Consider the following 492956-nt stretch of genomic DNA (forward strand, 5'->3'; position numbering starts at 1 on the left):
ATCGCAAACTTGTTATTATGAACACTTGAATCAGCTTTCATTGTTCCATTGAGAATCCTGGTAAGATTCACATACCAAGAGTATGCTTTACCAGTAAAGGAAGATATTTGCTGTTCGGTTCGGTTGTACTATGTTTAGAACACCAAGTTTGTAAACGGTGCAATTACAATATCACAATCCTGTAACACATTCCTGCTTATATTCTGTTCAACATACTAACGCACATTCTTCGTCTCCTTTCCCAACAGTGGCCGCCTTAAACATGTGCAAAGCCCCCGAATCGTACGAGACGTACGCCTTCAATCTTCCGGACAAATTCAAACTGGCCGCTCAGGACGAACTCCGCGAGGACGACGACATCCGGGAGAACGCGCTCAAGCAGTTCCGCGAGTGGATCGCCAAGCATCCGCTGATCAAGAAATGCCGCACCGACGCTCCGTTCCTACTGCGGTTCCTGCGAACCAAGAAATTCTCCATCCCTGCCGCCACGGAAATGCTCGAGAAGTACCTCTCCATCCGTCAGATCTACCCCAACTGGTTCCACAAGCTGGATATCAACGACGCAGAATTGGAGGCCATCATCGACACCGGGTATCTGTTTGCCCTGCCCGAACGTGACGAACGTGGCCGCAAGATTGTGTTCTCCTGCGCCGGCAAGTACGATACCAATCGCTTCACAGCCGCCCAGTTGATCCGGGTCCACTCGATGGTCGTCGAGGCTCTCTTGGACGAAGAAGAATCGCAGATCGCCGGCTACGTTCACGTGATCGATGATTCCGATCTGACGATGGGATTCCTCGGAATCTGGTCTTTCACCGATATCAAGAATCTGGCTAACTGCGTCCAGAACTCGCTACCGATGCGACAGAAGGAGAACCACTTCGTCAACCTGCCATCGTTCGCCAACAAACTGTCCGATTTCATCCTTTCCGTTCTGAGCGAGAAACTGAAGAACCGTGTGTTCGTCCACAAAAGCATGGACGAGCTGAAGACCAAGGTGAACCCCAAACTGCTACCCAAAGAATACGGCGGTACCGTCCCGATGGCTGAGTGCGTTGCGCAGTTCAAGGCGTCCCTGAAGGCGAAACGAGACCAGCTGGTTGCGCTCGACGAGATGCAGATCGAGATCAACAAAAACTCTGCCTACTGGGCCGAAACTACCGACGCAGATATCGCTGCCGGAGTGATCGGTAGCTTCCGGAAGCTGGAGGTCGACTAGGTCCCCCTGTTTTTTTTTTTAATTCCCCTCTAGAAATCCCCTTTACTTTTTATTCTAACGTTAACGTTCAATGGGTGCCGAATAACTTCGGTAGCTTTTTATCAGAAATAAATGTAGTTCTATTCAAACTTAGGTAAACAAATGATAATTAGTTAAAAATGTGAGAAAGAGACGATTTCAGCTAGAAACGATCCTCTATCCCTCCAAACAGGTGGAACAAAGTTACCAAAACTCAACTGTATCGCTATTGAATGCTATCGAATTTTATGCGTAGGGCCGGGGATTATTCGCTCCCAAAAACTACTTCCATAGCAAAATGTAGAATTGTACTGCTTATTTGTTTACTTTTATATCCCGACAGCAAAACTCTTCTCTGTGATTATGGTTTCAGAAACTAGCACAGACTAGGACGAGGTAAAATTAATCTAAATCCTTAACTTATTACTTATACTCTGTCCGCTATATTATACCTTACGAAAAATTTATGCACGGTATGGAAAGGAACATGTAATCTTCATGTATTTAGTGAGTAGAATAGGTCGACCTCCTCAATATCTTCCTCCTCCGTTCCCTTGAGATGTGTATTATCGAACATTTTATGCAAACATAAACGTTACGTATTTGCTTATCAGCAATGTTTTATCAAATAATAAAGTTTAGGAAAGTTTACTTTTGACTGTATTTACTTCATTCCGAAAATCCAAAAAAAAATTCTCATTGTTTCTCTTGCTGATCCAACACTCCTAAAGACAGGACTGCAACTGCGAAAATACTTAGAATTGTCACCATGTCAAAGGGTGCATCAATACTTCATCAATACCGGAACCAAAAAAACAAATGTTCTCCTTTCAAAAAAAAATCAACAATGGTTTGTTTGATTGAAATGATGTCTTCTTAGACGTTCCAGGATATTTAAAAGGCTTTTGACAAAAAATACACTGCGAGTAATATTCATTTCGGATATGTGTTAGATACCATATAAATTCCATTTTCCAAAAAACTTACCCTTCATTTTTTTATTAATTTTCTGTAGAAAGCTAACTTTTTGCCTCAGAATTTTCCAAGTAGCTCCAGGATAGTCAAATATTTCTAACTATTTTTCTCAAATTTTTATTTTTCATTGATTTCCAAAAAAATAGAAGGAAACAATAGATTCTACGTAGTATTTCCAACGAAAACGATATGCATATTTTTTTTCTACATCCAACCGTTCATAAGCTACAGTGAGTTCAAGAAAAAAAAAATAATATTAAAAAGTCTATAAGAACTTTTGAAATAATGCATGAGAATTTTTACTATTTAATTGTTTTAGTATAAAAATATATGTATTGACTAGCTGTCCCCGGCAAACTGCTTACTGTGTTTTTTTGACGTTTCAAGTCCCTAGCCAAGTCAAAGTCCTCGTTCAAAATGTATGAAATTTATCCATGTTTTTTGCCTCATAAACCGGGATTCGGGATTTTTATTATACAAATCCCGGGAAAATCCAAAGTTTTCAAAATACAATAAAAAATGCGTGGAAAAAATCCCAAAACCTTTATTTTTTTGGTCTAATAAAAACATTGCTTTTTCGTATATTTTCATTATTGTGAATATTAACTTTCTAGCTAATTCTACACTTAGGTATAATAATGTAAAACGTTCTAGGTGGAATTCCAGGAGAAACTTTCGTCGGATTTTTATGGCTTTTATTGGAGAAGTTTTGAGAATTTTTCTCGAATATTGGTTGGAAAAGGTTGGATGAGTGATTTGAAAATTTTCCAATGGTAGATTCTTATGATTGCTTGAAAAATTCAAATAATCCATGAAAGATTCTTATAGAAGCTGTTTTCAAAATTGTTTCATAAAATGTATAAGAGATGCCTTTAAACCACCTAAAGTTTCTGGTTTTACCTTCAACAATTCTATCCAGCAATTTCTCTAATTGAGGGGGTTAGAAGCAATGGGGTGTAAGTGACAAAAACACACTTTCGAGTAAATGAGGTGTAAAGTTTTTCACCAAGTTTTCATCCCATACAAAATGTATGGAGTTTGAAAATCATCCCAATTTTCCCTGATTTATTGTAATTTTTCCAAACATCGTAGAAACAATCTTAAAAAAGTTCCTGAAAGCATGAAATCTGAAGAATTTTATGATATGCTCAGCTCAAAATCGATAAAATGGTCACTTACACCCCTTTGATTCTGGGCCCCTCAATTATTGTTTATTTGGAGGAATGTTGAACCCTCAGCAATATCTTTAGATGTTACTTTTGTTGTTTTGAATTTCGATGAATTTTGTTTTTTGTATTTTTATGATTTTCTGGTATTACATTACTATCGGAATGGGTTGAGCATTCCAGCGTTTAAGTAGACTTTAGTTGATAATAATCAAAGGGTTCCCGAAGATAATCACGACATTGCCAAAAAAATTTCAAATATTACATAATAAAGCCCTGGTGCAGTTCCGTTAGGAACTCTTTAACAAGCTTCCAAAAATACTGTGATTTATATGAGCGGCTTTTAGCTATAATTTGGTTGGAAATGCGTTATTTCGTATATTATGAAAATATCATAAAGAAACCTTGCAGTAAATTCTGCTAACAAAATGTTGCAACAAAAATGGTCATTATTTCCAGCAATACTACCGGAATAACTTTTTTTATCTGTATTAACGAGATTTTTAGCCCTTGGCTAGTTCATCTCGGGACCCACGCTTTACTTCCCTTCCGAAGGAAGAACTCACATTTTGCGAGTTTGTCGGGAGTGGGATTCGATCCCAGGTCCTCGGCGTGATAGTCAAGTGTTCTAACCATCACACCAGGTCCGCTCCACTCTACCGGAATAACCTTATACTAGCTTAAAATAAATCCTTAGAATCCACATTCCGATAATTTACCAAAAACAGTAAAAGTAATGGCCATTGGACCTGCCAAATAATCGAATCGAATGCAAAAATGGAAACATTGATAAACAATAATATCAATGACTTGGTCTGTTTCAGTAGAGCTCACTATGGTCATTATATATTTTTTTCGGGAAATCCCGGGAATTTAACAAAAATATCCCGAGATTCGTGATGTCCCAGGAAATCCCGGGCAAGACCCTCTATATAGAAGATACTAACATGTATTCTCGAATAACATTTTAAATGTTATCCTGATTAAACGTCGCGATCGCCAAGGCAATCTTTGATCTTTGGTATCAAAAGTAATTATCAACAATTGTTTCCTATTTCTTGTTTTAAAATTGACAATTAACAATTCGACAAAAAAAAATAGTTAGAAGACAAGATTGACGCAATCCTCCAACGGCTGAGAGATGTCCTGGCAACGTCCTTGTGACAGCTGAGGGATGGGAAAATATTATTTATTGGACACCTAAGAAAGGTGTTCAGAGACCTCTACGTTCACTCTGGCCTAAGTGTCACGTGAATTTGGGTATAGTTAGTGGAAGGGTTAAGTACAAAGAACAACGTGGACAACGTTTAGACACCACAACGCTGTACAATAACAGATTTACCAATTTATACGAATTCCAGTACTCTTGAGACAAATTTGTTGACTTCTATTTGCGTGTCCCGAACATCCAGCAGCAATATCACCAAAAACTACAAGCGAATCACACAAAAATGAAGACGAATTTATATTTATTTGAAGATTTTCCCATAGTAAATCTTACGTTTGCGCCAAATTGTATGTACACCAATGTGGCTGAAATTTTGCACAGTTCATGCACGGCTTATTTTGGAAAAATTGTTGAAACTTGGAATTCGTAAGAAGAAACGCAAAAGCCTCCAAGTTGAATTTTTGAGTGATAAAAAGGTGCTTTCACTTTAAGTGTCACAACTTTTTCAATTTTCAACCGCTTTGCAATATGTATTTGTTTTTGAATCTCCCAAATTATTTTCAAATGAACTCGTAGAACATTCCAATGTCATGCAAAATATGAGTTTTTCAAGATTTCTTCAATTTTCTTCTTCTTTTTTTAATAACTTTGAGGCCCGATAACTTCTTGTTAAAATATTCATTTTTATTGGGCTTTTCGCCAAAAACTGCCAAAACATGATTTAAAACTTGATTTTTTCATTAAAATTGAAGTTTATGATAGTTTTTTTGGCAGTTTTTACTCAAAACCAGATACTAAGCAAGTGTAGAATTAGCTTAATGTTCAAATACACGTTAATAAAAACAAAAAAGGAGATACTAAGCATCATATTTAGGGATATAGAACACAGTGGAGGATCGTTCTAAAAAAATGTTTTCCTTGCATTTAAAACATGAAAATATTTTTAACTCAAAACACTCCAAAAGTTAAAGTTTAAGGCTTCCATATGATTATTTAGAATAATTTCACACGTTAATCCCGAAACTATGTATGAAAACAATCAAAATTTTGCCAAATATCTCATTTTTCTTGTAAAAACGCGTGAATTTTGATATTTATCGTTGAAACCATTTTTAAAGGTGTAGTTTATTCACTGCAACAGAACAACAACAGGCAACAGAAATATTTACAAAAGCACGCTAAAAGATTTGAAATTGGTCAAGCCATTCAAAAGTTATCAGGCCCTACAGTTATTTTTTTGTAAAAAGAAGAAAAAATAAAATCTTGAAAAACTCACATTTTGCGTGACATTGGAAAAAATAAGTAATACAATTAATACGAAAATTAATTTGAGAGATATTCATAAAAGAAGAATAAAAATCCATACAAATTGGAAAAGGTATGGCACTTAAAGTGGAAACACCTTTTTATTACTCAAAAATTCAACTTTGAAGTGTTTGCGCAAGCTCTAAATCTCAATATGTTTGGCTCAAACTTAGAGGTTTCTATTTTAATATATCATTTGAAGAACTAACTAATTCCAGGTTTCAACAACTTTTCAAATATTAGCCGCAGCCTAGTTTACAGGCTACAGAAAAAGTTACTCTCAAATCTCACAAGATGCACACAAATCTAAGCTGGGACAGCACAATAAATAAGTAAATTCAGTAACAAATTTTGAAAACGACGTATAATCAATGGTGTAGCATTGATTATACGTCGTTTTCAAAATTCGTTACTGAATTGTATTACTGGCGAGCTAGTGCGAAAATCGCATCAGTACCAGTTGCATAATATTCTTGGTAAGGCTGATACAAATTTATTTTTGACTGTAAGTCTCCGCCCCTCTTCAAAATATTTGACCGGATTTTGAATTTTGAGGGGGCAGATAAAAAATATTTGTCAAAATATCGGGCCTTGCTGAAAATTCTTTAACAAATCCGATGAGTTTTAAATAATTCTCATAGGGAATCGCGCTACTTGGGCGGTGGCTTCTATATTCGTCTGTTTTCCACTATAACTCAGTCAATCTTGAACCAATTGACACAATTCTTGGAATGCGGTGAGATAGGTATAGTATCTACCCGTGTACAAAATTTCAAGTCAATCGGTTCAAAATTGACCGAGTTACAGTGGAAAACAGACGAAAATAACAGACGAAGAAAACCACCGCCCAAGTAGCGCGATACCCTATTAAATGCTTTATTATTTTCATCCCTCGCCTCGACCAGCCAAAGAATGGTGAGACAAAAACTGAAATAAATATTTGTAACGACCCAACGTCAAGAATATTATATGGCTTTAACCACTTTAACTGATGAGATTTTCGCACTTCGGCCAGCGCTAGCGCTGGAAATACAATTTGAACATTTTTGTGCTCTTCAACTTTAGCTCGAAAATGAATGCATTTTATTATCGTGTCGGACTAGGACTATACCACCTACGAATTAGTGCGACTCGCTTTATGTGAATGCGTAGATCAAAAATGTTGGTCAAGTTATGGTTTTTACAAGGATTTTTATGAACATTATTAACTGAAAAGGCATCCAATGTGCTTGATTTTGAGAAGCTGGAACGTTTTACCGTTTTCTCCCATCCCCTTACGCCTATGACTATGCAACCGTGTGACCATTCACCTTAATACATGTTGAACACGGCGTCTCCAACAACTGAGTAAATTCAAACGAATTATTATCAGTAACTGAAGAACTGTTCTTGGTTGAATTTCTTTAGAAGAAACGGGTTTCTTCCAATAAGCTCTGATTGGTTGATTTCTTTTGGAATGCTTTGTTCTCAACACTTTTTAGACACTTTTGCAACAATGTAGGGTATAGGTTCCCTTATTAAGCATGTGGTTCACATTTTCATCCTACGAAAAACAAAGGTTTGAAGCGCTATTTGTTTTGTTTCATATTTTTGTATTTTTTTGTTAGAAGTGGGCACGCATGAAAACAAAAAAAAACGGAATCAATCGGCGCCGTAATCGTTTGTTTTCGAATAGGATGAATATGGGAGCGTGAGATAAGTGATGGCACACATACTTAACATGCATGTAAATTGAGGATGTATAGAACTTTATTATCTTTGAAAAAAAATGTTGCATATTGAATGCTTCAAAAGTGTTCGGAATAAAGTTTTTGCGTGAAATCAATAAATAAAAATTTATTGAAAAAAAACCTTTTATTTTCAGGCATCACAAGATAACTTTTTTCTTTATAAATAATTTCTCTGAAATCCTACAAAAAAAATATGGCTTCTTCGGCTTGTTCGGAATTTGGTGCTTTTCAACTTTGTACAGAACATTTCATTGCTCTATATGGAAAAACTGAAAAGACGATATTGTGATCTTGTAAATCCTTTGGTCCACCCTAATTTTAAAACATCAAAAAAAAATCTTAAAATATGAAAAAAAAAATCCCCGAAGACAGCATAACTAAAACTCTGTGCATATTGTTTCTTATTTTTTCTATTTTTTGCAGAAGTATTATTTCTGTATGCTTAAAAAATGAACGAAATCAAACTGTGCCGTAATCACTGTGAATAGGGTGGATTTGGCGGAGTACTTATGGCCCTGTAAACCTTATGTATGAAAATGAAAAATAATTCACTGTACATTAATTAACAACACCCTTTCACAGGTACAGGATGGCATAACCAAAATTTGAATATAATTTCTAATATCAATTTTACGATGGTTGAAAATTTAGTTGGATTCTGCTTGAAATATTCGAACTTTTCGAAAATAGATGAATTACGACGAGCCATTCATCGATGAGTAGAAAGCTATTTTTAGGATTTTCAGTTGATCAACCCAAATAAGCGTTAGGCCTAGCCTTAGTGTGAATGTAGCACGAGCGGTCAAATGTTATCACATTGAAAATGCCATTTTTATGTGATTTTGCAAATCTGACACGATCTTAGCCAAGTTCGATTTAAACTCGCCCACAACCACAACAGACAGGCTTGCAGAACACCGGGTGGCTTATCACAACCCATCCTTTCGACGTAATCATCTCGCAATCATATATTAATAAAATATGTTTTCCATGCGATTTATGCAAAACAGAAGACGCAGTCGGTTCAAATTCAAACGATCGGCCCATCTCCATCGCGAAAGCGGCAGACACCACGTCGACCGACCCAGGGACAACGTGACACATGCTAATGGTGGCGCTTACAGACGAGACTTATGGTGTCATATGGTGTCTACGATTCATCGTGTAACAACTCAGGTTAACACGATCAACCTTTACACGGTGCCACTACTAGTGCCGCCTCCGCCTAGAAGAGGCAATAAATGCCAGAATCACTTTATAATAAAGCCCAATTCGATGTGTTGATTCGATAATTATGTAATCATCGTTGCGATTATACACAGCACAATCTGACAGACATTCTCTATCGATTGGTTATGCACATGCACGGATGGCTATTAACAGCCTTTTTGACGCCCACGCCCAAAATTCTGTCCTTCGAGGCGATCGCGTCATTACGTGCTGACTGGGATGAACCGTGTGCATTCTGGCTACTTGCCTCACTAACTCAGACTGACTCCTACTAGTCCTACTTGACCTAATCAGGATAACACGATGGGCCTTCAGTGGTTGTTCAAAGCTGGGTAACGTGTACCCAAAGGAAGAAAAAATTCTAGATGAAGCTTTCGGAGAAATCTTGAATAAACATCTGGAAGAATCTTAGAAGGAGATATTTGTGGATTGTCAGAAAGAACTCCTGGTTTAATTTCTGAAGAAATAATTGAAAGAATCCCGTAAGGAATTTCTGAAGGAATCCCGAAAACAACTTTTGGGGAATCACAGAAGATTATCTGGATATAACTCCTGGTGAAATCTAAGAAAGAAAATTCTGGAGGAATTCTAGAAGCAACTATGGGAGGAACCCGTAAAGGGATTCCTCGTATAATTCTAAGATATCCTGGAGGAATCCTGGATGGAGTGAATGGAAGGATGCCGGAAAAAGTTACCGAAGTAGTCCCGGGAAAAAAAGAATGTCGGAGGGGTTACCTGAGATCTTGTAATGAATATCTGAGTGAATTCCTGAAGGAAACCAAGAAGGAACTCCTGGAGGAACTCCTGGAGGAATCTCGAAAGGAACTTCTTTAGGAAACACAGAAAGAAGTTCTGATGGAATCTCAAAAGAAATTCCGGTAGAAGATTAAATCCCTGTAGAGATGTCTAAAGAAACTGCTGGTGGGAAAGAGGAGAAGAAAACCTTGAAAGAACTCCATGGATAAACTTTTAGAAAAACCTTCGAAAAAAAAACTAGAAAGGAAGACATACTCAAAAATGGGAATCCCAAAAGAAACTTCTCGAGGAATTCCAAAATGAACTGCTGTAAGAAGAAACTCCTGCAGGGTCCTTCGAATGTCGTGGTGAATTTTATTCAAATGAAACCAATTTGATATTTGTTGAGGGGGGGGGGGGGGGGGTTGTTTAACAAGCTAGGTCATGGGGATATCTGAACTTGTGACGAAATGCTACGAGGGGGGAGAGGGTATTAAAAATCTCTTAAAAAGCTACGTCATTTATGGACGTCCCCTAACTGTCAATGGCGCCAGTGCCCGCCATGTGCAATTCCATAAAATAATTGTGACAGCCAGGTGGTAGGAGCACTCCAAAGAGTTGTTAAACCGTAACAATAAAGGATTACTAGGAGTAGATGACTATCGAGGAGTGGAATCATCATCACTCAATGATGTCAAGAATGCCCCTAAGGAGCTACAAAACAGCAAGGCTGCCCGGGAGGATGGATTCCGGTAAAACTTCTTAAGCACGAAAGCGAACAGCTACATCTACCAATCCACCAGATTCTAATAAAGATATGGGAGGATCAAGAATTACTCACCAGCTAGTTTAATGGTCCCATATGTCCAGTCTTAAAAAAAGGGCACAGACTAGACTAGTGTTGCGATACTATTTCGAGGAGTATTCCTATGTCAAAGTAGGAGCGAAGGCTTTGACAGATTGCGACATTGTAGGGATTGATATGGAAATGGAATGAAACGAAAATTGTACAAGCATAGGTGACTTAGTTTAGATCTTTAAAGAAGTTAATTAGGTAGTAAGTGAAATAGCCCATGAATTACATATTTCACCAAACAACCAACAGATAACGGAAGATCCGGCGAAGCCGATGCCAATTGATGCTTGCCTAGAGAGTGTCGGAAGAGATACAGGTCGTACTGAAAAATTGTGAGATTGTGTATAACTAAATAAGTGATGAATCGAAAATAATAAACCCTATTTTTAGCTTTAGCTTATCCATCAAACGACGATTTTGAATCTGCTCAAAGAAGTTCAGCTTCTCCGACCCTCAACCCCAACCTACGCAACACTAAAGAATTTTTACTGCATAGAAATTGCTGTACAATATCTAGTGAGATGGAAGTCCAGTGCGAAAAATGCAAGTCACCAGTTCTCCTATCAATCTGCCTAACGTGTGCTAAATGTGAGAATCATTACCACGCTGAGTGTGTGCCGGCTGACAATTCGACACCTCGCCAGAGTTGGGAGTGCAATGATTGTTTGTCATCAGCATCAGGTTCGCCAATCATTCATAAACTACAAAGACTACAAGAAGAAATTAATCAGGAGAGGAATGCCATCGAAAAACGTTTCGATATTATGCAGCGGCATCTCAACACACTGAAGGCACAAATCGAGAATACACCACGACATGTCCGTCCGAGCCAATCTGCACCATCTGCACAAGTATGCGAGGAAGAGAAATCAGCTGATAGCGAGAGCAATAACAGTAGCAGTAATATCATGGAATCGGGAATGCAGAAAATGTTCGCTCGCCAAGTTATTCCCTCGGATTTGCCAATATGTATTCACCGGGAAACCTGAAGATTGGCCCATCTTCATCAGCTGTTATAGAAACTCTACAAAGGCATGCGGATTCACGGATGTTGAAAATCTTATACGATTACAGAGATGTCTCCGTGGGCCCGCCCGTCAGGCTGTTTGTAGTAAACTGTTGCTTCCAGACTGTGTACCTCAAGTAATCAATACTCTGGAGTTGCTCTAAGGAAGGCCAGAGCTTTTGATTTCCTCTCTCATCTCCCAAATTCATAAAACACCAGCACCGGGAAATGACGATCTCAACTCTTTGGTTGTGTACGGATTAGCCGTCCAAAATTTATCCGACCACATGATCGCTGCTGGTTTACATTCACATTTGAATAATCCATGCCTACTTCAAGAGTTGGTGAACAAACTACCAACACATTTGAAGCTGCAATGGGCTGGTCATAAACGAGACCACAACGATGTGACTATTGCAACGTTCAGCGATTTTATGTCTGAGTTGGTTTCAGCCGCAAGCCAAGTCACTACCACGATCACTTTAGATCAAAACAATCACCGAGATGAGCAGAGTGACGACAGCAGTGATGAGGTCGAATCCAATCGATCGTCGCCTAACATTAGTCGTAGGGAAAAACGTAAACGGTGCTATATATGCGGAGAATGCAACCATCGCGTGCCGAACTGTGCGAGAATCTCATCAATGCAGGTGCAGGAACGTTGGGAACTCATCAATGAACTTAAGATGTGTCCTTGTTGTTTGAACCGTCATTTGCCGTGGCCATGTAAAACAGTTAAAAACTGTGGCATAAACGGATGCCAAATGAAGCATCATCCGATGCTCCATTTCGTTAATGATACTCCAACAACAAGTGGATGCACAGTTGATGTGGGTGCTAATGCACGTACCTTGCTGAAATAGGGTGCGGGCACCGGTTTTGGCCAGTCTAAGGGAAATAATTTTTATAAAATTAACCAATAATCCTATGAAAACAACCAATGCGTCAAAAGAAAGGTTTCAATCTATATTTTGAAGGAAAAATGCGGAAATCATGCCAATACTTGATTTTTGTATTAAAAGTGTCACTGGCCAAAATAGAAGCTCTGCCGCAGTTTTGGCCATATTCTTAAGTTTGGTTTCTATTTTGGCCAATCACGTGTATTTCTTATGGGAGTGGCCAAATTAGAAGCACCCTGGCCAAAATAGATATATGGGAGCAGGTTTTTTAAGGAAATATATTTTTTTCTTCCAGTTTTTAATCAAAATGTGTGGTTTTCACAGCTGTAATCATCATATTGTATTAGGATCTACTAGTAAAAAATAAATTTACGCCGATTTAGATCGCAACAGGCTCAATACCGCACTATGGCCAAAACTCCGGACTGGCCAAAACTGAAGCTTCTACCCTATATCCCAGTCACACTGCACGGTAAGGCAAAGAGTATCAAAACGATCGCCTTCATCGACGAAGGATCTTCAAGTACCCTGATGGAAACTAAACTCGCGGAAGAGCTTGGGATCGATGGAAACGTCGATAAACTAAGTCTCAAATGGATTGATGGTACGGTGAAGACTATTATGAGCAGAACCACAAAAGTAGGAATTTCCGAACAAGGTAGTGCGAGTCAGTTCACTTTGAGAGATGTACACACAATTAGTCATATTGATCTGCCTATGCAAATGGTCGATGCTTCGTTTAGGAGTGTTCGTCATCTGAGAGATATACCTCACCAAACCTATGAAAGGTCAAGGCCCAGGTTGTTGATAGGATTGTCCAACGCACACTTAGTAGCTCCATCGGATGTTCGCGTAGGAATGTACAATGAACCCATCGCCTTTAAGTGCCCTCTAGGGTGGTGCATTTATGGAAAGACAGGAATGAAATGATCGCTTAGATTTGTAAAACATTCATGAAATGATTGTGTTACGGGGGGGGGGGGGGGGGGGTAGAATGTTGCGATACTATTTCGAGGAGTATTCCTATGTCAAAGTAGGAGCGAAGGCTTTGACAGATTGCGACATTGTAGGGATTGATATGGAAATGGAATGAAACGAAAATTGTACAAGCATAGGTGACTTAGTTTAGATCTTTGAAGAAGTTAATTAGGTAGTAAGTGAAATAGCCCATGAATTACATATTTCACCAAACAACCAACAGATAACGGAAGATCCGGCGAAGCCGATGCCAATTGATGCTTGCCTAGAGAGTGTCGGAAGAGATACAGGTCGTACTGAAAAATTGTGAGATTGTGTATAACTAAATAAGTGATGAATCGAAAATAATAAACCCTATTTTTAGCTTTAGCTTATCCATCAAACGACGATTTTGAATCTGCTCAAAGAAGTTCAGCTTCTCTGACCCTCAACCCCAACCTTCGCAACAACTAGTGTAGCATGCGTTTGTGAACCACTGTTAAACCGAAATCATAATAGATAACCAAAGTCTAAAGGTCATCCGCCTTGGTTCGATCAATGTTCTCAAAATGCATAGCAAAGCAATTACAACCATATGTGACAACAAAAACAAACCCATCGCTATTCTCCTTTCTTCCGTACCTCTCCAACTGCGGTCCGTACCCAAGCGCATTCGAAACGAAAGGTTTCAAATTTAACAATCGGGTAGGTCCAACGAAAAAAGATACAAACCTCACATGGCGACCGTGACAGGACTCGAACCTGCAATCTTCGAACACAGTGTGCTAATTACAGAAGAATTACTCTTTTAAATTCTACTTACAAAATACTGTCACGTGTCCTATTCAAGAGACTGCGATCTCTTGAGGAGTTCTTCGTCAGCGAATACCAGGCTATTTTTCGTGTTGGCTGATCAACCACGGATCGAGTGTTCAATCTTCGGATGATCAAACAGGTAATCCGAACTATTTTTAGCATTACACAAACTTCATTACGTTTAATCTGTAATAGAGCATAAAGCTGGAATGCTTCATCACAGAGTGGCTTCATTTTATAATTATAAGTTAAACAGTATCCGACAATAAAAATGTAACAAAGCTGTTTTTCCATACAAACTAGTCAACTTTAGATTGCCATATCTCAGTTATTTCAAAACTGATTGTTTTCATTTTTCTGTGACGAACTACAAAACATTTCAATTTTTAAAAAGTATAGCAAAAAAATGCTATATGAGTAAAGTGACAAAAGAAGAAAATGAGATTTGTTCCGGCCTAACGATATGATGAAATCATTTTTTGCTGTAATTTGTTTTTGTCTGTGCATGTTTATTGCCAAAACTCATCCTATCTGTAACTTTTGTATCAATAGTTATCCCCGATCTTTCTCAATAGCTTTTAAAAATTGAAATGTTTTGTAGTTCTTCACAGAAAAATAAAAATAATCGGTTGAGAAATAACTGAGATATGGCAATCTACAGTTGACTACACCAAAACCTCCATTTAGGTAACGAGTCGGGACTGCCTAAATAGAATTTAATGGATTCAGTTCAGTTTCAGAGGGATTTCAGGAGGGGGGGAGGTGTCAGAAGCGTTACACCGTGGGGGTGGGGGGCTTCAGGGGTATTTTCGGAGAGTTTCGAAGTGTTTCAGTTGCGTTACATGAAATCCGAAAGGGTTTTAGGGGGATTTCGAAGGCATTTCAGTAAGCTTCAGAGGATTTTTGGAGAGTTTCAAATGCGTTATTCTGGCGTTACGTGGAGTTTTTTTGGGGTTTCTGAGGGTCTCAGGTACGTTACATGGGGTCCAAGGGGGTTTTAGGGGGATTTTGACGGTATTTCAGGCAGCTTCAGATGATTTTTGACGAGTTTAAGACGTGTTACTCAGGCGTTACGTAGACGTTTTTGCGGTTTTTAGGTGGTTTCTCAGGTGCGTTACATGGGATCCGAGGGGGTTTCAGGAGGATTCCGATGGCATTTCTGACTGCTTCATATGATTTTTGGCGAGATTCAGAGGCGTTACGTTGGGGTTTTGGGGGGTTTCAGAGTGTATCAGGTGCGTTACGTGGTGTCCGAGGTGGTTTTAGGGGGATTCCATGGGCGTTTTAGGAGGCTTCAGAGGTTTTTTGACGGGGTTCAGAGGCGTTACACGGGCGTTTCGGGGTTTCGGAAGGTCTCGGGGATGTTACAGGGGATTTAAGGGGGTTAAGGGGACCCAGTTTCTGAAAATACTTTTTGGATGACAACTCTTAAGTATGTTTCAGGAATATTTCAGCGGTGCTTTGAAGCGATTTTTAAACGTTTCAAGTGGTTTCAGAAAAGATTCTCGCCGTTCCAGACCGTTTACGATTGTAGAACCAATGACCTATACTCAAGGGAACTCTTAGTGATTCTTAAACAAATATTGAACTTAGCACTTGTCAGAACAAAGTAGCATGAGGCTGTGTAAGCATGATTTTCATTCAACCATTTAAGTTATGCATATAGATTCGATGACTTATGCTTAAGAAAGTTCATAGGAAACCTTAAACAGTCCTTAACAAACCCCGTCCCCCCTCATTTGCCCCTGAGCACGCCCTGAACTCCCCTTGACTCCACTTGCAACTCAATGTCCTTAAACCAACCTTAACCCTAATCTGAACCACTTCAACTGTTCTCAACACAATCACATTCAATTTAGGTAACGTTACCTAAATGGAGGGACCTATAGATTTAACCTAAATGGATAAGACCTAAATGGAGGTTTGAGTGTAGTTGTACAAAGAAGTGAGTGACATAACATGGTTTTCCGACGAAACTAATATGGTTGAATGGATCAAAATCAAGTATTCGAATCGAAAACGAAGTGCGTGTACTTCGTTCTGGTGATTTGAAGCAGGGAGATGCTCTTTCAAATCTCCAGTTCAACATTGCACTTGAACGAGCATTTAAGACGAAACTGGAAGCATTTTTTCATTTTTTTTGGTTTTTGATTTTTTATAAAATAACGAAGCAATATTTTCAAAATCGGTTTTCGTGCACATGTAGAGCATGGATCAAGGTATATCCTGATTTTTTTCCAGATGGAAAATGATTTTCGTTTTTGCAGAAACCATTTTTTGTGAAATTTTGTTTAAAAATGGTTTCTGCAAAAACTAACAACATTTTCCATCTGGATAAAAATCAGGAGATACCTTGATCCATATTCTACATGTGCACGAAAACCGATTTTGAAAATATTGCTTCGTTATTTTATAAAAAAAAAAAAAATCAAGAACCAAAAAGAGAGGAAATGGATCCAGTTTCGCCTTAAGAGGTCTGGGTGGAGAGGAATGACACTACAGCCTGCGCACTTTAGAATCCGTACACTATCAACCGGCTGTAGATCAAAAACGGTTTGATCTAGTAAAAAATGTTGTAAGAAGCAAGCTTATTTATTGTATTTTGTAGGAAAAATATGAAATATGTTATTTTAATTTCTTTAAGATGAAATTTCTATCTGAGTTTGTAATTCAAGCCATTTTCTTCTGCACAACCAATGATCGTCAATACTTACGAATTTCACAGCTCTCGAGCTAGTACTTCCACAAGAAACAAAATTATGTCCATTATTGATAAGCTAGAAATTAGTTACGACTTTAAACTTTTGATAAATATGGTTTGCAAGGCCCTTTTAAATGCATAGCCTAATAGGGCTAATAACCATTCAGGCTATATTCGAAGCATAATTTTATTCAAAGTATTTTTTTTTTTTTTTTTGAATGAAATAACATTTCCTGAGAACCATTTTTGAGCCTTTAATTCCGTAATTGAGTGGCATAATTCATACACAAACCTGGATTATTTTTGGAATTATTAGCTGTTTTCCCGCGCAGCAGTCGTAAATTACTAGTCATAAGATGAACTCCTCTTTATAAACCTAAACTTTGACAGTTTTCATCGATGAAACACTGAAAACCATATAGATTATGAAACCATAGCAGCAATACTATGATCACAAATAAAAAACTTCTGAGTAGATTCAGTTTTAATAAATGATTTCTTCAGATATTTCACGCCATTCAAACACATCCTACGAATTTCGTCAGCAAACGTCCTAACAGCTTTCAAGTCACGATTATTCGTATTGTTCTGGGTCAAAACATTGATTTGTTGTAAATCAATACTATACGTGTGATGTCCTTCCTGTATGCGTATTTGCCGAACTAAAGTCTATACGAAAATAACTTTCTTGGCCTTAAATATTAGTGCAAGCCTTTTATTTTTCATAAAACTTTCATAACTTCAGAGCAATATTTCATCTGAAAAAAAAAATTAAACAGCATATTTCTTATTTTTCATACAAAATAAGCTTCAATTGCTTCTAACATCACTTTTTGCTTAGTGAAGCCGATTTTGGTGTGCAGCGGGTTGTAAGTGTACCGATTCTAAAGTGCGCAGGCTTTATCCTCAAACTGTTGTACATGCTCCTCTGCTTTGCGATCGGTACCTATCATAGGCATTGATCAGCAGTGGCAGTGGAGGAAGCTTATGCTTCTCTGAAGAGGAAGATAGCGAGGATAGGCTTGACGATAAACTCGACCAAGATAGAGTACATGGTTGCGGGTAAAGACAAAGGCAGGCCTGGAAGTGTTGGTGAAGTACTGGTTGGTGAGGCTGTGTTTGAAGTTGTTGAAGAGTTTGTTTATCTTGGAACATTTATGACATATGGCAATGATGTTTTCCGTGAGGTGAAAAGGCATATTGCAGTTGTGAATATGGCATTTTCTGGATTGCGTAACCACCAGGTCTAGTAATTTGTAAACTCAAATGGAATTCGTTCTGTATAAGACACTGATTCTTCCGGTAGCACTTTACCTCATGACTGTAAGGTGTTATCGTGGACGTGAAAAGAGATGGACCGAAAAGCCTTTTGAACCCAACATGCTGCGGACAACTATCTGTGGTAAATAAGAAAAGTGTGTGTGGTGCTGACGCATAAATCACGAGCTGTATCAAGTGTACAAGATTAGAATATTGAGAAATGTTTTATTCTTCGGCATACTTCAATCGACTGAACAAATAGTGCGAATGCCGCAAGAAAGAATAGCAAAACTGTACAGGAAATCAAGTAGAGGTTGATGACTTCCTGGATGGCCGCAAACGCGTTGGCTGCACGCGGCCGAAGACGACCTCGGAACCCTACACATTAGAGGACTCTAGAAGAACATCACCCAATATCTACCGACGAATATGGAGCTCTGCTATATATTATGTTTAGCGGTTGAGTAAAGTTACTTTGTAGCCAACAAGTAGTGAGTGCTTTGATTGGATGAAACTAATCACAAACGAATTACCACAAAAAACGTGCGCTTCTACTACAACGCTTGAACCTTGGTTTAGGAGACAGAAGGTCTGCAAAACCAAAAAAGAAAATATCGACCTACTGATGATGAACAGACTAATTAACTAACAGAAAAGGAGAAGAGTAGCAGGTTAATCGGGCTTTCGAAGTGTTCACACATTCAAATAAAACACAATCCAAACGTAATAATACACTTTAAAAATATTTATTCAACATCTTCATCTGCTTCTCTGCCTTTGGGCTGTGCAGAAGCCGCTCACTTCTCTTGGCTCTCGTGACTTCTTAAATAATCGCTCGTAAAATACTAGATATGCACAAATGTTGATGAACTTTTTTTTGTCTGTGCAGATTTTCTGCAGAAGGATGAGAAGGAGGACTGATGAGGGAGGTGACACACGTGTTCATAAATGCGCGGGTCGTGTGAATTTGGTCGCTGCTACTTGGTGATGAAGCTTCTCGATGAATAGCGAATGATGGAACAGGTTATCTTGGAAATTGGGCCAATTTTCGGCGTCTGTCATTTTGGCACACTATTCACAAACCCGTTGTTTTAGGCAGAAACCACAATTACAGTGGATTAGGATGTCGCTGCTAATAATTACCTGCTCGGCGAGGGGTCACCCAAATCGTTAAAGTCTCAGAAGTCATGGTCCCGTGCGCGATCGTGTGAAGATGTCACACAGATGAAAGGAAGCGCACTAATGCTTGAAGCGCCGCCGTTGCAGCCACCCGCCAATGAAACCTGCGCAGTCATAAACATTAGAGGGAACGCGATCGAGACTCGACAACGATCGATAATTATTTATTAACAACTGTAAACAAACGGTTTCGTTCGAATCGTTTAGATGAGCAGAGTTGAATCCGACGATGAGTGTTGACGGCTTGATCAAGCAGGTAAGTGCTGTGTGTGTGTGGCTCAACTTGCTGGGACGCACGCTTCTCCGCTGAAGATGATCGTTGTCGGTGATGATGATGAAGATCGACGGGAATTGCAACAGTTAGTGAGTACTAGGGTGGGCTAAGCTTATGTGAAAAGGCTAAAATATCCTGTATAACCGTCTAAAATAGAAATTTTATTTTATTTTATTTTTTGAAGATCATATTGACCTATATTGACTACTGAAACTTCCACTTCAAGGATCGAGATTAGGAGTTTCGCCACCCTTGGGCCACCCTAGGATACCCCGGTGTGAGAACGACATGTGTTGCTTAGCACCTAACAAACGATGAATGATGACTTGGATTTGGATAGTAGGTACATATCTACAGCAGGGTAGGAAAACACTGGACTGGATGAGATGAGAGTCGCACTTGGAGTCGCATCGTCTGCGACATGCGCGGGACATCGATCGACGGGATCGCTCGCAGGCTGGCTGGTTTGTTGGCATCAAGTGCGATGGTGTGCCAGATGCAAATGCATGCTGGTTTCGATTATGTAAACAGTGTTGTCGAAACGACGTTTTTCGGGTTGTAATTCGCTTGTTAAATTGGCGATGAATTTTGTTTTATTTGTTGGTTTAAGGACAAGGTATTTAGAGTACATTGCTCAAAATTTCTAGAGCACCGTTTTTTAGAACCGTTGAACAGATTTGGATTAAAATGCATCACGCTGTTGACAACCACTGGACAATTAGCGTGATGCATTTTCATTCAAATCCGTTCAACGGTTCTAAAAAACGGTGCTCTAGAAATTTTGAGCTATGTACTCCAAATACCTTGTCCTTAATGCAAATGAATGGGCCGCTGGGGTTTTTGGCAATGATTTCGGATTTTTGTCAGATTATTGTATATTGGATTGTGGATATCATTTCCATTGTATACCAACAAAGAATTTACAAAAAAATCAGCCGTTCCGCTTCACATGTTTTGTGAGAATGATCTTCCAATCGAAGGATTGGTCTCAAAACCAATCTCTTGGTAAGGATTACGGAAATCTCTTGGCGGCAAAAATTTCTAGGAATTTCTGGAAAAAAAACTGGGAATTCTCCGAAAAAGATTGTGAGAATCTCTTGAAGGTAATTTTGAGAAACTTTTTGGGGAAAGCTTGATAATCTGTCATCAGAGATTCTCAGAATCTTTTCTGAGAGATTCCCAGAATCTCTGCTGAGAGATTCCCAGAATCTCTGCTGAAAGATTCCCAGTATCTCTGCTAAAAGATTCGCAGAACCCCTACTCAGAGATTCCCAGAATCACTACAGACAGAGAAATTCCTAGAATCTCTGCTGAGAGATTACTAGAAACTCTGCTGAGAGATTCCCAGAATTTTGCTGAGAGATTCCCAGAATCACTGCTGAGAGATTCCCAAAAACTGCAGAGAGATTCTTAGAATCTCGGATGAGAGATTCCCAGAATCTCGGATGAGAGATTCCTAGAATCTCTGCTGAGAGATTCCCAGAATCTCTGCTGAGAGATTCCTAGAATCTCTGCTGAGAGATTCCTAGAATCTGTAGAGAGATTCCCAGAATCTCTGCTGAGAGATTCCCAGAAGCTCTGCAGAGAGAATTCCCAGAAGCTCTGCAGAGAGATTCCCAGAGGCTCTGTAGAGAGATTCCCGGAATTTCGGCTGAGATACTTCCAGAATTTCTGCTGAGCGATTTCCAGAATCTCTGCTGAGAGATTCTTAGAATCTCTGCTGAGAGATTCCTGGAATTTCTGCTGAGAGATTCCTGGAATTTCTGCTGAGAGATTCCCAGAATCTCTGCTGAGAGATTCCTAGAATCTCTGCTGAGAGATTCCCAGAATCTCTGCTGAGAGATTCCCAGAATCTATGCTGAAAGATTCCCAGAATCTCTACTGAGAGATTCTCAGAGTCTCTGCTGAAAGATTCTCAGAATCTCTGCTGAGAGATTCCCAGAAACTCTGCTGAGAGATTTCCAGAATCTCTGCTCAGAGATGTCCAGAATCTCTGCTCAGAGATTTCCAGAATCTCTGCTCAGAGATTTCCAGAATCTCTGCAGATATAGGGGAAATTGTGTATTTTCGGCAGTTTTGTTCTCTTCGTCATGGGGATTTTTTTGAAAGCTAGTAAACTCAAAGTTGGCCTCAAATCCTTCCCAACCATGCTAAGTTATACGACCAAGTTTCAGGAAATTTGGCCGACAAAAACCTCCCATGACGAAGAGAACAAAGATGCCGATAATACCCATCGTCACCCTATTTCCAGATTCTCTGCAGATATATTTCCAGATTCTCTGCTGGGAGATTCCAAGAATCTATGTTGGGAGATTTTCAGAATCTCTGCTGGAAGATTCCCAGAATCTCTGCTGGGAGATTCCCAGAATCTCTGCTGGAAGATTCCCAGAATCTATGCTGAAAGATTCCCAGAATCTCTACTGAGAGATTCTCAGAGTCTCTGCTGAAAGATTCTCAGAATCTCTGCTGAGAGATTCCCAGAAACTCTGCTGGGAGATTTCCAGAATCTCTGCTGAGAGGTTCCCAGAATCTCTGCTGAGAGATTCCCAGAAGCTCTGCAGAGAGATTCCCAGAGGCTCTGTAGAGAGATTCCCGGAATTTCGGCTGAGATACTTCCAGAATTTCTGCTGAGCGATTTCCAGAATCTCTGCTGAGAGATTCTTAGAATCTCTGCTGAGAGATTCCTGGAATTTCTGCTGAGATATTCCCAGAATCTCTGCTGAGAGATTCCTAGAATCTCTGCTGAGAGATTCCCAGAATCTCTGCTGAGAGATTCCTAGAATCTCTGCTGAGAGATTCCCAGAATCTCTGCTGAGAGATTCTCAGAGTCTCTGCTGAAAGATTCCCAGAATCTCTGCTGAAAGATTCTCAGAATCTCTGCTGAGAGATTCCCAGAAACTCTGCTGAGAGATTCCCAGAAACTCTGCTGAGAGATTTCCAGAATCTCTGCTCAGAGATGTCCAGAATCTCTGTTCAGAGATTTCCAGAATCTCTGCTGAGAGATTCCCAGAATCTCTGCTGAGAGATTCCCAGAATCTCTGCTGAGAGATTCCCAGAATCTCTGCTGAGAGATTCCCAGAATCTCTGCTAAGAGATTCCCAGAATCTCTGCTGAGAGATTCCCAGAATCTCTGCTGAGAGATTCCCAGATTCTCTGCTGAGAGATTCCCAGATTCTCTACTGAGAGATTCCCAGATTCTCTGCTGAGAGATTCCCAGATTCTCTGCTGAGAGATTCCCAGATTCTCTGCTGAAAGATTCCCAGATTCTCTGCTGAGAGATTCCCAGATTCTCTGCTGAGAGATTCCCAGATTCTCTGCTGAGAGATTCCCAGATTCTCTGCTGAGAGATTCCCAGATTCTCTGCTGAGAGATTCCCAGATTCTCTGCTGAGAGATTCCCAGATTCTCTGCTGAGAGCTTCCCAGATTCTCTGCTGAGAGATTCCCAGATTCTCTGCTGAGAGATTCCCAGATTCTCTGCTGAGAGATTACCAGATTCTCTGCTGAGAGATTCCCAGAATCTCTGCTGAGAGATTCCCAGAATCTCTGCTGAGAGATTCCCAGAATCTCTGCTGAGAGATTCCCAGAATCTCTGCTGAAAGATTCTCAGAATCTCTGCTGAGAGATTCCCAGAAACTCTGCTGAGAGATTCCCAGAAACTCTGCTGAGAGATTTCCAGAATCTCTGCTCAGAGATGTCCAGAATCTCTGTTCAGAGATTTCCAGAATCTCTGCTGAGAGATTCCCAGAATCTCTGCTGAGAGATTCCCAGAATCTCTGCTGAGAGATTCCCAGAATCTCTGCTGAGAGATTCCCAGAATCTCTGCTGAGAGATTCCCAGAATCTCTGCTGAGAGATTCCCAGAATCTCTGCTAAGAGATTCCCAGAATCTCTGCTGAGAGATTCCCAGAATCTCTGCTGAGAGATTCCCAGATTCTCTGCTGAGAGATTCCCAGATTCTCTACTGAGAGATTCCCAGATTCTCTGCTGAGAGATTCCCAGATTCTCTGCTGAGAGATTCCCAGATTCTCTGCTGAAAGATTCCCAGATTCTCTGCTGAGAGATTCCCAGATTCTCTGCTGAGAGATTCCCAGATTCTCTGCTGAGAGATTCCCAGATTCTCTGCTGAGAGATTCCCAGATTCTCTGCTGAGAGATTCCCAGATTCTCTGCTGAGAGCTTCCCAGATTCTCTGCTGAGAGATTCCCAGATTCTCTGCTGAGAGATTCCCAGATTCTCTGCTGAGAGATTACCAGATTCTCTGCTGAGAGATTCCCAGAATCTCTGCTGAGAGATTCCCAGAATCTCTGCTGAGAGATTCCCAGAATCTCTGCTGAGAGATTCCCAGGATCTCTGCTGAGAGATTCCTACAATCTCTGCTGAGGGATTCCTACGCCACAATAGATCAAATCAATGGTCGCAGTGGCATTATGTCCCCAACAAGGAAAAAAAAGAGGGATTCCTAGAATCTCTACTGAGAGATTCCTAGAATCTCTGCTGAGAGATTCCTAGAATCTCTGCTGAGAGATTCCCAGAATCTCAGCTGAGAGATTCCCAGAATCTCTGCTTAGAGATTCCCAGAATCTCTGCTGAGAGATTCCCAGAATCTCTGCTGAGAGATTCCCAGAATCTCTGCTGAGAGATTCCCAGAAGCTCTGCTGAGAGATTCCCAGAATCTCTGCTGAGAGATTCCCAGATTCTCTGCTGAGAGATTCCCAGATTCTCTGCTGAGAGATTCCCAGATTCTCTGCTGAGAGATTCCCAGAATCTCTGCTGAGAGATTCCCAGAATCTCTGCTGAGAGATTCCCAGAATCTCTGCTGAGAGATTCCCAGAATCTCTGCTGAGAGATTCCCAGAAGCTCTGCTGAGAGATTCCCAGAATCTCAGCTGAAAGATTCCCAGAATGTCAGCTGAGAGATTCGCAGAATCTCAGCTGAGAGATTTCCAGAATCTCAGCTAAGAGATTTCCAGGATCTTAGTCAAGAGAGAATCTCTACAAAGATATTTGCAGAATCTTTACTGAGAGATTCCCAGGATCTCAATCAAGAGATAATCTCAGCTGAGAGATCCGCAGAATCTCTACTCAGAGATTCCAAGTCTCTTCCAAGAGATTATCATAGTCTTTATTAGAACTACCATTGACTGCAAAGAATTTTTTTGGGTCTCTCCGATGTATTACACAGAGTAAATAAAGTTGGACCTGTCCTAAGCTAATTTTAAGCATCGTAATAGATGTGTGCATTTGTCTGGTCTTCTGAAGTACAATGATCTGGTAGCAGTGTGTATTGTGTACTGATTTCAACGTTGAACTCTGAATATCAAGACACCAAAAAAGCGAAACTATCACTTCTGTCCTAACGTGCAACCTACATTTGCATCACACCATACCCAGTGCATTTTCTTTCCAAACCAAGCACCCAAACCCATAAAAAAAGATCCGTCACCATCGCTGCCGGGGAAGACGACACCAAACTTCTCAGTATGACCCCAGCGAACCCGTTCGATTCGCGACCCTACCAATTACGTAACACCATCGCATCGCCACCATCCCACAGCAGCAGGTAGGCTCATTATAATCCACCGTCACATCGGTCGTGTGTGTGTTTAGTGTGCCAATCGCTGCCATTCCCAAAAAAAAAGTCGCAACCCCAAGAGCAAAACAACACTACCGTAACGGCTCCGATGAGTAGGGTACCTAATGATGGCAGATGGGACCCGTCGTTGTAGAACTGATGAGGTGACCGATGAAAAACAAAATAAATAAGTCCACGTGGCGGGTCGTCATGTCAAAGTCGTGACATCGGTCCAACTAGGTAGAATTTGGATGGAGAACCAATAATGGTGATGTTTGATGATGAGGATGTCGGGAACTACACAGCTAATTCAATAAACCTAGGTAAGGAAAGGAACTTTGGGAATTCGATAGTGGTAGCCCTCGTCATCGAGGGTGTGCGAAGGTATCACCGGAGTGGGTAACCGTTGGTCCGGCACTTGGTAGTTGTAGCCTCCGTTGGCAGACTCCACGGGCGCTACCCTAGGCTGCAGTTCGGATCCGTCGGCTTCTGACTCCGGCACGGGACTCCTGCTCGATTGGCCCGATGGTATCGTGTCATCAACGACGATCCGTAGATCCATCGTATTCTGTTGGTTTGGCGGTAGGTAGCCATTGTTGGGTCTGCTATCGGGAACCATGCCGTTGATTTCGGATATTATGTCCATGATGTTGACGGGAGTTTCGGGCTGTTGAGGTGGTGGTGTAGATGGGTAGTCTGGGCTTGCAGGAACGGTTTGATTGAAAAGGTTGTCTGAAGGTATTGTTGGACGAACGGGTTGCTCCGGGCGGTACTCAGGAGCACTTGTGGAAGGTGATGAAGGAAATTCTGCTGTAGCGTTAGCCGCGGGTGGATAATACTGATCTGTAGAGTTAGCATCTTCTGGTGGAAGATACTCAGGAGCTGCAGTCGACGTGGGGCCTGAAGGCTGATCAGGAGAATACTCCTGAGCTGTTGTAGGAGCAGGTGTAGTGGCACCAGATACCGTAGTGTATTCTGGAGCTACGGTAGTTGTAGATCCCTGGGCATTTGTATATCCTCCGGAAGTGGTTGTTTCTTGTTCAGCTGGGCCGGATTCCTCACTTGGATATTGAGACGTGGTCGTGGTTTCCTGGCTCACGCTTGGTAATCCTGAAGCGGCTGTGGTTTCTCGAGCAGGTTCCGGGTATCCAGGAGTTGTGCTATCACTGTCTGAGCTGGGGTATCCAGAAGAAGGAGAAGTTTCAACGCCTGCACTGGGAGAGCTTGTTGAAGTCGTAGAGTCACGATCGGAACTAGGATATCTCGATCCAGGAAGAGATTCTTGTTCCGGTTCCAGATATTTGACAGTAGTGGTGGTTTCACGATCAGAACTTGGGTAACCGAATCCAGGGGTAGATTCTTGATCTGCAGCAGGATAACCTCCGAAAGTTGTGGTTTCTTGACTCGGATCTTGGTCGACAACTGGATAACGGGAAGTTGTTGTTGTTTCACGATCGGAACTAGGATAACCTGCGAAGGTTGTGGTTTCTGAACTATAGCTCGGGTAACCGGCCGCAGTGGAGGATTCGCCAACATCACCAGTTGGAGCACCGCTTGATGGTTTCTGGGCGATATCGCCTTCCGGAGGTAGGTATTCTGGAGCGGACGTAGATGGTACATTTCCGGGTGAGGCTGCCGGCGTTGAAGTGACCATCGATGGAGTTGACGGTTGTTCCGTTTGTTCGGGAGTTTGCGAAGTACTCGGCTCATTTGGAACCACCAATTCCGGACGTGGTTTTGGTGGAATGAAAGCACCATCTGCCGTTTTCCGGGTGGTGGTCGTTGTCGGCTGCGTAGTGGTTGCGAGATCGTTGATGTCAAATGGTTCGCCGAGCACCTCATTTAGGTTCGGTGGAAGGATAGGTTTATCTGATTCAGTGGCCTCCGTCGTAAGAAGAACGGGGGTGGAACCGGTGGCAGGGCTGTCGGTTGTGGTACTTGGCGAAGATGGACCCTGTGGGTACCCAGTGAATTGCTCTTCTGTAGTCGTTGGGACATCACTAGGTGAAACTGTGGAACTAGGGCCTTGGGGATATCCAGTAAATACAGTTTCTGGCAGTTGGTTTGGTGCTTGTGGCAAAACAGTTGACGATGGGCTAGCTGAAGTGGTGAAGCCTTGATCAGGCGACGCAGTTGAACTAGGACCTTGAGGATACCCAGTGAATTCCTGCTCAGTTGATGGCCGTTGATCGGGCAAACTAGAACCGGTAGACGTTTGAGGGTAGTCAGTTGAAGAGATAGAAGATCCAGGTGTAGACTCGGGACTAGGTTGATACGATGGAGAGCTTGGACCTTGAGGATAATCAGTGAATGTACTCTCGGTGGTTACTTGCGATTCAGGTTGTTGAGACACATCGGCTGAGGAGCTTGAAGAAGCTACAGGTCTAGGACTTGACGCTGGGGGATACCCTGTAAATGTATCATCGTCTGTAGATCCTTGTGGATATCCTGGATCTAGGTCTTCTGGTTTTGACGTTGGTCCTTGCGGCATGTAACCATCTTGCGGAGATTGTGACATTGATGGACTTGGAGTAGACTCTGGTGTAGATGGCCTTCCTGAGCTTACAGAATTACTAAAACCTAATTCCGGTGCATCTGTTGAACCACTCGGTCCTTGAGGTCCTTCAGTTGCTATCACATCGGGAACTGATCCAGGATATGGTGATGAAGACGGCAATCCAGAATCAGCAGACTGCTCGTCTACTGGACCTTGGGGACTTTGACTCACAGGAGGAAGATATTCCGGAGCCTGAGTTGATACAGGCTTGATCAAGTTAGCATCCGGATGTATCGGGAAATCGAATGGATCCGCAGGTTTCTCGTAGGTGTACCCAAACTCAGCTGCATTCTTCTTGAAAGGCGACGGTTTCACGACATTTCTAAACGCTCTTCCGCCAGCTCGCCTTCCGCTGCCAGATGATGGTGATGATCTGCCTTCAAGACCGTTAATTTCCGTTTCATTAAATGCTGTTAAATAATTGAACACATTGTACTCACTAGCGGTGGCGGCACGGGCCTCAAACTCGCCACCATTCCCCAAGTGCTGACTGAGATATTCCAGCGGATGAAAGGCTCTATCGTTCTGGCGTTGATTTTCGCGCTTCAGAAGGTGAGAAACATCGGGCCGGCCAAGGCCGTGCGTCACCAGGCACGCCGCTATCAGCAGTTTCAACATCTGAAATTATATTTGAGAGGGAAAACCAAAAGCAAAAACTCAAATTATCAAACGAGAACTCTGACCTCTTGGGTGCAAATAGGCTATGAACTGGTCTAAGCATCGGGTTATAAACCTCGAACACTTTGATGATAGCTATAGTGTTGTGCTCGCTTTTTAGAGACTCCTTTCACTGCTCAAGTTAATGCAATATAAGACGATGGAAACCTAGATTAATTGTTCTGGAGTCGGGGTGTTTCTATCTCATGAATCATTTTAATAATGTTCGCAGATTCAGGAATTTCAACGGTCATTCCATGATTTGTAATTCATAGGGATCATCACAAACAGATATTTAATAATAGTCATCACTAATCTGCCCAACAGAAGCTGATGTCTTTGATCGCTTACAGCTTTTATCCCAATCCAGTTGATGGGGCGCCACCGATTATCACTGACTGAATCCATTGCCATAATGATCGCCATCTCAAAGTGATCGTTAAGAAATTTCCAATCAAGCATTCGAAAACAGCAACGAAAGAAGTTACACAGCGAATAGTACGATTGAAGGAGGATCACGCGTACCTGCATAATGATATTCATTTTCAATAATCGATCGGACATTTTACCGATCATGATCGGTATTCAATTAGGCGCGCTCAGCTCATGACAAACCGTTTTCGGTAGGCTCACGCATTCGATGTTGACAGGTTTGAATCAACGCCTAAATGGGTATCAAGGATGATCGCGGCGGTGAATTTTTAGTGAATGGGATTGAGAATTTTTATCTTAACATGCAAATCTAGTGCCGTGGTCCAGCTTGTAGAAGTATGATTTTTCGGTTTTGGCTTGTGCGTGATGACCATACAGGTCGTTACCTCGATAGAGCTCCCGTTTGGTAGAGTTGACATCGTTTGGTGAAGCTTGGTTCAGGTGGTTTCGCAGTTCAATACTCGAATATTTCTAATAAATGTGCTAGTAGCTACGTAGCTATACTTGTACACTTGCTATCTAATACTTATTCTAAGTATTCTAAATTATAAATTCGTAGTATTAACAATTCGTCAGCCAACTGTGGGTCACTCCCAGGTGCAACACATATAACCAACTGAACAATAAAGACCTGTAAGCAAAATTACTAGCCACCAACAAATCCCTCGTAAAGTTCAAAAGCATGACCCGAAAGCCACTCTTCGTATGGTGCGTCGACGCTATCTATAATCGTCTGCGGATTGTCGAATTGAATGGTCACTTCAATTGCAGCAAAAACCATCATCAACGATGATTTTAGCATCTATGCGAAGCCATGCTGCGGCTATGCTAAAGTTTGGTCCAATAACCTACCTACCAACGATCTGACGAGGTATGTGTTGAAAGACGGGGTGGTCGGTGAAAAAAACGCCCATAAAAGTCAAGAGCTCCCCTAAAATCAATGCTCGGTCATCTGCTGAACCACGTCTTTTCACTATCGAGGGTTTAATGATTGTTTTGTTGAGGTGATGGGGTTTGGCATAATTTTCGGTTCACTGTTGCACCGAGAATCCAACGCGGGTGGAAAAAATAATAGAAGGTAATCTGGTCTGGTCAGGTTTCGTAAACGCGTTCAATCAAAAGTTTCAATCTTGTTTAATGAAGGGTCAATTTATTAATGTTGATCATTTGGATTGTGCGATATTTGCCAGAAAACCATTCGCCAGAATGCCATTGGCCAGAAAGACATTTACCAGAAAATACCATTTCCCAGAAAACCGTTTGCCAGAAAGAACCATTTCCCAGAAAACCAATGGCCTGAATGTACCATTCCCCAGAAAGTACCATTTCCCAGAAATTTTCCATAGTTCTCAATCCAGAAGTGTTCCCAATCTAATGATAATTTAAAAAAATCTTATTGAAAAATAAATCGTGTTTTTTATTTATTTGGGATCGATTACCCCACAATAAAGATTGTAAAAATGTAAAATTTAATTTTTGTTCAGATTTATATGCCAAAGTTAAATAAATTATCGGAGCTGATATAAGAGCAAACAAGAAATGATTTTAGAGTAACTTTTAAAGAAAAGCCTATAGTTTGAAGAAGGGCAAATCATTCTGGAACAAAAAATTGATGTGAACTCATACCTTTCAAACTTCACAATACATTAAATCTTTTATGTTATTTAATTATTTTATTGCGCACAACAGCTTATTTTTTCAATTAGAACATTTCCACAAATTTATCTTGTGGACAAGTTGATCATGATGTGGATCCAATTGATCAAATATTATTTTGACGGAATTTGATCAATACACATCAAAGATTTTCCTGTCTTCAACATGTTCTTTCCAGCTTTTACTGATATGGAATTATTGGCTTTACTTATATTTTTCAAAGATTTTCTTCGTTCATTTTTAAGTATTTTTAAACCTTATTTTTGACCATAACAACAACATGATCACTTTAAATAATAATTTTTGTGCCAAACAGCAAAATTACCCGGAATTGTTGACCACACACTTAAGTCAGTCGAATATCATAAACAAAAACCTATTGGAAGCAAACGAGTAAAATACACAGAAATACGCCATATTTTTTTTTAGTTTTCTCCTTTTATGCTGTTATAATTATTGTAGAAGTTGGAGCTACTGTATTTTCCCCATGAATCTATCCTTCTTTTAAATATGGGCAAAATAAACGGGTTTAAGATCTGTTATTTTTTTCAATAATTAAACTATTAGTTCCGCAATACCAATATTGTTTTATAATTCTAACATAATCAACCATTTATGCCAAAAACTAGTCTTACAATGAAAGTAGAAAGAACAGCCTGTGTTTAGAAGAAGGACAAATTCACTATATAAACTTTTTTTTACCGCAATGCGGCATTCGCCTCTATTTGAAGTAGAGAGAATAGTTTCGTTGAAGAAAAATAGTTTTTTTTTTTTTTGCACCGAAACCGTTGATGTTGAATTAGTGAATTGTGCCTTCTTTTAAACATAGGCTGTTCTTCTTAGTTAGTACTTAAGACTATATTTTGATATTAATTGTTGATTGCGGTAAAACAATACGGCAAAATTAATATTGTAGAAGTATCAGCTAATTACTGGAAAACCGAACAAATATAAGAAACCGTTCTGATTCCTGTTCCATAATCACTGAATTGCGATTCTACTCATGAACCATTCGGCCTAATGGACTTAGATCAGCAGTATTTTCACCATACCAGATGTTTGTGGACCTATACACTTATAGCCTAGTTACATCGAAGTCTCGCGCTTAGTATCATAGGCGTATCTGCAATGATCGATTTCTCTTCATCGGTTTTCTCTTTGCTCAATAACTACCGGTAAATCATTTCCAGTTGTTTTAGTTGTTCTAGCCCTAGTCGTCCTTCATCGAAACAAACGAAGAGATCATCCAAGCAATGAACATATTGAATTATTGTAAAATATTGAAACTGACGACATGGTTTATGTTAATGGACTGAAATATATCCACCAAATTCTCACAATCATATCTTTAGTTCCAATTAATTTCTAGAAAATGGAGAAAATTTCTATTTGCCCTAAAGTACCATTTGCCAGAATGTACCAATCCCCAGAATTTAATATTTAATATTAAATTCTGGGGATTGGTACATTCTTGCAAATGGTACTTTCGGGCAAATAGTATTCTAGCAAATAGTACATTCTGGCAAATGGTTTTCTAGCGTTTGTCATTCTGGCGAATGGTTTTCTGGCGAACGGTTTTCTGGCAAATATCGCACAATCGATCATTTGTTGTTGTTGTAAGAGTGTAAGAGTGAGTGATTTCAACATGAAAATGATCTTCGGATAACTGAAAAGACCCAAATATAGGTATTTTTTACCCAACTTCAGAGTTACGCGCAGGAAGCTAAATTTGAGCAAATGGCATAGTACCTTAATTTGAGTACCTGTACCGATATTCGCAGATTGTGAAAAAACGTCGGTTTACTCAATTTTGATTTGAAAAATACCAATTTTTAGGATTTTCGTTTTCTCCGTGCACAGTTTCTGTACGGAATGCCAAACCTGCCATGTTTTTTTTTTTTCAAGCTTGTAATCCTACTCACCAGTGCATCATAAGGACCACGTACCATAGGTGCCACAAAGAATTGTAGATTTATGCACAGACTTTGAGTTGATACACTTTGAAAGCATGAGCTTAGGGTGTTCCTTCATTCCCGTCAGTTCATTTGGGGGCTGTCCATAAACCACGTGGTCATGATGGGGGGGGGGTTCGGCCAATGACCATTTTGTATGGACAAATAAAAAATTTTGTATGGACTAATGACCACGCGGGGGGGGGGGCGGTTTAAGAAGTCCCAAAAAAATGACCACGTGATTTATGGACAGCCCCTTGTCGACAGATTTGAACCAGGAGGACCGATTACACCTAAAATAATACAGCCATTCCATAGAAAATCTATACGGAATAACACCGAACGTTGCGATGCTTAGTGGGTTTGTAGTTCATCGAAAAAAATTAGACCCGTATTTTTGCCTTTCTCGTACACCAAGGTGTACCGAAAGGCTATATGTTCACTCCAAAAATGAAATTTTGATAGAGCCCCCGGAGGGGCATGTTTCATATACCAATCGACTCAGCTCGACGAGTTGAGATGATGTCTGTGTGTGTGTATGTGTGTGTGTGTGTGTATGTATGTGTGTGTGTATGTGTACAAAAAAAGGTCACCTCACTTTTTGATAGTAAATATCAACCGATTTTAACGATCGACGGCTCATTCGACGCGGAATCTGGTCCCATTGTTTCCTATTGAAAATGGTTCGGATCGGTCCAGCCGTTCCGGAGTTATGGCCATTTAGGTGTTCCGGAACCGGTACCCCTGGAAGGGGCCAGACATGAAAATGCACCAAACCCATGCATGCGACCCATCAAACCACGGCATTTACGATCATCTGATGAACGGTAAGCAGAAAAATAGTCTCAGACCATATCTGAACCGGTAGTGTTCCGGAACCGGTTCTGGGTGTCCCGCCGGAAGTGGCCAAATATCAAATTGAACATAACTCATGCATGCGACACATTAAACAGCGGCATTTTCGATAATCCGATGAACGGTTAGCAGGAAAACAGTATCAGACCACATCTGAACCGGTAGTGTTCCGGAACCGGTTCCGGATGTCCCACCGGAAGTGACCAAATATAAAAGAGTACCAAACTCATGCATGCGACACATCAAACAGCGGCATTTTAGATAACCTGATGAACGGTTAACAGGAAAACAATATCAGACCATATCTGAACCAGTAGTGTTCCGGAACTGGTTCCGGGGGTCCCGACGGATGTGGCCAAATATAAAAGAATACCAAACCCATGCATGCGATACAAAAAATAACGGCTTTTCTGATAACCTGATGATTGGTTATCAAATAAATAGGTTAGGACCACATTAGAAGCAGTCGGTTGTATTCCGGAACCAGCTCCGGGCGTCTCGCCGGAAGTGGCCAAATATAAATGTGAACCAAACCCATGCATGCGACACATCAAACAGCGGAATTTTCGATAACCTGATGAACGGCAAGCAGGAAAATAGCATCAGACCATATATGAACCGGTAGTTGTCCGGAACCGGTACCTGATGTCCCACCGGAAGTGACCAAATATAAAAAATTACCAAACCCATGCATGCGACGCATCAAACAGCGGCATTATTGATAACCTGATGAACGGTTAGCAGGAAAACAGTATCAGACTATATCTGAACCGGTAGTTGTCCGGAACCAGTCCGGGGGTCCTGAAGGATGTGGCCAAATATAAAAGAGTACCAAACCCATGCATGCCATACAACAAATAACGGCTTTTCTGATAACCTGATGACTGGTTATTAAAGAAATAGGTTAGGACCACCTTGGGGACAGCCGGTACACGCTAACGCCGCTCAGCACTAAGGTGCATAATTTCCAGACTACACCAAAAATGTGTAACCCTAGCACATTCACAAAATCAGCTCCTGTGTCCGCAAAATCGTTAAATTTGCAAAAATTTTTGTACAGCAATTTAGCTAGGTTTACTAGTGACCTTGGAAAACAAAAAATATCGACATTTCGCATCTAGACGAGTGTACGAGCAGTTTTTGAGAATGTGTAACTGTAACACATTTTTGTGTGGTCTGGAAATTATGCACTCATGAGTAGGGCTTACACATTTTAGTGCTGAGCAGTTTTACTGTGTAGTGTCATAACCAGTTCCGGGTGTCCTTCCGAAAGCGGCTAAATATAAAATTGAACTGAACCTATGTATGCGACACTGACACAGCAAAGCTAGGATTTTTTGATAACCTTATGAACGTTAGCAATCAAACAGGTTCAGACCGGTGTTGTACGCATATGGTCAAATCTCAACCGTTACGTAGTAATTGAACTTTACATGTTTTTGACTTTGCTTGTCCTGCCGTTCTACGCCCGATTGTCCCATGTTATATGGGAATCCCATATAACATGGGACAACTATGCGTAGGACGGCAGTGTCTCAAGCTGGCTATAACTTGAAAATGGTCAAACTTATCGCATTTAAAAGATTATTAAATTTGCTACCAAAAAGATCTTGGAATCTTTTGGTTTAGTTGGATAACTAAATCAAAAAATCTCGAAAGTAGTGGTTTGCCTTTCTCGCACACTTAGTGTACCAAAAAACTATATGTTCACTCAAAAAACGATTTTTCGAAAAAAGGCTCGGTGGATCAAGTCGCATATACCAATCAAATCAGTTCAACGAATTGAGATTATGTCTGTATGGTATGACATACAGTGGTGAACTTATTTTGCGCACATACATACATATGTATACGCGCAAAATAAGTTCAACACTTTTCAAGGCACTTCCCATTGACCGATTTTTCGGATTATAGCTTGAATCGAACCGGAATTGTTTGCTATAAAAAATGGTCCAGATTGGCCAAGGCGTTCCGGAGTTATGGCAATTTCAGTGATCCGGACCAGCACCGGTAGAACTGGCCGTATATAAAACTGAACTAGTCCCAACATGCGATACATCAAACTGCGGCGATTTTTGTAACCGTTAGCATGGTTGACGAATTTTGTGCGGAAATCAACACTGGAGACCAGAAGCTCCGCGATGTCGGTCCAAAATTCAAGATGGTGGCTGTTTAATGAAGTATATTTTTCGTAGGGAAAATGCCTGGACGCCAAAAATGGCGACCAGAACATCCAAGATGGCAATCTTAAATCCTAAATGATGGCTTCAAATTCAAGATAGCGGCTTTTTCTTAAGAGTTTTAGGCTCGAACATTAAAAGCTAGATAAACGAAATGATTTCTGGTATCATGAAATGGATTTCCGTTTATTGTATGTAAGTGCGATATACATCAACATTTCGCTTGAATTTTATTGAAATGGATTTCGGAAGGCACGAGAAAGGCGCCATCACCGCTAGGTGGATTAATTAGGGTTTTTTTTATTTCATCATAAGGACGAGCGATATTAGGATCCAAATAATCAAAGTTTTTCAAAATTCAAACCTCGATATTTGACGATAAAGAGATTTTTCCTTCTACTCGGGAAGGAACTCAAAAATGGAGATTCAGAGACGCACCAATACCTTTCTGAAAATGTCTCTAGTATTCCGAAGGGATTTCCGTTGGATTAAAGGGATGCCTCTAAAATTCCCTAAAACGCCCCTGCAATCTTTCACCCTTCTGAAACTGCCTGAGATCCTCTGGAGCACTCCTGCAACATACTGAAACTCCCGGAACACTTCTGGAATGTTCTGAAATTCCCAGATACACCCCTAAAATACCCTGAAACGCCTCAGAAACTCGTTTAAATGGAATGCGTGCAAATGAACCACCTGGTGCACATTTGAAACCCCTGGAACACCCATTAAATCCCTAAAATGCGTCTGATAACTCCTGGAACGCTGCATGGGTGTTTCCGGAATCTACAGAAACACCCCTGAAATCCTCTGGAACGCATTAAATTCAACTGAAACACCCTTGGAACCCCTGGATCACCCCCGAAACCCCAGAACGCTTTTGAAATCACTTAGAATGCTCCTGAAACTAAGTAAAAAGAAAATCGGGTTAAGTGCTGCAACTGTTCCTTTTAATTCCACTAAGAATTTGAATCCTTTGACAGATACGCATTTCGACCTCAACTATAAGGTCGCCTTCAGTGTCTTGTACTTGACTCGACGCGACTCGAGAATACGTATCTGTCAAAGGATGTACTAAGAATGTAGTTAAAACTAACAGTAGTTAACCCGATTTTCTTTATACTTACAAATATTCCACTAACACGCCCATGTTCATCATCAACTCCTGAAACTCCTAAAAATCCCTGAAAAGCTCCTGAAATCCACAAGAACACCCCAAAAACCCCTTGGAAGCCCCTGAAATCCTTTGGAAAACTCTTGGAACGTACCTGGAGCCCCGTGGAACACAATGAAAACCCCTTTGAAGCCCATGAAACGGTTCCGGGTCATTTGGCCGAACACCGATTGGCCGAATGCCATTTGGCCGAATGCCGTTTGGCCGAAAATAAATGATGAACTTAAGTGACCATGTCACTATTCCTCGCATGTTCGATTTTTTATGGGAAATACAGGGGATACTCAAAATAACTGGGACAGGTAAAATTTTCACTTTTCAAAAAATGTTCAACTCGCTGTAACTTTTCAAAAAGGGCCTCAAATATTCTCAAATTTTTACTGTAAGTTCATCAACTAGTTGTGTATCAGTGGTTCAAATTTTGAGAAGATCGGTCCATTCTACACGAAGTTACAAAGATTCTAGAAAAAGGTATAATTATTCGATAGGCAACTTTGAGCTGTTATATCTCCGGATTCAATGAACCGAATGCAATGAAAATTTGATCATTTATGACTTATATAATGAACTTTAAAAAACAGTTGACTTAATTTGAAATTATTAATATGAAAAAAAGTTATGGCGATTTCATTTATTCCCTGTTTTATCAGTAAATTTATCTATTTTTCATATGTATCCCATTATTTTTTCAATTTAAGGCCGGCTATTTGGTTGCTTTCCTTTGAAACATAAATATATTCAATTCAATTAGAGGGAATTTAAATGAACTATAATTACTATCTGGAATTTTGAAACGATGATGAAGTTTTGGATAAATTGATGATGATGATGATGATTAAAGTGTACCCACCATCAGCGCAAGGATAACCTATGACTGCAGAGTAATTCCGGAAGGGAATTATCTACCTGATGGTTTGTTGTAGCAGGGTGAGTTGAAATCGCTGAATCCCTTCGGTAGTCAACATAAAGTTGCTATCTCAGTCTGGCTATTCCACGAACTTAAGTCCGGTCATCAGTTCTTTCAACTCCCTTAGGCTACCCCGCCGTGTGTGTGTGTAATCCCCGTAATATAAAATGGACATTGTACAATGAGAATAAAATAAAAGACACTTAGCTGAATAAACTTCAAACAGCGTAAACTTCACCACAGGAACCCAAAATCCTTGATTCCAGGAATACTCCGCGAGTCTTGAGCACTGCCTTCGAATCTCCTGCACTTGAATGGTATCAGTCAACATCAACGCTACATCCAATCTTGAAATGGTGAAGTTTTGGATAAATTGCTGATATATTAGAAAAATAAACTAATCGAAATAATTTTCTTTCGTGTGAAGAACTTTAAGTTTTGTCAAATGTTTTAAATAGATCGTTATATAAGTCATAAGTGATTTCATTGCATTCGGTTCATTGAATCCGGAGCTCAAAGTTGGCTATCGGATAATTATACATTTTTCTAGAACCTTTATAACTTTGTGTAAAATGGCCCGATCTTTTCCAAATTTTGACCACTGATACACAACTAGTTGAACTTACAGTAAAAAATTTGAGAATACTTGATGCCCTTTTCGAAAAGTTGCAGCGAGTTGAACATTTTTAGAAAAGTGAAAATTTTACCTGTCCCAGTTATTTTGAGTATTCCCTGTAGAGTGACTATGGGTATTATCGGCAGGTTTGTTCTCTTTGTCATGGGGGATTTTTATCAGCAAAATTGTCTAAAACTTGGCCATATAATTCAGCTTGATTGGGAAGGATTTGAGTCCAACTCCATGTTCAATAGGTTTCAAAAAACCCCTTATGACGAAGAGAACAAAATTGCCAAAAGTTCCCCTATTTAGTTTTTTTTTCAGATGTTGATTACCTTACGGAAATTCTGATATATTTTATTGCTCAAAAATCAATTATTTATGGAAAATTTTGATTTATTTAAGATCTTTATGATTTGTTTATGGAACTTTTATAGTTCATTTTTGCTCTACCTCTATGTTTTTTATTCATTTTGATTTAGTTTATTTTTTATCTTAAATTTATTATGGGGCGTTTAATTGGTTGCCCAATTGCTGTACTGGACTGCAGAGATCTGACGATCGTATTTGCAGCGATGCAGTCAAAATGAAAACTCATTATCTTGATTTAGTCTAGGGGTCGTTCATAAAATACGTAGACATGTTGGGGGAAGGGGGCGGGGATCTAGTCTACGCTCCACACGAATTTTAAAATTTTTATATGGACAAAAGTCTACGAGGGGGAGGGGGTCTGAGTTGGTCTACGTGGTTTATGTACAACCCCCACCAATCAACGGCTAAAACATTACCGACCCATAAAAAGTCATTATTCTTTATAAATAATTCCAAAAGTCCCAGTGAAGAAACAGGAGTGTAATCATTAATAGATAACAAAAGTTCCAAGAAAGAATAAAAAAATGCATAAATAAATCGAAATGATTCATAAATAATAGATTTTTGATCAACAAAAAACTTCAAAAATGCAATAAATAAATCAACAATTGAAACAAAAAAGTGTATTTTTTTTCAACTAAATGTTTTACACAATGTTTTGGCCAAAAATGCATCAAGTTATATATTGTTCGTTTTTTTTATATTTATTGATATTTTTTTGTTTGAATTTTTTTATTGCTTTTTCGATATTTTTTTATTGTGAAAATTATAATTAATAATGAAAAACTGGATTTGTTTATGGAAAATTCAAAGTTTTTTTATGAGAAGAATCCTTTTTTTTTATTTCAATTGTTTATTTATTTATTTAATTATTTTATTTAATGCATTTTCGAGATTTTTAATGGATAAATTTGATTTATGTATGCATTTTTTTTATTTGTGTATAAAACTTTTGTTATCTATTACTATAAAGCCCCTGTTTTTTCACTCAGCCTTTTGGATTTTTTTTTATAGGAAATTATTTATTATTGAACTTTAATTGTCTGCCACCAGTCAACGTGCCTTGTGTGATTTATTCTAGCTGTATAGGTAATTCACGAAACGTGCCGTCCTACAAGCAAATAGGTCGATTTACCCGAGCAGAGGGGAATACCTTCCAAATACCATGCAAAGAGCAACCTGTGCTCTAATACCTAAAATTGTAATTGCTATATTATTCTACGAAATTTTATGAGAACATCATAATAACAAATGGAGGTATTTGAGCAGAGTTTGATATTGTGTGGTATTTGTTTATTTAGCAGTGAAAATGACCGAAGAACAAGTTTTGCTATAACATCTTAGAGCTATCTAAAAAGGTTCAATTTAATAGCAAGAAATGTTATTACTTTGTTAACAAAAACTGGACTTGAAATTTTAGGTATGCATTCATTATCGAAATAACAAGACTTGTTATTTTCTAAGTGTTCCTTATACTAAATTATGGTATTCGTTTTTTGTTATTTTGCCTCTTATTACAGCCTAATGAAGGGCATATCGAGGTATAATGGTATTTAAGAGTAATACCATGATATGTTATTCAGTTGTTATTCTTGTCTGCTCGGGTATGCTTGAATATGTTATTCGACATATGTAAAAGTAAAAGAGTATATTCTGGAAGCAAGTGGGAAAGTGATTTAAACTGCATCATTTGAAATGTAATAAATGTTCAATGATAAACGTTCGTGCGCCCTAAACATTCCAAGTGCAAACAGTGACTAAACAATACGGATACTTTTTCAATATACGTATAATACATGCAAATTCTAAGTTAGTACGTGTTTATGAAAAAGTATCCGAGAATAATACTTGCTATAGAAGACGATACACTCTGTTCCACAACTATAGATCCATCCAATATTTATTTGCTATTTATTCAAAGTGCAATTGATTATTTCATGCACTACGCCATCACGATTACCCATGTGCCTTACACATACTACCATGTAATTTTATACATGCACATGTGTGTATACAGATAAATTAAAAAAACTGAAATCCCTTTGTTTCATAACTATAGATCTAATTCATGTAAGTCATTCGTTGTGCCTAATCCACGCATTGTTTTTGGTTCTGTGCTCAGGTTTATTTTGGCATCTGACCATTCGTTACGTGTTACGTGTAAATTTCAATTTATAATATGCCGTGTGCAAAATATATATCTGAAGTTGAAATAAGAAAGATTTTGACACATCAAGACAGAAGTTTAACAGTTTATGAAATTTCTCGTTTTGTAAACAGATTTCATCGTGCCGATGTAATTTTCTTTTAAGATCCAATTCAATACGGCAGAAAGAAAACACGAGGAAGCTGTCTAATCGCACAAAACGGAATACGGATCGCTATCAACTCGCTAAAAAGTTTGAACCAGTTAAAGAAAGAACTAGGCTCAGTGTACCAGTTATGGCTATAGTACCTCAAATTCGCCATAGTTGATTTTCAACCTTTAAAGATACAAATCAACAAGAAAAAAATCGTGAAAAACAGATCACGATCACAAAAGATGATTGCAATCATTCAAACTTCACAACTCGCTCAAATTATGGTAGAAATAAATCATTTTCCTTAACTTTTCGGCCTCCTTGCACCCTATTTCGCCATAGTGTACCAGTTATGGCAAATCCCATAAGGAATGCATGTAAATAGTGCGAAGTGGAACCCAAACTAACAAATGTGTCCATAACTGGTACAGGGTTCCTATCATTGGCACACGCCGTAATAAATATTAAAAGTGGTTTTGGTTCCGTTTTTATATTTTTCCTGTGAAGTATGAAAACTAATCAATCATTTGACTTATTGTTTACATTCGTCGGTCTTCTTCTTATTTTTGTAGAAATAGTTTTTCTTAGGTAGTGCGATAACTGGTACAGGCACCCTAGCTAGCACTAGACGTCTCGCGTTTGACAATTTATAGAGTCCTGAAAGAATGTCCACACGATCAACGTGAAAAAAAATGGAACGAGCTCCACAACTTTTGACCCATCATACGGATTCGCGCTCAAAATATGAATGCGTTGAGATTGGAGTAAACTACCGTTGACACCACATCTTGATGTTCTACAGGTAAATATAATCTTGTACCGACTTTTCGAACCCTCTATGCAGAATACCCTCTCCGAATGAGTGTATTTAGATTTGTACCTTTTTATTCTGCCCTCTATAGGACGACATAGAGGGCGGAATTAAAAGGTACAAAACTGATTACAGTTCTTTGAAGGTAAAAATCAGGTCTTTATTCGATCCCGATGGTTTTTGTTCTAGATTCTCTCTAGATTTGTCAATATACTATTTTTACAGGTTACTGTACCTTTTTTCCAAGGTGTAAACTATTTTGAGAAGGTGAAATTATATCTGTTGGGTGAAGGTTTTTCCTAGTTACGAAAGTTTAAAAATTGGTTCTTCATTTCGATCTCTAAATTCTTCAACAAATTACAGTTCATTCTGCTCATCTCGATATATCGAGATAGGATGGTTCTTCAACATGCGGCGAATCAACTGTTATTTGTTTAAATATTTATTTGATTGACTTCTCCAGACATATTTGACACTTTGGGAGACCTTTTAGGTCGAAAAGAAGTTCAGCTTGTATCGACCGAATGGCCTTTTTTTCGTACTGGAGAGATTTACGAAAATAACCACGTTACTTCTCGGGGGTGGCGGCATGATGGTATGGAGAGGGTTCTGTCGACTCGAATGGACGGGCATTCAGGGATGTGCCGAGCTTTTGAACCTGAAAAACATATACTATCGTTTCTTGCAGCAACGCCGTTAAACAAATTAGACAACGTTTTGTCACAATCATGAATACACTTGTTCACACGGTTCATGCAACTATAGCATAGTTTCGTGAAAAGCTTATTCAGATTAAAGAATGGTCAGTTTCTTATCCTGACCAGAACCCAATTGAGAATTTGTAGGGTTGATTATAAAAGCAGTGTGTAAATAAAATAGGCCGTACGGATGTTTTCCAAATCGAAATCGTGTAGTTGTTTGCACGTGGAATAAAATCCCTTTAAAGGTAATTAAAAGTCTCCTGGATAGCTTATTAAGAACAAAAGAGAGACTACTCATTATTGATATGTTGAATGTTTTGTGTAACTTAAATTAACTAGAATGAATTCTCGCTTGGATCTATTGTTATGGAACAAGGGAATTTATATAAGATTATTTATCAGATTCAGAGAACACATGTAATATCGAATTATTATTTTTCTCATGTCTACTCTAAATAATGAATTAAACAGGAGAACAATATGATTCGAATTCATTCTACATATCCGAGTATCCAAAAATATTTTTTGGATCTATAGTTATGAAACATAGTGTAGTCAAATTTTCTGAACTAGGGCTTTTCATCCGTTTTGCATGCTGCTATGTAATAACGAGATCCAACGCACTCTGTTTTTCTGAATATGAACTAACATGCTGTATAAGTAAATTGACGGCTTAAACCTGCTAGGCTTCATCGGCTCTTGCAATGTGACATTTCGTCAGAGTTTTCCACAGCATTCGGTTGACTGAATCAACCAAACCGCCCGGTAACTTCGTCATCGCCGCTGATGTTCAGTCGCATGATGGCAACGATTTTGATTTATGACCCATTCATCGACCTGTCTGCACGCCGCCGCCTCATTCAATCCCATTTTCGCACATAGAACACTCCACTTTGAGCGGTTGTCATTGCCGTGGTGGGCCAATTTAGAAAAAGTACGGCTAGTTGTAACCAAGAAACCACACCACTGCGTGAGGGAAAAATCCCGTCACAAGAGATTCCATTCCAATCCAACCATAAGCCCAACAACGGTTGGGTCCTCTTCATTTCCAATATAGATAACTATCACCGCACATAATCGTTACTACTGAGCTGACGGTTTACAACAGCAGCGCGCTGAGCATTGCTTATGGTCGCTTGAATAAACGACGCGACGGTGCGGTGGTGCAAAAAGGTCAATCCCGAAACGATATGATACTGGCACGACGACAGCGGCGGCGGCGGCAGCTGTGTGACATAATTTTAGTTGTGATCCGTATCTTCTTGAACACACGACCGTCGGTGGTGACAGTTCCGCAAATGGTAGAAAGGCAAAATTTGAAGTACTCCCTTCACACTGAACAATTATTGCACATGTTTCACTTATTCGCATACTGGAATTTAAGGCAGATATCAAGTTGAATGATTGTTAAATGCATAAGCAAAATGATAGGTAACCGTTATCAATGTGCTCAGTTCTATAGTTCAACTTCCATAAAGTTAGTAACATTCGTAACACTGTTGCTACTACAAACCGAGGAGTCATCTGAATCTCCACAGTTGTTTCGCGATGGAGTATCTGTTCGTACTTCAAAGTACCAACATCAAAATCGACTAAGAACCACTTTTAGAGCTTTTAAACACGCAAACTTTAAAATATGAATTCTGAAGGATTTGTTTAGATTTCAACCCTTCAGTAGTCACATTGTTGTACTTTGTACAATACATTGAATAAGTCGCTGGCAATGGTGACGAACCGCGCGAATACAGGACATGCTATGTCTGAACTAGCACATTATAATTTTGTTGACACAAGAAGCGCATATCCTTCTTATTTACGGATTTGCCAGGCATTGTCGGAATGGCCAAGTGGTTCCGGAGTTATTCCGGAATCAAAATGAATCATTGGAATTGGCCATATTGGAAAAAAATGAATTTTCGATATGAGAACAGTTTAGTTTTCAGACCTAGATGAACTACAATGATAGAAGCATATGTCTGAAAGCCCATCCCAGTGCCATGGAACCAGTTGTATAGATGTTCCGAGGAATCGGTTCCAGGATCAATTTTTGAACATGATTCAATACCATCATACGACACCTCAAACTTTGTGTTATCCGAAATACTTTTGGTCATTTTGGAACCGATATGCGGATTTCCCGGGAATCGTTTCCGGTGGTTCCGGGGTCCATTTTTCTAAGCTAAATAAACTCCATCATGCTTCAAACTTCAATCAAACTTCTTGATTTTGAAAGTTATAGCATATTATCACGATGACTGGTCACTTAGAATACATTTGGCCATTTTGGAATCGGCTTGCCGATTTTCCGAAATCCAGTTCCAGGGTCAAGTTTCATGTCATGTGGCATGTCAAACATCCCGGTTTTTGAAATACCTACAGGAGGTGGCCAAAATGTTTGGGATAGACAACTTTTTTTACTCTCTCAAAAAAGTTCAACAAGCTGTAACTTTTCATAGAGTGCATCAAAAATTCTCAAATTTTGGTCGTTTGTCACGCTATTATATGTGTATCATTGATATAAGTTTGAGCTCAATTGGTTAATCTTATAACGTCGTATCAAGTACCAATATATTTTTGATAAATGTTAAAAATTTCATTCAAATCGGTTCACTGGTTTCCGAGATATAACAATTCAAAAATTACTTGTCTTAAAAATAGTGTTTTACCAGAATGGTTCTAGCTTCGCGAAAGATTAGCCAATCGAGCTCAAATTTGTACCAATGATGCACATATAATAGGTTGACAAACAGTCAAAATTTGAGATTTTTTTTAAATCTCTTTGAAAAGTTACAGCTTGTTGAAGTTTTTTTTATGAGAGAAAAAAAAGTTGCCTATCCCAAACATTTTGGCCACCCCCTGTACACCATTCCGTGCTAGTTTTACATTATCTGAAATACTTCTGGCCATTTTGGACCCGATATACGGATTGCCGGTCGTTTAGTGTGACCCTATTTTCGACACTCGCAAAGAACAACACAATACTAGACGAACATTTGAAAAGGGCCCATCTGCTTTTTGTAAACAAACATGTTTCTGTCTCTGTAGGGCCCATCTGCATCCACCCACGCACATCAACACCCTTAACAGATAGCTTGAAGAACACTCTTTCTGATAAGGGTGTTGATGTGCGTGGGTGGATGCAGATGGGCCCTACAGAGACAGAAACATGTTTGTTTACAAAAAGCAGATGGGCCCTTTTCAAATGTTCGTCTAGTATTGTGTTGTTCTTTGCGAGTGTCGAAAATAGGGTCACTGTTTGTTTACGCAAAGCAGATAGCCCATTTTTAAATGTTCGTCTAGTATTTTGTTGTTCCTTGCGAGTGTCGAAAAATAGTGTCACACGATCGTATCGTTTTTAGCGATAGGTCGGCCGACGGGTGCTCGAGTAAATGATTGATGATAGGTGAGCTTGTTCCTTGTTTTTCTTTGAAAAACGGAGTAAATCTATCTATTAGTTTCTCTGTTCGGAACATAAACCACTGCGACCAAAATTTGATCTATTGTGGTATATCTATTAGTTTAAAATCATCCTTCAAATATTTACTCAACAAGAACAAAGTTCCTCACTTCAAGTGTCGGCCAAATTTTTCATTAATTTTGTTTTATTTTAAATAAATTCTCCTGTATTTTGTACAGTCCGCCACCTTACAGTGCTGGCCACACTGATTTGATCCGTAATTATGCGTCAGTATGTTGCCAAACTTTATGCGGTCCATCACTGTTAGTGTCGGCACAAAGTTTTGTTTTAATATATCGATTTCATGGCAAGTAGCATATTGGTTCACCAGTCCACCCAATTGCGAGGTGACGCAAAATTTTTTTTATTCCATAAATTTTCATTTAAAGTTTTCATGGTCTCACCATTCTTCCAAATTGTGAGGTGACACATTTATATGTATACTGTACGGGTACATGGATCACATCGCTTACCAAAGTGAATCCTTGATCTATGCAACTATCAATCCCTCCCTACTAACAAAACTCCTTCCCGTGACTACTGTGGAGGGTCCAGTAGTACATACAACCTCTAGTTGCAACAGTTGTCGAATTGTCATTCCTTCTCTTCCCCGGTAGACCGTAAGGACGTGGCCAGCGCCGTTATTGACCCAATAAAATTTGAGCTCTCGAAACGTGTACATTGAGGATGGTAGAAAGTCCAATTGGTTCTCTGAGCAATTTCGCTAGCTCAGGTAAATCACGGAACAGCAACTATACGAAGTGTACGATCACCAATGCTCATTCCTCCAGTAACACCTCTATCAACTCCTCCAGTGATTTCTCTAGGTATTTATAGATTCCTTCCGATATTTCTTCAAAGCACTTCTTCTAGGATATCTTCAGACACTCCTGATGGTATTTCATTAAATATTCCTGCAGAAATTCCTCCAGCAATCCCTCCTAAAATTTCTTTTAAAATTTCTACTACGATACCTCCCGGGATTCTTCTAGGCTCTAGGGATTCCTCTAAAGAATTATATTGGGATTCCTTCAGCTGGAATCCCTGGCGGCAGGCCAAAAGGAGTTTCTGAAGAAATTACATGATAAATTTCTAGAGTAATACATGGATAAAATCTCTAGAGGAATTCCTAGATGAGTCTTAAGAAAAGTTCCTGGAAGAATCACCAGAGGAATTTCTGGAACTATCGCTTGTGGAATCCCAGCATGAGCTCCCGGATGACGGTCAGGAGGAGTTCCTGGAGGATGAGCAATTTTCGGAAAAATTTCAGGATAAAATTTCTGGAGGAATTCCTGAAGGAAACACCGAAGGAACTTCTGGAAGAATCCTAGAAAGATTGCCTTGAATCATCCCAGCATGAGTTTTTGAAAGAATCCCAGGAGAAAATCTTAGGACAATCCCTAGAAGAATTCCTGGAAAAGAAATTCAGGAATTTCTAGAGAAACCCGATCAGGAATGCCTGGAGGAATCCAAAGAAAAACCCTTTGAGGAAATACCTAAAAGAATACCTCAAAAAGCCCATGGAAGAACCGGTAGAGGTATTCTGAAGAAATCCACAGAAGAGGCCCTGAAGAATCGAAGGAGGAATTTGGGAAAGAATCTCAGAAAGATTTCTCGGAAAAATTCCAAAGTCCATCTTTAGATAACATCTCTACTGGATTTCCTGGATGAGTTCTTGGAGAAATCTCTGGAAGAACAACCGAAGGCATATCTGCAGAATTCCAGCAAGATTACTTGAAAGGATCCCAGCAAAAAAAAACCAGGAGAAAGCTCTAGAAGAATCTCTAGCAGATTTTTTGAAGTATCACAGTTAGAATTTCTGGAGGAGTTCTAGCAAGAATAGCTGGAAAATTGCAGGAAGAATTGCTTGAGGAATCTCTGCTGGAATTTCTGGAGGAAGGTCACGAGGAGTTTTTGAAGGATTTACCGGAGGATCTTCTGGAATAATGTTCAAAATATTACCGTGAATAATCCCGGCAAAAATTTCAGAAGAAATCTCTAGAAAAATCCCCAAAGAACTCCTGAAGGTATCACATATAAAAAATCTTGAGAAGTCCTACGAAGAAATGCTGGTAGAACCACAATTGCAATTGCTTGATGGATCCCAGCTGGAATTCCTGGATAAAATTTCTGAGGATGTGCCTGGAAGGAACTTCTGGAATAATCTATGGAAGATTTCCATGGATGATTCTTGAAAGAATTTCTGGAGGAAATCCTAGGACTCCGGAAGGTTTCATAGAAACAAAAGGCGGCCCGGCACCCTATTTCGCCAGTGTAGCAATTGTGACTGTGCATTCAATGCAAGGATTTTTTTTTTGAAAAAAAAGACCTTTACTGTATTCCATTTCCCTAAATATGATGCTTAGAATGAATCTGGTTTTGAATAAAAGCTGCCAAAAAAAGTCATAAATTCAATTTTACATGGAAAAAACCAGTTTTAACGCATGTTTTGCCAGTTTTTGGTGAGAAGTATCATTAAAATCAATACTTTAACGAATAGTTTGTTGTTCAAGAACTATTTTGGCAACAAAAATATTTAAAGCATGCTAAAAGATTTGAAATTCATCAGGTGGTTTAAAGTTTATTGGGCTTTCAAGGAAAAAAAAATGAAAGAAATCCTTAAAAACTCATATTTTGCGCGACTTTGGAAAAAAAAAATTGAATTTGAATGAGATTCATAAAAAAAGATTCAGTTGAAAATTGAAAAAGTAATGGCACTTAAAGTGGAACAACCTTTTTATTAATCAAAAATTCAACATTGAAGTATTTGTGCCACCTCTAAATCTTAATATTTTTGGGTCAAATTCAGAGGTTCTCTTTTAATGTCACTTGAATCCTTACAAGAGCTTACAAATTCCAGGTTAGAAATTGGTCTTTGGAAGAGGAAGCTCAACTGTGGAAGTGTTCATAGAACATTAAGCTGAAAAGCAGGCTTTGTCCTATTAAGAAGAAGAAGATGTTGAGGAATAAGATCAAGAAATTTTGCCAGGAAAACTTCCAGAGATTGAATGATTTTTTTGTCGTAAGGAAAAGCATCATGGTTCTCAGGCCATTTTTTTTCATGAAAACCTTTCTGATAAAATGCAAAATCCGCTCATAAAGCGAAAGTGCGATAAACTGCGCCACGGGTCACGGCACTCTAAAGAAATTCTTGAAAGAAACTCTGGAGGACTTAGCGAACGAATTCCTGGAACAATTCCCGTGACAACTTCTGCAAAATTACCCGAAGGAATGCATAGTGGTATTCATAAAAGAATCCTTAAGGTATATCTCGAAAGCATTACTAAAGAACTATCTGGAATAACCCCTGGATGAATTCCTTAAGGCAGTATTTAATTTCCGACGAAATAAATTCTTTGGGAAATTCCAGAATTCATGTGAAAAATTCTGACGGAATCCCACAGCAATCCCTGAAGGAATGACTGGAGCACGAATCCCCACATGACTTTCTGGTAAAAGTCTTGAATCCCTGGAATAATTTGAAAAGAAATCCTACAAGAAAATCCTAACACAATCATTAAAAGTTTTCCAGAAAAAAAAACCTTGAGAAAATCTTGAAGGAATCCCTGAAGACATTTCCAAGAACTCAATGTAGTGGTTTCCGAAGGAATCCTTAGGAGAGTAAGCGAAAAATTGCGGAGGATTCTCTGAAGCAATCCCCGTAAACAAAGGATGTTTCCTATGTAAGAGGGATTCCCTAAGAAATCGTAGTGGAGTTTCCGGAGCAACCCTTTAGATGAATTCACAGAGAAGTTCATTGGTGAAACCAGAGAATAATCCCTTCGAGAATATCCGATGGAATCGGTGGAATTTACCACAGACAAACAGACGTAACACTAATAAAAATTCCATTGACCATGTTTTTACGTTCTGTACCTTACAACCAGAGGCGCATTCATCACTTTACCTATTTGACGTTACACGTTTTCGCCTTCTGTAGGACTTGCTGCACAGCATTGTGAACCATGTTCACCAGATGAAAATAGAGTTAACTGACCGATGGACTGTAAAGCGAAATGTTCTAAATTTTACGTCTGTTTGCCTGTTATTGTACCTTCCTCTCTTTCTTGAATTTCGTGCTATATTTCACCAAAGTCGTACCGGAAATAGCTATCTTCTTCTTCTTAATGGCTTAACATCCCAACTGGAACAAAGCCTACTCCTCAGATTAGTGTTCTATGAGCACTTCCACAATTATTAACTGAGAGCTTCCTCTGCCAATGACCATTTTGCAGGCACGAAGATACTCTATGCCCAAGGTTGATAAGCAAATTTCCTTCACAAAAAGTTCCTTAGCCGACCGATAACCGAATTTGTCACCCACAGCATGGTCATGCTGAAAACCCGTCAGCTTACCGCATCGGCTATATGGGGCCTTAAGTATGCACTAGTACCAAAGTGTTTAAAATTTGTTCTTGAGTTTTATAAGATTGATTCATTGATTTGTCGTTATTATAGAGACTTTCAGCCCTTGACTGGCATTTTATAAGAACAATCTTCAGTCACTTCATGATAATTTTGTCATTCCATCAAAAAATCTCGCGATACTAAACATTTCTGTTGCGATTAAAATTATAAATGTTATCTTTAAAATTTGCTTAAAGTACACTTTTAAAAACTATAGGGGAATTCACTTAACAGCGTAAACCGCTTATTGAAGTTTATTCTGACTAAACTTCGCGATCACCAAGGCAATCTTTGATTATTTCATTCGCAAAATCATGAAACATTTCAAATAAGCAGAACATCATGGGTTACGCAGCAATTTAATCTGTTTAGTGAGTTCCCCTTATATCAGTTATACTTAAAAATCCAGTGTATCTTTAGTTTATCCAAAGATTTTTTCTGTAATTCTTCTCAATACACTGCTAGAAATTGATTAATAAACATGAATCAATAAAAATGAGAGATTCAAACCCACGACTATTATTTGTCATATATTTTATTAAAAAAAAACTTCCTGTCTTTTACAGACGTACGATTTAATATATCGAGCATTGTTCGTAATAATGAAAATAACGGAAGGCACTAAGATTTTCCACAAAAATAAATCACGTTTCACATAACCAAACCGCGAAAAATCATGGCATAGCAATTTGGATCAATTGGAAATCACTGTCCTAATATCGTAGTTAGTCACTGCGATCACGCATTAGATCGCGCCGAGCTTTCCCAGAGATCCAATTCTACTGCACTGCACCACTCGACCCATTAGACCACTTTTGATCCGCTCGCAGATAAATCAGCGTAGAAAAGTGAACTAACGATCACCATCATCGTCCAAACCACGATCCACCACGGATCACCACCATTCGTATCCATCATCCATCTGACCCCTTCTTGAGTTTTGCAGAAAAAAAAACACGGGACGGGGTCAAACTGTCTCTTATGTAAGCGGCTCAGATAAATCGGGGTAGCATCGAAGCGCATTGAATTAACTGCAGTCCATTTGTGTGTCGTTCATGGAGATCTACTCCTAGCATTTCGGCGGCGCATCGCCAAAGTGGATCCTCACTCACTGAAAGTCCGCCCCCATCTCTACACGCTATGGTCCCAAAACAATCGAACACTCACCATCGCCTTTGATGTGCAGCCAAACTGGCTACAGATGCCAGGGGTCACCCACCCAAAGTGTCACGGGAAGCCACCGCTCAAAACAACCGATGATCGTTGACTTTTCAGCGTTTGAATGATTCTTCTTGACACAGTCTTTTTTTTTTTTTTTTTTTTGTCCTGCTTGAATTGACACTTGATGGTTTCCACTCTGTTTCAACCGTCACTTTCAATTATTCACATCTGTTCGTCAAAGCACAGTTCAATAGTCCTTAATGTCCAGAATCCTTTGAAACCCAACAAATCGCACTCGTTATCCTGGAACGCACCCAATCCAGGAACAGAACAATCCCACCGAACCGAGAGACCGCCGATCTCAACCCGATCAAACAATTATTGTGAATGAAGTTTAAGATCCATCAATCGACGTTACTTATATACTATACTACTACTATGTCTGCTAGCTAGAAGAAGGGGATAAACCGTCTCTGCCGCAGCATCCCCAAAACATAGCCGTGGCGGCGCGACCGACCAGAGCCCAGCCAGCATCAACAAGGGAGCCGCGACACGATCGAGAAGAGATCTTCTCTTGTCTCTCCACATGCTACATGCTTATACTTTAGTCGTCGGTCTATAGTAGGCGGACGATCTTCACCACGTGCTTTCAGGGAGCCTGATGCGCGCGCCCGATTATGGTGAGCTGCTACTCAGAGTATTGAGGCAAGATGCGCGCGCGCCAAATTTTCCCGCATCTTAGCCATTCGACAAGGAATTGTTTTGAAAAATCTTCTAACCAACTAGCTAAAGGGACCAAGACGGGACACGATCTGAGTGTGGCAGCTCGGTAATAGGCAATTAAAATGATGTTTAATCGGACCTTACATAATAGTGAAAATGAAACCCAACAAATGTTTAAACAAAATGACACAAAAAAATAGAATAAAAGGGATCAACTAACTTAGTTACTTACTTACTTACTTACTTACTTACTTACTTACTTACTTACTTACTTACTTACTTACTTACTTACTTACTTACTTACTTACTTACTTACTTACTTACTTACTTACTTACTTACTTACTTACTTACTTACTTACTTACTTACTTACTTACTTACTTACTTACTTACTTACTTACTTACTTACTTACTTACTTACTTACTTACTTACTTACTTACTTACTTACTTACTTACTTACTTACTTACTTACTTACTTACTTACTTACTTACTTACTTACTTACTTACTTACTTACTTACTTACTTACTTACTTACTTACTTACTTACTTACTTACTTACTTACTTACTTACTTACTTACTTACTTACTTACTTACTTACTTACTTACTTACTTACTTACTTACTTACTTACTTACTTACTTACTTACTTACTTACTTACTTACTTACTTACTTACTTACTTACTTACTTACTTACTTACTTACTTACTTACTTACTTACTTACTTACTTACTTACTTACTTACTTACTTACTTACTTACTTACTTACTTACTTACTTACTTACTTACTTACTTACTTACTTACTTACTTACTTACTTACTTACTTACTTACTTACTTACTTACTTACTTACTTACTTACTTACTTACTTACTTACTTACTTACTTACTTACTTACTTACTTACTTACTTACTTACTTACTTACTTACTTACTTACTTACTTACTTACTTACTTACTTACTTACTTACTTACTTACTTACTTACTTACTTACTTACTTACTTACTTACTTACTTACTTACTTACTTACTTACTTACTTACTTACTTACTTACTTACTTACTTACTTACTTACTTACTTACTTACTTACTTACTTACTTACTTACTTACTTACTTACTTACTTACTTACTTACTTACTTACTTACTTACTTACTTACTTACTTACTTACTTACTTACTTACTTACTTACTTACTTACTTACTTACTTACTTACTTACTTACTTACTTACTTACTTACTTACTTACTTACTTACTTACTTACTTACTTACTTACTTACTTACTTACTTACTTACTTACTTACTTACTTACTTACTTACTTACTGACTCTCAAGTAGAGAGCCAAAAGTCCTCAACCGTACCCAAATTTTGCAGTTGTTTTTCAAGCTAGAAGGGATCGAAAAATCTTTGTTCCAAAAACTACCTTCTTATTCTTCTTCTTTATGGCACTACGTCCACACTGGGACTTGGCCTGTCTCGCTTCAACTTAGTGTTCTTTTAACCCACGAGTGATCGCGCTGTTGTATTTTGTACAACACCTTGAAAAAATCTCGCATTTTGTACTCAGCATTAGCGTGGTGCTGACGCAGGTAGTCAACCGCGCAAGTTACGGAAGGTTAATTCTGTTTCGATTCTAGTTTAATTCTGACTTGATTCTGGTTTGATTCTGTTTTGAATCTTGTTTGATTCCGGTTTGATTCTGGCTTGATTTTAGTTTTATTTTAGTATGATTCTGGTTTGATACTAGTTCAATTCAGGATTGGTTCTGAATTTATTCTTGATTTGATTCTGTAGATTCTGTAGAATCGCCAGATTCTGTAGAATCGCCAGATTCTGTAGAATCGCCAGATTCTGTAGAATCGCCAGATTCTGTAGAATCGCCAGATTCTGTAGATTTGCCAGATTCTGTAGAATCGCCAGATTCTGTAGAATCGCCAGATTCTGTAGAATCGCCAGATTCTGTAGAATCGCCAGATTCTGTAGAATCGCCAGATTCTGTAGAATCGCCAGATTCTGTAGAATCGCCAGATTCTGTAGAATCGCCAGATTCTGTAGAATCGCCAGATTCTGTAGAATCGCCAGATTCTGTAGAATCGCCAGATTCTGTAGAATCGCCAGATTCTGTAGAATCGCCAGATTCTGTAGAATCGCCAGATTCTGTAGAATCGCCAGATTCTGTAGAATCGCCAGATTCTGTAGAATCGCCAGATTCTGTAGAATCGCCAGATTCTGTAGAATCGCCAGATTCTGTAGAATCGCCAGATTCTGTAGAATCGCCAGATTCTGTAGAATCGCCAGATTCTGTAGAATCGCCAGATTCTGTAGAATCGCCAGATTCTGTAGAATCGCCAGATTCTGTAGAATCGCCAGATTCTGTAGAATCGCCAGATTCTGTAGAATCGCCAGATTCTGTAGAATCGCCAGATTCTGTAGAATCGCCAGATTCTGTAGAATCGCCAGATTCTGTAGAATCGCCAGATTCTGTAGAATCGCCAGATTCTGTAGAATCGCCAGATTCTGTAGAATCGCCAGATTCTGTAGAATCGCCAGATTCTGTAGAATCGCCAGATTCTGTAGAATCGCCAGATTCTGTAGAATCGCCAGATTCTGTAGAATCGCCAGATTCTGTAGAATCGCCAGATTCTGTAGAATCGCCAGATTCTGTAGAATCGCCAGATTCTGTAGAATCGCCAGATTCTGTAGAATCGCCAGATTCTGTAGAATCGCCAGATTCTGTAGAATCGCCAGATTCTGTAGAATCGCCAGATTCTGTAGAATCGCCAGATTCTGTAGAATCGCCAGATTCTGTAGATTATGTAGATTTTGTAGATTCTGTAGATTCTGTAGATTCTGTAGATTCTGTAGATTCTGTAGATTCTGTAGATTCTGTAGATTCTGTAGATTCTGTAGATTCTGTAGATTCTGTAGATTCTGTAGATTCTGTAGATTCTGTAGATTCTGTAGATTCTGTAGATTCTGTAGATTCTGTAGATTCTGTAGATTCTGTAGATTCTGTAGATTCTGTAAATTCTGTAGATTCTGTAGATTCTGTAGATTCTGTAGATTCTGTAGATTCTGTAGATTCTGTAGATTCTGTAGATTCTGTAGATTCTGTAGATTCTGTAGATCCTGTAGATTCTGTAGATTCTTTAGATTCTGTAGATTCTGCAGATTCTGTAGATTCTGTAGATTCTGTAGTTTATGTAGATTCTGTAAATTCTACAGATTCTGTAGATTCTGTAGATTCTGTAGATTCTGTAGATTCTGTAGATTCTGTAGATTATGTAGATTATGTAGATTCTGTAGATTCTGTAGATTCTGTAGATTCTGTAGATTCTGTAGATTCTGTAGATTCTGTAGAATCTGTAGATTTTGTAGATTCTGTAGATTCTGTAAATTTTGTTGATTCGTTTGATTCTGATGATTCTTTTGCTTGTGTTGATTCTGTGTTGATTCTGTTGGATCTGTTGTTTCTGTAGATTCTGTTGGTTCTGTTGATTCCGTGGATTCTGTGGATTCTTTAGATTCGGTTGATTCTGTAGATTTTTTAGATTCTGTAGATTCTGTAGATTCTGTAGATTCTGTAGATTCTGCAGATTCTGTAGATTCTGTAGATTCTGTAGATTCTGTAGATTCTGTAGATTCTGTAGATTCTGTAGATTCTGTAGATTCTGTAGATTCTGTAGATTCTGTAGATTCTGTAGATTCTGTAGATTCTGTAGATTCTGTAGATTCTGTAGATTCTGTAGATTCTGTAGATTCTGTAGATTCTGTAGATTCTGTAGATTCTGTAGATTCTGTAGATTCTGTAGATTCTGTAGATTCTGTAGATTCTGTAGATTCTGTAGATTCTGTAGATTCTGTAGATTCTGTAGATTCTGTAGATTCTGTAGATTCTGTAGATTCTGTAGATTCTGTAGATTCTGTAGATTCTGTAGATTCTGTAGATTCTGTAGATTCTGTAGATTCTGTAGATTCTGTAGATTCTGTAGATTCTGTAGATTCTGTAGATTCTGTAGATTCTGTAGATTCTGTAGATTCTGTAGATTCTGTAGATTCTGTAGATTCTGTAGATTCTGTAGATTCTGTAGATTCAGTAGATTCGGTAGATTTTGTCAACTTTGTTGATTGTGTTGATTGTGTTGATTCTGAGTTGATTCTGTTGATTCTGTTGATTCTGTTGATTTTGTTGATTTTGGGAATTCTGTTGATTCTGTGTTGATTCTGTTGATTCTGTGTTGATTATGTGTTGATTCTGTTGTTTCTGTTTATTCTGTGGTTTCTTTTGTTTTGTTGATTCTCTTAATTTTGTTGATTCCAAGACGGGACACGATCTGAGTGTGGCAGCTCGGTAATAGGCAATTAAAATGATGTTTAATCGGAGCTTACAAAATAGTTTCAATGAAACACAACAAATGTTTAATCCTGTTGATTCTTTTGATTCTGATGATTCCGTGGATTTTGTTGATTCTGTAGATTCGGTAGATTTTGTTAACTTTGTTGATTCTGTTGATTGTGTTGATTCTGTGTTGATTCTGTTGATTCTGTTGATTTTGTTGATTCTGTTGATTCTGTTGATTCTGTTGATTCTGTGTTGATTCTGTTGACTCTGTGTTGATTCTGTTGTTTCAGTTTATTCTGTGGTTTCTTTTGTTTTGTTGATTCTCTTAATTTTGTTGATTCTGCAGATCCTGTTGTCGAACTATCTCTATTTTCATGGCATGGACATAATCTTTCCCCGATTAAATCGTGCACGCGCCCCCGAACAGTCATATCCATCCCAGCAGCTCCCGTCCCGGCACTGTCGTCGTCATCCGTCAAAGGGCCTCACGAGCGCGTGCAAGCAGGAGACTATTATTGTCAAACACACTTAGCATAAAAGCCATCAGTAAACCTTGTGTACTTTAGAGTCATTCCCAACAGCCCAACATCCTACGTGTATTTTGTTTTCGTTTTAGGCTTTTCGGGTTTACAAACAACAGCATATAGGCGGGCACGGGAGGTGAGATAGTAAAATTCTTCCAATTGCAACCGGCCTCGAATGAAATGTCATGCGGTAACATTTTGCATCTGAGCTAATGCACGCGCCAGCTCGTCAACTAGTCTTATGTGTGGTGAAGATGCCTGGCGATGTAGACGACCATTTTTGTCAACAAGCTAAATCCTTCTTGCTGGCGAAGATGGCTCACAAGAGCGAGCACGCAAAAGTATGCAAGAATCTGTCACCATTAGTCGGTTGACACATTGTTAATTTGACGTGACAATGTTCTATTTGCGAGTGAGGGGCGCTTGGTTACAAAACAACATCTTAATTGTCGAGGTATTTCGCTGGCACATCTCCTTTGCATAGTGTTTCATCCTAACTGGCATGATTATTAATAATTATATTCATTACTAACTATATAACTGTAACGTCACGTGTTCTATGAACAGATTGTTTAACTTTTGAAACGAGAAAATCGTAACTTGTTCTGCGGCTTAGTTGGTTGAAGCGCTAGACTTGCGATACGATGTAATGGGTTCAAATCCCACCAGTGCACTGGTATTTACTGCAGTGGTATTTGTAGTATATACAGGGTTGACAGGCGTAACATAAACATAAAATATATGTTTATAGATTATTAAACACATTGATCCGTAGTATTGTATATCTGACTTGAAGTTATCAAAAACAATTGTTATTGTAATAGGAAATTTTGGCTCTCGGAGTTCAAAGCTGTTGGTCCCAAATCGAACTAATATCCATTACGCGAAGGTCAATGATTACATCTTTGAGGTCATCTAAGCTGCGAAACATCATTCCCTGTTGTGCATTTGGACGAGTCGGACGTGTGCTCCGTATCTCACCACGCGATAGCCTTTAAACAAGTAGAGTTTTTTCCCCCGCAATTGCGGAAGGTTTTTTATATCGTGCGTTCTCCTGCTTGTGCGAAGTGTAGTGTCGCAAGGTGGTATCCAGCGCAACGCGGAAGCGAGGTGCTTGCATCATCGTACATCAAGGTCAAGGAATAATCGCATCCAAAAGTCATCATTATCGCCATCATCAGCTCCTCCGTCAACAAAGAGGGCGGCGGCGACGGGTGCGAAGGCAGACGCGACGGACAGCTTTACCATCTGCCTGCCTGATAAATATCTACCTGCTCCGGTCAGATAAGTATCACTCTTTCGATACACTCTTTTGTCTGCCCAATTTGTTTTGATCGCTTTTGTCTATTGTATCCCCAGTCCACATTCGACCACGTGCTTTTTTGACATCCATTACAGTGGTTCCCAAACTACTGTATACGGGTAAGGGTGTACAAACTGTAAATAACAGAACATTTTTTTTTTTTTGTTTTTTTTTTATTAGCTATTTTTTCTTTTTTTTTCAATACCGTTTTTTTTGCATCCTACAGGGTGCGCTAAAATAATCATAAGAATTGAATTCGTATATTATTAGTACAAGTTTTTTTTTTTGCTTTATTTTTTTTTTATATATTATTAACATTGTTTGGTTTACAAACCAAACAGTTGTCGTCCTAAGGAAGAAAGTGCACTGTAAATATTTTAAGGTTTTTTCTCTTCCTCTTTGCACTTTTGAGTTATTTTTCATAAATTTGTTTCCACATGGAAGATTCGATTGGAGGCGAAACGCCTCCTAATGATATCATTGCTCGTACGCGGTTTTATCAGCCATCTTCGCCTGGACCTTGGGTTGTCTATTTCCGGCGCAAATGCAAACCATTGAATATGCTTTCGATTTCTCGAGAGCTGACGCGTAAGTATCCTGGGACCGTTGTTCACCAAGTGAAAGCATCCAAGCTGCGTGTTACCGCACCTAGCTACAAAGCAGCAAATGAAATTGCTCAACACGAAGCGTTTACTGTTGAATACGCGGTCTATGTGCCAGCACGAGAAGTGGAGGTGGAGGGGAAGATCCTCGACGAAATGCTGACATGTGAGGACATCAAGACCGGCTTTGGTCGATTCAAAAATAGGTCAATTCCTGATGTGGCTATCCTAGACTGTAAACGCTTATCTAAGGTTTCCATGGAAGGAAATAAAAAGGTGTACTCGCCTTCAGCGTTTTTTCGAGTGACTTTTCCAGGTTCCGTCCTCCCGGAATTTGTTGTAATTGATGGTGGTTTTTACCCAGTGCATCTTTTTAGGCCGAAGGTTTTTAATTGTACCAAATGCAAGCAGTTTGGTCACAGTGATAGCTTTTGCGACAACAAGCCCCGTTGTGGCAAATGCAACCAAGCTCATTTGGAGGACTCTTGCACACAGGAAGCGGAAAAATGTAGCTACTGTGACGGAGATCCACACGACTTGCAAGTTTGCCCGGCTTACAAAAGACGCATTCGAAATGAGAGTCGCTCTATCATAAAGCGCTCCAAACAGACATATGCGGAGATGGTGAAATCTTTTAAAACACCAGATTCCGTGTCTGAATCAGCTGTCCCAGTTGAAAATCCCTATCAGGAGCTGTCTTCCGATGATCAGGACGATGGCGAAACTGATGAGGGTGGATCTCTTTCGGAGGTACACGCACCTGGAAAAAGGAAGTCATCATCTTCCCCGGGATTGCGCCGAAAGGTCTTTTTAAAGTCTTCCCTCAAAAGTTTGCCTAATGTTAAAGGAGACGGGGTAAACTTAAAAACTCCGAAGAATCAGGTTCCTCTAGCTTCAGATCCATGTTGTAGCAAGAACCTGTCACCCCCGTCTCCGCCTGTTAAATACACTTCAAAGAGAAATAATCGACAAGGTAGCAAGAAAAAAGCTACCAAAGTTCCTCGCAGTTCAAGCAAGCCTCCTAGACCCAAGCGAGGACTGTTTACTTTTAGGGTTCTCGTGGATCGCTTATATAATGCCCTCAGCCTTCCAGAAACATTTAGAGGCATTATTGATATGTTTATACCTACAGTAGAAGAATATCTTCGGAATCTGACACAATCATGGCCCCTCCTTGCTGCGATCATATCTTTCGATGGATAATTCATCAAGTGAGGTACAAGATATGATCACTGTGCTACAGTGGAACTGTCATAGTCTAAAACCTAAATTAGACCTGTTTAAGTTTTTGATTCACAACTCAGATTGTGATATATTTGCCCTTTGTGAAACATGGCTTTCTTCTGAAGATGAACTCAACTTCCACGATTTTAACATTATACGCCAGGATAGAGATGACCATTATGGGGGAGTTCTTTTGGGGATCAAAAAGACTTACTCATTTTATAGAATTCCAATCGCGACTCATCCTGGCGTAGAAATCGTCGCTTGCCAAATAAACGTAAAGGGTAAAGAACTTTGCGTAGCTTCCGTTTACATTCCTCCAAGAATTTCAATTAACCGCCGTCATCTTTGGAATGCGGTTTCTGCACTATCACATCCAGTTTTAATTCTGGGTGATATGAACGCACATGGTACAGGGTGGGGCGAACCATATGACGATAATAGAGCGGCCATTTTCTATGATTTGTGCGACGATTTCAATTTGAACATTTTAAATACAGGTGAAGTGACACGTATTGCATCTGACGGCAAAGAAAGTCGTCTCGACCTATCACTGGGGTCAAGTTCACTATCATTCGATTGCTTGTGGAAGGTAATCGAGGATCCTCATGGTAGTGATCACTTACCCATTATAACCACCATAAAGAATAATAGTGAAAGGTCAGACCATCCAATTCAGGTTCCTTTTGACCTCACAAGGAATATCGATTGGCAAAAGTATGCAGAAGCGGTATCTTTTGGCATCGAATCATTCAATCCCCTCCCACCTTTGGATGAGTATCGATTCCTGTCTGAACTGATATATAAGAGTGCATTAGAATCACAAAAACGACGTGTTCCAAGTGCAACCTTCAAAAGAAGACCAGCCACACTTGGCTGGGATGATGATTGCACCCAGTTGTATCTTAAAAAATCTGATGCTTTCAAAACTTTTCGTAGGCACGGTACCTCAGATCTTTATCAAGAGTACGCAAAGCTCGAAAGACGGCTGAGAAACCTGCTGAAAGCGAAGAAGCGTAGTTATTGGCGACACTTCATTGAGGGTCTCTCAAGAGAAACTTCAATGACAACGCTTTGGAGAGTGGCTCGCAACATGCGAAACCGCTCTTCTTCTAATGAGAGTGACGAATACTCCAACCGTTGGATATTCAGCTTCGCGAAAAAGGTCTGCCCAGACTCAGTCCCAGCACAACCGATTTCTTGGGAAACATCCCCAAGAGACGGTTCTCTGGACAGACCCTTCACTATGCTGGAACTTTCTATGGCTCTTCTTTCATCAAACAATTCCGCTCCGGGAAGCGATATGATCAAGTTCAATCTTCTAAAGAATCTCCCAGATATCGCGAAAAGACGATTACTGGACCTGTTCAACTCATTCATGGAGAACAACATCGTTCCGCATGAATGGAGACAGGTCAAAGTAATAGCTATTCAAAAGCCTGGTAAACCAGCGTCTGATCATAATTCATACCGCCCAATTGCTATGTTATCATGTTTAAGGAAATTGTTGGAAAAAATGATCCTATCACGACTCGATCATTGGGTCGAATCGAATAACTTGCTTTCAAATACACAGTTCGGGTTTCGCAAGGGCAAAGGAACAAACGATTGTCTAGCGTTGCTTTCAACAGATATTCAACTGGCCTTTGCGGAAAAGGAGCAACTGGCTTCAGTTTTCTTGGATATTAAGGGCGCCTTTGATTCAGTTTCCATAGGAATATTGTCAGAAAAACTGCGCAATAGTGGACTTCCAGGAATTTTGAATAATTTCTTGTATAATTTGTTGTCAGAAAAACATATGAGTTTCAATCTCGGACAACTGACAACTTCCAGAATTAGTTACATGGGCCTACCCCAAGGCTCATGTTTAAGTCCCTTGCTTTATAATTTTTACGTGAAAGACATTGATAGTTGCTTGGAAGGACAATGCACGCTAAGACAACTTGCAGATGATGCTGTGGTTTCTCTAAAAGGCCCACATGCAGAAATGTTGCAAAGACCATTGCAAAATTCTCTAAATAATCTGTCAATCTGGGCAAGAGATTTAGGGATCGAGTTTGCTCCGCAAAAAACTCAATTGGTTGTGTTTTCTAGAAAGCGGAACCCAGCCCAACTGAAACTCAATCTTTTGGGAATAGAAATCGACCAGTCTTTGACTTCGAAATACCTTGGGGTCTGGTTTGATTCAAAAGGCACTTGGGGTACCCAAATCAAGTATTTGGTGCAAAAATGTCAACAAAGGATCAATTTTCTACGCACAATTACCGGAACATGGTGGGGTGCTCACCCGGAAGACCTCATAAAACTTTACAAAACGACTATTCTCTCTGTTATTGAGTATGGCTCTTTCTGCTTCCACTCAGCAGCAAACTGCCACCTAATAAAGTTGGAACGAATTCAATACCGTTGTTTGCGTATTGCTCTCGGCTGTATGCACTCAACGCATAATGCGAGCCTTGAGGTCCTGGCAGGGGTGAAACCTCTCCAGAACCGATTCTGGGAGCTCTCGCTAAGGTTACTTATCAAGTGTGGAGTGAGCAACACACTTGTCATTGAAAACTTCGAAGAAATGCTCAGTCTGAACACTCAATCAAAATTCATGAGAATCTATCTGTTCTACATGTCATCTGACATAAGCCTACCAAGTTATAATCCTCCCCGTGTACACTTCACTAATGACAGTACCTCTGTTAAATACGATCTGTCCATGAAACAAGCTATTCATGGAATACCAGATCAACTTCGATGTATATCTATTCCTCGCATTTTTAACGAAAAGTACCAAAATGTCAATTCCTGTAAGAGATTCTTCACTGATGGGTCTCGCATAAATGGATCCACTGGTTTCGGTGTCTTCAATGAAAATTTCACCGCCTTCCGCAAACTTCAGGAACCTTGTTCGGTTTATGTTGCTGAGCTGGCAGCAATCAATTTCGCTTTGGGGATGATTTCAAACATGCCCGTAGACCATTTCTACATCTTCTCGGATAGCCTTAGTTCGATTGAGGCACTCCGGTCGATGAAACCTGTAAAACATCCATCTTACTTTCTTTCAAAAATAAGGGAGCAGATGGGTGCACTGGTCGAAAGATCATACAAGATTACCTTTGTATGGGTCCCCTCACATTGCTCAATTTATGGCAATGAGAAGGCGGACTCTCTCGCAAAGGTGGGCGCACAGGAAGGTGAGATCTATGATAGAAGAATTTCACATGATGAATTTTTCCATTTTGTTCGCCAGAGTTCTCTTCAAAGTTGGCAAAATGATTGGCGAGATGGCCAGCTGGGACGGTGGTTACATTCCATTATTCCTAATGTTTCTTTGCGAGTGTGGTGGTATGGTCTGGATGTAAGTCGCAATTTCATTCGCGTGATGTCAAGACTTATGTCCAACCATTACTCGCTAGACGCGCATTTACACAGGATTAACCTCGCGTTGAGCAATGTTTGTACTAAGTGCGGTTCCGGTTATGATGACATCGACCACGTAGTTTGGCAATGCCCGGATAATGACGCCTCCAGAGCGCTACTTTTGGATACCCTTGAGGCCCGAGGTAGACAACCCTTTGTTCTTGTGAGAGATGTGTTGGGGACCCGCGATGTCACATACATGGGATGTATTTTCGACTTTCTTCGCTCTGCTGGTATAAAAGTTTAATTTGCTTGTGTTTTCTTCTCCAGTTTTTTTTTTCTCTGTTTTGTCCTCTTTGTGTTACCAAGCTGCTCCTGGCCATCCGGAAGACCAAGTCCCACAACAAGTTGGTACCAACACCACAAGGCACCGAATACGCTAGCAAGATGCGATTCACCCCCGGATGAGCAGCAGTGAAACCTTTGGCCCAATCCTTACCCTGTCCATCCCTCAAAATGTGACCTTCTAACCTCGAGCTGCCACGAGTACCCTGGCTTCCACCCATTACTAACAGATATCATTAAAAAGTTATTACTCTGTATAATGTATACTATTAAGTACAAAGAAAGATCCTCGGCTCCGTAAAGCGTTATACGCGATTGAGCCCCAAATAAACGAACTAGATAAAAAAAAAAAGCTGCGAAACCATTACTTCACATGATGACTATGATGTATATGGATGTCTATCTATATACCGCCTGACACTACCGAGTTCCCCATGAGCTTATCATTTTGAAAACTGTGTCTTTCATTAGCATAAAAGCACTATTCGATTATTATTATTTACCGCCATCACCGCTCTATCTGTCCCATACAAGCTCAATCGACGGGCATCATCCATTCGTTCAGCATTTGCTGACATAATACTGTTGAAGAGAGTTGTTTACCTTTTCTTTTTAGCGATTCGTCCTATTAATCAGAAACGCATAGGAGATTGGCGATTTCATGCTGCATTTCACCGGTTCGATCGCGCATGGTTTGCGTATTTTTGGCCTTGATTTCCTTTCCCATTGATTCCACCACTTAATAGGAAGCAATATTTTGGTGATGTTTATGACACCGCTCCATTATGCAAAGGAAGCGCCAGATTAATCAAAGCCGCATGATATCGATACCTATCGTACCGATTGACCGGAGGGGAGGTGAGAACTGAGAAAATTTGCGATGCGATCGATGGGGTTGTGCTAGTCAGTGACACGCGACGATGTAGGTCATGGACGCGAACGGGTGAAAATTATTCACGGTGGTTAAGCATAAATTGTTGTAGGTAGGTATATGATCACAACGTGTGTTTCGAATTGCCTGATGATGACAAACGAATACCGAAACGGGACATTGCTGATGCTGCGATCGCGATAAGAGTACCCACTGTACAGAAAGATGCAATTCACTAGCGTGCACAGGGGGGGGCAAGGGGGGGCACTTGCCCCCCCTTCTATAAAAAAAATTCTATGCACCATTTTTTGCAATTCAAGCACCTTGGATCTTACCACGCAGCTATGGTGCACCATTGACACATACAATTTCTTAGTATCTTATGCACAACCATGATGTTCTCAGAATCATCTAGGCTAAACTCACGCACCATCTTCTAACTAATCAGTGATGTCAGCACCACATTTGAAAAACATGCACCATTTTGGCATTTTGTATTCCAAAACTGTATCCCATGTACGTGATCCATGATGACTTCGGCACCACATTGAATTCTAAGCACCATTTTTGCAATTCGTGCACCTAGCCATACAAAACAACGAGTATCACTGAATAACAGTGACGACTAATACAGCACACTAACATCATGCACCTTCTTCAAAGCTTTCAATGCACCATCATGATGTCCACAGAATGATCTAGGTATTCACGTATAATGATGATCACATGAAATGTCTTTTTATCAATCAAGTATCTAATACCTCATACTGATATGCACCATCATGAAACTTCATGCACCATCACAGCTCTTCAAGCACCATTTCAGCGTTTATCATATCATCTAGGCGTCTAAAGCACCGTAATGCCGTGAGCATCACATAAAATACATTTCTTTTTGTATGCTATGCACCATTTTTGCAATTCGTGCACCTAACCATATTGATAAGCTTCGAAAAACGGTGACAACTAATGCATCATCTAGTATCATGCACCTTCTTCAAAGCTTTCCAACCATCATTTTGGCATTCACTATATCATCTAGGCATCTTATGCACCATTATGATGTGGTGCACAAGTGAATTTGATGCACCATTTCGGCATTTCGCATACAAAATAGCATTCATTGTACCTGGACTATGTTGATTTCTGTGCCGTATTGAGTTTCCTGCACCATTTTTGCAATTCGTGCACCTACATATGGAATTTGTTGAGTATAACTGAATCATGGTAAAACTAATGCACCATACAGACATCATGTAGCTCCTTTGCATTCCATGCACCACCATGATGATCACATAAATATCTAAGCACCATCTCACGCGTCATCTAAGCATTTAATTCACATTTGAATTTGAATTTGAAGCTCCATTTTGCCATATCGTACACCCAATTGTATTCCATGTACCTGATCCATGTAAACTTCCGCACCACATTACATTCTGTGCATCATTTTTGCAATTCTTGCATTTTGGATCTAACCACCCAATGTTGAAAATCACTGAATCATGGTGGCAACAAATGCACCCCTGATACATACAATTTCTTAGTATCTCATGCACACCCATGATGTTCTCAGAATCATTTTTAGGCTAATCTCACGCACCATCTTTTAACTAATCAGTGATATCAGCACCATATTCGAATAACATGCACCATTTTGGCATTTCGTATGCCAAAACTGTAATACATGTACGTGAACCATGGTGACTTCGGCACCACATTTTTGCAATTCGTACAACTAGCCATACACAATGGCGAGTGTCGCTGAATAACGGTGACAACGAATACAGCACACTAACATCACGTACCTTCTTCAAAGCGTCCACAGAATGAACTAGGTATCCACGCATTATACTGGTCTCATGCACTATCTTTTAATCAACTAGAAATCTAATGCATCATACTGATATGCAGCATCATTAAAGTTCATGCACCATCAATGCTTTCCAAGCACCATTTCAGCGTTTACTATATCATCTAGGAATCTGATGCACCATTATGTTGTGAGCATCACATAAAATACTTATATTTTGTAATCTATGCACCATTTTTGCAATTCGTGCACCTAATCATGCAACATGTTAATAATCTTTGAATAACGGCGACAACTAATGCAGCACACTAGCATCATACGCCTTCTTCAAAGCTTTCCATGCACCATTTTGGCATTCATTATACAGTAGACGTTCGATAACTGCAACATGTTCACGTTTCACTTAGCGAACGAAATTCGATAACTGCAACGACTGACAAATGTCAACAAGTTGTCAATCGACAATAAATAATCGTGAACGTGATCCGATTCTTCATTTGGGCTAACATGGCGCACCATTTTGACGTTTGGCGGTGCGATAACTGCAAATTTGTTGCACTTACCGGACTTGCAGTTAAAAAGCATTGCAGTTAAACCGTTTGCACCGACCGAACGTCTACTGTACCATCTAGGTATCTTATGCACCATTATGATGTGGTTTACATTTGAATTTGATGCACCATTTTGGCATTTCGCATACAAAATAGTATTCCACGTACCTGGAACATGTTGATTTCTGTGCCACATTGAGTTTCCTGCACCTTTGCACGAATTGCATGTGCACCTTAATATGAAACATGACGAGTATAACAGAATCATGGTGAAGCTAATGCACCATACATACATCATTCATTCCAGGCACCACCATGATGTTCACAGAATCATCTAGGCACCATCTCACGCACCATCTTTAAATCAAATATGTGTCTAATTGCGAAATAATGCACCATCGTTAAATTTCATGTATTACTAAAGCTTTTAATGCGTAATCGTGGCGTTCACTATATCATCTAGGCATCTATTGCACCATTATTATTGTATGAAGTTTGGTACATCGAAATTACATTTCTTTTACGATGTCAACTCTAATGCATCATACTGATATCAAGCGCCATCTTTGAATGACATGCTCCATATCACCATTTAATGCATCATACCAATGAACTCAGTGTTATCAGAAGATCCTATACACCACGGTGACATCATGCACCTTTATTGCCGCAAGCAATTTGATTTATACGCAGCACCAAAATTTTTATGTTTACACCATCTCCAAATCTTATGTTTCATCTTCTTCTATATTCTATAAATCAAATTGCAATTACTTGCCACGCATGCATTATCTCGACGTTTCCTTGATCATTAAGGTATATAATGTACAATACTCACATCACACACGTTTTTAAAATTCTATGCACCTTCTTGGTGTTCATTGTATCATCCACAATTGCATTTTATATAGGTACCATTTTGTGATTCGCGCATAAAAACAGCATTCCGGGAATCATTTTGAGATCACTTTACCAGCTCGAGAAATATCTGGAGTAATCCGTGAAGGCATTCCAGGAGAAATCTCTGGAGAAATTTCAGGAGGAATCCTTGAAGGACTTTCTGGAGGAATCCCTGAAGGCATTACTTTACTAAAGAAGTGCTTGAAAGAATTCTTGAACGAAGCTCTCAAATACTGGAAGAGGAGTCTAGAGAAATTCCTGTAGAACTTGCAACAGGTACTACTAAAGGAATTGCTGGAAAAAATATTGAAGGAATTCCCTGGAGGCATTCCTAAAGGAATCCTTGAAGAATCTCCTGGGGGAATCTTTAGAGGAATTCGTGAAAGAATTCATGGACGAATTTGTGGAGAAGTATTTTGAAAAACTCCTGGACAAATTTCTGGAAGAGTTCCAGCAGAGGCTCATTAGCGAACCCCTGGAGTAAACTCTGGAGGCATTCCTGGAAGAAACCCTGGAGAAATTCCTGGAAGAATTTCTGGAGGAATCTCTGAAGGCATTCCTGAAGGAATCCTTGGGAGAATGCCTGGAGGTTTTCTTGTCAGAATTCTTGGAAGAACTTCTGGAAGAATGTCCGGAGGAATTTCTGCAGGAATCCCTGAGGAAATTCCTAGAGGGACATTTGGAGGAGTTTCTAGAAGAATTCCTGGAGAAAGCTATGAGAAATTCCTGGAGAAATCCCTGGTGTAATCCCTGGAGAATTCCTGAAGGAATCCGTGAATTACAGGATGAAACATTGGAGGGGTAAAAGAAGGAATCCATGAATTAATTCATGGATGAATTGCTGGAGGAATTCCTGAAGGATTTTTTGGAAAAATTCCTGCATGAATTTGTGGAAGAATTACTCGAGGAATTCAATAACGAACCCTTTCAGAAATTATTGGAGAAATCTCTGGAGGAATTTGTGGAGCAATTTCTGGAGGAATCAGTGGAGTCATTCCTGAAGGAATTTTTGGAAGAATCCGCGAAAAAATTCTTGGGGGAATTTCTGGAGGCATTCTTTCAAGATTCATTGGAAGAATTTCTGGAAGATTTCCAGAAGGAATACTAGAAGGAATCCCTGGAGACATTCATAGAGAAAATCCTAGAGAAAGCGTTGGAAAATTCCTGGAGAAATCCCTGGTGTAATCCTAGGAGGAATTCCTGAAGGGATCCGTAAAGCAATTCAAGGATCAATCCGTGGAGAATTATTAGAGAAACTTCTGGAAGAATCCCTAGAGGTTTTTCTAGAGAAATCCCTAAAAATATGTAGGAATTCCTGGAAGAATTTCTGGAGGGTTTTCTGAAGAAATTCTTTGAAAAATTTCAGGAAAAATATTTGCGGCTTCCTGGAGGAATGATTAAAGGAACTCCTCGAGCAATAGAATTCCTAGAGGGATTTTTGAGCAATATCTAAAGAAATTCATTGATGAATCCCTGGAGGAATTCCTGGCGAAATCTATGGAGGAAAACCTGAAGAAATTTTTCGAGGAATTGCTGGAACAGTTCCAGAAGAAGTTTTTTTTCTGAAGAAATCCGTGTATAAATTCTTGTAGGAATACCTAGAGGAATTCTTGGAGGAATCCATGAAGAATTTTAAGATGATTTTCCGGAGAAATTAATAGCGAAATTTTTATAGTTGTCCCAGGAGAAATTTCTGGACAGATTCGTTGAAAAATTCCAGAAAAAAAAATCCTGAAAAAATGTCTGTAGAAATCCCTGGAGAAATTTCTCGAGGAATTCCTGGAAGAGTTTTTTCAGGATTTTCTGGAGAAATCCGAGTTGGAATTCCTTTAGGTGTCCTTGTAGAAATTCCTGGAGTAATCTCTGTAGAAATTCCCGAAGGTATTCAAGATGGAATTAACGAAGGAATTTTTGAAGGGATAATGGAGGAATTCCTGGAGAAATTTCCGAAAGAATTCTTTGAGGTATTTTTTTGCGAAACATTCCTGGAGAAATTCCTGGATGATTTTCTTGAGGAATCTCTGGAGAAATTCCTGGAGGAATCCATGTTTGAATTCCGGGAGGTATTTCTGGATAAATTCCTGAAGATTTTTTTGGTGCAATAACTAGAGAAATTCCTGGATGAATTCTTTAAGGAATTTCTGGACAAATACTTAAGGCTTCCCGGAGGAATGTCTAGAGGAACTCCTCGAGGAATTTGTGAAGGATTTTTTTTTTGAGTAATTTCTGAAGAAACTCATGGATGGATTCCTGGATGAATTCCCGAAGAAACTCCTGGAGAAATTCCCAGAAAAGATCCAGGAAAAATCCCTGCTGTAATCCTAGGAGGGATTCCTGAAGGAATCTGTGGAGGAATTCAAAGATGAATCCCTGGAGAATTCCTAGAAAAATTTCTGGAAGAATCCTTAAAGGTTTTTCTGGAGAAATTCCTGAAAAAATATAGTAATTCCTGGAAAAAATTCTTGAGGATTTCCTGAAGGAATTCTTTGAAAAAATTTCTGGATAAATATTTGCGGCTTCCTGGAGGAATGACTTAAGGAACTCCTCGAGCAATTTCTGAAAGATTTCCTAGAAGGATTTTTGAGGAATATCTGAAGAAACTCATTGATGGAATTACTGGCGAAATCCATGGAGGAATCCCTGGAAAAATTTCTCGAGAAATTTTAGGAAGAGTTCCGGGAGAAATTTCTTCAGGATTTTTGGAGGAATTCATTTATGAATTCTTAGAGGAATAACTAGAGAAATTCCTGGATGAATTCTTTAAGGAATTTCTGGATAAATATATTAAGCTTCCTGGAGGAATGTCCTCGAGGAATTAATAAAGGATTTTTTTGAGCAATTTCTGAAGAAACTCATGGATGAATTCCCGAAGAAATCTCTGGAGGAATTCCTAGAGAAATTCCCGGAAAAGACCCGAAAAAAAATCTTTTAGGATTTTCTGGAGGATAGTCTAGGAATTTCTGGAAGAATCCCTGGAGACAATATTGGAGGAATTCTGGTGGAAATTCTTAAAGAATTTTCTGTAGGAATTCCGGCAGCAATACCTGGAGGTATTTCATGAGGATTCCATGGAAGTATCCCTGGAGGAATTCCTAGAAGAGTTCTAGGAGAAATTGATTTAGGATTATGTGGAGGATTCCGTGAAGGATTTTCTGGAAAAATCCCTGGATGAATGCCTTGAGAAATTTCTGGTGGAATCCATGGAGGGAGGAATTTCTGAAGGAATTCCTGAAAAAAATCCTGGAGAAATTCCTGGAGGAATCGATGGAGGTATCCCCGAAGAAATTCTTGGAAGGGTTCCGGGAAACATTCCTTTAAGGTTCTCTGGAGGAATTTGTAGAGCAATTCCTTGAAGAATCTCTGGAGGAAATATTGAAGAAATTCTGGCAGACATTCCTAGAGGATTTTTTCTAGAAGAAATTTCATGAGGAATCTCTGGAGGAATTCCTGGGGGTAATTCTGGAGGAATTCCTGGAGGTAATTCTGAAGAAATTTCTGGAGTATTTACTGGAGGAATTATTTGGGGAAATTCTGGAGAAATATATGAGGCTTCATGGAGAAATTTCTGAAGGAACTCCTCGAGGAATTTCTGCAGGATTTTTTTTAAGAATTTCTGAAGAATTTTTCTAACAAATCCCTGCAGGATCTCCTTGGGAAACTCCTAGAAAAAGATCTTGAGGAATTCTTTGAGGAATGCAAGGAGAAATCCCTGTAGTTTTGGTGAAAATTCCCAGAGGATTTTTTAGAGGAATCCCTGGAGGATTTCCTGGTAGAATTTCTGGCGCTCTTCCTTAAGCAGAAATTTCTTAAGATTTCCCGGAGGATTTTTTGCGGAATTTCTGAAAAAATTCATGGATGAATCCTCGGAGGAATTCCTGAAGAAATGCCTTGAGAATTTCCTGGAGGGAATTTTTCGAGGAATTCTAGGAGGAATTCCTGGAAGAGTTCCGTTAAAAATTCATTTAGGATTATCTGGAGGAATACGAGGATCAATTCTTGGAGGAATCCCTAGAAGAAATGTTGTAGGAATTCTGACAGTCATTCCTAAAAGAAAATTTCAAGAGGAATCTCTTGAGGAATTATTGGAGTATTTACCAGAGGAATTATTTGAGGAATTTCTGGTGAAATATATGAGGCTTTCTGGAAAATTAATGGAGGAATGCCTGAAGGAAAATATGGGGGAATTCTTGAAGACATTAATTATTGCATCACTGGAGGAATTCCTGAAGAAATTTCAGGAAAAAATGCTGGAAAAATTCCTGGGGGATTCCGTGGAGGATTCCCTAGTGAAATTTCTCGCTGAATCATTCGAGGAACTCCTGGAGGAATTCCAGGAAGAGTTTCGGGTGAAATTACTTTAGGATTTTCTGGTAGAGTCCATGGATGAATTTCGGGGAGAAATCCCTGGAGGCATCTCGGAGGAATTTCTTGAGGAATGTCTGAAGGAACTACTCCAGCAAATTCTGAACGAATACCTGGAGGATTTTTTTGAGCAATTTCTGAAGAAATTTATGAATGAATTCCTGCAGGAATTCTTGGATAAATTGCTGGAAAAAATCCTGAAGGAATCCGTGGAGGATTTCCTGGACAAATTCCTTGCGTAATTCCTCGAGGAATTCTTGGAAGGGTTCCGGGAGACATTCTAGGGGAACTCAAGCAGACATTCTTAGATAATTTTCTGAAGGAATTGCTGGAGGAATATCAGGAGTTCTTTCTCGACAAATTTCTGAAAAAAAAAATCCTGGTGGAATTTGTGAAGGATTTTTTTGTGGAATTTCTGAAGACATCCATGGAGGAATTTCTGATGAAATTGTTTGAGAATTTCCTGGAGGTATCCATGGAAAAATCGTTGGAGAAATTTCTGGAGGAATACCTGGAAGAATTCCGTGAGAAATTCCTTTAGCATGTTATGGAGGCATCCGTGGAGGAAATATTGGAGAAATTCTGACAGACAGACAATCAGGATTTTTCCTAGAAAAATGTCAGGAGGGATCTCTGGAGGAATTTTAGGAGTAGTTACTGGAGGAATTCCTGGAGGATTTATTTGAGGAACTTCTGGAGAAATATATGAGGCTTCCTGTCTGAAAGAACTACTCGAGAAACTTCTGAAGGAATTCCTGGAGGAATTTCTGGAAGAAATTTCTGAGGAATTTCTGAAGAAATTCAGTAATGAATCCCTGGAGAAATTCCTTAAGAAATTTCTGGAAAAAATCCTAAAGAAATTCCTGGAGGATTGCCTGGAGATATTCCTGGAAGAGTTTTGGAAGAAATTCCTTTAGGATTTTCTGCAGGAATCCGTGGAGGGATTCCTGAAAGAAATTACTGGTTGCATATTGGAGGAATTTCTAAAGAAATGTCTGAAGGAACCCCTCGAGGAATTCCTAAAGGAATATCTGGAGGAATTTCTGAAGAAATTCATTATTGAATCTCTGAAGGAATCCCTGAAAAAAATCCTGAAGAAATTACTGGAGAAATCTGTGGAGGATTTCCTGTAGAGATTCCTGGCGAAATTTTTGGAAGAGTTCCGGGAGACATTCTTTTAGGATTCTCTGGAGAAATTCTGGCAGAAATTCCAAGAGGATTTTCTGGAGAAATCCCTGGAGGAATTCTTGGAGGATTTTTTTTTTTTGATGAATTCCTGTAGAAATTTCTGGCGTTATTTGATTTTTTGAAATAATTCATGGATGAATCCCTGAAGGAATTCCTGAAGAAATTCGTTGAGAATTTCCTGGATAATTTTCTGAAGGAACTCCTGGAGGAATTTCTCGAGGAATTCCAGGAAGATATTCTTCAGAAATTCCTTTAGGATTTTCTGGGGGATTCCGTGGAGCAACTCCTAGAGGAGTCCCTGGAGGAAATATGGGGGGAATTCTGGCGGACATTTCCAGAGGATTTTTCCTAGAAGAAATTTCAGGAGGAACTCCTGGAGGTAATTTTGGAAGAATTCCTGGAGTATTTATTGGAGGAATTCCTGGAAGAATTATTTGAGGAATTTCTGGAGATACATATGAGACTTCCTGGAGGAATTTCTGTAGGAATTATTGGAAGATTTTTTGGGGGAATTTTTGGAGGAACTCATGCACGAATCTTTGGAGAAATCCTGAAGGAATCTCTGTAGATTGCAACAAGGATTCCGATCAAAATGTTCTATCTAGGAGTTCTGACATTCTCCAATTCTAGCATCACTAATTGTCTAGGATCAAAATTCTTTCACAACGACAATATTTTTTTTTCTATAATTGATAATTTTCTAGATATTCTCCATAATATTTGAAACGTTTATAAAATTTTATAAGAGTAGAGATAATGACCTCATATTAAAGTTTCGTATTGCCTTGAAATCATCACCATCCGAAGCCTTCTCCAGAATCCCAATATGAAGTACTTGGCGATGTTAGCACCACAACATGTTGAAACCCCTACTTGGGAATTCATATTGCGTGTAACACCATCATTCTATTTTGCACCATGATCATACATATATTGCACCATTATTATAGTGCCCCCCCCTAAGCAAGAACCCTGCGCACGCTAGTGATGCAATTGGTGAAATTTTATCCCTGAGGCAAGCGAGGTATGAGTGCCGTGCATCGTGTAGAATTAATCTGTCATCGATGATGGGACTAATTTCCATATAATTGCAAAGAGGTGATTTGTGAGATCATGATCCAATGTGGACAGATGTGTTTTTAATTAATTTGTCTACTGTATTACTTATTGAGCTTGAAGATCCGTCTTTCACTCACGATTGTTGACAATAAACAGTTGTTATTCAATCTCTGCCTATGACAGAAAACTATTAAAAAAACGTTACTGTTTATACCGTTTCATAAATTATTTCCACTTTAATGCAGTGTTTTGATATTAGCCTTGTAAAATATAATGAAACGAGCTCACCAAGTGTATGGTAAGTGGGGGCAGGATGGGTCACCTAAGAAATGGATCCCTATAACATTCTGAATATAAATAGCATTTCTCTGTTTTCTATCACGACTTCCAGATACACTAGTCAGCTATGATATAAGGGTATAGAAAGGTCATACAGTTTGAAACCTGCTTCTTGATAAACAATTGTCAAAACATGACCCATCTTGCCCCACCTCATTTCTACGGGGGCAAGATGGGTCAGCTATCAGAAATTCAATTTTTCTCCAACAAAAAATACTTCATCTTCTATTTTTTCTCTATACATCTAAGCTTCACATACGTACAGATTACATGAAAGAAGTGTTGAAACATATCGGTAGACTATTCTCAGAAATAGAATATTTTTATTCAGGTAGCCATAAAAAACTTTGAAAACTTATATTTTTTGTAGAAAAATATTAAAAATATGTTCACAAATTTTCAGCGCTCTAGTCGCTTCGATAATGTAGGTCACATAATAGCCTTTCTATGAAAAATCACACCTTTTTAAAAACTATGCAAACATACCGAAAAATTAGGGTGGCCCATCTTGCCCCGTCTACACATTACACGTAGTTATATGGAATGTATAGCATAAGGAGTATAACGAAAAAATAGTTTATTTTTTTTCTGCGTAAGGAGCGTGAAGAATTTTAAAAACAATATATCACTTTTTTGTGTATCCACGTAATTCATCTGGGAAAATTATAGAAAGATTCAAAAAATAAATAGTAGGGTTGAAAACGGTACTGACCCATCTTGCCCCCTGACCCATCTTGCCCCCACATACCATACTTACCTTTTGCAGGAAGCTAAATTTTTGGATAAAGTTCTCTGTACGAAGCCTGTGGGGTACCGGGCACCTCCCAGCAGGGCCCTGGTGTGGCGGATCTTTTTGGCCATGCTACTCATGGAAATCAAATAACCAATACAAATCAAAATTAAAAATCTAGTGTGCGGTGGTAGTAGAAAGGCTGGGTAATTCGCTCAATACAGATCCCACTGAGATCACTAGCCTCTGCCCAACAACTACTATCCCTGCTCCGCGTGGTACCGGCTGGGAGCTTCGGTCGTAGACTGACATGGAAGGGGGGGAGGGTGTTAGTATGCTTCTGCGAACCTGAGCGTCTGTTCTCCAGGAGGAACGGCTTACAACAGCGTCTGATGGTCTGATCCCCATGTTATTGGCGGCTGATCAACGTCCGTGTGCCAGGCAAGGACTCTAAGCTCAACTGTGCAAAATGGTCCTCCGGAAAGTAGGCGGTCGGTGTCAGGCCCTACTAGCCAGCCGTAAAAGACCATTGTAACGGAAAATCAGCAATAGAAAAATACGAACCGATACCAACGGCAATGACCCCAGCGAACAAAAAGGACTTGCGATTGGAAACTCGGTACGCGCTACTGCCGATCTCTCAACTTTATTGGGAGCACCCGTATACTTGCCGATCTACTTGGTCGATCTACTACTCCTTCAGGACCGTGGTTTCGGCATCGTAGCGCTACAGGAGGTGTGTTGGACAAGATCCATGGTGCGAACGTTCAGAGCTAATCATACCATCTATCAGAGTTGCAGCAACACACGTGAGCTGGGAACAGCTTTTGTCGTGATGGACGACATGCAGAGGCGTGTGATTGGTTGGTGGCCGATCGACGAAAGGATGTCCAGGTTGAGGATCGAGGGCCGATTCTTCAACTTAAGCATAATAAACGTGCATAGCCCTCACTCACAACGTGGTCGAGTGTGGAGTAACTGAGGGAGCGGCGTTGAACCCGTTCGCGCGTGAAGGCTTGGCTAGATCGCCACTCTGAGAGGCTGGTGCACCCACCAGCGAGCCAGCGGCAGGAGATTCAAGTGGATCAAGTGGTGCACGAAGCGGTACAGCGCCGACGGAGGAAGCACAGATGACCAGTGCGAACCTCACGCGGGCGCTGAACCGCAACAGGAGCGGGCTATCAAAGATGTAGGTAGATGCCATACAGCTGGACGAGCTGATCGGCTACACGAGCGGGCGGACTACCATCAGCAAGGACCTGAAACAGGGCCTGCTGAAGCTCCGCAAATCGCTGGCTCTGGCCAAGAAGGAGTACGACCTCCTGGTGGAAGAGCGAAGTGCTGCTGATGCGAGCAGGGAAGAGCGGTCCACCCAAACGGACAGCTTCCTCTTTGCTGAGCCTGCTGAACCTGCGGAGGAGACGCGGCCCAAGAAGCGACCGGTAGAGTCGGGTGCCAAGCTGAAGAAAAGAAAAAGTGAAGGCCAGCGTAGGTAACCAGGCTGCCAAGCCGGTTGCGAAGCGCGCAAGGGGCAGGGAAACCAAGCCCCAGCAAGCCAACCCTAGGAAGAACGGAGGCCAACCGGACCAAGGGAAGGAAAACCCTTGAATTACGATAGGAAAAAGAAAAAAGATGAGAACTACGAAACCAGCCCGCAAACGAGCGAGAAGTAACGCGCTGGTCTTCAAAACCGAGGCAGACACATATGCCGAGGTGCTGGAGGCCATGCGAGGCGAGAATCGTCTCTCACCGTTGGACGCGGATGTAAGAAGCATCCGGCGCACCAGGACGGGAGAGATGATACTAGTGCTGAAGAAGGAAGCAGCCAATAAAGCACTAGCCCAAGAGGTACTTGGCGAAAAGGTGCAGGTAAGAGCCCTAACGGCGGAGGCAACTCTCCAGTGTAAAAACCTGGACAAGATTGCCGACGTAGAGGAGCTCGCAGCCGCACTAAAACAGCAGTGTGAGATGGATGTACCAATTGCATCGATCCGCCTGGGTTATAACTAGGCGATTGCAGTCGGCAAGATCAAGGTAGCTTGGTCAGTGTGCCCGCTCAGTATATACGAGCCGCTAGTGGCATGCTTCAAGTGTTTTGAGCAAAGGCATAAGTCCTGGGCATGTAAAGGCCCCTACCGGAGTAAGCTCTGCAGGAAGTGCGGAGCAGAAGGCCATATCGCCAGGGAGTGCAACTCTGCACCAACATGCCTGATTTGCACGGCGAACAAGGGCTACACGACGGGTGGGCCTAAATGTCTAAGCACGCGAGGAGGTCGAAGATCCAAACGATAAGGCAGGTTACACAACTAAACCAGAACCACTGTGAAGCCGCACAACAGTTGCTGTGGCAGTCAGTCTCGGAGTCAAGTACAGACATCGCCCTACTATCGGACCCATACCGCATCCCTCCCGATAACGGAAACTGGGTAGCGGATAAGGCCAAGCTAGCGGCGATCTGTACAACCGGTCGTTTTCCGGTCCAGGGAATAATATCCACGTCGCACGAGGGCTTCGCAATAGCGAAGATAAACGGGGTGCACTACTGGGGTGTACTATGCTGGAATCGTTAACGAGCGCAATAGTGGGTTTGAGTCCCGTGGTTATCGGTGGAGACTTCAACGCCTGGGCGATTTAGTGGGGTAGCCGCTTGACTAACACGAGAGGCTGGGCCTTACTCGAAGCTATGGCTAGACTGAACATGGATGTCGCGAACGTAGGCGACAAAAAAACTACAGTAGGAATGGTGCAGAGTCCATCATTGATGTGACCTTCTTGAGCCCGGGTCTAAACTCTAGCTCGGACTGGAGAGTCGACGATGGATACACGCATAGTGACCATCTGGCGATCCGACACAGAGTGGAACATGGACCTAGCGATTCGATAAGCCGGCATTTGTGGAGCGATTGTTTATGGAGGGTAACACCGACGATCTATCCAGCGATGATCTAGTCGGAACCCAAAGCCGTGCATGTGACGCCGCTATGCCAAGGCGATCCCTATCCAGAAATGGACGCTAACCGGTGTACTGGTGGTGTCCAGAAATCGCAGAGCTCCGCTCATCCTGTTTAAGAGCTAGAAGAAGGATGCAAAGGGCTCGTACCGATGAGGATAGAATTAAACGAAGTGAGGCCTACAGGGTGGCTAAACTGGCACTGAATAAAGAGATTAAGGCACGTAAGCGAGCGTGCCGGGCAGCCAACACGACCCCATGGGGTGATGCCTACAGAGTAGTCATGGCCAAAACGAAGGGCGCGTCAGTACCCCCAGAACGCTCCCCAGAGATGCTGCAGAAGATCGTGGAAACGTTGTTCCCGCGCCACCACGATACAAGACCATGGGCCCCCGTTCCCTATGGCAAAACCGGCCATAGCGAGGTAGCCCCGGTGACAAACGACGAACTCATTGCAATAGCGAAGTCGCTTAAGTTGAACAAGGCTCCGGGTGCGGACGGTATCCCGACATTAGCCATCAAGACGGCCATCGAGGCTAGCCCTGACATGTTCAGAATGGCTATGCAGATGTGACTAGACAGAAGTTGAATTTCCGGAGAGGTGGAAAAGGCAAGGATTGATTCCACTGTCCACCTGGAGACCCGTTGGCATATAGACCTATCTGCCTGTCTGTACTACAGAGAAACCCGATGACTCTGGTCTCTCGGATAACCAGTTCGGCTTCCGGAAGGGTCGATCGACGGTGGACGCTATTAGGGTTGAAACCAAAATGGCCGAGACAGCGCTCCAAAAGAAGCGAACAGGAATCTGCTATTGCGCGGTCGTCACGCTGAACGTTAAGAATGCGTTTAACAGCGTCAGCTGGGCCACCATCGAATGTGCAATACACCAGTTAGGAGTCCCGGTTAGCCTATGCCGGATACTGGAGAGCTACATCCAGAGTAGGGTGTTAATCTATGACACCGAGGAAGGCGAGAGGAGCTACAACATCACCGCGGGGGTAGCTCTGGGGTGCATCCTGGGCCCGGTACGAAAAGCTGATCGGCTTCGCCGATGATATTACCCTCGTGGTATACGGCGAGTCGATAGAGGAAGTGGAACTGACAGCAACTCATGCAATTGGCATAGTGGAGGATTGGATGAGGTCGAGACGTTTGACACTCGCGCACCACAAAACGGAGGTGGTGGTGGTAAACAACCGCAAGTCTGAACAGCAGGCAGTGGTCACCACAGGTGGATGCACGATCAACTCTAAGCGCTCACTGAAGCAATTGGGGGGCATGATCGACGATAAGCTGAAATTCGGAAGCCACGTGGAATATGTCTGCAAAAGGGCAAGCATGGCGATAATGGCATTGTCAAAGATAATGTCAAATAGCTCGGCATATGCTCGAGTAAGCGTAAGCTGCTCGCGGCAGTAGCGGTCTCCATACTACGGTATGGCGCCGCTGCATGGTCGAAGGCGCTAGTGGTTAATCGAAACGTGAAGCGACTTGTGTGTACCCACAGGCTGATGTGCCTTAGGGTGGTGAGCGCATACCGCATGGTCTCAAAGGACGCGGTATGTGTGCTAGCGAGAATGGGATTCCTCCAGCAAATGTAGATGGACATACAGGCTCATATTGAGCGTGTCCAAGTGGACGAGCAGGCCCCATGGCGAGGTGAATTTTCACTTGACTCAATTTCTGTCAGGCCATGGGTGCTTTAGGTGGTATCTGCACAGAAACCTTACGAGCCATACAAAAATTTTTGGGCTCTCATACAAAAAATCTTACAAGGGGGGGGGGTGGGGGTGTCAAAAAATCGTAAAAAATCCCTTACGTAATTAATGGACAGCCCCTAAGTGCGGTTTTTTCCGGTTACTTAGCAAAGGAAGTGTCATTCCCCCTGGACATGCCACAAATATTCAGCTTATTGGACGCGGTGGCAAAATTTCCCCAACAGGGAAAGGAAGAACCTATCTTAGTTTTTATCTGCTACAAAAATCAGTGACCCTCCTCAACATTATCACCGCATAAATACTTGAGTATCAAATTGAAATGTTGGCACACCCAAGTAAAAAAGCTGGCATCCTCTTCTACATCGAGGGGATGTAATAAATGTTAAGAGATGTGGTATTCGAAAAGTAGAAGCTTCAACTAACTCTTGAACACTTTATGTCTGTACCACTAGTATCTAATCAAAATAATCAAGAATTTTTAATAAATTAGAAATTTTTAAAACTTCAATTTTTTCACACATAATGAACCAACAAGAGTGTAAATAATACCAAAACATGAAAATATACAAATGTAGGCAACATAAAATAGCATAGCATGACGTTTAAAAATAAAACGCCATTGGCAACAAAGTCCGTAGGGTCAATGCCAACTCCGGTCGACTGCAAAACAGCAGCCAAGTTATGAATAATAAGGATTTCTTAATTCCTGGGTAGTCTCATAAGGCGGTTTTCGGAAGATATATGTACGTACGACTTACCTTCGTTAATAAACATAAGCCATCAGTCGGGTGCGTTCATCGTGTACATACATATTTCGTGTCTGCTCATCCAACCTACAACTAACGTGGGGTTCGGTCCAGGGTGGTGTCGGCTCGGCAGGGCAGCAGTAAAAGCCTTTAATAGCGTAGCTTAGTGCCTAATCGGCGTGGGTAGAGGCAGCCTTTTAGTCACGTACAAAACAGATCAAAAGTTCATCTCATTGGACTCGGAACATACTCAAGAGCAATAAGCGTCGAAATAACGGATTTCGCGGCTAATAACTCAATTGGGGATTCCGCTTCGAAAACAACAAGTAGGAACTAATTTTTATTCCTGGGAACTGTTGAGAATGCAAACGGGAATATTGTTCAATTATTGGGCTATCGACCCCTTTAATCAGTACTTAATCGTACATCAGCTTTAGTATGTTGATTTAAGCTTGCGGTAGCTAGAAACTCCTACGTAATGGGCAATTAATTTGAAAATTGAACGATTGTCAATAAAATCGCACACGAATGGGCAAAGGGTACGGATGTAACATACAGAAAAAATCATTATTTATAATAGCTACTCGATGTGCGCGCTTGAACTGGCTTTGGCTGCCAAATAATGAAGATCGAAGGTAAAAGAAGATATGCATGTATGCATGAATGGAAAATCTTAGGGATAAAAAATCTGAATAAATATACTAATGGTTAGCCGAGCTTTCTCAAAACTCGCAAAACGGTTTCATTGATAATAGGATCACTGTGTGGCCCTTGTAGCCACAGCTATAAAGGCGTGGGTATTCAGCATTACTATGCTAAGGGTGAGGGGTTTGATTTCCGGTCGGTTCAGCAACTTTTCGTAAAGGAAACCTCCTTAACTTCCTTGGGCATAGAGTATCTTCGTGCCTGCCACACACATGCAGAATGGTCATTGGCAGTAGAAGCTCTCGGTTAATAACTGTGGCAGTGCTAATATTGCAGTAAGCTAAGAAGGAGGGTTTTGTCCCAGTAAGAACGGAACGCCTACTAGCAAAAAGAATACTGTTATTATGTTGTAGACGATAAAACGGCCTAAGTTTTTTTGGTAACAGTAAAACGACCATGTTGACCCACCCTAAATACTGAGTTAACTAGTCTAGAGATCTTCCGTTCATAATGAGTCTCATCCTTCATCGATGATCATCGGAAATTCCAACCTATGGAAACCTAGTCATCGCTCAGAAAAATCAAGCAGTTTTACAGCATCGTTTCGACAGTAACCATTTTCTTGTCTATTCACCTACATATGTTCATTGTCCTATACGCCTTCGCAAATTTTGTGATAAATTATGCTTGGCTGACTAAACGTGCCAAATATTAAGTCATTTAACCCAAATATTCAAACGACCTCCAGGCCAAGTGGAGCTACCGAATTCACTGCCAATCGTGATGACGCTGCTGAGCTGCTGGCTAAACTTAGGCTCGGTAGGCATGAAATAGCTCATGCGACTACTAGAAGAGGGAGTTTGCAAATGTGATGATCAACTTTAATTGGCGTCATCAATCATCACTTGTGGTTGCTCCTCAGTCCTACCCTCAATAGAGAAGCTACATGGTGTCGTGTTTTGTGCGCGTGGACTCCACTTCTCGATGAGAACGCTGGCTGGCTCGCTGGTGGCTGACATGCACAGCACATGAAGCCGGCAATTTTTGGGGTTCCTTTCTTGAGTAGTCGCGTAGTCGTTCAAGTCACTTGGACGCATTTTCGGCTGTCGGCTCGGCGCGATACGATCCTCTCTTGGTCTATGGTGGATGCTGCGTCGTCCGTCGCGGAGTAGGTCTGCCCGATTGCTTCTTTGCCCAACGTTTGCGGGTACTTGAATGGGTGTATTGCGTTTTGATTGAGACATCGTGAAATGGATAGATAGACAACTAGGCGTAGGGCAATAAACGCAGCCAGTAGTGGACCAAACGTAATGTAAGTACCTGGTTTGGTTTTGGTAAATCGGCTGCAATTGGCATCGGGGTCAATGAACGTGAACACGACCAGGCATAAGAATGGAAAAATGCTATTTCCTAAGCTATTTCTATGCTGGATTCTGATTTTTGGAATCCTACTTCCCCAAATTTGACTTGATGATTCTCGCTATAATTTTAAATAAATGAACTTTTCTATTTATTTGATTTTCCAAAACAAAGATTTTTATCGATTTTTTTTTTTTAATTTATGTACAACAATGAAATTTAAAATTAAAAGCGGTATACATGAGATAAAGATTCTTTGATTCGTATATGTTGGTGGCAGCACTGTCCCTCATGGTTAATGGATCCTTGCCATAGAAGTCAAGTGCGAGATAAATAAATAGAAGAGATGTAGTGATTCGGATTCCAGACAGTGTAGTACAAAGACATGTGGAGCCTCGTAGCCGTGCGGTTAAGGTCACCAAGCTTCTAATCGCACCATGCTATGGGGTAAGGGTTTGATTCCCGCTCCGGGCGATGAAACTTTTCGCGAGTATAGCTCACTAGCGTGCGCAGGGATCTTGCTTAGGGGGGGCACTATAATAATGGTGCAATATATGTATGATCATGGTGCAAAATAGAATGATGGTGTTACACGCAATTTGAATTCCCAAGTAGGGGTTTCAACATGTTCTGGTGCCAACATCACCAAGTACTTCATATTGGGATTCTAGAGAAGGCTTCGGATGGTGAAATCATTACCAGCAATACGAAATTCAAATATGAAGTCATTATCTCGATTCTTATAAAATTTTATAAACGTATCAAATACAATGGAGAATATCTAGAAAATCATCAATTATAGAAAAAAAAAAAATTGTCGTTGTGAAAGAATTTTGATCCTAGACAATTAATGATGCTAGGAGAATGTCAGAACTCCTAGATAGAACATTTTGATCGGAACCCTTATTGCAATCTACAGAGATTCCTCCAGGATTTCTCCAAAGATTCGTGCATGAGTTCCTCCAGGAATTCCCTCAAAAAATCTTCCAATAATTCCTTCAGAAATTCCTCCAGGAAGTCTCATATATTTCTCCAGAAATTCCTCAAATAATTCCTCCAGGAATTCCTCCAGTAAATACTCCAGGAATTCCGCCTGAAATTTCTTCTAGGAAAAATCCACTAGAAATGTCTGCCCCCAATATTTCCTCCAGGGATTCCTCTAGGAGTTGCCCCACGGAATCCTCCAGAAAATCCTAAAGGAATTTCTGAAGAATATCTTCCTGGAATTCCTTGAGAAATTCCTCCAGGAGTTCCTTCAGAAAATTATCCAGGAAATTCTCAACGAATTTCTTCAGGAATTCCTTCAGGGATTCATCCATGAATCATTTCAAAAAATCCTTCTTAAATTCCTCAACAAATTCCTTCAGAAATTTCTCGAAAAATAACGCCAGAAATTCCTAAAAAAAAAATCCTCCAAGAATTCCTCATGAAATTCCTCCAGGGATTTCTCCAGAAAATCCTCTAGGAATTTCAGCCAGCATTTCTCCAGAGAATCCTAAAAGAATGTCCCCCGGAACACTTCCAAAAATATCGTTTTGGAAATCCTCCACAGATTCCTCCAGTAGTTTCTCCAGGATTTTTTCCAGGATTTTTTTCAGGAATTCTTTCAGGGATTCAATACTAAATTTCTTCTGAAATTCCTCCAGATATTCCTTTAGAAATTCCTCGAGGGGTTCCTTCAGGCATTTTTTTAGAAATTCCTCCAATATGCAACCAGTGATTTCTTTCAGGAATCCCTCCACGGATTCCTGCAGAAAATCAGAATGCAGAATACAGAATGCAGAAAGGAATTTCTTCCAAAGCTCTTCCGGGAATACCTCCAAGCAATCCTCTAAGAATTTCTTTAGGATTTTTTCCAAAAATTTCTTAAGGAATTTCTCCAAGGATTCATTGCTGAATTTCTTCAGAAATTCCTCAGAAACTTCTTCCAGAAATTCCTCCAGGAATTCCTTCAGAAATTCCTCGAGGAGTTCTTTCAGACATTTCTCCATGAAGCCTCATATATTTCTCCAGAAATTCTTCAAATAAATCCCCCAGGAATTTCTCCAGTAAATACTCCTAAAATGCCTCCAGAGATCCCTCCTGACATTTTTCTAGGAAAACTCCTGAATGTCTGTCAGAATTCCCCCAATATTTCCTCCACGGATGCCCCCCATAACATGCTAAAGGAATTTCTCACGGAATTCTTCCAGGTATTCCTCAAGAAATTTCTCCAAGGATTTTCCATGTATTCCTTCAGGGAATTCTCAAACAATTTCATCAGAAATTCCTTCATGGATTCCTTCAGAAATTCCACAAAAAATCCTCCCGAAATTCCACCAGGAATTCGTTCAGAAATTTGTCGAGGAAGAACTCCTGAAATTCCTCCAGCAGTTCCTCCAGGCATTCCTCCAGAAAATCGTTCCAAGAATTCCTCGAGGAATTCCGCAGGAGGATTCCTTCAGGAATTTCGTCAGGGTTTTTTCCAACAATTTATCCAAGAATTCCTGCAGGAACTCATTCATAAATTTCTTCAGAAATTCCTGAAAAAAATCCAACAGGTATTCGTTCAGAATTTGCCCGAGTAGTTCCTTCAGACATTCCTCCAGAAATTCCTCCGAGATGCCTCCACAGATTTCTCCCCGAAATTCATCCATGGACTCCACCAGAAAATCCTAAAGTAATTTCACCCGAAACTCCTCCAGGAATTCCGGGAGTTCCTCGAATGATTCCGCGAGAAATTCCACCAGGGAATCCTCCACGGAATCCCCTAGGAATTTCTTCAGGATTTTTTCCCTGAAATTTTTTCAGGAATTCCTCCAGAGATGCAATAATTAATATCTTCAGAAATTCCTCCAGATATTCCTTCAGAAATTCCTCGAGACGTTCCTTCAGGCATTCCCCCATTAATTTTCCAGAAAGCCTCATATATTTCACCAGAAATTCCTCAAATAATTCCTCTGGTAAATACTCCAATAATTCCTCCAGAGATTCCTCCTGAAATTTTCTTTTAGGAATGACTGTCAGAATTCCTACAATATTTCGTCTAGGGATTCCTCCAAGAATTGATCCTCGCATTCCTCCAGATAATCCTAAATGAAACGGAACTCTTCCAGGAATTCCTCCTAGAATTCCTCGAAAAATTACCCCATGGATTCCTCCAGGAAATTTTCAAGGCATTTCTTCAGGAATTCCTCCGAGGATTCATTCATGAATTTCTTCAGAAAATCCGCAAAAATTCCTCCGCAAACATTCTTTCAGAAATTTCTTAAGGAAGAATGCCAGAAATTCTACCAGGAACTCCTCCAGGGATTCCTATAAAAAATCCTCTGGGAATTTTCACCAGAACTACAGGGATTTCTCCTTGCAAAGAATTCCTCAAGAACTTTTTCTAGGAGTTTCCCAAGGAGTTCCTGCAGGGATTCGTTAAAAATTTCTTCAGAAATTCTTAAAAAATCCTGCAGAAATTCCTCCAGAAATTCCTTCAGAAATTTCTCGAGGAGTTCCTTCAGGAATTTCTCCATGGAGCCTCATATATTTCTCCAGAAATTCCCCAAATAATTCCTCCAGTAAATACTCCAGAAATTTCTTCAGAATTACCCCCAGGAATTCCTCCAGAGATTCCTCATGAAAGTTTTTCTAGAAAAAATCCTTTAGGAATGTCTGCCAGAATTTCTTCAATATTTCCTCCCGGGATTCTTCAAGAAATTGCTCTACAAATTCCTCCAGAAAATCCTAAAGGAATTTCTCCCGGAACTCTTCCAGGAATTCCTCCTGGAATTTCTCGAGCAATTCTTCCATGGATTCCTCCAGGACATTCTTCAGGAAATTCTCAAGGACTTCTTCAGGGATTCATTTCTTCAACGATTTATTCATGAATTTCTTCAAAAATTCATCCAGAAATACCTCCAGGAATTACTCCAGAAAATCCTCTAGGAATTTCTGTGAGAATTCCTCCAGAGAATCTTAAAGGAATGTTTCCCGGAACCCTTCCAAGAATTCCTTTAGGGATACCTCCATGGATTCCTCCAGGAATTTCTCCAGGAATTTCTCCAGGATTTTTTTCAGGAATTCCTTCAGAAATTCCTCCCTCCATGGATTCCACCAGAAATTTCTCAAGGCATCCTCCACATAATCCTAAATCAATTTCTCTTAGAACTCTTCTAGGAATTCCTCCAGGGATACTTCCATGGAATCCTCATGAAATACCTCCAGGGATTGCTGCCGGAATTCCTACAGAAAGCTCTCTAAGAATTTCTGCCAGAATTTCTCCAATATTGTCTCCAGGGATTCTTCCAAAAATTCCTCGACTAATTTCTCTAGAAAATCCTAAAATATTGTTTTCCGGATCTTTTCCGGGAATTTCTCTAGGAATTCCTCCAGAGATTTCTTCATGGATCCCTCCGAAATTTCTTCGGAAATTCATCCATGAGTTTCTTCAGAAATTTATCGAAAAAAATCCTTTATTAATTCCTCGAGGACATTCCTCCAGGAAGCTTTAAATATTTGTCCAGAAATTCCTTAAGGAAGTCATCCAGGAATTTCTCTAGTTATTCCTCTAAGAATACATAAATGAATTCCTTCAAAAAAAATCTGGAGGAATTTATCCAGAAATACCTCCCGGAATGCAAACATGGATTCTCCCAGAAATTTCTTCAGAGATTCCTGAAGAAAATCATCCAGGAATTTCTCCAGGAATTCCTCCAGGAATGTTTCGCAAAAAATACCTCAAAGAATTTTTTCGGGAATTCTTCCAGAAATTCCTCCATTCATTCCTTCAAAAATTTCTTCAGTAATTCCATCTTGAATTTCTACAAGGATTCCTCCAGGAATTTCTGCAATGATACCTTAAGGAATTCCTGCTCGGATTTCTCCAGAAAATCCTGAAGAAATTTGTCCCGGAACTCTTCCTGGAATTCCTCGTGAAATTTTTCCAGGGATTTCTACAGAATTTTTTTCAGGATTTTTTTCTGGAATTTTTCCAGGAATCTCCTGGAACAACTATAATTGATTGATTTGTCTTTATTGAAGAGACTTTCAGGAAACACTATAAAAATTTCTCTAGTTTTTGCTTCAGAAAATTCTCTAAAAAAATCTTCATGGATACCCCCAAGAATTCCTGTAGGTATTCCTCCAAGAGTCCATCCACGGATTTCTCCAGAAAAAAACTTCTCCCGAAACTGTTCCAGAAATTTTTCAAAGAATTCCTTCAGGAAATCCTCCTGATTTTTTTCCAGAAATTACTTCATTTTTTCAGGAATTTCTCCAGAAAAATCTTTAAGGATTCTTCCAGATTTTTTTCTAGATATTCTCCATTTCTCTAAGAATTCCTTTAGGGATTTCTCCATGGATTCCTCCAGGAATTTCGTCGGGAATTCATCCAGGAGTCCATCCATGAGTTTCTTCAGAAATTACTCAAAAAAAGCCTTCACAAATTCCGCGAGGAGTTCCTCTAGACATTCCTCCGGGAAGCCTTAAATATTTGTCCAGACATTTCTTAAAGAATTTATCCAGGAATTTCTCTAGTTATTCCACCAAAAAATTCTTCAGGAATTTATCCAGAAATACCTCTCGGAATTCAAACATGGATTCCTCCAGGAATTTCCCCAGAGATTCCTCAAGAATTCCCAGGAATTTCTCCATGAATGTTTCGCAAAAAATTCTTCAAAAAAGTCTTTCGGAAATTCCTCTAGGAACTCCTCCATTATTCCTGCAAAAATTCCTTCGTTAATTCCATCTTGAATACCTTCGGGAATTTCTACAGAGATTCCTCCAGGAATTTCTGCAAGGACTCCTAAATGAATTCCTGCTAGGATTTCTTCAGAAAATTCTGAAGAAATTTCTCCCGGAACTCTTCCAGGAATTCGTCGAGAAATTTCTCCAGGGATTTCTACAGACATTTTTTCAGGATTTTTTTCTGGAATTTTTCAAGGAGTCTCTCCAGAAATTTCTCCTGGGACAACTTTAAAAATTTCTCTATTAATTGCTCCAGAAAATTATCTTAAAAATTCTTCATGGATTCCTCCAAGAATTCCTCTAGGAATTCCTACAAGAATTTATCCAACTTCTCCTGGAACTGTTCCAGGAATTCTTCGAAAAATTTTATCAGGTATTCCCCCATAGATTTCGCCAGGAATTTCTCCAGGAATTCCTCCAGGAATTCCTCCAGGGATTCATCAATGACTTTTTAGATATTCCTCAAAAATCCCTCTGTGAATTCTTTTTCTCGAGGAGTTCTTTTAATCATTCCTTCAGGAAGCCGCAAATATTTTTCCAGAAATTTTTCAAAGAATTCCTTCAGGAAATCCTCCAGAAATTCTTCCAAGAATTCCTACATTTTTTTTAGGAATTTCTCCAGAAAAACCTCTAGGGATTCTTCCAAAAGTTTCTCTAATAATTCTCCGGGGATTCATCCTTGAATTGCTTTACGGATTCCTTCAGGAATTCCTCCTAGGATTTCTCTAGGAATTTTTCCAAAGCTTTCTCTAGGATTTTCTCTATGAATGTCTCCAGGGATTCCCCCAAGTATTCTTCCTGAAAATCCTCCAGAAATTCTTCCAATGATTCTTGAAAGCATGCCTTAAAGATTTTTTTCGCGGATTCTTCCAAAAATTCCTTCAGAAATGACTCCACAAATTCCTCCAGAGATTGTTCCAGTTATTTCTGCAATGATTCGTCATTGAATTCCTCGAGTAATTCTTCCACAAATTCATGCAGGAATTTTTCCAAAAAATCCTTCAGGAATTCCTCCAGCAATTCATCCTGGTATTCCTCCATGAATTATTTCATGGATTCCTTCTGTTACCCCTCCAGTGTTTCAACCTGTTATTCCTTCACGGATTCCTTCAGGAATTCCTCCAGGGATTTCTCCAGGAATTTCTCATAGCTTCCTCCAGGAATTTTTCTAGAAACTCCTCCAAATGTCCCTCCAGAAATTTCCTCAGGGATTCCTGCAGAAATTCCTCCGGACATTCTTCCAGAAGTTCCTCCAGGAATTCTTACAAGGAAACCTCCAGGCATTCTCCCAAGGATTCCTTCAGGAATGCCTTCAGAGAATCCTCCAGAAATTCTTCAGGAATTTCTCCAGGGATTCTTCCAGGAATGCCTCCAGAGTTTACTCCATTGGTTCGTTAATGAGCCCCTGCTGGAACTTTTCCAGAAATTTGTCCAGGAGTTTTTCGAAATATTTCTCCACAAATTCCTCCATGAATTCTTACAATAATTCCTCTACAGATTCCCCCAGAAAATTCTTCAAGGATTCCTTTAGAAATGCCTCCAGGGAATTCCTTCAATAGTTTTTCCAGCAATTCCTTTAGTAGTTCCTCCTGCAAATTCTACACGAATTTCTCTAGACTCCTCTTACAGTTTTTGAGAGCTACGTTCAAGAATTCATTCAAGCACTTCTTTAGTAATGCCTTCAGGGATTCCTTTAGAAAGTCCTTCAAGGATTCCTCCTGAAATTTCTCCAAGGATTTCTCCTGGAATGCCTTCACGGATTACTACAGATATACGCCAAGATTACGCATTGAAAGCTTTAGTAATGCATAAAGTTTAACGATGGTGCAATTAGACACATATTTGATTCAAAGATGGTGCGTGAGATGGTGCCTGGATGATTCTGTGAACATCATGGTGGTGCATGGAATGAATGATGTATGTATGGTGCATTAGCTAGGATTCTGTTATACTCGTCATGTTTCATATTAAGGTCCACATGCAATTCGTGCAAAGGTGCAGGAAACTCAATGTGGCACAGAAATCAACATGTTACAGGTACGTGGAATACTATTTTGTATGCGAAATGTCAAAATGGTGCATCAAATTCAAATGTAAACCACATCATAATGGTGCATAAGATACCTAGATGGTATAATGAATGCCAATTTGGTGCATGAAAAGCTTTGAAGAAAGCGTATGAAGCTAGTGTGCTGCATTAGTTGTCGCCGTTATTCAAAGATTATCAACTTGTTGCATGGTTAGGTGCACGAATTGCAAAAATGGTGCATAGAATACAAAATAAAAGTATTTTATGTGATGCTCACAACATAATGGTGCACAGATGCCTAGATGATATAATAAATGCTAAAATGGTGCTTGGAAAGCTTTGATGGTGCATGAAATTTAACGATGGTACATATCAGGATGATGCATTTGATTTCTAGTTGATTAAAAGATAGTGCATGAGATCATAATGCGTGGAAACCTATTTCATTCTGTGGACGCTTTGAAGAAGGTACATGATGTTAGTGTGCTGTATTAGTTGTCGCCGTTATTCAGCGACACACGACATTGTGTACGGCTAGGTGTACGAATTGCAAAAATGGTGCTTGGAGTTCAATGTGGTGCCGAAGTCACCATGGTTCACGTACATGGATTACAGATTTGGAATACGAAATGGCAAAATGGTGCATGTTATTCGAATATGGTGCTGACATCACTGATTAGTTAAAAGATGGTGCGTGAGATTAGCCTAAAAATGATTCAGAGAACATCATGGGTGTGCATGAGATACTAAAAAATTGTATGTATCAGGGGTGCATTTGTTGCCACCATGATTCAGTGATTCTCAACATTGGGTGATTAGATCCAAAATGCAAGAATTGCAAAAATGATGCATAGAATTTAATGTGGTGCGGAAGTCAACATGGATCAGGTACATGGAATACAATTTGGTGTACGATATGGCAAAATGGAGCTTATGAAATTCAAATGTGAATTAAATGCTTAGATGACGCGTGAGATGGTGCTTAGATATTTATGTGATCATCATGGTGGTGCATGCAGTTTTACCATGATTCAGTTATACTCAACAAATTCCATATGTAGGTGCACGAATTGCAAAAATGGTGCAGGAAACTCAATACGGCACAGAAATCAACATAGACCAAAATGGTGCATCAAATTCACTTGTGAACCACATCATAATGGTGCATTAGATGCCTAGATGATATAGTGAATGCCAAAATGGTGGTTGGAAAGCTTTGAAGAAGGTGCATGATGCTAGATGATGCATTAGTTGTCACCGTTTTTCAAAGCTTATCAATATGGTTAGGTGAACGAATTGCAAAAATGGTGCATAGCATACAAAAAAATGTATTTTATGTGATGCTCACGGCATTACGGTGCTTCAGATGCCTAGATGATATGATAAACGCTGAAATGGTGCTTGAAGAGCTGTGATGGTGCATGAAGTTTCATGATGGTGCATATCAGTATGAGGTATTAGATACTTAATTGATAAAAAGACATTTCATACGATCATCATAATACGTGGATACCTAGATCATTCTGTGGACATCATGATGGTGTATTGAAAGCTTTGAAAAAGGTGCATAATGTTAGTGTGCTGTATTAGTCGTCACTGTTGTTCAGTGATACTCGTTATTTTGTATGGCTAGGTGCACGAATTGCAAAAATAATGCTTAGAATTCAATGTGGTGCCGAAGTCACCATGGTTCACGTACATTGAATACAGTTTTGGAATACGAAATGCCAAAATGGTGCATGTTATTCGAATATGGTGCTGACATGACTGATTAGTTAGAAGATGGTGCGTGAGTTCAGCCTAGATGATTCTGAGAACATCATGGTTGTGCATGAGTTACTAAGAAATTGTATGTGTCAATGGTGCACCATGGCTCAGTGATTCTCAACATTGCGTGGTAAGATCCAAGGTGCAAGAATTGCAAAAATGGTGCATATATTTTTTTATAGAAGGAGGGGCAAGTGCCCCCCCTTGCCCCCCCTGTGCACGCAAGTGGTATAGCTTCTTCTCCGTATCCACTGGTGCATGCTCCGTGTGTCCCTTGTCTAGTGTTAAGTTTCATTCAGTCTGTACAGCCTCTGGCTGAAGACGGTGTTCGCGCCTTTTTTTTTTCTTTTTAAAAGTAATTTGATATTTTCGATGGATTAATTTCATACTTCTTCTTCTTCTTCTTTATGGCTCTACGTCCCCACTGGGACTTGGCCTGCCTCACTTCAACTTAGTGTTCTTTTGAGCATTTCCACAGTTATTAATTGAAGGGCTTTTTTTGCCTGCCATTGCATGAATTTGTATATTGTGAGGCAACCACAATGATACACTATGCCCAGGGAGTCGAGAAAATTTTCCCGACTGGAACGGGAATCGAACCCGCCGTCTCCGGATTGGCGATCCATAGCCTTAACCACTAGGCTAACTGGAGACCCTAATTTCATACTATCTGAATCTACTTACAACTAATTTTCAGATTGCTCATTTGCCTAGTAAGAACTAGTCTAATATCACTGAATTGTATCACAGTAAGTCTTAAGCTGTACATGCAATTTACTATTCTAACCTTAAACCAAACAGTATCACAGGAGATAAAATGTTACAAGTTTAGAAAATGTCATGAGTTTGTAACCAGTCAGTGGTGTGTCTGTCTGTCCGAGATTCGGGAGATTTTCGCGGTGTAGTGTTTCGTTTTCAATGTTAAAAATACCAAGAAGATGTTTGTGTATCCGCTGAGCATCACCAACTACCACCCACCGCCCACCGGACAACTAGCAACCACACCACCCAGTTCCGCTACTCACCACCAGACATCGCAGGCTAAGGATAAGGCAGCCATGGTGGGGCGAATTGCAACAAAGCGGGAAACTATTGGTCGGGGATTCTGGATAGGACAAGCTCCATTGCTCCACATGATTATCAAACGCAAAACAATATCGAACAGACGTGTTGAGAAAATATTTGGAGTTTGAAAAACCGTAAGAAAAAACATTTGGAGTTTGAAAGGCCGTAGATAAGCTAAAGTGAAAGTTAGTGGAAGAAGCAGCATATTGAAAAGTATCCAGGTAAGGGTTCATTCAAATATTACGTAACGCAAAATTTGGCCTTTTTAGACCTCCTCCCTCCCCCACGTAACAACTTTTGTATGGGAAATTTTGAAAGTTTGTATGAAGCGTAACACAGCGTTAGACCCCCTCTCTCCCCCTTTAGCGTTACGTAATATTTGAACGAACCCTAACAATTCCCCGACCAGAATCACCCAATCGCCCCCATCACTAATGCGCCACCCATTCGTTTCCAAACCGCCCGCAGGACCTTGGTGAAGTCCGTAGAGTGCGCGTAGTAGACCGAGACCTTTGCGAGGTCCTACCGCCTCTCAGTGAACCGCAGATCTCGTCCATTACACCCGAGACTGCAAAAGTAGGCCAGAAATCCGCCCGTCGCAGTTCCGTTACTCGTCGATGTGTGAGCGCCGCCATTTTGCCTGGAGCTTCGCGGCATCGTCAAGTCAAGACCGCGAACGCTCGGCAGTTGAAGTCAACGGAAGGAAAACAAGCGAGAAAGAGAAAGTAAGGCCAACGCACAGTGGGATCATTCTGAAAACAGACGATCAAAACCTCTAAGAACCGTTAGACGACATTTTAGCATATATGTAGGTGTCTTTGGAAGATATGTTCAGAAAAATCTTCTCTATTTTTGTGCATATTCACTGTATGGTATAACTGTAGAGTGAACCCGAGCAAAAAAATATTTGTTCGAAATATTTTTTTAGAGGGTAGATGTCTTCAGCAAAGTTGTAGAACATGTAATTTCAAGTAACTTTGCTAAAGACTCCATATAGCTTGGACTTCATTTTTCGGTAGAAAATATGAAAGTTTTGAAAAACATCCTCAAAATCAGTTTTTTGAACTTTTCCATGATTATATCGTAAAATTTAAACGTGATATATTCTACAAGTTTGTAGATACTACTGAAATACACTATCTTGCCGAAGACACCAACTCTGTAAAATTGAAAATTGCTCCAGTAAACCATTTTTTTTTTTATTTTTCACAATTTTCATGATTGAATATTTCTTGAATGGGTACTTTTTGGCAGCCGTGCTGTCAAAATTTCAATGGTTCATTATGTCCAAAATAGACCTAAATTCTCTTAACAACCGGGTCTGATAAGGCACTTTGATATCTGATGCTATTTTAATAGTCATTTTCAAAGAAAATATTCACAAATCTCATACAACCATTCGATATTATTTTTAGTTTATCCGAGTAGTAATTCTGAATAAAAAACAAACAAGTTAAATAAATATAGGCTATTTCAACTGTTAGTGTCATTTAGTTTGAACTACAAATTTTGAAAGAGGGAAAAGCTCTTTGAGTGATTTTCTCATCTACGAAATCTTTCTCAAAAACTTTAAACTGAAGGCTTCTCCGGAAAAGTATCCATAATCGAGCCGTGATCTTGATGCGGATTTGTCAAGGGATGAACCAAGGAAATATGTCTATGACGAAGGAATTTTGAACATTAAGGACAGGAATCGACCTAACGGACGCAGTTCTTGAAAACTGGAAAAAATAAATTTTAAAGAGTATCAAACAGCATAACCAATATCAATAAAATACCTGTGAAGAATTTTCATCATGACGAAAGATTTACAACCTAGAATATCTCTAACAGATACTGGCTACTTCAATGTGATGTAACAATGTTTCACTCGTTTATTTTTTTTTTATTTTCAACACAAGACTTGCAGAGGCGTTCATTATATTTTCGCCTTTTTAGTTTTTTAACCGAAGTTATAATGTTAACCCTAAAAAGGATACCTGGGGTCCATTGGACCCCAGGCACCTTTCAGAGCTCGTCTTTGATAGAACACTCTCAGCGAGGTGACGAAACTGAGGCCATGAAGGTATCCCTTTTAGGGTTAATATAGCAAATGAAAAAAAAAGTTATCATTGTTTTAGTTGATTGATTAATGTATGAATTTTAGCATAAACAAATACATTGAGAATTGCAATAAAAAAAAATAGATAAAAAACACAGTTTTAAATTAATGTTAAAAGCTCATCTCAAAATTTAAAAAGCGATATTTTTAAGTCAACCACAGTGTTAGAAATGTAGACTATTTCAACAAGAATACTATTTGGATTAACAAATATTAATGTCGAAATTTTTCGTGAGTTTTCAGTTTGTATTAAATGTTTTGTATGAAATTTGTGATCATTTTCTTTGAAAAATGACTATTAAAATAGAATCAGAAATCAAAGTGCCTTGTCAGACCCGATTGTTAAGTCACTTTTGGTCTATTCTGGACATAATAAAGCATTTAAATTTTGATAGCACGGCCGCCAAAAAGTGCCTATTCTAAAAATATTCAATAGTGAAAATAGTGAAAAATATTCAAAAAAATTGGTTTATAAACCATCAGTGGAGCAATTTTTAATTTTACAGAGTTGGTGTCTTCGGCAAGATAGTGTATTTCAGTAGTACCTACAAACTTGTAGAACATTTCACGTTAAAATTTTACGATATAATCATGGAAAAGTTCAAAAAACTGATTTTGAGGTTGTTTTTTAAAACTTTCATATCTGGAGCTCGATTTGAATAGGTCGTATGTGCTTTTGTCGATATAAAATTCGATCAGTTTATTTTAGTCATTGTAGCAATATGGCAGATATTTTGCAAACTTTTAATGATGGAACAGAAAGCCTGTTTTATGAGGATTCTGCTGTATGTATGAACTTTGCTAAATTTCAACGGTTTTCGCTATGATAAGCGAATCCAACTGATCGAATATTTAATCGACAAAAGCACATACGACCTATTCAAATCGAGCTCCAGATATTTTCTCCCAAAAAATGAAGCCCAAGCTATATGGTGTCTTCGGCAAAGTTACTTGAAATTACTTGTTCCATAACTTTGCTGAAGACATCTACCCTCTAAAAAATATTTTGAAAAAATATTTTTTTGCTCGGGTTTACTCTACAGTTTTACCATACAGTGAATATGCACAAAAATAGAGAAGATTTTTCTGAACATATCTTCCAAAGACACCTATATGCTAAAATGTCGTCTAACGGTTCTTAGAGGTTTTGATCGTCTGTTTTCAGAATGATCCCACTGTGCGTTGGCCTTACTTTCTCTTTCTCGCTTGTTTTCCTTCCGTTGACTTCAACTGCCAAGCGTTCGCGGTCTTGACTTGACGAAGCCGCGAAGCTCCAGGCAAAATGGCGGCGCTCACACACCGACGAGTAACGGAACTGCGACGGGCGGATTTCTGGCCTACTTTTGCAGTCTCGGGTGTAATGGACGAGATCTGCGGTTCACTGAGAGGCTGCTGCAGACAATAAAACCACAGATAACAGACGTTTATGCTTATATTGGCAATGTGTGTAAAAATGCTCAACAGCCATTTTGTATGTAAAGAGCAGCTGAAACTCATGTGGCAATCATTTAGAGATGGCGCAGTGATCGATAGTCAGTGATCGCTTTCAAGATTGCATGCACTAAGCAATTTTACATTCAAGATTGTATTCCCAACTAGCAATCACTCATTTTACAAGCACCTTTACGATGGATTAATTCAGAATGACGCTGAATAACATTTGAATAATTTTCAGGCACAACCTTTGTACGGGTTTTGTTCACACAAATTTGGAGAAAGTATACAGCATAATGTTGTGTACCAACTGAACTGATTGTTGTTAAATCGTTTAACAACAACATAGTAAAGCTGTTATTCAACTTTATCAAAAAAGAACAAAAATAAATAAAAGCAAAATTTTTCAATTTCCACGAGCGTTTATAATTGGCACTTATGCTGTGAACAACTTTTGTGAAATAATAACTACACATAAATTTACCTAAATCAAGATTCGAACTCGAGACCCATCGATTGCCAGCCGCATGCCTTCCTATCTGCGCCATCCTAGTGATGATGGATTGCAGCGCTCAAATCAAAACATAAACTTCTCGTGGTTTAATAATGATCAAACTTCGACTCCTGTTCAGCAGTGGTGAGTTAGCACAACATTATGGATAACAACTGAACAACACATTAATTCAGCTGCAGTTCAAGAAAAAAACACGTGTTTTTTATCCTGTACTCTGAGTCGAAGTAAGATGAAACGAAAGCGCTTATTTGACTTGCGCAAAACAAATTATACAGTTACATGTGCTAATTTTTACATGAACTGAACAAGAAGCAGAAAAAGGTCTTGTTAAATTATTTTGTAAAGGAATTATTGCGAGTCGAATAAAAATCTTATTAAACGCTTGAAATAGTAGTTTACGCAACAAGGTGCAGAATGACGATTTTTACAGCACGAGTCGTACATTTATCCAACGAGGCTTGCCGAGTTGGATAATTACGACGAGTGCTGGAAAAATCGAGTTCTGCACCGAGTTGCGTACAACGTTTTTTGCAATTTCATAAATTACCCTTGAGGATAGTTTTAACAAAACTTTTTCATCAAACTGCACACTGATGTTCTTAGCCATGTTTAAGAAAATCTGAACATAACAGGCTATACTGTGCAGTTGTCACAATTTTTCAAAACTGTGTCCAGAAAGCATCAAGAAGTTGACCAAAACTGAAAACAGTGCTGTAATGGTTCATTACGCAACGCAAATCAGTGCTGTAATGAACCATTACAGCACTGTTAATTTGGTGTGGAAAAGTAGGCCTTTTCCTGTCAGATTTGCGTGAGGTAAAACAGCCTATTACGATGAGAAATTGCAAAAAGTGTTTTACATTACCGTTGTTATACCAATACGAAAGGTTGAACATGGGCTAGTTTTTCAATTGATAAATCATTTGTACAGTAATGTGTACAGCATAATTTTAGTTCAGCCATCATTACTATTATAAAGCAATAGTTCAGCATGCATGCTTGTTTGCGGCTTGCGATTGTTAGTTGGGTTCGATCTTGAATAAAAGTGGAACTTTGAACTATTCTTGCATTCAAGTTAGATGTAATGTCGCAATCAGTTGAGTAGATGGCGGTAGTGAGCCAACGTATATCGTTTTGAACATTTACACAGGATTCTGCGAAAAATTTGTACTACAGTAGACGTTCGATTAGTGCAACATGTTTACGTTTCAGTTACCGAATGAAATTCTCTAACTGCAACGACTGACAGCCGTCAAACAGATGTCAAATGCTGTTGGACGCAGCCAGAATGCACTCAAAAACATCGCAATGCAGCTGTAGTGCATCCGAAAAACATCGCAACTCTGTTGACGTTTCGTTTTTGACAGATAGCGGTGCGATAACTGCAAAATTGTTGCACTTAGCGGACTTGCAGTTAAAAAGCATTGCAGTTAAACCGTTTGCACCGAGCGAACGTCTACTGTAGCATGAACATCTGTTATCTGTGATAAAACTTTAAAAAAACACCGGATGCAAATAATTCTAATTTTTCATTAATCACAAAAAGGTACAAAATTGACGGCGCGAGAAAATTTCACGTCCACTTCCTGGCACAGCACACTTCGATGATTTTGGCCACCCTCTGTATATGATGATGATGATGATGATTGTGTACCCACCATCAGCGCAAGGATTACCTATGGCTACAGAGTCATACCGGAACGGAATGATCTACCTGATGGTTTGTTGTAGCAGGGTAAGCTAAATTAATAAATAAATTAAATAAATGGACGCGAAGAAAATTGTCAAGCAATACATCAGATACAGCTGGGAAGGCGAATGGCGAAATTCTAACGAGAGCTTCCTGCGTAGAGTAAAGGCACAACAATTCGCTGGCTGGACAGGAAATGCAGCAAAGAACGACGAGCAATCACCCGATTGCGTATTGGGCATACCAATATCTCTCATCGCACCATCTTTTCCCGAGACAGCAATATATGTGACGCTTGCGGAGAAGAGGTAACCGTTATAGGGTCTGGGACCATTTGGGCAGGAGCACCTGTTTTGGGCACTTGCTGCTATAACTCAGTCAATTTTCAACCGATTGACTTGATTTTTGAGACACGATGAGCTAGGCACAGTATCTAGCCATGTACAAAAATTCAAGTCAATCGGTTTGAAATTGACTGAGTTGTAGTAGCAAGTGCCCAAAATAGGTGCTCCTGCCCAAATGGTCCCAGACCCTACATATCCTCGCTAACTGTCGTAAGTACGAAACAGAAAGGATAGAAGAGAAGCTCAGCTGGACGCGGACATCAGCAACATTCTCAGCAACGATGAAGCAAACGAGGAAAAGTTGATTACCTTTTTGAAAAAATGTCAGTTGTTAGATAGAATTTAAGCTTAACTTTAAGTTTGTTTTTGCAGAGGCGAATGACTCAAGTTAAAACCTCTTTAATAAATAATCACAGACAAACAGACGTATCACTTGGAACAAATTGCAATAAAAACCATCGTTACGAAAACATAATTGCCCAATGCTAACCAGGCTGTGTTATGCGAACTACTCAGAAGGTGGCAGTAGTGAGCAAACGTCAAACAGGAGCAAAAACGATGCGAGCGCCGTGACCGAGCGATTTGTGAACTACAAAATTTTTGAACTAACCGTTAAAAAGGGTAACGATGAGAAGTGAGTAGAGTAAGACGTCTGTTTGTCTGTGAAATAATAATAATAATAATAACTTTAGCACCCCTATTTTACACACCACATCGGCCCCGGCAGTCGACATACGCCAAGCCGACAAACTGGACCCAACACCACTCGGTTATTCGCTCTTTCCCACAGGGCTTCGTAAAACGTGTCAAAGTTTGCTCGATGTGTTCGTTTTGCTTTCTTTTCGCCGTCCGTCCGTCAGTTTGTTCGTGGTGCCTCTCCGGATTCGGAACCGTCGTCCGTGGTTAGTGTCGTCGTCGCGCAAAAAAAGGAGCAGCTGCTTGGCACAGGAAAGTGATTAGCGGAAAAAGGAAGTTTAGTGTGATTCCCTGGTGCAGGTGGATCCGAAATAGTAGGGTGTTTTCCGTCCGAACCGAGGACCGCACCAATGTAGACACGGGGGGAGAAAGAAGCAAACGTGTTGTAGTGTGAATCGCTTGAAGAAATCGTCGTGTCATAAATCCAGCCGGATTCCCGGGGCTGAACCAGCCCAACATTGACGGATTGCGGGAGGAGAGACAGCAACAGATAGAAAACATCGTCGGGGAAGAAGATGGGTGGCCAGAAGTTCCAGTACGATGAGAGCGGAGGGACTTTCTTTTACTTTATCCTGTCGTTCCTGGCGCTGATACTGATACCGGCCACTTTCTACTTTTGGCCTCGGAAGAAAAAGGAAGGTGAGTGTGTGCGGCTGTGGCGAAGGTGGGGTTCGGGATCGGAATTGCACAGGGAGTTCGCATCCTATGCGGGACCTGTAATCTGTTGATTCCGGAGATGAATTCGGTCCATTTCATTTGACCTAGTGCGTCTGTGTGTGATGATGAGCTGTCAGAAAACATTGCCCAGAATGCTCTGAGGAGGATAGGGTAAAGCGCTCATCCTTAAGATAGTACGACTCATTCTAACATATTTTGTCAAATTCAAAAGTTTGGATCTTAGAATTATAACAATGTAGAATTTTTCCGGTTCCGCCTTTTAACAACTTTGCGCCTTTTGCACCGTTGTCTTCTTGCTCTCGCGAGCAGACGAACACGATCGGAAAGGCACTAGCAGGAGAAATCTTTACAGTTATACCTGTGCCTGCCTTACCTTTTCACTTTTCATTCGCTTTCTTCGCTCCGTAACTTTTGCGTCGTCCAACGCAGAATTATTTTGTATTGCACGGCCAGAGTCTGCTAGCTAACCCAGGTGTCTGATGCCCTTAGCCATGCTCGCCAAATAAAGATAAATATGATTATTATTATGAATGCACAATTCCACATTAGTTTTGTTTCACTTGGGAGCGCTGGAAAATTGTGTGCATCCACCATTTGGATCGTGTTGAATTCCTACCAAAGTGGGTGGCTTTACCTGCGAGAGAGACATTACATTTAGCAGCGCATTGTGCTTATGCTGAACGAATTTCGACGATAACAGCACAGGACAGAAGTCTTGTGCCTCAAGTCATGACGTGTGACTTTACCATGTGAGCTGAAGACGTGTTCTCTGCTTGCAATGAGTAACGATATTATGAAATTGTTACAAGATTTTTGTTTTTTTTTTTTTGGGATTACTTCCATTGTGGTATTTGGGTATTTGTCTGCGCTTACCACAATTTTTAGTCGAACTTTGTTCAAAATTAGGTAACTTCTTTATGGTGTGGCATGCCAATTGGGACAGAGGTTGCTTATCAGATTGAGTGTACAACTATCTGTGCTTCGTTACATCGCTTTGTATCTACCGATTTTACTGCATTGTTTATATGGATGAAACGTTGTCGAATATATATTTTTTATGCTCTTTTTTATTAGAGAATTTAACCTAATAGCTAATTATTCACATAGTTGTCGAATATGCACTGCTTATTTATTTTAAACATGAGCTTTTTATGTATGTAAGAACAGTCAAAAGAAAAAGTTAACTCGTAATGCTGAAGGTTCTTGCTAGAGAAATAAGGGGAGGGCTCCTAGATCTTGCAGATTTTTACGGCATTTCGATAAGATGCTAAAAATTTTACGTGGAAGAATTTAAAATTAATTTTAAAATTTCTCTACAAGAATTCCAGAAATTCCGTCAGATCTTTTGGGACTTTTTTAGAAATACCTCTTGGAATATCTTACAGGATTTCTCACATAATTCAATTCGTATTTTTCTACGCCATTATGATCTTTTTGAATTCCCGCCGGAGGTTCTTTCGATTTTGTGTCGACTCAAGATTAGAACAATTCTTTCCAGAATTATTCCTTGAGGATTCCGGAATTCGTACCGATTTTCTCTGGAATGTTCACGGGGATCCTATAGAATAGTATTTCCAGAGCTCTTCCCGAATATGCTTCCGGAAATCCTGAGAGAAAATCCAGGAGAAAAATAGGAAAACTCTCCGGAATAAATCCCTGTAAGAACTTCTGCAAGAATCTCGCAAAAATTCTGGGAGAAATTGTTGAAAAGCTATCCCGGAAAACCATGAAAATACCTTTGATAAACTCGCGGGAAGAACTCTGTTCGAAACTGCGAAAGGATTTGCGGTAGAAATTCAGTAGTTTCGAGAGAAATTTTCAAAGTAATTTCGAAACGATTCGCTGATAGATTTCCAAATAAATTTCGAAACAAATCTTTGGAAAAAAAATTATACTTAAAGTAGTTCTTGAGAAGTCATCGGATTAGCCAAATCGGTATCACATTCGTACCGACTTTTCGAACCCTCTAAGCAGAATATCCTCTTCGAATGAGTGTAATCAGTTTCGTACCTTTTAATTTCGCCCTATTTTGCTTATCCTTTGACAGATACGCGTATTTCTACTACCACTTTAATCTTCCTCAGTGTCAGTTATCCTCTAGTACTGTTCCTTTGAATTCCACTAAGAATTTGCATCCTTGGACAGATACGTATTTCGACCTCAACTGTCGTTTTCAGTGTCTTGTACTTGACTCGACTGGCATGACAAAGGTAGATATTATCAATCCGGTCGAAACCCGGGAATTGGTGCGAGCGAACTTCGATTTTTCTCCAAATCAATGCATCGGACCTAACTTCAGAAGTGGTGCGCACCACTTCCGAAGTTAGATCCGATGCATGGATTTTGTGAAAAATCAAAGTTCGTTGCCACCAAATTCTTGACAAGCAATAACGCTACCTAAGTTTGGCCTAAGCTTGGTAACTGTAGTATCTACCCTGATCTGAGTAAACACTGTAAGAGTGTTATCAAATAAGAGTCTTGTGAGAGACTTGAGAGTAAGGAATAAAAGCAGGTTCAGATTGTTACTAATCGTTGCATGAGACGGAGACGAAACTAGCATTGGGCAAATCTGGCTGAGACATCGATTTTTGTGAATCGATTCGAATCAGATCAGCAGAATCGATTCACCGATTTAATCGAATGTTTTGAATCGATGTTTACATGGATCGATATTTTAAAATACTATAAAACTATGAAATGATTCGTTTACTGCATGTAACTCAAGCTAAATTTAATATCAAAATTTGAGATTGTACATCGAACATTTCGCGACTCCGATTCGAAAATGAAAATAACGTTGAGACGGTGCATTCTAAACAAAAAAAATATTTTTGAATCGAAAGAAAAATCCTGAGATCCTGGGATTCCCCAGAACTCTGAGAAGTTTTCCAATATAGTACTAAGATAAATTCCCGCAGACTGCTGATAGAAACTCCCCCAGGATCTTTGAAGAGACTCCTCCAGAATTCTGAAAGGAGTTCCTCTAGAATTATGAGAGATTTCTTCAGAATGCTGAAAATGATTACAATAGAATCGTGAGTGACATTGTCTAGAAAAGAAAGCAAGACTCTTCCGGTATCTGGTTAGGAATTCTCTTGTACTATGTACTGAAATCTATTAAGGATTTTCCTAGAATCCTAAGAGAGATTTCTCCATATCTATGAGAAGGATTGTCTCAGAGCCCCGTTACTTACCTTACCGATCAGGCTAAGGCCGGGGTGGCCTCTGCTGTACATAGTAGCCTCCTCCATTCCACTCGGTCCATGGCTGTTTGTCTCCAGTTCCGCACTCTGCGTAGGGTCCGCAGATCGTCCTCCACTTGGTCGACCCACCTAGCTCGCTGCGCTCCACGTCTTCTTGTACCGGTCGGATGACTATCTCAGAGCCTCGAGACTTTTTTTTATCTGTATTAACGAGATTTTTAGTCCTAGGCTAGTTCATCTCGGGTCCCATGCTTAACTTCCCTTCCGAAAAAAGAACTCACATTTTGCGAGTTTGTCGGGAATGGGATTTGATCCCAGGTCCTAGGCGTGATGGCCAAGTGTTCTAACCATCACTTTAGATCCGCTCCACAGCCCCGAGATGAATGCTCCCAGAATCCTGTGAAGGATTGTCTCAAAATCCTATGAGAAGCTTTCCCTTTAGATTCTCCTAAAATGTTCCAGAATCCTAATAGGGATTATCCCAGAATCCTGAGAGCGGTTCTTCCACATTCTTGAAATAAATTCATCTAGAATACTGAGAGAGATTCTCACAAAAAAAATATTTTCGAAATTCTAAAATGAATTCCCCAAGAAAGGATTACTCCAGAACCCTAAGAAAGGTTCCCTCAAAATACTGGGCGATTTTGAAAAAGAAAACCTGAGATATATTCTCACAGAATTCTGAGAATTCCGGATTCTTTTTAACCCTAAAAGAGTTACCTGGGGTCCATTGGACCCCAGGCGCCTTTTAGAGCTCGACTTTGATGGAACACACTCAGCGAGGTGACGAAACTGAGGCCATGAAGGTATCCCTTTTAGGGTTAAGTATTCTCCCAGAATTTCTTTAAAATCATGAATGGATTCCTTGAGATGCTGAAAATAATTCTGCCAGAATCCCAGAAGGTATTTCCCAGAATTTAACGAGTGATTCCCCCAGAATTCTGAGAGGCATCATGTTCCAGATTCTTGAGAGAAATGTAGCTATAAACCTAAGAGGAATTTTCTCGAAAATCTGATAAGGATTCTCCATGGATGGTATCACGATTACGAACACTTCTAGAATGGACTTCCCCAATATCCTGAGAAGGATTCTCTGGAATTCTGAGAGGTTTTCCCAAATAAAACACAAAAAAATACATACCTCACATTCCTCAAAGTCATTTTGAGAATACTGCGTATGATTCTCCAAGAAATCTGAGAGGAGTTCCTGAGAATGCTGAGAAAGATTTCTTCCGAATTCTGAGTGAGATCCTAAGTGAGGGTCTCCCAGAATTCTTAGAGGAATCAATTCAGATCAACCCAGAAATTTCTAGGAATCCTGAAAGGGATTTCACCCTTGTTAGGGAACCCTGGTAGGGAAAACCCCAAAATCCTGAAATGAATTCCCTTAGAATCTAGATATTCCCTAGAATTCTAATGGGTATTCTCATATAATACATTTCAGAAAAAATCCTCTAGAATGTTTAAAGGAACTCTTCCATAATACTGAGGATTCCTCTATAATTCTGTGAGAGATTTCTTCAAAATGCAGAAAATTATCAAACCAGCATTCTGACAAACCTTATCCCAGAAAAGAGAGAAAGACCCCTCCAATAGGAATTCTAACTGAATTCTATTAAGGATTTCCCTAGAAGCCTGGGAGAGATTACTCCAGATATCTGAGATGGATTCTCTCAGAATCTTTAGAGGAATTGTTCCAGAATCCTGAGGAATTTCATCAGATTCCCGAGATGGATTCTCCTGTTATGAATTGTCTCAGAATCAGAAGTTTTTTTCTCGGGATTCTCCCAGAATGCTTAGACGGATATCCCCAGAACTCCCTGGTGTATTCTCCTAGAATCCTGAGAGAAATTCTCCTGTAGTATAGAAAGACACCCGTTAGAATCCTGAAAGAGATTGCCGCAGAACCCTGAGAGGGATCCTAAGGAGGGATCTTCCACATTATTAAGAAAAATTTATCTAGAATCCTGAGAGGGGATTCTCAAAAACAAAAAAAATGGAACTCAGAGATGAACTGACCCAGAATCCTGAGAAAAATTCACTTATGTCGTTTTCGTTTTTGTGGTGGTGCTACACCGGTGCAGCACTTTTGCACCGAAAGTGTTCGTTTTTTAATTTCGTGCTGCACCGGTGTAGCACTTTTTCTGCACCGCTCAAGATAGTGCAGCACTCAAAAATTCGAGAGTGTAGCGAGTGTACACCGTGTCCACCAATCAGCGTTTGCAAAGTTAGCATAGCATAGCATAGCATAGCATGAATACTTGCACAAATCTTGGATGGAGTTGCAAAGCTGAATATTTCCATTGACATTGCTGATGTCGCTACTATCTACAATGTCATAGATTCACTCAGCTCCACACACCTGGCCAAGTCCTTGCAAGCATTTATAAATCCCTTCATCAATTTAGAAAGAGCCCAGAACTGAAGCATCTTCCAATAGATGAAAGGATGTTGAAAATAGCGAATTTTCAACTTATATGCAGTTATATAGTAAATATACTGAAGTAGAATTATTTATAAATAAATAATATTGGAAATATCTCACCAATTGTTGTGGGGTTTTTGTGGTTCAATGCCGATCATCTAGTTGTCTTGATTAATGTTCTTCTCTGTAAAGAACAACACAATACTTAGCAAAGAACAACACAATACTCACCAATCAGCGTTTGCAAAGTTGTAAATATTTTGGTTTTTATTCACGCACACCAATGCAACTGCACCGAAAATGTTCGTTTTTGCAGTGAAAAGTGTAGCACGAAGCGGTGTAGCACCGCCGCAAAAACAAAAACGACATTAGACTCCTGGGAGGAATTTCCCAGGGAACCTGATATATACAGGTATACCTCGATTTAGTGGACCCTAGATTATATATGTAGAGTAGTAGACCCTCCATTTTATGTACATTTTTTTATTGTAAAATTCTATAGTGCATTCTGATAAAAAAAGAAATTTAATATTTTTGAATCCAAAGAAAAATCGAATGTGAAAAATCGATTCGGTCGATTTCGTGGGGCTTCAACATCGATTCAAAAAATCGATTAATCGGAACAAAAACATCGATGTTGCAAACATCGATTCAAAATTGCCCAACGCTAGACGAAACCCAATTTTTGGTGTTTTTTTTATTATAGATACTAGAAAGATCTCTGAATACTAACTTAAACTAAGAATTAAACTAAAGTATTTACTGAAAAGTTAGTTATAGGATATAACACTAACGAGAACCTAGTTAGTTAGATCACCTTACTACAGATAAATAAAACCTTACTACAAAAACAAATTTTCATACTTTCTACCGTAACCTTCCGGGTCAGTTTGCAACAGTGTCTTCTTGGATCACTTACCTCTGTTTTTATTGAATTATTTTCCAAAATTAAACAACTTCTTTATGATGTGACATGCCAATTGGGACACAGGCTGCTTATCACTATGTACTTTGACACATCGCCTTGTATCTACAGAGTTTACTGTTAAATAAAGACTTCTTCAAATAATTATTTGAAACCCAAGAAGGAATCTAGATAACCATGCCAGAGGAATAAGAGGAGGTATCAGAAGGCCGGCTCCAGAGGCACGTTATCCTCCATTTGGGACATTTGTGTCATCACCACATATTTAAGCCTATTTTTCATCATCTACCTGAGGGAGAATGGGAATTAGGAAAGGGAAAGTTGATGAAATAGGAAGGGGTGCCCTAGAATGAACGCATAAGCGCAACGAGAGCTTATAGTCCATACCACGACGGGCTTAATCAGTGCCCTGAAAAGGACACTGTAAAACGCATAATCGTAAAGAGAGCCTATAGCTCATTGGAGGTAGCTTGTGACATCAAGCGACTTTCAATATTCCATTGAAAGATACGTCATCGAAAGCATCCTTAATATTCATGAAATCACCCAGCAAATACTACGTTTGAACGAGTGCTTTTTTGAAAACGTATACAACTTTGTGTAAAAGAGTCACTGTGTGCATCCCAAATTGAGGGGCATGTAAATTCACATGAATAGGCATGTTAGCCAGACGAACATCACAGATGTGATAATCGACAATGCGTTTCAAGCATTTCAGAACGAGGTAACCTGGATAAAACTAGAACTCATTCATTCTTTATACAACGCACGCACCCTTTCGGGATAAAACTATAGAATAATTTTACGCTATAAAAATACTCAATAGAAAACTACAAGAGTTCAAAACATGTTTGGAATACTGAAATTCCACTGAAGACTCCACTCATTTGTTCCTGGAGATTTTAACCTTCCAGGACGCGCGCCATCAGGCAACCGAAACTGCACTGCGCTCGCGCTATATACGATGAGCGAGGTTTTTTGGGAGTGTTGTACTTTTTACAACAGCGCGCGTCCTGAAGGGTTAAGTAAGCAGAGCTTTTTAGTTCCCACTAAATCGATTGTATAGCTACAATTCTCCAGTTGGCCTAGTGGTTAAGGCTATGGTTCGCCAATCAAGAGCCGGCGGGTTCGATTCCCGTTCCGGGCGGGAAAATTTTCTCGACTCCCTGGATATAGTGTATCATTGTACCTACTTGCCACACAATGTACAAATTCATGCAATGACAGACAAAGAAAGCCCTTTAATTAATAACTGTGGAAGTGCTCTAAGAACACTGAAGGCAGGCCAAGTTCCAATGCGAACGTCAAGTCATAAAGAAGAAGAAGAAGCCTACAATTCTTGGGCGGATGCTAGAGATTCGTAACTATACAAAAGGTTGGTTTATCCTGAGATATTTTGAACTTAAACGGATCAGAGTTCCATTCAGAAATACCTCTTGCGGTCCGCAAAGATCGCAAAGGAAAAGCATCTTTTAAAGCAATAGCTATGATACAGACAAACAGTTTTAGGAATCACCAATTGAGCACATGATTAAGTGAGGATTCATTTTTTGAGCAATGGGGATTTTCGTTCAGTGATTGAATGATTTTCGGTATGAGGCATAGAGGAAAATACTTTCCGATGGTTTTGTGATGATAATCATTCACAACAAACCCCGGGCGAACAATCATCCATTAATTGCGTCATTTTTAGTTTTATAACAGAATGATTTTGATTCAATCGAAGGCAGTAAAATCATTCTGCTGTGAAATCATTCAAAATTGAGATTTTGCGGTTTTGTATCGGAATGAATGAAAAATCATTCTTTGTAGGTACGGCGGACGTTTTCGTTCAGTGTATCTCGCGTTGGGATTGAAGTTTGTATGGGATTTAGTATAGGAAAACTTACTTTTTCGCATTTTTCCCATAAGGGGTTTGAATTTTCCCTCAACTATGTAACCGATGATGTCAAAATGTAGCCTTGGATGTGTCGGAAAAATTTCTCGAAGACCGTAAAGCGATCCGACCCTTGTGACAAAAGTTATAGCTTTCAGATCGTCTGAAGGCGCTTAACATTTTGCATGTAAAGGAATAGCATCAATAATAAATTCTTAAGTTTTGGCCTATATTTGATGATTTTTTGTTGTCCAAAATTTAACGTAGACATTCTTTTAAAAATCGTATCTGATATTCAAATCCCATTCTCAAACCATTCTTATTTTCAAATATTCCTCTTTTTCGTCTATTCCAGATCCTGAGCGATTCAAAGCAGAATGCCAGTGCGAACCGTGTAACAAAAAACGCATACTGATATCACATTCCGACCCGTACAAAGGCGTCAAGGCATTCTTCGTCAAGGTGCTTATCATCGGAGGATGGGCCCTGCTCGCATTTCTAACGTATAAAGTATCCCAGTTCGACTACGAGATGTCCAACTTTGATCCTTATGAGATTCTTGGTGTCCCACTGGGATCCTCCCAGAAGGATATTAAGAAAGCTTATCGTACCCTGTCGGTGATTCTGCATCCGGATAAGGAAACTGGTGACGAGAAGGCTTTCATGAAGTTGACCAAGGCTTACCAAGCTCTGACTGACGATGAAGCGCGAAAGAACTGGGAAAAGTACGGCAATCCGGATGGCCCAGGAGCGACGTCGTTCGGTATTGCACTGCCCTCGTGGATCGTCGAAAAGGAGAATTCCGTCTGGGTGCTGGGACTGTACGCACTGGTATTTATGGTGGCCCTTCCAACCGTGGTGGGCACCTGGTGGTATCGATCGATTCGCTACAGTGGTGACAAGGTGTTGCTAGACACCACGCAGATGTATTTCTACTTTTTCCACAAAACACCGCACATGGCCCTGAAGCGAGTGGTGATGATTTTGGCTGCCAGTTTGGAGTATGATAAACGGCACAACACCCAGGTGGTGGAACGACAGTCCGATAACGAGGAGGTGCCGATGGTGAGTGACTATTCTGAAGTTCATTCCGCCATTTCTTCAAAGATTGCTCACAAATAAATATATTTTCAGCTCATCAAACAACTGCCGAACTTGAACGAAAAGTGTAAGGAATTGCCACTGTGTCGGATGTACTCGATCAAGGCTCGCGCCATTCTGCACGCCCATCTCAGCCGGATGGCACTGAACCCACATACGCTGGATAAGGACCGGCAGTTCATCGTGAAAAAGTGTCCCTACCTCATCCAGGAGATGGTTAGCTGCGTCAATCAGCTGATCATGTTGGCCTACGCCAGACGGAGTGAGTTCTGAGTTTTGTAAATCTTTGTTCTATCTAAATCTTCTAATTCACTGATCTTTTACAACCCAGTCTCTAAGCTCCCGACCATCGAAACGATCGAGAACTGCATGAAGCTGTCGCCGATGATCATCCAAGGTCTGTGGGAGTTCAAAAACCCACTGCTCCAGCTGCCGCACGTCACCGAAGAGCACCTTCGGTATTTCATCTCCAAGAAACCTCCAATTCGCAATCTACAGCAGTTTGCACAACTACCGGCAGAGGAAAGCCGCTTGGTTCTGCGCAGTTTGAGCGACTTCGAATACGAGAACGTGATGAAGGTGCTAGGTAGGATGCCGCTGATCGATTTCTCCGTCAAATGCGAAGTGGTGGACGACGAGAACTCGAACGTGGTCACTGCCGGGGCCATCGTAACCGTGACGGTCGAGCTGGTGCGAAGGAGTATGAGCGAACTCTTCGGGGATGTAACCGCCAAAGAGAAGCAGGGCATCACGTAAGTACCCAACTAACATTTATTATGAATGTAAACGTCAACAAAGCGTCCTCAATACGGCTTGATGCTGAGTTACTGTGTTGTACATATGGACGGAAGCTTCTATGCAAGGCCTATACCAATGAATCTGGCGAACTTAATCCACATGTACATATATGCTGTGCGAGCAGCTTCTATGCCACGAAGTCATAGCTCCTTTCTCGGCTCCTATGTAACCACTAACCGAATAACATCTTGAGAAGGCGCTTTTTCAGCCTTTTCGCAGTTGTTAAATAATAGTTATACGGCATCCCCAAATTAAACGATTGAATATAATTAGATTATGGATACCGTAACGCAATACATGTGGAACTGGAATTATCACTTTTGAAATTGAATAATTAGGGTATCGGGATGCTTCGTTGGCATAGTCCCCTCGTTCGACATATCTCACCGTAAACCAAAAACTCAATCAAACACGCATAACTGGATATTGGGAAAGCTATGCGCCAAACAACTGTAACAATTCGTTTCAATTTTAGCACTTTGAAACATCAAAATTGAATGAAAATGTCACTTTGTTTAACTTTTGTAGACGCCATGATTCTTCGGCTTAGTGGGTAGTCTATACACATGATCATAAATGGCATGTTTCTGGAACATTTCGAACTGACCTTTCAATAACTGAACATTTGAAGCGACGGTCAAAGATGCTATTTTGAACTTGTGTATTTGTTTTCAACGATTAATAACTATTTTACAAATTGAATGTGGGCCGAATATTGAGGACATTTTTTTCACTATGTACCCAAATCTTGGCCCATCCGTAAAATGACGTCAAAAACATTGCGTGCATAAGAACCAGAAAGAACGAACAGGAAGAAAGATTTTGTGTGCGGTGATTGTAAAAATATAACACAATAATAGGGTTTCATTGTTTTCGATACTAAATTAAAAAAGAACTTTAGTTTATGTACTTTATTTATAGTTTTTTGAAAATTTGGCTCCGAAAATGTAATTTAAAAGTAAGATTGGTGAACAAACAGAGATAATACTTCAGCAGAAATATTGAAAAAATTAGATATTTAGTGGACCTAATGCATGGAAAGCAATAGGCCAACGTTGTATCCACTAATAGGCCAATTTTAGTACCATAGACCAACGTTGCATACCATCGCATCGAATCTTTTCAACATAATTAAGTAAATTCTTGAATATTTACGTTAGTTTACTTCCAATTGGTGGAACATGCATTGCCCAGAGTGTGTAATAGGGTCAACATATTATTTCTACACACTTAAAAAATATTCGCGGGCTCGGCTTTCCGCGCACAGCCGACTCCTCAGCAAACACAAAAACTGATATCTCAGTTAAAACTGCATCTGTTAGCTGATTCTCAGCAAAACAGTTGCCGAACCTCAGTAATGAAATGTCAAAGTTGCTGAGATCTCGGTTATGTTGTTGTTTGCCGAGCGCTCGGCTGTGCGGATCTCGGCGAAAGTTTGAGAAAATGCTGAGATCCCGGCATTTCAAATTAAGTGTGTAGTGCTATTAATTCATGAGTTATGGTCAAAATTGTCAAGGCGGCTTGCAAATTAGGCCAAGGAATGGTACATATACCCTAACTCCTAAACTACCAAGGGTCCAAAAAAAGTCGGAAGTCCAACTTTGACAAGGCATTTCTCGGCCCTTATTCAACCGATTTCAAAACTTTTTTTTGTGATGGAACCGGACAGATTTCAAGAACAGCGTCCATCTTAAAGATTTTGAAATAGATGCGTCTACCCAAAGTTATTAAGCAAAAGGCACTCCCTACTTTTTTGAAAACGCAATTTTTTGCACACTTTGATCAATAAAATAAAATTTAAAGCGATGACATATGTTTTTTTCGACCCTAAATCATGCGTACAGGCAGAGTGAACATGTTTATGCAAAAAAAAGTGATTTTTCAGTACACTGATATTTTATTTCACTGAAAAAACTGCTAAAATGCCCTATTTTTCACATAAAATGAGCAATAAATCAAAATTGAAAGCGATGACATATAGTTTTTTTGATCTTAAATAGTTCGTAGGATTGTACTGGACAATTTTGACTAACAATAAAAATGTTTTAATTACACTCTTATTCTGTTTTACCCGAAGAACTATGATAATTCCATATTTTTCACACAAAGTAGTCAACAAAACTAAAATTAAAACGATAACTTGTAGTTTTTTAGCCTTGAATTCAGTAACAAATTTTGAAAACGACGTATAATCAATGGTGTAGCATTGATTATACGTCGTTTTCAAAATTTGTTACTGAATTGTTCTTAGTAGTTTGGGGGACATACTTGAAGAATAATAGTGATGTTTTCATTACACTCATATTTGGATTTACTCAAAAACCATCGAAAGTACCACATTTCTCACACAAAGTAGTTAACAAATAAAAATGGCTTACAATGCATTGCAGTTTTTTGTCTTGGAATTATCCGTGAAAGAGTTCAGGATATATTTGATGAATAATATTCACGTTTTTATGATACTCTTAATTTATTTTACTCAAAAAGTTACAAAAATACCATAATTTTCATATAAAATAGTCAATAAAGCAAAATTTAAAGCCATAACATTTAGTTTTTAGGCTTTAAATTTCCAATAGAATGTACTGGACATGATTTTGAGAACATTTTAAAGTTTACATCACACTAATATTTTGTTTTATCAAAAAATGTACGAAAATATCACATTTTTACACAAAAAAGCCAATAAGCCAAACTTTAAATCAATGACATGTAGTTTTTATACTTTGAATTTATCGTAGTAGTTCAGTGGATTTATTTGAACAATTCTGGTGATGTTTTTATAAGTCATATCTTATTTCACTCGAAATACTAGGAAAATACCGCATTTTTCACACAAAGTTTTCAACAAATAAAAATTGGAGAAATTCGTAATAAAATAATAGATTTGTTTAATAAACAACAGTGATCTTTCAATGCTACTCGTATTATATGTCACTAAAAAAATACAGAAATACCATATATCTATAAAAATATAAATCAAAATTAAATGCGATAGTATATACTTTTTTGGTATTAAAATGTTCGTAAGAGTGCACTTAATATATTAAATAAATAATAGTGATATTGTCGTCATACTCACACTTAACGAAACAGTTAAAAACGGAAAAACATATTTTGCATTCTAGAAACATCCTTGTACATAGGTACATGGAATTTGCAGCATCGTATCAAAATCGACAGCATACCGAAAATAGCTGCTAGAGTGCTAGATATAGGAGCCCTCTTCTTATTCCTCTAGCACGGTTGAACAGATTCTTTCTTCATTTAATTTGCTTTTCGAATAATCTTCCAGAAGATTCTTCAACTTCTTCACGGAACGACACGCTTCCAATAAGAACCTTCAGCATTTCGGGAAAATATTTGTTTGACACTTCCTACTACAAAGATGTAGTAGTAGATGCTTTTATTCGAAAGAAATAAACACTAGACAAACTTTTGAAAAGTAACAGATGGGACGGCCTCGAGCTGAGAATATCTCAACTAAAGACACATAACCTAACCTTAACTTTGGCAAACTTGTTTTATTCATACCAGTAAAGTTCGTAACTTTTTTTTTCATTTGTACGGGATTTCCATGCATTTTTTGGTGATTGCTATTTCATGTTCAGGAGACGCAAATGGATGCGACAATTTCGCCTCAAGAGTACTGGAACTCGTATAATTTGGTGAGCTTGTTTCTGTATACTCTTAATTGTGCCTAAACTTTGACCAATCATATTCTTTGGACCTTCCATTAACACCCGTGACCCCTAGGCCTGATAGAAACTACGTCAATCTTGAAAATAGTCAGTGATTAGCCCCAAATATCTGTGCTTTGGTAACGGACGGGAAGAAAGCAAATCTCATAACAGCGAAGAGTTAGCATTGTTAAAATTCACAAATTAAAACAAATTGAAAAGATTTCCCTGTTAAATAAAATTTCCCGAGGATTTCCGGTTTCCTTTGAATTGTTTCCAGGTAATCAACCTGGAACTGGTACAAAAAAAATCAAGATTTCAATTCTGCATGTTTTCGCTTTGAATTTTGGATTATTGGCTATTTTGTGTGAACATTTTTGGGCACATTCGTGTTTTTTTAGTTGAACAAAATGTAAGTGTAATGTTAACATCAAAATTTTATCAAATGCATGCCTGGTACATTCTAACGGAAAATTAAAAGCCAATCAACTATATGTTATTGCTTTGATTTTTTGTAAAATATGTTAAGAGTTTCATGAAAACTTCACTATTGTTTATCAAATACGTCCAGTATTCTTTCACGAATAATTTAAAAGCAAAAAAACACATGTATTGAATTCAATTTTTATTTGTTGACTACTTTGTGTGAAAAATGTGGTATTTTTCTAGTATTTCGAGCAAAATAAATTATGAGTGTAATATAACATCACTAGTATTGTTCAAATAAATCCACTCAACTACTACGATAAATTATTCAAAGTATTAGAACTACATGTCATTGATTTAAAGCTTGGCTTTTATTGGCTTTTTTTTGTGTAAAAATGTGATATTCTTGTACATTTTTTGATTAAACAAAATATTAGTGTAATGTTAACTTCAAATCTTATCAAAATCATGCCCAGTACATTCTATTGGAAATTTTGGTTTATTGACTATTTTGTATGAAAATTATGGTATTTTTGTAACTTTAAGTAAAATAAATTAAGAGTGTCATAAAAACGTGACTATTGTTCATCAAATATGTCCTGAACTCTTTCACGGATAATTTCAAGACAAAAAACTGCAATGCATTGTAAGCCATTTTTGTTTGTTAACCACTTTGTGTGAGAAATGTGGTAATTTCGATGGTTTTTGAGTAAATCAAAATATGAGTGCAATGAAAACATCACTATTATTCTTCAAGTATGTCCCCCAAACTACTAAGAACAATTCAAGGCTAAAAAACTACAAGTTATCGTTTTAATTTTAGTTTTGTTGACTACTTTGTGTAAAAAATATGGAATTTTCGTAGTTCTTCGGGTAAAACAAAATAAGAGTGTTGTTGGGAATTTGCCAACATATAATAGCACGAGGGGGTGTTTCCAAATAAATAACACTACAAACGACCGGAGGTATGGGATTTACGTTTAAAGTGGATATTATTATATTCCTGCAATTGATTGTATACATGTTTTACATTAGTTTCATGTTTTGATCTTAGAATAAATGTGTTTCATTAGTGTTGAGATAAATGTTCAATTAGTATTTTGTCCCTTGTGACTTACGTTTAGTCCCGCTGTGCGAATGTTCGTGGGTTCACAAAGGTCGATTGTGTTCGTGTCTAGTCTTAGTCGTTCTAGTCACAAATTCACCGTATTATATCTGTACCGTACTAAAACAATCTAGTCATAAGTATTTCATTAGATTTTACCAAATAGTATTTTACCTTTGCATGTAGGTTTACTTTTAAGATATAATTTACGGTTAGAGCACTCCACAACAGGTTCAACAGGTTCTATAAATACTGTAGAGAATTCACTTTTACTTAATATAACTTGATTCATAATTCAATTGCACTCATATTACCTGCTTAAATTTGCACTACGGTAAGGAAGTGTTTAGTTAAATAATAGCTAGAGATATTACAAAATTTTAGCTTTCACTCAAGGATAGAGTTCGCAACTTACACGTGATATTAGGGGTACTCACTAAACAGATTAAATTGCTGCGTAAGCTATGATTTTCTGCTTATTTGAAATGTTTCATGATTTTGCGAATGAAATAATCAAAGATTGCCTTGGTGATTGCGATGTTTAATCAGTTTAATCAGTTTACGCTGTTAAGTGAATCCCCCTATTGTTTTTTCTGCTATGACTTTTCATTGTTCTATCTATAATACCTCACCTCATGACGTTCGATCATCGTCCTCAGGAACGAAGGTAGCGTACCATACCTGCGTGGGCTAGTGTGTGTCGATATATTAGATGGGCGGCGTGCATCTACGCTAGAGGCGTAGTAAACAAGTGTAACTAAAACATTTTTATTGTTAGTCAAAATTGTCCAGTACAATCCTACGAACTATTTAAGAACAAAAAAACTACATGTCATCGCTTTAAATTTTGATTTATTACATATTTTATGTGAAAAATAGGGTATTTTGACAGTTTTTTCAGTGAAATAAAATATCAGTGTATTGAAAAATCACTTTTTTTTTGCATAAACATGTTCACTCTGGCTGTACGCATGATTTAGGGTCGAAAAAACCATATGCCATCGCTTTAAATTTTATTTTATTGATCAAAGTGCGCAAAAAATGCATTTTCAAAAAAAGTAGGAAGTGCCTTTTGCTTAATAACTTTGGGTAGACGCATCTATTTTGAATTATTTAAGATGGACGCTGTTCTTGAAACCTGTCCGGTTCCATCGCAAAAAAAAGTTTTGAAATCGGTTGAAAAACGGCCGAGAAATGCCTTGTCAAAGTTGGACTTCCGACTTTTTTTGGACCCTTGGTAGTTCGCGGGAGTTTTCACCCCCTCAGTAGTTTAAGTGTTAGGCACCCTACACACTACTCAAACCGTTTGACCAACATTGCCACCGCCCCCAGGTTGGTCGAACCAGCGAATGTTTCTGCAACCGTATGACGAACTGTCAAATCGTGTTGCACCACCATGTCACTTTGGTTGCACCAACATCATCTCCCATTTGAAATCGCACTATGTTTGTGCAACAACACTACACACGGTACGATCAGTTCGTCAAACATTGGCTCCGCCCACCGTTGCCCTGATAAAAAAGATCATAGAGATACAACAGAATGTATTGTTACAACACGCTGAAATGAATGGTAGTTACCATGATTTCAATTGTTTAAAACGATAGAGTAACAACAGACCCTATGGTTTTCCACCATAGCATGTATTGTAAATGTCACTTTTACGATAGAAAATGGGGGTTGTTATGTATCTTTACCATAAAAAAATCCAAATTTTCTGGAGGAAATTCATGTCAACTACCATTCAATTTATGGTGTTTTTATTATTGAAATCTCTAGTGCCATTCATTTTATTGTGCACATATTGTAGTTCCAATACATAATTTTCAGCAGGAAAATACGTACACAATATGATTTGTTGTTGAACAATCAACTTCATCATTATTCAATGGAAGTTTATGGCGATTTTATTGTATATTTTTATCAGGGTGGTTTGAGTAAAATCAAACTGGTTTGATTTTTGCCGACCAAACCGTCAACCGTCAAATCGGTTTGACGAACTGCCAAATCGGTTCGTCAAACAGCATCACACACGGTCAAACACAGCACCAACTCAACCACCAACCTGGGGGCGGAGTCAATGTTGGTCAAACCGTTTCAGTAGTGTGTAGGGTGCCTTAAAGTACTTGCCGCTACTTGGAATCGAACTCCCGATCTCCGTATCCACTGGTCCCGATGATGTCCTCGCTGCCACACTGCTATAATATATAAATAGCATAGAAAATAGCCCGTTTTGTTCTATTCCAGACAAGGCTTCATAATTGTGCACAAGAAACCTTACCCAACTTCATCTTGCTGCAAAAGCTTGTGAAACGTCAAACGCAATAATGTTTACATTGAACAAGCTGTGTGGTTGCGCCAACAGATTCTTCTTCACAGCTTCTAGCTGAAAGAGTGTTCTTTAAACGGCTACGAAGCGCTGCTGGTTTGTGTTTTGCCAACATTGCAAAACGTACTGTATAAAAGCAGCTGTTATAGTGGCTGGGACTCTTACTCGATTTGCACATCTTCCGACAAATCTTCCGGCATTGAATTAAAGTGCAATAAAAGTAACCCAAATAATTTCACAGCACAGAGATGGATAGCTGTAAAGAATTTGAGTAGTAGCTATATATCCCACTTAAAGTTTGTTTTAACAATAATGTTTACATCCGACAAGCCGTGTTGGTAAACAAACAGTTTCTTTATTACAGCTTCTAGCTGTAATAAAATCGCATAATGGCCTTTAAAGCGCTGCTGGTTTGGGGATTTGTCAGTATAACGAATTGTATTGTATTGTAGCAGCTGTTTTGTTAGTGGGGACTCCTATTCGATTTGTTCAAGTTTTCACATCTTTCTGGAAATCTCCCGGGGTTGGAATCGAGTGGAGTAAAGGCAGCCCCAGTGACAAGCATTGGATTTCTGAAAACCGAGTTTGGTAGCTGTATGGTGCTTGTTTTGCAGTCGTGTATTAGCTTATGATTTATATTTAACTAGCTTCCCTTTTATTCAGCGTTGACTGCTTTTACTCGATGGTTACACAACAGAAAGCAAATAACTGAAGCTTATAGCGCTGAAAATGTTAGTTGGGAAGCTTTTACCCTTCCGTTACTCGCGCTGTTGGCCACCACCGCCGCCAGCATCACGTTAATGTTGAGTACAAAAAGCGAGTTTTTTTTAACGTATTGTACAAAATACAACAGTGCGATCAATCGAGTGTGAAAAGAATGTCGGGAAGAACTTCTGAAAGGATTATCAGATAAACTGCTGGGGGGATTCTTCTAAGAATGTTCTGGAGAAATTACCAGAATAACTTTTCAGAAGAGCTTCTTCAGAAATCCCCGGGCGAAATTCTAAAGCAGTTTCTAAAGAACCTTCCTGAGAAATTCCAAGAGATATTTCTGGAACGATTCCCAGAAATACTCTGGAGTACTTATGGAGTAACTCTGGATGAATATTCGGAAAAACTCCTGAAGGACTCCCAGTAGGGCGCCTGTACCAGTTATCGCACTACCTAAGAAAAACTATTTTTACAAAAATAAGAAGACCGTCGAATGTCATGGATATGTCAAATGATTGATTAGTTTTCATACTTTACAGGAAAAATATAGAAACGGGTCCAAAACTACTTTCAGTATTTATTACGGCGTGTGCCAATGATTGGAACCCTGTACCAGTTATGGATACATTTGTTAATTTGTGTTCCACTTCGCATTATTTACATACATTCCTTATGGGATTAGCCATAACTGGTGCACTATGGCGAAAAAGGGTGCAAGGAAGCCGAAAATTTTAGGAAAGTGATTTATTTCTATCATTATTTGAGCAAATTGTAAAGTTTGAATGATTGCAATCTTCTTTTGTGAACGTGATCTATCGTTCAAAAATGTTTTCTTGTTGATTTGTATCATAAAAGGTTGAAAATCGACTATGGCGAATTTGAGGTACTATAGCCATAACTGGTACACTGAGCCTAGTTTTCCTAGAAACTCCCAGAAGAACTATGGAAGTGGGAGTAAATTCGAAAAGAATTAACAGAAAACCTCTTGCGCTATTCTTGGGGCAATTGTCGAAGCCATTTTCTAGTGGAATTTTCAGAGGTGCTCCTGCAGATATGTTCGCAGGAACTTCTGAGGTAATCGAGAAGAATTCCAGTTAAAATTCCCGGAAGAACTCCTGCCTGCAATTCTCAAGAGAGCTTCTAGTGCAATTCCTGGATACATTTCCGAAAAACTCCTCCTCGTGGAGATATTCCCGGATGGAACTATTGGAGGAATTCCAGGCGATTCGTCAGTGAAAATCAAAAGTGGAACTCCTTGTCAGGTAAAACTCCTAGTAGAATCGCACGCGGAATTCCTAGACCTACAGGAACCCCAAGTAGAACTTTTGCAAAAATCCCAGGTGTAGCTCCGCAAAAATCCCAAGTGAGACTCCTGATGAAATCCCATGTGGAAGTCCTGGAGGAAATACAGGTGGGATTCCAGGAAAAAGTCTAGGGGTAGCTTAACGGCATTTCTGTAGGATTTGTCGTACGGCGAAGATCTGGTCCGTTGTCGACCGGCCTTCGATGAAGCCGGCTTGATAACTTCCCACGAACTCATTTTAGGTGACAGACTACGGAAGATGATCTGGGACAGTACTTTGTAGGCAGCATTCAATACTGATACTGATAAATACTGATCGCTCTGAAGTTCTCACATTTCAAATGGTCGCCTCTCTTGTGAATGGGGCAGATTACCCATTCCTTCCACTCCTCCGGTAGCTGTTCGGTTTCTCAGACACTGACTATCATCCGATTCAGACAGGTGGCCAAGTTTTCTGGGCCCATCTCGTGTAGAAATTCAAGGTGAAACTCTTGGACAAATCTCAGGCGGAACTGATGGAAACAAATTCCTGATAGAAATCTTGTGTGAATGAATGCTGGAATTTCAGGAAAAATCCCAGACCCAAGTGGAAATGCTGGAGTTATTCTGGTAGAATTCCTGTAAATACCACAGGCGAAATTCCTGAAAATGCCAGATTAAATTTCTGAAACTGCTGGTGGGATTCCAAGTGAAACAATGTGGCCAATCCGAGGTGGAACGTGGAACCTCCGAACGAATTCTGGGTTGAAATCTTCAGATAATTAGTTTGGAATTTGAATCAAACACCGGTGGCTTCGGTTAGCGCAACTGTTTAGAGAACACCATGGTACACAGCACCAGCTCCGTTATCAATCATACCCAGGTAACCAGTAAGCAGTTGAAATGCGCCTTTACAGCAGGTCAAAAAATGGAAATAAGTCGTATATGCGCCATAAGTGCTGCTTAAATGCAGGTTTTGGCCCAATATACGGCTGATTTAATGCTTATCTCTCAGACTATCGAAAATGAAAACGAAAATATGTGTATAATTCCACATTTCTCATCTCGCCGTCTTTTCTATCTCTTTCCCATTTCTCTTTTCTTCACTTTGCGCTTCCAAAAGAGGTAATTCATGCAATTTCGAATGTGCTGGGCAGTATTTTCATGCTAGAAGACCCCAAAAGATCGTGCATTTGAAATGCTACGCAACAGCTGTCACATTTTCAGTAGCAGTTCAGTTGCTAATTTAGTACAGTTTAGCAGTTGAACTGCTATGATAGAGCAGAAAGCAGGTGGAATGAAGATATAATGCTGAAATACGGCTTGTTTAAATGCTTAGTGGTTACCTGGGTAGTTTTATAAGAACCCCTTACCATTCATTCCTTACGAACGTTTCGCTAAATGTTCATTTTATATTTCAGTGAAGGCAAAGACGACGGAGACGAAGGCGATGACAATGGAGGCGACAGTGCCGTAGCGGCGGCGCCCAAGGACGAAAAGGAAGAGGCCAAGGCCAAGAAACCCGCCTGGCAACCGAAGGCAGGCGGAAAGGGCCACAAAGGAAAGAGCAAAGGAGCGGCCAATAAAAACCGCCACCGACAAGCAGCGGCAGCGGCCGCTGCGCTCGCTCAAACACAGGCCAGTAAGGTCGAAAAGGTAAGGTGTTTTCAAATGAAATCCCTCCTGAGCGTGGGGGCTAATGGGATTCCTGTTTTCGCTTCAGAACAAAATCAACGAAAAAGTTCGCAAGGAGGAATCCGATGCCGACAGCGGTGCCGAAAGTGACAACGACCTCAGCTCCGACGAGGGCAAGAAGTCCTCCGTGGAAGATGATGATGTCGAGTGGGAAAAGTAAGTTGCGTTTTTTGGGGTAGGGATCTTTTCGTCGGATGTCTTCATCGAAATACTTTTTTCCAGATTCCAGCAAAAGATCAACAAGCGTGAGAAGCTGGAAGGTAAATCCAAGGTATCCCACCCGGTGCACTGCCCGTTGTTCCCTGAGGTAAGTTTAATGCGTAACATGAGCTCTCAAGATACTGTAAGCTAAATACCCGCACTCTTCCAGGAAAAATATGAATACTGGTGGACGTACATCTGCGACCGGAAGTCGCGCACCCTCCTGACGGCGCCCTATCACGTCACCAATCTGGTGCACCGCGAGGAGGTCGCACTCAAGTTCACCGCGCCCAAGTGGCCCGGCGTGTACGTGTTCACCGTTTGCCTCCGGTCGGATTCCTACTTCGGAATGGACCAGCAGGTGGACCTGAAGCTGGACGTCAAGGAAGCGGCCGCCATCCCGACCGAGCACCCGCAGTGGGACATCAGCGATTCCGAGTCGGAAGCCGGCGAACAGCAGGCCAACGAGAGCGAGTTCACCACGGATTCGTCCGATGCGGAGAATGACGACAATTAGAGGGAAGGCTTGGCATCTTGATTCTCTGGACTGGAAGACGATAGTTAGAAAGGTAAAAGTGTGCGTGAGGAGTGCATGCACGTGTTGCAATTGAGAGTAATTATTATAAATTTCCCCGAAATCATATTGATGGTTTGTTCATTTGAGCAGTTTTCGTTGAAATGGGTCACTAATTATTGATGCAAATCAATGTTTCCATAAAAGATGTTGCCATATGTTGAAGCCCATCTCCTCCTAGTATTCATTGATGCTTTTAACCTTCCTAAGGTATTACGTTGGCAACAGCTCGCTGATGTAGTGCACGGTTTGAGCCAAAAATGACCCTAATGCACAAGGGTTTGAAGTCACTAATTCAAATCTGATCCCCATTTGATTGAGATTCACAGGTGCAAGAATCACAAAAACCTTCTCTGGACCAAATTGCATGAGAATTTTATTGAAAATCCAGAGAGAATTCCAGTAGCATTTCAAGGGAGAATTATTATGATTTTCTATGTGAAACAAGCAGTTTTCTCAAAAAAAAATAATTGGTTTTCCGTTGAAAAATACCCAAAATGTGCGAGCTCCAGAACCATTCTTTGAAGACTATCTTTTTAGATAGATCCAGCGCCGGTATTCAGCACCGGTACAGTAAAAGTGTTACTATTACAATCGCGTGGATCTAATATTATTTACGATTAATGCGAAAAATAATTAGTATAAAATGAGCTCTCCTATTGTCTAGACAGAGCATGTCTTGTTCATCCAATCATCTTTTTTTCTTTTTTGTCGTCCACTGGAACTAATCACCGGACTGGATTTCAAAAACTAGAACGTATCGTATGTCTCAATTGAATGCATAGAAAAATAGTATAAAACGAGCTCACCAATTTATCTGATAGCCGTTTTCAAAACTTATCGGATTTTCGAGAAAAGAGTATTTAAATACACTTTCTAATCTCTTCGGAAAAAGTTCAACATCTGAACTAGCGGATTCAAACATGGATTTGGACTTCACAATATGGTAGCTTTTCTAAGTAAACAGTCAAACTAGTAATATTTGTCCAAACTCACAAAGGTTTTTTTACACATCTCCGTTACAATATTGTAGGAATTCAGTAAATCTAAGGAACCCCATAATCAGTGACCCACTTTTAAGACTGTATTGTTGTTGGTTCATCTACCTAACCCTGGAACTCCCCATCCCTCATCCTCATTTGCAAACCACTACTGTTTGAGAATGCGAGTACATAAAGTGGTCCTAATCGCTAACACGGAATTCAATCCCACTGATGATCATGTTGATGTTGGTATCGAACGTGAACTTGAAAGAGTGACAACTAAAAAACAAGAGAGACGGGCACGGGGAAAAAGCACTTTTTTATATTAAACAAAAAAAATCACTACAACGCGCTCGGTTAGAAGCGAAAGACTACAATATTTCTAGAGAAAATTTTGGGTAAAAGTAAGTTAGATTAAAAAATGAAAAAAAAAAACAGAAATGAAAACATAGTTATGTAGTGTTCAAAAGAAAACTGAGAAGCTCTGCAACAACATTACATACACACAATCACAATTATAGAGAACATTAAAAGTCTGTGAAACAATAATGGAACGGGGAGGAAGGCGGCGATTTCATCCGAACACTCCCTTAAAATTGTAAATCTTCTATGTTGAGGGTGATGGGTTCGATTCCCGATCGGTTCAGGATCTTTTCGTAAATATTCTTCCATCGTGCCTGTATAACACGAAATACGAATACGAATCAGTTGGGACGTAACGCCATAAAGAAAAAAAACGTCAATTTTTGGTGTGCAACACCATGACACTATTCTAATACATAGTTTGAAAATATGTGGTGGGGTCGGAAATTGGTGCCTTTACCCTAATTTCCATTCTTTTTTTTTATGTTCAAAAATTCATGAATCAATAAGGTATCATGCATTGCTTTTTAAAAATTGGCAAAAGGTGTTGGGGGAGAAAGTAGGCCGCTAAGCTCCCATTATAGTCAAATATCAAGTGGCTAGTCTAGAGTAGATAGGTAAATAATGCCGACACGAAGGATCGAATTCACAATCCGATCAAGAACCCCCAAACGGTCGCCCAGTAGGTGGAATCGAACCACTTCGACGCTAATCGACTACAGGTTTGAAGCCTGCACCCCGGACCACCGAGGCTCGACTGGGCAGTGGTGCAGTGCGGTGGCACTCGTATATATACTACCGTGCACATCGATTTGGTTCTAGCGATGGATGGCACTTGATGAAAATAAGGGGGAGACGATAAGCTTCGACAAGTGAACGCTTGTGTGTGGGACTCTTGAATTCAAGTGTACACGATTTATTTTTAAAGGCTATTGATTTTTTTATCGATAATTAAATTATTGCGTCTTTTGTTTGCTTGGCGTTTTTATCAGCATTTTATTCATTCGCACTCAGGTACAGGTACAATTTCGAGCATCCACAGAATAGTGCTTATGTGTATGGGATTGCATATCAACAGGCGATTTTCGTGTACACTGAAGGCGGCTTGCAGTAATGACAAGCATAACAATGTTTTTAAATTTACCATGGCAAAACATGATCATCGACCCACCAACGCTTCTTGTGTGCGTTTTGTTTCTTCTCACATCAACCGGTTCGATAGCTGAGTGGTAGCGTGCGAGCCTGGTGATGTCAAGATTCTTGGTTCGAATCCGATTGCCAACAGAAACTTTTTTAAATTGAAAATCGAGTCCATGGTAAAATTGAAAACATAATTTTCTGATGAATTGAAACGAAAATCAGTCTGCACAAATTTAGTGGCGATGTGTATTTAAATTGACCCTCAGAATAGTAATTTTCACCGCAAGCCACCGTTCAGTGTACGGTCAGCGTTGCCAACCTTCCAGATTTATCTGGATTTATCCAGATTTTTGAGGTCTCATTTTGCAAAAATCTGGAAGATCCAGACATTTGTTTTTGGAATTTGTAAGGTTTTTCTCGGAATTTGTAAGGTTTTGCCCGGAATTTGTAGGGTTTTTCCCACAATCCAGACTTTTCCAGACAAAACTTCATAATCATCCAGATTTTTCAAAAATTAACCTGGCGACCCTGTGTACGGTGCGTTACTTTATCGATCACAGAGAAAAAATTCTACTCAGTCGATGAGTAACAACAACTCAGTTTCGTCGACCGCGAAGAGTTCGCGCAAACTGAGTAAGCTCGCTTGATGACAATGAGGTGCTTTTACTCAGTTCATCGTATTCACTATCGCTTACTCATTTTTGAGTAAAGATAGAGCGAATCGATGTTCCAGAACTGTCAGATCCGGAGGTAGAGGAACGGCAAAACAACAGTCTGCTCGTGGCGGACAGCAGCGGCTGCATCCAAAACGCAATTTTGGAAGAATTTTCCTTTTTCGAAGCAAATTAAGTGGCTTACGACCTCCGCAATTAGTGAACTCAGTAACAAATTTTGAAAACGACGTATAATCAATGGTGTAGCATTGATTATACGTCGTTTTCAAAATTTGTTACTGAACTGATGTTGACAATGAAGTTTTCAAGTGAAATCACTGGTTGCGGAGTTCGTAAATTTTCAAATTTTGTAAGAAATATCAATTGACAACATTAAACATGCTTCAAACTTACTCAGAAATATGAGTAGAAGCAACTCACGGTCGATGTTGAATATCGTGAGTTGACTTTACTCAGCCTTCATCGAATAGAACAGCAACTCAAAATTGAGTAACCTACACTTACTCAGTTTTAGGGTTGTCCCACTTTTAACGAAACTGAGTCGGATCCAACTCAATTTTGAGTAGAATTTTTTCTCGGTGTATGAGTAGAAGCAACTCACGGTCGATGTTGAATATCGTGAGTTGACTTTACTCAGCCTTCATCGAATAGAACAGCAACTCAAAATTGAGTAACCTACACCTTACTCAGTTTTAGGGTTGTCCCACTTTTAACGAAACTGAGTCGGATCCAACTCAATTTTGAGTAGAATTTTTTCTCGGTGTAAAATCAAGTCATACACGGAAAAATATTAAAACCCAAAGAATAAGTTTTAAAAACTCAAATTTGGCTAAACTGCTTTTAGTTTTAACTCAAAGTTGGGTTGTTTTCTCCCTCGCCCTACCGCAATGTTGTCGAAAACAAAGAGAGAAGCACCGACGCATCCGCTGCTCTTCCGTGGAAGAAGCCAAATTTGGGTTTTCTTGAGTTAACCCAAATTTGCGTCATTTGAGGCCTCCGTTGGGTGAAAATAACTTACCAGTGGGTTAATTTTTTTGCCGCTCTCAAACGAGAACTACTCACTCACCACTTTCGCTGTTTGACGCAAATTTGAGTTATTCCACGGAAGACCGGGATTGCGTCAAAACAACTTAAATTTGGGTTGATTTGTAGTTCCGTGTAGGCCTTTTCATGCACCGAGAAAAAATTCTACTCAAAATTGAGTTGGATCCGACTCAGTTTCGTTAAAAGTGGGACAACCCTAAAACTGAGTAAGGTGTAGGTTACTCAATTTTGAGTTGCTGTTCTATTCGATGAAGGCTGAGTAAAGTCAACTCACGATATTCAACATCGACCGTGAGTTGCTTCTACTCATATTTCTGAGTAAGTTTGAAGCATGTTTAATGTTGTCAATTGATATTTCTTACAAAATTTGATAATTTACGAACTCCGCAACCAGTGATTTCACTTGAAAACTTCATTGTCAACATCAGTTCACTAATTGCGGAGGTCGTAAGCCACTTAATTTGCTTCGAAAAAGGAAAATTCTTCCAAAATTGCGTTTTGGATGCAGCCGCTGCTGTCCGCCACGAGCAGACTGTTGTTTTGCCGTTCCTCTACCTCCGGATCTGACAGTTCTGGAACATCGATTCGCTCTATCTTTACTCAAAAATGAGTAAGCGATAGTGAATACGATGAACTGAGTAAAAGCACCTCATTGTCATCAAGCGAGCTTACTCAGTTTGCGCGAACTCTTCGCGGTCGACGAAACTGAGTTGTTGTTACTCATCGACTGAGTAGAATTTTTTCTCTGTGTGTGACAGATCCGTGCATGCATTTGTTTACAAAGCTTGAACAACAGCTGCTAACAAGAACGTGTCATCTTCATAGAAGAACTGTCAAACGCCCGAACAATCAGCTGATTTAAGACGTCAAATGAAAAGGCCCATTCCTATAGGAAGAATGTGTCACAACAAGAAAAACATCGGTAAAACTCTGCTTTGCTTCACACCGAGAAAAAATTCTACACGGTAAAAAATCTGCACTGTGATATAAACTGATTGGCACTTGAATTCGCACTACTGTTCAATCAGTTTGTTATCAGTTACATATCATTTGATAAAGAACATCCAATGCCTCTTCAATTTTAATGTAACTTCACATCAATTCGTTGTTGACAATGTTTTGATTTCAAAACTAAAATTAAAAAAAAATGTGTACAGCCGCACCCAGATTCGATACCAGGACCTTTAGAGTCACGATCATCTATTTTACCACTACACTGCTTCACATCTGTTAGAGAGGTGCGAATCGAAGCGAAGCACTTTCTACCGCCTGTCATCTGTATTTACTTTCATGCCCAAAACAGTCATTACCAAATCAACAACTTTTCACTTTGGATCGTATTGCTTTTTACAGTAGTGCAAATCGAAGGGATTTTCTGTTGATTTCTCTGGTGGGTTTGTTTTGGTCCTCAAATCAACACTGACAGCATAGACCACTTCACGGCGAAATTCTATCTCTTTTGCTCCTTCAGAGAGTTTGAAAACAACAGGACCAGTACCTGTCAAATTTGACAGGTGTTGGTCCTGTTGTTTTCTAATTTTCCGTAGGAGAGAAAGAGAGCGATTTCTTGATGACGTCATCGTGCAATGGGCAATTGCGATCTCAAAGGAAAAGCACTTCTGATCATGTTGATTACGACAAGGAATAGTTAAGGGATTTTTCCCTTACATCTAGCGTGCAGAATTTTTACCGTGTACTCAAAATTGAGTTGGATCCGACTCAGTTTCGTTAAAAGTGGGACAACCCTAAACCCTAGAACTGAGTATACTCAGTTTTAGGGTTGTCCCACTTTTAACGAAACTGAGTCGGATCCAACTCAATTTTGAGTATACTCGGTGCACCGAGAAAAAATTCTACTCAAAATTGAGTTGGATCCGACTCAGTTTCGTTAAAAGTGGGACAACCCTAAAACTGAGTAAGGTGTAGGTTACTCAATTTTGAGTTGCTGTTCTATTCGATGAAGGCTGAGTAAAGTCAACTCACGATATTCAACATCGACCGTGAGTTGCTTCTACTCATACACTGAGAAAAAATTCTACTCAGTCGAGGAGTAACGACAACTCAGTTTCGTCGACCGCGAAGAGTTGGCACAAACTGAGTAAGCTCGCTTGATGACAATGAGGTGCTTTTACGCAGTTGATCGCGTTTACTATCGGTTACTCATTTTTGAGTAAAGATTGAGCGAATCGATGTTCTGAACTGTCAGATCCGGAGATAGACGAAAAGGCAAAACAAAAGTTAGCTCATGGCGGACGGCAGCGGCTGCAAGGAAGCAACATATTTTCGCAATGTTGGTGGAATTTATCTCTTTTTTGGACAAAAATAAGTGATTTACGACTTCGGCAATGGGCCTTTTCATTTGACGTCTTAAATCAGCTGATTGTTCGGGCGTTTGACAGTTCTTCTATGAAGATGACACGTTCTTGTTAGCAGCTGTTGTTCAAGCTTTGTAAACAAATGCATGCACGGATCTGTCACATGAAAAGGCCTATTAGTGGTGCTAGAAGTTGTTCAGAAAAATCACCACCTGCCGATGTCGTAAATTATCTTTTTCTCAAAGGATGTTCCGTCAACAGTAAAGAAATTGCTTCAAATCTACTCAAAAAACTGAGTAGAAGCAACTCACGGTCGATCTTGAATGCCGTGAGTTGACTTTACTCAGTCTTCATCGAGTAGAACAACAACTCAAAATTGAGTAACCTACACCTTACTCAGTTTTAGGGTTGTCCCACTTTTAACGAAACTGAGTCGGATCCAACTCAATTTTGAGTAGAATTTTTTCTCGGTGTATTTCTGAGTAAGTTTGAAGCATGTTTAATGTTGTCAATTGATATTTCTTACAAAATTTGTTAATTGACGACCTCGGCAGCCAGTGATTTCTCTTTAAAACTTCATTGTCAACAACAGTTCACTAATTGCGAAGGTCGTAAACCACTTAATTTGCTTCGAAAATGGAAAATTCTTCCAAAATTGCGTTTTGGATGCAGCCGCTGCTGTCCGCCACGAGCAGACCGTTGTTTTACCTTTTCTCTATCTCCTGATCTGACAGTTCTGGAACATCGATTCGCTCTATCTTTACTCAAAAATGAGTAAGCGATAGTGAACACGATGAACTGAGTAAAAGCACCTCATTGTCATCAAGCGAGCTTACTCAGTTTGCGCGAACTCTTCGCGGTCGACGAAACTGAGTTGTCGTTACCCATCCACTGAGTAGAATTTTTTCTCTGTGTAGTCATGAAACGCACAAAAATGTCCATAAAGTGCCCCACACAATGCATACGTTTGCGTGTGCGTGACAGTAGTTTGACACATTTCCCATGGGAAAACTGTCAAAAAAACGCAAACCTCGACGGAACGGACGCTATGTGTTCCAGGCTTAAGCCTGGAACACATAGCGTCCGTTCCGTCGAGGTTTGCGTTTTTTTGACAGTTTTCCCATGGGAAATGTGTCAAACTACTGTCACGCACACGCAAACGTATGCATTGTGTGGGGCACTTTAAGCCATTTCACGAGACGTTTCAGAACAGCTGATCGCAGCAGCGGCGTCAACTGACAGAATTACACGCACGTTTGTTTTGCTGGAATCTCGTGTAATTTTTGAAAAGGTACTTGTGCGACAAATTGGAGATATGAGAAATTGGCGCCAAAAAAGGCTCAAAAGCAGTCGCAGAAGCAATACAAATCTCATAAATTAATCAGGTATTTTTTTCGTTGCGATTGACTCGTTAACTTGCCGAAAAGAATTCAAATAAAAATTTCTAATTATTGTTTTAGCCTTGTTTTAGCCAGTTTCAAAAACTACGCTTGACTTGCGCGCAGTCATTAACCATCATCAACCGGATGATGATTGAAAACGTAAACATCAGAGCGCGGAGTTCTGTCGTTTGACTAGCCTCATAAAAGAGACTATTCTAGTTGCTGGCATCCATAAGTTCAATATTTATGTTTTCTTCTATTTAATGAGCCGTTTTACGAAGTGACAACATTGTTGATGATGATATTGATTTTCACGGCTTAGGACGCACTCTTCTGCCAAATATTCATTCTTAAAATCGGCTCGTGAAATATGTACACTAAAGACACTGTATGCTAAAGACACGAAATCTGATGATTGTTGCTATTGATGATGATTGTCGCGTCATGACGATGATGCTGTCGAGCAATGCTTTTAAAGCGCGTTTGACAGGTCTCCTGCTCGATTAGAATGACATTGACAGCAAATTTGGAATTCCAATTGAAACATTTCGTGTCTTTATAGTGTCTTTAATGTAGACCTGAATAAGATGCAAATATGTATCCACTTATCCACTTATAGGCGAGCGGTAATGGCGGCGGCGGGCATATCCAACCGGTTCGGATTTTGACGTTTCTTGGGGGAAAGCCAAACAGTTTCATTCTCCTCCTCACCCCTTCACCCACCGTTTGGTGGCGCCAACCGATTGCGATCCCCAAGAAACGTCAAAAATCGAATCGGTTATTTGTGCCCGCCGCCGCCATTACCGCTCGCGGATAAGTGGATACCGTCAGTCGGGTGACATTGATCCTGCCTGGGGAATAACTTTCTAATCTAATCTAATCTCACACTAACGCAGCCATTACTTGAATGCATCCTGGAAAATGAAGACTTTTCGAGTCTATCATTTTTCTTGTCTAACGGCCAGGCCAACTGCGCAGTATGTACCGCAGAGAAGATTTCAAGGGATAGAACGATTTCAACATAGTCAATATTTGAAAACATTCTACACCTTGAAATCGAGGGGAAAGATGGAAGCGTGGACCTCCCGTACCAAACGCTTCCAAATAACGATATAGATATTTGAACATGTTCGCATGCATTAATATGGTGATGTATACGGTGATTTGCTAAAAAATATTGATTAGTGCGCGAGGAATGGTGGTAAGATTCTTCACTGAAAAGATAATAAGTAATATGGTAAAGTAATAGAATAAAGGAATAAGTAATATATACTGAATAAGGCATGAGTGATACGCTCGTTACAGTTACTATTTTTAAAACATGGTATTATTATACAATAAATTTACCTGAATCCTCCTGAAACAAAAAGGTTTATTAGCAGTTAAAAACAAAACATAAATTAAAACATAACCATTACAAAAATACATCAAATTTTAATCTGGTGTGCTACCACTTTAGGCAGTAAAATGGCAAGATTAAAATTTGATGCAATGTGGTAGATCTTACACCGTAACGAACCGTTCTAAGGTGATCTACCCACGTTACGGGACAGTACCTGCCTGGGGAATAACTTTGGGTCAAAAATCAAGAAAGATGTTTCGCTCAAAATATGCACTAACATTTATTAAAGTGATTATCAAAACGTGGATACTATGGTAAATATAACATGCGTTGACCATCCGGTGTAGAAAAAAGTCACATTTCGTTGATTTTCCATTTTTTTTTTTTCAATTTTATGATTAGGCGTACTGTACAATATCATTGTTTTAAAATGCCCAGTAGAAAACAGTTGAACACCGAACATGAAACGAATGGCTGCTTTATATGAGTGTATTGAACAGTTGTTTTGAAAAGTTATGAGTTTCCTTGGTTTTGTATGCTATTTTGCATGAGTAACTTATTTATTCGATTTGTAGGGGTAGGCGGGCACCTTCAATATTTTCAAATATACGAACTCTTCATTTTTAGTAAATGGAGAATATAGTCTATGTAAAACGTAGTTTCAGGAAAGAAACATTCGAAATTAAAATTATGCTTGACTTTGCACGAAAAAGTTACGTCCTCAGTTTTTTTTGTGCATGGAAATTATAATTTACACATCATAATATGAGATTTAGTGAGCAATTAATTGCAGGTCGTTTGAAAACTGATATTTCTAAAGCACATACAATTAGTTTTGCTGTATTTACATGCTTAACTTGGATTTTCTTCTTTTTACCCTTCTTACACCCATAAGAAGGGTATAAATATCACTCGAAAAACCGACTTTCGATCCTAGGCCCGGAGAGCCGAGTCTCATATACCAATGAACTCAGCTCGACGAACTGAGCAAATGTCTGTATGTGTGTGTGTGTGTATGTGCGTTACAAAAAAAAGTCACGCACGTTTCTCAGCCGTCTGTCAACCGATTTTAGTTCTCTTGGAAGCAAATGAAAGCTACTACATCCTAGTAGAACGCTATTGATTTTTTTTTTCGATTGGACGTTTGGTTACCGAGATATCTCTCGAAGAGTACTTTTATAAGTCATACATCTAAACTTTTTAAGAATTTTGACCAAGTGTATCATAATAAATATTTCGGCCGTTTGTCAATCGATTTGGGTTCTCTTGGCACCAAATGAAAGCTACAGCATCCTCGTAGATCGCCCAGAAATTTTATTTCGATTGGACATTTGGTTACAGAGATATCTTTCGAAGAGTACTTAGGATTTATGCAACTAAACCTATTGAGATTTTTGACCAAGTGTATCATAATAAATATCTTAGCCGTCTGTCAACCGATTTCGGTTCTCCTGGCACCGAATGAAAGCTACAACATTCTAGTAGAACCCTATACAATTTCATTAGGATTGGAGATTTGATTACCGAGATATCTTTCAAAGAGTAGGGTAACGGTTGAATTTTGGACCCCCAGAGGACATTGGTTTGAATTTAATTCAAAATCAAACAAATTCAGAGAGTATTTACACATAATGATGATGTTAGTATGTTCGTGAAAGTCTCTACTGTCCGTTAAAAATACCCACAAGGCCATTTCTGGCTTAAAATTTGATGAAAATAACTGATTTTTGAATCATCAGTTTTCACTGTTTTGGACACCCCAATATATTTTGGACCCTCTTCAGTATATATTTTGGACACCCGGTGTTTAAACTCGTTTGAAACTATTTTGGAAGAATTTGCCGCTTGAATATGCTGGATCACATCCTAATTACTTGATTGACAAAGGCTGATTAGACGAACTTTGCGAATTTAATACGCTAGAATGATAAACGTTTTTGTTTACATCTGCAAATTTCTTCAGCACCGCAATCTCTTTTTGTAAACATGATGCGACACTCGCTCGGATGACGAGATTGGCAAAAAATAATTTCAAGGCAAATAAGGGTATTTCCAGTGAGGAAATGATTGCTGCCCGTGCAGAGCGATCTTATTTAGCGAATGATTATAAAAATTTCCGTCATCTCATCATTAAACCTGTGTAAGTTGTGATCAAAGGACACAGGGGGTCCAAAATATATGGGGGTCCAAATTATATTGGTTACCCTATTTGGGAGTAATACAGGTTTACTTTTTGAGAGATTTTTGACCAAGGGTATAATAATAAATATCTCAGCCGTCTGTCAACCGATTTGGGTTCTCTAAGCACCAAATGAAAGCTACAATATCCTTGTAGAAGGCCCTGAAATTTTATTTCGATTCGACATTTTGATTACTGAAATATCCTACGAAGAGTATTTCAATAAATTCTTTTTTTTATTATTATATTCACTTGTTATCTTGCATGAGTTTTTGACCAGTCTATGGGAAATTATTTTGCAATAAATAATGCTGACCTCATACAAAGTGTATACTAGCAGGTTATTGTTTTCAACAAAATTATAAATAACAAATTACAAATACACAGGAATTCTATGAAAACTAACAATATGTTAAATGAAAACTTTGAATTTATTTTTTTTATTCTTATTCACTTAACCTAATTTACAGCTCTTTTGTCCACTAGGGCACTACGTGAGCGATTCCAATTGGACGCTGCACTTTGTACAGCGCCTACATGTATTCTATTCTAATTCAACTGTATCGAACTGGTGCCTTGTGCTGCTTCAACTTTTCTACCCTGTCCACGGTAGAATGATGAGCACGATGATGCTGATGTTTTGGCTGCTGTTCATTTTCCAGTCCGATTGGGGGTCCATTATGAGTTGCGGTTTGCCGATATCCAAATTCCGGGTCCGTTAGAGCTATATGCTCCGAAGAGGGTCAGGTGCCAGCTGCTCTCGGGGGGAAGAGCAACTGACGAAAAACTGCAAGTGCCGGGGCTGGGTTCGAACCCATGACCATCCGCTTATGAAGCGAACGTGTGGACCACTGCGCCACGGGCCCCGACAACTTTGAATTTATATATTGTGGGAAAAATGCAAGAACCTGACAGCCAAAATTACTAGTAAATGCCAAAACTGATTAATTTAGTAGATATATCATTTTTGCCCTTTTTACACCATAACCATGAATACCAAATACAGTATGCGGCAGGAAAAAATGCGAAAGTGTTTTTCAACTTCATGCCTCAATTTTGTCCATTTGACGTTAACCAATCTATGTTTCAACGTTCCATGATCTCTAAAAGGCTAATTTTCTGAAAAGTTTGAAAAAATCCCTTTTTGGTCACTAACCTTTACAAGACGGTGCCTGTAGCTGAAGACTATCAGAATTTTCAAACCACTAAAATGTACGCGACCTGTGTAAATTTCATATGTGATGAAACAAAAATTTTAATTTTCTCTACAATATCATAAAATATGTGTGCTTATTTTATCTGGTATGTGAAACTACATGGCTCTGGATTAGTATGCTCTGTTTGTTCATCGAATTAAAGTTATTTTTTACTATTTTAGCCATTTTCTCTTGTGACCATTGGGCGCGCAGTTTATCGATACCCACTTTTAAGGCTTGCATTATCACATGTTAAAAATCAAACATGTTCATTTTTATTTTGTAGTGCTAGAATACATATAGACATTGACTGATACACTGTCTTGAAAAATAGTGACATACATATCCCATATTTAACGTGTGATAGTGCCGTGGACTATTCGCATTTTTTCCTGCCGCACCCTGTACTTCGGAGCTAATAGGACAGATTGATGAAGTACTAGATTTGTAGTAATGAGCTGAGTTTTAGTATGGTGAGAAGGTCAATTCTCCGTTTCTGCACTGAAATGATGCAAAAAGCGTGGGTATTATGATTCCTTGCCTAATTTGATGCTGTTTGAGAAAAACTTTGGGCAACAGTGTTGTTGTTTTCTCCATTCCTTGCAACATAAACAACAGAGTTATCCTAAGTTTTGCTCAAACAGCATTAAATTGAGCAAGGAATCATAATACCCACGCTTTACACCATTTCATTGCAGAAACGGAGAATTGACCTTCTCACCATACTAAAATTCAGCTCATTACTACAAATCTAGTACTGCATCGAACGTGCCCCATTGAATCGACTGATTAAGAGATATTAGACAAAGTGTATCTCGCTGATTTTCTCACCCATTTGTTAATAGATTCAAGATCTTTTGGCAGTTAACAAAATATACAATATTTCAGAATATGTAAGCTATTTTTAAAACATTCCATACAAGATTCTAGGAGGTTTCTGGCATTTATGGTAGTTTAGTCCATGATCCATGCTATTTTGGAAACCAATCCACTAGATGCCAAATCCACAATATTTTGTAGAACTTTTGGTCAATTGCACAAAATAAATATGTTAAATACAAATAATACAACAATAATTTTAATAAGTGTAAGAAGGGTTCTGTTCACCATAGTAGACCTGTGCGCCGCCGCGCCACGCCGCCGCCGCCGACACTTTTTGCCCCACGCCGACGCCGACCGCGGTATCGGCGGCGCGCCATACGCCGATGTTTGTCACGCCGCCGATTTTCATTTTTCACGCCGGTGATCAGTGCACGAACAAAATTTTGTTTACATAAAGTTGAGATAAAATACTAATTTTCTTTCAAAGATTCATCTAAAATTCCAATCAAAGAATTCTTCAGAAGTTCCTTTAGAGATCTCTTCAGGAGTTTCTTCAAAGATGTCTCCAGTAGTTCCTTTAGAGAGTCAGGGATGCCTCTAGGAGTTTCAACATGCATTTTTTTCAGAAGATCTCGACAGAAGTACCTTCAGATTTTTTTTCAGGAGGATTCAAGGATGTCTCCTAGAAATACATTCGAGATTCATCCAGAAGGTTCATCAGGGGTTCCCATAGGAGGTCGTTCAGAGATTAGTTAGAGAGTTTCTCCAGGGATTTTTTTCTGAAATTCATTCTGCAATTCAGGAGTTCCTTCAAGAAATAGTCCAGGAGTTTCATCAGAGATTCCTCTAGGAGATCTCTGAGGAATTCCTCTAGAATTCCAACAACGGGTTCCTCCTGGCATTCTGTGTTCTTTAGAAACCACTCCAAAAGTTTCATCAAGCGTACCTTCAGGAAATCCCTCCTGGATTTTTCTCAACAATCCCTCCTGAAAATCCTTCAGGGATTCCTCTCGCTATGCCTCATGGAAAATTTTCAAAAATTCTTTCAGCAGTTCTTTAGGGATTTTTCTAGGAGTTCCTTCTGATATTCCTACAGAAGTTCCTCCATAGATTAATTCATGAGCATTTTCGAGGATTCATGCAGTATAGTAGTTCTTACAAGGATGATCCAGAAGTTCCTTCGGTAACCTGTTCAGGAGTTCCTTTAGGAGTTGCTTCAGGAGTTCATTAGGAATTCCTTCAGAGGTTCTCTGAGCTATTTCAACAGGAGTTCGTTCGGGTATTTTTTCAGAAGTCCCTTCAGAGATTCTTTCAGGAGGATTCATAGATGCCTCCAGGAAATCCATCAAGAGTTCCGTTAGAAGTTCTTTCGGGAATTCTAACAAACGGTCCTAGAAATTAGTATAGGAGTTCCTGCAGGGATTCCTTCTGAAGTTCATTTGACTTTGTAATGGCTTTTCCAGTCTTGACAAATTTCAAATACAGCTATTAAATCTTGTCCGACGTTTCGGTTACATTTGGTATCTTCTTCAGGAACTCAACTATTGCCGATTTTTCGTCCATTGTTGTTCTGTCGCACAATGGTTGTCGAACGGATTGAGTTTTCTCTCACAGCAGTTAACGATTTTTGGATTCGACTGCGATAGAATTTAACTTTGAAATGGCTTTTCTAGTCTTGACAAGATTCGAATACAGCTATTTTATAACGTTCTTTTAGAAATTCATACAGGAGTTCTTACAGAAATAAGTCCAAGAGTTCCTTCATAGATTCCTCTAGGAGTTACCGGGATTCATGCAGATGTTTCTTCAGAGGTTCCTCCTGATTTTTTTCAGGGATTCCTTCAGAAGTTCAGAAATCTCTCCAGGAGTTCCTTCCGAGAGATCCAGGAGTTCCTTCTGAGGAGGATCCAAGGATTCCCCTAGAAGTTTGTTCAGGGATTTCTACAGAAATCCATTCAAAAATTAGTATAAGAGTTCCTTTTAAGAATCCTTCAGGATATCCAAAAGGGTTTTCTTGGAGAAGTTCATTTAGGAATTCATCCATGAGTTCTTCGAGGTATCGCTCTTGGAGTTCTTTCTGAGATTTTTCCAGGAGGACTCACGGATGCTCCAGGAGTGAAATCAGAGATTTTCTACAGGAGTTCTTTCAGGGAATCTTGCTAAAGTTCCTTCGAGAATTTCCTTAGGAATATAATCAGGCATATCTCCAGGATATTTTTGTGGGATCTCTTATGGAGTTTCTACAAGAATTTCTCAAGCATTTCTTTCTGGAATTCCTCCAGGAATTCTTTTGGGAACTCCTCCTGACAATCTTTCAGGGACTCCTCTTGGAAATCCTGTAGGGATCCCTCTACCCAGAAAGATTCCCTCGGGAGATTACGCTGAAAATCCTTCAAGAATTCCACCTGGAAATCGTTCGGAGATTGCCACAGGAATTCTTTCGGGGATTCCCCCTGGCATTCCTGCAGCGATTTCTCCTGTAATTTCTTCTGGGATTCCTCTTGGACTTCCTTCAGAGGTTCCTCATGGGATTCCTTCGAGCATTCCTCCTGAAATTCCTACGGGAATTCCTCCTGGAATTTAATAGGAGATTCTTCAAAGAAATCATTCGGAAATTTCTCCAGGAATTGTTTCGAGGATTCCTCTTGGAATTCCTACGGGGATTCTTCCTAGATTTCCTTCAGGGTTTCCACCTAGACTTCCTTCAAGAATACCTCCTGATATTCTTTCAATGATTCCTCCTGGGCTTCCTATGGGGATTCCTCCTGGAATTTCTTCGGGATTCTTTCGGGAATTCTTTCGAAGATACAACTTAAACTAGCTTCTTGGAATTCTTCCGGGGATTCCTCGTACAATTTCTTCGGGGGTCTCTGCTAGAGTTCCTTCAGGAAATCTTCCCGAAATTCCTTTGGAGTAGACCTGTGCGCCGACTTTATTTTGCTCGGCGGCGGCGTGAGGGCCATTTCTGGCCGGCGGCGGCGGCGTCATCGGCGTCACGCCGGTGGCAGCTTTCGGCGGCGGCGGCGGCGTGAATCGGCGTGACCAAAATTTGACCGTAATGTCAACATTGGCGAAACGAAGAAGTTGTCTTTACGCTGTAGAATTAGTAATCTTTGCTTGTTCTTAACCATTGATGACATGCCAGTACACAGGATGAAGTATTTAACCAAAAAGAAACCAATGCTCAAACATCTTGTTTGACTCGATCTAATTTTCATTAGTGTCAAACAGATGTTTTTTCTTCAGTTCATTTTTTTTTTTTTTAAATTAAGTTTTATTGGTCATAATATGAAATAGTTATTACAGTTCTTATTTTATAGCTTTTGTTTAGCAAATAATATTTAATTTAAAATTTAACTCTCCTACATCAATTCTATTGTTACATTCATTAACATGACAGATGTATTCGGCTAGTAATTTTAGAATTTTAACACGTGATCGTCTATTAATGCCCCTTAAGACAGGCCTAATCATCTCCTGGAATGAAAGTCTGCTCCATCCATTCAGGATACTACCTATCTTCTGTTGCAGAAGCGCCCAAGCTGGTACGACACGGGGACAGGAGCGAAATTTGTGCTCGATGGTCTCTGCTGTTTGGCAATGGCAGTGCAAACAGTTTTCACTTTCCACTCTTTGCATTACGAACCACAGTTTTCTGTGTTCAATCTTCCCATTCACTGCTAGGTATAGCAGACTTCGTTGCGCTGATGGAATCTGCTGATCAGCAATGTTTCGCCAGATACGCAACCAGTCGACTCCCGGATGACTTTGTTCCACCTTTGGTTGCTCCGTTTGCTGGATGAAGAACCGGTGAACTTGACCGGCGGTGGGGTTTTCACGAACGAGGAGAGGAATTTGGGATATGCTTGCGACAATTTGTTTAACGTCGGGCAGGTCGATCGGGATTGGTCGGCGAGGGTTTGCTTGTCGGAAAAACGTTTCATAGAAGGGAAGTGATCCAATATCCGTCAAGTGTCTATTGACAGCCAGGGCTTTGCTTTTGAGGGCAGGAAGTTGAAGTTTTAACCCCCCTTCCTCTCTGCTACGTGCTAACTGCATGATCGGTATTCGAGCGATCAAACCACTCCATAGAAAGATGCCCATCGATGAAGTGATTTTCGCAGTGTGCACTGCAAGGGGCGGTAGTATGGAAGAAAGGTACCATATCCTCGAGGTTCCAAAAGTGTTTAACATGATGACTTTTTGGTGTAGCGTCAAGGAGCGCGCTGAATGAAGCCACATTTGTTGCGAAAATTTTCCAACTAGCGCGTTCCAGTTTCTCGTGGTCATCAATCGAATCGAATTTGTGAAAATTATACCCAGTATCTTCACAGAATTTGCCGTCTGAACCCATGGAATATTTATTTCGCCGCCTTCGCAAAGACCAACGTCAATCGATATAGTTTTACGCATATTGAGTTTAGCGCCAGAAACAAACTCGAACTGCGCAAATAGTTCCCTCATCTCTTCGATTATCCTGGCCGACGTGCAAATCACGCTGATGTCATCTGCGTACGCTACGAGTATGTCGTCATCACCGCATGCCCGCTCCAGTCTGCACACCAGTGGATGAAGATAGAGTACAAAAAGGTGCATGGACAACGGGTCCCCTTGCCGCACCGAACGTTGGATAGCAAACGATCGCGAGAGATGTCCGTTGATCAGCAATCGAGAGGTAGAGCGGTTTGCAATTTGGGAGAGCAGAGTTACCAGTTGCTGATTGAATCCGAGTGACCGCATGGTGGAGAAAAGGAAGGAATGCCGGACCCGGTCGAAAGCATGATCGAGATCGAAGCTTATTAGCTTCCCAGCGCGACGATGGTGACGTAGGCTTGCTATCCGGTCCTTGAGAGCAAGCGTTGCTTGGTATATATTCTTCTCCGAATTGGAACACTTCTGGCCGTCACTCAAGATGTGGTGCGCTTTCATCACTCTCTCCAGTCGGTTCTTCAAAACACGAGAGAAGAGTTTGTAGTCCGTGTTTAGTAAGGAGATTGGGCGATATGATTTTGCTGTATCATCGCCACCTCGTTTTTTGATCAGCACGATAACTCCTTCCACGAATGCGGAGGGGAAATTGCCGGTGAGCGCCTCATTCAACAGTAGATTGAGTTCCCGGTGGATAACATTAAACATGCGGTGATAGAACTCCTGTGGAATCCCATCACAACCGGGGGATTTTTTCGGTGCACTCGTTTTGATCGCAGAGAGTATTTCAGCCGTCGTGATTTCACTCGTGCAAGCCTCGTTTGCCTCGTCATTCGGTTGGATGGAAATTTCGCAGCCGAAGTTGTTCAGCTCTCCAGCAGCGGGTGCTGCCGCGGGTTCCGAATAGAGGCTAGAGAAATAGTTTACCAGATGGTCTTCGATCTCCTCCGGTGCAACAGTAATGCTTTCTTCCTCCGTTTTCAGCTGTGTGATGATGGTTCGATTTCGTCGTCTTTCCCCAAGATGAAACAACGAAATTGGTTCCCCTGATACGTACGTCTCGTTAATCCTCATAAACATGTGGGAGAAGTTACGCTGAAGGCTCAGCATTTCAGCTTTCAGTTGATTTATCGTTGTTAACATCATGGGGTTTTGAAAATAGCCGTCGTAGGCTAAACGCAGCTCTGCATATAGGCGTTGTTGTTCGTTGTGAAAGTCGTCGAACGCTAGTTTCGTCTTCCACTTGAAAAAAGATTTTATCCTGGGCTTGGCGTAGGATAGCCACCAACCCATCCAGGATGTGTAGGACCTGCGTTGCCGTGTCCAGTACTGCCAACGATTCTGAAACTCCTCAATATTTTCGTCGGACAAAAGATGGGACCGCAAGGTCCAGAACCCACGGCCATGTTCACGCCCCAGGTGAGGAAGGCAGAGCCTGAGTGTTAATGCCTTGTGGTCGGTGAAGCAGCATACATGGGTACTTGCCGTACGTAGCTTATCACGCAGCCCGGTGCTCACATAAATGCGATCAAGCCGAGATTGCGCGTTTCGGTTGACGAAAGTGTAACCTGGATCTCGTGGGCACAGTTGTTCCCACACGTCGAGCAGGCCGATTTGTTGAACGGCCTTCCTGAGCGAGGGACTTGGGTTCGGGCTGGACGAATCGCATGGCCGAAGCACACAGTTAAAGTCGCCTGCTATGACGGTGTGTTGAGTTCTATGACGGAGGTAGTACGCCAAAGTACTGTTGAAAAACACCTCCCGAGCAGCGCGTTGAGACGCGCCAGAGGGAGCGTATACGCTGCAGATAGTTGTATCCTGTACACGTAGGGCGATCAGACGGCTGTCTAAGCTTTTCTCCACGTGAGAGAAAGAGATGTGCTGTTTCAGGGCGATCGCTGTTCCCCTTTTGGTGTGGTCGACATTAGAGATGACAGTGTAACCGGGTAGAGTAAGGTTCTCGTTCTCTACCTCCTGTACACGCAGAAAAATGGCGCTTGTTTAAAACAATAAAACGCATGGTTGATTTTCAAACTGAGAATTTACTTATTCCAAAGTTATATTTAATTGTTTTTATTCAGAGTTTATTGATAAAAACAACCGATTACCATCATTTCATATAATGTCAAAAAATTCATTTGTATCAACAAAATAACAACCATAAACATGGTCCGAAAGCACTCACACATCTATAAAATGCTTACCCCAACATCGCCACAGCGAAGAAGGTGCAGCAAATCCATCACGCCAACTTCCAAGTGCAGCTTTGGCCGTGATGGATAACGCGCAGGTACTCACGACAGCATCCACAAAAAGTTGATCGGTTTCGCCTTTTTTGTCTTTTTCTAGTCGTTCTCCTCGCCATCCGCTTACCGACGATCTAAAAATAGATTTCCGAGCTGCCGCAGTTGCTGCCGTCACCAAAACAATCACATCCCGGGTTTGTTAGTGGCAAAAGTGCAGTCGTTTGAATCAATCAATTATTTCATGTTGAAAAAACCGTATCTCTGTTTGTTTTAACAAACTGTCAAAAATTTCGACAAATGAAAATATTTGTATTATCAAACAAATGGAACAGTTCAATTTAAACTAGAAATCAGTTTGTCGCTATAGTAAACTGAAAAATCGGTTGATTTTAACTAGAATTTAATTGTGTTTACGATTTATTTTTCTGCGTGTAGGCATATGATGTCGAGCCATTGGTTGTTGATGAAATTTCGGAGCGCGTTTATTTTCGTTTGACTTGCGATGGTGTTGATATTTATAGAGGCTATATTGTAGGATGTGAAAGGCATTTTAGAGCTGGTAGTCTGCATCTCTCTCGTTCTCGTTGTCGGCATCCATTCGGATCTTCTTGATACGGCGACTGCGTCTGCTGCCCGTGGAGAACAGACGCTCAGGTTTGCCGAAGCAAACCCCCCCTTCCCTGTCAGCCTACGACCAAAGGTCCCACCGGGGTTGGTTACCCGATCTTCCCTAAGGTTGCTCATAGTTTCCGGCCGGTACCGCGTGGAGGTAGGGATAGGAGTTGCTGGGCAGAGGCTAGTGGATCACAATGGGATCTGAATTGCGCAGCATACCCAGCCTTTACCGTGCCAATTCCTACGAACATTCCTCCTGGAACTCCTTCCGGGATTACTCCTAAAATTTCATTGGGGATTCCTTCTGAAATTCCTCCGGGGATTCCTATTGGAATTCTCTTGGGGAATCCTCTAGGAATTCCTTAGGGAATTCTTCATAAGTTTTTCTAGGGATCTCTCTAAGAGAAACTCTTGAACTTCATATAAGTGATTCCAGCAGAAGTTCCTTAAGGGTTTCATGAAGTTCCTTATGGGTTTCATGAAGAAGTTTCTTGATGGATTCCTCCAGGCTGCTTCTGGAATTCTTTTGGAGATTATTCCCGGAAATCTAAGGTTCTAAGAAAACAAAACGAAAACTGCAGCAAAACTATATTTTTGTCCTTAATTTGCAATGGAGTGATGCAACATGCACTAAAACGGATACGGGTATAGGTCTAATTACTGGCCACAGTGACGGACCCGAACAGAAATAAAAAGGTGTTCAGTTCATTCAAACGTAAGGTTATAAGTACACAGGGTCAATTATTTGACAAATGAACTGAAGAAAAAACATCTGTTTGACACTAATGAAAATTAGATCGAGTCAAACAAGATGTTTGAGCATTGGTTTCTTTTTGGTTAAATACTTCATCCTGTGTACTGGCATGTCATCAATGGTTAAGAACAAGCAAAGATTACTAATTCTACAGCGTAAAGACAACTTCTTCGTTTCGCCAATGTTGACATTACGGTCAAATTTTGGTCACGCCGATTCACGCCGCCGCCGCCGCCGCCGAAAGCTGCCACCGGCGTGACGCCGATGACGTCGCCGCCGCCGGCCAGAAATGGCCCTCACGCCGCCGCCGAGCAAAATAAAGTCGGCGCACAGGTCTACACCATAGGTGGATTAAATCGGGTTTTTATATCATATATCTAGTTAGAAAATATTTTGGTGGGGGCTGGCTCAACGACACTTCCGGTCCGCTTTAGTGCTTTATGCATCATTGTGGCCAGGTGTTGCTCTAGTTTTTCCAACTGTATTGTAAAGCATGAGCGGTGATCCTTGGCATTCTTGTGTAAATTGGGGTAGGTACTCGAAATGTTGATCGATCACCGATTATTGCTGGCAGATGCAGTGGAAAGTTTGTCTTAATACGTATCAATCGTCTCTGACAAACGAGAAAAACTGACCTCACTGATTACCTGTCTCTGAGCCAAATTTGGTATAGAGTCTTCAGTCTCCGATTAATCGCTTCATGTTTGATGGAGGCTTTTAATTCAATGGGTTACATAGCCGCTATCCGAATGAAGAGAGTAATGTTCCGCGTAATATATCACAAATTAAAAGAGGTGCGGTACATTACGTGGAGCGGATATACTGAATTGGGTACCAGACCAAGTCCCTGCTGGGTGGCACGAAATAGGTGAGCCATAGACAATAGAATCGTCAATGTCGTAGGGCATAGTATGTGACTATTGTCGAAACAACACTAGTTTTGATCATTGTCCAACCAAAATCATAAGCGGCGTCCACTTACACAAGTGCATAACTATGTTAGGGTCAAGATTAGGATGAAATCATTGGTAAAATATAATAACACTTTTTAGTTTGTGTAGTTAGTTGAACTAGTGTTAACTTTTTATTGGGACATTTTCTGTAGGTTTATTATGGATTACAATGCATTAGCTGCCCCTTAACTGACTTATTTTATAACAGTAAACAACATTATTCCTTTTTGATAAAAGATGTATGGACATAGAATTGCCAAACTATACATCTGATCAGACATTTGGGGTAGAGAGTTAAACACTTACGGAAAATAGTTTTTCAATGTCAGACAAACATCACATGAATACAGCTACCAATGTACCAAACCTTCTCTACTGTCTTCTCATTTTGCTGCTTCCTATCCTCAATTGAACTTATCTGACACTAGTTAGGACTGTCTGTGGGAGATCCGGGTTTCTAATTCTGTGTAGGACTTGTTAAAACAGGATGCCTGATATGTACTGCGGACAAATGGGCTGGAAGTACTGAGCAATAACTTTTACTGTCGTACTAATCATATTAAATGCATGCTTTTCTACTTACATCCCGAACGTCGCCAACCGGCAAAGAGGACATGACGAAAAAACGCGAGATGGCCCTAACAAAAACTAGAAAGGCGATGAAATTGGTCACCGATGCAACGATATGGAAACAAAATAGATGAGAAATTATCGACCAAATCATAATCTATGAACATATCAGTGATATGATATCACTAAAATGTTCTTTATCATTCTTTCTTTTTCTCGTTTCAGCAACAAAATCGAAACCTCTACTATCTCTTCATTTTCTGCCTTTTCCCATCCTATTCCCACATCTTCCTATATCCTCTACCCCATCTATTTAATGTATCTGACACTTGTTGGGACTGGTAACGCCAGCGCCTGCCTGTGGAAGATCCCGGTGTGCTAATTCGGTGTAGGACATGTTAACGGGGGAGGCTTAGTAGGTCCACATCTGCCTACAAGCAGATGGGCTGACAGTTGTCGGCCTGGGTGTGGACTGAGCAATTACAATTACAATTACAATATATCTAGACCAACATGTGAAAAGGGCGGATATCCAAAATGTTAGAATCGAGAAAAACGCTTGCAAAGTTTCACAATCTAAAACTAATTCCTATTTAACAATTTGTGCGTGTGCACTCAATCTTTTTCGTTATTTTAGAAGAAAACACTATCCTCCTGGTGATTGTATGCCAAAAAGTACAAACAAGCGTTTTTCCTTGAAGAAAATGAATGAAATGAAAATTACGCCCAAATAAAAACTCATTGGTCATTACGCCCGACATGCTACGCCGCTTGGTCGCCAGTACTGGAATTACGCCTGGTCAATATTACCTAGAATCGATCGCTTTTGTTGTTACGCCCGAAGAAATTTTGTATCGAAATTAGTGGAATGGAAAAGATTGTGAACCTAATCCACTGCAATAAATTGATTTTGAAGCTTTCTTAACTAAAAGTAACTAATTGAAGTTTATCTGACATTGGACAATGGAGGAGGAAGAAAATTTTCTCTTGACGTTGCCTACGATGAGTGGTAAAAAAACAATGAGTAAAATGCAATGGAAATCAGATTTCGATTGAAATCTATATTCTAGCTCTTATCTATGAGCAACAACTCTTTACAGCAAAGGAGGGAGTTGTCCCTGCCATTGTCCATAATGCGCGTTGAAAAAAAAATATTGCTACAGTACCGATTAGGAAGCGCAGGCAGCATATTATGTTCCCAACAAGCCCGTGCACAAGGGAGGGGTTTTGGGGGTTAAACTCCTCCCATTGCCGATACTCTATACACAAGGCCTCCTCCACCCTTGTGGGTAAAACCCCTCCCTTGTCGCCTTTTCTGTGCACGGGCGTGGTTCCCAATATCACCTTTTGCTGAATCTACCTGCTGTAACCTATGCCGGTCAATAAATTTGAGACCATTCGCTAACATTTTTATCACTGAAGCTTTACCAGCTGCATATCATCCAAATATATTCTGAAAATATATCCTGAATAGACATTGAAGCCATTTTGTCGCCACTTATTGCAGTCAGTCAGCGACTTCATTGAATTTTACGATGAAAAACGCACGATTTGATCTTGGGCGTAACAACCATCCGTGCGCAACAAGAGCAATAAGTGCACGGCGGATTTCCACTCAGACATTTTGATGGGCGCCGAAGCACGACGTAATGACGAAGGCTTTTCAATAACGGTGTAAGTAGTTTGGGGCGACTTTAATCAAAAGTGGGAGTAAAAGATTTGTGTAAATTTGATAAATATGAATTGCGAGATGCTGTTCTCGACTGTTTATTCAACAGTGTTAACCATTTTGTGCATTTTTGTGCTTTTTTTCAAAGGCGCAAGATCATTGGCGGAACAACCAAATGAAGCGATCAAAATCAGATGTGGAAATCCGCCTTTATTTAAATTATTGTTTTTCAGAAGTGGAAACTTATTTTTGAGCTAACGTCAGGAAAAATCATATTATTATTATTATTATTATTATTAATATTTATTAAAGACACTTTACCACTTATGTGGCATTCGTGTCTGTTGGAAAAATCATATGTTTATGAGTTGTTTCATCAAATTGTGCTGAAAAGTGATTTGTTTACATTTTGGCTCTTCCGCCCTTTTCAAATGTTGGTCTAGATATTATCTAGTTAGAAAATATTTTCTCCTACCGGGGCAGAATGGACACTCATCGATGTGAGAGAAACGGCAAGGGAAAAATATAAGCTGAAGCCCAAACCAACCACATTCTTTGAATTCAGATTATTTTCGGTTAAATGTTCACTATAGTAGACATATGGCGAAACAAATTGGCCAAAAAACGACAACGCGGGAAATAGTTGTTCTAGGCACAGCTGTACATTAAGGTGGTTCATAAAATTGTTTTTGCTCTACACCGCTTATTCGTTTCATAACCAGATTCTAGCCTTCTCCCAAATTTTGAGCTAAATTGGTAGAAAATTGAGAGTGCACAAGCCCTTCAAAGTTTGTATAGGAATTACTATGGGGAAACGAGGTTTTCAATTGACCGTAGCATTTCCCCAAGTACCCTAGAGTGTTAGTTGACCCTTGGTACTTCTAGGCTACTCTATCAGAAACAACTTTGCCGAAGACCACATCCAAATCGGACGTCTCATAAATTAGTTATCGATTTTTATCCAACTGGAGAAACTTTAACAGTGATCGTTCAGCTTCCCAGCAGGCAACATTGCTGCACATGGCGCCAAAGATAGCACACAGAAATAAATCATAGCTACTATGTTTCAAGGCAAATTGCAGTGATGCCCATTGAATGGTGTAACCATCATGATCAAAGATTTTCATTCTGGATAAAAAATTTTAATAACTAATTAAAGATGCGTCCGATTTGAATGTGGTCTTCGGCAAATTTGTAGCTGATAAAGTAGACTAAGAATACCAAGGGTCAACTAACACTCTAGGGCACTTGGGGAAATGCTACGGTCAATTGAATGAAAAACGTCGTTTTCCCATAGTAATTCCCATTTTAATTTTGAAGGTCTTGTGCACTCTCAATTTTCAACCAAATCAGCTCAATATTTGGGAGAAGGCTTAGAATCTGGTTACGAATCGAATAAGCGGTGTGGAGCAAAAACGATTTCTTGAACCACGCTATACTGTACATGTTTTATCCAAAACAGCCTAAAGCCTAAAAATTAACTGAACAAAAATGAACCAATACCGCCATTCGCGCATATTCTCAACTATGATTTCTATTTTAGCCAATCCAGTGTATTTCTTATGTGAGTGGCCAAATTAGAAGCACCCTGGTCAAAATAAACATATCAAGCCTAACTTTACCAAACACCGTATGTAACAAAAAACACACCTTTGGGGATGATTTGTGAAAAAATACTCGGATTTTTCACGTTTTTGGAATGCTCAATGTATGAGTTGCTACGGAAACAGCGAACTTGCCCTTCGATTTTCTCCGTTCGTGGATTTTGTTAGATACCGTTGGTAAAGCTAGGCTTGATATGGGAGCTGATTTTTAAGGTTTTTTTTTTCTTCCAGTTTTTAATCAAAATGTTTGGTTTTCACAGTTGTAATCATCATATTAGGATCTACTAGTAAAAAAATAATTTTATGCCAATTAAGATCGCAACGCAACAGGCTGAATACCGCATTATGGCCAAAACTCCGTACTGGCCAAAACTGAAGCTTCTACCCTATAGGAATACCAAGAAGCAACTCTGGAAAAATCCCAAGAGGAACCTCCGGGAATTACATAGAGGATGCCCAAATTGGCTTATTTAGCACTGTTGAGATATTTAATCCCTATTCTGAATCTGCAAGCCAAACTGAGCCGAAATCCAAATTTTCATGAATGTTGGTGCTCGGGAACCTATTTAAAAATCAATTTGAAGTTTGTACGGGAGCGATTTGTCGAATCACCCCTCGTCGCATTTAATACTGGGCGAAGCTGTCAAGCAGCTATCAAAAGGTGATTTCAAAAAATCTCTTTGAAATTGATTTTAGGTACCAAAATAAAACTCTAAAAATCTAAAACAAATCATAGTGACTCAGAAAAAGGTGCTCTATCCCATAAAAACAAAATATCAATACATTTTTTGAAATTTAAAAACCTAATCAAGGAATTCTACAGAAATCTGTAGAGAAATGCCTATATGAGTAATAATTGAATGCATTTATTGAGGAACATTTTAAGAATTTCTTGTCATCTTATCTTCCAGTGTATCAAACAATTGTCCGTACAGTAGTTTTTTTGTCAAAATAATTTTTCATTCAAATGTTAATAACTTTTTTATGCGTCAATCAGAAACGCTGAAATTTTGACCAATCATGAATCATATATTAAAGCTCCATTAGTAAAATTTTGAGCGAGATCGAATAAGTTTTCTGAAAGTTATAGAACTTTTAGTAAAACTTATAAGATTTTTGAACACATTTTTAAAACATTAAATCTCAATATGTAATCGATGAAATTTTTTCAATTTTTTTTGTGTTACATCTCATATCTAAGGCTTTTATATGCAGCCATGTTTGGGGTTTTATATTCACTACAAAAAATATGAAAAATGTGCGTATGTAGTTGACGATGTTTTAAAATTTACCATATTTTGAACATATAATCTGCCAAACGTTTTCATCCAACAAAAGTGCATTACCTGAATGAAAAATCCATAGGACCTACTCTTCATATGTAGTTTAGTAGGTCCTGTATAAAAATATATCATTAAGAGAGTTTAAAATAGTTGAAAACACTTGGCACTTTTATTGATCAAAATATGATAAATTTCCAAATGACACTCTCAACACATATAGATTTTTCATATTTTTTTGTAGTGAATATAAACCTTAAACGAAGCTACATATGAAAGTCTTAGGTATAAGCTGTAACACGAAAAATATTGAAAAAGTTTCATTAAGTACATATTGAGACATAATGTTTTGAAAATGTATTCAAAAATTTTATAAATTTTACTAAAAGTTCTATAACTTTTAGAAAACTTATTCGATCTCGTTCAAAATTTTACCAATGGAGCTTTAATATATGGGCTATAATTGGTCAAAATTTCAGCGTTTTTGATTGACGTATAAAAAAGTTATAATCATTTAAATGAAAAATTATTTTGACTAAAAAATCACTGTACGGACAATTGTTTGATACACTGTATATCTTCTATAGAGGGATCCCTAAAGGAATCCTAAGAGGAATTGTTGGACCCTAGGAAAATCGCAAAATTTGTTCATCAGTAGGTCGGCGTCAGGAGCACGCTCTCCTCCATTAAAGTGCTGCAGGAATATCAGCAAAAATTTCTGGAGGAATCCCAGCAAGAGTTCCTGATGGAATCCTTGGGGGTATCATAAGAATAATGCATGAAAATATTTGTAAGGGTTCTTATAGAAATTTCAAGAAAAAATCTTGGAGGAACTCCAAAATAAGTTTCTGGATTAATCAAAGCAGATATATATTGAGAAATCTTAGCATGGTTTCTTGAAAAAATCCCTGGATAAATCCACGTAGCAATTATAGGAAGAGTTATTGAAGGTCCTAAGAAAAACCCATAGATTAGGCTGTCCCAAAAAAATCGATGTTCGAAAAAAGTCAAGGTGCTCAACCTTGCAATAAAAGATATACATATATGAAGCATTTTTGTAGAATATTTCGATTTTCTGAAAAATCGTTTAGAGGTTCCGCCAGGGCTGGTTAAATGTCTATTTTTTGAGCATTTTTCATCAAAATTCACTAAAAAATACATGTACTATTTTTTTATTTTCAATCATGAAAGTTTTATCTGATAGTACTTTTCATTTGCGCCATTTCATTTCTCTAAAAAGGATTTAACATATTTGAAAAAAAAAATTTTTTTTTTCTACAATTTCTCCAAAATTGCTTTGGTGGAACCTCTAAAACGTTTTTTTAGAAAATCGAAATGTTCTATAAAAATGCTTCAAATATGCATATACTTCACTTAAGAGTTTTGAGCACCTTGACTTTTCGAACATCGATTTTTTTTTTTGGGACAGCCTACCCTGGATACATCGCTGTAAGAGTTCATGTAGATTTTTTGAAAAAAATCCTGCAGCAATACCAGCAAGAATTTACTGAGGAGGAGCAGGCTGTGTCCCAGTTGGAACGTTACGCCAAGAAGAGAGAGAGAGAGAAGAATATATTGACGAAATATTAGAGTATTTTCCAAAAAAAATAATGGCTTTGAAGAACTTTTGAAAGTCCATGGATTAATTGGGTTAGAAAACAGTTAGCCCAGTAGTGGAAAAGGATTTGACGCGCTTATCCAGTTCCAGTAGGAACGTTGAGTCAGAAATAAGAGAAAGTAGGGTCTTGTACCATTTGGGCAGGTGTACCTATTTTGGGCACTTGCTGCTATAACTAAGTCAATTTCAAACCGATTGATTTGAAATTTTGTATAGAGTTTGGCACGTACAGTTAACTCTGTACAAAAAATCAAATCAATCGGTTTGACTTTGACTTAGTTATAGCGGCAAGTGCCCAAAATAGGTACACCTGCCCAAATGGAACAATACCCTAGATGGGGAAATGTTTGAGGTAATGGTTGGTAGGAATTAGAATAGCGAAATACTATGATTTTCCAATGATGTTCATTAAGTTCAAACCCGTTTGAGAAGTTAACAGTAGCGCCCAATAACAAATAGCAGATTTTGACATGAAAATCAAAAATCGATTTTGGTTTGATTGAAATAAGAGATAAAAGATCTGAAAATAATATCTAAAATGTATTCCTGAAATATCTTCATACTTATCATATTTACACAGACAAACAGACGTAACACTTCGAACATTTTTCAAATCAAATTATAGTCACGGAAACAGGTTCGCCCAATGCTAAAAGGACTGAGTTTGGCCGACCATCAACTAGGTGGCGGTAGTGGGCAAACGTCAAACTCGAGCAAAAACGATGCGAGCGCCACGGGTGATAAGTTGGCCAACTATCAAATTTTTAAATAGACCGTTAAGTCGGTGTACGATGCGAAATATCAGAGTGTTACGTCTGTTTGTCTGTGATATTTAGCTCTTGTAAGAACTAACAGCATTTGATCTTCAGTTATAAAGTTTGGTATTGCAATGATGTTTCAAGAACATTTTCCGGAAGTCGTTTTCATTTTTTTTGCCGCTTATATTGTGCTTTTGGTTAAAATCCGAAATGACTCGGGATGCGAAAATTGACTTTTTACCCACTTTTATGTGTCGCAACTCAAGTCGGATGCGTGCATATTATAGCTCTGCGCAATGTCAACAAAATGTTACAATGAGTTAAATTTTACTTCGCAGCTGTAATTTCGCATGTCGCGCTAGTCGTGACTTCGATTTGGTGCTGCGACGATAATAATAATCAAATCAATATCACGTTTTGATCACAGAGAAACAGACGTAACACTTAGAACAAATTTTATTGAAAAACATCGTCACAAAAACGTAATCGCCCAATGCTAAACGTCCTGTATTTGGCCGGGCCGCCACTAGATGGCGGTAGTGAGCAAACGTCAAACAGGAGCAAAAACGATACCTGCGCCGCGAATGGTAGATCGACCTACTACTGAATATTTGAATCAACCGTTAATAAGGTGATCGATGGAAAGCAATGAGAGTGTGACGTCTGTTTCTCTGTGTTTTGATTGTCAGTCAGTCAGTACTTTTCCTGTATCAGTTCCAATTCCTAGTCAGTACTTTTCCTCTAGCTTCCGTTCACCTTGCAGGTAATGTTGTGTAAAATATCCATTTGCTTTTCAATGGTTTGGGAAAAAAGTCCCGCAAGCAGTTGGGAAGTCAACACAAGCGCATTGTTTTCTAAATTCTATGATTCTTCTATATGATAAAATTAAAAAATGGTAAAATTGGTAGAGATCAGAGCCTTCTCGAAGGATATCTGAAAGCGCACATGAAAAATCCTGGACATTTTTTTTAATGCAGACATGTTGTACTCTATACTGGCATACAAAAGATTACTCTGATTATCCTGAAGTAATATTATAGGAACGGCTGGATGGATTTTCTAGTTTTCTATTTCATGTTCATATTTCAAGCTTATTGCCTGGTAAACCAACAGTAGTAGACACCCTAAGTTTCTCAGTAGTAGACACCTAGCATTGCAGTACAGTGGCGTTTCGGTTTTATCACTAGTCGTTTTAATCACTACTCGCCCAAATTCACGGTTTTCTGTTCGATAATATCACGATTTTCATTTCGTTTTTATCACACTTGTTTTAAAACATTCCGAAATCAATATAAAATTAAGACAGTATTGTCCAGTCCACCAAAACAGTTTAAAAATATAAGCTACGACTTATATATTTTGCAGCTGAACGATTTTGGATAAAAAAATTACATTTATTTCTCGTTTCGCTAAATTCACGGTTTCGTTTATATCACGGTAAAATTGTTTTTGACCGTCATAAAACCGAACAACCACTGTAATTAATCTAAGTTTCCCGGTAAAACATATTTGGTTGGTGGATCTCGAGTAACACAAGCATTCTTATTTATTTCTACACCTTATGCTGGAAGAGTTATGTGTCGTAATAACTGAACTGGTTTTACCAGAGGTTAGAGCTATTAGATTAAAGACATTAGATGACATTAGGCCGTATATATAAAGTTGAGTACCGTAATCCGGGGTAACATTGACCAAAATGTTCGATCTTTTTTGAATAATTCTCTTGTTAAAGCAAACGTTACATCTATTATATTTTTAAAACAAGTACTGGTCCTCTGAGTATGTGTTAAGCTACTCGAAAAAGTATTGTAAAACTTTAAAACATGTTTTAATAGGCTTTTTAATCTAATTTTTGATTTTGTTGATTTGGGCTAACATTGATCATGTCAGTGCTCAATGTTCGTTTGCGTTTAAAATAATTCGGGGTCGCTTATTTCGAATATGTTGTCCAAATTCTTACAAGTTATGTACTTTTTGAGTTATTTTAGGATTAAAATCCTCCAGATCGCGAATAACGCCTAAAGGTAGGCAATGGTTTAAGGAATTGATAGGCTACTTCTAATAAATCGTATATTTTATGGAAAAAGAGTGTTTTCATGAAAGTTTCGTTTATTCAATCCAACTCTAGGATATCATATTAAAGTAATACAGTGATTTCTAATCTCATATTGTATCCAGTATTCACACCAAGCATGATTGTTTGACAATGTATCTCATTGCGTTAAGAAACATAGTTATGGAAAATTCGATATATTTCAATGTTTATGAAATTCAATTTTCATGAATTGCATGTCATTTAATAGTTAAATGATAGCAGATTACGATATACTATTCGATGGCAGAAACTGATTCAATGTAATGCTTGTTTGAACATTTCATGGGGTCGTTCAAACCGACCAATGCTACCCCGCTGATCAATGATACCCCGTTTTACGGTATATGCTCTTTACTAAATCTATGTGAAGCCGTGGAGCAAATCTCTGTAAAACTTCACAGAGATCTGAGTAAAGAGAATTTACTCAGCTTTATTCATAATATGGCCTATTATGCATATTTCAATCACAGACAAACAGACGTAACACTTCGAACATTTTTCGATTCAAATCATAGTCACGGAAACATATTCGCCCAATGCTAAAAAGCCTATGTTTGGCCGACCACCAACTAGGTGGCGGTAGTGAGCAAACGTCAAACTCGAACAAAAACGATGCGAGCGCCACGGTTGGGCAGTTGGCCAACTATCAAATTTTGAAAAAGACCGTTAAATCGGTGTACGATGTGAATTATCAGAGTGTTACGTCTGTTTGTCTGTGTTTCAATGTTCGTGTACTCAGTACACGACGCGACCGCTCCCGGGTTCAATGTAACGTTTTTTATACAGTTATTTGCCGGATTTCTCCACATGGGGCCAGTTCTTACATTGCTCCTACTTGCTTTTTTTCTTGCAGAGTACTCCGCTCTACTCTGCCCATATTCGCATAGTCGACGTAACCACCACCTACAATGTCAGCATACACCAGCTAATACCTAATGCAAGTGCATATTTGTGACTAGTTTTTTTCCAATAGATCACAAGTTAGTTAGATGTCAAAAATTCAAAAATGTGTCGAAAAGTACAGTGGCGCTTACGTCGACAATGCGAATATGGGCAATGTTGGCAATGCTCTGGAGCTTGCTCTTGTCTTGGCCTGGAATGTGATTTATCACCAACAATATCACCCGGATCTCCCTTTTGTTTTGTAACGATGTGTTTTATTACTGAAATCTAATATTGCGTGTGGGCTTGGCAAAAATCACCGTTTTATAGGTTCCGTGTTCTTCGTTAGCTGACAACGGTCGAAAGGGTTCTTCATATCACGATTCATCATCCTCACTATACAGATTTTTCGTGAGAACTTTCTCCTGGTCTGCTGCCCCAATTCTCAACAACATTCTAGGTATTTATTATTGAAAAACAATCGGGAATCGTTCTTGGGTTAGTTTTTCCTACACGATGGATACAAACTTGTTCGATTGGGCAGTTCTTGATTCAGAGTCCTAATGCTCTTAAGGGGCCGTTCATAAACCACGTAGACTTTTTGGGAGGAGGGCGGGGGGGTCTGGCCAAAGTCTACGCTCCATACAAATTTCAAAAATTTTGTATGGACGAAAGTCTACGAGGCGGGAGGGGGGTTCTGAGATGGTCAAATTTTGGTCTACGTGGTTTATGAACAGCCCCTAACAGGAATACCGCTCAGAGCAGGATAGATCAATCGTCGGAATCGTTTGTAGTTCGGGTTTTCGCTTTTAATAAAAACTTATACTTCATCGATGCGTCTCAAGCCAGCCAGAGTGATTTGAATAAAACTTATCTTATTTGAAACGCTTCCGTAGAGTATCGAACGTCAGTTTGTTTGAGTGTATTGTGTGTGTCTGTTTTAAAAATAAAACTGGTCTTATCAATGCTTCATGTTTCACCTTAATGTAGTTCTTACAAAGTACAGAATTATTCATATGATGGGAGTCCTAAAGTCGAAATTAGTAACATTGATGCTATACTAGTTTCAGTTGAAAATTTCGATAAGTTGACGGAGAGAACAAACTAAACGCGTGGGATTTCTTGAACAGCTACTACACAGTTGTTTTTTTCCTTTTCCTAAAGATTGGTTTGATTGAAGTGATACGAGGTTTCGGGAGGCGATAGGACTTACTCCTCCTGCTCTTGCTCGGCCAACATGGGATCGTCGGTGTCCACTAGTTTGCCGGATACGTCATCCTGGAAGTAGATTCATAGGCCGATCGATTAGTGCAACCAATATGGCGGACTACGCGTTTAAAACAAACATGGCGGCAGCTTAAACCAGTTTCGTTATCTAAAGAATATGATGTTTAAAAGTACTATAAGCGTACAAATGTTAGAAGCATCCTTTTTAAAATACTATTATCCTGACAAGCAGCGACTATTAATAGTTAATAGCATTGATTTCATGAGTTTATTCAGCTTATTGTTCTATTCACACCTCTTCGGCAATCTCCACGTCCTCTTCGGCTTCCTCGTCGGCGTCCTCTCGTTCTCCCATGGCAGCGGCCGCCTTCAGAAGTTCCCTCTGCTCCGCCAAATCTTCGTCGTAACCGTGCACGTCGCTAGAAGTTTCCTTTGAAATGGTTCGAATCGAATAATTACGTAATTTCACGACTGATTCCAATCTGAAGGATAACGTCAGACCTCTCGCATATGGTTACTGCTACTATTTTTAAAATCACACATCAAATCGGAAGCACATCACAGCGAAAATATAATACATCAAGTGAATATGGTCAATAAATGCATTTCAATAAAGCATGTTATTGTTTGAACATTTGATTAGAATTTTTTGCGAAATGAGTAAGTGTAAGTGATTGAATAGAATTCGATAGTTTTTGTTATGTTTGTTTGTTGCAATGCTTACAACAATTTACGATGAATATATGTTGTTATTATTATTATTAGCTTTATTAAAGAGATTTTCAGCCCGCGGCTGGTTCATCTCCAACGTGAATATATGTTTAACAATCAAATCGTTGCAACTTTTTTTTCTTGTAGGTAAAAATGCTAGACTTCGCCCCGCTCTAATTTTCACCACTTCATACATAAAGCATCAGCTGCTGAGAGAACCAACCATCATCCATACCGTGAAAATCGGAAGGCTACGGTGGGTGGGTCACATCATCAGGATGTCGGATAGCAACCCGACTAAAATGGTTCTCGAGAGACATCCGACCGGTACAAGAAGACGTGGAGTGCAGCGAGCTAGGTGGGTCGACCAAGTGGAGGACGATCTGCGGACCCTACGCAGAGTGCGGAACTGGAGACAAACAGCCAAGGACCGAGTGGAATGGAGGCGGCTACTATGTACATCAGAGGCCATCCCGGCCTTAGCCTGATCGGTAAGGTAAGTAAGGGCTTAGACTAGAGCAGTGGCGAGGTCTAGTGCTTTTACTCTTAGTAATTCGAAGTTGAGCCAGACGTTTTTCAAAAATCACGCATTTCTGTGGTTGAGCACCAATAGCATAAAAAGGGTAGAAAATAATGCAGAATATTTTTTCTGGATATCCTAAGCCATCCAAACTGTTATTGAGTTTAGATGCTACGCAGTCTACACATGTAACGGTATCTTCTTTCGTTTTACAAAGCTACGATTGTTAATCTATCATGTCCAGTAAGTCTTCTGAAAGTTCAAAAGACAGTGTCAGAACAGTTGGGATATCCTAGGACCTAGGTCATCCAAACTGTTCTTGAGTTTAGATCTTAAAGCCTACGGGTGTAAGGGTAATTTATTTCATTATTCCAAACTACGATTGATCTATCATGCCCAGTAAATCTTCTGAACGTTCAAAAGACAGTAACAGATCAGTCGGGATATCCTAGGTCATCCAAATTGTTCTTGAGTTTAGATCCTAAAGTCTACGAGTGTAACGGACATTTCTTTCATTATACAAAGCTACGATTTGTAATCTATCATGCCCAGTAAATCTTCTGAATGTTCAAGGGACACCATTAGATCGGCTGGGGTCATCCAAACTATTATGATGCTTAAAATCTAGCATCTACAGCAATTGAAGTTTCTGTTTTGGCTATATAGATATATGTTTTATAATCTATTATACCTACTGGAGCTCTAAGAGCACTATCAGATACTACGATCTAGCTTCGCGATATTCTGATATTCAGAATCGTTAATACTGTCCAGCAATATTGGACAACATGCAACATGGAGTCTAAACAAAATTACCAACCGTAATGATTGTATCCATTTCATTTATTTAGCGTTAATAACAATTATATCAAAACTGAATCAGTAAACCCTTATCCTAAGCCGCGTCCCACATAAACCTGAAATATCTCAAAGGTATTTTGGAATGGCTCTGAGTTTTACAGAAGGATCTGGGTGGGTTGGACTAGGTAACATAACTTTTTATAGCACAAATGTTTCAAAGGTACAAAACAATACCAACTAGTCTTTGAAGAATATTAGTAAATATTATTCATTATGTATCATTATTTAGTGTAGCAGGCCAGCATTGCAAGTGTAGATATAAAGTTGTGTGCTCCATGAAATATTGAATGATCTTAACTATCACAAATATTTCATGTAGTGACCATTGAGAGTTAAGAGGTTTATAGATCCTATTTGGTTGTGTAACGTTACTATCTAAAACGGAATCACCTGATGTCACAATAGTTGTTTTTTATAAAACTTAGCTCCATAACAGTAAGGATGTCCCAAAATCTCCCTAAAAATATAACAACGCTTATTGTTCCTATCGCAAGTGTAGAACTGAAGATATGGTCTCCAAAGTAGTTTGGTTGATCTGGAATATTTCCCAACTATTTTGGAATGACTCATGAAATGCCAGAGGGATTACAGATTACAGTTGGATGTGTAATAGTACAGTTCGCTGTGAGAATAACTACTGTTACTGTCAAGAGTTAAACTTCAGGACAGTTTGGACGACCCGTAATGCCCCAAAGGTTCATAATAATATCACAGAGAAACAGACGTCACACTCTCATCGCTTCCCATCGATCACCTTTTTAACGGGTAATTCAAATATTCAGTAGTAGGTCGATTGGCCACTCGCGGCGCTGGTATAGTTTTTGCTCCTGTTTGACGTTTGCTCACTACCGCCATCTAGTGGCGGCCCGGCCAAGCACAGTGCATTTAGCATTGGGCGATTATGTTTTCGTGACGATGTTTTTTAATGAAGTTTGTTCTAAGCAGTGCTGAAACTTTCATTTCGTCATATCCAAATTCAACCACCTACAGCTCATTCTAGAAGCTGAACCTGAGAATATGGTTTATGGGAAACTTGTGCGGCTAGACCAGTTCTGCAAGAAAGTCACGGAAAAACCGCTATTTTTCGAATATTTGATGTAAATGTCACGTACTACCTTTGAAAAATGCCAAATGATATTCACCGTGAATATCATTGGGATTTTTCGAAGGTAGTCCGTGACATTTACCTTAAATATTCGAAAAGTAGTGGTTTTTCCGTGACTTTCTTGCAGAATTGGTCTAGCCGCACAAGTTTACCATATATCATATTCTCAGGTTCAGCTTCTAAAATGAGCTGTAGGTGGTTCAATTTAGATATGACGAAATGATTTTTTCAGCACTGGTTCTAAGTGTTACGTCTGTTTCTCTGTGATAATATCCTAGTATACTCCAGGTTGGTGCAGTAGCCGCGATTGATTATACACCGTTACTCAGTGCATATATCAGATATGGCTATTGTTACGAGTGTAGACCTGAACTTCTGAACTTCAAGATAGTTTGGCTGACCTGGAATATACCTATAGTGTCTCTAAATGACATTTGAGATTTCAAGAGCTTCATGGAACCCAGCAGATTATGCAATGCTATTATTTATAGAAAAAAACACATAATAGTTATTTATGTAACGAGTTGCAAAAAGTTGATTTTTTCAGCACGAGTCGTACATTTACCCAACGAGGCTTGTCGAGTTGGATAAATACGGAGAGTGCTGAAAAAATCGAGTTTTGCAACGAGTTCCATACAAAATTTTATGCAATGATTTTTTTCATAATGCAATCCATTTGAGTTGCATAATGTTCATAATGCAACTCAAATGAGTTGCATTATGAATGCAACTCATTTCAGTTGCATAATGGGCCACTTCGGAAAAATTGATCATTTTGATTTTGATGAGTTATATAAAATGTAAATTATGATACTGAATTGTATAAAGTTATTTTTGTAGATTTAAAGGACTTCATTTTAGGACAGTTTGGACAACCCTGAATGTCCCAAAATTTTATAATAATACAAAGTAGAGTTCAGACTAGTCCAGTAACCGTGGTTGATTAGACAACGTTACTCAGAATAACAGTATGGCTACTGTTACGAGTGTAGACCTGAAGTTCTGAACTCCAAGGTAGTTTGGCTGACCTAGAATATCCCTATTGTGTATATAAAATACATTGTAGATTTCAAGAGCTTCATGGATCCCAGTAGATTATGTAATGCTATTAACACATAAACTTTTTATTGTAGATTTGAAGAACTTTACTACAGGACAGTTTGGAACACCTAAAACATCCCAGAATAAAAAACACCATTTGATATTCTTGACGAAGGTTAAATGAATACATATGAACAACTGGTATATCAATTAGTTTTTTTCTCCAAACTTTATGATGTTCAAGATGTTGTAGGTTGTCAGTGAAGTCACAAATACAGTTATTCCCATTTTTCCTCTATAGTGGACTCAATTTGTAACAACTTTACCGAAGACAGTATGCTGTTTTATTGAATTTATACAGCCATTTCTATGTTGGGATCACATATGACCCCTCCGGCTCCAAATGTACAAAATTTTACTGCATTCGGCTCTCAATGTTTTTTTGAATAAATCCTGGAATAATTTTGAAAACAATCGTTGAAGGAATGCCGAAAAGCGTCCCACAACGAATCCTGGTGGAAATCTGTGGTGTAATCTCTCGAGGAATCCCTGGATACATCTTGATAGAAATTGGGAGAAAATTCCAAGAAAACTGAAGGGAACTTTCAGGAGGAATCTTGGGGGCATTCTCTGGAGGATCCTGATAGAAAGTCCAATCTCTGAAACAATTTCAGAATGATTTTTCGAGAAATATTGCGAAGATTCTAGAGTGGAATTCTAACAGGTATCCTCGGAAGAATCCCTGGAGAAATACAGCAAAAAATCAGAAGGGATACCGGAAGAAAATTCGAGTCGGAATTCCAAGAAGAAAATGTATAAATATCTCTAGAAAAGTTCAGGAAATAATCCCTGAAAGAGGATTTCTGGAACTATTTTTGGATATTTTGGAACTATAATTCTGGATAATTCTTTATAGGAATCATTTGAAAAATTTACCGGAATCCTGCAAGAAATTTTCAAGAATACAGGAGCAATCCCAGAATGATTTTTTTTGGGAAAAATCTAGAAGTAGAATTCTAAGAGATAACCATGGAAGAATCCTTGGAGAATTTGGGAAATATTCAGACAATATCCCAGATGACAACTCAAGGATAAATTCCGAAAGCAATCTCTGGAGGAATCTCTTAAAGAGTTCCTGAAGGAATTCCGGGTGGAGCAAATTCCCGTAATCCCACAAAAAAAAATCAGGAAGAATCTGGAGAAGTTATGGCAAGAATTCCTAGAGGAATCTCAGAAGCAGTCCCAAAGTAATTCATTTGAGAAAACCCGTGATGATTCTAGAGTGGAATTCTAGAGATATCCCTGGAGGTATCACGCGAGTAACACTGGTAGAAAATTCATGAAAACGTCTGGAATTGCCGAAAGAATCTCGGGAGAAATTCAAGGAGGAATCTCGGGAGCAATTTCTGGAGAATGTCCTAGAAGGGTTCCGTTTTGAATATCAGGATCAATCACTGTTAGAATCCAAGAGGAATCTCTGGTAGAATTGCTGATTGAATCCTAAAAGGAATCCTTGGACAAAATTTCCGTAATCCTGGAAGAGAATTTTAGAAGGATTAATAGGTGCATGTCCTGGAGGGAGAAATGCAGCTAGGAATTCCTAGAGGAATCCCTTAAGCTATTCCGGAATGAATCATTTGAAAAAAATCACGAAGAATCGCAGGTGGGATTCTTGAACGGATTCCGGAGAAATTTCCTGAAGGAATTACGGATAGAATTCCGGGAAACATAGTTGAGCAAATTTTTGGAATTATTCCACGAAGAATATTAGTAAAATAGTTTGGATTTAATTCTGGATGATTTTTTGTTGAGTTAAGGTACCCAAGAAGAAACCCGATGCCCGAACCCCTACCCAGCATAAACTTTACTTCGATTGACCTCAGAGAACAAACATGCGAGACAATAGTTCGTGCAGCACAGAGAGTTGAGGCGTTGCGAAACGAGAGTAGAGAGAGCACGTACAACATTGACCATTCGACCATAGATAATCAAACCTTCGGATCGCCGCCGGTCTCCTGAACAGTTTCCTCTTCCACCGGATTATCTAGGAGCAGGCCTTCAGTTACTTCGCCGTCATCAACTGCTTTTGTCACCTCCATCACCGATACGGGTTCGTCACTGTCACTTTCATCGTCATCCTCTTCATCGCCGCCACCACCAGCAGCTTCGACCATTGTTGGTTCGTTTTCAATTTCATCATTTTCCGGCGGAGGATCTTTGGCGCTTTCCACCGTGGGTTGAAGATCTGCTGTTGGTTCGTCGGATGGGGTACTTTCTTCATCTGTCGTGATGGGAGACATTGGTGTCTCGTTCTCAACGACTGGTTTCTGATCGGTTTCATCGCTGATCTCTTCTATGTTTTCAACTGATTCTTCTTCGATGTTCTGATTTTCTGTATCTACAACTGGTACTGCGGATTTACTGTCTTCGTCGTCAAGGCTCATGGGTTGTTCAGAGTCTTTCTTGACACTTTGAGAACTGTCCGTTTCACCTTCTTGAGTCACTTCATCTACTTCTGCGTCAGTATGTTCTTCAGTTTCTTCTGAGTGTTTCTCTGTAATCGGGTCAACACTTTCTACTTTAGTTTCTGATTCTGATGCTTCCGATGAAGGAAGCTCTGTCAGGATGCTCCTACTATTTTCTTCGTTGTCTTCAGCATCTTGAGGTGTTCTCGCGTTTACTGTTGTGGCTTCGACAGGTTCTTTGCTTTCTTCATCAACAATCATAGGTTCCTCGGCTTCGTTTTCCGACAGTTCTTTGGTTTTGTGTTCAGCAACTTCAGGTTCTTTATCTTCGTCACTATTTTCTACCGTTCCTACCACTTTCTCATCTTCTTGCATCTGATGCGAGGAATCATCAGCATCCATAGATGCTTCGACCAGTTCTAGTTTCTTCTCCTCTAGTTTCTCATCTTCAACGGCAGTTGCAGTCTCTTCCCGCTCTATTGCATCGTCATCTCGATCTTCTTTCGTTTCGGATTCGTCGTTGGTTGTCTGCTCGTTTGTTTCGACCTCGTTTTGCTTGAGTGCGTGGAGTATTGTGATGAGTGACCACCAGAGCCAACGCATGATGAACAGGACAATTTTGTTCGAGTGTGTGTTGGGATGTCGATATGCCAATATGTGTTTGGGGTGTAATCAACGGCGTCGGAATGAAATGAAAATTAAATCAAAATTAGTCATAACTATTCTACAGTAACACAGAGGAACACATCTTACGACATCCAGTCAGCGAGATTTATTCGAAATGTTAGGCGAAGTCTCTGGAAAAAGGGCGATTTGTCGGGTTAATAAACACACACACACACATACAGAGAGGTAAGGGTGGCACAATTGCAAAGCTGAGAGTTTTTTTTTTTGTCGACTGATAGCGAACGTTCGCTGTCACGCTTTATTGACGACCTTTATCCAGCAAAGAAGTTACTATCCTCTAGGTAAATACGTCTTAACTACTAGGCAACTACCTTACTTTTCAGTTTACATGAAAGATTGTGGTTGTTGAAATGCACATGTTTTTGAAGTTTTCGTTCCGTATGTTTAAGCTTGCTCGATTTTCATTTGATTTGTAGTTGTTTCCTTCTTTTTTCTACGTTTTGTTGATTTTGCTTGAACAATCTATCGTTACTTTTTGTTGATTAGTAGATATTCGTTGGATACTACTTATACTTTTTCGGGAAAAGGGTTTGTTTATTAGTAAGGCTCTGAAAATATGAGGATCTGATATTACTTACTAGTTAGATAGAGATATTGAAAATGGAAGCCATTAAAATAAACTAATAACTGAGTTTATTATATTATCGTGAAAATAGGACTCCTTACACGTTCACGCTGGAAGCAAGCATCCAATGTGAATAAATAAATCAATTGTTTCGTTAACTAAGTGGTTGTGATGGTTGATTAATTAATTCGTTCACGTCGATTTCGAATATGAGTCATTTCTGCCGAACAACCTCCGAAACTCATAAAAGTTCGCATTTCACGGCATTGCGCACTGCGACGATAACGACGACGACGTGACATTTCATATCACCCTGCTAAGAGTGTCGGTAAACACGCGGAAATCTCTCTGCAAACGAATGCAACCTGTTCAAATGTTTATCTTATCGTTTCGTTTTTTTTTTTTTCTTTTTCCGATGAACAACGCTTTAATATTGATCTTTTTGCGAAGAACATTGCATCATTAAAAGCGGTGCGTTTTGCGTTAGTATGTGGTATTGTTTCTATCGTGTAAATTAGTCATATTTTAAACATAGTAATTCCGATAAGTGGTTAGCGTCATTTATTTTATAGCGTAAATTCACGACAACAAAATTACATGCTCTGGAAACGATTGTTAACGCTTCATTTAAATAGCAAACAACACCATCTTGACTGTTAATAGTGGCTAAAAGAAGCCTATTCATTGCGTTCATAGCATATACAAGAAGCATCATAAAGAGTTGAAAAGTGTTTTATCGAAAATGGAGTTATCTTTCAATTCAATAAACTGAAATAATTAAACTGATAAATATGATAAATACAGACAAGAACAATCCTACAAGATAGTAAAAATTGAACTCCTGATAAAAAAGCTCTTATGTTAAACTCCATAAGGGAATTCTTAGACCAAGTTTCTCTTCAAAATGTTAGAAAAGAAGCCGTGAAACCCTGAAAGAACATGACTTTCTTCTCAAGTTTACATGATTTGCGGTGGTTCTTCTCACGCTAAGGAGGATTGTCCGATGAAATAAGATACCAGAAACGTCAATGGTCAACTTGTAGAGGCAATCTTTAGAGCTGCCCTAGTTGTTGAACAGCGTGCCCGGCAGATGAACGGTAATGCCAATCATATCCGTAACTCTGGCAGATAATAGTAGTTTACGCAACAAGGTGCAGAATGACGATTTTTACAGCACGAGTCGTACATTTATCCAACGAGGCTTGCCGAGTTGGATAATTACGACGAGTGCTGGAAAAATCGAGTTCTGCACCGAGTTGCGTACAACGTTTTTTGCAATTTCATAAATTACCCTTGAGGATAGTTTTTAACAAAACTTTTTCATCAAACTGCACACTGATGTTCATAGCCATGTTTAAGAAAATCTGATCATAACAGGTTATACTGTGCAGTTGTCACAATTTTCCATAACTGCGTCCAGAAAGCATCAAGAAGTTGACCAAAACTGAAAACAGTGCTGTAATGGTTCATTACGCAACGCAAATCAGTGCTGTAATGAACCATTACAGCACTGTTAATTTGGTGTGGGAAAGTAGGCCTTTTACTGTCAGATTTGCGTGAGGTAAAACAGCCTATTACGATGAGAAATTGCAAAAAATAACTAACAACATCAATTTTGTCATTATCGTGATGGGAGAGCGGTGCAACAGGTAAAAGTTTGTGAACTTTACATAAGAAGGCTTTGGATTACGTTTTGAAAATCGATACATATTGTGGAACTTTTTTCCATCGTGTGGTGTAGGTCCATCAAGCTCCAAATTAATTCGTTATTTGAAATCAAAGATTTTGAAACTTATGATGTCCTTTTCCGTTCGCCTGCAAACAAATAGATTGGGAATTAATTTGAATACAGTTTTTAAGAAGTTTAGGAACTGACGGCATTTAATATATTCTCAATCTTTCAGATCATTCCATGAAACACTTTTCAAAATCCCTATGATGCATACTAGTTTTCTGATGGTTGCAAAAACCTTCTGTCGTTGCTTAAGTCAAGTGGAGAACATCAGCTTCGAAGAAAATTGCAATTCGTTTAATATAATAAGCTATATTAATAACATAATGTCTTTTAGCGGCGACGGGGCGCGATCGGTTCATTTCCCCCTTCAATCCCAAAGAGAGGTAGCCAGGAGCAATCTTAAGCCACGCGAGTGAGAGAGGACCATCATCATTAATCGTTGTTGTGGTTAAATGTAATAGTAGCAAAACGAGCAAAAATTTCCCACATCATTTTCTGTGCGCCAAAAATTTTTCAAACTCAAACGAAACAACTCAAAACGGCACACGTTTTCTTGTGTGAGTAGAGTATAGCAAACAACTCAAACCTCGTTCGCTCCCTCTTCAGTCTTATTTTCTTTGTCCTCGTCGTCTTCCGTCGACGCCTCCGTCGCCGCCGCCGCCGCCGCTGTCACCTGGCTCTGCTGGTCCTGGACGGCGTCGCCGGTGCCATTCCTCTGCTGGTCTTCGCTCACCGGTTTCGGGGCTTCCATCTTGAGGAACACCTCCAGGTTGTCCACCTCGTTGGCCAAGTCGAAGTCGTCGTAGTCCCCGCAGTACTCGGCATCGTTGAACATCTGCGGGGGTAGCGGGTGACGCGGGTTCTGATCGCTGATCGTCGCCCCGTTGTGCTCGGAATTCTTCTGCATGAAGTCCTTCTCCGCTTCCTGGCCGGGCTCTGTGATATCGACGATCGTGTAGGGGATGTGCTTGCTGTCGAGGATCATCGTCACTCGCTGCTGGCGTTTTTTCACCTGTTTGCAAGGGAACGGAAGAGAAATAGACACCGTAAATCACTTTGGTACGAGACAATTTTGTGTTAAAATTTACGACGGTAATAAAACGTATCGTCCTCCCCCTATTTGTCAACGATAAATCCGAAGAAGGCTTTCAGTGATTTTATGAGGGAATTGTCAGCACATCAAAGTAAGATTTATCAAGGATGCACATGTGCAATGACAAAGGCAGTTGTACAAATCCAACAACTATACTTAACCGATTCCCGCCCACGACTTCTTTCAAAGTTTTTATTGCTTTGCATTAAAAGTGCTCAAACAAACTTCAATTTGTCAAAATCGCAAAAAAATGTTTTAAATTGTTTATCAATCGTTACTGGTTGATTATTTATCAATAGTTTCACTATTGAACCAATCATTAAAGTGTACAAGTACTCTAATAAGCTTATAACCTCTTCCCAAAAGCTCTTATACAATATTGAAGTGATATGGTTTAGGTGCGGGAACTATCGCGCGATCACACTACTGAGCGCTGCCTACAAGGTACTCTCCCAAATTTTATGCCGCCGTCTATCACCGATTGCAAGAGAGTTCGTAGGGCAATATCAGGCTGGATTCATGGGTGAACGCGCTACAACGGATCAGATGTTCGCCATCCGCCAGGTGTTGCAGAAATGCCGCGAATACAACGTGTCCACACATCACTTGTTCATCGATTTCAAATCGGCGTATGATACAATCGATCCCGGATAAACTGATACGATTGATCAAGGCGACGATGGATCGAGTGATGTGCGTAGTTCGAGTATCAGGGACACTCTCGAGTCCCTTCGAATCTCGCAGAGGGTTACGGCAAGGTGATGCTCTTTCGTGCTTGCTGTTCAACATTGCGTTAGAAGGTGTAATAAGGAGAGCGGGGATTAACACGAGTGGTACGATTTTCACGAAGTTCGTTCCGCTTGTTGCTTTCGCTGATGATATTGATATTATTGCTCGTAAATTAGAGATGATGGCGGAAACGTACATCCGACTAAAGAGTGAAGCCAGGCGAATCGGATTAGTCATTAATGTGTCGAAGACAAAGTACATGATGGCAAAGGGCTCCAGGGAGGAATCACCGCGCCCGCCACCCCGAATTTATATCGACGGTGATGAAATCGAGGCGGTTGAAGAATTCGTGTACTTGGGCTCACTGGTGACCGCCGACAACGACACCAGCAGAGAAATTCAGAGGCGCATTGTGGCAGGAAATCGTGCTTACTTTGGACTCCGCAAAACTCTACGATCGAATAAAGTTTGTCGTAACACGAAGTTAACTATCTACAAAACGCTGATAAGACCGGTCGTCCTCTATGGGCACGAAACATGAACCCTACGTGCAGAGGACCAACGCGCCCTTGGAGTTTTCGAACGGAAGGTGTTGCGTACCATCTACGGCTGAGTGCAGATGGAAGACGGGACTTGGAGAAGGCGAATGAACCACGAGCTGCATCAGCTGCTAAGAGAACCAACCATCGTCCATACCGCGAAAATCGGGAGGCTACGGTGGGCGAGTCACGTCATCAGGATGTCGGATAGCAACCCGACTAAAATGGTTCTCGAGAGTCATCCGACCGGTACAAGAAGACGTGGAGCGCAGCGAGGTGGGTCTACCAAGTGGAGGACGATCTGCGGACCCTACGCAGAGTGCGGAACTGGAGACAAACTGCCATGGACCGAGTGGAATGGAGACGGCTACTATGTACAGCAGAGGCCACCCCGGCCTTAGCCTGATTGGTAAGGTAGGTATGGTTTAGGTCGGATTCGCCAAAAAGTGATGGTGCTATACAGACACTGTTGCGATAACATTTCGCGACTGTATTTTAGCGTATACAAACCGCTAAGTGGGAACCAAGTTTCTATCGAGGTTCAGAATAAGAAACGGAATAAGAAAGCAAAGTAGTGCACTTGTGAATTATATGCCGCTTGTAGTCACAGCATTAGGTGGCGCGAGTTAATTAGAATAATAAATTTTCTTTGATTGATAGTGTAGAATAAGTAAGTAAAACCAGGAAATATTTGGATAGTGTACTAATGAAGTGTCCTTCAACCAGACTACAGCTAACACCACATAGATCCGGCAAAGCCGATGCCAGCTGACGTTTGCCAAACTGGATGATAGGGCAAAGAAGAAGGTTGCACTGAAAAATTGTAATATTACCATACAAACATTATTATAAGTGAATTAATAAAGTGTTAATTTTAGCTTTAGCTTATCCACCTATCTGGACGGTTTTGATTTGCTGAAAGAATTTCAGCCCACGACCATTTGCTCTACCCTTCGGCAACAGACACCATGAGCGTTAAAGGGTTAAAGCAAACCCTATTGTGTCGTATGTTTGTGTTATAATATAACGAGAAACCTATAAAGTAGTGATATCAAAGGTCATTGAACTATACTACGAAACGTCCTATATTGATTTGAACACGTGCGAAAATATGTACATTACCGCTAATTACTTCGAATTTTAGCAATGTCTGTCCATAAATTACGTAGGAACAAAGGGGAGTTCTGGTCAAACTATACCGTCCATCTCTTTTTCTTGGCGTGTCGTCCCCATTGGGACAAAGCCTGCTTATCATCTTGGAGTTCTATGAGCACTTCCACAGTTATTATCTGAGAGCTTCCTATGCCAATGAACAATGAGTAAAAATTCAACAAATAGCCTTCAAGGTGACCAATGCCTCTCTCAATCGTGTGAGAGCAAAGTGGAGAATACTCTGAGTTAGCTTAGCCTTACCGAAGACCAGCTACTCAGTAGTTCGGATAAGAAGATGGAAATATCCTGCCCATCAACACCTACCTCCTGGACCAGCACATGTTTCTACAAAGCTACTGGCCCTGATCTACAACATCCCTGATCGACCGACACCAATCGGATGGACTTGGAAGATAACGAGGATGATGGTATAAGAAGGATCGTCATCAACTCCCATGAATCTTTAGCAAGTAGCAAAGGATCTGCAAACAATAAGGGGTCTACGAAAACCATAGGCGCCAACTTAGGGGGGGCAAGCATGGTTTTGCCCCCCCAATAATTGACGATTTTTCGATTTTCCCATACAAAAAATTAGAAAAATCAGGCTTTGCCCCCCCCAAATAATTTGGCCAAGTTGGCGCGTCTGACGAAAACCAAGGATGCTCCGAGCAAGAAAATCCGCACACTCACAGGTTCACAGTGGATCATGCAGTTTAGAACTCTTCAGGAGACGTGAAAATACCGGAATGAGGCCTCATCCATATTTCTGAATAAAGAGAGCGCCGATCCCACTTCCTCTTAACACTCGAGGAACGACTTAGACAAATCCGCTACAGACGACTCCAAACAAACAAGGATGCAGCACCATCTGGATCCGAGAGATCGCGCCCAACTGTCCTCAAGCCGGGTGCCTCAGAAAAACGTTTTTCGAAAACAAAACCTACCCAGGAAAGAGACAGCTAATGGGACTGTTATGCGAATAGGGGTAGTACAGTGATATAGCCAAAAGCGTGAAGGTAGTACCCAATGACTTTCCCACCGTTTATTCACTAGGGTAAATCGGGGTAATTTGGCCACCTTAAGCAAAAGTCGATTGAAGATGCAGAAAACAATGTTGAATCTCTCGCACATCGTATGGTCAGAATGTTTCTGATAATACTATACTAGTTGCATAAAAATATCATAGTCTAATCGTGTTTAACCGTTATGTGGCCGGCAAACTTTTTGCTTTTTTCTACACCGTGTATTTTAAATGGGTGCTGGGTACCCGGGTACCCTGCCGGCCACATAAGGGTTAAATACCAAAAAAATATTTTTGAAAAAAGTGTTGTTTTGGCGTCGATTTTGAATCGTCGGGGTAATATGAGCACCCTATTTTCAATGAAGAATTTATATCGCCTAATGCAATACAAACTTTATATGCTTCGCTTGATATTGAATCATATAGTATTAACTTGAAGTATACAGAAAACAAACTAATTTGAAAGTTATCTAAGGTATTTGAACAAGATAAGTCTTATGAGGTGTTTTTGTTCAGCCCTCGTCGGGGTAATTTGGCCAACAATTTTAAATTTTACTGTTCTAATTTACTATGAGACTAAATTATTTCGTTCTAATGTTTCAATCGCTCCAATATCAGGCCAGTATTGGAGCTCTTAGGTGGATTTTCAAAAATTACTAGATTTTAGGTGATTTTCCAGTGGTATATCAGGTATCAGTAGGTCGGCTCTAGAGGCACGTTCTCCTCCATTTGGGAAATTTGTGCCATCGCCATGAACACGAGCCTATTCATCATTTACCTGACGGAGAAGGGAAGGAAAAAGGATAGGAGATGGGAAAGGACAGGTAAGGGAATAGGATCGTCATACTCGCAAAAGCGTACCACAATGGGTTCACATAGCGTCCTGAAAAGGACACTGTAATAACGCATAAGCGTGCCACAATGGGTTCGAACAGCGCCCTGAGAAGGGCACTGTGATAATGCATAAAGCGTAAAGAGAGCCTATAGCTCTTTACCACAGCGGGTCAAGAACAACAGAACGTCCTGAAGATTCAGGTTTCTGAAGTCAGTTTCACTTAATAAGTGTTTCCCGAGTACTCGGAAACGCAATTGCGCAAAAGCTGGACAGTTACATATTAATGATACGAAGTTCCATAATCGGATTCACAGCTATCACATGCAAATGAATCAGCTTGCTGAATATTCGCCATGTGATAACTGAGTCGGCAGTGGCCAGTCAATGCTTTGACCAGCATGCTGCAATTCTGCTTTGACAGATTTGTTAGATACTTTGCCACCCCTAGAGATGGCTCAGTACAATACAATTTTGTTTGACGACATGACTCCAAACTATTCCAGTATTGTTTGTGCTGAGTGGCAGCCCAGGTGTCAATCTGAAGCTTCACCCAACACTTGGATACCGGAATAGCTGGCTCAGGGCCAATGAAGTCATGTGATGCTCCAGTGCGAGCTAACTCATCAGCCAATTCATTTCCAGCGATGGAAGAATGGCCAGGTACCCATACAAGGTGAACAGCGTTTGCTGAATTCAGCTCCTCAATTTGAGTTCGACAAGCGATAACTATCTTCGACCTGGAGTTGGCCGAAGCAAGTGCTTTAATAGCAGCCTGGCTATCTGAACAGAAGTATATTACTTTGCCCATTACGTGCTGCTGAAGTGCTGATTGCACTCCGCACATAAGAGCAAAGATTTCGGCCTGAAAAACGGTGCAGTGTCTGCCAAGTGAATAAGACTGATACAGCCTTAGCTCACGAGAATAAACACCAGCACCTGCTCGACCTTCTAGAAGGGAGCCATCAGTGTAACATACAATGCCGTCTGAAATACTTCTCTCCAGATAACCAGATGTCCACTCTTCCCGGGAAGGGAATTTCGTGGAAAATGTCCTATATGGAAAATTACAAGCAATTGTAAGATCACTTGGAGCAAGGACAACTTTGTCCCAATTCACCAAAAGTGGAAACAACGAGGTGTGTGTTGAACTGCGGTTCACAGGAGTTTCCTCTAGTAAACCGAGTACCCATAGACGGTAAGTGCAAGAAAGTGCTTCTTGTTTGAGATGAATGTGTAGTGGGACAACGTCAAAGAGAACTTCGAGCGCTGCCGTGGGAGTTGAAGAGAACGCTCCAGACATCGCCATTAAGCACATCCTTTGGAGATGGCCTAACTTTGATTGGACCGTTCTCACTTCGCCCTTTTGCCACCACACAAGACATCCATAGGCCAATATTGGCCGAACAACAGTTGTGTAGATCCATTTGATATACTTGGGTTTTAGACCCCAAGTTGTACCAAAGGTTCGCCGGCATTGCCCGAAGGCCATACAAGCTTTCTTGATTCTGAACTCAACATGAGGTGTCCAGGAAAGCTTGGAATCAAGAATGACTCCAACGTACTTTACCTGTTCAGTCACATTGATTTCAGAATCAAAGAGACGTAAAGTTCGAACACCATTACGGTTTCGCTTTTCCGTGAAAAGAACAATAGATGTTTTACTCGGATTTACCGATAGGCCATATTGGCGACACCAACCCTCAACTACCTGAAGAGCGTTTTGCATCAGGTCGAAAAGGGTGCTGATGCACATACCGACTAACAATGTTAGGTAGTCGTCGGCAAAACCATAAGTAGGAAAACCGCTATTATTGAGTTGCCTCAATAGCGTATCTGCTACGAGATTCCATAAAAGTGGTGATAAGACTCCCCCTTGGGGGCATCCACAAACACTCAATTTCCTAATCGCCGCTTGACGCAATGTCGAGAAGAGATGTCGGTTTTTGAGCATTTGGTGAATCCAATTGGAAATCATTGGAGATATACCATGACCCCGTGCGGCTTCCAATATGGCATCGAAAGGCACGTTGTCAAAGGCACCCTCGATATCTAAGAAAACACCCAAGCAGGATTGCTTTTGAGCGAATGCCTTCTCGATATCGTAAACAACTTTGTGTAAAAGAGTCACAGTGGACTTTCCAGATTGGTAAGCATGTTGGTTCACATGAAGAGGCACATTGGCCAGATAAACATCACGGATGTGATGATCCACAATGCGTTCTAAGCATTTCAGAAGAAAAGAGGTCAAACTGATAGGTCTGAAGCTCTTTGCTTCTTCATACGACGCGCGACCCACTTTCGGAATAAACTTCACAGTAATATCCCGCCAGGATTTGGGAATATACCCTGTAGCAAAACTGCAAACAAGTAGTTGTTTCAAAACATGTTTGAAATGATCAAATCCCTTCTGAAGCAAAATAGGATAAATCCCATCTGCCCCAGGAGATTTGAAAGGAGCAAAGCTATTAAGTGCCCATTCAATCGATTCTAAAGTTATGATACTCCGAGCCGAAGCTAAAGAATCATAACTACAAGAAAAGACATCAGGTTCATCCGAAGATGTAATATCCACACATCCGGGGAAGTGTGTACTGAATAAACATTCTAAAACTTCCTCATCAGAGGAAGTGAAATCACCATTTGGCAAACGAAGTTCGTTCACTTGAAAATCCTTAGATTTTGCAAGGATTTTGTTCAATCGACTGGCTTCACTCAGACTGGAAACATTTGTACAAAGGTTTTTCCAGCCGGATCGTTCAGCAGACCGAAGAGCTTTCTGGTAGGCCTTGCGAGCCGACCTGAAAGCCTCCGATCCAGCCGAACGTCGTCTGTTCCAACTCTTTCTACATTGTTTCCTGAGCTTCGCCAGATCGGAGTTCCACCAAGGGGTTCCTCTTGTGGTCTTCACAGACCGCAGAGGGCATGCTTCTTCAAAAGCTTCCATGATGAAGGCCGTTGTAGTATCAACGGCATCATCTAAATCACTTGGAGTGTCAATTGATGGTGAGTATCCATGAAATTTGGCTGCAACCAAATCGGTAAAGAGATCCCAGTTGGTTGACCGGGGATTCCTGAAACGCAAAGTTTGCGAAGTAAAATTCACATGTTCAAACAAGATGTAACGATGATCAGATAAAGATTCTTCATCTGACACATGCCAATTGGTCAGCTCATGACTAATTCTGCTAGAGCAAAGCGTTATGTCTAACACTTCCTCTCTAGCAGATACCATGAAGGTTGGGCGGTTGCCTATGTTAAGTAATCCAAGATCTGTACTACTCAAGTATTCCATCAAACTGGAGCCTCTCAAATTGATGTCTGAGCTGCCCCAGATTATATGGTGAGCATTAGCATCACTACCAACAATTAGCGGAAGGCCTTTTGAAGTGCAGTATGCAATGACTTGCTTGAAAGCATCCGTAGGGGATGGTTCATCATGCGGTAAATAAACCGAACAATAAACGTATTTCCTGTTGAGGTTTCCAACAGATACATCTATTATGATAGCACATACATCTCTGGTAGTTAGTTCAGAGATGAGTGTGGCAACGATTGCGTTGTTGACAAGCACACATGCTCGAGGCATGACACGTGAGTTTGCCATTTCATTTTTACTGAAAGTAGCAAACACCGGATTCACAAGGTTTCCTAAATAGAAATTCCCCTTACGAAAGTAAGGTTCTTGGACTAACGCCACTTGGGCTGTACCATTTTGCATAAGTCTACAAAGATTGATCGTTGCTGTTCTTTTGTGCTGAAGATTGATCTGAGCTATCCTAACCGTAGCCACTACCCAAACTAGGCAAGATTAAACTCTTAACAATCACAGCACAAAAAAGAACAGCAACAATAAAGCCAGATCGGTATCGAGTTGAGTGCGCCAAAGGCGAGGATGCACAGAATACACTGTGTAAAACGCATAATGCGAAACCATATAGGTGAAAATCTAAACTAATTAATAACATCTTCATAATCCCGCCCTTATTCAGCCTCAAGTATGAGATTGAAGAAGGGCAGCTGATTGTCTCGGAGAAACACAAGGTCCACCGCGCTATTGCTCCGGTTAGCACAGTAAGGGCAAATACTGTGGAGGGTGCCCTGGTACTCCACAGGCTCCGTTTGCGGTTAGGTTTTTATTAGACCCCCCTAGCCATTCATTCCTAGGCACGGTAAGCATAAAGCCGCATAACACCATGAATTAGAAAATTAAATGCAATACAAACTTTATATGCTTCGCTTGATATTGAATCATATAGTATTAACTTGAAGTATACAGAAAACAAACTAATTTGAAAGTTATCTAAGGTATTTGAACAAGATAAGTCTTATGAGGTGTTTTTGTTCAGCCCTCGTCGGGGTAATTTGGCCAACAATTTTAAATTTTACTGTTCTAATTTACTATGAGACTAAATTATTTCGTTCTAATGTTTCAATCGCTCCAATATCAGGCCAGTATTGGAGCTCTTAGGTGGATTTTCAAAAATTACTAGATTTTAGGTGATTTTCCAGTGGTGCTCAAATTGCCCCATTGGCCAAATTACCCCGACTACCCCTACAGCTCAGCTAGACCTTCTACTAGAAGCACTTTTAGTCAGAGTACACTAAAAAACACGCCGATAAATTCGAAAATTAACAACCTCATCTACAAGTCCAATTACATGGTTCTTATCTGTAAGGATCAAGAGAATGCTGAGTGATTAAAGATAATATCCCCGAATGATCCGAGCATTCTTCCTACTAGCTTCAGCTATGACGACGACCACATAAAGGCTCTCATAGAAAGCATAGTAATGCAGCATTATATTCACAATTTTAAATATCAATATATCCAGCTTTTTACGCTATCTGGAGGGGTGATTCGATTTTGACATTTGTTGCCGACAGCCCTTGCAGCATCAGAGCTCATCAAAGCAGTCGAAAATTTCAGTTCAACTACAGCAAAATGTCAAAAATTTTCACCTTCGTTGTTTACAAGTTTATCTTTCAGGTTTCTTTCTTTATGAATTAGGTACATATTTATCTATATTTATAAGCTTTTTCTTTTATTTTAGGTTTGCAATTGCCGCCACTATTTCCAATGCCGAAACAAATGTAGAGGACGTCGAAAAACCAAATAAAGTTGTTTCAAAGATCGCAATTATATCAACCAACGACAAACCCAACTTGCTCTAGAGTATTTCTACACTTGTATCGCTCACCCTGCCAACCTATCGAAATTCTTGATCGATTTTTTAAATAAATGTATAAAATCATTATTTGTGGTGAAATTCTACGAAATTGGAATGATTTTTCCCTAGCTCTAGCATCTCCAGCTCTAGATATAGCTTGCTGGAAGGTAGGATTTAAGTTATTGAAAATTATCGATACCTTTACTGCCAGTGGACGCATAAATGTCCCATGTGCAAAAACAGACAATCGAGAAAATCGCGTCCAAAGTTCGAAAAAAGTAAATTCTCTTAACTATGAAGTATAAGTGCTGAATCGTGTTCTAACATCAACCAATTTTTAATTTGAGCACTATTATTTGTTTTAGAACGATTTTATAGTTCCATAGAATTTCCAATGAAACGTGACGCTTATGCGTCCACTTTTAAGAATGTTACAAATCGGCCATGTATTTTTTCAACAATTTTCGGAACAAAGTACCTATTTTTATTTCCCCATATGATAGTACCCTACGATACATGGTCATGGGCTGCAAAATCTCAATATTGCCAAAAATGCACATGGGACAATTATGCTTCCACCGGCAGTTTAGAATTTAGATCATGGTCAAAAAAGTGGTCATTCTCTATCATAACTAATCCGTCCACGCAACGCATTTAAAAAAAGTTTTGCAAATAAATCGTACTACATTACAGTATTTTCAATGTTTCCCTATAATGATCCTTTCATGCAACATCGCTGTTCCAGAAAGTAACTGATCTGGCCAATGCAATTAATCTATTCTAGATTCTTTCTAATTCCAAATTTCAGACAAAGCAAAAAAAAACTTGAACGAATTTCGCACTTCAGGTGCTTATTCATTTAAAAAATCGATCAATAATTTCGATAGGTTGGCAGCGTGAGCGATACAAGTGTAGAGATGCTCCAGAGCAAGTTGGGTTTGTCGTTGGTTGATAATATTGCGATCATTGGAACAAACCCATTTGGTTTTTCGACGTCCTCTACATTTGTTTTGGTATTAAAAATTGTGGCGGCAATCGGGAACCTAAAATAAAAGAAAAAACTTTATATGTAATTCATGCAGAAAGAAAACTAAAAGATAAACTTGTAAACATCGAAGGTGAAAATTTTTGACATTTAGTTGTAGTTGAACTGAAATTTTCGACTACTCTGATGAGCTCTGATGCTGCAAGGGCTGTCGGCAAGAAATGTCAAAATCGAATCACCCCTCAAGATAGCGTAAAAAGCTGGATATCAAAATTGATGCACTTATATACAGCTTCGTGGTTACTTGGGTATGGTTCAGGTTCTTGTACTCATTACAAGAATTTGTGGGGAATACTTTATACGTTTTCGTTGTTAAGCATATCCAGATTGGCCATATCCAATATAATACGATGTGATGTTATTATCATATATACCGCATTTAGTTCACTACTGGACTGCGAACTGCGACTTTATAAGTGCGAAAACGTAAATAAAAGTGCGCGATTGCATCAAATCAGGTTGATGTCTTCGGAGCACTATTTCTTAAATCTATGGAGAACAAGTGCTCTGAAGACACTGAGTTGATTTGATGCAATCGCGCACTTTTATTAGCGTTTTCGCACTTATGAAAACTAGTGCGATAGTCCAGTGGTGAACTAAATGCGCTATATATAATAGCCCTGTTTGTCTGTCCGGTGACTAGCAAACCAGACGCAGCACGCGGGGAAATTCTCACAAAAAATAAAATATTTGACTCTTCAACTCTTTTTTAGTATCCGATGCAGAGACCCATACCAACCAGTGACAACCATAGACAACCAGACACAGCATTTGATGAAAAAAATCACAGACAATAGACGTTGGAAATTTTGTTTTTTTTTTAAATATTTGTCATTTTATTCCTTTTTTACTATCAGATCCAGAAAACAAAACCAGTGACAACCATAGACAACCAGACACAGCATTTAATGAAAAAAAAAACCACAGACAACAGACGTTGAAATTTTTGATTTTTTTAATTTGCATTTTAATGCTTTTTTACTGTCAGATGAAGAAAACAAAACCAGTGACAACCATAGACAACGAGACACAGCATTTGATGGAAAAAATCACAGACAACAGACGTTGACATTTTTGATTTTCTTTTTAAATTTGACGCTTTTATGCTTTTTAACTGTCAGATGAAGAAAACAAAACCAGTGACAACAAAAGACAACCACACACAGTATTTGATGGAAAAAATCACAGATAACAGACGTTAAAAATTTAATTTTTTTAATACTTGACACTTAAATTCTTTTTTACTATCAGATGTAGAAAACAAAACCAGTGACAACCATAGACAACCAGACACAGCATTTGTTGGAAAAAATCACAGACAACAGACGTTGAAAATTTTGATTTTTTTTTAATATTTGACATTTCAATTCTTTTTTACTGTCAGACGCAGAAAACAAAACCAGTGACAACCATAGACAACCAGACACAGCATTTGGTGAAAAAAAATCACAGACAACAAACGTTGATTTTTTTTTAATTTGACACTTTAATGCTTTTTTACTGTCAGATGAAGAAAACAAAACCAGTGACAACCAGACACAGCATTTAAAATCACAGACAATAGACGTTGGAATTTTTTACATATTTTTTTTATATATTTGACATTTTAATTCTTTTTTACTATCGGATGCAGAAAACAAAACCAGTGACAACCTTTGACAACCAGACACAGCATTTGATGAAGAAAAAAACACACACAGACAACAGACGCTGAAAATTTAAATTTTTTTTAATGCAGAAAATAATCTGTCACTCTTAGACAACCGAATGCAGCAGTTACTGGAAATAACACAGATAGCGCTGTTTGTCTGTCCGGTGACTTCACCGAAGAATTTTCAGATGTAAATATAAGCTGCATTGATTTCACCAAAAAACTATACAAAACGTAGAAAAAGGTAATGTTTTTCTTATATAAAATTTACAAGCGTGATTTACAGATAAACCGTTTATATTAAAAAAAAAAATTACCACGGGCGCTACTGCGTCCACAAATAAACTAGTATCACATATTGTGCAAAACATTTGAATTCAACTACATGTATCCTACAGATACCTACATGCCACGCAAATACGAATCTCTGTTTCCCGAGCGAAACGGGAAAACAAAAATATTGCAAATTTATCGTTGTGTGTGACAGCGAGGAGAAGCAAGCTTGTTGTCTGATTTCATTACACCAACAATTTTCAATACGGGCACGCTTGCGCTGCTCTGTATTTCTATATAGTTGTAGGAGAGATAGGGAGGAAAGGCAAATAAACTCGGTTTCTCTGTGTGTCGTCGAGAAGATTACCAGTCCATTTGTTGTCACAGCACATCGCCCGCTGATATAAATTTAGACTTTCATTCCACCGAAATGCTTCCGATTGGTTTATGGGTGCTCTGCGGCTTATCATCGTTGACTAATTTCAATGGAATGGCTCAAGTAATATAGTTGAAGAAAACCGCTTCTGCGATTGTTTCTTGTGCTTATCAAGCTTTTCCGAAGACTTCCCCATCATACGCGAAGCTACCAATTGACTGGTTCTGGTAAAGTCGTTCAACGTAGATAACATTCCTTGTAAATGCATTTCAATGTATCACCTATTTTTTGTTTGATGGTAACAAAGAGGTAACCTTAACTTGTCATTTTAGACCATTATCTCCTACAAAAGATTGTGGCCTTCGCCTTGTATCGCCACCCACCAAGGAACATTCCCATTGCTTCATTCTCTCTAGTCAGACTCCGCTGTCTCTCGATCCTCTCGGGGAAAATTAACCGGTGGGCGTTGCATGATGGGGGTAGCTATCCGTTAAATACGTCGTGAATTATTTTTCGCAGTCAGTAAAACTGTCGCTTTGTCGTAGGAAATCGTCCTCGTCCTTCGTATTTCTTGTTCCGAACACGGTCGTTGTCATCGTCGCCGTCGGAGGAAAATCCAAGATCTTTGCCAAGGTCATCATTAACCCCGTCATTTATCCCAGAACGTGCCATATGATGGCAGATGATCTGAATGAGTTTGGTTGGTTGTGTGTGGTTTGATGTTGTTGAGGAGAGAATAGACGGAAAGCTGGGATGATGATGATCACCTGAAGCGCGAGAGAGGGTCTTATTTACTTTACCACCTGTGAAGCAGCGATCGAGACCGGGATCATGTTTTTGGCACACGTTTCAGACGTGAGTATCATTCAGTTTGTGGCGCATAATAGCGAGGTGAGATTGATGAATTCCCACGAGTTTCTATGCGTGATTATTGTACACGGTTCGTCGTCGTTGTGGATGATATTTTCATCAGCTGGTAGAGTTTAGTGGTCGATGGTTAACGATTGTTGAGAGTCATTGTACCCAGATCAAGTTTCAGTCATGCAGTTTAGAGCTCCAAGCAAAGTGTAAAAACGATCATCCACGTATGTACTATCTAACATTTCCTTTTTGTCGTTCTAATTTCGGCACATTCATTAGAATAGGAATAGAGTGTCTTCGTGCCTGCAACACGATATACACATCATTTGCAGAGGAAGCTCTCAGTTAAAAACTGTGGAAGTGTTTGTAGAACACTAAGCTGAGGCTTTGTCCCAGTTAGGACATTATAACAAGAAGCTAGAGGTTCCAACCCGGGATATCCCGGGACAAAAAATCCCGGGATCTTGAAAAATTCGGGATTTCCCGAATCCCGGGATAAATTTTTTCTCCGTCCCGAAAATCCCGGGATTCCCGGGACACACATTTCTTACACTTTTTTTGCTTTGATTTGAATTTGGAGAGTCTCTGAAACGTAATCGAAAATCGCCTTCAACAAAAAATTATGAAAATGTTACATAAACCACTTCAACTGTGTGTGGACATCAAAACTCGTTGGAACACGGCTGAAACGATGCTGGAGCACTTCATTCACGATTATGATTGCATCAAAGAAAAAAATTTCGAAATAGGGCTTTCTAGACTTATGTTGGACAATGATTTTGAGGTTGTAAAAAAACCTTCAGGAAGCTCTGCAGACAATCAGATTCGCTTTGGAAGCATTGGAAAGACGAGATGCTATATTACTGTCTGCGGAATGCAGCGTGAGTTTCTTGTATTCTAAGTTTTCGAAAAGTAACTCCAAAGTTGGAAACGACCTCTTCCATGCAATCATGAAAAGAATCATCAAACGGTGCCATGTGAAATAATAACAGCGCTAAAGTTCCTTCAAGGTCTTCCGTCGTCAACGCAAGTGCCAGCAGAACTGGAAAGCTCATCGAAAACGCAAATGATTAAGTTCATCGAGGAACTGGGAGTACGATTGTTGCGAGACTGCCAAAGACAGACCGATAATGATGCTGCCGAATTGAATGCTGGATTGTCCGGTATGCATAACACAGACAAACAGACGTATCACTTTTAACAGATTGCGATAAAAATCATCGTCATGAAAACATAATCGCCCAATGCTAACCAGGCTGTGTTACGCAAACCACTCAGTAGGTGGCGGTAGTGAGCAAACGTCAAGCAGGAGCGAAAACGATGCGAGCGCCACGACCGCGCGATTTGCGAACTACTAAATATTTGAACTAACCGTTTAAAAGGGTAACGATGAGAAGTGAGTAGAGTGAGACGTCTGTTTGTCTGTGTGCATAACACCATCGAGCATGCGTGAAGAACTGGAATCGGCTATAAAGTAATATGCCAACCCGTCTTAGACTGATTCGGCAATGATTGATTTTTTCAAAATAATTGCGAAGTAGCTGTTACTTTTTGAGCTACATGGTAAGTTGAGTCCGAATCTGAAAATCGAACTCCGGAAATATCTGTTCTAACTAAAAAGCAACCCTGGCTGCCCGATGAAATCATTAATAACATTTGATTCTTGCAGTCGTATTTTCGAAGAACGAATTTAAATTGATAAGACCAGTTACTTGATTTGAACCATTGATTTTTTAAATTGACGAATAAAACATATTCTTGATCGCAAAAATGCGTTTTTAAGCACATTGAAAAATTTCCCGGGATCCCGGGATTTCCCGGGATCCCGGGATTTCCCGGGACAAGCAACAAATTTTATCCCGAATCCCCGGACAACCAAAATGGTCGGGAAATGGGACCTCTACAAGAAGCAGAAAAACAAGATTATATTGTCGGGCCGCCACCAAACCGGACGTCGCACAATCAAGTCGCGACGCGATCCAACTCGCGACGTTTTCGAATCATGTCAAAAGTAGTGCGCATCCTTCCCTTTGTTGTCAGCAACACAGCGCACTAGATGCGAAACAGTTGCGACACTTGTGGACCAAGAAAATGGCAATTTTTGATTGAATGGCTGTCTTGATTCCAACCGGATAGACAATACTGACCAGATAATGTTTGCCCATTAAATTTCCTTGTATTAATGATATCCGAGGAGTGCTGGTCTTGCATTAGAATAACGAAAACAACTTGGAGCCCTGGATTCATTTAAAGTAATGAGTCAGTGACTCAGTGCTGAAAAAGTCATTTCTTCATATTTTCATCCATCTACAGCTCATTGTATAAGCTGAACCTGAGAATATGGTATATGAAAAACTTGTGCGGCTAGACCAGTTCTGCTAGAAAGTCACGGAAAAACCGCTATTTTTCAAAAATTTAAGGTAAATGTCACAGAATACCTTCGAAAAATGCCAATAATATTCACGGTGAATATCAATTGGCATTTTTCAAAGGTAGTCCGTGACATTTTCGAAAAATAGCAGTTTTTCCGTGACTTTCTTGCAGAACTGGTCTAGCCGCACAAGTTTTTCATAGGTATACCATATTCTCAGGTTCAGCTTCTAAAATGAGCTGTAGGTGATTGAATTTAGAAATAACGAAATGAAATTTTCAGCACTGGTAATGACAATATAGTTGTTACGGCAGTTCGCATCGATCGCTTATAACTACGCCAACGTTGGAGTGCCCCTCAGGAGAATGTCACAGTGACAACTGAGGCTGTCATCGACAGCGTATGACAATAGAAGAGGACTAGGAGAGAAAAATCATAATTTTCTTTAAGGCCGCACGGGACGACGTGTAATATTTCCTATCTTCCCTCTCTTTCTAACAATTTGCCTCGCGATTTTGAAGAAGCAAATATCAATTTCCACTGCACTGACGTAGCTGAAACTTTAGTCGATTGTGCACCACAAGTGAGCAAATGAACGATCAAATTTCTAGTCAATAATATGAAGTAGAAGTTGAGATTTGCATCTTACTAGCAACAGAGCAATGGCGGACGATTCAACCACCGTCCCGTCCGGCCTTAACTGATAAATTACACTAGTTTACGATATAAAACGAAAGTCGCGAACTTCTGCCAACGACCAAAATTTTTGAAGCACAATGTAGCACTGATTTCGAAACCGTGCTTCAAAAAATTTTAAGTAGAGCAGTTTTTGAGTTTTAGCTTAATATTGAGTTTTACAACTTTAAAAAATATGGAATTTACTAAAATTCAAATATCTTGCGTTTTGTTCAACAGATTTCAAATCTTTTTCCATAAATTAAAAGCTGAATACAATACCATTCGGTCATCTGAATGCAGGTTTTGCGTCAGTTTGATGAAATTCAAGATATTGTCGAGTTTTAGGGACGATCTCCTTAAATTTTAGCCAAATTTCCAAAAATATATGAAGAAATGTATTTTTTCAATAAGAAAAAAACAATCTAAAAATTCTTTCTCAACGTTTATTTGACATATCATATGTAGGCGAGTTACAGTAAAAAATTCAGCTCAATCGTAGTAGGGTAGGTAATCAAAATTTGAACCAAATTGCGGCTTTCTGAAGCAGTGCAAATTTTAAGTGATTTTTTCTCCCACATGGAAATAATTTACTACGGCAAAATCATATGTACATGAAAGCCACGGGTATAAGCTTTCTGTTAAATGGTAAAAAGTTTGTATTTGCACCGAATTCCATTGAAATATTTGATGTTTCATCAACAATGATTTTAATCTTAATTTAAACCATCGTAATCATAATTTGAACCAATTTTAATCTCAATTTGAACTACTGGCGGCAGCAGCTCGAGCAACTCACAAAACAGCCAATTCCATGCTAAACAATGAAAAATCACATGAATCTGCTAATTCTCATACCTATTTTTCATTTGGCAGTGGAATCTCAACTCAGAATGTTCGAAATTCTTCAGGAATTTGGAAAATAAATTTGGAATTTTTCATCCCCCAAGAGTAAACAAAGCAACCACTAGCGCAATCTACAGGCCAACACTAGAAGCTCACCCCCGTTTACTAGTTCAAATTTAGATTACAAATGGTTCAACTTAAGATAACATTCTCCAAGTAAGAATCACTTAAATTTGATAATTTTATGACAAATAATGCGGAATATTATTCGGTTGGTCGATTCTACGATAAATAAGCTTTCATTTGATGTGTTCACATATTGCGTGTGATACAATGCATGAGCTGTACGAGTGTGTGTGTATGTGTATGTATGTACAATCCATCTCCCACTGACCGGCAGTGCTTTTATGGAAGAAAAATGTCTGCGTCATTGTCACTTTTATCCATAGACGCAAACAGTTTTAGTCCTGGAGATAGAAGGTGATAGCTCTACTGCACGTCCAACGACCCATTTCAAGTATGACAGGGCTTCCACGTACATCTTGAGGTCGTTTTCTGAAACAGTAAGCCCCGCATTGATGCATCCGGATATCATTTGGATATCTGAAATGCATTAACACTTCCTGAATCAAAAATTTGCATTTTTGTTTCTGGCGCGTATTTGATATGGTAAATATCCCATGTATGATTAAAATGACGTTTTTTAATAAGAAAGATCTCACCAAGTTCTTCATAGTCTGCCGTGATGTAGTTGTATTCTCATTTCTCCAGCGGTGCAGCAGCGATCGAAATAGGATTTATTTCATTACCGCGTACACTTAAAACGACGTACTCTTCACTTTGCCTCCAAAATCACACTCCAATGCATGAGCTGTACGAGTGCATCGAAAATGTGCTTTCTGTTGGGGGAAATGGGTGAAATCACAGTGATTTTTCAATTGCCTGTTTTCCATGACAAAAACACTTTTTTTTAATGCTTTTAAAGTCCATGTTATCAGGTTATATTACGGAAAACTGTTTAACATCTTTTTCGGGACAATATTTGCCTGAAAAGTACTTCGTTTTAATGAATTTTGAAATGGTTCAAATTAAGATTACAATTTGACTAGTTCAAAGTTTGATTTCTTACCCTATTGATTATGGAGAATGAGATGTGTGAAGTGAGCGACGTTGCTTAAAAATAGAACAAAAATCGATTTCAAATCATCAACTTTGTATGGAAAGTCGAAAAAATGTCCGCTTTACTGTAATTTATTTCCTTTGCGTTTTCGAACTTAGGGCATGATTCTACACCAAAAATGATCATCAGCTTACCGAGTTCAAAAATGCTGTAAACTAGTGTTATTAAACATCAGTATTTAGAGGTAGTAAGTAAGCATAAATAATGAATTGAGTTGAACTTATCCCAATGAATTTTGATTAGGTGGTAATCAATCAGGGCGAATTTAGAATCACCCGACGTCTAGATTTAGATTACCCTTTGAAGTTATATCGTGAGTAGACATAATTCTTATGGAATAATATGGATTATGTAATAAGTATTAATTATGTTTTGTAGCTCATATTCCGTTTCATCGTCACTCAACGATAGAGATTTACGGAAACTTGTTGGGAAATATAGAGGGTTAAAGAGAAACCGATGTAAGTAGTCAACAAACTAGAAAAGTAAGGATAAACGTTAATAAAATGTGGTAGCTTTTAGCTCTCACACCTGATAACGACAAACTAAAGTGTTTGCTTAAAGGACTTCTCAAACCACACCTCCCAACAATAGTCAAAGTCATACTTAGTACTGTTTTAATTTTCATAGCAATTCAGCATATTACTTCAAGGGGGTCGCACTATGTGGAAGGGCTGCCACCTCAGTTATATGTAGCTAAGAAATATTGAAAACAATACAAAGGAACCCAAACAAGTTTATATAAGTTTGTCAATTTGTTTCAATTTATTTTCAAAATACTTTCAGGAATAGTCAGTTTAAAAATATTGTTCCCATCTTTTCTCCGCTTTTCCCAGTCTGTGATCATCCTATACTTTTCACTTTCCTTTAAAAAATGCAATGAGAAAAAAAAATCTTTTGATTCAATAAAAATCGTTGTCAACCCAAGCCACTTGTGTATATTGTATGTATGTATTTCGAAACACACATTGTAAATTACGATGAATTGTTCGTCTGTTTATAAATAAATCTCACAGAAGACACATCTATCGGGATTTTGCGGCAGCAGTGCGTCAAACAATTAGCATCATCAGCACATTAACGCCGCACCGTTGTTGTCGCTTGATGCGAAGTACGGGGGATCGTTATAATCACTCGGGATTGGACACGACGGAAACCGGTACGGTAGGGTTGACAACGGTTTTGGTGATGACATATTGGTAATGCTAGAGTAATTAGTGCTAATCCGATGGGACGTCGGCATGGGGACATAAACGAGGAAGTTGGTTCACTAGTTTTTGAAGTTCATTATATTTTAAGTGTGGCGCTAGGGATAGTTAAGTATATATAGTTAGCATGCTTTTCACCTGGGGTTCGCTCAACTACTTTTGGTGTTACATAGCTTGGCAACATACCTAGGTTTGGCAGCAGGGATAGGGTGCGACTCAAAACTCTTTGCGTGCCGCACACTCTGCTACGAGACAGCACAACAAACTAGAAGGAGACGAGTACGCGCAATCGGTTGTGTGTTGCTCGCTTGCTTTGCCGCGCGCTGGAGCTCTCCTGTCTCTCACGCTGCACTCTCTCGGTGCTTGTCTCCGTGCTTTTCACTTGGCTTGATACTACGCATGATTGCAAAAATTTCGAATCAAACGACCCATCACTTGTCAACCCTTGACAAGCTTAACAACTTTGCCGAAAACACAACCTCTTCAATTAATTTATTAATTGATTTTTTCTGTTTGGAGACAAGCGCAGTCCCAAGCACCGTGCATTACTCCCTGCGCCGTAGAGCTAGTGCTGCGATTGTCTCTCGCACAATTACGAAAGCTCTCACTCATACGTCTCTTGTCTCTCGGCAAAACGGGAGACGAGCACTTGCGATTGTGTGAAGCACACGCTTTTTTCGCACCGCACGGTGCATGCCGCCAATCCCTGTTTGGCAGCAATGAAATGAAGATGTTTCATTTGTACAAAGCTTGCTTCTCAGCTTAGTGTTCTATGATTACTTCCACAGTTTTTGACAGAGAGCTTCCTCTGCCTATGACCATTTTGCATAGATATATCGTGTGGCAGACACGAAGATACTCTATGCCGTACGGTGTGTTGTGTAGAACAACTTTATAACAAAAAAATTAGTAAGTCTAAAATTAGGCCCTATGATAGTTTGGATCATTCCCTTCAATTTGCTGGGTCGGTGGAAAAAATCCATCGGGGGGTCTAGATCAAAAATTTTTTTAACTATTTTTCATGCAAAAACTGTTAAAAGCGCATGCTGTACATTATTGCATCTCGTTCAGTCACAACTTTTTTGTCTTTCACTTTTTCTTCGCCTTAAAATTTTCAGACGTTTCGAAGTAATGTACATAGTTGACTGTGTAAAAATTTCATTGAAATATGTTGAATGGTTTCCTTGGATAGGAAGATTAAATGCTTCTAACTATTTTTTCTTGATTTTTTATTTTTCTTCAAGTTTCAAAACTTCAAAATCCCTGGGGATCTTTAACCTCATCACCTCGTCCTACATGACATACTATAACACCATACTTAGAATGGAACCTTGCGAAACTCTCGGGTTTTTATGTAAGCACTTCGGCCCCACATTTGTGGCATATACCAATAGTTGATTATAAAAATAGTTTTCCTAGATTTTGTACAAATACTCGGGTATACCTAGACTGTTAGACAAGTTGGAGGTTTCAAATTAGACAACAATATATTTTGAGACATCATATGCAAATAAATAAGACTATTTAAATCAAAGGTTTGGTTTTTTTTTCTCTGGCTTCATGCTGAACAGCCTGATGTTAGTGCTAAATGTAGAAACATTTTCAATAAATACTCCGATCTGCCAGCTAGGGTAAAAGCTCCCTTAGTGGAGGTAGTACCAATAGTGGTGGTAGTGGCAATTTAGCACTATTTCGACCAAAAAGCTTGCAAATGACATTTTTAATAGATGCATTATACCTAATTAATATCATTAATTCAGTTTTGTGTTCAAGATTTGCCGGAAAACCTATTTTAAACAATTATTTTCCTTAACTTTTTTGCTCCTTTGCACCTATAGTGGTGGTAGTGTTCCTATAGTGGTGGGTCCCATAAGAATTCAATGGGATGCGCCACTATAGGAACCAGTGTTAAATTTTACCTCCATAATAGGAACCGTGTACCTATAGTTGGTGCAAGTGATTTATTAGCAAAAACTGAAATAAATAATGGTTTTTACATTTCTCCTAGCAAATTTAAGTGAAAAACTACCGATTAACGTTTTTAAACTTTTTGTTTTGTGGTATTATTAATTTTATTCAATTATTTTACTACTAGGAGCTACTAATAGCACCACTATTGGTACGTTTACCCTATATGTTTAGAATATATTATCAGTTCTTTGTTGTTTAATGGCGGCAAATGCAACAAGCACCCTATTGACACTAAATTCAAAAACAAACTTAAGTTAATGTCCAACAGCTATATGTCAAACATCGCCCTTGATCGAATATTACCCAAAAAAATAATTCATTTCTCATTATTGTGATTTATTGTCTTCTTCAGGACAGTGGGTAAATGTAGACTCATATGCACAACTGTAAAGTGATTTTGATGGGCGTTCCATGGGTGATCCAGGAGATAAAGGGGGTTCCAGGGGTGTTCCAAGGGTTTCCAGGACTGTGTCAGGTACTTACAGGAAGTTTCAGGAGCGTTCTAGGGATTTCAAAGAAGTTTCATTGACTTCCAGGGGATCCAAGGGGCGTTCCAGGGGTCTTAGGTTGTTTCAGGAGCGTTTCGACCCCATGAAACGCTCCAAGGGGTTTCAGGAGCGTTGCAGGAGTGTTCCCGGGAGTTTTGGGCGGTTTCAGGGAAGTTCCAGGGAAAGTATCCGTAAAGCTTTGAACTCTTGTGGAAATCCTCTGAAATTTCCTTGAAATCCCCCTCCTCTCCCCTGAATTCCTTAGAACAGTGTTGCAACTTCATTCCAGTAATGTCAAGACTTATGTCCAACCATTACTCGCTAGATGCGCATTTACACAGGCTTAATCTCGCGTTTGAGCAATGTTTGTATCAAGTGCGGTTCCGGTTATGATGACATCGACCACGTAGTTTGGCAATGCCCGGATAATGACGGCTGCAGAGCATACCCTTTAGGCTCGAGGTAGACAACCCTTTGTTCTTCCGAGAGATGTGTTGGATACCCGCGATGTTGCATACATGGGATGTATTTTCGACTTTCTTCGCTCTGTTGACATAAAAGTTTAATTCGCTTGTGTTTTCTTTTCCAGTTTTTTTTTTGTCTCTCTGTTTTGTCCTCTTTGTGTTACCAAGCTACTCCTGGCTATCCGGAAGCAAAAGCCCCACAACAAGTTGGTACCAACACCACAAGGCACCGAATACGCTAGCAAGATTTTTTTTTATTAATTTGTATTTTAACTTATAGCTAATTCTACACTAAAGCTAGCAAGATGCGATTCACCCCCGAATAAGGTGCAGTGAAACCTTTGGTCCAATCCGTATCCTGTCCATCCCTCAAAATGTGACCTTGTAACCTCGAGCTGCCACGAGATGTGTTCTATTGGAGTTGGGACAATCCTATGTCGCAGTGGCATATTGTCACAACAAATGCAGGCTGCGACATTATCATTATTGTTGAACGATGGTTTGAAATTGATTCACTGATGCCAGAAATCCGGTAGAGCATTGCGTAAATTGTCTTGAAATAAATTAGGAAAATTTATGTGTAAAACAAGTTGTTTTCTAAAATTTCTACAACAGTGCTACAAATCGGAAGAAACCTGCAACCAAGTTCAATTGCACTCTAATTATCTACCTATTTATCACATATACTTCTAAATCGGTTCACAACCAGCTTAATCACTCATCCATCAAATCAGCACTGCCACTCCTAATCAGAATGAAAGAAATGTGCGTGTCACAGTGCCTCTGATGTAGTGACGACTTTTCGGCTATTTGCGTACATGAAAAAAACCTAAACTCAACGAGTGAAAGCAGTTGGTGGTCCCCACTTGCAATACCTACATTGCAAATAGGTACTGCGAATCTCTAAGCCACGATACTGCTAAGGGTGGTGACCTGTCGCCGTCGGAAGAAGCGCGCGACACATGGGCTGCGGGAGAAATTTAGACGCGGAGAGTGGCGTGGCGTGAAAGAGATCATTTTCAAGGACTCTTTAATAGTAAAAAAAAATAGACAACAACGACAAGTTACGAAGCGGTTTGGCACTAGTTTTCAAGCCATCAGAAACAGCAACATATATAACAATGTGGTAGTTAGATTGAGTTGTACCGAATCGTGTGTTGTTTTGGTTTAGATTTGCTCAGTTTTTCTAGCTCTAGCTAAGGCCAAGGTATTTACATATTCTAAGGTAGTCTTAGATGTCAAAACTGGCTGAGCGGCCATTATTTTTTCACCGTGAGAAATTCTGAAAACAAACACCCCCCCTCAGCAAATTCCTTTGAAATTTGGCTTCCTCTGCTTTTCCCCACAAACTAAACGACCTGCTTAACCTTCCATTATATAAATACCTTGGCTAAGGCAATGTGAAGCATTGCAACTAAGTTGTAGCATTCTTCTTGGAACCCTTTCAGGTTCCCCATTTTGTGTAAAGGAGTAGATTGTCGTGTATGTGACAAAAACATATTGAAATTGATTAGATCAGTTTTAATAATGGCTTTACGAAACTAAAGTTCCAGTTCGACAGTTAAAATAGTACACTTGGAACTTAAACTTAAAACACTATTAAAAACTTGCAATGAAATGATTTAAGCTGTAGGTATTTAACGAATTTTGAACGGACTCAGTGTATCAGATGGGTTTAAAAATCTGCAGGAGTGCGTTTTAGTGGGGTGAGTGGTAGGAGATTTGACTAGGTAGGACTGGTAGGACAGACTTGTTAGAATCCCAAAATGGCCGCCACAATGGCCGACTTTGGTACCTACTCACGATTTCGAGGGCACAAATATCTTCGTAAACAAAACCAGCGCACCTGATCTTCTTATTTTAAGCTTATTACAAGTGAGCAAGAACAGAATAATAAAATGCATTGTTGTGTGAAGCTTGCTTCTTGAGATTTGTGCGTTTGAAGTTTTGATGCACTGTTGAAGCAGGATGTCAAGCCGTTTGTCCTTAAGGGGTTTAAAAAAGCTCCATGGCCTTAAACATCCAGAACACTCTTAAACGTCAATAAACCCTCTGAAATTTCCCAAAAAAAAACTTCTAGTCTGAAATGCCCATGTATCTTCCAAAATCCCTCTGGAACCTACTGTCTCCAAGTCTGTTGTCTCCCTGAAACACGTTTGAAACCCTGACTGGCCGTAAAAAAAATCATTATTACCATCTGAAAAGGTACAGAAGAGGGCATTTCCTCCTTCTAAATTTTTAATTAAAAATAAATGATAATAATAATAATAATAATACTATATGAAACGGCTGTAAAGTTCCTCCTGTAAACTTTTTAAATTCCTCTGAAACTCCTACGAACGGCCCTGACATCAGATGAGATGAGCTCGGTCTCTAGTAACAACGTACATCATACTAACATTCCTTCCCTTTCTCAATGACCGTGAAGATGCGGCCAGAATGTATGTTATTTAACGTTAATGCTGCTAAGGATACTATCAGTGAAGAGAATTGTCAGACAAAAGAAGCACAAAACAAGCAACAAAAAAGGCGCGACGATTACTCTTTATCCCTACTGGTAACAGATAATGACATTATCTCAATTATTACAAACCTAAAGTCGAAACTGTTTGATGATAGATCTTCAGCAGATTTGCAGTGTTTAACGACTCGAAGTTACCGTTTGATCGCAATGCAAGGCTGAAAAATCTCTAAACTCGTGGTGTACGATGTTTATCCTATTATTTTCCAGTTTGGACAAAATTATGTCGCATTGGGTGGATTGTCGCAACAAATACAGGTTGCGACATTGTCATTATTGTTGCGCGATGCTTGAATTTTGATTCACTGGATACTATGCAACATGGGTATCGTTTGATCAGGCTTCATGAGTAGAACTCAAAAATGAATATCCGACGCCGTTTTGAAATCCAAGATAGCGGACCATATCCAAGATGGCGGCCACGGAATGGTAGTTTGAGCTATAATACCATGCAATATGGGTATCTACCGATCGGGCTTCATGGGTAGAAGTCAATTATCGATAGTTGACACCATTTTAGAATCCAATATGGCGGACCATATCCAAGATGGCGGCCACGGAATGGTAGTTTGAGCTATAATACTATGCAATATGGGTATCTACACAGCAAAAAAACTCTTGTGATATCACATCATTGTCGCTGCACATCAGTCGCGTCGTAAAAATGATGTACAAATTACATTCTTTCCACGCAGCAAACGAGCCGCCGCAGCCTGAAAGTGGGTCAAGCAATCGCTAGAACCGAATCGATAGATGAATCATATATAAGTAAAATATTGGCATGATTCGTACACTGATCCGTTGATTGTGAGGCATATTCCTTACCTCTCGGCTATTTCCACGAGTTGGAAGGTGGGTAATAAATATGATACTGTTTCTAGGTATCTGCTGGAATGGGTTTGTTTACACTTTCCAGTGCCAGCCAGGGTGTACATGGTGAGTGTGATAGTTGTTGGAAAACGATGTAACTGATAGAAATTACGTTCGATATTGGTTACATCGCCAGAAATTACGCACCTGGATATTACGAAATTATTTGCTGTGTACCGATCGGGCTTCATGAGTAGAAGTCAATTATCGATAGTTGACGCTATTTTGGAATCCAAGATGGCGGACCATATCCGAGATGGGCAATGAGAGTCTAATAGAGGTGGGGAAGAAGATGCTTCGTGTGCGTGAGATCCGTGTCTGGTGCAAAACATGTCACTACTACAAGCAAAGCGAGCTCCCATAAGAACGCGTGTCAAATAGTGACGTCACTATTTGTGTTTACATTTTTCTTTCCTTACTAATACATAGCCATTTCTTCTTCTTCCCCACCTGTAATATACTATCATTGCGAGATGGGTATCTATTGATCGGGCTTGATGAGTAAAAGAGTAGAAGGTGAGGTAGAGGGTCAGGGTAGATGGTAGGGTAGCGGGTAGGGTAAACGGTGGAGCAGACGGTCGAGTAGAGCGAGTAGAGGATAGAGTCCACCCGAGGATAGAGTACAGGGGGTGAAGTAGAAGGTTAGGGTAGGGGGTAGGGTAGACGATAGGGAAGATGGTGAGTAGGGTTGAGGGTAGAGAGTATGGTGAACTATACGATTAAGAAGACAATAAGGTAAAGGCTAGAGAGTAGGGTGAAGAATTAAGATGAGATTAGATGAGATGAGGTTTTTTTTTCGAGATATGCACCTTCAGGTTTCCTCCCGGGATTCCTTCAGATATTGCTTCCAGAATTGCTGTATGGATTGCTCCGGAGTTCTTTTCAGGGATTTTTGTTATTCTTTTCTGCACTCCTTAAAGGATTTGTGCTGAAATTTTTCCAAATATTCCTTTCAAGATTGTTGCTGTGATTCCTTAAGGGATGCCTCCCGAAAAAGAATATTAAAGTATAGATTTCTGTCGAGATTTTATTCAGGCAATCCCTTGGGCAATCCTAGATCATAGAGATACTTCTATTGTACTTGCAGGAATTCCCGCCCAGCTTCCAGCTGGCATTCCTGTCATGAACTCTCTAAGGATTGCATCAGGTATTTTTACGGGATTCCTTCAGGGATTTCTGCCAGAATAGCTTTATAAAATCCTGAAAGGATTGTTCCACAAATTCTAGCCAGCATTCTTTCATGTATTTCTGCTAGAATTATCCTCTGCTGGATTCTGCTGGATTCATCCTAGTATACTTTCAAAGTGTTTTGTCAAAATATATTCAAAGAATTCTAGTGGAATTATTTCAGGTTTACGTACCAGGATCCTTGCTGGCTTCTCGGGAGTGTTTCAGGCATTCCAATCGGAATATATACAGCAATTCCTCCCAGGATTTCTTGTGTGATTATTTCAGGGATTCCAAGCTATCGGCTGAGATTCCTCTCAGGATTTTATCAGAAATGCTTCTCGGAATTCCTTCCTTCAGTTAATCCTCCCGGGATCCCTTCAGGAATTTCTATCGGGATTGTTTTGGAAAATCTTGAAAGGTTTCTTTCAAGTATTCTAGTCAGCATTCCTTTAAGGAGTACTGTTGAAGTTCCTTCTAAAATCCCTTCTGGGATTTCGTAGAGGATTCCTTTAGAAGTTCCTGCTAGGATTGCACCAGGGATTCCAACTTGTATTCTTTCAAAGATTTATGTAAATGTTGAGAATCTTGCAGGATTCTTTTAGGTTTTCGTGCCAGGATTCCTGCCGGGCTTCCTCCAAAGATTCTTCCCATTTTTTGACATTCCTTCCGGGATTTCTTCAATAAATCTTTCAGGGAGTCCTGCGTAGCTTCCAGCCGGGTTTCCTTCCTGGATAAAAAATGACCATTCATGGTAAATATTATTAATATATGACTGCTTTTATTGTTCACAATAAAACACACAGTAGATATGTGGTTACTTTTTACAATAGAAATCAATCCGATATAGTTCATACAATAAGTGAATATTAGTTTTATTAGTGACTAATTGATTCGATTGTTTTTCAATCGTTCTTTAATAATTTAAATTTACTATTAGTAAAAAAAATTGAGTTGTTTTTATACATTTGTAAAAGTGCCTGCAAAGTTCTCATGGACTTTTTAATAGAAAAGAGTTTATCTCTCAATTACACTTAAAAACAATTCGTCACAAATTAATAACAATACAAATTATTGGTGCTTGGATCATGTTATTCTACTCTGTATAATATAAAATCACTTGACATATTTTTTTTAGTTTTTGTTTTAAATTTGAGTACAGTAGATATTGGCAAGGGAAGCTGTCTATTAAAACCTGAGGAAGTACTTATAGAACACTTGCTGAAAAGCAGGTTTATCCAAGTGAGGACGTTACGACAAGAAAAAGATAAACAATGATTTTTCTGTTGTTTTCCAATAAATTAAATGAATCTAGTAAATAGAAACTACCATTGATAACAATACAAAAACAACTAGTTTAATGGGTTCGATTGAACCGATGTTAAAATAAACATGCAATAATATTTGTTGTTATGTTAACAGATTTCGCCTTTGAAAAACCATAGAATTTATATTTCTCGGTAACATTTTTCTCCCGCATTTACATATGGCCTTATGCACATATTGTGTACGGGTTATGGTATGGATCATATGACCTGAGGTCTGACTTGTGATATTTGGCAGTTATTTGAAAAGATTGATGATAGATCTTATCAACAGCTGCCAAGCAATACATACCATACATCAGAGTGTTTGATTCTTATCATAAAATGTGCATATCATTCTGGCGGCCTTTAGTGCTCGTTAATGCGGGAAATATAAATTCTATGGGTATTCATAAGCGAAAACTGCTTATAAATAACAACAAATATTATTGTATTTTTATTGTAACAACTATTCATTAGACGTCATTCAATTTATTGTATTTGTATTGTAAGAACAATGAAAAAACATTAGGATATATTGTTTTCTTTTGAAAAATGCCCTAAAAATGTCTCATAAAAACACAATACATTCTACTGTTTTTCGCGAAAAAATGTATGAAAATTTTCTCAAAATTTTATGGTTAAGATACATAACGACCACCATTTTTTATTGTAAAACTGCCATTTACCATTCGCCGAATGGTATATAACAATAGGGGTGATGGTGAGTGTGCTGTGCAAATTACAATATGTTTAATGGTGAACATTTTTTGAAAAAATGGTGTTGTAACAATAAAATTTATTGTATTTTTATGATATTTTTTTATCAGAGTTGCGTGACTTCTTTAAGGATCCTATTAGGGATTCTGTACGAAATTTCTTTTGTGACTTTCAAGGATTCCTTCCGGGCGTGAATTACAGCTTGAGAGTGGAAGAGTAAGAGTAAAATAGAAAAACAGGGAGAAATAGGCTTTTTGATGCTTTTAGATATCATTAGTAAACCATGATGTCATCTGACAGTCATTTTCTTAATTTTCTTCAGTAGTTGACCTCTCTTTCACTTACTAAAGATGCATTGTATCTCTACGGATCAGAATACAACGATAGTATGCAATTTATGCTTAAATAGAACTACACCATTGACTTTCACGTTTTTTATGAAATCATGTTTATTTTATTGAAACTTGACCGTTGATAATATTTTTTTCATGAAAATTACAATTGTAAGACACCTTAGGCGTTACTGGATTAAAAGTAATTTTCTCTTTTGAGATGCATTATCGTTATTATGTGGCTCATCAATAAAGCATACACTCTTAAAAAATTAGGAATTTACACGTGACGTAAACCATCAACGTACGCAAACATTTCATGACTGAATGGCAAATTTGACTCAGTTTTACATCCTTCATGTAAGTTCGAGTTGGTTGCACAAGATGTTAACAAACCTATCTGACCAGATAGGTAGAAGCAGTTTTACATTTATCGTTTGTCTCACAACTGGGTGATACAGCCGAGAGGTATAGTACGTGCCTCTCAATCAGCGGACCAGAGTTCAAATCCAGTTCATTATTTTACTTACATATGTTTTATCTCTCGCTTCGGCTCTAGCGATTGTTGGCTCGATTTTATTTGTGATAGAAGACGTAAATTTGTGTCAAACGGGCCGCTCCTTTTATGTGCATTCAAGTGAACTTAAATTTACATGAATTTTTCTAAGAGTGTAGCATGAACTTGGTAGTTAGAGCTGATCTTCCTTTTTGAATTGATGGCGTTTGAAAAATAGTTGAATTATTATTTCACCCTTTTGTAATTTCAGCCTTATGTATTTCAGTCTTTTGTATTCAATTCTCAATTGCAATTGATAAATCGAATAAAATTGAATTTTAGGTGTTTTATCATTTTTCATATAACCGAAAGACACATCATCTTTTCGATGTAACTTTGATAGTGCCCAGAATAACACCATAAAACCCACACATTGTTCAATATTGCAATATTTCTAAAAATTGTACGTATGGTGAGTACGTAAAGAGAATTTGTAGGGTGTTGAATGAAAAATTCAATTACCTTATCAGAAATCATTGTCTGTATAAAATCTTACTTTTACAGTATTTTAACTTTTGGTTTTGCTACACATAGTGAGCACTCTTTATTTGATTTGTTTTAGAAAATTAAATTCGAGAAATGTTGAACACTACTGTTGAAATAACATGAAATTACAAAGGCCATGCATACACTTCAGGCCGAACATGTCTAAAGGTCCTATCTGCAGAAGAGAGGCTCTCTTTGGTTGCCTTCTCTTTCATTAATATCTCAGCTGTTTATTTATATTATGATTGTCTCCTTGCATTGAACGATGGTCAAAACAATCGTCTTTTGATTTGTACTGCAAAAATAGTTGAAAAGTGTACCATTACATTGCAATAATTGAAAGAGAAAGTGAACAAAGAGAGCCTCTCAAATGCAGATAGGACCTATTGAAATGTTTGGCTTGATTTAGGCGTTTATCGGGTTATATTTCTGCCCCAATTTATAAGTTCTTTTTCTATTGTTTTTGAGTGGTTATCATCTCTCTCACTTGTTTAGAGCTGTATTGTATCTATACGGATCAAAATATAAGGATAGCGTAGAAGTTGTGCTGAAATAGAACTTGAGAAAATTATCAGATATTGAGGACCTACAATGAAGAATTTTTACTACTACTAAAACTAAAATGGAACTACTGGCTTCCATTTTTTTCGTCAAATCATGCTTATTTTATTGGAACTTGACTTTTGATAACAAATTTATTTGAAGATTCAAATTGTGAGACACCTTGGGCGTTAACGGATTAATAAAGTTTGTAATTCTCGAAAATGCACATTGAGAGCCGTAGCTCTTATATTTTTAAAAAACGTACGAATATTGTTGTGTACATTTCAAAGATTGAAGTCCTTCTACCACTACACCACTACCATCCCTGCTCCGAACAAAAAACCGCTTAACAGAGGATGTCCTGAGTTTTCTATGTATGCGATGCACAGTGGGAAAGGCGGCCGGCGTCGGGGGAGGAACAAGATTCTATTTTTGAGACACTTTGCAATCAAAGTCAACAAAAGAGCGAAGAAAACAGAGAGCGGGTAAAAAACGAAGAAAAAGACCCACAAAATATGTAATTTTGCCGCCACTGACTGAATGCGGTGCGGTGAATCGCATGTCTCGCCCCGACTAATGATAAGCATGAGTTCTAATTGCGGAAAAGCGCGTACGCGAAAATAAGCGCTTTGAGCGTTTTCTTTGTCATTGCGAAATGGTGATAATTGAACAGCTGTGCGAAAACGGATCGTTAGCTGTAGCTGTCCCTGAAAGGTCTGTATGGTTGAAAATATAACATTGAGAAAGTTCCTACTTTCATTTTCATTTTCATTTTGCAGCATTTGGTGGGGCAATAAGAGCGCAAGTCAATCCAAAGCCGAAGATCAAGGAGGGGTAATGACCGTAATAGTCCGTGCGGACCACATGAACACCATCGGAGGGGTAATGGTATGGGTTGGGGGAAGGAATTGGAGAGGACTTGACACAATTATGCAAATAATACGGCGAAATTCAATGAAACATGGGTTTAACCCTCCACTTCCCATGGTTGTTCTAGCTAGAGAGCACCATCGATTTTCGACGAAATCTGGACAAACGGAATTAGATAAATATGATGCAATAATTTTTAGAATATGACTATAACCTCATAAGTTTAACCCAACTACTAACTACTTGTTTCAATAGTAGAACTATTGATAAACAATCAATGACCTATTGGTTTACAACAAAAAAAAGTTCATTGATTTCGAAAAATTCAGCCAATTTGCAATATTTTTTGTTCAAGCGCTTCTTTCGTTTAAAGTCATGGGAAGAGAAGGGTTTGATTGATTATCTTTAGATGAAAAATATGCAAAATTAATAAATATGCAAAAAATAAATAAATAACAAAACAATGAAATCATTTTAGCTGTCTAAATAAAAAAAAATTAAAATTCAAAGACTAAACCTTCTTTTCTAGACCCAAGAAAATTCAAATTCCAATTTATTTGAATGTGTTGTAATCCTGACATGTCGTTAACGTCTTTATATCCTAATTCCTACCTGTTACGCTATGCCACAATAAGATCTAGGAGATAAACAAAAACACGTATGGTCTTTCGGATGGCTATTACGTTGAAAATTACTGTAAATACAGTACAGGTCGGACTCGACTATCCGGATTCAAACTCTGAAGCCTCCTAAAACCACATCTGGCAAACGGAATGATGTACAAAGCTGAAATATTTACTGGCAACTAATCAAAATTAGCTTGACAAAATGTCAAAATTTTAGCTTTATACATACAACATTTCGTTCCCCAGACACACGTTTCCGAAGCTTCTGAACCCGACTCCGGACAATTGAGTCCGACCTGTACAAACGTATTACGTGGTATTACTAACACTCAAAATAGGAGCTCCTGCTCAAACGGTTCCAAAATCTATGCACCCGTTTGGAAGATATGTATAAATAATAATGAAAAAAAAAATCCATGTTTAATACTGTTATCCTGCCCATAGTTTCCTAATACTAGCTACTTTTGTCTAGGCTCAACTGGTAGTGCAGTTTCTAGCGTCAATTGTCTTCTAGATTCCTAGAGCAATAATGATGAGTAGTAAGTGTAACGCAGATACCACCCACACCCAATTTTACGTAACGCTCCTCAAAATCTAACTGCAATTTCCTAAAATATTGGGTCTATGCAAGCTGAACTATGACATTGCTTTGGAAATTGTGATAGGCTCACTGCGGATACTCCTCTGGTCCCCATTAGCATTTACGGCCGATTTTTTCACCTCTGCTCAGCTCTTAAACCAGATTCACATCTATCTTAAGACTAAATCAGAAATGAATAAATTGGCGCACAAAGTGCTAATGGGTTAAGCCCTCCCATCGCGTCAAGATCGAATATCCATGGGGAGGGAACATTGAGAAAGTTCCTACTTGTAGATATACCTAATATCCAATCCATCCATCATGGCACCCGACTTATAGAGCAATGAATTTCCCTAAAGGAGAAATTTACACCAAGCCTAATCATTGACTTTCGATTCAGTTGCCCGGCCTCACTATCCGTAGCATCAGACAGTACCATGGCAAACCGTTATCTCAGAGATGTGCTTTTGTTGCCCGGTCAAAATTTCCAAGTTCCGCGCTGCAGCAACGGCGGCAGTCAGGGTGCCATCAATCAAACTCGACTACGACTCCCAACACACCAACTAGGGCAGCTTGTTTGATCACCTTCTCGTCTTCGTCGTTCAAGTCGTCGTCGTCTTTCGATTCGTTGCTCTTTCGATAAGCATCACGAGGCGAGGATAGAGATTTTATTTCTTCAACAATTCCAATAAAGGAAGAAGAAACCTTGACCCAAAACTTGTTGTACGGCTGTACTATACTTCCATATTGATGAGTTTTACGAAGCGAAGCTCCGGATAGCCGGATGGTTGAACAATTTTTATTTAATATTCATTTCGATGCATTCAATATAGATGAAGGTGGCTGCATGTGTGGCAAATTGCCACTGGCAATAATTTCTATAGAAGTTATGGGCCCGAACGAGGCTGACGTGTCCAGTCGATACGTTCTGTAAGTCTGGATAGGCATAGGAGTTACCTTCACATTGTTTGTGTCCATCGCATGATTCACTTACTATATAAAGTGGTTTGTTTCATTATGAAAGCTATTCAATGAATCATTATATCGGTCTTCTTAGTTTTGATTGCGCGTATACATATCCTAACTATAGTCAGTGATCAATGGACCTGTACATGTTGTTCAAGTATAGAATTGAATCGATTAATTTGTAGCTTTCTGTTTGTAAAAAACAGTTTTTTCTTCTTTCTAGACGTCGCTGTATCTCAGCTTAAAGCGCAGTTTCGAGTTCGAAAGGAATCGCTCAAGAAACTTCTTGAGTGATTCCTGGCAGAAACTTTCTTCGGTGACTGCCATTTGAACTGTCATTTCTTCGCTACTGCGTACTGCGATCGGAGAAAAACCGGTTTCTTGAGCGATTCAGGCAAGGAATTTCCCATGCATCAAGATAGGCTGAGAAATTCTTTCTCATCTGCAAACAGTGCTTAATGCTCTATGCGCACAATAGAAATACACTAGAACGCCAATGGCGCTGAACTCAGTTTTCCTATTTAATTATTTTAATAACTTTAGTTGTAATAATTGATTATGTTTAAGTGCCCATCTTGTAGATGACCTTTTGTTTTGGTAAACAAAATTTATTTGACACTTATAGTACCGCTACGGACGTTGTAAGGGCGAGGCAAACTAGATGTTAGTCACACGAACAGTCGCGCCATTGGATTTCTGTGGCTGGTTATTCTAATATGCGCACTTATAGATTGATCAACTGAGAACTTTATTGGGTTTCTCATTAATGTTTAGACTACTGTGATAATATGAGAATCCACTATATCATCATTTCCCAGCAACATTTCGCACTAATCAAACATATTTTGTTTACCTATTGTGCATCCGAAGACCCTGTTGAGTTCATGAACCGAACATGTGTACGCTAGCCGCTGCAAAGTCGTGGGCGAAATTCGACTGTGATAATAATGAATTCGGGCCGAGTCTAAATGGGTGCAAATGTCGCAATATTTTCATACATGCACATCACGTGACAGGCATATTAGAAAACGCTTCTGGACCATTACCGAGAAGGAAAACCCAGAAACCCCAGAAATTTGGAAGGCTGAGTACGGCATCATCAGCATTGGCTGCCAAGTTGCATATGGCCGCGGTTCTGCTCAACTGAACAAACTTTACCGCACACATGTCACTTGCAGCCTTCAATAACGATCAGAGATGAAGAATACATGTAAATTATTTGAAATACAGATGGGCGAACCGTTCGCGAACGGTCCGGACCGGAAGAACTAGTTATTTGAGAAGAATGACTGAACTGTCGTTCGTTTGAAAAGAACGGTAGTTCTCTGTTTTCTCAAAATCGAGAAAATTGAATGTTTCTCAGAACCGTTCATTAAGCTTTTCCAAGGATGAAGTTTAGTTTCTGAGAGATTGAATGTTGTAAATGATCTGCCAAACCATCTCGCAAATAATTAAAAATCTTATATTTTTGTAGAGTTTGATTTACAAACATTAAAAGGTTTCTCTAATCACGCAAATAACACGTAAATGTAAAATAACTTGAGTTGGGCTTTAACATATTGATAAGGTACCTTACTAGTTCCACAATAGATTTACAAAACAACGATAAAAACAAACTACTGAACGGTTCCCGAGAACTAGTTCCTTATTAAGATCTGTTCAATGGGAAACGATTCCGGTCAAAGAACTCTTTTGCCCATCTCTAATTTGAAACCATTGATATTGGGTAATTATCGGTACACTGCACTCAGTTCACTCTGGCTTAACAAAAACATTAAAATTTGATTAACAGTTCAGTATGGCTGAATGCATTTTTTGTTACAAACTAGCCGGATTGTGAAAACAATCTGGGGTATTCATCGTTTATCAAGTTGAAATCGATATCACTCACAACCCTTTACATGAATCAGAAACGACGCGTATAGCACAGACAAACAGACGTATCACTTGGAACAAACTGCGATTAAAATCATCGCCACAAAAGTATAATCGCCCAATACTATTTACGCTGTGTGTCGCAAACCCACTGAGTAGATGGTGGTAGTGAGTAAACGTCAAAGAGGAGCAAAAACGATGCGAACGCCCTGAGCTAAATATTTGCGAACTACAGAATATTTAAATAATCCGTTAAAAATAGAAACGATGGGAAGTGGGTAGAAAGAGATGTCTGTCTGTCTGTGCGTATAGTATAGTACCACCGACGAAATAGTACCCCGGAGGTCTCAAAATAGTTTGAAAGCGGATGCCCTCCCAGCTCAGCCTTTTCCACCCATGCCTTTTTTTCCATAAGCTGGACATTAGTATGGGACAAACTTCAAATTCTCGCTCCAGTCGACTTTTTTGATTCCATTTAGGTCCCATATGAACTGTGCAAAATTTCAGCGCAATCGGTGAAACTATAATTTAGCGCAAGCGGTTCAAAGTTTCCATAGGATTTACTATGGGAAAAGTTACACTTTCGGATAAAAAATCCCGGAGGTCGCTTTTTGTCTCCTTAATTCAAATCGATCAACGTTTCTTGTAGAAAAACCATTTATGAAACTTTCCTTCGAAGACCACAAACGATTGGATGCTTGTGGAAAAAGTTATTGATTTATTACCGATTAGTGATCCAACGAACGGCTTTTTTTTTTGTTTTATTAGCAGCACTGTATCAGCTGCCTTGGCTGCTGCTGTTTCTGGGGGTGGTGATGCCTCCCAATGAGAGTCTAATAGAGGTGGGAAGAAGATATTTCGTGTGCGTGAGATCTGTGTCTGGTTCAAAACATGTCACTACTACAAGCAAAGCAAGCTCCCATAAAAACGCGTGTCAAATAGTGACGTCACTATTTGTGTTTACATTTTTCTTTCCTTACTAATACATAGCCTTCTCTTCTTCTTCCCCACCTGTAATTTACTCTCATTGGATGCCTCCCGCCACCCCATGCAACAACGGCAGCAGCAGTGCTGCTGATAAAACAAAACAAGAAGCTGTTCGTTGGATCACTAATCGGTAATAAATCAATAACTTTTTCCACAAGCATCCAATTGTTTAGCGATCTTCGAAGGAAAGTTTCATAAATGATTTTTCTACAAGAAGCATTGATCGATTTGAATTAAGGAGACAAAGGGCAACCTCTGGGATTTTTTGTTTGAAAGTGTAACTTTTGCCATAGTAAATCCCATGAAAACTTTGAACCGCTTGCGCTAAATTATAGTTTCACCGATTGCGCTGAAATTTTGTACAGTTCATATAGCACCTAAATGGGATCGAAAAAGTCGACTGGAGCGAGGATTTATTTTTTCCATACAAGCGGGTCCCATACTACTCGACATGTGCAGACACAGAGCAAGAGTGATCATGCTAAATGAAGTCCGTGCTTGTCCTGAGATCCGAAAGTGCAGCAATTTGTGTACATTAATTTATGTTGGTCGAGGATAACCACGAAAATGTTCTCCAAGTACAAAAGAGATTCCAAAAATATTAATGAGATTCGAACTTAGATCATTAAAGTGATAATCAAGCGCGTTACCCAGGTAACCAATAAGCACTTTATTCAGCATTATTTCAGCATTATATGCGCCTTTACAGCTGGTCATTTAATGGCACTCCGCCGTATATGCGCCTTAAATGCTACTTAAGTTCAGGTTTTAGCCCAATATACGGCTGCTTAAATGCTATACCTTCAGGAACTTCTTGAACAACTGTCAAAATAGTAACGCCTTGACTGTAACGCCTAATATGAGACAAACCAAAATGGAAAAAAAATCACTCCGCTCCTCCACTTTCTCTGTCATTTTACACTCTCATTCAGTACGGCATATTTTCTTGTAGGTGTTTTTTTTGCTGATTACTTCTCTGACTGCGATTCGATCTCGAGACCCTGCTATAGAACGTGTTGGAAGGAGCTCCTGCGCGCTACACGGTAGGCTGAAAATAAAGCTGTGAAGAGCGCTGATTTTTTTGTTCTATTTTAACTTTGTAGTGATTGGGTTTTGTTCCTGATCAGGTGGACTTATTTCGCTTGGAGTGTTTATTCGAAGTTGAACGAGAAAGATTGGAATGGGTACAAAAAAGGAAATGTAAAATCATCTTTTTTCAATACCCCATGTTTTGATTGACATGAATGATCCTTTCACCACATAAAGTAGCTTCCACAGACGTCGATAATAGTTTGCATAGACGCGACGATGCGACACAAAAAAAAAACGAATTGAGTGCTTCAAACATAGCAACAACAAATTATCTTTAAGCAGTTTTGTGGCTTTGAAATGGCATTTGAAATGCTTAAAACTCAAAATAAAATGTGCATTTGAAATGCTACGTAACAGCAAAAGGTTTTTAAACTGCATTTTGAATGCTAATTAAGGGTGTCTATGCTGTCAAACTGCTATGCTAGGGCAGTAAGCAGATTACATGCAAATATAAGACTGATGTACTGCTTATTCAAATGCTTATTGGTTACCTGGGTACCTTTAGATCATTTTACCTAACGAGCCTAGATAAAACAAAGAGGAGAAACGTCAAAATTGGAACAGTAGATTTTCTGTCATCCCCATATAGGAGAACTTACGTATTTTCGGCAGTTTTATACTCTTCGTCATGGGGGGTTTTTTGAAACCTGTTAATCTCAAAGTTGGCCTCAAACCCTTACCAACCAAGCTGAGTTCGGCTGTTCGGGCTCGAAAGAAGTTGATCATCAATATTAATTTCTATTCCCGATCAGCCTAGATAGCCGTGTAGTGGCGGTAGCAGTTCCTTCAACTGGCTAGGAATATCACTTCGGATTGTCTGATCCGGTGGTAAGAGTCCACCAAACAGGCGACCCCTAATTCATGGTGTCATGCGGCTTAATGCGTACCGTGCCTAGGAATGGATGGTTAGGGGGGTCTAATAAAAACCTAATCGCTAACGGTGTCTGTGGAGTACCAGGGCACCCTCCACAGTATTTTGCCCTTACTGTGTTAAACGGAGCAATGACGCAGTGGACCTTATTTTTCTCCTGTAAATAGGAAAAAAAATGAGTACCTTGAAAATTATCCAAACCAGTGAATCAAAATTCAACCATCGCGCAACAATAATGACAATGTCGCAACCTGTATTTGTTGCGACAAACAAACCCATGCGACATAAGTTTTTCCCAACTTGAAAATAATGGGATTAATATCGTACACCACGAGTTAAGAGGTTTTCAAGCCTTGCATTGCGATTTTCGAACGGTAACTTCGAGTCGGTAAACACTGCAACTCTGGTGAAGCTCTATCATCAAACAGTTACGACTTTGGGTTAGCAATAATTGATTATTCACGAGTTGAAAAGTACGCAACAAATTCAGCTTCCGTTTAGTCTGCAACAAAAAATTTCGAGATCATGTCACGTCTGTTGCCAGTAGGGATAAAGAGAAATCGTCGCACCTTCTTTGTTGCTTGTTTTGTGCTTCTTTTGTCTGACAATTCTCTTCACTGATCCAAACAAATCTTCACCACGCGAAGAGTGCTTCAACTGTGCTCAGCAGAAGATTTATTAGAGAACAGTTAGACGTGGGCTTAATTCAAGAGCCCTGGGTAAATAGTGGAAGGGTAATGGGTTGCTCTTCGCAGAATTGTAGGATTTTGTACGACGAAAGTCAGTCTAATCCAAGAACAGCCATTTTAGTAAGTAGGAGAACAAAATTTGTCCCAATTACTGAGTTTATTACAAGAGACATTGTTCCGATTAAAATGGAGGTCCCAACAATCCAGGGAAAAACTGAGGTATGCATTGCTTCTGTATATTTTCCGGGAGACGTTGATGATGTGCCTTCATCTTTGGTCGTAAGTTTTGTTAATTATTGCAAAAAAATAAACACCCAATTTGTAATAGGGTGCGATGCAAATGCCCATCATACCATATGGAGCAGTACAGATATTAATAAAAGAGGTGAGGATCTCCTGAATTACATTTCGTCTAATAACATAGACATATGCAATAAAGGGAATTCTCCAACTTTTGTTAAGGACAAACGTCTTGAAATCCCGCTTCAACAATGCATCAGAACATCAGAAGCACAAATCTCAAGAAGCAAGCTTCATACAACAGTGCATTTTATTATTCTGTTCTTGCTCACTTGTAATAAGCTTAAAATAAGAAGCTCAGGTGCGCTGGTTTTGTTTACGAAGAGATTTGTGCCCTCGAAATCATGAGTAGGTGCAAAAGTCGGCCATTGTGGCGGCCATTTTGGGATTCTAACAAGTCTGTCCTTAATGCTATTCGACAGGAAGTTTTAGATCTTACGCTTTGTAGCTATCTGCTATCAGATAAAATCGTGAACTGGCATGTTTCTGATGAGGAATCATTGTTAGATCACAAACATATCTGGTTCGTTTATAAAGCCGATTCAAATTTAATTGAAAGCTATAGAAACCCAAAGAAAATTAACTGGAACCTCTACAGCTTTTATTTAATGAATGGAAATTCATATAAGGGTGAGCAGATCTTGTCTGTTTCACAGTTGGAAAATGCCTCTGATGAGATTATTGAAAAAATGATTTCATCATATCATGCTAGCTGCCCAATCCGACAGAGGTCATCCAACAGGGATGTCCCTTGGTGGAATGATAAGCTGGCAGATCTGAGGAAGAAATCTAGACGGTTGTTCAATAGAGTAAAAATTACATCTGATTGGGTTCAGTATAAACAAGCCCTTACAGAATACAACAGAGAATTGAGACTAGCCAAACGAAAGGACTGAAGACGGGTATTGATATGTCCTCTGAAATGTATATTTTAGAAGTGCTTTTGCTATAAAATTAATGTGTTAATTATATCTAAAAATCAGTACATTCAGATAACTGTGTATTTGACAAATGTCAAATACTTTTATAGCATACAGCGTTCAATAAACAGACCGGCGACTGTCGGGTTCTCTTTGATTCCAGACACCATACGAGTAAGACGTTTCTTCTCGACAGCTCCGAAAGTGAAACCCTAAAGTGTCATAACCCCAAACTTCTAGTGATACTTAAACCTCCGTATCAAGTCCGCTCGCGTGTGTCCACCTTCTACTGATCATCTTCTCGTGTTTTAAAGTATAGAACACGAACATTACAGTATGTGAAGACATCAATAACGCTCCTACGGCTGCAAGGCTTCATAAAGTCCTTTCGAAAGACCATTCAAATGGTCTTGGAAGTCTTAAAAAAGAACATGGCAGTTTTACTGTTGATTCTTCTGAAACATTGGAAGCAATGATGAGAACCCACATCCCAGGATCGATTCCTTATTCGGATGAAGAACAGGACTCGGATATGGCAAGACATGCTTGGTCGACCAATGCCTATCAAAAAGCTTGTGAAATCTTCACACCGTCGAGGGTCGAATGGCATTGAGTTCTTTTCAACCTTTCAAATCTGCCGGGAAAGATGGAATTTTCCCAGCTTTACTTTAACATGGAAAAGAGGCGATTTGTCCGCTCTTAACCGAAATATTCAGAGCCAGTATTACTTTAGCTTACATACCTAAGGCGTGGCGTAAGGTTCATGTTGTTTTTATCCCAAAAGCTGGCAAACGGGACAAAACAACTCCAAAAGCCTTCAGACCCATAAGCCTTTCTTGTGTTCTGTTAAAGAGCATGGAGAAAATAATACAGTGTATCAAACAATTGTCCGTACAGCAAATTTTTTGTCAAAATAATTTTTCATTCAAATGTTTATAACTTTTTTATGCGTCAATCAAAAACGCTGAAATTTTGACCAATCATGACCCAAATATTGAAGCTCCATTGGTAAAATTTTGAGCGAGATCGAATAAGTTTTCTGAAAGTTATAGAACTTTTAGTAAAACTTATAAGATTTTTGAACACATTTTTAAAACAATATATCTCAATATGTACTCGATGAAATTTTTTCAATTTTTTATGTGTTACATCTTATACCTAAGGGTTTCACATGCAGCTATGTTTGGGGTTTTATATTCACTACAAAAAATATGAAAAATGTGCTTCTGTAGCTGACGATGTTTAAAAATTTACTATATTTTGCACATATAATCTGCCAAACGTTTTCCACCAATAAAAGTGCATTGACTGAACGAAAAATCCATGGGACCTACTCTTCATATGTAGTTTAGTAGGTCCTGTATAAAAATATTACATTAAGAGAGTTTAAAAACGTTGAAAACACTTGGCACTTTTATTGATCAAAATATGATAAATTTCCAAATGACACTCTGAACATATACAGATTTTTCATATTTTTTGTAGTGAATATAAAACCTCAAACGAAGCTGCATAAGAAAGCCTTAGGTATAAGCTGTAACACAAAAAAAAATGAAAAGGTTTCATCAAGTACATATTGAGATATAATGTTTTGAAAATGTGTTCAAAAATCTTATAAGTTTTACTGAAAGTTCTATAACTTTCAGAAAACTTATTCGATCTCGCTCAAAATTTTACCAATGGAGCTTTAATATATGGGTTATAATTGGTCAAAATTTCAGCGTTTTTGATTGACGTATAAAAAAGTTATAAACATTTAAATGAAAAATTATTTTCACCAAAAAATTACTGTACGGACAATTGTTTGATACACTGTAGATGACTTTGTCAAGTCTACCAGCTTAGTAGAAATGCCTCAAAGCAAATTTCAATTTGCTTATCAAACAGGCAAATCTACTATAACAGCGCTACAGTCGCTAGTCAGCAAAATTGGGAAATCGTTTCAAGCCAAGGAAATATCCGTGGTTGCTTTTCTCGACATTGAAGGAGCATTCGATAACGCATCCTACAGCTCAATGCGTTCTGCAATGTAAGCAAGGGGCTTGGATAGATGCATTATTGAATGGATAATATCGATGCTTGGAGAACGAGAGATCTCTTCCGTTCTAGGAGGTGCGCAACTATCAGTAAGATCTGTGAAGGGCTGTCCTTAAGGAAGAGTACTATCGCCCTTATTGTGTCCTTTGGTAGTGGACGAACTCCTTTAAAAAACTCATCAATCAAGGCTTTGAGGTTATTGGATACGCAGATGATGTAGCTATTCTGATACGTGGAAAATATGACGACACGATATCTAGCCGGCTACAATCTACGTTGAATGCTACCATCAAATGGTGCCGAGAGGAGGGATTAAACGTAAACCCTTCAAAAACTGTAATTGTACCTTTTACTAGAAGGTTAAAAAGAAATCTTACTGAACCTTCTTTAGATGGAGTTCAAATTCAGTTCTCAGAAGAAGTTAAACATCTTGAGGTAACTTTGGACAAAAGACTGAATTGAAATTTTCATTTAAACAATGTTTTAACCAAGGGTACCAATGCCCTTTGGATCTGCAGCAAAGCCTTAGGAAAAACCTGAGGTCTTAGACCCAACATGATTCACTGGATCTATGCTGCAATAGTCCGGCCCAAGATTACTTCACTTGTGTGGTGGCCCAAAACAAATGAGGTAACCTGTCAAAAGAAGCTAAGTAAGCTACAAAGACTTGCTTGTATATCTATGACAAGAGCAATGAAAAGCACTCCATCAGTTGCTTTGGATGCCCTTCTTAATTTACTGCCATTGCATCAATTTTTTAAACTACAAGCGGCAAAAAGTGCCCTGCAGTTTATACATTACAATAAAGTTCTAGACGGGGATCTTGCTGGACATTTGAGGATCATCAAAGACTTCAAATTAAACATGGACATAAAAACAGTAGAAGATTGGATGATAACGAAGACCAACTTTGATGTCCCCTTCAAAGTGGTGAAACCATGTCGCTATGTTTGGGATGCTGGTGGGCCAAGTTTACGTCCAGGGCCCTGTAGCATAATCGGGCTAATAATATTAGCTACAAGTTACAAGTTACAAGTACTAATATTACAAGTGCTAATAATTTGTGTTGCATAAAGGCTCAATTTTCCACTAATATTATTAGCACTTGTATTATTAGTGACCATGAAAATACAAGTTGTTTTGGTTCATTTACCTGTCAAAATTCATCCGACAGTTCACTATTAATTTGAAATGGCAGTTGATATTAGTTTATATTCTGCATTTTCCGCGTAACATCCGGAAATAACTTCATTTATTCCGAAGTTTTGCATTCTTTACACGATAGATCAATGTGCTGCTTGGATAATTTTCGGCTGTGCTGTTTGGATAATTTTCGGCCGCTCTGACGAAACATTTTTTTACAAAGTATGACACTGCAAGTACCTAGATTTTTAGTAAAATGTCCCAAAGATTTAATAGTACTGGTTGAAAAACAATGTATAAAGATTTAGCAACATGTATTATGCTTCTTGTTAAAATCCGAAGTGATCTGGAATGCAAAAATGGAGCTTTTACCTACGTTTATATGTCGCAACTCGATTCGAGTTAGTGTATGTATATTGTAGCTCTTGATTAGCTTAATGATGTGCAATACAAGCAATTAATTCAAATTTATTTCGCATCTGCAACTTTACCTGTGCTTATGCAGTGACCATGATATATAACTTTACCAAGAACCTCCAATCAAAGATGGGTATTGTAGAAACTTTGGAGAACTTGAGAGACTCAGCAGAAATTATATTTTGGATACAAAGTGTACATCAACGCAATTTTCTCTTCTTCTCTTATTCTTCTATGTGGCTCTACGCCCCCATTGGGACTTGGCCTGCCTCGCTTCAACTTAGTGTTCTTAGAGCACTTCCACGGTTATTAATTGAAGGTCTTTCTTTGCCTGCCATTGCATGAATTTGTATATTGTGAGGCAAGGACAATGATACACTATTCCCAGGGAGTTGAGAAAATCTTCCCGACCGGAACGGGAATCAACCCGCCGTCTCCGGATTGGGGATCCATAGCCTTAACCACTATAGGCTAACTGGAGACCCCAATTTTCTCTTCAATGATTCAATCGAATACATGCTGCCAAATTTAATCGTCGAAAACTGGAATTAAGGTTGACATGTTAGAAATAATATCTTTTGAGTTCATCAAAATGATAAATCGATATATTCAAAACTAAATATGACTTCTGCAATATTTTAAATCTAACTTGTAAATTATTTTACAAGACCTTTGAGACTTGTAAGCAAAAGTACAAGTCATAGCTAATATTTTATGCTTGTAGTTTGTTTATGCAACATACACTTGTAAATTCTACTAATAATATTAGTCCAACCGACTTGTAGTATTGGACTTGTAACTTGTACTTGTAGTATTTTTATGCAACAGAAAATTATAAGTTACAAGCTACAAGACTAATATTATTAGTAAAATTTTCATTATGCTACAGGCCCCAGGTTATATTGTATTTTATACTGATGGGTCCAAGATGGAAGAAAATACTGGAGCTGGTGTTTTTGGCACCGGTATCAGTAAGGCTATACCAATGGGATGCAGTCACACTGTATTTCAAGCGGAAGTTCAAGCCATTCTAGAGTGTGCCAACATTTATCTGAAAAGAAATTATAGATTTGCCAAGATCTGTATTTTTTCGGACAGTCAGGATGCTCTAAATGCGCTAAAAGCTTTCACGTGTCAATCAAAGTTAGTATGGGAATGCATTATTTCTCTGAGGCAACTGGTCCTACTGACCGAGGTAACTTTATACTGGGTGCCCGGTCATTGTGGAATTCTGGGAAATGAAAACGCCGACAATTTAGCTAGACAGGGTGCGGCATCAAGCTTTGTAGGCCTTGAACCTTTCTGTGGAGTTCCTGAGTGTGCTCTTCTGATGAAACTAAAAAATTGGGAAATGTCCACGGTAGAATCTAATTGGAATGCCACGGATACATCCAAGAAAGCAAAAATGTTCATAAAACCCAGTGCAGAAAACGCCAGGTCCATGCTGAATCTAAACAAAAGAGATCTCAGAGTAATTACTAGTCTGATGACTGGCCACAGCCCGAGTAAATATCATCTAAGTAAGATTGGAAAAATCCAATCCTCCGAGTGTCGTTTCTGTCAAACGGAAAACGGAAACGGAAGTACGGTCGAGCGTTACGGCGAAATTTCACTAGAAAATAATTCCGAAATTTTTGCAGGAAATCCTTTTAGGATTATTACAGTAATTTTTCCTGAGATTACTCCGGGTATTTCTTACGTAGTTTCTCCACAAATTTATTCTTGGATTCCTCTTTCCTCTAGGATTTCCATCCTCTTTAGGGAGATCCATCTGAGATTGTTTTTAGGATTCTTGCAGAAGTTCCCTCTGGGACCCTTTCTGAGTTTTCTAAAAGGTTCCTCCAGGAACTCGTTATAGGATTCTTTCAGTGACTCCTTCTAAGATTTCTCATGGAGTTCCGAGAATACTCCAGGAATTTCATTCGAGATTCTTGTAATAGTTTCTTTTGGAATTTCTTGAAAAGTTTTCTCTACTCCAAGAAGGTATTCCTGAAAAAATAAGCCTAAGAATTCCAGCAATTTCACCGAGATTTCTTTCGGGATTCTCTGGGGGTTGCTTCAGCAATTCTTTCCAAGATTCTTTCAGAAACTCCTTCCAAAATTACGTCTGGGACTTCTTTAAAAATTCTTTCCGAGATCCTTCCAGGAATCAATAATTTCTTTCAGTATTCCTCCAAAAACATTTCCGGAATTCTTCTAGGAGCATCTTCCAGAACTCTTTCAGTATCTAATTCTGCAATTTCTACAAGAATTCAGAATTTTCAAAAAATCTACTAAAAGTAATCTTTAGATAAAATCTTGTTCTTAGAAGTTTAGTAGCGTTTTAGATAAGTTTATTTTTGCTAGTAACCTCCACCAGCATCAATGCTGACCAAAGTAGATGAAAAACTTTTCGCTTATAAATTTTGATTTGGCAGCCCTGTTAACGGCGTAGTTGTTTTCAGAAAATACGAACGAAATGCGGATGAAGACTATGAAGATACTTAGTATCGGATTTTTTGATACACACAGCACGACACATAATATATGACATCATCGTCTATCCTAACATCCGGAAAGGTCATTCGCCATTCATTCATTACGGGTTTCGCCCCAAATCATCTTTATTCACAGTCAGTCAGTCAGTCAGTGGCTCGAAGGTCACCGCATCACCATCCGGAGTTTATTTGCTCACAACACCAACGCTTCCAATACACTAATATCATTGGGGTACGATAGTATACTAGATATTTCGGTGTGTATTTTGTTTGGATCGAACCGCTCGCCGCCAGCGCAAGCAAGAGGGGTTGGAAAGCATAGCAGAGAGCATCGTTTCCCATTGCCTTATTGGGTAAACGGGCCATCAAAGATAACTGTATAGCTGACTAGCATAGCCTACATCGTCGGTCGTTCATTTGGTCTGTCTATCGCCCATCCCCTCCCTGCCCAGGTTCCTCCCGCGATTGCACTTACCTCCTTGCTGCCGGACATTCCACTGATATACACTTTGATAACCATTTTGAACGAGAACTTCGTGTCGCCTTTCGGTGCTCGGAATCGAAACGAAACTGCTTCTGCTTTTCTGCTCCGCTTGCCTCGGATTTTTTTTCTTCTGTGCGCTTCTCGCTTTACTGACTGCTCTTTACTCTTCTTGATTCAAACGTTGTCGTCGTCGCCGCTCGACAATTTCGGTAGCAGATAAAAAAATATTTTTCTTTCCACACCCCAACAACTGTGTTGTCGATTTGCCACTGGCACGGCACCGCACAAGTCACACAACCAACACTTTGAGCTTTCCACTGATTGCTTCCTTCTCTCTTCCTTTAGCTTTTACCACCTCATCCAACCAACCCTCTTCCCTTGAATGCACACTGATTTTCCCTCAAGGTGCTACGATTCACGCAAATTCCGCAGGCAACTATCACTGCTGATGGGACACACCCGCGAAAAGTTCCAGCCTCTTACTGGCTATTCCACCGAATGAAACTGCTGCTGCTGCTGCACGTATGACACACAAAGGAACTAGACAAAATTCCTTTTGCGGTATCCGAGAATTTTTCGCTTTTAATTCCAATAAAGGTGCTGCTTCCGGGGCAACTGGCTACTGTTGCTGATGCACTAGACCTTTCCGCACTAAACTTCTCTGGCTTTGCTGGCTGACTGAATGGACTAAACGTTCGTAGAATCGAATTTCTTTCTGCTGCTGCACACTCGTTTGATTCGCACTGCTGCTGCTGATGGATGATGGCTAATGTTTTCTTTTTCCACTGCGCGAACGTTTTTCTCGCGATTTGACATGTGTGGGTGACACTCTCGCGAATAAGATCTAAAACCATAGATAGAATCAAAGATAGAGAACATCAAATTAAATAAAGTTTAAATTCTGGAGCAACATTTGAAAAGGGCCCCAGAGGTCTTGTGTCTTTTCGAAAACGCTCCGTTGGGCATAACAGCAGCCCGCCCACGCAAATGAACACCGTTATCCGAAAGATCGATGTTCGCTCTTGGGGTAAGACACTGTGCTGGAGAGTACATTTTCCTTCACAGAGTTCTCGCGTTACATTTGAAAAGGGCCTATCCCTAAAATGTAAACAAATCGATTTTGATACCTTTCCATCAATGAGGTACAGATACAGGTGGCGCAGATAAACATTGCAAACCACTGGTTGTCTCTTTTGTTCTCCCGCTGATCAAATGCAACTCAATTAGTGACGTCACTAATTGAGTTGCATTTGATCAGCGGGAGAACAAAAGAGACAATCAGTGGTTTGCAATGTTTATCTGCGCCACCTGTATCTGTACCTCATTGCCTTTCCATAGCATCCCCCAACAGTAACATATTGTGCAAACATCACCCGCCTAACCGTTAATCTTATCAGAATAAACCCCACCTTCAAAACGGCCGATCATTGCTTTTTTTCCCAATCATTCATAAGCCCGTGCTCCAAATGGGCCAGTAACGGTAAAATTTTGTTTTCATTTGTTGGTCCTCTCGTTTAAAGGGCCGACAACCGAAAATTTTCGGAGCGGCTCTCGGCCCGAGCGCCGAGAGCGAGAATTCTCTCTCTCAAAAACGGCCAAGCCTTGATACGATGTCAACAACGGACTCACTCGGGGGACCAACCCACGCTAAGAAAATTTTAGAAAGACTCACAATAAGGCGTACACCGGGTGAAAATTTTCAAATTAGCTTAACATGTTTATCTATAATTTTTCATACTTTTTTGATAACTTTTAATGCAAAATTGATTATTGAAGCATAGATACATCTATTCTTGTGTCATTAAAACGAAAAGCATGTTGAAAAATCCGAAAACTGTGAAATACGAATAGGAAATGTGATGGAAATTGTTTGCATCGATTTTTCTCAATGTTTACGTTCTGGGGATAGGCCCTTTTCAAATGTAACGCGAGAGTTGCTCAGCACGAGGCTCAGCATTCCTTCGGATTGCTCCCGTTTTAGCTTTGGTGTTGCCTGATTCATCGCAAAATCAAAACAATATTGCCCGATATCTCGCCTTTCTTGCAGTTTTAGGAGTGTTTCTCAACCAATTTCGTCGATCATAAGTGAAAAGAGTTAGGGAAGATTCAAATATTACGTCCATCGTTTTTCGGGATTTCTAGACCCCCCCTCCCCCCTCTGTCACACAATTTTCCTATACCCAATACATGTGCTGTCACACTTTTCTAGACCCCCCCCCTCCCCCAAATGTTGGACGTAATTTTTGAACGTTCCCTTACTCAGAATTTATCAGAGTTACTCTTGTTTGCAGAGTGTCTTGCCCCTAGTGTTCGCTCTATCTGATAACGGTCTTTGTTTGTGTGAATAAGCTGATGGGGGCTCAGGAGCGACGTGAGAAGTCATTGTTTACCATTGCTTGTAAATTATTAAAGTAACTATTAGTTATACATTAACAACAACATATAGAAGAGATTTACTGTTTGGAGATTAAGACAAACTGTAAATCTCTATGCGTGATGTCTACACACTAAGATTCAGATGTTCCAGCTCAGTATTTTTTCATTGAGTTCAGTATTTTTTATATCTTTTTACTGAGTTTTCAACAGCAGATTTATTTCGGTATACTCTGTAATCGTATTTACCGTTCACCAGTAACGATATTTACCGTGCATCAGTAACTTTTGACAGTTTATTAGCTGAGCTCGCTAACTCCACAGAGAACAGACATCCAAGTCCAGTTCCGAAACTGTGTAAGGAATTTAACGACCATTTGAAATCGGCAACACAAGTGGCAATACCGTGGCGCTGCAATCGGTTAATTTCCCATACTAATTTATTTCACCACTTGAAATGTTTAATTCACCACTGACTGTGGCAATATGGTGTTTGGTGAAGTACTAGATTGAAAGTAGTGAGCTGGATTTTTGTATGGTGAGATGATCAATTCTCCGTTTCTGCAAAGAAATGCTGCAAACAGCGTGGGTTATATGATTTCTTGCCTAATTTGATGCTGTTTGAGCAAAACTTTGGGTAACTGTGTTGTTGTATTATTTATTTCTTGCAACTTCAACAACACAGTTACCCAAAGTTTTGCTCAAACAGCATCAAATTAGGCAAGAAATCATATAACCCACGCTGTTTGCAGCATTTCTTTGCAGAAACGGAGAATTGATCATCTCACCATACAAAAATCCAGCTCACTACTTTCTGTAGTGATATAGGTTGACTAAAGAAAATGTTTCGATTTAAATTCAAATAGTTTACACAATCTAATTTTTCTGAGTGTACCTACGACTTTTAACCGTTCCACCTGAAGTACACGATGACGAGGCGTGATCGGAGAGCTCTTTCACGCTGCGATGACGGACAACTGGGATACGAAGAAAAGGGAGGCAAGAATGAATGACAAGCGAATGGATGAATGAGAAGGCGTGAACGGACCTGCACACCACGGCGGCAGAATGAAGTCAGTTTGTGAACGACGTTTGCGACGAACGGACGGAGTAGTAGTGATGGTGGCCAATAGGGTCCTAAAATGAAAAATATTTCCCCGGTTTTGCTGCATAACACGAAAGAGCATGCTTTTCTGATCTCAATGGTAATTTTTCCGAACTTAAACAATAACAGAATAGTTAATAAACTTGAAAATAAAATAATGATGAGCAGGTCTTGTTTGACATTCGAGGTCAACCTTGACGTAACGAAAGTGAAACGGCGGGTTGCAAAAGACACCACATTGGCTCACTTTTGACAATGGGCCTTTTCATTTGACGTCTTAAATCAGCTGATTGTTCGGGCGTTTGACAGTTCTTCTATGAAGATGACACGTTCTTGTTAGCAGCTGTTGTTCAAGCTTTGTAAACAAATGCATGCACGGATCTGTCACATGAAAAGGCCTATAAATGTTCCTGTTTGACATACACGGTAAACAAAATTTACCCAAAATTTAGTGCTAAACAAGGAGTGTTGCAAAAATTATTAAAATTTTTGAAAATATATTTTATGGGCTTTACCTAATAGGAATACTTAAAAAATGAGTAAACATGTCGTTTTAATCAATGCCTGATCGAATTATGCAGAAATTGAGATAGGCCTTTAGGAGCCTATTGGTGAAAGTAATTTGTGTTTTGTAAATAAATATTCTTTAATAACGAAAGTGAGACTCGGTTTTAATTTTTTGGTGGCTTGAGGATGTGGGATTGCAGGATGTGTGACCGGAAGCAGGGTAAGTTTATTGCATTTTCTTGATTTGTGGATGTCGTCGAGAGCGATGATATTTTTTGAGGTGAAAGGCTAGATCCCCGTGGTTTTATACACGACCGATCTTGCATCGATTTTTCTTAACTGTTCCGAAAAGCATACGAACACTACATGGCGCAGTTGGTATGAGTTTGTTTAATTTACACACTATTTTTATTTCGCTGGAAACCAGCAAAATTTTGCTGGTTTTTGACATGCTGTAAAACCAGCAATCCATCCAGTAAAATATTTCTCGCTGGTTTTTCAGTAATGCATTTTGACAGCTTGTTATGCTGGTCGTTCAGCAATTTTGTCCGAGCTCGAATCCGGCCGGATTTTTTTGTTTTTTTTTTTCTTTCTTTTCAGCCAAAATAAAAATGTATAAAAATGTGAGTTTTAACTTGATTTTTAGTAATCATAGGTAAGTAAATTCGATGAGGGCTCATCAATTAAGTGATACAATTAAATTTAGTGTCAATCACGACAAAAAATTAAAAAAAAATCAGGTGATTTTCTGCACACCAAATTTTGATTTTTTCATCCAGCAAAACTAATTGCTGGAACGTGATCAGCAAACTGTAGCTTGCTGAAAATTCAGTAACAATAGCTGAAGAGTCAGCAAATTTTGAAATTGCTGAACATCAGCAAAAGAGTTGTCAAACACTTAGCATTTCCCCAGGGAATTTCCTTGACACATTTTACGCACTCCTGCCCGAGGCACTGCACAAGCCGGAGGACCAGAAAATCACCTGATTTTTTTTTAATTTTTTGTCGTGATTGACACTAAATTTAATTGTATCACTTAATTGATGAGCCCTCATCGAATTTACTTACCTATGATTACTAAAAATCAAGTTAAAACTCACATTTTTATACATTTTTATTTTGGCTGAAAAGAAAGAAAAAAAAAACAAAAAAATCCGGCCGGATTCGAGCTCGGACAAAATTGCTGAACGACCAGCATAACAAGCTGTCAAAATGCATTACTGAAAAACCAGCAAGAAATATTTTACTGGATGGATTGCTGGTTTTACAGCATGTCAAAAACCAGCAAAATTTTGCTGGTTTCCAGCGAAATAAAAATAGTGTGTGGTCCTCCGGCTTGTGCAGTGCCTCGGGCAGGAGTGCGTAAAATGTGTCAAGGAAATTCCCTGGGGAAATGCTAAGTGTTTGACAACTCTTTTGCTGATGTTCAGCAATTTCAAAATTTGCTGACTCTTCAGCTATTGTTACTGAATTTTCAGCAAGCTACAGTTTGCTGATCACGTTCCAGCAATTAGTTTTGCTGGATGAAAAAATCAAAATTTGGTGTGAAACAAGAAAATGCGGCAGTGCTTGTTTAATTATGCTGAGATTATAGAATGAAATTGATGTTGAATAGTTGGGTGACAACGGGGCACCGCGATGGCTCTGACGGTAAAATTGTTGTTGTTGTTGTTGGGTTTTTTCGTTTATGGCTTGAGGTACAGTGCCTCATATTCGCCAGTAGCTACGGTAAAATTGATGGATTGGCAATGCAGAATGTCCGTTGTTTAATGTGAGATTGTGAATTGTGAGTGGAGTGTCAAACGGGAGTGTGCGGAATAGTCCATTTTACGGGCGATTTCATGAATGATCGTTTGACAGGAGGTGGTGTGCTAATACGAGAAAAAAACAACGTTGCTGTCGTTTCGCCAGTTTGCTCATATTGGAATTTGGAAAATAAAAGAGATTTTATATGAAGTTCTGCGTGAATCGAAACGACATAGTGTACAGTTGAAGTGTTCTTAAGTAATTTGTTAGTTATCTGGATTATTACAGGGGCTTAGTTGCGTTATTGTGGCATGGTGCAAATGAATGTATGAAGCAATCATTAGAATGAAACAGGACTATACGTCAAGTTTGTTGTCGGTTTCTTCACATTTGAAAATTGATTTTGCTTTGAAGATTATTGCAATTGTGTGTCTTATCAAGACTTTCCATCAGGCGATGTTTCTCTTGGGTTCATTTCGATAAATATAGCTAAAAGGAAGCATGAGTAAGAATGAAATAGTGTGTTACATTATGTCGGATTTTAGTTTGAACTGTGCTACAGTTGCTCAAAGGACCGGCGTGAACTCGAACAATATTGGGTTTGTGGTCAAAAATTAATTTCAATTCTATTCATTATTATATGTATTATTATTTCGAGTTGCGAATTGTTTGCAATGGTCGGATTGGATTTACATATTAGAAAAAAGGTTTGTATTGTAATAGTGCATGATTTTATTTATAAGGATTTATTTTGGTTTTTAACAGTTATCTATTAGGAATGGAATGGTATTGTACTTCGAAATAAGTGTGGTGTGGATTTTACAGTTCGACTAATTGTTCCAAGCAGTGCGAACCATAAATTCTGTGTAGCGTCTCAGTAAGAGTTAGGTCTCACAGAAGTTCATCAATATAATAATTTAAGTTTTGAAGTGAGTGAAATTCTTAAAGATTCTGTGTAGCGTCTCCATATGAGTTAGGTCTCACAGAAGTTAAAAAAAAAATCTATCGTTGATTCTGTGTAGCGTCTCTTTAAGAGTTAGGTCTCACAGATGGTAGACACGGCAGAAAAACTAGAAAAGATGGTTGATACACATAATGTTTCTGTGTGCGTCTCTGGATGGGTCAAGTCTCAAAGGAAGAAAAACAGCAAAAAAAAACGTAAAGTGATTGTTTTTAGATCATTCTGTGTAGCGTCTCCTTAAGAGTTAGGTCTCACAGAATAACAATGCAGCAAAAAAAAAAGCAGTAGTAGTTATTGATATTCAAATTCTGTGTGCGTCTCGGTATTAGTTAGGTCTCACAGAATTTACAACAGTACAACAAAAGACAGAGTAGAACAAATGAGACTAGAAATGAGTATGTATAAAATCTCTGAATAAACAGGGTGGCAAAGAAGTAAAAAAAAGGATAAGAGATATGAATGGATATATTACAGATAACTCTGTATAGCATCTTATTGAGAGTAAGCAGAACTATAGTAAGTAAAATAGTTCATGTAGAATTCCTAATGATAAGATATAGCTCCTATATATAATGCTCAACACAGATGTTATGGGAATCAAATTAAATATATCAGAAAGCCTGGCATATCAAAATTCATGAACTCAAAACTATATAATTCTTGATTCAAGGTTTTGGTGATTAATGGAGTATGGATAACTCTACGCACTATCAAAATATGGAATTATTTTATGTGTAGTGTGTATGTTGAGAAAGGTAAATAAATTTGGACAATTTGACGCTTGACCGATTTTTTTATTTTAAAAACTAAACTCATGCAAGCAGTATGAGTAGTTTCTTGAGGGTAAACCACGATATATGTGAGATATGAAGGAGTTGATTGGTGATTACCTGATGTTTATGCTTGATGGATATCTTGGAGCCTGGCAAGATTCACCCATCTAAGCGATTTTAATTTGATATGATTGATTTGTCTTTATTTAAGAGACTTTCTGCCCTTGGCTGGTTCGTCTCTACGAGCGATTCTAGAATTAGATGTACTGAGTTTTTATGATAAAACATAAAAAGAATACTAATATCTAGAGGTTGGTAATATTTTGATTTTAAATTTTAACGGTAATCAAAAGGAGTCGAAAAAAAGTTGTATCAGAAGTATTTGAGAGTTGAACCAGAAATTGTGGATACGAAGAAGTTGCTTGACAATTTCTTAAACATTATGCAAGAGGGATACTTCGGGAGCCTGACACCACCTATTTGAGCATAAAAAAAGAGTTTTGGGTTCTTAATAATGAAATATGCAAACAAAAATTAATAACTAGATAATTTCTGATATTTAGATGTAAAGCAATGAATTCTAGAAATTTGTACACAATATAGCAATATCAAATTTAGTTTTTCAGCATTTTTATTAGAAAGAAAACATGGAAGTTGAGAAAGACATAAGTAAACGATGTTTTTTTTTATATTTTGTCACTTGACAAAACCTTACAAGTAGTATCAGAGGTTTCTTGAAGGAAGAAACGAGATACGAAGCAGTAATTTGACGATTTCTGATTTTTTTGCTTAATGGATACTCATGAAGCCTAAAAAGCTTCACCCAAGCGATTTAATAATCAGATGTATTACATTTTTAATGATGAAACATGTCAACAAAAACAAAAACTAATAACAAGAGTAATTATAATGTTTTGATTTTAAGTCTAAAGGACATTAATTGAGGAAAACTATTATAGAAATATTATGTTCAGTTGTTATAGTTTCCTTAGGATTGTAGGTGTAAGTTGAGAAAAGCAAAGTGGTTTTACTTTTTTCCTTGTATTTTATTTCATCGCATGACTAAATTTTGAAACTTCGCAAATCCAACCCATGCAAGCAATCTCACCCAAGTAACCACAGTGCTGAAGCCTTATTGCATGCAGATATACGGTGTATTTAGTGCAATCATTACTTTACATGCAGACTTACGGTTGATTTAAAGTGGAAGTGGGCAATTATAGAATCAAATTACGATTATACTGGTATAATCTTGAAGCAGTCGCATAATTGCCCATTTCCACTTTAAATCAACTTTAAGTTTGCATGTAAAGTAATGATTGCTCTAAGTACACCGTATATCTGCATGCAATAAGGCTTCAGCACCGTGGTTACTTGGGTGGTTATACATTTAATTAAATGGTTTTGGAATGGTTCTCTTTTGTTATGTTGTATTGGTTTACATTACATAAACCATGTAATGTTATATTATCTTGTCATTTTCCTCCTGTTAATGGCATCTTAGGCTTACTAGCATTATGAGAATGCGCTTTGGGAATTCTCCAGAGCGTTTTGGATAACCCTTCATATATTGGATCGCCCACGTCTAAGTCTGAGTCGAGGTCTGAGTAGTCTCTGATTGCATTAACAGTTGAAGCTTAGGCTCCCATGCCCCACCAGCCAGATAACCGGGTTTCGCAAACTAAGCATTATTTGTGGCAACACTTTGAGCGGCATGATGGAACTATGCCAAGCGCGCTAAGCATTATTAGACCACTAATGTAGTTGCATGAAGTGGGTGACGAGGTACATAAGTATCATTACAGCGTGCTTAACCGTTATTGCAATATTGAGGCTCCAGTTTGACTAAAGTTTGAAATACACGTATGTATTTAACAACTCATTAGAAAACTGTCAAGTTCGATTCAAGTATAAGTTAGGTTAAGAAGCGAACCCACAGACGAACCTATATTAGAATTTCTTTCAGTATTCAGTCCAGTCCATATGTTAAAGATGGCTCTACGTCAAAGATAAAGTTCGTCAATCGTATTCCTCTCATCGCACTCTACATACCTAGCCCGCCATATCTCTTGGATCTGCGATTCTTAAGACATCTGGTTTACTACTTATTTAAACATTTTATTGACTTTAAATTGATGTTTCAACTTATTCACTTTTTTCTTTCCTTTCCTTTGCATCATAACAGTCACAAAGATCAACAAAACAAAGCACGGAAAAAATCTAAAACTGAATAAATAATTAAAAATGCACGGAAAAATAATGTTTCGGAAAAGTGAATGGTTCAAACGTAAGAAAAACAGTATAATATAGTGTTACATAAAAATCGAATGTAAATGTATAGTAGCTACAATGTGCGAAGCTTTTAGTGAACCATTTCATTACAATATACATTATTGTAGCTGGTACACTGTATGGTGCAGGAATGGTTTTCACCAAACACCATATGGTTAGTTTTTATCCGGGGATAATGCCGGCATTAGTAGATATTCCTTAAATCTGTTCATGAATATTTTGACAATGTAAATATAGTTATTTCGCGTTATCAGAGTCCATGAAAGTTAAAACGTGTTGTAAATGATTTAGACAGGAAAACATTTATGGATGTGAATTGTGAAATATATTAGGGGGATTCACTTAATAGCGTAAACTGGTTAAACTGATTAAGCGTCGCGATCACCATGGCAATCTTTGATTATTTCATTCGCAAAATCATGAAACATTTCAAATAAGCAGAAAATCAAGGCTAATGCAGCATTTTAATCTGTTTAGTGAGTACCCCTATTGTTTAGTATAAATAAAACAATACGAAATGATCTGCCAAGGACTAGATGTATTTACCTATTGTATTATGTGCAAAATTATATTTGAGATTACAGTCGGAACCCGCTCGTTGAGCCACAACCTCCACCCAACCAACGAATCCGATTCGCTAGTTGGGTGAAGTGACAGCAGCACAAGGGGCGTGCGCATTGTTTTTTTTTTTTAAATCATGTTTAGGTTGGAAGCAAAAATGAAAATTTTTCAATTTGTTTTACATTTAGAGCAAAACTGATACGTTTTGCAAGATACATATATGGCCAATGCGAGAAATAATTATTTTCCCCCGTTTTTAGTCGGTGAAGTGAAAATATAGATGTTTATGAAACCACCCGGACCAAAAGCAAGCACAAAGCACTTTCAATGATCGACAAAATAAAGATTGCCGATGTTTTGCATTTGTTTCGAAGTAATTGTACATTTTCTTTTTTTGAGAAATATGAAATAGAAATTCTTCTCGATTATCAGTAATGTTTAAGAAACCAAAAACTCATTAGCTCGCCCCTCGTAATTACAGATTGGTTGTCATTTTCAGTTTAACAATGAATTATGACATCCAGGTACTTTTTAGTTGGCTGACAGCTCAACTAACGGGGCCCCAACTAAAAAGCCACCCAACTATTAAGCCCCCAACCAGCGAGTCATGACTGTACACTGTTCAATTAAAAAAAATCAAAAAGATTTTGTTAATATATAATATAGGAATTAAGCAGCTATCATTATTGAATTATGTCACGATTAACATTTTGCTGATTTATTTACCTTAATATAAAGAGGGCATTGTTGAATTCAATTTTATTGAGTTCCAAAATCTTTGTGCTTTGTGGCAGTCAAGTAAAAAAAAAAGTTTAGGTTCCGTGGACAGAATGACAGTTCAATCGATAGAATGACAGCTGAACCCGATTTTTTTTTCAAAAAAAAAAAACTAAAATTAGTTCACAGGCTAGGTGCTTGGAAATGATAAAACTATGCGTTGCGATAAATTTTAAAATGAAGATTCCGATATTGAAATTATGTGGATACCCCTACACACTTAATTTAATTTGCCGAGGCCGGCAAAATAAATCGCCGAGAATCCAACAGCTGAGTGCTCGGTAAAAATCTCGGTAGAAGTTCAAATTGCCGACCAGTCTGCAAACTTGACAAAGGTCAACTGTCAAACTTTGACGAGTGGTTCGGTAATACATTGCCGAAAACTTCGGCATACATTATTACCGAAATTCAGTAAATGCTTATTTTCTTTCATGCTTATTGATAAGAAGAAGTAAAGTAAAACAAAAATGATAATTACGTTAACAATTTTATTCACGCGGCAAGCAAATAACGAAAAAATGCATACTCTGGAACACAATTTCACACTTCTCCCGGGGGTCACTTCCTCCTACTCCTCGCACGCTCGCCACGGATACACCGGACCAGGTGGATGCCCTTTGGCATGATGGTGACGCTCTCGGCGTGGACCGCGCACAGCTGGTGTCCTTGAACAATCAATCCGGCCAGGTATGCTTCGCTGGCTTTCTGTAGGGCAGCTACGGCGACACATTCGAAGCGCAGATCCGCAGCCACGCACCAAGCGCTGGAACGACAACGGACTTTTGGTAGCGACGGGCTACCATTCCCGGCCGGTGAAGATGCGGTTCATTACTCTGCCGGTCGAGGGAGCACTTCTGCGGGCGGCCTTTGTGGACAGCTTTTTTTTTTCCCGGTGGATTTACGCTTGGATTTACGAGCGATTTGTTTAGCACGGACTATTTTGCTTTTCGTTTCTGCTGGCGGCAAACAAACTGGCACATTTTTGGAGCGGGAATCCGGAACTCTTTCTGCCGGGCTTTATCTCCAAAACATCAAACTGAAAAGAAAATTAAGAGGCATTAGTAGATGAATGAATAATATTTAATAGCAGAATCATACACAGCATTACCAAAACGCGAGTTCAATTGCTTTACTTACGAGAACGAATGAACGAGAATTCCAGCTTCAACAAATCCTTGTTCGTTTCTTTCCTTTTTCGAAGATGGCACCCGGCAACACGTGTTGTTTTCACTTTTGACAGATGCGCTTTACCGAAATTCAGCAACATGATTAGATTGCCGATTGCTGTGGCAAACATTTTTGCCGATAATCGGTAATGAACGTGAGTTACCGAATTTCGTTATTTTTGACAAATTATTTTTTTTCCTTCAGACTCTAGTTTAATTTAAAAAACACTTCACTAATACTTCACTTTTGCAAAAGAAAATAAAAAATGAATAACTCTTCTAAAGAAAAACTAGAAAGGACGAGCAAACCCAAGTAACCACGGTGCTGAAGCCTTATTGCATGCAGATATACGGTGTACTTAGAGCAATCATTACTTTACATGCAAACTTAAAGTTGATTTAAAGTGGAAATAGGCAATTATGCGACTGCTTCAAGATTATACCAGTATAATCGTAATTTGATTCTATAATTGCCCACTTCCACTTTAAATCAACCGTAAGTCTGCATGTAAAGTAATGATTGCACTAAATACACCGTATATCTGCATGCAATAAGGCTTCAGCACTGTGGTTACTTGGGAATTCCTTTTAATTCTACTACTGTGCTTATCTTTGATCTTATTTGATCTTATTTTTGATGAACTGTCAAATTTTAACGACATTTCAGTTAAAATAACCTTTACCGATTGAGTTCGTTATTCGTTTTTACCGAGATCAAATTTGGAGATTAAGTGTGTAAGGAATTCAATCAGCTACACTACATTTGATGCAATATTTTTTCTGGTTTTTTATCTTGTCAATATTGTTACATAAAATGAGGACTTTCTTTGTAATTGTACATATTTATTGTTAAATGTATGTTTATTTCGATTATAGAATTAGGATAGAGAAGAAGGCGATTGTAGTGATATAGGTTGACTAAAGAAAATGTTTCGATTTAAATTCAAATAGTTTACACAATCTAATTTTTCTGAGTGTACCTACGACTTTTAACCGTTCCACCTGAAGTACACGATGACGAGGCGTGATCGGAGAGCTCTTTCACGCTGCGATGACGGACAACTGGGATACGAAGAAAAGGGAGGCAAGAATGAATGACAAGCGAATGGATGAATGAGAAGGCGTGAACGGACCTGCACACCACGGCGGCAGAATGAAGTCAGTTTGTGAACGACGTTTGCGACGAACGGACGGAGTAGTAGTGATGGTGGCCAATTGGTGAAAGTAATTTGTGTTTTGTAAATAAATATTCTTTAATAACGAAAGTGAGACTCGGTTTTAATTTTTTGGTGGCTTGAGGATGTGGGATTGCAGGATGTGTGACCGGAAGCAGGGTAAGTTTATTGCATTTTCTTGATTTGTGGATGTCGTCGAGAGCGATGATATTTTTTGAGGTGAAAGGCTAGATCCCCGTGGTTTTATACACGACCGATCTTGCATCGATTTTTCTTAACTGTTCCGAAAAGCATACGAACACTACACTTTCAATCTAGTACTTCACTGATTGCTTCCTATTGGTACCATCAATGCTTCCCTTATGCGATTTTTTGCTGTAATGTTGTCCACCTCTATGGAACATATTGCCTGAAATTACAAATAATATTAGTAATATACTAAACCGAAGTTGTAATGTACACTTACCTTAATTAACAGCAGTATCACAGACAAACAGACGTAACACCTTGAACGATTTTCATTGAAATCCATCGCCCAGTGCACACTACCATCACCTGGCGGAAAAGTTGCACGAATCACTGTGTTGTGCAATATGGTCAACAGAAGGCGCTAGTGTGAAACGTCAAACGCATAGAAAAACGATGCGCGCGCCTCTGGTTGTGAAAGCCACAACTATGAAATTTTAAAATGATCGTTTAGAGCGTGGTTGATGGAAATTTCGCAAGTGTTACGTCTGTTTGTCTGTGGCAGTATCATAAAAAGATCAGTTTTATCAGCGCAGAATTTCCATTTTTATTTAGAAGGGAAACAAAAAATGATCTGTTTACTTCTCAAACACAAAAAAAAAACAATAAAATGAATGCTTTATTGTTGATTCTACAAACGTTTATAATAGAAACAATAATGGAGATATGTTGACAATAAAATCTATCAATACATTTTATTGAATTCGAAAAATTTGTTGTTTCAAAAACATAGAAGAATAGAAACAAATAAAAGGATGGATTGATTAAATTTCTGCAAAAATGATAGATTCTAATTGATGCGTTTTTAGGTTCTACCTATCGATATTTTTCTGCGTGTTTACAGAATATCCGCAAAATAAACAACCGAACATACCGAGTTAAATCTGCTGTTGAGAACTCAGTAAAAAGATGCGAAAAATACCGAGCTCACCGAGCTGGTCTTAGTGTGTACACTGAAATAAATTTTGTTGTGGAAACTACCGATTCCATAGTAAAATTACTAACCGTACCTATGATTCTCAACCGACAACAATTTCCAGTTAATTCCACTAAAAAACTGTCAACTTAACTAGCAGTGCAGTTAACATAACCAAAAATAATCTAAATTTAACAAATGAGCATTGTATTTTTAACCATATTGTGTTGTAAAATGCGTGTCCTGGAAAAATTAACAATGTTTTGTTGTTGAGACGACTATGCTTTTAGTTGTTTTTACTACAATGCATTGTAATGTCAAGCATATTTCAGTTACCTTAACAGATTTTGTTGTCGGTTGAGAATCATAGGTACGGTTAGTAATTTTACTATGGAATCGGTAGTTTCTACAAGAAAATTTATTTCAGTGTAGAGAAATTATGTGGAAACCAGGAAATTTTGCTCGATTTATATTGCTGCTCGACTTGCTTTGAGAATTAGCTGATTTTAACCCACACGCCCCTTTTAGATCGCATTCAGGCCCTGGGTGACATTTTGTGCAAACTGTCAAAACAAGAAAATAAAATTCGCCTTGTCGTCGATTCCGCGAGCTCGCACGTAGAAAAGTCCTCGTTTTATCGGAAAATGTCCGGCCTGATCCGGTTGAACAGCAGCGCCCTGCTGGTGCGAAACCTTCTCCAGCAATCGGTCCGCAACGCGCGGCTAATTTCGTCGTCCCAGAAGAATCGTGATGCGGCCACCATCGACGTGAGCAAGAAGGCCGCTGCAAAGCCAGCCGAACCCGCCGCTGCTGCTGCTGCCTCCACCAACAAGAATTGGGTAAGCTATGGGTTCGACTACAAATCGGAAACGGAGGACCGGAACTCGATGCACTCGTCGTTCTTTTTCACCGTCACGCTGTGCTTGGTGTTCGGTACGTTCTACTGGGCGTACCTGCCCGATCCGCAGCTGCAGGATTGGTCCCAGCGAGAGGCCTACCTGGAGCTGAGACGTCGCGAAGCTGCCGGGTTGGAACCCATCAGCAAGGACTTCATCGACCCGGCCCAGATCGTTCTACCGTCGGATGAGGAGCTCGGCGATACGGAAATTGTCATCTAAGGTAAGGCGACGGCCTGGAAGGTGCTCAGGAGTTGCGTTTTCTGCCTGTTTTTGATGTATCGCGAACATTATGTAACCGCCCCCCTGTCGAAGAGCGATGTTGAGGGTTAACCAAAACAATGTTATTAGTTACAGTGCTTGTATACAGCTAAGGTTGGAAACACGATTCAATACCTGAGAAGACACTGTTGTTGCCGGATGTAATTAGGCTGGGGAGAAACAAATCGGTTCAATAAATGATTAGGATTTTTATGAGGTAAGCCCGGACCTACGCGTTTATAGAGATATGTAGATGACAGCCCTATGTCGCTCATAAGCAAGATGGATCAGATGAGTACTGGATTCAACTTTTTTTGGATCATTACCATCAAGTAGAATACAAAAACAATACACATAGAACACGATGCGAGACAGGGCCTATTAATTAAAGTTCTTATAAAAATTTAAAAAAAAAAAAACATTTAAAGCTACTAATTATTTTTAGTCGAGCACCCATGATGGTGCAGAGGGCCAAATTGAATGATCTCCATCCTGTGCGATTGATCTGGTCAAGTTTCTGTCAATTGCAAATTCCTTTATTTCCTTGTTGAGACTGCGCCATCGTGAGCCTCTGGGCCTGTCTCTGCTACTATGTCCTGCTGGATTCCAATCTAACGCTTGTTAGTAGATGTTTCCGCCCCTGCGTAGAGTAGGCCAACCCACCTCTACTTTCTGCCCCTATCGGCTTTTGATGATATCGACGATGGAGCTCCACATTGGAGATCCAACTGTGAGGCGACCACGTACAAATTATATACCTCAGGCATCTATCTATTGGTGAAAACTAGCAGCCGTTGAGTGTTCTCCATTGATATACACCAAGTTTTCACTGGCGTACACTAGCACAGATTTCACGTTCGAGTTGAAAATTCGGATTTAGTGCGTCCACTAATTTCATAGTTTTTTCCATTTCTTTAACACGTAAAAGCAGTCTTCGCCTTCTTGATCCGTGCACTTATGTTGATCATGGTGCCGCCATTATGACCGTTATTTTGCTATCAAGATATTGGAAGCTTTCAATTTCTTCACTATTTGTCCCAGCTATCGTAAAACTGGAAGGATTGACCGTGTTTACACCCAACGATTTCATCTTGTTGACGTTACTGGTGAGACCTGCCGCCAAGGAGCGATCGGCAAGATCATTGGGCTCTGGGAACTCTGCATATAAGAGCGCCATTGAGCTTGAGATACAATCCATCGCACCTACTAGGATCTCATCGATTATAATGAGGAACACCTTGGATCAAATCTATGCATTCCAAGGATCTCTACCTGCTGTTCATTTATTACAACCGTCTCAATCACAAAAATATGTAAGGAGCTCTCAGATGTAAGATAGTGCTGCGTGGACTCTGTTGTCCTTCTGATTTAAGCTAGATTGAGAACGAAGCGGTACAGTGCCGAGGACCACAGACCAACCGAGGAAGCACAGATGACCGGTGCAGACCTCATGCGGACGCTGAACCGCAATAGCAGCGGACTACCAAAGATGTTGGTAATTGCCGAGCAGCTGGATGTGCTGATCGGTTCCTCGAGCGAGCGGAGCAACACCAGTGAGGACCTGAACCAGGGCCTGCTGAAGCTCCGCAAATCGTTGGCCCTAGCCAAAAAGGAGTACGATATCCTGGTCGAGGAACGTAGTACTGCAGACGCGAGCAAGGAGGAACGGTCCACCCAAACGGGCAGTGCGACAATGTAGCACGAAACAACGAAACCATGCAGCTCGCCGGAGCCGTAGCGGAGCGGTCAAGCCGCCCTACGGCTCGAGTTGCGGTCGAAGCCTGCTGGAAAGTCGCGACTTAAGAAGCGTCCACTCAAGTTGAACAAGGTTCCGGGTTCCGACTGTAGCCATCAAGTCGGCTATCGAGGTATACCCTAATATGTTCAGAATGACTATGCTGATGTGCCTAGACAGAGGCGAATTTCCGGAGAGGTGGAAAAGGCAAAGATTGGTTCTGTTGCCCAAACACGGGAAGCCATCCGGCGACCCTTCGGCTTAGACCTATTTGCCTTCTGGACACCTCCGGGAAACTGTTGGAACGAATCATTCTGTCGAGGCTGATGGTCTCGAGAAACCAGATGACTATGGGCTATCGGATAACCAGTTTGGCTTCCAGAAAGGACGATCGACGGTGGACGCTATTAAGGCCGTAACCAAAACGGCCGAGATAGCGCTCCAGCAAAAGCGTAGAGGAACTGCGCGATAGTCACGTTGGATGTGAAGAATGCGTTCAACAGCGTCAGCTGGGCCGCCATTGAATGTGCCACTCACCACCTAGGAGTCCCGGATAGCTTACGCCTGATACTGGAAAGCTATTTCCAGAATAGGGTGCTACAGTGCTACTCTATGACACTGAGGAGGGCGAAAAGAGGTACAACATCACCGCGGGAGTACCACAAGGGTCAATTTTGGGCCCGGTACTATGCAACGCGGCGTACGATAGCGTATTGAGGTTCACACTTCCACCGGGCGTAAAGCTGGTCGGCTTTGCTGATGACATTACCCTCACGGTTGACGGTATACGGCGAGTCGATAGAGGAAGTAGAACTGACAGCGGTGCATGCAATTGGCATAATCGAGGATTGGATGATTTCTCGTCAGCTGGCACTCGCACATTACAAGACGGAGGTGGTGCTGGTGAACAACCGCAAGTCCGGATAACATGCGGTGCAACTCAGAGTCATGATCAAGTCATGATCGTAGCTGAACTTTGGCAGCCACGTGGAATATGCTTGCAAGAGGGCAGCATGGCGATTATGGCACTATCGAAGATAATGTCAAATAGCTCGGCAATAGTCTCGACTCTCGAGTAAGCGTAGACTTCTCGCGACAGTAGCGATCTCCATACTACGGTATTGCTCCGCTGCATGGTCGGGCGCGCTAGTGGTTAACCGAAACGTAGAGCGGCTCGAGAGTACCCACAGGTTGATGGGGCTTAGGGTCATCAGCGGATACCGTACGGTGTCAAAGGACACGGTATGCGTGCTAGCGGGTATGATGCCCATAGCACTTGGGGTAGCAGAGGACGAGGGGTGCTTCGAGAGACGCGGTACAAGAGGCGCGAGACGGATTGCCAGAACATCGGCGATGTTGAAATGGCAGAGGGATTGGTCATCCTCCAACTAGGGTAGATGGACACACAGGCTCATACCGTGCGTGTCCAAATGGACGAGCAGGCCCCTTCTCAAAGTCATTCCTAACGGACGTACCGCGAAGGTAAGGAAGAGAGAGAGAGAAAGAGGTTTTAGTGTCGACCCCACATAACCCGAGGATCCATCTCTCAAGTACCTATCTGTAAAAGCAGATTCCCTCTTTATATAAAAAATGAAAAGGTACGACCCGAGCATCTGTTCACCAAGGAGGTGCGGCTCAAACAACGTCTGTTCTGGCATCCAGCGGCTGAGTAAGAAACGCTGCATCACGCCCAGCTAGATCCAAGGTGGTAGCCCCATCAGCGTGGTCGTCCTAGTGTTGGTTGGGACGTTAAGGTTGAAGAAGTCGTAATGAATATGAGTCAATGACGATGACTGCCTGCTTCTTACTGATCTTCTTCTCTACCGAACAGTAATTCACACTTTTTATATAATAAATGTGGACTTACCTTGATCCGCGTATATTCAAAGGATGGCAGAATAAATTATCTCAATATTTCCTATAAAATTACTACTCAAATAGCTCAAAAATCGCCTAAATCTAGTAAAAAGTGAACTGTATTTTTGAACACTATTTGCACCACTACAATAATGCTGCTTATTTCTGTTACGCACACACTTTCAAAAAATCTACGCCACCAACTTACTTGAAAAGTTTAAAGAAAATTACACTGTTTTATGGACTTATTGCTCCTCCAAAAAAGATTCAGTGCACTCACAATTGATTTTCCTTCATCGTAACACTCACTTTTCCCCCCTCAGCTATAAAAATGTCTTTTATTGAATGATTGAATGATTGAAGTTAAATAACCCTTCAGGACGAGCGTTGTTGTAAAAGGAACAACACTACCAAAAACCCGAATCACCATATACAGCGCGAGCGCGGTGCTGTTTTAGGCTCAAACTGGCGAGCGTCCTGGAAGGTTAAATACGAAACCAAATTGATCATTTGTACAGTCTATCATCTGTTTGTTATTGACATATACAATTTCGCACTTATCACGCTGAAAATATATATTTCGAATCTATTTGAAAATGTCCAGATCGCAATACTCTTCATAGCTCTTCATGAATCAAAAAGTATCAATTAATAAAGCACGTGTTTTTGTGGCACACACACTGTCGTACGATTTGATGATTGATTTCCAAAACAAGAACAGCAACAAGAAGAAGATGTCCAAAATAAGCTGACGAATCCTTCAACCTTAAACAAAACTGGCACGATGGCCCTCCGGCGAGACAGGAGTGTTGGCGTAGGCCCAATAAGCCACCCGTAAAAATCGCCATTGCGAATAACATAAGAGAAAATACGACTCGATACAATCGGCAAAGACCCACGCGACGAAATAAGGACTACGATTGGAAACTTGGAACATGGAATTGCAAGTCACTAGGTTTCGCAGGATGTGACAGGATAATCTACGATGAACTATATCCCCGCAACTTCACAACGAACAATTTAAATTTTCATAGTTGTTTTTTTTTAGTTTTAATTTTTGTGTATTTTAACTTAGATGCTAATTCTACACTATTTCATAGTTGTGGTTTTCACAACCAGAGGCGCGCGCATAGTTTTTCAAAGCCACCTGGAGATCACCCGACCATCAAACAGAAAACCAAATCGACCACGTTCTTATCGACGGTAAATTCTTCTCGGATATAACCAATGTCCGCACATACCGCAGTGCGAATATAGATTAGGCCGTCCCTATTTTTGCAAAAGTTGGAAATGTTAAAAGTTCAATATTGCAAAACGATCGTTTTAGCTAAAAAACCATCATGCCAAAATTTGAAGTCCCTATCTCAAGGCTAAGTGGTCCCCCTCGGGGCCTAAAGTTCTCAAAAATTGTATGGGGTCAAAAAAATCATGAAATTTTTTCGACGAAAAAAATATCCTATTCTACTAGAATCGGTGATTTTAGGACCCTAAAGGGCCAAAAATGTGCTCAGAATTGCGATATCTCTTTTCGTTTTTGAGTTATCGGACAAAATATGGCAGGTTTCCTCAGGCATTTCATAAAATGGTCAAAATGTTCATTTTTAGGTAGTTTTTTGTCAATAACTCAGAAACGAAAAGAGATATCGCAATTCTGAGCACATTTTTGGCCCTTTAGGGTCCTAAAATCACCGATTCTAGTAGAATAGGATATTTTTTTCGTCGAAACAATTTTATGATTTTTTTGACCCCATACAATTTTTGAGAACTTTAGGCCCCGTGGGGGACCACTTAGCCTTGAGATAGGGACTTCAAATTTTGGCATGATGGTTTTTTAGCTAAAACGATCGTTTTGCAATATTGAACTTTTAACATTTCCAACTTTTGCAAAAATAGGGACGGCCTAATATAGATTCGGATCACTACATAGTCGCTGTATGCATGCGCTCAAAACTTTCGACAGTCAATTAACGTAGAAGTGGCTCAAGACTACGCGCAGCAGTTAGCAGTGGCCCTACCAACGGAAGAGCAGCTTGGCAGAGCTACACTTGAAGATGGCTGGAGGGACATCCGATTCGCCATAGGTAGTACCTCGACTACAGCACTAGGCTTCGCGACTCCGAATCACAGAAACGACTGGTACAACGGCGAATGTGAACAGTTGAAAAACGAGAAGAATGCAGCATGGGCGAGAATGCTGCAACACCGTACGAGAGCAATATGAGGCACGTTATAGACAGGCGCGGAACAGGCAGAACTTAGGCTTCCGGAGGAAGAAGCGCCAGCAGGAAGAACGAAATCGCGAAGCGATGGAAGAGTTGTACCGTGCTAAGGACACACGCAAGTTCTACGAGAAGCTGAACTGCTCGCGCAGAGACTTCGTGCCACAAGCCGACATATGTTCAGACAACCACGGGAATTTTCTGATGAACGAGCGTGAGGTGGTCGAGAGGTGGCGGCAACATTACGATTAGCATCTCAATGGCAACATTGCAAGCACCGAAGGCGGCGTGGTAACAGATCTAGGATAACGTATACAGGACGAAAGATTTCCAGCCCTTGATTTCCAAGACATTGAGGAGGGGGTTGGCCGAGGATCTACTACCAAGCGAGCTATTAAAATACGGAGGAGAAGAACTGGTAAGAGCACTACACTGGGTCATTACCAAGATTTGGGAGGAGGAAGTATTACCGGAGGAATGGATGGAAGGTATCGTGTGTTCCATCTCCAAAAAGGCGACAAGTTGAATTGGGTTGTTTAGTGAATTAAATATTGCCATTTTCTTTAGCCTAATCGAAAGAGCTCATTTTTCTGAGTATAAGGTGATTTTATTGCGTCCCGATTCATTTGTTTTGATGGTTAAATAAACAAAACAGTTTTAATTTCCGTGGCTAGAATGACAGTTCAATCGATAAAGTGACAGTTCGCCCCGAACAAAAAAATTTCCCCATACAAACTTTAAATGCATTTTAAAAATAGTTCCCGGGCACCGAAAATGATTAAATTTTGGATTTCGACTAATTTTTGGACGGAGATTCCGATTATGCAATAATCAGGATACCCCTAAAGAACCCAATTGCGGGAACTACCGCGCGATCACACTACAGAGCGCTGCCTACAAGATACTCTCTCAAATTTTATGCCGCCGTCTATCACCGATTGCAAGAGAGTTCGTGGGGCAATATCAGGCTGGATTCATGGGTGAACGCGCTACAACGGACCAGATGTTCGCCATCCGCCAGGTGTTGCAGAAATGCCGCGAATACAACGTGCCCACACATCACTTGTTCATCGATTTCAAATCGGCATATGATACAATCGATCGAGACCAGCTATGGCAAATTATGCACGAGTACGGATTCCCGGATAAACTGATACGATTGATCAAGGCAACGATGGATCGAGTTATGTACGTAGTTCGAGTATCAGGGACACTCTCGAATTCCTTTCGAATTTTGCAGAGGATTACGGCAATGCTTTAGAGGGTGTGATAAGCAGAGCGGGGTTAAACATGAGTGGAAAGATTTTACGAAGTCCGTTCAGCTGCTTGGTTTTGCTGAAGATATTGATATTACAGCTCGCAAATTTGAGACGATGGCGGAAACGTACATCCGACTAAAGAGTGAAGCCAGGCGAATCGGATTAGTCATTAATAGTGTCGAAGACAAAGCACATGATGACAAAGGGCTCCGGGGAGGAATCACTGCGCCCGCCACCCCGAATTTCTATCGACGGTGATGAAATCGAGGCGGTTGAAGAATGTGTGTACTTGGGCTCACTGGTGTCCGCCGACAACGGCACCAGCAGAGAAATTCAGAGGCGCATTGTGGCAGGAAATCGAGCTTATTTTGGACTCCGTAGAATTCTACGATCGAACGGCACGAGACTGCACCAGCGTCAGTCGTGTACAATGACCAGAAAAATGAACGATGAATGAAGAGATCTTATAAAGAAGATTTTCTTCATCAAGGTGTATCTGGGAACAGAAATAATGTATACGCGACTAAGGAATTCTTTCACTGGATGTGCCATACTGAAAACGTTGCATTTTGATTGATTCTTTATTCCGATACTGATTTATACTAGATAACATAGAAAAAATGCCTGCTACAACTTATTCATATCGTTAATAATTTATCACTCCTTGCATGCACGTTATCATTAGTTTTAGCTTATCAACTTGTATCATCAAAGTCATAGTCGGTCCATAGACATCTCGAAAAAAAAATCCCCCGGGATACTTTCTCATACAACTAATTGCACTAAATAGTAAAATTTTATATTAAAAAGCTTCTTTGAAAATAATAGTGACGTTAAATTGTGTGGTTAACCAGGTGAACCTGGTTATCCCTTTCTCTCTCAATAATGATGCATTACTTAACTGTTTTACTGCAAAACAATTTTATAGCAAGTTGACATCCCAAACAACGTTCCCAGATTTTTTAGGCTTCAACAACGTAAATTCTGATCATAACGACCGTTATAAAATCTGAAATGTCACTATTGGATGATAAAATCTGAGACGATAAAATCATCCAGTAGTAACAGTTAAGCATTTATTACGGCTTTATTACTGTGGAACAATTTTTGTTCTTGAATCAGCTATAAAACCACGATAGAACCTAGAATGTTACTCACGGTTTGCGGCGAAACTCCACAGAACAGACCTCGGAGGCCTCGCAAATTATGTACAAACTCTTACGGATTACTTCTCGATTAGCTCGTTTGTCTGCTTCTTCCATCCATGTTTATTGGGAAGTCTGGGTCGAGGTGGGCGGCGGTGCTGCCGGACTGTTGCCAAACTGCAGTCCCCGCAGGGCTTCCGGAGGAATCGTGGCGTTCACCGTGATGGGCGGCATGCCCGGTAGGGAGATGGGCGTCGTGACGGCGCTCGGCTGGAACAGGGGCACGGATTGCGCCATATCGATGGCGGTGGTGCCTTGCTGCGGGAAGGTCGAATACATTTGGATCGGGGCCGGTGCCTGGCCGGCGGCGTACGTCTGCGGTTGATACTGCGACGACTGGACGCCGAAGTCCGTCGCTGGCATCGAGGGGTACGACAAGCTGGCCGGTTGGAACTGAAAGGGGGTTGGGTGTAGTGTGAGATTTCTTGGGGGAAATGAACTGTTCAGGGAAGACTTACAGCGCTGGCCAGGGAAGTAGCAGCGGCGGACATTGCCGGCGGAGCATTTCCATAGGTTTGGTAGAAATCGCTGGCCAGAGTCGACGGTGGTGGTACGTTGGAGGCGAAGACACCGGGATTGACCGTCGGTACGGTCATAGTGGACGAGACGACGTTAGTTTGATTGGTTGGTTGAGCGTAGGAAAGGTTGACCATGGTTTGCTGCTGTTGGCTGCTGGGCACCGAGAAAGCTTGGTGTTGCTGAGCAGGGGGCGAGTACATCGGAATAGTGGTCGATGCGGATGACATGGTAGCAGCAACATCCATTCCGGGAGATGGTGGAACTGAAACAATAAAAGCGCAGTTGTTACAGCCTTAAAATTTATATTTTGTCATTGCATACCGTCTCGTAGAACGAAAACCAAACCATAACATGTTGTTTGAATTCTTATCTCTCTACAAAACGTGTTCAAGATAACAGACTGTGTGCACTTACCATTGCTAGCGGCAGACGATGCCAGAGTTCCGGCCGGTGGTGTATAGTATGAATCGGTGATGGTAATCGGCGGCGAACTGACCGCTGCTGACGTTGCCGGCGTCACATTATTGTTAACGCTCAGAGCCATCTGACTCGGGGGATTGTTATTGGCCTGATCGGCTGTGCTCATGGTTGAGAATTGGTTGGCCAGCGCCGTGGTGGTACTATCTACGGTTCCGGTCTGCGAGACAGTCAGCAAATCCGTATGCACCGTTCCAGCCGTCGAGGCAAATGTGTTCGCCAGTGGGGGCACCATCGGAATGAACGGAATAGGTCGGTTGGCCGCATTGGGATCCGAAGCTGGAACAGACGTCGGCACCGAAGTCATACTTTGGCTCAGGGCTGCTCCTGTGGGTGGGGCCATTTTTGCATCCGCTGGCAGCACCCGGATCGGAATTCTGTGCAGATATCCATAACCGATTCCACATCCTAAGCTCCCCTCGCCACCCCATTTGTTGTTCGGAGTGATGGTCACCTCCCGGCAGGCATCCCGATCGATATTGTACACGTACATCTTCAATGGTCTTCCCTTGTGCGACTCAATCAGCGTGAACAAATCCTCGCTCTCGTGCAGGATAGAATCCGCTCCGATAATGTAATCCGTGAACGGGATCAAACCAGCCTCTTCTGCCGGCGACGACGGGTGCACCTCCAGAATGTGCCAAACATTCTCATTGGCACCCTCGAACGAACAGAACCGTATGCTCACCCCCAGAAGCCCTTGTCCTCCCCAGGTCGTACTCGGCGTAATGTTCACCACTCGGATGTTCTGCGTTTTGCTGCTGAAAATCGTCATCTGGATCTCCTTGTCAATATTTGCCTTCAGCAGCTCCTTCAGCGTATCGTTGTCCTGATCGAGTCGGGTGTTCCCAATCGCCAGGATGAAATCAAAGAACGCCTCCAGCCCGGCCATCTGACCGGGGGAATGATCCTGAACCTGTTCCAAAAACCGAAATTATCATTCCGCAATCATAAACAAGAAAAACTGAACACGTCATCTGTCATCCCGCAACTCCGGCAAGGGCAGTGATCAGAAAAACGAAAAATCCGGCACTTACCCGCAGGACGTGGTAGCCCTCGGTACCGCCACCGGGGACGGAAATACTGTGCGAGAGACCCATCGCTTGCCTGGAGCACACACGGCAACTGTAGCACGCTCAAATCGGATCAAATTTCTTCGGCTAAAATGAAGACGATCGCTCACTAGTCGCGGTGCAAAATTTATTGGTGATTGCGGCCAGGGTTGAAGTGTTATTTTGATGGGTCCACGGGCACGGAGATGACATTTTCTGTGGTGAATATGTGCGCTGATCGGCCAAAGTATGCTAAGTGGTGGGTTAGTCATGATTGGTTTTGGCCGATGTGGGCCACTCGGATCCATGAATGAGCCATTTTACGAAGTGACAACAATGTTGATGATGATATTGGTTTTTACGGGTTATTGGACACTACCTCCTGTCAAAATTCATTCATAAAATCGGCTCGTAAAATGGACTATAGGGATGATTTATAATTGGGTTGTTAGTGAATAAAATATTGGTATTTTCTATAGCCTAATCGAAAGAGCTCATTTTTCTAAGTATTATCGTCGCACCACCAAATCGAAGTCGTCGCTAGAAGCACATGCGAAGTTTCAGCTGCGAAGTAAATTTGAATCTATTTTTTCTGTTGCGCATCATTAAGCTAATTAAGAGCAACAATATGCACTAATCCAAATTGAGTTGCGACATTTCTAAGTAGGTTAAAAATCAATTTTCGCACGTTCGGTCACTTCGTATTTCGACCAAAAGCATAATATAACGTGATTTTATTAGATTCCAATACCTTTGTTTTGATAGTTAAATTAACAAAACAGTTGTAATTTTTGTCGATAGAATGACAGTTCAATCGATAAAATGACAGTTCGACCCGAACAAAAAAAAATCCCCATACAAACTTTAAATGCAGTTTAAAAATAGTTCCCGTTGTCCAAAAATGATGAAATTTTGGATTTCGACTAATTTTTGGGCGGAGAATTCGATTATGTAATAATCCGGATACCCCTAAAGAACCCAATTCTGTTATTTAAAATCGTCGATTTTTATTCTACATTTAGGTCAGCTGCGCTTTAACGGGGCGCCCGTAAGGTGGGCAATAGCAGAAGTCAAACGTCACTTTTTGAAATGAAGCACGATTTCTCGAGGTTGGTAGCCCCTAGGGTAGCCCTGAATTTTTATTAATAGTGATCATTTGACAGTTGAAAATTACCTTGAAAGACTTTCACTAACTGGGCTAAGAGTTTTAATGCAACGAAACGAAAGTTGACTGTACTCCCGCATAGAAAAATACAGTTAGTATCAAGGGGTAGTCACTCTACACACTTCATTTGTGCCAACGTTGTGCACTGGTGTGCCCTAGTGTGCCGAGGTGCCGAGAATCAGATTTGCACGCTTGTCATAATGGCGGATGCACTGAACTGAAAACATACTAAAACAATCTCAGCAAACATTGAATCGAAGGAAAAAATGACCACTGTCATGAAAATTGTGAAAATCTCTTCCGCAAGTTTTTATGATTATGTTATGTTGGATTTTCCAATTAAAATTATTATTTTATATTTTAGGTTCAGGAGCGGTGGCGTTAATAAAGAAGAATCAGCAATAATGCATAAAGGGACATATTATTGTTGTCAATCTAACCCCAATATATGAAACCAACTCGTGAAAATTGTTTCGAAGATCCATTTGCACAAACAAGTTTATTTCTTGCACAAAATAGACTACATTTTCATCCTGACTATGAATAAAATACGTTTAGAAACTGCCGAAACCGCAACGAAACCGTCACTTTCTCTTACATGGTCTGGTGTTCACTCCTGGAGATAAAATATACATATTTTCAAACTTATTCGCGGAATTACATTACACCCACGACAGCCCGGTTAAATGCCTTTGTCCTAGGGCAAACTAATTGGGAAGAAAGAACCTGAGTATTTTCGGTAGATTTGATTTCTTTCTTATGAGGGAGTTTGTCGGCCAAATGTTCTGGTACTTGGCCGTATAATTCAGTTTGGTTGGGAATGTTTTTAAGCTAATTTTGATGCTTATTACCCAAGCCAGACATGACAAAGAGAACAAAACTGGCGAAAATACTTAAGAACGAACATTTTCTGAATACGAAACAGGTTATTCTCGCAAAGGTTTCTAGGACAGATGTGGAGTAGTACTACTTTTACTATGACCTCAAAGGATAGTAGAACTGAGTAACGAGTGAAGACCTTTAAAGATAGAACAGATGGTAGTCCTTCGAGGTGAACCTTAGACCTGATGATGAAGTGATACAAAGTGTATTTATTTCGGGGTTTTGACTTGATTGTCATTGGGAATAATTGTTCTTCAAACTCAAAATACCCTGACCATTATTTCTGAGATCAAGATGATTTATTTATTGCTACGACTTGTGCTACGATGTAGTCTCCATATGATGACCGATGGACAAATACATATCACCAAACCCATAAAGACAACAGTCCGTAATGTTGATTTACGTTTTTGAACCTAAAATATGAAGAAAATAATGTAAAATGGTCAATGGGAAATGTAAAAATAGAGATAAACTCTTGCCGAAGCGATTTTTACGTTTTGACAGCTGGACATTTTTCCTGGTTTCAAAGTTTGCTGAGATGGTTTTCTCATAATTTCAGTTCAATGTGGGATCATGTGCCAGCCGGTACCATTGGTGTGCCCGATGTGCCCAAGGCACACTGTAGAGTGACTACCCCTTGGTTAGTATTAAGGTCCAAACAGTATGTGTCCTTTATCTGATACTGTTACTGTACCACGAACAGGTGCTTTTCCTTTGAAAACTATGTAACTTCGGCATTCGATCATAAAGAATTATGCACTCCATAACAAATTGTAACAATATGTATTATATAGTGCACAAATTGTCAAATAGTATAGCGATGAAAGGTTGTGAGACATAGTGGCAAAATAAAATGACCTTTTCTCAAATGGTTTGTGATGTTATTTGCGCAACACACTTATGGCGAAACTGGATCCATTTCCTCACTTTTTGGTTTTTGATTTTTTATAAAACAACGAAGCAATATTTTCAAAATCGGTTTTCGTGCACATGTAGAGTCTTGTGTAGAGTATGGATCAAGATATCTCCTGAATTTTTCCCTGGTGGAAAATGTTTATCGTTTTTTCGGAAACCATTTCTAAACAAAATTTCACAATAAAATGGTTTCTGCAAAAATGGAAAACTTTTTCCACCAGGAAAAAAATCAGGAGATACCTTGATCCATACTCTACATGTGCACGAAAACCGATTTTGAAAATATTGCTTCGTTATTTAATAAAAAAATCAAAAACCAAAAAAAATGAGGAAATGCTTCCAGTTTCGCCTTGTACATGCGTATTTAACTGTACATCACTTAAATTCAACAGTTTGCTAAATAGTTACACCACAGAGAAACAGACGTAACTCTTGGATCAAATTTCATTGGAAAACATCGTTACCAAAACATAACCGCCCAATGCTTAACGTACTGTGATTGGCCGGGTCATCACAAGGTGGCAGTAGTGAGCAAATGTCAAACAGGAGCCAAAAAGACGCCAGCGCAGCGAGTGGTCAATCGACCTACAACCGAAAATTTGAATCAACCGTTAAAAAGGTGATCGATGAGAAGCGAGCGGAGTGTGACGTCTGTTTCTCTGTGCTATATATCAAGATTGAGTTGAAATAAGGGCGAAAGTAACATGAGAGAGTTTTCTTCATCGACTCTCTCTTCTTCAAATTAAAGTGACAAGATGCAAGTATGGTTGAACTTTTAGATCATAAATCGCTAGGTTGCGATGCAATCTAGCATCTAAGCACAGACAAACAGACGTAACACTTCGAACATTTTTCGATTCAAATCATAGTCGCGGAAACATATTCGCCCAATGCTAAAAGGACTAAGTTTGGCCGACCACCAACTAGGTGCCGGTAGTGAGCAAACGTCAAACTCGAACAAAAACTATGCGAGCGCCACGGTTGGGCAGTTGGCCAACTATCAAATTTTGAAAAAGACCGTTAAATCGGTGTACGATGAGAATTATCAGAGTGTTACGTCTGTTTGTCTGTGGTCTAAGTGTAAAAAAGTTCGATTTAATTTATATTTAATATTTATAATATTGTGCCTTGCAAGATAAATCCGCAAAACGCGTTTGTCTTCTTCTTTTCCATCAAGTTGTCAAAATATAACCGCACCACTATGAGCGACCTGATGGTCAGAAATTCTGTATGCGGCGCTCATATCAAATCCACATGCTGCTGCGGCGATATGGCCGCGAGGAGATGCACGCGATACAGACGCAATGTGGAAATGGAAAAGATGAAGCCGCATCCTCCTGCAGCATCACTAATAACATCCCGATTATTAAATACAAAGCCGACGAGGTGATGAGTATGCGTATAGTGGAACAATGTAGCGATAAATATTCTTACGATTTCTGGCCACTTGAGATGCCATTGTACTAACTTTTGTTTTGGTATGAACGGCCTGAAGGCTGCTGCGATGCTGCTGGGCGGGTGACAGTATCTGTTCGACTTTGACATTGCGTCTGTATCGCGGGAATCTCCTAGCGGCCATATCGCCGCCGCCCAATGTGGATTTATTATAAGCGCCGCAATATTTTAATATTTCTAGATTGAGTTTAAATAAGGGCGAAAGTAACATGAGAGAGTTCTCTTCATCGACTCTCTCTTCTGCAAATTAAAGTGACAAGATGCAAATTCAATCGAACTTTTTTACACTTGAACGCTAGATTGCATCGCAACCTAACGATTTATGGCCAAAAAGTTCTACCATACTTGCATCTTGTCACTTTAATTTGAAGAACAGAGAGTCGATGAAGAGAACTCGCTCATGTTACTTTCGCCCTTATTTAAACTCAATCTAGATTTATAAATCCGAGATTTCATAAAGTTTATCGATTTTTTCCTTTCCGTTTTGGACATCTCTACTCAGATGGATGTTTTTATCAGTGGGGTGACACGGCTGTCAAACTCGGTACATCGCCGCTCCACCCATCATCATTTTTGGTACGGCGCGTTTTGGTACCCACTTTCTGGTCGGTTTACCCTAACTCGCTCCTGATTTTCGGGTGTGTGGCTCGTGTGATGCTAGTGCTTATTTCAGAAATTACACATTTTAAACGAAATCGTTGTTTTTGATGATTGTTTCTCTTTCTTTATCACTTTGCATGATATTATATGTAGCAGCGTCGATGCTTCCAGCGCAGTTTTTCCATGAATTAAGCAATCAAAACAAAACATTGGACGCCATGTTGAATTGAATGCTGGGTAGATGATTCTGGCCCTTCGTCATCCCCCTGGTTTTTATCATCCATCATCATTGGCCCATCATCGCGCACAGTCAGTTCTGTGGTGAGTTTGCGAGTGTGTTCGGTGATGATCACGCAGTGTGAAGTGAAAATCGGGAGCACGAAATCGTCGGAAGCAACTTTTGGGCACTTTATCCGCAGTAAAGTAATGAAAATTGTTCGCAAATTGGCAAATTTGCGCTAGTGTGGATCCTGTACACAAAGTCAACGATCAAATTTTCCGAAAAAAAGCAGTGCCCTTCGAACCCGAGCGAGAAAAACACATTGCGTCAGCTCCTTGCGGGTCAACTCCCGTCGTCGTCGTCGCGGTGGAAAAAATTCATTCAAGATCTCGTCGAACCTCCCCGTGTCTGACCAAATACTACTACGATTGAAGAAGAAAAGTGCACGCACGGAACGGAACGTAAGTTTGTTGGAAGCAAGAAGAGTGCGCGGGGCGCGGCGAACGTCAGACAATCGGTCGGAAGTTGGAGCGCGGCGCGGCGGAGGTGACAAATAAAAATAAAACGCGAGTGCATTGAAAGTTTTTCGTTTTTCCTGCAGTAATGTGTGGCGTAGAAAATACGCGCAATATGGCAGCGAAAAATGAGTGGTGTTGATTTATTTTTTCGACACGGGACGTATTTTGGATCGGTTTGTATTACGGGGATTACGGATTTGGGGGCTTTATTGACCCAGCCAGGCGCAGTCCCACTTGAGTAGCCAGAAGAAGCCAGCAGCATCGCAATGAAGGAAGGGCAGGGAAACAAAAAGAAAAGAGGGCATCGTCGTGTGTTGTATTTATATTGATGCGTGCGTTTGTGTGTGTGTCTGTCTGGCTGCTGGCTCCTCGGTGCTCTCTCTCGCGGCAGTGATTCCCAACTGATTTTGGTTTGCGACTCATTGGATAAAATTAGAAGTTGTTAAAAAATAATGTTGATTCATAAACTGTACTAATTATCGTGTATTAGTACTTGAACTTCTTTCTAAAAGGCTGTTTGCAGTTCAGAAGGATTTTCTTAGCCTATTTTGATGCATGGGATATTCCTTGCCTGAATCGCTCAAGAAACCGCTTTTTCTTCGATCGCAGTTACAAATAAATGACAGTTCAAATGGCAGTAACCGTAGAAAGTTTGTGCCAGGAATCACTTAAGAAGGTTTTTGAGCGATTCTATTCGAATTCAAAATTAAGTTTAATAATTCAAACATATTTATCTAAATCTGAAATATGGATCAGAAAACAGAAAATTTGACGTTTAAGCGGTGTCGGCACCGCTCAAACGTCAAATTTTCTGTGAGAGTAAGCAGACCAGCATAAATTCGGGCAGTGGACCATAAATAAAAATGAAATGGTGTAGGTATATCAAAGTGTCTTGAGTATATCAATGTGGTGAATCCTTGTCGTTTTGACAGGTCTCTTGTTCGATTGGAACTATGGGGATAACAGAAAATCGACTGTTCCCATTTTTGACGTTTTTCCTCTTTGTTTTATCCAGGCTCGTTAGTTCTCGCGTTACATTTGAAAAGGGCCTATCCCCAGAACGTAAACATTGAGAAAAATCGATGCAAACATTTTCCATCACATTTCTTATCCGTATTTCACCGTTTTCAGATTTTTCAACATGCTTTTTGTTTTAATGACACAAGAATAGATGTATCTATGTTTCAATAATCAAGTTTGCAATAAAAAATATCAAAAAAGTATGAAAAATTATAGATAAACATGTAAAGCTAATTTAAAAAGCTTCACCCGGTGTAAGCCTTATTGTGAGTCTTTCTAAAATTTTCTTAGCGTGGATTGGTCCCCCGAGTGAGTCCGTTGTTGACATCGTATCAAGGCTTGGCCGTTTTTGAGAGAGAGAATTCTCTCTCTCGGCGCTCGGGCCGAGAGCCTTTCGGAAAATTTTCGGTTGTCGGCCCTTTAAACGAGAGGACCAGCAAATGAAAACAAAATTTTACCGTTACTGGCCCATTTGGAACACGGGCCTATAAATGATTGAAAAAAAAAGCATTGATCGGCCGTTTTGAAGGTGGGGTTTATTCTGATACGATTAACGGTTAGGCGGGTGATGTTTGCACAGTATGTTACTGTTGGGGGATGCTATGGAAAGGTATAAAAATCGATTTGTTTACATTTTATCGATAGGCCCTTTTCAAATGTAATGCGAGAGTTATGGTTGCCATCCGTCCTGATTTAGCAAGCCATAATCTGATTTTGGGCTTATTTTGGCGAAAATTCCTTAAAAAATCCGATGAGTTTTGCTCATTTTTTCCACAAAATAAATGAAAATTTCCTGATTTTCCATGTTTATCAAATGGTAGCCCTATCGTTAGTGTATGTACTACCTTAGTTACAGCTGACAGTGCTTTTTAGTTGGGTTTTGCCCCAACCAGTGAACATCCAACCATCGAGATAGCCCATCTAACGAGCTTCCAACGAACGAATCGGCACTGTATGTCACGAATAGGCTCCGGAACGGTTCAACGAAATTAATTCTTTTACTGTTTAATTCGTGAAGGGCTTCGACGTGTTTGTGTGAAAAATAAGCTAAGGCCTCAAGTACACAGGGTCAAATATTTGACCTGGTTAGGATTACTGTTTCAAACAGCTGAGGGTTTTAATAACCTTTTTCCAAATATTGACAACCTTCAATTCAATTCAGCACTTGTTAGTGGCAGTAGCTCCTCCTCTCTGGAGTCACCAATCGTGCTGCCAATCTTCCAATTGGAAGCGCGATTGGTGTGGTGTTCCTCTTGCGGTGGGACTAGACCAAATACTTACTGAATCCAGCAGCAACCCTTGTTCACAGCTATCGCGTTGACGAATCGACGATGATCTAGATGACGAAACCCACAATAGTTTCACGGTACCGTTGCGAAGCGATACGGTATTACATTCGGTATTCTGGTGAAGTGACTTAACAGCTGCTTATAAAAAGTTTCGGATCTTCCGAAAATTTCTTCAAGCCGTTTAATGATTTGCAGTACATTCGCTGCGCTTATCATCAAATTGGAAACGCATTAATATTTCACTGTACGGTAGTGCATACAGATATCTCGTTTTTCTGGGTGACTTCAACACAAATCTCTTAGTAAATTCGCCGAAATCCATTAGGCTGCAAAGCGTACTTTCTACTTATTCGCTGCATTGTTCAGGAACCGAGCCCACATACTTCCACAATCACGGAGCTTCCCAATTGGATTTGATATTAACTAATGATGCATCCAAAGTATTGAGATTTAATCAGATTGAAGCTCCAGTATTGTCAAACCATGATTTAGTCTTTGCATCTCTTGATTTTGATTATAAAGTTAGTCCAAAAAGTTTCGAGTTTCGTGAATATAACGCTGTTAAAGTTGATCCGTTGATAAATGTGTTTTATGCAGCTGACTGGAGGTCTTTTTATTCCTCTAATGATTCTAACCAACAGTTAGAGTTTTTAAATTCTTTGCTTACTGATTTACATAACACTTTTGTTCCTATTCGCACTGTTCGTAGCAAAAGAAATATTAATCCGTGGTTCAATTCTGCAATTAGTACAGCAATGGTAGATCGAGATTTACTTTATGCTAGGTGGAAATGCTTTAAAAGCTCTGATGATTTATTGGCTTTTAAAAGAGCGCGAAACAAAGTAAATATGCTTATAAGATCAGCTAAACAAATTTATTATGCTTCCAAGTTTGATAATAATCTGTCCTCGAAAGAATTGTGGAAGAATGTTAAAATGCTTGGAATAAATTCATCAGAAAATCAAAACATTGTTAATTTCTCTGCTGACGAAATTAATAATAATTTTCGCAAACATTTTACACGTAACATCACTGCAATAGAAGGTTCCTGTGAAACAATTCCCATAGAACGTGAATATTTTTACTTCAATAGAATAAGTGAATCTGAAGTTGTTATTGCCATGAACTCAATACAGTCAAACGCTCTTGGTCTGGACATGCTGCCAATCAAATTTTTAAAATCTATTTGTCCAATTTTGATTGAGCCAATCACGCATCTATTTAATTCAATAATAACAACCAGTGTTTTTCCGGATGCATGGAAGAAATCAAAGATTGTACCCATCAAGAAAAAAACAAACTTGAACACTTTAGACAATTTGAGACCAATTAGTATATTGTGCGCATTGTCGAAAGTTTTCGAAAAAGTAATTAAGTCTGATATTTGCGATTATTTAAACCGTCATAATCTGCTTAATCAAAATCAGTCAGGTTATCGACCTAAACGTAGCACTAAAACAGCGATGATTAAAATAATTGATGATATTGGTATTGTGATCGACAATGGACGACCGGTTGTTTTAATTCTTTTGGATTTCTCAAAAGCATTTGACACTGTTTCTCATGCAATTCTTTGTCACAAACTTAAGACTCAGTTCACCTTTTCGGATCATGCCGCTTATCTTATAAAATCCTACTTAACTTCAAGATCACAAGCTGTTTTTAGCAATGGTAGTTTATCTGAATTCGTTGTTATAGAATCCGGAGTGCCTCAAGGTTCTATATTGGGCCCAATTTTATTTTCGCTGTATATTAACGACCTGCCTTCCGTTGTAAAGAAATGCGAAATTCATCTGTTTGCAGATGATGCTCAAATATATTATGCGTGTTTGACGAACTCTATTGAAGAAATCAATCTGGATATCAATGAAGACTTACGGCGAATACATGAATGGTCTCGCAAGAACATGCTGACTTTAAATGCAAGAAAAACAAACGCTATTTTCATTTCGAATAATTCTTCTCTAAATACGCTTAAACCATTATTGAAACTTGGTGAATCTATTGCGTTTGTTCAAAGTGCAACTAGCCTAGGTATTCGCATTGAATCTAATTTTGAATGGGAGAACCACGTAACAGCCCAGTGCGGGAAGATTTATGCAAGTCTTCGAACGCTTACCAGAACTTCGTCATTTTTGTCTATTGCTACCAAATTGAAATTATTTAAAGGTCTAATTTTTCCATATTTTATAGCATGCGATTTTCTGCTTGATTCCATATCTGCTTTTACTTTCAACAAGCTGAAAGTTGCTCTTAATGCGTGTGTTCGTTATGTGTTCAATTTAAATAGCTATTCAAGCGTTTCTCAACTACAACACTTACTCATTGGCTGTCGTTTTGAAAACTTCAGTAAGTTTCGCTGTTGCTTGCTTCTACATAAAATTTCCAGTACAAGACAACCCGGCTATTTACACAATAAGTTAAAAATTGGAAGAAGCAATCGTTTTAAGAAATATATACTACCAAGATATCACACGTTTAAATACGGGAATACATTTTTTGTGCGAGGTGTAGTACATTGGAATTCATTACCTACTAATCTTTCAAATGAAAATTCGTTAATAGCTTTTAAGAGGGGATGTAGAGAGCATTTCAAGTAAAGTTAATATTAGTGTTATGTTTCGAAGTATTAGTTTTAACAGAATTAATGGCGCTTTGTTACTACCATTATTTATCGTAAGTAACATAAAAAAGACTTAAGTCTTACGTTACATGAAATAAACAATAAATAATAATAATAATTGTTGCGTGAACACACGCACAGTGGACTGTATAGGGTGGATGGAATGGGGCTGGCTATTGGCCGGTTGGCCTCACCGGATGCGCTCGTCCCCGCAGAGATCGAGCCGGATGGGAGCAGGAGCGGTTTGGAGCTCCTTCCCGGGGGTGCCCGCAGGCGAATGGTATCCAACTCTCAAGTGGACTAGTTCAGCCTCGGTCGGCTGATAGCACACTCCAACTGGTGGTCAGAAGCTAAGAGCTCTGACACCAGAAACCAGGATTGGTTCGGATAGGTGGATGAAACTAGAGGAATAATTTCTCTTAACTTAATTCTATTTATTGCGATCGTTAGCCGGATCGATTTACACTCTACTTCGCGCAACGCGCGTATATTTATACCGTCCCCAATGTGCACTAGAAACTGGTGGAACGTTCTAGATGCACGCGTGATGATGGTTAACGATGATGATGATGATCGGCACTCGGCAGTGGACGCGTACACTGTGCGTGGAAGTTCTCTCTTTCTCTCTGTGTTGGCTTCGTCGGGTTACTCATCTCTCGTGGGTTCCGCCTCGCTCGTCACACGTTTCTCATCATCGTCTCGGTCGCTCGTATACACTCGTTGCACGGGTGTGCGGGTTGTGTCGGAGAGCAACTGTTCGGTACTCGTGGGTTTGCTATGTTCCGACTGTGCGCTCGCTCTCAATATGCGGCGACTGACTGCTAAATTCTGCTGGTTGATGGGAGGTGGGACTCGACGGGCGCAATGTGATGTTGATGGTGCGTTTTCAGTCTTCAGTTCGCTTTGCGGACTGAACAATAATTTTGCTGCAGATCGACTCAACGCTTGTTCCAATCGGTTTCATTCATTTCATTTATTTAGTATTACATCAAATTCAAGATAAAACTGAATCAACAATATTTCTCCATAATACACGGTTTGTGGCTGCCGCTCTCCATCCTCGGTCGCGCCCGATGCTCACGCTCCACCTGGTCCGCCCATCGTGCTCTCTGCGCTCCATGCCTTCTTGTGCCAACCGGATCAGTTGCAAACACCAGCTTTGCAGGGTTGTTGTCCGGCATTCTTGCAACATGCCCTGCCCACCGTATCCTTCCGGCTTTGGCCACCTTCTGGATGCTGGGTTCGCCGTAAAGTGCAGCGAGCTCGTGGTTCATTCTTCTCCGCCACACACCGTTCTCCTGCACACCGCCGAAGATCGTCCTTAGCACGCGTCGCTCGAAAACTCTGAGTGCTTGTAGGTCCTCCTCGAGCATGGTCCATGTCTCGTGCCCGTAGAGGATTACCGGTCTTAGCGTTTTGTACATGGTGCATTTGGTGCGTGGGTGAATCTTTTTCGACCGCAGTTTCTTCTGGAGCCCGTAGTAGGCCCGACTTCCGCTGATGATGCGCCTCCGAATTTCACGGCTCACGTTGTTGTCAGCCGTCAGTAAGGATCCGAGGTAGACGAATTCCTCCATCACCTCGAAAGTATCCCCGTCTATCGTAACATTACTACCCAGACGGATCCGGTAGTTTTCGGTTCCGCCTACCAGCATGTACTTTGTTTTTGAGGCATTCACCACCAGTCCGACCTTTGCTGCTTCGCGTTTCAGGCGGGTGTACAGCTCTGCCACCGTTCCAAATGTTCTGGCAATAATGTCCATGTCGTCCGCAAAGGACACAAATTGTCCGGATTTTGTGAAAATCGTTCCCCGGCTGTTGAGCCCGGCTCGTCGCATCACACCTTCCAGAGCGATGTTGAAGAGTAGGCATCACCCTGTCGCAGTCCCCGGCGAGATTCGAATGAACTGGATAGTTCACCCGAAACCATTACGCAGTTTTGCACACCGTCCATCGTTGCTTTAATCAGTCTAGTCAGCTTCCCAGGAAAGTCGTTTTCGTCCATGATTCTCCATAGCTCTGCGCGGTCGATACTGTCGTATGCCGCTATGAAGTCGATGAACAGGTGATGCGTTGGGAACTGGTATTCACGGCATTCTGGAGGATTTGCCGTACGGTAAAGATCTGGGCAGTTGTCGACCGGCCGTCGATGAAGCCGGCTTGATAACTTCCCACGAACTTGTTTGTTTTAGGTGACAGGCGACGGAAGATGATCTGGGATAGCACTTTGTAGGCAGCATTCAAAATAGTGATCGCCCTGAAGTTCTCACATTCCAAATGGTCGCCTTTCTTGTGAATGGGGCAGATTACCCCTTCCTTCCACTCCTCCGGTAGCTGTTCGGTTTCCCAGATCCTGACTATCGGCCGATGCAGACAGGTGGCCAACTTTTCTGGGCCCATCTTGATAAGTTCAGCTGTGATACCATCCTTACCAGCTGCTTTGTTGGTTTTGAGCTGGTGAATGGCATCCTTAACTTCCCTCAGCGTGGGAGTTGGTTCATTTCCGTCCTCCGCTGCACTGGCGTCGTCGTTTCCTCCGTTGCCGTGGGCTCCCGTGCCTACGTTCTCCACGCCGTTCAGGTGCTGATCGAAGTGCTGCTTCCACCTTTCGATCACCTCACGTCCTTCCGTCAAGAGGCCTCCGTCTTTATCCCTGCATATTTCGGCTCGCGGCACGAAGCCGTTGCGGGATGCGTTGAGCTTCTGATAAAACTTCCGTGTTTCTTGGGAACGGCACAGCAGTTCCATTTCTTCACACTCCGCTTCTTCCAGGCGGCGCTTTTTCTCCCGAAAGACGCGGGTCTGCTGTTTCCGCTTCTGTTTATAACGTTCCACGTTCTGTCGAGTCCCTTGCTGCAGCATTACCGCCCTCGCTGCATTCTTCTCCTCCAAAACCGTTCTGCACTCTTCGTCGAAACATTCGTTCCGTCGATTCCGTTCCACGTACCCGATGGTGCTCTCGGCTGCGTCGTTGATGGCTGCTTTCACTATACTCCAGCAGTCCTCTAGAGGGGCCTCATCGAGCTCACCCTCGTGTGGCAACGCGGCCTCGAGATTCTGCGCGTATGCTGAGGCGACATCCGGTTGCTTCAGTCGCTCTAGGTTGTACCGTGGCGGTCGCCGGTATCGTACATTGTTGATGACGGAGAGTTTTGGGCGCAGTTTGACCATCACCAGATAGTGGTCGGAGTCGATGTTGGCGCCACGATAGGTCCTGACGTCGATAATGTCGGAGAAGTGCCTTCCGTTAATCAGAACGTGGTCGATTTGCGATTCCGTCTGCTGTGGTGATCTCCAGGTGTAACGATAACGATAAGGGAGGCTGTGTTGGAAAAAGGTGCTACGTATGGCCATATTTTTGGAGGCGGCGAAATCAATGAGTCGTAGGCCGTTTTCGTTCGTCTGCTGGTGGGCGCTGAACTTTCCTGAATTCCTCCTCCTGGCCTACCTGAGCGTTCAAATCACCTATGATGATCTTGACGTCGCGGCTTGGGCAGCGATCGTACTCGCGTTCGAGCTGCGCGTAAAATGCGTCCTTGTCATCATCAGTGCTTCCGGAGTGTGGGCTATGCACGTTTATTATGCTGAAGTTGAAGAATCGGCCTTTGATTCGCAACCTGCACATTCTTTCGTCGATCGGCCACCAACCGATCACGCGCCTCTGCATATCACCCATCACGATGAAAGTTGTTCCCAGCTCGCGTGTGTTGCCGCAGCTCTGGTAGATGGTATGATTACCTCTAAACGTTCGTACCATGGATCTTGTCCAACACACCTCCTGCAGCGCTACGATGCCGAACCCGCGGTCCTTCAGTAGATCGGCGAGTATGCGGTTGCTCCCAATGAAGTTGAGAGATCGGCAGTTCCACGTACCGAGTTTCCAATCGCAAATCCTTTTTGTTCGCTGGGGTCGTTGCCGTTGGGTTCGGTTCGTATTATTCTGTTGCTGATTTTCCGTTACAATGGTTTTTTACGGCTGACTCGTAGGGCCTGACACCAACCCCCTACTTTCCGGAGGACCATAGTGCACAGTTGAGCTTAGAGTCCTTCCCTGGCACTCGGACGTAGATCAGCCGCCCCTAACATGGGGATCAGACGCTGTTGTGAGCCGCTCCTCCTGGAGAACAGACGCTCAGGTTTACCGAAGCAAACCCCCCCTTCCCTGTCAGCCTATGACCAAAGTTCCCACCGGGGTTGGTTACCCGATCTTCCCTAAGGTTGCTCATAGTTTCCGACCGCAAATATATCCATCTCTTATGTACACATGCATGAAGAGCGATGCGATTTATTTACTGTTGAAACTGTTTGCCTAACTTTCAGGCGTCTCTTCATCACCGACTGTGGTGAGGAAGAACAATTGAAACCTGGTAGGCGACCAACGTGTCGTTCGCACTCTTTCATATACGACAGATTACTACAGAAGAGGTAGAAGCTCGAATATGACTTAAGGGCAAAGTCTTCGGTATACCAATCCGTGTGGTCAATTAATGATTTTTAATGAAACTCAACGTACATATGTACAGATGGATATATTATTAGTAAAATTGCGAAAAAATCCACAGCTCAGGTGAGATTTGAACTCACGACCCTTATACGCTAGACAAGTGCTTTTCCAACTAAGCTACCGAGGCAATTAATGACACGGCATTTTGGTTGGTACAAGGTAATTCCAATCTCATCGATCATGCTTCATCTTTCCCTTAAATTTCACCGCAAATATATCCATCTCTTATGTACACATGCATGAAGAGCGATGCGATTTATTTACTGTTGAAACTGTTTGCCTAACTTTCAGGCGTCTCTTCATCACCGACTGTGGTGAGGAAGAACAATTGAAACCTGGTAGGCGACCAACGTGTCGTTCGCACTCTTTCATATACGACAGATTACTACAGAAGAGGTAGGAGCTCGAATATGACTTAAGGGCAAAGTCTTCGGTATACCAATCCGTGTGGTCAATTAATGATTTTTAATGAAACTCAACGTATAAGGGTCGTGAGTTCAAATCTCACCTGAGCTGTGGATTTTTTCGCAATTTTACTAATAATATATCCATCTGTACATATGTACGTTGAGTTTCATTAAAAATCATTAATTGACCACACGGATTGGTATACCGAAGACTTTGCCCTTAAGTCATATTCGAGCTTCTACCTCTTCTGTAGTAATCTGTCGTATATGAAAGAGTGCGAACGACACGTTGGTCGCCTACCAGGTTTCAATTGTTCTTCCTCACCACAGTCGGTGATGAAGAGACGCCTGAAAGTTAGGCAAACAGTTTCAACAGTAAATAAATCGCATCGCTCTTCATGCATGTGTACATAAGAGATAGATATATTTGCGGTGAAATTTAAGGGAAAGATGAAGCATGATCGATGAGATTGGAATTACCTTGTACCAACCAAAATGCCGTGTCATTAATTGGCTCGGTAGCTTAGTTGGAAAAGCACTTGTCTAGCGTATAAGGGTCGTGAGTTCAAATCTCACCTGAGCTGTGGATTTTTTCGCAATTTTACTAATAATATATCCATCTGTACATATGTACGTTGAGTTTCATTAAAAATCATTAATTGACCACACGGATTGGTATACCGAAGACTTTGCCCTTAAGTCATTAAGAAAGATGATATTAAAAGCCATCGTCAAAGGAAAATAGCAACCACCAGGGCAAAATATAAGGTAATTTTGAGGGTGAAAACTTTAAATTTCGAAGTGAAACGATTTCGGTGACGTTACAATGAGGGAGCATTCTAATTCTTCTACAGATGTATTTGTAGATGTCATCTAATGAAATATAGCGCATTAAGTTCACCACTGGACTATCCAAGAGTTTTCATGAGTGCGAAAACGTAAATTAAAGTGCGCGATTGCTACAAATAAACTCGGTGTGTTCAGAGCACTTATTCAGCATAAATCAAAGAAATAGTGCGCAGAAGACATCGACAGGATTTAACGTTGAACAATTTGTCATTAAAATCATCGTCATCATCAAACATTCGAAAGCAGTTTTCTCGTTTGAAACAAAAGCCTTTGCCGTAAAAATGTATTCACTATAATCCACATGAGGAATGGAAAGCAGTGAATATATTTTTATGGCTGTTGTTTTGATTTACAGCGAAAAAACTGCTTTTCATTTTGAGAAAATTGATGACGGATGCTTGATCCTTAAAGCAATCGTGCACTTTTATTAACGTTTTCGCACTTATAAACCCGGATAAAAAATACAATAGAAAAACATAGGATTCTTATGTAACAGTACCATTGAAAACCATACTCTCACAATAGAATTCAATGTTAAAATAACAGTTGAAAAACAATAGAATCAAATGTTTCTAACAATAGACTCAAATGTGAATGAGCATTTCACATTGAATTGTATAGGTTGTTAAGTATCGTAACAATACAAAAAATGACTTTTTTCCATACAAGTTTTTTCGCAAAACAGAAGATTCTAATGTAAATGAAATGTTGTTAATACATATACGGGGAATCAAATATACCGAAGATTTTTATGTATTTGTATTGTTTTGAATTGTTAAATATGCCAAGAACTGTCTATTTTGAACTGTGATCTTACATTAGATTCAATGGTTTGGGGATGGTTTTCTATTGTGAAACAGAAGATTCTTATGTTTTCGAGTTGTTCCAAAAAGTGAATTACACGGTAAACGTATTGTTTTGGGTAGTGATTTTATTTATGGTTCCACATTTGATTCAATTGTTTTGGAATTGTTTTCTATTGTGAAACAGAACATACTGTTTGTACTGTATTTACATTGAATTCAATGGTTTGGGTATCGTTTTCTATTGTGATACCTTGTGTGATACAGAAGATTCTTATGTTTTCGAATTGTTTCAAACAGTGAATTGCACGGTAAACGTATTGTTTTGAGTAGTAATTTTATTACTGATTCCACATTTGATTCAATGGTTTGGGAATTGTTTTCTATTGTGATACACAAGATTCTTATGTTTTCATATTGTTCTTTGAGCACTGACTTAATTACACATTAGATTCTATTGTTTTGGAATTACTTTCAATTGTGATTACGGAACATACTGTTTTGCCCTATCCTATCCAAAGGTTTGGGAATTGTTTTCTATTGTGAAACAGAAAATTCTAATGTTTTGGAATAGTTTTATTTTACAAGCGATCATGAACATTTTGGCATGATTTGATCTATTTCTGCTTTTTACTTTTGTTACTGATTGCTTGAGAAAATTCTGAAAAACAGTGAATCTGAACTATCTTTATGCATTTGGACTAGAAGCTTGTATATTCAGGGCTACATTTTAAGAACACAGATCGAAAAATTATCTAATATTTGGATCAATCATGTCGTAAATCGAGTAATGTTTAATTGCATTAATGATTGAAGCTTGGGCTCCCATGCCCCACTGGCCAGATAACTGGGTTTAGCAGACTAAGCATTATATGTGGCAACACTATAAGCGGCATGATGGAACCGTGCCTAAGCACGCCAAGTGTTATTAGACCACTAATGTAGTTGCATTTAGTAGGTGATGAGGTACAAAAGTAACATTACAGCGTGCTTAACCATTATTGTAGCACTAAAAAAAACTCGATATACTACAACTTGAACCTATACTTGAGCATCGTTCGAAGCCGTAAAATGCAAAATATTGCATAGATTAAGTTCGTTAAATGTTGACTATACACAAGCTTCTATATAGTTTGAATAGTTCTTCAAATATTCGAATCACTCATGTCTGAAGTAACGTCTATTTGCATTAATGGTCGAAGCTTAGGCTCCCATGCCCCACCAGCCAGATAACTGGGTTTAGCAAACTAAACACTATATGTGGCAACACTATAAGCGGCATGATGGAACCGTGCCTAAGCGCGCTAAGTGTTATTAGTCCACTAATGTAGTTGCATTTAGTGGGTGATGAGGTACAACAGTAACATTACAGCGTGCCTAACCATTATTTTTATAGCAATTAAAAACATCAGTTGAACTAAGTCCTCGAACACAGTACATACGTCTGTTTAATTCATCGAAAGATTTAAACAAGAATGTTATGTGTTCCAGGCCTAAAGAGTGAAACTATATTAGAAGACCTTTCAGACTATAGCGTCGAAATGCAAAAGATTATTCTATTGGAAAGTTTCAAATAAGTGAAATCAGTTACAAAGCAAAAAAAATGCTTATAGAACACTGCTGAGAAGCAGGCTTTGTCCCAGTTGAAACGCAAGGCCAAGAAGAAGAGGTAATATTACAAGATTCGATAAATCTATCTATCTATTCCTCGATCTATTCTATATATAAAAATGAATTTCTGTCTTTCTGTCTGACCCTTTATCGAATCGGAAACTACTGAACTGTGAACTTTCATATTGTGTTTCCAGTTCAAAACCGAATTAGCGACATTTTTTCATTTACTTCCGCTGCTTTTGCCTTGCGTTATTATGTTTCCAGTTCAAAACCGAATTAGCGACATTTTTTCTTTTACTTGCGCTGCTTTTGCCTTGCGTTAAACACAATGTCGGAAGTGGGGCGCTGTATTGTACACCTGGTATTCTATACAGCGCCCCACTTCCGACATAGTGTACAACGCAAGGCAAAAGCAGCGGAAGTAAAAGAAAAAATGTCGCTAATTCGGTTTTGAACTGGAAACACAATATACCAGCGGCGTCATGGTTGCAATTTTTTCCGCAGTCAAGTTCGCAGATTGTGAACAATCCTCGGTACTCACTTTACGTAATTTATGTTTAGACCCTACTGTCAGAGCTGTCAGATCAGTGTAACACGCTAAATAAAATTTACACAAAAGGCAATTTACACGGAAAAAAATACACGGTTATGAATATTTATTGGGTACCGGACTGGTCACCGAAAATTTGATCGTTTTCTTTGGTACATCGAGGTCTTGAAATTAGTCTATGGTTATACACTATGTCGGAAGTGGGGCGCTGTATAGAATACCAGGTGTACAATACAGCGCCTCACTTCCAACATTGTGTTTAACGCAAGGCAAAAGCAGCGCAAGTAAAAGAAAAAATGTCGCTAATTCGGTTTTGAACTGGAAACATAATACGATTCGAATATAAATCTTATAAACGAGCGGTATATATGAGGGGCCCAGAATCAAAGGGGTGTAAGTGACCATTTTGTGACCGTATGGGAACGTTCAAAAATTACGTCCAACATTTGGGGGAGGGGGGGGGTCTAGAAAAGTGTGACAGTACGTGTATTGAGTATAGGGAAATTGCGTGACAGAGGGGGGAGGGGGGGTCTAGAAATCCCGAAAAACGATGGACGTAATTTTTGAATCTTCCCTATGCTGTGCATATCATAAAATTCTTCAGATTTCAATCTTTCAGGAACTTTTTTTTATTTTGAAACTCCATACATTTCGTATGGGACGGAAAATTGGTGAAAAACTTTAAACCTCATTTACTCGAAAGTGGGTTTTTGTCACTTACACCCCTTTGCTTCTAATCCCTTCATATATATATATAGGTACACACAGGGCCGGATCTAAGGGGGGGCCCGGGCCCCGGGCCCCCACATTTTAGGGGCCCCCACAAAAACCTTTTTTGGTTGTTAACATTAGCTTTTTTTTCATATTGCTCAAGTACTGTTCGAAAATAATGAAAACCATTTTTGGTCATCTCTCCGAGGGGCCTCCACATCCGCTCGGGCCCCGGGCCCCCACAATCCTCAATCCGGGCCTGGGTACACACTTGCCAAAGAGATTAGTGGGGTGTGAAATGCGCAATAACACTCACCTTCGGAAAGATTATTTACACTTTCCTGGGATGTATCTCCAGGAAGTTTCGCCGGATGTAAGCATCCTTGTACCTACTAGTAGTTCGACGACCCCTTCGGACTGGGTTCTTCCCTTGGCTGCGTCTGGCAGCGATCGTCTTCGACGAATTCTCAATCGTTTCCTCCTCTTCCTAATTCCTTATGTCGTCGCTTTCACCCGATCCGACCGACCGTGTTCACATTATCTGCCAATGTCCCTTCACAAAAACTTCCCCAGCACGACTTAAAGCTTCATTCTGCAACGGCTCCGGGAATCCCTACTCATCGGTCGAAAGCTTGCACTCTCCATCCCCAACCTCCTCCTCGTTTAGACAACTTCGACAACAATCGATATTTTCCCAGCAGCTGGTGCACGGCATGAACTGCTCGTACTCGATTATTCTGAAATCACACACATATAGAATAATTAAAATTATTAATCCGTGTCTCGGAAACAATTCAATAATCACTCACCTCGAACCAAAAGTGGCTAGCCCAGGATCTGAACAACGCTCTCGGTGTGTCAATATCGCAGATGCGCAGGGAGTTTCCGTATTTCGCATGCCGATAAAGCAACCCGACAGGATCTGGTCCGGATGTTTCTCAGAGCTGAGGGGCGTACATGTAAAAGATACAACGTAATGTTGCAGAATCTAAATTAAATTTAGCTTTACTTACGTATTTTGATAACAAATTCCAAAAACCTAGCAGCAAAAAAAACACCACCGTCGTCACCTTGTTTTGGTTTTTTAATATGACACACTTAAAAAAAATTACATGGAAGTGTGTACGATTTACTCATTTCAAAAATTAAAATAAAAAACCCGATTTAATCCACCTATGGTGAACAGAACCCTTCTTACACTTATTAAAAATATTGTTGTATTATGCGTATTAAGCAAATTTATTTTGTGTGGTTGACCAAAAGTTCTAGAAAATATTGTGGATTTGACATCTAGTGAATTGGTTCCCAAAATAGCATCAGACCATGGACTTACCAGAAATGCCAGACACCTCCCAGAATCTTATATGGAATGTTAAAAAAATGGCAGCTATATTATCGCTCAATTAAAAATTAGAAATTAGCAATAAACTTGATCAAAATCGCCTAACACTTTGTATGGGTGGAACAATAAAAGTTTCGGTTTTTGTTGAATAACTGGCAATCCTATGAATATTTTTCAATAGTTTTTTGTGCAGCTGATAAAAATAAGGAACACCTCTCTGTTATCAAAGTCTTTGATAGTTTTGATATTATTTTTGTGAGATATTGGCTATTGCTAATTTTTGCCGTTTCAGTGCGCGTTAATATTTTAGTCTAAAATAATAGCTTTCATATTCTGGAATATTGTATCTTTTGTTAACTGCCAAATAATCTTGAATCGATTAACAAATGGATAAGAAAATCAGTGAGATTCACTTTGTCTAATATCTCTTAATCAGTCGAATAAATTAGCTCCGAAGTACTTGGTATTCATGGTTATGGTGTAAAAAGGACAAAAATTATATATCTACTAAGTTAATCAGTTTTGGCATTAACTAGTTATTTTGGCTGTCCGGTTCTTGCATTTTTCCCACAATATATAAATTCAAAGCTTTCATTTAACATACCCAAGCAACACACATGTTATATAAAAGTTACGACAGCGCAAGTTTTGGTTGTATATGAGTTTATTAGACGTAATTTCAACACAATGTTAGAATTACGTCAAATTAACTTCTATACAACCAAAACTTGCGCTGTCGTAACTCCTATATAACATGTGTGTTGCTTGGGTATTGTTAGTTTTCATAAAATTCATGTGTATTTGTAATTTGTTAATTATAATTTTGTTGAAAACAATAACCTGCTAGAATACACTTTGTATGAAATCAGCATAATTTATTGAAAAATAATTTCCCATAGACTGGTGAAAAACTAATGCAAGATAACAAGTGAATATAATAATAAAAAAGAATTTATTGAAATACTCTTCGTAAGATATCTCAGTAATCAAATGTCGAATCGAAATAAAATTTCAGGGCCTTCTACAAGGATATTGTAGCTTTCATTTGGTGGTTAGAGAACCCAAATCGGTTGACAGATGGCTGAGATATTTATTATGGTACCCTTGGTCCAAAATCTCTCAAAAAGTTAATCTGTATTACTCCCAAGTACTCTTTGAAAGATATCTCGGTAATCAAATGTCCAATCCTAATGAAATTGTATAGGGTTCTACTAAAATGTTGTAGCTTTCATTTGGTGCCAGGATAACCGAAATCGGTTCACAGACGGCTAAGATATTTATTATTATACAATTGTTCAAAAATCTCAAAAAGTTTAGTTGTATAAATCCTAAGTACTCTTCGAAAGATATCTCTGTAACCAAATGTCCAATCGAAATAAAATTTCTGGGCGATCTACTTGGATGCTGTAGCTTTCATTTGGTGCCAAGAGAACTTAAATCGATTGACAAACGGCCGCAATATTTATTATGATACACTTGGTCAAAAATCTCAAAAAGTTTAGAAATATGACTCATAAGTACTCTTCGAGAGATATCTCGGTAACCAAACGTCCAATCGAAAAAAAATTTAATAGCGTTCTACTAGGATGTAGTAGCTTTCATTTGCTTCCAAGAGAACTCGAACCGGTTGACAGACGGCTGAGAAACGTGCGTGACTTTTTTTTGTAACGCACATACACACACACACACATACACACATACACACATACACACACACACACACATACAGACATTTGCTCAGTTCGTCGAGCTGAGTTCATTGGTATATGAGACTCGGCCCTCCGGGCCTCGGATCGAAAGTCGGTTTTTCGAGCGATATTTATACCCTTCTTATGGGTGTAAGAAGGGTAAAAAGGCTTTTCCTACATACATTCCGTGATATTTTTGCTACTGTTTATTAAGCTCAAATATTACAAAGAGATAGTAGCTTTTATGTATTTGATGCAATTGCATTTTCATGTAGAGCTAACTTGGGAAACCAGATTTGGTCATAAAAAAGGCTTTTCCTACATACATTCCGTGATATTTTTGCTACTGTTTATTGAGCTCAAATATTACAAAGAGATAATAGCTTTTATGTATTTGATGCAGTTGCATTTTCATGTAGAGCTAGCTTGAGAAACCAAATTTGATCATAAATAAAAAAGGCTTTTCCTACATACATTCCGTGATATTTTTGCTACTGTTTATTAAGCTCAAATATTACAAAGAGATAGTAGCTTTTATGTATTTGATGCAATTGCATTTTCATGCAGAGCTCCTTGAGAAACCAAATTTGATCATAAAAAAAGGCTTTTCCTACATACATTCCGTGATATTTTTGCTACTGTTTATTAAGCTCAAATATTACAAAGAGATAGTAGCTTTTATGTATTTGATGCAATTGCATTTTCATGCAGAGCTCCTTGAGAAACCAAATTTGATCATAAAAAAAAGGCTTTTCCTACATACATTCCGTGATATTTTTGCTACTGTTTATTAAGCTCAAATATTACAAAGAGATAGTAGCTTTTATGTATTTGATGCAATTGCATTTTCATGTAGAGCTAACTTGGGAAACCAGATTTGGTCATAAAAAAGGCTTTTCCTACATACATTCCGTGATATTTTTGCTACTGTTTATTGAGCTCAAATATTACAAAGAGATAATAGCTTTTATGTATTTGATGCAGTTGCATTTTCATGTAGAGCTAGCTTGAGAAACCAAATTTGATCATAAATAAAAAAGGCTTTTCCTACATACATTCCGTGATATTTTTGCTACTGTTTATTAAGCTCAAATATTACAAAGAGATAGTAGCTTTTATACATTTGATGCTATTGCATTTTCATGCAGAGCTCCTTGAGAAACCAAATTTGATCATAAAAAAAGGCTTTTCCTACATACATTCCGTAATATTTTTGCTACTGTTTATTAAGCTCAAATATTACAAAGAGATAGTAGCTTTTATGTATTTGTTGCAATTGCATTTTCATGCAGAGCTCCTTGAGAAACCAAATATGATCATAAAAAATCTGTTGACAAACGTCTGAGAAATGTATTATGATACATTTTATCAAAAATCTCTCAAAAGCGTAAATTTCATTACTCCTTAGTACTCGTGGAAAGATATCTCGGAAACAAAATGTCCAAACGGCATGAAATTTAATAGCATACTACTTGGATGCTGTAGCTTTCATTTAATGCTGAGAGAACTCAAATCGATTGCACACGGCTGATTCATTTATTATGAAGCATTTTGTCAAAGACCTCTTAAAAAGTTAAGTTGTATTACTCCAAAGTACTCCCCGAAAGATATCTCGGTTACAAAATGTCCAATCGGAATGAAATTCAAAAGCGTTCTTCTAGGGTGCAGTAGCTTTCGTTTCGGGCCTTAAGAACCCGAATCGGTTGATAGACGGCTGAGAAATTTATGGTGATACACTTTGTCAAAAATATCTAAAATAATTAAGTTGTACTACTCCCTAGCACTCTTTGAAAGATATCTCGGTAACCGAACGTCCAATCAAAAAAAAAATCAATAGCGTTCTACCAGGATGTAGTAGCTTTCGTTTGGGGCCTTAAGAACCCAAATCGGTTGATAGACGGCTGAGAAATTTATGGTGATACACTTTGTCAAAAATATCTAAAATAATTAAGTTGTACTACTCCCTAGCACTCTTTGAAAGATATCTCGGTAACCGAACGTCCAATCAAAATAAAATTCAATAGCGTTCTACTAGGATGTAGTAGCTTTCATTTGCTTCCAAGAGAACTCAAATCGGTCAACAGATGGCTGAGAACCGTGAGTGACATTTTTTTGTAACATACATACACACATACACACACACACACACACATACACACACACGCACATACAGACATTTGCTCAATTCGTCGAGCTGAGTTGATTGGTATATGTGACTCGGCCCTGCGGGCCTCGGATCGAAAGTCGGTTTTCCAAGCGGTATTTATACCCTTCTTATGGGTGTAAGAAGGGTAAAAAAGGCTTTTCCTACATACATTCCGTGATATTTTTGCTACTGTTTATTAAGCTCAAATATTACAAAGAGATAGTAGCTTTTATGTATTTGATGCAATTGCATTTTCATGTAGAGCTAACTTGGGAAACCAGATTTGGTCATAAAAAAGGCTTTTCCTACATACATTCCGTGATATTTTTGCTACTGTTTATTGAGCTCAAATATTACAAAGAGATAATAGCTTTTATGTATTTGATGCAGTTGCATTTTCATGTAGAGCTAGCTTGAGAAACCAAATTTGATCATAAATAAAAAAGGCTTTTCCTACATACATTCCGTGATATTTTTGCTACTGTTTATTAAGCTCAAATATTACAAAGAGATAGTAGCTTTTATACATTTGATGCTATTGCATTTTCATGCAGAGCTCCTTGAGAAACCAAATTTGATCATAAAAAAAGGCTTTTCCTACATACATTCCGTAATATTTTTGCTACTGTTTATTAAGCTCAAATATTACAAAGAGATAGTAGCTTTTATGTATTTGTTGCAATTGCATTTTCATGCAGAGCTCCTTGAGAAACCAAATATGATCATAAAAAATCTGTTGACAAACGTCTGAGAAATGTATTATGATACATTTTATCAAAAATCTCTCAAAAGCGTAAATTTCATTACTCCTTAGTACTCGTGGAAAGATATCTCGGAAACAAAATGTCCAAACGGCATGAAATTTAACAGCATACTACTTGGATGCTGTAGCTTTCATTTGATGCTGAGAGAACTCAAATCGATTGCACACGGCTGATTCATTTATTATGAAGCATTTTGTCAAAGACCTCTTAAAAAGTTAAGTTGTATTACTCCAAAGTACTCCCCGAAAGATATCTCGGTTACAAAATGTCCAATCGGAATGAAATTCAAAAGCGTTCTTCTAGGGTGCAGTAGCTTTCGTTTCGGGCCTTAAGAACCCGAATCGGTTGATAGACGGCTGAGAAATTTATGGTGATACACTTTGTCAAAAATATCTAAAATAATTAAGTTGTACTACTCCCTAGCACTCTTTGAAAGATATCTCGGTAACCGAACGTCCAATCAAAAAAAAAATCAATAGCGTTCTACCAGGATGTAGTAGCTTTCGTTTGGGGCCTTAAGAACCCAAATCGGTTGATAGACGGCTGAGAAATTTATGGTGATACACTTTGTCAAAAATATCTAAAATAATTAAGTTGTACTACTCCCTAGCACTCTTTGAAAGATATCTCGGTAACCGAACGTCCAATCAAAATAAAATTCAATAGCGTTCTACTAGGATGTAGTAGCTTTCATTTGCTTCCAAGAGAACTCAAATCGGTCAACAGATGGCTGAGAACCGTGAGTGACATTTTTTTGTAACATACATACACACATACACACACACACACATACACACACACGCACATACAGACATTTGCTCAATTCGTCGAGCTGAGTTGATTGGTACCGTCGTTGGGGGTGAGAATGGGTCAAAAAAGGATACTCAAAGATTGTTTGTTAAATAACAAATGCAGTTGAAGTCAGAATAACTTTTTATTTGGTATGTATACTCTTCTATATGGTAATGATAGTTTAGCAAGAAAGTATCACTTTATATGAATTGTCTGCTAAACTACAAATGATTGAAAATTGACCCAATCTCACCCCTTAGAGGGGGTGAGAATGGGTCAAAGTATTCGAAGTCGCCTATCTAAGAATACAAGTTAATTTTATTGATCATATCTAGTAAACCTTCTTAAAATACAGTGTAACCATGACGAATAAAAACTTAGGTAATTTTAAAAGATGATTAACCCTTATGTGGCCGGCAGGGTACCCGGGTACCCAGCACCCATTTAAAATACACGGTGTAGAAAAAAGCAAAAAGTTTGCCGGCTACATAACGGTTAATCCACCTAAAAGGGCTAATACAATCGAAAAAATGGTTGAAACTTGATAAAATAAAGTTTGTATGTTGTATCACCAATTTTAGCCACCATAATCATCCTCATTTAAAGTTTCAACCTCCATGAGAGGAGGGGAGATTACATACAATAAGGGGGAGGCGCATTAAAAGATTTATTGAAAAAAAAAAACGACGTTCGTTCGTCTTCCGAAATTTTGTCATGTTGCCAGTTTTATGGCCCGGTATTTCCTGGATGCCACTACCGTCTGGTAGTTTCACGATATTTCCATAAAATTTAAAAAAAATAGTGGGGTAGAATAATGCTATCAAGTATATTTTGTGAGCTTACGATATTGCAGTACATTAAAAATTAGCTGATGATCAGAGGAGCTGTCCAAACGCATGGGTTTATTGTTATAAATGATTTTAGGCACTAAACGTATGAACACTCGCTTGACACTTCTTCGACATATTTTCGGAAAAAAGTGCTTTTATGAAGATACGTAAACATGGCACCACTCTAACGTCAAATGGGGACTGGATAACAAGTCGATTTTTTAGTTAAGATTATGTGCACTCGATAACTTGCTTGACCCAATCTCACCCCCATTCTTAATATTTAGACATAGGGTCGAAAATATTGAATTTTTAAATAAAAAGTGCATTGACAGTCCGCTTTTATCGTTGCATCAACCAGGTTATACCTACAGCTAATCACTTATAAGAACATGTATGGTTAGGTACTTGTGTGAAACATTACGAAGGAGAAATTTTTTCAGAGTTATTTACTAGTAGTTTCATCATATAAGTTTAGCCACAAATTTAACAAAAAAACGATTATTGCTAAACATCTTATTCTGCATCATGATGTATAAAAACATCTTCTCTTTGAAATAATATAAAGTTTTCAATATTAATTAGCGATAGTTGATGAGCTATTTCAAATTTTATGTTTCTCCGTTTTGACCCAATCTCACCCCCCAGACCCATTGTCACCCCTATCGACGGTATATGTGACTCGGCCCTGCGGGCCTCGGATCGAAAGTCGGTTTTCCAAGCGGTATTTATACCCTTCTTATGGGTGTAAGAAGGGTAAAAAAGAACCCAAAAGTAAAAAATGTTTTTTTTTTAATTTTGCGTTCGATTTGAATAGGTCGTAACAGGGGGGGCGACACTAGTTTTGCCAAGCCAAAAAACCTCAAAAAAAAGCTGAAAAAGCCCAAAAAAGTCGCTAAAACCCGCAAAAGTTTTGCAGGTTTTACCGGGTTTTTTCGACTTTTTCGGCTTTTTTGGGGGTTTTTCAGCTTGGCAAAACTAGTGTCGCTCCCCCCGGGTCGTAAGTATGCTGTGATTTCTACAGTTATTGTTCTCTTGCAGTAATGGTAGAATTACTAAATTCCCTAAAAAGGGAAATCAAATGAAACAATACAATCTGATGTTAATCTATTGTTAGCCAATAGAAAATACTGTAACAATTGAATCTAATGTTAATCTATTGTAACGAATCAAATTTAAACAAGTACTCTACAATTCATTTACAATAGAATTCACTGTTAACATAAGAATCTATTGTTATTCTACAGTTCTTCCAATAGACTCAATGGTTCGTTTTTATCCGGGAAGACCGAGTGCGCATTCCAGTGGTGAACTAAATGCGCAATATTATTTTGTTTGTGTATATTGTAAATCGATTATTTATTATTCGATTATTTTGGAACAAAAAACTTTGACACCCCTAACATCTTTTTTCAGGAATGTCACCTTGCACGGTAAACAAAAATTGATCAAAACACAATTATTGACTTTTTCTGACAGCAGGTGGTGCTGTAATCATTTGTAAACGGCGTCTTCATGTCGTTGTATGTGAAAACACGAAGTGACCTATATTGTTAATATAGTATATTTGTTTACTCCCTAGCAGATCTAAAACAAAAGTTACTACATATCGTAATTCGAAAAATCCAAGAAATGTTTCCATCTGTCCAATCCAAAATGTGATTAAATTTTGCATCATAAAAAATTTTAATAAAAAAAATTGAAAAAATCTCTAACAGCGCCCAATCGTGAGTCGCAAACCAAAATAAGTTGGGAACCTATACCATAGAGGAAAAAAAACAATCCACAGCGCAACCATCATCATCACCATCTCGGTCGTGGTCAGCAGCGGAAGCAGTGCGCGATTGTGAGTGAAATAGGTACCTACCCGTCGACCCGTCCTATCTCTCTGCGTATACAGTAGTGCAGTATGGAGTAAATTTCGGTGGCGCATCGGAAACGGGAAAACCGACCGCAAGAAGTGCAGCAGTGCAATCCGGAAGAAGTACACCGTATAGTGAAGAAGAAAGTTTACTTACTGGCGCTGAGCTGATGCAGAAGCAGCAGTAGGTGAAGAAAAGTTGAATCACTGGAAAGTCCCCTCGCCCCGAAGGCGACGACGACCATCGCGCGTACTAAATACCTGAAATTTTTTGGTCGGTCGGGTGTTGTTGACGTGCGAGGTGTGGTGTGTTTTGATTATTCAGGAAAACGTAAGGAAAAGCCAAATCAGTGCAGTGTGTTGTGAAGAAAAAGGTGTTGCAAAGTAGAGAAGTCGACGACGAGTCATCACCTTCATCAGGAGCCTCGCCGCGCCAGTGCAGTGCCTGCAAAACTAGGGAAAAGGGCGGAGTGCGAGATTGACGACGACAACGGCGACGGATGATGGCCGATCAGAATGAAAAAATCCTACACCGTCTGCTGCAGATTGATGGTAACAACGAGTGCACGGATTGCGGAGCAAAATGTACGTACTAATTACGATCTAGTATTTTTCTTGCGAGCAGAGTGCACATTGGGAAAATACCGTCCAAAAGGTGGGAAAAAATAATAACATTCTTGACACAAAGCCCTAATTGAAAATCTATACCTTATTCTGAAGAAGAAAAAAACACTCGAACACCATTCAGATAGTGTTATGTTATGTACCAAAGTCGCCCAAAGAGTGAGTTATGATGCCTGTTTTGTCCCAGTTCCCCTACAATTACAGCCACTGGGATTACTTGACAGTAGTAAATATTTCGTTCTGTTCAAGTAAAATATTGCTACATGTATTAGTTACAAGTACATATAGGAAATTTTGAGTTGTTTGGTGTAAGATCATTTGGCATAAAAGGGTGCATCCCAAATCAAATGTAAATTATGCCACATGACTAATTGACCGTTATGCCAAATGTCTTAATGCTAGTCGACCGTATTTCAAATATCTACGCTAGTGAACAACCCTAAGGTTATAAGCAAAAATTGCTCAAAATCGGCCCATTTAAGGGCTACATAGAAATATTTCTTGGCAAACTAACTTTCGTAGGAGAAACTTCTATCAAGGAAACCTTGTGAACCTGCGGTTTGCAACTTTCGGTAAAAACGAAATGACAAACTTGCGTATCATGCCTCGAGCATGTCTGCTAGTCAACGACGCGATCGTTGCTACACACGTCTCTGAATTAAACACCAGAGATGTATATGCTGTTACAATTGATGTTTCTGTTGGAAACCTCAACAGGAAATACGTCTATTGTTCGGATTATTTACCCTACGGATGCTTTCAAACAAGTAATCGCATGCTCAGCATAGCAAGTGGGCAGCTCAGATAGTAACTTGAGAGGCTCCAGTTTGATGGAGTACTTTAGTAGTACGGATCTCGGATTACTTAACATAGGCAACCGTCCAATCTTCATGGTATCTGCTAGAGAGGAAGTGTAAGATATAACGCTTTGCTCTAGCGGCATTAGTCACCAGATGACTAATTGGCATGTGTCTGATGAACAATCTTTATCTAACCATCGAAACATTTGTGTTCAATGTTATTTCGCAAACTTCGCGTAGTAGGAATCCCCGGTCAACCAACCGAGATCTCTACTGATTTGGTTGGCTTAGCTTCATGAGTTGGTCCGGCAAGTCCTTAAACGTCAATAGGTAGACGTTTTTCCCGGTGAAAAGACAACGCAGATCGGCAAATGCCAGGGGGTGCGTTGATAATAGCAGAATAGCAGAATTTATTCCTAAATCCCAAACGGGATATTACTGAAAAGTTTATTCCGAAAGTAGGTCGTGCGTCGTTATGCAGTTTCAGACCTCTTTCTTCTGAAATACTTTGAACGCCTTGTGGATCATCGCATCCATGATGTTCATCTGGCCAACGTGCCTCTTTATGTGAACCAACATGCCTACCAATCTGGTAAGTCCACTGGGACTATTTTACACAAGGTTGTTTACGACGCACGGAGTCATGGTATATCTCCAAATATTTCCAATTGAATTTACCAAATGCTCAAAAACCGACATCTTTTTCTCGACATTGCGTCAAGCAGCGATAAGGAAATTGAGTGTTTGTGGATGCCCCCAAGGGGGAGTCTTAACACCGCTTTTGTGGAATCTCGTAGCAGATGCATCATTGATGAAACTTAATAATAGCGGGTTTCCTACTTATGATTTTGCCGACGACTACCTACCTAGCATTGTTAGTTCTTATGTGCATCAGCACCCTTTTCGACCTGATGCAAAGCGCCCTTCAGGTAGTTGAAGGAGGTGTTACCAATATGGCGTTTCGGTTAATCCGGGTAAAACATATATTATTCTTTTCACGGAAAGGCGAAACCGTAATGGCGTCTCTTTGATTCTGAAATCAATGTGACTGAGCAGTACTTTACCTGCTGTTGGAGTTATTGTTGATTCCAAGCTTTCTTGGACACCTCATATTGAGTTCAGAAGCAAAAAAGCTTATATGGTCTTCGGCCAATGCCAGCGAACCTTTGGTAAAACTTGGGGTCTAAAACCCAAGTATATCAAATGGATTTACATAACTGTTGTTCGGCCAATATCGGCCCATGGTCTTTTTTTTATAGGAGCACAAGGGCGAAGTGAGAACAATCCAATCAAAATCTCCAAAAGGTGTGCTCTTTTCATAAATCTTTCTTATGAAACTAGTCACAACAAGCACGATCAATTTTCAGAAGGTGTTTTTATGACATCCATACTTTAGAGATCTGACAAAAATTCATTAGGTATTCTGATTTAGTTCGTTGGTTTACTTCGCTGGGGGTGGTTTTGCAAATAAAATAAATTAAAGATTCCGGAGAAAACAAACAGTTCTGACTGTATGATAGTTTTTGGAAGATTCAAGACAATGTTGATAATTCCTCCAAGTAAAAAAGTATGGGGAAAATCATCAGACACAAGATTTTATGTGTGCTTGACGGGATTTATCCAGACGTTTCACTGATAATTACTCCAGCATATTCACTGGGAACTTTTCCAGGAGATTCTCTGAAGATAGTTCCAATAATTACGCTGGGAACTCCAGGAGTTTCGTTGAAAATTCCTCTAAGTATTCTAAGTAAGAGTTATACTTTCGCGGAAACTCCTCTAGAAGTACAACTGGGAATTTATCTAGGATTTCCATCGCTAACTTCCCACAACTTCAACCGGAAATTCCAAAAGTTCTATCCAGACCGGATACAACACGTGTAACATTCTCTGGGCAATTCTGCAGCAGTTCCACAGGAGATTCCTTCTACGAATTTACCGGATAAACTACTGAAGGAATTCCCGGAGGATCTGCTAAAGGAATTTCCGGAGAAAAACTTTATACAATCTTAGAGGTATTCGGGAATTTTTGAGGAATTTTCGGAAATTTATCTAGAAGTTCCACCGAAAAGTTCTCTAGGAGTTTCACCGGGTATTTCAATACTATACTCCGGGTGAATTCCCGCATGAGTTCCACCGATTATTCTTGTAGGAGTTCCACAGGAGGAGAAGAGCTTCCCGGATAAACTTCTAAAGGAATTCCCGGAAGATCTGCTCAAGGAATTTCCGGAGAAAATCCTAATCTTTCAATTTCTGATGGAATTCATGAAAGAAATCCTGATACAACTCCTAGAGAAATTCCCAGTGGAACAGCTACAAGAGTCCCAGTAATGTTCTTAGTGAAATTTTTGAAACTTCTGTAGGAATTATCGATGGGACTCCTGTGGGACTCCTAGAGGAATTTCTGGCGATACTTCTGGAGTCCCCCCTGGAGGTATCTAAGTGTGAATTCTCTGAGGAATCCCTGATGGAAGGTCTAGAGAATCTCTCGGTACCTAGATCTCATCGAGGAATTACGTCCAATTTATGGCATGAAATTGTTACTGCAATTCTGCGTCTATTTGTACCAAAAAGTCATTATACTTTACTTGTTAGTTTCGTCATTTTAAAATGTTGGAATTAAAAAAAAAATCTGAAGAAAATCACCAGAAACAAGTTTTTTTATGTGTACTTAACGAGATTCATATACTTATGGTTCACGGTTTACCGGAAATTACAGCAGACAATTCACTGTGAACTGCTCCAGGGAATCCTTTGAGAATACGTCCAAGAATTAGACTGGCAACTCAAGGTGCTTCGCCGAAAATTGATCTAGAAGTTCTACCGGCAACTCCCACAGGATCTCCGCCGAGAACTTCTCTAGCAATTCTAAAGGAATTCCGCAAGAGTTCCCCTACGTCTTCAACCGAAAATTTCGCTTTTACTTTCACAATTATTTTATTATATTAGGAGACCCAGCCTGAATTCCCGCAAGAGTTCCTCCCAAATATTCCTCCAGGAGTTCCACAGGAGGAGAAGCATTTATCGGATAAATTGCTGATTGAATTCCCGAAGGTTCTGCTAGAGGCATTCACTGAGAAAATCTTTTATAAATTACTGGAGGAATTCGCGAAAGAATTTTTGGTGGAACTTCTGGAAGAATTTATTTATTTATTTATTTATTTATTTATTTATTCATAACAATTCTTGCGACGTAAGACTCTGTCTTTTATGTTGCCACAAAATGGTTTAAAATTCAAGTTCAAATATTTAATAACTTAATATAACTTTACTGCAATTCTTAAATCTAAATAGTTCCTGAAGGTTCCTTTAATCGCCATCTAATTCATGTTGCTAAATGTTGAGAGAAGATTCCGCTTGAATCCACTGCTAGAGGTACATAGTTTCATGCTGACAGGTAACGTGTTCCATGGTACGTGGTAATCTTAGAGTAACTCGTCTAACAAGAACAAGTAGTTAGGGGTCTCGGGGCAAATTAGCTTATGAAAGTTCAGACATAATCTATATTCAAGGAATCGCCAGAATGAACATCCAAGCAATGTTTCGTGCAGATGCGAAACTCTTGAGCGCCAGGACAAGTTATGAACGTAGCGTACACAACAATTCAGTGCCAATCGCAATCTATTCAGTATAGCCAGAGATGCGTTACTGTAGATAAACTCACAGAAAATAAAATGGGGTAACATAAGTGCTTTGAAAAGTTTAGTTTTTGTTTGTATATCAAGATGCCTAGTTGTTAAGTTTAATTGTTTCCGTAGTAAATTTTCCTACATTGTTGATTTACCTAGGCATCCCAAGAAAGATTTGATATGATTATCATTCCAAGGTTAGAGGTTTGATTAACAAACTCAATTTTCTTATCATTAAGAAAAAAAATCAGGAATTCTTGGCGAAGATCGTGACCTGTTTATGAGCATAGCCATTGTTTTGGTGGGATTTATCATAAGTAGGTTTCTCTTGGACAAATCGTTTAATATTCGAAAATCGGAGTTTATTTTTCTTGCCATTTTAGTAATGTTATATTTCCTATCACTACAAAACAAAAAAGGTGAACAGAACCATATTCTAGAACCGATGGTAAATTATTAATAAACAGAGAAAACAATAATAGCCCCAGAATTGAACCTTGAGGTACACCCGACTCAATTTGTGCAAAGGAGGAAAATTCTCCGTTATGCATGGGTTGACTGTCAAAACTAAAATTTGAAGAAAAATAATTGTTGATCTCAATCGAAGAAGCGTCACAAATATTGTCACATGTTCTGTCTTTTGAAATTCCTAATTTTTTTTTAACATTTCTAGCGTAACATTTGAAAAGGGCCTATCTGCAAAACGTAAACATTGAGAAAATCGCATGAGAAGATTACCTCCCAGATTAGTTAATCCTATTTAAAAACGAAAGACTTTTTTAGGTGTTTTATTCCATCTATTGACACATATGGGAATCTACTTTATGGTTCTGTGCATTATTTGCATCATACTTTAGCAAAAAATCCATAAATAATGTATTTTGAACATGAGCGGCAGATAGGCCCTTTTACAATCTAAAAATCAGTTAGGCCCTTTCAGTTAGGACCTTTTATCGTCGGCAATTTCAGTTAGGCCCTTTTATTTTTTTCTTATTTTTAGCTAATTTTAATTATTCTGGATTATTATTATCGATAATTCAAGGAAAGTTAAAGAGCTACTCAAAATTATTGGAAAAAATGAAAAATAACCCAAATTGACAGAAGGGCCTATCTGATTTGAAGGAAAAATTTCAGTTAGGCCCTTTTATTTTTTCTTAATTTTAGCTAATTTGAAATATTTTGGATTTATTTCCATATATAATTCAAGCAAAGTTAAAGAACTACTAAAAATTATTGGAAAATATGAAAAATAATCAAAATTAACAAAAGGGCCTATCTGATTTGAAAGGTAATTTTCAGTTAGGCCCTTTTGAATGCAGTTAGGCCCTAAAAGATTATTCAATTTCAGATAGGCCCTTTTAAAATTTATTTAAAATACGGGTAAAATAGCTCTTTTCTCATTGATTAAGGTGTTATGGGATAGCTTAGGTAGATATTGATAGGAATAGTGAAAAATCGGGTTTGTTTACATTTTGCAGATAGGCCCTTTTCAAATGTTACGCTAGATTTTTCTACAGTTGCTTATCAGATAAATTGGTGTTAATACAACGTTTCTCATAGTCTTCCTTCGCTTTTCTAATCATGAAAGTGACTTTATTTCTAGTGCTTTTATACTGTAGCAAATTATCAGCTGTCTTGAATCTTAACCAATGTTTGTATGCAATATTCCTAGAGATTATCGCTCACTCAACGTCAATCCCAACCATTTTTTGCCCTAACATCTTCCTAACGAGAGACGAACCAGCCAAGGGCAGAAAGTCTCTTGAATAAAGACAAATCAATCAATCAATCTTCCTAACAACTCATATGTAACAACACTCCACAGGTTCTAAATGATAAAATCTGAGCGAAATATTCGTCGATTTAAAACAATCCCACGCAAAATTAATGAAATCTCGAAATTAAATAATTAAATTAAATTATGGCTGACAGTATGATAGTAATATTTGTTATTATTATGGTACTACACCATCACCATTCAATTACAAAATGAGGTATTGATCTTCCATCAGAACCACATAACGAGAAAGTAATTATTTTTTCCACCTTTGGAATGGGGGTTTCCCAATGTGCGTGCAGTGACAGGGGCACTCGGGGAATGTTTTATACATAGCTCGTCGTATCGAGAATAGTGCTATTTAGTATTTTAGTAGTAGTAGTCTTCTGCTACAGTATAGTATTTTAGGGCACAACGAGACACGCACAAAGCGAGAGCACCGTCTGTGGCTCATTCGATGTGACCTAATTTAGGATGAAATTGGGGATTTCCCTAAAAGTGTCATTAGTCTAGGCTAGGCGTACTTTTTATGTTGCGAATGAAATTCGAATGTCTCATTCGTACGCTCTTCGTTTTATATCGGGTGGTTCACACTGCGCTGGTCAACAGCGGCCAGGTCTGCACAATTTTTGTTTTGGTTGCCTTGTTATGTCTAGCAGCGAACGTAGGTATTTGACATTTTGCGGACTGTGTGCGTTTCTTCGTGGCGTAGACAGTAACGTGAGCTCTAGAGGAAAAATATCGTCATTTGCGACTCTAGGAACGTGAAGCATTGTCTTCTGATGAAAGTTTGCTGTTTGAAATGATTTTTCACATGTAGTCTGAGTGAATCTTTGGAGGAATTCTTGAAAAAATCGGAACAAATCTATAATGATTGAATTTATGAATAATTCTGCAAAATATTTGGTATTCAGCATTAGGTTTATTAGCATAAACTTTTATTCTAGCACTGTCTGCGAACCCCTTTTTGAACTTTGAAATAGTTGTTCAAAGAGGGACAGGAAGAGTTAGGCTTGGTTAAGCTATGGCTAAACATGAGCTACTGAAGACTTCTTTGGAGAAAGTCTTGAAGGAATCTCAAACAAATACTGACTCATTTGAGTTGCTAAAACGATCTGGATGATTCGAAGGCCTCTATAGAAGACATTAATTAATAGTACTTCAAAATTATCGTTGTAGAAGTTGTAACGGAACTTGTAAGGAATCTTACGACTTTCCATTGACATTCCTTGAAGTATTCTTACAGTTAGAATAAATTGAAGTTGAATAGATATGCAAAGAAAAACGTCAGATAATTTTCTAAAGAAGATCTCCAAGTAATCAATGAAGGAGTTTCAAAAATTATTTTTAGAAAACATGTTCAGATATTCACTGGAAAAATAAAAGGGCGTAAGTTGAAGTTTTTGTGAAAAACGTTTCCTCCAGGCCAGGCAAAATGTATACAAGTCTTTTATGTATGTTCTCCGTAATCTAATAAGTAAACAAACGTTTATAAGAAGTATTAGAAGACAAGAGCAAATCCCCAACAATTTTGTCTGCTCTATTCGGTTCACCATCTAATCTAGCCACCAACCGGGTTCGCCTCCATGTTATTTTGACTGAGAATCAACAATAGATTTGCTGCAATATTTGCGAGTCAGCTAATCCTTATCGGATGGAAGATTGAATGGATGGTAAGACAAGTTGATGACGTCAATCGAGAAGGGTTTTGATATGTAGGTACCTCTACAACAGCCCGTTTCGGTTGAGCGGTCAACTCATAATTGCATCCGAGAGAGCTAAAAACACCGAAAGCCCATTCTCATATAAGCAACGAGCGACCAACAACAGGTTTCCCTATTCCGAACTTCCCCACAACATTGCTCGAAGTCGAGAAGCGCGGATTTGGCTTAGGAACTGCGCTGCCGCTGCTGGTCGCTGCTAGCTGCTGTCGGCAATCACAACAAACATCAGTCAACGAGAACACATTAAAAACCTTCAATAATAATCACCATCGAACAATCCACAATCCCGCACATACATACACACGTGCACTCGCGCGTTGGGCATCCCATCCTTCCTTCCTTCCAACTCCACATCCACCGCCGCGCAAAGTGAGCGCATTGATCGAGCAGGAAGACGTAATAAATATAGTAAGTCCGAGAAAAGAAACAGAAGGAGAAAATCTAAAATTCTGGAGTCCATTCACCCTTCGGTGCGGATTCGACGACCCAAGAGGAAAAATACAGGGTGGGTCTGTAGAAAAACAATGTGTTGATTTGACGCTTTTTTTAGCGTAATGTTCATCGTCGACTACAGGGCAACGTTTTCCTCCATTTGGGGCCTTTGTGCATCATTTGCATCACTATACCAGCGAAAATCAAGATTTTTTCCATTGCGAAAAGATACTCGACCGATCAGGGTATCGCACTCGCCATCCTCAGCATGTGCGTTCACCGATTCGGCTATAGAAACCAAGAAAGCTAAATGCATTCCAGTATACATTATTCTTCTACTTCTTTGTGGCTCTACGTTCCCACTGGAACATAGCCTGCCTTATCTCCAACTTAGTGTTATTTGAGCACTTCAACAGTTATTAATTGAAGGGCTTTCTTTGTCAGGCAATGAATTTGTATATTGTGAGGCGAGGACAATAATACACTATGTCCAGGGAGGTTGACAAAAGCTCCCGTCCTGAACGGGAATCGAACCCGCTGTCTCCGAATTAGCGATCCCAAGCCTTATCCACAAGGCTAACTGGAGACCCCCAGCATACATTCATGAGCGCCAAATTTCTGGAAAATTTACAATCTGGTATAGATAGACTTTTCGCGGTTTTCGTAGAAAATTTTTTAATCGATTTCTTGGAGAAAAAGTTTGAATTTCTAAAGGCCAGCAGATTCTGTACCAGGGACGTAATGCCAGAAATAAGAAACATATGAAAGCTCTGGCTTCAAACCCTGCGAAAATGTTTAATAGTCGAATATTTAGACATTTTTTTCGATAAACTCTGTTAGAAAGCATAACGCGAGTTTGTAATTTCATCAGAACTCTGCTTTCAAAAAACAACATCAATTTTGGATTCTTCTAGGATACTTCAGAATTGCTATCTATCTAATCTAGGTGAAAAGTTCCCGGTTTCATCGAGTCCGAGAAAAAGCTTCCTATATCCATCTTCTCCCAGTTAAAAGGTTGAACATCTCCAACCATGGTGACTTTTCGTTCCCGGATTCCGCAAGCAACATCAGGAAGAAGTTGCTTTGAATCTGGGCAATCCGGCCCTTTAAGTAATATACTGCTCAGAGAAACACCGTCTATCGTTGCAGCTGCATTTCACACGATTGGTATCTTGTTTGTCTTCTTCTGGTTTCTTACTATTCCGACCCCAAGTATAGATAACAGTTCTCTTAGAGTTCTCTCAGGTATGTTAGATCCTCCTTTGCATGTATGGGTGGAAAAAATAGCGATCCAGTATACCTTAGAAGCTGTCATCTATACTTGGATTCCGACCGGCCGATACTACTACAACCTTCTCGGAAGCAGACCTGGTGTGATGGTTAAAGCACGACTAGGACCTGGGATCGAATCCCATTCCAGACCACTCGCAAATCCCAAGATGAACTAGCCTAGGGCTAAAAATCTCGTTAATACAGATAAAAAAACCTTCTCGGTCGGCAGGAATGAATTCCTATTTCGTGACCTGGTGAATGTATCCCTTCTGATGGTACTGGCGTAGGACACACACATCGTAGTCAGTGTCATAGTAGCTTGATCTCGAATTTGTCTTCAACTCGCCTGGTCGTGTTCTCGAGCAGTGCTCGCTTATTCTCGTCCGTTTTAGAAATCTGGATCACCAAAACACCCACTTGTTTCACCGTGAAATACTGCTTGACTATATCGTGTAAACTATCGTCAGCACGCAACCAAATTGCAACTTACGAAGTTTGAACCCTTTGGTATCGATCCGTAAAAAGCACGTCCGAGGCAGGTCTTCGCCGCTATTGGTTGTCCTACACGATCTTCTCGTATTTGTTGAGTAGCGGTTCCTCCAGTGAGTACACCTGGAGCTATGGATTCGATATCCGTAACTGATAGCTTTCGTAGGTGGTCTAAACGATCAGACAGCTCTCTGTAGCGCAATGTCTGGGCGCTGGGCTGGCAGCGCTACGGATTCTATAGTCCGGGAGTTCTCCAGCGAATATCGTTTGCTGGGTCATTTTTAGGTCATTTTTTAGAAACGTGACGAATGGACTCTCATCGATGAAGAAGGTTAATGTTTCTACACTACGCCCCTTGCTGCAGATCTGGAGAGAAATTGACTATAGATCGCTTGCCAATGGCCATTGGGATCCATCTTCTTCCACCTTTCACTCTTTCACTCGATGATCTGAATCTCCACAGGCAAGTTTAAAAAAAGAAACACCTTCGTTGGCTTCAAATTTACTGCCTTAATGTTCAATGTTAGAGCGGCAGCTGACGTAAGATTGACCGTGTATTGGCCAAACACACCTAGGTCAACCACTACAAACTACCGTACCCACTTGAACTTAACCGTTATGTTTCCGACAAACTTTTTGCTTTTTTCTACACCGTGTATTTTAAATGGGTGTTGGGTAACCGGGTACCCTGTCGGCCACCTTAGGGGTACAATTTGCTACAAACTTTTCAAATGCTTTCTAGTTAAAGAATTTCTCACAAGATGGTGTTGAAGTATGATTTAATTTATTTGATAATAACTCAGCTCAACAAAAAGATACAATGTTGCTGTTTTCTTCAAATCTATTTTTTTGATCAAACTTAGTCCGGCCATTGATAAGAAATGCGTCGAAAGTAAGAAAGAGATCCTTACTCTGATGTGAAAACCTAACAACTTTTGCTAATACCTGGACTATATGGGATCCCTTCAAGTATTCTACCTTTAAGGATTTTGTCCGGGATTTATTTAAACATATTTCCTGAGTTTTTCTTCCAGGATCTCTTTAATTGTTTCCGCAGGATTCTTTTGAGGAGTTTTCCGACATTTTCCCGTAATTACGTCAGCGATTTCCCCCTGGATTCTTTGAGAGATTATTTCCGAGATTCCTTGAGCGATTCTCCCAGGGTTCTTTCAAGGATTCATCCAGGTTTTTCTCCTAGACTTCCATTAAGAATTCTCCCTGGGATTCTTTCATAGATTCCTCCCAGGATTTCTTTGCCAACTTCTTACGTTTTTTACGGATTATTTCAGAGATATCATCAGGGATTTCTCCCGGGATTCTTCCATAGATTCCTCCCGGGATTCCTCTAGGGATTTCTCCCGAAATCCCTTCAGGGATATTTTCCGGCATACCATTAGGATGATGCTTCTTTACATATTTCTCCTGAGATTCTTTTAGAGATACTTCCATGATTTTGTCAAGAGTCCATCCAGAAATTCGTTCTGAAATCCGTCAGGAATTGAAATTCTCTCGGGGTTATTAATTGATTCCTCATGGGATTCCTTCAGGGAAACCTTCAGAATTCTATAGGAAATCTGACTCGAAATTCTTTCAGGATTCCTGCAGTATATTCAACGGGATTCCTTCTGAGAGTTTTTCAGGGATTACTCAATGATTCTTTTTTAACGATTCCATCAGGGATTTCTTTCGGGATGCCTTCAGGGATATTTTGCAGGATTCTTCATTGAATTTTCCCGGGTTTCTTCCCAAGATTCATTCTGGGAATCTTTAAAGGATTTTTTTGGGGATTTCTTTCGGAATTCATTCCGAAATTACTTCAGGATTTCATAAAAGAATTTCTTCAGGGATTCCCACAGAATTTGTTTTTAGAGATTCCTCCCGGGATTTGTTTATTTATTTATCCCGAAATTCTTTTTTGGATTTCTTCCTGCGTTTTTCCCGGAGTTTCTACTGCGATTTCCTCAAAGATTTTTTTTTTGGAATTCTTCCCAAGATTCCTTCATTGCTGCTTTCCAAATTTGCTTTTGATACGTCTCCTAGGATTTCTTTAGGAGGGATACTTCTAGAATTCTGTCAAGAATCGCACTAGGAATTCTTTCTGGAGTTTCAATAATTATTAGAATTCTCTCGGAATTCCTTCATTGACATCTCCAGGAAATCCTTCATTGATTACTCCCGGGATTCCTACATGGTTTCTTCCGGAATTATTACACGGATTATTCCAGAAATTGTATTAGCTATATATTCTTACTTGGTTATCCCTGGGGTTTTTCTAGTACTTATTTTCGGACTTTTTTCGAGGTTCCTCTTGGGATACCTCCAGAGATTCCCCTCAATTATTACTTCAGGGATAACTTCTGGGACATCCTTCCCCAGAATTGTAGTAGAGTTCTTTTTTGAGATTCTTTTGGGACTCCTCCAGAATATTCGAAGAGTTTTTTTTTATCTTCTCTCGGGGATAACTAAAAGATTTTTTTAGAAATTCCTTTAGGGACTTCTTCCGTCCTTACCATTGATTTTTTTCCGGGATACCTTCAGTGATTCCGTCCAGGTTCCCTACATTATTGAGTCCTCCCGGGATACTTCCATTGATTCTTCCCGGGATTTCTGTGGGGAATTCCTTCGAAGATTCTTTCAGTTATTCTTTTAAGGATTCGCCCCGGAATTCCTATTGGGACTTCTCCCAGGTTTCCTGTTGGCACTCTTTGAGGTATTCCTTCCGAATGAATGTATTTGGAGATTCCTCTTGGATTCTTTCTGAGATTCCTTCACTTACTCTTTCCGGATTTCTGTCAGGCGCACTACGATTGCAAAGTGCACCTTCGGCGAACCTGTTTAGATCGTATTGACCCCAGCATCCTACTAGGGTTAAGAATTTCTCCGAGAGTTTGACAGGGAATTCTTCCGAGATTCCTTTAATGATTTCTCCAGAAATTCTTTCGGAATACCTTCAGGGATTTCGCTCTGGATTCTTTCCTAGATTTCTTCTACGATTCTCTGAGGGATTTTTCTCCAATATTCTGTCTTTCAGGGATTTTATCAGGATTCTCTCAAGGACTCTTGAGTTTCTTGTAAGGACTACTCCAGAATTCTTTCATGGATCGCTCCTGGTATTCCTTTGAGGATTTATGACTCGATTTATCTTAGATTATTTTACGAATTCTTTACGGTAATTGTCCAGGTTGTCCTTCAGATATTTCTTACGGGATTCTTCCCTGGCCAAGTTTGCAGGAGTAATTATTGTAATATATATCCTACTAGAATATCTCCAAGATTTCGATAGGGATTCCTTCCGAGATTTCCTTTCGGAATTCCTTTCTCTCTGGATGCTTTGCTAAATTCTATCAGGGATTTTTTTACCAGTATTTTTTTCAGGGATTTCACAAGGACTTCTCTTGAGTTTCTTTTGCGGATTACTCCAGTATTCTTCCATGGTTTGCTCCTGTGATTCCTTTATGGATTTATGTCTGGATTTCTCCTGGATTCTTTTAGGAATTCCTCCAGGGATTCCTTCCGGCAATTGGCTAGGATACCAATATTTCTCCGGGATTCTTTCAGGGATTTCTCCAAAAGTTTTTTTTTATCTATATAAACGAGATTTTTAGCCCTAGGCTAGTTCATCTCGAGACCCACGCTTTACTTCCCTGCTGAAGGAAGAACTCACATTTTGCGAGTTTGTCGGGAGTGGGATTCGATCCCAGGTCCTCGGCGTGATAGTCAAGTATTCTAACCATCACACTAGGTCCGCTCCACATTTCTCCCAGAGTTCTTTGAGGGATGCCTGCTGCTATTTATTTCGATATCCTTTATAGGTAGATGTCTTCTGAGATTTTTCGTGAGACCAGATTGCTGCAGATAATTTACCGGAATTTGTACGAGGATTACTCCTTGTATGTGAGGGCGGGGGCTGGTGGGCGCAGGAGATTGTTCGGTAGTGTAAAATCCCGGACCATCCAGAAATCGAACCCGCACTCTCTGCACGATCTTATTTATTGAAATTGATTTGAAAGATTTAAAAGGAGTGGGAGAATAAGCGGAAAATTGAAATTTTTAAATGAGACAGTAAGCCGTAGTGTAATCTGACAGCACTTTCCTATTCTTTTATATTAGTTATCATCTCTATCATTCGTTTAGAGCTGATTTGTATCTATACGGATCAGAATGTAACGATAATATAGAAGTTATGCTGAAATAGAACTTGAAGAAATTAACAGATGTTGAGGATCTACATTGAAGATCTTTTTAAAGCTGCACCACAGTCTTTCATATTTTTCGTAGAATCATGTTTATTTTAGTAGAACTTAACTATTGATAACACATTTTTTTGTAGATTTGAATGGTTAGACACCTTGGGCGTTAACAGGTTAAAATAGCACAGGATTTGAAAGGTATAGTCCTTGTCCCGCCGCCTTGAGATGTTCGCAGAAGCTCTACACTGCCATCTGTACACCCGTTCGCATATTATCCGCATCGCTGCTAGAACCTCTAGTATTTTCTAGAGCATCGTTTCTGGTTCGGGCTTCTGACCTGGGAAAAAGCAACTAATGTTATGGAGAGCCTAAGTGGTTCTTACAATTTCAATGTGGTTATAGATTATAGTTGGATATGTGATGTTTCAATTCAAAACAACTGTATAGGTTGTAGATATCAAGAACTAAACTCCAGGACAATTTGGACGACCCTTGGTATATAAAAATTGGTGCTATCAACACCAAGTAAGTACTGTATGCAAAGTTAATTATGCAACGTTGCTCTGTTCTGCCGATGTGACTACTGTAGACCTGAAATTGTAAACTCCAATTTAGTTTGGTTGACTTGAAGTGCCAAAATGGCATTCAACTTTTCGAGACATTTATGGATCATCAATGTTATTTATTACAACACGAGCAAAGTTACATCTTGAAATTTGAAGGACTCAACATCAGAACAACTTGGAACGATTATAATCCAAATTACCCATGTCTAATTTTAAAACATCGTGCATTTCAGGTGTAAAACAAAATCGAGTGTTATCTGTACACCCCGGCCTTTTACAATGGGAATTTAAAATTTACCTCAATGTAGGTATTCTTCTTTTTTTTTCTGTCCCATCCTGTAAGTCGCAAATCGTGAGCTCTTGGCATGACGAATGTTTTGCGCTTTGGTTTGTGCGTTGTTTTTATTTTGCCGTGGTAAGGTACATGAACTCTACAACATCCACTAATTTTCGGGGTAGCTTACTCCCGCGCACCACCCGCATCCATTTACCCTTCTCTCTCTAGATCGAACCAAAACCAAAAAAAAAAATGCGCGTGTGTAAATATGAACCCCGTGTAAGGTGTTGCTTTTATCTCGTACTGGGTGGCGCCTCCTCTGGTAGTTCCGTGTTTTCGTTGATGTTGTTGTTGATGTTAGGCATTCGCTTTGCTTTGAAGCGCCTCAAGCTAGTTTCAGTAACATTCTGCGCGCTCTATTTATAGAGCCTCCCGTAAACGTTGGGAAAAGGAAGTCAACTACCCTGACTGACTGACGACGGGACGGGGCGCACGCATTGCACTTTGGATACTTGGAAGATGCGCAGTTTATCAATTTACTGTAGAGAAGTTCAATACGCAAAAGCTGAGGGGGTGAGGGTTTCTAATGAGGAACAAAAAAGCGAGGGAGCTGTTTTTCTCGCGAACACTGATCATCAACAAACTTTTTCCAGCCAATTTCGTCAGCTAGGCAGCCAGCTAGCGACGGGCGGCTATCATCATCAGACAGACGATACCTAAGTGCGTCAAAACGGGAGACCTTCGCTCGATTGCAGCATATAGAATAACAACAACAAGTCTGTTCGTGTGGGTGGCCGGCTGTGATCAAAACAGTTATGTCTGTGCTGTGCATGCTATCGCGCTGGTGATGAATGGGTCAGTGTTGCCAGATGGTTGGGTGGGGAAGGGAAAATTGATAGTTAAGTTTGAAAATTTTAACTGTTGCAATTCAATGCTCAACATTTTTATCTTGAGCGAAATTTTGAAATTTGATTGATACTACAGTTGTGTAAAATCTCCGCATATCTTTCCGATCCACACTTATTTGGGGTTATGATTAATTGTGCATATTTTTATTCTCCTCATCAGGTCCAGAATGGGCTTCGTACAACATCGGAATCTTTCTCTGCACACGGTGCTGTGCCGTGCACCGAAATATGGGCGCCCACATATCCAAAGTCAAACACCTAAAGCTGGACAAATGGGAGGACAGCCAGTTAGAACGGATGATCGAGGTGGGCAATCGAGTCTCGAAGCAAAAGTACGAAATGCGCGTTCCCGCCTGCTATCGAAGGCCCCGGGAAAACGATCCACAGTAAGTTTCGATGCGTTCTAGTATGGTACAGCTTTATAATTGCGGTCCTTTCTTGTTCTTCTTGCAGAGTCCTCACAGAGCAGTGGATTCGCGCCAAATACGAACGGCTAGAGTTCTGCCTGAACGATCGACCCGCCTACACATCCGGCCACATGGAAGGTTTCCTGATGAAACGTGGCAAGGAGGACAGTCGTTACCAGCTGCGCAAATTCATCCTGTCTGAGGCGGACGATACGCTTCGTTACTTTGTCAAAGAGAAACGTGAACCAAAGGCAATCCTAAGAATTTCCGAATTGAACGTGGTATTTGCACCGGCCAAGATCGGTAACCCCAACTCGCTGCAATTGACGTTCATGAAGGACGGCACAACGCGGCATATCTACGTCTATCACGACGACCCAAAGGAGATCAACAATTGGTACATGGCGATCCGCTGTGCCAAGCTCCACCGGTTGCAGATTGCGTACCCCAGCGCATCGGAAAGCGATCTGGTCGATTACCTAACGCACGATTTCGCCCGGGAGGGCTGGCTCCTCAAGACGGGACCCCGAACGACCGACAGCTACAAGCGGCGATGGTTCACGCTGGACGACCGGAAGCTCATGTACCACGACGACCCGCTGGATGCCAACCCGAAGGGGGAGATTTTCCTCGGCAACCACCTGGATGGGTACAGCGTACGGATAGGGGCACCGGTCGGCGCCAAGGATCAGGGCTTTAGTTTTACGCTGTTCACACCGGAACGGACGTATAACCTGTCGTCGCACAGCGAGCAGGACCGCGACGAGTGGATGACCGTGATCCAGAAGGTGCTCGAGCGACCTTTGAGTCCGCAGGACAGTTCGAGTAAGTTGGAAATGGGGTTGAAGAAGCTCGGTTTGCAATTCTAACTACGATATTGTTTCTGCTATTTCAGTATCGGCGCGACTGATCCGGAAGCGCGGTGGTACCAACTCGATAAATATCTTCACCGGCAGGTAATAACCGATTGATTCGCTTTATCTGTATCTATTTATGATTAAGTTTTAGTAATCACTATTGTGTAACATTACGAATAACCAATTACGTCAGCAAGCATCGGCTTGTAAGAAATAAGCCAACAAACACACATATGTAACAAGGATGCATACTTTGTTTGTTAGTAGTTTGCTGTGTAACTCAACATAATCGACAAGATACTTGTTGCATAACTGTCTTCATCTCAAATGAATCCAGAAGTGCTTAAAAACCACCTCAATAGGATGGATTGTCACTGTTGAAAGAAACTAAAGTTGTAAAGTTGACTGTCTTACTAGAAATCGAAACTTTTCCATGTTTGGAATTAGAAATACTTGGTACATACATATTTTTTTAGAACACCGAGAGACGGACGCATATTGAACTTTTGGCATACATGATCGAGGACTATCCTTCTTATACCAAATGGTATAGATCCTAAAATACCTATGAGAAATCTGTACGGATGCTCAAAAATCTGTATAATACAGATGAGTCTGTATATACGGCATCCCTGTTTGCCATAAAGACATTTGGCATAAGGTCATTCGGATTTCTAAAGTTTAAAGAAAAAAAGTGCTTGAACTTCTTGTAAGCATTTCTCCATTTGAGCTTGTCAGCAACTGCTTTAGATGTTTTACTGAGAATTATAAAGAAAGATTTTACCTGATTTCTGATTGAATTCCTGAATGAATTCACCATGGAATCTAAAACAATGTTGTGTAACAGTAGTTTTATTGTTTCTTCAAAGCCAACAGGTTCTAGATATTTAGGTTTTCATGGTTCTCGAATGGACGAATATTCGGCGAGTTCGGTGTATTGGTACAAGAACAAAATTTGTGACTGTACGGCCACTAACTCCAAATAGCAAAAAAGCTTTGATTTTGTTAAAATGATCAGTCATGATGATCCATCCTAAAACACACGCAATTAACAACGATAAGAAAGTATGCATCTGACATCTGACGCACTTTGAAGTGACGACACCTCCTTTTGTGAAAATGTGTATCGTTTAATTTATGAATAAGAGAGAATGTAATTTAACCCAAAGGATCGTTTCCGAAGCGTGTGCATATTGCTATAACACTGTTAGACGACATACCTTGATAACTTATTGAATGATCCTTGTGTCAGAAAAAAAAAGAAATTAAGCGAAAGTGTATATGTTTTTCAGTCGAGTTTTAGTAAAGATAAACGACCTCCAAATCCCAATCAGCGAAAAGTAAAAATCACAACAGGTATAGCACAGCATCCTGAAGCAGCTCAAACACATACCAATTATTATAAATAGGAATGACGAAGATTACTGCGAATATACTCAATCACTGCCTGTTTTGCCTGCCACGACGAGAGACCGGTGGTTTCCGGTTCGGCGGCATTACGCGAATTGAATCACTTACCTACCTACAACAAACATTACACACGCTGGAATTTATAAACTACCGGAACGAAAAAAAAAACGATTTCATTTTCTTCTCTGCGCGGATCTTTACAATCCGTACGGAGCAACTACTACAATAGCATAATTAGGGAACGGACCCACACAGAAACACAAACTTTTATACGATAAGGCTGATTTTCTTTTAGGAACTGAAAGCTAATAATACTGTCTAATGCATTAGGATTATATTTATTGTTTTGTATTATCATTGTTTTCTGTTTAGTCAATTATTTACCACCGAATCGAACTGTTGCTGTGGATAAGCTAGAAAAAAAAAACGAAGCGCATCAAGTTGTTTGTGCAGCTCTCCTTCTTTATACACCTAACTAGTTTAGTCCATAGTTCAGTTTTTAGGAGTAAAGAAAAATTCGCTGTGCTGCCATCTGTGTGATTTTGCTTCTTCGCCGATTGGGATTTGGAAGTGTGTGTGTGTAATCTCTGTTGATTATGGTGCGTTCTATTGGATGCAAAGGTTGAAATAATGGGATAAACTTTTGTTGTCAAATGTGCTTCCGGGTTGGCGTTTCGATGAAAATTCTGAAACAAAATATCTTGATGAAAAATGGGAGGAAACAATAGAATCATTGAATCCTCTTTCGATAGGTTTCGATAGGCACTAGTGAACTTTGACGGAATCCAGTGTATTGTCACCTCCAGGCATAGGAGTTTCCTTCGTATATTCTTTAAGGTGAATATATAACGAAGCCACTCCTCGAATTTTCATGAGCACAAATCTGAAGAACCAAATGTCTCACCACACTGAAAAGTTGATCGATTGGTCACCCGCTGGTGGTGACCAATCGATCAACTTTTCAGCACAATCCATCAATTGGTTCTTCAGATTTGTGCTCTTGAAAATTCGAGGGGTGGCTTCGTTATATATTCACCTTAAGAGCTTTGCTTTCAAATCTATTCCTATGTATTTCTCCTAAAATTTCGATAATTCTTCCTTGAAGTAAGTCCGGGATCCCTATTTGAATTTCTACCGCGATTCCTTACAGAATCCCTATCCCGGATTCCATCATGGAATATCTAACGGGATGCCTTTCTTGAATTTATCTCGTCATCTCGGGATTTTTCCTGGGAGGCTTCTCTTTGGTTTTATATAGGAGTTCCCGAGATTATGTCCAAAAACTTCTCGGATATTATACCAGCGTTCCTCTCAAGATCTCTCCTGGAGTTACTACCGTGACTTCTCAGGTTTTCTCCTGGGATTGCTTCAGAAGTATCTTCCAAAAATTCTCCCAGATATTTTCAGGGAATTTCTTTTAGTGTTTCCTGTGATTTTTTCCCAGACATTCTACCAAGCCGTTTGTAGATTCTTACCATGGAATTGCTTCTGAGAATTTCATGGACTTCCTTCCGAGTTTTTGTTAAGAAATCCTTCCTTGAATTCCTTCTGAAATTTTCGTGACTTTCTGCCGTGATTCATACTTGGAATGTTTTTGCGACTTGCGGAATCCCTCTCACGGATTCCATCAGGAATGCCTCCCGGGATTCTTACTAGAGTTCCGCTTTGATTTTATCTCGGATTTTTTTTTCTTGGAAGGGCCTCTTTAATTTTCTCTAAGAGTTTCTCCCAAGATTTGTCGATTCCATTGTGTTTCTTCAGTACTATATTTCGAAATTTCTCTCATATTTTTTCGAGGGATTTGTTTCAGAGTTCTCCCAGGGATTTTTTTCCCAGATGTTCTTGCAGGTTTTCTACAGGAGTCCATTCCGAGTCGCCTGCAGAAGTTTACCGCTGAATTTGTTCCTTACGTCCTCCTTTCATTCATTCCGAAACAAAAGTTCTGGAAGAGTTTCTTTCAGGATTTCGTTTGAAGATTCGAAGTTCCTTCCCCGAATTTTTCTTAAGAGATTTTCGGATTTGCTCCCAATTCCCCCCGAGATTATCGCGGAATCCTTAATTAATAGAGTTTCTCTTGAAAATTCTGATGGAATTATGCTTGGGATTCATACAGAAGCTTTTTTCGTGTTTTTTCCTATAGATTTCTAAAGGGGTTCCTTCCGGATTTCCTCCAAAATGTCTCCTCACGGGCTTACATCTTTTATTCTTCAACGACTCAACCACTAGGCACTGCGTGAGCGATTCCAACTGGTAGCTGCACTTACAGCGTCTAAATGTATTCAATTCTACAATATCAAACTGGTTTCCTTTGCGCTGAAGTCACTTTTCTACCATGTCCATGCTAGAATGATGAGCACGAGGATGATCATATGTGGCTCTTTGTTCCTTTTCCAGTCCGATTGGGGGTCCATTTCCATTATGAGTTGCCGTTAGCCGATATCCATGGTCCGTTAGAGCATAGGATCGACCCCATGACCATCCACTTAAGAAATGAACGTGTAGCCACGGGCCTCGGCTATCCTCACGGGTTTAGCCAGCTTTTTTTGGCTACGCCCGTGTGTTTGCCCGAGCCCGTGGAAAACTTCTTTTATATTTCATTCCGGGATTAATTCTAGAAGTTTTCGCGGAAAGTCTCACCGTTTTTCTTGGGAATTCTTCAAGGGATTCTCTAAGGATTTCTCCAGGAGTTTCTTCCGAGATTCCGAAAAAGTTTCTCGAAATTAAGGCTTCTTACGGCATCATCAGCATCGGCAGCCATGTTGGATATAAGGCTTGAGATTTCAAAGTGATAATTATCAGCCACGAAAGCGAATTCGAATGAAAAACTATCATACCATATGCTTACTAGCAGTGATTGCGATGATACTTTTTCAGCTGCGTTACTGCAGAATTATCAGTTTTTATCACTTCAAAAACGCGAGGCAAACAATCATTGAAAAGCAAAAAGTCGATGATTTGTTTGAAAGCGCAGTGTTGCATCATGATACCTTAAGCAGTGTGTAATTTTTACCGGAGTTTGGCTTAAGATTTCACCAAAAGTTCCTCCCGGAACTCCTCCAAGCCCATGGGGTTGATCGCGTATTCTACTAGGATTTAATTCAAAATTTCCTGGCATTTCATCTGGGTTTCCTACCATGACTTCTTTAAAATTCACAGAGGAATTCTCTAAGTCCTCACAAGGAATTCATGATTTTTTTCTAGGAGATACACCGAGAAAAGCTTCAGGAACTCCGCAAGAAATGTCCATAGGAACTCCGAGGAAAGTCTCATAAGGAACTTTAGAGGGACTTTTGGAGAAAACGAACTCCGTGAGAAATCTCGGAAGGAACTCCGTGTGAAGTCTCATGATGAATTTCAGGTTTTCTTGTGATATTCCGCAGTTTTTATTAAGATATTTCCGTGGTTACTCATGGGATTTCTATCGGAATTCCTTCCGAGACTTGAACTTAGAAAGTTCTTTCGAAATTCTGCATGAGATTGTAGAATTCACGGAACTACTCTAACCTCTTAGAACTCCCCGTGGATTCCACTAGAATTTAGTTCAATTTTTTCTTGGTGTTTCATCTTGGTTCCATACCATGATTTCTCTTAAATCCAGAGAGGATCCTCTAAGTCCTCGCAAGCAATTCCTGAAATTATCCCAGAAGGTAAAACTGCATGAAAACTTCCGTAAGGAGCTCCGTAAAAAAATTCACAAGGAATTCCGAGTATATTCTCACGAGAAACTTTAGGAGAACTATTGGAGAAATCCCAGGATGACCACTTCTCAGAGAAATGGTAAGAGAAATCCCGGTAGGATCTGCAAGAGAAGTCTCATGATGAGTTTCAGAAAAGCTACTGGAAAAAAGCACAAGTACAACTACGGTAGAGATACCAGGAGGAAGTACAAGAAGAATTCCGAAAAAAAAAAATCCAAGATAAACCACAGAATGATCATCGGATTGGTTCTGGATAGAACGCCGAGAAAAATCACGGCGTACAACTGGAAATAATTCCGGGAAGAACTCCATGTAAAATCACAGAAAACTTGGGAGGAACTCCATGAGAAACATCAGCGGGAACGCTTGCAGAAATCCCGACACCAACTCAGGAAGAAATCTTGGGAGAAAGTTCAACAGAAAACTCAGTAAAAGGGAACATAGAAACACACTGAAAGAATTTCCGGGAGAAACTCCCTCATTAATTTTGGAGGAACTCTAGTATGAATCTCAGAAGAACCTCTGAGACAAATCCAGAAAAAAAAATCTGTGAAAACAAGGTAGCAACTTAGTATGGATAATGGGAAAACTTTTAACCTCCCATGATAAGCCTCGTGAAGAATCCCTCAACTCCAAGAGAAATTTCGCAAGCATCTCTGAGAAAATACACATTTTTTTAGGAACACAGGAGAATACTCACGAAAAACTCTGGGACAAACATTGGAAGATCCTCTAAAAGAAATCTAGAGAAGAATTTCTGTCGAGATTTGTATAGAAAGTTTCTCTCGATTTATGTTTTCCTACAAGTGCTCTCAGGATTTCAATCCTTTCGAGGTTGATGCAGAATTTGTTCGGATTTTTTGCCGTAATTTCTATTAGAGGTTTTTCTTGAATTGCTACTGAAGTTCCTGCCAGAATTTCTCTGAGAAGTTTTCACAGAATTCATCATAGATTTTCTCCCGTAGTTTTCTCGTGGAGTCCCTCACAGCATTCCACCAGGGCTAACTATCGCAAGGAACTTCGAGCAATGCCTTTCGAGGAACTTTAGGATAACTGTTGGGGAAATCCCCTTTAGGACTGCGGTAGAGATCCCCGGAGAAAGGCTGATGAGATTCCCGGAAAAACTTCTAATCTATCGGATTGCTTTCGGAAAGCACTCCGAGAAAAATCACGGAATGCAACTGGAAGTAATTCCGGAAACAACTCCAAGTAAGATCATAGAAATCCAGGGAAGACCTACATCAGAAACATCTGCGGAAACACCTGCAGAAATCCCGACACCAACTCTTAGGAAACACTCTTCCTTGAAATTCCTTGAAAAACTCCTGCAATAATTTCGGAGAAACTTCAGTATGAACCCCGTAAGAATTTTGAGAAACATCTCTGTAAAAAACAATGGAGGAACTATACTGCCGCATATCTGTCCCATTTGCATGGGAAGTCCAGCAAAGATGGGACTATGAATATGGGAAAACTTCTAACTTTCCGTGATGGAATCTCGTGAGGAATCGCTTAACTCTAAGAGAAATTTTGCAAGCAGAGTTCCTCCCGGAATCGTACTTAATTGTTTTCTCGGAATTCGTCATTTCCCTCCGTAACTTCAGAGTACTATTTGAGATTTCTGTAATAATTTCTTCTGAAATTCCTGCTGGAATTCCTTAACTATCTCAGGAAAATTTTCTGGAGGAATCATCCAATTTCTTACGAGGAATTCCTTAAGTATGTTTCCGAGAAAACCTGCACAAAAAATCCTAGAAGGAGCTTCGTGAGAAGTAGTTCCGAGTGAAGTCTCACGAGGTACTTCAGGAGAGCTATTGGAGATATCCTAGCAGGAACTATTAGACAAATCACGAGAAATCATTAGACGAACCTCGGTACAGATCCCGGGAGGAAGTTCAGAGGAATCCTTGAAGTTAAATCTTAGACGAACTACCGCAAGATATGCTCTGGGAAACATCCTGCAAACCTCTGGAAGATATCCCGGGAGGAGCTTTGTGTGGAATATCATTAGGAACTTCTGCAAAAATCCCGGAAATATCTCCATGATAATTGTCAGTAAGAACTTGTGCAGAATTCTCTGGACAAACTTGAGAAGAAATCTAGGGATAAATTTCGGGAAATACCTAAAAACTTTGAAAGCTATCTTAGGAATAACTCCTGCAGACATGTTAGAAAGAGCTCCATGGCAAACTCTGGAAAAATTTCTTGAAAAAATCCAGTAAAATGCTTTTGAGAAATTCCGAGACAAACTTTTGGGAAAACCCAGCAACTGATTGATTGATTTGTCTTTATTAAAGAGACTTTCAGCCCTTGGCTGGCTCGTCTCTATAAAATTCAGCAAGGAACTTAGGGAAGTATCCAGAAAAATCTAACCTAGGAGAAATCTCGGAGTTGCGTAACTCAAAAAGAAATCCCACAAGAACCTCTGGAAATCACGGAAAATCATCCAGGAGAAACCCCGGAAAGAGATTTCTATTGTTATTCACGAAATAATTTTGAAAGATTTTCGATTTGGAAAGAATTTTTGAATGAGTCGCCTGCAATATAAGTTTGAACGAATGAAATGAAATCTCGCATTCAATAGAGACACACTATTCTACAGGGCTGATCATAAAGCAGGAAAGGTCATTTCTCCATACTTGCAGGTTATTTTTGAGTTTCATCAATTTCGGAGGATATTTCTAATGACGTGAAAATCGTAACTAATGAAAAAAGCGAAGAAACTGAGAAGTTCATTTAAAATAATAAGTATCACTATCATCACCGGACGTAAAAGCTAATGTTTGTTATAGTGACCTACACATAGAAACATAAACTTGAAGAAGCATTAAAACCATTAAAACATTACAATTTTCCTAGGCGATAACAATTAGATAGACGAAACAAATATATGAATTAAATAAATTGAAAAGAAAAACACAAAAGTGACAACATACACACATAAATGTGCATCTCTTTATAGAGATGGCTGTGTTTAACTAAACTATGTATGACCGAAACTTAGTTAATTTATGCTACCAGAGATAAAGTCTCGTTTTGTAAACTTTTATTTAAATAGTTCTTTCCTACTATTGCTCAAAGTAAACATATTGTAGAATCTTTTGGCGACTCAGCTGTCGTTTCTTTATTCTTTCCTGAAGAAAAAAAAACAGTTTTCATTCTAATCTGTTTCTCTAAACTAGTATTCTAGCTTGTGGCATCAATAAGTTGCATACCGCTCGGGCGGATATCTTTTCTCCATCCGATCTTTACGTAACTTTTGGACGACGCCTCAGCTGTCGCCTTTATCTGAGGGAAAAATGCAATCTAATAGTTTAAACATCTTTTCTTGTGTATGTAATGTTAGTGAAGCTAAATCGAATTAAATTATAATAAAAAAGAAGCGGGAAGGAGTGAAGCAAAAAGTAAGAATTGAATAAAAAAAAAATCTGCCAAATATAGCTAATGTAGAATGAGAGTACAGAACCATTTGTGCGCACTGCCCCATCAACCAATTAGTAAGTAGCAGTAGTAGTAAGGGTAGATGTGAATCCGAATGACACATAAGAAAGGAGATAATAGCTCTGATTAGGTTTAGACGAAGGAAATCAGTTGATCGTAAGAAAATAAGAGACTAAAAAAAGGAACAGCCGAGGTGGAAATTAGTGTGAGGAAATCATAAAGACTAAAAGAACAGAATTCGATCTATTAGAATTAAAAAAACAATAAAAAACATCTGTAATGCAAGAAAAGTATATCCGCACGGCCTAGCTAGGGTACGGTTCAATCGCGAAAGAAATCTCCCGTTCGATCCAGCTGACCCATTCGTCGTCGATTCGTTTTTCGAAGGTAACTTCTTGGAACACCGGAACTCGTTTCACCTCCCGGAATGCCATCTTGGTGAACATTTGCATAGATTTGTCGTTGGTGTCCTTGGTGATTGCCTTGTATCGCCGCAGGTTCAGATGTTTGATGCCGTAGAGGAGCATCAGCAGTGTCGATTCCCATCCGTAACGTTTCCCTCGGGCTAGCGGTTCCGCGATCATGATTTCTATTTCTCCGGTTTTGAGGCCATCGTCGTCCTCCTCGGAATCGTTCGGCTGTAGAAATATATTGGTATCACCGATCAACGCAGCTATCTCGTCTCCACTTCCATCGTACTCGGCTTTATCCAGGATTAGGAATGTGCATTCTAAAAAAAAAGAAATCGGGAGATGGGCGAATGTGTTTGCAGTCTGTAGATACTGAAAGAAAGCCATTAGGTACGCACTATCATCATCCTCTCGCCAGGATTTCTGCATCTGGTATTCCTCTTCCAGGGATAGTGGTTCTGACGCGGTGAGCTCCTGAAGTTCTGGGCTTTTCATCCATTCGTGATACTTTGGCACGTGCTTGCTTTCATACGGCACAAGTATCACGTTATTCCCGACAATTTTGAGATGTTCGTTGAGTCTCATTTTCACTATCTGAAAGAAAATTTTGCCGATTAATCAATAGCTGAAGGCCTTAGTATCTAGTATCCGACGAAACATTTTTTAATCCAATAATATGGTGGACTTAATCGAAAATAGAGCTCAGACACGTTGGAAAGGTCCACAAAGCCAGATTAAGCAATGTAAATAGGTATACTTTTTCAGAAGATGTTTTGGCTTGTCGAAAGTCAGTTGTTTTCTTATGTATTGTTTTAAATATTCGAGGCAGCTCGAACAAGTTTCTAGTTGTTAACTCATACAAACTCAACTTCAACGTGTTAGAGCTGCATATTTGAAATGTATTTTTTAGGAGTTTCTTCACATAACATATAAAAACTGTTCATTAAAGAAAGTGGACATCTGTTTACCAATAGTTTAGAGTTAAAACTCAACAAAAAATTGTGAATTTTTGCTCAGTGTGTAAAAACATTGTTTACTTCGGCAACACATTCAAAGAAAACGAAAAAAGTGAGAAATTTTGAGCGATAGGTTGGATTAGCTTAGCGACTAGCAGATAAATTCTGCACAAATGGTGTTCCAAAAAGTTGTCGTTTTGAGAATTGGCATACTATTACACTTCCGGTACCGCAATTTTTCAACGCTGAGCAGGGAACAGATGTGTTGGATGATGTAGGGTACATCAGAACCGAAAATTTGGAAAAAAGTTTTAGGTGTGGCAAGTCAGTTGTTTATGCGACTTAAACAGTTCTTTGTACTTCACAACAGGAACAATCAACGGTGAAAATAACATAAAGGAATGCATCAAAAAACGACTTCTACCCATCTATCGAAAACATACGGATCCTCCATTGTTTTGGCCGGATCTGGCATCCGCTCATTACGTTTCTAATACACTAGAGATGCTCAAGACGGAAAAAGTCGATTTTGTCGAAAAATGGCAAAATCCACCAAACTTCCCTGAACTGCGTCATGTGAAAAGATACTGGACAATAATTAAGCGGCATCTCAAGAAAGATTGAAGAGAAGTAAGCTCTGTTGATTACTTCAAGAAAATTTGGTCTGCGGCACAACGAAATGTTACGGAGAAAGTTGTGCAGAATCTAATGGGAGGTATCAAGAGGAAAGTCCGAGCGTTCTTCAGAAATGCGAAATAAATGTTCAAACTCTCGTGAATTCGGCCACATGTATGTTGATTGTATTAAATAAAAAACAAACTTATGAATTTGTTCGAAAATAAATATTTTCTATTGAAAAACAGGTGTCCACTTTCTTTAATGAACAGTCCTTAATATAATCAACTTCGAGGATATCATTAAATGATTCTCAAGCAATTCGGATGTGATATACAACAAGAACACAACTTAGAATAGTACGTATTTAGTTCATCACTCTCATCCAACGGCTCAAATAGTTTTCTTCAACTGAGCCAGCTTGGTCAAGCAAGCATCTCGCCAGGCTCGTCTCTCGGGTAGCTGATCCAGTGGTACCATCTCTTCAAGTTCCTTGGCCACCTGCTGCGCCACCGGTCCCTCCATTCTCGGAGTGGCTCCCATCGTCTGACTCACGGCGTATATGGTGTTACAATACCGATCGCAATAGCTGAGCATTCCCTCGGCATTCAGGTGGGCCGTTTCCAGCGGACCCAGGAAGGCGTAGCGCATTCCCAGCCCATCGGACATGACACTGTCGATGTCCTTGACGCTCAAGATACCGTCCGCCACCAGGCGCCACGTTTCATTCAGAATGGCATACTGGATGCGGTTCAGGGCGAAGCCTTCAATTTCTCGGGACAGCGTAACGGGTTTCTGACCGATTTCCGTCATCAGTTCCCGAGTTTTGGCCGTAAATTCTGGTCTTGTCCAAGGAGCTGGCACAATTTCCACCAAAGGAACGTAGTATGGGGGATTCACTGGGTGAGAAACCAGAACCTAGAAGAATCGAAAGATTATTAATTAAGTTTGACCAAGTTTCGTCTTGCGGTTGCATCCCACCTGATCCTTGTGGTTCAAGTCCTTGCTGAACAACGACGGCATAAAAGTGCTCGTCGAACTGGAAATAATCGTATCCTTTCCTACCACCTTGTCCAAATCGCCGTACAACTTTTTCTTCAAATCCAAATTCTCCGGGACGCATTCCTGCAGGAACAACGCACCGTCCACGGTTTCCTTCAGGTTGTGCGACCCGCGAATGCACGCGAACTGTTCAGCAGCATTAAGGGTTCCTCGAAGCAATCCTTGCCGTTCCAGACTGTTCAGCTCATCCTTGGTCAGCTGGAGGGCTTTCTCGACCACCTCGGGGATGATATCGAAAATGGTGACCTGATAGCCAACACCGGCAAACAGCATGGCCCATGATCTGCCAATCAGTCCGCTGGAAAGATGGAGACGGGTTAGAAAGATGGCGATGCAGTTTACTTTTCATTCAAAATCGACATGATGTAGAAATACTCATTTGAAAATCAAGAATAGATTTTTTTACTACTCCCTCTGCCCTGGCAAAAAATACTAACACCAGCTGCCTGCCATGCGATGCTTTAGAACTGTGAAGTATCATAAAGCTCGAGGCGATAATGTTCCAGAGCTTTATGGCGCATTTTTCCGTGGCATAACGTCCAAACATGCAGATATGCCACGAAGTCCAAGAAATGAAGGCATATATAGACTGTTTCAGAAATTATAAATACACAAACGATTGACTGCCATTTCAATTTGAGAACAATAACCAAAAAAGCTTCTTTTAGCTCTTATAGTAAACATTCTAACGAAGCAAATAATATCAACTTTGTTGATGTTTTTTCAAAATTAAAAAAAAAATGGGCTCTGTTAACCCTCTAATACCCAAATTTTTGATTTTGATTCAAATATCATTTTTCGTCATCTAAAATCGATTTAAACATGTTTTGGAAGATGATTCTTTTATAATTATCGATTTTGTGAATTTCGGTTTTTGATTTTTCTTATTTTTATTTTTGACCATCCCCACACTTTTAAATTTTTCCTGGAAGCCTATTTTGGAGACGGATTTTTTTAGATTTTATGATTATTGTTGAAATATTTTTGTTCTAATTTTTTTTCATAGGAAATTTCATTTTCCGTGTAATTTTAGGAAAAATCATTTTAGAGTGTATTGATTTGAACTATTTTACTATGATGGTATGATTTGGGAAAAATTTAAAATATGTAAATTGAAGCGATTCAATACAAAATACACAATGACTACTGAAAGGTGGCTAAAACATCAATTTTTCAATGATTTTTAAAAATTGTAAATAAGCTTCAAAAGACACTAAAAACCATTTTGCGATATACACAATAGTCCTAAACATCAGCCAAAAATATAAAAAAATGATTGTCCACAGAAAAAAAAATACAAAAATTCTCAAACTATACCCCGTCTAAAGGCGGGCTTATGTATGAGAGGGTTAACTAGATGATTAAAATTTGAAGTTGCAAAAAGCGGTCAAAAAATATAGCGAAGTAGAAATGAAACAAATCCCACAAACAAAATATTTAATTTTCAAACATAATGAAAGTTACCAGTTACCATATCGATAAGAAAAGATATTTCTGGCTTGGTAAAAGTAATTTTCACTGGAATATTTGATGAACAATCATCATTGGGCGCCTTCTCAAAGCAAAAGTTTTTGTTTCAAATTACTCAACAACACCAGTAGCAACTAACGTTGAGTAAAAGAATGTCTTAACTACTGTTTACTGCATTTGTTTTTAAGGTATGACGAGCATTCACAGCATTCAGGGTCTCCAGTTAGCCTAGTGGTTAAGTTGCCTTCAGGCGTTTATCATTATTTAGAAAAAAAAATATTCTAAAATAACTAAAAGAGTACATAACTTGTAAGAAGTTTGACAACGTACATATTCCAAATCAGAGACCTCAAATTTAGTCAAGGTGATTTTAGCACAAACGAACATTGTTCACTTAGGTGATCAATGTTATCCCAAATCAACAAAATCAGAAATGCGATTCAAAAGTTTATGTAAACGTTTTTCAATGTTACGGAACACTTTTAAAAGTAGCTTAACACGTAGGGGAGACTGAGGAGACTTGATCCCTGGGGAGACTTGTTCCCCCCATATTTGCTCGAAATCAAAAACATTTTTCTTCTAGCATATTTTTTTTTCTAAAACTACTCCTGGACAAACGACTATGTTTTGGCTACATGTGATTTCGATTGTACATTGTATTATTTTTTAACGACTGATGGTTTGTTTTCAGTCCTTCAGAAATCTTTTAGGCGATTCCGAAAAATCTCAATAATTTTGTGAAAATTGAACCAAAACGTGTCAAAATTTCACAGCACATAGTTTAAATAAAATACTTTCAAACTTATTTTTCCAAATAAGGCTGTTGTTATCATATTTTAATTAATTCAGTCTAGTATACACAACAGTGACATGGGGAGACTTGATCCCTCGAGGATTACACACACATTATACATGTGAAAAATAAAATTCTATTCGGAAGCCTCTATTTACTTGGAATTCTAGTCTATTCAACGATAAAATGAGTCAGATAATTATAACTTTAGTACAAACCAAGAAAAGGGGGATCAAGTCTCCCCATTTTGAAAATACGGCATATCCTTAAAAATTTAAGGAAATCTTACAATTTCAAACATGCCATATTCATCGAAGATACAAGAAAATTAGAAAAGAAAATGAATAGGAAGACTCTGGAATTATTTTCCCTTTAAATAAACCATGTGCTCAAAGGGGGATCAAGTGTCACCCAGTTTTGAAAAACACATCATAAGACATGCCTCCATAAGAACACAGTTTTGAAAACATTAACAATAATTTAAAGTCCTTCTGTTGTGTATAAACTTGCAATAGATGTTTATCTGCCATTCTGTACGAAAAATCTAGTTTTGTGTTTTTTTTTCTTAAAGTTTCAAGTAAATTAAGAAAAAGGGATCAAGTCTCCCCAGTCTCCCCTACTAAGAGGGCCAGAACATGTTTTAAAATGTAAATCATGTGACGTTTGCTTTTGTAAGGAAACTATCAGAGAAAGATCGAAAAAAAATATCAATATTACCACGGATTACGGTAATTAATTTAGTTCCGCTAGATTGCAATCCTAGCCCTATAGTGTAGCGGTTTCCCAAAATTAAAAAATTCTTGAAGTTTTTTTTTCAGAAGTTCCTACAGAAGTTTTTCTAAGAATTGCATAAAAAAATCCTCCAAGATTTCGTTCAGGAATTTCTACAAAGTTTCTGTGAGTCATTTCTTTATGACTTATGAATGAGTTATTTCCGATAATTTTTTTTTCGAGATTTTCTACTGGAAGAGTTTTTTCTGACAATGCTTTAGAAAAGATTGGTTCAGGGATTCCTTCAAGATTTCTTTCATGGTATTTTCAAAAAGGGCAGTTTAGGACTTCCTCTACTAGTGGTTTCTTCAGAGATTTCCCCAAAATGTTGATTAGTGATTCCTCCAAGAATTCCATCAGCGATTCCTTCAAGAAGGGCTCTATTGGGGATGTTTTCGCACATTCAAGCGTCTTTGATGTCGGTGTCGTGAAATCGTCAAGTTCTGTAACTGGTATTTCTTCTGGACTGCAGATGTACAACACAGATCAGTTCATCTTGGTCAATTGATTTACTGCACGACGTGAAACACAAAACACTTATTGTATTTAGGAGCCTTTGGCGGATATTTATAGTCGTTTCAATAACGCAAATTCGAGCGGGAAAGCCGAAGTGATCCTGAAGTAATGGAAAATGGTCACGCATCATGTGGCTATCTATTTGTTCGATCCTACATGACTCCCAATCTCATAAGAATCTGCTAACATCGACAAAATTGGCGCTAACAGGGGCTTCTACTATGAGTTCCATCAGGGATTCCTCCACAATTTTCATCAAGAACTCCAACAGGAGCTCATCCCGAGATTCCTCCATTAGCAGTTCCTTCAAAGGTTCCTTAAGGCGAAACTGGAAGCATTTCCTCACTTTTTTAATGTTGATTTTTTATTAAATAACGAAGCAATATTTTCAAAATCGGTTTTCGTACACATGTAGAGTATGGATCAGGGTATCTTCTGATTTTTTTTGTTGTAGAAAATGTTTTTCGTTTTTGCAAAAACCATTTTTGAACAAAATTTCACAAAAAAATGGTTTTTGCAAAAATGGAAAACATTTTCCACCACAAAAAAATTCAGAAGATACACTGATCCATACTCTACATGTGTACGAAAACCGATTTTGAAAATATTGCTTCGTTATTTAATGAAAAATGAAAAACCAAAAAAATGAAAAAATGCTTTCAGTTTCGCCTTAAGGGATTATTTGGAGTCTTTTTTTCGAAGAGTTGTTTCAGGGATTCTTCCAGATAGAGTTTATCAGGGAATCCTCCAGGATTTGTCCTTTGAGTTTTTCCACAAGTATATCCACGAGAAAAAAAAATGCACCAGCATTTCTTCGAAGATTACGTCTAGATTTATCACTTTATTTTCTTACAGATTTTCTATCAGTTCGCCTAAGATTTCCTCTCACAGTTTTTATAGCATCTCTATTTTTATTTCGCATTTCAGGAATTTCTCAGAAGTTTTTTTTTTCATCAAGGATTCCTTAATAAGTATTCGAGGATTTCTCCAGGACGAGTTGCTCAGGGATTATTTCGGGATTTATTCCTGCATACCATAGAGAGATTCAGGGATTCCTTCAGGAGTTATCCTTGGAGCTTATTTCCAGAAGTTCCTCCAGGACCAGGGATGTGAATATTCTCATCGTGAAGCAACTCGCGAGTGAAAAACCAACACAAAGCTTACTCATGATTTAGAGAGTAAACCGTGACTACGTTTATTGGCACCCGCCTGTTTCGTGAGTACGAAATTTTGTTCTAGGATAAACATATGTTATCTGTGGAAGTACCTTATATAGATAAGTGACATTTCAACACACGAACACTAGCCAGGGTGGCCACCCAGTCGGGAATTCCGGGAAAACCGGGAAAAGCTCGGGAATTCGAAGCCACCGGGAAAAAGTCGGGAAAACCTCGGGAATTGTTGCTAGCCACCGGGAATTTCCAAAATTCTAAAATTTGTACATTCTCCAGAAGCATGAGTACGTGAATCTGTGGGAAATGCAACCAACAACTGTTGAACTATATAACATAGTGGGTGAACTGGCGTAAAAACCATTCTTGGAAATTAATATCTTGTCATCGAGCCATGACAACTAAAGTTAATCATAGAGATGTTACCTAACATCACAATTTGAACAATTTCAAAGATATTCTAAACATTCTGGTGGAAATACTGGTTGAGACACATTCAAATATTTATAGATTCATGTGTCACTTATGCATTTCAGGCTGAACATGTTCCAGAAAACCCATATAGCCCATATAGCCGAGGCGGTAAACGCACGGGTATTCAGCATGACCATGCTGAGGGTGACGGGTTCGATTCCCGGTCGGTCCAGGATCTTTTCGTAAAGGAAATTTCCTTGGTTTCCTTGGGCATAGAGTATCTTCGTGCCTGCCACACGATATACACATGCAAAATGGTCATTGGCAGAGGAAGCTCTCAGTTAATAACTGTGGAAGTGCTCATAGAACACTAAGCTGAGAAGCAGGCTTTGTCCCAGTGAGGACGTTACGCCAAGAAGAAGAAGAAGAAGATGTTCCAGAAAACATCAAGCGTCTTACAAAAGTTAAAAAAAACATAACAATTAAATTAAAACTTCTTCCTAAAAAAATATCCTTGTACAATCTCTAGGAGAATACTTGATATAGCCTTTGTCATTTGAGCGAAAAGTCTTTGAGAAATTTGGACAGGATGCTGATAAAAAATTTTAATGAATGAATGAATTGTCCCAACAATAAATTAAAATTAAAAATTATGAAAAACTGGATGAGTAATTCTTACAATTTAAAAATAGTTAGTGAAAAACAATTGAAATAATATTTAAAGGGGTTCTTAGTATCTGACGGAATTCCTCAAAGCACACCTGTTGTAGTTCATAAAAGTATTTCTAATATTTTGTTTGAAAGATTTCTGTTGCTTTTCATGAAGCTCTTGGATGTACTCATTTGTTGAACTTGTGAATAGAAATGTTTGGAGAAAACTGGAGTAAGTTATCGGGAAACCCCCTTTTTGGTGAAGCTTTAGCATAAGTCCCTGGTAAAACTCCTGGTTCAGCAAATTCTCGAGAATTTTGAGTATTCGTAGTTTCCAGTTAAACTATCAATTGAAATTCTCGCGGGAGTTCCAGTGAGTATTCAAAAGCATCTGGAGTAATATAGTTATATGATTTATGGAAATAAATAATTCCCAAATAATGAATCTGCCTCTACATTTTGGGAAAAATATTTCCCGAAGAATGTATATAGTTATTCTTGCAAATAAAAAAGTTTGCTTACCAATTTCTTTGAAAATATGGACCACCCTAATTTTTATGCAAATTGGAAAGAGGGCCTTATTATTAGGGACAACTTTGCAGAAGACCATATTTACCTAAAAGCTCATTTGAAGGCGTTGAATGCATCTTTCATCGTTAATCTGGTTCGTAGACCACTGTGCACTGCTCAGCGATGAAAAGACAGGCTTGGCTGGAACGCAACAGCTCAACGGCGAAAAGGAGCAGCCAACAATGCTAATCAGCGTCGAGTCTGTTCGTTTGCTATTCGTACGGGAGGTTGGTTTGATAAAGCGAGAAAGGGTGAAAACGTATTCGTTGTCGAATGCGAATCGCATCATATTGGGAATGTTTTCACCAAATAGCAAGCTTGACCTAATCTGTGTTTTTCCTAATTTAACCAATAATTTACCCACCTGTATATATGTAAGGGGCTGTCCATTAATTACGTAAGGGTTTATGGAGGGAGGGGGGGTTTAAGAAATCTTACGCGCCATACAAAAATATTTGTGGTTTCATACAAAAAATCTTACGAAGGGGGGAAGGGGTAACGGGAAATCGCAAAAATTCCCTTACATAATTAATGGACAGCCCCTGAGTAGAGTATGTTTAGCATCATAATTGACCACACGGGTTGGTATCAGCGAAATTTTTCACTTTGTGTTTTACTGGGAAGCACTTTAAGAGTTCTTTCAGAAATTCCTGCAAAATTTCATGCCGGAATTCCTCCGTTAGATTCTCATGCAATTATTCTGGGAATTCTTCCAAGAGTTTCTCTAGGAATTGCTCCAGAGAATCCTCTGGAACTGTTGGAGAAATATGCTCGGAATTCGAAACTCCTGGATAAATTCCTGAAGAAACTCTTGGAGGAATTTCTAGATCATGACTTTATCCGGAGAAACCTCTGGACCTGGAGGCATTGTTGCAGGAAATCTTTGAGAAGTTGCTGATGAAACTCCTGGAGAAAATTTCGGAGTACTAATTATTCTGCGCGAAAACAATATTTGCCGATATTTGTGATGAATCAGTAGACTTTCCGAGTGGTTCTTCTCCTTTTTCTTTTCGGCATAACGTTTCAACTGGGAGAAAGCTTACTTCTCAGCTTAATGTTCTACGAGCAGTTCCACAGTTATTAACTGAGATCTTTTTCAGTCAATGTCCATTTTGTATGTAAATATCGTGTGGTAGGCACGAGCACGAAGATACTCTATATTCAAGGAAGTCCATGAAGTTTTCTTTACGAAAAGTGCCTGGACCGACCGGGAATCGAATCCGTCACCTTCAGCACGGTCTTGACGAATACCGTTGCGCATATAGCATCGGCTATACGAGCTTTCCAGTGGTCCGGCGTACAGAAAATAGTGTTGACGCCCACCACTTTCTTGAATTAAGGACCACAAAATCCTTTTCAAACCTTGTTAATATTTTATCGATTCTTAAATTAAAAAATGTTATTTCATGTTATCATCATGGTTCATTATTAGATAATCAAATTTATATCTCGTCTTTGAAGCACTTCAAAATAATCCAGTTTTTTTTTCAATACTCCAAACTGCCGACGCTTACAGTTGACCTGCTTTCAAAACCCCTAAAACGTTCATCGAACTACGACGGGTTCAAACCGCCTTCACTAGTCCTAATAATTGAGCATATACTTATGCAGTTCCTCTCAATCTGGCAAATTGGGACCAGTGATGTAATGGAACCAGTTTTTATGCAAGATCATAATGGATAGAAAGTCCTCTTTTAGAGCATATTGAGTAGCAGTGAAAGAAACAGTTGACCAGTGGAATTTGAATCAACTACCGAGATGTTGTAATTCACTGTTAGTTTGATATCGATGTCACATTTGAGAGCTGTACTTACCTTCCGATGATTCCAATCTTTTCCTTCTTCATCTTTGATGCCATTGTAACTTGTCCTGGTGTTTGCGTTTCAAAGAAATAACAGGTTGAAATTCTTTAATAAAAATTCACTTGGCACTATAAGACTGTTGGCGGCAGGAAATTCCCGATAATGCAAATCGAACTGAACTGAATTGGGTTAATACAGCAATAAATGCGCTAGTTAACCTGCGCAGTACGACCAACTTCGCGTGCCACAATTCGCGTCTGCACTCGTTGCGAGAGCACAACCAACTGATTGACGATGACTGGGTGGAAGCCGCGACTACGACGACGATTCTCGCGATTGTCTTGCAACGATGAATGATGAGCAGCGCCGGCGTCGCGTTAGTATAAGCTTATCATTCACCCCAAAACAGACTGGGCACTACTGAATGGTATTTGTGGTACCGTAAGGCATTATCACTTCGAACTCCGATAAAATGTGGACTTAGGTCGAGTCTTTGCCTAAAAAGAACCATCGTTCTGAAGACAAATTTGGCATTTTATTCGAAAAAAAGTCTTTGGAACCTAGCCATTGAGACTTCCAAAAGACTAAACTGCCAAATCCAAGAATTCACCAAGTACATACACTGCGAAATCAAAAGTTTGGGGTCACCCCTTCAAAAAATGTATTTTTCAAGCCCATACCCGGGTAGAGCGAAATGGCAAATGAAGGGCAAATTAAATTTTACCATTGAAATAGAATGTTTGGATGGCAAAAGTTGCTATTAGTTTGTTTGAAATAAGAGTTGAAATAACAAAAATTATAACTAAATTTCTATGGCAGCATAACAACTAAAGAATAACTGATTTTGCCATTGTAATAACAAAATAATAGTAAAAAGAATGTCAAAATAATAACATACTTTAATATAATGGTAAATTGTGTTATGGTTTTGATATTATGGTCATAGTAATATTTGTTATTATTATGTTATTATACTATTCACTTATAACTCGCCAATTACAAGTTTTACAAGATAACATGTTTTGTTATGCATGTGTCATCCTGAGCTATTCACAAAAAAAAAAAACTAAACAATTGCAAATTTTGATATGATGAAAAAATATGTTATTCTTATTAAGTTACTAGTTTGTTATTCATCTCTACCAGGGTATCTCCGCTAATTTGCGTCCGATTTTAATAAATCTAGGTATCATTCGAAAGATAATAAGTCAAAGAAACTTTGAAAATAATTTATGACCAACTTTTACAAAAATATTTGTAAAAAGTTGCAAAATTTTCTAAAAAAAAATATCAGCCGTTTCGCTGGAAATTCGATGTAACAAATTTTAAGATGTGAGCAAACCTATTTTCTGTTAGCTTTCAACTGCCTTTTACCGAATTCATCGGAAAAAATCTTGAAAAAAGTTATTTGCAAACCAATTATTGTTGATAGATTAAAATTTTGAGGTCATTCTTCAATTCAGTTTGGGGTAACTTTCGTAAAACATAGAAAACTTATTTGGTTATATATTCGTCATAAATTTTAAGAACTGGATACCCGTGCGTTTATCGCATCGGCTATATGAGTACAATTTTACATCATTCCACGGTATCTGCACATAAGAGATGTGGGATGCAAACATTGCTCGCGGTATTGGTTAGACCAGGCGCGTAAGGCTGAGAAGCTTTTTGGGTAAATCATTGTTTTAACCCATTCAACTTGGTATATTGTGTCATGTATTTTCACACAGCGTATGTTACAGATTTGAAAACTCAGTCCTTTATACTAGATTTTTAATAATTCATCTCTGATCGATAAGCTCTCAAACATACTGGGATCGGTTATCAGGTTGCAACCGTTCGTTCTTATCATTTGTTTGAATTTATGCAATATTTCACTCTATTCACTGATAAGCTCCAAGTACGTGCATCCAGTGAAGAGGTATTCTCATTTCCTACAAAATCTTGATAAACAGACACGGAAAATAATGCTGTTTACTGTTGATAAAGGCTTCCACAAGTGATAAGAACTACTCCAGAGATTTACACTTACAGAGAAGAAAGAGTACTACTATATCGCTACTTATTCAGTTCCATAACTCTCAACCAGCAGAACTAGGTTTCAGGCTATCAATGTTTATAGGAAATTGAAACGTGACGCTGACTGCCTCAGCAGAAGTCTGAAGTAGTACCATCGCGTTATCAATTTCGTACTTCTTTTTGAACTGGAAACCAATTAACCTGACTGCAGCGGGTCAATGCACGTTTGGACGCGTGAGTGGGTCGATTAGAATAAAGTGTCCACTAGGCGCAGGGTGATTAGAATTCGGAACTGATTTGTTTGACTAATTAGGTGTTATTCTGATTGACACTAATACGATAGAATATGAACCAGTAGGAAGGAAGCATGAAACCGTAGTCTCAGACAAACAGACGTAACACCTAGAACAATTTTCGTGAAAATCCATAGCTCAGTTCACACCACCATCACCTGGTGGAAATGTTTCACGAAACACTGTGTTGTGCAATATCGTCGATAGAAGGCGCTAGTGTTAAACGTCAAACGCAAATAAAAACGATGCGCGCGCCTCTGGTTGTGAAAGACACAACTGTGAAGATTAAAAATGATCGTTAAAAGCGTGGTTCATGGAAATTTCGCCATTGTTACGTCTGTTTGTCTATGCCGTAGTTGTCGTCAAAAGCCAAAGTCAATTATCATTGAATACCAAATTCGTTATAAGCAATCGAAAATCATATACACTCATTGCACAATTATGGGTCACTCAAGGAACAACCATTTCATAATATAAATCGTTTTTCATACAAAAATAACACTTTCATTATTTTTATTTTATATTCTCTTCTTTGAAACCCCTTTTTATTGTTTTAAATAAAAATATGCTTGTAAAATCCACTTTAGGCTGTGAAAATTACTAAAATGTTGGTGAATAATGAAAACCACAATAATGGGTCAAAATTGGCTGTGTAACAATTATGGGTCAATTTGCTGCCTATTATGGGTCACTCAAGAGAAATCGGCTCAACAATAATGTTTTGTCTATTTTTTCAATGAATGATCACTTATTCTCGATAGATCAACTATAGTGGAATCCAAAACTGGCCTCAAACCTCTTAACGAAGCGTGTTTTCACGATTTGAAATCAATTTTTCAAAATTGGGACAAATTCTCCAACACAACCACCGATAAACGCCTAAAAGTATGCAATGCCCATGTACGCAGAACTGTCAATATTATGCTGCACAAAAAGTGACCCATAATTGTGTGATTTTCGGTGTTCCTTGGCACAATAATGAGTCACTTCAATTTTGCCTGAAATAAGCTTTAATTAGCTGCAGTCACATGAATTTCTACACTAAGAACGTAAATTATACCTTTGTTCTGGTGACGATACCATTTCGCACATGAAAATCACTCAATCTCGCTTTTACAGAGCTTACGAATGCAGCGCACGCACTGTCCGTTATTCACAATCGAAGCGTTACTTTGACAGCTAGTTTTGCGCCGAACAAAAGAATATTGAAAATATGTATTTTTTATGTATTAGCCCGTGTGCGATACGTATAGTGACACAAAACAAATCAACTTATGAACGAAAAATAATGATAGCTAACAAAAACTTGCAATTAATAAGTATTTATCTATCAAAGTGAAAAGTGACTAATAATTGTGTGTGACCCATAATTGTGCAATGACTGTACAGTCTGGGATCATTTGGACGGAGGGACCTTTTTGGGTACTTTCTGCTATAACTAACACAATTTCTAATCAATTGATTTGAATTTTTGAATAGGGCTAGCTACTTTACATAGGAGTAACTCTCGCTGAGACCGGCCCACTAGGTATTTGCACCTTGTCTTTAAAAATGCTTAAGTTGGCGATTTTCTGAAAGTCCTCGCCAAAAAAGTAAAGAAAAAGCATTTGGTTACTCAATTTGATGGACCCCCCGTTAGTTAGAGGCACAACAATTTTTGCAGATCCTTCGATTTTGCTCAAATGGTGGCTCATTCAAAACGTTATCACTCGAAAGTTTCTTCAAAAACCACCTCAAAACGAAATGTTGTTGAAAAGAGGAAAGATATAGAGCTACTATTTACATTTATAAAAAGTTGGGTCGGCCATATTGATCGGCCGCCATCTTGATTTTTTACAAGGTTGCGACCATTCATTTGCAAAGATTTACATTCATTTGCTTTTATCTCAGTTCAGAAGCATGCTATCGAAAAACAATGTATGGATGAATTTAACCTTGTAATTTTATCTAAAAGTTTGCCGAATAACATTGGGGTCGCAAACGTATACCAAAGTCGTGAGCGAGCTGTGAGGGCAACTCTCCACGCGGTGAATGTAAATTTCATTCACGCTGTGGAAAGTTGCCTTCACAGCTCGCTCACGACTTTGGTATGCGTGTGCGACCCCAATGTTATTCGGCAAACTTTCAGATAAAACTGCAAGGTTAAATTCATCCATACATTGTTTTTCGATAGCATGCTTCTGAACTGAGATAATAACAAATGAATGTAAATCTTTGTAAATGAATGGTCGCAACCCTGATTTTTTATACCAAAACTTTATTTTCACCATGATAGCAACCACCGATTTTCGAAATTTTTGTGTCAATTGAAAGCTCAGACATTTATACATATACATAACATATCAAAAAATTAGAAATGTATTTTTTTCCTATCAAAAGTTAGCTGCAGTTTTGTAAATCAAGCCACGTTTTCTCCATACATTTCCATGCGCACCGGCAACGACATGCAACAGCATCAGAGTTTACGCCTGCATGTATACACATACACACTTGCAGCATAATCTGGGAAAATTGGAGGTTCGTTTCCGTTTTTGACTGTTTCTCTCTGAATGATGCGGACATTGCTTTTATAACTTTTTTAGTGTTTTATAAAGCTTAAGCCTTCAGCTTTCTATTAGTGGGTTAAGAATTTGAATTCGTGTTCGTAATTACTGCGAAATAACGCTGCATTTATGTAAACGACCGGCACCTGGTAAAGTGCGCAAAAGTGACATGATTTACATAACTTTTGAAAGGAGAAAAAGACAGCTCAATTTTTTATATGTTGTGTATAAATGTCTCAGCTATCAATTGATGCAAAAATTTTGAAAATCGGTGGTTGCCAACATGACGAAAGAAAAGTTTTGGTATAAAAATCCAAGATGGCGGCCAACATCAATATGGCCGACCCAACTTTATATGTATAACTGTATTATTATAATTATTATTGTCTTTATTAGGGAGAATTTCAGCCCGATGCTGGTTCATCTCCATGTATAACTGCTACTATTTAGCTATATCTTTCCTCTTTTCAACAATATTTCGTTTTGAGGTGGTTTTCAAAGAAAATTTCGAGTGATAACGGTTTAAATGAGCTAACATTTGATTAAAATCAAGGGGTCTGCAAAAAATGTTGCGGCTCTAACTAACGAGGGGTACATCAATTTGAGTAATCAAACGCATTTTTCTTACTTTTTTGGCAGGGCTTTTCAGAAAATCAAAACTTTAAGTATTTTTAAAGACGAGGTGTAAAAAGTGGGCCAGTCTGAACGAGAATTACTCCTATGCAAATCTCTAATAATCTCTCAACAAGTACTTTTGAAATTCCTAGAGGAGTTCTCTTTGAGATTCGTGCAAACATTTTCTGTCCCTATGATTCTTCTGAGTAATATCTTTAGATTTTTGAGTTCTTTGAAATTTCTCAAGGATTTTTTCTGAAATTTTGTAGAGAAAAACTCTTGTCATTCCTTAATAAGTTTCTCTTGAGGGTTTCGCAGAAGTTCCTTCGGAAAGATCACCAGGAAGATTCTCTAAAAACTGCTTCGGGATTTCCATTAACAGTTCCTCCAGGAATGCTTCCATGAATTTCTTCTGAGATTCCTCTAGAAATTCCTAAACGGTGTTCTTTAGGAGTTTCAGCTGACATAGTTCTAGGTAACCTCATGGGTTTTTTATTTCTATGCAATCTCTTGGAATTTTTCAAGACTAGCTTTTAGGTTTCCCCTGGGGTTCGTTCTGGGATTCCTCCAATAATGTTTCTGAAATTCCTCTGGGAGGTGATCCTGTACATACGAGTCCGCCCAGCTATCTCTTGGAATGTGATGAGAGTGCCTGACTCCTGGGATATCTCCAGGTGTTCCTTCTGAGCTTAAACCAAATGTCCCTTTTTATATACATCCCTGAGTTCCTAGTTCAGAAGTTCTAGCAGGTATTGGAATTCATAGGTGAATTCATGCTGGCTTTAACCCAAGAGAATCTCTTGAAATTCATCCAGGAATTTCCCACCCAAACGTTCCTTCTGAAACTCCTCGAGGAATTCCTCCGGGATTCCTTCTGGGGTTTTCCCAGATATTCTTGCTGGGATCTTTGGAATGTCGCCCTTTTTTGGATTTCCATGATAGTTCCCACTGGGATTCTTCAAAGAAATCCTTCTGGAATGTTTACATGAAATCGTTATTGGTGTTAGTCCTGGAATTTCTCCGGGAGTTCCTTTTTTTTCTCCCCTGTTGAGGAAATTAAGCCACTGCGTCCAATAGGCTGAACTTTTGTGGCATGTCCTGTTTTGATATTCGCATCTAACCAGCTAATTACCATGTGTCAAGTAATCAGCTACTGCCACGACGCGTCGTCTCCCAGTCAGGTGCAATGGAATTGATAAACTCCAAGACCTTCCCAGGTTTTGAAATCTCACTGGGTTGCAAGCAACCACTAAGAAATCTTTGCCTGCGCGTGTATAAAGCACCACAACTGCAAAGCAGATGTTCCGAGGTTTCACGTTCCGTATTACAGAAACGACAGATACCACTCTGAATATGGCCAATATTTTTCAAGTGATACCTGCTCGGGCAGTGTCCAGTTACTAGACCAGTGTATGTACATAGATCTCTCTTGTTGAGCTCTAAGAGCTTTTTGGTTTTATAAGCATTTGGTGTTATAAATCGTTTTGACTGATTGCAATTTTTGACATCCATCCAATTGGATATCACCCTCTGCTCAGCCCAGCGTTTCAGGTCCATTTTAATTGTACAGTTTCTTGTAGAGTAGTTTATTTCCTTTAGAACTCCAGCAGCTCTCTCTGGGAGTAATGCAGGACTTTCTTCTAGAATTTATCCTCGACTTCGTTCTTCGATTCCTCCAACAGCTGCTGCTGGATTCCGTCCTGAGTCGTCTTGGAAATTTCTGGATTTCCTCTGGGTTTCATCTAACAGCTCCTTCTTGAAAATTTTCAGGAAATCGTTTTGGGAATTCCCCAGGACTTCCTTCAGAAAATTCTCAAGAATTCCCTTCTGGAAGCCCTGCTGGAGTTTGTTCTGGAAAACTTCCACGAGTTCTTTCTATGAATCCTTAAAGAGTTCCTTATGGGAATTCTCTAGGAGTTTCTTATGTAAATCTTCCTAAAAAAGAATTGAAGTGTCAAATATTTTCTTTTTTTGTGAGAATTTCCCTGCGTGCTGCGTCTGAAATTTTGACCATTCATTTACAATATATTGATACATGATGTAACGTTATAAAATATTCTATTTTCTCACGATGAATAAAATTATACCGGTTTAACGTTTTCACCCATATAGAGGAAAATTAGTAAAATTTACAACACCACACAAATTAGTTATTTATGTAGCGAGTTGCAAAAAGTTGATTTTTTTTTCAGCACGAGGCTGTGGCTGGCCGAGTTGGATAAATAAATACGAAGAGTGCTGAAAAAATCGATTTTTGCAACGAGTTCCATACACAATTTTATGCAATGTTTTATTCAATCTACAACTCATTTGAGTTGCATAATGTTCATAATGGAACTTAAAGCAGTTGCATAATGAACATTTTGTAGCTATTTCTGATTATGTAACTCATTTCAGTTGCATAATGAACCGGTACGGAAAAGTAGGCCATTATGATACTGAAATGAATAGTATAATATAGAAATTATGATACTGAATTGCATAAAATACTAAATGTGTTCTTTCCTTATTTCAAATGAGATCTAACATATCTGATTAAAGATATCTTGAGAACAGAAGTAGAAAATCTTTGAACCTCAAAACTAAAATGTAATGACATTGATGTAAAAAAATAGGATATGTGTTCCATCAGCAATCTCACGCTCCCATATTTATCTTTTTTGAAAACAAGCGATTACGGCAGCGATTGATTCCGTTGTTTTTGTTTTCATGCGTGCTCACTTCTAACAAAAAATACAAAAATAAAAAAACAAAACAAACAACGCTTCAATCCTTTCGTAGGATGAAAATGGGAGCCACATGCTTAATAAGGGAATCAATACCCTAGCATTTTTTGTAAAAGATCCAAAAACTGTCGATCCGTCATAACTTATTTCTACGTCCAAAAACTGCCCTTTTTTTTAAAGACTTTTGAAGCATTTGTACAGAGAAGAGAAGGTCATCTCCGGAGTCAGAAATTGATAACTATTTCATGCTGTTGGTCGCGACACCTAGCGGTTGAAATCACACTTTTTACACGGAAAATTTCAACCGTGTTAACACCAAAGAGCAAAGTATTTCGGAGGCATGTACACCAACTGAAAAACTGATTCACAAAAATATTGTGTTTAACTATTAGAATGTATTTTGTGGGCACAGTCAAAGTTGCCTATCTTTTAAAACCGTAAATAGGGTTACAATAGTGGGGGAATAATGTATAATATCATTATGATAATTAAAAAAAATGATAAAACGACATTATTAGGGACAATGGAAATTCGCGGCAAAATTTCCTTAATTTCGCGGCGTACTATTGTGAATTTCGCGGCAATGTCGTGGTCCCATGTTTTTGACCATTTTGTCGAATAAAACTTCAATTTTGCTTATCAAATTATTTGGTTTTGTGAGACAAAATAATAAATTCATCGAAAAAGTAACAAATGAGGGGCCCAGAATTAAAGGGGTGTAAGTTACCATTTTGTCGATTTTGAGCTGAGCATATAAAAAAATTCTACAAGTTTCAAGCTTTCAGGAACTTTTTTTAAGATTATTTTTACGATGATTAGAAAAATTACAATTAACCGTAGAAAATTGGTTCAATTTTGTAACTCCATACATTTAGTATGGGATGAAAAATTAAAATTAAAAAATTAACCTCATTTACTCGAAAGTGGGTTTTTGTCACTTACAGCCCTTTGCTTCTAACCCACTCAAATTGTCAAAAGTTAACTGTCAATTTGTGCCAAAAATATGAAATTATTGGAAGTACACGCCAAGGAAAAGTTACTTTAAAATGAGTAAGATTCACACAAAACTGAGCTAAACTGGAACAGCTCAAAAAATGAGTAAATTGCATTTCCAGCGATAGCGCTGGCCCAAGTGCAAAAATCCAACTGGTTTAAAAAACGCGGGAGTTTTTAAATATCGCGGCCAAAGCCCAATTTCGCGGATTTCGCGGCTTCCGCGAAATCGCGAATTTCCATTGTCTCTAGACATTATTATACCTTCTTAGCAGCCTGCAATTACAAAAAAAATCTTTGGTACGATGGCAGACGTACCAAAGATTTTTTTTTTAATGCAATAGTGGTCGAAACAACAATTTATATGTTCTCAATGAACCAAAATTTCGAAAAATAAGAGAATAAATTAATTAATATGACGTCATTTTTTCATTAATTTTGATTATACCTGAAAGTTACCAATTCACTTTTAACTCTGCAGTTGTTTTGACGTTTAGACACGATGGAAACGAAATAGGTAGAAACAAAATAAATCGAGTCGATTTTTCACGCCTAAAATTTATCACTTTTCGTGTAATCGGTTTGTTCTAAGATGTCCTTTTCTTCTCTGATTTGTATATTGTTGATAAACGTACAAAGTTTCATTCGATTCGGTTCACTGGTCTCCGAGATATGACAGTTCAAAAATTGGTTGTCTAAACAATAGTATTTTACGAGAACGGCTCTAGCTTCGCGAAAGATTAATCAATCGAGCTCGAATTTGTACCAATAATCACAGGTTCACATGAGCATGAGCATGAGCATAGATGACGCACAATTCGTAGTTGCTACTCCGTGATTGACCAGAGCAATCGAAATTGCACAAGAAACCAATGAATAGGGCTTGGGACTAGCTTACTATTCTCAATGTACACAGGTCGAGAGCTCTCAACTTTAATAAGGTCAATAACGGCGCCGGCCACGTCCTTACGGTCATCGAGGATGGAAGGGAATGTTAGTAAGACAAACGTTGTTAACCTTCCTTAGTCCCTAAAAAAAGTTACAAATAAGACCCTGGGGTCATTTTTGACCCCCAACTTTGAACAGCTCGCAAAAATCAGTGGCTTGTCCGATTTTGGATCTCTTTGGCTCAAATGAAAGGGCCACAAGTCTAGTTTTCAAAACCACCGGAGAAATCCGGATTTGGCCACTGTGGCCACCGGGAACCTGCTTCAACTGAAAAATGCCGCTTTAGAGACCCTAACTTTGACAGGCTATAACTTTGCAACCAAACAAGTAATCAGGACCGTCCAAGAATCGTTGGAAAGGTAGTTACGTGGACTTTGATTACAGACATTAATATTGACTAATTATTGAGAACCGGTTCCGGAAATCCGGAACATCCGAAATATTAGTTTTCATTGTTGCTATGTGCTTGAAAATCCACGAATGTATTCCCTCTATACTTTTTATTGCATAACTTCTCTGCACACTTCACTGAAATGAGAAACATATTGTTTTGGACCATTTTTGGAGGGTTCTGGGCAGGTCTGGTCAATGCTAAACGGGTTACAGGGACTCCGGAAGGTGGTCAATTGGGTAACGACAATGAACTTCGTATAGGTTTCGCTCCAAAGCCCGGTGCCAGATGGTTCAACCTTCTTCTGCTGCTCTTGTGATTCGAAAAGAGATTGATTGTCAACTTCTTCTTCTTCTTGGCATAACATCCCTAATGGAAAAAAGCCTGCTTCTCAAATGCTCTCTTGAGTTTTATGAGCATTTCTACTAGTATTTATTTAGAGCTTTCTCTGCTAATAATTATTTTACATATGTATATCGTGTGGCAGGTACGAAGATACTCTATGCCCAAGGGAGTAAGGATAATTTCCCTTACGATAAGTTCCTAGTCCAACCGTAAATCGAACCCGTGTCCCTCAGTATGGTCATGCTGAATGCCTTTACAGCTATGGTTATAGGGACCCCAAATGAATAGTCATATTAGTTCCACGTGGTCACCGTAGTGGCCACCGGAAAAATCCATATTGTATTGCTCTCAGATTTTTACAACAAATGTAGGCATTACCAATAAATGTATAGATTTGTAAATTTTGGTTAGTATTTTCACAACAACAATTAGGCCGTTACAAATATTTATTTAACTTTTTGTCCCACCCCCTGGTCGAGGGGGTAATAATAATAAACCATTTAATCTGGAAAAAATTGAAAACTCATCGGATTTGTTACAGAATGTTTAGCAAGACCCGATATTTTGATAAATATTTTTTAATCTGCCCCCTCAAAATGCAAAATCATACCAAAAATTTTTGAAGGGGGGGGAGACAAAAAGTCAAAATGAAATATGTATCCACCTTATTGTTGATGTAGCAATCTAACTTCCAAAAAACAAAATGTACTCTCACTGGAAATGAACTCGAAATTTGTTATTGCAAATTATAAAATACTAAGATGAAGTAATGAGGAGGTTTCATGTCTGTTGGAGGAAGGATTGTTGAAAATTGCTCTATTCCAGTGGCTTTTTCCATCTCTGGTGAAAATAAAACAAAAATCCTTCGGGAGCTCCCACGAGGAGCTTCACTAGGATTTCCGGCAGAATTTCCACCAGGAATTCCTCACGGAGTTCAAACGAGAACCTCTCATGAAGCTCCATCCATTATTCGTCTAGAAGTGCCCGCAGGAGCTCCACTAGAAATTCCTCTAGATCGATGGTGCTCAGCACTTTACGCAATTCATCAACAAAATCGCTTAGTACTTATCGAAACCCACTTCAATGACAAGCAAATTTGTACATATTCAAACTGAGGCTTAGTATCGAGGCAATTCAGTAGTACAGGGTAACTAAACTGAAATAAGTTTTGCAACTTTTCGTAACTTGACGAACTTCTGCAAAAATGAGTGTGGCCTCCGGGCCTCCGAGCAAATCTCGAAAGATTGAAAATATAACTGAGTTGTTTCTCCATAACCAGCTAGCTACAACACCAGGCGTTGGATAAACCGTAAATTTGTAACACATCTCTTCAGTTTTTATAGATTTCTAATCAAATGTTGCGAAAAATACGAAATGCGCTGAGCTCCACTGCTCTAGATGTTGCATTGGTAACCGTTAAGGAGTTCCATAAGGAATACTTCCAGTAGTCCCACCATCAATTCCACCAGAAAATGCAGCCGGAAATTCTCAAGAAATTTCAGGAGTTCTGATCGAAACTCCAGTAGGATTTACAACAAAAATTCTTATAAGCGTTCCACCTCGAATTTCTGTATTAGTACCACTGCAAATACGTGCAGGAGTCGCATCTTCTAGTACTTCCAGCGAGAATTGCTCTAGAAGTTTCAACGAAAATGCTTCTAGGAGTTGCACCAGCAATCCTTCTAGAAGAGGATGCCCCGGAAAGTCTCTCGCCTGTAGTCATGTTTTGAACCAAGAACTGTTTCCAAAGTAATAACGGGAATGCCTCTAGGAGTTTCTCAGGAAAATCCTCTAGGAGTTCCGTAACGAATTCTCCTAGAAGTTTCAAATAGACTTTCTCTAGGAGTTCCACTCTAAATGTTTTCAATTATTACTTCCACCAATTACATTAGTTTACAAAAAAAAAACGAAAGTCATGAACTTCTATCATCGACCAAAAAATAGAACAAAAATCGATTTCAAATCGACAGCCTTGTATGGAAAGTCAAAAAAATTTCGCTCTACTGTATTTTTTTCCTTCACGTTTTCGAACTCAGGGCATGCTTCTACTTTAAAAATGATCATCAGCTTACCGAGTTCAAGAATGTTGAAACTAGTGTTATTTCTCTAGTAGATCCACTGGGAATTCCTCAAGGAGTTCCTGTCAGAGTTTCACTGGGAATTTTGCTCAAAGTTTCAACGGAAGTACTGCCAATTACACCGGAAGTTTCACTCGAAGATCCTCTATAAATACTTGTAGGGCCCCCTCCGCTAATATCCAGAAATTGTAGCAGTTGATCCACCGTGAATCCGGCTAGCAAATCCACTGTGGCTTACTCCCGTATATTCACTCCTCTAAGACTTTCACCAGAGATTCTCCTAGGAGTTACAGCAAGGATCCCACTAGGAAATCGACTAGGGATTCGTATAGAGAATTTCTCTAAGAGTTGCATCGATTATTTCCAGAATCTGCATCGGGAAGTCCGGCAAGAGTTATACCGGAAATTCATGTGGGAATTATTCTCGAAGTTCCACCGAAAATCTGTTCAGAAATCGTTCTTAAAGTTCCAAAGAGAATTTTCTCAAGAATTCCTCAAAATACTTCTCTATGTGTTCCACCGTAAATTTCCTCTAGAAGATAAACTTTTAATCCCCAGAAAAGTTCTGTCAGGAATTCCTTTGAAAGCATAATTCACTGGGGATACTTCTCGAAGTTACAATCTATAATCATATAGGAGGTGCACTAGAAATTCCTAGCAGGAGTACCGCAGAGAATACTAAGTAATTACTGTAGAAGTTCCACTGTACATTCCTGCAGGAATTCCATCGAGAATTTCTCTACAAGTTTTACCAAATAGTGCTCTAAAATTTTCGCATGAAGTTCAGCGGAAAGTCTTCTAAAAGTTTCTTCGGAAATTTCCCTGGACAGCATCAAGTTATTACGTAATACTTAAATTATAATTTTTGGACCACTCCCCCTCCATAACGCATTTTTTTGTGTGAATATCCAGAGTTCCACTCTATTTTTCTTGGATTCCCACCGTAAGCTTGTTTAGAAATAGAATCGGATTTTTTGTGGGAGCTTCATCAGATAGTCTTTCAAGAGTTTTTCTGTGAATACCTGTAGGAGCTCCGCAACATAGATGCTTCGTGTATTCCTCTAGGAGCTCCTCCGTAAATACTTCTTGAATTTACAATAGTTACACTGGATATTCCCCTAGAATTTATAGTAGATATACCCAAAGGAGTTTCCCCGGGAAATCATCTAGGAGTTCCACTAAATGCTATATGTTTCTGGTTCAAAGTTTTTATGGATGCTCCACATGGAATTCTTCAAAGATTTTTATTCGATTGTTTTTAATATTTTCATCGGGAAACCCTCTAAGATTTCCTACCGAAAATCGTTGAGGAGCTTCACCGGGAAATTCTGTAATAAATGCACCAGGCGTTACACCAGTAATTCCTCCAAGAGATAATTTTATTATTTCTTAAATTAAAAAAAAAATAAACACAAGCAAAAAACAGTACCACCAGGAATTCCTCAAGGATTTCCACGGGAATTGTCCTAAGAATTGCACCGATGATTCTTCTAGGGATTCTACCATAAATCTCTCTGGCAGGAATTCCTTCAGTAAATCTCTAGAATTTCGTTCAGTAGTCTCTCATGAAATTTCTTTGAGCGGTCGTCCGAAAATTCCTTCAAGAGTTCCTTCGGATTTTTTCCCATACATTTTCCACTCCTTTGATCACGTGGAACTAATATGACTATTCATTTGGAGTCCCTATAACCATAGCTGTAAAGGCATTCAGCATGACCATACTGAGGGACACGGGTTCGATTTACGGTTGGACTAGGAACTTATCGTAAGGGAAATTATCCTTACTCCCTTGGGCATAGAGTATCTTCGTACCTGCCACACGATATACATATGTAAAATAATTATTAGCAGAGAAAGCTCTAAATAAATACTAGTAGAAATGCTCATAAAACTCAAGAGAGCATTTGAGAAGCAGGCTTTTTTCTATTAGGGATGTTATGCCAAGAAGAAGAAGAAGTTGACAATCAATCTCTTTTCGAATCACAAGAGCAGCAGAAGAAGGTTGAACCATATGGCCCCGGGTTTTGGAGCGAAACCTATACGAAGTTCATAGTCGTTACCCAATTGACCACCTTCCGGAGTCCCTGTAACCCGTTTAGCATTGACCAGACCTGCCCAAAACCCTCCAAAAATGGTCCAAAACAATATGTTTCTCATTTCAGTGAAGTGTGCAGAGAAGTTATGCAATAAAAAGTATAGAGGGAATACATTCGTGGATTTTCAAGCACATAGCAACAATGAAAACTAATATTTCGGATGTTCCGGATTTCCGGAACCGGTTCTCAATAATTAGTCAATATTAATGTCTGTAATCAAAGTCCACGTAACTACCTTTCCAACGATTCTTGGACGGTCCTGATTACTTGTTTGGTTGCAAAGTTATAGCCTGTCAAAGTTAGGGTCTCTAAAGCGGCATTTTTCAGTTGAAGCAGGTTCCCGGTGGCCACAGTGGCCAAATCCGGATTTCTCCGGTGGTTTTGAAAACTGGACTTGTGGCCCTTTCATTTGAGCCAAAGAGATCCAAAATCGGACAAGCCACTGATTTTTGCGAGCTGTTCAAAGTTGGGGGTCAAAAATGACCCCAGGGTCTTATTTGTAACTTTTTTTATGGGAGCGCCCTTCTCTCTCTCTCTTCTTGGCGTAACGTCCTCCTGGGACAAAGCCTGCTTCTCAGCTTAGTGTTCTATGAGCATTTCCACAGTTATTAACTGAGAGCTTCCTCTGCCAATGACCATTTTGCATGCGTATATCGTGTGGCAGGCACGAAGATACTCTATGCCCAAGGAAGTCAAGGAAATTTCCTTTACGAAAAGATCCTGGACCGACCGGGAATCGAACCCGTCACCCTCAGCATGGTCATGCTGAATACCCGTGCGTTTACCGCCTCGGCTATATGGGAGCGCCCTTAGGGGTCGTTTAAAACTTTTTATTTTTGGGAAAGGTTTATTTCCGCGAAAAAATAATTGTCAGAAAATTTCAGATTGCTAGGATTCGTTAAACAAAAACTACAGAGCATTGAAATTCTAAAAAGGTCAAAAAAGACCCCAAGACCTTACTAAGGTTAAAAAGACCGCGAATCGCTGCATCTCCACGTTTGTCTCAGGAAGGAATTTTTTGTTAGTAGGGTAAGGTACATTGTCAGTCCGGGAGTCACCTATGGTTGGTGATATGATTTGACAATGGATCAATATACACAAACCGCCGTTAACAACCGACCACTTTTCGACGCAAGAACTAGCCAAAAAGAAAATTCTATCGCGCGTCTCCACTCCACTAGGGAGCAGAAACCTTTAGCACGGGGGTGAATCTTCGTTACGAAAAGCACTGCTCGTTTGATAGTTTGACACTAGCGAACCTGGTGGTGGAAGTCAAGCTTTAGTCTACAGCGAGCATAGGAAGGCGGCGTAGCACGCTTTGATGATTTTTAATTTCCCCATGGAAATTCATTTCAATCTAGTTCTCCAAGTGACAATTTAATGCCTTCCACCTCGAAACTTCAAATTTGTTCGAAGATACACATCTGTTCTGTGCCTTTAGTCTATTCCACACAGAAATACACTGAACGCGACTCACTTGTCGGCGCCCGGATTTTTTCTCGACCGGCGAACCCGAAGTAACATTTTTCACTCTTTTGTGTAAATGCAAAAAATGAAAGAAAATATTTATTATCAACTAAAAGTGTATTGGAAACTAGCGCCGAAGGGAAGCGAAAAATTCGCAACCGACTCGAACCACGGCGCGCGCACACTCGTCCCGTCGTCGGAGCCCCGCAGAGAGAAGAGGAAAAAAAAATTCGCAAAAATCTAGCAAAGCGAGCGCGCGAAACTTTGCTGCTGCCGAACTACCGCACACTACTCTCAACATTTCAAAATTTTAGAATTCTTGATGCACTCAAAAGTTACAGCTTGTTGAACTTTTTTGTGAGAGGAAAAAAAGTTGCCTATCCCAAACATTTTGGCCACCCCCTGTATATGATACCAAATTTTCAGGTAAAAATCCGTTAACATTTGGCGGTGCTATACTCGTTCGAAGTTTGTTTGAAAGTTTATATGGAAAAACATCGTTTTTTGCCTTTTTCTCGTGAGAGGTTTTTAATTTCTTAAATCACATAATCGATTATGTAGAATTATAGCCTTAGATGTGTCAAAAAACTTTTCCGAAGTGATCAGACGCTTGTGAGAATATTATATTACTTACAGACCGTCTGGTGCTGTAGTGAATAATGTCCCTATATCTCCACAGGTGCAGCTATAAAATCTTGTTGATTGTACGCGGAACGCTTAGGGTATAACTTTTTAAGCAAGTGTCTGATCACTGTCCGGTCTTCGACAAAGTTAAGTTAAGATACGTATAGTTTCTAGCAGTTGGTTTGGAATTACAGCCCAAATTTTCGTAGAAGCATTTTGAAATAATTATTAGTGATCAAGCTTTTGTTCAAGATTTTTCTGTAAATCCACGGGAAAAAATTCTCAGTGTAGAGTGCTCGTATGCATTACAAATGTTGTTCATCGTGCCGAAAGCGAACAATATTTTTATACAAAAATAGGATGTAAATACAAGTGCCGATATTCCGGTATATCGTAATATATATTATTTCAATTATCGATTTTTGTAACACATCACAAATAAATGATTCGAAGACTTACCTTTAAATTTGTGGATTAAACTTATGTTTCCTTCACAGCTGTGCTCTTTCGTTCAGAAGAACAATCAATCGTCTCTTGTGCTAAATCTCACCAATCCCGATAGGTTTTTTTTAATAACTACATAAAAGCGGAACAGATGCAAAGAGTTAGTTGCTTTTCGTCTTTGAAGTTTTAGTTATACGCCGATAGATTTAATGTTTTTGACAGATTTGTCGATATACACTGATGGAAATCAGAGGAGAGTTGTGCTGGACACATACCTTTGTAGATTGTAGAGTTGTTGTGTGTAGAGAATTATGTGAGCATATCTAGAACTTATTTGTATTAATCATATATATTCTACGAGCACAAAACTAATTTGAACTATTTATGTTAAGTGTATGTATGATAAGAAACCAAAACAAATCGCTGTCACTGTCACTGTCAGCATGAAACCCTACAACAGTGCACTTTGTTATTCCGTGTACGCCTGCAGAGGCCCACCCACTCATCAGCTGTCAGAGCCGAAGCGAATCCGAGCGAACCGCGAACACCGTCGAAAGCGGAGAAGAAAGAATCAGTCACTCGTACGTAGTGTCATTCGGTTCGGTCATCGCGAAAGGTGAAAATATGGCGATATTTTCGTGCGAGTTGTGAAAATTTTCCACCCAAATAGAAGAGAAGAGTGATCAATTTCATTTCGATTGAGTGCCCCGTCCAGGCTTGTCCGGGATCACCAGAAAAAGCATGAGCTATCAGATCACACTACAGGACTGTATCAATGATAATACGTTCGATATCGATGCATTCGAGCGAGCGATTCAGCAACAAGTGCCACAGTATTTTCAGAGCTTGGCTGAGGAAAATCCTCAGTTCGGCTCGCTGGATCTAATTCCTTCCGGAGGAGGAAGAAGATTCGGCAGTGCAGCAACACAGTCGCAGCTGGAGGACAATCAGGAGCATCGAAGCGGCGAAACTGGAAGCGGAAGCAGTAGCAGTAGTGAAAATAGTATTCTTATTGAATTTGAGAAAATTGATGAACAGGAGGACGGAGGGTACTTATGAAGAGATTTTCTTCTTTTCCTGTTTTTATTTTTGCACTCTCCTTTTACTGGTTATTTTATTTTTTTTCGTAATTTCTCTGACCTGCGCGCGCTGCTATCTTTCGCGTTCTATCTCTTTCCTATATGCGTGAATCCCTTGCGCGACTGCCTCCACAGATATAGATCTCTATCTCACAAAATATACTACTGCGATGTGCTACACTCTTTCTCCGCGAGATTCGGGTCCATCATAATGTGTTACCTTTACCTAGTGCCATAAATTAATTTGCGCCATCCTCCGCCCACGAGCGAAACACAACCACCAGTCACAGATTTTCCGCTACCTATTAGATATCTGATTTCAAATTTCTGGCTATATAGGGGCTCGGTTGCGGCTTATCTTAATTTTATAATACACCGGAGTTTAATTTTAGGTGAAGGAATTGATCGATGAGCTGATGCATGGATGTATTGTACTTGATGTTGATGCAGATAGAACCCTTGAAACTGCATCTAGAAATGCTCTAATATGAAGAGATAAAATTTAAATCTTCTGTCATACTTCGGCGGTCCAGACTATACGGACGAGATGTGGACCGACTAAACAAAAGAATGAATCACCACAAATAGCTGGTATATCATCGTCATATCATTCAAGCCACAGATATGACTCGGCTAAGGATAAAAACTACGAGCAAAACTTGGCACAACATCAGGGAAAAAGTGATCAGAATCGCATACTGATCAGACACGAAAATCATGAAAGCTGTTTCGCCCAAAAAAACCAACATTGACCTAAGTAATTCTCAGAAGTGGATAGGATATGATGAATGTAACTTGTGTCAACCATACGGTGTTGAAAAAAGCCATTTGATTATTTTTCCATTAAGAAAAAACGGTGAAAATTTAATGGTTACCATACAAAATCGTTGTTTCGAAATGCCCTGTAGAAAAGAGCTGAACACCTGACATTGCAGTGAATTGCTGGTTACAGTTTTTTTGAAAAGTAACATGAGTTATCTTGGTTTTGTATGCCATTTTGTGTGGGAAATATATTTATTTGAGCTGTTGTACAAATCAAGCATTTTTCAGGTGACTTTAGGCCATGAAAACGCAATGAAATCAGTTGGAGAACCCTACAAATGTTAATTAAACTGAGCATTTCAGTTTCTAAAATTTATGCCAAGATTTATGCAGAACCAAAACTGGCCGCAATTCTGTTTGTTCCGTATTTGATGAAAAATATTTGTATTTTCTATTGATAATGTTAGATGGAACTATATTAAAGGGAAAATTGTATGAAATCGTTGATATTTGGTAATAAATAAAGTCAATTCTTTCGTTAATTCTTCACGCGGTCACGACTTTATTAGTCGTGTGCGACCCTTATTTTAGTCGACAAACTTTTAGATCCAACTACAAGGTAAAAGTCCTCCATATATTGTGTTTTTTTTTATTGATACGCTTATGAGCTAAGAAAATAGCAAGTGAGTGAAACTTTTTACAAGTGAGTGTTCCCATCCCTGACTGACAGTATTCTCGAAAACTTGCAGATACTGAAGAGAGTTGATTGAAAAAAATAGATGCATTTCCTGGCAGAACTACAACACAATATATTTACAAAATTTGTGGAGAAACTCTTGATGGAGTTTGAAGTAAAATATTCGAAAAAAAAACTGAAGGAATTTTCAATGTAATCGTCAATGATACATAAGAATTTTTGAACGATTTTTTGCTTAAAATTTAAAAAGTTTCTAGTGGGCTAACAAACATAAAAATCCTACAAAAACGTGATTGAATTCCCGTTGAAAGTCTTCTATGGAAGCTCTCCAAAATTGGACAATATTCAACTTTCTTCAGCTCAATGTACTAGTTTTCACGTGAATATGCCTAAATACGATAAACTGGGTGGATATTTTTCGAATTATATTGATATTGAAAAGCCTTGCCCTATCCCCAACTACGTCACAATTTGGCGCGTTTGATGTCTACCTATTTCTTTTCGCAAATTGCCGTTTAAACAATAAGGGGGTTTCCGCGGAAAAAAATAGATTGAAGAGGAGAAATTATGATATAAATTTGAACACACTATTGTTTGAATGTTTTATAGACCCTAATACAAGTTTTATTTTTGTGTTATATGTGCTATTTTAATTTGTAAACCCTGGCCATGTTCGCAGGGGTTGACGGTATTGAAGTGAAGGAGTTTCATTTTGATTATTGTAATGTAGTGTTCTTTAGTGAAACATATCACCTTTTTAACACTTTAATGCGCCTCTCACGATACCTCACCGGCTGCTGCAGATGGAGTATGGCTGATCATATGCATCATACATGCTCGTTAAACACGGAGGAACCGCCAGGGCTCATTGAAGTCTCTTCCCAAGCAATAATTCCAAGCCTATTGGATTTGAGAAGATTTTGATGATCGTTATAAATCCTAATAAAAATATTATAGAATTCGTGACAGGTTTTGGAACCTTTTACAGCCAGCTGACTTCAAAATGTTGTTTGGGCTCTATTTCCCACGTTTCTTGGTTGATTTTGATTAGTAATTTATTAATGTCATAGTCGCTTTTTCGAATTTTTACAATGTTAGTTGGTCATATTTTCTTTAAACAAATCAATTAAAATCGACCGAAGAATTAATAGTGGGAAGGAGATTTGCAGCACTTAATTGTGCTGATAGATTCAAAGCTAACGTGCTAACACTTAAACGCATTGTTGACGTCAATGCGTTCGACGTGACATTTTGGACAAAAACTGACTGCTTTTATTAACTGAACAACGTTACTTGTGTATGACTAGGTTGACATTTCTAGGCTGCGCTTGAGAAAATGACAGTTTATCTAGGTAGGACCGATAGGACAATTGATCGAATTTGAATATTTTTCATAGTATTTGTAGGAGGATGAATACATAAGCTGACAAGCAATCTTTATTTTTTTTTTAAATTTTATTGCAAACAACTGACCTACTCGACGTATTTTTGTTTATCTCTTAGATGGTACATATTATGACACCAACAGAAAAATATAAGAAGTTCAGTTACATGTTTCTGTGGGTTTTGGATCGATGACAATTTAAGGACACAAGAGATGAACACAGAGAAGTAGAAAACGATTAGCGAAATAAAGAAAACAATTTGACACAGGATCGACTATATTTTAACATACGGGGTTCGATTGATTCGATGAAAAAAAAACAAACATACAACAACTGACTTAACAAGGAGAAAAACATATTGAACCATACCACAAAATCAAGCAAGAAGACAAACACAAACCATGTGACCATAACACTACATAGGCAAATCTTGATTGACTGACCAATTGAAAAATTTTCAATCTTCTACCGTAACTTTCTGAGTCAATTTGCAACAGTGTCTTAATGGAACATAAGGCAAACAGCCAGGAAAAATGCGAATACAGGATTTGACTTATGGACCAACAACAATTATGAAACCTCGTCATCCTGGGTTCGGAAAATGTTATCCATTACGGCGGTGATTCCCAAAGTGGGCGAAATCGCCCCCTAGGGGGCGAAAATCAGCTCGAAGGGGGCGAAAATTTGAAAAACCAAAATTGGGGGGCGAAAATACTAAAAAGGGGGATTTTTTTTAAATAATTGAGGAATATTAAAAGTTTTGAAATGTATTGTATTGAATGTCAACTGAATCATTAAAACTCCCTAACATTTCAAGATTTTTTGGTTCTAGGATTCTTGAAAAATGTCTGTTTCGAAATTATTTAAATGAACAGAATTTTCGATGTTTATGTGAACTTTTTGGCAAAATTCTAAGAAAAATAGACGATTGCTACACGAATTTCCGAAAGAATTTTTGGTGATTCTGGAGATCTTATCAATAAGAAACTCCTATGGCAAAAATTTCTTATTCCTTTCTGTAAAAATTATAAAAGGAACAGGGTTTATTTTTACTTGGTAAAAAAGTTTTTTTTTAAATTTATATGCGGTTTGTTTTTCATGAAAATTTCAACCAAAAACATGAAGTTTAAGATTAATCTTAGAACACTTTTCGGATGAAAGTCGTCACACATTGTTTAGAAATATTTCGGAGAAGCTACCCGAAGGAATTCTTAACGTAACTTATTGCTAGAAGCTATTTTAATTTTATTTTTTCCCAAATTCAGTGTTGTATTCCTTCAAAGCCATGTAATACATGTCTGCTTATTTTCCATTAAAAAGTTCTCCAATTTATGGGAAGCATGTCAATTCATTTCATTTTAAATTACTGAGCAAAGCTGACTACATTCAAAAATACACCAATACGTTCTTGAGTTGCACTTTTTGCATAAAAGATATTTTTGTAATTGAGGGGACCAGAATCAGTGATCATTTTATTTTGATTTTGAGCTGAGCATATAAAACTCATCAGATTTCAAGCTTTTTTGAATTTCCCAGCAGTCTAATTAGAGTACTTGTGATCAAACATCTCGGGTGTTGATGAACCCCCTTTTAGAACACTGGTAAAACATCTGGTTGAGGCTAAATGAGCGTTCGTTTTTACATGCAATGATAGTTTTTTTTTTCTCAAATGAGACAATCAATGCATTTGGAAAATAACTCAATGAAAATGAGAGCGACACTAATTGAGATACATTAATTACCAATTTTCCACAGTAGCGTCAAAAGGTGGGCTTTCAAAGGCTTCCGCTTAGCAAATTTTCAGCCTTTTATCATGGAAAAATAAATCTCACTTAGGGGGACGAAAATGTTTTTCGCAAGCTCCAAGGGGGCGAAACCTCCTAAAAGTTTGGGAAACACTGCATTAGGGTAACAGGGCAAAATTTATGTTATGTGTTGTATATGTCCGTATGTGATGTTCTAATTTATTACGCATTTGTAAGGTTCCACTACAAGATGTTATATTTTAATATGCATTATTAGTGCTTCATGATTTTCGTAATAAGGATTCATAGAAAAGTTTCAGGGATTTTCAAGAAGGTTTTGAAGTGATTCAAATGGTTTTGAAAGAATTCAAAGAGCCTAGTAACAGCTATTGTTGTCAACATCTCTTCTGTTATACCAGCCTCAAAATAGGTTGTATACCATTTCACCGAAAACCATCTTGCGGAATTTTTTTTCGCGGTGTAACATTTCGCGGAATGCACCATTTCACCGAATACCATTTCGCGGAACGACTTTTCGCGGAATGCACTGTTTCGCGGAATACCATTTCGCGGAATTCAATACTTTGCAAAAAATAATGGAATAACACATTATTTTCTCTGCTAAATTTCACTAGCTCCATCACCGATTCATGCACAATCATAATCACCTCAGCTCTACGCTGCCGTAATTCGGCAAAGTGACGTAAGCGCCACTCAAAATGTCGATATTTTTTGGTATATTTTATATAATATCTGATGTAAAAATAACACTGTGGTATGCCTGCTATATTATAATGCAAGATCTAGTCGTAATCTATCATCTATGGAAAGAAACTTGAAGAATGAGCAAGAGTTTTATGCATAATAACCAAAAAACGGGCAAAAACTATCAATGTCGCTTACGTCACTTTGCAGAATTACGGCAGTACGATTGTACTAATTGATGTTAAATCTGTTACTTTTGTGAACAAAAATTTACCTTCTTTGATTCGTAGGCTGTTCTTGAGAGTTCTGAACGTCAGGCCAAAAGCCATTCGGCCGAATGTCTTTAGGTCGAATGGAAATGAGGCCAAATAGACATTAGGCGCAATGACCAACAAGCCATCGTTGTCACATAAGTTGTACTTTCAAGCGCTTATATTTCTAACTCTTTCTGAGTTTTTGATTTTCTTAAAATAAGTCTGTTCTTTTCAGTAACGTTGTTGTTTGGCGACTGAATTGTTAAATTTTTCATCATTTATCTTCTTCTTTTCAAAGACTTTTCATGTGATGTGTAGTTTTTAATGATCAAATTGATATCTCTATAGGAGATTTGACCTTCTTTTGATAATGGGCTGTTCTTTCAAGTTTACTGTTAAAAATGATGGCTAGTGACCAAACTGCTAACTTATCTGAGATTTTTGATTTTGTCAAAAATGGGCTGGTCTTTAGAGTAACACCACAGACAAACAGACGTATCACTTGGAACAAAATGCGATAAAAATTATCGTCACGAAAACATAATTGCCAATGCTAATTACGCTGTGGTTTGCACACCCACTGAGTAAATGGCGGTAGTTAGCAAACGTCAAACAGGAGGAAAACGATGCAAGCGTCATGAGCAAGCGTTCTGCGAACTACGGAATTTTTGAATAATCCGTTAAAAAGGGAAACTATGGGAAGTGAGTAGAGTGAGACGCCTGTTTGTCTGTGGTAACTCTGCTGGTGAGTTTTTTGGTGGCCAAGCTGCTGACGTTAAAGATTTATTCTTCTTTAAGGTTGATGGATTCGTAATTGACATAGTCGTCATCATTGAAAATTCGAAAGCAGTTTTTTCATTCAAAACTAAAATTACAGCTATAAAATGTATTCACTGCATTGCGGGTGGCGAATGAAGTACAGTGAACACATTTTCACTGCGGAAATTTCATTTTTGAACGAGAAAACTGCTTTCGTATTTTCAATGATGACGATTGTGTCAATGACGAATCCTTCCACCTTAAAACAAGGGCTGTTCATTCAAGTTGCACTGAAGTTATCTATTGGCGGTCTTATTGCTAACTCTGTGGGAGATATGTTCTTTAGATCTTTCGAGGCCTATTATCTTATTGATCTAACATCTATTCAGCCCAATTATTGTTCGGCCCAACGTCCATTCAGTGTAATCTCCTTCGGCCTAATGACCCAGAATTATAATTCAGCAACTGAATCTGCTTATCAGCTTCCACACTTTCACAGTTATCGATTGAAAACATTGTAATTATGCCAAAATGATGCTATTTGTAAACAGTGTGACCGCGTAACCCATAAGCCAAGTAACACTCGTTAGTGATATTTTTACCAGATTTCTCTTTTATTTATTGTTTGTAGGTTCTAACTAACTTAAACCGCTGTAATAGATATTAGAGAAAATCTAATTTTTGTATCACAGGTTTTTCCATCTTTCAAACAAACGCTGTTCTTAACAGATATGTTGTTATGTTCAATACAAAACTTTTTCTTCTTCTGGTCAAAACTGTTCTTTCATAAATTGTATGCATTATACTTATTTTGGCATAACTGCTAAATTAATATTATCTGACAATTTCCCTTCTTTCATACATAGGCTGTTCTTCCAAAATATACTGATACAAAAATGAATTTTTGATTTGAAGTATTCCATTTTTCATGTGCTGATTTTAATTTTGAATTTCATCATGATGTTGTCTCTCGATAAGTTAAATTATTTGCTCTTATTAACGATTTTCCGCGAAACGGTACATTCCGCCAAATGGTTTTCGACGGAACGGTGCATTTCGTAAAATGGTTCATTCCGCCAAATGTCATCCCGCGAAATGTTACACCGCGAAAAGGAACTCCGCGAAATGGTTTTCGGCGAAATGTTATACAATCCTCAAAATATGCTGATCAAACGAGAATGGGCCCCAAATATCACTACTGTCAACCAATATATGCGTGTCATTGGTGTGGATTCAAGGGACTTTCAGTGGAAAATGAAAGATTTAAGTAGGATTCCAGATAGGTTTCAGAAGGTTTCCAGAGTTCAGAGGAATATAAGGACCAACCAAGCTGTAATTCTCCTGGAACGGCTTTGAAACTCTCTGGAGCTCCCTATTCCAGGAAGGATATCATGGAATCGATATCTTCTTTAAATCTCCAGCAACCTCCTGAAATCCTCTTGAACTTCACTGAAATCCCTTGAACCCCGCCTTTGAAGCAAATTTACTGAAAAGATTTGTTGATTACTACATGAATAAGATGAATTTTTGTAACACTGTTCCAAGGGATACAGGGGGATTTCAAGAAAGATTCAGGAAATTTCCAGCCGAGGTTTCAATCTATTTCAGAGTTTTAGGTGATATCAGGGATACATCCCCTGAAACGCCCCTAAAACCGCCCAAAACCCCGAGAATACCCCTTGGTATCTCCTTTCAACGCCTCTGAAACATAATGGTACACCCTTGAAACTCTCTGAAGCACCCCTCAAGCCCCTTGAAAACCCCTAGCAAGCTCCTGAAACACCCTGGAACGCCTTCGAGAGCACCTGCAACACTGCTGGAGAACCTTCATCATAATGCTTTCATCCGTCAAAAGTAGTGATGAATCCTCGGAACACACCTGGGATCTTTTCAACCCCCTGTAAAACCTCTGAAATGTCCTTGAAACCCCTTGAAAACCTTTAATTCGCTACTGAAACCCTTTGAATCAGCCTGAAATACCCCTGGGGTCTCCTTAACCCTATGAATCCCTCTGGCACATATCATTGAACCCCTTGAAAATCCCTGGAACGTTCCTAAGGTTCACTGAAACATCCCTTGAACGCCCCTTGAAATGCACTTTTTTTTAATTTTTTCATCTGTATTAACGAGATTTTTAGCCCTAGGCTAGTTCATCTCGGGATACACCCTTTACTTTCCTTCCGAAAGAAGAACTCACTTTTTGTGAGTTTGTCGGGACTGGGATTCGATCCCAGGTCCTCGGCATGACAGTTACGTGCTTTGATCATCACACCAGGTCCGCTCCGCGAAATGCACAATTAGGTAAAATGAAAAAAGCGAGAATTACTGAAGTTCGATTCATAATAAAATTTTCTGAAACTGTTAAACATTTGGGTAGTGTTCAGCAATTGGCGAATTGAAAATGATGTTGTTACAATATACGTATACAGCCATTCCATAGAAAAACGATATAGTGCAACTCCGATTGTCGTAAAACCTGGTGGGTTCGTAGTTCTTCGAAAATAATTAGACCCGTATTCGTCATGAGGGTGACCTATTTTCAGATAGGGTAGCCCTAAAAATCAAGTTTTTTTTTAACTAAATTTTTTCAAAAAATCATAACGATTTGAAACTTCTTTTTTTTTGTTTGAAAGCTATTGAATTCTACTTTTCATGAAAAATACGTTGTCTGGGCCAAATTTGGTTTTTGTGTAAGAAATATGCAAATATATCAGTTTTTTTCACGTTTTCATGGTCTCGGGGCCAAAGAGGTACCGTAATTTTATATTTTTACCAGAAAACTTAGGAAATTTGGCGTAAATTATCAAAAAATCATAGATGTATGTTTTTTAGTTTTTAAGATATGATTTTTTGAACATAAAAGGCAAAATTTTCCCATACCAATTTTTTTTTTAATTTGATTTTATTTTGAATCCTTATAAAGACCAGAATCCAAAAAGGCCAGGAATCACTCAAAAAAGCAATACATGGCATAGTTTTACGATAATTTACAATTTTAGGCAATTTTAGAGCAGCTAGTATCAAATTATATGACCCTCTATATTCAAAAAATCATATCTCAAAAACTTAAAAAAAACATACATTTCTGTTTTTCTATACAGGGGACTCAAAATAACTGGGACAGGTAAAAATTCCACTTTTCAAAAATGTTTAACTAGCTGTAACTTTTCGAAAAGGGCATCAAATATTCTCAAATTTTTACTGTAAGTTCATCAACTAGTTGTGCATCAGTGGTCGAAATTTGGAAAAGATCGGGCTATTCTTCACGAAGTTATAAAAGTTCTAGAAAAAGGTATAAATATTTGATAGCCAACTTTAAGCTGTTATATCTCCGGATTCAATGAGCGGAATGCAATGGAATTTTGATCATTTATGACTTATATAATGAGCTATTAAAAACTTTTGACTAAACTTAAAATTCTTTACACGAAAGAAAATCATAACGATTAGATTATTTTTCTAATATAAAACCAATTTATCCAAAACTTCATCATCGTTTCAAAATTTGAGATAGTAATTATAGTTCATTTAAATCCCCTCTAATTGACTTGAATATATTTATGTTTCAAAGGAAAGCAACCAAAATGCCGGCATTAAATTGAAAACGTAATGGGATGCATATGAAAAATAGATAAATTTACTAAAAAAAACATATAATAAATGAAATCGCTATAACTTTCTTTTTTCTTATTAATAATTTCAAATTAAGTCAACTGTTTTTCAAAGTTCATTATATTAGTCATAAATGATCAAAATTTCATTGCATTCGGTTCATTGAATCCGGAGATATAACAGCTCAAAGTTGGCCATCGGATAATTATACCTTTTTCTAGAATCTTAATAACTTCGTGTAGAATGGCCCGATCTTTTCCAAATTCGAACCACTGATACACAATTAGTTGATGAGCTTACAGTCAAAATTTGAGAATATTTGATGCCCTTTTCGAAGAGTTACAGCGAGTTGAACATTTTTTGAAATGTGAAAATTTTACCTGTCCCAGTTACTTTGAGTATCCCCTGTATGTTACGCCAAGTCGCAAATTTCATGAATTTTATGATAAAAATATAAAACCAGTGAAAAAACTAATATATTTGCATATTTTTTGCACAAAAACACAATTTGGCCCATTCACCGCATTTTTCCTGAAAACTAGAATTCAATAGCTTTTAAACAAAAAAAGAAGTTCAAAATCGGTTAACTGGTTCAAAAGTTATGATTTTTTGAAAATAAAAATAGTTTTGAAAAACCTTGATTTTTAGAACCACTCTATCTGAAAATTGGTCACCCTAATGACGGAATAAAAAAAAATACGGGTCTAATTATTTTCGAAGAACTACGAACCCACCAAGTTTCACCAGTTTTTCTATGGAATGGCTGTATATTTAGATTTTTTTATCAGTTAGCGAAGCTACTCAGTCCTACTAATCAAAACAAGAGCAAAGCGGACATCGGACATGTTACGCTTTTATAACGTTTTACAACAGGCTATCAACAACATTGTCGTCGGTTCGTTAGTGGTGCACCACTCAGGCGAGAACGACACCTGACGTATGAACGGTTGCAACCTGCATACTCAGATCAACAACCGCAATATATTCGATTCAAACAAGACCACATCAAAATATGAGAAAATGCTACGCCTTTTTATATTTATTTTTCTGTTTTTTTTGCCCATCATCGGAACTTTTGTTGTCGGATTTTTTATTAATAGATTTCGGTTACAGTCGAAGATGACGGTAACCACAGCAGCACAGCTGGTGGTCGCAGTTAGTGGTACCACGGCGCGCGGCTTTTCGTACGTGTATCATTTCCATCGTATCTTTTTTTCCTGCTTCAACCGGCTATCTGTTTTTTAATTGTTGGACTATAAAAGGGGAGAGTGGAGTGATATGCACTTTTGTGGTGAAATTTAATTAAAGTATAACAACAATTAGTAAACAAAATACCAAATACAGTATTGTTCCGATTTTATCACCCCACTTTTCGAAAATATTTTAAAACATACAAAATCTATATACGTTTTCAATATTTTTACTGCTGCAAAGCGTGCTTTCCACATTTATCTTGAAGTAGAGGAGGGACATATACTTTCAAATATAACAGAAAATTTCGGAAGGGAGGATGTGATGAAGGGAAGGGGTGATGAAGAAATCGGAACATTACTGTAGTACTCGCTGGGAATTAGAATAGGGTGATGATGAACCTGGGCTTGTTAGTGGAATACCTGTAAGTAAAAAGAAAATCGAGTTAAGTACACTACCCGTCATAAGTACGGACTCACAAAAAGTATTGCAACAATATTGCATCACCCTGACTCACCTCGATATCTCCAAAACCTGAGGACTTACAAAGATGCTGTCTTCAGGAAAGTTATTCAGAAGATCAAAAGCAACAACTTTTCTGAAGGCGGCATTTCCGTAGGTGTGCTGGTTTTAAAGATATCGAGGTGAGTCAGGGTGATGCAATATTGTTGCAATACTTTTTGTGAGTCCGTACTTATGACGGGTAGTGTACCTACCTTGATACCTTGTTGGCTACAGAGTAACTTTACTCCAATGCCGAGCGTATAGTAGAGCACCATCTTTGTCGGTCTTGGGCGATGTTCCTCCAGTTTCCCCGAACGTGTAGGGATCGTAGATCTTCTTCAACCGCGTGCAGCCAGCGAGTTCGCGGCCGCCCACGAAGTCGCCTACCTCTACCGGGTTCTCTGCTGAATATTGTTTTCGCTATTCTTTCTTCCGACATTCGCACTACGTGTCCAGCCCACTGAAGTCTGCCGTATTTTATACGTTTCACAATATTCGCCTCTTCGTACACTTGGTACAACTCGTGATTCATGCGTCTGCGCCACACTCCATTTTCTTGTTTCCCACCGAGAATTGTCCGCAGCACTTTGCGCGTTTGCAAGTTACGGGACCTAAGCTGGCTACGCAATCCGTAAAAGGCCCTATTCGCAGCTGCAATACGCCTTTTCACTTCACGGGAAACGTCATTGTCACATGTCACAAGTGTTCCAAGATAAACAAATTCTTCAACAACTTCAAACACTTCCCCATCAATCACTACCTCAGCACTAACACCACTAGGCCTGCTTCTATCTCTACCCGCTATCATGTACTTCGTCTTGGTAGAGTTAATCGTCAAGCCTATCCTCGCTGTCTCTCTCTTCAGAGGAGCATAAGCTTCCTCCACTGCCCTACGATCGATGCCGATGAGATCAATATCGTCCGCAAAACCGAGGAGCATGTGCGACCGTGTGATGATAGAGCCATTCCTCTGCACGCCTGACCTCCTAATCGCTCCTTCGAGTGCAATGTTGAACAATAAATTTGAAAGAGCATCCCCCTGCTTCAATCCATCCAAGGTCACAAACGACGTAGACACTTCGTCCGCGATCCGAATACTTGATTTTGATCCATCCAGCGTTGCGCGTATCAGCCTAATTAGTTTCGCCGGAAAACCATGTTCTGACATTATCTGCCAAAGCTCATTTCTTTTCACTGAATCGTACGCTGCTTTAAAATCAATGAACAGATGGTGAGTCTGCAAGTTATATTCCCGAAATTTATCTAGGATCATCCGCAGGGTAAACATTTGATCCGTCGTTGATCGGCCCTCACGAAAACCAGCCTGGTATTCGCCGACGAAGGGCTCCTCAAGAGGTCGCAGTCTGTTGAACAGGACACGCGACAGTATCTTATACGCCGAATTTAAAAGGGTAATCCCTCTGTAATTGACACACTCCAGTCTGTGCCCTTTCTTGTAGATTGGGCATATGAGGCCATCCAACCAACTAGTGGGCAATTCTTCATCCTCCCAAATCTTTATAATAATCTGATGGATTGATTGATGTAGCTGCTCGCTTCCGTGCTTAAGAAGTTCGACCGGGATCTCGTCCTTCCCAGCAGCCTTGCTGTTTTTCAGCTCCTTAAGGGCCTTTTAAACCTCATCCAGTGTTGGTGGTTCCACTGCTTGACTGTCATCCATTATGTTAATCCTGTTCCTGGGTGCTCCTTCGCTGCTACCATTCAACAAATCTTCGAAGTGCTCCTTCCACCTGGCTGCCACCATTGTTTTGTCTGTCAGCAAATTTCCTTCCCGGTCATTGCACATGGCGGGCACTGGCGCAGTCTTGTGCCGCGCGCCATTGACAGTTGCATAAAATCTCCGCATATCGTTCCTGTCCATACTTTCCTGCGCTTCAGCAATAACACTCTCTTCGTGTTGCCGTTTTTTCCTGCGGTGAATTCGTTTCTCTTCTGCTCTTGCAACCCTGTACCGCTCTCTGTTCTGCCGGGTACCGGCCACTAGCATTCGACTTCTGGCGGCATTCTTTTCGTTCGTCGCTCGTTGGCAGTCCTCGTCAAACCAACCATTACGTTGGCGTCGCTGAGCGGTACCAATCACCTCTTGCGCTGTTGTTGTCACTGCTTCGTGGATACTTCCCCACAAGCTGTTGACATCTCCAGATCCGTTGGTCTCTCCTATCCTCTCGTCTAGCTTCTGATGGTACTGTGCAGCAACCCCTTCGGCTGACAAGCGCTGGATATTGAAACGCATCGTCCTGTTGTTTCTTGAACTCGTGACGCTGGATAATCGCGCCCGAATTTTAGCGGCTACAAGATAATGATCCGAGTCGATGTTCGGGCCTCTGTAGGACCTCACATCTATGACGTCCGAGAAATGTCGCCCGTCGACCAGCACGTGGTCTATCTGGGAGCAAGTGTCACCACTCGGATGTCGCCAGGTGTGTTTTCGGATATTCTTACGTGCGAAGTAGGTACTGCTGATTGCCATCCCTCTAGCAGCAGCGAATGTCACAAGGCGCAGACCATTATCGTTGGTAACAGAATGAAGGCTTTCCGTTCCAATGACAGGCCGAAAGAAACTTTCTCTGCCGATCTGCGCATTTGCATCTCCGATGACTATTTTGACATCTTGTTTTGGGCACTCTCCGTAGGCCTTATCAAGGCTCTCATAGAACTCATCCTTCATGTCATCGGGTTTGTCGTTCGTTGGCGCATAGATGCTGATCAGGCTGTAGTTGAAGAACTTGCCCTTCATCCTCAACACACAGATTCGGTCGCTTATCGGCTTCCACCGAATAACTCGCTTCATCTGCTTCCCGATCACTATAAAGCCAACTCCGCGTTCTGCCTTATCGCCGCCGCTGTAGTAGATGTGGTACTTGAATGAAGTGTTGGCGATGGGATCCACCGCTCGGAATTCGCGTTCTCCAGTTTTGGGCCAGCGTATCTCCTGGATAGCGGCCACATTAACGCCGACATTCCGCAGTTCACGAGCCAGGAGCCCAACACGTGCGGGTTCATTCAAAGTTCTCACGTTCCAAGATCCGACTTTCCAATCGTTGTCCTTTATTCGTTGCCGGGTCTGTTGCCGTTGAATCAATCCGTTTACTCTACTATTGCTTTTCTGGGTGTTTGAAGGTTTTCAGGTTCATCGAGTTAAGTACTGTTCCTTTTAATTCCACTAAGAATTTCCATCCTTTGACAGATACGTATTTCGACCTAAACTGTGAGGTCGTCTTCAGTGTCTTGTACTGAGTCGAGTCAAGAAGACACTGAAGACGACCTTAGAGTAAAGTGGGGCAAAAGTTCGAGTGGGGCAAGAGTTTCTTTTGAAGTTTTTGAGCTTAATTCAAACTACATCTTTCGGGTGTCAAAATTGTTCGAAGCCTTTTTGAAAAAGAATCTTTCACTCCAAAAATTATGAAAATTGATCAATATTTCGAAAAGTTATGACAAAATGTTGGTTTTTGATCAAAAAATTGTAATATCCGATGGTCCTTCCAACGCATGCAATGGAATTGTAATGAAATCGAATTCGATATTTTATTTTGGGGCGTAACTAGGTATATTTTGAAGATGCTTTAGCATGTATAACTTTTTGCAAAAAAGATTAGGAAATCATATTTTATACATAGTGGGGCAAAAGTTCGAATTGTGGGGCAAGAGTTCGAGTCATCTGGCAACTTTAGGTAAAACCATGAAATTCTGCAAAATGTACATATTATCTCTAAAAATGATGAAATCAGTGAGAAAATTCGATCAAAGTCGAAAAAAAAATGTTTTTTTATCTGAATTTGCCGGAAAACTACAAATTTTTGGAGAAGTAAATTTCACCCTGATTTGGGTAAAATCCAGATCGAACTTTAAAGTGTATTCCAGTTTCAACATCAAATATTAATTGGTTTTAGGTATTCCAATTACCAAAGTGTCGAAATAGTGTGCTACGGTTAGCGAAATACCACAAACACTAGATTCGAACTTTTGCCCCAGTGGTGGGGCAAGAGTTCGAATTAGACACACACATACAAAAAGTGTTGTAACTCAAAATTGAAAAGACATTTGGCGTAACTTTGTTTAGCAAAATTTTAGCTCACGGATGGTAGAATCACCACACGGTATTCATTTATTTGTGTCTGCTTAGATTCCTTGGAAAAAATTGAATTTTCAACTAGGGTCGAACTTTTGCCCCACCTTACTCTACAGTTGAGGTCGAAATACGTATCTATCAAAGGATGCAAATTCTTAGTGGAACTAAAAGGAACAGTACTTAACCCGGTTTTATTTTTACTTAGAATAGGGTGTTTACTACATTGGAACCACTAAAATTTTGTGGACAATTCCAGGATTTTTAGAGTCAATCTTATAGATAGTTTTCATTGGAAAGTTTTTAATTGGATGAATTTGCTAGGTATTTTTTGATCATGTTATTTAAGTTTTGTAATTCCATTGAACATTGTTTGTCTTGATGCATTTTTATTGTCAAAATCCAACGTAGCTGTAACTTTTGTAATAGTGATCACCGAACTTTTTCAACGGATCGAGGTGTTTCCTGTTTTATGTAGGAGAGATTTTGAAAACTTATACAACCGATGTTTATTACGTTTCCTGTCAAACTGAATAAACTATTCAGAATAACTGATATATAGGATGGAACGAACTCACCAGTTTAACAATTAATACGTGCATCGAACTCTTTTTTTGCGCGAATTAGAGATTTATGAGCTTACAAAACAAATGAAGAAATGATACTTCAAAATGTTAATAGTCGATTTGCCATGATCCCCATAGTTCCATTCAAACTGTCAAATCAGTAACTTTCGTCACTTTGGTATACTTAAGCACTTAAGCCACTTTGCAAATAACAGTGGGGGCATTTTTTCATACGCTCCCCGCCAGCCATATAATAATGAGCTGCTATAAAGTCACCATACCACACCGTGGAAAAATATTGGTGGAGAAAGTAGTATAAATATACATCGGAGATTTGTATTTTGGGAATGATAACCCACGTACCTAAATGCTTCCATCGTGTTAAACACTCCAACATGCGGGTGGAGGAATGGCAAAGCATATTTTTTCCTCGAATGGACCATCTTATGAGTGTAGCCGTCGGCCCCTTTTCAATAACACCATATTCCGGCTTGTTGAGGATATATTAACCCACTTTACTCCCGTAATCGTAGTTCTAACCAATCCCCTTATAACGCCCTTGCCCTTGTAGTGAGTGATGATGATAGCCGTGGCCTCTAAGTTTTTCTGACCTTGACAGATAATTTATTCTAATAGCCGATACGCCTAAAAAAGCTCCTAAATTGCTAGTTAGCCCTCGCTCTTTTTAACGTTTTGCTCCTTTTGTTTCATACAAAATTGATTCAAAGAAAAAACTCCGTTTTCCGATTTTTATTTTTTTTTCTTATTCCATTCAAAATGTAGTAATTATGAAAACAATACTCTAAACGAAGAAGGAGAGTCATCGCATGCTACTATCACAATCGAGGTACACACAATTGCAAAATACTAGATTGTATTAGTTAGTGAAAGTGACAACAAAAACGATAGAAACACTAATACAAGACTTATGTTTATATGCAACACCCCCTCTTTATTCTCACACTCATTCATAACAGATCAGGAAAACTTTAACACGATTTAGGAACAAGATTAGAAACCAATAGGAGAATACTATAGTTTGAAAACAGATTCGCCACACCCCCTACATCCACATCATTCTGTAAGCTCCCCTTTAGAGATGAACTTTCTTGCATACTGTTCAAACCAGTATGTACGTAGAAATTTAGAGTTATAAACAAAAAAAGGTAGACTTTTGCTGAGGCTACACAAAGTTTGCACCTTCCAGCTAACTACAGAGATTTTTCGTTCCAGGGACCTGATAATCAAGTACTGGCACGATATCGGTGCAACTATGGCAGTTGCAATCGCAGCTACAGCACGGTTGGCAACCTACGAACTCACATGAAAACCCATCGAGGTTAGTATGGCAGTCTCTATTGTTCCATGATCTTGATTTTTACAAGCAAGCGTGACCAACTTCTCTATTACATGTCTGAACACAGTAACACTATCTAATTGTTGGGGTATTTCTAAACAAAAAATTTCACAGTGTATTTGAATGTGCAGAGACTAAATAGTGTATTTCAAACCACCAGGTGAATACAAGTTCAAATGCACAGAGGATGGATGCACGAAGGCATTTCTGACTTCGTACAGTCAGAAAATTCACATACGGGTCCACACGAAAATCAAACCGTATGTCTGTGCTGAGTCGAGCTGTAAGAAGGCGTTTAACACCCGGTATCGGCTGAGGGCCCATGAGCGGTTGCACAATGGGGAAACGTTCAACTGTGAGGTATGTAATACGAGAGAGATCAATTAGTGTCAGTTCTGAGTTTCTGAATATTTATCCCGTATTTCTTTCCAATTCAGATCTGTTCGAAATTTTTCACAACTTTGAGTGATCTCAAGAAGCACTCGCGGGTACATACTCAGGAGAGGCCTTACAAGTAAGTACGATACAAGGTTTATTTACTCTGACGTTCGGTCAAGCCCGGATTAAGGATTGTGAGGGCCCGGGGCCGAAGCAGATTGTGGAGGCCCCTCGAAGGTACAAATGGGATGAGCAATTTTTTTTCTTTGTTTTTGAACAGTACTTGAGAAAAATGAAAAATAAAATTGAAGTTAAGCAAGCAAAAAAGGTTTTTGTGGGGCCCGGGGCAGACGTATACGCATTTCAACCTCAACTGTAAGGTCGTCTTCAGTGTTGGTTGTGTCGTTCTGGCCAAAGTCTACACAGCAAAAAATAAATGCAACCCGCCCGATGTATCTCATTCCGATGTACTAAATAATAAATGTAATCACGATTCCTATGTGTGATTACATCGTTTTGATGTAATATCTTTTGTTCTTATGTGTACATCGTCCTATGTAATATTTATGCAACCGACGAATTGATCGGGTTGCAGCAGTTCTGATGTAATATTACACAACAGTTTTTTCTGTGTACGGTTCTTACAATTTTCGAAAATTTTGAATGGAAGAAAGTCTACGAGTCTCATAGTCTACGGTCTCATAGTTTATGGACAGTGGCTTATTGAAACAAGAGAAGCATTTTATCAATGTGTAACTCTCACACATTGGGCAAATCAGTCTGCAGACTATTTCGATTTTAATGCGACAACACAAAAAAGTGTGAGATCACTTTGCACAAATTTAGTGTCGTCTGGAAAAAAGGCTACAATGAGTGATTTTGGTGTGGAACGATTTGAGCGTGTAGCTTGGCCGTATTACACCTTCTGAAGGGTCATATTGAACATTACTGCTGCTTCTAATTTGAGCCATGTTCAGCTATTTCACCATTAAATTCTTCGGGATTGCCCCAGAAGTTCTTCCCTGGATAGCTTCAGGAACTCATTCCGGGGTTCCGGGATGGAACTGCTTCCAAAATTCTTGCAGGGATTCTTTCAGGACTCTTCCAGAAGTTCGTTCAGAGATTTCTTCAGGAATTTCTTTACGAATTCTGAAATTCATCTTGGAAATCCGTTCGGTAAATCTCCAAAAACTTCTTCCGGTATACTTCCAAGAACTTCTTCCGAGATTTCTCCAAGAACTCTACCTGGGATTCTTTCATTAACTACTTCCGGGATAACTTCAGGAATTTCTGCCGGGATTCCTCTAAGAACCTTCTCCGAGACTCCACTAGAAACTTCTTCTGGGATTGCTCCGGAAACTTCTTCCGATATTCTTTCAGGAATGCTTTTGCGATATATTCATGAAGTCCTCCAAAAATTTCTCAATACTTTTCCAAGAACTTCTTCCGGGATTCCCCAGGAGCTCTTTACAGGATTCTTTTTTAAACTTCTTCAGGGGGTTGCTTCAAAAACTTCTTCCGGGTTCCTCCGGAAACTCCTTCTGGGATTAATTAGGAAAATCGTTCCGAAATTCCTCCAGGAAGCTCTTCCGATAATTCTTCAGGAACTTCTTCCAGGATTCTTGCAGTAGCTTCTTTTGGAATTCATCCGGAAACTCCATCCGAAATTTACTAAGAACTTCTTCCGGGGATCTTCTAAGAACTTCTTATGTGGATTCCTACTAAGATTGTTCCGGGAATCACTTCCGGAATTCTTTCAGAAACCGTGAGGTACAGATTGTGTATCAAAATCTGTATCTTGTCAGTTAAATCTATTTTTGCGGCAAGTGGAGCTCTTGATAATCGTAGCCCGACACCAAGGAGCTAGACACGTATCATCAGGATGAGTAAGTATATATTAATATATTTAAGGTACAAACCTTCGTCCGGCAATTCTCCAAGAACTTCCAAGCTTTCTCAAAGAACTCATCCTGGAATTCTTTCAGGACTCCTTCCGAGATTCCTTCAGGAATTCCTCCTGGGATTCCCCAAGGACCTTCTCCGGGACTTATCCAAGAATTTCTTCCGGGATTCTTTCAGGAGCTGCTTCCGGGATTTATTCATGAACTCCTTTCTCAGTTCCTGCAGGAATTCCTACTGTGATGATTTCACTTATTTCCACCTTCCTTAATTTCTTTTTTTACTTCACCAATTCAACTTTTATTTTATTCCTTTTATTTCTTTATATAATTCAACAAAATTTCTCCGAGCTACTTCACTCAAACCTCCGATCTATCCTGATTCCCACTCCACCCTAACTCTTCTCCTCTGTTCGCCTCGATCTACCCAGGGGTTCTCACTACCACGACGCGAGGTCCACTACAACGGCCCCCCTCAGCAAACACAGTGACGATCGCGATCCGATTGGGTTTGCTCATCCTGTTCTCCCATTTGACCACGGAATGGCTTGAGTAAGCTGATATGGAAAAATCCTCGTTCCTTTCCATTCTTCGGGTTCTTCAGCACAAACACATCCGGTCGTAGAACTTTAGTGACCACAAACGGTCCCTCGTAGACGAAAAAAAACTTTCGGGTTACTGCATCGATTGCTGAGGATGATGGGTTCGCTTTCACCAACACATAGTCTCCTGGATTAAAAAAAACTCTTTGTCGTCTGGCATCCTTATTACGTTTCTCGGCCGCCAGCGTCAAGTGTGTATGAACTTGCCCCCAATCAACCTCTACGGGTCCGTCCGAAGGTTGGCGTAGAAAATCCTGCACTGCATCTCGTGGTCTCCGTCCTAGTTGAATCTCGATGGGTGCGAGTCCGGTGGACTCATGAACCGCCCCGTTGATCCATTCTGCAAATTTCGGCAGCATTGTTGACCAAGCTTTATGATTATGCTGGCAATAAGTTCGGCAAAGTCGGGAGAGCTCTCGCATGGTCCTTTCTACTGGATTAGCCTGCGGATGTCTTATCGATGTGTGTATGAGGCGTATGCCCAACTTCTCCATTGATTGTAGCCAGTGACTGGACGTAAATTGGCTACCTTGGTCACATAATACAGCCGATGGTATTCCGTACGTATTGAAATGGGTTTCCATTCGACGGTACAAAACTTTCGCAGTTGGTGTTTTAATAGCATATAAAGTGACAAACTTCGAAAATACGTCGATAATCACTAGTACATGACGAACTCCAGCTACTCCGGGTGGGAGTGGTCCGAATAGGTCGATAGATAACATTTCATTAACTGCATTGGGCAGAATGCTTCTTGTCGTCCCCGAAAGAGTCATATTAGCTGGCTTAGCCAACTGACAGACAACGCAATGACGGACACAATCCTTGGTTTGTTTCCTCATTCCCTTCCAGAATACGGAACGTTTCATTCGACTGTAAGTTTTGTTCACTCCGAAATGTCCCAGGTGATCGTGGAAATATTTCAGTACCGCTTCTGTAGCTGCTGCGGGTATTAAAAGCCTCCAACCGTTCACGTGCTTGACGAATAGTAGTCCTTTTTCTCGGCGGTAGGTACACATCCGTCCATCGCGTAGGTCTCCTTCCTCCATATCCCTGAACTGCTGCAACAAAATGTCCGCCTCCTGCGCATTGCCCAACTGCTTCAATACGAATCTGAGTTGCTGTTCTTCCGATGTGAGCTTCGCTAACGTAAGGAGTGTGCTTCTGTCCCCGAACTCCAATTGACCTTCTGGGTGGCGAGAAAGCACGTCGGCCCAAGTGTTATCACTACCTTTGCAATGCACGATTTCAAAATCAAACTGTTGCAAAAACAAAATCCATCTAGTGAGCCTGGCATTTAACAGACGACACTTTTTCAAGAAGATCAGGGCTCGATGGTCTGTGATGATCACGAACCGATTTCCCAACAAATATTGACGCCATTTGGTGACCGCCCACACTATGGCCAAAGCTTCAATTTCCGTTGCCGTGTAGTTGATCTCCGCAGGTCTTAGAATCCGGCTAGCGTAACTGACTACCCGAATTTGATTGCTTTCATCATGTTGAAACAGAACCGCTCCGACGCCGGAATAGGAACTGTCCGTTTGCAAATTGAACGGCTTTCCCGAGAGCGGATACTTCAGCATTGTGTGTTCCAGGAAAAGTTTCTTCAATGTTTCGAATGCAGCAGTTTGTCCTTCTTCCCATTTCCAGCTGACATCTTTTTTTAAAAGATCATAAAGTGGCTTAGCGGTTGAAGCGAAACTGGGTACAAAGCGAGAAACATAACTGACCAAGCCCAAAAAACTTTTCAGGTCCCGTTCGTCCTTCGGTCGAGGGAAGTTCGTTATTGCTGATACTTTGTTAGGGTCGACGGTTACTCCATCCTGCCCTACAATATGGCCAAGGAAAGTGACTTCGGACTTTGCAAATATTGATTTGGTTGCGCTGATGGTCATTTTTGCTTCTCTCAACCTAGTCAGAACCTTTCTCAAATGCTGCAAATGTTCTAGAAAGGTGGCTGAACTTATCAAGATATCGTCCAAGTATTTTTCAATGAACTCTAGAACTTCTGGTCCAAGTACTACATCCATGGCACGGTTGAAACTAGCCGCTGATGTACAAAGTCCGAAGGGTAGGACGTTGTAAACATAAGTACGGGAATCGAACATGAAACCAGTATACTGGCGATGATCTGTTTTAATGGGAATTTGCCAATATGAAGCGGTAAGATCGATTGTCGAAAAATAACGAGCCCCTTCGAACTTTTGCAGAATCCGTTGAACTTCCGGGGGCTTCTCGTTATCCTTAACCAACACCCTATTGAGGCGGCGCGCATCAAGACAGGTTCGTACTTCTCCATTCTTTTTCGGGGTGACCACCAGGGGATTCACATACTGTGTAGGGGCTCGGGATATAATGCCCCAGTCCTCCATCTGTCGAATCTGTGCCGCCACTTTATCCATGTAGTAGTATGGAATAGGGTACTGCTTCATGTTGAATGGAGCATCATCAGTTAAAAAAATCCCATGTTCGTATAGAGATGTACGCCCAGGTATATCCGAGAATACATCTTGGAATTCAGCGAGCAATGCCATCAGGCTTTCCTTTTCTGCTTCGGTCAAGTAGTCATACTGCATGCGATTTTGGTCCTGCTCGTGGACCGCTTTCAACTCTCCAACCTGTGCTTCACTCTCCATCCCTTGCTTCTGTCCGGAAAATTTCACTAAGATCTCCTCGTTTTCCGAACGTAACAGAATATCCTTAGTCTGATGGCGAATATGGGCTCCCGTTTCGTGTAAGAACATTTCTCCCAAAATAAGGTCACAATATAGATCCTTTACTATGACTAGTACCAGGTCGAACGACAGCGTTTGTATTTGCCCGGTGACATAGATCTGCGCTGAGATTTTGCTACTTTTCTTTCCGACTGCTCCCCGAACCGATGTTTTCGTAACGGGGAATTCTTCCACCTCTACCCCTGCCGCGATGAGTTGGTCGAAAAGATGCTGCGAGATACAGTTGATTTCACTACCCGTATCGATAAGGCCCAAAACAGTCACGTTTCCAATCTGGACTTCTACCTTCGGCGATGGTCGGTAAGGGATTTCTTTCATCTCTCCATCTCGTTCGTCATCCGCTAGTAACTCATCTGATCCTACAAAAACGCTCGCCGCTGTACGAAAGTTTGCACCTTCATCTCGAACTACCTCTTCTTCTCCGAAGTCTACTATGGCGGTTCGCACTTCCCGGGTATTCTGTCTTCCGTTATTGCTGTTAGATGCTGCACTGTTGTATCGCGGTGAGTTCGACTGTTCATCTGATCGGTTCCGCCAAGTGTTCTGTAAAGGTCGATTCTGCATCACACTCCTGCCTCCACTGTACTGATCTTCAGTTTGCAAGAGCGAATGGGCACTTGCAATGTCCACACAAGTATGCAGCAGATAAGATACATTGCGAGGGAAGTGTTTACTTAGCTGTATCACTAAATCCCGTTCCGGAGGTGCCTGAGGGCCCATATAGCCGAGGCGGTAAACGCACGGGTATTCAGCATGACCATGCTGAGGGCGACGGGTTCGATTCCCGGTCGGTCCAGGATCTTTTCGTAGAGGAAATTTCCTTGACTTCCTTGGGCATAGAGTATCTTCGTGCCTGCCACACGATATACACATGCAAAATGGTCATTGGCAGAGGAAGCTCTCGGTTAAAAACTGTGGAAGTGCTCATAGAACACTAAGCTGAGAAGCAGGCTTTGTCCCAGTGAGGACGATACGCCAAGCAGAAGAAGAAGAAGGTGCCTGATCCAGATACCTTGCTTTTGTCACCAACGTTAGGAAGTATTCCGTCATCTTCAGACCAGATCGAAAATCATATGCTCCATGCATGAGTTCATCCCGAACAAGTCGTTGGGCGCGTTGTCCCCAGTACTGCTCTCTGAAGTATTGTTGAAATTTTCCGTAGTCTGCCAACAGGTATCCGAATCCCCGTGACCAGGTTCTTGCTTCACCTTCCAAGCACGACAACGCCATTTGTAGTCGTTCTGCAGCTTGTAATCCGAGATTATCACAGTAGATGTGGAGTTCTTGCAGAAATTCAACTGGATGACACTCATCGAAATTTCCGTTGAATTTTGGTTTTAGCAGACTATTTACCGCCATATTTCGGCTGATTGCTGGTACCGAAGCCCCAACTGATCCGTAGCCTACACTGTTCCAGCCCGGCAATCCTGACCCCGTCGGAATACCGGTGTTTCCCGGCCAAGCCGAAGTGTTACATCCCATAGGCATTCTCGCAGGTCCCAGGTTTCCTGCCATCATTCCTGGCGCCATGGTTGCCGGGAGTCCCTCTGCCAGGAATCCGCTGAGCTGAACGTTTTGGATGTCCGACAGCCGCCGACCCAGTGACTGTACTGCCGTTGCTAGTTGTTGAATCGATTGCAATACTGCAGGATCCGTCTGTACTGGGGTGTTTTCATTGTGTGCACCTCCGCTTTCTCCGACATTCGCTCTTTCTCCATCCCCGCCAGTGTTTCGTCCTTGTTGATTTACTCCATCACTATTTTCGTTTGGTTGCGTTTGACTCCCTTGCGATGCTTGCGATATTTCCAGCGGTATCTCCTGAACTGCGCTGGCTTGATACGCATTGCTGGCCTGATCACCGTCCGCTTGCGTAGTGCTTCCAGCCAATAGGTTACGGTAATCCGCTCGAGCTGGCATTGGTGGCCTCAAAAATCCTGGTTCCACATCCTGAGGCAGGAACGGAGGTGGTATTACCGATTCCCGTAGTGTAGAATTACGTTCGTTCATCGGAAAATTCCCTTGCATGTTGTTGTATGCCCAAGGCGGGATGCCGCTGATGTTGAAGTTAGGATTTGGAAACATTCCGATGATCCACGGGTCCCCTGCAAACCACAGACCAAGGTAGATCCAACGACGATTTTTATGAATATAGGAACGCTACTAACCTTTCCTGGCTTTCACGTAAGCCTTGTATTTACAAATTTTGCTCCCCAATTGTCCAAAATTGTCTGCTCTGATTTATTTATAAAAATTTCACTTTTTGTTTTGTTTTGCTCTTCCTGTTTGTCTTTTACAGTTCTGTGTCACACTGACAATCGCAGTCACTGCTCATCCCTCATAACATCTCACTTGAATACTTCTCACGTCTCACAATCTCATTTCTGCCCAGGTTATGTCTATGATCGCACATGTAGCCACTTCTCGTAATTTTAAGGTTTTAAGGCACAGTTTTTTCTGTTCATCGCGTTTTCAAACCGTTTTTGTTTTCTTGCACTTAAAATCCGTTATGCAATCATTATATTTTCCAACACTTTCTATCAAAGCCTCAATGTTTGATTTCAAAGTCGATCCGTCTCCCAACGAATCATCTCGCCGGAGCCTCCAACTGTGATGATTTCACTTATTTCCACCTTCCTTAATTTCTTTTTTTACTTCACCAATTCAACTTTTATTTTATTCCTTTTATTTCTTTATATAATTCAACAAAATTTCTCCGAGCTACTTCACTCAAACCTCCGATCTATCCTGATTCCCACTCCACCCTAACTCTTCTCCTCTGTTCGCCTCGATCTACCCAGGGGTTCTCACTACCACGACGCGAGGTCCACTACACTACCTGGATTCCATTGGGAACTCCATTTAGGATCCCTCGAGGAACCCCTTCCGGAAATCCTTCAAAAACTTCTCCCGGTGTTTTTGCAAGAACTTCTTCCGGAATTGCCGCAGAAACTCATTTTGGTATTCTTTCATAATTACTTCTGAAATTGCTTCAAAACCTCCTTCCGGGTCCTCCGGGAATTCCTTCTGGGATTTCTTCGAAAACTCGTTCCGAAATTTCATCGGAAACTTCTACCGTGCGAGCACCATATTATAGACAGCTCCATATTCTGAACAGTCGGTTAACGCAAAATAGATTTTCCTTTTATGAAGCATATATTGAATCGAGAGTTGAGGTGTTAATTTTAATAAGCCCCTCTATTATAAAATCGTTACAAAACATATCGTTTTTGACTGAACTGCGAACGTAGAAAATGTGTTTGTACATAGTAAGTAACACTATGTGTTCAGAAATAGGACCACGGCTTCTTATGGTGTCCATAATTAGGAACACGTCGTCCACAAACAAAAATACGTCTAGATCAGAGACTGGAAGTTATTATGAGATTTAATTTATTTTATACATTTAGCTAAACAACAAACACATTTGATGGTTATGAAGCATTATCTCTAGCAACAAGAACTTTCATTTATTTTAGTGTTTGTTGTGAGATTCCCTTAACCGTTCAGAATATGGGTACCGCACGGTACCACAATTCTTACGGTAACTCCTTCCGAGATTTCGCCAGAAACGCTCTAATCTAAAATTGCTCCAAGAACTTCTTCCGGGAATTTTGCAGGAACTTCTTATAGAAACTCCTTTTGAGATTCCTCCAGGATTTTTTTCGGAGACACACATTTAACACTGGGAGCCTGGGAAATTCATTAGACCTCTGGAAAAATCTAGAAAAAAACGCAAGAGAAGTCACTGGCGAAAATCTGAAGGGATTCCTGGGAACGAAATCCTTAAAAAATCCTGAAGAAAGCCCGATAGTAATTTCTATAGAAACCTTTAAAGGAGCTCCCGCATGAATACCTTGAATGATTTCTAAAGAAATCCCAATTGAAATGTCTGCAGAAAGCCGTAGTGAGGAATTCATGGAGTGATTCGTAAAACAATCATTGGAAGAATTCATATTGCAATTTATTGATTTTGAATTCAAGGTTAAATTCCTGGAAAATTCACGGAAGAATTTCTGAAAAAAGTTTAAGGAGAATAAATGAAGCAACCTATTCCTAGAGAAATACCAGCAGAAATCTCTTGAAAATTGTTTCATAAGTTCCAGGAGAATTCTAAAAAAGATCTGGAGGAATTCAGAAGAAATCACAAGAAAAATTCCTGAAGCAATACCAAAAAGCAATAAGATATTTTTGTAGGAATCCCAAGAGGAACCCGCGGGAAATCCTCATACAGAAACCTGTAGAGGAATTATGGAAAAATCCACAGAGGAATTCCTGTAAAAATTGTTTAAGTAATTTCTGCAGAATTAACTAAAGGCATCCATAGAGGTTTTTTTAAAAGAAATCCAGGGTTCCCTGGAGAAATCCCTGTATCCTAAGAGGAAAAAGTTTAATAGAGTTTTCTTCCAAAAGCGTTAGCTCCACAAGCTGTTATACAGCTACTTTTGTTAGTAGGGTAATTCTAGGAGAAACTATTGGAAAAATCCCTACAGAAATTTCCGCATACATTCTTAGAAGATTTCCTGTAGAAATTCCTGGAAAAAGTCCTGCAGGAATATCAGCAAGAGATTAGGCGCTGTCCATAAACTACGTAGACTCAATTTTGGCAATCTCAAACCCCCCCTCCCCCCTCGTAGACTTTCGTCCATACAAAATTTTCGAAATTTGTAAGGAGCGTAGACTTTGGCCAGACCCCCCCGTCCCCCCCTCAGAGTCTACGTAGTTTATGGACAGCCCCTTATACAGTAATCCCAGCAGGATTGCCTGAAGATATCCCAAGTAAAACTTCTGAGGAATTCCACGGGGTCATGTCAGTCGATCCTGAGCGACCATTTCAAAAATATCTGAAACTTTGCCCAGTTTTTCAATTTCATCTAAATCGCCATTTTTCGATATTAAACCTTCATATTCTCTCACGACTAACTTTTCAAAAGGGTGTATGCGAAAATAGTTCAAAAATATTCTAAAAGCTGTACAGCAAAAACGGATTGTTCGATTGTAATGAATTTTTCAGCAAAGTTAGATAACTAAATGATGATTCCTTAGAAAATATACACTGTAAAAAATTTATTTTTTTACTTTAAAAAGATATGATCTTTGTCACAAAAACTAAAATATCTCAAAACCCTATCTTTTTACCAACGTCAATTTTTTAGGGGAAATGGCCCATTATATCAGCTATCTACCATAAAATTTTGGTGATGGTAAACTGATAAACAAAAAAGTTATGACATTTCAAACACTTCACAATTTCAACATTTAGTAACAAAAAAAAAATTTTTTTCTGTGTAAATTATTTCGAGAATTATATTTTGATGCTGATTTTATTGTAAAAGCTACCGCCTGAATTAAACAAGTTGTTTTCATGATATTTTTGTTTGATTATTCATAATTACTATTTGAAACTTAGACGCGATCCAGTCTTGTGATCAAAAATACGCGTATACGTCTAGTTTATCTGCAAAAAAAAAAATACCTCTTAGAGAACATACTTTATGATCGGAAGAATGCGAGTAACTTCAACAACAACAAATGCATGAGAGGTACATACCACAGACAAACAGACGAAACGCCTAGAACAATTTTCGTGAAAATCCATCGCCCATTTCACACTACCACCACCTGGTGGAAATGTTTCACGAAACACTGCGTTGTGCAATATCGTCATCAGAAGGCGCTAGTGTGAAGCGTCAAACGCAAAGAAAAACGATGGGCGCTCTTCTGGCTATGAAAGCCACAACCAAGATTCAAAGTGATCGTTAAAGGCGTGGTCAATGAAAATTTCGTCAGTGTTACGTTTGTTTGTCTGTATACATACCATGACAATGCTCACGAAAAAGCAAAAAAAATACTACCGCTATGGATATTAAAAATTTTATAGTATTTTTTTTCAGCCAAGCAAACAACACCAAACTAGTCAATAAAAACTAATAAGTGATTTTGTTTATTATAATCTAACGAACAACATGAACAGTCGCTTTTCCAAAGGTCTTCAACTCAACGCTCTCTTGTAGACCGTTTGATGAAAAAAAAATGTTCAAAAGCGTTACGAAATCTCACCGAAAGCACCATAGATAAACTGAAAGAGACTGGTTATGCCCAAATGTCCACATTGAATACAAATTTACGCATTCGCACGTCCTGCCGTCTAGACTTTGACAAACGAACCAACTGTATATCATCGGTAAAGCAGAGCGCAGGAAGTTCGAAAACGACAACAACTGAGAAATTGCCAGAGGTGCTAAGTGCAGAGAGTCATGCCACCGTACCATCAGCGACATCTGTTTAAACAATTTAATCACGCCCCTTTTCAATAATGCTTTGAAATATCCTTCAACATCTATACCCATTTCAATATTTTTAACGTTGCAAAACACGCTGAATACCCATCTTGAAGAAGAGGGAAAACAGTTGTCCTCAAATGTAACAGCAAATTAATGAATAAACGACTAATGCGCGGAGGGCGTGATGAAATCGGAACATTACTGTACATATAATATACTCTCTCTCTTCTTGGCGTAACGTCCTCATTGGGACAAAGCCTGCTTCTCAGCTTAGTGTTCTATGAGCACTTCCACAGTTATTAACTGAGAGCTCCCTCTGCCAATGACCATTTTGCATGCGTATATCGTGTGGCAGGCACAAAGATACTCTATGCCCAAGGAAGTCAAGGAAGTTTCCTTTACGAAAAGATCCTGGACCGACCGGGAATCGAACCCGTCACCCTCAGCATGGTCATGCTGAATACCCGTGCGTTTACCGCCTCGGCTATATGGGCCCTATATAATATACATAATACATAATAAAAACAGCTTGTTTTACTCACGCAAGGCCATTAACAATAAAATGAGCATCAAACTGCGATTTCCGGCCGAAATAATTTACACTAAAAAAAATATTACTAAATGTGAAAATTGTGAAATGTTTGAATTGTCATAACTTTTTTGTTTATTAGTTTATCATCACCAAATTTTTATGATCACCAAATTTTTATAATACAATGGACCGTTTTCCCTAAAAAAAATACGTTGGTAAAAAGATAGGGTTTTGAGATATTTGAGTTTTTGTGACAGAAATGATATTTTTTAATGTGAAAAAAGATTTTTTTTCACAGTGTAAATTTTCATAGGAATCACCATTTAGTTATCTAACTTTGCTGAACAATAAAATTAGCATCAAACTGCGATTTCTGACCGAAATAATTTACACAGAAAAAAATATTTACCAAATGTGAAAATTGTGAAATGTTTGAAATGTTATAACTTTTTTGTTTATTAGTTTACCATCACCAAATTTTTATGGTAGATTGCTTATACAATGGACCGTCTTCCCTAAAAAAATTACGTTGGTAAAAAGATAGGGTTTTGAGATATTTGAATTTTTGTGCCAAAAATTATATTTTTTCATGTTAAAAAAGATTTTTTTTCACAGTGTATATTTTCTTAGGAATCACCATTTAGTTATCTAACTTTGCTGAAAAATTCATAGCAATCGAACGTACCGTTTTGGCTGTGCAGATTTTTGAATATTTTTGAACCATTTTCACATACACCCTGTTGAAAAGTTAGTCGTGATTCAAAATAAAAATTTGATATCGAAAAATGGCTATTTAGATGGAACTGAAAAACTGTGCAATGTTTCAGTTCAATAGAAAATCATGATTTAAAAAATTTCCTTAATTTTGATGCTGTTGCTTGGAATCGCTCTTCTGGAACTATTACAGGAGGAACGCCTTGATTTTTTTTTTTGGGAAACACTGCAACTATTTGAAGAGAAATCTCATCCTGAAAGGTTTCAAAATGAGAAAATCTTGATTTGTTCGTTTCATTGTTTATAGTGATTTATATATGACGCCAAGAGACATCAACTGAATTAATATTGATTATATGTGTGGCATATATAGCCGAGGCGGTAAACGCACGGGTATTCAGCATGACCATGCTGAGGGTGACGGGTTCGATTCCCGGTCGGTCCAGGATCTTTTCGTAAAGGAAATTTCCTTGATTTCCTTGGGCATAGAGTATATTCGTGCCTGCCACACGATATACACATGCAAAATGGTCATTGGCAGAGGAAGCTCTCAGTTAATAACTGTGGAAGTGCTCATAGAACACTAAGCTGAGAAGCAGGCTTTGTCCCAGTGAGGACGTTACGCCAAGAAGAAGAAGAAGAAGATATGTGTGGCAATGCTGAGTGAAAAACATTAACTTTACTATTTAAAAAAAAGGCTGACAAAATCGGGTCAACACTGTACATATATCCGAAAATTATTACAATTTTTTACTACAGTTACTCTACCGATTTTACAGATGCAAGGAAGAAAAATGTGGCAAAGCGTTTACCGCTTCTCACCATTTGAAGACTCACATCCGTACTCATTCGGGCGAGCGACCGTTCTCTTGTTCCGTTTCAGAATGTCACAAGGCTTTCAGCACTCCGCACAGTCTCAAATCGCACACCAAAACCCACGAGAAACCTGTAAGTTAATCTACTGTCACTATAATTAATTACGTCAGGTTTGATAAACTTACTATTTCAGAAGAAAAAACTATCCAAATCAGCCAAGAAGCAAAAGAAGTTAGCTCTGGCAATCAACAAACCAGACCAAAGCATAGTTAAGGAAGAGATATTACCTCCATTGGAGGATCCACTTGACCCAATCCCACTGGAACAGTCGCTGGTAGCGCCTGACCTGGACCCAGAACCGCACGTGCAGGAAGAAACCCCCTTCAACCTGGTAGATTTCCACGAATCGAAAGCCTTAGAGATGGCTCTCGCATCGGAAGAGGAATTCAACGCACCCTGGGTGGACATTTCCGTCCTGGAGACGAAACCCCTCGCACTGGATCCGGTCACATCGTCCTGTGTGGCTCTTCCCACCAGCGTTCCGTCGTACGTCGATTTGCCGTTCAACGTGAACGTAGCAGGCTTTGACGACGCGGAACCCAATGCCAGTGGTGAATTGTTCATGGACGGCGCCTACTACGATCCGAACTTGATAGAGGAAAACGCCCGCAAGGAAATCGACGAGGCAATCCAGATAAGCGAACTCAATGTTGCCCAGCAGGAACAACTGGGTGGAGGTCCGGATACAACGGATAACATTTTGAACGAGTTGTTCATGGAAGGGTTCTTGCCTTCGGGGACGGAGCAACAACCGCAGGATAATAACAACAATAATACTTTAGAGCCACCAAAAACCTTGAAGGACATTACGGCTGAAGCAGATATCTGCCGATGTGTCAACTGCCAGTGCGATCCTATGCAGGGTTGTCTGGGCGGTTGTGGTCCGGAACGCCCTTGTAGACCCCAGTCCAATACAAATCTTCAACAACAACAGCAGCAGCAACAGCAATTAGTCTCTCTTCCACAACCGGTGCCGAACTACAATCTCTATCAGAATCAACCTCCGTTGGCTTCCACGCAACCCAGTCAGGGAAGAAGCTCAGGTTGTTGCGCTCCCAGAAAGGAACCTCCGGCTCGAGCTTCATGTTGCTCGAAAAAGTCTTCGAACCCCGCAGCGGAACCGATTGGAGACCTTCTGGCCAATTTGCTCGGTCAGCAGCAGACAGGATGTAGTTGTAGTGGGGCAGACGAAGGAGTATCCAAGGGTTGCTGTGTGGTAATATGTTTGAAAACGTTGGAAACTCTCAAGAATGTCCTCACGACCCAGTCGAACTTGATACGATGCCATAGTGCCGCCGCTAGTGCCATTGCTAATTGATCAACTCAACAAACGTACCAAAAGTGCCAAAAATAGTTAGAACGTAACTTATTGTATTTTCCAGTGCCTTCATCAGGTCTTACGCGATCAAAGATTTTGCTTAGTGTTAAACGAATGCTCGGAAGCGTTCATTTTGGTTAGAGCTTATCGTTTGTAAAGTTTATTTTTTTCTTCCGTCGGATGTTGTTAGCAAGCTATGTAACCTTAGGGTCAGCTCTCCCTAAAACGATAGGTAAATTCGTTATCGCTTTTCAAAAGCTTGTGTTTTTGCTGCTTTCGCATTTAAGCGGTCTGCTAGTATGGCCGCCTCAAAACCACATGAAATTTGAACTCTTTACCAAAAAATTTAAGCAATGTTGCGGGTTTACGCTTAATTTATATGGTAGCTAACGCTCCCAATGTGTGATGCTGATTTTTTAGTGAACAGTATAAAAGAACACAAATAGCGTATGATTTGTTTATATTTTAATTTATATTATATGGAAAGATTTCAGGGCAAATAAACTGTTTGTGTATTGTTATCGAGACTTTTAAGCTATGGCTTCGAAAATCTAGAGCACTTGCTCAATTCCATGCTTCTTATGACTATCAGAAGAACATTTCTTTCTCATTAAAATGGCGTTTGTATCGAGTGGATAAATAGTTAATTTATAATTTCGAACGTTTGTCTTCGAACGCAATCCCATTGCTTGAACAATCTCTATGTCTGATCATGGAATGCAGTCGTCCCATCTTACTTACCGAAAGTGTTTCTAGCCCACTTAGTCCTCTCCAGCCGGCACGGCATCCTCCAGTCGCCTCACAAACTTCACCCTTATCTCCGTGCTGGCATCGCCCTTCAGCTGGTCCTGCGTGAACCAGCACTGCACTTCCAGCTGGACCATCTCCAGCGCTCCCCGGATGCAGCCGCAAATGATCGAACTGTACCGCAGCTGCTGATAGTCCTGCGGCAGTTCGACAAACTCCGTCAGCGGGTTGCTGTCGAAGATCAACGAAAACTCATCGCCCGAGGCGGCCCAATTCGAGATCGTCGGTTGCACGTTCAGGTACATCCGAAAGGCCAGCTGAATTTTGTCGGCCGTTTCCCGCATGTCCAGGCAACGGGGTGAGTTGGTTCGCGAGAGGAAATCCTCGATCAGTCGCATTCCCATGTTATATCCGATCCGTTCCAGTTGCTTGTTGACATCTTCGACGTTTTCGAAGTCTCGGAGCATCTGGGAGACTAGCGCTCCGTAGGTGAGCGTCAGGAGCTCCGAGTTCTAGAGAGGAGGGGAAATATCAGATCATGTAAGAATCATTTCTAACATAAAGTGGGTTCGGAATCAAATTGCGCCACGGAAAATAGTGGATAACTTTTGATTGCATGCATCAAACTGGTTGATTTTACAACCAATAATAGCTAATAGTGCGCAGATGATACTGTAAAATTTTCATTAGAATCGGTAAAGTATTGGCGGAGATATCTCCGACACTAGAAAACGAAGTTTTTGAATTCTTGTACACTCATACACTCATTGTGAAAATGGTTTAGGCTATAACTTTATCGGTTATTTTTCCCTGTCCAAGAGTGATGGGTTTGACGATGGCTTATCAAGCGTCGTCATATAGTAAAAATGTGTTTAAATAATTTCAATTTTAGTCTTTTATAATTATAGATTAGCTAAATTAAATATATTAACGAAAATTAGTGAAATAGTTAATGGAATAGTATTTGAAAGTAACTAGGTTTTGAATTAAAGCATTTCTTTACAAAATTAAACTAAAATAGAATCTGAATAATCATACCATTGCTTTATTGACTTTAATTTAAACGCTTGATTTGTCATGCCTCCAGCATACGCTTAATCGCTGTCGCATGATCTAACAACAGTTGATTACGCGCAGTGCTGGGGGGACCGACAGGGCTTATTACCAGTCTATACTAACCCTCTAACTACTAACAAGACTGGGAAGCCAACGATCACTCATTGCACTTTTGATAGTAGTATTAGTAGTAGTAGTTAGTAGTAGTAGTAAGAGTAGTAGTAATAGTAATAGTAGCAGCATTTTATTAACAAGTTGATTCGTACTATTCTTTTTCACTTCTTCGAAATTATTTTTATAGCAACTATAAACTCAGGAGTGGATAGCATAACGACATTGATTGCAGCAGGGTCCAACCTTATTATGTAATGCAAGAGTGCATATGGGATGTCTCTGCATTACTTATATCTTCTAATTAAGACAGGGCAGGGTGATAAGAAAATCGCATTAGTGAATGAACAATTTAGAATCTAAATTTTAGATGTTGAATGCTGTTCACTCAAGAAGTTCACTGGTCCAGGTAGAAAAAAAAACTTTTGAATCTTTAAAACTGAATATAAATTATGCTCTCTATGATGCTCAACAATGCTATAAACAGAATACTAAAATTTCCGGGCCGCCATTTTGTGGAGTTTGGCGGCCCACTGTCTTCTTGTCATTTCAGGTTCATTTTCTACAACGCGTGGCTACAAAGAGTGAACAATACCATAGGTGCTCCTGCCCAAATGGTCCCAGACCCTATTTACGCTGTCATTATTTTAAATTCACCATGGATAGTTGCGGCCTTTTTTTGCATGCATATTGTTATGCATCTGTTTGTGCACAGTTGTTGTTACCCATCTTTCGTGTATTTACTCAACTAGCACTGTAAAGTTCGTCACTTCGAGTGTCGGCCTAAATTCTTAGTATTCATTTCATTAAAACTACTATTGTTGTGCAGTCCACATATTTGATGTTGCCACTATGGGAGAGCACGTTGAGCACCGGTTTGTCCACATCTGCTAGAGCTTTTGACTGGGAGTGGGTCTGGTTTGCAGGTTTAGCGGGGGCCTACCACAATTTGGGAGTGTGAGGGGGGGGGGGATCTCTGCATTGAACTCACTACTCATCAATTCCGTGGGGTATCTAGAAGACAATTGACGATAAGATTGGAAAAAAGCTTGCAGTTGGGAACTAGACTAAAATAGTGGCCGATAGAAAACAACGCGCTAGACAGCATTATTATTCATTTTTTTTTAATATTTACCCATAGGCTTTTCGCCGGTTGGCAATATAGTATTTAGCTGTGTACGAAGATACGGATTAGTTGGTGTACAGATGACAGGGTTCTCACGGGAAGTGCTTCAAGCGAGGCTTACATAACAACTGACAATAAAGAAACCTATTTTCCTTGACTTTCTACGCAATGGACATCTGACCGAACACACGTGTTTTCGTTAATCTCCTAGGCATTATTAGTGCATGACGGAACAACTAGCAGGACACAGTTCCAGACGTCTCTTTTTAATAACGATATTCAGCATATTTCCAATAAAACTACACTTCAATAAAGCAAAGACTAAAGCTGCTATGATAGAACATATTGGAGATCTACTTCGAATAACTGACAAATTGACAAGAACCTAACTAAATACATGGACCATACTACAAAAAAAAAACAATTGACAAAAAGAAAAAAGGGAAAACTTTTATTAAAACTATTTTTGTTCAACGCAGGCCAAAACAGTGTCGACTTGGGCCACGATATGCCTACGTACTTCTGTGTGTTGAAACAAAAATAGAGGCTCATGGAAGCAAACGTAGGGAAAGGGTGCGGTGTTAGAACAGTGTGCTACCGCCGTAATCACTATAAAAAAAAAAAAAACTTTATCGGTTATTTTTAAAAACATCTGAAAATTTGACTATAAATTAACAACATAATAAAAATGAAGAGGTGAAAATTTCATCAAGATCGGTTTAGTACTGAATTTTCTAGAATTTAAAACACAAACCGCTTTAGAGTGAATGTTAGGTCCTGTATAAAAATGTTAAGGTCCGTGTGCACTATTTTGACTGTAGAACTGTCAATTCGATTCTAAACAAAATTTGACAGTCCTAAAACTATTGTAATAAAATGTTTACAGTCAAATTATGAGCCAAAATGCTGAAAGTGCCGGAAGTTAGACAACTTTGAATGTCTCAATACAGTTTGCGTATTGCGATTTATGGACACATATACGACCACAACTTTTTAATGGTTGGACCAAATTAAATGAAACTTTCAAACTATATTCCTACATACATAATCCACTTACAGAAAAAAATCATTGCAATCGGTTTAGTATTTCTGTTCCTAGAGATAGATCTATAAAATATATTTTTTATATTAATTCTTTGTTTGCACAAGAATCCCAAAATCTAATTTTCCAACGTCGGAGATATCTCCGCCAATAGGTACTTCACCGATTTCTCTGGACATTTTTTGCTAGTATCATCTGTTTCATGTCCGGGGGAACGAGGATATGCGGCCGAGAGAAACACTTCCACACGCGGACATTACATAATAAAAACATGCACATTTATTGGACTATATACATTATTTACACAACATTACAATTACTACAAATTAAAAGTAACATCGCGGAGAGCGCGCGCGGGCAGCATCTTGCTGCTATTGCAGATGATGGCGTTCTGTTGTTGTTGCTCCCGTTCGTCGTCGTCGTCGTCGGCGGCGGCGGTCGTCGTCCATCCGTCGTCGTGATGAGACGAGCCTTGCCGATGACGCTTCCATAGGGGGCATTCGCCTCACGTTGGATGCTCGTTCACAACATCTCCCCCTTTTAATATGACGAACGTTAATTGGATCAAGCCGCATTTCTTCGATGCTGCGAAGAAATTCTTGATCGAACGATGCAATATGAATCTCGTTGTTGCCCCACCATTGCGCCTACCGTGGAAAAGAATGATGCGCAGGATGCCGACTGTCTGCTGCTGCTGTGTGGCCAGACAGGACGCATCCGATGACGTTGTGCATCTTGGGGATCAAAACCGGGCTTACGCAGAAGGACGTGGCCAGGAAAACGTCTGGCTTCTGCTGCCTTTCGTGATCCGAACGGTGTTGATTTGGAATGGTGGAAAACGATCGACTGTCTTCTGGACCGAGTCATTGTGCTGCAGGAGGTAACTGCGTCGACGAGTGCGTCTCCTGACGAGCTGCGACTGCCAAGTCCAAAAGATGGTGATTATGTCGATGCAAAAACAGCCATCTTGTAGATCGACGATCAATCACCAAAAGGAGGACACCGTGTGAAGATGGCATCGGACTCCTTGTTGCGGTGCATGTTTGATCCTGATGATGTTGGAGGGAATATCCATCCTCCGAATCGAACCGTGCTGCCATGGGAGGACGCTGACTGTGCGTTCGGACTCCCACTGGACTTCCACTTGGTTGCCAAATTCGGTGATGGCGTTGGATGATGGGGATTAATGACCATCATTCGGAAGCAAACCCGTGCTCCTCCAGGAGGACATTGACGATGTGCGACTCCTGCCGGGTTCTGCTGTGCGACGATGACGGTGCACTTTCGTCCATCTTCCCTCCCGCGTAGGATCGTTGAGTTGGTCGTTTGGAGCTGCGGTACGACCCAACTACGAAAAACCTCGTCGCCACTTTCATGTCCGGGGGATGAGGATATACGGCCGAGAGAATAACTTCCCACACGCGGACATTACATAATAAAAACATGCACATTTATTGACACAAGACTACTATTTACATTATGTACACAATATTACAACGGATTAAAAGTAATCTCGCGGAGATCGCGCGGGCAGCATCTTGCTGCTATTGCAGATGATGGCGTTCTGTTGTTGTTGCTCCCGTTCGTCGTCGTCGTCGTCGGCGGCGGCGGTCGTCGTCCATCCGTCGTCGTGATGAGACGAGCCTTGCCGATGACGCTTCCATAGGGGGCATTCGCCTCACGTTGGATGCTCGTTCACAACAATCTGTACACAATATACTGTTAGTGGTTGAAAAATCAGCCATTTCTAATCAATAGTTATATAGGGCCCATATTGCCGAGGCGGTAAACGCACGGGTATTCAGCATGACCATGCTGAGGGTGACGGGTTCGATTCCCGGTCGGTCCAGGATCTTTTCGTAAAGGAAATTTCCTTGACTTCCTTGGGCATAGAGTATCTTCGTGCCTGCCACACGATATACACATGCAAAATGGTCATTGGCAGAGGAAGCTCTCAGTTAATAACTGTGGAAGTGCTCATAGAACACTAAGCTGAGAAGCAGGCTTTGTCCCAGTGAGGACGTTACGCCAAGAAGGGGGGGGGAGTTATATTTTTCGGGATTTTCTCCGGAACATTTTTTTATTTTTATTTTTTATATTTGTAGGTAATTCAATATTCCTTTGACAATATCTTTGAGGAATCTCTCGACAATCACTTTGAGAGTTTTCAGTCATTCTTATATAATTTGCGTCTATAACAGTTTCTTTCGGAATACCTCGGCAATTCCGATGGAAATTGCTTTGATGATGTCATCAGGCAAATTATTTGGAGACGTCTTTGGATTCTTTGGGAAGTTTTACTATATCCAGCTTTCCACGCTCGCCATAATGGCGGATGCCATAAAATAATTTGACAGTATCTGTGCCCCAGCACGGTGTGTCTGGTGGACAACAGTATTTTAAAAAAATCGGTATTGCTAAAATACCCACCAAACGAAAGCTAAGGGTCCCACCTTTCATTTGAGATCTAAAAGAGAAAGTTCTATCGGCGGGTCTAGAACATTTTTTTTTTGAAATAGTGTGATATTTTTTGTATTTTCTCGAAGTACTAAGTAATAACGAAAAACAGTTTGTCCATTGCCAACATGGCTTTCCGATGAAAGATTTTTATATGATGTTAATTACACTTTCCACAAAAGCATAATAGTCCCATGTTAATAAAAAAAAACAGTAAACAGTAGTCAGTTTCGTGGTTATGGGCAGTAGTGCTTAAAAAATTGTAATAGTTTCAAGCAGGTGGACATGATGAGTTCAAATTTCAATTTACATGTGATCTAATATTCGTAATTATTATTAAATCACCGTGTTTATCCTTATAGAATGCATTTGACAAAACTTTCAATTATTTAAAGAATTTTATTATTTTCTCTATTGAGCAATGTACGATATAAGCACAGACAAACAGACGTAACACTCATCAATAGGGCTTGGCACATCCATTTAACGATTTCGTTTGATTTCCGCGATTCCTTCACCAGAGGTGCTTATGTTCGATCGCTGATGTTTGCAAGTGTACACGTTGCTGAATGATACAAACAAACACACAGGAGACATGTATAAAAGTGTGCGTGTTAGGCAAATGTCATATCGCATCCCATCATGGCCGACAGCGGTTTGAAGAAATATAAATAAATTTTCGTATCAAAAATGTATTTACTGTACTGCTGCAGGAGAATGAAGCACAGTGATCACATTTTCAATGCAAACATGAAATCACCCTTTTGCATCTTTAGCAGAACTGCAACGAGCACTATCTTTTTGCATCATCGGTAGTAGTGCTAGGTCTGCCGCGTTTGCTCTTAAATCAAGAAGAAACTGTAGTTCTTGTAGCACTACATATTTCGCAATTACAGCAAATACCGATACTCTGCGTAGAAGACTCAAATTATATTTATACTTAAAGAGAGTTATTCTAAAGGGTATGATCTCATCATTGAACGAATAAACTTTAAATGAGTAATTGCAATCTATTATCGTGGGATAATACCAACTTCTATATCTGGTATATTTCAGAAAAAGTTGATCAATAATCTCAATAACCTGCAAATACAAATAAAAACAAATTGGGACTTTTCTATTTTATTCTGTCTTTTATTTGTATGCTCAGCCATATAAAACAAATATCTAAATCTGTGAATATCAACTACCTTCGATGATATTGATGGTTGCAGAAAAAGCTTCTTCGCACACAGCACGCACACCTTGGTACGGTTTTCATCGTGACTTTATGATTTCATGTCATAATTGTTTCTTCAAAAGTTTGAAGCAAAGCTATGTTGAAATTGAATTTCTTTTATTTTTTATGATTCAGTACCTAATGCTATACCACACAGCAATCCTTCAAATTAGCGAAAAATGTTAATTGCTTTTACAAGTATCAGAAAGGGTCACAAAATGAACGTATATAACGCCTGTAATGGAACGTGGTCATTTTATCCGAGCTACTTTGTTGATCGCTACAATTTTATTGACATCCAAGTCATGGCCCACTACGACTGTAAAACTTTTCGAACATTTGGCACTGTCGATAAAAACGAGGAGAATGGCAGTCGAAATAACTTCTTCTATATGTCAATAAAGAGAAGATGGTTAACACATATACCTAAATATTGGTAAAATTCTATTACAACTCCCTTAAATATTTTTTTACACTTGTCTAGGCAACATTTTGTATGGAAAATTTTGAAAATGTTTTTACCCGTTTACTCTATTAATATGATACGTTATTAATGAGCGACCTAATAAAAGCCCAATAGGTTACACTCAAGGTTGAAAGGAAGAAAATGCGTCTAAGAAAGTCGTAGACACATTACAAGCGTTACGTTTTGTGCGAGAGTCAAACTTTTGCTTCCAAAAATTGATATGTTGTCATATACATACCAACCAGCATATCAAACGATCAGATTTGGATAGAAGATTCCGTTTATGCTTTCTAATTGGGAATTGGACCTTTATACTTCGAAAGAAAACAAGAAATACAGCGTAACGGGACACCATCGCAAAAAATGACGAATTTTGACCGAACACCAAGAAATTTGCTACTTTCTAGAAGCAGTTTTCAAAGTTTCAGGTACTATTAGAAGAATATAGGTAATTATCTTCATTTTAGTGCAAAAAGAATCAAAATCGACAGCAGGAGCCCGGAAATATCGTTCAATGAAGTTCAAAATCCGCGGTGTAAAAGTGCGTGGAATGTGTCCTTATAGTAAAAAATTTTTGAAAAAAAAAATTGTTCTAGGACCGCCGATAGAACTTTCTTGTTTTAGCCTCAAATGAAAGAGGGGACCTTCAGCTTTCGTTTGGTGGGTGTTTTAGCGATACCGATTTTTTTAAAATAATTTTGTTCTACCAGACACACCGTGCCAGTTGAACTGAAATTATTAAACAATATTCTTAGCAACCCTTGACTACCATGGAAAATGTTTTGTTGACCGGTAACTACCGAAAAAATGGCAAGAAATCAAAAAGTGTCCAACAAATAAAATTTCTGATTTAATTGTCCTTATTAAACTATTTTCTATTTTAGGTTTTGTAATATAGGAAAATGACAGAGTTAAATCTTCATTCTTTCTACCTTGATTCCGATCGACCACCAAGAATACCACTGCAATCATTTATTTAACCCATGATCCTGACTGGTGACCCCGGAGTAGTTGCATTTACGGAAGGAGCATACCAAAAATCTTCGTTTTTGCTGACTTTAAATAATTGATTTCTTGCAGCAAATTGTTTCCATTTTAAATTACAGCTTTGAATTTAACAATCTCGTGGGAGAATTTTGGCGCTCAATTCCTTCAAAAAGTAGAAATGTTCTTTCATTGTTCATCAACAAAAAAATTAAATTTTCTTCTAAGATGTTCTGCGTCAGAATTTCACCTTTTCGGAATTTAGTTTTCAAGAAACTCCACATTTGTTTCCTTCACTACTGTGGACGGCTCAGCTTTAGACCATGTATTTAATGAACTAGAAAAAAAATAGTTTTAAGTGGCATTCCGCTCATTCTTTCGCAATTTTTTATGTGTTTTAAAGATTCTCACGTAGCGCCAATTGGAACTACGTGAGAATCTTGAAATTGTAAGTTCATTCTGGTAATATTCCGTGGCGATAGTGATGCTGGACTTCTAAATAAAAAAATCAAGCATCTGTTGGAGCTTCCAAAAAAACTTCAGAATAATTAACATTAGAGATATCATAGAGTTTAAGCGTTTTTTTCCTACGGGGAGGTACAAAGAATATTTTGACAAAAATCGATAGGTATCCTACACGGGTTTTCAGAAGAAATCTTGAAAATCTAAGTAGATTTTGAAGATAGCGTTGTTGTCGTACGGTAACAATTTGTTTTATTCTGGTATGATGTGAGACGGTAAATTTGTTAAAGACAGCAACGTCCAAATGAAATTGGTGGGCAAAAAAGTGTCGAGACAAGTCTTTCAATATTTTTTTGGAAAGTCTTGGATGTTTCCGGCCGAAGTGGATCCTGAAGACGCTAGTTTAGACCACCATGACCCTGATAAGTCCCTGATTGAGACTAGCAGATCAGCGAAGCTCTGCTCCACCAATCCTGCAGGATTTTTCAACAAGTTTCTCAATCCCACGCCGACCACATGGCGAACAGACAACTGAGCGGGACCCTGAAGCTGCCCGCCATCTTTGTGAACTCCAAGGTGACTGGGGCTGTCCGCCAAGTACGAAAGCATCAAGCCAAGCTCTTCGGTGGAGCCATACGACTTCTACAGCTATCCGTGTCAGCAAGCACCGGACAAATTATTCGGTGGGCCTACCCGACCGTTACTGTGGACAATCGTCGTCACGTCGCCACGTATTCACGCTTTCTCTCCGCCTTCGGTAAGGCCGTCGATCCGTGACGCCTGAAGCCGTCTCGTGTGTCATCGTCAAGCTCTCGTCTACCTGCACGTTTACCAAGTGTGGTGATTCGACACCGTTGCTCCACAGTGTCGCCCAGCCCATCCATCTATGCACTCCTCTACGGACTCCCTTATTCGACACTGATTCAAAATCGGTGCCTACCGGTGTTTCCGGCCCATTCATCGGCACCCTCCTCTACAATAATATTTATTTTTAGGACTCCCACATCTGAAGCTCTCCCCTACTAACACGCCCTGGGACCCGGGAGATAGAAGGTCTTGAGTACCCACCCCCAAAGGCCAGTCCTCGTCTAGGACTGCGGAACTCCTCCAAGGTCATTCATCAGGACCTGTGTTAACTCATTGATTGAAGTGGATCCTTGGTGGTCGATCGGAATCACGGTAGAAAAAAAAATTAAGATTTTACTCAGTCATGAATTCACCGTTCATAAACTACAAAACCTAAAATAGAAAAAAAGTTTGATAAGGACAATAAATCAGATATTTTATTTCTTGGACACTTTTTGATCTCTTGCCATTTTTCTTGGTAGTTATTTACCGGTCAACAAATCATTTTCCATGGGAATCAAGGGTTGCTAAGAATATTGTTTAATAATTTCAGTTCAACTGGGGCACAGATACTGTCAAATTATTTTATGGCATCCGCCATTATGGCGAGCGTGGAAAGCTGTATTTATTTTGAAAATTCCTCCGACAAGTTTCTTAGAGACTTCCTTCTGCTTTTTTTAAAGAATCTTCGCCAGTTCTTTTGAGCATTTTTTCAAAATTTGGACGAAAATTACATCGATTTTTTATAGTTCTTTTTGAAATTCTTTCAGAAATTCCTTCGATTTCAACAATTTATTTTGGAATAGGATTCGGCCAATTGTTTCCATAATTTCAACCTTCATTTTTCATATTTTTTTCACACGCAGAAAAATGGCGCTTGTTTAAAACAATAAAACGCATGGTTGATTTTCAAACTGAGAATTTACTTATCCCAAAGTTATATTTAGTTGTTTTCATTTAGAGTTAATCGATAAAAACAATCGATTACCATCATTTCATATAATGTCAAAATTCATTTGTTTCAACAAAATAAAAACCATAAACATGGTCCGAAAGCACTCACACATCTATAAAATGCTTACCCCAATATCGCCACAACGAAGAAGGTGCAGTAAATCCATCACGCCAACTTCCAAGTGCAGCTTTGGCCGTGATGGATTACGCGCAGGTACTCACGACAGCATCCACAAAAAGTTGGTCGGTTTCGCCTTTTTTGTCTTTTTTAGGCGTTCTCCTCCCTGTCCGCTTACCGTCATTTTTCTGCGTGTAAACTGAAAAATCGGCCGATTTGAACTAGAATTTAATTGTGTTTACAATTTATTTTTCTGCGTGCATAAGTTCCTTTGGCTTTTATTATATGATTTTTTTTAGAAACACCATTGGAAAGTCAATTTTTATAGAACATAATCTGGCAATTCTTTCTGGAATTCCTCAGGAAGTTCTGAGGGTATTTCTTCGAGTTTTCCTTTGAGATTGTTTTCAAAAGCTCATTTGTGATCGGGCCATTACATTTTCAATATTGTTTTGGAACCGAAATTCCTCTGCAAATGGTCGAAAAAGCTTCCTATGAAATTTTCTAACAATATTTAAAAGGTATTTTCCAAACATATTGCCGCAGGAATTCCCAATGGAAGTGCTGAACACCGAAGTAATTCACAAAGAGATCGCTTAAGGAATTCTCGATAAAATTGACAAAGCAATTCCCAAAGAAAGTGTCGAATAAATTTCTAAGAGAATTACCGACAAAATTTTTAAACAAATTTCCGAGGCAGTTTACGAGTAATAAAAATAAATAAAAAGAATTCATAAGAAATGACAGAAGAATCCACAATAAAACTGCCAAGGAAATTTGCGAAGCAATTGCCAAAGGAAATGCCAAAGCAATTTCTGAGGAATCATCGTTGAGGTTTAAAAATAAATCTATATAAATAAAAATTAATTTCTGTCTGTCTAACCCTTATGCATTCGGAAACTACTGAACCGATCGGTGTGAAATTTTGTATGTTGGTATTTTTGAGACCGGGGAAGATTCTTAGCTTGGTGTGAGATCTCTCCGGTCTCTGGAACGGGGGGCTCCCATACAAATAACTTTGCGGGAGTCGTCCATATGGAGATGTATATCAATAAACACGGCCGGCAGGCAGTATGACGTTTGCCGGTACAGCTGACTTTTTGTATGTCGCAGCGAAAAAATCATTAAAATCATAACAAATGCCGTAAAATAGCAGACATTTTTAAATTTTAGGGGGAACTGGGGTAAAACGGGCTCTATAACTCGCTTTAGAGTAGTTACCCGTACATGAATCATCCACCAGCCAATTCTTGAGTAAATTTGCTTTCGAATAAGCCATCACATAGTGTCTTGTATTAAGAAAGTTATTATTTTTTCCACCTTTGGACTACATAGATTCTGCCCAATGTGCATTGGTTGAAAATTGATCGAAAAAACTGCCTGAGTTTTTAAATACGGATGACGGTTTGTTTCCTCTTAAAATCTTTTACATAGTCTTCAACTAACTGAAGAAAGACTAATTGACCTATGTGCTTTCGGGTGCGCTTTGTCTCACTTCCCCCTTTTTGGTTTAAAGATAACATTTACAAGTCTCAATTTTGATGGAACGTAATTTAATCTCAAACTAGCTTTGAACATCTCAATTAGTAATGGAACCAACACCGCTTCTTCGTTTTGAATCAATGCTGGAAATATCCCATCAACTCCTGCAGATTTGAAAGGCTGAAAAGATCTAATCGCATTTTCCACTCTGGCCTTCGTGAAGATTTCATCAGCTAAATCTGAGGCGGTGTTTATTGTACTAGTTGACTCCAAAGCGTTTATACTAGGACATCCTTCACCTTCCAGAGATATAGTATCATTGGAATCCACACTTAGAACCGAACCTGGAAAATGGGTTTCCATCATTAAATCCAAAGTTTCACGAGGAGTTTTGGTAAAATCTCCATCGTCACGCTTCCAGATTTCCCAATTCATTTGCATGGTCTTTTGCAAGCGTTTTTTGTAGTCTAGCATTTTTGTTTTCTTTTTATTCGTGAATTTTAAGTTAGGCTAATTCTTTACACAAGTCTAGCAACTACAGGAGAACTGTTTATGTTTTCACATGTCAGTACCCAAGATTTTATTTTAGATTTTCGTATTTCGTTGTTGTACTCAGTCAGCTCTTTCCTATACTGAGTCCAATCTCCCGTTAGTTTCGAACATTTTACGAGAAAATTTTCTTAAGCGATCCAGTTTAAAGTTCCACCATGGCGCGTCTCTAGTAGAAGACGATTGTATGGTGGGACAACTGCTGTTAAAGGAATTGATGATACTTTCATTTACCCTTTCGAGAAAATGATTCCAACTTTTGGGTTGAATCGATAGTTTCTCCCATTGTAAATGAATACGAATTCACCAATTCTACATATTGATCCCAGTTTGTCTTCCTGGGATTTCTAAATGCGGTTCTAGAATAATCTCCACCGCTCCAATTGAAGATTATGTATTTATGATCAGATAGAGAAATCTTATCTGACACGTGCCAGTTTGTGATCTTGTCAATGTCAAAGATTGCAGCATTGCACAGTGTTAGATCCAAGACCGCTTGCCTGATTGCATTTGAGAAAGTAGGTTTATCACCATTATTGCAAATGTCTATATTGTTCGAAGACAGATACTCTAATAGTGACTAACCTCGACTGTTAATATCCGTACTACCCCAAACCGTGTGATGCGCATTGGCGTCACGTCACAGCCAATGATAAACGATCTGTTGTTTTATTTACAGAATTGAACAAATAATGCGATCTCAGGAGGAGGAACATCACCAGGAAAGTAAGCTGAAGTCATAGCGATCTCAGTTTTACCTCTAGTGGTTGGTACCTCTACCATGACCGCAACAATGTCCCTTCTGATAAACTTTGTAATAGGATAGCATTTTAACGTTTTACGTACCGTGACCGGCCCTAATTCTGCGCAGTCCCTAATTCGGCGCACTTTCTCGAATATACCTACCACAAAATCACGGACGCTAGTTCAATATTAGCTTCAAATATATTTTTTGAATATTGCTTCAATAGTAATAAAAAAGTTTGAGAAGAAAAAAATTTCAAATCAACGATCATTATTTTGTAAAAAAATAAAATGATGTTGCAAGTACTATAAATTGCCTGAAATCTGTGTCCGTTAGCGAAACTGCTAAAAAGTTGCTTCATGAGCTGAAGCATTTTGCGACATAAATAATGAAGAGAATGTCTGCTTTTCCATGCGCATCCTGTACTGCTGTCTCCGAGGAATCAGAATAAGCAAAAAACAATTAGGTTTTCTTCTTCTTTTTTTAATCTTCTTGTTCTTCTTAGGTGCGCAGAATTAGGAACCGGTATTAAATGGTGGTCCTAATTCTGCGCAGACATTTCAACACTAAGTTTTGAACATATAATTAATAAACAAACATCATATAAATGCCACCATTGTTACAACTAGGATATTCGATGTTTCTTGCAATCCGGTGAATGTAATTACGGCTCAACAAGTTAGTTTATGAACTTTGAAGGCTAATTTACGATTTTTGAATTTTTGATCTGATAGTTCGACCGGACTAACCATTTGTTTTAAACATTTGCTATCAACCACGGGGGGAATTTTATGGATTCATGCAAGTATTCGTCAAATGCGATATATGATGTGAGTTTACATGGAATTTTATTAAACAGTGGAAACCCTGGAGTTAGACAAGAAAGAAGTCTCAGTTTGCAAACAAAGATTGTGCCACCTTGTCAAGGCGAAAAAGTGTATATTGCCTTTAGAAATGAAAGTAAATTTTACTAAAATGTGCGTATGCGAATAACTAAAAAGCTTTACGTAGTAGTATTCGATAATGCTACAAAATCCTTTTGTGTATTATGATTAAAATTCCCTTTGCTTAGTAATCAAAGTAGGAAGTATCAATGTTGAGGACATGCAAAGTTCCAATATGGTCGTAATTGATATGTTCGTATAAAAGTTGAAAATGAAGAATTCAATTGAATTTCATCTATGAATCATGTTCTCATTACAATAAGCTTTTTTAAGTTTTTCCCATGTGCGCAGAATTAGGAACATTAGTGCGCAGAATAAGGAACATCCCAAAAAAGGGTGCGCAGAATTAGGAACAGAGACACACTTTAGAATTTTCATGATTTTACATATAAATTGAGTGTTTTGTATAAGAATTATATTTTTCCCTCATTTACAAAGCTAACAACTATGTGCAGTCAAAAATTCAGCCAAATCGGTTCGATTTGGAATTTGTTACAGCTGATTGAAATTGAAAAAGTCTTAGATGCGCAGAATATGGGCCCTCCACGGTACTAGGACAGCAGTTGTGGGAGAATATTGTTGCTCATCATAAAATAGTTTACTATTTTGTGTCAGAACACCAAGAATCTTTCGTTTATTGGACCATGGCTCTTGAATAAGCGCCACTGCAGTCCTTCTTTTTTAAACCTTCGACTCAACACAGCAGAAGCACCTTTTGCGTGATGAAGGTTTACCTGTACAAACTTGATTCCCTTCATGAAAATATGCATTTACCCACTTTTATTAAGCCTCGGAATTGGAACCTCGGATAGCCGATTATCCCGGAGACAAATAAGGTCCACTGCGTCATTGCTCCGTTTAACACAGTACCTAAGGGCAAAATACCGTGGAGGATGCCCTGGCACTCCACAGGCACTGTTAGCGGCTATGTTTTTATCAGACTCCCTAATCATTCATTCCTAGGCACGGTACGCATTAAGCCGCTTGACACCATGAATAAGGGTCACCTGTTAGTGGACTCTTACCACCGGAACAGACGGTCCGTAGTGTTATTCTTAGCCAGTTGAAGGAACTGCCACCGACACTACACGGCTATCTAGGCTGATCGAGCCCGAACAGCCGATAGTTGTTAACAATTTATAATTTAACACCTAGTTGTTAACCTAGTTGTTAACAATTTATAATTTATTATTATTTTTTTTACTATTTTCAATTATTGATAGGATGTCAGTGAAATCCTTGAAGAAATTGTGCTGTTGAATTCCAAGAAAAGCTTTCAAATGACAGTTCCCGTAATTTTTGAAACAAATGTTGCATCTCGCAAAAATCTCCTATTGACTGTATCTTTTACTAGAATTTTTACTAAGAAGAATTCCAGTTTTATGTTGTATAGACCATTAGCAAATAATTATTTTTAAATTCCGTTAAAAATTATCATTTTGGCTGATTAATTAACCTTCTTCGTGCATTAGCTGACGGCCACCTAGCTGATGTAGTGAGTTGCATTATAAAAAAAAATCATTGCATAAAATTTTATATGAAACTCGTTGCAAAATTCGATTTTTCAGCACTCTTCGTATTTATATGTAGGGTGGGGCGGGGCAAGATGGGTCGCGGGGCAAGATGGGTCAGTGCCATTTTCGGACGCATTACTCATGTTTTGATTATATTAATAATTTTGTTAGATGACCAGCATGAATATACAAAAGTTTGGGGCATCGATTGAAAAATTATTCACTCTCATTGGAAATAAAAAATAAAATGGTTTTTAGTCATTTTTCTTATGCGATACATTCCATATAATCTCCATATAAACGGTCGCGGGGCAAGATGGGTCACCTTCAATTCTGATCGTATTTTTGGAGCATTCAAAAGTTATTTATTTTTTATTACAAAACTATCTCATAAATGACTTCAATCAAGCGGAATGAACGCTCAAAATTATAACACAAAATTATGATATTTTTTTAGTGAAAACATCGATTTTCAAGTCGCCTTAGGACCACTCAAATCGTAAAGTTTTTTATATTCCAAATAAATTTATAAAATGTTTACTAGTAGCTCTTGTTTACTCAGTATGGATACCCTAGCAAAGTCTGATAGCAAATTGAAAACTAATTTTGATGTTGTGATATTGCAAATTTTGATAACTCAGGTTGTTGTCGTTTTGGTCGTTTTAACGGTTAAAACATCAAAAATGAGAGCAAAAAAATGTTCCTGTGACAGCAAATTGAAAACCATTCCTGCTATCAATGATAGCAAATTGATAACTGTTTTTGTTATCAGCGCAAGAAAAATGAAAAATCTTTAAATGTAGAGTTTTTCGGTTGATATCAAATCCTAAATGCAATAATACAATTGCACTAATGATATATCCCTAGAATTACTCCATCTAGTTTACTAAATGATTTAAAAACTATTGTAACCCTAAATATTTACATTAATTCAAAATGACAGCAAACCGAAAGCAAAATTTGAAATCAAATTAAGTAAAGATAAAATGATATCAAAATGTGATATCAATTTGTTGCTGAATACAAATCATGTTTTCGATTTGCTGTAATTTTGTTGTTGGACTTTGCTCGGGTATAGAGCATATATGAATGCGAAACAAATATTATATTTTGACGTTTTTCGTTGAGAAAATGTGAATTGCTTAAAAAGTGACCCATCTTGCCCCGCACTTTTTTCACGGCGCCAAATCGATCACTTTTTAAAATTGCTTGTTTAACAGTATATTTTGTATTTAATGAACTTTCTATCGACTTTTAGCATAGCTAACTAGTGTATTAAAGAGTAGCGGACGAATACAAACCAGTACGATTTGTATTTACAAAGTTATGATGATCCATTCTTAGGTGACCCATCTTGCCCCGCCCCACCCTACGACTCGTGCTGAAAAAATCAACTTTTTGTAACTCGTTACATATATAACTATTGTAATGCCAAAAACAGGATTTTACAGTGAGTTATTTGTTTAATACCTACTACTCGCTCTATAAATATCAAACTGTTTCTAAAAGAAAGTAGGTAATATTACCCAAACCTCTCCTTTTTAGCAAAACTTCGGCAACTCAGACGCTAATAGCCTGTTATTAAGCAGTTCCTTAGGTTCTAAGTTACGAATTATGAAGTAATTACTCACTCGTCAAAAATCCAATCAAGCACACTTTATTATTTACTTTCTAATCTTAAAGTAACACGACAACATGTTATCCAACTAATCCTAATTCTCTTCAATCGTCGTTCTTCGTATGGAACCGGCCTCCCTCGCCGCGAACCCGATTCATGGCGTGCTTGTGGCGCGACTCGTGCAAATACTTAGGCCTCTCCTTAGGAATCTTTCCCTGCGCTTCCAGCTTGGCCCGGGCCTGTCGCCGCTTCAAAATCCGTTTGTACTGCTTGGCATTCACGTACAGTGGTTCCTCTTCCGATTCGACGACACTGGCCGTTATGGTTGGGATGGTTTCGACCGCTGCCGCCGGTGCAGAAGTACCGGGTTCTACTTTGATAACGCCGGGTTGTAGGTTAGCGGGTGCTGCAGAGGATGTAGCGGGAGCGAATACGGTCGGATTTTGCACGGTGGCCATTCCGCTTTGGTCCTGTGGAGCTGCCGCAAGCATCACCACAGGTGCCGCTCCAGCGGAACCGGTCGCCGATGTCATCGCTTGGTTCGGAATCTGTACGATGTTTCCGTTGATGTTCACGTTCTGGATGGATTCCGCCGGAAGTTGAACCGGTTGGTAGAGGAACGTCTGTGACCCGTCCAAGGTGAACTGCAACATCTGGGGTTGGGCCGTTTGCTGAACTGCCTGCGCTTGCACCATCAATCCTTGGCCGGGTAGTGACGATATTGGAACAACCTGAACCTGTTGACCAGCGCCGGAACTAACCGCATTTCCCCCCAGAGATTGCTGGAGAGTTTGCAGCAGCATCTGCTGGTTGCCGTGATCCTGCAAAGCCTGATTCAGCTGGAGCACTTGTATGGGCGCACCGCCACTGATGGCACCACTTTGGTGGTCTCCTTCCATCTTGATGATTATGCTCGGCGCTCCAGTCTTGCGATCCGCCCCTTCCGGTTGCATCTTATTGATTTCTGATCTCTCTCACACTAGGAAAACTGTTTTTTTTTTTCACTGAATCAATGCTTTTTAGCAGAGGTAGCACTAAAAATACAGACAAGAGACAGTTGAAAAGAAAGTGCGCTTTAAAAACGAGAGAACACCCGGAGGAAATCTGGTTCTGGTTTGAGACGGACGATTCACGGATTTTTCTGAACTTTGTTGACTATTGATGCTTACGGCTTGACAGTGTTTTGATTCAAAATTTGAGATGATTCGCGAAGAGAAAGCCTCCTGTATTTACACTTACCACTTTTTTCGTATCCAAGCGGGTATTTTGACGGGACATTTCGACGATTTTGCACGGAATATTATACGAATTTTTCCTAGTAAAAACTTATCAGCAAATTATTGATCATCACTTTGCATTACTTTTTTCTGTTGACGCGACCGTCGAGAGACAGGATGACAGCCGCTTGTTTACAGAGAAAATAGGTAGAGAAGCGAAGAGTGAACAGCCGCCGAAATGGCAACACTTTTTCTGTTTTGATTTTATCGCTCGGATGCTGGCAACTGCAGCAAAGCAGATTAATCCACCCATCGAAGGTAGAGCCTATCTCACATACCACATTTGAAAACTTTTTATACTGTTGTTGTATTAACTAGAAATTGTCAAACTTATGTTCCCAAATGTTACAATTTTCATTATTTCAAGGAATCAATGTTGTTTGCGCTGTCATCCATGATATATGGAAACTTTGGTGAAAATATGTTTGAAATGAGTGCAATACTTATCTCTACTTATGCGGCAATCGTCAAGGTTTGTTGATTTTGTTCGATAGGATACCAGTTTGACGGTTCGATAAGGTATTTTTGGCTTCACACTATTCGCTTCTCTACCTATTTTCTCTGCTTGTTTAGAAAACAGATTGCTCTTAGTTCGAAAAAGGGTTTGGCGGATTTATCCGTAACGAATGAGATCTAAAAAAATACTCAATTCAAGCATTGATTGATGCACCAAGCGAAAAGAAGAAGAAGTTTGACATCCAAGCGGTGTGCCGTCGATGAGATCCTTGTCGCTGATTGGTCGATGGACACGCTAACCCTCAGTTACCCAGATTGATGTCAAAGCGACCCAGACTGAGCAAAACTGCAGTTACTCTAAACTGAGTAAAGGCACCTTTACTCAAATCTGGGTTACCGATGTTGGTGGCAAAATCTGGGTAAACAATACCCAGCTCCTCCGGGGCCTTGATTTTGTTAATTTATTTCCAATTTAGATTTTGATTAAAAAGCTCTCAGTTGCCACGTGCTATTCACTTACCTGATGCTGGAAAACAGTTCCCCGGAATAATTCCACTGTTTTCCCGTCATTTATCGGCATATTTTTCGCGAAAACATTCATAGTTTCCAGCGTTCTCCTGACCGCTGCCATATTCTCAAGACGAAAAGTGACAAAGTGCCGATTACTCAGATCTTTACCCAAATTCAGTGAATCTGGGTTTTCGGGTTACCCGGACTTTGACAACTGCTAACAACATGAAAATCCGGGTCGAATCGACCCAGTCGATGGGTAGTTTTAGGTTAGCGTGGATGTAAACGGCACACCGCTTGGATGTCAAAACTTCTTCTTACCGCTTGGTGCATCAATCCATTATTGCCCATTGCACGGTGACGTCATCAAGAAATCGCTCTCTTTCTCTCCTACGGGAAATTAGAAAACAACAGGACCAACACCTGTCAAATTTGACAGGTACTGGTCCTGTTGTTTTTAAACTCTCTGAAGGAGCAATAGAGATAGAATTTCGCCGTGAAGTGGTCTATTAAATAAATCTGGATTGAATTTATATAAGGGCGAAAGTAACATGAGAGAATAGGCTCCTAAAGTCTTATCGGGATTCTTGTTTTAAACCACAATATATGGTTCAGGAGTACATATTTACTCATTTTTTGACGTTTTTATTAACCGTAGTTGAAAATATATAATTTTTATTTTTTTAGCCTTTTGTCTCGCCCCTAGCTTATAGGGTAAAAGCGAGGGGGTCGACACAAATCTATTTGGTTCAATTACCATGCGATAAAACGTAATTTTCTTTGGGTTGCATATTTTTTGACGATTAAAAATATTTCATTGGAATAAAATCAATTTTATCGGATTTTCTCCATTTTCCATGGTTTTAGACATTTTAGCGCATTTTAACTCGTTTTAAGCTAACTATTCTCATCAAAATGGTAAAAATCTTATATAACTCAAAAAATCGAAAAAATTAAAAAAATCGGCTGAAAATCGCCCAATATCGCTCAAAGTGCTGCGACGTCGCGACGCCGCATATGACAGCTCTTTTGCTGGCTTTAAACAAATCAGCTGCGTCGGTCATTGACAGTTTAAACCGAGTTACAGCAAGTGCGCACATCGTGAGTTTTTTTTTGGTTTGTACTTCTTTATTCAAGGAAATTAGAAGAATTAGAGAAAATTTTGTCAAGTTCAAGTTCGGCCACCCAGAACTTGGTGTTCCAGGTTACTCGCAACGGGGTTGCACTGGTGGTCTCGTGGATTGTAGGCCAAACATAACCACCAGAATTCTTAGCGATGTCGAAATTTCTTCAATGGCTGCCTCTTCACTCGTCCAAGAGCCCATTGTGGTTGACGTCCGATGACTTCGATAAACTGCTCGTCCTGGCGATCATTGTGGACAACGGGCTTCGGTTGATCGTGATGTAGGAGATCCAGAACTGTCTTGATGTTCCGACCAAGCACCTGCTGCGAAGGTGTCCTACAGTTTAGGAGTAGTCCTGTATACTTGAAGGAAAGTCTGGAGCGTTTCGGAAATGTTCTTCCTTGGTTCTTCCCCTCGTTGATTTTGCGTAACGACCTCTTCAAGGTGTCAACAAACCTTGCCATTTGGCCATATAACTGCGGGTAGTACGCTTGGTGGTACGGCGAGATACGGAAATGCTGAACGCCGTTCTTTCTGCACAAAGTCGCAAATTGCTCCGATAAATTGGGTGCCGTTGTCGGAAACGAAGACGTTTGGAATACCGAAACGTGCGAACATTTCATTAAGGAGCTCGGCGACTGCTGATCTCGTCGGATTCCCCACGATGCGGATTTCTGACAACTTGGAGAAAGCGTCCACAACTACCAGGAAGTGTCGACCGTTGAGCGGTCCAGCGGCACTCGGTGATGAGTGATTCCAGAGTGCATTCGCCTTCCACATTTGCCTCGAGCTTGGAAAGAAGTCTCGTACGGATGACGGCGTCCTTGGAAGATCGTAATCCCTAGATGAAAATCAGGCGCTGGAATTGATCCGCCGTGATGTTGTTAAGGTCGAAATCTTCGCAGCACCTGTTGACTGTTCCAGCGTACGTCAGGAAATAGTCGGCGTCGTCCTTGACCAACTCGAAACACAGGTAGCGCTTGCTGAACAACGAGATCCGTATGCCGAAAAGCTCTGATAGAGACGTCTAGTCAAATTAGAGTGCAAGTAACTAATGAAGATTTATTCATACATAATTCAACGCTTACTATGATCTAACATCCCCACTTAAGCGGTAATTCCTAACATTTTTCTCTCTTCAAACAGCTTTGAATTTGGTACAGGTTTTGTAAAAATATCGGCTGCCTGAAGGATTGATGATACGGTTAAAACAAATTGCCCTAGATGCTAATTGTTCTCGTACATAATGGTGTCTTATGTCTATGTGCTTGCTTCTTGAAGAGTAGCACACATCTTTCTCCGCCAGGCTGATGACGCTCTTGTTGTCGCAGTTGATCGGTACTGACATTTCGGTGCCATGAAGCTCTTGACGGAATCCTCTCCACCAAGCCGCTTCCTGGGTAGCAGATGAAAGTGCCATATATTTGGCTTCAGTAGTAGACAGTGCTACCGTGGATTGGCTTTTCGAACTCCATGAAACCGCACCGCCAAACTGCATAAACACGTAGCCGGAAACTGAACGCCGAGTTTCAACAACGTTTGCTCAATCTGCATCACTGTAGCCTTGGAAATCCTGCTCCGAATCAGCCCGGTACACTAGCTTGTGGTTTTTCGTCCCCTTCAGATATCGTAGAAAACGCTTCGCTGCCGTCCAGTGTGCTGATCCCGGATCGTTACTGAAGCTGCTGACAACACTTACCGCGTAGCTGATATCAGGCCGAGAGCATTGTGCAACGAATTGCAAACCACCAACCAGCTCTTTGAACAGAATACTTTTCATCCTTTCCATTTCTTCCACAGACTCCGGCTTCATCGCTTTGGTCAGCTTCTGATTGACGTCCAGGGGTGTCGATACTGGGTTTGACTCCTCCATCCGGAATCGCTTCAAAAGCTCATCAATATAATGCTCCTGGTCTATGGCTACCATGAGCAGGATTAACGACAGCCATTCGTCGTCCAGCACGAACCCAATCTCTTCTAGCGTGTGGCTCGTTGACATTATTTCGTCGACGTACTCCTCTACGGACGAGCAATCTTCCAACTCCAGCCTGGCCAATTTCCGCAAAAAGCTTATCTTCCGGTACCGCCCGCAATCTTGAAACGCCGTTTTCAAGCTGTTCCAGGCTTCCTTCGCTGTTTTGGACCGCTGGACGAGGCTATAGTTGTACGGCTCAATGCTGAGACATATGGTTGCCAGCGCCCTGTCTGACAAATCCGGATCCACTTGAAAATCGTCCGGACGATCTACCGCGCGCCAGGTGCCTTCGCGGATCATCACCATGCGCATCGCAAAGGTCCACGTGACATAATTCTCCCGTCCTTTCAGCTTCGGCACTGCCGGAAGCGAAATGCCACCATGTCCTGCAGCCTGGTTTCCTGTGGGCTCCAGAATATTGCCGGAACGCCGGGTTCGTGGCATCGCTTCGCTTCCTTTCTTCCTGCTTCGAGAAAAATTTTCGCTTTCGGCCGATAACAACGACCGTTTCTATGGAAACATTCCCGGGCTCATAACCTGATAGAGACGTCTAGTTAAGTTAGGGTCTGTGTCAATTGGCGAATTAAAATTAATTTTTACTTAAATTTGACAGTTCAACACTTAAACTTGACAGTTTTCCTAAGGAAATAATTATCGAACTGTCAAGTTTAAGTGAAAATTAATTTTAATTCGCTAATTGACACAGACCCTTAGAGTGCAAGTAACTAATGAAGATTTATTCATACATAATTCAACGCTTCAGTTTCTATACTGTCTCCTCGAATGTGTATCAGGTATCAGTAGGTCGGCTCCAGAGTCTCGAATGTGTAGTCACGGGGGTAGCTTGGCAGTGGAAAAGCACGCTGAGGCTCCGCAGCAACAATCGCAACTTCGCGCCGTCTTTTAGGGAGATGTACTAGCGGCCTAGCGGTACCAACGGTCGAAAACGAGGTCATTCTTCGGGTCGTACATGAACTCCCTCATGTTGAAGGCCAGGGATTCGATGGTGAATACCGAACTGTTCGTGGGCCGATGGGAATCGTTTTCTTGAATACCGAAACGTTCCATCATCTGCATCATCCGAGCGTTTTGTTCCGCTATATGTCGATGCTGGTCCAGGATTTGCTGATAGAGGTTTTGAATGTGGGCTTCTCCAGATTTTGCCGTATCGACTCTTGATTCAGCAGCTCTTCCTCCAAATCGTTAGATACTAGCGTGGGTCATCGGAACCGTTTTCTCAGATCAAAGCTTTTTTGGTTCCGTTTCGGGTCCTGAGTATCTGTGCAAAATTTGAGCACGATCGGTTGCGTCTACACTTTGCGCATTGCAATTGAAATTTGTATGGGATTTTGTATGGAAAAAAATATTTTTGGCTTTTTTGTCATAAGTTGAAAAAGTTTGTCTGAAACTTTTCAACCGATACTGTAAAATGATAGCCTAGGATGTTCTGAAAAACTTTGTTGAAGACCGCAAAACGATCCGATGCTTGTAAAAATAGTTATAACCAACGAACCACAAGCATGTGTTTATGTTTTAACATGTAAAGGAATAACAATAGCAACAAAATCATGCTGTTTCGGCAAGCAATGCCAACGCTATAACTTTTTTTCATAAGCATTAGATCACTTCGCGGTTTTCGACAAAGTTTTTCAGGACATCCTAGCCTATGTTTTCAATTTATCGGTTACATAGTTTTAGAAAAGTTCGAGCTTCCCATGAGAGAAATACAAAAAAGTGTGTTTTCCCATGTAAAATCCCATACAAACTTCAAACGCGATGCGCAAAACGTAGACATAACCGATCGTGCCCAAATTTTGCACACTTATTTGGGTCCTGAAATGGGATCAAAAAAGCTTTGATCTGATGGGATACCATTGAATTCTTCATTTTTCCATATAAACGATGACCCATTCTATTAGATACATCCCATGCTGTACTTCTTTATTCAAGGAAACTTTAGAACTAGAGAATTTTTTTAAAAATGCTGGGTTTTTATAACCCTAGTTTACCCGTTGCTAAAGCTAAAGCTAGTAGGGTCATGTACCATTTAGGCAGGTGTACCTATTTTGGGCACTTGTCACTATAATTAAGTCAATATTAAACCTAACATCATAATTTTTGGTACACAGTATCAAATCAATGGGTTTGAAATTGACTTATTTATAGCAGCAAGTGCCCAAAATAGGTACACCTGCCCAAATGGTACAAAACCCTATGTCACTCTTTGACCATTGCCAAATATTTGACCACTTTTGGCAAAAGTCAATTTCTTGATTTTTGCTTTGGATGACCAAGCCATGTGGAAATTACACTGTTGAAAATGCTTTGACATACATGTACACAACAGTGTATGTGTTAAGCTAGTAGGACACTCTTTGACCAATGCCAAATGTTCGACCACTTTTGACTGTTGAATTTTGACCAAGATGTACCGGGCAAACAAAAATATTCGAAAAACGAATAGGGACAAAGAGAGCCCAACAACTTGCCAAAACTTATCTGTCAAAAGTGGTCAAATATTTGGCGTCTGGGCAAAGCGAGTACTAGCACCTTTAGTTCATCCAATCCCATCCGAAGGGGGTTTGGATTGTGAAAAGAAGCTAACCATGTGCGACTATGGAATCGAGTTCAGTTCTACGCCTACTGGCGACGGAGATAGTCGAGTGACTCCATAGCTTGAAGAAATAGAAGCGCCCGTCTAGCGAATTGGGAGTCGTGAGTTCGAGTCTCACCGGAATACGTGGATTTCTTTTCATAATTCAAATCTCAATTTGTTCATCGAGCACATGTTTCTGTTGTGCACATGTATGTCAAAGCATTTTCAACAGTGCACTTTTGACAGTTAAATTTTGACGAAGGTGTTTGCTCTGTCAAAAGTGGTCAAATATTTGGCATTGGTCAAAGAGTGTCATACTAGCTTATGGGTTGCTACCCAATATCAAATTAAATTTAAATTATTATAACTAATTATTATTATAATTATATCTATGATTGCTTTGACACTCTCCAACAGTTTGTAAACAACTTCTAAAGTGTTTGCGTTCAACAATGGATCATTTCTGGAAAGAAATATCGAAAAAAGTAGGTGTTGTACCCGATATTATAAGAATAGTGCTAGAGCAAGAAAAATATATACATGGAGGATTGGCATTCCTGGACGATAATGCCATCAGCGATATTGAAGCGGATATAAGGAGGTTCCCGGAAACGACAGGCAAAACGGAAAAAGAGTGGAATAAACTGCTGGATTATCATGGAGAACTAAAAACGTTCTCGTTTTCTGCCGGTGAGCGCAGCATTTTAAAAATGATCGGTGCCGCGGTGAAGGACCATGGGATATCAAAATTCAGCAGGTCGATGCTGCGCGGTCAAGTGACGAACGAGCAAGCCACTTCCTCGGGTGCGTCGGCGTCATCTCAGGCCTCAACTCTGAAAAACAAAATCGTCGATTTCTTCGAAAAAAAGTATGCGTGAAATATCATTTTTAAGCTCTAATTGTGTATATATTTGTATGTTTTTATAGGTACGGTGCAGAGAATATGTGTTGGCTTAAGGACCTATCCAGCACGGACATAATCCTCTCAAAAGACAGCACTGGACTGAAAGCGTCGGTGCCATGTCCATTTTGTGCCGCGAGGGTTCTAATCCGACCCGAAGCAACTGGAACATGGAAGATATCGAACTTTTCGACACACGTACGTGCAAAACATTTCTCCGCTCCGTGCCCGAAAGAGCGTCCCCATAAAGACACGCTAAAAAGGCCATATCCTGTAGAGAACTCGGAGAATGTGATGCCAAACTATCAGTCTTTCGGGTCAAGCTCACCCCAACAAACGTTACAAGAAGACTGGCTGGAATCAAGCGAAGTTACTCAGCTTGATCAACCCAAACAGGCAATACTCGGTTCGGCGCGAGTGCAGCAGTATGACGAGCTGAAGAACGAGGATCAAGAGAACGAAGACCTACAGCTGTACAATGAAATCGAATCTCCTAAAGGACACACTTTTCTTCTTCAAATTGAGGCCCAACCCCAGTACGCAGATCCGTTGGCATACTCGATTAATAACCAGTTAAACTAGCAAAACACTGCGGTGAGGCCGACCGCAGTGTTAACGAGATGGCCAACAAATCCGACACGATTATATCCATCTTATCCAAATGTTCCGATCGGTTGGAATCTAAGCCACCAAAAGGGCGGCGGTACACGACTGCTGAGATGGATTATTTTACCTACAAATATATACAAGGTGGTCGGGCAATGTACGAGTTTGAGCAAGCAAATAGCGTAGCACCCGATATCCGAACATGTCAAAGGTATTTGCACAAATTAACATTCGGAGTAGAACCAGATCGTTTAAGGATGGATGATTTCGCCAAGTTTCTTCAAATTAACAACTTTCCGAAAGCGTTTGTCCTTAGCGAGGACGCCACCAGAATTACTGGTGGAATTGGTTATGATATTACCAAAAACACGGTATATGGACTAGTGCCGCCACTGAACCAATATGGTATGCCAATTGAGAACTTCTTCACTGCAACCAGTCCCAAGAAGGTAATGGAGTATCTTGAGAAATACAGCATTGGGCGCAACTTGTATGTTGTAATGGCTCAGCCATTGTCATCCGATTCGAGACCTTTCTGTCTAATGTATACCTGCTCAGACAACAAATTCAAAACAGAAGATGTGCTGCGACGATGGGCATTCACCGAAAAGGAATGTGAAAAAGTAGGAATTACACTGGCTTGTCGGGCATCCGATGGTGACGCCCGATTGGTGCAATCTATGCTGCAAAAAATGGATATACCTAATACAGATTCGAACCCTTTCGGAGCGTGGTATACATGCAAATATACGACGAACAACATATGCATTCAAGACCCGACACACCTCATAAATAAATTGAGAATGCGAATAATGAGAGTAGACAAACAGCTGATAATTGGTACTTGTACTTGAAAAATAAAAGAATTTTTAACATAACACACTTCACTTTTTTTAAGGTTCCTATGTGGTATCAAGGGCACACCTGGTGCAGCTGCTTGCATTACCAAGAGACCAGCATGGGCTTACTCCATCGGATTTGGACACATCCGACAAGATGAAGTTCAAGCCTGTTCAAAAGATTACACAACCGAGAGTCATAAATTTATTGCGTACAACTATTCCCGAAAGTCTTGCCACTGCAATCTATTTGGAGTTGATGAACAATATCATGCAATCTTTTATGAATGACGATATGACAACAGAGGATAGAGTGTTCAATGTCTGGTGAGTTAAGCTTTACCTTTACACGAAAAAAAAAACAGATTACCTAAAAAATGCGTTAAAAGAACGCAAAAATAAGTAAAGGGTGGTACGGTCAAAATTTGGTCACACCATTTTTTTATAACTTTCGACTGCGTACAGTTACTGTAGACATTCGATAACTGCAACATGTTTAAGTTTCAGTTAGCGAACAAAATTCGATAACTGCAACGTCAGATAGCCGTCAACAACCCATCAATTGACGTTAAATGAACGAAAAATTCATTCGATTGTTCATTTGGGCTAACTTGGCGCACCGTTTTGACGGATAGCGGTGCGATAACTGCAAATTTGTTGCACTTACCGGACTTGCAGTTAAAAAGCATTGCAGGTAAACCGTTTGCACCGACCGAACGTCTACTGTACACCAAAACAGCTTATTTTTAGACCAGTAATGGTACATTATAGGGGAACTTACGTATTTTCGGCAGTTTTGTTCTCTTCGTCATGGGGGGTTTTTTGAAACCTGTAGGTCTCAGAGTTGGCCTCAAATCCTTCCCAACCAAGCTGAGTTATATGCCCAAATTTTAGGAAATTCGGCCCACAATAACTCCTCATGACGAAGAGAACAAACCTGCCGATAATACCCTTCGTCACCCTATGTAGCTTATACCATAGGTTCCCAAACTTGCAGGTGTGGCGACCCCCTTTGGCCAGCAGACGTACTTTTCGCGACCCACCATAGAAATTCTCCCATTTGTTGTCTGTTACAGTAAAATATTCGACTGTCCCTCGCGACCCCCTGAATGAAGGCCGGCGACCCCCCTGGGGGGTCGCGACCCACAGTTTGGGAAACCATGGCTTATACCATACCATTTGTCTGTGGTATAATCATATTAATTTTTTTTCGTTTCTCCACGCTTGCTTGTACGGATGCGACTGTTGAAACCTTGGTGGAAACTATTCTCAATTTAGTTGAAAATCGGAGTTTTTCACTAGCGAAGTTGGATTTTCCTCCAAATCCATGCGTCGGACCTAACTTCGGAAGTGGTGCGCTGTATAGTAAACCTGGTCTGCTATACAGCGCACCACTTCCGAAGTTAGGTCCGACGCACGGATTTCGAGAAAAATCCAACTTCGCTAGTCGAAAATTCCGGGTTCCAACTACACGGACAATATGACGACAATTAGGTACAATAAAATATGAACACTATACTACCTATAATCGCGTAACTGTCCCAGCAAATATGGGACTGATATGCGATCATAGGCAGCATACATCAGCATAATCATGATAATGAGATGCAAACATGTGAATTAATATTGAAATATTCTTAATCAATAATTTCAGGTGTGGACTTTTCTTCATGCGTGCATGGCGCAGGTCGTGTGTGTCTAAACACAAGCATATACAGCATTGCATTACTACCAACGCTTATTGGGGATTAGAGATCAATGCGCACGCTTTGATAAATTCCATTATTCTTTGCCGGGAAAAAGGATATGATTTGGATATTACGTTGTGGCAGAGTCAAGCATGTGAAAGTTTCTTCCGTTCTGCTCGATCATTTTCATCTACCGAATCAACTGTTGTAAATTTTGATATGAAGACATTTGAGTCAAGGCTTAACCGGATCGAAGCTAAAACTGATATCATGTACAAACAAAAAGATAACTTCACTTTTCCTCGTTTAAAGAACCAAGAAAAGAGCAGCAAACATTCGCAGTTACCAACGAACATACAAATATCGAATGTAGTTCAGAAGGCAGAAATCGAAGCGAAACGTCTTCTCAAGTCACTTGGAGTAAAACTAAGCGTTGATTCTTTCAAAGAGTGTATATACATACGAAAGCCTAAAACAAAGCCAGATCCACAAACTGGAAACTTTGAATTTGTGCCTGTACCCGATGAACCATGTGAAGTCATTAGAGATAGTGATGAAGACTTAGTGTATGATTGTGAAGAACTTTTGACAGGTACTGATGTGCAGCTGCATGTTAAAGATGCTTCTGGTTTCAACAAAAGAAACACGTTTAAAATTCGCAACAAAAATGGTAAGATTGTTCACGTGAAAAAATCGACTTTTATATGGATGCTTCAATCGGAAACGGAAAGAGTTTCGCCCGACCGGTTGCAAAGATTCAAAGAGTTGCACAAAAATGAGAATTTCGTAGCGATATTTCAAAACATACCACTCCAGGATATAAGAATAGGAGAGTGGGTTTTGATTAGTTATACTTCAAAACTTCTCGTATGTAATGTATACGGTTTTATATATTTGAGTGGCAAAAGAACAAGTTATTCACGAACAAGTGCTCCTATTAGGTGTCCTGAGGAAGCTTTCGCAAGAGGATTAGGAACAAAGGGGTCGTTTTTTGAATTATCGTTTATTGACGGGGATTACATATTGGAGCTATTGGATAATAGTGAAAAAATCTGTATACAGATAGAAAATTATAAAAGCCACCTAACGAGACCTGAAGTAAGCGCAGGGTTATTATTGTACGGAAAAGATTCAGCTGCCTATATCAAGGCTTATATGGACGGGCCCGTTCCCATATTTTGATTAATTCAAAAAGAGGTAACTATCTTTGAACTTAAAAAAATCATAACTAGACTGCAATGTGTCAAAAACTACGCTATTTGAAAAACTTAACACAGCGAAAAAAAAAACACGAAATTCAGAATCAGAATGTACTTGAAAATGGACCGATTTAATAAAATTTATCAACTAAGTTCGGGTTTCGTCGGAAATATACAAAATCTTAGAATTGTAGTAATAAAAACAATTTTATTGAAATATCACATAGGAAAATAGGAACGTCATGCTTTAAGCGGGTAGATTGAGGTTCAAAAGAGGTAACCTTACAAAAATATTGGGGATTTCATACAAAAATAATGACATGTAAGGAAGGATGAGGGTTGTTTTATTTTATAATTTACCTATATTTGTATAACATTTTTTCTTATCGAGCGCCATCCGGAATAGACCCTGTCACTTTTCACTGCACGCAATTTGCAGCTCGCTATTTGGTACGGTGTCAAGTCTGGTTAAGAATCGCCTCTGACTGAAGTGCTCAATGGTACCCCTATTGAATACCAATTTCAGGAAAGTTATCTCGTGAGACAGCATCCATTTTTTACATATCGGCATTTGTATTATCCTAAATCTTTTGTATGAACGCTCGTAACGCTCGATCATATTTCAGCCCTCCTTCTTCAGCATTACGTAATTTGTGGACGGCGCCTAATATTAATCGGATTGATCACCTGCATGCGGCCACATAAGCCATCACGACATTCCTCCAGTTGAGGTGTTTGATTGAAAGACAGAAACGTGATAATCAGTCGATTATTGTATACTGATTTCACAGCACTTTTCCTCCCATATCGATTCAACATATCCGAAGAAATGACAGTCTATCCGGGTCCAATACATTTGAGGGATCATGCTTGTCCTTATCATGTTGGTCGATTTCTGCGTCGTGGTATCGCCGATAGATTTTAACGTCGGATCCAGCCAGCTGCAGGCAAATTCACAGCACAAAACGTTTCGTCTCGTGTTTCATTGATGTAGGATTCCGGAATGTTTCTGCGTCCCACTAATTCGAGCAGAAGTTGTTTTGAAGAACAATTACTGGCAGGCGTAGCAAAAGTAAATTCACACACGATGTAGCTATTATTGGTGCTCTGATGGGAACATCTTATCGCAAAATTAAAAAAGAGAAACATTACAAAATTCAGCAAAATCAACAGTGAGACCAAAAACTTACTTCAAATTACATCACGTATAATACCAGGTACTTTTTGGCAAATTGAAAGAAGAAAGATAGAAATAAAAATATCTCAATGTTTTTGTTTTCACTGAATAAAAAAAAAAACGGGAAATAATTTGACATTTCTTGAATAGGGATGTGCACGGATTATATTTGATTCGATATGGATATGCTAAAATTAAAATCGATTTTATCGGATATTTCAGATATGAAAGATTTTCATCGATTTTGAAATAATTTGATCAATTATATTGTAATTATGAATAGAAATGTAAATTCTTGTGAGATATGACTGGAAATCGAGAAAATCGGGAAGAGTCGACCCCCTCGTACTTAACACATTGCTTGTCACACTTTCAGAACCCCCCTTCCCCTCTAAGCGTGAAATACTTTATGGATGCCCCCTAGGTGTAGTTTCAGCCACTTTTCAGCCGGTTCCAGCACTTTTGTATGCAGCTGAATGCCTGGCTGAATGCCATTGAACATAATTTAAATTTTCAACTATTTATTTTTGTTGCAGGGTTGTGTGCATACTTTTTAAAGTGTGCAGCAGTTTGACGTTTACGGAACAGGTCTTCTTTGTCTTCCTCACTTCGCCAGCTTGGATGATTTCTCTGGATAAGCACTAAATAAATCAAATATATACCGCATTTAGTTCACCACTGGACTGCGAACTGCGACTTTTCTTCAATCTATGGTGAACAAGTGCTCTGAAGACACCGAGTTGATTTGATGCAATCGCGCACTTTTATTAGCGTTTTCGCACTCGTGAAAACTAGTGTGATAGTCCAGTGGTGAACTAAATGCGCTATATTGCGGAGATTCCACCTGTTCAGATTCCTGCGCGATACAATAAATACAATACAAAATAAATTGCGTGAATTTTTGTTGCGTGAGCCCACAGATATTAAAACAGACCGCATGCAGGTAAATATTTTACAATGCGTTGTTGAGCGCACCTCTGGCAATAGTGTTACACACGCTAACCTAAAACTACCCATCGACTGGGTCGATTCGACCCGGATTTTCATGTTGTTAGCAGTTGTCAAAGTCCGGGTAACCCGAAAACCCAGATTCACTGAATTTGGGTAAAGATCTGAGTAATCGGCACTTTGTCACTTTTCGTCTTGAGAATATGGCAGCGGTCAGGAGAACGCTGGAAACTATGAATGTTTTCGCGAAAAATATGCCGATAAATGACGGGAAAACAGTGGAATTATTCCGGGGAACTGTTTTCCAGCATCAGGTAAGTGAATAGCACGTGGCAACTGAGAGCTTTTTAATCAAAATCTAAATTGGAAATAAATTAACAAAATCAAGGCCCCGGAGGAGCTGGGTATTGTTTACCCAGATTTTGCCACCAACATCGGTAACCCAGATTTGAGTAAAGGTGCCTTTACTCAGTTTAGAGTAACTGCAGTTTTGCTCAGTCTGGGTCGCTTTGACATCAATCTGGGTAACTGAGGGTTAGCGTGTATTGCACCTACGCTCAAAATAAGCCTAATATTTTTTTGCGCCGGAATCTATAAATCTTTGCAACGGGCAATAGATTTTTCAAACTTATTAGGACTTTTGCTGTGTAGTGTAGGTTAAATATCCCGAACCCAATTTTAGATCACTTTCAAAATGATGCACTTTTTCCCTCAGTGAGTACGACCCTGGTCGTCGTCTTGCATCGAAAAGAAAAAAAAACAAAACGTCAAAGCTCTGTCAGCGACCTTCGCGGAGGAACGAACGACATCAGCAGCAAAATTTCAAGATTCGTCGTCGTCGTCAGTTCGTGCGGGATTAAAATTCGTCGTCGTCGTCGAAAAGAAAACTGTTTTCTCCGGAAAATTACCTGTGGTACAACAAAATAACTGGTGGAACCGTGTGAAATAGTGAACGGGTGAAATTGTTCCGTTGGGAGTGATTCCAATCCAGTGCAAAAAAGTGAGTTTCTTTTGGGGGGCTGATTACGGGGTTCGATTTTTCGCATTCGCTTCTTATCGGGCTGTGATTGGTTGTCGTCGGGGGAATTGGGCTTACGACAACGGCACCACGGGAAGCAAGGAAAACCCTCCGGGGTTTTGCATTGAATTCCAGTTTTGATGGTGGTGCTGATGTGGATTCAGTTCGGGAGTGCCAGTAATTTGAGGAGGAATTGCTTTTAATTGAGTTTCAGTGGAAGATATTGAACGGAGAAGGGTGGTGACTTAATCTCTGTTCGGAGTATCGTCCAAGGACGTAAGTGGAAGTGGCAGCAGCAGCAGCAGCAGTAGCGGTTCTTGCACATCGAACGAGGGAAAAGATTGTGGTGTGTCATAAGACCCGTCGTCGTCGTCGTCGACGATGGCAGTAAAAGTGTTCCAAAGTGCTGCTGAGGGTGGTCAATTTTCGCCTGTCATTCAAGTGTAATTAGGCTCCGTTGTGCGGGGGATGAAAATTTGCAATCTGTGGGAAAGTGGAATAAATCCAATTTCTCAAGTTCTCGGAATTGGTTGCAACACAAAGCGAAGGATGGGATCGAGTAGGAAGAATATGAGTGCTGATGTAGAAGGAATTCGGTGGTGCCTTCTAATGACCGCGTTGCCAGAAACAGTGACTGGAGACAACGATTAGTAAGACGTCGAATATTATAGTTTAAGTTTGTAAAAATTGTTGGATTTCTAAATTTTGATACGTGAGTACAAATCACATAGAGTAAAATCCGCATACTTTTTTGATAACTTCTTTTTCTTTAGTAAATCGTTAGTTCAAAGTACGAATATCAAAGATTACAAAAACCCTTACTGATAAAATTTTAGCTTTCACTCGGAACACAATCTTAAAATCACCTGAAACCTCATTTATATCTTCAGCGATCTTCAAAGTTCTTTAAAAACCATTAATTTCTTTCAAGGTCTTCTAGCCTAATTTCTGTTTTGTAATTTGTAATTTGTTGTTTTATTGTAAACGATAACCTTTTAGTTGTTACTTTACATGAGGTCAAGGATTCTGGCATAGGAAACATTTTTGAGGAGGGAAACATTTGGAGAATCGGATCATTTACTCACAGACAACCAGTTTTTCCAAACATCTCTAGTTGACCAACTAATTTCGTATTTCATGAGACATTTTCGGGTAATGAAATGTTGAGTCCATTTTATTATCCGAAAAGAGAGAAACCATTTGTAAAATACTTTGATACCTTGTTGTCTACAAAGTAACATTACTTCCAATGTCGAGCGTATAGTAGAGCACGATCTTCGTCGGTCTTGGGCGATGCTCCTTCAGTTTTCCCGAGCGTGCAGAGAGCGCAGATTTTCTTCGCGGCGAAGTCGCGAAGTCGCCGACCTCTATCTAGATAGAGGAGTAGAGGGGTAGAGGGTAGAGGAAAAGTGCAGTGAGCCTCGCTGGACCTCTTAAAAAAATCCACACATCCGGAAGCAACTCTGTACAAGTGATTCGGTACCGCCTCCAAAGTGTCACAGCCCAGCTAGGAGTACCTTGGTCACATCAGGAACGACGCCAGATTACGGTATACTGGTCTTGCTTTTTAATTGGCACCTGAGACGGTACACGCTTAGGCAACTAGGTACGCACAAGTGAGCGGGTAGCGACGGCATTCTATCCTCTCATGTCGAATTCGTTTATTTGCACCGCCTGCACCGCTTTGCCACCGGGTGTAGCAAACTTGCACCGAAACCGTTCGTTTATTCGCAGTAACTGTTCTGTTTTGACACCCGATAGGCACCGGTGCAATAAAATGCTACACCCAGTTTGAGCGCGGTGTAGCAGGTACAAAGCTAGTTTAACCAATACATGCATATCGCTGAAATTGTATCGTGGTTTTGTTTTGGTATGAATGATGATTTTCTCTTCGGCATTAGGTAAACAGTTTTCTTGGATATTCATTTAACAGCAAATCTGTGCGTTTAAAAATTATTTAAACTTGATCGATGATTATCACGTCTTTCAATCAACTTCTGAAGAATCTCCAAAATTTATCTGTAACATGAAATTTCAAAGAGATACAACGTATATTTTTTCCATCACTTTTTTTTTTGATTATCGCAAATATGTGGATTACTTTTAATGATTTTAATCATTAGAATTTTCTGTCGCATGGTGATCTATTGATTATGAAAAAAAAATTGACGTAATAAAGTTTTGGTAAGCCCAGAATAGAATAAAAATCTATTCATTCAAATTGGACTGAAATATTACTGAAGTAGCATTTTGTAGGTACAGTTTCAAAAACCGTAAATTCAATTTTTTTTTCTTTCAACAAATTTTGCATTTTTGAATTACATTGAAAGTGAAACAAATGTCACTAAATCAGTGATTCCCAAAGTGGGCGAAATCGCCCCCTTGGTGGCGAAAATCAGGCCCAGGGGGGCGAAAATTTTAGAAATACAAATTGGGGGGCGATTTTTTCAACGATTGGAAAACATCGAAAGTATTGAATTACAAGTCGAGACAGTGAACTGAATCATAAAAACTCCCTGACATTCAAGCTTACAGTTCAAGTTTTGTCTAGGATAATAAAAAAAGCTGTGACTATTAAACATAAGCATCGACTTAATTTTACAGAATTATTGGTATTTATGTGGACTCTTTGGCAAAATTGCTAGACAATTAAGACCGCTACACGTATTTCTGAAGGGTTTGTGTGATTCTGGAAATCTAAATACAAATATATTTGGAAACTCCTATAATGAACATTCGTGAATCGTGATTAGATTTTTTTTTTCAAAATTATGAAAAGAGCCAACAGTGGACGTAAAATAAGGTTTGGGTGTAGTTGTTTTTTTTTTTCGCGAATTGATGAGAAAAATTTCATTTCAACTCGTATGCGGACTTATTCATGGAATTTCCAAGCAAAAACATGAATATCAGACGAATTTTAGAACATTTTGCTGATTAAATTCGTATCACAGTGTTTACAAACAACTGTGTTTGAAAATAGTTCAGGGAAGCTTCTCGGAGGAATTTAAAATTTAACTGACGTTAATTTGAAAATATTTCAAAAATTCTGCGTACAATTCCATTAAAATATTCCATTTAAATCTAGTCATGAAAGCTGCATATTTATTTATTTGATAATTTTTTAGAACACGGAAAGCATTCAAATTTATACGAAGCTCGTTGATTTGAATCTGGAGAAACGTAACTACATTTGAAAATTCACTAGTATTTATTATTATTATTTTCCTTTATTATCGAGATTTTCAGCCCTCGGCAACACACCGATATTTTTCGGAGTTGCACTTTCACATAACATATGTTTATAATTGTTTTCAAATTCTCCACCAGTCTTATTTGGCTACTTGTGACCAAACATTGACTCTCAGTTTTTGAAAAAGTCCTTTTAAGAATAATAATGATAAAACATCTGGTAGGAATATCGAGTGTTCAAATGTGTTTTAGTTCGTTCTATTTCGATTAATAAATGTTCAATTAACAACGGTTTGAGAAGTAGGTATAAACACGATTTCAATTTTTTGTAAGTACGAAGAAAATTCACTATATTTTTTTTCTAATACGGAAAATCGACGCATTTACAAAACAATTTAATGAAAATGAGAGTGACACAGATATAGATACACTGAATGGCACTGCTAGATTTGCCTTAGTAGCGCTTTTAAAGGCTTTAGCTAAGCACAGTTTTTGCCTTCTATTAGGCCGATGCAAATATTTGATTTGTTTTATGTCACCCTCCCCCCTTCAAGAATCCCAAAATATTGAAGGGGCAGGTCTCGGACATAAAAGAAAAATAATATTTGCATCGGCCTTACAAAAAAAATTAAATCGCACCTAGGGGGGCGAAAATATTTTTTTGAAGCTCTAAGGGGGCGATACCTCCCAAAAGTTTGGGAAACATTGCACTAAATGATGGTTAAAGCGTTTTTAATATGAGTTGCGTTCCAATAACGAAATGTTTTAAAAAGCATTTATTTATTTTTCTTTTTACGTTGTAGCTAAACGTTTTCTATTGAACTGCCTTTAACGTTTTTTGTGTTAAATTTGTGCACGTAGATAGTTTACAATTGTCTGTTAGCATCCTTTTTTATTAGGCAACGGAAATTGTTAAATTCTAAAAAGGTTGCTTTTAATTGAAAAATCATGATATTACGAGAATTTGAAGAAGATAAATAATGTAGGAGTGTTAAAACATTGGATAACAAATCGGGTTAAGTACGGTTCCTTTGAATTCCACTAAGAATTTGCATCCTTTGACAGATACGTATTTCGACCTCAACTGCAAGGTCGTCTTCAGTGTCTTGTACTTGACTCGACTAGTAGTCGAGTCAAGTACAAGACACTGAAGACGACCTTGCAGTTGAGGTCAAAATACGTATCTGTCAAAGGATGCAAATTCTTAGTGGAATTCAAAGGAACCGTACTTAACCCGATTTTCCTTTATTTACAAATATTCCCCTAACAAGCCCAGGGTAATCATCATTGGATAACAATTTTCAAGTAACATTTATTAGGCGCCATCCAAAAATTACGTAACGGTCTAGGGGAGGGGGGTGTACGGCCGGGCGTTACGGCCCATACTAAACTTTTCAGGTTTTCATACAAATAGCATTATGGAGGGGGGAGGGGGGTCAAAAATTGTCGATTTTAGCGTTACGTAGTAAATGGATGCTCACTATTACAAGTTTATCATGTACAAGTGTATAACTGAAAACTTTTAAAATTGTTAAATTGGAAATAGAAAGTAAAAAATAAAAATAAATAAAAATAATTTTGTTCATCACGCAAATCATGAAAACATTGATTATGTTTATTTTTGATATCCTTTATTGTTTTCATTGACGTTCTCACGCGCTTTTACTAATACCATCATAAGCTGTCAACAAATTGCACCGAAACCGTTCGTTTTTCCGGTGTCAATTGCTACACCGGTGCAGTGCACCGTCGGGAATAAACGAATTCGACATCTCAGTAACGTCGGGTGACACTGATTTAAAATGGTGGATGGGCAAATGTCAGCGCTATCATCCATCCCATCAAACCGTGGCGTGGCCTTAAAATACGTACCTATTCTGTGCCCAGCTTAGGCAACTAACTGGGTGGAAGTAGATTCAGATGAACACTCCTGATTAGCGTTGATCCGGCTCTGAGCTTAGTCGGCAAAAGAACCTGTGCAGACCCTCAGGTGGCCTCCCTGCTTGCATTAATAACCATCATCATTGGCGACTACTTCATTGGCAGTGAGGAATAGCGGCTCTAAGGGGGATCCAACAGAAATGGCTACTAAATCCAAAAACCATGTGATCGAGAGTGGAGAGGCACAGGGAACAGCGTTGAACCTGTTCGCATGAGGAGAATGGGATAGATCGCCATTACGAGGGACTGGTGTACCCACCAGCGAGCAAAGCGGCAAAGGCGAGCGAAAAGCAGAAGAGGAAGAAAGGGACGACCAGGCTCCAAGTCGGTTGCGGAACGCGCAAGAAGCAGGGAAAACAAGCCACAGAAGACCAACCCTAAGACAAACGGTGGCCAACCGGACCAAGGGAACGATTGAAATGAAGAAGTTGAAAAAAGCCCACGAGCTTGAACGGAGCGACGCGCTGATCTTCAAAACTGAGACGAATACATACGCCGAGGTGCTGAGGGTTATGCGAGGAGGAATCGTCTCTCACCGTTGGGCGCGGATGTAAAAAGCAACCGGAGCACCATAACTGGAGAGATGATGCTTGTGCTGAAGAAGGTGGTGGCCTAGAAGCCTCCTACAAAGCATTAGCTCAGGAGGTCAGGGTAAAGGTCCGACAGGAGTAAACTCTGCAGGAAGTGCTGAGCAGGAAACCACATCGCCAGGGACTGCAACTCGGCACCAAAATGCCTGGTTTACACGGCGAATAAGGGTCACACGACGGGCGCTCCTAAATGTCCTGACACGCGAAAAGGTCGAACCATCCGACGATAATGCAGGTAACACAGCTAAACTTGAATCACTGTGAAGCTGCACAACAGTTGCTGTGGCAGTTAGTCTCGGAGTCAAGTATAGACATCGCCCTACTATCGGAACCATACCACATCCCTCCCGATAACGGAAACTGGGTAGCGGATAAGACCAATCTAGCGGGTCATTTTTCGATCCAGGAAATTATTTTCACGTCTTACGAGGGCTTCGCATTAGCTAATGTAATGTATGCCCTCGAACCGACGATCTATTCAGCAATGATCTAGTCGAAACCCTAAGCCGTACGCCGCAATGCCAAGGCGATATCTACCCAGAAACAAACGCAAACCGGTAAAATAGCAAAACTCCGCGCAGCCTGCCTAAAAGCTAGAAGAAGGATGCAAAGTGCTCGCAGTTCGCACCAATGAGGGTAGAATGGAGCGAAGTGCGGCTAAACTGACACTGAACAAAGAGCTTAAGGCGCGTAAGCAGGCTTGCTGCGAAAACCTCTGCCAGGCAGCCAACACGACCCCTTGGGGTGATGCCTACAGAGTAGTCTTGGTTAAAATTAAAGGCGCGCCAGCACCCCCAGAACGCTCCTCCAGGATGCTGCAGAAGATCGTGGAAACGCTGTTCCCACGCCACGATACAAGACCATTGGTCCCCGCCCCTATAGCCAAACCAGCCAAAGCGAGGTCGCCTCGGTGACGAACGACGAGAGCATCGCAATAGCGAATTCGTTTAAGTTGAACAAGCTCCGGGTCTAGAAGGTATCCCATCCAAAAAAGGGCGTCAGTCGTCTAAAAAATGAAGAGCTTAAGTTGAACATAACGAATGATCCTTTTCCGTTCGAAACTAGTGAGCTATCCGTTTAGAGAATTTGGCTTAACGTTATCACTTTTAATTTCTTCAGCTATGTTTCTCAGAAGCTATAGATAAGGATTACCTTTGATTTATGGCGTTTTTTAATCTAGAATAATAACGGCAAGCATACGGAACATATTGTTATAACTTTTCTGTCCTGGTGGATCCAGTAAATCCAGTATTGAAGACATTCCTGGAGGAATACATTGGCTCCGGGAGAACAATTTTGTCGACTGGGAATTCAACATCATAATCGACTTTTTACTAATTGCAAAATGATCATTATGAGATAAATCTGTCAAATTTAATCTATATATATAAAAATGCAGTGGCATACGTGGGACCGCGCATAACTTGCGAACGGAGGGTCCGATTTGGATCGTCTTAGTTTTGATCTGTTAGTTTTCACCCAAGGAAGGTTTATGAGGCGAAAAACATGGGAAAATTGAAAGTTTTTGAAAATCGATCTTCCATACGTTTTGTGATCGGGCACTTGGTCTTGGATAGAAACTTGAATTGTCAAAAAACGCAGTAGGCAATACAAAGTTTGCCGGGTACAGCTAGTAGAATATAAAATGCATTATCCTAAGATTGGCAACAATGCTCGTTTCTCATCGTCAGAGCTCTGTCAGAATCATGCAACCCGAGCTAAAGTGAATCATAAAACTGAATTAATCCCGTTTACTTTTAGATTGATATCGACTGGAAGCATTCCATTCTTTGCCCCTTAGCAGTATATCCCAACTAAAGCCAAGGATGCTTCACGGCTTGGGGTTCTATTAGAACTGCGACTGAGATAAGAAATAGTCAAAGATCCCGTATAACTCAATTTTGAAATCAACCTCCATGCGTAGCTTGCACCAACTAAGCAACTTAAAGTGTCATTGGTCCTCTTTTGATTAAATTGCCTTGCGGTTATTTTTCGTTTCTTTTCTTTTTTTTTTGATTAGGAACAAAATTACTTTCAATTGAGTTTCCTCAAGTAAGTCACATGGGACACTAGGAGACGAAATAGATTAGGTGGAACAAGTGTCCCTGGGGTGTTTGTGGGTGGCTATTGCAAAGGGTTCGTTCCATTGTTACGTATTCTACTATCACCCACTTCCACGCCTTCGGCGATTAGCAACCCACCTACAACCTACAACAGCATGAGCATGTGCTACGTACTATCAGCGTCGTTGTTGGTAGGTTGGTTGTGTCACTTACCAAGGGAGGACCTTGACCTAACTGTGCGTTCGTCCTGAAAGCAGAACGCCGTCTATCGGTGTTTCTTTTGGTCCATTTGCTTTCAGTTTTCGCGCTCTTTTATTGGGAGAGTCTCGGATATCATATCATCCAAACTTCAAACTGCAAAAGGCTTCATTTTTGAGCGGACTATCTAAAACTAGTGTCATGATAATCGTTGCAGTGAATAAACAAACCAATTGTGATGCCCTTCTGCTTATTCTTACTGACATGACATTCGCATTGGGATCGAGACAGCTCAGTATTCTATGTATGACCATTTCCTCAATTATAAACTAAGACCTTTCTTAGTCAAAGTAGACATTTTTGCATCATTGTATCGTCGCATGCATAGATCAAGTCAATCACTTCACTGATTCACGCCAACTTAAGTATTTTATTTGTTTTATGTTACCTCCAGGGATGCAAAATGGTGAATAGGGCAGTTGAGCAGACAAAGACCTTAACATAAACAACAGGGGCCTGGGATTTTGTCATCCTTTTTTGAACAAGAAGAAACGTTTTCCTCAGCATTTCCATTTGATAATCAATATTATGCAGCTCTGCTGGGATTCTCCAAGGAATGCCTTCTAGGATTTCATCAGACATTACTGCTAGAATTTCTCTAGGTATTTCCTAGAAATCTTTCAGGAACAGTTCCAGATCTTTCAACTGGAATTTTAACTATGGATTTCTCTTCGATGGCTACTAACTTAGCCAGGCTTTTTTTGCTTACTTTCCTAAACAAACAGGAGAAAGAAAAGGATGGATGAAGAAGCCATTCGCCCTTCCTTTCATCCCGATCTTTCTCGTGTTTGTTTAGTGAGCAAAAAAAATCTGGCTACGCTTGGAATGCATTCCTCTTGGTGTTTGCTTAATTCATTCCTACCAAAATTCCTCAGGCAATTCCTCCAAGAATTGTTCCAGAGTATCTTCTTAAAATTCTTACTTGAAGTCTCCAAGGATTCCTCTGGAAATTTAGAGTGGAATTAATTCGCAATCTCACCAGACATTTTTCTAGGGATTTCTCTGTGGTGCATACTTGATCGGACAAATTTTCATCCGATTTTCATACAAAATGGCCAAGTTTGAGATGCTGTAACTATGGTTTGCTTTAATGAATTGAGCTCAATTTTTGACACGGAACAACCAATATTTATGCTGAATTTAACGTATACGAAATACAAAAGGTTTTTGCTCATAGGTCTGGGCGTGGCAAGGCGTTCAAAATGTGCAAAAGTGATCGGATAGCGGTACCCCTTAGATTTACACGCGTGCCGCTGTCCGATCACTTTTGCACATTTTGAACGCCTTGTCACGCCCAGACCTGTGGACAAAAACTTTTTGTACTTCGTATACGTAAAATTCAGCATATTGGTAGTTCCGTGTCAAAAATTGAGCTTAATTGATCAAAGCAAATCATAGTTACAACATCTCAAACTTGGCCGTTTTGTATGAAAATAGGCGTTTGTCCAATCAATATGCACCACAGTGTACTTCTACAGATTTAAATAGGTTTTCCTCCGTGAGTTTCTCTTGATATGTTTCAAGATATTCCTTTTAGTATTCCTCCAGGCTAGTGCTGAGATTACTCCTGAAATCCATGTTAGGATTCCTCCAGGAATTCGTCCAAATATTCTCCCTGATTTTTTTTATGGAATTCTTACCGTGGATTCTCCAGGATTTCTGGTAGAATTGTTCGAAGAATTTCCCCGGGAATTTATCGATTGTTTTATTCAGGGATTTCTATAACAATTTATTCAAAGATATTTCTTTGAACCCGTTAGGATTCCTCCCGGGATTAATACAAGAATTGCTCCAATCCCAAGGGACAATTCAAAGTCATAAATAAGCATGTGGAACTATTGCTGGTTAATAACATTCGTAGCTGAACGAAACCAAATGCTGAATAATAAGCTGAAATGATGCTATTTACATTGTAAATAAGCCAAAATGCAACATATGGCACATATGTGAACAGCAATTTAATTATAAGCTTAACAAACGTCAGCAATTTTTGTTTGTTCGATTTGCCCTTACTAGCTTATATTTAAAGCTGAAGAACTTTTTTCTACGCATTAAAAAGCTTATGTTCCACAGTTTCCGAAAGCTGATTATTGTGGTCTACATAAGTTGAACAAATGCTTTTGTTGTTTAATACTTCAGCTATTGTAGGAACATTCAATAATGGTTTAGCAGTAAGCTGTACAAACGGATTTATGATTTATTTGTTCGATTATCACTTTTCGATTGAACAACAGACCAAAGTGATTATAATGAAGCAGTACTGGAACGTTCCTCATTATTAAATATGTATTGATGCTTGTTGCACACCAATGCGAAATATTCGAAACATTTGCTAATTTTTGTAGCAATTTCAAAGTTGTAGTCATCTTCACTACTTTTTTTTAATATATATTTACAACCTTCCATAAATCTGAATATTGATCTTTCACAGCTTTGTAAAGATGTTTCACTCTCAGCGAGCAACTTACCAATTCCAGGATGACGTAGTCGGTAAGGCATGCGACGGGTGATTGGGAGATCACGAGTTCAAATCCCAAGTTGAGAAATTTTTAGAAGAGCCTGTGTGTTATAAATGCGTTTAGATGCGACAAATAAACATGATTGGACTGTAATTGCACCTCGCACTTCAATTTGTTTTTGTTTTCGCAGCAGCTTATTATAGCTGAATACAAGTTTAATTTGAGGCTGATATAACACAGATTACTTCCTACTGTAAAGCTAGTATCGCGCTTGCAGAAAATATTGCTGAATAACTTCTCCACTTTTGTTTGAACAACGCCTGATTACAAGCTGTGATGAAATAATGTTAAACCGTAATTCAATTAAATGTGGAATAAAAATGTCATTGCAATGTTGGTTAAATAAGTGATTGTTCCTTGGGATGAACTTTTCAGAAATTTCTCCTGTGATTTCTTCGAGTATTTTTCAAGAAATATATCTAAAGATTTTTCCCTCCATGACTTCTCCAAGATTTTTTTTCCAGTTATTCTTCACATATACAGATACATATACGAATACAGATATTTTACTACTTTTGCAAGAATAGATTCGCAAAAGAACTGCGTGGAATACAGATTCATTTTTATAAGATATTAGTAGTTATAAGTAATTATAATCATTTGAGTAATTGTAATCAGTGAGAGTCATTATATCAGTAACCCATTTAGTATTTATACTTCCAATCAGTACGCAATAGTAATTAACATTGGGCTCAATCACTTGCTGATTAAATTCCTCACAAAACTTATCTTCGCAATGAATGATATTCTCCGCACTAAGCCCCAATCAAATTCCACATCCATTCTTTCTACACCTTGCGGTAATCTGCTTATGGGTTCGCCTATCAAAAATGTCATCACTCTTCAGGAAACTTACATTTTAGTCTCTCCTCTTCGTTTCAAATCATCCTACAGCGATAAGCAACGCTGAGATAATAATAACCGTCGCCAACCCTAGGTGTAAAGTTGATTATCAAAATATGAAGTCGCAAACAAAGCGGTAATGATTGTTTGGAAAAGTTTAGGCCGAGAGTCACATTGGAAACGGTCTCTAAAAGTTAACTCAGCTCAGCCGACTTGATATATCACCCGACGATCGATTGTGTCGGAGCGTAATTTCTAGCACATCATTAGCATTACTTTACACAGTTTTACAAGTTGTTCCGTTGTTGCCAGGTTTCACAGGGCGAGAGAAAGACAAATTGGAAATGATGGTTCGTGTTTGAAACTGTGTTGATGGGGAACACAATTAGTGTAATTCATTCGTCGAAACTCAAAAACTCACTCATCCTGTCAAACAGTGCTCAAAGGTTGGCTGGGGAAGGTCCCCATCATTAGCATAAGTCGACGACAGCGTCATCGTTGGCGTCGTCATTGCAAATGGCTTTTATAAAACTAGAATCGAGAGAAACAGCGCAGAACACGGTTGTAACAGGTAAAAGCGGCGCTGTCCCATCATAAATTATCATAAATTGATTTTTGGCAGACGGCCATCCGTGTTTCCTACAATAATGGGAATGAACGTAGATCACATGGAGAGCTTGGCAGAGCTCGTAACGTAAGCTGCACGCAAAGGGCGTAGTTATGTGTCACGAGGGAGTCGTCACGACGAGACATGCTACTGGCGACACAGACTTGGCTATTTTGAAGCAGAGAAAAACAAAAAGATAATTAACATTTAGTAATCCAGCTATATCTACAAATCGAGAGCAAAAAATGAAAAAGTAGTGTAAAAACACGTTCTTGACGATTTAGGATCATCAGGGATCCACCCACGCATCTCAATACCTCCGGGGACATTATGTCCCAGTCCAATGGTGTGTTCTTATGCGAAATAATGTTCAAAAGCTTGGGTGTGACGTAAAATTCGATGTGCCTACGTTTATAGGACAGGTGCATGTTTTGACGTTATGCCACAAAAAATGCCCCATAAAGACCTGGAGCATTTTAGTTTCGGACGTTATTAAACTGCGCCCTCACTACCACTCACAGTGAGCTTAAGAATTGCGTCCTCTGGGGTTGATTCTTACTCGGTCTAGGGTCAACCAAATACGGAAGCATTCCCTTTCCCCCAAATGGAGTAATCCTCTCAGAAATTACAGGGACATTTTCTGGAAAAATCCTGTCTACCCAAAAGAAATCCCCGGAGGAACCCCGAGTTTCCTCGGGACGATTCCTGGAAGAATCCAGTAGGCATCACATCATAAATCTCTGAAGGAATCTCGGGAGCCATCTGTGCAGAAATCTAGAAGTAATCTCTGAAAAAAAAAATCGCAACTAAGTCTCTCAGAGAATCCTGGACAAATACCTGGAAGAATGCCGAAAGCAATCCTTGAAGAAATCCCAGCAGAAATCTTGGTTGGAACCCCGAAAGGAATCCATTGTAAAGATTCCTTAAAAAATTATTGCATGATTCTCAAAAGGATGCCCTGAAAGAATGAAAAAAAAAAATTGTTTTATTTATGAGGCTTTCAGCCCTGGGCTGGTTCACCTCGGCTCGAAAAAAAGTCTTCGTTGACGAAATCCCCAAAGGAAATCCGGAAAGAATCTCTAAATGAAACTCTGCAGAATCTTGAGAGAAATCCTAAAAGTAATCCAGAAAATCATTAAATAAAGAATATCGAGAAGACTCAATGATGGCTCCTGTGAAAACCTTGTTTGAGTCCTAAAAAATAGGTATCCTGGGAATAGGTAATTTTGAAGAAATACAGGGAAGAAGCACGGAAGAATTACCTGAAATTATCTCTATAAAGTTCGGAGTGATCCCTGAAAGAATCCCATAAAGAGACCCTTTGAATATTCTGGTGGAATCGTAGGAGACATCTCTGAAAGAATCATTTATGGATGAATTCCTAGATAAATGAATGTGAAAATTCCAGAATATATTCCTGGAGGAATCCCTGAAGAAATCTCAGGACAAATCCCTAGATGCATTCTTGACGGAGTCTCAGAAGAAATCACAGGAGATGTCCTGGAAAGCGTCCCGGAAGGAATATTGAAGCAATAATTAAATGGCTATACTTAGCTGAAAACGAATAACGACAAAATTTTCCGAAGGAATCTCTGGAAGGATTCAGAAAGAATCCCCATAGAAATTCATAAATGATTTGTGGAAGAAATACTCAAAAGAATACCTGAAGGATCCCTGGAGAAAACAATGAAAGAATCTCAGAAGGAATCTCAGAAGGAATGCCTAGAAAAATCTCGAGAAGAATCCTTAAAAGAATCCTTGAACAAATTTTGAAAATAATGTCTAAATGAAACCTAGGAGAAATGAATAGATCTCAGAAGCCTTTCCTGAAGGGATCCCATGGGGAATCTCAGCAGAAATCAATGAAAGAATCCCTGACGTAGGCTCGGGAGAAATCTCTAAAAGATTTCCGACGAAAAACCCCTAAAGAATTCCCAGGAGAAATCAATGAAGGAGTCTCGGGAGGAAACTCTGATGAGAATCCCTAAAAGAACCCCGAAAGGAATCATCGAAGGAATCCTGGGTGGAATCCCACATGGAATTCTAGGGAATATCCCTGAAGGAATCTCGTAAGGAATGCTGGAACAGTTTTCTGCAATTTCTATTGGGAATCCTTGAAGAAAGCCCGGTAGGAATACCTGAAAGGGCCCCGGGAGAAAACCTTGAAACTCTGGAAGAATTATGGAGGAATTCCTGATGGAATCGCCGGAATATTGTGTGGAAGAACCCGAAAGGAATTGCCGGTGATACGCTTTTGAAGAATTCAGATAGAAATCAACAAAATGAATCTCGGAAAGAGCTCGAAAGATTTTCCAGAAGATATTCCGTTACAGTATCTAGGAAGGAATCAGCGAAGGAATCCCAGGACTGATGGAATGTCGGAAAATATCGGTAAACAATCCAAATAAAATATTCTAACTGAATTCTTTCCAGGATCCTAGATGATTCCAATTTTCTGAATAAAAAACCTGGAAAAGACCAATAATGGAGAACCCCCGGAAAGGATCCCAAAATGAATTCCGGGGAATCGTTGAAGGATCCCAGCAAATTTCGGAAGAAATCCTAGAGAGATGCCCCAAAGAAATCAATAAAGATACCGCACGAGGAATCTCTGATGGAAACCAAAATGGAAACCCAGAGGACATTTTTAAAGATTTCCCGAGAGAAATCAAAGAATGCAATTTTGGGAGGAATCCCTGAAACGATCCTAGATGAATTCTCGGAAGAATTCCGGGATATTATGTTACGTTTTTTATTTTGTTTGTTTGAATTTATGTTAGGGTATGTGTACCATCAGTAATCTCACGCTCCCATATTCATTCTATTCGAAAACAAGCGATTACGGCACCGATTGATTCCGTTTTTTTGTTTTCATGGGTGTTCACTTCTAACAAAAATACAAAAATAAGAAACAAAACAAACAGCGCTTCAAACCTTAGTTTTTTGTAGGATGAAAATGGGAGCCACATGCTTAATACCGGAACCAATACCAATAATTTTAAATATGTCTTATCGCCATTTGAGCATTTGTAATGCTCTGGCATAAGATATATAGCCTTAACCTTCTTTCATGCCATTTCGGGCAATGATTTTTCTGCGATATATTAGGAGTAAAACTCTTGTGGAGATTTCGAGATAAACCATGAAAGAAATCTACGAAAATTTCTTTGGACAAAACGCAGGAGAAACTCCGAGAAAAATCCCACTTGGGACTCTGGGAGCAATACCGGAAAACCCTCTGGAGGAAATCTTGGAAAGAAATTCTGTAAGATCCCATCGAAAATTTAGAGGAGAAATCGCTTGTAATCCAGGAATCCTGAAAGATTCTCAAAGAAGAATCCTAAAATGAATTATTCGAATCTTGGAAAAATGCTCGTAGAAATGTGGAAGAATCGCCTGGAGAAATCCGAAAAGGAATTGCAGAACAAATAGCACGGAAAAATATGGAAGGAATCCTCTGAGAAATTGTGCGAGATATTCCTTAAGACATGGTTTCCCAAACTATGGGTCGCGACCCGCCAGGGGGTCGCGAGGGACAGTCGAATATTGTAACAGACAACAAATGAAGAAATTTCTATGGTGGTTCGCGAGAAGTACGTCTGCAGGCAAAAGGGGGTCGCGTGTCCTGGAAGTTTGGGAACCTATGCCTTAAGAAGTTCCAGAAAGAAAGCCTGAGTAAATTTCTGAAAAAAAAATCGTGTTAAATTTTCCTAAGTATTCAAGATATTCCCTGAGGGTTTTTCCTGTTAAATTTAATTTCTCTGAGAATTCCCGGTTTCTCTAGGTTTTCCAAGGAGTAGACACATGATCCATGTACGAAGTACGGACCTTCTGAACAACTTCTCCGAAAACAGTGCGCTAGAATATTGTGTAATTCCCAGGATATTCTTTTCTGTTTTATAATTATGACGCTGGACGGGTAACTTCAGAAAACAGTTCATCACACCAATCAAACTGACGGAGAAACATTATGTAACATTATTCGTCGGCAATCCTACAAAAAAGGAAACATTCTTTGCCATAAATTGCAAAATGCTCATAAAGAACTGTATTTCATGCACTTTTGTACTGTTTTGCGCGAAAACATTCTACACAGGCAAAACATAGGATTACAGTTTAACTCAAGCTCAATGAACTCAAGACCTGACTTCAGTCAGGCCATCCCGGGTACTTAGGAATCTAGTCGAGGCTTTTACTTACTCCTGTTCGATGAAGTATTGGTTTCTGGAGGCTATCGTTGTTTTTCGCATGCAAATAGGACTAAATGTAGCCCATCCACGGTTCTCTGTAGTCAAGGCATGACTTCGCTTAGTTTATCAAATTTCCCTAAAAATAGTTGTGAGAGACCTTTTCCCTGGCACATGATGGAATGTGAGATTATGTACTTAGAATAAGTGTAATCAGTTTCGTACCTTTTAATTCCGCCCTATTTTGCTTATCCATGAGGGTATTCTGCTTAGAGGGTTCGAAAAGTCGGTACAAAGATGAGTTTATTAGTTAATAGCGATTCTACACAGGCAATACATGTGATTACAGTGCATCAACAGCTCATAGAAATCATGGCCTGATTTCAATCTTGATATCTCGTTTACTCAGGAATCTAGTCAAGGAATCTACTTCTTTTCGATATAGTATTGGTTTCTGGAGATAACCATTGTTTTCCGCGTGCAAAAAACTCTCATTGTTGTCCGTCTATGGTTCTCTGAAGTCAAGGCATGACTTCGCTTAGGTCATCAAATTTTACTAGGAATAGTTGTGCGAGACCTTTTTATTGACACATGATAGAATATGATTTTATATAGTGCACAGAGGTTCCACACAGGTAAAACATGTGATTACAGTTTATCTACAGCTCAATGAACTCAAGGCCTGACTTTAGCCAGGCCATCCCGGGTACTCATGAATCTAGGCTTTTACTTACTCCTGTTCGACGTCGTATTGGTTTCTGAAGCTAACCGTTGTTTTCCGCATGCAAATAGGTCTAATTGTAGTCCATCTACGGTTCTCTGTAGTCAAGGCATGACTTCAATCAGATCGTCCATAATTTCTACTGTTCGTTGATATAACAAACATTATACAGATGTTCAAGTGTTGGTGCAAATAAAAACGATAAACATAATTGAAAATAATCTTTGGTGATTATTTCGATTGTTCATGTTTTGTAAGGACAATCCATCGAGATATTCAGGAAATATAAATAGTACTACATGTCTCTAAAGATGTCTCCGATGACCTATGGGGTAAATAAGGGAATAATATCTCGTGTTTAATTTCATTTGAAAACAACAAACGCAAATGAAGACTTGGATGGTTCAGAAATGTTGAATATCTCAAGAACTCAAAAGAAACCTATCGGAAAGTCTCAAATTCGAACCTATAGCAACATCAACTATCGTTAGGCAACGGAATGTGCAAACTCCCATTGAAAAACTTCATTAAGAAGAAAGTTATGGGGGTGCAAATCGTACTTGGCCTTTTTTTGCCCGACTTGACGTACTGACCTTACTCCGTCCAGAAGTCCAAGAAAATGTTGATCCCGTATATTTCCAAAAATATAGTGTTGTGCGAGTTTGTGTTCAAACTGTAGTTGAATTCTGTTGAGAAATGCTGTTGGCGATTTTTTGAACTTTAATTTTTTACCTGGGGTCAAACGGGTTAAGCAGTCACTCCCCGAAGAATTTGCTTGCTGCATTACCTAATCCGCTCTAATCTACAACGTTCACCCATAAAAGAGAAAATCCGGATATGTTCATATTTGCTCCTTTGCACCTAACCTAGCATCAGCTGTAGTCCTGGACTGGCATCCTCCTATGTGGTGCTCGGTACGACATTTAGGCTACTGTACCTAGCAGTAATACAATTAACAGTCGCTATAGGCTCATTCATTTGGTGGGCCGTGCTAGCCCAACGAGGATAAATGACTACACAAAAGAATCCCACATCGAACGAAAGGCCTATTCAGACGAGACGGGTTTAGATTCTATTTTGGTGTGTTTAGTTGATCACGGGATAAGAGTTTCTACTAGCGTAGATTGGTATTTTACCATTTTTGTTGTTTTAAAACACATTTTGTCGAGTTTCGTTCGTTATACGACAAAATGTTTGTACAATTTTGTTTTTGAAATTTAATGATTCAGTTTGTTTCATAAAGATTGTTTCATGATATCGTCGTCTCTAGATTGGTGATTGAAAGCTTTATCCACTAGGTTAACTGGACATCCGGGACTGCACTGGAGTTTCAAAATTAAACTTTTGAAAATTTGCAAAATAATTCGAGCACATTAAGAGAAAAACAGTTTCTCTGCATACTAGCTTTGATAAGAATTTCATTCGATTACGTTTTCGTTCAAATATTTTATGCAGTTCATGACACTATATGATTAATATTTAATGTCAAGTGATTCAGTTCCATTATTGACTATAATAATAGCAAACACGTTACTATAGTCAACAGTACATACTGTCCACACGTATTTACTTACTGACCGGGCTTGTTCGCATGTTCATTTTTTAGTCACAGCTGCAGGGAACACTATGTGAAGTCATCCGCCTTGGCCATTATTATAGCGTGCACTAATAAATGATGATTTGCTCATTTTCCACACTCCTCCTAACTATAGTTAGTATACCGAACAGAGAGTCAGGTCGGTAGCCTATGGCACGCTACATCTCAATCGCTCGCGTGCTCGCGCCGACCCGTCCATAAGTGACTGTAATGTGAATACCGTTTATTGTGTAGACCTCTTGCAAAATTGAGTAAATATTTGAACATCTGCGAGTGGAATTTTCAGCACAGCTTTATTCTATGATAAATGGGTTAGTTGCAAGAGCAGCTTACAAGATTTTATTTTGTCGCTTTCGGTGATAACAGACCCCTTCACTCGTCATATATCCCTAATTTTCCCATCCGTGACGTCCTGACGTCCTATGCTGCGAATCTAGCGTGAAATTTTGTCGCACCAGACCCGAGCACTACCCTCAGCAAACGACCTTGGCTCCAGTTAACCGAAACACTAATGAGATAAAACACGGTATCTGGCATTCTGGCATGCTCTCAGACAGCTCACCCATTACAGGCAACAACATCTTCATTTTCCTTCTCGACGGATAGAGCAGTGGTGTTCAACCTCCCTTGTTTGATTACGCTGAAAATCCTCTTCAAAATTTGTTTGACCACACATTGAAATAGCACATGGTCCATGATCCGTCGTTTCCAATCCTCTGGGCTTTTTTACACATTATGGCTTCACCGCTGGATATCATCACCGTCATGGACTTCCGCTCGTATCCACCTTTCCCCAACACTCAGCTCGATGTGTACCCACTCATTCTGGCTTGGCTTTGGCTCTGGACAATTTGCGGTTGTATATCTATCAACAACGTTTCGTGAGTATACGGATGGGTGAAAAAAAAACTGAGTCATTGGATCATGCAGAAAACAATTATCGTAAAGCGAGAAACGATAAATGCATCGCCACAACCATCAATGGCGGTCGATGGCTGTTTTTTTTGCTTGTGCATGTGTAGGGTAGGTGGTACTATTATGGCTATAATTACTATACTGCCCCTATTCGCATAACAGTCCCATGTTTGCAGGGTTTCCTATTCACATGGGACTGTTGTGCGAATGGGGGCAGTATAGTTCAACTATGCGTTTTTGATTGAATATATTATTCTTTCAGTATCAATCATTTAGAAACTCTTCTCATATTTGGAAACTTGTTCTTTTTGTGGACTAATTTAATTCGCTAAACATTTTGGTAGGCAAATTCACCACTACCAGGACTTTGCATTTAAACTTCGTTACTATTTGGCGCTAGATAACTCCGCTGTACTAAACAGCTACTGAGATTCTCAACTTGAAAAGCATTTTTGTACCGTTTGCTTTTCCTCGTGATCACGAGCACATATAATACTTATGTTTTTAACAAGGTTATTCTCCAGTCAACAAAAATCGTATATGATGTTGAATAAGATGACTAGGTAGAATACATGAAGGATTTTTTTAAAAGAATCCATATGCAAGATGGACCAACCCATGGTCTTAGCCTGACAAAAGAACAAAAAAAAAAGAATCCTTGAAGGAATCCCTAAGAATTTTTTTCGGAAATTCTTGAAAATCCATGAAAAAGTTTTTGATGGAATCCTGAAAAAGTCTATGCAGGAATTCTTGAAAGAATATTGGAGGGATTCTTCAAAGAATGACTCTGGCTGAGATGGCCAAAATTTGCTGATTTATGACTTGATGGTAGCACGGTGGCACCCCTGCAGGAATTTCATTCGGGATTCCTCTATGAAATCCTTCTCTGTTTCGCTACAAACTTGTTGCAGAACTTCTCCAGTAAAGCCGGGGCCCGTGGCGTAGTGGCTACACGTTTGCTTCATAAGCAGCTGGTCATGGGTTCGATCCCAGCCCCGGCACTTTCGTCAGTTGCTCTTTCCCCCTGAGAGCAGCTGACACTGACCCTCTTCTGAGCTCATGGCTCAAATGAACCCGGATACTTGGACATCGGCGAACGGCAACCCATAATGGACCCCCAATCGGACTGGAAACAGGAGCAACCAACAGCCACACATCAACTTCCTCGTGCTCATCATTCTACCATGATAGGGTAGACAATGAAAGCAGCGCAACGGCAACCAGTTCGATATAGTAAGTTAAAATAGAATACATTTGGGGGCTGTACAAAGTGTATGTACAGCTTCCAATTGGAATCGCTCACGCAGTGCTCTAGTGGACAATAGAGCTGTAAATTAGGTTAAGTGATTGAATAATTAAAAAAAACACTTCTCCAGTAGTTTCTTCTAGGAGTTCTTGATGAGAATCCTCCGGGGAGTTATTTAGGATTCCTTCAGAAGTTCTCTCTGGAGGTCTTCCAGAAGTTTCTTCTGAGATTCCTCAAGAGCTTACATCTGGGATTCTTTTAAGAGCTTTTGCCAGGATTCCGTCAGGAAGTACTTCCATGATTTTTCCAGAGATTGGTTCTTTGATTTTTCTAATTCTGATATTGCTTCAGGATGACTCCTTCTAGTATTACCCCAGCATTTTTTTCTGAGACTCTTCCAGGAGTTCCTGGCGTGGTTTCTCCATGAATTAATTCTAGGATTCCACTAGGATTTCCTTCTGTGATTACTCGGGATGGTTTTTTTTTCATAATTCCTTTGGGAGTTCCCTATGGAATCTTTCCAGGAATTTCTTCTGAGATTCCTACAAGTTTCCATTCCACCAGGAACTCCTTCCAGGATTCCTTCTGAGATTCTTTCTGAGAATTTAAGGGATTTCTTCCGGGATTTCTCAAGAAGAGGTTCCCGAGGGAATCCATCAAGGAGTTCCTGAAGAAATCCGAGAAGTAATTCCTGACAGAAAGCCAGATTAAGTTCCTGGAGGAATCCCGGAAGGGGCTCCCGGTGGAATTACAGTGGGAATCCCGGAAGCAATGCTTGAAGCAATCCCAGAAGTAGTCCCTGAAAGAATCCCGGAAAGAGTTCTATGCACGAAAAATCGCTAAAAAGTAACCCGCAAAAATATTGTATGGCGTATATCTCAAGGCGAATTTCTCACAGCGGAGTACTTTATTTACTTCGGTGCCTACCACATATTATTTTCAGGAAAAGCTTTTCTTTTCGAGAAATTCGAGTTTAGATGCTTTTCGTCATACAAAATGAAATAATTTTATTCTTGTTGATAACTGTGAACGTTCTCATGCTTTTTTGTACGTGAAGAATTCTTCCGGAGATCCTTTTGGATTTCCTCTTATGGGTCCTTCTGGGATTACATTTCACAAGAAATTTCTTTTGGAAATCCCAGAGAAAACTTCTGAAGATATTCCAAAAGGAACTGTAAGAACCCCTGAAGAAACTCCGAGAGGAAATCACTCGTGGAATTCCTGAAGTAATTTCAGAAAGAATTTTAGAAGATTGCTCGAAACAGTGGAAAAAACTCAGAAGAAATTCCACGAGAAATCCTGAAAGGAGTTTCTGAAGGAATTCTGAATGGAGTTTCTAGAGGAATTACAAAAAAAAAACTACTGGTGGATTCCCAGATGGGTTTATTTTAGGAATTTCATAAGAAAACCTTGAAAGTAATCTGGAGGAAACTCTAAAGGATCCTGAATGCGCAATAAACCCAGACGATTCACAGAAGTAGCTCCGTTAGGAATCCCAAAAGGAACTCCATCAGGAATCTTGAAATAAATTTCTGGAGAAACTATGGAAGAAATTCTTTGAGAGAATGACGGGAAGAATCTCAGAACGTATTCCTGGGGAAACAACTGAAAAACTTTCTGAAGGCATCTGGCACCTCCTGCAAGAATCTCAGAGAATATGTTCTGAAAAATTTCATATGGAATCTTTAGATAAGTCCCTGGTGAAATCCCAGACAGAACTCCCTGATGGAACCTAGAAGAACTCATGAGAGAACTTCTGAAGGAATCCTAACCAAACTCCTGGATGAATTTTATAAGGAACTCAAGGAGGGGTTCGCAAGAAAGTCCTCGAGAAATCGTGGAACATTTTTTTTGCCAATAGTTCTTTCCGGGATTCCTCCAGAAATTCCTTCTGAGATTCTTCCAGCAATTTCTTCCCGGATTTCTCCAGGAATTCCTTCTGAGATACTCCCAGCGATTCTTCCAGGAGCTCCTTCGGAAGTTCTCTTCAAAATAATTATTATTCCACCATCAGCTTTTTCTAACATTCCTAGGAACTCCTGGAGGAACCTCAGAAGAAGCAATTCTCAAAGGAAGGAATCTCGAACTGCTTGATGAATTCCAGGAGGCAGGATTTTCGAAAGAGGAATCCAAACAGGAAGTCTTTGAGGAATCCCAAAAGAAACTCCTAGATAAAGAAATCCTGGATTGATCACAGTAGAAATGAGTAGAAATCAGCGCCAAAGATTACCATCCAGGGAACAACCTCCTTTCAACTAGAAACGTACTTTTTAGTGACAAATTGCTATTCTTTCTGCCCGTCAGCTTGCGAGATCCACGGTTCTATCGTTTTGTTTTTTAAAATGTTCATCCCATGATTGTATTGAAGCCCAATTTATGGTCGACGAAGTCCTAATCGTAAACAACAAGGTCACGAAACGCGAAGGACTATGAACATTTTTCCTTATCAACCGCAGCACGCAATGTCTTATAGGGGATGTGTGCCATCAGTAATCTCACGCTCCCATTTTCATCCTATTCGAAAACAAGCGATTACGGCACCGATTGATCCCGTTCTTTTTGTTTTCGTGGGTGCTCACTTCTAACAAAAAATACAAAAATAAGAAACAAAACAAACAGCGCTTCAATCCTTTGTTTTTCGTAGGATGAAAATGGGAGCCACATGCTGAATAAGGGAACCAATACCCTAGCTGATCTCGATCGATTGTATCATACGCTGATTTGAAATTGGGTTTTTAAATTAAGAAAAATGTATTGATTTTTTGATTTCATACGAAAGAGCAGCTTTTTCTGAACCACTATGATTTTTTTTCAGATTTTTAGAACTTTATTTTGGTACCCAAAATCAATCACAAAGAGATTTTCTGAAATCACCTTTTGACAGCTGGACAACTGCTTGACAGCTCCGCCCAGTACAAAATGCGACGAGGGGTGATTCGACAAAACTCTCCCATACAAACTTGAAACTGATTTTTAAATTGGTTCCCGGGCACCAAAATTCATGAAAATGTGGAATTTCGCTCAGTTTGGCAAGCAGATTCTGAATATGGAATTATCTCAACACCGCTAAAAATGCCAATTGATGAACAAATTTAATGATAGCTCCAGAAATTTATCAAGGAATTTCTTTAGTGATTCGTCCATGAATTCCTCCAGAAAATCCACCTGGGTGCCTCCCGGGCTTCTTGCAGAAATTCCTCCATGAATTCTTCCAAGGATCCCTCCAGAAATTCATCCAGAAATTCATCCAGAAATTCCTCCAGGTATTCCTCCAGGAGTTTCTCCAGGAGAGCATCAAGCATTTCTCCAAAAAATCCTTAAAGGATTCTTCCAGAAATTCCTCCAGAAATTGTTCAGGAATTTCTCCAGGGATTGCTGTAGGAATTCCTCCACGGTTGCCTCCAGAAAATCCTCCAGGAATTTCTACACGAATTCCTTCAAGATGACCTCCAGGAATTCATCCAGGGAATTCGCGAATTCCGTCAGAAAACTCAGGAATTCCTAAAGGAATTTCTCCAGCAATTTTCTCAGGAATATTTTTAGGGGTGACTTCCATGAATTCCTCCTAGAATTTCTTCAGAAATTCCTCAAAAAATTCCACGGATTCCTCCAGGATTCTTCCAGGGATACCGACAGCGATTCCTCCTGAAAATCCTCCAGGAATAACTCCTGGAATGCCTACCCGGATTCCTCCAGAAATCCTTCCAGGAATTCCTCCAGGAATTTCTCCACGAATTCCTCCAAAAATTCTTCCAAGGAATTCTTCAGGAATGTCTCCAGTGATTCCTCCATAATTTCCTTCAGGTATTCCTCCTGATTTTTTTTTCCACAGATTCCGCCTGGGACTCCTCCAGAGATTACTCTAGAGATTTATTCAGGAATTTCTCCTTCAAAAATTTCTCCAGGGTTTCATCCAAGAATTATTTCACGAATGCCTCCTGAAATTCCTCCAGAAATTCATCGTGGAACTCCTTCACGGATTTCTTATGGAATTTTTCCAGGGGTTCCATCAGAAATTTCTCTAGCCATATTTCAGAGAGCTTCTCCAGGAATTCTTCCAAGGATTCTTTTATGACTGCCTCCAGGGAATCCTCCTTAAAATCATTTAAAAATTCCTCCTGTAATGTCTCCACGAATTTAACAGAAATTCTTCAAGGAATTCCTCCAGGGATTCCACCAGCTACTCCTCCACGTATTTCCTCTGAATTTTCTACAGGATTCCGCCGGGGATTCCTCCTGAAAACTCTGCCTTAATACTTCTTCGAATGCCATATTCCTCCAGAAATTCTGCCACGGATTCACCCAGAAATTCCTCCACGGATTCATCATGGAATTCCTCCGATGATTTCTTCATTAATTCTTTCAGGAAATTCTCCAAGAATTCCACTGAAAATCTATCAAGAATTCCTCTTGGAATGACTGCACGGATTCCTGTTGAAAATCATGCAAGATTTTTTTTTCACGGATTCCTCCAGGAATTCTTCCAACGATTCCCTCAGGAATGACTCCAGTGATTCATCCAGAATTCCTGCAGATTGCTTCTGAAATTCTACTACGAATTCCGCCTGGGATTCATGTTGAGACTACTCTGGAGATTTCTCCGGGAATTCCTCCAAGGAACTCCAGGGAACGTTGAACTCTTCCAGAAATTCCTCCAGAAATTTCTCGAGGAATTTCTCCGGAACTTCTTCTAGGATTTCCTCCAAGAAATCCTCCATACATTCATCCAAGAATTCTTTCACGGATTCCTCCTGCAACCCCTCCAGACATTCATCGTGGAATTCCTTCGCGGATTCTTTCACGAATTTCGCCAGGAATATTCCAGAGCTTCCTCTTGGAATTCTTTCAAGGATTTCTTTAGGAATGCCTCGAGGGCAACCCGAGGGACTTCACCAGGGATTCCTCCTGGAATGCTTCCATGTATTCCGCCAGAAATTCTTCCAAGGATTTCTCCTCTATGAATTCCTTCAAGAAGTTTTACAGGGATACCGTTAGGGATTCCTCCTGAACATTCTCCTGGAATGCCTACACGGATTCCTCTAGAAATTCCATCAGGAGTTCCTTTAGGAGTTTTTCCAGGAATTTATCCACGGGTTCCCCCATGGTTTCCTCCACGGATTCTTCCAAGGATTCCTCCATGGTTTCCTCCAAGTATTCTTCTACGGATTCCTCCACAAATTCCTCCAGAGATTCATCTTGGAATTGCTCCGATGATGTCTCCAGGAATTCCTCCAGGAAATTCTATAGGAATTCCTCCAGGGATTATACCAGGAAGTTTCCGCAGCTTCCTCCAGGAATTCGGCAAGGGGTTCTATCAGAGATTCCTGTTGGAATGCCAGCACGGATTCCTCCTGGGTTTTCTCAAGAAATTCCTCCACTGATTCCTCCAGGAATTCTTCCAAGGATTCCTTCAGGAATGCCTCCAGGAATTCCTCAAGAAATTCCTTCAGGGATTCCTCCTGAAACTCTTTCAGGGCTTGCGCTAGAGATTCCTCCTGAGATTTTTCCAATTATTCCATCATAAATTATTTTAGAAAACCTTCCAGAAGTTCCTTCAGGAATTCCTCCACGGATTCATTCAGGAAATCCTCCAAGGATTCGTTTAGAAATACCTCTAGGAATTTCCAGAAATTCCTGTACGGGTTCCTCCTGTATTTCCCTTTGGAATTTTTCCAACAATTTATTTTAAGAATTTCCTCCAGGAAATTCTACAGAATATCCTCCAAAAATTCCTCCAGGAACTCCTCCTGGAATTCTTCCAGGAGTTTTCCAAAGCTCATACAGGATTTTTTTTCAAGTAATTTCGTTAGTAATGATTTCAAGGATCCCTTCTGAAACTCTTCCTGCTTCTGAAATTCCTTCACGGATTTCTCCAGGCAGGCCCGTGCGCAGAAGGGGGGGGGGGGGGCTTTAAAAGCCAAAAATACACCCCCTCTCCCGCACGGCCTTGCCTCTAGGAATTCCTCCAGATATTTTACATATAAATTCTACAGTAATTCCTCTAGAAACTCCTCCTACGATTCCTCCAGTATTTTTTTTTTTTCAGAGCTTCCTACAGGAATTTTTCCAAAAATCCTTTAGTAATACCTCCAGGGATTCCTCCAGAAGGGCTTTCAGGGATTCCTTCTGAAATTCCTCCGTGGATTCCTCCAGGAATACCTTCAAAAAATATACCATGGATCCCTCCAGGAATTCTTCCATGATGTTCTCCAGCAATTCCTTCAGGAATTCTGCCAGGAAATTATACAGGTAATCGTACATTCTCTATAAATTCTTCCAGGAACTTCTCCAGTGGTTCCTCCAGGAGTTTTCCAGAGCTTCCTCCAAGGAGTCCTCCAGAAATTCCTTCAGGGATTCCTTTTAGAATGCCTCCAGGGATTCCTCCAGGAGTTGGGGTCCTCAATAATAAAATGGCAACTGCCCCCTCCCCCTTGGCGCCCCCTGTGCACGCTAATGCCACACGAACTCTCTTGCAATCGGTGATAGACGGCGACATAAAATTTGAGAGTATTTGAGAACTTGAGAGTTTCTTGTACACCGCGTCAGTCTAATGTGATCGCGTCTAGTATTGTTTAGATCTAGGGGGATTAGGGGCATAATGGACACCCTAAGCAAATGAGTACGTTGGGCCTGTATAACAGAGTAAAACTCAACATATTATCATTTCACTTACAACTTTAACTTGTTTCCTACGTATTTCAATCATTTACAGCAGGTAGAATGTCTTTATTGTGAAGAAATAATGAATTGTAAACCGTGTGTTTTTCAGGACTGGCAGGAAAGGTACGGGGTGAAATGGACACCCATCGGAGCATAATGGACACTAGTACGGGACTCGCTTATATGGAAAAAATAAATCCTCACTCCAGTCGACTTTTTAGATCCCATTCAGGTCCAATATGAACTGTACAAAATCTCAGCGCAATCGGTGAAACTATAATTTAGCGCAAGCGGTTCAAAGTTTGCATAGGATTTACTATGGAAAAAGTTACACTTTCAAACAAAAAATCCTAGAGGTCGCCCTTTGTCTCTTTTTTTTCAAATCGATCAATGCTTCTTGTAGCAAAATCATTCATGAAACTTTCCTTCGAAGACCGCAAAACGATTGGATGCTTGTGGAAAAAGTTATTGATTTATTACCGATTAGTGATCCAACGAACGGCTTTTTGTTTTATTTTATCAGCAGCACTGCTGCTGCCGTTGTTGCATGGGGTGGCGGGAGGCATCACCACCCCCAGAAACAGCAACAGCCAAGGCAGCAGCTACAGTGCTGCTAATAAAACAAAACAAAAAGCCGTTCGTTGGATCACTAATCGGTAATAAATCAATAACTTTTTACACAAGCATCCAATCGTTTTGCGGTCTTCGAAGGAAAGTTTCATAAATGATTTTTCTACAAGAAGCATTGATCGATTTGAATTAAGGAGACAAGAGACGACCTCTGGGATTTTTTATCTGAAAGTGTCACTTTTCTCATAGTAAATCCTATGAAAACTTTGAACCGCTTGCGCTAAATTATAGTTTCACCGATTGCGCTGAAATTTTGCACAGTTCATATGAAACCTAAATGGAATCAAAAAAGTCGACTGTAGCGAGAATTTGATGTTTGTTCCATACTAATGGACACCCCTGCATTTTTTATGCTATTTCTTTGGTTACATCGGCCAGTTAAGTAATTTGCCTACGGCGATCAATACCACAGATATCATACTCCATCTAAGATGAGTTTACATAACAGCAAAGTTAATTAAATATACTTTAGGCTGAAATAATCGGATTGATTTTTTCTCTACTATCTTAAACGCCTAACAGTATGCAATGCGCGTACATCCATTCGTTCTTGCCAGTGTTCATATCGCCCCGAATCGACTACAACATTAAAATTGCTATTTAAAGTAAATTCTGATCAAAAATAAAATACTTCATCCATTGCTAAATCTCCGCATACATGTAGATAAGGTAACAATTCACTTGTTTTTATGGTGGACACACTCCAACACTTGTAAAACCTTATTTGATATTGCTTCGAAATTATAAGAATTTCACCATATGAAAAACATATGTCAATTTTATTGATATTTTCGTTATTTTGGAGGAATATAAATGGTAGTTTTGAAAAATAGAACCATAACTTGCTCCTCTACACATATGCGTAAAAAGTTTTACATAAAAGTCAACGGTTTCGACAAAAACAGGGGTGTCCATTTCGCCCCGGGTGTCTATTATGCCCCTAATCCCCCTAACTATGATATGATGATGATGATGCTCCAAAAGTTAATTTTATTTATTATTTTCAGTACTTATACCTCTTATATCAATCAAACCATTAACATTTATCGAATATACGAGAATACGCTACAATTGAGTTTTTTTTCTCTTAATTTGTATTAAAAGTAATTGATTTACATTGTCAATCCGAATAACATTTCTGTATATGCAGCTATGTTCAGATCTGAGGGTTGCATCACGGTCTGATTGATGTTTCCAGTGAATGAACTGGTTATATTTCTGCTGCCGCAAACCCCTGATAAAAAAGATCATAGAGATACAACAGAATGTATTGTTACAACACGCTGAAATGAATGGTAGTTACCATGATTTCAATTGTTTAAAACGATAGAGTAACAACAGCCACAGGGCCCATATAGCCGAGGCGGTAAACGCACGGGTATTCAGCATGACCATGCTGAGGGTGACGGGTTCGATTCCCGGTCGGTCCAGGACCTTTTCGTAAAGGAAATTTCCTTGACTTCCTTGAGCATAGAGTATCTTCGTGCCTGCCACACGATATACGCATGCAAAATGGTCTTTGGCAGAGGAAGCTCTCAGTTAATAACTGTAGAAGTGATCATAGAACACTAAGCTGAGAAGCAGGCTTTGTCCCAATGAGGACGTTACGCCAAGAAGAGAGAGAGAGAACAACAGACCCTATGGTTTTCCACCATAGCATGTATTGTAAATGTCACTTTTACAATAGAAAATGGGGGTTGTTATTTTTATATCCTTCAAAAGATGAACATTAAATATGTTGACAAGTCCAAGGCTTGTGCAGTCTCTGCTGTGTGGTCCAATGACCACCCGTATTTATACTACCTTAGGTAGACATAATGAATCATACCTAGATATTTAGGTACTGTAATGAATAGTATTTCATGTAGGTAGATATCCTATGCGGGCAACCATTAGGTAGACACTACAGTTATGTATCTTTACCATAAAAAAATCCAAATTTTCTGGAGCAAATTCAAGTCAACTACCATTCAATTTATGGTGTTTTTATTATTGAAATCTCTAGTGCCATTAATTTTATTGTGCACATATTGTAGTTCTAATACATAATTTTTAGCAGGAAAATACATACACAATATGATTTGTTGTTGAACAATCAACTTTATCATTATTTAGTGGAAGTTTATGGCGATTTTATTGTATATTTTCATCAGGGACATGTGCCACATGTGGCCAAAACACAATATATGGCATGTTGTTATCTGTATCACCATATCACAGACAAAACCATATCATTAAAAATTCAATCGAAACTTTTCTGACATAAATTTATTTCCCTGCTCTCGCTCACACAGGAAGATCAGTTTTAAAATGTGAAGAGTGCAACACCCTTCGCTCCTCTGGAAACAGCCGTCAACAATCACGGAAAGTCCCGGAACAACACTGACAACTCACCATCACCATTCATGTGGCTGTCATCCTGCCGTGCATATCAAACTAGAACCAATAAACAGTAGTGTGGTCGTGAAAATTAATCAACGTGCTGGATGATTTACCTGGTGGCGCAAAATCAATTGTCGTTCGTTGAGTGAGAGGGAGTTGACGACGGTTCACACCCCCGGTTCGGAAGAAGATGGCCGAATCCATCATCTCGGACTGGATCTCGGAGTACAACTCGCTGCAGGACTCCGAGCTGCGGTCCTTTGCCGCCCAGCATGAAAATGATTTCGAAATCTCCAAGGCCCTGTACACCGTCCTGAACGAACGTGCCAAGTATAAAGATGTAAGTGATGTTTTGTTGTTTGAATTTGGGAACTATTTATATAATCAAAATTAGAAGTTTTGTAAAAGAAGTTATTAACCTCAACATGTTCAAAACCTACTTAATAGAAAACTCTACAAGCAATTCATACAATTTACTGGAAATCTTGTAAACTCATCAAAGTTTTGTTGAAGTTCTCATTTTTACCGACATTTTAATCATAAAACTAGTAGGGGTAGGCGGGGCATAATGAGCAGCTTAAGCATTTTGCCACCAAATCCAGTAAATTAAGCGCAATCAATGTGTAATTTTTACGTATAATCCTCATTTGAACCCTCACTGACAAAAACTAATCGTTGAAATTTTAAATAAAGCTATAAATGTAGCAAAATTTAATGTTTTAAAAAACGTATAAAATCGTGGATTGCGTTTTGGGGGTGGGGCATAATGAGCACCCTAGGTGGGGCAGGATGATCAATCCCTGTTTTGTACACAATCATTTGCTGATTGACAGTTCTTGTCAATGATAAAGCATACCGGCCACAACCAATGAGATTTTGAGAGGATTATGGGGTTTAATTTGTAGGGAACTGCGGGGTTCGATGGAATTTACTATTAAGGCAATTTTAAACGGTGAAAATATACAGATACTGATTTTTTCAAGCTAATAAATTGAAAATTCATGACAAAAACTTACTACATGCATCTTAACGGAGAAAAACAAGAGTGAAATTCGTTTGTTTAAGATGTTAATCATTTTCATCATTTTTCCACCAGTTGCTCATTTTGCCCCACCCTATTATCAACTTTTTAAAGTATATTTTTTTTAACAAAATAATTTTACGAATATTTTGAAAATGTTACAAATACATTTCATTGACCCAGGAAATATCAAGAAATTTGCTAGATACCCACTAAATTCTTATTTCGATTCCAAAACCTTATTTTAGGTCAGCTGATTCTTATAATATTTCCCTAGTACATGACCACTTCACGCATTTTGACTATTTTTTCAAAGCAAACGGCTTTTTTGACAAATGTTTCGTCATCAATTCATTGGATTTGAGATAATTAAGCTACAATCAAGCAATTTGTTTTGAAAATTTGGAAATTTGCAGTGAAAATACAGGGTGCTCATTATGCCCCACCTGCTCATTATGCCCCGCCTACCCCTATTTGTTAAATGTTTAGAGAAAAATTAGTGAAACTTCGATAAACTTCACCAATTTTTTCTGAAACTTATGCAATATATGGTAATTTCATCGATTTTGTGTAAAATTTAATGAGTTTCTATAAAATTATTACCTGGCGTTCAACAGTTAAAATTTCGGTCAACGATGTCGAGAGCATTCCCAAACTGTTATCCTTTGTTGTGCATGGTAGCTCAGCGTTAATTAAATTAATCGTTACCACGCGTCTGTCTCCTATGTTTCCCTCCTAGCTCATATACCCGGTATGCAATCAGCTGTGCAATTTCTACCGCTCGAATGAAATCGAGCTGAGGCGATTCACGCTGCAGTTTGTCCCGATGATGATATATCTATATCTAAGTTCGGTGGCGTTGGGCGATAAGAAAGGTTGCCGGTCCATCGAGACGTTGCTCATCTGTATCTACAACATCGAAGTCAGCTCGGACGATGGCACATCGAAGGTGGTGTCCTTTCGGATGCCGGTGCTTGCTCAGGCATCGATCTATCATGAGGTGAGTTTGATTTGAACAATTTAAATATTTTGGAAAACTTGGATTCATTTAAACTTTCTTATTACTCCCTCACAGGAGAAAACCTTGCACCCGAGTGACCTCCGCCGCTGGGAGGAGAACAGCAACAAGGAAATCAGCTGGGGTCCGCTGCCCTCGATCGAGTCCATCAACGCCCAGAACCGACTGAAGGTGATGACGGCTCTGCTGTTCACCTACAATCAACAGCTGAATCAAATCCACAAACCCGCCCTGTATCACCTGTGTCGGACCACCTCGCTGCTGGTCAACCAGGGCTTCCCCAAGGCCAGTGGCCACATGCACCGGCCGTCCTACGGGACGGATCCGACTTCGCCGCAATCGGCGAGCAGTTCGCCCAATCAAACCTCGCTTTCCATCAGCAAACCGGTGCCCCGGATAGCGGTCAGTTCGCAGTTTCTGGTGGAACTCGCCCACGCCAACTACTTTGCCATGTTCAACGAATTCGCTTCGGCTGCCATCGAGGCCGTCAACGACCTGCATAGCCGGGCATGCTACGAGATGCTACCGGAGGTGATATTAGTTACGAATGCAATCCGAAATTCGCTCCATGCGAATCCTTCTGGTAAGTTTCCGCGCTGATTTTGAACACGGGATGGGCAAAAACGGGGAAATTCTCAGGAGCTGCTACTGGTTTAAATGGGGCCAAATAGAACAATTCCCTTGAACAAGATAAGGAAAAACATTTCCGAAGAAAATTACAACTTTATGGGTAGATTATGGTGAATTTAACTTAGGGTAACTCTGTCATAATTTGTTCAGATATTTCTTGGAGAGTTGATTCTTCAAACCAAAATGCAAAAACTCACTAGGGTCTCTGCATTAATTTCTGGTTATAGCGTTTATAAAGCCATTCCTGAATCCATGAGATACTTTATGAAATCGTAAAGAAAATTTCTAATTGAGTTCTTGATGAAAATTCATAAATTAATAAACCTTAAGCTGATGAATAGATGAATATGACTGTCTAATATTTTTTTACCGATATTTTCCACCAGAAGGAATTCTGTGGAGTTCTATTGGAAATTCTAGGATTAGGACATAACCAGTGGCTCCTGATTTAAAGTTCATTTTACCACTCCTCAATGCTTTCAACTAAACAGTATCTCTCGTTTTAGGTCAACCGAGTGACGGTCCGATGGGTATCAGTGTGGCGCTAACTCCGGCGACCACCACGGTGACGGTGTCGAAATCCATGATCACCAACGCATCGTTCCGAACGAAGAAACTTCCAGGTACGTGCCCCGTATTCCAGCCTGACACTGTTTGGCCAATTTTTCTCTATATCCGCATCCGGCTTTGTGCATTCATCCCGTCACCACAACCAACCACCAACAACCAAATGGTCGAGACGCGTCGAGAGTCTCGCGACCAAACGGAATCTATATCCTCCGCCGGTGTCCCCCAGAGTGGGGTTCCGCCAATTCACCGCATTCTCCCACCCAAAACCATACACCGCCGCTGCACCACGCTGCCACACAATCAATCTCGTCAACCGCGCGCGCTGTGAATCGAGTGTGCGTGTGTATGAACGATCCACACCTGTCTGTTGTGTCCTCACCCCCTACACCCACACACCTACATATTTGCCCAATTCAGATCTTCACCACGTGTTTCACACTGGGTTCACCACTAATTACACACCAATTACCGTCATCTTTTACACGAAGAGGGGGGACATTACACACATTAGTGCATACTCAAAAAACTGATAATCATATTATTCTTCTTTTGTTGAACACACGTGATTGATGCTTTGGTTTATTTTGAACTATTCTAAGTTCGATGCGAGTTTATTTTAAGTTTTGTTTGCTCTGACTCAGTTGATTCTCTATTTGCTTCCAAGTCACTCTGATAGGTGCGTGATTGAACTGTTTCTAGCTTAGTTTTACACTTGATTGCTTTATGCATTATCATTTAACGCACACACGTTCAGTACAAATTATCCTTCAATTAGGAGCTATTTGTGGCATAAATACGCACAACCCAAGTAACAGAATTAGCTGAATAACAGTTTTTTAAGCTAAAGTTTACTTAAAAATTGTTTGTTCCGCTCTTGTTCAGCAAAAAATGTTTGTTGTGAATGTGAGATGAAATTTTCAAAAAATAATTTTAGAATTTAAGTAAGGAGGCGATTTTTAGAGTTTAGAAACTGTAGAAATTATTAATGATTTCTGACCGCACGGTTATTCAGTCCTAGTAGCAAGAAGCAGTCATTTTTTGGGGGTAATGATTAATTATGTAAAACACAAAGGTATTTTTTAATGTTACAAGCTTTCATTACTAGAATTAGCCGATAATGGCTTGTAATTCTTAAATAGGGTAAACATTTACTTATATGCGTCATATGCGTTAATTCCCGTCACATCAGATGGAAAATAGCCAATGATTACAGATATTCAGACTTGCCTTTGACAATACCTCTTTAATAGACGGAAGTAAAAAGATGAAAGAAGACTATCGATAATCAGCCTCTTTAGCACTGGAAATTAATTAAATACCTACACTAAATTGTAACATTTTCTCGTTTTGCGTACGACGAAGGCAATCGCACCAAAGCAGCATATAGCCAAATTGTTCTTCATCACCGTTCAATTTTGACTTCGCTAGATTCACTTGTTGAACGAACCGTCAATTCTAACCCCCACTGCTGAAGAATGCAGCAAAAGCGGTCCAATTATTATGCCTCTCAAGAAAAATCAGAATATGGCGATTATCTGCCTCTGGCTTCTGATATTAGCGCGACAGTCACTAATCATAACAGCGTCACCAGATTTAAAAGTATATAATTCCATTATATGGGGTTTGACAGCAAGAACACTCATTCCACTGAGCCACTCTTGCCGTTCGTCACAAATACATTCAAAAACATCTGTCACTTCGCGAAACCCACGTGCTTTCGTTTTTGGCGGGAACACTTTTTCTTTTGTTTTGCCTTGCGACTGTCATGCGGCGGTATGCCTTGCGAGCGTACGACCGCCGCAGGACTCTAATAAAAGATAAGCGCGACAATAATCAAAAAATCATTTTTTTCCCGTCGGTATAATGTAAACAACAAGTTGTCTTCGTCTAGGGAGGATGCAAGCAAATGTGTGAGTGGATTTTCATCATACGAAACATCGTATTTCACAACCACAGAGAAATATTTCTTCTTTTTACTGTTATGGTGTATTATGATCTGGTGGGCAAAACTATTAATTGAAGTATTTACGTCGTTATTCTTCATAAAACTACATCCATCTCGATTTTAAAAGCTTTCTGCTCAATCGTACTTTGAACACATAATTTGAGTTGGATTGAGGAAGAACGCCTACGGCTGAATCATATTTTTTAGCATTCTATGTACCAATAAATATAGTGTCACATAGACAGTGTACCGGGACTTGAAGGTTGTATCGCACCGAGATAACATTCTACTCAGTTGCTGGAATGGTCTTACTCAGAAATCGAAAAATCCTTTATTTTTTACTCAGTTTTCTTTAAAAGTGGGACAACTCATGTGTAATGAGTTGTCCCACTTTTAGCTGAAATTGAGTAAGAAAACAAAGGATTTTTCGATTTCTGAGTAAGATAAACTCGGCCACTGAGTAGATTTTTTCCTCGATGCGTACTTGAAATGGACATGGACTAGACGGAAACTGAAATTTGAGAAAATTGTAGTACTCTCATAATATTTTTTTCACGATGGAAGCTAATTTATTAATTAGTAATTAACACCCAATCGACCATGGGGCATTAGGCAAGGTGCAAGAATAAACTCGATCATTATTGGTCGGTGCTGACGGGAATTAAAGGGTATATGGAATCAAATTGCAAATAGTGTAATTGGAAACAATTGGAAAATAGCGTAAAATTTTTAATGCATAGCATATTGTGTGCAGTTGATACCAGAAAAAAAAATCAGCGGAATCGGTAAACTATTGGCAGAGATATCTCCGACGTGAGAAAATCAAATTTTGAGAATCTTGTACAAATAAAGATTTAAGAAAACATATATTTTTTAGAGATCTATCTCTAGGGACAGTGATACTAAATCGATTGCTACGAAATATTTTCTGTACGTGGATTATGCATGTAGGAGTATTGTTTGAAAGTTTCATTTGATTTGGTCAATCCTTTTAAAAGTTGTGATTGTACAGTCAGAACAGTGCACACGGACCTTAAAATTATTAAAAAAGGGCCTAAAATTTATTCTGAAGTGGTTTGTGTATTAAATTCTAGAAAATTCAGTACTAAACCGATTTTGATGAAATTTTTACCTCGTTATTTTTATTAACTTTTAAATTATAGTAAAATTTTCAAGCATTTTGAATTACAGATTTCTTCGATTGCGGAGCGGACCTGGTGCGATGGTTAGAATACTTGATTATCACGCCGAGGACCTGGGATCGAATCGCACTCCCGACAAACTCGCTAAATGTGAGTTCTTCCTTCGGAAGGGAAGTGAAGCGTGGGTCCCGAGATGAACTAGCCTAGGGCTAAAAATCTCGTTAATACAGATAAAAAAAATTCTTCGATAGCGTTGCTATTTTTTTCAAAATTTTTGGATAAAAAGTTCGACCATTCTTTATTACACCAACGAACCTAACCTCAAAATGACTGACAGATCTCAGGTTATTTTGGCAGATGTAACATGAGCATGAAAAGGACGGCAACAATATCGATAAAGTAGAATATATGATCCGTCTTTTTCGTGCATGTGTGTGGTCTGTCAAAATAACCTGAAAAGTGTCAAACGTTTTCATTGATAGCTTTGTTGGTGTAATGAATAATAACGAGCAAACGTAAACAAAACAACTTGAATCAGAACAAAGTCACGCACAAAGTTTGAACATTTAACTTTGTGGCAAGGGTTGGCAGCTGTTGCAAACTAAATTGTTTAGTGTTGTCGAATCGGCATATGTAACTTCCGCTCATCTCTATGCAGAGGATTTATAATTATAACACATTAGCTGTCCTGGCAAACTTTGTTTTGCCAAGCTGCGGACAACTGTTGAGGTCATCGCAGCAACGCACTCTAGATTGATTAATTTTCGATCGTGATGATTTTCTTCCCAGCTCATAAAAAATCAGTACTTTATCAATTTTCTTACTATTTAGCTTTTTCTACAAATAAACACGGATCAAACCTTGCTAGATTCATACCGATCGGTTTTCAGCCAAGGGCTGAAAGTCTCTAGTTCTAGTTTTGTAAAAACATGGATGATTTCCCGAAAAGAATCATTGCCCAAATTAAAATTGCCTGCCCAGACGATAAACCTCCTCCTCTTCTTGGCGTAACGTCCTCATTGGGACAAAGCCTGCTTCTCAGCTTAGTGTTCTATGAGCACTTCCACAGTTATTAACTGAGAGCTTCCTCTGCCAATGACCATTTTGCATGCGTATATCGTGTGGCAGGCACGAAGATACTCTTTGCCCAAGGAAGTCAAGGAAATTTCCTTTACGAAAAGATCCTGGACCGACCGGGAATCGAACCCGTCACCCTCAGCATGGTCATGCTGAATACCCGTGCGTTTACCGCCTCGGCTATATGGGCCCGATAAACAGCTTGTTCAAATAGAAAATAAAATATGAAATAGTCATATTAAAGAAAGAATTTATTTTTTTGTAAAAGTTCTTTTTAAGGCGAAACTGGAAGCATTTCCTCATTATTTTGGTTTTTGATTTTTCATAAAATAACGAAGCAATATTTTAAAATCGGTTTTCGTGCACATGTAGAGTATGGATCAAGGTATCTGCTGATTTTTTTTTCAGATGGAAAATGTTTTTAGTTTTTGCAGAAACCATTTTTTTTTGTGAAATTTTGTTTAAATTTTTTTTTGTGAAATTTTGTTTAAAAATGGTTTCTGCAAAAACTAAAAACATTTTCCATCTGAAAAAAAAAATCAGGAGATACCTTGATCCATACTCTACATGTGTACGAAAACCGATTTTGAAAATATTGCTTCGTTATTTTATAAAAAATCAAAAACCAAAAAGTGAGGAAATGGATCCAGTTTCGCCTTAAGAGATTGTAATATAAGTTTCAATTTTTAACATTGAAGGCTGTATCAAAATGTTTGTTTTTCGGAGAGAACATATTCTGTCAAGCGCTCTTTATGGCAAAGGTCCTTTATGCTAAATGTCCTTTATTCAAACGTCTCTATGCTAAATGTACTTATGCCAAAGTACCAGATCCGAGTTTAGATTTTTGTTTCGGGTGTGTATCGCATTTGTTGTTAAATTTGTAAATATGCTATTTGTACAGGTCTCCAGATAGCCTAGTGGTTAAGGCTATGGATTGCCAATCCAGAGACGGCGGGTTCGATTCCCGTTCCGGACGAGAAATTTTCTCGACTCCCTGGGCATAGAGTATCATTGTACTTGCCACACAATGTACAAATTCATGCAATGGCAGGCAAAAAAAGCCCTTCAATTAATAACTCTGGAAGTGCTCCAAGAACATTAAGTTGAAGAGAGGCAGGCCTTGTTCCAATGCGAACGTCGAGCCATGGAGAAGAAGAAGAAGAAGTTGTGCTCGTCAGTCGACTATGTTATTATGAGTAGTAGCTACTCGGTTTGAATATCAGTTCATTACAGCTTTAACTAAGAAATGAAGAAGATTCACCCCCCCCCCCCTTGCGGTTCTGTTTTGCACCCAGATTTACCACGGAAACTCTACTGAACAGAAATACATATACTGTCTTCGGTAATGCTGCCTTTAAGTCAACGGCTGCTTCCGGACTAGACGGCTGCTAGAGACTTCCGAAACGACTTTAGTAAAATCTCGGGAAAATATCCCGGGTAGACGAGAATATCTAAATCATAACTTAAATCGAACACTTTTTGCTGTCATAGCTCGATGTGTTTTTGAGGAGTTATTCAGAAATCTAATGAATATCGCACGAATAGCTCAAAGTGATATGATATCAGTTTTTGTTCTTGTCGAAATAGCTGAAAATTTCTACATAAGAACAAGTTTAGCTCTTCTGCACGAAATGGAACACATACACCCATAGAGATGGCTCAATGTTAGTGAAATGCCATGTGCCCCTTTCTGAGCTGTTGAAACGAAGAACCGCATGCTTTTATTCTCATGTTATTTACAACAGCGAGCCACAGTTGAGTGGTAAGCATCGCCGCATGTGAATCCTAAGGTCGTAGGTTCGATGCTGCGTGCTGACATTTTTTTTTATTTTTTTTCTTCTAGAAAAAAGTGGCAAATCTTGTCTGCTATTGTTTTGATCTTGTAATATCTTAACGAGCTATTATTGAGTAGTTCATCATATTAGATTTTGCTATTATTTCTGTTCTTTTACCTCTTATATCAATCAAACCAATATCAGTTTTTGCACTTCAGTAATTCAATCAATCATAACTGAATATGCTATTCATCAGATTTTTCCACCTACTCGGGATATCATGAAATTCAAACTAGATAGAAGATCTAATACCCTACTGTTTTGATTATGGTGTCGAGAAGTGTTTATAGCCAGCCAAAGTCCTACGAAAATTCTGTTCCAATAGAACCACTTCGAAGTCAATACGTGGATCCAGACTAGTAAGACGCTATCTGTTGAGGCAATTTCAGGATGTTCGATAGTGATGTTGGTCTAAAGGAAATTCCAAAATTTTACTAATATTATTGTTGACAGATTGTTGGCATGACTCCTACACGTTTCGTTCACTTTTCTTCACTTCTTAGGTTTTCTGTCAGCTCCGGGATTTTTTCGATGTTTTTTTTAAATTCCATACTTTTATTTGATGATTTCTTCGGTAACGTTATCTGGGGGGGGGGGGGAGTTGATCAGCAGGGTAAACTAATAAATGCCACAATTTTGTTTCAATGAAAGAAATTCTGCCGTAAATCATTTATGGGAATATTCTTGAATATTCTTGTTATGATAATTTACATGATGTCAAATTTTATATGGAAATATCGATTTTTTCCGGATATGTAATTCATGATGAAAGATTCCCGAGCAAAGTCCAACAACAAAATTACAGCAAATTGAACACATGATTTGTTTTCAGCAACAAATTGATATCACATTTTGATATCACTTTATCTTTTGTTTCCGGTTTGCTGTCATTTTAAAATATGTAATGTAAATATTCAATGTTAGGATAATTTTAAATATTTTAGTAAACTATGTAAAGTAATTTTAGAGATATATCATCAGTGCATATATATTATTGCATTTATGATTTGATATCGACCGGATAACTCTACATTTAAGGATTTTTCATTATTCTTGTGCTGATATTAAAAACAGTTATCAATTTGCTATCATCGATGGCAGAAATTGTTTTCACAGGAACATTTTTCTGCTCTTTGTTTTTTATGTTTTAACCGTTAATACGACCAAAACGACAACAACCTGAGATATCAAATTTTGCAATATCACAACATCAAAATTAGTTTTCAATTTGCTATGGTTTAAAAAACTCTTGTAACCCGACCCCCGACAACTTATTTTTAAAATGCTGGCATTTCGTCAATTTTCATTCGATTTTTTGAAGTCGCCCTCAATCGATCATAAATGGCCGGGGTTCTGCTAAACCGAACTAAGTGCCAAATAGTTTATTCCGAGATAATCAAGTTTAAAGTTCAACCATTCACAAATAAACAACAGCTAAAACTATTTAAAACTTTTCCGCACACATGCCACTTACAAGCCTTTATTAACGATCCCAGATGAAATATACACGTGAATCATTTGAAATTATTGATATAATTACATTTTATTTCTCGGTACTTTGCACTCAGTTCACTCAGGCTGGTCAGAAACATTAGGTACTTTGCACTCAGTTCACTCAGGCTGGTCAGAAACATTAGAAAATGGTTTATAGTTCAGTGTGGCTGAATGTGTTTTTGTGTTTCAGATAAACCCAGTCGGATTATGAAAAAAATCTAGATTTTTTATCGTCTATCAATCTTCATGATTTCGAATGACTGAGTCAGAAACGATAGACTGAAGTCTGTATCAACTAATATGGCCACCCCGGAGCATCTACACGGTAAAAAATCTGCACTGTGATATAAACTGATTGGCACTTGAATTCGCACTACTGTTCAATCAGTTTGTTATCAATCACATATCATTTGACAAAGAACATCCAATGCCTCTTCAATTTTAATGTAACTTCACTTCAATTCGTTGTTGACAATGTTTTGATTTCAAAACTAAAATTTAAAAAAAAATGTGTACAGCCGCACCCAGATTCGATACCAGGACCTTTAGAGTCACGATCAACTATTTTACCACTACACTGCTTCACATCTGTTAGAGAGGTGCGAATCGAAACGAAGCACTTTCTACCGCCTGTCATCTATATTTACTTTTATGCCCAAAACAGTCATTACCAAATCAACAACTTTTCACTTTGGATCGTATTGCTTTTTACAGTAGTGCAAATCGAAGGGATTTTCTGTTGATTTCTCTGGTGGGTTTGTTTTGGTCCTCAAATCAACACTGACAGCATTGCGATCTCAAAGGAAAAGCACTTCTGATCATGTTGATTACGACATTGAATAGTTAAGGGATTTTTCCCTTACATCTAGCGTGCAGAATTTTTACCGTGTAGCATAGGTTCCACGGGGGTCTAATCGGAGACATTTCTGATTTGCAACCAAAACATGCCGTGCGACGTATGAATTTTCTTGATTTCGAGAGAATGTGGCATAAAAACTGGACTGAAGTATGTATCAACTGATGTGGCCGCTCCGGAACACCTGAAACAGGTCCTCTCAAACACAATAACACACAAAATAATCACATTTAGCCATTTGACAAAATAGAAACCTCCCACATCTCCCGATCCCAGTACAATCCGGAATAGTTCCGAAATGGTTCCGCATATTACATGGCCACTTGAGTATAATATACTAGCACTAATTAATGATCGATTGTGGGTGACTTAAAAAAAATCGAAAGAAAATTGACGAAATGCCAGCATTTTGAAAATGAGTTGTCGGGGGGCGGGTACGTGAAGGTTAATCAACCCTGGTACACATTTTGGACTTAGATTTGAGTAAAAATTGAAGTTAACATGTCGTGTTAGTTCGACAAATCATATTTTCCGCGATAATCACACGATTTTTAAGAAAATTACCTACCTAAACCCTTTGGAGACGGTGTTTTCGTCTTTCTGCATGCAAACACGCTGGTCTAGAACACGTTTGTGAAGGTCTGTTTTCTCAGTTGGGCTAATTTGATCCATCCGTCTCTAAAGGGTTAAGGCGTTTAACGCGGGTAATTTCCTAAGCACCTGAACTTTATTTTATTATTTACATAATAATTACACCAGATATTAGAATTTGAAAACGTATTACAGATTCACCATCACAGAATTTTGTTTGTTCAATCATCTTTAAATCTTTGAATTTTATGTCATTGGTTGATCAACTTCACCCCGGATTCAAAGTTTTCCAATTTAGCCTTTCGAATATTTTTTTTGCACAATGTGGTAATTCCTTGTAATATTTTGTTAACAGAGCTTGATGAAGGGCCCTTCGGTACATGTTTCTTCTTCTTCTCCAGGGAATCAATTGGGAATTTCTCCAGATATGACTTCGAAAATCATTCCAGAGATTCGCTTGGTAATCTTCCAAAGATTTTTCTGGATTTCTTCTAGAGAAACCTTGAGGATATTCCTCCAGAGATACCTTCTATTCACCTCTAGGATTGCCTTGGAAAATTTCTCCTGAATTTTTTTTTTGACAACTCTTCTAGAGACTCCCTCTGGTGTCCTTCTAGAGATTCTTTTTAATATTCCTCCCACCTAGGAAATTATTTTAAGAATTACTTCAGGAATTCTTCCAATGCAAATTTTGATAAAAAGACAAGTCTTCATACGACTAATATCCAACTTCCGTTACATTCTACAAAGAATACTGATGTAAAAACGGTGTATAAGCAATGACCCATTTAAATGATTGAATAACAACAAGGTAGCCCTAATATGTCGACATGAATCTATGTTTACAAGCAAAGATTGACTTTGACCTGAATTTAATCAGAATTTTAGGAGAGGTTAGAATAATATAGTTATGTGGAAAAGATAACATGTTATCACAAGAAATCTTTCATTTTACATGAGAAGCTTGAAATCAACCTATTTTGGTTGTCGACTGTATACGATATAAAAATCAATTTGGAGTACAGTATTTAGGTCCATATAGCCACAGCTGTAAAGACGTGGGTATCCAGCATTATCATGCTGGGTGACGTGTTCGATTCCAGATTGCTCCAGGAACTTTCCATAAAGGAAATTTTCCTTGAATCTTCGTGCCTGCCACACGATATACACATGCAAAAAGGTATTGGCAGAGCAAGCTCTCAGTTAATAACTGTGAAAGTGCCCATATAACACTTAAGCTGAGAAACAGGCTTCGTTCCAGTGAGGACGTGATGCCAAGAAGATAGTGAGAGAGAGGAACTTGGAGTACAGAAGTAATTACAGTGTATGTTCAAAATTCAAATATTTTCAAATATTTACTTCTTTGTTAACTATTATAAGTATTCATTTGTATGAAAATTAATCATTTTCACCAAAACAAGCTACTTGAGTCGACATAAAAAAATATACAGAATAATACTTGTGTACACTTAAAAGTATGTGTATGTCATTATAAATTCGTCATATTAATACAAAATGCATCTTTTAGTACGCAAAATCAAGAACCCGATGATAAATCGACTCTGTTGGTCGACATACAGTTTCGTCCGGTAAACGACACTAGTTCCAGTCGATTTACCAGTCGTTTTCTTAGCGGAAACGATTTAGTGTTCCTAAATAACAACGACAGAGCTATGAATTTTCATATGAAAACCGATATTTTTCGTCATAATAACCAACCTGAGTCGACATAAAGCAATATTTATACCGAATACTACTTGTGTACATTCTAAAGGGTTTGTATGCCAGAGTAATTTCATAAATGGTATGAGAAATGCTGACAAAACGTATCTTTTAGTACAAAAAATCTTGAAACCGGTCATAAATCGTCTTTGTAGGTCGACATACAGTTTCGTCCGATGAACGACACTAGTTTCAGTCGATTAACCAGACATTTTCTTTGCGGAAATAGTTTAGTTTTCGTAGTTAACTACGACAGAATTATGAATTTTTGTTTGAAAATCGATCATTTTCGTCAAAATAACCAACTTGAGTCAACCAGACAGAGTAAACTCATAATTTCAATAGGGGTACTCACTAAACAGATTAAATTGCTGCGTATGCCATGATTTTCTGCTTATTTGAAATGTTTCATGATTTTGCGAATGAAATAATCAAAGATTGCCTTGGTGATCTCGACGTTTAATCGGTTTAATCAGTTCACGCTGTTAAGTGAATCCCCCTAATATATTGTATGAGATATACTGTTAAAACGCATCTTTTAGTATGAAAAATCAAGAATCCGATGATAAATTGACTCTGTAGGTCGACGTACAGTTTCGTGCGGTGAACGACACTAGTTCCATTCGATTTATCAGACATTTTCCAAGCGGAAATGATTTTGTTTGCAATTTTCACTCCACTGCGACAAAAGATATTGATTTTTTTCCTGGTTTTCATGGGTTTTTCCCCATTGTGCAATGGATTGTTTCAGAAACTCATAAAAAGATTTCTTCGGAAAATCCTTGAATACTCCGCTACACTACACGGAATTTTTCCGGGGATTCCTCCGAGAATTTATCTTAAAATTCATTCGAGAATGTCTTAATTTCATTCAGGACAGCCTCTAATATTTCCTTCAAAAATAAAAAGACATATTTCAGTAATTGAGATATGAAAATGGATCTCTACACTACTTAATCTTGCAAAACTGTTGCTAAAACTACCGGTAAAAGTTACTGAACATTGTTAATAAAATGATTGGTTCTTTTTTTCGGCAAAATTTATTAGAGAACTATGTGGGTTATCTTTATGGAGTATTATAAAAAATCAACATTCCTAACGTGAGGCCTGATTGGTGATCAGGATTTACAAATCCTGATTCTATTCTCCAATTATACAAACGGATCTGAACCATTACATTCGTTTCATAAATATTGGCTAAGAGCTGTGGTCATGTACGTTTATATCTAGTTTACCTTGTATAGCAGCAATCAGTTTTGAGATGTGCACATTGGTCGGGCTCCATACTAAGGGGCGGCCAAAACTCTTAAAAAACGAAATTGATATTTTTAAACTTTATTTCACCTTATAACGAAGTTAATGTATTGTACTTTTATGATTCTTGATTAAAGGCATACCAGCTTTTGTATTTCAATGACATTTTCACTGCCAAAGTGGCCTAAGTCATAAAATTGAAAAATGAATTATTCGAAAAAAGTAAAATAATAATATTTTGAGAATGGAATATATGTTTTAAGTTATCCAGCATATGAAAGCTTGTTATTAGACTGTTTGAATGCACGTATAGTGCAAAATTAATATGTCACAAAACTTTTCAAATTTTCATATATTGTACCTTAGAAATTTTGGTAATTTTTAAGTTAAAAAACGGTTCGTGTCGTCACGTGTCGCCGCAATTCCGAATAGTACATCTTAAAGATCATGCTTAGAGTTGCCTAAAAACGTTTAAATATTTTGCAGAAATTTGCAGTTTTTCAAATTAGAGCTATTTAAAAAAGTCATGTTTTTTCATATATTTTTCCATTTTTTCCATTTTTTACTGAAATAAAATTTATCTTTCCACATTTTTCACACGTTTTGAACAAACTTGATTGGATTTGATCGAAAGATGATCATTTATTTAAATTCGAATTGATTTTCTAACAAAAAACGCAAATATATGGGGTTTACCGATTTGTATCGTTTTTGAAATTATTGAAATTACGTAATTTTTGAATACCCTTTTTTAAACACTAAAAATACTATATAACATATCTAGGCAACCTTTAACTTCGATTAAACACATAAAAAGAGTTTTGGCCGAACTTTATCTTTTTCCGACCATTGTGATGTGGTCATGCATTTATGGAATATGTTCGGATTAAAGGACATCGTTATCTAATCTTGCACTGCAACAACGTACATATTGCTTATTGCTTATACAAGTTGATCAGCTTAAATCAGACATGCAACATCAATCCGTCAATTCATATGTACATACAATCGAAAGGAGTATGGTCATCCCGTAATCCATAAAGATTACGTGAGGCAGTGGCATCATTTTGTTCTTGATCTATGTACATATCTTGCAGATATGTTGGCAAAGTATTTTCGGATCGTCAACATTATTACGATGTTGTGCAACAGATGCACTTGCACCGGCAACGACAACATAGTAAATATGTGGGCGTTTCTGTTTCTATAATTTCATTCAACTAGATTCGTATGCAATACACCTACCTGCCCACCCATTTTTCTATTCTAATTGTTCGTTGAACACCAACCACGCAATGCTGTTGTTTATGAACCGCGGCAGGAACAACATTGTCTAACCGATGGCGACGCACAGAAGGCGCGTGTGGGTTCATTAAACCTCACCGCGCGTCCCTATCCAATAGTGGCAGGTACGGACTGCTAGTGGTATACGCATTTATTAGCCAGCATCAGGCATCCCGGGGGGCAGCGACCACTAAAGACCCGCCGCAACTAACTACTGAAGAGCTCTGGGATTACTCAATTGCGTGCTTGCGGATGACACGTTGCATTGCAGCAGGATTTAGCGCCAGTATTGTCCTGGGGCGGCCACTATCCGTGTGCGCACTGTGGTCCAAATATCAAAATTTTGTGATATCACTAGTTTACAGCATTTTTGAACTCGGTAAGCTGATGATCATTTTTAGTGTAGAATCATGCTCATGAGTTCGAAAACGTCAAGGAACAAAATTACAGTAGAGCGGAATTTTTTTCGACGTTCCGTACAAAGCTGTCGATTTGAAATCGTTCTATTTTTAAGCAAAAATGCTCCTTTTATGCATCTTTATTTCCGTAACCAATGCTCCGATTGAGCTGATTTTTACTGTAACTGGAAATCATCTAATGTTTCAAATGTACGTTAAGAAAGGATTTTTATTGTGTTTTTCTATCTGAAAAAAAAAAAAATACAAATCTTCATTATTTTTTGGAAATTTTGTTCAAATCTAAGGGGATTGACCTATATAAGGACTGTATCGTTAATTATGAGTATACCTTTGAGGCTCTGTATTAAAAAGACTATGTCTTATTTTGACAACTGCTCTGTGTCTATGTGTTGCTAGCGTTGTATACAAAAGATAACCTTCATTAAAAGTAAACGTTTTTATTCAAGTGGAACAATGCGAGGGTTTACGGAAGGGAAGCGAAAATCGAATGTGAACAGGTACTGCAATGAAAAATGATTATCGCTTAGAAAATTAGCAAAAGTTGGAGATGTTAGCGCTTTTGCTGCCCAAAATTCTATCAAACGATTCGGTATGCATAACACACACACACACACACACACACACACACACACACACACACACACACACACACACACACACACACACACACACACACACACACACACACACACACACACACACACACACACACACACACACACACACACACACACACACACACACACACACACACACACACACACACACACACACACACACACACACACACACACACACACACACACACACACACACACACACACACACACACACACACACACACACACACACACACACACACACACACACACACACACACACACACACACACACACACACACACACACACACACACACACACACACACACACACACACACACACACACACACACACACACACACACACACACACACACACACACACACACACACACACACACACACACACACACACACACACACACACACACACACACACACACACACACACACACACACACACACACACACACACACACACACACACACACACACACACACACACACACACACACACACACACACACACACACACACACACACACACACACACACACACACACACACACACACACACACACACACACACACACACACACACACACACACACACACACACACACACACACACACACACACACACACACACACACACACACACACACACACACACACACACACACACACACACACACACACACACACACACACACACACACACACACACACACACACACACACACACACACACACACACACACACACACACACACACACACACACACACACACACACACACACACACACACACACACACACACACACACACACACACACACACACACACACACACACACACACACACACACACACACACACACACACACACACACACACACACACACACACACACACACACACACACACACACACACACACACACACACACACACACACACACACACACACACACACACACACACACACACACACACACACACACACACACACACACACACACACACACACACACACACACACACACACACACACACACACACACACACACACACACACACACACACACACACACACACACACACACACACACACACACACACACACACACACACACACACACACACACACACACACACACACACACACACACACACACACACACACACACACACACACACACACACACACACACACACACACACACACACACACACACACACACACACACACACACACACACACACACACACACACACACACACACACACACACACACACACACACACACACACACACACACACACACACACACACACACACACACACACACACACACACACACACACACACACACACACACACACACACACACACACACACACACACACACACACACACACACACACACACACACACACACACACACACACACACACACACACACACACACACACACACACACACACACACACACACACACACACACACACACACACACACACACACACACACACACACACACACACACACACACACACACACACACACACACACACACACACACACACACACACACACACACACACACACACACACACACACACACACACACACACACACACACACACACACACACACACACACACACACACACACACACACACACACACACACACACACACACACACACACACACACACACACACACACACACACACACACACACACACACACACACACACACACACACACACACACACACACACACACACACACACACACACACACACACACACACACACACACACACACACACACACACACACACACACACACACACACACACACACACACACACACACACACACACACACACACACACACACACACACACACACACACACACACACACACACACACACACACACACACACACACACACACACACACACACACACACACACACACACACACACACACACACACACACACACACACACACACACACACACACACACACACACACACACACACACACACACACACACACACACACACACACACACACACACACACACACACACACACACACACACACACACACACACACACACACACACACACACACACACACAGGCTCAACATTGTTCTTTTAAGTTTTGGAAAATTTAGAATTCTCAAGTAAGCCTCAACCAAGGTATGTCGTAATGAGAAATATACGAATTATGCTACTGAATTATACTTTCTAATCCACAGTGTCGTGGTAGGATTTAGCAATATAAATTTCCTCCTTCCTGTCATCGGCGTTAGTTGCGTTGATTGCCGGGCGTCGATTGCCAGGAAGCAGTCACGTTTGCAGCAGCTTCTGATCTGACGATGATTACATATCTGTTTTGTTTTTCCCCACACTTGTAGAGGAATATTTCATGCTGCCGGTCGTCGTTGAGCCCGATGAAGATGAACCGGAAGAAGAACCAGAACAAATAAAACAAGAGCGAAGACTACTGTCGTTGGATATTATACGGTTTCTGGGAAATGCCATAACCAAACTGTGCCGCGATGTTGACAATCGATCAGAATCAATCAAGCTGAGCAATCGGGACTAATGAAGAGTGATTTATCAGTGAAGAAAACGAAGGGGGTGGGAAGAAATCATTATCCTGTATAATGTAAATCGAAACAATCTTAAAATGGAAAATCACATGTTGTACACTGACGTTGAATCAAAGTCTCATTTGTGCACGGGTTGATTGATGACGCCTTCGCTATGATTTTCTTTGTGATTATCAAGGGCATTATAATAGGTTAACTTATGTTTTACTATTTGCAGATTATATCCTACATGAGCTACTTGGTTAGAATGCTATGATCAGCATCGAAACACGTGATTGCACTCTCTCTCTCTTCTTGGCGTAACGTCCTCAGTGGACAAAGCCTGCTTCTCAGCTTAGTGTTCAATGAGCACTTCCACAGTTTTTAACTGAGAGCTTCCTCTGCCAATGACCATTTTGCATGTGTATATCGTGTGGCAGGCACGAAGATACTCTATGCCCAAGGAAGTCAAGGAAATTTCCTTTACGAAAAGATCCTGGACCGACCGGGAATCGAACCCGTCACCCTCAGCATGGTCATGCTGAATACCCGTGCGTTTACCGCCTCGGCCAGAGTGCCAACCTGAATCCAATGTCCATATCATCTCACGCTGTTCTTTTCAACTGTCCATCTTCTCCAGTCCGGTCCACTTTCAACACTCAGAGTACCAACGGACGACAACAGTAGTGGGAGCTTCTTATTTTATGCGTTGAGACTGATGGACGTTGAATTCAGGTTGGCTTCTAATCCGCAGAATCGATACCTGTTCTATGGTGGCGTTCTTTAACGCGTTTCGTCTAGCGAATAGGGAGATCATAAGCTCGAATTCCAACAAAACTGCACCAAAATTCCATGTATCAGTCCTCGCCATCCTCCTCTGCGGCACTGTTTGTAGCATGTGGTTATCATTGTAAAATACCCCTGTTTGAGATTCCTTACTTAGCCGTCTTGCTTGTTAGTTCCATGTGAATTATTTAGTATGTCTAGAAATCGACGACCAACTACGCTCGTGGTTCGGTGCAGATTCTGCAGAATCTCTTCTAGCATTTGTTTGATTTTCTTGTTCAGACAGTTGGCTCTTCGAGCTGCAGGCGTGGTTTGTCTGCATTGAAAGAGACAATGTCGCCGTCGTCGTAGTCGAAGAAAGCGAAAGTTAACTCAACTGGCATGAATTTTAGATGCAGCATAAATATTAAATGATAGAGGCTTGAGCAATTTGGTGAAATTCATGAATTAAGTTTATATAGAAAGGCGCAGCGATAGTTCAAACCAGGGGTTCTCAAACTTTTTCAGCTTGCGACCCACTTTTGATTTTCAAAGAATTTGGCGACCCACCGCACGAAAATTTATAAAATAAGTTTTTTTTTGCAAATTTGGATTGCTTTTTCAAATAAATACATTTTATCACTTTCATAGGTTGTGATAAACTTACGTTTCGTAGCCCTCAATCTAAAAAACAGTCAGTTAACTCTTAGTCTTAAAAATTTGAGATAAGATTTCAAGTTTCTAATATATTTAACCAGTCTGGCTTTGCATATATGCCTACTAGTAATTTTGTGCTTCTGCAGCACTTTAACTTAAAATCTCGGTTGAAATTGCTACAGATGTTCACAGCGAGTGGGTGAACATCAAGTATTTTTTAGAATTTTAGTACTGCTGAATGGTCAGATAAGTCCTCTTGAATTTTTTAATAATATTCTTCATTCACACTTATTTTATTTTAATTTTTATTGAAAACACTTTTCAGTTGTTCCGTTTATGTTCAGATGATCGATTTCCATCGGAATTTCACAGAAGTTTAACTTTACTGAAGTTCGTTGAAGAGAAGGTTTCTTGTCGAAGTTTGGTAATTTTTGCTGATTTTTGGTATTTCTTATTTCTGATATTTAAACTGCTGTAACTAGTGTGTAAGTCAAACACAAAATGCTAACGCAAGCAACAACTTGAACTTTTTTTCCAAAACGCAACTAAATTCTAAAATTTTACCCGAATCTTTAAGAGAAACAGACGTAATACTTCGAACAAATTTCATTAAAAAAATCGTTACGAAAACGCAATCGCCCAATGCTAAAGTGCCCCACACAATGCATACGTTTGCGTGTGTGTGACAGTAGTTTGACACATTTCCCATGGGAAAACTGTGAAAAAAAAACGCAAACCTCGACGGAACGGACGCTACGTGCTCCAGGCTTAATCGTGCTATACTTGGCCGGACCACAACTAGGTAGCGGTAGTGAGCAAACGTCAAATAGGAGCAAAAACAATACCAATGCCGCGAGTGGTCAATTGACAAACTACCGAATATTTGAATCAACCGTTAAAAAGGTGTTCGATGGGAAGCGAGCGGAGTGTTAAGTCTGTTTCTCTGTGCTTAAAGCTTCCAATTGGATTCGAATTGCTTAAAATTCCGACTCATAGTGTCGGAATTGATTCAAGAACAGTAGTTTCAATATTCAATATACTCCACACAAGACTTATAATACAAAACTCATCTAGAAATGGATTCTCCCAAGGGAGTATACGAAAATTAGAAAATGACTAACAATAACATTCCGCATAAGTTAAAAAGACCCACCAAAAATCAGCCCGCGACCCATAGTTTGAGAAACGCTGGTTCAAACCACTAGGTACGTAGTTTTCCAATCCCTCACACTTTACTTGTATGAACAGGAATAGAATCAGTCAATACAATAAAAACATTTCTTCTGGGGTGACTCAAAATAATACTTTTTAAAATGAAACACAGCAAAAATAGAAACCAGTATGGGTAAAAGCTCATCGAATTATTAAAGTTCATGGAATCGCTAAACTCACCGCTAAAATATTCAAGCATAAAGTTGTTAGTACGGTAATTCTACCGGAAACTTCTTCCGGAATTTCTCCAAGATCTTCTTCCGGGATTCCTCTAGGAACTACTTCGAGGATTCTTTCGAGAGCTCCATCATGGATTCCTCCGGGATTTTTTTCTAGACTTCTGCCAGGAACTCCTTCGTGGATTTCTTCGGGAACTTTTTCCGGGATTTCTTCTGGAACTCTTTCTGGAATTCTTTATGGAACTCATTCTGGGAAATTCTTTCAGAAACTTCCAGGATTCATCAAGGAACTCTTTTCTGGGTTCCTTCAAGCTTCGTTTGAAATTCCTGCATGTCCTTCTGGAATACCTCTAAAAGTTCATTCTGGAATTCTTTCAGATGTTACTAATGGAAATCCTTCAGAAGTATATTGGGGAGTATTTTGAGAAGTTCGTCCTGCAGTTTTTGTTTATAGATTTCCTCATGAAGTTCCTACAGGATTTCCTTGAGGAAATACTCCAGGTTTCCAGGTTGAGGAAATTCCTTCTGGTTTTCATCAGAAGCTATTAGGAGAATCTCGGATGGATTCCTGGAGGTAACTTTAGAAGGGATTCCAAAATTAATCTCAGATATAGCTCCCTGAGGAATCACAGAAATAAATCCTAGAAGTATCATAGAAAAAAAATGTGGAGAAACCACGGAAGGAGTTCCTGGAAGAATCTCAGGAAAACTTGCTTAGGTAATCTTGGAAATAACCCAGCCAACACGAAGTCGCATATGATGTAGAATATGATGCTAAAGTGGAGGCCATATTCGTACATGCTAAATGGAAGCATGTACCGCGTGTACGCATATCGCCTCCGGTATTGCATCCTATTCAACATTATATGCGTTCGTGTGTTGACTTTGTAGTTTCTAGAGAAATTTCGGGAAGAGTTTAAAAAAAATCAGGAACTTCTGGAATACTTTTGCCAGCACCTCCTACAACCGCAACAGTTTCAGAAAATGTTCCTCAAGCAAACCAGGAAAGAATCTCTGGAAGAATCCCGGGAGTACTTCCTGGAGAAATCCTGGCAAGTGCTATTGAAGGAATTCCAGAAGAAACCTCTTTTAGGAATCTCAGAAGAAATTCCCGGAAGAACCCTAGAGGGAATTTCTGTAGAAATACTAAACAAACCCTCGGAAGAATCTCATTAAGAATTCCCTGGGAATCCTACAAGAGACTCCTGGAGGAGTCCTCGAACAAATTTGTGAGGAAATCGCGAAAGATTCCTGGGATTCCGAAAAACCTCCTGGAATTCGTGCCGTCATCAAGTAATAAATCAGCACATTTTCCCACGCACGTGCACTCCAAATTTTGAATCTAATCAAGCCACGTGGTACTCATGTAAAGCTGGCGAAGATTTTTTTTTTAAATCCGAAAACTGACGACATTTTTTTAAGTCCGAATCGTAAACAACAAGGCCACGAAACGTCAAAGACTTAGAAAAAAATATCATAACAACCATTTTGTCGATTTTGAATTGAGCATGAACTTGAGTTTGAGTTTGATTGACCGCCCGTAGATGCTACTCAAGTATCGCCAGACCAGCTACACTCACGCAAGAAACTAATGAGATATCTGCCCGGGACTAGCAGGCATGTTCAGTGTGTGAGCGTTGGTGTTCTTCTATTTTTAGGCGACAATGGCGCCTGCCACGTCAGGTTGCTGGCCAATGGGGAAGGGGAAAGGAAGTGATGATTACAATTGTTTGAATCCGAATCAGACCGAATATATTTCTGCGTCTGCACAAACTCATGCGGATGTCGGAGTGTAGGAGGGATATGGTTGGCAGAGGGTTCACACATTGGTGCGCGGATGTCAGGCGTAAGGTGATAGATTAGTGCGATGAAGCTAAAGCTGCACAGTTCGTTTGATTGAATAACCCGTAGGCGTTATCTGATAGATTGACACTGTGCTGTGAAAGTCGGAAGGAATGGAACGGCTTTGCAACCGTTTCTGGTTCTAGCGATGGGTATGAACATATGAATATATATGAGTTGTATATGTAGAGAGAAGAGTATAGAGAAAGTGGATAGAAAGATACAAAGTAGGAGGAAAGAGACAGGGCAGGGATTGGAACCAGGATTTTCTGCATATGAATCAGAAGTGGTAGCCACTAGACTACCAAGCCCGTTACCATTTTGTCGATTTTGAACTGAGCATATGAAAAAATTCTCTAGATATCAGATGTTGCGGAGACAAGTCATCTTTTACGCGATACAGATACAGATACAGATTGAAAGCAGCTTTTATGATGTGCAGCTTCAATGCTGTAATTCAATTTATTTTATTAATCTTAGTCTATTACTTATTCATTATATACAAACATTTTAGTATTCTATTCCGCGCTATTAAAAGATGCGACCTCCTATCAACAGCTTTTTTCGCTAACTGGTATTTGGCCCGTGTTGCCAGTTTCACAGAGCATTTTCATCCCAACACTCCCACCCGTGAAACTGGTAAATAGGTCTAATTATTTTTTTTTGCTTGATTCACATGGAATGGATAACATGATCAACGGTACGACCATTCAGAATTGCAAACAATCGCCGCAGTGCGATCGACCTGAAAGTGTGTGCAATCGCACGTTTGTACGGCTCCCACCGGGATCGAAAATCACGTACACTATGTCTATTACACAAAGCACTATTTTGTCGAATCCACATTTGTTCGTACTCTCGCACAATATAGGTTGGACGGTCGTTTGCCTTTTCAAAGCGTGTCTCCTAACCGAGCATGTTTTAGACACATTCCCACTCACGACATACACCGTGTTCACACTCTGATTATATTTAACCCCGAGATGACAATTTCTATTCGGTCTAATGGCAATTGACTGCACATGCAGCGATACAGACAAATTGTGTTCTTCTTCATAAACCTCGGCATGATTCATTTGACGTGATGGTTCTGGATGATGGGTGATTGGTTTACTGTTTTCATGATCAGCTGTACAGACTGGATTAGGCGAAGATTCCAATTTTTCACATGGGTTAACGCCACCAAATTGCCTTATAATTGCCTCCTTCTGTTCGAGGAAATCCAACTGGATTTTTCTCGCAGCTTCCTCAAATTTCGCATCTATTTCAGCAATATCACGTTCATATTCTTCATCGATTCGACGTGCTTCTTCCTCATAAAACTTCCGCCATCGTTTGCTTTTCAGCTCTATATGGAAAAGACTTTGCACTGGATCCATGGTGCACTCACTTCGCGACCATAAAATCATTGAAGTTTGTTGCGGAGACAAGTCATCTTTTGCGCGATACACCAAAGATTGAAAGCAGCTTTCATGATGTGCAGCTTCAATGCTGTAATTCAATTTATTTTATTAATCTTAGTCTATTACTTATTCATTATATACAAACATTTTAGTATTCTATTCCGCGCTATTAAAAGATGCGACCTCCTATCAACAGCTTTTTTCGCTAACTGCTATTTGGCCCGTGTTGCCAGTTTCACAGAGCATTTTCATCCCAACATCAGACTTTCAAGAACTTTTTTAAGAGCATTTTTGCGATAATTAGATAAATTACGATAAATCGAAGAAAATTGAGTATATTTTGAAACTCCATGCATTTTGTATGGCATGAAAAATTGGTGAAAACCTTCAACCTCATTTACTCGATAGTAGGTTTTGGTCACTTACACCCCTTTGTCTCTAAACCCCTCAAATATAGTTTAAATTTATTTGCATTGCATATTGTATTTTTTACGAATAATCAGACTTTGGCGACGAAATTGAACTCGCCCTAATATGGTACTTACCTAGCATTCATGACACATTTTCGCCTTCTTTCCCCGATTCAGGCGAAACCAGCTGATTTTGTTATGAAAACATAAGCAGCTGGTAGCCGAGAGCAATAAGGATGAACGTAAACATCTGTGAACCAGCTGGTTTTGTTGTGTAAACATGACCAGCTGGTGGACCGAGAACAAAAGACTTTAAAGGTAAACATTGAGACGGCCGGCGAAAACTGTCACATTATCGGGCGAGGTGCAAAAACCCTGCGACTGAGATTGACAGCGAAATCGAAAGCGAAATATGAGTACGACGAAATTTATCGTATCAAAGTCTAAGTCGAAAAAAATATCGCAATATTGCATTTGCATAAAGTGCTTCATGGGTGAGACTTGAGTGTGATTTTACCAACATTGCTGAAAATTTACCTGTTTAACTGTTTAACAAGGCCTAAAGTACACAGGGTCAAACATTTGACAATGAAAGAACTCAAGAACTTCTGTTTGACACTAATAAAAATTTGATCGAATCGAACAAGATGTTTAAGTATTGGTTTCTTTTTGGACAAATATTTGACCCTGTGTACTAACGGCTTAACGCCAAAACAGAATAAACCAAAACATACAACCGGTCCTGTTTTTTTGTATGGGTCGGGTTTTGCTATAGCTCTGTCCATTTTGAACCGGCTCATAAATTTGTGTACACCTATAGGCACGATTAGTACTATCCATATACCGTAAACCCCCGTTAATTCGACAATGATTGCTATCGAATTGCCGGGGTAAACTTTGAATTCTTAAAACTGATCAACCTACACCATAGGTTCCCAAACTTTCAGGGTTCGCGACCCCCTATTGCAAGCAGACATAACATACTTTTCGTGACCCACCATATAAATTTTATCATTTTCTGTCTTTTACAGTAAAATTTTCTACTGTCCCTCGCAACCCCCTGGATGAAGGCTGGCGACCCCCCTGGGGGGTCGCGACCCACAGTTTGGGAAACTATGCCCTACACCATCTTGTTCATTGCATTTTCGTAACTCTATTTTTGTTTTGCTTTGATTGACGGATTGGTTATTGAAAATAAATCCACAGATATTGTGGTGGTAGGAGTTATAAGCTTGTTCTTTCTACGATTGTTGGCTTCGGGAGTTCCGGTTGATCTTCAGGCGGTTCAGATGTTGGAAAACACTAAATTTGAACTTCCGGAAATAGCAGCTCCTGCGGGTGTGAGTAAAAGCACACTATCGGGTTGTTTCGCAATTACAGTGTACATCGCTGTGACATTTGCTTATTTTTTTATATCTACAAATGTCGAATAAGCAGGTTACGAATTAATAAGTGTCGTAATAAAGAGTATTGAATAAGACGGCACGAAAATCAAGTCAATTGGTTCAAAATTGGCTGAGTTATAGCATAAAAAACGACCCGTGCAAAACAGCAAAAGAATCGAATGTACTCTAACTTGGGAGTACTCTCCTAACCACGATTATACTACAAAATATTATTTTTTCGTCAAAATGTTGGCCTACTTCACGACACGACCCATATATTACCTGGATAGGATAGGTTAGGGCTACATTATGAATATTTTTAGGATTTCTAAAGGCTAATTCAGAGAAAAATGTCAATGAGCAGAGAAGATGATGTCTTTAACCGTTTTTTTATCGTCAGCCTAAAAAGCTTACTTTATATCTCAGACGATTATAGGGTAGATAAACCACTGTAGCTGTCATTTCCCCTATTTATCGAAATAATATCTTAAAAAAATATGGATTAAGTATACAGTACGCATTGGCCGAATTTCATACAGAATGTCGGAGTGTGGAACTCTGATTCTCAGCTTCTAGATCACAGATTGGTATCTTGGTCCATCTTGATAACTTGAAATTTAATTCGTTAAGAAATTGGACTATTCCGTGTAAGATTTTTAAAGTTTTTGCAAAACTCTTATTTGGGGAAAAATCATAAAAATTTTATTTTGGAATAATTTTGAGGCTCGAATGTTTAGACGAATATTAAAAAATCTAAATTTTGCTATTTTTTCTGAAATGCGAGCGAAATTTTAAAAAGTTTTATTTTTTTTACAAATCAAATTTAAAATTATTATGCATGTCAAGTCAAAATCAATGAGATCAATCGGTGCACTAAAAGCTGAGACACAAATCCTCAAACTTGAGCATTTGCTTAAAAAGCGTCCACAGCGAAAAGTTTTTATTACAATTTATGTAAAAGAATCATCTATTTATCCACAATGCCAGTGCATTTTTTATTTTGTGTCGACTTATTATGGAAATGCCTTCTACCCGAGTAGACAAGATAATCAGAACAACATCATTTTAACTTACTCTGTGAAGTACTGAAGCTCATAATAAGCTACCTACTATATTGTTTGTTTGACAGGAGAGATAAAAGATCATAAATGGTATCAAAAACTGATATGGGAAAGAACATGATAACATCTCATTAAGATATTATAAGACCAAACTTATATCTGGGAAGATCTGGGCTGTAGAACATTAAATCAACATCTAAAAATGATCTGTCAGATGGATTAGGGTAAAAAAAGAAAAATGGACGCGACAGGAATCGCATGTTCGACCATGTGACCCATAAGCAATGAGTTTATCACTGCTGAAAGCGGGATGTAACAAGAGCATCAAGTTCTACGTTTTCAAAGTTTTCGGGAGTCATGAGGCGGTGTTGGTTTGGCGGCGCCATGTTGTAGAAGATTAATGTGTGAAAGTACTGATTTTGATCTTGAACAGAACTTTTAAGAACATTCGGTTTTAGGATGTAGAAGAGGAAATGTAAATGAACTGATTATGATCTTGAGTAGTACTTTTTGGATCTTCCACTAACAATACTTTTTATGTTGGAGAATACCCGGGCAGAAAAGAATTACAAAACAATTGCAAGCTTTACCATTCAAAAAGAATTACTGAATGATTAAATTTGCCATCGGTTTGTTTGAAATAAGTGACAAAAGGGCAAAAATACTGTCGTTGTTCGATAAAATAACTAAAGAATGTTAAATTTTGACATTACAATGGCAAACCAAGAACAAAAAAAATATGGTTGAGAATTGCAAAGTATACCATTTTTAAGTGATTGAAAACAAAACAATATCCAAATAAGTCAACCATAAGAAGGGTATATTAAGTTGTTTATTCTAATAACAAAATGAAAACTTTTCTGGGTGGAAAGTAACCGCAAACAAATATCAAAAGTTACCATTAGAATAATCAAAATCCAAATTTTATCATAAGGTTGTCAAACTCGTAAGAAGACAACAATATCTCATCAGTCGAAATATTAGTAATGATAACAAAGTTAGACATTCAGTAGTTATTCTTCCAAATTTGAAAAATGACAAGCGAATGGCATATTTTGATATGATATTTATCATATTATACTATTGACATGTTGTTTTAAGCTCTTCATGAAGAACTCATGAATGGCAAAATTAGTTATGCCAATAACATTTGTTATTCTTTTGTTTTTGGTTTGCCATTCACCTCTACCCGGGTATTGATACAGATTCCACCACCATTTGTAAACTGGATAATGAAAGTGAATTATGTCGCAGTTGAGAATAGCATATTCTCCAACATTAGAAAAGCAATTTTCGCCAGAATGGCCAACAAACCGAAAAAATATGGATATTTGATTGTTATTATTGGTAAAACAAACAATCGGACATTCTTATGTTTTATGGATTCATTGATCATTTTGATAATTTTAGGAAAATGTGCCTTAACAGTTTCAGATTTTTTTAAATTTTTAGAATCAGAATATAGAGATAGACGCGATATTTAGAGAACATTTTTGAAAGAGTGGACACTGTACAGGTCTACTTTAAACTTTCTTAACCGACTTTGATGTAAGAAATTCTAAAGAACTTTGTACCTCAAAATGATCAATCTCACAGCTCTGCAAATATATGCTTTCTTACATTATTTGTTTTGGAGACGTTCAAGAAAAAAAAAACGTTTTTTGCAACTCTGCATTATAAAATTTGTTTTACACTTGCCGTTTCAGAATCACTACGGCCTACTTTTCGTTACTGAATCAAACAATTGCATTATGATTCATAATGCAACTCATTTGGGTTGCATTATGAACCATAATGCAATTGTTTGATTGACAACCTCGGTCTCCGCGGAAAGAGCTTGAAAAACTTTGACAATTATAGCACGGCTTGCTTGATTGATATTTCTTGTCTAGCATGATGGAACACGTGGGTATGCCCGTTGGCCCAACAGGAAGCGCGATGATACTGATGCTAATCTTCATATTCCAGGGAATAGTTTATTTCATTGCAAAAAATGTTGTATGCAACTCGTTGCAAAAATCGATTTTTACAGCACTCGTCGTGATTATCCAACTCGGCAAGCCTCGTTGGATAAATGTACGACTCGTGCTGTAAAAATCTTCATTTTGCAACTCGTTTCATAAATAACTATTATTGGTTTTGAATAAGTTTTTATTGCTGTGTGCATTCAAAATGCAAATATCAAATGCGGGAGCACCAAATGCGGTAAGATTTTCTAACAAGTAACCCGATGTCAGTGGGAGCTTTCGAATCCTAGGTTGGCGGTGAAAATGGCTATGGTTGCTACGTTGCCTTTGGTTATATGTGTTACCGCGTTTGAAGCGCATTTGGGCACCGTTTGCATCTTGAACGCACACAGCAATAAATTCGTAAGAACACCAATTACAGGAAAGCTTAAAACTTTTAACATGATGATGAAAGATGAAATAGAGACTTCTTATTCTATTCGCAAAAGTACGCTAAAACGCTAGCACATTCCAGCGCTCAATACCTTATAAACCTCAATGTTATTAGACGTTCTTTTGCTGAATGCCGATAGTTCCGTTTGAAATCTCTCAACACGTTATTCCATAACGATACATATTCCCATGCCACACAACTTTCTTTTTCTAAAATTCGTCTTCATTTTTCGCTAATCCAAGTGTCTTAAATATCGAAACAATCTACATCTTGCACTGCATATTTTTTCTTTGCTCCTATGTCGTTTTCTTAGTTTGAATTTTTCTTATGATTTGACATCACCTCTAGCTGTTTCAGTAGCCGTTGTGTGTTTGTAACACTACTTATTACTAGATGTTATGTTTCATTTAGTGCGGAATGAATGAAGATTTTTTCTCATCGTTACTAGATGTGTAGAGAGCATACCGATTCGATCCAACTGTCCAAACATATTCTATCATCCTTTCCTTTGGTGTTATTATGTATATCCGTATCATTAGACGATCTGGAAGTAGAGTTTGTCAATAGTCTCCAGTCGACGCAGCAGGAGATGATGACCAAACTGGCGGTCATCGATGCGGACGGTCAGGTGGTGATGAACGGAGCGCCCAACGGAGTGGTCAACGGCGCAGCAGGAGAAGAGGACGGTCGGCAGACGGAGCCGAAGAAGAAGGAATCACGCAAGTGGAAGAACTGGGGCTGGAAGAGCAACATGAACACCACACCGAAGCAGACCAGCATCGAGGAGGAGGGCGATTCTCCGAAAAAGTCCGCCTCGTCCAAGCACTCTAGTCCGGCTGAATCCCCGAAGCATAAGCTTCTGGGAAACAACAAAGGCGCACCGGAAACAGACTCAAACAGCATATCGCCCGCCTCGCTGAGGCGGAAAAAGTTCCTTACCAGCAAGAATCAATCACCGGTCAACCGATCGGAAGCCCGGGCCAGTGCCGGAGCACGGTTGTACGAGGAACTGGATAGCCTGCAGGACTCGGACGACGAACTGCAAGCGCTGATTATCAATGGACGTCCGGCTACGATACATCTTATTCAACCTTCCACGATACCCGGTCTGTATTGAAGCAAAACAACAGCACCACGCTTTCGAATCAAGTGCTTCTGCTAAACGAAATAAGTTACTGAAGAATCTAACAAAAAAAAAACAATAAAAACGCCTGTGTTACGACTAGCAATAAAACGACGAATTCTGCCGACATGGTCGGTACAGCACGCCCGTACAACAGAACGCCTATAGAATACCTAGAATCTTGAAGCGCACATTTCACGAAATAACATTTAACAGTCACGTTCATTGAGAAGTTGGCGGAGAAAAGACATCACTATGCATTTTAGTGAGACCCTCGTACGTTCCCACCGGTAAGACAAGTGTTGTTCGTTCGTCTACTACGGTCGTCCTACTCCGAGTGCAAAACCCACCTATGCAGCATCCTACGCCATTACAGAACCCACGGGTAGGCGAACCCAGCAGCCAAATGGCATCACATCCCTCTCAGGTATGGAGCTTACACGCAAGATAGAAAATGTTCTCTAAAGCATTGTTTTCGTTATATATTTTTTTTTGCTGTCTGGTTCTACAAGCGTCTGAAAGTGTGCTTTTTCAATTGTTGCTGCTGTTGTTTTTCTTGGTTTTCTAAGAAGCTCTACTAATTTTATTTTATTTGCTGTCGAAGAAAGAAAAATGACAATTTACGGTCGTCTGCCGATAGTCGCATGTGTGGGATGAACAATAGTATACTATTTTCATCAATGGGCAAAGACTGATTCTTAAGAAGTACTTAGTTTGTGTGTAACGTGTTTGAAACACCAGCGATGTTGATAGCTTTCAACGATGTCTTCGAGTTTCAAAATTTGAAATAATGATGCTTCTTTACGCTCAGTCAGCAAGCAGCATGAAGTTTCTCTATGATTTTTCAGCCACCCTCTTCAATTTGCCTTGTCAGTTTATTAGATTTTTTACAGCACATAGCTTGGTTAGGAAATTTTGACAAAATTTCGGTGTCTCAATGTTTTTCCAATCTTATATGTACCTATTGAAAATATTGATCTTGAGATAGTTTGAAGGTAATTATACACTCCCGATCAAAAGTTTGGGGTCACCCCCTCAAAAACAAGTCATATTTTAGGCCCATATATCCACCAATTTGCGTCGGATTTCAAAACCCTAGGTCTCATTCAAAAGATAATAAGTCAAAGTAACTTTAAACAAGATTCAGATGAAACTTTTCCAAAAATTTTTGCACAAAGTTTCCAAACTTTCTAAATAATGAATATAAGCATACGGCAGTGTCGCTGGAAATTGGATCGACCAAATTTTAAGACGAGAGCGGTAATGTAACCTATTTTCTATTAGCTTTCAACTGCTATTTGTCGAAATTAGCTAAAAAATCTAGGAAAGAAGTTTTTGAGTAAATTAACTCTTGATATCATCAACCAAACATTTGGAGTCACCCCTCAATATGATGTATTATCCAAAGGTTTAGAGTCACTTTCGTAAAACTTGGAAAAGTGACTTGTTGATATATTCGTCATCTATAGTTCAATTTATTTTTTAGTTACACTTAAGTAACAGCGAATCCATAAAATAATGAAAAAAAAAAAAACGATAGGAACAAAAATGGGCCTTTTCAAATGTTATTCGAGACGGTCTGAAAATTCACATATCTGAGAAATAATTGATTCGTTTTTGATAAAAAGTGTAAAACAGTAAAAAAATCGAAAGCATTTCAAAACGTCCCACACATTTTTCTCAATTTCTATGATTTTTCAAATTCGCTGTAACAGCGATGAAAAAAATATGTAGAGTAAAGTGGGACTAAAGTTCGAATGAGGCAAGAGTTTATTTTTAAATTTTTGAGCTTAATTCAAAATATTTATTTCGGGTGTTAAGGTTGTTCGACACCTTTTAGAAAGTCTATCATTTCAAAAAATATGAAAATTGATCAATATTTCGAAAAGTTATGACTAAATGCTGGTTTTGATCAAAACATTGTAATTTGCGATGGAACTTCCAACGCATGGAATGGAATTCTCCAAAATGTACATATTATCTCTAAAATTGAAGAAACTAGTGAGATAATGCGATCGAAGTTTTAAAGTTTTGCCGTTTAATCTGGATTTATATTACTAAAGTGTTAAAATATTGTGTTACGGTCTGCTAAACTCGACAAATACTAGGTTCGATCTTTTGCCCCAGCAGTGGGGTAAGAGTTCGAATGGGACGCACACCTACAAAACGTGTTGTATGTATTTTAAAATTGAAATGACATTTAGCGTAACTTTGTTCAATAAAGTTTTAGCTCATGGATGGTAGAATCATCAAATGGTATTTATTTATTTTTATCTGCTTTGGTTTTTTAAAAATATTGAATTTTCAACTAGGGTTGAGCTTTTGACCCATCTTACTCTATAGTTTTTTCATTGGAACTTGATATAATCCTAGGCTACTTGGCAAAGTTTGATGTTAGAAGTCAGCTTTGTACAGCAAAAAAAACGAAGGGTAAGGTTTTTGAAAAATTGCAACAAATGACATCTAATATTAATCCGCGATGAATATTACTACTGAATATTTTGTTTTCTAAAACTGTTTCCTTTTACATCTTCGAAGACATCATTACAATTCAACAAACCATTTTTGAGTTACGTATATTTTTTAAGAAAGAAATTTGGTATTTTTCATAAGCCCTTTTCAAAAAATATGGGTGGAAAAATGGTTATGTGTTGATGCAAAAGCAACTGATTCATGAAATGCAGCGTAGCATAGCATCGCCATTGTACACATCGTGGGTGGCTATGCAATGCTCTGCTTTATATGTTTTGAAAAATCTAACACGTAGTGTCGCTAAAATAACGTTTGGGGTTATCGCTTTTTTCTACGTGTTAGAGTTGGTCCAAACAAGTATCACATTGCACACCTGGCCACGTCCTTACAATCGATAGGAAAGGATAGGAATGTTAGTTTAACGTCTAATTGAGAAGATACAGGGCGCCCAAACTTTCTAATTCTTCATTACACCAACAAAGCTAGCCATTGACATTTCTCAGGTCATTCTGACAGACCACACACATGCACGAAAAAGATTGATCATACAGGGGATGGCCAAAATGTTTGGGATAGGCAACTTTTTTCTCCCACAATAAATTCATACTTACCTTACCGGTCAGGCTAAGGCCGGGGTGGCCTCTACTGTACATAGTAGCCGCCTCCATTCCACTCGGTCCATGGCTGTTTGTCTCCAGTTCCGCACTCTGCGTAGGGTCCGCAGATCGTCCTCCACTTGGTCGACCCACCTAGCTCGCTGCGCTCCACGTCTTCTTGTTCCGGTCGGATGACTCTCGAGAACCATTTTAGTCGGGTTGCTATCCGACATCCTGATGACGTGACCCGCCCACCGTAGTCTCCCGATTTTCGCGGTATGGACGATGGTTGGTTCTCCCAGCAGCTGATGCAGTTCGTGGTTCATTCGCCTTCTCCAAGTCTCGTCTTCCATCTGCACTCCGCCGTAGATGGTACGCAACACCTTCCGTTCGAAAACTCCAAGGGCGCGTTGGTCCTCTGCACGTAAGGTCCATGTTTCGTGCCCATAGAGGACGACCGGTCTAATCAACGTTTTGTAGATGGTTAACTTCGTGGCGAACTTTATTAGATCGTAGAGTTCTGCGGAGTCCAAAGTAGGCACGATTCCCTGCCACAATGCGCCTCTGAATTTCTATATTGGTGTCGTTGTCGTCGGTCACCAGTGAGCCCAAGTACACGAATTCTTCAACCGCCTCGATTTCATCACCGTCGATATGAATTCGGGGTGGCGGGCGCGGTGATTCCTCCCTGGAGCCCTTTGCCATCATGTACTTTGTCTTCGACACATTAATGACTAATCCGATTCGCCTGGCTTCACTCTTTAGTCGGATGTACGTTTCCGCCATCGTCTCAAATTTACGAGCAATAATATAAATACCATCGGCGAAACCAAGCAGCTGAACGGACTTCGTGAAAATCGTCCCACTCGTGTTTATCCCCGCTCTTCTTATTACACCCTCCAAAGCAATGTTGAACAGCAAGCACGAAAGACCATCACCTTGCCGTAACCCTCTGCGAGATTCGAAGGGACTCGAGAGTGTCCCTGATACTCGAACTACGCACATCACTCGATCCATCGTCGCCTTGATCAACCGTATCAGTTTATCCGGGAATCCGTATTCGTGCATAATCTGCCATAGCTGTTCTCGATCGATTGTATCATACGCCGATTTGAAATCGATGAACAAGTGATGTGTGAGCACGTTGTATTCGCGGCATTTCTGCAACACCTGGCGGATGGCGAACATCTGGTCCGTTGTAGCGCGTTCACCCATGAATCCAGCCTGATATTGCCCCACGAACTCTCTTGCAATCGGTGATAGACGGCGGCATAAAATTTGAGAGAGTATCTTGTAGGCAGCGCTCAGTAGTGTGATCGCGCGGTAGTTCCCGCAATCCAACTTGTCGCCCTTTTTGTAGATGGGACACACGATACCTTCCATCCATTCCTCCGGTAATACTTCCTCCTCCCAAATCTTGGTAATGACCCAGTGTAGTGCTCTCACCAGTGCTTCTCCACCGTATTTTAGAAGCTCGCTTGGTAGTTAGAAGAAATTTAAACTTCTGAGGATTTTCCGGGATAAATTACAAATACGATTTGGCGGAATCAAAGAATGATAATTCCTAGATGGAATCACAGAAGAATTTGTGGAAGCAAAAAAAAAACATTGAGAGAAATCGTAGAAAGGTTTTCTGGATGAATTACTATAGATTATGACGAAGAATCCTTTAAAGTTTCTTGTTTTTTCTGTATTAACGAGATTTTAAAGTTTCTTAAAGGATTCTTAGAAGAAATCAAACAGGAAATACTTGAAGGTATTCTCGATGAAATTGCTGAAAGGAATCCCGTAGGAAAAAAAAACTGCAGGAATCACACACTCCGTGGCTTACAATACACCTAAATGACGTTAACAGCACAGCCACGAAGCCCACAATTACCTAGAGCAACGTTCTCGACTTGAGTCGAGTCAAGTACAAGACACTGAAGACGACCTTACAGTTGAGGTTGAAATACGTATCTGTCAAAGGATGCAAATTCTTAGTGGAATTCAAATGAACCGTACTTAACCCGATTTTCTTTTTATTTATAATCTTGGAGGAATTCCTGAAGAAACTCTTCAGTAATCCCTAAAACAATTTCTGAAGGAATTCTTAAAGTTTATCTAGAAGAAGCACGTAAAACGTCCCGAAAGTATCCTTACAGAAATATCACCGAAGAAACTCATTTGAAAAATCCCGGAACTCTGAAAACAATCCCTGGGAAATTGCTTTTCTTGCATTATTGTATAATTGTTCCTAACAATAAAACTTTGTAAGAAAGCTCTGTTTGAGTTGAGAAGTAATTCAAACAACGACGTAGATATAGATAGCATTCATGGAACATAGATATTATGTTGTGCATAACTTTCCCATCTATATTGGAAATCCCGTGACTAACGGCTCGAACGCGTGCCTCTATCAATCAGAGGCAGCTTTTCCCCTTTCGTGCCTCCATGGGCGCTTCGCTTTTATCAGATGATATGCAAGGCAACATCGTATTCTTCTTTCTGACGTTACGTTTCCCTGGGATAGAGCCTTGTTTCTCAGTTTAGTGTGCACCTGAGCACAATCTAATAGATTTCTTCGCCAATTAATAAATAATGTTTCCGTATATCATATACGGTATATGATGTGGCAGGTACGATGCACTCTTTATGTCCACGGAGGTCCAGACTACTTCCATTACGAAAAGATCCTTAACCGAGCGGGAATCGAACTCATCATGGTCGTGTTGCATACCAGAACGTTTACCACCTGAGCCATATGGACCCTCAAAGCAAAACCATCACGGGTATTGAATCGCGCACCCATTTCTCACCATAAGTCACCGTTTCTGCACGATGCGAAGCTGCTGAGGAAACGTGTCCCATTGCAAATGAAAATGCGCTCTATAAACACCAATCAATGCAATGCTACATTCCCGCTTCCACGCAATTCCAGACGAGTTGCCATGAATGAAAGTCACCACCGAACCGTATACGTGGCTCGGGTGCATTTCTGGATGTCAAAGAACAGGGACTTTTTTTTATTGCAGAATCTTATTTTTTTTATAGTGAAATCTTAAGTTTATTAGAACGCTTTGATATGGAAGTTAAAAAGTTGAGTGGCATGCCAAATTTATTATTTCATTCGCAACTTTTGTATTCTTACTCTGTGACTGCTACCATACTATTTCCTATACTGTATTGGTATTGAATGTCTAAAAGTATGACATACCTCGCTGCAGTTTCAGTGTGCTACGTGACTTTGTAACATTTTTGTCTTATCTGCGATCGATAATTGCTTTTTGTATTATTCTTTTCATTGTAAATGTGACACCATTACTCACAACAAAGTACAATTTATTGCAAAGAATAATATCGCAGTGGACCACCCCCTACTATTTCATTTGCAGCATTATCATCATTGGCGTATCTAGGATTTTTTTCTAGGGGGTGCCTAGGGGGTGCCAGTTTCAGTGGCTCTCAAGTTGCTTTTTTTAAGGAAATACCGACCCGACCTCAATTTTTTAGTATAATGGTTTACTGAGTCGGGGGAAAAAATAATTTGTATTTTCAGTTTGAACTTAAGTACTTAACGCGACAACCCCTGTTTTGTGGATTGAAATAAATCAGGTCCATCAGAATACATTTTTGAAGCAATTATTAGACGTGTAAATCTCGCAAACTATAAAATATCCACAAACTTGCGTGTAACTTGTATTCATCGTGACATCCTTTGAGGAATTCCACGGAGTCATGTCAGTCGATCCTGAGCGACCATTTCAAAAATATCTGAAACTTTGCACAGTTTTTCAATTTCATCTAAATCGCCATTTTTCGATATCAAACCTTCATTTTCAATCACGACTAACTTTTCAAAAGGGTGCATGCGAAAATAGTTCAAAAATATTCTAAAAGCTGTACAGCAAAAACGGATTGTTCGATTGTTATAAATTTTTCAGCAAAGTTAGATAACTAAATGATGATTCCTTAGAAAATATACACTGTAAAAAATTTATTTTTTTACTTTAAAAAAATATGATCTTTGTCACAAAAACTCAAATATCTCAAAACCCTATCTTTTTACCAACGTCAATTTTTTAGGGAAAATGACCCATTATATCAGCTATCTACCATAAAATTTTGGTGATGGTAAACTGATAAACAAAAAAGTTATGACATTTCAAACATTTCACAATTTTTACATTTAGTAACAAAAAAAAATTTTTTTTCTGTGTAAATTATTTCGAGAGTTATATTTTGATGCTGATTTTATTCCCTGGCCAAGTTTGCAGGGGTTGACGGTATTAAAGTGAAGGAGTTTCATTTTGGTTATTGTAATGTAGTGTTCTTTAGTGAAACATATCACCTTTTTTTAACACTTCAATGCGCCTCCAACGGTTCATCACGAACCGGCTGCTGCAGATGGAGTATGGCTGATCATATGCATCAGACATGCTCGATAAACACGGAGGAACCGCCGGGGCTCAGTAGAGTCTATTCCCAAGCAATAGTTCCAAGTCGGTTGGATATAAGAAGGTTTTGAAGATCGTTACAAATCCTAATAAAAGTATTATAGGATTTGTGACAGGTTTTGGAACCTTTTACAGCCAACTGACTTCAAAATGTTGTTTGGGCTCTATTTCCCACGTTTCTCGGTTGATTTGGATTAGTAATTAATTAATGTCAGAGTCACTTTTTTCGAATTTTTACAATGTTAGTTGGTCATATTTTCTTTAAATAAAGCAATTAAAATCGACCGAAGAATTAATAGTGGGAAGGAGATTTGCAGCACTTAATTGTGCTGATAGATTCGAAGCTAACATGCGAACACTTAAACGCATTGTTGACGTCAATGCGTTCGACGTGACATTTTGGACAAAAACTGACTGCTTTTTATTTACTGAACAACGTTACTTGTGTATGACTAGGTTGACATTTCTAGGCTACGCTTGAGAAAATGACATGGTTTATGTAGGACAATTGAACGAATTTTAATAGTTTTCATAGTATTTGTAGGGGGATGAATACATAATAGTTGACATGCAATCTTTATTATTTTGAAATTTTATTGCAATTAACTGACCAACTTGGCGTATTTTTGTTCAACTCTTAGATGGTATTATGACACCAACAGAAAAATATCAGAAGTTCAGTTACATGTTTCTGTGGGTTTTGAACTGATCACAATTTAAGGACACAGAGAAGTAGAAAACGATTAGCGAAATCAAGAAAATAATTTGACACAGGATTGACTATATTTTAACATACAGGGCTCGATTGATTCGATGGAAAAAACAAACATACGACAACTGACTTCACGAGAAAAAAAAACATATTGAACCATACCTCAAAATCAAACAAGAAGACAAACACAAACCGTGTGACCATAACACTACATAGGCAAATCCTGACTGACTGACCAATTGAAAACTTTCCAACCTTCTACCGTAACTTTCTGAGTCAGTAGGCAACAGTGTCTTAATGGATATCATTTTCCGCGTACGGCTGGCAAACTGCTTCTGAAAGATTACGTACTCTTTTCTATCTTCGGGTCTAGTGTAGAGGTTTCAACTCTATTCAGAGTGCAGCTAGAAACCTAGCAAAAAAAAAAAATATATATTTTGATGCTGATTTTATTGTAAAGGCTACCACCTGAACTAAACAAGTTGTTTTCATGATATTTTTGTTTGATTATTCATAATTACTATAGTTTATATTTGAAACTTAGGGGCCATCCATTAAGTACGTCACGGTCCTAGGGGGGAAGGGGGTTTGTGAAAGTGTGACAAGCAATGTATTAAGTACAGGAAAAACCCGTACGAAAGGGAGAGGGGGGGTTGAAAATTCTCAATTTTAGCGTGACGTACTTAATGGATGCTCCCTTAGACGCGATCCAGTGTTATGATCAAAAATATTGAGAGTGTCATACTTTTTGTTGTACGTGACTGGTGAAAAAATCCCTTGATAGTGTTGAAAAGCTGTTGATCATAAGAAAAATGGAATTAAACTTATTTTTAAGACGAAAGCTGCATAATAAAAGTTTAATATATACGCGTATACGTCTAGTTGATCTGCAAAAAAAAATTACCTCTTAGAGAACAGACTTTATGATCGGAAGAATGCGAGTAACTTCAACAACAACAAATACATGAGAGGTACATACCACAGACAAACAGACGAAACGCCTAGAACAATTTTCGTGAAAATCCATCGCCCAGTTCACACTACCATCACCTGGTGGAAATGTTTCACGAAACACTGCGTTGTGCAATATCGTCATCAGAAGGCGCTAGTGTGAAACGTCAAACGCAAAGAAAAACGATGGGCACTCTTCTGGTTATGGAAGCCACAACCAAGATTCAAAATGATCGTTAAAGGCGTGGTCAATGAAAATTTCGTCAGTGTTACGTTTGTTTGTGTGTATACATACCATACCAATGCTCACGAAAAAGCAAAAAAATACTACCGCTATGGATATTAAAATTTTTTCTTCAGGCAAGCAAACAACACCAAACTAGTCAGTTAAAACTAATAAGTGATTTTGTTTATTATAATCTAACGAACAACATGATCAGTCGCTTTCTCAAAGGTCTTCAACTCAACGCTCTCTTGTAGACCGTTTGATGAAAAAAAATGTTCAAAAGAGTTACGAAATCTCACCGAAAGCACCATAGATAAACTAAAAGAGACTGGTTATGCCCAAATTGAATACAAATTTACGCATTTGCACGTCCTGCCGTCTAGACTTTGACAAACGAGCCATCTGTATATCATCGGTAAAGCAGGGCGTAGGAAGTTTGAAAATTTCGAAAACGACAACTGAGAAATTGCCAGAAGTGCTAAGTGCAGAGAGTCATGCCACCGTACCATGAGCGACATCTATTTAAACAATTTAATCACGCCCCTTTTCAAAAATGCTTTGAAATATACTTCAACATCCATACCCATTTCAATATTTTTAACGTTGCAAAACACGCTTTCAACATTCATCTTGAAGAAGAGGGAAAACACTTGTCCTCAAATGTAACAGCAAATTAATGAATAAACGACCAATGCGCGGAGGGCGTGATAAAATCGGAACATTACTGTACATATAATATACATAATACATAATAAAAACAGCTTGTTTTACTCACGCAATGCCATTAACAATAAAATCAGCATCAAACTGCGATTTCCGGCCGAAATAATTTACACTAAAAAAAGTTATTACTAAATGTGAAAATTGTGAAATGTTTGAATTGTCATAACTTTTTTGTTTATTAGTTTATCATCACCAAATTTTTATGGTAGATTGCTAATACAATGGGCCGTTTTCCCTAAAAAATTACGTTGGTAAAAAGATAGGGTTTTGAGATATTTGAGTTTTTGTGACAAAAATGATATTTTTTAATGTTAAAAAAAGATTTTTTTTCACAGTGTATATTTTCTTAGGAATCACCATTTAGTTATCTAACTTTGCTGAACGATAAAATCAGCATCAAACTGCGATTTCGGACCGAAATAATTTACACAGAAAAAAATATTTACCAAATGTGAAAATTGTGAAATGTTTGAAATGTTATAACTTTTTTGTTTATTAGTTTATCATCACCAAATTTTTATGGTAGATTGCTAATACAATGGACCGTCTTCCCTAAAAAAATTACGTTGGTAAAAAGATAGGGTTTTGAGATATTTGAGTTTTTGTGACAAAAATGATATTTTTTAAAGTTAAAAAAGATGTTTTTTTACAGTGTATATTTTCTTAGGAATCACCATTTAGTTATCTAACTTTGCTGAAAAATTCATAGCAATCGAACGAACCATTTTGGTTGTGCAGATTTTTGAATATTTTTGAACCATTTTCGCATAAACCCTTTTAAAAAGTTAGTCGTGATTCAAAATAAAAATTTGATATCGAAAAATGGCGATTTAGATGGAGTTGAAAAACTGTGCAAAGTTTCACTTCAATAGAAAATTATTAATTAAAAAATTTCCTTAATTTTGATGCTGTCGCTTGGAATCGCTCCTTTGTTTTATTGCAAGATAACAACCCTTATAAAAATAGCTTTCAAGAACAATTTTAAGAAATATAAACACTTAAAATTTCAAAATCATTTTTGGTTTGGCCACAAAATTAATAGCTAAAAAGCGTTTTTTTAATAAGTTGAATATTACCACGTGGACAAGAAAATACTTTTACAGAAAAATTGTGAGTATGATTCTCAAAACTACAAAATTCGCACTCCATTATCCTGAGTTCCGTTCTGAAGCTTCACTAACATATTATCAATCCAGTTGAAACCCGGAATTTGGTGCGACACTTCGATTTTTCTCATCGGGATCCTGATGTTCGCATCAAATTCCGATTTCGACTGGATTGGTAATTACCATATATTAATATATCTGGTGAATGGAATGCTGTATAAAGCTGTTTTTTTTTTAAATAGTATTTCATGCATTGTTTTGTTAATGTCAGCAATTCTATTGATATTTGCTTTTAAAAATTCTCCAATTATACTTCAGACAATTCCTTAGGGAATTCTTTTAGTGAAGCCATGCGACTATGCCTCTGGGAACTTCCCACATTTTTTTTGAAAAACTCCGGCAAGTCATTCCGCTTTTTTTGGATTTTCGTCCATTTTTTGGATTTTTATTATTTATGCTATTCAGTATTCCAGCGCCAATTCCTTCGAAAACTCCTTTGGAAAGTCTTTCATAAATCGGTTCTATAATTTTATTGAAAAATCTTCAGACACTTTCTTCTAGATTTCTTCAGTTTTTATGTAAGGAATTCCTGCAGCAGATGATTCCAGAATACCTTCCGATGTTACTTGCATTGAACATTTATTCGGGATTTTCATCAGCAATAACATTCGAAAATTTTGGCAACTTCGATTATTACTTTTGGAAACTTCTTTTGTAATTCCTTTGGAAATTGATTCGGCAAATTTCTTAGTGATTTCGGGAATTTATTTGAATTTATTTGAAAAAAAAAACTTTGGCGGTTCTTTAAAAATTATGTCACGGTGATTCTACGGAAATTACTTTTGGGGTTCTTTTTAAATTTTCTTCAGAAATTCCTTTAATGCTTTCGGGAAATTCTTTGAGAATTTCTTGGAATTAATTTCTTTGTTTTTTTTTTTATATCTATATAAATAAAAAATGGAATGGTGTTTGTATGTCACGAATAGGCTCGGGAACGGGTCAACAGATCGACATGATTCTTTCTCTGTTGCATTCCGCCAGGGCTCCAACGTGTTCGTACGAAAAAATAATTAGGAAAAGTGACCGGGAAGTCAAGAAAAACGGGAAAATCAGAAATTCCATTTTGAGGGGCATTTGTTCATGGAACCGGATGTCAAAAAACAGAGTAGGCAGGCAGTACGACGTTCGCCGGGACTGCTAGTAATAAATAGAATATTTCGGCAATTTATTTTGAGATTGTATTTGGCCAATTTCCTTAAAAAGTCTTAATATTTTTTATTCAGGAATTCCTCTGGTAATTCTTATATGAATACTTTTGAAAGCTCTAACGTAATTTTGATGGACTTTTTTTCGACAATTTCTTTGAGATTTTTTTCAGTAAGTTTTTCGTGAATTTCATGGGATTTTCTTCGACTAAGACCAGTTGAGAATTTTAGATTTTCCAATTCTGCAACTTTCGGAAGCAATAAATATAAATACAGTTAAATCATAAAGAATTTCAAAAAAAAAATCACAATAAAATTGCCTAATAAATTTGCAAAATAACTGAAAAAGAATTGCTGATATAATTTCAGAGGAATAGCCATTGAAATTTAGCAAAAAAATCCAAACAAATTGCTGATGAAATTCTAATGAAACTACCGCAGAAATTTTCAAAAAAAAAGAAAAATAACCATGTCGAAGGAATCCTCAAAGAAATGGTCATGCGACGGTATAGCGAATACGGAGTCGTAGGTTCGAATCCCACTAGAACGCGATTTTTTTTCGCAAATTCACCTCTCAATTTGTCAATTAGTAACATTCTGTGCCTTCTAATTAATTATGATAGGATTATAATATTTCACTAGAGATTTCTCTAGTAATACCTTCTAGGATTTCCCTGGAAATGCCAACTATTCCCGAAATTCAATTAGGGATTCCTCTAGAGATTTCTACTGGAATTCTTTTAAGAAGCCCAAGAGAAGTTCCATGAGTAATACAGTGATAAATTTCTACAGTAATCCACAAATAAAAACTCTAGAATAATTCCTGGATGAGTCTCTAAAAAAAATCCCTTGAAGGATCAAAGGCATTTCTGGAAGTATCCGAGGAACACTGCCTAGAAGAATCCTAGCTAGAAGGGCAGGAGAAATCCCTAGAGGGATTCCTGCAGGTATCACCGTGAGAATTTCTTGACGAGACCTACAAGAGGCATTCCTGAAACATTAGAAGCAGCAGGATTTTTTTTTTAATTTTTATTATTGTGTATTTTAACTTATGCTAATTCTACACATAAGCAGGAATCGCTTATGGAATTCTAGGAGGAGTTCCTGGATGAAAGTCAAGAGAATTTCCTGGATTAACTCAATAAGAAATATTTGGAGAAATTCCAGGAAAACCTTTAGGATTTCCTGGAGGAAACACTGAAGGTACTTCTGCAATGCTCCTAGAAAGATTACCTTGAAGAATTCCAGCAAGTTTTGAAGGAATCCTTGGAAAAATTCTTAGAATAATTCCTAGAAAAATTACGGAAGATATTACAGTAAGAAATTCTGGAGGAGTCCTAGGAGGAATTGCTGGAAGAACCACAGTAGGAACTGCTTGAGAAATCCAGCTGAAATTCCTGGAGACCAAGTGGAATTCCTGGAGAAATCCCATGACAAATTTATGAGAGAATCCTTGGATAAAATATCTTCCACAAAAATGCCTAGAGGATCACCGGAGAGCTTCTGAAGAAATCACAGGAAAAATCTCAGGAGGTATTGTCAAAAGGATTCTGCGGTGTATCATTGTAGAAATCTCAGGAGAAATCCTAGGAGGTATTGCTGTAGGAAGCTATACAAGAATTTATAGAGAAACCCAATCAGGAATGCCTGACGGAATTGAAAGAAAAAAATCCTTGAAATGCCAAGAGAAGTCCCTGCAAGAACCGGTAGAGGTATTCTGGAAGAATCTTTAGAGAAGGTCCTGAAGGAATCACGAGGAATTTCTGAAGAAATATCAGGAAGATTTCTCGGAAGAATTACAGCTATAATGCTAGGATAAATTCGTAAAGGAATCACAAGAAGAATATCTGGACGTATCATAGTAAGAATTTCTGAAGGAATTGCTGGAAGAACCTTAGGAGGAGTTGTTTGAGGTATTCTTGGAGGAAGGCCAAAGGGAGTTTCTGCAGGAATTCCGTGAGGAATTTCTATAGGAATTCCTGAATGAGCCCTTGGAGAAATCCCTGGTAGGACAACCAAAGAAATTTCTGCAAGAATTCAAGGAAGATAACCTGGAAAGATTCCTACAAAAAAGCCAAGAGAAAGCTCTAGAAGAATCCGTAGCATTATTTCGGAACAACCATAGTTAGAATGTATTAAGGAAGAATAACTGGAAGAACCGCAGGAATTGCTAGAAGAATTCCAGCTGGAATAACTGGAGCAGCGCTTCCCAAAATTGGGAAGCGCGGATCTGGAGGAATTCCTAGAATTCAGGGAGGTATCATAGAAGTAATTTCTAGAGAAATCCTTGAATCAGGAATACCGGGGTTATCCTAAACGAAGTTCCTCTACCAAGTGCCCGGAGGAATACCTACAGTTCTCCTTGAAAGAATCGGTAGAAATATACTGGAGGAATCCCTGATAGAATCGCAGGAGGATTTTTTTTGAGGAATCTCAAGAAGATTTCCCGAAAGTATTGCAGCATGTAAATATGCCAGGTGAAATCACTAGAAGTATTTCTGAAGGAGTTATAATGGGAATTGTTTGAAGAATTCCAGCCGGAATTCATGAAGGAAGGCCAATAGAAGTTCTTGGAGAAATCCCCTGCGGAATTTCTGGAATAAACTCTGAAGGAAGTCCTGGTTAAATCCTTGAAGAAAGCTCTGGAAGAATCACCGAAGGAATTTTCAGAAAAATCCCAGTTTTATTGACAAATTTTAAATAACACAGATTGATCTACATGAGATACAAGGACATTGCATACTTTTAGGCGTTTATCGATGTATGGAGATTTATGTCCTAATTTAAAAAAAAAAAACGAAGTCGTATGACAGATTGTTTGAAGGGGTTGACAAATGACAAAAATATAAACAATTTTAAATTTTTGTCAAAAATGTTAAATATAAACTCCGTTTTGAAGAAAATACGTTTAGGATGGACTTTCATATGTATAGGATTGATATGCGTTTGCCTTTTCCTTAACTGGTTGAAGGAATCATAGTTATAAGATAAACTATACAATGCCTGTCGCGCTATCAAAGTTATCCGCATTATCAAAGATACCCCGTTTTACGGTATGTACAACCCCATCTGAACTGCCTGGAGAATCCTGAGAAAGAAATATGTGGAGGAATCCATAAATGAAGCCTAGAAAAATCACTGTTTGAATAGATAACGGTATTACTGGAGGAATCCATGGAGAAGTCTGTTGATTGTTCTTACCAATATCCAAAACGCCAAAACGTGCAACAGGTGTATAAGTAATTCCGGGTGTGCTTAAGTTTTATTCAAATGTGCCTTCAATAAATATTGAAATTTATTGTGTGAAACTCTAAATTTTAGGTGACTAAAGGAAAAAATTCTAAGGGGTGCCAAATTTGTTCTAGGGGGTGCCAGGCACCCCTGGAACCCCTCCTAGCTACGCCAATGATTATCATCCTTTAGAAAAACATAAAAAATGATGTTAGTTTGAACAGAAGTGAAACAGAATAACACGAACAACAAAAATAACACGAACAACAAGAATAACGATAATAAACAATAAAAACAATAACAAGAATAACGAGCATAACAAGAATAACAAGATAAGAATAGCAAAAGTAACAAAAAAACAAGAATTACAAGAATAATATAAATGAAAAGGATACGAAATATTGCTGAAAGAACATTCCTGGCGAATCTTAATGGATTGTTCGGTACATTTCTAGAAATTAATATAATGATTGTCAAATTGTAATGTATAGGAACCAATCATAGGTTACTTTTTTAAAGAATCAGGAGCAGGACTTCATCGGAATTGCACATTAACTTTTGAATGGATTTTGGACCGGCGTGAAGTAGAATTTTAAAGGGTAATATGCAGGAATTTCTGAAAAACTTTGCGAAAATATTTCAGACAAAGCTTCTGACCATAAAACTATTGATACTTTGACATGATCCCTGCTACAATTTTGAAGGAGCACCGTGGGAAACCTCGGGATGATTACTGATGAATCCAGTAATCACTTGAAGGGCTTCAATTTAACTTCAATTAAAGCACCATTCTATCACGGCACTACCAATTCAGTGGCAACAATGCCCCCAAGGTAATCTTCCACTCAAATCAAAGCAAAACACCACTGGACCAATTAGTGCCTTCCACCTATCAGTTACGCACCTTTGGTCTCTGGCCAATCCCTCCTTGTCTTCCAAACATTAGAGAAACTTTCATCTTCCCTCCAAATCAGAAGCACTCGCTTCTAGCGACGAAATATCAACTCGAATGCGAAAATTGTTTTCCTTTCCTCGGAAATGGAGGCACATGCCCTGCAGCTCTGAAGCAGTCAGACACATCAGCTGTAGCCGCCGAACATCATCCGCCATCGCCATCGACGACGACTTTGCTGCTGGATGGTTCAATTTCCTGAGTGCCATTTTGGTGCGTTTTATTCTGGAAAGCGAGGAAAGCAAAACACGTGTTACAGTTGATTGCCATTCGGAGGACTGCAAAATAAATAGTAAATATTGCGCTACTATTCGCCGGCTGCCGGGCGCACGTCTCTCTCTGATCGTCATGGTATTCCCGCTTCGAATGGAGCAAGCAGACGGATATCGAAGAATTTTTGTACGATGATAGGAGTTTATCTCGATGAGGACGGAAAAAGACGGAACCTCAGAGACCGATAAGCAATGAAACAAAAGCGCTTCAGGATGGATGCAATCGTATAATGCAATGATGGGGGAATTACGGACAAATAGAACGAACACTGAGATCGCTAATAGAAAAAAAGAGATGTTTGTTCTGTTGTTGAACTAGGATAATAAATAAAAAGCTATCAGAAGTTGTTGCGGTATTTCTGTGTTAAATAACACTAGTTTACAAAATAAAACGAAAGTCGTGAACTTCTGTCAACGATTAAATTTTTTGAAGCACAATTTAGCGCTGATTTCGAAACCGACCTTCAAAAAATTTAAAGTAGAACAGTTTTTGAGTTTTAGCTCAATCTCTGTCTCTCTCTCTTCTTGGCGTAACGTCCTCATTGGGACAAAGCCTGCTTCTCAGCTTAGTGTTCTATGAGCACTTCCACAGTTATTAACTGAGAGCTTCCTCTGCCAATGACCATTTTGCCTGCGTATATCGTGTGGCAGGCACGAAGATACTCTATGCCCAAGGAAGTCAAGGAAATTTCCTTTACGAAAAGATCCTGGACCGACCGGGAATCGAACCCGCCACCCTCAGCATGGTCATGCTGAATACCCGTGCGTTTACCGCCTCGGCTATATGGGCCCTATATTTTAGCTCAATATCGAGTTTTATAACTTTCCAAAATATGTAATTTATTAAAATTCAAATAAAAGCTGAATACAATACCATTCGATCATCTGAATACGCAAAACCTGTCAGATTGATGAAATTCAAGATATAAGCAAGCGAGTTTTTGGGCAAAATTCTTAAAATCTTTTGAAGAAATGTATTTTTATCAATAGGAAAAAAACAATTTAAAAATTCTTTCTCGACGTTTATTTAACATATCATGTAGGCGAGTTACAGTAAAAATTTCAGCTCAATCGGAGCATTGATTACGGAGAATGAGATGTTTGAAGTGAGCGACTTTGCTTAAAAATAGAACAAAAATCGATTTCAAATCATCAACCTTGTATGGAAAGTCGAAAAAAATTCCGCTCTACTGTAATATTTTTCTTTCGCGTTTTTGAACTTAGGGCATGATTTTACACCAAAAATGATCATCAACTTACCGAGTTCAAAAATGCTGTAAACTAGTGTAATTAATGTCTTACTTCATCATAATCTAAAATTGACTGGATATTCCAAAACAATCTATAACTTTTCTGATCGTTATAAATAATTTTAGTTTTTATGCATTTAAAAATATTCAGAATGTTGCTCAATCTATACATTCTTGAATTTGCTCTAATTTCAGAGCATTTCCAGCCCAAAACACGAAAAAAAAAATCCGAATGAGATTTTGTTCATCCATTGACATTTTGCGAATCATTTGAATTTGCATCGACAAATAATCTTTTTTCCTCACCTAACTCTTGAAAAGGGCGTATAAAAATACCAGATTTTTTTTTCTTCAAAGCATTATAACTCGAAATCGGTTTGTTGTATTGAAATGATATCTTCGAAGATGTTTGAGGATATTTGAAGGACTTTTATAAAAAAATACACTGAAAGTAATGTTCATCGCTGATCTGTGTTAAATGTCATTAATTGTACTAAAACCTCACCCTTTTATTTTATTTAAAATTTTTTGTACAAAGCTGTCTTCTAGCCTCAAAATTTGTCAAGTAGCCCAGGATGTTCAGATGGTTCTAACTATTTTTGAAGTTATAGCCTATCACACGGTGTGTATGATGATTATTTTTTCCTATTAGTGCATCCAAGCTCTTGAGAGCAATTGTTACATTTCATATATGCATAATATAATGAAAAGTATTTCAGAACTCCATTAACTTCGCTTAAAGTGGGAGTAGAGAAAAAGTTTATCTCCTGAGAGTTTGAGAGGACGTCCGGGGGTTGCAGGGGAGCCTAAATGGAGGAGGTTTCAGCGAGTTTCAAAGGTGTTTTGTAAGACTCGAGGGGAAATTAAGAGTGCTTTAGATGGTTTCAAGGAGTTTTAGATGCGCACCTAAGCGCACCCAGAAGGGCTTTCAGGGGGTTCAAGGGGAAGAGATCGTGGCTTACCAGTTCTAGAAGAATAAAAGCCATTTCAGAGGAGTTTCAGGGACACTTTTTAGGCGTATCATAACCCCCTGAAAACCCATGCAGCGACCCGGAAACCCCCTGTAACCCCTCTTAGACCCCCAGAAACGCCCTTGAGTCCGCCTGAAATCTTTCAAATCCCCCTGGCATCTCCTGAAGCACACCTAAAATCCCTAAAACTCCCTGAAACCCCTTGAATCTTATTAAAACCAAATTAAACATCCCTGAGACAACATGGTACACTCTGAGATCCCATGAAACACATAAAAACTTCCCCCCTAAAAAACCCTTGCGACTCCTGAACGTCCCTGAGACTCCCTAAACTACCCTGAGGATTCCTCGAACCATCTGGGACCACCTAAAACGCTGAATAGCCCCTGAGACCTCATTGGTACCCCCCCCCCTCTAAAGTTCCCTGAAACTCCCCTGAGAAGCCCTGATGCACTCCTGAGCCTCTCTGGACACAAGTGCAATGTACAAGTTTGAGCACAAGTTTTGTACCCGTGCATAAACTCGGGTACAATTATGATATGCTGTGTTGTACACCGGTGCGCATCGCTTTGTCATGTTACAAGTGTGGAAATTTTCAGATCCTTATGATTTGGAAAGCTTGTGTCTTTGGCAAATTTGTTTGGTTGTTCAATTAAGATTATGTACCGTTTGATTCGAAATTCCACCGCTACGTGGTACTAGTGAACGTGTATATTTTACATTTAAAGTATCTCAGAAACATTATAACTAAGAAGAATGATGATTTCGGAAAAATAGTGTAGTAGGTTAAAGTCTTACAGACGATGTTACTAGCTCTGCGAAGCAAGTGAATGTTTTAGTCAAATTCCACTTCATTTGACACACTTAATCCACAGAGATTTCAATAAAAACCATCGTTACGAAAACGTTTCCGCCCAATGCTAATCATACTGTGTTTGGCGGGGCTATCACTAGGTGGCGGTAGTGAGCAAGCGTCAAAGAGAATCAAAAACGATATCACGAGTGGTCAATCGATCACCTACCGAATATTTGAATCAACCGTTTAAAAGGTGATCGATGTGAAGCGAGCGAAGTGTAACGTCTGTTTCCTGTGTTTAATCCTTAGTTATAGTAATTTAATGAACTGTTGTCAAATAAGAATCATCTTACCAGACGCGTTCTAACCTCAAGTAGACTTCCCCAATCAAGCCCTAATTTGTACTGATTATAACTAACTAGCTAGGAACTAGCAGACACAAATCAAAAACTTTTGCAACTAGTGTATCCCAGTGGCAGAAACAAAAATCAATCGGCTAATCAACAGAGAGACCATACTTTACCAAACAACTTTGCCGAAGACAGCATCGATTTAGAACATTTGTTGGCTCTTTAGCGCTGCCTAGCGGTGAAATTTCAAATCAAATGATTCATCATCTGTAAGTCCTTGGTCAGTCAAACAACTTTGCCAAAGACACTTAAAAAATATTCGCGGGCTCGGCTTTTCGCGCACAGCCGACTGCTTAGCAAACTCAAAAACTGATGTCTCAGTAAAAATTACGTGTGTTTGCTGATTCTCAGCAAAACAGTTGCCCAATCTCAGCAATAAACTGTCAAAGTTGCTGAGATCTCGGCAATGTTGTTGTTTTCCGAGCACTCGGCTGTGCCGAACTCGGCGAAAGTATGAAAAATGCTGAGATCTCGACACTCCATATTAAGTGTGATAGCATTTTATGTAGTGAAAAAAAAAACGTATTTCTTGATTATTCTCTATTTAAATTTTTAGTGGAGTTCTTGGAGTCAATGATATTACAATTTCTAGAAAAATAACTTTTGGAATTTCTGAAATTCCAGGAAAAAAATTCTTAAAACAAACTATTTTGCACAGATAAAAATAATGGGAATTGCTTGTCAGTGAACTTCATTTTAGTCATGTAAACCTCCAAGTATGATGGTTTACATGACCTTGCTTGCAGTTAGGGTACCTAATAATAAGCTTATCTAAACGATAAAAGTTTGATAAACTTATCGACTTGCATTACTTAGTCGAAAATCATTATTATATTCAACAACCACTATGGGGTAACTTTCAACATTTGACGAAACCTTCTATTATTTATCTTCATTTCATGATATATTTGACAAAAATAACCGAAATGGATCATTTATCGATTACGTAACGCGTTCATTTTCAAATGACAATTCATTGTTTACATTTTTTTGCACGTGACTTTCAAACATTGTGAGGAAATACCACATTTTGAAGTTACATTCAATTTTTGTTTATGAACGCTGTAAAGCAATCACCAACATCAATTCTGAACCTAGATGGAGTAAACTATTTCAGTTTAATACCCAAATTAGCGAGTTTGACATTTACAAAGTAGAATAGGTGTGTTTCAACCATGTTTATTTAGCTGAAATTGCCAAACACCACTTCAAACTGAAGGCTACTTGAAGATGACTCACTCTACCTTTTCAAGAAATGACAATAATCATTGTTGACATTTTGTAATGAGTGCTAAGTCACGAGAATCATATATATTTTGTGTTTGAGGGACGTGAGACCTGTTGCTAAAAGATATACTCTCGCTTGCAATAACTATCAATCCTTTCATGAAAAATTATATGTCAATTGGTTAGTGTACATCTTTTCATGGTATGTTTCATGCATAACATCAAAAATTTACAATACAACTAAATACTAGAATGTAGTGCTGTTTAATGATAGCTAACTTAGCTTCATGTCCTATGTTGCAAGTTACCCCACAGATGGGGAAACTTGCAACAATCATGTATTTCGCACCTCCTGATTAGGTGGCAACGTATTTTGGTAAACCAAGTGCTGCATAGTACGGGGTAATTAGCGTACACGATGCTTCACAGGATGTTTCAAATGTTTAGATTTTCAATGCTATTGCTTCAAAGTCGAAAAGTGTTGCAAGTTACCCCATTTGACGGTATATAATAAGTTTACATGATATTTCATCAAGTGTTATGTATGACATGCCATGTAAATTTCTATGAAAACCCACGCTCCAATGAAGTGCATTATATCAGGCCAAACATGTCTAAAGGTCCTATCTGCAGAAGAGAGGGTCTCTTTGGTTTCCCTCTCTTTCGTTAATATCTCAGCTGTTTATTTGTATTATGATTGCCTCCTTGCATTGAACGATGGTTAAAACAATCGTCTTTTGATTTGTACTGCAAAAATAGTTTAATAGTGTACCATTAAATTGTAATACTTGAAAGAGAAAGTGAACAAAGAGAGCGTCTCTAATGCAGATAGGACCTATTGAAATGTTTGGCCTGATATGTTACAGAAATTAGCACTATTTTTTCGATTGGTGTGGTAGAAAAATCAGGGAGAATTTCTGAAAAAAATGTTTGCGGTAATTCATGTTTTTATGGTGAAATCCTTAATCTTTGACCACTGAACTTCCTATCTGTTTCTTGAATTCTTGAGAGGATTTCTAAATTGGAGTAATTTCAGGACATTCCGGCGGAAGAAAGGATCACAAATTTTGGTAGAATCTCTGTAGAGGTTTTTAAAAGATACTTTCCAAGTAGCCCTCATGTCACAGATTAGTCCCGCAGTGCAGTTTTTTTGTGTGTACATGAGCTATAGTTATAGTATTCTAACGACATGTTAAAATTACGTGACTTTGACTGATGCGCAACCAAAAGAAAATGCGCTGCGTGACTTTTTGTAACGTGTTGTTTGGGTTTGGATAAAAGTCTGATCCACGTTGTAGGTTGTACTAGTTCCTGGATACATTGTTATGCGTTCCTCTTTACTCGCATATATTAAGCGTTCAATAAATAAACCCTTTTGTATTATTGTAGGTGACTATATGACAAAGAACTTTGTCGAAGACCTTAAAATGATCCGACGGCTGTGAAAAAAGTTATACCCTAGGCAAAGTGAGGCAAAGTATTGAGATTTCATTATTGACATTATTCCTTTACATGTATTGGAAAAACAGCAATAAAGTTTATCCTCACTTTACCTAAGGTATAACTTTTTTCACAGACGTTGGATCACTTTGCGGTCTTCGACAAAGTTGTTTGACATATAGTCACCTACAATAATACCAAAGGGTTTGATTATTGAACGCTTACAGCGCCACCTAGCGGCAAAATTAGAAAACTTTAAATTTCTGCATACATTTGGCCAAGTTTTCCCATACAAACTTCAAGCGTTTTGAGCGCCCCTTAGGCTTAATTGATTTTGCTCAAATTTTGAACGTAGCTTCTAGGAGTCCAAAACAACTGATTTAGGAGGTAAGACTTGACATTTTTCGAAATTTTTGTTTTTCATATAAGTGTGGGCCACCTTATTGCATACGCATTTTAGACACCTGCCTGCATGGTTCGGTGCCTCAGTATGCCGGATGCGAGTATATGTCTCGGTTATAAAAACAAGTCGCACTCGCTTGTAGTTAGTAGACACATTCGTGCGCGTTTATAAGTAGGCATATAAGCCGAATGAGAGTGGGCTCGGAGTCAGTTTGGCTTTATATTCCGCAGAACTCTTTCCTGTTGTGCGGCTTAGTTGGTTAAAGCGCCGATCTAGCGAATATGGAGTAGTGGGTTTGAATCCCACCAGAACGCGATTTTTTCACAATTCCATTTCAAAATTCGCCAATTAATCAACATGCTTCCTAATTTTTAAGTTTTTCCTAGCACGTTCCGACGTACAAGCAAATCTGGTACATAAATATAGTAAATGGCAACATAGACATGTGAAATTATATAACGTTAGCAGTTGTAACTTAGTAATAAAGTTTTGAATTCCATAATGTTCAATATAGAGTGATGGTCTTCGTGGTCGTGCGACTAAGGTCACCAAGCCTTTAGTCGCATTGTGCTAAGGAGCGCGGGTTCGATTCCCGCCGCAGCTGTCAAGAAAGTTTATGGCTGTGCCACTGGGCGTTGCATGCGTCCGTTATCTAGTGTCGTGCTTCCTTCAAAGACCAAATAGCTCACTGGAAGCATTAAACGTGTCCGTGTCTTTAAATGTCCCTCCCGTCAATTAATAACCGTAGAAGGCTCAAACAACAATAACTTGGAAAATAACATTATTGCATCCGAATGAATCCTAAAGGTTTATCGAGTATTCTCGTCACGTTTTATTACTGAGACTTTCAGATCACCCAATCAGTAGAACGCTGTTTATGGTTTGATTGGTGAGCTCGTTCCATACAACCCGTAACGTGGGTAGATCACCTTGGAATGGTGCGTTACGGCGTAAGATCTACCATACCATACCAAATTTTAATCTTGCTATTTTCCTGTCTGGTTAATTTAAATGCAGGATCAAAATTTGGTTTACTTTTTTTACTGTTTTTTTGTTTAATTGTTTTTTATTCTACTTTTGTAATTTGTTTTTCACTGCTAATGTACCGTTTGTTTCAGAGGGATGCAGGTAAATTTGTCCCATGTGTAAATAACAATTTACAAAAAATATAACTGTTGTGAACGTATCACCATTTAATACTATTTTCTATTTCAGATTTACAAGCAGCGATCAAAACGGCAAAGCATCTCCTTTGTAGAAAGATTAAGATTACCGTACGATTCCGTGGCAGGTAGACCACGGTGTCCGCGTCGATTTCTTCGAGCCGAGTTTCGTAATTTCGCGTGTTCTGTTTCGTAATTTCGTAATTTCACGGGTGTTGATGTGTGTTTCTTCCGTTTCTTATTTTCGCGAATCTCGTTTTACGCGAACTATTTTTGATATAAAAAATGAAATGGCTGGAAGCCATCTGTTAGTTAAAATATAGTGATCGGGGCGTGAGTGTGGTATCCGGGATCAGTCGTACAACGCCAGTTAGCAGTAGATGCGGTTTTGTTTTCTCGAATTGATTGTGCGGTGGACATTATTCCCTGACATGTCGTGTATGTGAGGACGTATTCAATTTTTCGCGAGTGCATCGTTCATAGCAAAACAAGAATCGGTCTGGTGATTGTAGCAATTTGTTTACCAAAACAAACAAATCATCCCTTCCCGTATCCAAACTCCTAGTGATTACTCGTAGTAACGCAGAGAATTCCTCGGTTATTGGCCTAAGCGAGAATCACGTCATCACTTCCTTCCCTATCCTCAATTGACCCGCATTCGGACGCGGCCGGCGCTGGTATTGCTTTTTAAAAAAGTATTGGGATTTCAGCATTTACACAATGAGGAGAAGGCTAGTCCCAAGCATTATCTGTTGGTTCTTTGTGTAAATGCAGCTGTCCTTGCAATAACAGAGGAGCAACCGCGGGCGGTCAATCATGCTCATGCTCATGCTCATGATTGGTGAGCTCGTTCCATACTACTTCTATTCATTCGTCAGATTCCGTTCTTGTGTGTATCAGTTGTGACCGCGATTATTTCAAAACATTACAGTATTGTTTCGATTAGTTTCTTTTATGCTCGATATTTGTCATTTGTCAACTTACTTTTTTGCTTCCTGTTTCTATCGTTCCAAATGGGGAATGATAGTATTTCCCTTACCTTTTTCGTTATTGGAGCTAATACGTCTTCAATATAACTTCAATATACCAACAAATTCCACGATATTCCTACGTTATGAAAAATAGACACGGACACGTTCAATGCTTCCAGTGAGCTTTTCGCTCTTTGAAGGAAGCACGACACTAGACAACGTACTAGCATGCAACGCCCAGTGGCACAGCCGAAAACTTTTTCTGACAGCTGCGGCGGGAATCGAACCCGCGCTCCTCAGCACGATGCGACTAAGAGCTTGGTGACCCTAGCCACACGACCACGGAGCAGCACGAAAGCGGTGGTTCAAAGGCTCTACAAATACAGGAAAAATATAACAACAAAAAATGGCATATTATTATGTTTCATAAGTAATCGGAATCGTTCAACATATATCGGTAGGAAAATCGTTAATTTCCCATATTCATAGATCGCATAACCGACTAAAGCTGACTTTGAGATCTGCCATTATTTCCCAATTAAAAACATCCATCCCGTAACGATTGTACATCATTACAAGGTATTCTTGGTCTCTAGAAAGAACACTTATCATACCATTAACTTGTTACAATCCAGTGTATTGTATTTTTACTGGAATTTTTTCTTTATGTATTAGGGACCCCCTCTACTCTTCTTTCCTCAGCACGGGTCGCATGATATCCTGGATCGGGGTTTCCTGTTTGGTGAACTTTTATCACCGGAACAGGTAGTTCGTAGTGCTATTCTAAGTTGATAGCTACATGGCAATGATTCTTGGATGCTTTCAGCTTTCTTTCTTTTTAGTTTATGATTTTATTACACTTTCATGTGATCCACTGCGCTTATTCTAGTAGACTCGAAGTGTGAATGTTATTTATTTTGAAACAATTCATAATTTATTAAAAATTAATTCTATGTATTTTTCGAATTGTTGTGAGCAAAAATATAAAAAAATATCAGAAGAGTCCTTTATTTAAATGTTTGCCATCAGAACACTTATCCACTGTAGATGTACATACAACATTGGGAAACATTTCACGAAAGACAACATTTCCCTTAGAAACCCTTGTAACACGTGTCCTCCCATCCATCCCAAGCGTTGACGTGTGATGAATCAACAAGCATCGGTGAGGACATTGCTCTGTTCTAATTATTGCACTACTTTACACCATCTGAATAATCTCGACCCCTGCAAGCCCAATTAATTAACATTGTATCACCTTTCTTTTGTCTCTTCCCCTTTTCGCTCTATCTTCAACCAATTCAGACGACATCCCCATCCAAGGCCCCACCAAGGAGGAGAACGGCCAGCTGAGCAGTATTAACGAGGAAAGTGAAAGCGGCGGGGACGGGCCCAAGTCCGGCCCCGGCAAGGTGAAAGACTCCAAAACCCACAAGGTGCTGGTGAACTTTATGAAGCTGAAAGAAAAGGACAAGGATAAGGACGACGGGGGCGGGGGTGGTGGAATGGGGGGCGGTGGGGGTAATAAGAAATCTTCCGGCGGGATGAAGGAGAAGCTGGGTGGGAAGCAATCGCAGCTCCAGATGCAACAGCAGACCAGTGCCGAGCTGATCGAAGCGGAACGGGCCAGCCCGCAGACGGCGGCCAAGCGGAAGAGCAATAGTATTGATATTATCAACAGTATGCCGTCGGCGGGTGTGCTGGGAAGTGGGGGTGTAGGCGGCGGAGGGGAACTGATTGTGGGGGTGGTGAAACAATCGGTGCCATTGTCGAACGGGGGTGTGATGATGGGAACGGACGATAAGGATGTGCTGGACGGGGTGGATCGGAACGGTGGCGTTGCTGGGACGAATCCGCTGGAAGTGGGTGAATCGTTCGACTCGGGAAACGAGATGAGCCTCAACAACAACATCAACAACAATAACAACCTGGACAAATCCGCGCTGGACATGAAGAACCACGGCAGTATACAAGTTAGTCAAGTTTAAAGATTCATCAGCTGGAAATGTGTTACGTAATTGTGTTAGAGTCGTTTATGTTGTTTAACTTTTGAGTTATTTACAGATCATAGTTTTTTTTTATACTCGGTACAATCCTTTTGCGGTATTAGGTTGGTGTATGTTCGCTAGTATGAGTTCGATTATGTGGTTTTATGTTAATAGAAAGACCTTTTCCCTACTATGAACGCTGATCTTGTATTTTTAGTTATTGAGAAATTATTCTTTAGATGCTACTGGTTTGCTTCGCTAATTTCTTTATTATCTTTACGTTTAGGTAAAAGCATATAACAGGATCTTTTTATATTTATTTTGATACCTTTATTTTACTTCAAACCAATCCACTCGTCTTCCGCCGGTCGTTAAAAAGAACTATTTATTTTGTGCAGTGGGTGTTGCCATCAGTAAGTAGTACGTTTGCTACCCGAAGTTAGTAGGTGGGTGAAAAATTAAATCTTTGAATATTTATGGTAAACCCATGTTGAAGGTATAGCAATTGATACAGTGAGGACCCCATTTTTTCAGCCCCTGGTAGCATTCTTCGGTGCTTTGTGCTCAAAGATTCCAGTGGTATTGTGGTCAGAGAAAAAAAAAACTGGGATTTTCCAAGTGGATATTCAGTGCTTTTTCAGTGCTTTGAGATTTCTTGAGGAAGCATGTGGGAATTTGGCTGATGGTTCTCGATAAGAATTGCCCAGTGCAGCGACCTGCACTGCAGTACATCTGACGTGGTCGAATGCTAACCGTAGAAAGAGAAAGAGTCGTAACCTGATATGATCTCGTCAGCAGCTGTCAGTCGATAGGGTAAGCGTTACGCCGAATGGGAAATGTGCGTACTTTATCATGTTGACATGTTGAAGGGCAAGTCACTGAGAGATGTTAATTTTCAGACATATACCACTAGATCCCTGGAAGAATTCGTGGAGAAATTACCGGAGTAATTACAGGACGAAACTCTATAGTAAATCCTGGAGGATTCTCATAAAAAAAATCTGTAGAATACTCTAGCGGAGCTCCCGGACAAATCCCTTGAGTAACTTCTGCAGGAATCCCTACTACATCCTACGAAGAAATCTTTAGAGCCATTCCTTTAAAGATGTCTCTGTTGGGACTTCAGATAAAATTCCTGAAGAAATCCACGGAGGAACTCCTGAAAAAAATTCTGGGGGACAATGTGGAGCAATTTCTTTCCAAAAAAAATCCCAGCAATGCAAGAATATTCTTATAGGATACCACGAGGAAATCCTGGAATCCAAAGAGGAAACCTTGAGGAATCCTATGAGAAAAATGGTTCGAATGATATCTGGAGAAATAACTGGAGATATCCATAGACATTTTTTAAGAAATCCCAGCGAGCAGCGATCCCCGGAGAAATCCCTGGATGAATGCCCGGTAGAATTTCTGAAGAAATCTTAGCAGGAATCACAAGAGGAATTTTCGGAAGAATCTCTAGGAAAATCCCTAGATAGATAATTAACCAGTTACACTAGTTTACAGCATTTTTGAACTCGGTAAGCTAAGCTGGTGATCATTTCTGGTGTAGAATCATAACCTGAGTTCGAAAACGCGAGGGGAAAAAAATACAGTAGAGCGGAAATTTTTTCGATTTTCCATACAAGGTTGATGATTTGAAATCGATATTTGTTCTATTTTTAAGCAAAGTCGCTCACTTCACACACCTCATTCTCCGTAATCAATGCTCCGATTGAGCTGAATTTTTTACTGTATCTCGCCTACATATGATATGTCAAATAAACGTTGAGAATGAATTTTTAAATTATTTTTTTCTTATAGAAAAAAATACATTTCTTTATATATTTTTGGAAATTTTGCTAAAATTTAAGGAGATCGTCCCCAAAACTCGCCAATATCTTGAATTCTATCAACCTGACGCAAAACCTGCATTTAGATGATCGAATGGTATTATGTTCATCTTTTAATTTATGGAAAAAGATTTAAAATTGATTGAACAAAACGCAAGATATTTGAATTATCTTAAATTCCATATTTTAAAAAGTTGTAAAACTCGATTTTGAGCTAAAACTCAAAAACTGTTCTACTTCAAATTTTTTGATGCACGGTTTCGAAATCAGCGCTAAATTATGCTTCAAAAATTTTGGTCGTTGACAGAATTTCACGACTTTCGTTTTATTTTGTAAACTAGTGTTATCTATCTAGGGATTCACGGAGTAAATCTGGAAGAAATTATTGGAGAAATCTCCACAGACGTTTCTTGATACATCCTTAAAAGAATTCCTGTAGAAATTTCTGGGAAAATTCCTACAGAAATTCCAACAGGAACTTCTGGAGGAGTCCCAGCAGAAGTTTCTGAAGGAATCCCAAGAAAAACTTCTAGAGGTACCACAGGAGAAATGCCTGATAAAATTCTCAGGGACTTATTTGGAGGGAAGGGTTTCGAACGAATGCATAATCCTTAACCGTTATGTGTCCGACAATTGTTTTGCTTTTTTCTACACCGTGCTTTTTGAATGGGCGCTGGGTACCCGGGTACCTTGTCGGCCACATAAGGGTTAAGCATAAATCACAAAAATAGAGCCATGCACACGCAGAAAAATTAATTGTAAACACAAATAAATTCTAGTTCAAATCAACCGATTTTTCAGTTTACTATAGCGACAAACTGATTTCTAGTTTAAACTGAACTGTTCTATTGTTTGGTAATACAAATATTTTCATTTGTCGAAATTTTTGACAGTTTGTTAAAACAAACAGAGATATGGTATTTTCAACATGAAATAATGGATTGATTCAAACGACTGCACTTTTGCCACTAACAAACCCGGAATGTGATTGTGTTGGTGACGGCAGCAACTGCGGCAGCTCGGAAATCTATTTTTAGACCGTCGGTAAGCGGATGGAGAGGAGAACGACTTAAAAAAGCATAGCATAGCATAGCATGAATACTTGCACAAATCTTGGATGGAGTTGCAAAGTTGAATATATCCATTTACATTGCTGATGCCGCTACTATCTACAATGTCATAGATTCACTCAGCTCCACACACCTGGCCAAGTCCTTGCAAGCATTTATAAATCCCTTCATCAACTTGGAAAGAGCCCAGAACTGAAGCAGCTTCCAATAGATGAAAGGATGTTGAAAATAGCGAATTTTCAACTTATATGCAGTTGTATAGCAAATATATACTGAAATAGAATTATTTATAAACAAATAATATTGGAAAGATCTCACCAATTGTTGTGTGGTTTTTGTGCTTCAATGCCGATCATCTAATTGCCTTAATTAATGTTCTTCTCTGCAAAGAACAACACAATACTCAGCAAAGAACAACACAATACTGAACAATAAACACCCGCGCATCTAATGTTTTGATTTCCACTCGAGACAATTGCGAACGCGATCGATTATGCTGCCATACTCACCCCTTACAGGAGCGATGCATGCACAGCAAAGAACAACACAATACTCGGAGAGGAGAACGACTTAAAAAATGACAAAAAAGGCGAAACCGATAAACTTTTTGTGGATGCTGTCGTGAGTACCTGCGCGTTATCCATCACCTTCATCGTTGTGGCGATGTTGGGGTAAGCATTTAATGGATGTGTGAGTGCTTTCGGACCATGTTTATGGTTTTTATTTTGTTGAAACAAATGAAATTTTTGACATTATATGAAATGATTGTAATCAGTTGTTTTTATCGATAAACTCTAAATGAAAACAATTAAATATAACTTTGGAATAAGTAAATTCTCAATTTGAAAATCAACCATGCGTTTTAACCGTTATGTGTCCGACATTTTTTTTGCTTTTTTCTACACCGTGCTTGTTTAATGTGCGCTAGGTAACCGGGTACCCTGTCGGCCATATAAGGGTTAAACAAGCGCTATTTTTCTGCGTGCATAAGCTACGTAGACCCAATTTGGATCATGTCAACCTCCCCCTTTTCTTGTAAACTTTATGTACTTCAGCCAGAGGCTGCACAGACTGAACATTACACTAACAAGAGACAACGGACAACACACATAACACGAACATCCAGTGGCCCAATGGAGAATTTTCCGTTTGACGAAAAGTTTTCCCCGACTGGAGCGGGAATCGAACCCGCACTCCGAGGCTTACGAAACGCTTAGACGACTGGCGCCGCTAACCGCACGGCCACGAAGCCCACCAAATAGTGCCAAAAGCCAACAACTGAATTAATATTGATAATTATAAAATGGCAATTCTGAGTATAACGCACATCTGCTTCCTTGTTCAATAAAGGCTGACAAATCTGGATCAAAAAGCTTCCAAGAAAATTAAGCTTAAAAATTTCAAAATGATTAAGTTTATCCTCAATTGGTCGGCGTTAAATCAGAGGGGACTAAGTAACAAAATTGACGAAAATTAGATTTTTAAGGCATTTGATTAAGAATTACTTTGGCTACTTGGAACATTCACCAAATTTTATTAATGTTACAATTAACGAGAGTTATAGCACAAATTTCTTTTGATTGAACTGCAAAAATCGATAATAGTGTGCAGTCAGAGTGGACCAAATGCTTAATGTCAAGAGAATTGAAAAAATATGTATTGGTCAAAATCCAATAATCAAAATAGTTTATCATCAAAATATAATACGTATCCAAATCGTGTGACTCCCTAACGTATTTTCTGATGATTATTGATCAAGAAAGCTCGTGAAAACCCATTTTATTATGGTCAATATCGTATTTTACAGATCATCGTGTTGAAGCATATTGTGGCATTTCGCGTGCAGACAGAGTGGACCATGTATCTCTGAGACAAATTGTTGGAATTACCTTATTCTTCGTAATCCTTTCCAAATCAGAATATGTTTGTTCAATAGCTGTTGGGCATGATATTGAAATGTTCCATTGTCCGTTTCATGAAGAAATTGATTTTACCGGTTATTTAAGAATCATGTACTTGGTTCACTCTGTCTGAACGAATTTTTGAAAAACGCTAGTCCTCTGAATAAATTATTATGGACTGTGTAACTACAATATTTCACCGAACTATGAAAATACGTTCAAAGTTGTTGACTATTAAATTTTCAAATTAAGAACTCTTAAATAGCTCAATAATTGACTACCCTTCGTGATATTGAACTGTTGTACTTGGTCCACTCTGACTGAACATGAAAATTTAAAATAGTAATCATCAGGGTAATGACAGAAACATCAAATTTTTGAAACTTCTTGCTGACATTATACACCACTCCTATTAACTATTGTCCTACATGTGCATCATTTTTTCATCAAATATTTGAAATCGCGAGTGTGAACTGTAGTTGGTTGTAGATTTTCCAAAAATCGTTCAGTCAAAGTGGACTAAGTACAATCAATTACTTAGCAATTTCTCGGTTTCAAGCTTTATTTTACGTTTTTCACGATCAATACAGAGCGATGCTGTTATGAACAGTTATTAAGATTTATGGCAAAAATTCAAGAACATTTGTGGAAAAACTCAAAACTTATAGAGTTGCAAACTTTAAAGTCGTTTTTCTAGAAATATGGTTAAAGACACATAGTCCTCTCTGACTTAACGCTGACCAATTAGTTCTCTCATTAGCTCTTGAAGTCTTGATCAACTTTGCCAATGATGAAATTCTTTGATGTAAACGGAGTAAACGGAGGGATTGTATCTATCCTTTGAAAAAGGCACAATATATGTGACCGAAACGTCAGGTGTTGAACCAATATCCGTTTATGATTACATAGAGACTGGAAGCCGAAAACCCCCGCTAGCAAATATGTACTAAATTACGAACTATTGGAGAGACGTTGACCTCCTCAACAACTTTACCGAGGACACTAGTCTTCCAACTTGCCTCTTTTCTCCACGGTAATTGCAAAATTTACTGATTTCGAAAAAGATCTCTGGACGTAAATGGGGTGAATTATCCCCTAAGATTAAATTTCATTGAAACGCTTTTTTCCAATACGGCAAAGGGAATCGACTATTCATTGCTTTGCTACTAAGTGTACAGTTATTTCCTGTTAACACATAGCGGAAACATCCACTACCTTATACGGATTCAAAGCAGTTGGCTCCTTATTGCGTAAGTCACGAGCGGGCACTACACGTGTATACATGGGAAATTTTCAACGGCCTACAAAATAAGCAAGCGTGAGCAAAAGAAACCTCACCGAGATACCACGAAAGACCATTACTTACTTGGCACACCGTTTTCAAACTCACGATTTTCCGATAACCTCGCCGTTTGATTTCCCGGAAATCCTGTAACGTTGTTTTCGGAAAACGATATGCCGGTTGCTCCAGGGGACCCAGCGAGGAATAACTCGAATGTGATTCTAATTTTATCATTATGGATATGTGATTAAAAAATCAGGATGCATACCCTTGAATCATTCAAATTGAAGAATGGTGTATTCATGAAGTTTAATTTATGTGAAAGCATTAAAATCTAAATTGGCAGTGCGGCAGCAATTGATTTTCCTTTTCATCAATGAATTAATTGAAAACCTCGTGGATCCATTTACATCGATATCATTTGCTTTCGCTGCCACATATTATACGATTTCCCTTTCTGAGAACCGCTTATCATTAGCCAGTAACAATTTATTCAATTAGGCATAGATATCCTGGAAAAAATCCCAACAACCGTGTTCACCACGTTACGTATAATAAAGCTAGCAGCTGAATACACACATTTCCGACAGATGAAAATAGATCATCAACCACCCGCTAATACTGGAACCAGACATATGCCCTACCCACTAACCGCACAGCCCACCTGTGTGGCTGCTAAGTGCCCTCAATGATATACATCCTCCACATTTCGCACACGCACAAAGGTACATACAAAAACCCGTAAGAGCACGTTTGTGGCCACGAAATGTACCTAACTAGATAGATGTATGTAACAACGCCTACGTTAACTGCCGTAAGCTGGCAAAGCCACGTAAGAGCCACCATAATTTCGAAACTTATTTTATCCCCTGAATCGCATATGATTATTAACCCTATCAGTGGCCCTATCTAATAACATTAATATTTTGGAG

General features: G+C 39.3%; 14 protein-coding genes, 2 long non-coding RNA genes, 2 other non-coding genes and 1 pseudogene across 24 annotated transcripts in view; 8 read left to right on the forward strand and 11 right to left on the reverse strand.

Annotated features, from left to right (window-relative positions):
* LOC109413983 (clavesin-1) overlaps positions 1-1888 on the forward strand; it is a 25285-nt gene extending 23397 nt beyond the window's left edge. Inside the window, exon 2 of the mRNA XM_019687713.3 lies at positions 249-1888. Within this exon, the coding sequence (XP_019543258.2) occupies positions 249-1219 (971 nt within the window). The 3' untranslated portion in view covers positions 1220-1888. The remainder of the gene's footprint in view (positions 1-248) is intronic.
* A 22583-nt stretch (positions 1889-24471) lies between these two features.
* On the reverse strand, positions 24472-51403 carry LOC109399212 (mucin-2). 2 transcript variants are annotated; one of them, XM_029870705.2, is made up of 3 exons: positions 51263-51403; positions 28062-28239; positions 24472-27998 (listed from the first exon to the last, which is right to left on the reverse strand). In XM_029870705.2, the coding sequence occupies exons 1-3, from the start codon at positions 51263-51265 to the stop codon at positions 25384-25386; spliced, it is 2796 nt and encodes a 931-aa protein (XP_029726565.2). In that variant the 5' UTR covers positions 51266-51403; the 3' UTR covers positions 24472-25383. The 2 variants fall into 2 exon arrangements, with proteins under 2 accessions (XP_029726565.2, XP_019527194.3); XM_019671649.3 differs by having other exon boundaries at positions 24472-28239.
* A 48989-nt stretch (positions 51404-100392) lies between these two features.
* On the forward strand, positions 100393-124797 carry LOC109399186 (translocation protein SEC63 homolog). Its single transcript, XM_029870704.2, has 8 exons — positions 100393-100895; positions 109719-110428; positions 110498-110726; positions 110796-111216; positions 122217-122451; positions 122519-122646; positions 122713-122797; positions 122861-124797. Exons 1-8 carry the CDS (start codon positions 100772-100774, stop codon positions 123206-123208), a joined length of 2280 nt encoding a protein of 759 aa, XP_029726564.1. The 5' UTR covers positions 100393-100771; the 3' UTR covers positions 123209-124797.
* A 490-nt stretch (positions 124798-125287) lies between these two features.
* Trnastop-uca (transfer RNA opal suppressor (anticodon UCA)) lies at positions 125288-125374 on the reverse strand. Its single transcript has one exon. It is a non-coding gene; the product is annotated as a tRNA-Sec (tRNA).
* Positions 125375-156416: 31042 nt separating this feature from the next.
* LOC109429026 (probable serine/threonine-protein kinase kinX) lies at positions 156417-216656 on the reverse strand. Of its 3 annotated transcripts, none has more exons than XM_029870701.2 (5): positions 215865-216656; positions 167828-168106; positions 163637-164662; positions 157700-157834; positions 156417-157455 (listed from the first exon to the last, which is right to left on the reverse strand). In XM_029870701.2, the coding sequence occupies exons 1-5, from the start codon at positions 215907-215909 to the stop codon at positions 157387-157389; spliced, it is 1554 nt and encodes a 517-aa protein (XP_029726561.2). In that variant the 5' UTR covers positions 215910-216656; the 3' UTR covers positions 156417-157386. The 3 variants fall into 3 exon arrangements, with proteins under 3 accessions (XP_029726561.2, XP_019560399.3, XP_062710096.1); XM_019704854.3 differs by having other exon boundaries at positions 156430-157455; positions 167681-168106; positions 215865-216655; XM_062854112.1 differs by lacking the exon at positions 157700-157834 and having other exon boundaries at positions 156430-157455; positions 167681-168106; positions 215865-216654.
* Positions 216657-227281: 10625 nt separating this feature from the next.
* Positions 227282-227948, reverse strand: LOC134286951 (histone H3.3A-like; annotated as a pseudogene).
* Positions 227949-231027: 3079 nt separating this feature from the next.
* Positions 231028-231856, forward strand: LOC109399253 (NADH dehydrogenase [ubiquinone] 1 beta subcomplex subunit 11, mitochondrial). The gene has a single exon (XM_019671692.3). It carries the CDS (start codon positions 231116-231118, stop codon positions 231587-231589), a length of 474 nt encoding a protein of 157 aa, XP_019527237.1. The 5' UTR covers positions 231028-231115; the 3' UTR covers positions 231590-231856.
* Positions 231857-239260: 7404 nt separating this feature from the next.
* Positions 239261-242120, reverse strand: LOC109429027 (Golgi reassembly-stacking protein 2). Its single transcript, XM_019704856.3, has 4 exons — positions 241937-242120; positions 240837-241815; positions 240362-240684; positions 239261-240296 (listed from the first exon to the last, which is right to left on the reverse strand). The coding sequence occupies exons 1-4, from the start codon at positions 241997-241999 to the stop codon at positions 239967-239969; spliced, it is 1695 nt and encodes a 564-aa protein (XP_019560401.3). The 5' UTR covers positions 242000-242120; the 3' UTR covers positions 239261-239966.
* Positions 242121-247286: 5166 nt separating this feature from the next.
* On the forward strand, positions 247287-289696 carry LOC109399228 (arf-GAP with dual PH domain-containing protein 1). 3 transcript variants are annotated; one of them, XM_062854116.1, is made up of 6 exons: positions 247287-247652; positions 247793-247882; positions 271431-272087; positions 288351-288576; positions 288644-289422; positions 289493-289696. In XM_062854116.1, the coding sequence occupies exons 3-6, from the start codon at positions 272003-272005 to the stop codon at positions 289555-289557; spliced, it is 1155 nt and encodes a 384-aa protein (XP_062710100.1). In that variant the 5' UTR covers positions 247287-247652; positions 247793-247882; positions 271431-272002; the 3' UTR covers positions 289558-289696. The 3 variants fall into 3 exon arrangements, with proteins under 3 accessions (XP_062710100.1, XP_062710098.1, XP_062710101.1); XM_062854114.1 differs by lacking the exon at positions 247793-247882 and having other exon boundaries at positions 247287-247737; XM_062854117.1 differs by lacking the exon at positions 247793-247882.
* Positions 262350-263152, reverse strand: LOC134287456 (uncharacterized). The gene is made up of 3 exons (XR_009997317.1): positions 263093-263152; positions 262889-263023; positions 262350-262816 (listed from the first exon to the last, which is right to left on the reverse strand). It is a non-coding gene; the product is annotated as an uncharacterized LOC134287456 (long non-coding RNA).
* Positions 289697-297659: 7963 nt separating the features above from the next.
* LOC109399231 (alpha/beta-tubulin-N-acetyltransferase 9) lies at positions 297660-326905 on the reverse strand. Its single transcript, XM_062854119.1, has 3 exons — positions 326803-326905; positions 298812-299007; positions 297660-298733 (listed from the first exon to the last, which is right to left on the reverse strand). Exons 2-3 carry the CDS (start codon positions 298996-298998, stop codon positions 298309-298311), a joined length of 612 nt encoding a protein of 203 aa, XP_062710103.1. The 5' UTR covers positions 298999-299007; positions 326803-326905; the 3' UTR covers positions 297660-298308.
* On the reverse strand, positions 300336-309588 carry LOC109399229 (lambda-crystallin homolog). The gene is made up of 3 exons (XM_062854118.1): positions 309218-309588; positions 300966-301344; positions 300336-300902 (listed from the first exon to the last, which is right to left on the reverse strand). Exons 1-3 carry the CDS (start codon positions 309259-309261, stop codon positions 300378-300380), a joined length of 948 nt encoding a protein of 315 aa, XP_062710102.1. The 5' UTR covers positions 309262-309588; the 3' UTR covers positions 300336-300377.
* A 400-nt stretch (positions 326906-327305) lies between the features above and the next one.
* Positions 327306-361348, forward strand: LOC109399232 (zinc finger protein 148). 2 transcript variants are annotated; one of them, XM_029870695.2, is made up of 7 exons: positions 327306-327836; positions 344917-344980; positions 345367-345472; positions 345651-345850; positions 345928-346004; positions 359413-359581; positions 359646-361348. In XM_029870695.2, the coding sequence occupies exons 1-7, from the start codon at positions 327529-327531 to the stop codon at positions 360825-360827; spliced, it is 2106 nt and encodes a 701-aa protein (XP_029726555.2). In that variant the 5' UTR covers positions 327306-327528; the 3' UTR covers positions 360828-361348. The 2 variants fall into 2 exon arrangements, with proteins under 2 accessions (XP_029726555.2, XP_029726554.2); XM_029870694.2 differs by having other exon boundaries at positions 327312-327836; positions 359643-361348.
* Positions 361349-361448: 100 nt separating this feature from the next.
* On the reverse strand, positions 361449-380661 carry LOC109399230 (trafficking protein particle complex subunit 3). The gene is made up of 2 exons (XM_019671665.3): positions 380507-380661; positions 361449-362086 (listed from the first exon to the last, which is right to left on the reverse strand). The coding sequence occupies exons 1-2, from the start codon at positions 380543-380545 to the stop codon at positions 361589-361591; spliced, it is 537 nt and encodes a 178-aa protein (XP_019527210.2). The 5' UTR covers positions 380546-380661; the 3' UTR covers positions 361449-361588.
* Positions 379273-380488, reverse strand: LOC134283916 (nuclear transcription factor Y subunit alpha). The gene has a single exon (XM_062854113.1). It carries the CDS (start codon positions 380218-380220, stop codon positions 379372-379374), a length of 849 nt encoding a protein of 282 aa, XP_062710097.1. The 5' UTR covers positions 380221-380488; the 3' UTR covers positions 379273-379371.
* A 7459-nt stretch (positions 380662-388120) lies between the features above and the next one.
* On the forward strand, positions 388121-392633 carry LOC109621574 (uncharacterized). The gene is made up of 3 exons (XM_029864608.2): positions 388121-389552; positions 389611-389878; positions 391206-392633. The coding sequence occupies exons 1-3, from the start codon at positions 388727-388729 to the stop codon at positions 392419-392421; spliced, it is 2310 nt and encodes a 769-aa protein (XP_029720468.2). The 5' UTR covers positions 388121-388726; the 3' UTR covers positions 392422-392633.
* A 132-nt stretch (positions 392634-392765) lies between these two features.
* LOC115262226 (uncharacterized) lies at positions 392766-393952 on the reverse strand. The gene is made up of 2 exons (XR_003895207.2): positions 393629-393952; positions 392766-393558 (listed from the first exon to the last, which is right to left on the reverse strand). It is a non-coding gene; the product is annotated as an uncharacterized LOC115262226 (long non-coding RNA).
* Positions 393953-395323: 1371 nt separating this feature from the next.
* LOC109399217 (hyccin) lies at positions 395324-486136 on the forward strand. The gene is made up of 7 exons (XM_062854120.1): positions 395324-395857; positions 425842-426269; positions 427690-427950; positions 428026-428551; positions 429105-429221; positions 457855-458421; positions 485257-486136. Exons 2-7 carry the CDS (start codon positions 426120-426122, stop codon positions 485937-485939), a joined length of 2304 nt encoding a protein of 767 aa, XP_062710104.1. The 5' UTR covers positions 395324-395857; positions 425842-426119; the 3' UTR covers positions 485940-486136.
* Trnag-gcc (transfer RNA glycine (anticodon GCC)) lies at positions 434234-434308 on the forward strand. Its single transcript has one exon. It is a non-coding gene; the product is annotated as a tRNA-Gly (tRNA).
* Positions 486137-492956: the final 6820 nt, after the last annotated feature.

Source organism: Aedes albopictus, chromosome 2 (assembly GCF_035046485.1).
Source record: "Aedes albopictus strain Foshan chromosome 2, AalbF5, whole genome shotgun sequence".
NCBI classification, from domain to species: Eukaryota; Metazoa; Arthropoda; class Insecta; order Diptera; family Culicidae; genus Aedes; species Aedes albopictus.

Excerpts from the sequence above, each read along its gene's own strand:
- LOC109399253 (XM_019671692.3), top strand. The coding sequence starts at position 231,116 with ATGTCCGGCCTGATCCGGTTGAACAGCAGCGCCCTGCTGGTGCGAAAC.
- LOC109429027 (XM_019704856.3), bottom strand. The coding sequence starts at position 241,999 with ATGGGTCTCTCGCACAGTATTTCCGTCCCCGGTGGCGGTACCGAGGGC. Across the intron at positions 241,816-241,936 it reads AGGGCTACCACGTCCTGCGG|GTTCAGGATCATTCCCCCGG; the intron begins GTAAGTGCCGGA and ends TTTTTGGAACAG. Across the intron at positions 240,685-240,836 it reads ATCGTCTGCCGCTAGCAATG|TTCCACCATCTCCCGGAATG; the intron begins GTAAGTGCACAC and ends TTATTGTTTCAG.
- LOC109621574 (XM_029864608.2), top strand. The coding sequence starts at position 388,727 with ATGGCCAACAAATCCGACACGATTATATCCATCTTATCCAAATGTTCC. Across the intron at positions 389,553-389,610 it reads AGACAAACAGCTGATAATTG|GTTCCTATGTGGTATCAAGG; the intron begins GTACTTGTACTT and ends ACTTTTTTTAAG. Across the intron at positions 389,879-391,205 it reads GATAGAGTGTTCAATGTCTG|GTGTGGACTTTTCTTCATGC; the intron begins GTGAGTTAAGCT and ends CAATAATTTCAG.
- LOC109399217 (XM_062854120.1), top strand. The coding sequence starts at position 426,120 with ATGGCCGAATCCATCATCTCGGACTGGATCTCGGAGTACAACTCGCTG. Across the intron at positions 426,270-427,689 it reads AACGTGCCAAGTATAAAGAT|CTCATATACCCGGTATGCAA; the intron begins GTAAGTGATGTT and ends TTTCCCTCCTAG. Across the intron at positions 458,422-485,256 it reads TCAACCTTCCACGATACCCG|ACGACATCCCCATCCAAGGC; the intron begins GTCTGTATTGAA and ends CAACCAATTCAG.
- LOC109399186 (XM_029870704.2), top strand. The coding sequence starts at position 100,772 with ATGGGTGGCCAGAAGTTCCAGTACGATGAGAGCGGAGGGACTTTCTTT. Across the intron at positions 110,429-110,497 it reads ATAACGAGGAGGTGCCGATG|CTCATCAAACAACTGCCGAA; the intron begins GTGAGTGACTAT and ends ATATATTTTCAG. Across the intron at positions 122,798-122,860 it reads ACTGCCCGTTGTTCCCTGAG|GAAAAATATGAATACTGGTG; the intron begins GTAAGTTTAATG and ends GCACTCTTCCAG.
- LOC109399230 (XM_019671665.3), bottom strand. The coding sequence starts at position 380,545 with ATGTCCCGTCAAAATACCCGCTTGGATACGAAAAAAGTG. Across the intron at positions 362,087-380,506 it reads GCTTGGATACGAAAAAAGTG|AACTCGGAGCTCCTGACGCT; the intron begins GTAAGTGTAAAT and ends CCTCCTCTCTAG.
- LOC109399228 (XM_062854114.1), top strand. The coding sequence starts at position 272,003 with ATGATGGCCGATCAGAATGAAAAAATCCTACACCGTCTGCTGCAGATT. Across the intron at positions 272,088-288,350 it reads CACGGATTGCGGAGCAAAAT|GTCCAGAATGGGCTTCGTAC; the intron begins GTACGTACTAAT and ends TCTCCTCATCAG. Across the intron at positions 288,577-288,643 it reads CCCCGGGAAAACGATCCACA|AGTCCTCACAGAGCAGTGGA; the intron begins GTAAGTTTCGAT and ends TTCTTCTTGCAG.
- LOC134283916 (XM_062854113.1), bottom strand. The coding sequence starts at position 380,220 with ATGCAACCGGAAGGGGCGGATCGCAAGACTGGAGCGCCGAGCATAATC.
- LOC109399232 (XM_029870694.2), top strand. The coding sequence starts at position 327,529 with ATGAGCTATCAGATCACACTACAGGACTGTATCAATGATAATACGTTC. Across the intron at positions 344,981-345,366 it reads ATGCTACTATCACAATCGAG|GGACCTGATAATCAAGTACT; the intron begins GTACACACAATT and ends TTTTCGTTCCAG. Across the intron at positions 345,851-345,927 it reads GGGAAACGTTCAACTGTGAG|ATCTGTTCGAAATTTTTCAC; the intron begins GTATGTAATACG and ends TTTCCAATTCAG.
- LOC109399229 (XM_062854118.1), bottom strand. The coding sequence starts at position 309,261 with ATGGCATCAAAGATGAAGAAGGAAAAGATTGGAATCATCGGAAG. Across the intron at positions 301,345-309,217 it reads AAGATTGGAATCATCGGAAG|CGGACTGATTGGCAGATCAT; the intron begins GTAAGTACAGCT and ends CCATCTTTCCAG. Across the intron at positions 300,903-300,965 it reads ACTTGAACCACAAGGATCAG|GTTCTGGTTTCTCACCCAGT; the intron begins GTGGGATGCAAC and ends CGATTCTTCTAG.
- LOC109429026 (XM_019704854.3), bottom strand. The coding sequence starts at position 215,909 with ATGGTTATCAAAGTGTATATCAGTGGAATGTCCGGCAGCAAGGAG. Across the intron at positions 164,663-167,680 it reads CTGAAGAGGGAGCGAACGAG|CAAAACGAGGTCGAAACAAA; the intron begins GTTTGAGTTGTT and ends CACGCACTCAAG. Across the intron at positions 157,456-157,699 it reads ACGTGGAGATTGCCGAAGAG|GATGACGTATCCGGCAAACT; the intron begins GTGTGAATAGAA and ends ATCTACTTCCAG.
- LOC109399231 (XM_062854119.1), bottom strand. The coding sequence starts at position 298,998 with ATGAGACTCAACGAACATCTCAAAATTGTCGGGAATAACGTGATACTT. Across the intron at positions 298,734-298,811 it reads CTGGCGAGAGGATGATGATA|AATGCACATTCCTAATCCTG; the intron begins GTGCGTACCTAA and ends CTTTTTTTTTAG.